General features: G+C 38.1%; 6 protein-coding genes across 11 annotated transcripts; 5 read left to right on the top strand and 1 right to left on the bottom strand.

The window, feature by feature from the left end:
- The first annotated feature begins 1106 nt into the window (after window positions 1-1106).
- Window positions 1107-36841, top strand: LOC124162088 (telomeric repeat-binding factor 2-interacting protein 1-like). 3 transcript variants are annotated; one of them, XM_046538465.1, is made up of 8 exons: window positions 1108-1217; window positions 1333-1506; window positions 8732-8889; window positions 18828-18917; window positions 19825-19902; window positions 22096-22210; window positions 35880-35992; window positions 36478-36841. In XM_046538465.1, the coding sequence occupies exons 2-8, from the start codon at window positions 1393-1395 to the stop codon at window positions 36494-36496; spliced, it is 687 nt and encodes a 228-aa protein (XP_046394421.1). In that variant the 5' UTR covers window positions 1108-1217; window positions 1333-1392; the 3' UTR covers window positions 36497-36841. The 3 variants fall into 3 exon arrangements, with proteins under 3 accessions (XP_046394422.1, XP_046394421.1, XP_046394420.1); XM_046538464.1 differs by having other exon boundaries at window positions 1109-1217; window positions 1330-1506; XM_046538466.1 differs by lacking the exon at window positions 18828-18917 and having other exon boundaries at window positions 1107-1217; window positions 1330-1506.
- Window positions 36842-38121: 1280 nt separating this feature from the next.
- On the top strand, window positions 38122-41813 carry LOC124162089 (mitochondrial inner membrane protease subunit 1). The gene is made up of 3 exons (XM_046538467.1): window positions 38122-38498; window positions 38695-38895; window positions 41187-41813. Exons 1-3 carry the CDS (start codon window positions 38388-38390, stop codon window positions 41358-41360), a joined length of 486 nt encoding a protein of 161 aa, XP_046394423.1. The 5' UTR covers window positions 38122-38387; the 3' UTR covers window positions 41361-41813.
- A 3875-nt stretch (window positions 41814-45688) lies between these two features.
- On the top strand, window positions 45689-202655 carry LOC124161851 (beta-1,4-mannosyltransferase egh). The gene is made up of 3 exons (XM_046538070.1): window positions 45689-45822; window positions 60513-61356; window positions 200578-202655. Exons 2-3 carry the CDS (start codon window positions 60535-60537, stop codon window positions 201148-201150), a joined length of 1395 nt encoding a protein of 464 aa, XP_046394026.1. The 5' UTR covers window positions 45689-45822; window positions 60513-60534; the 3' UTR covers window positions 201151-202655.
- On the top strand, window positions 187951-191052 carry LOC124161852. Its single transcript, XM_046538071.1, has 2 exons — window positions 187951-188214; window positions 190063-191052. Exon 2 carries the CDS (start codon window positions 190106-190108, stop codon window positions 190640-190642), a length of 537 nt encoding a protein of 178 aa, XP_046394027.1. The 5' UTR covers window positions 187951-188214; window positions 190063-190105; the 3' UTR covers window positions 190643-191052.
- Window positions 202643-228464, bottom strand: LOC124161849 (phosphoribosylformylglycinamidine synthase). 4 transcript variants are annotated; one of them, XM_046538068.1, is made up of 24 exons: window positions 228373-228464; window positions 227554-227821; window positions 223946-224096; window positions 222997-223147; window positions 222782-222918; window positions 222563-222675; window positions 218836-218976; window positions 218532-218644; window positions 217667-217927; window positions 215092-215165; window positions 213958-214114; window positions 212653-212876; window positions 211790-211912; window positions 211477-211713; window positions 210645-210770; window positions 208966-209146; window positions 208365-208610; window positions 206044-206312; window positions 205683-205902; window positions 205421-205597; window positions 204559-204723; window positions 204246-204416; window positions 203807-203935; window positions 202643-203146 (listed from the first exon to the last, which is right to left on the bottom strand). In XM_046538068.1, the coding sequence occupies exons 2-24, from the start codon at window positions 227817-227819 to the stop codon at window positions 202938-202940; spliced, it is 4041 nt and encodes a 1346-aa protein (XP_046394024.1). In that variant the 5' UTR covers window positions 227820-227821; window positions 228373-228464; the 3' UTR covers window positions 202643-202937. The 4 variants fall into 4 exon arrangements, with proteins under 4 accessions (XP_046394024.1, XP_046394023.1, XP_046394022.1 ...); XM_046538067.1 differs by lacking the exon at window positions 228373-228464 and adding an exon at window positions 228212-228358; XM_046538066.1 differs by lacking the exon at window positions 228373-228464 and adding an exon at window positions 227905-228015.
- A 396-nt stretch (window positions 228465-228860) lies between these two features.
- LOC124161848 (protein mini spindles) lies at window positions 228861-297453 on the top strand. The gene is made up of 35 exons (XM_046538065.1): window positions 228861-229202; window positions 229426-229507; window positions 229600-229793; window positions 229880-230086; window positions 234246-234417; window positions 238276-238402; window positions 239462-239688; window positions 242601-242795; window positions 244447-244627; window positions 250669-250781; window positions 250872-251067; window positions 256612-256805; window positions 257805-257956; window positions 259542-259760; window positions 261174-261357; window positions 264225-264479; window positions 266186-266422; window positions 267830-267992; window positions 269401-269564; window positions 271301-271471; window positions 272566-272712; window positions 273184-273336; window positions 273477-273680; window positions 276296-276431; window positions 276531-276972; window positions 278250-278432; window positions 282734-282872; window positions 283051-283236; window positions 285729-285916; window positions 286029-286194; window positions 286730-286903; window positions 288145-288285; window positions 288433-288649; window positions 292628-292947; window positions 296764-297453. Exons 2-35 carry the CDS (start codon window positions 229451-229453, stop codon window positions 296884-296886), a joined length of 6327 nt encoding a protein of 2108 aa, XP_046394021.1. The 5' UTR covers window positions 228861-229202; window positions 229426-229450; the 3' UTR covers window positions 296887-297453.
- Window positions 297454-436144: the final 138691 nt, after the last annotated feature.

The raw sequence follows: 436144 nt of genomic DNA on the forward strand, positions 1-436144 counted from the left end.
AAACGAGTGGACGTTTCCTCCATGGAGGACTAATTTTGTGATGGAAATTTAAAAAACATGTTTTATTTCCATTCAATTTTAAGTTATTACTTTTACACCAGCCAATCATCTGTGCTACTGATGAGCGTGCCATATCAATCACCTCCCCTGTCTTATTACCAAAACTCAGAGTAGTAGCATCATCAGCGTATAAAATGACTTTACTCTGATGCAAATGAGATGGTAGGTCGTTAATAAAAATGATTTCCACATCTGCGGGCAACAAATCAGCAGCTGTTTGAACGGCGTTATGTATCTAATGTGCGATGCAGAACCGTTTTGATAACTTGTGATGTACAGGCCTTATATCTGAAGGGATGATTATGAAAAACATGCTGCAGCATAGAAAGACAACCTTCTGCTAATGTCAATTTCTTTTCTTCGTCTCCATAAGTTGTTATTACTAAAAATTTATGCATTTTGGAGGAAGAATCGGGCAGTATTTAAATACCTTTTATGTTCTTGGGTTCTTCATCTCCAAGTGCTTCGAAATATCATTCCTACTGCCGTGCAAAACAGGAAATTATCCGTTACATTTCACACATTTGACAAATTTATCACTTCTGGATTTTTTTTTAAATAAAATGAGGTTCAATTCTTAGATGACCTTTGAATTTGCATCCTCATTTGTATCTAAAAAAATCTCAAAAAATAAATTATGTCGTAAATTATTTACAAAAATTTAATCGAAAACTCTGTCAATACATACATACGTAATTTCATGAAAATATTTAATAAGTTGGTTAATAAATAAAATAAAATTGATTTTTATAAAGCAAATTTATTTTTTAAAGTTATTTTAATCCAATCCTCTATTTATTTCTTAATTATTAATTCATTAATATGTATAATTTATTCCCAGAATTTTCCGTAGCGTAAGTAAGCAGCAGAAGTTCAAAATACAGCAGTGATACAGTGAATCCCCATTTTAGCCATGCACTACAACGATGCGCTTCCCAACCGTGACGTCACGCCGATTTAAAAGGCGCCATGAAGGGAAGGGAGCGGAGGGGAGATGTTGCCTACAAGGCGAACCATGGGTAGGGGTGGAGAATGGCGGGTCTACTTGCTTATATGGTTTCTCGTCCATTTCCGTTCCTGTTTGTGCGCACGGATATGAATGGATGTCAACATCTTAGGAGTCGTGCGTGGTGGATGAGTTTCGCGCCAAAGTATGGGTATGTCTATGAAATGTTTGGTTATGCACTTGGTTAGAAATTTGCAAGAGCGGCCAATTATGTAATGTATAAGATTGCTGGTATTGATTAATGTTATGATTATTTTTCCCAGTAGCTGAAGCTGTTTTCGCTATCTTTGTTGTAGCTGTCCAAGGAATTAAATGTAATTATAGTGATGGACAGCGTACTACCGGTACTTTTTCTTGACGATGAAGGGACACCTTTGGAGTTTGCCCTACGAGGATATTCTTCGGACTCTTCTTATTCTTCTGTGTCTCTGCTAATAAAGGTACATATTGCCTATGCCCGACATATTTCATAAGCGCGTAAGTACATCATACTTGCGCCCTCACGACGATTTGAAAAACGCTAAATATTACGCTAACAATTTGTCGTGTTGAAGACATTTCAATTCTAATTATGAGTTAACTTAAGCGACTGGCATGACCTGTTAAAATGCTTGAAAATAATGTGATAGAGACGTTTGAATACACTTAAAAAGCCGGAACTGCCCTATGAATGTGCGGAAAATCTACTTCAAAATCCAATGAAATGTTATTATTGTGGTAAATCATAATAAATGAAAGAAAAACGCCTGATCACTACTCTGCAGTCATTTACAGTGGTTGGATCGATCTATTTGCTTTTATATTCCGAACTTTTAATTCAAAGAAAACTCCAATTCATACCCTTCAAACGAATGTAGCTACATTTATCGGCTCATTCTAAGGTCTCAATTTTGCTGACTGGCCCGATTCTGGGTCTAATCGAATGAAATATCCATCATGACGAATCCAAATGCCACCAATGCCTTAGCAAAACTGTTCAATAGATTTTATTTTTCATGTTCACTAATGGCTTCTGCATGTCCTTTTGTAGAATAATCCCTCATCATCAATTAGCTTATTCATGTGGTTCATCATATTATACTATGCTATTACATTACATTGCTCTGCCGGTCATCATCATGTATTAGCACATTATTCATATCAAATTCAAGATCTTGGCATTGTAGAAGTTAATTGGTATAATTTTATAATTTAAACGTATAATTTACATTAGACTCTGGCAAATCATGTCATGTTAATTTTTTTGCTACGTATTTTCATTCTCTTTGATGTCATTAACCCATTATTCCCCAGACTGCATATAGGGCTTTTACCTTAGGTTATTTCGTATTTTACGGTTTAGTTTGGCCTAATTAAGATTAATTTTCAGAAAAAAATATTATATTCATCATAATATATGATTTACATAATGTTGCGTTTACGCAACGCTGGGAAAACCCCGGTAAATAAAAACAAAAAATAACTTTTTAAAACTTAGGTCGCGTATTTTATTTTTCATCGTCTTTTCTGATGTAATGTTCAATAATATTCAGCGTCGAATTAAACGTAGCACTTTTCACAACATAACTTATCTTTGATTTGCACACTCGACATCTTTGCCGGGAGTTATAAGTATGCTTGCGGATGAAATGCCTAATTCTCCCTTCACGGGCATCTCTTGGTATGTCATTTTTCCTAATGTGTCCCGCAAGCGGGCACCGATTTTTATGCCAAATCAGCATATTCATCAGCATTGTATTGGAAACGATTACTTGCCTCAGTAAAATTTTACGATCTCAGACCGAAATTCTAACAAAGGAATTTCTTTGCCCGTGACTTTGGCGTAAAATCACCACGGAATCACCTTTGGACTATCAACCCCTTTTCGGAATAGAGGTTGTTTTGCCCTAAATCTGGATATGGTAACATGCAACATAATTATCGAGTAAATCTACCCCTCCCTTTCCCTGATTGTAATCGTTGATGATATTTCGATTTTCCTCGGGAATCTTCGTGAACACCTTTCACGAAATATCACTTTCAAGTTCCGCCTCTCCATATGGCAAATATTGATAAAAATAGCCTGTAGAAGAGACCAGACACCACGATGTATAACCTACTCTGAATTGTTCCCAACGAATAACATGTTAACTGTGTGCAACCTGAAATATGGACCATTTGGTAGGAAAATTCCTAACTGAATGGAATTTTCGTTTAGTCTGTTGAGAATAGATCCGACTTTCAAAAATTTATCACTTTGTGTAGTTGAGAATGAACGGAGAGCTGTCACTATTTATTTAGGTAATTCATCAAACCGAATCTGCGTCATACATTGCCTCACAATTGCGACAGACATCTCCTCTTAGCTTGTCCAGTACAACTTAGTGCGCGGTAATATATGATACCCCGACAACATTGGGATTCCAATTATATTTTTTAAATCTGCCTTACTCTGAGTAAATGCATGGTTATTTATCTCCTCATCGTAGTTATTTGAGTAGCTCAAAATTGTGTTAAAAAATAAGTGTTTCTATTACTTTTTTCACGCAGAAATTCGGGACTACTACGGATGTAGATTCTATTTTGTCACATTTAGATGAACTTGTTTGTTCTCTGCATCTTTTGCCTGGGCGTGCGCGTTAACTGGACGATTTTTCTTTAGATACTACTTGAGTAAACTGTGATTTGCCTTGAATTGCCTACTGCAATCATCCATACTTGAAATACTGAGAAGATGTAATCCCCATTGTAGTTCCAAAGTTAAGAAAATATTACACATCACCTCTCCTGTTAATTTATATTCTTCAGGTACCTTCTTGACGGTTCTTCTAAAGTATACGTCTGAGGCGTAGAAATAACGGGTAAAATTTTCTTCACATTTAAATCTGAATGAAACCCCTGGATGAATCATTTTGCAAAACGCCGAGCAAAAACTACTGCGGTATTATTGATATGATTACTGGATGAGAGATAAAGATACATTTCATAGGACTATCTAACTGATACGAATCCAATTGAAGCTAGATTATTAGCCTTACATCACCTGAGCGATAAAAGAAAAAATAGGTAACTCAGGATTGCACGGAGAAAATTACAATGAGTGAATAGAGGAACACTCCAACTTCCATCACAATCCTGCTTCAACTAATACGTTTCTCATCCTCTCATTCTACCATCTCTGAAACTGAATGCATCTGAAGCTGAATTTAACGTCTACTAAGTAATCCTTCCACTCAACGACATGGGAGTGACATTGCCCTGTATCGGTTCCACGTGTGGGCGCAAGTTTGACCCCACGAAGTACCAGTGTTCAATGTAAACTTCGTACCGATGGCCATTTTGGAATTCAAGATGCCATTCACCTTTTACTTTGTAAACTCACAACCTTTGAGTGCCAAAAATGCAGCTAAACTGCCTCCAAAAGACTAAGTTGTCGATTAAAAGCCATACTGACGAGTTTCGTTATGCTTTGAGAAAAGCTCTCTGGTCTACCAGAGAATTCCCATCGTTGCGTAAACGCAACATTATTTACAACAACCATATTTATGCCAGTAACGACGGAAGTTTGTGACAAAAATAAACATGATGAATAAAGAAACTTCGAACTAAGAGAAAACATTACCTATAGTAAGAATACTCAATAAATATTTGTAAAAAATAATTTACAATATTTAGTACTTCAACTCTTCGAAATAGGCAAATTTCGAAGTAAAATAAAAATTATTAGTTTAATGAAAAAATTTCCGAAAATAACTGAATAAGAACAAAAGGTATTTCAGGAATTCAGAAAACCAGAGAAAAAATTATCCTGACGCAAAGGTTTTTTGTAATAATTACGATTCTATAATGTTGCGATTACGCAACGCTGGGGATTAATGGGTTAATGACTTTCTTGATGTAAATGTTAAAAATTGGTAGTAACAGACCACAGACTTCTGTTATTCCTTTTTTTATTCTTTATTCATAACTGCTGGGTCCTGATTTTATCACCAACACTTGGTTGTTATATAAACACTGTAAAGTACTCCAATTTCTCTCAGGATTCTAAGCAGTGAATTCCTATCCACATTATCAAAAGTCGAAGAAGACTTCCAAGAAGAAGTCCACAAACTCAATGATCATCAGCTTTTATTCTTCCCTATGAGCAGCCTAATGGCCAAAATTGCTTCTCTTGTGTCTTTGCCTTTTCTGAATCTGAAATGGCCCTTTTTCTGAATCTGAATTGGCCGTTTTTCTGAATGGGAATTGGTCCTCTTCTGCTTTTTGTTCCATTTTTCTGTAGATGAACCTTGTTGGTATTTTCAATACTGTCATCAGGCATATGGTCCTAAAATTGTTGCATTACTCTGCTCTTGTTTTCCTGGATGGGGAATGATTATATTCTTCTACAAATCCATTGGTATTGGTATTTTCTGTATTTTTTCCGACATCCGGAATTAATTCTGTAGGAATATACCACTGCAATTCCACATGCCTTACTTATCTCCTGTTCCCTCACTGCTGCATCAAATTCTTATCTTAAATGGGTTCATTCTCCTACTTTTTATTTTTGTTTATTATTATAGTGTTGGAAAATTGTTTAGACCCATATTTTTCCATTTTTCAATTCATGCCCAGCTTCTTGAGCCATTTGAGGGGAAAAATCAACAGGCTTAACCATTTCGCTGGTAAGTTAATGGCATCACTGACTCTTGATGTGCAGTTCACCACTTCTGTGCTACTCCTTAGCCTCTCACATCCATCTCATGTGGGTTGTTTTTATTAGGGATGGGTCGAATAGTAGATTTCTCGAATTCGAATATCGAATTCGAATATTAAATCATTGCTCGAATATTCGAATACCTCGAATTTCGAATACCTCGAATACTAAACGATGAATGTGAAAATGTTCGACTAGGTCGCCTACGCAGCAGGAAACCCAAGATTTTGGCGAGTAATTGTGATTGCCTTTAAAGGATTAAAACAGGAATTTAGCTGATTAATGGAATATTTTAATTTTATGTAAACAATAGGGTAGTTTCCTTCATTAAAGAAAACGAAAGGTATTGATTGTGATTCGTTACCCACCATTAGTGTATTCATAATATACAAATTATTTCGTTCTAGAAATACCGGTTTAGACTAATGGCAATGTTCAATTTTACCTCATTTGAAAAAGGCCAGATTGGCGCCTATGCGATGCCACTCCACGTGACATCACAGGGACCTAGTTTCTACTCGAGAGGATCGGTGTTTTACATCGTCTGAGGTTACCAATGCATGCATGAGGCACAGAGCTCAGGGAAACATGTCTTAATAATCACACAGTCTGTTTGATAAGGTATTAATAATCCTATTTAAGCCAAGCGCTACCACCTAGCATGGCACTCGGCTACCTGCTAGCATCCTGCGTCGTAATAGCGCTCAGAGCCTCGCCCCAAGGTCACCTCACTTGCGGCAGCGGGAACCAGAACGATGTCACGCAGAGTTTTTCCCTGCATTCATACTTACCCGTCGCGTTTTCGCGCGCTTGAGAATTTTCACTTTTCATTTAATCGCGAAAAATAGATATCGTCTTATAAAACTCTAAAAGCGTTAAATACGTACTTCAGGAGTATTAATATTGCGATTTAGGCAATAAAAAATAATAGGAAACCACCCTATTTGAGCATTACGCCTCCGTCGTATTTCTTCTTCTTCTTCCCGGTATTTATTTTCCTGCGCAAAATGCTTAAATAAAGTCAGAAATATGTCGTGTTTGGTCTTATTCTTTTTTAAATTACGCGCACATTACTAATATTTCAATCCAATAAAGGTGTAATAACAATTGCCGAAAGTCTTTGTTAGACACCTTTCCGGCTAGTAGATGACTCATGCAGCAGTTGACCTCGAGAAAGGGGGAAATTCGAAGCAGGTAGGTAGAAAAAGGTCAGTGGGTGAGAAAAGGGGGTGGGTGCGAGACACGTTTTTATTTTCTCGCGTAACTTGATATTTTTTGAAGCTAAGGTTTTTTGTAATACAATCCCTGCGCGAGCTGGGATCTTTTGTTTGATTTCGGAGAAGAGGAAATCGTCAAGAGTGGGTGAGGCGAACGCTGAATGGAGGGGGATAGCAGATCGTGGGAAATGCGCCAATGTCACTATCCCACGGCACTGAGTTCCTCCCTATGGTAGTTTCATCTCCTGGGGAAGATTCAAAATAAGTGCCTGTCATTATTAGCCACAAAGGACACACGTCAAACACCTCCTCTCATTTTATCAAAAGATGGATGCGGGAAAGTGGTCAGTGGGGAGAAAGAGGGAAGGGTGAAACACGATTCTATTATTTTCCGGTAACTTGATATTTTTTTCAAAGCTGAGGTCTTCGTAATACGATCCCTGCACGAGCCGGGACCTTTCTTTTGTTTTCGGGGAAGAGGAAATCGTCTGAGGGGGTGGGGCGAACGCTGAATGGATGGGGATAGCGGATCGTGGGAAAAGCGCCAATGTTGCTATCCCACGGAACTGAGGATAGGGGACACCTGGGATTTTCGGATTTTTTTCATCCGATCAATTTCGGTTCCCCACGTCCAACTCTTTTCACCGCTTGAACCCGTGAATTTGATGTATTTCGTCAGCTTGCCTAAAACGGCGCTGCGTGCAGGAGACGACTAGAGTTCTCATTTTTCCGAGTCAACTACCAACGACGTGCGAGCGACAGTGTATGACGCGAAATTCAAAGTATTCGAGGTATTCGAGACGGTACCTTTGGCATAACTATTCGAGATCTCGAATATCGAATACTTTCTATTATTCGAGGTATTCGAGTATTCGCGGATACTATTCGCACATCTCTAGTTTTTATTAAAACTCAAATGAGCAATTCTTTCTGCCCAGGTTCGGGTCTCTCTTAATTAGTTAATGAGCCAAAACTGCAGCAATTCATGAAAAGTGAGCTCTAACTTTTGCATTTATTCATTTTAAAGTTAATGTAAAACGGCTAAGTGAGGGAAAAAAATGTTGCTCTAATTTATCTTTCTCTTCCATCAACTAAATTCCATTAATACATTATGATATTGGGTCTGAGTAAATGACCCCTATGACCTAGAATGTTGGGGTTCCCATTTCGTTACCAAATTCAATTTTCTCGTGGATTGCTTCTATGTTTAGACTCTGTTAAACTGTTCTTCCAGATATTGCTTCCGTCTCTTCACTTTGTCTTTGATCATCGATCCTCCAATTTTGTCCTTTAGAGTAGCACTGGTATTACATTCTATGCTTTGCCCTCAGGGCGTTTCCTTCTTATCCTACAGGCAGCCTCCTCCTCATTTTCCACGTACAGGATTGTTCCGTACATCTTTGCATATATTTTTCATCAGTATTTTTCTATTGTGTTCATTTCTGCAATTTAGAGAACTTCCTAATAATTTGAAAGCAAATTATTCTATGTTGTCATTTAAGAGAAACTTAAATATCCTCCAGGATAAGAACTATTATTCTGCAAATGAATATCTATCTTGATGTTTTTTTTCTAAGTATTGATATTCTTATTTCTTTCTCATACAGTAATTTTTCAATCTATTGTAATGTATTCATGATGCATCGTATATCTTCTTGTAAGGTCTTTAGATGAAATAATTTTTTATTATGTATTTTACTTTCTGATTTATTGTAAATTTATAGCATTGTTGATCAATTTTGTTGGTTTCTTGAAATCGTGTCATTTTAGAAAGGCGGAGGAATATTGCATGTGAAGAGAGATGGTCCCCACACAATACTACTGGAAAAACCAGAATCACGGATGTTTTGTGAGGGAGAGTGTTTTAGTATCATGTATATTACTGACTGTTGTGAAGCAAATCGTCTTCTTGACCTCAACAAGTATAGGTAATGTTTTATTATTTTTAATATTTCATATTTTTTTATCAACAGGCCAAGGCCCAATTACAATATCTTTATAAAATGGTGATATCATATCATACATAGCCAAGTACATATTGTAAAAATTATGAAACCTCAACACAGTAATAAAATAAAAATGAAAAACAATTACATGCATAGTTGGAGGACAAAAGGTAATTTTTGATTAATATTCACACACTTAAATAAATAATAGCGAATTAAGTATCAGGAAGCATCCTATCCAGTATGCCTCTCTGGAACTTCATAACAGAAGGCAAATAAGCAAAAAATTGGTCCAAGTTATGACATGAGTTTGCATCATGCATTATTTGCTCAAGTGGGGAAAAGTAAGTGTAATAACGTGAACGATAACTAGTAACAAAAGGAGTGTCATCTTGTGGAATAAGATAGAACTTTGATGTGAATTTCACTTAGTAAGGCAGGGGAATCAACCAGGTTATTAAACAGCTTATATGGAAAAATAATATTAGAGCTCTGCCTTCCCTTGTACATATACGGAAGATGAAATATAGACAAGACACCAGAATAGCTATAGTCTTTATGAAATAATTGAAACGTATTAGAAACCATACAAACAAACTTGCATTGGATGGACTCTATGGCATTGATATGAGAGACATAGTAAGATACTACAGAACAGTACTCGCAAATAGCTCTAACTAGAGTGGTGTACTGCACTTTGTAAATAGTTTTCTCCAAATTTTGAAATAAAGACAATGGGCTTAAAATGATTTTGCTTGAATATAAATGAAATGTTGCAGAAAGTTAAGCTTGGAATCAAATATTACTCCTAAGTCTTTTACGTGAGTTTGTGATGATAGAATATTTCCTTTGAATTTGTAATGAAATTGATATGGTATTTTTTTCCTATGAAAAGAGACAGTATTGCACTTTTTAATATTCAAATTCAGATAGTTCAGACAACACCATGTTTCAAGCCTTTGTGGACAGTTTTGTAAAGATACAGTCAGTTTCAGTACGAATGATTTGGAAAATCTTCACACCATCTGCATAGAGTAAAAAAGGAACTGGATCAAGGACATCCTTGGTATCAATTATAAATATGCGAGGGTTGTACCAAAAGTAAGATTCCCAATGAGCTACAATGTTGAGCGAAGATACAAGGCTAAATCCCACAATATTGCCGTGCGCAGTGGTTCCCTTAATCTCGAATTCTCTTGTCCGCGATTCACTGTGTTGCTCATTATTGGCTTAGCAACTGTCAACAACGAAAGTGATGATCCCCATTCCCGCCAAGTGTGAGGATCAAGCAGTAATCCCATTTCTCCTTGCAAGGAAGTTAACGCCATTGGAGATTCATCAGCAACTGACTGAACTTTATGGTGAAGAGTGCATGTCCGTTCAGCACGTCTGCAAATGTTGCAGGGCTTTTGCTGAGGGTCGCACGGAAGTTCACGATGAAGAACAGAGTGGAAGACCACCGGTTTTGGATTGTCCAGAAGATCAACAGTGAGCTGCTCAAAGATTGGAGGGTCACTGTCCATGAATTTGTTGAACGCATTTCTGAAGCTTCTCACGGCACAATTGAAAGAACTTAAACAGAAATGTTGGGTTATTGCAAGATGTGTGCTTGCGGGGTCCCCCGGATGCTTATTGACGGACTCATGGAGCAATGCCTTGACACTGCTCGCAAATTTCTTCAACAATTTTAAGGTGGGGGCAACAAGGAGAAGTTGTTGGTCTCTATCGTCACCGTAGATGAAGCGTGGGTATTTTATTATATCCCCAAACAAAACTCTTAGGTGGCAAACGCTTCAAGAGCGACGATGAAGTCCGAGCAGAGGTCACACACTTCCTCAACGGGTTGGCAGGAGACTTCTTCGACTTAGGGATAAAAAAGCTGGAGCACTGTCTTTAAAAGTGTGTAAAAAAAATAGAGACTACGTTGAAAAATGGGCAAAAGTGTAAGCTTTTTAACGATGTGAAAAATAATATATATAAAAAAAGTTTTGTATTTGTAAAAAATATGGGAACCTTACTTTTGGTACAACCCTCGTATTTAACCTTTTTCCTACGAAAGACAAAAATATGCAACTGGATGTATCTTGACTAGGGAGATGAAAGCTGCAAATTTTCGTCAGAGTTTATCCTATGCAGGTGAAAGAATGCTGAATACAGTGCAACCTCGATATAACGACACCCCACGGTGCACTAATAAACACTCGCTATAGCGAATTGTCGCTTTACCGGGGGTGGAGCAAATAATAGCCAATATACCTGTTGCAGACAGATATACAGGAATAGGAGTGGTGCGGCGACAGATGAACATCTATCCGATAAACGTAAGCATAAATTCAGACGAAAGGCGATGTTTTTTGCATCACTAAATTTCCTTACTCGAACAACGACTAACTATTCAAACCATTTATAAGCGCCGCACTGAAAAAAACCATGGAAAGCATTGTTTCGTCAATCATTATGCGAATGCACAACCGACGAAGTCATTTTTCTATGCACTTAATTAGTTCATTTACGTGATCATTCTATTATTTTGGTATTTTCCACTGAAAATTCAAAAATTAACTGACAAAACAGTATCGCGGTTATTTAATGTCTCAAAGGTTTCCATTGGTGTATGTTTATTGTTTCTGTACGTTAACCGGCAGTGAAGTGAAATAACGCATTACATTTGTTTCTACCGGTGGAAGGTTGTATAACGTTCCCGCCTTGGGAGACTTTTTCTATCAGATAATGTAATATCTTCATCATCTACGGTAAAAAGTTTGCTAAGCTTGAAAAATGATGTGATTAAAATTACCGTTGTTGAAAAAAAGTTTCTTTTTGAGTGTTGCGCTCGCGACGTATTTGAAATGATACACCGAGTTTACCACGGCACTGCAAACGAGAGTTAGTTGTTCTGTGAGTTCTTCCAGCGGCCACCAGGGCATGCTCGGCTACCCACGTAACAAAAGAGAGCGCCAGTACGACTCCGACCAATGACCCGAATAGTTCACCCTTGTAAATCCGCAACGGAGAATAAATACGTCCATCCGGACAATTCACGCTGAGTATCATTGCTTCGTACATCCTACATCATCGCTAAGGCGCACTACCTACCTTTAGAGGCATCATTGCAAGAAATACCTCATACTGCAAGGGTTTTGTCGGTGAGTTGTATGTAAAAAAAGTTCCGTTTCGTCTATGTTATATGACGCGGGGAATACTTCTAAAGATATTTATGATCGGAGTCCTCTCTTCCATGACTTCAGGTTTACACCGCAGGCATCACCAGGGGAGTTGTGAGGGGAGATAACGCTTTGGTGCTTCGCATTAGTATAATCAACCTTCCGCACTCTTAAAATTCTCGATTCGCAATCTATCCCTAAAATACTCCGCTTCAGGCTTGGGCGTAGCCCCTTTCTCAGAAGTTCTCGCAGATTTGAATGGGCAAAACCACCCGAACAAAGCTCCTTATAACTCTTCATCGTCTGCATTCCTTGGGCGCTTTTGTTTTTTTTTTTAATTTTGCAGAGCGAATAGGAAGATAAATTAATTTCGACACTCATATTACTCCTTTATTTTTATTTTCTCGCTTAGACGTGTTTGGTGTTTTTTTGGCCATGGTGACTGCCATCAAATGCTTTCTATTCACGCAACTCACGGACGTGCGGGTATGCTGCCCACTGCTTTCTGCCGCCCGAGGAACAAAAGAAGATTAAGCATTCGCGAATGCTAATGCCACAATATTTTCACCAAAATTAACTACTTATTTATCGAACGACAGTTTACCACATAAATTTGAGACTGAGCACTCCATTAACTTCATTTCTAACAGATCGCTAGCAATTACAGAGGTTAAGGAGTCTTGATGAAAGTCTTCCGGCGGTGAAACCCTCGCTATGGCGAGAGCCAACACCAAAAGGGTCTCCTAAAAACGAATTTTTTAACACGCGTATTGTAGGGTCAATTGACGGTGCATCGGCTATCTCTCGTTATAGCGGGAGTGTCGCTATATCCCGTACTCGCTTTAACGAGGTTCCACTGTATATATGTTTCCTAGCTCTCTCCCATTTATGACGGTCGTGGGTGTGCGATGTCTTTGTTTCGGGTCCCAACTCAGCAGTAGACTTTACCCTCAAAATCTGGGAGCAGGTACCTGGACCCCTTGTCTAATATTTCCTCTCTTAGCGCTAAGGGACCGTGGTCATTCAATTGTGCATGCAGTCATTTTGCGAAATAAATATTTGTTCCTTTCTCAAAAAAATATAAACTAAGAATTGAATTCTTTGTCTTTTGACAAGCATTTACAGTTTTCAAACAAAATTCCATGATAAATATGAACTTATATTTCGATTTCAGTATAAACATCAACATGGAAATTGTTGCTGCATTAATATTGAAGGTAGAGCTTCAATTCTCAAAATCAAACAAGGAATTCAATTCGAAGTCTAAGCAATAAATATCCATATAGCTAATTCATATAAACAAAGTATGATTCACCGCGAACCAATGCCGCTGGTAGGGCTATGAACCCCAAAAGGAGGGAGGCCAACTGCCCTCGTAGTCAGAGATAGTGTGGAGCCCCCACTAGGAAGGGTCGAAAAAGGTTGGTGCTGAGAGTGTCAGATTATCAGTGAGACCCTTCTTAACGAATGTCCTGAAAAATGTTCTGCATGGAGGGGACGGAAGAGTCTCTTTGGGCTCAGTACAGCAGTCATGCTAAGGCGAGAGCACCACCGTCTCGAAAGGGTTAATAGCATGGGGCCCAAATTGGAGCCTTGTGGTACTCCAAAAGCAGCATAAAAAATGTTGGATTTTGAGGAATTGATACATATTCACCAGAAGTGGTCTGTCTGATAAATAGCTTTCAGACCAGGCATTCAGAGTGCCAATAAAACCAAGTGAATTTAGTTTCCTGAGGAGAATTTTGTGATTAACTGAGTCAAAAAGCTTTAGAGAACTTGGTATATGTATGACATCTGTTTGAGTAACTATCTCCTTAGCTTTCAATAACTGGTTTTTAAAAGTAAGAAGATTAGTCTAAGTAGAGTGACCATTAATAAAGCCGTGTTGTTCTGAGATGATTATGCTGTTAATAGCAGGACTAAGTGTATCTACAACCAGTGATTCAAAAACTTTGGCAAATACTGGCAGTTTGCAATATGGCAATAATTTGAGATGATATTTCTTTTCCTCTCTTAATGTACAGGTAATATGTAAGTGGACTTAACGAATCAGGAAAACTGCCACTACTGATGGATTTATTAAAAAGTATGAATAGTGGATACAGTAATAGGGTTAGACGCATCTTCAAAAAATAGGGAAGGGAGTTCATTAGGTCGAGATCCTTTATTTAAACCAAGATTACTCAGTTTATGCTCAATTTCATAAACTGAAACCGTTATCTATGCTATAGTAAAAGAAGAGTTTAATAGGTAGTCTGGAATAGGGACGTTATCATGTTTTGTATACACTGATAAAAATATTTAGCAAATAAATTGGCGATCCATTCATTCAAGTATGCAAATTGATCATGAAGACACGTTACATTTGGTAATCTATCAGTATGTCTTACAGCAATGGCATGATTCCAAGAGCGTTTAATGTTACCAGGAATAGATGCCTCCATTTGAATTATGTAACTGTTGTAATGGGTATTAATCATCTTGGCAAATTCAGACCTAATTTCAGAAAATCTAACATAAACACAATGCGAACCAGGGGCCGTATTCTGTATTTCGTCGGTGCCGCACCGGTCGGTTTCCCTTTCAAGCCCACCGACTGGACATCAAACCGTACCGACAACGGATTCCGCACCGATGACGACACTTTCAGCGATTCTGTAAGGTCGTCGGTTTACAACCAGTCGGTACGGTTCCCCTTCCTTCCCAAACAGGGAAAATCCGAATATATCCGAAGTTTCACGTGTCTCCACCAATGAAAGAAGGGTAAAAACAAGTGAAGACTCATTGGCACAGTTTGTTGTCGTCATTCTCAATCTTTTTATTTGCAGAAATTACGACTTATTGCTAGATTAAGATAAACGATATTGGATAAGTTGTTAACAATGCTTATATAATGTGTGGTAGTAATGCTGTACCTACAGAATCGAAGGAAACAATATTACAACATCACAATAAAGTTTGTATGTGATGGAGATTGTTGTTGCTGGAATGAATTATTGAAACTATCCTTGAGATCGTAGTTTCTTTTTTTAAATATTGGTTCCGTATAATGCTATTTATTCATGATTTGGTAATATAGTTGTCATTAAGTAAGTTCCGTATAAATGTTATCAACGGAAGGTTACCCGTAGCAGACGAAAATAGCATACCATGGAACGTGAACGTAGGGTTCAAATGTAAATGTCATATTAGAGGAACAAGTTAGGAAATTGTTATAAAAATATGGAGCTGGGTGTAATTAAAAGAAGTGTAATGACGAGGAAGTAAATAAATTGTGATTGGGTGAAATACATATGTATAAGTTGCGCATTCCAAGTGAGAGAAAATGATAATATTGCGGTAAACCTCATACTTATTAACAAATATCTTCTTTTATCGTCAAGGGAATCAATGGCTGACGATGAAATGAAATATAGTTGCCCGTTACAGATGAAAGAAACTGATACCGTTGTGGCAAACTTCATACTTAAATAAAAAGATCTTATTTCTATGCCGAGAGAAACGCCAAATTGATGATTGAGTGAAATAACAGTCGTCTATTCAGAGTGATATAAAGTGATAACATTGCGACAAAACTCATATTTAATCAAAAATATCTTTTTTATGTCAAAGGAGCAAATAAATGATGATAGAGAGAAATAAAGCCTATTACAAGTGAGTGAAAGTGCGGTAACATAAATGAGAGAAAGTCATTATATGTTAGCAAACCTCATTTTTATTAACCATTATCTTATATTTCTGTCAAGGTAATTAATATAGATGATGACACAGTGAATTATAGAGGCGTATTCGAAGGGGCAGAAAAAGATAACATTGGAGAAAACCTCATTATTTACTCGGTGATGAGGTAAAAACAAAATAAAACGTACAATGCGCACCGGGGAATTCATGAAACCCATTAGTCGGTGGCCGTACCGACACCTCTTTGCTGTCGGTACGGCTACCGACGATCTCCCATCCTCTCGTCGGTGTCGCACCGACCGGGTTCGTACAGAATCGCACGACTTCTTACCGGGAGTCGGTGTGACGTCGCACCCGACGAATCGGTGCCGCACCGATCGGTTTGGAGTTACAGAATACGGCCCCAGTTTGTTTATAAAGTTTATGAAGTGACTTTTTGAAGCCAATCAATTTTCTTAGTTCGTTGCTAAGCCAATGAGGATAGCTGCTGGAATTAAAAGTAGTAATTGGGATAAGCTGTTATAGTCCTTGATATAGTATTGATTGAAAATGTTCAATAGCCTTGTTAGTAGAGAGCTTTTCAAATTCTCTGCACCAATTAACTTTAAGTAATTGTTCAATGAGACAAAGTCACATTTCTTGAAATTATATTTAGATATAACAATGTCAGTATATCTCATGTGACTCTTGAGAGTCAAGGAAATATTAAGTCCAGGATGATAGGGGTCACAACTTAGAAGAGAACAGCACTCACGGGAAGTTGTCACTGGACATGTTTTGGTAAAAACTTAAGCAATTTACCATAGGTGCTGTGGATATAATTCACCTGCATATGCTGCAAATAGTGCAACGTATTTGCTAGAGTTCTGACAGGTGGGGATATTATTTTTCTTGTCATTAAATCATTACATTCCAAAAAATCCCAGGATTCAATCCTCGGGAAGTTAAAATCACCCTGTAACAATATTTCTGAATATATATCAGAATCAGTGATGTTTTCTAAAGTTTCGCAGTATGTTTGGTAGCTAGATAACGAATTTGGAGGAAAATAAATGGTGGCTATCAGAACTTTAGATTGAGTTGAACAGAACAAAACAGTGCATGTAGCTCCATTTGTTGCAATGCTAAAACTGGTCGTGTGCCACAGGTCGTGGTGGTGGTCGCGCTAGTGCGCGCCAATTGGATTTCACCACAATCAAGACACCACCACCACTCTTCTTCACACTAGAATACATGTTATAATCACATCTGAAGATATTGTAATCACTCAAACCTAATTTATTACTTAGAATGTGTGGACTAAGCCAGGTTTCAGTTAGTGCAATCACATCTTAATCACAATTCAATCGTGGATCATTCATTATTTTGTTGACGTTAAGTAAAAGTTCCCTTCGTGAAATTTTTGATGAGAAAGTGTTTGATTTATTCAGGTGAATCTCATTTCTGGACATAAATATAAAATATGTGCATGAACATTTTTTGGTAGTCATTCATTAAAGAGTGTGAGTATACTGTGAAAATGATGCAATTGTAGGTATAGCATACAGTTTGCATAAGTGGCACTTTTAAAGTAAAAATTGAGGTGATTAGTTTTTTTATCATCTCCTTGTGGTGTCTTTCTATGAAGATGAATTATTAACAATGATTGAAGAATTTTATCAAAATGAAAAGCTTTGACTTTGTGGAAGAACTCTACAATATCATTAATGTAGAACAAGGTGGCTGAAACAAATGATTTTATATTTAACCGGTTTTGGCTGCTGGCCCATCTGTTATAAACTCTTACACATTAAACATTCATGCATGGAGGAGGTGGCATTGGTGAAGTTGGCATATGCTGTAGGGCTACGATGTTAGTCAAATCAGGAGGTTGGCAGTGGGATGGAAAGAAAGCTAATGAGATAGGAGGGGGAACGGTTTGGAACGATTAGGTTATGTCACTAAGAAAATAATTTCATGGAAGGCTTATGTGTCAGATTTCCATGACACCTATGCTTTTTCTGTAAAGAGCAGTATACTGGGGCAGAAAATGTTCCATTGTCACATCTACAGCTGATGTCAGAGAAGACTGATGAGTCAACTTTGTACCTCCAGCAAGCTTCTTGCTCTTTGGCCGTGCTCTGGAAATTGCATCCTATTTTGCCCCTAAATATACTATCAAATATGTAACGTTTTAGCTTGTTCTCATCAGATTATAAATATGGATCTAGTATGTATCTGTGGACTTTTTAGATGCAGATAAATGCTCCTTTAGTGTTTGAAGCCGTAAATTTTTTTTTTAAATGTCATAGTTTGATATGAAGTATGGTAAACAAAATTTCTAACTTGTTAATTAGACTTTTCCCTGCTATTTTTCTTGAATTATCAATACCTTAACTTCTTTTTGCATTAGTATGTAATAGTATTGATCAGTAAAAATTCTTAATAAATTAATTATGAAATGAGAAAATAGTCAGGATTTGGTAAAATTGGTTTCTTTTTCATAATACTTAAGTCATCTTAGAAAAATGTAGAGTATGGTAGTACTGTAAATTTCGTATTATGAGTTTTAAGATATTTTTTAAAGACATGTACAAGAGAGGCAACTCAATCATGGAAATTAAATTCGTCGACGATAGCTTTGTTAGTCCTGAAGCTGTAGGTATCAGACATTTCAAGGCACTCGTACAAATTCTGATAAAATTGAAGAAAGGCAGTTTATTCTTAATAGGATGCTGGACATCAGTGGGGTAGCCAGAGGGGCCTGGGGGGTGCCTCCCCCCACAAAATATAAAAATACAATCATTTTCCTTCATGAAAGGAAACAAAATATTGAAAAATCATGAATTTAATAAATATTTTTTCAACAAATGAAGTTTTTTTATTATGAAAAGTGTTAAAATTAGTTTAAAACCCTCTACTGAGTACCCTGTTTTTCAAAAATTTTCCCCCTGATTTTGGACCCTCCCCCCCAAACAAAATTCCAGGCTACCCCACTGCTGGACATGAATGGATTTGTTAACTTGTATCTTTAATCTATAATTTTGTGTTAGATCTCTTTTACCTATTGGTTTACACAAATCCCTTTATTTTCAGGCTCAACAAAAATTCTAAATATTGTCAAGATTATGATGCAAACTTGATTTTACTGAAGAAAAAATCATGGAGAGATATACCTTTGAAAAGGTAAACTAAGATTCATATTAGTATCTTCATATAGTATCTTGGTGGCGTGACTTATGGAAATAAATGTAATTTGCTTGAAATAGGGAATGCCATACCTTTTATCAGTATGGTGATGAAAATCAATATCAGTATGCTTTTGAAGTTCAACTCCCAAGACAGTGGTATTAGAGCTTTGGTTGCATTATGTCCATTTACCAAAGATATTACAAAAAGTACCTGGGAGTCGGGATCTGAATCCCATGAACTGCATATGCAGGAATGTAAGGCAGACATGCTTCTAAGTTGCTCTCTTCTTTTTTGGAAAAGTCGTGTACCACATCCCCACACACACACACACAAGTTAGTTAGTTATATTTTATTTTACCACCAAAATACCGTATTTGTCTAAATATAGTCCCTCCTTTTTTCCAAAATAGCTATGGTAAAAGTAAAGGGGGGACCATATTCAAACCCCATTTTTTTCCGGAAACTCAAGCATCCAAATAAGGGGAGAGAATATTCGGAGAAAATAATATTCGGAGAAATACGGTATTTACTAGAAATAATTTATATGGCAAAAAAAAATGCCAGGTTAGCTAGTTGTACCTGCATATAAATTATGTGGATGTTACCTATTTCCTTCTTTTGTTAAAATTTTAGTACTTCAAAATTGTTTATTAACTTTTATAAAATACTACATGTACTATATCAGAATAGAACAACGTTTTTCCATGATCTCGACACATGCATATTCTGTATATCATTGCCAGAATTTTATTATAATCATTGCAGTAAATAAACTTTATTGTCAACTGCCCACTTTTATTGATAAAATGTTTTCTATATGGAGGTATTTGCGCTATTATTAGCTCTTCTATGTAGTATGTAGATATATGTAAATTAAAATCTTGAAATATATTTATTCCAGGGACTGTAAATCAGATGTTGAAGATGCTGATGAATCTTTATATTTGGAGCCTCGACCTAGTAAGCAGTTGAAAAATATGTGAGTTTTTAACTATTATAATGATAATATTTATAAACTATCCAAATAACTGCAGTAGGTACCAGTAGTAGTTTATATAGGCATCATCAAGTCATGCAGTATATTCATAGATATGTAGTTTAATATCTCAATAGCAATCTTGTTGACACTTGTATGTTATAAATCTATTAAGAAGCAATCAGAATAAATACATATGCAAAATTGTCTCCTAACAGTAATATTTTGCATTCATCAATACCATGCAATGCCTTATTCATTCAGTACTTTTTTCCAAATTTGCTGTCCCTTTCTTTTTACAAGATGATTTTGCATGGATTGTTTTGCTATAATGCTGGACAAAGTTTTGTCTGAATTAGTTTTAGTTTGACTACATATTTTATTCTATTTTGGTATATGAGCTTCTGAACATTTATATGTATAAGAATGTTTATACTGCAATTTAATGGCATTATTACAGTTGATAATTAGCTTTTTTGATTATCTAGCCTTACCGAAGTGTGGTTTTCTGTTTTGTATTTCATTTTTGGCCGAAAATGATACTTATATTTTAGGATTGCTGCATTATGACATCGTAAAAGCACTAGCTCAATGGTTTTCCTTGTGTTATTGGATATGTTGGATTACGTGTCAGTTAGGCTTTAAGTAATCTTTTTTAGTGATTGAAATAAGAGGAGCAAAAATATTTATGTACTTTATTAGCTTTTAGGGTATTATTATCTGTTCATTTTATATTATCTCTGCGGGTGAGCTTTCGTGAGATCCCGGACACTCTCGGAGGAACTCGCTGAAGGGGAAGGGGTAGTACCGAGAGAGAACAGGAGCGACCTCAACGTTGCCAAATGTACATAGCCGCCCTAGTGTCTCACTGAAAAGGTGTGACTCATACTCGTGGCTACAGATATTTTGGGCCCGGTGGCGAAACAACGGATACAATGTATACCTACTCATTTAGAGGGGATTGAGGATAATCCCATCTCAGAAGCCAGGATAATGTCCGCTAAATGCGAGACCGCTGGTGAAAGGCCTACATAGGTGTAACATTCTGATAAACGGGGAGTGCAAGGGAATTCGTGAGGATGAGGATGCAAAAGAATGGAGAAAAGTAGCACGACGGGTATTTTATTAAATAATTTATTTTGTAACTTATTTTTGGGGTGGTGTGGCTAATAAATCAACCTCCTCGTCTTCCCTCCCGTCAGTATCTTCATTTTCGGAGTCAATTTCCTTTCTCGAGAGAAAGAATTGGTTGTCCCAATTCCTTTTCCCGTTGAAAATAATGAAGAACATTAAACGCAATGTTCTTCGCGCTACTGCAAAGCAGAATGTTGACTTTCTTCTCCATAGCGCCTTCAATAAACACGTTCGGATGCTACTCTTTTAAATCAGAGGTATCCAAAACTATATAGGTTGTAATACCCAAAAGAAAATACGGAGTTGAGGAAAAGGGTTAGCGTTTGGTAAGAAAGGGATCGGAAAAGTACTGAGAGGGAATAGGGGGAGGGAGGGAGTCGGTGCTGATGGGAATGCAAAAGGTGAGTAAATATTTTCTGGAAAGGAGATGGAAAAGGATTGAAGTGGAAGAATGAGGAACAGTAAGTTATAAGTTGGATTTAAATGGAAGAAAAGAAGAGCACCAAGAGAACACGCGAGATTTGGCAACACAGCTAGCAGATTCACGAAGTTGACACGACGGAGGTCTGAGAGCGACTGAAATTCCAAAGTGCTAGGCTACGCCTACTGTCTGCTGATTGGCAGAGGGAAAGTCACGTGTAGATAAACCTTCCCTCCTCTCACCCCAACTCGGTTAAGCCACACCAGCTCACCCGCAAAGATAAAGTGAACAGACCATAGTTTAAGATTTGATGTTTAAGATGGTTTGTAAATTGATTTTTATTTTTTGGCAGTTCATGTATTTTTCATGTACTGCCTCAGAATAAATGAACCTTTATGCTTAACTGCGGCAAATTAAAAATGTTTCTTAAATTGACTTCTGGGAAAAACCACGACAATATGAGCTTAATGTAAGAAAGCAATTTATAGTTGATGGATTTAAATGTAAAATGGGATAAAAAGATTATTTATGACTGATAAAAACTTAATAACATATACCTATATACATTTCTTATACCTCTCAACATTGACAAATGACATTTATAATTTTTTTCCTTTGCTATCATTTTTCTTTACTTTCAGACCCAGACCATACAGTGATAATGAAAAGAAATTGATAATTGATTGGATAATGAGAAATAAGTGTTATTCCGCAGTCGGTGGCAATAGTATTTGGATACAAATGGAATCAGAGGAGGTTTGTATGCATTACTGTTAAGGGAATTCATAGCAATAAGTTGTCTTCTGTCAGGACGACTCGAAGAGAGAAGGTAGTCATCACACGACATAAGATTGAACACTGTACCATGACTCCGTCAGCCGTCCAACAAACATTTTTATTTTCTTCTTATGACAACATTTTGCAAGAATCCTGTCACTCATCTGCACTGCTAATAAATCTCTCTGAATTACACTTGTGAAGTTATCTTCTTCATTCACTTCTTTGATCTCGTCTCGTATTTCATAGTCATCAGTTTATCATCATAAGTCATCTAAGCATTCCTCAACATTATCTTCATCACTACTTTCCTTATGAAACTCTACTGTCTTTTATTTTTTTCCACCCGCTTTTCAGATTTTCTTCTTTCATTTTCTTACAGTTTTAGAAATGCCCCCTCTGATGTGGTAACTTCTACCCCTCCACACATTCTTTTTCTTCCATGCCTAACCCTTGCTGCTTGTTTTACTTGCTCCAGAAGTAACTCCTCAAGTGAGATCCTACTCATGCTTGATGTTGGGACAGCAAGGTTGTTTGAATCAGCAATGTCGTTGATATTGGATGGTGACGGCAGAGCTGGATGAGGTTCTTTATGCGATATGTACTGCTAATGGCTAATGATAGAGATTGGGGTGTTTCTACACTAGTCTCTTCTGATGGTGGAGATGGAAGAGCTCATACAAGTGTCACTGTGATTAGTGATGAATAATTTTATTTTGGCTTAGTTGCAAATTTAACCATCTCTTATACACCTGTGGTTCATAACTTTCCGAAATAATTACCCCACTACAAAAAGGAAATATCCCAACCTTTTAGAAAAAAATCATTTTACTACTTATATTTGATGGGGAAGTGGAAAATGATGGGTTACACTTGCCCCACTGACAATATAATCTGGGGCAAGAGGAACCTATACTGATTTCACTCATAGTAACATAATTTAATTACCAAACTATAACAGCATGCTAAGATATTATTTAACTCATAGTTACTGATATAATCTCAATGTAATCCCTCAATTTCTTGTTGTGGTAATCGTAAAATGATATGCTGCATTTGTTCACTATATGAGCAGATAAGAAGCACTTACGATTGATGGTGTGTTTCAGCTCCTTAACCGAGAGTTTTGGGATAGGCAGTGATTCCCGTGTATTATCAACAGTGGAGTACATAATGAAAATCTCGCTAAGAGCACCACTTTAAATATGTGATCTATACGATGATAGGCATAGGTTACACTCACCCTGGTGTACCTTACACAAAATTTTAACATAAGATACGTGATACACCCTTAAAACAAAAATACTATGTACTACTACCATTACTCATACTGTGATGACCGGAAATTTGAGCGCAAGATATTTGCGGCAAATTCGGTTACGAAAGTGTTTACTCCCTCGCTAACAGGTGACTAGGCGCGCAAGGCGAGGCGGAAGTAGAGGACGACTCAAGGCCAAGAAAGTGAAAGGCTAAATACGACACACAAAAATACTCTTAGAGAGGACGGGAAGATGCAACGCCATGGAGTTGTCGTAACAAACACTCCACTTCCTAGAGCCCCATATAGTCCTATAGGTCAACTGGGGGGGGATATGACCTAGGGGGCCAAGATTTTGAATATAAAAACCCTCAAAATCTGAAGGAAGTCAGTTGGTGTTGGGGAGTGACAACCGGGGTGTGTACCACGAGCGGTCGTCAGGTGGCCCAGCAGAGATCTCCCGTCTTCTCCGTGCCGTGTTAAGCTACACTGTCGGCAAACAGTACTTTCCTGCTCACCCGCGGACATCCTAGGGAAGAGCGAGAATAGCCCCTCGAGAGTCACAGCCTTGCCGAGCGCCCGACTTCTATCCGCCTCGCCGCGACCTTCACCTGTTTAAAGCCGTACGCTTCTCGGGAGACCCAAAGGTAAAGTGCCTTTTCCTATTTATAAAAACTACAGCTTGAATCAATTCATTGCTTACGGCACCCAAAGGCAAGGACCCACACGGCGAAGCCGAGTTCGATCCCCGTCGCACAAAAGAGCACGGGGCGGACGCTACAAATGGTGGCAGCGGTGTCGATAATTGAAATGCCCGCATGGGGCGAATTCATTTTTTTGAGAGATTGAGGAATTAAAAATTTTTCGCTCTTTGAGGCGATCAAAATTTTGCTCGGGAAATATGTTGTTCGGTCATTCCCATTCCGGGATTGATATTTCGCCTCCGACTGGGAAGATTTCTCTCAAATGCCAGGGCACTGTAAGACCTGAATGGTTTCACTTACAGGAGCCAGAAGCGTGATTTGCATACAAGCTGTACTTTCGGGTCTCTCGTTTCGTGTCCCCATGTTTTCCTACTTCGTGTAATTAAAAAAAAAAAAAAAAATTTTTGATTTCCGATTTGTAAATATACATTAACCAGATAGTTTCGTATCTTGGCTCGTTGTCAAAATTTTACTTTGTGGTCACTACGGTGGTATCACGAATAATCGTGACCCCGCGGAAAGTCATTTAAAAATAAGCCGTGCCTCACAATCCATTTAAAAATGCCGGATCCTACCACCGTTCCGCCCACCGGGACCCCTCCCAATGTGTCCGGGTTTTTGTATGCCGTAGAGGTATTTTCGGGGGAAGACGAGGAGATAGCCGTCGAGGAATTTTTGACAACTCTTGAAACCGCGGCCACTTTGGGCCAATGGAGTCCTAACCATAGAGTAATGGTATTAAAATTACGGATCAAGGGCAAGGCAAGGCTTTTTGTGAATACGCTCGCGCCCGAAGTAGGAAGTAATTGGGAGGCCTTGAAAAACGCGCTAAGGGAAAGATTCTCCGCACGAGAAAACGCAGGGGCTAGGTTGAGGAAATTGTTAGATTGCCGACAGGGTCGCGAAACGGTGAGAGAATACGCGGAGCGAATCCGAGCTCTGGGCGAAGCCCCGCAAGATTCAGTGATCGACCCAGAGGAACGCCGATGGCGGGCCAAAGTGCGGGAGGAGACGATGTTACAACAATTTTTACAGGGGCTGAGGGAAGGGATCCGGAGATTCGTGTTAATACGGGAGCCGTCCACTTTTCAAGAGGCAGTGCGCCTCGCGAAAATGGAGGAACAAAATGACGAGCAAGGCAGAAATAGACTATGTTTAGTGGCCGGTCCCACCACGCCATCGGGTGACCGCGATAGCCACCCCCCATCACCGCCGCCCTTCTCACCCGCGCCATCACAGCCAATGTGCCACCAGTGTCGACAATACGGGCACTTCGGAAGAGATTGCGTAATAAACCCCATGCGCTGCTTTAATTGCAACGAGATGGGGCATGTGAGGCGCGAGTGTCGAGCAAATAGATTTTCCACTCGGAACTATGCACTGCCTCGGGCGGGAAGCCCTCCTCCCCCCGTCCGATCGCGAGCCCCTCCCCCCAATGCTAACCTTACGGGAGGGACGAAGACGGCGTTCAACCCACGAAGAAACGCTCCGGCGGAGAGAGGACGACGCCCCACCCACCCAAACGGACTTCCCTCCGGGCACCAGTCCCGCCGCGCGGAGGGAACTCGGCGATGGTGAAAGGAAAGCGGGAGAGATTGGCGCCGTCAACCCGCCGAGCAGACACAACGGGTTATGCCGTGTCCGTCGAGGTGGGAGGCAGCCGCGCCACCCTTCTCATCGACACGGGAGCCACGCTGTCCCTCATCAGAGAAGAAGTCCCCCGCCCCAACCACCCCCTTCACCCCCCCTTGACACAACTATGCGGAGTCACTGGCCATCACCTAGCAATAACGGGGACGGTGACTCTCCCTGTGAGGTTAGGAAAAGGCACGTTTTTCCATGAATTTCAGGTAGTGGGGTCGGACTTGAGATTACCCGCCGACGGCATTTTAGGATTGGATCTCCTTCGGACAATGGAAGCGAGTCTAAATCTAAAAACAGAAGTGTTGAGAGTGGGTAATGAAGACTTCCCTTTGGAAGCGGTTGTCTTTGGCCAGGACACGGGGGTTGTAGCGCGGGAGGAAGAGAGAGGGAGGCGAGAGAAAGGGGAAAATCCTCAGATGGTTAGACTAAAAGAGCGCACGCGGATTTCCCCGCGCAGTGAGGTGGTCACCATGGGAATCCTCGGGAAGAACGGAGGGCAGGGCGAGCAGACATTATTAATGGAACCGGTCGAAGTTCCTATCCATGGGATCATGGTCGGAAGAGGAATTGTGCGCCGATTGGAGGGAAATCAAATCCCGGTGAAATTAATTAATGTCTCGAATGAGGAATTGGAAATTCCCGTAAATATGGTGGTGGGAACCATTACGCGGGAATTTAAAATTCCGGAGGCCGCTCATAAGGGGATTATTCGGAGGGAGAATAGCCTTCCCGAGGAATTAGAGATTAAGTGTTTGCAACTACCAGGGGAGGAAGGAAAGAGGTTGCGGGAAGTATTGTTGGAGTATAGCGACATTTTTCACAGGGAAGGGAAGCCGCTGGGTAAAACGTCGCGAGTACGCCACGAAATCCACACCGGAAACCATGCCCCCATATTTCGACGACCGTATCGGGTTCCACAGGCGCAGCGGGAGACAATGCGCACCCACATCACAGACATGCTCGCACAAGGAATTATTCAGGATTCTACATCCCCCTGGAGTGCGCCGGTGGTGCTAGTCGCGAAAAAATCGGAGAACGGTGAGGAGAAACTCCGTTTTTGCACAGACTTTCGCGCACTCAATCAGATTACCCGGAGAGACGAATACCCCTTGCCAAATATACAAGAGACGCTGGACCAACTAGGAGGAGCGAAATATTTTTCCACGCTAGATATGGCCAGTGGTTATTGGCAAATAGAAGTTGAGCCAAGAGATAGGGAAAAAACTGCTTTCTCGACCCCCGAGGGGCATTATGAATATCTCAGGATGCCCTTCGGGCTGGCCAATAGTCCAAGCACCTTCCAAAGACTGATGGATTCCGTCTTATCAGGGCTTAAAGGAAGCAAGTGTCTCGTATACCTTGATGATATAATTGTTCATGGTCGAGACACAGGGGAGCATTTGGCTAACCTAAGGGAAGTGTTTGAGCGATTGCGGGCCTCGGGTCTGACATTACAGCCCGCCAAATGCAAATTTTTGGAAAATTCGGTGAAATATTTGGGGCATATTATTTCATCGAAGGGAGTGGAGCCAGATCCCAATAAAATTAGGGCAATCAGTAATTTTCCCCCTCCACATAACCTACGGACACTCAGAGGATTTTTGGGCTTAGTTGGATATTACCGCCGATTTATTCCGAAGTTCGCCCAAATAGCTAAACCTCTGACGGAACTCACTAAGAAGGGTGTGAAATTTGAATGGACTCAGAAAGCCGTTGCCTCTTTCGCAACATTGAGAGACTTTTTATGTAATGAGCCGGTACTTCGGTACCCAGATTTCAAGAAACCTTTCATACTATACACGGATGCTTCCGGGGAAGCCTTGGGGGCCGTCTTAGCCCAGAAGGATGCCAGTGGGGAGTACGTAGTCGCTTACGCTAGCCGGCAATTAAATAAAGCGGAGCGTAATTACAGCGCTACAGAGAGGGAATGCCTGGGGGTAGTATGGGCGGTAAGGTATATGAGGTGTTACGTGTACGGGAGGGCCTTTACAGTTGTTACGGATCATAGGCCTTTGAAATGGTTATTTTCGCTAAAAGATTCATCGTCACGGTTGACTCGGTGGTCTCTTCTCCTAAGCGAATATGATTTCGAAATACAACATCGGCCCGGGAAAATACACCAAAATGCCGACGTTTTGTCTCGTAACCCGGTGGCGGTTATTCAAACACCTTTCGAGCCTGTGTGGGATAGACAATTAATACGAGACGAGCAGGCAAGGGATCAATGGTGTGGGAAGGTGATGGAACAAATGGAGAAATCCGGGGGAAAAAGTGATTTCTATACCGATCAAGAGGGGATCTTGTATCGGAAGGGGAAAAAGGGCGAAGAGCAGTTGGTTGCTCCCAAGAGCATGCGGGAGAGGGTGCTTAGAGCGTTTCATGACTCGCCGTGGGCGGGCCATATGGGAATAAAACGCACCCTGGGGACCATTGGGGCCAAATTTTGGTGGCCAAAGATGATAAGTGATGTGATCACCCATTGCACGCATTGCCATTCGTGTCAATTGCGTAAAGACCCGCAGAAACAAAACAGGGCGCCATTACAGTCTTTACCGGAAGTGACTGGCCCCCTGCAGAGGGCAGCAATGGACATCGTGGGACCACTACCAAGGACAGATAGAGGGAACCGATACATCCTTACCTTCCAGGACGCCTTTACCAAGTACCCGGAAGCGATAGCCATTCCCGATCAGAAAGCGGAAACGGTAGCTAAGGTATTTGTGGAGTCGATCATTACTCGTCACGGCGTCCCGCGACAATTGTTGACGGACCGCGGGGCAAACTTCACCTCCCAGCTCATGAGAGAAGTATGTAAGCTCTTAGGGATAAAGAAGTTACAAACAACAGCTTACCATCCCTCCGGAAATGGGCTGATCGAGCGAAGCCATAGGACGTTAATGAACATTTTGTCACACCTTGTGGACAAATATCAAAGAAGTTGGGATGATTGGGTACAGTTCGCCATGCTGGCCTATAGGAGCTCCCCCCACTCCGTTACCCGAGAAACCCCCTACTTCCTCATGCACGGACGGCATATTGAATTACCGTTCGACGATATTACTTCGCCAGCCTCCATTAATTACGCTACGGACAGTAATTACGCAGCCGAACTCCAAGCGCGGTTGAAACTCTCTTTTCAAGCCGTCGCAGAAAGAATACGGGCCGGACAAAAGACACAGGCAAAAGAGTATAATAAACGTGCTACGGAAGTATCGTTCCAACAGGGGGACTGGGTGTTCGTGCGAAAAGGCGCTACACGGCCAGGGACAACTAGAAAGTTAGATAAACATTGGGAAGGGCCATATGAAATCTTAGAACAAACCAGTCCGGTGAACTATAGAATTAAAAGTGTACAAGGGTATAAAGGCGCTCAAATAGTGCATGTGAATCGTTTAAAACAGTGCAAAATAAGTGATGCCCCTCGTGCCCCCGCCTCCCCTCCCCTACCAGCCGAAGAAAAAGTGAAAGGACGACGACGGAGGAGGCTAGAACCCTCCCCTCCCCTCCCGCCATATTGTGTCGTCCCAGGTGTCGAGTGGGACACGGGTCCCCCTTCAAGACCTCCCCCTCCCTCACTACCCACCCTCTCTCCCCCGCCACATCGGTACCCCCTCCGCAGCCGAGGACCGGTCGAGCTGACGAGGGAAGTGTAAACAAAGAGGGGTGACGAAACGCGGGATGGCCGCGCGGAACTAATGGTGAAAGATTTTCGGTTGTTTTCGTGTGGGATTTAAACGATTTTCAAGTGGATGGTGATCCATTTGCAACTCCAATTCGTTTTTTTTTGCTGCTTTTATTTTTTATTTTTTCTCCCCAAGTTATACATACAACAGACATGAGGATTAGGACAATATAATAGTTAAAAAAAAAAATCCAAAATGATGCTGCCTTCGGCCGGTCATCACACAATTTGGAATGAGGACGCCCGTTGCATAGAAATGGTGACGACGTTCCGTTTTCTCATAGTAATAACCTGCCTCCCAGCTCCTATTGTAAAATCTCAGCGACTTTTAGCTCCCCAAGCATACGCTCCTGTGTCCCGCCACATATTGACCCATGCCTTACTAATTTATGTCTTTCTTTTAAAAGAAAATTACAACACACCGAAGGACAAGAAAGATGGCTCTTTGGTGGGTTCTGATGACAATGCTCTGCTACACGACTAACGGGGAAACTAGGAACACGACGGAATTCGTGGGAAGAGGGGTAGCGTTCCTTGAGGAGGGCAGCTTCTTGTTAGCAGGGGAATGCTGGGCCTTTGCATTCGATGTAGACATCGAACATTATTTACAAACGACGAACCACTTGATGACGGAAGTTCAGCACGTCTTAAGCGAAGGACAAAAGGTGGATACACCAAGCGGTGGTAATCGGACCGCGCTGACGGAAGACTTCCAACAGATAATTCAGAAAATCATTGAAACGGAGGGAAAGCAACTAGAAACGGAAGTCTCCAACATTTTAATGAGTCTGTGGAGTTTTGAAAAAACTCTACAGAGGGAAAAGAGGGGATTAATCAATATCGGAGGTGAAGCATTAAAATTTCTGTTTGGAACCCTCACGGAAGAGGACCTGACCTCAATAGAAAAAGAAATAGTGACAGTAAGGACCGCCACCCAAAAGAGTGTACACCTGATAAAGTTGCAGGCGACTATTATCAATTCAACGTATGCTCTGGCTAGAAGGAACGAACTAGTCGTCGCGCGGATTAGTAACGTTACTTCACGGTTGGCGGCCGAACTAGCCCTTATGAATTTAGAATTAGGCGAAGGCCTCCGTGTCTTATCTCATAGGATATCCATCACCCTATCCATTTCCGCAGGACTACGGCGATTAGAGACCGTATTAATGGAATTGAAAACAGAAATAAACTCTTTTGCGCAAGCGTGGGAGGGGACAATACACAATCACCTGAGCCCATACTTCATTCCCCCCTTTCAATTACTAGAAGCTTTAAAACAAGTTCAAACTAGGTTGTCCCCAGGCATTCGCTTTCCTTTCCCCCTCACGCCTGCGGACATTTATTCATACTATGCGACGGCTCGAGTAACGTACGCCGTCCTCAATCAAAAGATAAGAGTAGTTGCTGAGATCCCGCTACAATCAGGGAATCAGCTGTTCAAGTTATATCGAGTGGTGGCTTTACCGGTTAAAATACCTAATGTAAACGCATCTTTAACTATCACTCCCGAAGCCCCTTTCTTGGCAGTTTCTGAAAATCACCTCCGACATATGTTATTAGATGAACATGACATTAACAGTTGCACGTCCGGGCCGATGACGATCTGCCCGCCGAGACGGCAAGTGACCGAGTTCCCGTATACTAACTGCTTATACGCCATTTTTATGGGAGCTGACAAAACGGTACAATGTGACACAAGACTAATCCCCCACCCCAGAGCATTGTTCCACAGAACCAAGTCCACCAACCGTTGGGTATACAGCGTCCCGCGGAGGAGCCGCTTCCTCCAGAGATGCCCCGAGAGCGAGGAGGCCTTAAACGTCACAGAAGACTTCCTCAGCGACACCGGGGTGGTGGAGCTGCGACCCGGATGTTCCGGCTACAGCGAGGGACAGGTGCTGACCCCCTTCTTCCACCGGAGCTTGGCCCTCACCACCCGACGGAGGGATATCTACATGCCGGAGATGAAGGACATCTTGCAAGGCCCACTACATCACTATATCAACAATCCATCGGCAGAGAAACAACGGAGGCTGGAGAACCTCGTCCAACAGTCTCGTCGCATCTTCGGGAGCCAGGGAGGTATTCCGGTGGAGCACGTACACGAGATGCTCCAAGAAGCGGAGGCCCTAGAAGAAACGTCATGGGTACCATCTGTGCCCACCATCTCCTATCTTGGCCTGATCCTTACTATAGGGGCCGCCATATGCGCAACGGGGGTCGCGATCTTTCGCCGGTTCCGGAAGCGGTCGATTCAACCCCCACCTACACCATCGGCACCGGAGGAGATGGAGATGCTACGAGCTCCGCAGTAAAAAAAAAATTGTTTTTTTTCTTTTCTCTCTTGTACAAAAACTTTACAAGCATTGTATTATAAGAATAAAGAGGAAATGGCGGTTAACTGGAGGGTGGCACACTCACGAGAAGCATTTAAAAAAAAACGGATTAAAATGTGAGCAGTCTCGTCATAGAGACTGCTCAATTTAGAGACAGCGGGGAGTGGTGTGATGACCGGAAATTTGAGCGCAAGATATTTGCGGCAAATTCGGTTACGAAAGTGTTTACTCCCTCGCTAACAGGTGACTAGGCGCGCAAGGCGAGGCGGAAGTAGAGGACGACTCGAGGCCAAGAAAGTGAAAGGCTAAATACGACACACAAAAATACTCTTAGAGAGGACGGGAAGATGCAACGCCATGGAGTTGTCGTAACAAACACTCCACTTCCTAGAGCCCCATATAGTCCTATAGGTCAACTGGGGGGGGATATGACCTAGGGGGCCAAGATTTTGAATATAAAAACCCTCAAAATCTGAAGGAAGTCAGTTGGTGTTGGGGAGTGACAACCGGGGTGTGTACCACGAGCGGTCGTCAGGTGGCCCAGCAGAGATCTCCCGTCTTCTCCGTGCCGTGTTAAGCTACACTGTCGGCAAACAGTACTTTCCTGCTCACCCGCGGACATCCTAGGGAAGAGCGAGAATAGCCCCTCGAGAGTCACAGCCTTGCCGAGCGCCCGACTTCTATCCGCCTCGCCGCGACCTTCACCTGTTTAAAGCCGTACGCTTCTCGGGAGACCCAAAGGTAAAGTGCCTTTTCCTATTTATAAAAACTACAGCTTGAATCAATTCATTGCTTACGGCACCCAAAGGCAAGGACCCACACGGCGAAGCCGAGTTCGATCCCCGTCGCACAAAAGAGCACGGGGCGGACGCTACAATACTACTAATAAATTGACTAAATGAGCTGTGAGCCTGAAATGTCCCGGGCGAAGAAAAAAAATATACAGAACATGGGGTGCAATGGTCTGAGATAAATTATCCCAAGTTATCATTTTGTCTTTAACAGATTGTATTATACTGGAAAGAAGGTCTGGTTCTTTAAGCAAGAAATAATTTTGTATTTGGAATTAATAAGTTAATCCATTGAATGCAGATGACAACCTTAGGCTGTCATCCGCTTCCAGAGAAAGGTGCAGATATTTTTCTTTAATGAGTATCTGCCTGTTTACATCAATAAGGAAAGCTATGTTAAAATGTTTCAAAAACCGGGTAGAAACTTAGAAATCCCTCATCAAAGGATTAAGCATTTAAAAAATGTTATCAGTCGTGTGAGCTGAGAGTTAGTTTAAAGAATGATATATTTTGATCAAAGTAATTTCTAATAATTCATGTTTTGATTTCTGTAGCTTTATGGAATCTAATATATGTAGATAATATTATGGAAAATGTTCAAAGATTCGGTTATCTGGTAGCATACTGTTTATATCTTTAAGTCAATTTTGGTGAGCAACTACAGTTTGCATTTAGTAAACATCTCTGGTCAGAGTTTAGTTAGTTACAGCAAGGGAGCGTTGGTGTCTTAATCCTGTGACTGTATCCCAAAATTAGTCACTATATAAATCACCGATGATGATTATATGTATTTGAGTACCTGTTATCAATTAATATTTTCAATGTCTGTTTAACTTATCTGAAAATAGCTGAGTATCAGTGGTGAAAGATATACATATATTGAAATATATTGATGCCATAATAAAATGAGAATCATCTTTGTTTACTTCAACGACACAGCACTCATATATCGTTTCTTCAGCTGTAGGCAAATTCAAATATTTCAAGGATAACTAGAATGAGGGATTCCTCTAGAAATATTACCAGATATCTTATATTTCATGTTTTGTGGCTGTAAACATTGACAGTGTGATAACCTGGCAGACTTTCTTTGTAACCAATGGTCTCTAAATTTAGCATAAGGGGAATAATAGTTGAATTCCAAGGCTAAAAATGTGTTAGAGGGGATGGGGTAGTGGTGATAGTTCATGGTGTAATGTGTGGGTAGAAAGCAATCTTTGGAAAGCAAAAGAAAATCATTAAAAATCAAGGTATTTGGAAGATTAATAATAATTTCTGTTCCATGTTAACAAAACATACAATTTAAGGTCATATAATTTCATAAATTTTAAAGGGGTAATGTTGGTACACGCAGAGGATATCCTGTGTTGGGGTAACCATCATCCAGCATTAACAGGCAGCGGCTATTGCTTGTACATACTGTAACCTGTCTCATCGGGTTTTGGGGTGGGGGAGGGTTTGTTTGGAGGGTTCGCCCAAGACAAGCCGGTCGTGGTTCGGGAGTAAGGGGAGGTGGGGGGAAGAAAAGAGAAAAGTGGGTGTGAGGTGGGTTTCTATTGCTGAATGGGGGCTGGCGTGCATGAAATAACGAAGGCTTACGCTGGAAGTTACGAGTTCAACAAAACATATAATACACAACTCAATTTTGAAATATATAATAAACACATAAATTTATTGTTCTTTTAACTTAAAATAAAACTACTGCTACTGGTCAGTGAAATACTAAATGACAACAATTATCAAACAATAAAAGGAAAGAAACTCTGTTTTTAGCAAATGTTGGCGTAAATGAAAAAAAATGGAAGTTTAATAATGAACAACACCAATATCAATTTAAACACTTTGTCCTAAATACTACAATCATCCACTCACACACAGGGGAAAAGGGGAGGGCAAAAAAAATTTAAAAAATGCAAGGGAATATTTTCACAATCCTTCTGTTCTTGAATGGGGGAAAATGGGGCTCTTCGGGGATCTTCTGAATTCAGGAGGGGGGGGAGGGAATGTAGGGTGACAAGAGTACTTATTGGCTCTCTGTGTCGTGGATGGAGATGGCTTCCTTGGCTTGCTCCAGTCAGGGTCGCTGCGTCTACTTTTGCTGTGGGTTGAGAGAATCTCTTAACTCGGGCGTCGTGGAGTGACGTTCCTCTCTTTTGCGCGCTGGAAATCTGCCGTTCGTCTCCTCTTTCCTCGCTGTCGCCGTCCTTCAACTCGCTGTCAACCTCCACGCCTCGCTTATCTCTCTCTCTTCCACAGGACTCCTGGGATGCACCTCAGATGACCACCATAGCCTCCGGCTGCCTCTCCATGGCGAATAGTCTACCTCTAGCCTTCTGTACTCAGCTTTTATAGCCCCGCTAGGTCAACTTTCTGGGGGTTGGGGTTGGAGGGGAACCCATAATGGTGGGTTTTCTCCGAATCGTCCATAGGGGAGGGGGTTTTGCCAAAGTTTGTGGAGGGTGGGGGTAGCAGATTGCATCACCCTCCGATCGCTGCGTGCAGGTGTTGTTTTCTTGAAGGAGGATGGGGTAAACCTGACACTAGTCACGTTCACACTGGAAAATTCCCCTCTTGAAATAGGCGGAAGAATTGTGGGAGGGGGGGGGGGGGGACGGAAATACAGCACTCGGGCTCGTTCATGCTTCACTGCATCCACACGCACATTCACACACAATTACATAAGCCTTCCCTACCTCGTGAACGCTGATTTGAATGCCCATGAACCGCACCAAGCAGCATCGGTTACAATACATATGATACTTTTCTTTCATCCATTGATTAATGATCATTTTTCATCTTCGCCATAGTGTGATCATAAAACTAAGAGTTAAACATAACCTTTTTGACTCAAAGGAGCATTGGCAAGGCATGTGTGGAAACCAGTTGAGTGAATAAACATTTTGTGGAAAATTACTAATTTGTGATTGCTACCATCATTACTAAGTGACTCAATTCATTATTTTCATCATTGTTTCCATTGTATACCTTCCTGAGTAATGGAAAAAATTGTGTAACCCTTTCTGTCTGTGCACTTTTTATTAATGTCTTGGCTCCAAAAGACAATCCCTCTGAAAGGGATGGAAATTACCAGATATCTACCTGAGTTTTTGTTAAAATTTAAGTAATCTGAATTCATGAAATGAATCATGTCTATATCATCATAAGGATTGTGTCAGCTGATTGTCCACCCCTAATATTTAATTCATGGTATGTTTTATCTTTTTCATTAATAGGTCCTTGAGGGAAGGTCTTGGCAGTCAATGAAAGAACATTTCAGAAAGCAGATTATGCCATCTATTAAAAAATTTGGGCTTTCTGAAAAACATGTGAAATGTTTTAAACAGAGGTATGTTTGGATTTTTCTTTTCCATATGTTATTTTTGATAATATGTATTTGTTTCTTCGAGAGATTATTTGTTTTTCTTCATTACTTTCCCTGTGAATTTTTAACATGTTGCTGATGATGAATTTTTGTAAAATTAATTGTCGTCATATTTTTGTAAAATTTTTGATACACATGGGATGTCGCTCTGGATACTCCAATTATTTTGAATTGAATAATTGACTGTTTGAATATCAAAATATTGATATGTATTTTAAATACTAAAACTAGTCTCACAGTTATTTTCCTCTCATCCTGTCAAGCTGCTTTTTTACCCTATGATTCCAGTCTTCTACCAAATGTCACTTCATCCATTATCTTTGTCCATTTTCGGTTGAGTTTTCCTATCCATTTATTTTCCCTTCTGTGAAAATTTTTTGGTCTATTTTTGTGCTTTTTCACCTTTAAATGATTTTTTATCATATGGTATTTGTTATATATTTTTTTAGGACTTCACTTCCAAAGTAGTTGCGGATCCCTGCAATGATCAGAAGACAGGAGGTATTTTTATGTATTATTTCTATCAAGTGCCTCTAAGATGATATCTTTGGAATCCCTTATCTGAAGACTATTTAAAGGAATTACTTTAGCATTAGACAAAGAATATCCTGTCGGTATATGTAATTTGATGTAATATAAACGTATTTTTGTTTGTTTTTCTATGCAAAATATATGTGATCTTAATATTTTATAATTACAAATTATTAGCCAAAGCCAAGGCAGTTGATTTTTTCAATGCAAATGTCATCCTTGGTGTAAATTACAATGATATTTTTCCAATTGAATAAGCATCATTAAAGGTTTTTAATAATTTTTTTGTTAATATTTATTTAATTAAAACAAACCTATGGAAATATGTGTGTAGTGGTTGCTTTTATGGTAAATAAATAAATATAGAGGGCGACTTAAGAACAAGGAGGTTTTGATGTGAAACAACGCAAGGAAGGAGAGCATGGGGTTGAATTTGGATAAAATCTCATGTAATCATTGGTCGGATAAATCAAAATTACCTATGACCATGTTTATTTATGGCTAAGGAAAAGAAAAAGACATAAATTGATGGTGATTATGGGGAGTAGCACTTGGAAAGGAAGTTGAGTCAGAGGAGCTCGTTTTTGAGTACAGCTCTACATCGGTGATGACCTCTTCCATGTGGTACTTTTTGATCAGGACTCTTTAAGTGGAACTCCCTCTTTGCATACCACTCCTGCTTGAGATTCCATACTCAACACTGTGTGTTATATTCAGTATATGCACAAAGGTACTTTCGGATTGCATATCATGGACTGATGTACTGTCTCAGAAAGTGACCACAATCATTACATAATATTAATTCTGATCATCATTGTACCTCCATGAATGGTAAGTGTATATAGTTTATACTTGCTCTATGGTAATATTCTCTTTATATAGATATATATTGAAATTCCTACGTAAAATCTAAGATTGCTAGTTAGATACGCAGATCTAAAGAAAAATGCTCGGGCACCTTGATTTTTGTGAATATGAAAATATGCTATTTCATCTTGGTTTGCTGATTATACATGGGGTAATAATACATGGCCACTGGATAAGAAGATCAGAATGTTTTTCCATGTTTAAAATAATTTTTGAGAGCGCCTCCAACAGCATCGTTTAAAAATGCAAAAAGTATGAAACTGCATTTGTAAGTTTCAAAGGGAGTCTTTGCTGTTATCAAATAAAAATGTTAATACAATATTTATTGAGAAATAAAGAGCATATACACTGCATTATCCATAAATTTTTCTCGTATAAATTGATTTTCTTGTTCTGATTTACCTCTCCTGGGGTAAATTTTTAGTTTTTGTGGGCCATAAGACTGAAACGCATTATATAAATAAGACATGGGTGATTCGCAACCTGCTCATGTCTTTTTCTCTTTAGTCATTCTCGAGCTGGAGGTATTCCAAATTACCTTAACCCTCAGCTCTTCGTCAAAACTTCCAGCCTGCGTGACCTCCAAAAGAAAATCCTAGGTCCTCTCCAGATCAATTAATTCATCATTAGTGGTGTTTAAATTGGCCCGCTACGCCCATTCGCTCTCCGATGCTCATCCGTAAAAGAACAAATGACGGACGTTTACTCGAGTAAAATTTTTGACTGCTGAGTTTTGGCTGCAATGAAAAGTTTGTGTTGCAGTCGTGTTATGAAAGACATTACTCTAGTCTGCTTTGTTGAGGTCATAAAAGGGTAACTTAATGGGTTTAAATTTTTTATTTGCTCCTATGACTGTTTTGGTAAGGCGTGAGTTTTGTTGATGCAGCATTTGAGCCACACATGATTCAATGTCGGGATAGAAATGATTTCAACGTAATTAGAGGATTAAAGTATTTCAGTTATGGTAAACCTAAAGACAGTTGGTACGAAAATATTTGTGGTGATAGGGTGTGTAGTAAAGTATGGGTGTATAGCTCATTGTACACTAGAATTCGTCGGCGATTTCGTTGTGGTACGTATCATCTTATTTTGAAATTGTTTTAAAACTTTGAACTGCGTAAATATCGAGCCTATTTACCCGGTGTGTGGCAGTATATTCGTCTTAATTTTATTTCATAGCCCTTTTTTTACTGATTTTGTTGCTCATTGGTGTCAGTAATATGGTTGGATACCTTTCTGAAATTCTCTGGTCATTATTATTAATTTAGTGTGTTGGACCATCAATGGAGCCTACGATAGAGAGCCAGAATATCATCCTAACTGAGCACATCACCCCGAGACTTCGTAAAATTAAGAAGGGAGATATTGTGATTGCGAAATCTCCGAATAATCCTCGTCTTCTTATTTGCAAGCGAGTGATGGGTCTTCCTGGGGATCGAGTGAAGTGGGGGCTGCTGAACTCTGACGTGGTGAGTTACTTTTATCATAGCTTCATTTTTATGACTACCTGATGGGTAAAATACACGTTTAGAGAGTTCGTAAAGCGTCATTCTTGTAATAGGCGGATGTTGTTGACATATTATGATACTATTGCCAAATTTATCCAAATGAATGTTTACAATTCGTACAAGCATGCATATTATATAAAAGGGAGGAAGAAGCCGAGGGTAGAAGTAATTTCATATCTAACTAGAGTTAGGTACAGAAATTGGTTAAAGGAATATTCAAAAAGTTGGTGGCCAATGGATGCGAGTTAATCTTTGTTCTGTCCTTACATAGAGTAGAAAATCAGAGGCACTCCTAAATATCTAGTTGATCTCGTTTTTTTTTACCAAATTACTGTAAGTACCTAACTCTTTCTAGAAAAAATATCACTTGCACCCCTTGGCTTCTCTCACCCCCTCATATATAGATTGATGATAAGTGATAACATATTCCATCAATCAATGTGTATTCCTAGACTCTGGACGGCAGTTAATACAAGGTTGATATCATGCCTCACATTGGCAGAGCTCGAGAGTCTGTGGTCTCCTCTTTGGGATTTTCGTTGGTTGTTATAGTTTTTATTCTTAATGTAATGAGTGGAGACTATACACATTTTCAAGCTAAATTTTTCTTTTAATTGATAAAAAAGTGGTTTTTTATATAAATCCATGACCCTTGCAAGTTTCCCGTTTGAATAAAATGTTGGTTTTTGTTCTACTTCCCTACCGTTTAATGTGTATTTATTCGTATCTTGCAAATTAATTTTACTAATTCAATGTATAATTCTATCTCTATTTTTTGTACCTGTATGTAATATGTCTCAGTCACTTCATATATCCTTGCTTATACATATACTGTCTTTGCTCATCGTAATAGGGTGGTTTCCTATTATTTTTTTATTGCCTAAATCGAAAGATTATTACTCCTGGAGTACGTATTTCACGCTTTTAGATTTTTAAATGACGATATCTATTTTTCGCGATCAAATGAAAAGTGAAAAATTTCAAGCGCGAGAAAACGCGACGCGTAAGTAGGAATGAAGGGAAAAAGTCCGTACGACGCATTTCTGGTTCCCCCTACCGCCTGGTAGGTGACCTTGATCGAGGCTCTGAGCGCTGATAGGACGCAGGATGCTAACGGGTAGCTGAGTACCTTCCTGTCTGGTAGCGCATGGCTTAAAAAAGGTTTATTAATACCTTATCAAGCGAAGAAAACTTTCTGACCTTAGCCAGTTTTAATAGGTGATTATTAAGACATGTTTCCCTGAGCTCTGTGACTCATGCATGCATTGGTAGCCTCTGACGATGCATAACTCCTATCCTCTCGTGTAGAAACTAGGTCCCTGTGACGTGGAGTGGAATCGCATGGGCGCCAATCTGGCCTTTTTCAAATGAGGATAAAATTTGACCCTTGCCATTCGTCTAAACCGGTATTTCAAAAACCAAATAATTTGTGTATTATGAATACACTAATGGTGGGTAACGAATCGCCATCAATGCTTTTTGTTTTCTTTGATGAAGGAAACTACCCTATTATGCACTCCATTATTCTTAGCTAGAAAAGTTAAGAATATATTGTCCAAGTATTTTTTTATAGTGAATTGTTTTTGTTGTTGTCATCACCATGATGTATTTATTGTGGTTTAAGTTAACAAACTTACAAATTGTATTTTAAAGACTATCAATATTAGGAATATCAATCAATTAAAGACTATCAATATAACTTTACTCTCCGGCTGTGGCGCCGTGCGCACGATTTGGACTGCTCGTCGCATAATATGCTCAGCAGTCCATACCACCTTGTCCGGTATAGTCCACAAATTTCCACAGGGATGAATGACGCCTCGGTAGCTTAACTGGCTAAAGCACTCGGCCGGAAATCGAGGGATCCGGGTTCGAATCCGGAGTCAAGTCAAGGCGAATGATTTTTTCTCTGTGGATTTTTCGCACTATCAATATTAGTTTACCAACTTTGATTGCGGAAGGAATCTATCATAAGAAAACTTATAGCCTGCTCTTCAATTAGAAATTTAGGGGGAATAGATTTTGCAGTTATGAGTATGCAATATCTGGATAACATACATGTCCATTTTTTATCACATGCTTTACATGTATTTATAATCCCAATAAAAATGAATTTTCCAAAAAATTTTTGCATGTATTTACAGAGTACCCTTAAAGGTATATTTAAATTGTTGTTAATGAGTGGAAAAAGTGGCAATGTGATCGACTTAAGTGAGTGCGGAACGTACTTATTTCAATCTTCCCTGTTTCAGGTGCCCCGTGGTTATGTTTGGCTGCAGGGCGATAACAACAGTAATTCTACAGATTCTAGAGATTATGGACCTGTGCCTCAAGGATTAATTAGAGGGAGAGCAATATGCAAAGTATGGCCTCCACGGGACATGAGATTGTTTACAAGCTCTGTGAATGAACCCTCTGGAAGATGAAATCTCAGCTCTCTGTTCTACGGGATACTATTGTGAAAAAATATTTTTGATTTATTCTGTTGTAGGTATAACTAATTGTGAATGTGTGTAAATAAGTGTTAAGTTATTTTTGCAACTAACCAGTTAAGTCCATCTCCACGTTAAAAATTGGAACCTATGAACTGTACTTAATGTGTGATCCCAGTTATGATTTCTGCTAAGCAGAATTAATACCTCGACTTTTGGTTCCTGAGAAATTCATTCAGGACACAAGAAATGAAGAGAGTTTGAGATTCATTTTATTGAATATGATATGTGTTTTTGTGTTTCATGAAAGTTCCTTCTGCACCAATATCCAATCCAATCCAAGATCAGGAACCTGATGTGTTCTGATATCAAATTCATACTGCTTTATGCTTTGTAATTGTTTTTATTGTCAACAATCAAGTATACAATAAAAATAGTATAAATTTGTTTGAAACTGTTTTTGAAACACATTTCATCAGTAGTAAGCTGTGGTACTAGAAAGGAAACTCCAAAGCTTCAAACTGTTGAGAGTATTTTTATTTTTTGTGCAATGGATTAGTGTGGTAAGCCTATGTAGGGTGGGGATGATTACGGACGTGGTAAATGAATGCCATCACCAATTATGCATTATAGGGTTTATTTTGCTTCGTTTGCGTAGCACAGACAAGCTCTATAGTATTGACATCTAAACCCTTCTCGTCCAGACTGTCATGGCGTCGCTCTTCTCCTCCTCATGGCGTCCTCCTTACCCAATGCTCTCTTGTGGCCGTTGGTGGAAAAACAATTGCAACGCCTTCTGCTCGTTACAACACTGAGTGTCGCTGGAATCGTGGCCCCGTACTCGGGAAACCGTGTAACTGCTTTCAGTGGTTCCTCCGCATACCATCGCCTTTTAGCGGAATTCCCTGAAATAACCTCTCCATCGGGTGCCCCTAAAGCAATCAAACATTCTACTGAACATTTTATCCGTACCACGGAAGGTCCCCCTGTTTTCACTAAACCCCGCAGACTCGCGCCGGACAGGCTAGCGGTTGCCAAGCGCGAAATGGAGCAAATGGTGAAATTAGGAACTGCACGTAGATGCGACAGCTGCTGGTCTTCCGCTCTTCATTTGGTCCCTAAGCCTACTACAAGTCTTACGTATTGCAATGACTTTTTTAGTTCATGTTTTATCAAGGGTGCAACCACCATCTCTAGGTGTCTGGTAACCAGGAAAACCAGAAAACCAGAGGCACCAAAAATTTTCAGATGCTATTCGCTGATCCATGCTCCTCATTATTTCTGAGAAGATACTAATCTCTTTAATAGTCCATCATCTGTCTATAATGCAGTTAAATATACTATCCATCAATTTCAGCAGTTCCTGGAATTCTGGAAATTGATTAATGTTGAGAACTAAGTTTGTCATTGGGTGACTTTTAACCTATTATGGAGTGAGCAAATCACTATTTTTTTTAAGGTATCCTTGTAAGCTGTTTGCTACTTATCAACAGATTGTTTAGTGTTTTCCGTAGGCAAAGGGCAAAATTTCACACCGGGATGCTCTTCTCTTTTGTATTCCATGAAGGAAGAGGAACAAGAAATAGGTTCTTTTATTGAATTAATTGATATGACCTGGCGTAAAAATCCCAAGCAGCAAAAAACTTGCGAAGAGTTTAAATGTTTTAATTTCCTGGTGACTTAGCTGGGTGATTTTACTTATTTTCAGAATTCTCTTCCATGAGATACTGATTGTGTTTCTGGTATCTCAATTACATTTCTCCTCCTCCAATCTAATCATTAAATCCTCTTTGGTTAACGAATTCCACACTTGGCTGGACTTGAGTGAACCCAATTGATCATGTGATTTTAACTCTGGATATGCTCGACTACCGCTGATTTTTATGGCTGATCAAGACAGAAAGGTATTGTTTGCCCAGTCCCTCCCTTGCTGACTTATTCACGTTGAAATGGGACTTTTACAAACACCTGGAGTAATGACGCCAAATTGCTGGCAAGAATTTCTTAGTAATCTATTGATTACATTGTTTGCTATTTCTGGTACCTTTCTTCAATGGGCGTTTCCATTATAATTCATAGAAGCCCCTATGAACAGGGCCATCATTGTGGATGCTTTTCAATAAAATATAGTTTTGAGACCCGTTTGAGTGATTTACTAATTTTCCACCTCTAATTTCCTGACTTAATATTTCAGAATGTTCTGTCCATGTGAACACTGCAAAAATCATTTCTGGAAAGTGAGTGGAAAACAGAACATTTCCAAATGGAGTAAGAATTAGGCAAAAATATCAAATATTCCTTTATCTAGAAAGTCTATCTAACCCTCAACGCTTGAATGGTGAGTGACATAGTCAACATTGAACACAAATTTTCTCATAAATATCATATCAGGAATAGACATTAATTACCTCAGACTAAAATATGAATTCCCTTGCATGACAGCCAATAACACAAGCCAAATAATTTTAATTTTAAATAATGCAAACACACATGTATTCCTATGCTGTAGCAATAGTAGCTAAGAGACGGTAAATAATTGTAACCAACCATGCAGTGGCACAGCAGTTTTTGGGGGATAAAATCCCCCCCCCCCAGATCTTAGAGAATTTTTTAAAGTTTAATCCATTTTATTGATTGGATTAGTATTGCTTATATAGTGTTAGGATTAATCAAATATTCCCCATAAAGCCGTAAAACTCACCATTTTGAACGATTCCCACGTAGCACAAAATATCTTCTAGATATCTAGAAAATATCCTCAATGTCTTGGATATCTTAAATATCTTCTAGATGTCTAGAAAATATCTTTAATGTCTTGGATATTTTAAATAATATCTACTAGAAGGCTAGAAAATGCCTTCAATGTCGTGGATATTATAAAAATCCACTTGATGTCTAGCATATGTCTTTTTTAGCGGAGATTTTTTTTGTATCGGTATGTCCAGTGAAATCAAAATTGATAGATAACTATGAACTGTCTCAGCTTAATTAGTTACCATCAATAAGCAAATCCAATTCAATGGAATAAAAGGTATGCCAAAATTCTAGTCTCTGCTCTTTATAATTAATTTACAACTAATTTTTTACTATCGCAACAATTGTAAATATTGCCATAACCTTTTACATATCACAGTTATGTACTCATTCATATAAATATCCTTTATTTATAGCCCTGATGGTGTTTAAATATGTTGGCAAAATTGCTTGCATTAAAATTTTTTCAAGGCCTATATTGCGAGACACTAAATCAATATTCATTGATAATGTTGCAGACTCCTTTGAGAAATCTAAGAGGAGATTGTAAGCTGCTTTGGTAACTTCAAATTTGGAATTGGAGGAGGGAGGCCCTCATTAGAAAAAAGTGAATGCCAGAGAGGTTCCAGTATTCAGGAAGAATCCCCAACTATCACCTCCTGCTCCACCAGGCTTTCAGTTGAAAATAAACTCTTGTTATACCGAAAAATATTATATTTATGTCATTTATCCTGAAATTTTCTAATGGATCCAATTTGAATATGAATGCCTAGAAAATATCTTCTCAAAGATATCTTGTAGATATCATAAAAGCGAACATTCAGATATCTACAAAATATCTAGAAGATATTACGAGATATTTTCTGGATATTAGCTGAAGACATACTAGATATTTTTTAGGCATCTAGAAGATTATATTTTGTGCTATGTGGGTTAATCTTAAAATGTTTCTGGAGGAGGACCCCTGCAACTCCCGCTTACCCTTGTGGGTATGCATTACCCCACCCTTAAGTATTAGTTGCACATAAAACCCCCCCAGCCTCAATGTTTAGCTGTGCCCCTGTCACCAGCCCGATGTAAAAGTGTTAACCCAATCCGCTGAATACTTGCTGGTGTTCTGTGCCAAGACTTGGCAATGGCCCTCACCCTCATGGAGAAAATGCTAGCTGGTAGTCCGAAAAACAGAAAAATCGAAACAAAGGAACTCCATGCGGTGTGCAAAATGATTGCGGTCCGGTCCTTAATGTAAATTTATGGTATCAAATTGCATTTACGTTAAAACGGTGTGCTTGCATAAAGTAAAGCATGTAAATATATGATCCACGGTTCGCGACATATACCTGATGATGAAATGATTATGTTACCTTAGTCACTCATTTAATGTTCGCGAAAAGCTCTGGATTAACAGCTTACATGATTGTAAGGTCTTACACTCGTTTTAAATCCTGGGCTCAATGGATCACGTGATACAGAAATCAATCCGTTAGTGCTCTGCCTACATCTTCCATCTAGTGGCGGTACTTAGAAGTTCCACGCCAAGCCGCAAGTTACATTCCCGGCAGCAGGGGCTGAGTATTGGCGCGGCGGTGGCGGACCGAAGACGAGGTGAGAAGACAACGGCTTGGTACCGTCGTGAGCACCGGACAAGAGTGACTGAATGAGTTAGGGCTGGGGCTACTGCAGGCCGTTTATGCTGATCTCGGTGAGTTGTATATTTTTCATTTTTACCTCTAGATTCATAAATGGCTTGTGCGACACCGCCAAAGGTGATTAAATGTTGGTTATCTCGGCCGGCGAACCGGCTCGTTGACAATTACTTTTTTCGAGTGGACGTGTGCTCTTTGCCATGTTCTGTTGTTCCCCTCGACTTACCTGACTCATGTGGAATTTGATGAGTAGTATTAGTGAAGTGGGTTAAATCGTACCAATTAATTTTTTCCACTTTAGGGTCTCGTTTAGTGTAAAGTAGCGAATTTTGTGAACAGGTAATGCTACCGAAGCGGTTGTAAACAGGTAAAAAAAACTAGAGAAACGTCGAGCGTAGGAGTCTATACTCGAGCCTGAGAGGTTGTGGCTGTGCACAATTGCATTACAGTGAGAAACGGTAATCATTAATCTCTGGCGTAGACTATTTTTTTTCCTTAGCTAGTGAGTTATAAGTTATATACTAGGTAGTATAGCAAATGATTAACTTCTACCTTTGTTATTTTCTGCTGCAACCTTTTTTGAGGGTTTGTTTCTCGTCAATGTTTCAATTCTGACTGCTGTTTCTTATAACCTTTCTCCGATTATTTATGGTATATTCTGATTTTTACAGCACCTATAACTTTATCCAAAAATTGTAACTGATTGGCGTTGGCCTGTGTGATTATTTTGGTTCGTCCATTAAACCTTGATAGGAATGGTTGTAAATATTTGTCCTAGATAGCTGTGGTGTTGGGGGAATAAATCTCACCCATAACACTTCTTGTTGTTAGTGGACGTAAAAAATCGAAGACCATTTGAACACCTCGAGACATGCGTGTTCCTTCTGTGGGTTATTTTATTGCTACTTCTTGGAAATACTTTACCAGTGAGGACACCAGTCCAGTGATACTTGGATGTACTTAGAGATTTGACTTTCCTGGGCGTAAGCATGCATTCTTGTGTATATTTTCACTGTCGAAAGTCGTGTTCAATTGGTTTTCTATTTCATTTTTAATGATGCCAGTAAATCTGTCATCTTCGGTTTCTTAAGCTGGAGGAATTAAATTTAGGCATTTTTCAGAGCTTTCGTCAGTATTCTTTTTGTATTTACGCGGTGTGATGCCTTAATTTCATTATCATTACTATCAGCAGTTATTAAATCATAGTTTTCTTTGAGATTAGTCGTTGAGTTTACCCTCAAGCAGCCCAATGTATCATCCCGGCTGGATGTGATTTCGGATTTGCATTCTCTCCTAAATATTTCCGTAGCAATATCCTGAAAAAGCCCCTTATTTAGTTAGCATCGGGAAGGTCACGAATACATCAATGAGATCTGTAAGCCCTAAAGCTGACGACGAACAAATTTTATCTTGGAAGGTTTTTCGATGTTTCAGATTTTCGAGTTCCTTGAAATGAGAAGTTAAATGTATAATGGGTGTATGGGTTACTCGTGCATTAATGTATAATTTGCAGAGTAATTTCCATCCATTGGTTAAACTTTTATGTTATGTGCAGGCCACACAGAATCATTTGGGCGGGGCGGCTTGGATTGCGTTCAATGCCCTGCTGGACACTTTCCTCGTATTCGGTATCTCATCATAGAGTTATTTTTGACGATGGGGTAAATAGTGATCTTGCTCTAAAGACTTTTCAGCATTGTTTCTATTGAGAATCGCTACATGCATTGTCTCGGGTACAATTATTTTGTGAGCATCAAGTTTGCCGTGGAAGATGCCGCGGATGATATTCTAGTGTGAAATTATAGACGACATAACCGCATATTATCTCTCCTTTAAACATAAAATAATGAAATTAAGATAGCTATTACAATTTGAAGATCAAAGATTGACTTTTATGCTGCGTTTGATGCTTTTCTTAGCTTTATTGTTAATTTCGAGGAGAATGTATTCCCTATCCGCACCGTGGACTCGCCCCCTTTGTGAAAGCCTGCACGTATTGATGAACCGTTGCAAAGGAATTAAAAAAAGAAGTTTATCGTATAATTTGTTTATAAAAATAATTCCTGATGGTGTAATTTATGAAGAGCTATTTGATCTCCAGTATCAAATTTTGTCGTGGGCAAAAGTGAAAATTTATGCGATCTAAATCAGGGTGGGAAAATTGGTGAAATTATTCTTCGTTGTTTTTTTTTTACATTTCGTTAGTTGATAATTAATTTTATCATTATTAAAATTATTTATATAAGTTTTTATACCAACTGGAATGAAACCAGTTAGTTCTTTGCGGTTGAATCCGGTTCTTTGCCCCAACAATGGCAAATATATCGCGTGGTGGACAATGATGCTGTTACGCCACTTATCGAATGCGTCATGTATCATTATTAAGCATTACTATTGAGTATAAACCTGGTATTAGTTTATTTAATGCATTTGATCTAATTTTATGCTCGTAAAAAACGCCTCTATGTATCAACAGGAATTTTTTATTTACATCGTTTTCATGTTGATGCGATCTATGTTACGATTTTTCTAATGATTGTGTGTAAAATTCTTTGTTTCCTGGCTCTCGCTAGCGGGGTTGACTCGTGTTCTTGCGGTTGAGCTTACCGCCATAAAGTTTCTCCGGGTTCTACATGGATGAAAGGATCATTTTTCATTTCATTATAAAAGATACAAATATATCCATATCAGATAAAAATGGTTTCGTATTCACGCTACAATGCTTCAATGCGTGGTACATATTAAGATTTTTTTAGTTAATTGGCCCAGACTTGCATTTTTTTATTGGTTTTGAGATTTAAAAGTACAGATGCGAAACTTTTAATTCGATAAGTATACTTTATTTGAAGGATTCGAGAGAACATGTTTAAAAGTTCCAAAATTGACTGTAATTCTTCTGTAGCATACAATCTCGCGAACCGCGGCATGTAGGTACCTATGTACCTTTATATTTCCTTTAAAGTAGTCTAAAAACAAGGGCGATTTAAATTGGAAAATTAAATCTTCGTTCTGTTATGGGCGTAGTTGTAGTTAAAATATCTCTGTGGTGCTTTGGATGGAATGGTAATGGTTGTGTGCTCTCTTGAGTTGTATTTAAATATATCTAATTTACTAAATTTAAAGGAAAATTAAGTTTTTTGAGTGACTGTTGTAATGGGTCATATGTTTTGATACTCTGGGGTTGGTAGGTTTGTGGTCAAACCCCGTATTTACTTTTTCCATGCAGTTGGCGATATCCTTTGGTATCCACTGCCTGGTTTTAGCATTAAATAATCTAAGCATTAACGCGTTTCATTTGCGTATCAAGCGTTTTTTTGTTGCTCTTCCACCACCTATGTAGCTTAAAACGTTAGCGTGTGGTGCGCGGCGCAATTGTAGGAAGGATGACCTTAGCGTTTTTTTCGGAAGTCTTCCTTACCACAAGGTACACCAAATGGATTTTGTGGAAGAAGTGGTTCTTTCCCAGCGAATCTGTACTATCAGACTTTCCAGTCCGTTTGGTGGGCCATTCTTTCAAAGGCTTCGATTTCAGTCGTGGCCCTCGTCATCAGGGATGATGACGCGACGTGATGTTGATATTTGCCAACGTCACTGATGGTGAGGGCCGTGGCGGATTCCGAAACGTTATAAACAGCGGGCCGTGCAATCCGGATAAAAATCCTCAATCCGGATAAAATATAGAGCCTTATTAATTTGGTGGGAAAGAAGTTCGGAAGTCAGTGTGGTGTGAACTGCATAGAGATGTGGTTACCAGAGAAGGAGTTCTTTGTAAAAAGATAACCATCAAAATGAAACATTTCACATCAATAGGTCAGTGTCTTTTTTGCTTTCTTTTAATTTTTGCTAAACTCGATTCAATTCATCGTTACGGCGGAGTAAGTGTGGCTATAGCAATTTGAGGAAGGTGCCTTTCGTGAGAGCCCGGTTACAGTCGGTGTTCTTCGCTGATGAAGGAGGGGAACTACCGGCCGGAGCGAACTTAACGTTGCCAAATGTGATTAGCCGGCCTCGTTGGACTATGAAAACGATAGCCATGGGTGACCACAGGTATTTTTGGCCCTGCACTGATACATTATACCTCCTCATTTGGAGGGGAATGAGACTCATCCCCTTGTCGAGGCCTAGGAAATGGTTAGCTACCATGTTCGGCAACACCGCTATCAGATTTACGACGTTAACACAACGGAGGACTAAGAGCGACTGAACTTCCCTAGTGCTAAGCCACGCCTGCTGTTTCCTGACTGCCAAGGAGTCACGTGCCGAGATACTTTCCCACGGCTCAGCCCCTTTTGCTGTAGCCACACCTACTCACCATCATGCGCAAAGATAAATTGAACTGGGTAGAGTGATACATTCTTTCGTGTACCGGAAATGTTATAATATAGGTGTGTTATGCCGTTGAAAACCTTCCCACTAGGCGGGATATCGGAATGAATAATTGTCACGGTAGTTTTTTTTTAGGGTATCAGGGCTGCTGCTCGATTATATTTTCGATGAATGGGTTTTAAATATGGCGAGTATTTATGATGAGTATTAGTAGTGATAGCTCTTTTAGATTTGAGGATGTGCAGATTAATTGATTGGTCACAAAATTTTGTGGAAGGACTTAGGAATTCATGGGTTTATTTCTATTGCGTGTTATTACTTAATTACTTCTCTACACCTTGAATTTCTACTTTTAATCCAGATATATAGGCGTATTCCATTCCTCTTATATAGATATTTTTCTTAGTGTGGCTTGAAGTTCTTGTCCTAGTCCTCTCTTTTCCCGGCTGAAATATCGCCATGTGGCTGGGAAAGGGGGGAAAGGGTACTCTGAAGATTTATGTACACTCGCGTTGAATGTGGATGGAGATTGGTCTTCCTTGTCAGGTGTGCGTATCCTGGGAAATCTCTCCCGGGGTCTTCGGGATTTTGGCTCCAATTTTTCACGCGACGACAACCCCGCGCTGAACCATCCATCAAGACATCCTCTATTTATGCACCCCTGTGTCCCTGGGAGATGCTTCTTCAATTCGCAACTCACCGATAACCTCGACCCCGTCACGAAAAAAAGGGAGCAGTTTCCGAAAAAAAGTGCCAGCTTCCTTCCCACGTGCTATATTGCTTTACTGAGTCACCCTACTGGTCCCGTTTATTGGGAGTCGCGCATTTTGACAAAAATAATAACACAGTGGCGTAACTATGGGAGGGAATGAGGGGATAGATGCACCCCCCCCCCCCAAAGCCTCAGAGAAACAAAAATATTTTTAAAACTATTGTCTAGTTTTGACGTATAATAACTGGATCTGCGTAGAGTTAAAATTTAAGTACCAAAATGATGTAAAATGTATTTTCAGGCACCTCATTTTTCAAAAAATTTCCCGAACCGCCGTTGCCATGGGTGTCGCTCCCCCAGGATACCCCATCCCCCCACATCATATAACTAGTTACGCCCCTGTAATAAGAGTATGCGATAATGTTCATAAGCAGGTTTCCGCGGTGATTACTTGAGTTCAGCATTCTATCGGGCTGCATCCGCGTCCGTTGTCGAAGAACCACAACAGTTTCGCCAGCTCTCCTGCCAGCGTCCTCAGGTGAAGGATGAAGTGAAGCTTTTAGTCGTCTCTTATATAGTCAATTTTTGGCGCCAATTCGGTGGATTTCTTTCGACCAATCAGGGAACGTCCTCGTATTTGCGTCGAATATACCTTTTCCACGCGCCGTGCATGGCTATCCTTTGCAGAGATTAAGTTTTACGCGAATAATACGCAAAGAGAAAGACGGGTCTAGCGGAAGAGAAGCGTCAACATAAGTCGTTATGGTTCACATTAGGTAAATATTTCGTTTACCTTAGAAAATTTTCTTTGGAATAATTAGGGGACAAATAAATGCATCGTGCCAGAGTTCCAAGAATTGTTGCTAGTTTCTATCGTAACGTGAACAATGTGCCAGAATTTTGTTCCATAAAATAATTTAAATTTAATTTATGCTTGAAATATCTTAGTTAGGATGTTAACAACGTGCAAATCTAATGAACCATGTTTGAGTCGTCATAAGTAAAGGTAAGACTTAACAATCCCTCTCGACCAGTCTTAATTTTTCTAGATTTTCTGATGCATTAAGTAGGTACGCTTCCGCTGTCATTTAGAAATTTTCAAGTTATCCAGAGGAGGCAATTCGCAACGTTTAGCTGCGTTTGGAATATGAAAAATTCACCTCTGAGGAAACCCCGAAGTTAAATTGTCATATTCGTAAGCTGTGGTGGATATTGAGCTTATAAATATTTTGCGGTGATCTTCTCTCAACTTTTACGAAGCTTTTATAATGTAGCATACCTATAATTAACAGGTAGCTGAAAAACTACTTACATGGCAATCTGACAGCAATCGGAAAACCTGAGCATTTTAACTGATCCAGTTATGTTAATGACATCATGAATCAGCAAACTAGTGGCACACGAAACTTGGCTTATAGTGGCTTAGGAGTTCACTTTTGCGTAATCACCCTACCACTATGCGTAATTAGATTCAATTTTTGCTATTTAACTTCTAATAATTTACCATTGAATAAGCTGCCTCCTCCACGAAACTTAAAAAAGGAATATAATACCTTTTTTATAGAGAAATCTTACCACAAGATTGAGGATTTTTTTAGTAGAAAGTATTATTCGTATCAAATGATGTACTTTTTCTTTTTTGTATCATTTTATTTTTTTTTCACTTTTTTTGGTGCATCAAAATTCATGGATGAAAAAAATATGAATTTAAATTGGCACTGTATACACTAGAGAAATGTCACGATGCTATCGTGAGTTTCCGATAAGTAATGCCTCATTGAATGAGGACGGACGATCGCGATGGACGCTTCCTTTATGTTTCAGGCTGCCAGATTTTGGCGCGGACTGCGGGTCTGTGTTCCAACCTCAACGCGCGCGCCCCTTCCGTAGACCTCTGCTTAGGGGCACTACCGATTCCACTGCCTATAGGGGTGGCTTGTGCCGTGGTTCCCAAGGACGAGTTTTGGCGGTTACGCAAGTGAGGGTGGCGTGGGGCGGAATGGGGTGGACAGGATGTTCGTTAGCGCGCGGAGGCTACGCGACGGTCGGACGCGCGGGAAAATTTCCGACGCCTGTCGTAACTACGGCTTTACTAGGGATTAGTTTTTTTGCTACAATGATACAACCAATGCTTACTATATAAAAATACTGAGTATATTTTAAATAGGGATGAGTCGATTCCACTTTTTTCGATTCCAATTTCGATTCTTTCAAATCGATTCCATCGATTCTTTCCTACTATGAGGTGGGATATTGATTTGTCAGTAGCATTGCTGTAATTTAAATTTAAGTATTGAATAGAATAAAATATCATAGACAACTAACTGGCCCAAAAAATATATTTATTAGAACTCGCGAATTATTATTATAGCAATATGTCCTCAGCTTTAATAAAATAATAAACACTTTGACTGTTTCAGACATAAATTGCTAACTTAAAATTGTGCAATGAACTATGGCTTAGGTGTGTGGCGGACTGTATACCCGAAACTTATAGTTTATTTTAAAAATATATATCTGCGTGGAATCGATAAATTTTGAATCGACTTTAGGCGATCGATGCCGATTCCGTGCCCGAGAATGGTGGAATCGAGAATCGACGCTTGGAATTGAATTTTAACCTGTCCCCGCGGTTTTAATGTGAAGGATTAGTTTAGAGTGTAGGGATTATGAATTTTTATGCGAGTAACCCATTTCCTTTACACGATTACAGTTTATGAATTTGGTTAGGTAACTTTTAGTGGTAATTGTTACATTTTCATAAATAAAACTCGTGAATGAAAGTGATCGTTATTTTCGCTCGACTAACCTACCTGCAACCACATGTGAAAATATCGCGTTAGCAAAAATTTTTTTGCTCCTGGAATATTTTTCTGCCAGATGCAGAATTTGCCACGAATGAAACTGCCGTGTGAATTTTTTTAAATGCTTATTGTTCGTAATCCTTGAGATTTTAGAAAGAATCCTGTTCATTCCAAGCGACCTTTAATTTAGTACAGGTAAATGAGGTAATTTAAGAAGACTTGAAAAAGAATTAGCGGCGCCGCTAATTATACAAAATCGCCTGTATTTGGCGTGTGATGATGATTAATATATTATTGAGTCTGGCAACGAAATATTTTATCCATAGATACCTGGATTGGAGAAAATATTCTCAAGACGAGGTAGCAAGGTTAAACGAGGTAATTCACAGTACGGAATGGGGTTTAGCTGTTTTATGCCGGGTTGATTAAATATGCCCCCGTACCTAATAGCTTTGACCGAAAGAATAATGATTAGAGGACCATTTTGAAATAGACCTCGAAATATATATAAGTTGACGAGTACAGATTCGTGCGAGGGCTAGGAAATAGCCCAAATAATACGATGACATGGAGTACCTACTCATCCACTTTGTGGTGACCCACGATTCTCTTTCCATGATATGAATATCTCTTAAACAAACACTGTCTCTAATAACGTTGCCGTGTGGGAAAATCTCCCTAATTGGTGGAGATTATCCTTCTTACTATCCTGTTAAGTAAGCGTAGGTATTTGTGGTGGGATTTAGTTGAGGTTGGCACAAGTTGCATGAGATGTGTTTGCCATGCATTAAGTGATTGCTTTCAGAATTTGGATTCCGTCTCTGACACTTGAGGCATCCCACCTTGATTGTAGTATTTGCAGTTGTTATCTGTATGGCAGGCACAACAAAGATATATGGGTTTCCCGCTTCTTTCGTTGGAAATATGGCTCGAAGAAATCCACAAAGAAATATTTGTCTTGTGCTGAAAAATTCCTGGAGAATTAAATATATCTTGCAACGATATGCGCATAATACGGCGGAGTTCTGTATGATACTTTCATAAAAATATGGCTGGTAATTTGTGGTGGATGTAATGCTTGGCGAAGATTACTTTTAACTCAGCTATATCCTGTCATTTCCTCTCTCATTTTGGCATCGCATGTCATGCGTGGGTATTTAAAAATCTGTGAGTATGTCAGTCTAAAATGAGGTTTTTTAATGTGTGCTCTGGTGTTGAAGAAGCTGTGACGGCGTTAATTTTACTCGGCTAATTTGCTGCCATAAAGATTATCTTCCAAATTGTGTGCCATCTAAAGCTGCTCCCATTTTTGGTTGTTTTTATTTTTATCTGTTACGAAAAAAACTTGTGTAGTGTTTTTTGTCAAGTGATGTGTTTCAAATTAAGCGCAACAGAGTGGTCATCCAAGGTTGGAGAATGACTAACCTGGACGTTCTTGCGAAGGCTTCCACGGTGATAGCATTGGCTAACGTAGACGACATCACCCTAGTTTTGCCTTTTCTCGTTTTTGTGTTTTTTTTATCGGTTTTGAGTTTTTCATAGATCTGCTGGATATAATCTTTCTTTGAGTGAAGAAATAATGATGTTTTTTTGTTTTAGTAAGTCGGTAAGATATGCTATCTAATTATTTAATTTGCTGAATAATTGGTATTTATATTTTATAAATAAATTATGAGTGTATGACTATGAATAGAAACAAAAAAAAATCAGCTTTTTTACTATACAATAAACCTCAGAAGATATTTCGATTCAATTTGTTAGTTTTTCAATTGCTGTTGTCATCTTTAGAGGTGAGGTCGATGATAAATGCGTCTTGTACGCATTGTCCCCAAATTGCCAGGTTAGGATATTTTCATATTTTTTACTGTGATACTTTATACTTTTGTATAACTATTGCTATTTTTGTTGCTGAGGCTTAAGTGTCAGACGTTAAGTTGAAGTATCCTGATTAACTGTCGACGTTCCCTTACAATGATTAGCTTTTGTTTACGATTTGAATGTGGTGCAGCATTTTATCCGATAGATTCAACCACGAAACCTGTCAACCATGCTTCTAGAATATAGGATTTCTGGGACAATCTTCGCCAGTTCAGGATAAAAAATTCTCGCTTCGGCATTTTTGAGAACTTGGTTGCCCATTTTGCAGCGTAGGGACTTTCTTTTTGTAACACCTGTGGACCTGGGGAAATAGTACTCAGCGAAGTAGCTATGCTTTTGCTAGCTATGCAGTACTTTTCGTTTACATTTCCGGGGTTAAATGTGCACAATATGCATATGCGTTTCATGTCTCAACGTCTTAATTTTGTCAACGTCCTTTCGAACCCCACTATCGTTGAAATGTACCCCTAGGTACCTCGAAAAGTCGTGAACCGCCCCTCTCTAAGGCCTGGATGTTACATCATTATGATATATTTGTGGTATGCGCTGAGCCAATAATGTGTTTAGCGTTATCCTCGCTTACTGTTACGGGAATTTTTGTGAAAGCTTTTACGTGTAATAATGGTCGGTTGTTCAGATAAGCCCGTCGTACGTTGCTACTAGTGGTTTTTTTACGATAAGACTATCGTTACTTATTGTTAGTTGAATTGCTGCATTTACTTAGCGGAGCCTAATGAGTCCTCGTGGCCGGCTGGTGCTTTGGGTCTGGTGATTTTTGAGTGAGTACTTACGGGATAAAATTCGGTTTGTAGCCTTAATTCGAAATAATTTGGAATTTATTCCAAATTTTCTACTTTCGTCGTCCTGTAAGAGTCCACCCGAGTGCGTTCTATTTGTAGATGAGTAAATCATTACTCTGCATGGGTAAATTGCCTCTTGACCCCTAGGAAAGTTCTAATTCAAGTGAATGCTACTTTTCATGGCTAGAACCATTCGTAAGCCATGAACGTTATTCTCATTATCTCACCTTCTCCTGCGTCGATATTCTCGGTATTGATACAAAAAAATAGCTATATGTGAGCTAATTTGTTGACAATACCATTGCTGTACTTCTCTCAGAAATTATGTAAGCAATGATATGATTGGCTGTGCCGTTGTCGAGTTAAGTATCTAGGAATTTAACGTTACGTTGTTCACGGATTATTCTTTGATACTGTTCTCTGGGTACTTAATTCTTGAAATTTGGTACAACCTGATGGAATGAGAAGCGCTCAAAGCAGGTCTTGAATTAGTGTCTCCTTGTTGAAGTTTTTCTTTTGAAATTTAGAAGAGAGGTTTGATAGAATATTGTGTTAACTCAGTTGTCATGCACTTGTATTGCATTTCCTAAGTCAAACTATTAGTCTTTCTTTACACCCTAGATCAACCAGTTACTCGCGATGTCATTGAGACAGTAATAAGCCTTTTCCCTCTAAATTCTAGCTGCCCATCTATCAGTGCCCCCAGCTGCGCAAGGAAATGACTCGTATGCGTCTGCCTTTTGTTTTGGGAGAAGCCCTTGCCACTGGATTGCGTTCTCTTGGTCCCTAGGCGTGGGATGCCCTGTTCGCCTCTCCCATATATTGTCCGCGGAAATTCGACTCGACATGAGTCGTGACGAGGATGGTAAACAATCCCTGGTCCCGGTAGCATAGGCGTTCATGGTTCTCTAAAATTGACCGCCTTCCTTTGCAACACTAGCTTCCTTGGTAGATCGTGAAGTACGAGCGAACTAATTGTAATCACGCACAGCTTTCAATTAGAATGAGTCACTATTCCTTCCCGTTAATATTTTTGACGAGTTCGTTTTTTCGACTTTCGATATAGTTCAATTTAGTGGGCCATACATTGCCTCTATTATCTTTTTTTGTTGATTGAACATTTGTAATGTATGAACTTAATGTATTTACCACGGCAGGTTAATAAAAAAAAACACAGTAGACATCATTGTATTGGTTATTGTAAGTTGACGGCATTTAAATTATTCTGCCTTTATAGCCTTTATTAGCATATACAGATAGGTCCTCTATACTTCTAAGCCATCGACCTAGTTTCACGATTGGAATTTTCGGCGGTGGTGAAAATTTGGAACTACCTCCACTGCCTGGCATTCCTGTTTCTCTGTCCTCCGTTATCACAAGTCTGACATTTTCTTATCTTTAGTATGTTGTCTGACCACTCCATAGGATCCTATATCACTCTTGTCCCGCGGTGAGGGTCACAGATACCGGTTGGATATTAGATCCATTATTTTTTATTGGCACCAGCCATTTTTTGGCTGTTGCTTGTGTTTCAACGCATTTGATCAATGGGCATTCGCTGCATTTTTACGTGCCATTAGATAGCTCTAGAGAGAAGACACTCTGGATAAGCGACAGGTTATACTAGCTCAAATTTAGATTAAAATGAGGTTCTTTTTGTATCCTGTGCCTCTCTTTAACTTTGGTGGCATTTCGGAAATAGTTGTCTTCCTTGAAAATAAATGGCGTAATTACGCGTGTCACCCGTTTGGATGGGTTGCTCAAATTTTCTCTAGCTTTAGCCTCCATTCTTTTTTGTGCTTATTGCCACAATGATTCAGTTCCTTTTTTATCATAAATCTTGGTATGTGAGAATATAATCAGCCATGTCTGCGCGATTACGTTCTTAAAATGAATTGATCATGAGCGTTATCTATGTTTGTAGTTTTCATTTTGATTGGTGAGGATAGGTCTGGCCAGTTCGGCTCGTTGGCAATCCCTCCGAGCTTAGGGAGTCCCCGCTGCGCTCGCGTCCGTCTCGAAGCGCATTTGAAAGGTGTAATGAAAAACACTTGGATTACTTGAAATAAATTTTTATTTATTTATAGAATTCTACGTATATATATATTTACTTTTATACCACCGAAAACAGAGCTACCAGGCCTTTATGTACATCGAGGTTTTCATAGTATATAATAATTAAACGTTCGCGAACACCCATGCCCTGGATAGGGGCAACTTACCCAGCCGGGATTCGTACCCGCAACCTTCAGTTTGGGAGGCGAGGATTTTACCCCGCCGCCATCGGGGCCAGCAAATCTTTTAAGCATAAATTAAATAAATGTGCGAGTAAATAAGTATGTTCGATAGGTTTTTTCGAAAAGGTTTGCTTTAGATTTTCTTTATATTTCATTGCATTTTCAAGGAGAAAATTCACTGACCATGAATGTATGATAGAACCATAATATATTATTAAAGTTTATAATCCGGAAATTCTCACCTTTCATAGTATTTTTCTTACGAAATTACTATTTTTATTAACTTTTGTCTGGTTTATAAGAGCCAGAATTGTGTCAAAATCCATTTTCGATCATGCGTTCTCCTGAAGTACCATCCGAGGGCCCCCAATCGCCCCATCCCGCCCCTGTCGTTGGTTAGCCAAAGGTTCATGCGAAAAATCGTCACGTCAAACCGTTCATTATTTTCCTTTAATTATAACTCACTACGAATTATAGTTCCGTTTCCGATTTCTGTTGTGGTACTCATTTCAATCCTAAACCAATAAATCGAGGACTTCGAGGAGAGTTTCTCCGGAAAGTGCGTTGCCTTATAGAAATCGTATTTTATGTTTAAGTTCGGAATGCCGCACACACTGAGCAGTTGTGCATCGCTCCCATAGTGCTCAATGGATATGTCGTGGGTGTGGAATTCTCTGTACCGCCTTCCGTTCTTTTTTCCGCTGTCGACGTAGAAATTCTCATGTGGTCGAAACTGGAGATTTTACACTTGCAGCTGATCCTTCCATTTATTCAGCTCTCTTTGATGCCTACTGATTTCAACTTAATCATTTCTTATGGAACTTTATAAATGGCATTGATGGAGTTCTGAACCCATCTCAGTTTTATTGCTGAAAAGTTGAATAATAATTATTTTTACGCTGTTTTTAAGATGTATTTTTGTGTTTATATAATATTAAGAGTTTTAGGGATTCCTTAATTCTGATGAAATGTGACTTGTGAAGCAGGCGATGGTTTAGGGCCTCAATTCGTTAAATTTCAGGAGCAAAATAATTAAAATTCCATTTCCTTCTTTCGAAAGTTTTACTTTCGCGACCGGCTTCATCGCAAAGGAGCATCATCAGGGGGTATAAAATGCTAAGTTTTTTTATGTAACGTGAGCCGAAGTATGGTTTCTCACCGAGTGATGCTTCTATGCGGCGAAATAGATCTTGAAAGAAACATTTCACTATTTGGAATTACAATTAAGTTCTCTTATTTATGAGATATGCAGATATGTATGGTATGGGTTTATATTGTGCACGAACCTTCGTGTGGTGTATGGTATTTATGGTTTTCAAAAAGTTAGTAATTTTACCCATTGCCTTCAATTTTCGTGGCCATTGAGTCGGGGATAAGCCTTTTAAATCACGATTTTATCTAGACTTACGAGGTACAATGCAAGCCACCACTATATTGTGCACCGCGGGGCGATTCAACACAGGCGTGCAACTTTCGTCCTTGCCTTAATCAGAAACGCTCTCGCTTGCCTGAGACAGGCAAAGCACACAGGACAGCGACACGCGGTCTGACCAGGAATTAGGAGAGTGCTAGGACACAAAAATGTTACCTTACAAATTAAACTCTTGTTAGTAATAGAAACGAAAATTTAGCGTAGTAAGCGATTCATACTAAAGTTAAAACATGGCAATAAGTGGATGCAGATAGCTAGTATTGACAATTATAGTAAGTAATTAACAATGCATGCAGAGCCTATTTTACTTTCTCCTAGACAATATATCCTAGAGCTAAACTAATTCGGGTGGTATGGTCGCTTACTGTACGGGGAAAAAACGACATCTTAAATCTATCGGATCCGCAGTGTATATCCCTGGTGTTTTCGTTTATTGTGATCGTTTCCACCACTGTTATTAGGCTATCCCTCAAAATATCATTTATCTGCCCTCTGAGAATAGGGCTTGCATCCTGTGGGCGAAGTGGTGTCTATACAACGTTCCATTTTTCTTCCAGGCGGGCAGTGCAAGCCGCCGCCATGCCGGGCTCCCGGATCAAGCACCTTCTGCACTGCTGCCTGCTAATCACCGTCGTCGTGCTGTTCGAACTGGGCACGGGCGGCTTGAGGCTGTGGGGCGACGGGCCCGCGGCTGATCTGAACCCATGGGAAGCCTACGGCACCCCGGTCACTATCCTACTGTACCTCCTCCGGCTCGTGGCCTTACTACCCCTCCCCCAAGTGATCTTCAACTTCTTCGGCCTCACCCTATACAACGCCTTCCCCGACGGCGTGACGCTCAAGGGATCCCCGCTCTTAGCGCCCTTCATATGCATCCGGGTGGTGACCAGGGGCGACTACCCGCAGCTAGTCCGCAGCAACGTCATCAGGAACTTGGAGACGTGCGACAGGGTAGGCCTGGAGAACTTTCAGATCGAGGTGGTGACGGACAAGGTCCTCAGGCTGGGGCCTTTGGCCCCGCCCCAGCAGAGGCGGCTTCGGGAGACGGTGGTCCCGTCGGCCTATCGTCCCAAGAGCGGGGCCATGTTCAAAGCACGGGCGCTGCAATACTGTCTCGAGCCCGGGGTGAACGAGCTGACCGACACGGATTGGGTTGTCCACTTGGACGAAGAGACTTTGTTGACGGAGAACTCGGTCCGCGGCATCTTGAACTTCGTGCTAGACGGCAAGCACCACTTCGGCCAGGGACTTATCACGTACGCCAACGAGGAGGTGGTTAATTGGCTGACCACGCTCGCGGACAGCTTCCGTGTGGCGGACGACATGGGGAAATTACGGTTGCAGTTCAATGCGTTCCACAAGCCTCTTTTCAGCTGGAAGGGCTCTTTCGTCGTAACTCAGGTGGGTGTTGTATTCTCTGAATCCAGGAGAGCGTCTGTTGTGATTTCCATGTCCTATTATTGAGCATGTTCTCCACGTGATATACTGGTGAATATCTCTAGCTAATTTTGGACCACAATATTATGATGCTCCTCGACGGAGTCGTCCTTGGCATTTCCATATTTGCAGATTCGTTTTGTCGTTTATGGGTTCATTGCGAAAAAGGTATATAGAGGTGGTGACTTTTATCCTTGCATTCCTGACGGTCTGTAAGAACATTTTGAAATTGATATTAATTATTTTGTTTTTATAGTCAGTTTAATAGGGTGTACTGTTCTCTATTTCTGTTCAGCACTTACAAATTCACCAGATAGAGTGGTTAAATTCTTAGCAGAGAGATGAACAATGGGGATATATGGGTGACAAAGCTGTTTTTACTGTTCGTATCACATTTAGGATTTTAGAATGCAATAAGTTTGTGATACGAAATTCACAGTACGTCTCTTTCGTATGTATATTATTTTTGAGTGAATGAGAGGGAACTACTTGCAGGGGAAGCTTCGATTTACGATATTTTTACGTTCAGTCCGTAGAGTTACCATTGTGATGGGACATGTAATTCTTTGAATACTGAATTTTTGATATAGTCAATGAAGTGCATCCACGGAAAATCCGATGATACTTGTCGTTCTGGAATTATGTTGTTCCTATTTTATCGATTTTTGATGAAGTATTTTCTTAATCGCATCCAAGTCGGCATAAATCATTAGTTTACCCTGAGTTTATTTTCCAAATTAATCCTTTTGCACGATTACTATCTGCTGACACGAAATTTTAACTTAGGGAGGTTCCGAAATCCGCGACTCGAATTCGATCAAACTTTTCAATGCTGAAGTCCATTGGGCGCTGTCTTCAAATAATCAATCCTCTACCCTCTTCTCTCCCTTGTACTCACGTGCATGGAAGGACTCAGGTAACATACGCAAACCCTGAACCCTGCGGCAGGGTTGCTGGATCGAACAAGAGACGTTACCATCGCTTCCGCCAATAATTCATTTTTTCGGAATAATTCAAGATTTCCTTTCGACTAAGATGTCTTATAATATATTATGAATGACATATTACTCAGCCCTGAAAATTTGAATCCGGATTATGACAATATCCCCAGTCCCTATTCCCGGAAAATTCCCTATAAGGATATCGATCCCGATAATGTCAGATAAAGACAATTTCAATAACATTTTGAAGATTATACATTCGCTAAGTGTCGGTAGCTGTCAAGGGCTCATTGGCGTCTGAAATGCAGATAACATATTCGTTTTTGTCGTAGGGGCTTGATAAGCATATAGGCTAGCTCTACAAATTCGTCGTGGTCGGCTCCGTCGTCATGCCTTTTTCCCACGCCATAGAACTCAGGTCCGCCGTGAAATCGGTGTACCATCATTGCCTCCGTAAAACTCGGTTCTCTGGATTTTCTGTGTACCTAGGATGAAATTCGTTGTATTTGAACGATATAAATAATAGGTAAATGCATGGTAAATATGTAAAAATGATATTTGGATTCAGATCTCAGTGCAATGCTGCTTCGTGAAACCCTGATGAATGAATTAAGTTTTTATGGAATTCTTTCCTTAAAAGCAATATTTTATTTGGCCGCGCATGATTAAGAATAAAATATTATATGTATTATTTTTGTATTGTTATTATTGATAACCTTTCCCTTGGGCTACAACCTTGTCGCGGTGGAAAGGCTTGCGCGCTCCTATGACCCCTAGAGCTGCACTGGCGGGATTAATTCTAAATTATTCCCGGTAGGGCCACCCATGCCAGATAGGTCGAAGGGTAGGAGCCAGACGAAAGGTAGTCCGCGTGATGGTGTCACGTGAAAAACACTGTTGGAATGGAAGTGGGAAACCCTACCAACTATCTCTTCCCTGAACACATGGAGTACAACCAAATGAGCCTCGGAATCTCATCGCCCGGGACCCGTCCGCAAAGGGCGGGTGTCGGGCACGGCAACGAGGTCGGCAAGGTCCTCGGGGTCGCCAACATGCGAAATCCTTGCAGAGACTTATCATCATCAACATCAGTGGCAGCAGCAATGAAGAAAGAAGAAAAGAAGACCAAGAAGATGGAGAAGAAGAAGTCTGCTATAAATGTGGGGACGTGGAATGTGAGGACTATGATGAGGGCGGGAAAGTTAGAAAATATCAAAAGGGAAATGGATAAAGGGAGGATAGATATCTTAGGATTATGCGAGGTGAGGTGGAGGGATGGGGGGGATTATTGGAGTGATGGGTATAGGGTTATATATAGTGGAGGGGAAGAAAGCCAGCGAGGGGTAGCTTTAGTATTAAACGGGAAGATGGGTAAGCGTGTGGTAGGTATAGACCAGGTAAGCGATAGGATTCTGGTGGTAGAAATTGAGGCGCGGCCCACCAACCTTGTGGTGGTCCAGGTTTACATGCCCACTAGCAATCATAGGGAGGAAGAAGTAGACGAGGTGTATGAACAGCTCGAGGAAATAATTAGAGACACACCGGGTAAGAAAAATCTGGTAGTGATGGGGGACTGGAACGCCTCAGTCGGGGAAGGGAGGAATGGAAACGAAATAGGAGATTTTGGTCTAGGAATACGGAACGACAGGGGAGAGAAAGCAGCAGAATTTTGTAGGAGAAACAAATTATTCATCACAAACACGTGGTTCAACCATCATAAAGGGCGAAGGTACACGTGGAAAAGTCCAGGGGATGCGGGGAGATATCAAATAGACTACATTATGGTAAGACAGAGGTTTAGGAACAGTGTGAAAAACTCGCGCAGCTTCCCTGCAGCGGATGCGGATTCGGACCACAATCTAGTGCTCATGAAATGCAACGTAAGATTCAAAAGACTTATGAAAGTTAGGAAGGCGAAGAAATGGAACGTAGAAGCCCTGAAGGGGAGTATGAGGAGAGAATATCAGGAGCTAGTGGACATTAGTATACGGGAGATTGAAAGTACCAAGACGGTAGAGGAAAGATGGGATAATATAAAAACGGGAATAGTCAAAGCGGCGGAGAAGTCAATTGGTTACGTTGACAGTAGAAGGATAAAGAAGCCGTGGATAACGGAGGCAATGGTTAATGAAATGGAGGAGAGGAGGAAGTGGAAGAACGTAGACACAGAACAGGGCAAAAGAATGTATAGGGAATTGAATAATCGATTACGACGTGAAACTAAGAGGGCAAGGGAGGCTTGGTGGAAAAGACAGTGCGAGGAAATGGAAAAGTTCCAGAAGGATGGAGAAGTAGGCGCGTTGTACGCCAAAGTTAAGTCGCTATCGGGCGGCAAAAGAGGACAAGCCATGTCTAAAATTAAGGCTAAAGATGGGAGGATGCTAACCGAGCGGGAAGAGGTACAGGGTAGGTGGAAGGAATACGTGGAGGACCTGTATGACGGAACGAACAGACCAGAGAGATTGACTCTAGAGGAGGAAAGTGCAGTGGAGGAGGATAATCTTGGGCCGGAGATATTAGATTCAGAAATAGAGAGAGCACTCCGTGATATGAAGGCTAGGAAAGCAGTAGGCGTGGACAACATCCCGTGTGAGCTTCTGAAGAATCTAGGGAAGGAAGGTAAGAAAAGGTTTTTCGAACTAGTGCGCAAGATCTATGAGGAGGGATGTTGGCCGGAGGATTTCGTGAAGACGGTTTTAATTCCGCTTCCGAAAAAGAAGAAAGCTGTGGAATGCGGAGATTATAGGACTATCAGCCTAATATCCCATGCGGCTAAAGTAGTGCTGAGGATATTGAACAGACGAATGGAGGCGAGGGCAAACGAGTATTTGGGCGAAGATCAGTTTGGTTTCAGAAAAGGGAAGTCAACTCGTGATGCAATAGCAATAATGAGGTCCCTCGTGGAGAGGAACCTAGAATATGAGCAGGACGTATATGTGTGTTTCGTGGATTTTGAAAAAGCGTTTGATAGGGTGAACTGGGTAAAGTTAATGGATATTCTCAAGAGAATAGGTGTTGACTGGAGGGATAGACGACTGATTTGTAATCTGTATATGGCCCAGACTGCGCAAGTGAGGATAGCGGACGGAGAATCTGGGTGGGCAACCATTGGCCGAGGTGTGAGGCAAGGCTGTCCTCTATCGCCACTGCTCTTTAACGTGTATGCTGAAGAGATGGTAAGGGAGGCGTGGGATGAGTTAGAAGCTGGGATAAAAGTGGGAGGAATGATGTTCAAATCAGTGAGATTCGCGGATGACCAGGCGTTGATCAGTCAGTCAGCAAGGGGGCTTCAGGCCCTAGTGGATGCGTTATACGAACGTTGCGAGGAGTTTGGGATGAGGATTAATCACAAGAAAACTAAGGTAATGCGGTTTTGTAAAGCATCACGAGCGAGGAATGTGAGACTCAAGATAAAGGTGGGTGGTGAAAAACTTGAGCAGGTTGAGCAATTCAACTATTTAGGCAGTACGTTAGAGGAAAACGGATACAGTAGTAAGGACATAAGGAAGAGAATCGCATTAGCGAAGGAGGCATTCATGAACAGGAAGGAGCTTCTTAGAGGATCGTTGTGTAAGAGTTTAAAGAAAAGGTTGGTGAAGAGTTTGATCTGGAGTGTAGCTCTCTACGGTGCGGAAACGTGGACTCTGAGGAAAGAAGACGAGAGAAGATTGGAGGCGTTCGAGATGTGGGTATGGAGAAGAATGGAGAGGGTGAAATGGACGGAGAGGAAAAGGAACGACGAAGTGCTGGATATGGTTGGCGAGGAGAGAAAGCTTTTAGATGAGATACGCAGGAGACAGAAGGTTTGGATGGAGTTAGTGCTTAGCGGTGAGGGGATGTTGAAAATGGTGTTGGAGGGTAGAATGTTGGGGAAACGAGGGAGGGGAAGGAAAAGAATAGGATTTTTGGATAGATTGAGAGAGAGTAGGCCTTACAGTGAATTAAAGAAGGCAGTGCTGGAAGGAAAGGGAGGCTCCCAGATCACCTCTTTAGTACTCCATGGAAACCTACCTTAATCGGTAGAATACTATAATAATAATAATTATTGATAACATTAGTATTGGAGGTAAATTACCCTGTAATCACTGAAGTTATGTGAGAATGACCGCACATTATTTTTGTCATAAATTTCTGACGAATTTTAGGGAAAATGTCTGTGAAATGTCAGGGAATTCCAAATTTTCAATCTGTGGCTATCCTGTGAAAGTATAGGCCACCTAAAATTCTCCCTAGCGTGACTTCTTGCTTCGGTAGCAGAATTTACACCGGGAATCCTAAGTTTGCAGAACTACTAGCGCTTCCAATGAGCTCCTCTTGTAGCTGTTGAATTAAGCGAGTAATCTCACAATAAAGTCTGTTTACCCTGTAAGGATTCATTTTTATATCGATGCTGGTGGATACAGGATTGAATGGGTAAACTGATGCACTTTTTATTCCTCTTATCTTTTCCTTCCGAAGATCATTTTGGATATTTTGTATGTCGGGAGATCAGAAGGATAATATTTGGATTCCACATCTGTGTGAGTGGTCAAATTCGTAAAACCATAGTCTTTCAAAGACATTTGCCAATTGTTGTTAATGAAATTTTTAGTCCGAATGCTGATGATGTAGCAGTATCATGAAGGAAATGCACCAATCACCCGCTCGGGTGGAGGAGTAGTGGGACCATTTGAGAGGATTTAAAGACCGGTAGACCGACGCAAATGTTTTTTGGATTTTCTGCTGTTTTATCATATACACTTATTAATTAATTCATTGCTTCTGTTTCACTGGCGTGCCGTAGGCTTCCCATGGGTTCAGATCCGCCTAGGGCCCTTCGCTCCACAGCCTCAATTGCTTTTCTTTTTATTTAATTTTAATTCTACAAATTGTTTATTTTCAAACATAACTTTCAAATTATAACTGACCAATTAGAATTCAGAAGGGAGCACACCACTCAAAAGGGAGTGGTGCGCTCGTCTTTTTAACCTGCAGCGTTGATGTGAATTCCGGCGTGTGATCAATTTTTTACCTCCTTTTCACCCTATCGAGTACTTTGTATTACGTTTGATAACACCGGTAATTAATAATAAGCGCTGAAAAAGTCATCATCATTAAAGCTGTCATTTTTTAGTAGATTGGGTATTAATTTTGCTATCAGGGAGCAAAAAAATTATTCCGAGGAATAGTTACATCGTATCATTGATCTTAAATTTCATGAATATTTCTGAATAGCCAATGTTTTTACCTCAGTTTCTTGCGCCCCACTTAGGGTATTGTAAAACGGCAAAGAAATTCTCGCTTCGAGTCTTATCGTGGGATAAGACTACGTAGGTGCACTGCCTGAAAACTATAGTCCCAAAGCGGCACAGTTTTGGAGTGGGGACTTTTAAATATGCGTGCTGACTTTGCCGGTTCAATTCTCTTTATTTCCGTGGGCGACAGAGCTTACGTTTTGTGATGGGCCTGCCGTGTGTCCTTCACACTTTCTTCAATTCATTTTCCTCGCGCGTCGTTATGGTATTCGGTGGTTTGGGAATAAATTAAAAAAAAATAATGTGGACGCCCATTTTCGTTTGTCCCGTTCATTGACACTTGACCTGCTTCGATGCATTCTGCCGTTTATTGACTTACAAATGTTATTTATTAAAGTTTCTTGCCATGGGGAAGTTCGTTATCTGAATCGTGCTTCAGATGTGTTGCGTTTTTTTTTGTAAAATACGAGGTTAAGTGACTACGTGTATCAGAAGATTTATATTTCGTTTGTGACTAATTGGAAGAGCTCATCAGAAAGAAAAGAATCGAGCCGGTTCGCGTATTACAGGATTTTTGAAGTGGATAGTGTGCATGCATCTAGGCGGAAGGCTGTGCGATGTTATCTACCACAAATAAGTGTGGTAATTGGTTTCCCTAATTGGTCTAAATATCGTATTGTGAGTTTCCTCCTGCCGAGCAATTTCTTCATTTCCCTCAAGTACGAAAAATATCAATCACTCCCTCGTTCAATCCTAAGGTTACTTTATTGCTTTTCTAGGTAAGTGAGGGATACAGCAGTGCGCGGAGATTTATTTAGTGTAATTGCATGGTCATTTCTTCAAAATTCATGCGGGGATTTTATTTACCGTGATACATGTGGATACGGGGTCACGGTAGTACCGATTCAAATTGATTCCGCTTTTTTCACTTACCTTTGCACGATTAATGTAACATGGCATTGAAGTTGACGCGATAAAGCTGTCAGGTGACAGGACGCGCTGGGACGTGTGACTTCTCCACCCAGGCGTGTTTGAATCTGCGACCATCAAATTAGAAGAGGCGCTTAGTCCCTGTGGCATATCCGCAGCTGTTTGTGGTTGGTAGCAGGTGCGGGGATCCCGTTTGCAAGAGTGATATATGTACTGGCATATAGATAAGATATTCGCCAACTTCCTTGCTTCTTCAATGCGATCCAGATTTTCTGCTTGCTGGTGGTTTTTAACGATTTCTTCAAAAGTCGCTTGAGTTTTTGAATTTATCGTCCCAGAGTTGGAGTTTTTTGTCGTCTCTTTTTGCGTGACTTATATGTTACTGGGAAATGATTTATCATGGGAACGTTGGCTATGTTAGTCTTTTATGTACTTACTGTTAAATAAAAATGAAATTTTATTCTTTATAACACAACTTTTTACGAATCCGTTCTTGTAATTTCTCTTTCTAGGAAATGTTAATGCAAGAATATGAATCAGCTTAGGGAATTAGGAAACCTTGTTTCTCACGATATGTTTCGAATGCTTCTTCGACAAAATGTAGGGTGTGCAATGGATAAGTTGGCAATCCGATGTTATGGAGAAAAAATAATCATTCTCTTAATATTTTATATGAATATTGTACCTTTCTTCGGTCACGATAAATGACTTCGCTTTTTTCGGGCGTTTTTCTTGTTGTCATCGTTGGTAAAAACATAGATAGGTTTGGGAATATAATTTCATGGACAAAAATTGATAATTGAAAACCCCCGGGAAAAGGTTATTTGACTAGTCCCCTCAATTCCTCTGTCAGCCTTTCTTTTCACATCTACTTATTTCTTCTATTTCACTCGCTGCAGGTACGAAGCGATCTAACATTCTATGTTCCTAGGCATAACATTTTATCACATTTGACCGATGTACGCTATCGAGTAGTCCCCGCCTAGAAATAAGAATGGAGGGTAGTTTAACTCTGTAATATTTTACCGGAAATAATTCCATCATGCCAGGATATAAAAATGAGTGGAGTTCTTACGACTCCACGGGATAATAATGTGGTGGTTTCCCCTTGCTTCAACACCGCACTACAACAGCCGTAAAAGTAGATGTTACCACACCCGTAGTGATTTTTGTGTCACTGTACGTATCGACGAAGATGGTCTCCACCTTCACACGTCAAAGAAGAGCTGCTGCCCTGGTAATAAGGGACGTAATTGTTGGCGGCCTCCATTCGCCGAGTCACGGCATCTTATTAGGTTTCAGTATCACTTAATGGCCTACCTTACCCAATGATAGGCCAATACCCCTCAGAATGCCGTTGCTTTTTCTCCAAGACACGCCTATCTTGCTCTCAGCTTCAATTTTTATGGGTCGACCCACCATCTGCAACTTGGTGGACGCATTCGGTGGCTTTATACACAACCGGGAGAGAAATGTTATTAGTATCGGAAAGTTTTTAAATCGTCAAATGATTTCATAGCAAAGTTATCATTTCTTTCTCGTTTAATATTTAACGGAGACTTGACATTTATATTTTATTATATGACAGACGTAGTTTTAAGGTAAATTATACATTAAATACGAATTAACCGCATAAAACTGTATTTTGAGACTTTATAGAATCTTGTGAAAGTGTTATCCTCTCGTCTCGTAAAATGCGGTCTCGCTTCTAATTTGCCACCGTGGTATCTTTTCGAGTCTCGTGCCAACATTAATGGTATTAGAATAGAAATGTATGAGGAAATCATTGATATTCTTGATGAGATAATTTCGGAGTGTTGAATATATTGAAGACACCGCTAACGCGTGGTAACTTTAATATATTACGTAATAATTGCAATTTATGACGGATTGCGCAGTTCTATCATTGTGATTCGCTTCATGATTTCTGCATATAAATGCGTTTGTATACGTAATGGCTCATTGTGGTTGTGAATTATATATGGTCAGTGTCGTAGTTCTTCCTACTGTCGCGGCCGCGTCTTATGAGTATCAATTCTTTTTTCTGTGGAAGTGTCGACAGCGTGAAATCATTCGAAAATTATGTCGTTGGTGTCGAAAGTTAATCTCTGTTTTCTTTTACTGATGTTCTGTAGATTGTATTTCTTGCATGCATGCTTAAAAGTTGGAGTAAATGGCGAGTATTTTTATATTCATCTTACATGACACGCTTTTAGATAAGGGATCCCGTCCTTTGTACTCCTCCTTTTTCTTGTCCTTTAAGCTTTTAAGGTTTTTTAGGAAATCTTTGAACAATGGCCATTATTTGCGCGTATAAGTGTTTTACTTAACCGCATGTTTGTGACCCAGTTTTTCCGTATAAATTGAAGGCCTCTTCCTTGTCTCTCCTACGTTTTTTCATCACTTACTATTGAAGAGGTCCTCTTGTTTGTGAGTTTTTTCTTCTCCACGCGAGTTTGTGAGCCAAATATCCTGTCGCCAGAAAGATTGCCAGAATAAAATGAAGCACCCCTGGTCTTTGCGTAGGAAAAATGCCAACTATCTCCTCTCTTCCTTCTCTTCGACATCGATTGTTTTTTTCTCTTCTTTCTTTTTTCCCTCGTCATAACAAATTGGCGTTAATTATTTTTCATAATGAGAATAAAATTACCGCGTTATTTGTCAGTGAAGGAATAAGCTCATAGCAAGCCTTTCGATGACGTGATTGCTAGAAAAATTGAAAGATTGGAAAAAAATAATTTAAAAAGCAATGAAGTATGAGTCGAAAATCGCCGAGCTCATAAAAACACGTCAAACTTTGGCAGCTGCTACAAATAAAGTAAAAAATCAAGACAGCTGAAAATTTTATCATACTTCAGGGGCATGTATACCAACATAATAAAAAAATGACAATCGGGCTTAACAAACTCGTGAGAAATTTAAAAATTTAATTCCCGGTATTTGAACTCGTTTTGTTACCTTTTTCTCTCCTATAAATTCACGTCCAGATTATTATACCTTAAAATATCATTTCCTTTGTTATATTTTTCTTCATTTTGTGACTCACTGCATCTGAAATTTATTTTTACTTAGACTGTCTAATTTCAATTATGGAGTAAGAGATTTTTTTATGCGTTACTTTTGTGTCGCTATTATGGTCTTGACGGTTTGCCAATAGAAACAAAAATACTTTTTGATATGTCCCGATCCCCGGTAAAGTTGAATTCATGACGTAATGAGTTCTTACAATAAAAACGTCACCGTTTCCAATGAGTTGGACTTGGTGGGAATATTTACAGAAGCGTAGAGCAAAATATAGGGTTAATTTACTTTTGAATTTTGAGATTTTTTCTACGATGCCATGAAAAATATCCTTCGCTTATCGTCGTACAATGGTAGACAGGATCACGAGAAGAAAGTTAAGGAAATTTACTGCAAAATGGAGAGATTTAAAATGTCACTCTTTCCTCGCCTTATCAGGATTATCAACGGGGTCTCGATTAATACAAATAATGGGGCCAATCAATAGGAAGTCTCATTGCATATGTTTATTTTTCGAATGTAATAACCTTGCATGGATTCACCAAAGGAATTACTAACCGTCGGCAAATTTTGCCTTTTAATTTTGTATGAATTTGCTCGTAGTTCTTGTTTTTATGCGTAATATTTTTGACCGTGTGGCATGCATTTTGGGATCCTGGGCGATTTGTTACTCCCTGCCATTTCCCCTATAGGTCACTCACATGGTATTATGTATTTGTAGATATCCGGGTTAAATGAATGACCATCTCGGTAGGACATCAGTTCGCTCACCTCGTCGTTAATGGAGAAATAGTCGTCTGTTTCTGTTTCCTTTGTACGTTCGTTGCTATGTCTTTTAGCAGCAATTGGATTCTTCAGGGAAGAGTGATTTAAGTCGTTGACCTATCCCTAATGGACTTGCATGTAACCTCCCTCTTAAGTGCTCCTTCAATAACCATCGGTCAGGCGGGTGGGTAATGAGCTCTCGCCGAGATGTGCTTACAGAAGCATGTGGAAAGGGTATTGTGCAGTCACAAAAGTACATTTAGTTGAGTTGGTAATTCCTAATGGTTTAATAAGCTTAAGGCCTGAGAAGGCTGTATTAATTTAATGGTTTATATTATTTTAGATCTTTCTATTCCTCGATTTTTAATCCTACTGTCCTGTTAAATTAATTGGGGGTTTGGTAATTATTCACCGTTGTCAAAGAAGGGGAGAAGAGATAAGCAAACGCTTTGAATAGGATGACGTAGTTAATTAACGGGCTGGTTCTGGCTCTTGGGTCAGGTGTGTCGCTTTCTTGAGGAAATAAAGAAGTCAGAGGCTACTTTGAATATTTTGCAGAAAGTTAGCTTCACGGATCTCTGGCGTTTCTTCAAAATTTCCCCAGAGTTTATAGTTCACTCTACTAAATGCAATTAACATCGAACTACTGCTCACCCTAGGGAAATGGAATGTAGAGAGTAGAACTGTTTATCTGGCACGTTCGAGCACACCCTTCCTTGGTGTGCGCAAAAAATTTATTTTGCATACAGAAAGTATCCATGAAAGTGCCAAAAACTTTCAACAAAGCTTACCTCGTTTACCCAACATTCTTCCCAAGGGCACTTTTCAACGTTCCTTCCTTTCTCAACACTCGTTCCATTCATACTTTCTTTCTCCTCTGTATCTCAATTAGAAGCTGCCTCTCCTCTCCCACCATATCCAGCACTTCGTCGTTCATATCAGTATTACCAAAGAAAAATATACTTTGCGACCATCTGCGATCATCCGTCCGACTTATCTGTAAATATCTTATGTAGAGTTTCTCGTTGTTGGGATCAACTGTAAAGACCCGTTTACACGGTACATTAACACGTAGGAGTTAATGTCTAAATGTATGAACGCCAAAATACAACGTGTAACCACCCAACTTGTGCGAATGCATGTACAGAAAATAAAATCTGTTCTAATTTGGTTCATGTATTCGTGCATATTCCGTTCCGGTCAACAAAAATCCATTCTTGCCCTCAGACATTAACTCGTACCCACGTGTGAAAGTATCGCGTGAACAAGCCTTAAGCAATATAGATATTATTACTATTGTTATAATCGGAAGTAATGTGGCTAGCGTCTTACTTGTGAAATATAATATTTGAGTCGCTATAGGCAAGCAGCAAGTGTGTCCTCTCTCCTCGTAAGGGGTACGTGTGTTCGTAACGGGGAGGGGATGGTTTCCTCCCCGCCTCTTTGAGTGGATTCCCCCGGACGTCGCTGAGGCCGTCACAGTCAAATTTAGGCACCGTATGGCCGAGCCGAGACTTCTTCCCCCCTACTCCTCCCTTGCTTCCTTCCTCCCCTCATTGGCCTGGTGAGCCAAGCCAAACTTAATTTTTTTTAACACTCCCACACCCGGCACTTTGTTACGCACAGAGTGCTCATTTTTTTCTTTCTTTCCACGTGAGTCGGAGGTTCGTCATTCAAGTGGGCAATACATCCAGTCTAGGAAGACCGTGCGAGGAGGCCGTGTCCTGCTGTCACAAATTAGGGCAGATACGCGAAACGGCCGCCCGGTTCGCCGGGACTCGCCTCGTGAATTGGTCCCGTTTTGTTCCTCCGAAGACTTTTTCCAGCCGTAGGACCATCGCCCTAATGCGTGACGTGATTACCCCTTTCCTCTGGTTTCCTAATAGTCAACTGGGTGCGGTGACGTTATAGCAGAATGGGACACATCTAGACGTTGTTAACGACAATTAAGGCTCTTGTTTTTTTTTTACACCTTCAATTGAGGTTGATGAATTGCCTCTCAGCACTTTTTCCTGGCGACCTTATGAGGACTGCTATCTCTACGAGTCTTCTTAGAGGTGGTTGGCAGGAGGCGAAAATTTTTACCTAACGATTAGTAGAATGACTGGTTACTCATTAATTGCCATGGGAAGATTTATTGGGAATTACTCTACCTTCACCACGCAAAGAGTTTGAAGTATGCTCCATTTTTAATAGTTTTAAGGGCCACATCAATGACACGTGCGCATAACCGGTTAGGAAGACAGCTAAGACTGGGCCTTAATAAGCATGCAGCATTAATTCCGACAGCAATCCAGAGGTAACCTAGTGAGGTTGGCGATAAGAAACTGCCTTAGTATTTCTATAAATGTTTGGCGTTTCAAATATTTTTTTTCAGTATGAGTTCATGAGCGCATTTAGATATTTTTAGGGCTGGTTGAATCTATTAGTGTTTGATATACTTTGGTCGTGAAGGTGCTTCTTAAAAAAATGTATTTTCCATGGCCATTGTCATGATCTGCTTAAAAATTTCCCATGTTCAGTGGTGATTAATATATCAAAATTCATGGTGTTTCCTTTTAGTTTCCTAGCTGACGTCGATGCTATATGTGTCTGTCCATTTACCCATAATTATGTACGAATTTTCTTATAATTTGAGCATGGAGGTGGACGTAATACCCGAAATCCCTTTTGCCCGAATGCTATCAAAGGGAACTTGTAGCCCTTTCGTTAGCTAAGTAAAGAAGTGTTGTTTAATGTAAATTAAGTATTCTTGCAGTCACAACCGAACTCATTATATTGTACGCTTAATGAATTCAACGTGGATGTCGTTTTCTCTTTGAGGCTAACATTCGAATTGTCATTATCTGAAGAATGTCGAATGATTCACGAATTACGGTCGGCTAGGGCCAATGAACTGTGACGTTCAAACCATTGATAAGTTTACAGTGTTCCCCTTATTAAGGAAGTGGGAACACGTTGACATTTCCCGAAAAGATATGCTAATTTTGGAAAGAAGCAAGATTGTAACTTACTCGGACACCAAAGAAATACTGTGAAGGAAGTCCGTTTTTTTTTTTTCAAATTTTCCTTGTTTGCGCTTGAAGTCGGCTATGAGTCCCAAGGACGTGGTCTGAAAAATGGTTCACCAAGAGTATAAATAATTATCAGAATATTTATTATTCGCTACAGCAAGTTCAGCTTCAAGAATTCCTCTCTTGATTTCCGAAATGTGATGTGAATTTCTTTATTCTCATCTTTCTCACTAGATTCATCGCCATTAAGCGCATTTCGAAGCCCAGTGATGATGTTCAAGGTGTCCAATGAATAATCAAGGAGGTCAACTTCGCCGTCTCACTTGGTCATAAATATGTGATGCGGTCCTTTTGTAAAAGATTGACTCTGGCGGAAATTCCGTGTTGAGGATTATGGTTGAAAAAAATGTCAGCAATAGTGGTAGGCCGCCTCATCTAGAACGAGGCGGTTGCCCTCTTATCGTGGTTTTATCATGCGCGGTATGATTCATGAGTGTGCGTAAGGATGGTCTGAAATAGAGTGTCGTAGTCAGAACAAGACTTAGCTTGTCGAGACTGGTTTCATTTTTCGCAAGTGTTTGTTGAAGCTATAGCGTAAGGGTAAAAAGTTTAGTTACCTAATGTTATATTTTATAGGCCACATAGTAGCCACTCCGTATTTTTTTCGATTCAGTTTTTATTCAAATTGACGGCATGGATCTACGTATACCTTTGCAAATTAGTCGAATGAGTATCCTCCTTAAACTTTGAATTATATTTGTTCTGCTATAACGTTACGAGAAATAAGTCTGTGGTGTTTTAAGTAACGTTCAATGAGAGCTACATAAGGTGAACCTTACGAAGTATCATTACACTAGAGTAAAGTTATGGAGTTGGTATTGGGTGTTGAAACCGTTTTGGGAAAAGGCATGAAATATAATAAATTGTATTCATTTAACCTCTACGAATTTCACATTATAAAGTCCGAAGTCTTTTGTACGATTAGGTATACATACTCGCAAAAGTGTATTTTCTTATATGCTGATAAGAGCCCATGTGTAGTGAATCTACTCTTACACCTAAAGAGTTCACTCTTCACCAGCCATATTTGGTTCTTACGGGACGAGATATATTGCCGAGCGCCTTCTGCTTATGAATTATTTTTGATGAACGAATAGCCTAGTTGGGAGGTTTTCGATGAAATACTTTTATGTGAAATATTTCGAGCCTGCCACATGAACTGCAGTGAAAATTACATGAATTGCTACGGGAATGTTGGAATATGGAAAGGGTAGTAGTTTGCGAAGTGGCTCGGTAAGTTCCGTGGTTCGATTCCCGGTTCAGGGAATTTTTTTTCTCATGGCAATTTCTATAATTTTCTCCGCCGTTCACGCGGAAGGCTCGAAATATTACACATTATCGCCAAGCGTGACTTCAACGGAGGTTTGAGGCTCTCAACTGGTTTTGGCTTCATTCCCTCGCGTTGCCATCTATGATGGGCCTTGAGGGCCTAACATCTAGTGTGTACCATGAGCCTCGGTACAGTTGCCATTGGAATTCAGGAACGATAGCGTAGAGGTCTACACTTTGTCCCGGAAATTCAAAGATACTCTTATGTTGAAATTTGATTTTTTATATTTAGCAATAAATTTATTTTATTGGCAGTAAATACTTTATTTGATAAATACTCGGCGTCATTACTTCGGCAACACCACGTAGGTCGTATAGGAATTTTTAATCGATAAAATGGCCTTTTATTTAAGACATATTTAATGAATTCTATACAGATTATATTTATTTTGGGGAAATTCTCGAAATTTGAGTGGGTACAGGCACGCTCCTTAAATAGGTATCTTGGGTGCAAGGAAAGATATGTATGTAGTATCCACTGCCCACTGGCGTTCCATTGCGGACATTCCCCCTTGGGCTTTCTTTTCTTTCCTTTCTCTACCGAGCAATTACGTATCTCCTTCGTTTTTTTTTTCATGAATTTTTCCCCACGCTCTCCCCGTCCCCCATACTCCTACCATTCCGTGCATTTGCACTCTCTTCCCGCAGTGGTGCCCCGTCTCCGTCCCCTACCGCCATTTCCACCCCGCCCCTCCCCCTTCTAGTAGTGGCAAGAGAACACGGCGGAGCGTTACCGCAGTGCGACCTGCCGTAACTGCCTCCCTCTCCTCTTTCGGCCATCCTTATTCTTTTTATCCAAATGGGGCCGGGCTGGGTAGCCTTTGAATAAAATTCAAATAGGTGGAGCATTTCTTTCATTTTTATTCCTCACTCGCGGCGCCCAGTCTTCTGGAAAACATGGGAAGTCAGAAGATTTTTATTGTGGTGGGAATGTCGTGGAAAATGGGGTAAATGATTAATTTTTATGTGAGTTTTCTATCGGTTAGGGTAGGTTTACCTGGATCATTTAGCAGATTACCTCCTCATGTCTTGGACTTACCCTCTCAACTTGGACTTACCTCTTCAATACACAGTATGACCTAGTCACTTTTATTGTATCTGTATTTTTTCTCTTCCGTTCCATCCTCGCTTACCTAAAATTCTCCTCCCTTACTCTGTTTATGACATCCTATCTCAGGTCAGTGCTTACTCCATCCAAATCTTTTGCCTCGTCAATGTCTCATCTACTGTCTGTAAAAAAAAACAAGACATCCTAGTTTGAGGAGCTTTATCGTGTAAACGAAGCAATCAATTTCTATGCAGCAAAAAGCATACGAAAGAGAATTTATTTCTACGTTGGATAATTTAATTAAAAAAAAATGGCTCGATATTATTTCCTGTAACTTATTTTTTCTATAAAACGTACCCGTTTTTTGCGCGTAAAATTAACTTGCCCAAATTTGAGCGCTTGGTATATCTGTAGTTATCGTTCCAATTACTTGGAATTTTGATATAAGAAAGCCAGATTTAATATTAACAGTTGATGGATTTGTCGTAAACAACGCAAATATCTGGTAACTTCGAAAACATTGGATAATTTGAACATTGATTGATTAAAATCTCGCTTTTCCATAACTTGCTTCAAATTTTTGTCTTCGGTGGAATTGTTTTTTAAACCACTTCCCATTTTCGAATCGGCTTGAAATTTTCTGTACAGATCAGAAACAGATGACAATACATTGTAGCATCATTCATTTTTTCCTATTACTCGTTGGTATGTCCTCGAAATTTCTAAATTCGACTATCAACACTTCATTCAGATGATCCCCATAAATGATGGTTCCTCTAACGGTTCTCCCAGTCAATGTGACGTAATCTTTCCTATTAAAATAAATTTATATGTAATTCCCTGAATTTTTATCACGCCTAGTAAAAATTAATTTTCCGCGAAGGTATATTCTTCCCTTGAAAAGGAAGATGTATATGTAAATGGTTGATGGTTGATGGCGTTACTCGTGGAAGTATCCAGTAATGACATTGCTGTACACTGGCGGAAATCAAATGTTACGGCCACTGAACTTGGCCATGTGCCATGAATGCGCTTAAAATATTAGCTATAATAATCCGTCAAATAAGAGCGAAGTCACTGGCGGAAAAAATCTATTGGATAGCCAATTCAGATAATACGGCACCCGTGTTGCAGAAAGAGAAATAAAATAAGGAATCAGTAGGAATGAAATACGGGTATAGAATAACAGTGAGAGCTCAATTGACCTACTCCAGCCGTTGCGTGACTCATTTACAAAGCGGTAACCCATTTTTTCCGTTAGCTCGATTTTCTAGTAACACGCAGATTGTCAAAAACTAAGTAAAATTGTGAAAATGGAGTGGAAAGTCTGAAAGAGTAATAGAATTTCAGCTTAATATTTGAAGTGCTGCTGTTCTTTCTCCCAGCACCGACACTGTGACTTTCTTTCACTGTTTCTTTCTTCTCCTGTGACCTAATACGAGGGGTTATCCGTAAGGAAGAATGATATTCGTTGTGCTATTCCATGGAATGATATATTAACAAATTTCTTTCCGGTATCTGTATGTTTGCGCGTGGTATTATCATCTAGCCCAACTCTTTTTCTAGCGTTATGGGAATGGAGGTACTAATTTATGTGAATACGCTTGCACAGGCCTTGATACAAGCACTTTGCCTGCAACTCTGTATAAAGTCTGAAGCTATTTTCGTCTCGTAGTATGTGCATGATTCCAATACAGCCGAAAATTTGTTCGCTCTTGTATAAGGATTATTGGCCAGCGAATTATTTCGTATATTATGAGTGATTTACTTCCCACCTTGGGAAAATAGCTCTGGAAGATACTTAAACTACGTTTGAGGTTAGAAATAATTCAAAGAAGCAATTTTGCCATAGCTTATAGCTGTGTTTTTATCAATCTTACCTTTTCACAAATGTTCGATGGTCCTTTGACTTTTTTTTTCATTTAGAGTTGGTAAATTGGTTAGGGAAGTAATAATAAGTCTACTCTTTTGTTTGACAAATTAAAGTGTTACTGGTATTGAACAAGCTATTTTTTATGATGGCCCAGCTTGTAACCCTCTTTAACCAGCGAGTCAATACGTTGGAAATTAGGGATGGGAAGGCTTCCCGAATAATTAACCTAGTCTTTTATTATCTGCCCTTGCCTACCGCTACCTTGCGGAACATAGTGGACATGAGGTGGAATCTGAGAGTTGCACTGTTACCCGCCATCCGCCATTGTACAGAAACCAACTAGCCCATTATGTTTTGCGGTATTGGTATTATTTCTTAAAGTACGTTCATGTTTTCCCAATTTTTAACGATTTTTTCAGTACATGGGGATTTTGAGAGTATTTGCTCTTACGCTTTCCCTGTTTTTCGAACTTAATGAGTTTACTTTTGCATCAACTGCTATCCTCTTCGTTACTTACTCTACGTATGTATGCTCAAAGTTGCCGGGGGCAAATATTTCTTATACGAGTTTGTTGACTTAAAGTTACGTAAATTATTTCGGACATTTTTGCTTGGAAAATACGAATTTTTCTCCATTTTCGTTTAGTTTTTACTTGCTATCGATCCATGCGAATTAATTATTTAGTCCAGTTATGTTAATCTTTTGTGTCCCTACTGTTCGTTTATGGCGGCTTTTTAGGGATTTGTCTGGTCGCGGTTTACCTCCATTTTACTGAGATATCTGTGCAATTTCTTATGAATGGGATAACCAATGATTTTCTTCGTTTTGCACACTCCAACACGTCGTGAAAATTGATTAGATCAATGGAAATTGGATATGTAATGCGCCTGTCGTGAATTGTGTGGAATTATTCCAAATTATGCTAACTTTTTCCATTTCCGATCGGTTGAGGCTGGAGTTACTGTAAGACTCGCTTATAACGATCACGCATGTAACGAGTTTAGATGACACGTAATCCCCGCTATTACCATTGTTTGGTCCCTTGGGGAATAATTTCATCATTTATAAAGATAGTAAGGCCGTTTTCGCTACTTAACCATTCATTACATTATCATCAGCTGTTCTCTCGTGTGGCAATCACTGCATACTTCTACTGTTGATCTTAAAATCCTTCCCTTTACAGCCGTTTCATGGAAAGGGCGGGACGATGGTTAAATATTACGGATCTGTTGCTTAAATAAAAACGATTTACATAGTATAAAGGCCGTTTTACATGGGGCACATACTTGCACAATCTGACGTGTGTACGAAGGCGCAGTCAAAATTGCGTCGTGTAAAGCGGTGAATTGCTAGAACACATGCGAGAATGCGTGAACGTGAGATGGCAAAATAGCACCTGTTCTAATTTCGTTCATGCATTCGCGCAATTACACGCCATTTTAGCAATTAATGCAGTTCTAACCTGCGTATTTCCGTGCCCCGTGGAAAACGACCTTTGGCCGGAAATCCTGTGATGTACAAGAAAAAATCCTAAATGGTGGATACAGCGTTATCCCGTGAATAACTAAATTGCACGATGGACCCCTAAAATTCCTTATAAGCGAGTTTTACTGTATTAATTTTGGCCTCGTCTTCTGGCTCCTGCTCAGCCTCCTTGAACGATCTTGTTTATAGAGACATACTCTGAGGGGACGAAACGATGCACATTGCGAAGTCTACGTCATGTCGGTGTGCAATCCGTTCTGCCGTCTCATGCTCCGTGCTGCCCCAGAGGGCACGTGAGCGGATGGGTCAAGTGCACGCGACCAATTCGTCTCCGTGCGCTTTCACTTTTTTCTAGCGACTGCTGCTGCGGAGGAAGGTGGAGGGTTTAAATAAGAAAAAAAACGGGTCGTGGCGAACGTCCTTTACGTCGAGGATCAATACTAAAAGGAACGAATGCCTTTGTTTTCCTCCGACGACGACAGCGGTTGAGAAGGAAACTGTAGTGCGGCCGCACTTGAATGAACGACTCGACGTTTGTTCGAAGAGTAGGTGGAGAGAGAGAGAGAGAGAGAGAAGGCGATGTTATGTCAGCATCCTCTCTCTCTCTCTTTTCGTTTCGCTATCGCGTGCCTTTCGGAGGGAGCGGCTCGTATATCTCACTCGCTCGCCGCGGTCGAGAGTGTGCGTATGCGTGTGTTTTTTTCTCCGCGTGCGCATGTTTTATGTGTGTCTTATTGTTAGTCATCCTTTTCTCTCTCCGCTACCTCGCTTCGCATCCCCTTCTTCAATGGGGGAGGCAGGCAACCGTCGACTGTGTTGCCGTCTGTGGGAAAGGCTTGAAGTGTGTGTGTGGGGTCGTTGTAGGGAAGGGGTGTTTGGAGTGCGAACGTGGCCCGGCTCACGCCGCCGCTGCTTTCGCACGTACACGTCCCATCCACTTGTCGTGCATTCACATTACTCCCGAGTGACTATCATAACATTGCGCGTCCCTCCGTTGTGGAAGAGGGTTGAGAGTCGTAGGCTAGCAGGCGATGTAACCCGCGGTAAGGACCCGAGCACTCTTGCATTGTTTTGAACATCAGAGCAGTATGTGTAATATTTCGAATCCTGCCGCGTGAACGGCGGTGAAATATTCAAGAGTTGCCATGAGAAAAAATTTCCTGGATCGGGAATCGAGCGCGGACCTTTGGCTTGCCGGGCCACTGCGCAGACCACTACGCTATCCAGGTTCTTTGATTCCCATGGCAATTACACTGAGGCTCATGGCACTAGGTGTTAGGCCTTCGCGGTCCATCAAGGATGGCAACACGAGGGTCCGCGCAGAGGCCCAGAAAGCCAAAGGTCCGTGGTTCGATTCCCGGTCCAGGAAATTTTCCATTCTCATGGCAATTCTTGTATGTTAGAGCAGTATTTAAGGGAATTAGCTAGTGTTTTGCTCATTGTTATAACCTGACAGTCCTTCCTATCAGCTTTGTTTGCTGTGCAGGGTAGCGAGATGGGTAAAAAGGGTGTTTATTATTATTGAAGTATTCTACCGATAAAGGTATGTTTCCATGGAGTACTTAATATCCACTGAATCACAACTACCCTTCATTCCATCTAAAAATCCCATTCTTATCCTTCCTCTCCCTCGTGTACATTATATTATACCCTCTAACACTGTTTTTAATATTCCCTCCCCGCTAAGTACTCGCTCTATCCATACTTTCTGTCTCCCCCGCATCTCATGCAAAAGCTGCCTTTCCTCACCCAGGTAAGGAGGGTGGATGGCAAAAATTCATAGTTGAAACGAAGGAAGGTAGGGGATACAGAATTGAATGGTGGCATTTTCTATTGAATTGGGTGAAATTTTAAATCTCTCCTCCTTTTTGTGAGCCAAAATAGAAGTTATTTGATTTAGCTACTCTTAATGATTTATGGCCCGTAACTGTGGGGGTGGTGGAGGTTGAGCGACAGAACCCTCTCAGTACTTTCGTATGTCTGTTATGATAGTTCGCCATCATTTTAGTGATAAAACTGAAAGACGCGTAGCTATTGAATGTAACCATGTTTTTCTGAAGTATATTCATGCTGTTCAGGAAAATTATTCCGCAACCGGTTCACCGTTTCTCAGATCCTGCTCCGCCCGTATCGTGTGCGTGAGGTACGTGGTTGTTTATACTCTAGCGAGAATTGAATTCCCTCAACGAACTAAAATTCTAATCTTGTCACCTACTCATGAAAGGCGGGAAAAAAATCTCGTTTTTAAGTGAAAAATTGTAAGAGAATGGTAGAATGAGGACGACTTTTTTCCCATTGTGCCTTATCTTTCCCTTCTGTTTACCAAATTCTTTAAATTAATTTTGAATTTAGGTCCGTGTGAACCACCTCATTCTGAGCCAAAAGCGCAGCGTATTTGTGTACAGATTGTCGCAAATAGTAGTAGCCAAAACATCTATCATTTCAAGTACACATAGCGACAGCTATCATTATAAAACCTTGTGAAAAGAGAGACAAAAGAAAAAATAAAATGTTTATGTTTCTAGAACACTTATGAAGATGATTCAAGTCTTGAATGGGACTCAAATAAACTGATTTTTCGGGCGTCACTTAGTCAAATTAAGTTGTACATTGATATGATTAACATCATCATTCCATTCTCTCATATTTTTTCACTTAAACGTTTTGCCCACTTTTCATGAGTTGGTGTCGAGATTAGACTTATAGTTCGTTGAGGAAATGAAACGCTCGTGAAAATGTAAACAACCACGTACCTCGGGTGGACGATGGACAGTAGGAGCTGAGAAGAGGTGACCAGCTCGGCTGGAGCGCGTGACGTCATTTAATCATTTAAAAGGGTTAAGCCTCTGGGGTTAATCGCTTTTTCGCCGAATAACTCGAAAAGTAGGCGACGCTCCGCGACTGTTCGAAAAAAACGCGATATCATGGTTTCTTAATTTTTAACTTCTTTCGAAATAAAAAATTGGTGAACAGCCCCATTATCTTACTTAGTCACTTATAGTAGGTACTTACTGAGGTGGGGTGGGTACTTCGGGTTATAGTATTACGTAAGTCAATTTATGCGATCTTTTATTCCCATCCTCTCTCTTCGTCTTACGTAAGAAATTATCTGTCTTCTTTTCAGTTAATGATCGCTTCTTCCAGTTTCATCTTTCCATACAAGGCATCATACAGTTTTGCGCTCTCTGTATCGTGTATTAGAGTGACACATTCTATATCATTAAGAGCAAATCAATACCAAAGAAGATTTAGTTGTGCATTCACAGGATATATGGAAATTAAAAATTTATAATCGAAATCGCACTCGTAATTACTCAATTGGTTACAACATGATTGATTACCCTATCGTGTTGAAAAGATTTGAAGAATGCTTACGTTGTTGTGAGGTGTACCCACCGAAGGACTTACCTTACTTAGTCGTCTTGTCAGTCCTACGGGGCGGGTAGACTAAGCGTCCTCGTGAGTTCCATTGTCCCTAACTCATTCAGCAACGATTAAATACTACAAAGCGGACAGAAACCTTATGTGGCCACTCTTTGGACAACCCCGAAAGTCAGGAAAAGCGTTCGAATTTCATAGGGTCTGGAAATTCATGGAGTCTTAGGGAAAATTATGTGTCTGGGAAACCCTTTTTGTTGAAAAAAAAAGCGAATGGTAATTTTTCGTTATCCTATTATGTATGGATATATCATAGATATGTGACACCCCATTTCCAAGTTATCATTCAGGGTGTGCTAATTAACTTTCAGAAATAATTTTTATATCTTTTGTTTACTTAATTCGCTTTCTGTTTGTTATTTAACTAAACTTAATTGCATATTTTTCACCCGTAAGCATTAGTATTCCATGAAATATATCATATGTGGGGGTGAGAGGCCAAGGTGTAAGAGTGATTTTTTTCTACACATTTAGGTATAGAAATCAGGTAACGAAAGCAAACTACATCAGCTTGATATTTAGTTATGTGTTTGAATTTCCAATCGATGTCAGCACAGTACAGATACTCACTCCAAGGTCGGTAAAAGCCTTTTACCGACCTTGACTCACTCGTATCTTTTGCCCACCAAGTTTTTGTATATTTTTAAAATCAATTTCTGTACATAACGCTGCGGAGAGGTTTACGGTGACTTCAGTGACCTGAATAAGCCAGCCGTAATGCCGGCTAAACTGTAATCCACACAGATGAGCACGTTCGGTGTAAATTTCGTAAATCTTTCCGCTGAATCTTCGCCGCACCGCGAAAGCCTACATAAGGTGTGTAGATGACTCTGTTTAGAAAGATAATCACTTGTACCCCTTGGCTTCTCACCCCTTCGTATTCAATTGTCTAGAAAATCGAACAAATAGTGTGGAGTCTCGGAAAAAGTCTGGGAGCATCTGGTTGATATTGTGATGACCACCGTGAAGACCCCTTTACTCCCCAACGTAAGACCATGTAAGATGATCCCAACCTCCCCCATCCCTCGAAACGTCTTACGTAATACTTTAATGGCACCATAGGCGGTGTGAAAGGGACGTGTAACATACGGTATGCCGTGGGAAGAGGTGGGAGGACTTGTGAGTCGACGAGGAATGCGGACCGTTCTGCTCTCGCCTCCTCGTAAACGAGCCTCGTGTTCCCTCTCCCTCTCTTTATCTCTCTCCCTCCTTTGCCGCGTGTCGCTCCATGCCTCTTCCCCCTCGCTTCCTTCCGCGACTCGCTCGAATATTGTTGCGGTTTCCTCTCTACTATCCCCCTTTTGGAATGGAGTACGGATGGGGAAGTGTTGTTGGAACTGAATCGCATTCAATCGCGGCTCTAATGCGAGGACCCTTTTGTTTTTTTTTACGGTCTGATGGGCTTAGATATGGTTCAAGACATCTCCATAGTGCTGTACGAGCTGTAATCGCTAAAAATGAATTCATCGAACATCCCATAGTCTGGTGATACTTGTGTCCTTAACTTAAGTAAGATCTAATGCTTTCCAAATGTATACAGTCAAAAAAGACTCTTCGGAATTCTAGCCAGGTTGGACAGAGATAACCCGGCTTGAAGCCCCCGTTTTTTAGCTTTTTGTGTCCTAAACTATTTCCAAAAAGAGAAGAGTTTAGTTAATCATTTGAATCACTATCAATCCTTGCAGCTCTAATGCGAGAAACCTTCGATGTTTTTTTACGGCCTCATCGGTGAGATCTTAGATACGCGAAGTGAGCTCCAAAGAGTTGTGCTGGTTGACACTAAAGTATCCAATCAAAAGAAAAGTCGCGTGTGGTTCCATACTCTGGTGACATTTGTGTCCTGTATTATTTTTATGAAAGGAGAGGTTTGTAAAATAAGGTTTTTTTCTCTCCCAATGTATGGATCCTTATAAATATTTTACGGCCTGATTGTCTTAGAAACGGTTCGAGAGAGCTCCAGAAAGTTGCGCTGGCTGTCAAAAATGGTCCTCGTGTGGTGCTACATTCCTGGGATATTTGTGTTCTATGTCACTTCCTGAACGGGAAATCTTTTTTTATTTCGTTATTATCGTTTCAAGGGTCACAGAAGCCCTATTCTACACGTTAACGAGGGGTATTTTACCTGGTTCTCACTAACAGAACTTTCAGTTTGACGGTTCCTGCGTTCTTTCGTTTTTGTAAAGTTTTTCATGTGGCTTTAGTTTGCGTTTCATTTCCCAGAATGCATTGTTTTCTTATGCATTATGCGCAAAGAGTTATGTAGGCATTAAGCGATTCGGAATAGAATCTCTTAAATTTCAATTGTTTAGTGCATGTATGCTCCGTAGCCCTGTATTTTTCGTTTATTATGAGAATGACGTGGTCTTCTGGAGGAATGACTGCAGATTTATGCGGTAAAATCGTTAACTAACCTCAATGGTTTTATAATGTTGTGAATTTAAATCTTTAAAATTAAATTATATCTTTTTAATTAGATCACTGGCGAGCAAAGGATGACGTGGATCATTTCAGGTTTATTGTATCTGGCTAAAGTGTTGAAATTCTAGTTATTCAATTTAAAGTACGTGTAAAATACAGCTCTGGTAGTATTCCGAAGAGTCTTCGCTCTCATAAAACTGCGACCTGTCGTCGCATCGGTCCATTGCCCCGGAATGTATGTTTTGTGGTTACCCCGGCGTTGTGGTTCTAAAAAAGAGCATTGTCTTGCTAGTCGGAGCACTGATTTGTGGGACCTTGACTAATGTTTCTTTTTTTGATCGCGCGAACCAAAGGCATGTCTTTTTTTAAATCCCGATGTCCTGACCTACATCTAAATGTCTCCCATCTATTCGTAGCCCCGTTCGCTTCTTTACGATGGAATGCGCGCCGAGAGTCGTGATCGTGTGTATCTCACGGCTGTCAGGTATTCTTTTTCTGCTGGTGACTTTTTGTGTAATGTACCAATATTTGTTGATATTTACCACAATGTACACGCTTTAACTTCCCAATGGTGGTCTTCGGTCAAAAACTCCTGTATACCTCCTTTTACTTGATACTCATCCGAAGTTTTATATTTATCCTAAAAGTAAGTTTATTCGGGAAAGAAAAGTGTTTCAGCATAAGAAGTAGCGAACTGGAACAATGTTTTTTCCCCCTCGTCCTGACCAGCGCCACCTTTACCTCAATCATAAAGCTTTCACTTACCTTCTAAATAAACATCCTTCTTGTTACGATAGACGATAGCCATTGAGCGTTAATAGTTAATTGGAGGGGAAGGAAAAAATGGCCTTTTTTCGTCACGTTGCACGAATAATTACATTGAGTAAGATATGAGTTCAAGTTCAAGTACGTGAGGATTTGTGGTCTTTTGTGTTCGCCGATTCTTATTTTTAGTGGGTCGTCCAGAAGTTACCTTCTTAAATCTTACTTTAACTACTTTTATAAACGATGATATGTTTTTTTAGTGAAATGCAAGTACTTCTAATATATTTTCCAGTTAAGTAATTGATTTAGCACCACTTTTCTCATTTGGGTCAATCCATTGAATTCAATAATGGGCCGAGATAAGAGACCGGAAGGCTTGATTCGTCGCGATTTAATTACGCCTGTGATACGGGGAAAATATTTCTGGAGGCGGCAGATCGACCCGGATTTGAATTTTATAGCCTGTCTCGCGTACCGAAAGGCATCTCCTCGTTCCCGGAAATTTGTGTGGGCTGTGGAATGCGACCAACACATCCGATGTGGTCATGAGGATTCAGCGAACCAATAATGGCCGCATAAGTGATTTCTTCATATCTGTCCCTGGGTCCAATTCGAACCATTCTCATATTTCTCGGGTAAACAATTAGTACGATGGAGAAATCATGACGGCGAAAAATAGGGCAATCATTTTGCTCATGTACTTGAAATTCTCATTAGTTTTTCCTTATTGTTTTGAAGTGCGTGTTGACAGTAACTCCCTTAATTTGGTTTAATTATTGTTATTATTATGTAAATGGCATATCGATCTCTTTCTAACGGCCCACAGTGGGCGGAAATCGAAAAAAGCTTGACAAAACTAATATCTCCGTTATTATTCATCGTAGATCCACGATTTTTTCGATTCTATATTATTTTTACGTCCTTAATCCGATTATAATGTTATTTTTGCTCTAGAACAATCAGGGGCCTCTCTAAAATAAAATGGCGGAAACAGTAAAAATTCCCTAATTTTAATATTAAAAGCGTTGCTTGTTAAATGCTTATTATATTCATACAGGTACTATCACTGACCTAGAAACTTTTATACATAACTCTAAACAACTTTACCGTGATGTATCGATGCATCACAGAATGTATAGATACGTGGTATCTATATAACATTAAGGATATGGATTTTATCAATGCATTCCACGGAAATTAATGCAAGCATTTTTCGATTATTTCCATTAGAAGTTAAAACCATATTTCTGTATCTGAAATGAATGATAAATGAAATAAAAATAATGCATACCTGGGTAAATACAGTTATAGGTCTTCGTCACCTGAATCAATCTCGTCTCCATCTGACTCTGCGTTCTCGTCAATCAGAAGGAGGTTCCTAGCTCCCTTACGTACCTTCACATTTCCGTGATTCGAATCGATTGATGAGGATATTATTGCGTCCGAATATAGAAGAAGTCTTCGAAAAATAAATCTTCGAACGACACCATTCTTGAAATTTTTCTGGAGTGCTGTTCTTTGAACCTCCTAATATCCTTGTGCCTCGATTCAATGGCCTCCTCCGACAATTGTCCAATGGGTAGCACTGCTGCGTTTACAATAGACGCTCCATGTATTAGAATCTTATGCACAGTTGGGGGCATAAAGTACCATTCATAGTGCTCCACATAACGGGCAGCAGTGGAAGAGCAATACTTGCGGAAACGATCTACGTCAGTTGGAAGTCCAAAATTTCCCAAAAAATCCTTTATCTCTGCATCTCCTTCAATGCTAAATTTTTTAATAGAAATTTGAATGCCAATAGTTTTTTCGACTCTATCGTCTACAGCATTTCTTGGCACATAGCATCGTGCAGTTCTTTTCAAGTCACTTCCCTCCTCTCCATTTTCTCCGCTATCGGAGAAAAAAACTTCTAAATCTACAAGCCACAAAAAATAGCTACATTTTCTAACGTTGCCTTATCGGCAGTAAATATTTCTACAACTAGTGGTGTTAATCATACCTGTGACCGATTAATGTATTCCCTATATCGTGTACGACCTCTCTGTATTAGAGGAAGTTCGACAACCGCTAACCAATCGTTGGTTCACCTAGGAGAACTCATCTGTCAGTAGTCACTGTGGCTAAAAGACGTCGATGTTTCAACACTCACCAGCTAAGTTAGACTGACCGTATGAGTAAAACTGAGGAAGCAAGACATTATCTAAGACAATAGTACGTGTGCATTTTTGGGAAAACCGCCTCGTAAATCGCCAGCTAATTTGTTCGCTAGCGTGTTCCAGAGAAGCGATCTTTTGGAGGGCATTAACCGATGCACGTGCGCTACGGTGGTTAAACAAATAGCGGCGACTTTTCAAAGAAACAACCTAGCCCCAAACACCAAATTCACGAGCCCCACATTTTGAAGGAACAATATACTGGAGATGTCAAGAGGTGTTACTTAGTGAGCTACTAGTAGTGGAAGCGGATTACCGCCCCAAGGAAAAATTGCGGTCTGTCGGTCGTGTGCACTGACCGCGCCTGCTTCCATTCTTTCCCTCTCCTCAAGGTCGGAGGGATTTCTGGTTTGAAGGGACCTAAAGTGCGGGAAATTCCCTGTGTATATGCATGTGAGAATAAGTACTAATAAGGGAACAAAGCACTTTGCCGACGTATGGTCACACGTCCTCATAGGGCTCATAGTTGACCGGCGGCAGGGGCGAATTTTCTACTTTCTATGTGCCACAAGAGAGTACGAAAGATTTTTTTTGGACAAAAAATTGCCTTTATTTTTAGATTTCACATCTTTCCTATCAATTGGGGTAAAAATAATAGTGGTGGAACCATTATTTGCTTTCAACTGGAGCAAAAACCAAATCAGGATATTCCGCGGCCGGGCCGGGCGGCTGCGTTGACTTTTTATGCATATCCCATCTTTAAAAGCGAGGTAGCAAGTTGGAGCAAGATTTTTCTTTAGGATCATATAGCCAAGATTCAGGTCTTTCTTTCCATATGAATTTTACGATCGAGTCTCGTCGCCCTCATAAAGTTTTTTTCCACTTTATGTCAAAAATAGTCCAAAAACAACGCACTTTTGAATGTTTAATTATTATATGAAAAATTGATAAAAATAAATAAACTATTCAGTGTAATTCTTAGGAAAGGTTTACTCTTTTACAAAATATGCGTTGCAATTTATGGAAAACCATATTAACGGCTCACTAGTGAAAGTAAATACTCGATTTTTGCAGAAATTCAGAATTGGAATTTTTTATAATTTTGTCTCGTCTTTAACGGACTCTAATGATTTAATGGGTCAAGCAAATATAAAAATAACCATAGTTCCTTGATCCTTGGACATTATTCTATCGGACTGTACCACTTTTTTTTACCAAAAAAATAGTGAAAATTTAGGGTTTTGTCACACTTTTTTCGATTTCCGCCCACTGTGCGGCCGTATTTATCCTTTTTGGGGACAAATAATTCGTTTAACATTTATGTTATCACCTTGGAATTTACTTGCTGTATAGAGTGGACCATTGTAAACATTTTCTGTATTTCAATTCTAAAAAATTAATTATAAAAAATATCTAGGTAAAATTTTCAAACTTAAGTTGCAGAGAGGTGATGAAAAATCTACTTGATAATCGCTGAAAATTTCATGACAATACCATATGTTTTAAACGGGCATTATGTATCCAAATAAGGCCATTTAAGCGGAAATAACGCTTTAAGTAAGGCCAAATGTGCATGAGTGGAAATGATTTAGCTTCTTTTCAACTTTTTTTGAATAGAGGAATTTCTAATGCATTCCTGGGTTTGCGAGACGAATGACATGTCGTTTAAACATTATTTCGGTATTTACTCTAAATATATAATTTTGCCCTTGCGGTAGCTTTTGCGGTAATAATTCAATCTCATGGTACCTCATCAAAAATTTTAAATGTACGAATATGTTATAGGGTTTTCTCCATGTTTTATACAATATTTTTTTAAATTCTGGTTTTCAATCACAATCAAAAACTATATCGAATTTAAAAGTAATAAATTACTTAACAATTTTAAAATAAGTTACTGCTTTTTTGCATTAAGCCGCCGAAGTGATTCAGCCATATCATTTTTTTATACGTTTGCATGTATGAGGTTTGCAAGCAACAGCCTCGACTTTGGCAAATTTTAAACCGATCGGATAGTGCTTTCGAGCGGGGGAAGCTGTTAGCGTTCGAGATGTGGGTGTGGAGAAGAATGGAGATGGTGAAGTGGACGGAGAGGACGAGGAACGACGAAGTGCTGGACGTGGTGGGCGAGGAGAGGCAGCTTATACACGAGATACCTACGCAGGAGACAGAAGGGTTAGGTGGAGCGAGTATTCAGCGGGAAGGGGATGTTGTGAGTAGGGTTAGAGGGTAGAATGTTGGGTGAACGAGGGAGTGGAAGGAAAATATAATAGGTTTCTTAAGATGAGATGAAAGAGAGTAGGCCATATTGTGAATTGAAGAGGGAAGTACATGAAGCAAGGGGAGGCTGCCAGAACTCTTCATAAAATACTCCATGGGAGCCTACCTTAATCGTTAGAATACCTCAATGATAACTATGCTGTTAGCCGCCGTATAGTTACTTCATGTGTTTTGATTACAGATTTGTAATCAGCAGCTTCGAAAACCTCTGTAAGCGAAATTTGGAACGGCCAAAGAATGCTTTGATGCTCTGGCCAGCTTTTCGTCATTTGGCCCCGCAGTGAGTGTCCTCGGGCTTGTCATCCTCTTGGAGCTGGCGGGCGGCCCTCGGGGAAGGACCGCCCGCGAGCGGACCCGACCCTCTCCCCTCCGCGCAATTCGCTTTTCATTTTGGAGCACGTGGCACGGGGCTCCTATCAACCTACCCTTTCTCTCCCCCCCCCCTCCACGCCCCCCGTTCCCTGTTGCGCTCGTATCGTCCGTTCCCTCTCGGTTCGTCGTCCCGATGTGGTAGTGCTCTCGGCGGGGATGAACTGAATGTGGGCCGAAAGGGCGGGGCCCGCCTATTGATAGACGGGGAGGAGAGGACTGCCTAACACAGGGGCGCGTGGCAGGGGGTGCTCGGAACGAATCGAATATTTTTTCAGGTTTATTTCTTTTCTGGAGGACTATGTCATGTAGTGGGTAGAGCGTTGGATTGTCTGCTTTCAACATTCCCGGGAAAAGATTTTTTGACTTAAAGACTCTTCAGAAGGTTTTTTTATTCAAATTTACAAAATAGTACCATTGTTTTCTGAAGGTTATCCCACCAACGGACAAAAGCCTTGGGGGTCACTCAAAACTTCAACCTGGTTTTGTATCTGTGGTATTTAAAACTGTTTAATTTTTATTTATTCTATCATTGTTTATGCATCACAAGTTTATATTTTTTATGCATCCAAAGCTCTATTTATGTATCTAGAAGATTTTTTGCCTTTAAAATATACAAAGTTTCTCGATGTTTTCTGAAGGTGATCCCACCTACGGGCATAAGCCTAATAGTAATCATAATGTATTATTATTATATTTCGAAAACCCCAAGAATATGGCTTCGGAGTGATAGGTGGCTCAGGGAAAGGAACTGTCCCTCCCCTGTACTCTTAAATTATCACTTAAAATTTTTTCGAGTCATTGTCAAATATACTTGTGTTACATATATTTCAATAGAACTTAATTCACTCTAGCATTTACTAAGTGAAGAATAAGAAATGCCAAAGCCAATTGAAAGTTTTGATCCATTAATGTATATTTATTTTTCACAAAACGCCAGCATTACACTGTCGTAGCTTTCTGACCATTAATTTAATGCACGTGAGGTTTAAGAATTGACCGAAGATTGAGCCGTTTGTGTCGGCCAGCTGTTGGATTTTCCGGATTACAATACCACTATTTATTTATGCATTGTCCTCCACCGAAAGCAGCGCTAGTTGGCGTTTACATCGGGGTTTTTATAAACTTTAACAATTAAACGTACAGGAACATCCATGCCCTGGATGATGGCAACCTACCCAGGCGTCATCACTTTGGCAAGCGAGAACTACCGCCACCGAGGCCGGCAATAGTTATAGTGTAATGAGGTATATATTAATAATAATAATAAATTGTTTATTACTCCGAAAAATAAAAGTACAGAATAGAATTAATTACATATAACGGAGTAACTTTAGGTAGCCGTGAAGGACAACCTGTTTTTTGGCTACCATCATTTACATATGGCTACCATCATATCTTCCTACCAAAATTATTTAAAATGCAAAAAAAGATTATTCGCATGATAACTAATTCCAATAATAGAGCTCCCAGCAAACCTATTTTTGAAAAACTGGAAATCTTACCACTCCCTTGTATATATATTCTTGAAACAGTCTCTCTTATTAAAAAAAACCAATACATGTTTATTAAAAATTGTGACATTCATAGTCATAATACAAGAAGCCAAAATGAAATCCATGTAAGTCAGCACCGAGTAAATAAAACAATTAAAGGCATAGACCATCAGGGAATACTTGTGTATAATAAATTGCCAAGCTATGTAAAAAATATCAAAAGTTCCTTTAAATTTAAGTGTGCCGTGAAAAAACTACTTTTAAGGAAATTATTCTATAGTGTGGATTACTTTTTAATGTAAAAAAAATTTAAGTGTGTAATTGAAACGTTTTCACAAAAAAAAATTTGTAAACTGTATGTATTTATATATTTTTATATTGTTTTGTTATTTGAGCATTGTTTTTCCATTCATATTGTGTAATACATGTAACATCCTTGACAAAGCCATGCATAATGCAAATGCTTACGGTGACTTAATAAATCAAATCAAATCAAATCATAGGGTCATGCGGACGTATAAACATTTTAAGCACAACATTTGAATTGAAGCAAGTAGGTACATGTATTACATGGTATTATATCATAGAAGAAAATCCTCCACAATTTGTATTCTAAACAACCAAGACTGAATATTTTTCATAATTACGTTATTATTTTTTGCTTTCAGACATGAATCAGGTAATAAGTTGTACACTTTTGGGCCTATAAACAAGAAACAACGTTTATACGGCGTAAGATTTGTCCTTGGTAAAGTAATATGTGATCTTCGTAGGGTGAAGGAAGGACGGTTGTATAATAATAACCCCGTATTTCCACTTCTCATGAAAAATCGACGTAAAACCTTGTAAATAAAAAGATGTCTCAAGGGAAGAAAGCCTATGCTACAGCATAAAGGAAAGGAACTTTCAAGTCGGCTCTTTTTTAAAATTACTCTAATAAGCCTTTTTTGCAGTTTTTTGAGCGAAATATTCCTCCCTATCACCCCCTAACACGTATCGATTCAACCGGAGGGTTGGATCTGGTGGGATATGGTATACATAACCTTCTACTTAGGTATACATACATGTGATATTCACTCATTCTGGTTTGGGGGTTTAAGTTTCCTGTTCCTCTTCGGAAGAGGATTTTTTACTTGTGGGGGTCCGAAGGCTTCATCCGGAATTTGAATCCGGAACCTTTCAGTCTGGAGTCGAGCGCTATCCCCAACCGGCTACCGCAATCCCCCACCTGCCTATCGGGGAAAACCTAATAATGTAGGTAAATTATAGTTTCAGAACCGCAATAGGTGAACAAAGCCGCTCCTAAACTTCTTGTAGGCGAGAAACCGGATAAGTGAGAAACCCCTTCAAACGATGAAAAAAAAACTTTTCCCGTGGAATCTCGCCTATGCAGGATCTACTGGATTATCTGATGTAATCCACCGCTTGAGTTGTTTCCGAGTAAAGCAGCTAATAAGATATTAATGATCATTGCCACTTATCGCTACTAGTTTTATTTCTTCATTCAGTCGGCATGTGACGTATCTGTAATCAGGCCATCCATGAATTCTATTTTCCTCCTTTTCCTACCGCATGACCCAGCGTCTTTCCTTCGTTCTAGGACTTAATATATCCTCTATTTTCAATTCAATGCTCGTCGGTAGCTCCACGTTCATCAGCGTTAATCGTATGTTTTTGCAAAAATGGCATAAATCCTGGAAACATTTCATGTTAATAATTACTGAGCAACATTTTTTGCGTTATTTTGATAATGGTTTTGTAATAAATTGTTTCTTTACTCTTATTTAGCCAATTAGGTTTCCTAGCCTGAAATTATATATTATAAAAATGACTATCGCACGTAACCCAGTGCTAGGGTTGTAGAATGTATAAGTGACAGTAATGCGGAAGTTGCTCGTGGTCTTAATCTTTTCCCTTTATTAGCAGAGCTTTTTCTTTATTTCGGTATTATCGAAATTTATTTCTGGCTTATCCCAATGTTGAATTTTCTGTCTATTTTTCTCTTTAATTTTCTTTCCGTTCATGTAATGCATATTTATCTATTTCTGTCGACACTTGGTCTCTTACATACATCTACTCATTGAAAATATATTTTGTATAAGACTTGGGATTTGATCCCCTCTCACGTATGGTATACGCCTAAAATCCTCCAGTACCGAAATTCGTATATCACCCGAATTTAGTATAAATGTGCGTGCCGCTGCAACAGTTTTTGCTTTTCCTGGAAGGCCCCTTAGCGTAGCTAATGTTATATTTTATTTACAGCAATCAATTGCTTACTACTCAAAAAGTAGCCTGGTGATGAGCCAAGTTTCATTTATATATTTTGTGGTATCATGAACAATAAATCAAGTGTTTAGTTTCAATAAGCTTTTGTGTCCAAAACAGATATGTTCAAGCATCAATAAAGATTTTTTTGTATTCTTAGACCAGTGAAAATACGGGTTTTAAAATTTAATTCCAGAAAATATTGCCCGGAAGGTCTATTTTTGGTGGCCGCTGTAGATTAAGTTCAATTACGAGAGCATATTTTGAATCGTTCATCTAAATGAAATGTACTTAATCAAGATCCATTAGAAAATTAGTAAAAATTCCGATTTCAAAATGTAATTTTGTAAAATACTGCCCGGAAGGTTTATCTTTGTGGCCGTCGGTCGATATAGTGCTATTAGAAGATATACTACAACTGCTGTTAGAAGTGCTACTTGATCAAGATTTTTTTGGCTGCTTTGATCAGTATCTCCATGCATCAGGAGATTAGTGAAAATACGGATTTTTAAATTGAATTCCCCTAAAAGATTGTTTGGAAAATCTATTTTCGTGGCCGTCAGTCGAGTAAGAACAATTAGTAGAGCATATTTTGAACATTTAATTTTTAATTATCTGTACTTAAAATTGTATTGAAGTAAACACAGTTATATAATTTACTATCCATGCTTTATTTTTTTATTTTGTGATACCATTTTGTACCTTGAAGATGGTGTAGTTACATCGAAACCTTGGTCGGGAATAAATTTTATAATCTTGAAAAATTGCAAGTGTTCATTTCAACATGAAAAAATTCCTCATGAAAAAACTCCACCACGCCTGGATTTTCGGATTTTGTACTTAAAATTAGTTACTTGACAAACCTCCCAAGCGCGAAACTTTCGTGCTCTCGATAGTGCTTGCTCTCTGGATATATGGGGTACGTGTGAGGAGGCACGATAGCGCGCGAGGGGCAGGGAGTGGAGAATGGCATTGCGGGCGGGCGGTGTAAATTTTCGGGTAGTTGGTGCGGGAGGGGATGGGAATGTGTTAGTCCCCCGCGTGGAGGGGAATGGTGTGGGGTGGGGCTAGGGCACACACTGGCACGCATTCTGTGTGCTCCGTGGCGCAGTGTGTTTTTGTCGCCCTCCCACCCACCGAACCCCTCTTACCCCCCGCTCTCCGCCTTATAGCCCCGATGCCAGCAATCGATACATGGCAGGATGGGCGTAGTCCCTCTCTCTCCCTCGCGCCCCCTCCCCCGAGTCTCCCCACCCCCCCTGCTGCACTTCCCCCTTCCTCTACTCTCCCTCTTCCCCTCTGCCTTTGGCATAATTTCCTCTCTTTCCGCGATCCCTCTCTCGGACGACTCAGATATTGGACCCCGAGTCGAGCGCCCCTTCAGGGTGTACGGATGTACAGAAATGGGTGGTGTTGGTAGGGGTAAGAGGCCTATATATTTTTAGTCTCCCCTCCTATCCACCTGAAATCATCCGAGCAGAAAGTGGTCATTGGCGGTCCCCGGAGGGACTTATTCTTTTATTTCAGCGTTGTGACGGCGATGAATCGAAGTGGGGAGGCGATATCTTGATTTTTCTGCTCCCTTCCGTCGTCCTAAAACGTTTATTGCGGGGATTTTCGGGGAAAATCTCAGATGGGCCTTGATTTATGCTTTTCGATTTGGGCATGCTCAATGGAAATCATAAGGCATCTTTACGTCTTCTGATATCGTTGGTGGATGTTTTTATTTTTAGACGTTCAAAATTTAAGATAGTAAAAAATTCGACAAGTTTGCAATTAAACTGACGTATCATTTTAACTTTTTACTGCGATGCCTCTCTGCGTTTTTGGACTGATGTTATTTAGTTTTCTATATTTTCTTGCACTAGATATATAAGGTTTTATGATATTTACTGGTATAAATATCTGTTAAAGGAATGAGAATGAGCGTATTTTTTATGAAAGTATTGGATTTTTTGTTTTAATAAAGAGCATTCGACTTTATGTTGTTGTAATGAATAAAATATGTAACAAATAATACTAAAACGTTTAATATTGGGAAAGTTCGAGAACTCTCTCCTCTAACTGCTACTTAGATATTTGGATCGGTCTCCATCATTAAATCTGAAATATTTGAATTGATTAATATCGTTCCGGATCGACGTACTAAAGTCCTTGATAGGCGCGCTAAGTATAGAACGCCAGACATATTCGCATTTTCCGATTCAGGAGACTTTAAGGTCTCGTTGGGGTAGTTCGCAACACCGTTTTTAGAATCTTGTTTATAAAATAGTATCTTAATATTACGATCCGAAGGAACATTTATGACGTTACGATAATAAAAACTTGTCCTTGTGCTTCAATTTCACCCTATCCTCGCCCTTATAATTTATGAATCTTTCCTCAAATCCAATTCATTCAAGAAAATCGTTCCAAAGAAAAAAATCGCCGTTCTACGGGCGAATAAAAGGACTACGGTGAAATACTATGCCATACGTTAACCGGTAGTACTTATAAATTTTAAATGGAAATACGTAGCCTTAGTTACTCCAGTGTGGTTACTTATCTACCGTAATTAGGCTACAGTAAAGCCTGCTAAAAGTAATTTGTGTGAAATATTTCCTAATTATTTGGTATTGTAAACATATTCTTGAACCTTGTTGAACTTAAACATAAGAGCATTATAGATTTTACTTCGCCATATATTCGATGCCATCATCCACTCTTACAAAGAGTACCCTTTATGCCTATAGTCTGTGTATAAATAAAAGCTCGTTTACCAGTATCATTCACATAGTCTGCCAAGTATGTTCTACTAAATGGAAATACGTAGTGGTGTTGGTGTATGCGTGATATTTTTTATAATTTAGGCATTTTAATTGCAGGCCTATATTCTTCATAATTATATCTATCTGTTGCAAAATTAAGCGACTAATATTTAGTAAGAAAATTTATTGCCATAAAAATCCTTCGAAACGTCCTTGGGAATCTAGTATCATGATTCCATTTCGGACTTCCGTGGTCCGATCAAAATCAATAAATTTCTAGATACATTTAAGATTGCTCCTATAGAGCGCTAGCCCTTGCCAAGCCCTTTCCGAATCCATAGGAAGCGAATTCAAGAAAACCCTTCATAACATGTGGAGCTAGCTCGACAACCCTCACATTTTGAGTGTTTCGTAAACTCTATCTTTCCTGACCAAAATAGTCTCCAATTAGGTCGATAGTAATCTGTTAACTTTTTATCCGGGTGATTTAAAAAAACAAACATGCTATTTCCGTACATCATTTCTAAAACTTAAGGGCTGCCAAACTGAAATTCCATCAAATATGTCCGACGTTTTTCTGTCCGTTTGACAACTGTGTGTGCATGGACTTTTTTTTGGCGTTATTGTCATTTGAAACGATTTAAAAAAATCAGTTTGTTCTGTGGGGTTAAAGTCTCAAAGATTTGAAACTACTAATGAAATGGTTCTCTGAATGCTTCAAGGAGGAAATTTTCCATTGACAGTTTACTGAGAAGGTTTCAATATGTCACATTATAGAGGACCCTCAATAGTTAATCGTAGGCAGGAAGAATTATTGGGAGAACTGAGGGTTTGACTATGGTGGTGTTGGTGTATGCCTGATATTTTTTATAATTTAGGCATTTTAATTGCAGGCCCATATTCTTCATAATTATATCTATCTGTTGCAAAATTAAGCGACTAATATTTAAGAAAAACAGCCTGCATGGGACTTCCTGTGTAGTAACCGGGATCCATGAGGAAAACAGAGGTAGGTTCAAGTCGATCTTATCATGGAGGAAATAAATGGTGGATAATGTACGGGGAAAAGATCTTGTTGAGTGCCGCAGTTACTCAATCTTAAGTTTGATGGCAGCTGATTGAAGTTCGAGATCTCATTGCGTCGTTTTTCCTTGTGCGATACAAAATGAATGGCATCGTTGTTATTCTTGTCACATGGTATCTTGTTTGCATGTGATTATGTGTGATTATTATAATTAAAATATCCTATTCGTTAAGGCAGGTTCGTGGGCGACATTAGGGGAGGGACACGGGGGCACGAGCCCCTCCTTCCCTACTCTGAAATGTAGACAAGATTTTTAATGCGGTTATCATTACGTTCGTTTTGTTTTGTATATTACGGACCCTTAATAATTTAATTTCATATTAATTACTTTCATATTAAAATAAAGAGAATATTTCTTACAGTAATCTTTGTATGTTGTTTTTAATTTCAAATATGAGAAGACCGTTTGCTTGTCAGACCCTTGTGACACTCCTCCCAGAAAAAAATTCAGTAAGCATTTTGCTTACATTTCTCTATTCCCGCCTTGTACTTGCCACTTTGAATTCACAATAAGGCCTATTCCCTTTCACTGCATCAATAAAACATATCCTCATTCCGTTCCACGGTTACCCAACTTCCCTCCTTCGAACACTGCTGTCACCATATCCTCTCTGCTAAGTACCTACTTGATCCAACCAAGCATAATGCTTCAATCGTTATCTCCTTTTTACCTTTCTTCTTCTCTGCTATCATGACTAGCGCTTCCTCGTTTCTGATCCTCTTATTGTTAGTCCGTCTTACCTTCTCCATTTTCTTCCGTAGCCACACCCACAAAGGCCAAGCTCCTTAACAAGATCTTCACCCGAATTTTCTTGGCGTTCTTACACAATGGTCCTCTCATCAGCTCTTTCCTATTCATAATCGCCTCCTTTGCTAGAGCTATTTTCTGCTTCATCTCCTTCATGATGCATCCGTTTTCCTCCAAAATGCTGTTATGGTAGTTTGTGCTCCTCCAGTTTAAACTTTTGTCAGTCTACCCTTATTTTATATTTATTATTACTCTATAATCTCAGTGACGTAGGTTCGCGACTGCGCGATTCCAAGGTAATAATTTTCGCAAATGCTATAAAACATCAATGTGTCATCATTGACGACATTCATCGAGGCAAAATCATGGAATGCAGACTATTCAACGTAGGGTAGGAAATAAAAATACGAAGAAAAATCAATAAAGAGTATGCTTCCATTGCGTGCGGCCGGATGCCTCTATGGAAGTGGTCGAAAGTTGCGCAAAGGGTGTTAGTCGGAAAAATCGCCAGATGTTTGCCTACGGTCGCCAACGTCTCTTCTTTCCGTCGCTTGATATCGTCTGATTCATTCGTTCGGCCCTCCGCGCTCGGCTTCCTCTCAACGCCCTCTCCGCTGCTCCAGAATCTCTCCCGCATCCCTTCCCCGTTGGCCTTTCTATTCCACGGACGTAATCTCTTCTCGTCGTTTTTCCTGTTTAACACCACGCGCGCTATCTCAGCGTTTGTTTCCGACGGCGGCGGTCGATTTCGCAAATCCTCCCACATTAAAAAATAAGTATAATAGATAAGCTCGCGCATAACTGAAAACTTTTTTTTCAAATGTTGCGTTCCATTTAAGGAAACGTCCCTTTCTCAGGGAATGGCTGTGCTATTTTTAGCGTTGGTTATGATTTTTTGGAAACCAATTCTAATGGGAATGTTAATTTTGCTTGGTCACTTTTATCAATCACGAAGTTACTCAGGTTATAAATTGAGTCCTGTAGTCAATGTATGATTCGCATGCATCACACACTGTGCACTCTCTCTGGTCGATTAAGGCAACTCGTATTTTGATTAGTGTCCGAGTGTATAAAGGAAGAATTAGTTATTATAGACCTTTTTTATTTATTATGTAGGATTGAGATATATTGTAACCAGCCATAGTCAAGAATCAAGTCAAAGTATTAGAACTTTTTACAGTAATTTACTTTTTGGTTGGCCTGTTCTTGTTCTCCGTTCTTTATAGGTAAGGATGTTACTATTGATCCACTCCTATAACAATTTCAGTAATATTTGCTGTAATGTCATCTTTAAAATTCAGTATATTGTTCGAAAGCTGGCTATTTCTTGCAGTTTATAGCTTAGGATATTGACTTCTTTGATCCTTTTCAGATTCCAGATGAAGCCTCTATGGTGCCGTATCGTGTACAGGCAGTTCACGTATTTCAACGTCTCGATTTTCGTCATCCCACTTGTACCTTTTGTGAATTGAACACCTCTAATCCTTACGTAATTCGTAGATGGACAGATAATCCTTCCAATTTAATCCCGTCGCTATATTTTCTGCAAGCCATTCAACTTTGTCAGTTAAAAGATTTATGGATGAGTTTTACGTATTGGTTCAGGGTGTTACGTACTTAGGGGCAGGCTGATGCGCTTTCTATCGCTGTTAAGGAGAGCGTAGCCTGACGAAAAACTTGTGGCTCCCATTACCTGTTCCTTCAAAATAACAGTACATACATATCTGGTAACTCAGCCAGTTGTTCCTAGAACACGGTCGAATGAAAATTATCGCCTAGGAGAGTTCGGAAAATAGTATAATGGAATCTTTTTTCTCTAAAAGCATTTCTTTCTCTATCTCTGCTGCCTAAGATATTCAAGTGCCTAAAACTGTCACTCTAACTCTCATAATTTATTTTCTTGAGAGCAATTGATGCCTACTTGTAACGCTTGAAGAAACTGTTCTCCGAACGAAATTCTTATCACCTTTGATCGGCAAATATTTCTGCTTTAAATTACTTTAAATTGCCTACTTAAACTATCACAAAGAAATTCGTAGTTCCTTTTGTTATTCTTGGTGGAATTTCTTGGCCTAGCAGGGAAACGGAGTGGTTACCGGGTAGGGCGCTGGCCTTCTGGTCGAAGTGCTCCGGAATCAAATCTGGTGGAAGCCTTTGAGCATTCCCTAATTAAATTTCAGTTGCTGGACCCCCTACCCAGAATCCGTGAAATTTTCTTGCCTGTGGCTTAGCTTGGGGTGAGTCCTCCCTCAGGTGTCGACACTAGCTTTCGGGTTTAATCACTGAAGGAGTGAGTGCGATAAAAAAATCAACCGCTAGAGGTTCAAATTATGTTTCTCGAGACGAATATTTTTGCTGTTAAAACCTTGTGAAACCAATTCAGCGTACTATATCCGATCTTCTATTTAAAACGCGTGAGTGAGTGAAGGTAGGACGCGTTTATCGAGTCGCATTGCGTGTGTGTTAGATGAAATGAATCGGACACTGAGGAAGACGTGTGGTCCGCCTTTCCTCTTTCTATTTAATGCTGGCTTTGTATCACCACGGTTGGCAACACGAGTAAAAGTGAGCTTCGCGTGAGAGGAATGCCAAATTTCCCATCAACCTTGCTTCGTTTGTCACCGTGGAGGTTCATGCATACGTGACGGTTAGCTCCCTAGATGGAGTCACCTGCGACGCGCGACCCCGCTCGTACCTTATTGAATTCTCAATGTTTGCTCAAGAGGCGTACACCGGGTTCGACACCCCAGCGTTAAATTTTAATGCCATCCCCGTCTTCCCCGCTCCTTGCTATAACTCCCGGCAGGCAATCGCGTTACGATTCCCCCTTTACTCTCCCGTTGCCTCGCGCCGCGTATCCGGTGTTACTCTCCGTGCCGTCGTAACTTCTCCCCTCATCTGCTTCCGTCTCATCTCGGCGGACCCGCCCTTTGCGAGGGCCTATGATATTTCTCTCTTGGGTGTTGGTGGTGGCTGGATTCAATGTGCGAGAGATTCGAGTTGATGGCATTTTATTGGGTTGACCTGCCATTATGTGTTTCCGATTTTTTCTTATGCGTGGACATTTTTTTGCGGTTGAATTCCCGGGTATCCTCATTCGGCATGCAAGTGTGTGTATTTGTTTTGTTAAGATATATATATATTTTCTTATTTTCTTTGTTTTTATTCCTTATCTCTTTGTATTTGCACTTATTGAACTATGTTGTCGTGGTTTTTTGTACCTCTATTAATTGATTTTCCTGAATTGTATTGTTCTTGTAAAATATATCATGGGCCAGAAAGGCCCACGGTAATAAATGAATTGAATTATAATTAAAGGTATTATACTGGTAAGATCAACTATTCGAGTAGCGCATCAGAGGAAAACGGACGCAGCAATAAGGAAGTCATGAAGAAGAATGCGTTGGCGATAGATGCGTTCATGAATAGAAAATAACTATCGATAAAATCGTAGAATAAGAATTGAAAGGAAAGGCAAGTGAAGGAGTTAGATCTGGGATACCGTGCTTTGCTGTAGGGATGCGTGGATGATGAGGAAAGCGGGAAAGAAAAGGCTGGAGGCGTTCGTGATTTTGGTATGGTGGAGAATGGAAACGGCGAAGCGGACGGAGTCGAAGTGTCAGGCATTATGAGCGAAGAAATTTCTTGACGAGATTCGGAGAAGGCCGAGTGTTTGGATGGAGGAGTACTCTGTGAGGAGGCGATGTTAAAATTCGTGTTAGAGGGAATAATATCAGGTAACGAAGAAGGGGAAGTGAGAGAATCATGACTACTTGTGGAATCAAAAATATGAGGGAGTTGAATGGACTTTTTTTTTGGAATGGAGTTTTGTATCATTTTGAGATCAGATTCCAAGGGGAAAATATTTCGTGGGGATAATTGAGGTGCATGCATTCAAAATCCTGTTTCTCTTTGCATTCTACTTTTTCTACTCTCAGCGAGACGAAGACTCCTCAGACATTCATTGTCCTGGACTAGTATTGTGTGCAATGTGTTGATGCGAGAGCGCATTTAGTGAGCCTGAGAAAATCTCTTGACATTCCCCTTTCATTTGTGTCCGATGCACTGGATGTTTTTCTCAGCTCTTCCTCAGCTCTCAATTTTGAAGGCGCTGAATTGTCATTCCAGAAACTCTTCTGTTTTAACTTTTCTTGCCGTGGAACTCGAGGTTTAAATCATAATCCTCAGAATAGAGTGCACTCAACGTTTTGGCGTCTCTTCTCTCCAATTCAGAGGGTGTTTGTAGGTCGTAGTCCGATGCAAAGCATATCGCAGTTTTAGTGTAACGTGGGAGTAATATCTTTTCTTGATAGCTAAGCATCGTATATCTGGCTGGAGACAGCATATGGTTACAAGGAAGAGGATAATCTCACCAAAATATCATAGCAAATCCCATCAGGCTCGGAAAATGAAAGCAGATAAGCCGTTTACGGCTAGGTGGAACACAAGCGGATTTGAACAACGTAGCACTATATCTACCATTCGTAATCCGATTGGATTACCTTACGTTATGAGACCACCAAGTACCTACACGTTTAAACATTGGATTTAAACGTGTTATCGTTGTTCACGCTGTTTAGGTTTAATGAAACCATTATTCGTCGGCTAGATCAGTAGAGTTGGGGTGCCTGCACAGTGTTAGTTCTTTGAACTTAACAGTCGTGGAAACTAAGTAAATTGACCTACGAGCCTCTTCTTTGTATGCGGTAAAACTGCAAATAATATGAATTGGAGCTGGAGAGTAGGATTTTTCGCATCGAAATAGAACTCCACTGAAAATTTTTAATTTACTTTATGTGACTTATTTTTTATGTTAATTTGTTTTTTATATGCGTTCTAGTGTTGTAATGTCAATTTTAAATTGGTTAAAATGTGCACAGGTTATGGAAAGATGTTGTTGCTTTATGCTGCGCAGCGTGATTCATTAAGTAGTCTGCTTCTAGCATTAATGCCAACATCAGTAATCCGAAGATTGATTTTACGTAACTCCAGTAGTCGATTATATTTGAAAACGTACATAATCATGGTGTCCAGTGATCGGGAGAATCGGGAATTATGCGTGAATTTTTAGTCCCTGGAATTATGCATGAATTATTCATTAACTTACGTCCCAAGCTGTAATTTATAAACATTTTCTTTCAAATTCATTTCACATGAAATTTTGCCCGTTTAAAACCCATTTTAAGACTTATTTTATGTAAATGTATGCTTAACAATGTATTCATTACGTTTTAAATTGATTTTATGCCAACATATATTTGTCTATACGTCTCTTTAAATTATGACGAAGGTCTTGAGGTGCCAAGTGCCAAGCCATTTACGAATTAAGTGTAAAATTTCTACTACCGAGCTAAAGCCTTTAAATTAGGAACTTAAAATTAATGTATAAATATTATATTATTTTAAAGTATCAAAGTAATTTCGGTCGTTTTAAAATTTGTATCTATTGCACTAATATCGTAAGATTATCCTGAAATTTCGTAAAATTTCCTTGGAAAGTCTGGAATTATGAATGAATTTTTTTGCTCTGACTGGCTGGACACCCTGATAATTCTTCTGTTTTGCGTACTTCGTCGCCTGCCCCATGTATCTCGTTTAGGGCCTTCCTTTGCCGTTATCCCCTTTCTCTTGTCCTTCAACTGTTATTTTTATTAGATCATCATGCCTCATAATATGGCCGATTAAGTTATTCCGTTTTCCTCTCAGGGATTTCAAAAATCTTCTCGTCCTTCCTACCCTTTTTAAGACTTCCGTATTGTTTCCTGGAATTCCGTTGTTTTCTCTCACCGGCGGAACCATGCCCGGAAAGTGATGTAAATTTGCTAAAAATAAGTGATTTGATCGGATAGCATAACGATTGGACAAAACACATATCTCGATGCTGCCCTGATTCCGTAATTATCTCGAAAATCTGTCTCCAGGGTTCTAGGCGATTCTACACCAAATAATTCCAGTAATGCCTGCATCGTCCACGCGTTGACACTCGTGGTCTGTGTAGTTCAATGCTACTGAAAATTTATTATGGATTAATTTGTGTCATAGGGAACGTTTGAAGTTATTGGTACTTTATTTGGGATCCATAGTGGCACAACAAGACTTTTTTTGGGAATTGAGTTATTTTAGTGGAACTGTGTTGGATAGTGAACGAGGAAAAACGTATTTGCCTACTTTCCGGGTTTCTCTTATCATTCACCCCTTCAGAGTTCATTAGTTACGAAATTTGGGATGTGGCTTTTTAACTTTTAAGGCGCGGTTCGCGATTATTCTCCTGAAATGATCGGCTCCTTAGTTCCGCAGTTTTTGTATCTGCTTTTAATGCCTTTTAATTTTTCTATATACATTTTATATCTGATTTTTTTCTTTTTTGACATCAAAATTCAATTTATTGTATTTTTAAATTTGAACTTAGCATTTATTTTTTATAATTTTGCACGTTTTTTTACGCAGGTCGGTATAAATGTGCGTAAACACCGAATCTGAAGATCCTAAAGACTTAGTCACTTTCGGAGAATCTCCCTCGCTTGGCACCGAAAGTGATAAGAGGTTTCATTTCTCGGGAAAAAAATGCAGCCCATTGGCTCCTCCGCGATTCATGTTACCCCAATTCAAAACGGTGTGCGTTACTCGCGCGGCACCTTGCCATGCACCAATGCCAAGGTGGTGCGGGACCGGTGTCAATTCCTATCCCGGACCGTGCCTAAGCGATTTCTTTGTGCCGTGCGGCGACGCCGCGCCGTGTGCTTGGGACGGATCGCTGAAACGCGCTCCAGGTAGACGGATGGATATGCTCGAAATCTACCGCAGCGGTGATTCGCCATCCCGGCGCCTCTCTTCCCCTATTTTCCCTCTCCCCTCCTCCCCCTCCCCTTTCACTCGCCTGCGGCATACTATCGCCGACAGCCTTGATGCGTCCAACTATTTATAACCCTTTAACCCCTGAAATCAATTCGGGGGGTGGGGTGGAGACGGAGTTAAGGCAGGCGGAGAGCAGTATGTGGTGGAAGACAAAGGGGATTGAGTTGGAGGTTTTGGCGCCCTTAATTGGCTCACGGCCGTAGTCCCAATTGGCATATGAGGGCCTTTATGAGCCGGACGAGCCGGAGTCGAATTTGGTACATCGACCTTTTCCGCGAGCTCTTTTTTCCGTTTTGTTTGGAGGTCTGTTGAGCGCTCAATAAGCGCTCTTTGTGACTGTATTGGCCATTTAGCTCTGGTTCTTATCCTTCTGTGAAGAGCGTAAGGTTTGTACTGTAGATTTAGCGTTGGCCTTCCGAGGTTCTATCAAAGCCGACGACTCAATATTCTCTTTCGCTGATGATGATAGTGAGCTGTATATTCTCATGTATGATTGAAAATTATTGAAAACAGTTTCGTTTCAACGAAAATTTTTTAGTATATACCTTATCAACCTAGCTCATCTATTTGGTGTAGTTGACCTTTGATTTAATCATAGCTGTGTGTTAAATGTGTGTCTTGGACATCAAACTGTTGCTATTTTTTGCGTTTTTAGGTCCGTTCTTCCAAGTAAATCGTAAATTTCTGTCTGCATTTTTTTCTTTTTTTACGAAACGTTTCTGATTCCTCGTATGCTATCACGTTATTCGTCTTATTCATATCGGTCAACGTCGTGACGGCCGTTCGTGTCGTATGAATAATTAGTGTGGCGGAATTGCTGCACGAAACTCGTCGCAATGTGCAATCGGCTATTGTTATCTCGCGATTATTTTTTTTTGGAGTGCTGTCAGCCAGTGCTTGCATCGGCACCAATAGGATCCCGCATCGATATTTCGGCATTCGTTTCACTTTTAAAGCGGGTTCAATAATAGTCTTGCTGGGAAATGACTTCATATTATTTTCGCCGAAGGCCAGCTGCGCTTCGGCGCTGGAGAAAGGGTATATAAATAGCTTCGTAAAACCCACAGGCTCTTGGGCTAAGCCAGTCCATGCAGTAATTTTTTACTATGGCGTCGTGGTTTAATATTGAAGTTATGCACCCCTTAACAATGCAGCTGATAAAACTGGATTTTGATATCTCAATATTAGGCATATTTTTTCGAAAGACAGGGACATAGCTCCTTCAAACTCGTTTTATGTTTGTAGGTAATTTCTTGTTTGCTGTAGGTTTTCCAAAGATGTGTCGCGTTTTCGATTTTTAAACAGTTTTGTGACGTATATGTGTATTTTTTTTCGAATTATCGATTTTTCTAAACTTAATTTTTTCAGTTGTTCATTTCGAGAATTTTGCCGCAGTCATTGCTGCGAATGGGTGACGATAACTGGTAGCAGTGAGGAAAAATTACCCCCCTAATCTCAAAACCGGAAACTTTTATGACGAGTCTTCCTTAATGACTTTTCGGAGATGCACCCATATAATGACTTTTACCCTTACCTTATCGTTTACTTATCTTCTCCCATTATTTTCCTCGTAAGTACTTATCGGTTTCATGAACTGGCGGAGAATGTGTTTGTGCTGCTATGCTTGAAAAACTGGATGGCCACGTTGTGATTTTTGTAATTGGCAGCTGCGGCATCTCGCCGCAATCCTCAGCATTAAATTTCTGGCTGATACTTATACCAGCCATTAACCATTTACACCTAGTTAACTGGATATATTCAGGGTGGCCGCTTAGCTGGAAAGTGAGGAAATTTCATTTTTAATGGCAATTCATGGAAATGCGGGGTAAAGACGAAATTATGGAAAAATCCTATTATGGTATAATAGGAAAAGTTTACTTTTTCTGATTCTTAGCAGCATACGTTTTTGAAAATTCCATTGTTTACCCATCATTTTGGTAGTTATCCATTTTTGTAAAAAATCAATGGTAGGCATGTGCTGATGTTGGTGAATATATTTTTTAGTTCTATTTTCTATTAAATATCTATTTCAATAATTTTTTCTAGGTACACATTATATGAGATCCTACAAAACTGCGGAAGTAGACTAGCAAGTGTGAGAAGTTGAATATTTTGCTTGAGTTGTAAGTGGACTCCCTGATCTTGCATTTGTGTCGTATTAAGAATACTAACGGAAATGCTATTATTTTTGTTTTATTTTTTTAACGCTCGTTTGATGGCTGTAAAATTTCCGGGTGGGACCGTTTACGGGTAGTGCTTACTCCTTTCCTTTCCTCAATGCGCCTTCGGTGGGCCCTCATGCATTTGTGCTGCCCATATCCATGCCTTTGATGCCATTTACTGTCGCGTTTCGCCCGCAGTGCGAAAAAGTTATCGCTTCTGACGATCCACCTACCTGCATGCTTAAAGTTTTTGTCGCCTTTATTTACGTAATTTTCGTGTCGGATTCATTTCTCAAATTTACAAAACTTTTTTAAAAGCGAGAATTACGGCCGTCCTTAGTCACTTTATTTTGGACTCGTTCCAAAACATGTAGGCATACCAAAGCAGAGTGGAGTGATTTTTGACATTTATATTGTCTATTAATAGATAGCCTATCTTTTTGGTGTTAACTGGTAACAAAATGTGAATATTGGATTATATATTGCAATTTGAGATTTAAAACTTGACCGAGGTGTTAAATTACCCTCGAAAGAATGTATTGCATTGCGGTATCAATTGAAACTTTGCTCGCACTCTTTAGCTAGTAGAGGCTAAATTTGCTGTGGTGAAATTTGAAATATCTTTTTCTGATGGGAGGTTGCGAGCAGTAAAAGAAAATGACGACGACAAAACTTCAGTAACGTTTCCTTCGCATGCTTTCGCTGAGCTAATAGTGCCGATGGGACACGAAAAACCTCAACATGGAAACTAATTTGTGTGTACGTCTACGTGTCATATCCATGCTGCATGTTGTGCTCGATTCATATGGAATTGGAATTCATAGCTTTCATTAAAGAAATGGCTTCCTGAATTAATTATAGGCAGTCAAAGATGGCTCTATCTGGCTCTCGTCGGTTACGCTGAATTCTCATCCTATTTCATGATATCCCTGTGCCGAAATGCCAATCACACACATTTTTTCCACCAACCAGCCATTGGATGGTTATCCTTTCAAACGGAAATAAGCTCGTTAATCCAAATTTGCACCTTTCAGTCTCACCTCAAAATTACAGGATTGGTAGCTGGATCATTCTTTTTTAACAGCTATTTTATAGCAGCGTGGCTGTGGTGGACACACTTCGGAGTGCGAGAGTTATGATACGGGTGGCCGAAGGGCGTCTCTGGATATGGAATTCTCCTCCCAGCACATGATTGATTCTGCCAGTCGAAATACCAATTTCAGACATTTCATTTCCCCACTGCTGGGTTTTGAATCAATGGGTTTCTACTGAAATTGGCTGTCCAATTTGCTTTTATCAGTCTTGCTTCAAAATTACAGGAGTGGTTACTTGATCAATTGTTTAACAGCTATTTTATAACGTCGTGCCTGTGATGGCTATGCAATGTGAGGGTTATGATAGGGGTGGAAAATGGCCGTAAGGGAAACAGTGGTTGTGCGAATCCCCCCTCTCCCCTAGGCGAAGCGTCGCACGCTTTGGGGATCAGCGCGGAAGTGGAGTCGTCGCGAGGCTTTTTCCGGTCGCCCCCACGTGATTCGTTTGCGTGTGCGGGTGGGAACCGGAAAGACAAAGCGGACGCGCACGGCAGGTGTCTCTTTTGTCAAGTGCGTTCGTGTGCATGTGTGTGTGTCCCCAATCTCGATTCCACTCTGCAGTTACCGCCTCACCGGCAACCGTTGGCCGTCAGTGCGTGAACTGGTCGCTGCATCCCAAGCATTGTGGCCCTCGGTCCATCCAGTGACGGATTTAGAGGGGAAGGGTCATAGGGATCAGTGGCGCAGCGAGGGGGGGGGGGTTTGGGGGATAAACCCCCCCCCCCAGAGCTCAGAGACATTTTTAAGTTTAATCCATTTTACTTAATTGGATTGATATTACTAATAGAATAGTGTGAGGATTAATAAAATATCCCTCAGAAAGCCGTAAAACTCTCCATTTTGAACCTTTTATCTTTATTTATCTTAAAATTCCGCAATTTACTAATCTCGAACCTACCGCTTATCCTGGTAGGTATTCCATACCCCACACACCCCGGTATTAGATGCACCTTTACCCCCCCCCAGCCTTAATTTCCTAGCTGCGCCCCTGATAGGGATAATGACCCCAGTTTGCCAATTATTATTCATAATTTTTATTAGTTTTATAGGTTTATATTCTAAATTTATATACTTATTTATCTATTTATTTATATTCAGTACCCCCGAAAACAGCACAACGAAGCCTTTACATCGGCAGTTTTAACAATAAACAGTAGACGATCACTCCAGCCATGTCCTGGAAGGGGCAACCTATCCATACGGGCCTCGAACCCGCGACCTTCGGTATGATAGGCGAGGAATCATCCCCGCCGCCACGGAGGCCAACTAAATGTCTAAAATTGTCCGAATTTATCTTTTGTGATGTGTGAAGATGAAATGTTAGGCTCCAAAATGCGTAAAAATGGAAATTTTGAAACGTTTGACTTAGAAGAACGCTCCTCTCTCCCTGGGGTATTCCATTTTCCATTTTCCGGACCCAGATCATGACCTCCCCAAATTTAATACTGAATTCGCCCCTGGGCCCATCACAGTTAAGGCAGATTCAATGCCACACTTTATACTTGAACTACGCAATGAGGTCTCTAGCAATGAAGCGCATTTAGTGGCTTGAACGGGTGATCGGGCTTAGAGATGGAAAACGATCTTTCGAGCAATCGATTTTTAATCGAAATGAAAACAGCGACTTAAAAAAATCGAAATTTGAAACAAAACGTCGATTAATCGAGTAAATCAACTGTTATTAAAAAAAAAGTATGTGCAAAATATTTTATTATTCATTCGGTTAACGCTTAATATACATATTTGAGTGGTAGAAAAAAATGTACTTATTGTTAGAATAGATCCTTTAATTATTAGTAGAATAAATTACAAATGCACGTACTTTTAAGTTTTGGATCACCTATTGGATCCGTTACGCTTCTCTAAATGTTTTAAGAAAGATCAACTGAATGAGATGCTTTCTTGATGATCGTAGGCGTGCCTTTCCAATTTGACCGGCCTTGGAGAAATGTCTTTCACATGGGACGGATAACGTTATTATAGACCACACGAATTGGTCAAGATGGAAGATGAAAAATCGAGTTTGGATCGAAACCCGAAGATCATGACTCCATTTCCTCATCTTAGACTAGTGAAAATCGATTTTCGATTTTAATTTGGTCGGAGTTCAAACCCTTGCGCTGGCGGAGATTTATCGGAGAGCGCCCGATCCTTGTCCTTATGCATTGTAGTTGAAGAACTTAAAACAGCGCCTCATCCGTCGGATGGGACGTTAAGCCGTGGTCCGCTTGGTGCCTTTCGTTAAGAGCTAGCTAATTCCGACGCAAGGTTTCTCCCCACCTTTTCTTCCGTACCCTTCCCTCGTAGCACATATGACGTTAGCAGTCGGTCACCTCCTCCTAACACCATTACCATACCTGCTTTGAAAGAAATAAAATACTATTTTATTAGGGTGCCTTTCTGAAAATTTATTTATCGATCTCCCTTTAATTCCATCCTTACCCTCGCTTGTCAGCGTACGTACATGCGGTTTCTTTGGTCATTTCGATTTTTTTCTCTCCTCCGCTCTTTTTTTCCATTTCCCTTGGTTATCCGTCGACTACGGTTCATTAGCTGGGACAATCCAGAGTCGCTCTCACATCCCCTCCCTCTAATTATCACAATCTGCCACACTGTGACTTTACTGATTAAAATTTACTAGAAACGAAAGAACTTGAAATGCACTGTAGACAGCCTTTAAGGCTGGGAATAGTGTGTTAAAAATTTTGGAAATCTCGGCGTGGCGTGGCGTGGCTTTATAATGGGATCACGCCGGTTGGGGGTATTCATTCTGGGAGCGTGTAAAACTGGAACGGTGGAAGCGTTTCACGCGAATGAAGTCGGCGGGATTCTTTTTTCGCTTAATTTCCTGATTCCGTTTAATTTCATCTCTTTTGGTTAACCTTGGACGCTGGGAAACTCGTGACTGCAGTTCAGACCCAGATAACAATACCGTGACTGGATCACGGTATTGTTATCTGGGTCCTTAAATCCTTTTTATTGCGTTCGGTTTAATGACAATGTATATTTTATCTAGGTATTGTATGGAAGTATAGAATTTATTTTTACGTTTTCCAAAGTTAATTACTCCGAGTCTTTAAAATTTGCTTCTTTTTGGTACATATTTATTTTATAATGCAGTATATTTTGATTGGAGGATATGATGCGAAGTACGCTTATTTCACGTGCAGTAAATGCATATATTTTTTCAGGAAACCGCTTTCTTCAGCTAAGTGAACCTGTTAAAAGTCATTAAAAAGTAACTAGATCCAGTGATCATCTAGGTCAACCTCTTTTGCTTTTTCTCGTTTTGAACTGATTAATTTGAATTTTATGTCGATGATAATTCCCGAAAGTATGTGCAATAATTGAACCATAAGAACATGTTCTCTATTCAGTTATAAGGGGATGAATGACGCACTCTCGAGCCTCAATGTCGGTTTTACTGGAATAAATTAGAATGTTCGCCTAGAAATGACCTTAAATGATAAATAGCCAAGCAGAATGTGAATACACTCGTGCAGGTTTTTTATTCTGCAGCTTTGGATCACTATTAATCCTGTTTGCAGAGCTTCATCCTTTCCTGATGCTAATCCTCTCCTGAATATGAAAGAATCTCCTGCTCATTTCAATCGAGAGAACTTGTTCAGTTTAAATTAGCCTTTGGCACGCTTCAATTCCCTATACTCCATTGCGTATATTGGTGTTCTTTCGTCCAAAGTTTAAATTGATTTCGTCTCTTTAATCGGATTATTTTGTGGCTCAAGAGCTAGCTTTAAACAATGAGAACGCAGCTATTTATTATGGAATAATTCAGCTTCACTGTTTATTCCATGTCCTAATATTATAAAACACCCTATTTCTTAAACTGCTGAGACTGAAGTAGGTTGTGCTCAGTGGTATTTTACAGTGTAAACATTTCAAGAATTGAAAGTGGAAACCCTTATCTTCTCTCTCCATGTTTTTATCTTGATTTAGCAGTATAAAATTTATTCTTTTCAAGGCAGGCACAAAATTTCCATCTCTACTTAAAAGGTAGCTATTCAAAATATGTTTAGCTTTATTTTTACTCATCATTTCCCTGCCCTCACTTTATACGCTTCCACTGCTCTCTAGAAGTATGCATGGTTTTATGACTTGGTGTCGTTCTACGTTTCATTTTCTTTTGTCTTTTCGAAGTGCACAAGTACACCTCTAGACTTTTATGTCCCTACTCTATACCTGGTATTGTCTGCCCGGTCTTTTTTTATTTTACGTGAAATTTGTGATTTGCCGTTTTGAATGCTCTATACTCATCCTCATACCTATCTTTCATTCGAGAACCTAGACTAGAATACAGGTTTTCCCTTTGCAGCTAAATTATTGTCATCCGAGTTATTACTGGTCGAGGCAAAGACAGATAGACACAATAGTCCTTATAAAAAAGAATTATTACCATACGAGCCCTGTTAAATACGCAACACCTATAAGTTACTGGCGCGTTTTACATTAGCTTATTAGTTTTTCGAGTGATCATTTTGTTAATTTCTGACTTATCATTATTATATCATCTTGAATAGCTTGAAACTTAGTTTTTTCTGCTTAAAATTTCTCTTCGACTGTGGCTTATACGACGAGGCGCTATCGTCAAAATAATCTCCTCAATTATAATTGGGGAGATTATTTTGACGCCAAATAATTATTGAAGATTTATTTATAATGCCACAGTAATGATGATGCTTGTTTGTTATTATTTCGTTTATTTCGACTGTTTTAAAATTATAAAAACACTTATTGCGAGAATAATTAGAAGAGTTAACTTCTGTCATGCGCATTTAAAAATCTAATGAGTGAATGAACCCTTTTGGCCAGAGAATTAGTTCGGGGTGAGCTCTACCCTTACGCAGTCCAAACCGTGGGCTGAATCACCGAGTGACTTATTTCATGTTATAATTCAATCGTGTCAGCCGAAACATGATGGAAATCTTTCATGGTGTATCAGAAAGGAAATACAATGGCAGGTTCCACAATGTATCAAGTACTGCGACCGGTTTCAATGCGTAGTATCATCATCAGGCCCTGGTGATAATACTATGCATTTATACCGGTCGCAGTACTTAATAAATTGTGGATCCTGCCATTGCCTTTCCTTTCTGATACATCAGGTAATAATCTATTATGCATTCACGTAGCGGAATTCAAACCTCATATTTTTATTTGTATTTGCCTCTTGGAGGAACTATATCACGTACAGAAATCTTCGCGTTAATAATCCTCGAAGGAGCAATATTATTTTTTATCGGAAAATATTTTGAAGCCTCATTATTACGACACTTGTTGGCTGGGGAAAATGCTTTTAAGGGTTGGTATGATATGTGATGTTAAATCGAGTGTATTCAATTCTACTGAATGATTCTTCCAATATAAAATCTTTTCTTTCAATTCTTCAGAAGAATTATATGAAATAATTTGTATCCATTGAAAAAGTAATGTAGACGAAAGTAATGAGGCAGAGTCATTTCTTTGGGGGTCAGCACGGTTTTAACATGTAAAGAAGGGAAATTACGAGTAGTTTAAATGGATTTAATCACATCGGTCACAATTTTCTCTCGGCGCCGCATAAAATAAAATAATTTCCACGGCGCCTCCGTGCCTCCCTTCCCCAACCCCGTTTTTTCCCTATGACTTCCTGCCCATTAACCTCCCCGTTCGCGTTTTCTTATCTGTCGAAATGGCCTCCCTTCCCCCTCTCCCCCAGTTCCACCTTCTCCCCTTCTTCGCCCCTGGATGTCCCTTTAACTCCACACCAAAGTAGGCCAAAAATCGACTGGTCGAAAAAATGATGGATGGATAACGTGCTGTCCAACTATTATCTCCTTGAGGCCAAGGAAATTCCACTTGTATTTTCTATCTGCAAAAATATTTTCCTGGGAAGAAACGAATCTCGTTACTTGTTCCCGTGAGAGAAATGACATCGAATTGGCTGGTCCAAGAAAATGATGTGTGGATATCATGTATGTTGGCTGTGTATGTGCTCTCACTCTCCATAGAATTACCGCTTAATTTTTATATCAACAACAAACTTTCGTATCGAATGTTGACGGAAATTGAATTGAATATTTGAACCGGGCTTCATTCTAACATATTCATACCTGAAGACGTCTGCTGCAACGCCGGCGAAACTGTTGTCACGAAGATGAATCGACGCGGAGGACAACCCGGAAGCCTAGATGCGGCAAACATTTGTTTCGGTCGTACATGCCTTTTCCCATGCCTACCCTGAAGAATTCCAGGCCTATGGTATGACATTTTTTAACGAATTTGGTGAATCGGAAAACACAGTTAACAAATTAATACACACATTAAAATGAATTTTTATCAATTAACATGATTTCCATGCATTTGCTCAAGTTAGGTGATTATACGCTTCATTTTCGCGTTGTTTCTCTTGTTCATGTATTCACAAATTAACTTGTAGGTACTGGTTGATGTTTCTTGGGACCAAGCCTTTAGAGTCCCCTGAACATAATTCCCATATCCACGTTAATGGACGGTTGACTCCACATTTTCCAAAGGATTTTATTCAATTGATAATTAGCCAAATGTAATAAGGTAATGATACGTAGTGAAGGTTGCCCGAGTGCTCTACCGGGTAATCTCCTCCATGGCTGCCGATGTTTCGGGGTACGAGTCGTACTTCATCCTCAGGGCTGAAGCCCGTATGGCAATTCCAAATTTATTGGATTGTGGTCCAACTGACGCACTCCAATTGCTAGTCCAATATCCTTTTCACAATATTGGACACAATTTCTCGCCCAATTTGAAATTCAGAACAGGTTCTATTTTCTCGCGGCCAATCTCCAATCAGAATTCAGTTTTGTTGACTCGTAGTGGCCAAAAGAAGAAGCTCTCTGCAAATCATCCGGTTTGGCTGTAAATCATTGGTTTTACTCCGAGAATTTGCTCGACATTTCTAAAATGTGGACAAAAGAAGTTTTTTCACTTTATTGAAGCGTACAAATCACGTGAATGCTTATACGGCGTAAAATCATGGAAATACAGTAGCGTTCTCTAGGGGGACATTTGAACTCTATTATGGCCAATATTGGTGTAAATATTGATACGTGTCATACGGTACCTACGTAACGCCCTATATTTTTGAACCATATCGCACGCCGATTCAATGGCCAATAAATTGGAAAGTGTCATACGGACTTGAAGGATTCAGCCTCTGCAGAAGTACCCGAGCAGCCATCACTATCCGCATGCGCCGGGAAAGCGTCAGATCTTCAGAAGGTAATATCTTCATCACTTATGAAAAATTGTTAGTCTTGATAAATGTTGAGTGTCTTGCGAGAAGATAATAACGAGAACTCTTGATCTACTGCGTACATGCCCTCCCTCGAACCCCCTCTTAGCGGGCCTGTCTTCCACTTTCTGAAGTCGAAAAGGGGAGGTGTCTTTGTTTTTAATTCATCAGACACGCCGCGCCGAGTTGTATTGACGTGGGGTCGCCGTTTGTTGGGGAAAGGTATCCCTTTCTGACCTTCCTCGAATCTCCCGATCGAGACCGTGGCATGCGAACTAGCTTTCTTGGGAAACCCTCATTCTGTCTCGCACTACTCACGCTTTCTTTTTAAAGGCGTGAATTAGTCCATCGAGCTTGGAGAAAATTATCTCGGAATGGCTTCTTCCTATCTGCTTGCGCATTAGTTGACTTAACCGCTGTTTAACTGGCCTTTATTTCGAGGAAGCTAACAGGTTCTTCAAAGTTAGGTGGGCGAATCGCCCCCTCTTGAACGGTAATATTTTGTATTTTCGTTCGCGTCGAATTATTCATTGTTGTTGTCAAATGACGTGTTAATTTTGAAAATTTCTGAGCATCTATAGGGTTGACCGCTTTCAAAATTTACCTGTATCTTAAATATGGAAATTTCACAATTTCAATTACCAAGAAAATACGGAGGTGAAGTTTTAAGATATCAAATACATTATGTATTGAATGTGAAGTAGTCTATCAATCCTGAAAGCAGAAGGTTTGCCATACTTTTGATTTTGAGTAAGGCTTCAAGCACAGTATAATGAATATGTGCTAGTTAGCAGATATCATATAAATGTGGAAGTTGTGTGGTGATTTAGCCTTAGATATGTCGACTGACGGCGTTTTATGTCTACTGATCGCATGTCCAAATTGGCATGATTTTTGTATAGGGCATACACCTGCATTTTCATGGTGTATTTTATGAATATATAATTAATAGGCTAAAATTCAAATGAGCATATCCCTTTCTAAAGTGTTATATTAACTTACTAAAATAGTTCAGTGGGTATGGAATTGTTTTGGGCGCGGCAGATTGCCTCGCTCATCAAGGTTTTGGGGGTGTTATTGGGAATGTCACACTTTCGGTCATCAGCTAAGTAAACTGTACGATACGCTACCACGATCCCCAAGTTTTTGGTAATTGTTCAAAATTAGTTGTCGTCACATTACGATTTTTTCAAGTATTTATTTGATTTTAAAATTAGTGTAACGAATGTTTTCGTGGCTCGCTTATTTTTTAACAAGCGGCCTCATGCATGGAGGCAATGCGTCCATCGATTGCAGCGAGATTTTCGGGATTAGAGAAAAACTTGATACGGTGGAAGGGAGAATGATGCGAAGTTACTTGATAAAGAGCTTCTCGGAAGCCGGCGTATCGTATGTATCATGTGAAAATTCATTAAAAAATGCATCATCGTATCTCTTGAGGAATGACTCACAGACCACATATCTAGCAATGCTATTCTCAGCGGGTATTCATCGTCGCGCGACCTGCTGCTCTGAGTCACTTGAGATTGCCTGTGACTGCCGCCTTCTTACTATGAACCCGAAGATAAGATTGAAAACTGGAATCGCCGCTCTTTTTTTGTGAAGAGGATCCATCACTTCCGCCCTACCGGTCATATTTGATGTTCATGGAATGTTACCTAGGCTCCAGTTAAACCTTTACTCTATCTCAAATATCAGAGTTTTACATCGGTATTTTCTCAGAGATATATATGCGATATATTGGTAAAGTTTGGTGAAGATCTGACCTGTGTACCTTGAAAATTTCATGATGATTACTTTAGTTTTAAATGAGTAATCGGTCTCCAAATAAACGGTTAGTACGACCGGTTTTACTTACGCATTGTAGGGAGTGACACGTCTTCTTAAGTGAAATGCTTTTTTTAAATTTATCATCGAAGTTCCCTAAACTGCGTATTGAAGGCCATCATAAGGCGGGGGAATCCAACTAAAACCGCGTAGGACGATCTCAAACACCCTTGCCTTGGATTGGGGCAACCTAACCAGGCGGAACTCAATCCCACGACCTTTGTTTAGGCGATGACTTTACCACGCCGCCACCGAGGCCGGCCAAATATGCTGAATATCTATTAGTTCCTGATGGGAATTTTCGAGGATGAATACTTTTGGTTTTGAACAGTTCCCTTAGAGAGCATTTTTGTTCGAGTTGTGTTTTCGACAACTTGCGATACTTTTTAAAGGACTGCGTTTCGCTAAGCATTATGCAAACACGACATTTTGATCAAGGCTACTCATCGGCGGACCCAATGGTTGACATTTCGTGTTTTCTTCGCGTGCTGGGGATTAAAAATTTACTCCATCATTCGTCGTGAGCTAAGTGATTTTATTTAATCCTGAAACGTTCCCTCAGGCGATGGTGATGAATTTTAAATGTTTATTCAAGTCAAATCAGCCAGTGCAATGTTTCGGAGGAAAGTCCTCGTCGCTGATTTTTGACGTTTTAGCGTAGTTGATTTTCACCTTGGTGCTTGTATTTAGGATTTGAAAGCCAATGAAAGGCGTTTGCTTAAAATATACTCTGATGTGGCGTCTAAATATTCAAATGAAGGGATTAGGATTATTTTTGCGTTGGAGTTGTTAAGCACACTGATGCACTCTACGGCATGCAGATTCGACGTGGGCCGACTTTTGAATAATAGGCTCTTTATGACTATGTTCTTTTCATACAAATTGCAATAGGCATTTAAAATTGGAATAGGTAGGTACTAAGGAATTCGAATGGCGTGGTAGTATCCGCATTAGCCTGATAAGCTGAAGGACTGTGGTTCGATTCCCTGCACAGGAGATTTTTCCCATGGCAATATTTGTGAATGTTATTGCCTTTCACTCGGCCGTATTGAAGTATACCACATCACTGCGATTTTAAATTTTTAATGCGGGAAAATAATTTTTCAACTTATGTCGCCGTAGGAATAATTTGTTGAGAGTCTCGTTAGTGAAAAATTCCCGCTAAAGTACCTTTTTTTGTTTCCTCTTTAGGAAAAAAACATTTTCCATAACGATTTGTGAGAAATAAATCATGCGCTGATGAAGTCTTCACTAGGTGAGTGCGCCGCTGACACCTAAAACGGGTTCACGCTGCGGCACCACCGCCGACTCAGCGGGAAATAAGATGTGTGTGGTTTGGAAACCAAGGGGTTCTAGTGATTTCTTTTTTCTGTACTTAGCTAGGTACAAAAATAAGGTATAGAAAACAAACCAGATGAATTATATTTGATATAGTGCATTTGATTTTCCACTCGATGTCAGCACAGAACTGAGTCTCTACTATCCCTTGGCAAGCAATTTTTGTATATTTGTTCTAACAATTAGCTTTACTTCACTCTGTTTGGAAACAATCACTTGTATCCCTTGGCTTCTTATCCCCTCATATATATATATCCCAGAATATCCTCAGTACTAGAATAAATTCTCTTATTTAATCTCAGTCTTGCACTTCTTAATTCACAGTACTCTTTTTAATCGCTAGTGACTTATGCGTGCTGAAGAGAAGAGACCATTGGCCTGGTCGCCGCCCGCCACCGCATCGAAATATTGTCGTCTTTACGGGTTTTCCTCCCGATAAGTGAGAGAGCGGCGGGAGACTTTTCCACGCCTGATTCTGGTAACGTCCTTGTGGCGTTTGAGAACGATGCCAGGGTTAGTTTGAAACGTCGGCAGCCACCATCTCACTTACCCGGCGGAGAACCCGTGAATACTTTATCAGCAACATTTATTTATTTACTTATTTATTTAATCCAGTCCAAAAACAGCGCGAGGCCAATTATAGAGGACTCACAATAACAGGAGAAACAATTTAGTGATATTAAGCAACGTAACCGATAATAACAAAAAATATTCAACAGTATTTACAAATAAATAACAAAGAATTGTAAATAAACAAATAATAGTAAAAAAATCGCCAGGATACCACGAAATCATTATTATGTATTGCATGCTACTTATTGTTTTATCCTCGAATGTTCGCCGCTGCGGGCAGCCGTCTCATGTAGTTACTCTTCTTCGACCCGCGCCTTCTTGGTCGAGTTTCTCTGCTTTTGCGGGAATGTTCGGGCTTCTCTTGGGCGGCACATTCTATACAACATTCGTGATCATCAATCAACACCCAAGCCTTGGCCATGTCAAGTCTGTCGTCGTTGCAGACCCGTGCGGAGAAAGGAGCGGCAGTTTCGTCGGTCGATGGACGCCGGAAATCGAATAGAATTGGCTCTTTCGAATCGATAGTTTGTCTGGGGTGACCCCCGACCAACTCCACTGCTAATAGCCCAACCCCCAAAGAGTTTCTCCTCGTGCAGACCGAGGGGCTGGGCTATAGTTCATTTCCTCGTCTTTCGTGTCCGTTCTCCCTCACCAGGATCGCAATTCTCAAATTCAGCAAGTTGCCATTGGTACCAACGTAATGGATTTTCGTTTTTTTGTGTATCGTCATAAAATACCTTTTTAGATGCCTCTGGATTAATCCCTAAAAATATTACTAATTGTGTTAAAGCTGACTTGGTGGAACTGTTTTATCTTGCATTGATGAATACATAACAATTTTCCTCTAATAAATCTATTTAATTTGTCTAGACTATGTACTGATACAGTGTATAGAAACTAATCGTCTATAGCGTGTGTTTTAATATTTTTTTCGATTGAAAATTCGATTTAGATTAAATTCATTACAAACGAAACAGAAGGATAGCCAGATAATTTTTACGCTTGTTTCCATCTTCTTTTTTTGGATGGGAAATGGTCTTTACAGTAATTTTAATATAATTACAGTTGTATATTTAGGATATAATTATTTTTATTTTGCATTTAATTTGCAAACTTTTTCATTTTCCGCGGTAACATTCAAGTTGAGTCTGAATCGAAGCTTGAAGCTTGTGCATGGTGGAAGATGTGTATGTTATCAATAACAAACACTTTGTTTTTTCCACAAAATATTAACAAAAATTTCTATTTATGAACGGTTTCTGCTATTACGCCATTATCAAACACAGAAAATACTTTCTGTATTTTATAATGGTGTAACAGCCGAAACCGGTCATAAATAGAAATTTTTTTAAATATTTCCTGGAAGTAACAAAGTGTTTGTTATTGATAATATGAAGTTAAGGGCTCAATGTTGGTTTCGGCTTTTGTTTGCTGTGCTCTCGTATGAATTTACTTTGAGAACTATGGCATGTTATTTGTCCTGTGTGCGGAATACTGATAGTTTGGATTTGTGAAGGAGTTATCGCTGTAAATACTGTCGCTCATGCGGTTGCGCCACATCGCCTTCTATCCTTCACATGGCCGCTTTGGGCTCGGTTGATATCACTGTGCAGGACGCGGCGAGTGCCTTTATCGCACCTCCCGCCTTTCTTACTGCCCGCAATGATAAAGCAGAGGCCGGCATGAATTTACGATCTGTTTGAGGAATTTTATTCTTATCAGCCCACCAATGTTTATCTGTCGTCTTTTTCAGCTTTCGAGGCTAGTTTTTATCTCATAGGGTCAATTCAATCATTAGTTGCTCTGTCTGCTAGCAGGAATTTATTTAGTTTTTTTCCCATCAGTTTTCCTACTTTTCCGGAGAAGTTTGATCTTAGGTTTTCCCAGCGTATCAGGTGCAGAAAATTTTCTCGGGTTTTCCACCGGTCGATGTTTTCCATGTCTCCCGACGTTTTGAGTAGCGACTTGCTGTTCATCCTCCGGGGATCTTCCGAATTGTCAGTAGTTACCGAAAATGAGGAACTCACAAAAAAATATTTTATTTTCATGTTGATATATGTATTTGAAAATTTTATGGAATCATACTACCTGACATTTTCATTCGGAATATCCCCCGAGGATGAACAGCAAGTCGCTGCTCGAAACGTCGGGAGACATGGAAAACATCAACCAATGGAAAACCCGAGAAACTTTTCGGGTAAGGCTTTTTGTCATACAATCCACTCGGTAGTGCTTTCTTGGATTTCATTGCTGATTCGCGGTTCTGAACTAGAGGTGGAAATTTCGGTTAACATCAATGAGTCTGATCGTGTAATTTGGTTCATTTTAGATCGTTTGAATGGTTCGGTTCTTCGAATCTTCCACAATGGAAGGTAGGGTGGAATATCACGAATTAGAGGATTGAAAGGAATCACGAATGCTAATCCATTTCTTGATATAACCAAATCCGCGAATTCGAGCGAATGTCTAGAATGATCCATGTGTAGATCCATGAGCGAATGCATCCTGGAAATTCTTACGGTTTACCTTACTTACTGAGTTAATACAGATATTATTCTTATGATAGGAATTTTACTGTTTTACGAAACATTACCTCAATTGTTTTTAGCGTACAATGCCTCGTGAATGACCCCAAATGCTTTGAAATGCGATTATAGGACATTCATTTTTTAAGTTACTTTTATGTCTTTATGTATTTTCAGACCTGGGATTATCCATTACTTATCGCGTCAAAAAAATGTAATTTAAAATCCATGTCATCCAGTCACGGTTAAATATACACGAAGTGATTGCGTTCCATCGCTAGCTTTACGAGTAGCGAAGATTTGTTCATTTGAATTGAAAGGTATTTTTTTGCAACCAATCAATTAAATGTTTAAGTTTATCTGTCATCAGCCTAGGCATGGGTTAGTCGGTGACCCTCATGAAATCCTCCAGTGATGGAGGTCACAATTAACGCACATAATAAAAACATCGTTCATTTGGAACAATTTGGATCCACATGCGTGTAAAATCATCACGTATTGTGCTAATTTTTAATGATTTTAAACGAAAACTGTCAATTTATTCGATGTATTCCATTGAATTGTTCAATTGGAACGATGCTTCATCGAACTACATCTAGCCTCTGAACCTTTTCATACTACTTTATTTGCATCGGAATGTTGCGAGGGAATTTTGCAGCTTCTTTGAAAGTTTGCGTGTCTCAGTGTCGTTTACGGATGGCTGGAGAAATTCGAGCAATGGAGTTTCGTCCTTCATTTAGAGCAAGGACCTGAGCGATGTACGAAACGCCATCGTTATCGTTTCGGAAATCGATTTTTCGTTGAAAATATCCCGCCGAATGTCGTCCAAGGGTCGCTATCTGCTTTATGAATACCCGCATCAGAGATTCCGTTGCTGTTGTCTAGTTTTTAAAGCCAGTCAGTCAGCACAACCTTGTGTAATGGCAGATATACCAATTTGTTTCCTTTGCCGATCAAACCTCAGATTAAGCGTACGCATGAGCGATTTTTGTCTTTTGATTATGAGGCCAATATTAAAGGGGCTGAGTTCAAGATCACGTGATGGGTCTGATTGGTTGACCGACCGTTCATTTTAACTGACAACTGTTTATTCATCGGCCTGAAGACGCTGGCTTATTGCTCGTCATCGTCACTGCAACCAACGGAGTAGTAACTAAAATGAGAAACTTATCGAAAAATATTTTATTTTCATGCTGATATTTTCATTTGAAAGTTTTATGGAATCCTACTAACATTTTCATGAATGTGAAAGATACTTCTGCATAGGAAAGCGTGGATGAATGTTCCATATCAATTAATTTTATTCAGGAAGGTTTTGTTCTACCTGGTGAGTTAATAACAATGAAAGACAATATATAAAAACGATGGTGCTTAAATCAGTAATGGTTTGATAGTTATTTTTTATTCACCCTTTAGCTTCTATTTCGTGTGTTATGGTACTCATTAAATTTCAACATATCCAAGCGATTAAGAATCTACTGGAGGCACACTTTTAATTCGTGTGTCACTACCTCATTTCAGCATCCTTTCCGGAAAGTCACCAGCCGCTAACATGCACTTCCTTACTCGTTTGACGGGTGGGCATTTTTGCGGTCTCCTTGAAGCCATACTCGAGTATTTTCTGCCTGAGATGAGGATATCACCCAACGTTTGCTTGCCGTCCATCGGCCGACTTGTTCGTAATGAAGTGCCATTTTTCAAGCCTGAGCTTATCGCGCGTGAGAATGGATAGAGTAATCAGTCACATTTATATAATTCTGTGAAGATACCCTTCATGACTGAAAAATAGTATTGAAAAATATTATAGAGAAAAGATTTTTGCAGTCTTAAATATGTAACTAATGCGGCTGGAAAGCTGTGTTAATCGGGCCGAGTGACTTGGAATATAGTATATTGAGCTGTTTATTTTACGTTGAATTTTCATCGGCAGTGACGTTCCTTTATGCGACTAGTGTGAAGGCTTCTGGTGTTCTCGTGGTTTTCGGGTTCCCACCGCATTGTTTCACATTTGATGACGACAGTTTTGCAGGCAACTCCGCCAGCATCTTCTGGTCAGCAATTGGAAACTCCACTTCTGAGCAGAAGATGGTGGCGGGATTGGTGTAGAAACTGTCGTAATCAGATGTGAAGAAACGTGGAGGAAACCCGGAAAGCATGAGAGCACGTCCTAAGCGGCCAATGTTGGATGTGAACGGTGGTTGCTGCGGGATAGTACGAAGCATTGCTGTTCTAGGGAAATCGTATGTAAATTCAACCGATTCAGGCGTGGAATAGTTTGAGTTTAACGTATTGAAGTAAAAGGTACTTGAATTTTTTACAATTACGTGTTGAAAATTTCCAGAGTTATTATTGTGGAAAATTGCAACTACCTTTTATTTCAATAAATTGTATGTGTTAAATTCTTGAGAAAAGTGGTCGCCTACATGGGTACCGCTCTCGATGGGGGTGAGCTGTGGTAGGCTTTACTCAACTCTTGCCTCGCTGCAAATCAAGGTTTACACCTAGAGCCATATGCATGACAGTCTGTGGGATATAATTTTTTTTTTAAACGATGAGACATCGTCATGCATGTGTGTGTTCTGCAATACGAGAAGTTATGATAAACCTCGAACATTATCTTTCTCTGGCTTTTCCTGTTAACATCTGGTGATGAATGACTTGATTAGGTCACATCTGGGAAGTGAATTGCCACATATTTAAGAAAATAATTCCTGGGTGAGAATCGAATAACCCAATGTTTATAACAGTTCTCTTTCGTTCGTTTGATGTTGAAATTTCTCAGGCTCTTTATTTTTGGTGAATATGGGAATTGCCGGAAATTAATTAGGGAATGTACGAGAACAGTTTAGGTTTTGATTATTACTTACTAACTGCGTGTTTAGTTCTTATTTAGCGTATTAAACTTCTAAAATAATTACACATTTTATTGCCGATAATTTTACTTACTGTTATGTTGAAATACTTGCAACACGTGTACTGAAAATCAATTGATCAACATTGTTTCGATTTATTATATTAGGTAGTATTTGAAGATCATGGAATCGAAACACACTCATTGTATTTTCTTCCGATTTTAAATTGTAACTATAAACTGAGATTACGGTTGGTGAGAAGACTCTTGAACTCGGTGTTAATATACGTCATAAACGCTTGGCATCTTCTTGGGGTCTTCTCAGTGATCTTCACAGAATCATTCGTTGCTCATAATTTTGTTGCAATGCATCTAATCTGCACAATTTGCTGTACTTTTTCGTGTATCTCTAGACAGTCCTCATTGACTGATGACGATCATATCATATATAAGGTATCTCAGTCATAGTAATTTTGTGGAAACCTCGTGCAACGAATCTTGTTCATGGCGACGATTTTCGCAACAGGAACCGAATTTCGTAAGAAATTACCGACTGAAAAGACCACGCGACTCCACTTAAGCCATTTCGTGAGTGTATTAAGACAATTAGCGTCGTGGCTTGAGCCCGGGGGCTGCCGAGGAGTACTTATGACTTGTGTGTTAAACGCTCTTGCTTCAAAGAAAGTTCTTTGAATGGATATTGTTCTTGGAATTTTGTGTATTTATTCTTCCAGGTTCGTGATACATATGGTTTAGGGGTGTTTATTAGCTTTGTATTGCGGTTTGTTTTGTCACCAAATTACCGCACGTGTTGTTATTTAGCACTTATTTCATGGTTGTCATCGGCTCGTATTTTTTCTCTCTTCGAAAAATAGTCTTTCGGGAACTGACCGGAAATGCTCGGTGAAGTTAGCGACGCATTTAAAGTTATTATTATGCCAAATTAAAATCAAAATTTCAGGATTGCTTGTCTATTAGCTAAAATTCATCTTTTAGTTCGAAGGTTTGAACCAGTTTGGATCTGTTCAGTATATTTTCATTATTGTCATACGAATGTTTATTCCTGCTTTTGTGTTCATCGAATAAATTTTGAGAACTTTGGCAAAAAAAATATTTTCTTTCCTCTAATCGTTGGTCTCTCCCCCATCTATAATCGATTACCGGCTGTAAATACATACACAGCAGGTTGTAATATGTGATCGTTACCCTATCATCGTTCGTTCTTTCAGTTCATACGTTAGATTTCATTTTTTAGAAATTACCGTGGATGTTTGTGGGCTTGAGCCTGTGTATCACTTTTGATTGGAATAATTCCGTGTCAAGTACTATTTTGGATGAGTATTTTGTCCATGTAAAAAGTATTTAATTGGAATTATTTTATGGCATTACACTGAAGGACGCTTTAAATTTTGGAAATGTTTTCGTGTGCAAGTTTAATCGTAGCCTCAAGTCATCGTGTCGTAATGGCCCTTGATATTTGTTGACCAATTATCCCTTACTCAGTTCTTCTTTATTACCTATCTGATGGATGAATTCGGTGAGTAAAAGTTCCCTCATTTGGTTAGTTTGTCGTAATTGACGTAGAGTATTACGTAACAGGGTGCGTTTTGAGCGGCTGCATCCTTTATTTAGCCTTTAAAAAAGACGCATATTCTCATTAGGCTTCAGGCTGTTTTTCTTGTCCCGTAAGTCATCGACTCTGGTAAATTCTCGGCTATCAAAACTGCCTAATAATTTCGACTGGAGCTGTTCTCGCTCCCTCGGACTCTCCATGGCATCTCTCCCTTTTGACTATTATCGAAATCGGAAATAATCCACTTATATATAGATCCCCAATCCTCTTTATGTCCAATTCGTATGTAGTTTTTGAAGCTGTGAATTATCCGGAGAGGCTTTCTGCGCGATTAAAGAGTATTTTCTTCTTCTCTCTTCTTTACTGATGCCATTGTATTCTATTCTATCACCCCATCCCCATTCGGAGAGAGTTGAAGTTGGTATAGAGTTGAGGACTGAGGAGTGGAAACATGGAGAAGACGATCGTAGCCAAGATCTGAAATTGGTACCCGTAATTTTTATAGAGGAAAGAGGACGAGGCTACATTCATTGTTTCTTTCGCGCCATTAGCAGTTGAGTTATTAGATATGGAATGCATCGTTCCCTTACTAAATTTTTTGTCCTTAGGTTATGTTGTGGTAAAACCACAAAAAATGGTGGCTGTTTATCAGATTAGGTTTCCGATTAAGTAAAATTATTCCACTCGAAGGCCGTTGTTTTAGTTATCTTTTAATTTTTCTTGGTTCAATTATTATTTTTATACTTTTAATTATTTACATTTTATTTGTGTTTGAAGTAATGCCTGAAGTGAATCCAAAACGGAGTTGTTTAAGTCAATATGTGGATTCAGTCAATTTTCTCTGATTACTATGGAGCGAGAAGGTGCCTTTCACGCGCCCAAGCACCCATATAGGGATCTGGTCACCCCTGAAAAATCTCCACCACCGCCTGGATTTCAACCCAGATTCATGAAGTGGGAAGACAACACCAGCTACCTAACCAACCGATCTGCGCGAGATTGTATCTAGATATAGATGGGATGCCTACGTTTTACCCTTCGCTTCTGTCTTCTGCGGTTCTCTTGTGCAATACCTCCTTCACTTTGCCAGCCTCTAAGATCAATATGATTTTTTTCCTACCCCAAGTTTTCAGGGCTTCTGTTCTTTTTTGGTCCGCGTTTCTTTACTAACAAGGTTTCATTCTACAGTATGGTTATACCGTTTTTTTTATTCCATTATTTTGATAGGAATGACTCAATTGATCTAAGGATATGAAAATATACTTACTCACTCTTTTTTATTTTAACACGCTATTTAAAAATATATCTCTCACCTGTGATGTCTTTATTGTACCCTTTAATTGTATTCTGAGACCCTCTTGAATGCCATTTTTGGTGGTATTCTTACTATGGACAGCAAATGAACAATGATGGTGATTCATGGATATGATAGTACTGCTGTTTTGAGGCGTTAGACCGTAAAAAATGTTGTAAAGAAATAATCTGAGAAGCAAAAAAATAATTAAGGAGAAATTTGCGCCGACTACTACTTGTAGTTCTTTTATTCACGAAAACATCGCATAGGGATATCCTTAAAATGATGTAAACTATATTGAATGGCCACTGTGAAATTCGAGTTGGTGTGCATATAATTGAAAATTCATATTTTGTGTATCACCTATAACAGAATTGCATACTTTTATTAGGGTATATAAGTTACTTACTTAGCGAGGCATGCGAAAGAGCCTTCCCTAACGTATGAATAGTTTGCAACTGGTTACATTTCGGAGGGATCCTTTTGAGTTGAATTGAGAGGTGTAGCAATAAGCTGTAAATTATGATTATGCACGATAAAAGAGATGGTGGCGTTCAGAATATGAAAACTGAGCTATTATTAAATAATGTAAACCCGTTTTGAACTAATTCAGAAGTAGATCAAGTTAAAAAAAAATAAATCTAAGCCTATTGTCAACTAATTTAAACCTGACACATGCTCTGACTTTGGACTAGAGAAGATACCAATAGGGAACAACCATCTCTGATAAACTGAATTACACTTTCACGAATTCCAAAAATTACAGATCATAGTTAAAAGCTATGTATGGGGGGAAAACCATATAATAGAGTACTTCGCTTGAGATTCCAGGCCCAATATGTCTACGGTGGCGGCGTAAAACTCAACGCGGAATATAATTTAATTGGCGGAGAAATTAATGTGGGGTATGTTCGATTTTGAATTCAACTGAAATTCAGCGTAATATTTTTGGAACTCACAATACGCAGTCATTTGTTTCATGATTTGTGAGCTAAAACCATGAATCATGGAAAAAGACATCTCTGGATGAAAGAGAAAAGGTTTAAGAGTAGAATGGAAAAGTATGGGCCGGAGAAGATATTGGGGCAACTAAGGAACAACTTATCGAAACTTAAACACAGTTTGTGCTGCAGTCTGCTGTTAATTCTACCGGAGAATGATGCATGGGGTCCAGTACGCGTTAATTTCATTTTAACGACGTACCCGGGCCAGGAAACTAATTTCTCGCTGTGTGCTTAATTTAGTTTTCGCTATTTTTTATCTTGTAACCGGCCTCGAGCGTTGCTCTCTCATGATAGAGCAGAAAAATTCGGAAGCTGATCTTTATTTGTTCCGTGAAACGGTATGTAAACTTTTTCACCATTATTTCGTTGCGAAACAAGGGTAATGTGATCCACGCTCTTTTCGGCTGTTGGGGAGGGCATGAAAATAAGCAATCTCCCAAGGTTAGGAGGTCATGTAAGGAGCGGAGACCTACGGATTGTTTCTGCTCTGTGTTTGTTGTTTGGCATGCTCTCAGCCGCCTCCCGAGTGACGTTTACAAGCTCTCTTCTCATCCAAACATCTTGACGAGGCGCCTGGGAGAATAACCATGTGTAACACCGACACGCGCTGCTCGCGTGGAGTGTCACTGTGGAAAGATAACCCCAAATGGTTTATTAAGCCCTTCTCCTCCTGCGGAAGTTTTACTTCCTTCCCGAATAGTCGTTATCTGGCCTTAAACGATGTCTCTGGGAGGGTTATCAATTTTCTTAACTCTTCGTAATTGATTTTTTTTTCACACATCCTTGAAACCGTCGAGCATTACTGAAGTAAGGGCGTTCATTTTTCTCTATTTTCCTTTATTTGTTTTGCTGCCAACGCATTTCTCATAGTTTATGATGATAGTTGGTCTCTATACGGAGGCATCATTTTTTTAGAACATAAAAGAAATTACCTTCTAAAATAAAAACCCATATTTTTTTGAGCGAGATTCATTGTCCTAGTGAAGAATTAATAATATATTTCTAGAATCTATAATATATAAGTCTTGAAATCCCAGAAAAGAGGACAGTGTAGGTGTGGCATTAAAAATAATAATGTTTTAAATTAATACGGAAATTTGAAGAATATTCGAGCCATAAAGATTTCGGAGTGAATACCAATTTTGATTTTTAGAAGTTATGACGGATAAAATTATTCTGCGGTGCATGCTTAAATTTAGTTTTTAGAATGATTTCAAATGTTTATAGGGGATGTTTACTCCTTTAATGTAAGAAAGTTCTTTGTAAAAACCTTTTATTATTACTATTCTGACTTGCATAGAAGAGCGGAATGGCGTCATCATCGGCTACCCACTATCGGTTCACGAAAGGCGCATAACAGTTTTGTTTTACATCTAGCATGGTGTAGGACTCCAAATTTCGCCCCTATTCTTCTGTAGAGGATCCGAAAACATCTTTATATATTTTGGAATGCGAAATTTACAGCTGACGTTCGTTATTTCCGCCATTGAAACAATCAGATTTTAGAATAAATTTTAATAACCTTGTTGACATGTTACCTTGAAACGTTCCTTCTGTCTTGGCTTCTCGTTAGAATTCCTGCTGGTATCGGCTGTGTGGTAGGGCCGAATAGGCTTTAAAGGATCGAGAGAGTAAAGGAAATAATGATTGAGGTCTGTTTTGGGATTTACTACCTTTCTTTGCTTCTTTTGTGCTGCAGAAAAGTAGGTATTTCTTTTCCAACTGTCTGTTTTCTCTACCTTCACGTTTTTTTCAGCAGAAATGTATGCATCTCGGTAGATAAAATTTTTATAACTTAATTTCACAATTTATCTTTGAACCAGTCATTCCCAATCGTGTCCTTGTGGTCATGTAGTCCGGGTTTCGCCTATTCGCAATCATTTTTCCATTCTTACACAAATAAAATGAAAAGAATGGCATTATAAAATCTGTCCTTATGGTAGTGATTTATTACTTAGTTCTGAGGCTATAAGAATGCTCGAATGCATGCGATATAATGAAGTGGCTTCGACGCTAAGTATGAGAAACCCTTATTCCGTGGTCTTAATATATATTTATGTGGACCCGAAGTTTTCTTGTGACCTTCACATTTCGATCAATCTCGGAGCCGCTTGAGTGTAAATAGGAATTTTAATTGGTCATGATTGAAAAGGTATTTTTTTGCCACGTGAAGCTATATTTTGCCAAGAGATTTTTTCATAAAATTGTAATCGAATCATTTGTGGCACTGGTGACACTACAAATCAAAAACTCATCGAGACCTGGTGCTGGCGGCGGGTGCAAAGATCGAATGTTTGATTTGGGTGAGATGCTTGGGATTCCGAAGACTGGGAGAATAAAGGGAACTATCGAGAGCACCCAACGTCAGGGAGGGATCAGATAAATTATCTATGTCATTAGGCGGTGATTACGTGAGATTGTCTGAGGGAAAAACTTAATGAAAATTCCCCCCGGGGTAGGTCAAGAGACAAGTACTTGGGGTGGGTAAAGAAGAGGGCAGGCAGTAAGAAAATGAGGCAACTGAAGGGTCTAGTTTGGGAAATTGCGAATGGAGGACTGCCCGGTGGATGCAATACAGACCATTTTATTGGGTATTCAATTGAGTCCTCACCGACATGTTTCGACAGATCTCTAAGCTGCCGTATTCGGGGATGTAGTCGTCATTTCCTGCCATTTTATCCCTGAAGACGGTTGCAGATGTACCTTCCGGAATGTAACTCCTTTGGCCCGGACGCAAACCCGTGTAATTCAATTTCGTGAAAAAGTTTGACTTTTTATTTTATAGTAAATTTCCAAATATTGTTGACTTGACGAATGCTATAACATGTTAATATTCGCTTTGTTGATAAATGCCTTGTTGGTGTATTTGGAAACATAATTGACGGGAAATTAGGAGATCCTGACTCCCGTTAATGAAAAATGACAATCATTTTTCCTGTTTGCTTTGGCATTCATGCGCTTTTCTCTTCGAAAAAAAATATTGATTGAATACCTCTTGTAGCTCAAGGGAAGGCAGTTAATCATCTTATCCCCAACAAGGCTATACTGCCGGTTGTAGTTTATTTATTTTCATTATTATCTCCTGCAAAAGTGCGATGACAAATAAGCTTAAAATGTTCCATTTTCCGCTTATTTGGACTGTACACACACCATCGCTTTTTGTCTTTTTTAGGACTTAAAATTGATTGAAAACTAAATTTGTTTTTCTTTTCCTTTTCAGGTAGGTGACAGTTTTGGATCGATCATGAGGAGAGTATTAAATGAATTCATCGTTTCACTTGCATCGCTCAGATAAGAGTGGATTGTGTACCTGCCAAAGACTCGATGCGCGTAGGTTTCATGACGTAAGTTGTTTTGATCTATTATTTTTCCCAAGGACGCCAATCCGCTCTTGCTTATTACGCTCTCCGATGTGTTGCGAAAATAGTTCGTTTTGATGCGGATGATTTTTCCGTGCGAGTTTGGAATTTTTTACCTTGCAACGGGTTCAGATGCACGTATCAGATAACTTCACGATAACTTTCAAATTTCTCGTTTCAAATGATCCTCAGTTAAAACCTTGTCAGAAAAGACTGTTAATTTCGTAAAAAAAAAACTTACGTATTGTTTGTGTCACAGGTTCAGATCATAAATTATTTCTAACCGAAATGAAATGGAATCTATGACCTATACACGAGTCATTCCACCTCAGTTCAACAAACGTTTGTCTCTTAGGGTCTCAGATTTAGATGAAAATTTGTGTATGGGTCTATATCCACCTCAAAATCCATACCCCGAGACCGTTGTGCAAAAAATGTGCATTTTATATGTATTTTAATATTTCCCCATTTTTGCCAATAAGTGTGCCTTTAATCATATAAATCCTTCTATTTATTGACCAAATTATCGATGAGTCATGATTAACGGCTTATTTTAAAGCTAAGTTTGCATAAGATAGCGAATATGTAAAATATTCATTATATGCCGTTTACTATTATTTTGAACGTTTTAAAAATTATTAATTATTTTTTCTCAAATCCTTCACCTCATAATTGGCCCATATATTTTTATTATATATACAGATTTAATTAAATTAAAATTTACTTTTTAATAATAAATATATTTTTAGAAAACACAAACTCATAGATTAAACATGTATATTTTTCTCCCTTGGTCCTGGTTCCCTGCTGGAAATGCATACTTGTAATATAGGCTTCTAATACATATCTATGGAAGTAGTAAGTACTTCAGACCATAGTAATGTGATCTACTGCGTAATATATTTTGTACATCAATTCCACCAATGTTTTTATCTATATTATTAACCACATTCTTTAGACGAACCTAATGCGAGAGTTACACCGAATTTAGATCAGTCTAGCAGCTAGCATGACCTAATTTTCAAGTTTTCTTATGCCAAATATAAAAGAATAATTAAATATTTTTAAAACATATAAGGAGAATAATAATAGGAAAGGATATGAAATTAATACTTTACAAATTCAGTGTATTACGCCAAGTCTTAGCTTTAAAAAATCCTTACATGATGGTTCTTCGGCGATTTCGTGATGGAATAGAAGGAATTATATGATTCATGGCACCTTTGTTTGCAATAATTTTTCTTAACCTGCTTTACGAGGTGATCGGAAGATATGCCGTGTCAATTTTGATTTCTAATATTTCCTTGGAGAATTCTGCGGTGTCTGTCGTAGTTGTAATTGGTGCGATTTCAGGATGAAAGTATGAGATATGAAACTTTTTAAAATACTAAATATGATCGGAACACCTACGCGTACGTTTCTTCAAATAGATGTCAATGGGTCATCTTCAGATGAGATGATGTCGGCTGTTGGAAAACGTGCCGTTTGTGTCGATTTAGTGATTAAATTCGAAGTCGAACGAAGCCCTACTTTGCTACTAATCCTTGTCGACTGCAGTCGAGTAAAGTAATCGGTCCAAGAAGTAATTTTTCTTGTACTTTTAGAAACTTATGTTATTCTTTTCCAATAAAAAAAGGCGTTTTCGTAGTCAAACAGTGTTATTTCGTACACGTCTGGAGTTTAAATTTCGACGAATATAACTAATGAGTGTTTTATTTGTCTACGTGTATAGTTAAGTTTGGGTAATTATTTCCCATCCAGTCATGATTAACAGTTAAGTTCAGGGCCTGAGTTACCGAGAAATAGGTTCTTTGCAACCATGGTCGTTGGTGATTGGCTGATGAATTCTCGATGGTCTAACTACAAATTCTTTATGGTTAGTTTGGTGGTATTTCTGGGAAACATTTGATGTAAATTAATGGCATTGGCTGGTGATATCTATAGGATTTTGTGATGGCATAAATGTCATTCTACGCTAGAGCATGTAAATAGAAGCTCTTGACCTCTTACACAATAGGGTTTCACAACTCCAGCTTAGTCATCAGAATAAGGTTTCTTTCAATCAACACCACGTAAGCTTGGTAACTCATGTTTCCGAGTTCATTGACCGAGAGGAGTTATGTATTCGTCAATATATTGTACATTCTTCCAGATTCAATTGCGTGCGTCGTTAAGGAATTTTTTTAGCACTTCTTAATTGTTCAGCGATTTTAAACTTAATGAACAATTTAATCCATGTGACGGTTCCAGTTAGTAGGGAACTCTAATATTTCTTGCGTGTCTTGTAGTGGCACTCAAAATTACATATGAAGGTATAAGTTATGCCATCAAATGTTAATAAACTATGATTTTGCGCTTGTGCAATGATCTTACGTTTTGGATCGGAAATTACCCTTCAGAAAAACTTTCGTAAAAAAACCTCTTTGGAGGTTTCCAGCGTACATCTCTGCGTAATTCATGTTACGAACTTAAACATAATACCTAGTGTAGACATAATTGTCATTGATGGGAATCGTATCGTTTGCAAGGTTTCATGATTCCTACCAATTAATTTTTTTCCTGGAATAATAAAGTTTCTTTTGTTTTTTTATCTTTACAAGATCTTTTTCTATTGACTTTTACTCGAGGGTCGAGTATCGTTTGCTATACAAAGAATCATCGCGATAAGAACTCGCTAAGTATCTGCATGTAAGATTATAAACAGTTTATCTGCATAGTTTCTTCGTGACAGAATGAGTGATTAGCAATACTTGTGGATATAATGCCAGAGTTTACAATCGCAGTGTTATATCCTATAGACTTTTACTCGAGGGTCGAGTATCGTTTGCTATACAAAGAATTGGATTGTGGAAATTCTACTGCTTTTGATAAGGAAAAAAGAAGCTGGTAAATGTAAGTGCGTTTTTTACAGTTTTATTCGCAATTTCAACGTTCAACCTTGTGGAGTGTCTTATTGATCAATGCGTGAGTAAAAAACGTTGCGTTAGTTCCTGTCAAGCTTGCTAGGCACACAATCGCGCGTGTGGTTGCTGCAATCCTTGGGTCTTCTCCTTACCTAGTGTATGTGCTTCAATTGCAGTCAAGGTTTCTTTTTTCATTTAACAATGTTAAGATTAATTTTTCTCTGAAAAAAGGAAATGTAAGACCAGAAATTGAGGGAAAGATCCGTCCTTACCAAAGGGCCCATTCTTTTATAATAATACAATCCTTAAGGCCTATTTACACAATGCATTAACACGCACGGGTCTGATTGCAGGAACGATTTTTGTGGACCGGAACGGAACATGTGCAAATGCACGAATCAAATTAGAACAGGTTCTATTTTCTGTTTATGCATTCGCACAAAATAGGTGGTTAAACGGTGCATTATGGCGTCCATTCCCGCGTTCGCACATTCAGGCGTTAACTTGCATGAGCTAATGTACCGTGTAAACAGGCCTTTGGATTGATATTCTTCAGCCCTCCATTTCTCTGTTTCCATAGCTACTTTCTTTTGTTCCCTAATGTTCTTCCCAGTGTCTTTATCTGTTGGTAGTACCCATTTCTTCGCATATCCCTATTTTTTTATATTTTTCCTCTGTTATATTCCTGGTTTAAACACTTCGTATTATGACGTCCTATGCACCGGGTTCTTCTGTACCTGATGGTGTTCCACAGTTCGCTTTATTCTCTCATTCTCCGGCAAACCTTTTTACTCATCATATCCGCTCATTCGATCTTCAGCCGTCAGCATTAAGTATTAGTAGCCATCAAGCGTCAAGTAACCGTCTGCATTAAGTACCTTCAGCTACGATGCTTTTCTAAATTGTTTATTTGTTTCTATTTGGATGTGGTCAAAAACATAGAGCACCTAGTATCAGCCAATGAACTCTAAATGGATCCGGTATTTTTGTGTCCTTGCGCAAATCACTCCCTCGAATGATTTTTTTGTCCCCTGCTTCTAGATTTTACCGTCCTTGTTAAAAGTTATCATCCGTTGAAAAGTCAGTCAGTCTGTCATGTTTTTCTGAGCTCTTAATTTAGTATCGAGTGTATGGTAGCATTGGGAAGTCGCTCATGGTTATCGTTCTTTACTTCGGGGATAAGTTTCTCTGAACCACTGATTCAAATACTGGTTCTCATTTCTGCACCGTTGGGTTTTCTTAAATTTTCACCTACATCTCGTTGGTACTTCGCTAAAATGAAGTTAACCTCAGCACAGCTGTTACGAATACTCTAATTCGCATAATGCATAGCAAGAATCTCATGATGAGATGCCATTGTTAGCTTCGGATGTGGGGTAGTTTTTTTTTTAATTTGTTTAGTTTTTTTGCTGTGATAGTTGCAACATTCTCCAGTGTACCCTGTTTATCTGCTGCATTTTCATTTTACGGTTTTATTTTTACCATTTCTCTGAACACTTTCGCGTGTTACAATTACGGTTTTTAATACAAAATAATTGTTTGATATGACACCATTAAGCAATTCATGTTTTTACTGACTGTCTTCTGAATTAATATACTCGTAATTTTTCCTAGTAGTACCATAAAATTTGCATGCAGCTGAGGTTTAATATCTCAATTTACTTTGGTTTAACAATGTAATGAGGACAATTGTGAATTAATGATCCGCTGTAGACGAAAGGAGTTTTTGAATGTAAAAGGAAGTTGGAATAAAAATACGAATATATACAGAGCTCTAATTTGGCCTTGAAAGGAACGTTCCTCGGAGAAAAAAGTGCACGTTTGTGAGCGCATCAGTGCATGACTACACGGGAGTCATCCATTGCCGACACGATTGTCGTTTTTCCCAGGAACTTCTGGTAAAAAATTCCCACCGCGCATAAATGCGGTGTCGCGAAAAATCGTATGGCAATTTCATGTCATTAATATCCGAATAAGTATATCTTACTCCATATATTCTTAGTTGGAAGAGTCCTTGGAGGTTCCTCTGTAAGTAATGGTTGACATCGAATCCTTTACTGCAATAAAAAACTATTATGATTCGTGAATCTTTGAGATTGTCGTCGTGAAAAATATTTTGTATGAATTAGTATTTGAACTTCGACCCCTTCCAAGTGCCAAGTTCTGTAATTCATATCGTTACCTTATTAAAAACTGTGAATAATATGAAATCTTGTTTCGTAGTTTTGTCTCATAAGTGCTAAAGGCATAAGCGGTTTTATTTATTGGAATTGTTGTTATGTGTTATGTCGTTATTGTTTTATTTAGCGGAATAATTTATTGGCGTACTTGTCTCAGAATGGTATGGCGGACACACTGTCTCTTTCGGAATATTTTTTCGTATTGTTGTACTCTCTCTGTCTCTTTCGTTTTTAAAGTTGTGTCTCATTCTTCATCAAATACATTCTCTTCATTTTTTTTTGTAAATTTAATATTTTGGTTGTTGGGGCTAAGTGAGGGTTCGTTGTATCCCAAAAGCTCCTTTTTCCAGCACTGACGTCTAGAAGATGAATAATGGAAAATGCACTTGTGCTTTGAAAGCAGTTCATTTCTCTCGTATCGAGGATCATAGCTACAGTGATTTGATGAAAATTTCGAAATACACGAATAAGCCTCTTATAAGGGAATCTACCTAATGTCTGAAGCGGGTGCTGGAGACGTTATTCAAAGCGTTTTGACCATTTAATTGCATTACAAATTTGAAATGTCAATGAATGAAGCAGTCATGACGTGTATCAATTCTGAAGGTAAGAGCTTCCTTGGAAATGTTCCACCCTGGACTCCCTAGCATGGTCGTGCACAATGGATTTTGAAATCGTAGTACCTGAATGGCTTTGATTCTTTAGGTTAAAGTTTCCATGTGGTCAAAACACATGCGTTTTACAAACAATGGAGTATAAAAAGGCCTTCAGATGGGAAGAATCGAGTTTGAAATGGCATATTTTGCTAGGCGTGTCTTCCCCTTGTTTCATCCTCGGCGATTTTTTTGCCGTAATTTGAGTTCGCTCTTTACCCATGTGCTAGTTTGGAAGTCATAGGCAGCGTCGTTTATTTTTCATGGCCAAGGTAGTCGGTTATATGTGATGAGAGTCGGACCATTTCAGGAAACACTCAGGATCTAGCGCTAGGCAAAATGAGGACGACATATCCTTGGACGATTGCAATTATGTGGGTGGCAAAGAATGTACCACCATGGTAATTTACATATTCTTCTACGCGATTTCCTGTGTAACGATTTGATTCCAAAGTGATATTTTTACTTCGAGACCTTTCTGCATTATTTTTCTTTCTGATATCTAATTGGAAAGTATATCTATTTTCATATATCTACTACGACTGCCGCTAAAATACTTTCACTCCATCATTTGATGTCAGGAAGCGTCTTTGTGTTCGTTTGAGTTGGATTGTTTGCTATTAAGTCCCCCCTTCATTTGAAAAATTGGTTCTGCTACGTAAACTAAGGTTTGATTCAAATGCGGATCCAACAGAAAACCTCGGAGCGAGGAAACTAAGGCTTAATGCTTTCGCGATGAATTGTATGTAGGAATCTTTCTCGGGTTAAGCGTGAAAAAACTATGGGGGGAGGGATTTATTGTGCCACTTTTGTTAACATACCGTTTAAGCGAGAGTTTGTTGATTTTGAAAACTTCTGGTTGATGTCTTTTCTCGATGAAGCGTACCATTGCCACCTTGCCTCCCCGGCGAAAATTCCAAAAAGAAAAAATGACTGAGATTTGAACCTCCGTCTTCCTTATTTGCGCTATGTGTTCTACTACTCAGCGAACTTCTTGAAATAATTTAAGCATCTTTTTTTCTGTTTGGGTTTATTTATTATGACCATTGCGGTGGTTATTTATTTGCACAATTACCTCTCAGGAATCAACCAGTGGTCCTCCAGAGTCGTTTTCGGGCTTAGCTTGTGCATTTGTTTTTCAATTTATTGCGCCAATACATGCCTCTCAGGAATATTTCTTTCGAGGTTCTAATTTCGATTCAGATCTATTTTCACGCTGCGCTTCCTTCTACTGTTTGTTTATTTGCGCTCCCCAATTTTTGCTGTCGCCCTCACACCCTTCCGCTAACGTCGCACTCCCCTCCTCCCTCACCCTCCTCTCTTTCATCGTTCTTTCTCCTCTTTTTTTTCGCGCGCCTCTTTGGCTGCTTACGGCGAGGACCGGAAACGGTTGGGTTTCTTCGGTTGACGGAACCTTCCTGCCGTCTTTCAAAAGTTGTGTTCATTCGCGATGGTTAGTTCTCATTACGAGGTTGCGGGTGGATTGGCGATATGCCCGATATAAGGCAAACCTATTCGGCATTCATGAAATTACGAGTTCGTAGGTGGAGACGTATTTACACCTGCCACATATAACGCTGTTTAAATATACTCTTCCGGCCTTCTCCAGGGTTTTAGGCGGGGAGTGAGTAGGTACCCTACGTACCGTAATCTCTTGAGTGCTTCCACGTAAAACTTCGATATACATATCGACTTGGACATACAGAGCAATCTTTTAGGTCGAATTTAAAATTTTGCTCGTAAAGAATATGCTATCAGACAGATGTGTAATTATTTGTATTCAAATTGTTTTCATTTTCAAATTACATGCATAAATGGTTAGCGTTTTCTCTCGGCGAACATGCGACATTCACTCTGTTTCTATAGCAGTTACTCCAGAGGTGTGTAGATTTCACAACTCCAGGCATGAGAAACATTGGTGCTTATCAATCAGTTAAAAATACTTGACATAGCTATTAGTAAGGGATAATTAATAAAGAAGAATTCAAATTATCATTGGAAAACTATATTGTTATTCTCCGTAATAGAAGACCAGGTTTCAAATTCCTTAGACTTCCGACCTTCGTTTTTTTCACTTTGCAATACACGTGCAATTTCTTTTTATATTAATTTTTAGCTTCGCCCACTGCATTGTTTAACACAAGATGAGATAGATCTATCCTTTAGGATCCTTTTCTTTGTATGTATTTCGCTAAAATCCACCTCAATAATCTATTTGAGCATAACCATAAGTCGTTGTATGATTCTACAACCTAAATAGCTCAACAAAGCTTAGCTTTTCGTGCTAATAAGATAAGGTGGAAAAACCAATCCCGTATTTCTCTTTCCTCAACGATCTGATGTGATGTTTATGTCGTAACTACTCTTCGTTTCTCTACATGTATATACGACTCCAAGATAGTGCTCTAGATAGACTCTGATTGTGCTGTAATGTCTTTTCTTCAAACCCACTCTACCTATTATTAAAAAAATAGTTCTTTAATGGTGTGATAAGCAATGATAACAGCGTCTGAAGTACGGTTTATATCTTTATATCTCTCCATTTTTTTGGACGAATCACAATCAGTAGTATATGAGTGGTCATGCTCTTGTTTCAAAAGTGATAAATGCGTCCTTGTTTCATAGGTTTTCCTTAAAATAGAAACGTAAAACTGGAGAGCAAGGAAATTGGAAGGAAAACATGCTCAACTGGCTTGGAAAAACTGTAATTATGAATGTGACCACTTTGTAGATAAGTGGAGCAAACTAAGTTAATGATGAGTTATTAGCAAAATTAGAAACCTCGTGACACTAGATTTTAATGTGAACTAGATATATTTGTTATGGTCAATTACTCCCTGGTTGTAAGTTGAGATAATGCGAGGGAAATGGCATCATTGTTTTCGGCGTAAGTTACATTCTGGAATTTGATGAATTCTACCTACATATTCTTTGATTGCGTATTTCTGCAGTCTTTGTATTACGGTCGGTATCCTTGGAGGCCCCCAATCTCTTACTTTTTTATCTTTTCCTTTGACCCCGATGGCGCCGGGTTTTTATCATTGCCTGCTGAACTGGAGGACTGGGGTTCGAATCCCGCTTGTGAAGGTTATACCTATTAGGGATTGGATGTGTGTTATTGTTAGAGTTGAATATAAGAATGGACAATTAGCCCATATTCCGTTCTAAGCAAAGGCGAAATTCTTATTAGTATTATCATTCTTTCCATGAAACCAAATCGCACGCACCAAATCCATGAAACCAAGTCGATAGTTCTCTCGCTATCATTCACATGTGCTCAAAACCTGGAAAAATTAGTCACTACATTTGTTATTACCCGTTATAGTTGAGGTTGACCTAACTTCTTCTGGAAGCCAATTCTTTCATGTGAAAAATTGGCCACCTCCTTACGTAGCTCCATCGGTATTGCACGGATGCATTGAAGTTTCATCCGCTCATCATTTCGGCGGCTCGAATTACGGAAGAGATTTTCAAGCGCTGTTGCCAGTAACGGCTTCCAATGCCCCACTTAGCGTGGACGCGTGAAGGCCTGCCGTCGCAAGCCAGTGCCAAGTATGTTGGAATTCGCATTTTCTACCGATTCCCATTTCATTAGCTCTATTGCCTGTTTTAAAACCTTAGATCAGTGATTTGCTTCGTGCATCGCTCACTCTGCAGGTGATTCAACCGAAAGGTTGTTTTGCATAGGTAGAGCTCACCCCGTAAAAAGTCGAGGAGGGTATTTCCTCTCTCTGAGGCACTTCGCTCTTCAAGGATTTTGCTTTTGTGTTGATCAAAGGGTTCATCTTTGACTTGAATGCGATACCTTGTATTCAGTAACCGAATGATCTACCAACTTGTTTATCAGTCTCTTTTACATTTTTAAAAAGCGATATGTAGTTATGTTTGGTAATCCAACCGACTATTTCGTTCATTAGGTCGGAAAAAGACTGAATATCGCCCTTATTAAAGAATATACTATTCATTAAATTTATCTCATGTGCTAGTTAACTTTCTTCGTGACATTTTTCCTTCATTAATGTACGAGATTGTCTTCGCTTTAATTTTGCGTCAACTGACTGGTACCCTGAAGAGAAGCTGAAAATGAACGATCGGTTTGGGTATCAGGTGTCAACAAGGCAGGAACTTGGAGGGCTGGCAAAAACATGAGTTCCTGCCGCCCCCATTACCCTGATCTCCCCTCGCGCCCTCCATCCTCACCCCGTACCCCTACAATACAATACGTCCGTAAGCCATTTTTTATAGATGTAGTAGTAAAAATTATGCATCGTTTGTTTGCTATAGATATGCTTTATTGGTCTAATTGTTTGATAATTAGTAAATCAACGATTAATGTTAAATAATTAAACTATAAAAATTAAATAACTTTTTCTTATAAAATTTTCGAATTTTACTACTCCCTGTACTCTGCCGCTCGTGGCACGTGCCCCCTCGGTCCCACCCTAGTTCTGGGCCTAGCTGTCAATGGTTGAGAAGTACATAATTATACTTTTAGTTTTCTTGCAATATTGATAAAAATCAGCATATATCAGAATTTCATTATTAAACCATATCTTTTTATCTTTCCTTTCTTTGTCACCAAAAGGGTTGTACATTTTTAAAATAGTATTTCCAATGTGGTAGCTCATCTTTTTATCAAATTACTATGGACAATCAATGGAATACCGCAGTCTCGGGTGAATATTCATATTTTCCTCGTATTTTGGGTCGCGGTCATTAACCTCAATCAGGAAAAAAAATTATTCTCTCTCCGCTATATTTTGAATCATAATGCTCCGCTCCATCGTTAAGAGCGTGGGGAACGTGCGAAATTTTCTGATCCATGGCTTCGGAATGCTGGGATACGAATATTTTTTGATTTGATCAAAACTTGCATACGCGCTTCAAGAGGACGATTGAAACAAACTGTTTTTATCGTTTTAATAGTTTTTGTTTTTTTTTCCTATCGGTTTGAACTTTCTGTTCAAAATAGCCTCGTATGGACTAACTCCATTTAAAATAATGAACTTAAAAGATAAGAAAACGTTAAATACCGCTTTGCTAACATAATTTACGGATCGTGTAACGTTTTCCCGTTTACCGTTAGTACGGGTAATGTAACCCGAATATGTCGTGAAATGTATCAAAGGCGGTAAAGGGAAAAGTTTTCGGGGTGTGGGGGGAAAGGGGTCGGACGCACCCAACCCCCTCCGCCGTCTAAATGCCTGGTCCTAGCGAAGACAGCGATTCATCTACCGTAGTCTGCTTCGGGCGCCGTCCCTCCTATCATTTCGGCTCCCTTGCTCAAGCGACTCCTCCTTGATAAATCACGATCAGATTCCATCTGGGGAAGTGCTAAAGAGGTCATTTAAAACTCCCGCCGCTTCGCCTTCCTCACCCCACTCGCCAACACCCATTCGTCCTACGGCCTTGGAGGACGCTTCAAAGGAGGCTGGGCAGTTCCTCGCTGTTTCCTCCTCCTCCTCCTTTGCACTCCCCTCCTCCTTCGCGAGTGTGGCTGTCGTATGCGAAAAAAAACAGCTTTCTCCGAGGCGTCGACTTCCTGCGAACAAGGTCGTGGTCCGTGAATCACTCATTTCTCGTGACGTAACGGGAGAGAAGCTTCCCTAAGACGGGAGAGTGGTGTGGATGTTTGGGGGGTGAGGGGGTGGTTCGGTCGGAGGGGAAGGCCTTGGTGGGCGTTTGCAGGGTTAGCTCATTCGCGGAAGATAGTGGAGGAAGCTGCTGATGAATCCTTGTTCGGCCGGTGCAGCCAGTATCACGTGAGAATTAGCGTCATTCGTGATTCTTCGTTCGCTGGCGTGACTAGGTTTCTTTATCTGCTGCGTGAGCGCCTGCCTGGAATTCGCGTCATGATTCAGAATTGAAATTTTTCCTCGCATTGTCCTCATTTCGCGAATTATAACTAGGTACTGAAATACTTAATGATAGCGGAAATCAAAACGGATAATATATACAATGGTCGGAACCCATGTTGGTAGATTCTTCATAATTACTAGGTTTTTGGCTCGAAGTCCCTCCTTAGGCGTTTGGGAATAATTTTAAGAAATTTATTGCCCTGGAATATATCCCTTTGTATCCGTAGAAGCGCCTATAAAATTAAATATGGTATATTTTTTCCGATTAATAGAGAATAAATAATTTTTAATAGTCCAATATGTTATTAGGTAAATCTAAGGATGAATAATTTGGTGGATGGACATTGCGCAAATATTTCTTACTATGGTTGTTTACAAAACGGGCGTGGGAGAGTTTGAGGAAAATATTTGTGTATTTTTATTATTAGATTTATAATTTGATCTAACATGATGTTTTACATTTTTTTAAAATCAGTTAATATGATTTTTCATCCTCCAAAATTATAGAAATATCTTTTTCTTATGTATCAGTCGCATTTTATGCTTCATTATTAACTTTTATCAATAGGCAGATTTGGTTTTATCTCTCTCTGTGCTGCATTTCGTTGTACTCTGGTTTATGTTTAAGAGGTCTGGTTGATTTATGAATGTTGTTATAAAATGAATGACGTTCAAATTTCGGTGCAGTATCATTGATATCTCATTGTCTCATAGGTGATCCAATATTATTTAAACGTACCCTTTCAAGTCATTTTAACAGTACCGTTGAGTTATTACTCCGCAGCGATAGTTTTTCGCCCAATCGACAATCGAGTTAATTCTGGGTACGAGGAGTTAGTGCCTCGCGGTTTCCTTTCCTTGAGATGGGTAATGCATTTGGCGCTTAATATGTTTCCGGTCGATAAGATTGCAATCTAGCAAGTGGCACAATTCTCACGATATCTGTTGCTCCTCGTTTCATCTTCCTTATCTTTGATCACGGGCATCGGTAACTTCTAGGAATCAACCGAGTCACTTTAATACCTTTCAGCGTAAATGGATGATTTATTGAAGTCTTTCCACTGAATGTGGGGGTACTAAAGTCCCTTCGGACTAACCGTTGCCTTAGTAGAGATGCGTGTCACTTTGGTCCTACATTTCGTCTTGGCTCGCATGTGCCACTTTTTTTCGTCGTGGTGGCTGATTCCGTGCGTCTCCTCCGACATGTCCAAGTCGATCTGGTGGCCGCGATTGGTACTCACGTCTCATGTTTAAATTCGGTCTCTGACCTCAATACTTTTCATTTTTTCCCTCTGTGGCGCAGAGGATTTCACTTGGTATGCACGCTCTGCTTTCGGGTGAGATGGGTGTGGGTGAGAAGTTCTGCATCATCATCGTTGTTCTCGTTGCTTATTCCGTGAGTAAATGTGAAGATGAATGGGAACTTGAAAGTGGCTTTCCCAACTTACTCTCATGAGAAGTCGTGGAAGAATTTTGGCCGACGCAAAATCGTTCGGAAGTTGGTAGTGGTTGCTCTTCACTACCGGCATTAAGTTATTGTCAGCGCTTGGTATAAATAAGAAAAATCCGCAGTTATTGTCGGAAGTCTTTTGCGGAAGGTAAATTCATCATCATCGTCATTACTGGTCAACAATACTAAGATTGATTTAACGCAGCTCTCCACTCAATTCTCCTATCAGCCAATTTTTCACACCTGCGCATTTATTCTCTTTCATGTCTTTCTTTACCTGCTCAATATATTTCATTCGAGGTCTTGCTTTTCTGTTTTTGCCTTCCACTTGTCCCTCGATGATTGTCTTCATCAAGCCGTCATGTCTCAAGATATAGTCGATAAGGTTGTTCCATCTTCATGTTAAGGTTTTCATGAGGCTTTTCTTCTCTCATACTCATCTTAGAACTTTTCAGTACTTCCTCGGTCGATCAATTTGATCCTCATCATTATTCTAGAGGGTAACTGGCATAAAAAAGCCAGAGTAGAACCAGCTAGGATGAGTTCTCGATGTGGCTGTACTGTGTCTGTAAACAAAATCCAACATTGAAACAACGTAATTCGATATGTATTTTGGAAACGGGCAAAAGTCATTCAATAAAACTATTGAAAATTGTTTCAATTCAACGCGTTAATCCTCCCAAGTCAATTTAACTCCAAAATTTTATGGTATATTTTCGCTGGAATGAAGGAATTCAACTGTAAAATTAAATGATACGGTTGCTATGGAGGAGGCACTAATAGGGAGACCCTTCGAAACAAAACCCCAGAAAAATCTCTCAACCAGGTCATAGCTACATTTTAAAAACATTATTATACTCCTTTTGCTGAACTGTACTGTGTGCAAAAACTGCGGTGTTTTAAAAGTTTATATCGAAACTATTAAAATTTCTGGATATCATCGTAAACATTTGGGGGGTGATCGACCGTCCTGATCACTCGCCGTATTTACGCTACTTGTCCTTTCTGCTATGTATGGTTAGTAACATTTTTTGCAGTTTCCGCGTTTTAACGTTCGATTTGTATCTTTCAAATCATATAAGCACAAATTATAAACACGATTGTCCAGGAAAAGTACTCACGAAGAAAATCTGAAGTTACGGCGCGTACTGTTACTTCACAAATCATATTAACACTAATTTTTGTCACAATGGTCCAGGGCTATAACTCACGAAGAAAATCGGGAGCGAAGACACGTACTCTACTTCACTAATCAAAGTAAAGCACACATCGTGAACATTATTAATAAGTACTTAAGGCGAAACATCTGGAGCGACGACGCGTACAACCGAACGCCGCTAATCCAATGACAATACTCCCTTTTTTGTTTCGCATCGTCAAACGTCATTGTTGTCCATTATCACGTTACTCTCATTGTTTCTTCACATCGTCATCAATAATTGTCACAACCAAGTGGACTGCATAGAGGAGGCTCCATCCATCCCACTGATGGCTGATTTCTTTTGCCACTTCGGTCTCATTTCAACCGGCTTCCTAAAGTGTCCGCGACGCGGTGGTGAGAGCAATGCCATTCACTTTTTTCCAATATTTTGCAGTATGATATTTGCAAATGCGAGGAATAGCATTAAAGAATTATTAATTTGATTAACCACATCGTCATGAATGTAAATTCTGGTTGACACCCTAATTAGAACTCATTTCCCCGTGAAACTCGGATCAATTTGTCCGTCGGCGACGCGAGTAGCGGCTTCTGTAAACCCATTCAAATGGGCGGTTGGTGACTACACATTTAGAGGAATGAGGATCCTTTTTTGTAACATTCGTGGTTACAAATTCTTGGTCTCATATGCTTAAGCCAAAACACTCGCCCTTTCTTATCTTTGCTCTTCCAAGTGAGAAGCTAGCACAAGGGAGCAGATGAGATTTCCGCCTGGGCGTAGCCTTACAAGTTGGGAAGTATGAGATCGAGGAGTGCAGGAATGCGAAGAGAGGGGAAAGCGAGGAAGCCCGTCGAGAGAGGAAGGAACTATCGGGAGAAGATGGCGATATGCTTGGGAAGGGGGACTCGTGGTCAAGGTTGCGGACGGGAGGAAGGGGGAAAGTTTTTTCTGAATGGGTATGGGCGTGGGAATGCGGCCATTGTGTTTTTCGTCCGATTTACGTAACCCAGGCAGCCATTGTGAGGTGTCTGTTTTTATCTTTCGTGATCGTCGGCTCACTCATGTGCTCCGACTTTCATTCCCTCGCATTTCTCCTGCAATGGGAAATAATGGAGGAGTCTACCGAAATCGGAAGAAGTGAAGGAATTCTGGGTTCAGTGAAATCGCGTTTCTTTTCGGTTTTCTACATCTACATAATACCCTTCGAGCCACCTCTAGGATGTATGGCAGGGGGTGATCAATCACCAGCATGCAACATGCAATTGGACTCCCACATGCACACCACACAGTCCAAATAACGTCACGCATACTAACAAATTTTACTACCATATGCTGTTAGAAATAATAAAATTAAGAAACATGCATTTAGTTTTACATGGAAAAAAAGATTTGATTAAAACTATCAAACTGTTGCGATAGGGAATATTTTTGTCAAATATACTTAAACTTTGATGTAAATTATTAAGCACTTGATTTATTTTACCAAATGCTCTCAATATATTTCATCAAACATTTCAATATTTCATAATTTGGTCAACTGTACGAAAGAGTTTGGTAAAAATAAATGAATGAATTCAATACGATTCAGAGTTTGGTAACTTTTATCGAAGTTATGATTAATTTTACGAAGGTGGTTGCTTGTTTGGTAAAAATTATCAAACTCTACATTGTTATGCAAATTTGGTTTGATAGAATTTACTAAATGTTTCGTAATCTTTAGAACGATCTGTGGTTCCTCTTTTGTTTCTACCAATACACATTTGCAGTTGAAAGATTCTTAAACAGGCCTTACATAAAAGATAGGTTGGCTTATATGATTTTGTTTTCATTATTTGTGATGGCGATGACGTTTTAATTTTGTTTACGTTCATTTTTCTGTTTATTTCTGCTATAAATTGCAATGTTATCCATAAGCGGTTTACGTGTGATGGTGATGTGAAAATACATGCTCCAAATAAGTACAGAATGTTATCACTTCGTCGCTTTTTAGTGCTAAAGTAGTGAATTCAGGTGCTATGAAAGTCTCCTAAGTGGGCTTAACGAGTTTTTGAACGAATTCTTGATGTTTCCTCGATCGAAAATCAATTGAGGTTCTGATTTCTTCTACAGCTAAGAAGCACCGTGCGAGCCACCACCAGTGTGTGGCGCGGGGTGATCCATCACAGGCAATCAGAAATCATCATAGCCTTAATCGGATATGCACTCACTTTGCCGGACACAGGTCAAGCAAGGAGGACAGCGAGATGCGGTCAGACCAGAAACTAGGAGAGTGCTAAGGACACGAACATGCTATAATGCGAATAAAACTGTTAGTCAGTAATAGAAAAAGAAAAGTTATCGTAGTAACTGTTTAATGCATGAATTATAACATTCCAAGAAATGCTTGGAGATAGCTGGTATTGACGATTGCAATAAGTTAGTAACTTTACATTCAGAGCCCATTTTACCCCTAATGTAATAATAATAATACGTCTTTATTGGGCGAGATTGGGACTAGAAAGTCCCATTTTCCATCTAACCCCTAAATATGTAATAGGAAAGTAATAGGAAAAATACTGATAAGTTTTACTGTTATCGTTGAATTTCGCCATGTTCTTATTATATTAACTGAAACGGTCTCCCTTAAATGACCGATAGTGTTGATAGAAGAACTCTTTCAGTTTGTATGAATGGAAATCCCCTCAGAGACGTTTTCCCGCTGCGCCTGTATTTTAGATGTTATCTTTTAACCGATAGCATAACATAGATAGGGAAAAGCGAAGGCGAGGACGCAGAAAGGCAGTATCAAGAGCAGCTGCGTGTAGTTGCTCAATGGTGGAAAAAGATACAGTTGTAGTGATTTTATCAGAAAATTTTTTATTCAAGACCTGATTTCAGATATTTAAATGTCTTCAGTTATATTATAAACTTCAGATATATTACCTACCAAAAATGCGTTATCTATTTGGCCTAGGGTCATTTATAAAATTTTTGAGTGTGAATTATTTTTCACTTTTGTTTCAAAACAGATCTAATTGCATTTTTATGATAATAGTGTAAAGTTAATGAATTGTTAAGCAGGCAATATCTGTTTATCCTCCGGGATTAAAACTATTCGGAGCCATTGCTTGCTGAACTTCATTGAGTTATGAAAAGTCTATCGAGATACTTCATTTATTATTTTTTGACGAAGAGTCTATTACAATTGTGATGAATAATTAAAACATGTGTTTCGTGTGTTCAATATCATAATTTTAGTTTAAAAAACGTGGTTGTTGCACGTGTAATCATTTTTTAAGTGTTTAAAATTTCATGCAACATGCATAAAATTAAAACACTTAAAATAAATGATAACACGTGCAACTCAGGTCATCCCAGGAAATAATTGTTACTATTTGGAGTATCTTAAAATAGTTATTTCGCTCGGATTTCATTTGAAAATTCCTTTAACACTTTGCGTGCTATGGACGTAATATTACGTCCTGTTAATCTTTCTGAAGATTGCCATGGACGTAATATTACGTCTTTCTATTTTATTGACTTTGTTTGCGTGAAGCTGTAATATTTCGCCCGAGGTACTTTTCCACTATACTGCTTAGGTGTTCTGTTATTTCAGAAATCAAATCCTCGATGGAAAAAGAGTTCTTTTAATGTCTTGAGGACGAAAAGTCCTCTGAAGCTTCCGGCATCCTTATCTTAGGCCACTTGTGTGAAAATTCTTTTGCGGAAAGAACCTTTCGTTGAGGGTGCAGTGACCCTTTTTATCATCCAGGATTTATAATATATTGCTTGGAATAATGCTTTCTTATGATTTTCACGCTTTAAGTAGTTCAAATTGAGTGTAATGAAAAATTGTTATGCATATTATGGCGGTAAATCATATGTTGCAACTTTTTTATTTTTCAAAAACAGTAGGTTTTCATTGTTAAATTATATATTTAAAAATTAGCAATAAATGTTATTCAACTCATTCATAAAGAAGAGAAAAGTCTCATTTTTACTGAAATACACACCGATATAAATATATTTTTGATGCTAATGTTTTAAAAAATGTACAAATTTAGTAAAAATGGCTGGATTTTTCAGTAGGGCTTTACAATTAGCACCCCGGCACTCAAAGTGTTAAAATGGGAAGGTATTTAAAATTATATCGTTCTGAGTGCCTCTCTAGTTTCGCGTGTGATAGGGGATTTATTTTTAGCATTAATGTGGCTAATAATTACATTTTATTAATAATTACATTTTGTTTCTCTCTCTCTTTGGTGTCTGGATTCTCTTCATCTTCTTGCAATTGAAAATAAACAGATCACAGAGGAATGATTAGCGAGCTAATAACCAAGCTTTAATCATCAACTAAGAATATATTGCTGTCATCATTCATGAAGATGAGTGTTACAAAGCTCTCAGATCTAACCTTCATATCTCCGCAGCGTGACTAATGATTGTTATTTGTGAAATCTGTTGGGAATCCAGGGTCGGAATTTATTTAAATGTCGTAAAACAACTCTTGCAACATATTGATCGTGGAATTTCGAGAATATGATCAAATGCATTCTAGTTTTTTTTCCTTTGTTAAATATATTTTCATGGTGGTCGTTAAGCAAGTTTTTACCACAAGGGGGTAGCTTCAGTGATTATGAAATAGTCGTATGCATTTAGTGTCTTTGATGGTGTGAAGTTTGATCAACACTTTTTCCTGCCATTACCTGAATAAGAGCAACTTAGGAAAGACATTCGCTGCAATATAATTTATTTCTAAATTGATAAAAAAGATTATTTTTTTAGTAAATACAATGGAGACATATCTGGAATAATATGTGTAAGGAATGATGAGCTTATTGTCGAATCATTTTTTTTTTGTCGAGAGTGATATCAGTATATTTTTTTAGCTTAAGTCATGCGATTTCTTATCTTCATTTGGATTGTGCGATTCTTTAACTAGAATTGAGCTGCAAAATGAGGCTCGGCCCACGTTTTTGATGAACTCGGATAAAAGCCTATGTTGTTATATTTTAGCAAGGTAGCCGAACAATATTATCCTTGCATGGCGGAGAATATTTAGTGTGTCCGGTGACCAGGAGAAATATGCGTTAATTTTTAACCCCTGGAATTATGCATGAATTTTTGCGACTTCCTGGAATTTCAAAATCATTTATTTCAAATTAATTTCGCATGAAATTTTACCAGATTATATCCCATTTTCTGGCCTAAAATGTGTTTGTTGTAATTTATTAAAGACAATTCCATGTACATGTATGCTTTGCAATGTATTGATTACATTTCAAATTGCACTTTATAAAAAAACATATAGCTCTTCATCTATATTACATCTATATAACTGTTTGAATTATGACGAATGTCTTGAGGTACCAAGTGAGACATTCACAAATTAAGTGCAAAATTTGTATTGAAATATTGAAGAAAAAAGTATTAAAGTAATTTTGGGTGTTTTAAAATTATTATCTATCGCAGTAATCGCGTAATATTATCCTGGAATGTTGTGAAATTTCCCCTGAAAACCTGGAATTATGCATGGATTTTTCTGCTTTGATTGGCTGGACACTGATATTCCTTTTTATATCTCTATTTGACTATCATCCTGGTTAAGGTACGTTAACATGAATCATTCACAAATCACCCAGGCTTTTCTCCCCTCCAAAATTTGACTTCCTTTCATTCACTGTGAGACCTACCCTTTTCATTTGCTCTATGAATCCCATTCCCTTCTTTCTCCTACTTTGCTTACCCCACATTCTTTTTTTTAAGTTCTCCGCAGACATATCTCAAATAATATGTGTGAGCAATGGTGAGCTTAATGTGGTACCTCGGGCTCGGATTTTAACATTTCGCGTGCAAAGAAGAGCTGCCAGGTACGTGAAAGGTCGTTGCGATAGTCTTGTTATTTTAACTGACCTCATAGATAAACCCGTAAGGGAATCTCATGTCAGACCGTAGATTGAAAAATAGACTAAACCTTTTAGATAAATTCAAGAGCAGTGTCTTTCCTGACGAAGTTAGCCATATCTTGCGGACGCCAACATACTACGGAAGATCAGGTCATATAAATAAAATAAGAGAGATAGACTGTAGAACAGACAGATTCAGAACTTCTTTTTTCCACGATCAATAAGAGATTATAGCGGCAGCGTTAGAACTCATAAATAGATTAGATGACTTGTAGTATAGCCTACTAACTAATGTAAAACTTAATGCATGTTTCAATGTTTGCAGCGTGTGGTAGTATAATTTGTTAGTATGCGTGATGTTTTTTGGTCCGTGTGGTGTGCATGTAGGAGTCCAGTTGCATGCTGGTGATTGATCACACACTACCAAACACCCTAGAGGTGGCTCGCAGGGTATTTTGTAGATTTAGATGTAGATCCCCTTCCCGCCTAGCACTCCCTCCATCCAGACCTTCTTGTCTCCTCCGTATCTCCTCTTAAAGCTTCCTCCACTCAATTACCATGTCCAGCACGTCATCCTTTCTTTTCTTCGCCGTCTCTGGCATGCATTATTCTGTTCTTACTCGTCCTTTCTCACAGTTTCAATCCCGTTCTCCTCTTGCACCGATAATAATACCTTGAAGCACGGGTTGGTGATTTTGATGGCCCTGAATGATATGACGTGTCATGGGAGTGCATGTGCGGTGGTGAGTTGAAGCTATTGTGATTCAGTTGACGGATGTTGTGCAAGCATTGATAGACGTGAAAATGACGCGAGAAGTGATAAGGCCACTCTTGAAACACATCCTTCTAGACGAAAAGACCAAATTTGGCGATTGTATGATTGATCTTGGAAAGTCTTGGGGGTAGGTAGTGCGGTAGGAGTAGGACGTACCTGGAAGACCTTGGTTTTATATTCTCCTTCATCAATTTAAGCATGAATAGAAGTTATAGTGGAGAAATTCCTTTGAGGAAAGCTTATTTGCCTTGACCGGGATTCGAACCCGTATCTCGGGAATTAGCGCTCGGTAAAGTACAAAGCTCGGTTATTCAAGTGGTAGTTTTCTAAAGCCAGCAGAACTATGCAGAGATGGAAGATGCTGTGATATTTCAAGTTGCAGAAGAATTGGAGCGTATTAGGGAGGTCCGGGTTCGAATCCCGGTTAAGGCAAATAATGTTTCACGTATGGAAATTCCACACTTCTGCGTGCACTTACGGGTGACTCCATATAGAATACGCTGATGCCTATTCCGCTGTTATTTCCTTCCATTATTGACAGGAAAGACTTAAACTCAATCGTAGCTATTGGAATGAAGTTTTTAAATTATATCTTAAAGAATGTCAAGAACGTAAATTTATTTATCGAAGGCCAGTAATTGCTGAATAATTTTGACGAAGCTCTCCGATTACTCTCTTATCAGCTTTTCTTTTCATTTGCCGCGTGTATGAAAACCAAGTATTGGTGATTAAATGTAAACCCATATTTGAGGAAGCTAGAGTAAGGAAATGGATTAGAGTAGGTTCAACGTTTCCCGTAGTTTTTACTTTCAACGTCTCATTAGCCATCAAATAATTAGAAGAGGAGGCTTCAGGAGTAAATATCAGCGAAGAAAAAATGAAATGATCCAGTTTGTAGACATTGCATTTTTATTTGCCGTTAATCATCGTTGCCACTCTTTGATTTCATGGTCTTCTCCTGCGTAATAATTTATCTTTTCTTGTTTTAAAATTTTAATACGAATTGGGGAAACATAAATTAAGTGAGTGAAGACAGCCAGCTTCATTTTCTCGGTAGCTATGGAAATTCCAAGTGACTCTATTAACTATTTGGGGGTTAGCGCATGTGTAATATGGCGCGTTTTTATTTGCGTGTTCAAAAATAATGTTTCATCGGCTAAAGTTATTGAAATATCTTCTCTAACATCAACTGCTGTAAATATGCACTCTGCCTCATTCCACGCAGTAATGAAAATCGCTTAAACATTATGATCGCACTTATTTCTCCCTCAGTAATTTTATTTTACCCTCCTATTTGTATCTTTTTATTTTTACTTGAGTGAAAGAAAAATTGATAGCTTTTAAATATAAAAGTGTGCGCTAGATTATTACATAAATTTCCTAATTCTTCTCAGCGTAGCTTTTCAAAGCACAAGGGGATCATTTTCTTTTGATTCAACAAGTTAGGGGAATTAGCTCGCTGCAGCGGTCCCTAACAATTCCATAATTTCCGAGTCTTGTCTTTAGGTTGTTTTCTGTAGCCAACAGGTTATTGGGGGAAGCCTCGCAAATCCCATTTTTTTCTCCGCGAGGCGCTAAGCCCCTCCTTGTTCCCCTGCCGTTCAACGTGGTTTTTTTTAGAAGTCCCGTGCGGTGTCATGAGACCTTACGTGAAACGGAGGGGGTGGTTGTTCGTCAGAAAATGGTCTGTTTCGGCTTGCGGTTTCGAAGGGAAAGCATCGGGGGCTAGGGGAGGGAGGGGACTGAAATTTGCGAATGAAAGGGGGAGGGAAGGAAACCAAGCTATCCTCGTATTTATTGGTCAAAGGCCACCCGATCTCTTAGATGCTCCAACCGTTTTTCATTTGAATATTCTAATGGTATGATTTCAAATATGGTATATTCCCGTTACTTACAATTAGTCCACCGCATAGAAGAGGAGGCTGCTTACTACGGGAAAATCACCAAGAATCCAATTGAGACATTGCCTGGAATTTTCTGCGGTTTATTGAGAGAATAAGTCGTTAAGAGAGAATAAGTCGTATCGGTGGTATTCATCCTAAATTAACGAGAAGATATGAAATTTTTTCAACACCGAAAACAGAATGTATATATTCTCCCTCTCCATTTTCACCAAACTTGAGTACGTGTCCTCTTTCATATAGTGTCTTACCGCTGCTTATGTTATAAAACACGCATTCCCATGCGAGGAGGCTAAGAGCAAAATTTAACAATTTTAATCTACACACAGTATTTCAGAAACTTGTTTATGATATTTATATTTCTTCTTGGATATAGTTTTAACAGTGGATAAAAGAACAGAAATGGATGGGATTACCCCTTTACGCTGATAAGTTCATGACGTCACTGACTCTTGCCGAGCGGCTCACCTCTTTTGCGCTAATTGTCGACCTCGCGAATGCGTCTCACGTGGCTCGTCGTCATGAAGACTCTAATGAGCAACTCATTCCGTCTTACAGTTGAATCTCTCGTACCACTTAATAAACTAGATCTTAAATGACGTCACCAACTCATGGAAAGTGGGCGGCAACTTATTCATTGTTTTCAATACCAAGTTTTGAGAAAATGGCTAAAGGAGAAAGCCTTTTTTTCCGTCATAACTTATTTTTCCCATTCACCTTCCGAATTATTTAATTAATTTGCGATTTCGGATCTGAATGAAAGATCTTGGCTTACTCCGTCAATGTTTACTGGTCCCGATGTGCCCCAATTAACCAGAATTTACTCCACGTACTTTCTATTTTGAACGACACAAGGACAGTTTAGCACGCGTTTGTTCGGCTGATAATATCAAGTCACTCCAAATACCTTATTTTTTATGGAACTTGTTCTCTGAGTTATCGATTTTGAAATGTGCGATTAGGTCCTCAAGTCTCGTGCACATCAAGAATTAGTTAATGCGTAGATAATGCAATTTCCTCGAATCTATAAAATGATGTCGTCAAATTGTCAAGACGGCATAGATTATTATCCTCAAATCAAATTATTAAATCAAGCTTCTTATTAAATGTACTATCTGGCCGAGATTAATTGTAATCATCTATGAGCGATATATTAATGTAGTCATCCTGGTGAGGCCATGCGTTTGTTTAGACATATTTATGTCCTCTTTCACTCCTTCATTCACTTCGTTAATCTATTTTTCACATATCTTCCTGGCAGTTATGAGGTGAGAAAACTCTCGTTTTTTACTGTGTGAACATTACTTGGCCCGTTTTGATGTGCCTCTCCATGTTTTGAGACCTCTTTCAAGGTACTTTTGTCGTGGATATTTTCCACGATCATTAAGTAAGTCGCCAAAGGTGAATGCTGCGCGTTTAAGTGTTGGAAAAACTTAGCTCTTACAATGTTTTATTTTTCTGTATAAGAAATACATGTTGAGGACCAAAGCTGCCATACGTCAACATCGGCTGCGTTGGCCACTTCGTTTATCTTTCCTTAAGTGAATTCTGCGGATTGATACTTCAAGAGTCTTGATAAGAAGCGGATGCTTTTGTTTTTTCCCCGGAAAATACACTCTATCATCTCATGAGACGTTTCATTTTTAAATTGATGCCGTATCACGGAACCACAAGTGTGGTCATCGCTGCTGTATTATTATTGTATTTCAAGGACAAAAGAATATCTCGGTTCGCACTGGTCAGCGGAAAGAATCCCCAATATTGTGGCTCCAATATTTTTCATTTAAGTGTTAGCTAAACTCAGAGATTGTGAGATTAAGGTGTTATCCGTGTTATCATTTGGTTTGGCGAACTGGAGAGCGCACTAGAGAGGAACAAAACGTTCAGCTCTCGTATTATCTCGAATTCGTATGTCGTCATGGCGACCATAATCGCAGTCGTTTATGCTTTCGCTTCGAAAAATTTTCCATTTCATTATCTTTGTCATGTGGTATTTCAAACGGAAGTAAGTTTTTTTAAATAAAGTTTGCATTTACAAATTACATAAGAATCACGCACCTGATGACCGTTAATGACATGAAATGGACCAAGGGCTGTCCACGAAATGGTGCCAGATGAAAAAATTGTTGGAATGGACGTGGTGAACCATAGCAACTATTGTTTCCCTGAAAACATTGATCACTAGACCCAAAAAAATAATTAACCTTGACCGGGATTCGAACCCGTATCTCGGGAATTAGCGCTCGGTAAAGTACAAAGCTCGGTTATTCAAGTGGTAGTTTTCTAAAGCCAGCAGCACTATGCAGAGATGGAAGATGCTGTGATATTTCAAGTTGCAGAAGAATTGGAGCGTATTAGGGAGGTCCGGGTTCGAATCCCGGTTAAGGCAAATAATGTTTCACGTATGGAAATTCCACACTTCAGCGTGCACTTACGGGTGACTCCATATAGGATACGCTGATGCCTAGTCAGCTGTTATTTCCTTCCATTATGGACAGGAAAGACTTAAACTCAATCGTAGCTATTGGAATGAAGTTTTTAAATTATATCTTAAAGAATGTCAAGAACGTAAATTTTTTTATCGAAGGCCAGTAATTGCTGAATAATTTTGACGAAGCTCTCCGATTACTCTCTGATCAGCTTTTCTTTTCATTTGTCGCGTGTATGAAAACCAAGTATTAGTATTGTAACACTAGTTTGTAGCCCGTAGGTAATTAATTGAAGTTTCCTGGACCTGTAAAATATAACTTACTTATAACTTTCTCACCTTCTCCTGAAGATGGCATTCGGTTTATTTCTTCTGATTTTCTGTGTTAATTCTTCAGTATTCTCCCGTTTCTTGTGTTTAAAAGCAATGCTGAAGCAATCCAATATACCCTAATATATAATATACCCTGACAGTGGCGTAACTGGGAATATGCCTTGGAGGGGAAGGGATGGCGACTCCTCCCCCGGAAGTAAAATCTAGTGTAATGTCTAGCTCGCTATCGCTCTGTTGGGAGGGGCTCTGCTCCCCCTCCGGAAACGGTCTACGGCCTTCTCTGGTCACTGTATGTTCTTACAATTTTTTCTGTCGTTTGTTCCTTGAGCACCGTATTTTTCGGTGATATCTAACCTCCTTAAATTGATTCTTTGGAATACCAAACTGTTCTTGGCTTCCAGACTTCTGACTGATACAAGGCGTGGAATAATGGCTGCTGCAATAGCAATAATGACTGTATTGCCGTTAATAACCTTCTCCGCGATGATCAAATTCTTCATTACCATCGATTTTTTGACCCCCAAAAGCCTCATAAAAGTAGGGGAATGGATGAAATTGGTAACACTGTAATGTTGGTAACGCTGTTTTAGGTATAAAATTTAGTGTTTCGACAATTTTTTGATAGGGTTTCAGACGATTTTTAGTGGGGGTCGCATCCATGACTTTTTGTCGTATCTCGTTTCGTTCGCTCCAAACATTAGTATGAGTGAGTCAGTCAGTAGTCGGAATTGAGTTTTATAGTTTTAAAAAAGAACCGCCTTTATGCACTGCTGGGGTTCAAAAGATATGTGCGAAGTTTTTTTATGGAAGCGATATGGCGAAACTACTCGCTTTCCGGTGTTGAATTTTCTTTTCGCCATTGTATATTCATATACTGAGAATTATCAATCCCAACTTTATCGAAAGGAAGTCATTATCATGCTTCCAGTTGCACATTTCCTCTACAATCTGTCTTTTGTACGGCATGGGTGTAATACTTTAATTGGATTCAGCTCATCTCTGTTCTATGAATATTTTGGTTCTCTAACGTTATTCTGTTTGTTCATTATATGCGACTTTTGATTAACTATTATTCCTACTTACGTTTAGAATTACTCTAGTAGCTTGGGGTATCAGGTTTAAGTCATATACCTGTAGACAGAGGAATCTATAAGATGTTATTCATTTCTACTCTCTACAATCATGGTCTTATAATATATTCAATCTGGGTGTAGAATATCATACTTTGAAGTATTTTCTTTCGGAATAGTGATTATTTTTTGAGCACCGACATTATGTGTTCTGATATATGCTTGGTTATTCTGCCCTAATTAGATTTCATTACCATTTTTTTCTGCATATTCTGCCGTAATATCGGGCTGTTCTAAAGTGGAATGTTTAGAGGGATACAACTTCTAATATTTGGCTTATATTTGCGCTGAATAGCATGGCTTCGGGACTAGACCCCGAGTTTCTCTAGGAATATTCGAGACCTTGACAATTGACTCTATTTCCTAGCTTTATAGCCGCTTTCGCCCTTAATCATCTTGTTTCAAAATGTCTGGGGAACATAGATGCAAATTGGAGCGGCATTCCTAGACCTGAAAAAACTAATTGTTAATTATTGTTTAGAGTCTCCTTTGATCGTGCTCCATGTTTCAGGGAAATTATGGCGGGTGGGAGTAATTGGGAATTACACGAGTGCATTAGGAGTCATTGGAACTCCCAAAACTCGCCACCACGACAAAGCTGTAGCTTAAATTTTAACTTATGGACGAGATTAACGGTTATAGTCAGAATGAAAAGGTGTAGGCGTTATTGTGAATGGAAAATTTAAGTTCAAAGTGGAAGGGGATAGAGGCAATTACAAAATTCTCCATGTAAACATAACTTAACCGGTTCCTTATTGTATAGTGCCCAAAAACAAGGATAATCGTTATAATTACTATTTTAATTGTAATAAAATTGATTATTAAATTTTGTTTCCACTTAAATGCAAGTTATAATTAACTTTTTCTCGTGCACTATCTTAGTAATATCTCCCGAAATACCCATTAGCAAAAATACTCGCCGGGATGTTGTGCTGCGCGTAGTAGCTCCCCGAATGCTATATCAACTGATAAATGATAGCATGGCTACAGCATGGCGTTATGGCCTATTAACATGGACCATTATTAAGGAACGTGAAGTACTGAAAGCATGCCGCTCGTGGTTGCTGATAACGAGTGGTCTTCATGCCCGCGGATTCGCGTGGCGACAATCGAGCGCCCGTGACCAGAGGTTACTCTCCTGATAAGGCGCTGCACTGTCTCTTCGCCGCTAGTCTTTTTTTTTCTTCCCCAATCTCAACCCTAAGAACACGCGGTTTCCTTTCGGGAAGTCTGGCGCTTTAAATGGCCTCTTCCGGAGTTATTTTTGACCACACTGGCGCGGAAGTGGAGCCATTCCCCCTTCTCGAAGAAGGCTTTAAGTCTATTGTTGTGGCGTAGGCCTCGGTTGTCTCGCACGTGGCGCTTGAAGAATTAATTTGTAGCGATGCGATTCCAACGTGGGTGCCTCTATGCTCTTGTCAGAGGATAATTTTGGCGGAGGGTCACAGATTGTGGAATGGGAGATGTGATTAGTCATACTCGTACGAGTTGAAGTATCTCGGGAAGTGAATAAAGTTTCGAGTTTTTGAGATTTCAAGTCAGGGAGTATATGTAAGGATTGTGTGTATATATGTAAGAATTTTTACCTGGCAAAGATGTTGCGGAATGGAATCGACAGTTTGATACTTATTTTACAACTTAAGAAAATTAATTTTTATTTTTATACGACTCAAAAGTCTTCGCCGATAAAGCTGGGTCTAAGACATTTTTAATGCCAAATATTGTTTAAATACCATGGAACATATTGTAAACTTTCTGTTTGATATTTTGATTTGACGTTGCCTCTTAATCGCAATCATTCAATCGATTCTCAATTAAATAATAAAAGATTTTATAATTAGGTCAATATTATTTATCTGATAATGTGGAATTGTATTTGATGACAGAGAGAATATAAATAGGTTAATGGACACATTTATATTTCATTTTCCGAAAGTCTTAAATTTAACATGTTCGTGTCCAGAAAATGTGGCATGGAGTTTCCTATTAATATGCTCTTGTCATCTTTTGGGTCTGCATGTTGGCATGATAATATGTATATGCAACCGTGGAAGTGTCGTTACCATTTTGACCGAAGTTACGCTAGATAGCCAATAAGTTATATAAGTTGCAACTCTGATTCATCAAGCTCTGGAAACCCTTACGAAAAAATAGGGTCGAGGGACGCTATCGTGGAAGGTAAAATTCAGTGTTGGTCAAAATAAAAAGATTTTTCGTGGATCTGCCGAAAAATCCCGTTGGAGATTTTCAAGTTCGGTGTATAATTTTTTTAGTCTTTTGAATACCACATAAAGATAAATTAACTAAGGATGGGCGTTCGGTAATCGTGAAAGTGGGATAGAGAAAAATTTTGGTGGATAGAATTGAGAATAGCAGGTCCGATACTGAACTTATTAAATTAGTTATTTATGAGTGGAGTTATGAGCATCCCGTGAAAACCTTCCGTGACAGGCAGATTATCGGTAATAATGTTAGTATTTAAACGTAAATTACATAGGATAGGTATGATGTTTTAACATCTGACTTAAGGAAAGCCAAAAGGAGTGTGTAGGTTTCACGCGACAGAACTTTTTCGCATTGCTTCCTCATTTCGTCCAATCCTGGGAAAGTGAAACGATAGTTGCGCTATTGCATTGAGTGAGGCTAGTGTTTTTTGTCTGGGAATGAATGATAATTTAACTTACGTCGTTACTCTTCGGTGTAGTATTGCAACTTTCAAATGGTTGGAAATGACTGGATTGAGAGTGCTAGATTTCTGGAATCAACAAAACAATGAAAAAATAAGAGTCACGATCTTTAATTGCTCACAGGAATATTGAGCTTCAACAGTAGAATTTTTTTCACTTTTTGAAGTATCTAGTCAGCAATGTTCCATTTACCTGCGGGTATATCGAATAATTGAACGTGTTTACACATGTAGTACATTGCGAAAGTGAAAATACGTAATGCATTCCTTACGATACAGGTATGTTACCATTTCATATTTTTTCAACGAATGACAATTTCACTTTGCTGAATGGTGATATCTGTATAATTTTTCGCGATATTTTATTTATACCCATTTGAGATTTGATTTATTTCTCCCTACTCGGAAATTCGATTTCAGTGATGCAATCTTTTTGATTGACTGTTTATAATCAAATTCACCTTGTTGCTGGTATGCAATCATCATCTCCACTTTACGAAATCGTCCGAGTGTTAGATGTTTCCTATTGTACGCACCGCTTTATGGTTATTTTTTATTTTAAGCTAATGCTAGTTGTATTTCAGTCAGACCTCATGGCAGAAAAAAGCATTTTAAGCAAAATTGCCAATTAGTCTTGTAGACGAATTTTCGTGGAATTTCTCGGTAACTAAGGTTCTATTATTAGATATTCCATTACCCTTCTATGCGAAATTCGCCTTCAACCAAATGTGATTGAACTTAATAAGGTTAAGGCTGCGACATATGCTGTACCTGTTGTGCTAAATACCTTAAATTAAAGTCATCGTGTGTAATGATTATGGCTATGTTAATTCATTTGTATAACTACTGCATTATTCTTTTCCATCCGTGCTATTCTGGGAGGCCGACAATTAAACGACACAATTAACTCTGGTGCTAAAAAATGGCGAAAATATATTTGTGACTCTGTTAATGATGAAATAAATACATTCAGGCATTTTTTTATCCACCTGCCACATTAAATATAGGTGTCAAATTTTCGTAATATTGTGTGTATAATGTTCTTAAGCTGTGCCGTGTTTCTAGGGATGGTAAATTTATCGTAATAGGGTGGTTTCCTCTTATTTTCTTATTGCCTAAATCGAAAGATTATTACTCCTGGAGTACGTATTTCACGCTTTTAGATTTTTAAATGACGATATCTATTTTTCGCGATTAAATGAAAAGCGAAAAATTTCAAGCGCGCGAAAACGCGACGCGTAAGTAGGAATGATGGGAAAAAAGTCCGTGTGACGCATTTCTGGTTCCCCCTCCCGCCTTGTGAGGTGACCTTGGAGAGGCTCTGAGCGCTGATACGACGCAGGATGCTAGCGGGTAGCTGAGTACCATGCTATCTGGTAGCGCTTGGCTTAAAAAAGGTTTATTAATACCTTATCAAACGAAGAAAACTTTCCGACCTTAGCCAGTTATAATAGGTTATTATTAAGACATGTTCCCCTGAGCTCTGTGCCTCTTGCATGCATTGGTAACCTCAGACGATGTATAACTCCTATCTTCTTGTATAGAAACTAGGTCCCTGTGACGTCACGTGGAGTGGCATCGCATGGGCGCCAATCTGGCCTTTTTCAAATGAGGATAAAATTTGGCCCTTGCCATTCGTCTAAACCGGTATTTCTATAACCAAATAATTTGTGTATTATGAATACACTAATGGTGGGTAACGAATCGCAATCAATGCCTTTCGTTTTCTTCGATGAAGGAAACTACCCTATTACGAGTGTGACGGGCTTATTTCTTTAGATTCGACTTTCATGTCTAAGGTTAACTATGTGTTGAATCAACTTATAAATTGTGTGAAATTATTTTCGTGTGTAAGACGTCAATATTATTGTTAGTCACAATATTTTTGAGCTTTGTGGTGTTTTTCTTAACATTTTTTTGACGCTAAAATATTTTTTGTTCTCAAAAGTTAGACCTGCAGAAGTTTGCCTTTATACCACATTTTTAAATAAAGTTTTGAGAGCTTTCCTAAAGGGCTTTCATGGTGCACGACAGTTTTCATCCTTAAAGTTTACGTGGCATTGTTACGGCTATGTTTGAAGCTCACTTCCATTAAGTAAATGAAATGGATTTTAAGCTCACTCGAAATGATTATTTTTTCATTAATTTCGTGCACCGCTATCTTTTTTCTTTCACTCTGCGTGCAGTCTCATTAATGTACTTTTAATTTTTAATCCTTCTCTTACATTAAATAAAATTTTATATTTTTGCATGTTGAGAATGGGTATCTAGAGTGCTTTGGAGACGTACTAGCTTTTATTGTTTCCGTCATGTAATCTTCTTAACTCCATAGCAGTGGCAACTGATGGCGCTGTTTTATGGTATTTTCAGTGCTATGGAGTGCACTCATTAAAAATATTCGTAAAATAAGGTGTATCAGTGCCTGCAGGTATATTCTGGTCAAGACGTATTGGCTATCGTTAGAATTTGGAGGAATTTAATTTAAGGTTATCCCTGTCTTGTATTTACCGTGTATAAATATTGTGATTGGTTTTTGTATTTTTTTTTCCTTTCGAGAATCCTCTTTCATAAAATATTAAGTATAGTTATTTTAACATGCAAACAGTTGAATTTTCTGGCAGTCTTACATAACAAGCGCCCTCTGACAGCGTTGATTCTCCCCCTTTTCACAGTTGTGGCAATAGTTACAAGTTGCTGCCGATTTGAACAATTATTACGGTTTATTCGGCGATTGAGCCTAATTCGTCTGAGTTGCATATAAAAAAATACGTACCTATAAATTGTGCTTTTAATTATCAATAATACTTACATTTTATTCATTTAATGAAACTTGAACAATTTTCTTAATTCCATAATTAATCTTATACCCTTTTTCGCAGCTTTATAATTTATTTTCGCTATGGCTTTCATGTTTATTTGTAATTTCTCACTAAATATATGCCATTTTTAAGCTCATTTTAGCTTGTATTTCAATGTGAAATAGTTGCGTGTTCTATCTTGTGCATTTGATACCCTCGACCCTCTCATGCTTTGTTTTTTTTTTCTTAAAATTTATACTTTTTTTGAGTAAATTTCCGGCACTTAATACAGATTTAATTTTTAAATTTTGTACATTAAAAATTATTCTGGATTCCACATACTTGTTGCCTGAGGCAGATCCAAGGTTAGGGAACTGTTTTCCAAATAGAGAAAAGAGGAACATGAAATTATGGTAATATAGAAGTGCTTACTCCTTAAGGTGTAGGCTAGACTGGTCAGACTTGTTACCACGGTTATAGTAGCATAATACGTGCTGAGTATTAAAAAATATAGAATGTTCAAACGTAAAAGAGCAAGTATCTTTAACTAGTATATATCCTAATAATTCCATAAAATGAGAGCCATGCCTAAGTCTTCATAAAAAGATTCTTAACTGTACATACTTAATTACGCAGAGAAGCCAGCTATTGCAGTGAACTGCTGCTGAATGAGCCCAGCGGTGATAGTGAAATGAATCTTGATGGGATAGCTCGCAAAAAAGGTAATTCTATAAAAAAATAAAATTTACAAATTAGGATGGACTCGTACTACAAAATCGTTTATTATTGTCAGTACGTTGAGAATGCATAGACTCCATGTGTATTTTGTACGCATGATTACACTTTCTCCTCGTCCTTTTCAGTACAACTCGCCCTCTATCGATATTTCTTCTCATCGATCGAAATCGACGTAAGTTGTTTGCAAACAAGCCAGTTACTGTCTCAATGATGGACGACACAGTCTCTTTCCAAAACAAAGGCGGAAATGACGGGAAGAGAATTGGAAAAAATACCGCAACCCGCTAATGTCCGTCTTAGTGTTCCCTCGTGGTAAATAGATATTAGATCGGTCATTGCGGCAACTTGGTAATCAAAAGCTGATTAATACCCCAACTTCATAGTAGCTGTGGGAAATAAAAAAGCTAGAAATAAAAATACTGTCAAATCGATTTTCTTCAAATCGGGATAGTACTTCTTCGTTAGTATTGAATTTGATGGAAATAAAAATTCCAGTGCAAATCATTAGTATGCAAACGAGCGATCGTTGTCGGCCAATAAGACTCACGGGCTCTCGAATTTTGCCTGTTAAATTTGGTTGTACGCGCGGAAGCAGACTGTCCCGATTTTTGAGAATGGGATAACTGCCCAAACAAAAATAAAACATTTTTTAAGATGTTAAATTTCGCTTGCGATTCGTCGCTATTACATGTCCTAGCCTTATTTCTTGTCTCGAAGTTAGCCATAATTCATATGTTTTATTCTATTGTTTTCAAGTATTTGCCTTTTTGAAAGATAAAATAGTGTGGAAGTTACTAAGTTTATTATTTTGGGAAATTAAAGAATAAACTTTTTTAAATTTTCCAACATTTTTTTAAAACACGACGAGGGTTTCATAACATTGTTACATCTTCAGTTATTATGCATGGAAAGGTTTCACTCAGTTAAGCCTGAAATTATAAGTTTTTTTAATTTTTTAAATTGACATTTTGACAAAATTTCCCTCCGTTTAAAAGCTTCGCTCTTTGATTTTACCGCTTGAATATGTTAACACTGAGGGTGTTCTTTTCCTCGAACCCAGCGGGTAAATTACTCAACTCGTCCTGCCGCAATCGAATTTGGAGCGAGTCGGAAGAAGAATAATCCTGCGAAGAGCGGGGCGAAAGCGTTAGGGGGGGGGGGGGGTCGTCCGCGTGGTCAGGCGCTCTTTCGGTAGGTTCTTCTTTGCGGCTAATTTAAGCGCTGGCATTCCGCGTGTGCGGTAATTGACTGCAGGTTTCGCCTTACTCGGCCGGGGGAATGGGGAATCGACCCGTTGTCGCAATGCGCACTGCACATCCTGGTGGTTAGCCGGAAGGCTGCCATCTCGTGGAGAATAGCGGAAATACCTCTTTTTTGCCGACTCAATTGATCGAGTTGCGTGAAAGTGTTGAAAAAAATCTTTTAAGAGGGTTTTCAGTTATCCTGCGTGGTATATGCCATTTTATTAAATATTGTCCTTACAGAACTCGCTTCAGTTATTCCGTTGAACATGGAATTTCAATATCCAGGGCTCTGTTTTTATTGTTTATCTGGTATTTGTTACGAAGCCATAGCCAAGATACGACCACCGAGATATTATTTTACTTTTCACTGCAACATTTTTAGTTTTTCACAGGGTTTTCATCCGAAAAAGAAACTGTCAGCAGTGGAACTTAATCCACTGTTAACAACAGATACGAGGAGGTACAAAAGTCAGCGAAGTGTTTTATTACGCATATTTAGTAAATAGGTTGTTAACTCCATCACAATGAGCTACAAAGTATAAAATTTGATTTCGAAAAACAATATTCTTGCACATTACTCTCCTTGAAATATATCTGCAACTGTCACTTTGATGGTAAGTCTTAGTAATTAAATATTTATTCATTCACGGCAATAAACAAATTTTTGAAGCTTATAATGTATGCTTTATACTACCTATTTCATATGGTAGTAATTTTTTACTGTATATTTTTTCATTTTGAAATCTATCCATTATGAACATTTTTTAAGATGTTAAATTTCCGCGAGTCGTCGCTGTTACATGTCCTAGCCTCATTTTTTGTCTCGGAGTTAGCCATAATTCATATGTTTTTATTCTATTGTTTTCAAGTATTTACCTTTATGAAAATTATTACATTTTGTTTTTCCCTTTTGTTATTTTGTTGTCTCATTGATTATCTGGATTGCGTTCGGTCTTATCGTCAGTCGTGTTCTGGTAAGCAGTATTTCATTGCAATAACTCGCATCTTTGCTCTATCAAATACTTATATAACAGGTTAGGGCTCGTTTATTAATATTCTTCTAATTTTTTATCGTTTTATTTCGACTGAGGCCAGCGGATTAAATACGTTTTTTTTATTTTGCCTTCACGCTGAAATATAGTTTCAAATAATTATTCCATAATAATACTATGAAGCTGCACAGTATTAAAAGCATATTTCGTAGCATGATGGTTTGTTTTACCTTGAAATTACCCAATGAAAATAGCGTACTCGGAATATTATTATACAACATAAAACTATTACTGAAAATGGTACCTTTGCAGCACTTAGGAAAAAGTGGACTTTACCGGTGTTTTGCGAATTCCGGTAAGATTTGCGATGCATGGATGCAATGGATTAGGGTAGTTAGTGGATAGCTCTTAAAATATTTAAATTCGTCACGCGAGCCTTTATCCGTGCCCTTGTAACACTCCCGGCATGCTTTTTAACAGAGTTTAAGCGACATGCACGTCCTGATATCACGCAAATATTTCCCCTATTACAAATTCATGTGGCAAACGCTTCATATTGCGCATCCATAATGGAGGGATTGTTCAGCGGAGAGTTGAAATTAAATTACCTTGTGGCCTTCCCACGAATCATGTAGTAAATGTAATTCATTCTTTTGGGCGTTGGCTCTTAGGATTATGTGATGGAGAAGTGTCGCGGCCTTGCCGATCAATTTCCTTCGGAGACTCAAAACGATTGCAGATATATTTTAAGCCGAGTAGTGGAGTGCAAGGACATTGTTTCTCGAAATGAAATATTAGGTTTAGAGCTCGTTGCGTTCGGATTAACAATTTTGACGTATTACACGAGCTATAACACTTCGCTGAGTTTTGCACCTTCTTGTATCAATATCGGTTGTCAAAAGTGGATTAAGTTCATTACTTTTTTTTTTTGGGAAATGTTTTTGCTGGCATAAACGTCATTTAAGGTTCATCATTAAACAGTCACTTCTAACATTCCACGTGACTTAATAGAAAATGACCTAGTCTGTGCCATTGTCTAGCTTTCATCCACGTCGTTAGATTTTTCCTTTTGTTTGGTGATTGTCTCAATGATTAGCTCCATTGGAACCTTTTGTTCTTAATTTATTTTATTTCTATCAGTATTGAGTAGGCCCAGAGCCAATTCAGTCGTTTTCGCCAGTGGAAATTTGATAAGGGAGAACTTTATTCTTAATTAATGCTATTGCTCCGTGATTTTCCCCATCTCAAGTGGAATGCCTCGTGAACATCACGTACTTAAACTGCGTTCGCTCACTCTCTCGTCTAAAAAAATGCGTGTATCTCTCACCACATGACTTCGATGAAGCGGCATCATCCCCGTGCTAATGAAAGCCATCTGCCTAACAGACATTTCCGTGATAGCTGTTTCCAGATGTACATGTGCTGCATGAAAAAAAATCGTGGATCTCCGCTGTCGAAAGACGACGGCACTCATATGCCAGCGGCAATTATATTTTAAACAAATGCGTGTCAATTAAACTCAATGGCGAAAAGTATAATTCAACAAGCAAAGAAAATAATATAGCAAACTTATTATTTTTGCCAATTCCCGAAATGGAAGGGTACTCTAATGAGATGGATATTTAATTTCATATTTTATAATGGTATACCCATATTTCACTTTCTATGTCATCTAAATTTAGCCATGATGGGACAAATGTAATTTCTGTATTGTCAGCAACATTTCGTTTTGGCGTTTGATATCCGACTTGTGTCAGAAGGAGACAAGCAGAAATAGAGCAACGCTGGTAGAAACTGCTGCAGACTTGAGGAGATGAAATTTCCTCCAAAATTCCTCCAGCCGCCTGTCGAGGAAAAAGTGGATCGGAAGCTCAGCAAACGAAGCCCTTCGAGTGCAGAATGTTTTGTTGTTCCTCGATTAGCTGAGTCTATATTGTTGTGATGCATAACCTTTGCCAGTGTATTTCTATGTCAAATTATCAATTATATCCTCAAATAATTGCGTCGTAAATGAGGTCTTTTTTACTTTTTCCGATTATTGAATATTTTTTTATGGAGATACATTACATCGACCTTTTCAACCATAAAGTCATGATACCGCGAAATAGATTATTTTTGCCTTCTGCAGATAAGTGTTGATCAGCGATGTTTCGGGTTCACTGAAAAAGGTTTAAGTAATAATTATATCGGTGAATAAATTACACGTCGCATCTCGAGAAGAACCAAATTCCACTTCTTGTATCCATAAATGTGTAGGGTTAGATATTTACACGCATTGCTATCGGAGGCATAACCTTCCGTTATTCTGCAAAACATTTCCGAGCAAGTTTTTCTGGAACATATCGGCTGTCCTTTGGGATTCTACAGAAATCTACGTAGAAAGTTCGTTTTTTACTTGGTCCTACAAAAAAGTCTTGTGTCATCAATAAATAAAACTATTTTGTATATCAATAAATAAATAATCTATCGAATAAAAAGTATGTTGATAAAAATACTTCATTTCGATAAGACTTCACAATGTCTTGAAAAAGTACTTCAATATTTGATGAGTGCATGCAGAATATCTCGGAAAACTTAAAATTTCTTAGGGATTAATAAAAACATTTTATTGTACTCTATTAGAAAATCATGCCCATTGATACACATCAAGTGTTGGTGCTGGGGCAAAAGATGTACTTGAGCCAAAGTAATTATTTTAATTATGCTTTTCTAAGGGAATGAGGAGATAAAATGATGCGGAAATACGTATTCGAACAAAAGTCGTGGTAACATTCTTTTAGAAAACAGCTGTAGATTTTTTTCGTGTCTCCATTCTGATCCTATTAGAGAATTGAGCCGAGTTTCGTCTTGGCCGCTGTTTGTCACGCCATGCCGCCCTTGGATGTTCTCGCCGCGATGCGGCGAAGTTTTAAACGGGCAAAGGAGCATCGCGAAGTGGGCTGCTGGAAGGAGGAGAGGGCCTTGTGCTTTGGATGAAAAAGCGAGAGTTGACGGGGAAAAAATTGAAGGACCGCTTTGGCCGAAAATAGTCCCGTCTCTCTCTCTATCTCGAGAGAGGCCGATATAGATGAATAGATGTGTGGCGGTGGCTCAAAGCCGGATTCACACGCTGGCGGTTGGCGCGAACGAGGGTTTTAAAAGAGTTCCGCGAGCAACCAATCATGCGCCGGGAAGTGTCGCGCCTCGTCGCCTTGGATATTCGCGAACCAAGTTGGCAAGCTCTCAGTCCTCTTTGCGCACGGAGAGAGAGATACGATCGTGTGCTTTATATCCATCTATTTAATCATCATCTCGTGGAGAACGACAAAAGCCGACAATTTATGAAAAAAAAGATGGCAAGGAACTTAGAAAAAACATGACATTTCTAGCGTAGCAATATTAATTGCTTCTGGTAAAATATCAACTCAAATAAATTTGGTACCTTAATCAAATTTATATTAAACGTTTGTGTACAAAATCTTGGTTGAACAATTCCAAAGTTTAAGGTTTTTAGGTAAGATTTGTTCAACTCAATCCCATTTATATATTAATTTGCATATGATTTTTGTTCTTTTGGAAAGTGTTTGATACTTAAGGTAAATTTCGGTTGAAGTAACTGCACTCGAGGCTATATTCTTGTTTTCTAAAATTTCTCCACCACTGCAAGGTATTATATTTTCTTTGTAACTAACGACGTTATCCTCATTTAAAATGCTTTCATTAGATCTTATTATTTAATTCATCGTTTCTAATAAGTTGATTTCGTTGTGATTTTTATCACATTTTCATCGATATTGTCATTTACAAAATATATGAGATAATAGCGTAGCCAGGAACGAAATACTGTATATTTAAAAAATATATGTTCAATGAATCTTTCTAGTTTTTGTCCCAAGTTTGTAGTATTTGACGCTGACTTGCGTTTGCTGGTGCATAGTTCATTTTGGACCGGGTAATCTTACAAGAAGACGCTGGAAATTGTCTCATTTACCAGTGCTCGGAAAAATCAAGATTCTTCTTTAAGCCGCCCAAATAGAAATTGATTTACACCAAGCCCTCGCTTAACAACAATAATCCTTTCTGGAGGATTGATCGTTAAGTGAATTATTTCGGATGTTGAATCGGCATTAGTTCCGGATGAGGAACCAGTTTTAAGAGCGCAACAACATTGAAATTTTAATATTTCATAAAAGGTGTTTTTTTTAACAAGCAAGGTATAGAACTGCATCATTGATGATATTATGCGAGCAGAAAAGAAACAGTCGACATTTGAAAATTTAAAAAGCGTACGAAAAATGAGCTGAATATGCTGAATTAATCTTCGAACCCATCGTATAGCTGTTGTCTACTGTGTATTTGTTAGATCTGTTAGTACTGTGTTAGATCATATAAATAAAATAAGAGAGATATATTGCAGAACAGACAGATTTCGAATGTCATTTTTTCCTCGATCAATAAGAGATTATAACGGCAGCAATAGACCTCGTAAATAGATTGCATGACTTGTAGTGTAGCCTACTAACCTATGTAAAACTTAAAGCATGTTTCTGAATTTCTATTCTATATTCTATTTCTAACAGCATATAGTAGTATAGTTTGTTATTATACGGGACGTTTTTTGGACGGTGTGGTGTGCATGTGGGAGTCCAAATGCATGCTGCATGCTGGTGATTGATCACCCCCTGCCAAACACCCTAGAGGTGGCTCGCAGGGTATTATGTAGATGTAGATGTATGTAAATGCACTTTTAGATTCGTTGTAACGTTACTCGTAAGCTTCTCTGAGTGTAGCGGTAGAGCTTACAATATTCCACACTAGTCGTTTTTCGGCTTCGGTACTGATATGAAATGCATCTGAGATGAGAGATGTATTTATATTTTAGCGGCAGGCGCTTGAACGCGACCGAGCGGGGCGGGGGTGTCTTCTATGAAGCGTCCGCGGCGATCTCTTCAATTGTTTCCCTCAGCTACGCGCGAAGTCAATGGTCTCGCGAGTGAAAAATTCTCCTGCCCGCCACCACGGAGCAGCGTGTTGGCCGAAGGCGTTCTCTCGCGTCTTCTGTGCTCGGAGGAGAGACAGGCTCCGTTTTATGGGTTAGAGAGGGGAAGAGTCTTCGCGTTACAGGAGGGTAGGTTGGTTATGCCGGGAGACATCGATCTGCTTTGCAAGGGCGTCTCATCTTTCGCTGATAAACTGCGGTGGTGGCGGGGATATGGAAGAGTTGGTTGGTGGGCGCAGTGGTGGGGTTGTTCGCCGCGAGGAACGGAGGGTATCGCCGCGAAAGTGGCCGAGGGAGCCGGATGGATGGGGTGTGTTGGGTTGGGGTGGTGTGGTGAAGGGGGAGGAGGTTTGTCAAGGGGGCGGGGCGACGTCCTCCTGACAATGATGCGTCGTCTACCGAGTCCCGCGAGTAGTCTGGGGCGGTGGTGACGGCTGTTTCCTCTGTGTTTGTGTGTGTGAGCAAGACGACGATCCTCGGCGAAATATTCGAGTGCATTAGGCCGGATGGGGTTGGTTCCCCGAGTACGTGCTTACGCGATGCGACGTTCCCCATTACGACTCGCTCTTACGAGAGTGGAGACATTTCCGGGATTCCGGTTAATTTTTAGGAGATTCGCTCTCTCTATTCTCGAGTAGGTAATTCTTATGAGGGAATGCTTTTAGACCCTTTTTATATTATTATCTTCTATATTATTTCTACTGTATAGATACCTTTTTCTCAACTCTACAAACAACGCAACCAAACTGTACAAATGATGTACCAAAATGCACAGAATTTATCAGAGAACATGCGACGGCATATCTTACTTCCTAAATATTGCTATTGTTTCCTAAAATTGGTTTTTAAATAAGTTAAACAAAAAACAAAAAAAACAAAAACCGGTAAATATTCCTGGCGTTAACGGCGTACAAGCTGATAAATTTGTTCATTTGCAACAAAATCTCGCATCACGTTCGTATTATATTATACAAGTTAAAAGTTGGCCAGCCAGTTGGCAGTAAAAAGCTATTAGCCAGGTAGTAACAGTTAATATGCAATGGAAATGGAATAAACTAAAATAAATCTCCAAAATACAACTAGATCGGCGAAATCGAAAATTTAAAATAAGCAATGAAATAAGTGTTCCGTGATAAATTTTTTGCACCTCTTCTTGAAAATTTTATTTTGCTAGGATGGAGCTGAAACAGTTCTGCGGGGAGTATATTCTAATCATTAATCATCCTGTTGTGATATGAGAGCTTTTTTACATTAGTCCTTTTTGCATTGTTTTAAATTTAAAAAGAAGCTAAAGAGAGTTAAAATGACGTGATGATTAAAGTATTGCGACTCGCTCTTAGGGGACATCCATTAATCTCGTGAAGCGTTTAGGAGTATGGGGGTCAAGCCGATTCTCGCTCATTCTCACGTGGGGGAAAGAAGAGGGTCATGGCAAGTATCACGTAATTTTTTTCCTCAAGAAACGGTGTAGAATTGCGATCTTAGTGATCTTAAATACTTTTCTTTCTTCCTCTTCTTATTCTTCCTTCCAGGATTAGGCTAATAAGCCTGTTCCGGCTCCACATCACCATCTTTTCCTTGGTCTTCCTATACTTCTCTTGCCAAATGGTTGATATTCCATTGCTTGCTTTGAAATTCTTTCATTTGGCATTCGAAGTAAATGTTCCTTCCATCTATGTTTGTAGTCTTTTAGTTTGTCAGTGACTGCTTGGACACCCAGTTCATCTCTTATTTGATTGTTTCTTATGTTATCCAATATTGTGCAGCCTTTTACTGATCTTAAAAATTTCATTTCAGACGATTCTATCTGCCTTAATTCCTTCTTTTTTGGTACCCTACATTCTGATCCGCAGAGTACAGTAGGCACTGCCATCACTTTGTTAAATTTTATTTTTGTTTCTTTTCTTGTTTTGTTCTTTAGAGTTCTTCTTTACTGATCTTAAATAAAAAAAACTATTTTTTTATAAATCCAACGGAATGAAGCATAGATAAACGTATTTTCACTGAAAATACGTATTTTGAACAATATCTTGCGAGATTAGAGGGAGGGGTCGAGCCGAATCTCATGATATCTCATTAAGGGAGGAGTGTTCTATAATTCGCCAAAATCACCTCACGTAATTAATGGACGTGGAAGTACAAGTATGCTGTGGCGGATCCAGAATAGGGACAAGGGGGGGGGGGGGGCTAAGTGGGGGTCCGAAAAAAATTACAATTCTATCTAGTGTAAATTGGATACTCAAGGGGGGGATAGCCTCCTTAGCACCCCCCATAGATCCGCCACTGCAAGTATAAATATATATACGGTATTCCGGTCAATTTTTTTGTAGATACTCCCTCTACCCATTTTTAGTTCTTATGTATTTCTTGAACCATTTTGCATTGTTTGTTATTTAAAAAAGAAGACACAGAGTTGTTAAATGGTATTACGACTCGCTCTTATGAGGGTGTAGGTATTTCCAGTACAACGGTTTATTTCTGTAGACTTATCTCTCTAACCTCGAGTAGTTCTTATGAGGGGGTGTTTGAACCCTTTTGCATTGTTTGTAATTTAAAGAGAAGCCACGGAGAGTTGAAATGGTATCTATGCTAATGATGCTAATATTTTTTTCACATTGAAGGAAGAGAGGTGGTTTTTATGAGAGAATGTTGGAGGATGAAAACCTTCAAGAATTTTTGGTATCTGAACAAAAAGCTACAGCGAATCAAAATTGCAGTTATACTAATGATGCGAAGCTATTTTTTGCATGGAAGAGTGTTTTTTTGTCAGAGAAAGCTTGAGGATGAAAACCTTAAAGCGTTACTAGGAACTGATCAAGAAGTTGCGGGAAGTTTAAATGGTAGTCATTATACTATTTGTGTAAAGTTTTATTTTTGCGTTGATGGAAGAGGGGTACAAATTTCCAGTTTGTCGATAGTGAATAATCGGCGAGGCTACCCAGAATGTATAACCCGAAAAAATGAGTTAGAAGCTTTCCTTTGGGAAGTAGCTTATTGGTACGGAAATGTGTATTTGCACGTGTGAATACTAATTAGAAACTAGTGGGTTTAATACAAATTTATCAGTGAAAATTTATCATTTTATTTCTCTAATTATTCACTGTGGAAAGATTCTTCCAGCTGGAGTGAGTGTATGGTTTGATGTACTTATCCCAAGAGCAGTTTATAGCACGTTTGAATATATTTCCCTTATGTCCATGTTCGGATTAAGTGGGTTTTGCCTTATTTAGCGTTAAAGAGTCGTTGTCCATGGTTAAAGTGATTCATTGTTAATGGAGAGGAATACACTGTTTATGGTGATGACGGTGAATTTCATTTCTGGCGTTTTTCGCTCTCACCATCTCGTGACGAAGACGTGTAACCATCTGGAGTCCCTTATGCTTTGTGTTTAAAGTACCCCTAAAATTATTTATCCTTCTCTATTGCTCAAATATCTTTCCTTTATTTAATTTCTTCATGAATTCTGTCATATTCCGATATCGGGTACCTTATGTTTACCAGGGTGCTGCGTTCACGCATTTATGGTTTTGTACTAATGCTGCGAATTGATATTATTCCTGCGATGTTTGATGATGAGAAGGGAAATCTTCCGTAGCCCTGTTGTGGTCTTTGCGAGTGAAAAAAGTTCATGTTTTTCCAATTCGTTTGATTCTCTTTGATTAATTGAAACTCAAGGCTTTTTGTCTTTCGTCGTTTTAATTCATAAAACGCATTTAGTTTGAAAACCACCGCCTGGATCGACATGCGGTAATGTGTTGAAATGTGTCGGAATTTTTCGTGATAAGAAGAATAAATGCCAATTAATCATGGCTTAAAGCTGTCGAGGCTGTTTCCGATAAATCATGTGCTTGTCGCCAATCGATTTTACGCATAGTGATGCCGAGCGGTGATGATCCATAACTAATGTCTCCATATATCATTGTAATTTATTTTATGAAACTCTCCTTCCCTAAGAGCTTGAGAATGAGGTGATCCGTCATATTGAGAAAAATGTACCTGGTCGTAAGTTTGATGTAAATGTTGGTATATCCAGTGGTCTTTTTCTTTAATAATCAACCAGTGAGATGGTTTGCAGTTGTCGTCCGCCGTTGTATTCTGTCAGTTGCCAGTCTTTTTAGCTGGTGATAATTGTTGCTGCCCTCTCCTTTATTAGTTGTGTTATGTACTTCAGCCTGAGTATTCCTCAGCTGTTCTTCTTCTACTGTGATTTCCAGTTACGTTGTCGGAAATTTATTTCGGGGGAGGGGAAGGAAAAAGTCTGCAAGCGAACTGTCCCCTTTCAATTCCGAAAGTGAACGAATTATGCTGGCGAATAGACCACTTTATTGAGAGATAGACGCTAAATTATATAAACATGCATTTAAAAACCAAACAATTGTTTATATAAATAAGAAAACGTCGTTTGTACGCGACACTTCCGAGTTGTTGTCCGAGTGTCCGAATATTGAAAGAATTTCGGAGGGTGATTAAGCCGCTATAGCACCCTCCCTGGCCTCGTACCTGCTTCCAGTATTGTCGTCACCAATTTCTCATGCCGTAAAAAATGACCAATTTTTTTCTTCCTGCAGTTATATTGTTCCATTGGTCTACTTTCACTGTCGGTCTAGGATCTCTACTTTCCTAACCATGTCCATCCACGATATTTTTACAGTCTACGGCAGCTCTCTCTTTTCAACAGCTTGGGTTCTATTGTTTCTGCTATTCCAATTGTACACGTTTCATCTACTTGAAATATTGTGCTTCATTAAACAAGTTTTAAGTAGAATGAACCGCATGTTAATTCGCATTTTATTATAAAGATACATATTTATCTTCTCGTTTTAATTTATTTTTGCGTGCTGTATTCTACTGCTAATTTCCCTTTTGCTTCTGGTACAAATGGCTTTATCGCTTCCCTAGTAGGTGAATTCTTTCCTGATTTTTATAACCCAATATTATCTGCGCTGGTTTTTCCGTTTTACCTGCAACCAGTATCATAGGTTTGGTATCATTGAAGTTTAGGTTCCATCAAGGTATGAGTATTGATCTCGAACCTCCTTTATCACGTCCTTCCTAAATGGAAAAGTCTACTCAATGCCGATACAATCGAGCGTATCGCATTTCGTCGTGTGTTGACTCATCAGCCTGATGTGTCTGATCATCTCCCGCTTGCACTTCGGTCATGTGCCTGCCCACACCGCTGTCGACGGCGAACTCATCGGTGCGATGACGACTACGCGAGAATAAGGACGGAGACATGGGGAACGGGGAGAACTATTTAAGCGTGGGGGTAGTCGTTGGACATGGCTGCAGATGACGTCGCGTGTGGGTTCTTCGGATGATAAGAGTCTTGGTTGGCAAATCGTATCACACTGGTGTTTCGCGGGTTGAATAGTTTTTAGGGTTTGCATTGGCTATAATGTTATAACGGGTTTTCTCGCGCGGGTGCGAAGTTCACTTATGTTTCGGAGCGCTGTCGCTTTTGTGGAATGTATTTGGAATATATTTTTCGGAGTGACGCAGAGATCATCATTTCGGTACGGACTTCAATATCACACGGTGCGACAAAAACGATAAAATATGAGATAATTTCCGAACCGATAGGTTTATGATTTCATTTTTCCCGATATAAATAAAGGACTTAAGTAAATGCCGAGTCGATTTCAGGCAGGCATCAAATGCATCATTACGTCCACCTTATTCTTATACCCTCGTAATTACTTATCATTGGCGTAGTATGGGCTAATTTTGGCGTTAAAATCCTCTTACTCCCATCGGCGTAATGAGTTTTCGTGGAGGCCTCGTTAAATGTCAGCTGTCTAGGTTTAATTTTAAGCTCTAAAATATATCTATTCATTCATTTTTGGAATACTTTCCTTCGGAATGCTGCAGTCGTAATCGAATAGCACTTCAAATAAAATAGGAATAATTTTCTGGCTTTACTTCTGCTTATTTCTTATTCTCTTCCTGTACACTGCTATTTTTCCTGTAGTGTTTGATGATAAGAAGAAAACTCTCTTTGATTCTTGTCTTGTGAACGTCTGAATGTTCAATACCCTTCGATCACTGATTTCGAGTATTGTATCCGCTGCTATAAATATTGTATGGTTTTCAAATTGTGAAACTAATTTTTTCTCTTCCTTTATTCATGTAGTTAAAGTTAATCTCGTGTAAAGATAAATTCTCAATGACCCAATAGGATTCGTTTCTGCCTAACGGGTGGAAAGATAAGTCAGTTTTGTTAAGATCTACCGCCATTCAAGGTTTTTTTTATAAAAAAATCAGATCACAATTCCAGAAATCGTGGCTCTTCTCACGACTGAGGTAACTCAACCGTGTTGGAGCTTCGGTGACATCATTAGCGACTATTTTCTTGCTACAGATTCCCAGATATAGGAGCGGTGAAGGAGAGAGATAAAGCACGTTCCAATTGTGAATCCGAGTCGCGAGAGAAATGATAAGTCGCATCGGGAATCGATTGAGCAACGCGACAAGTTGGAAAGAACAAACGACATATGGAATAATCAATAGCTTGAGGCGTCACTTGGTGTAATTCCTTCATTTTCCATGAAAAACTTTGTAATTTTGTCAATTATAATTGTGGTCGAACGGTTTCTTCGCGGTGCGACATCATATGGTGATATAATCTACCAGATGATGTCGCTCTGCTACTAAGCCAGTCGTTTACTATGATTTTTATGAGAAAATTTCAAGTTTAATATTTAAAATAAAATGACGCATCGAGATTTAAGCTTCATTCACAATTTGACTTAACTGGGCGTAACTTCCATGTGGTTGATAACTTGAGAAGAGCGTCTACTGGTTCTCGACGACTTTAAGAAGCGTAACTCGACTTGGAATCATCACTAGCAAAGGAAAGCACTAATTTCTCTTCGAAATAGCTAGTGGCAAGAAAGGTAGTAATGCCTACCGATACTTATGACAACTTTCGAAAGTTCTCTTAAATCGATTCACGATTGATACTGGATGCGAGCCATTATTAGTGATAATTTTCACTTTTAGGCCTGGTTGATGAAGCCAGTTACGTCAAGGTGACCAGATTCCCATGCTCCCCAATCTATTTTTGCGAAAACAAATCAGGAGTGATCAGTGAAGGTGTTCAACGATGTTCTTCGCAAAGATTTTCTCAGGGAAAAGCGGAGGCGAAACCAACATTCCTATCGGAGTGTCGGACGTTCTAATTTTATTCTGAGTCGAAAAACAAATTCTTGATAGGATGGATCACTCACGCTTGGCCCGGTCCTATATTGCCCTAATTTTTTTATTGTCATTAAATTGCTATACTGGTTACGGTAAGTTCAAATGGAGCATTTTACTGAGTGCCCCGTCTGGTCAATCCACAGCAAGGCCACCTACCTTTCATCTTACCTCCCTTTCATGTTATCTATGAATCCTATTCTCTTCCTTCCGTTCCTCCAATTGCCTAACACCTCCCTCTTATGAAATTTTTAGCATCCCATTATCGTTTATTACGCTATCCATTCCGACTCGAATCTCCTCCAGCAGTTTTCTCTTCTCGCCCAACATTCCCATGACTTCGTCGTTCCTTTTCTCTCCGTCCACTTCAACTTCTCAATTTTTCTCCTAACCCTCATCTCGATCACCTGATTAAAAATCGCGCCATCTTCCTTAAATTTTCAAGGTACATGGATTAAATTTGTTTTACGCTAGTGATATAAAATTTACTGCCTAGCATTGCCTTAAATTCATCGAATGGCAACCCCGCCGTAAGAGTATTTCTTCTAGGGAGCCTAATTTGGCTGTTTCTCTTTGTAGTTCAGTGTATTTTTTTGGCAGTGAAATAAATATCTTTATATTTTCTTATATAGACATTCAAAATGGAGAAAAATTGTGTCACGGAATTTTAATCCTGGATAGCTGATGCCGGTAGTGACCAAAATTACATATGATAATTAAGTCAAAAAAGCTTCCTTTTTAATCTACGGAAACTTTGAGCCAAGCTCTCCACGAGTTCGCCCTGTTGCAGAATGCCTTGGATACATCGCGATCTCTAGCAGACAGCATTCGAAGTTATTAGTTGTCAGGAAACATATTGAAGACACACTTTTGTATGTTCCACAGTAGTTTTAATTACCGACCCAGGTTTCGACAGTACACCATGTCATTATCAAGGTCCTTGATAATGACACCTTGATAATGACATAGTGTACTGTCGAAACCTGGGTCGGTAATTAAAACTCCTGTGGAACATACAAAAGTGTGTCTTCATTTTGTTTCCTGTCTCCAAGTTCCACTAAGTATCGCCTTCCAACCTTAAGTGGATTATTAGTTGTCCACAGCATCCGGCAACTGGGCAAACTCACGGCCAATCGGAGCACGGGCGTACCCAGAATCAAAACTAGGGGTGGGGGTACAAAACTAGCTGTGGTCTTTCAAGTTGTAACTTTTTTGCGCAGAAAAGGTTTATGAAACCAAAATTTTAAGGAAATTATGACAGCAATTTATTAGTTTTTATACTTATTTTCTTGAAAAAAACAGTGATTTTTATTTCAGTTCGTTGTCTTATACTAATATCATTTTTCTTCAAAAGGAAAATTTGCTAATAACTTTTGTTTTGAACTAAATTTATTTTCGCTTCTATGGAAGGGGGGATGGGTTTGCCCCCCCCCTGCCCGCCGCTGGGTACGCACGTGAATCGGAGCGCTCGCTCGGCTCATAGTTTATGTAGTTTAAAAATGGTGCATTTTAGACGTAAAAATCATTTGTAATTTTGGTCCATACTAGCATCAGCTCTCCAGGGTTAAAATTTCGTGACCCAATTTTTCTCCACCATATATAGCGTCAATAATCTCATCCATTCAAAGTATGTTATCTCGAAAACAATACTGTGGTAAAATTTTCATATTTAAGATACGATTGATGAACAAGGGAGTAAATTTACGTACTCTGAAAATTTCGAGGTGGTGGCGTAGTTTTGCAATGAGTAGTTCGCCAGAAAATCGAGAGCGGGAGTAAGGCGACCTAGTAGTACGCTCCGAGCCAATGAACTGGAGAAAAATTATTTCTCCGCTTCTCTCTCGCAAGGGTAGAGTTCACGCTGTCTCGAGATCTTGGGAACGTCAATCCCTTCTTCCGTCATTAAGAGTGGAGGACTTCGTACATTTTTTTTCGCGAAACCGTGGGCGCGCGAGGCATATCCTCCATTGTGCGCCGATGGTGGCTTAACGGAAAATTGAGTTTAGGGGATGGTGTTCGCCCTCGGGTAGGGCACGCCTGACTCGCCGCAAGGGACCTCTCGCATTGCCGGAGAAAAATCTCTTGGGAGGGGGGGGGGTGTTTCCGCGGGGGTAGGGATGATCGCGGGAAAGGGGTATGGCGCCATGGGGAGGGGTGGGAACCCTGGCTAAAGGGGGTGGGTTTTGAAGTGGTGGGGGGAATGTGGATCGGGTGTGGTCGGAGGCTGTGTTTTCCCCTCGCCAGGGGAGTCGTGTCTATATCCTCCCCTCTCCTTTTCCCTCGCTCCCCTGAGGCATCCCCGAGTTTGATGAAGAAAGCTTTAACGTGCAGGGAGCTTAAAGCGTATGGCAGAACTTTATCCCAGGTGCTATATCTGGGTTCATACCGGTCTTGAAAATCGTGGAAATAAGGGTATGATCAGGGAGAAACTCCAGGGGCATAGCAAAAGAAAGTTGAATCGCGATTCTTCAAGAACTGCTACTTCTAAGAAAGAGTTACATATATTTTAAGCGAATTAGATTAGAAGCCGCTAGTAACTCGAAGGCTGAGGGCTGGGTGGTAAGGAGTAACGCCTACTTGACGATATACATCTCTTTATTTCATTACTGCTTGACTTTATTTCAGAGTATACCTTGCTGCATTTTTCCATAAATCGTTATGTACGAATACTTTGACATTGATATATAATCAGGAAAATCAGGCAAATTGAAATTATATACTTGGCATGAACCCAGTATATTTAGGAGATTACGACTAGACACGGGGTCGATGTCATTTTTATGAAAATGAGAAAATATGCTCTAAATAGATGGCTTATTTTCAGGCTTCATTTTAAGGAACCTGGTCAAGATGTTGGGAATTATTTTCTATCATTGTCAATGGTTAATGCTTTCAGTTCAGAAAGTTTTTAATTTCTGGATTTTGGTTTAAATACCTTGATAATGACTTGCCCAGTGTTGAAACCTAGGTTGGTGGATAAAATATGTACTTTTCTTGTGGAATATTACTAGTTAAATTATTTCCTAATATGATTATAGTATTGTTCTCTTGCAGTTGTCGTTAAAAGCAATTTAAGGAAAAATCGGAAACCTTGGTGGGTAAATTGAAAACATAAAAAATGGAGTTTCTGTGGAACACTACTTATTGCAATTGTTTCCAAGTATGATATTATTATTGTACTCGAACAGTGTCGTTCAAATCAATCTTAGGTAAAATTATTAGCAATTGCATGTTACAAAAACCCGTAAATTTCTATTGACTTGCATGGAAAAGCTATCTCCTCATAAGAAGAATGAGGGCATACCCTTCGTGTTGACAAGAACTTGTTATGAGGCGCTCCAAAATAAATTACGATGAAAAAGTCGTCTCCCAGCCTCATTATTTTTGAGAAATAAATATTTTGAAGGTGTAATTGAGATGATAAGTTAATGGAATGAAAGCGCCGAAAACGTAGGCTCAAACATTCGGTATGAAGTTTAATAATCGTAAGAATTATTTGGTTTTACCACGAGAACTGGTGCTGATCAAAATGTTCTATCAACTATAATAAAATATCTTAGTCAATCCATTAAAATTAAGGTTAGGAAAAATTCAATTTTTACCGTAAATTCGACGAATGAGTTAAATTTATCGATGCCTGTTAAATGTGATTTAAAAATGTGATTTGCTAATTTTCTGTCTGGTCGGGAACAGAAAGCAAATGTTTGTATCCAGGATTTTAATTTGTGCCGGGGATTAATGGGTAGGATAAGAATCGTCTCATTTTCTTCCTTTAGGCTGAGAGAGCAGTTATCCCACTATTCCAAACTAATTTGCGCTCGCGTGAGTTGAGAGGTTAGCACTTTTTTTTTCATAACGACTCATCAGTTTTATGACCCACGAGGTTTATCAACGCAGGTTAAGAGGGTGTGCGCTCGAAAAGTGCTTGCTAGCTTTTGCTTTCCCTCATCGATTTATTGATTGTTTTTTATTTAACCGACTTTGCAGGGAGTTTCTGGCGGCACTGGTTGTCTGCGGATATGATCACGTCCACGTTAGGATTCGATTCGGCGTCCCGAATGAATTTCTGAGTCTAAAGCCTTTTTAAAAATAGCTCAATATGACTGAACTTGGAGAAATTATGGAATGGAAAACTCCAAGCAACGTCTCACCGGTCCAACCTGTGTTCACAACAGCTTAAAATTGCGTAGCTCGACTTAGGACTGTTATTAGTTGATAAAATCTCCTATTTCTCTCGCAATTAATCTGTGGCAGGGAAGCTAGAGAGAGAGACCCCTAAGTTCTCTGAAATCGATTTCACGATTGAAGGAAAGACTCGCTGTTTGTGCTATCCTTGAAGGAATACATCATGAGCAGGTCTGGTTGGTAATTAGTCATGTTAAGTTTTGTGAACGTGGCTATACTCTAGAAAGCATTTTTCCCCCAGGAAAATCTTCAAGAGATACCGTCTCGAATTACAGGAGTAAGACAAGCGTGTTGATATTTTCTCTTCAAACGTGTTAATTTTATCTTTGCTGGTTCTATACAGGGTAAGGTTCACTGGAGTTGTGTGGAGAATTTTTAATGCCTCAATTAGTTCTCTGCGTAAGAGAAAGTAGCTCATAAAATTACCGTTTTTATTTCTGTGTAGATATATTTTTGGCTGGATTTCGAACTATACATTACCTAGGAGAAGATAAAGAGTTCTTCTTCAACATTTGAGTGCCGAGTTTTTTAAATAAATATTTTGCATCTTGTCCGAATCCCGGGTGAAGCCTTGGGTCACCCCTAACAAAAATCTTCAAAGCGCGAGATTTCCCAGGGAAATGAACTGTTTTCCCCACCCTGAATATGTTAGGTTTACTTGCCTGTGAATTAGTCTGGGGTGAGCTCTACCCACACCTATCCTAACCAACCTTCTGGTTTAATCTCTCACCGAGTGAGTGAGCATATTCAAGTTTCTCAGGGGTGAATTTTTTCCCTTGAATATCGGTTCATTCGACGGCCGTTGCTACAATTCGCACATTCTTAAGTAGCGTCCCGGGCATTGCTTGGCTAAGCTTAGCGTTAAGTGTCTTGAGTGAAACCGATTGTTCTGAGACACGCGGTTCCAATTGTGCTTCTAGTATTCCAGGTGGTAAGCTTGAAAAGGGTGCAGGTGAAACCTTATTAGAGTGCTTGAAGTGAATCAGAATCGTTGTCGTCGCTTGGTTAGTGCTTCGTGACTCTTGAGCTCGTACATAGATTTGAGTGTTGCCTCCGTGAAGAAGTGATTTCGTATGGCCTCCGCGTCGGAAAGTAAGTGGCTGCACAATTTCAAAAAGCGATTTTTGTTGTCAACGGCTCACTTAGCATTGTCGTGAAGACGTAATTGACTTTCATGCATGTAGTATATTGGAAGTGCAATTCATATGTCAATTGTTTTGATGTAATAAAGTTGGACTCCGCCATTTTGGCGACAGTCCCTGCTCTGCATCCAAGCGTGTCGGTTGTCATTCAAGTACACTACAAATTGGCGACGAGGATGCCGGCTCTGATGGAGAAGTTCATCCCCGAGGAGGAGAGTTGGGATGCCTATGAAGAGAGGTTGGAGCAATACTTCATTGTTAATGATTTGGGTGGGGCAGAGACTCAGACTCAGGACAAAAAGAGAGCAGTTTTATTGTCCTCGATGGGGAAGTCGGCGTACGGCGTCCTGAGAAATTTGTGTGCGCCGGAGAAGCCCTCTAGTTTTTCTTACAAGGACTTGTGTGAGTGTTTAAGGAAACAGTTTAGCCCCAAACAGTCGGTTATCGCGGAAACGCATAAATTTCATCAACGGGTTCAGGGAAAGACGAGTTCGGTGAGAGAGTTCGCCACGGAGCTGAGGAACGCAGCGCGAGGTTGTAATTTCGGCGCATTCTTGGACCGGGCTATGCGGGACCAGTTCATCCTGGGGCTACGCGATAGAGACATTGTTCGCGCCTTGTATTTAGAGAGCGAGGAGTTAAGTTTTGAGGGGGCAGTGGAGATCGCAGCGGCACGGGAAAAGGCTACCGTAAATGCCGTAGCGTGCAGCCTTTTTCCGCCAACGGCGGACGTCGAGGCGGGGCCCGGTGCGTGCGGGCTTGGCGTCAACTACGTTGACAATGAAACCGCATCGGAGACGAGCGACCAGGCGGAGGTGCATCATGTCGCCGTTCGGAGGAGCGGAAGGCAGCCGAAAGGGAATCCGGCGGCATCAAAAGAAAGGGGCACCACAGTGTGCTATTGCTGTGGACGGAGGGGCCATACAAGGGCCGAATGTCGTTTTAAAAAGGCGAAGTGTGACTTGTGTCACCGTACGGGGCACCTTAAAGCAATGTGCAATCAGGGTCGTTTCGGTGAGTACCGGAAAGTTTTCTTTCATGGGTCTTATGTGGGAAGCCCCAGAGGAATACGGGTGTGTGGGGATACTAGTGTGTTGAAGAATAATGAGAGAGTAAGGGACCTTAGGAAAAATACGTTCCCATCTTTGTTAAATTTAAGGTCCGGGGTTGATTGTACGATGTGGAAAATAGCGGTTAACATTAATGGTACTGAACTGGGCATGGAGATTGATACAGGTTCTGCCATCTCAGCAGTATCAGAGGACTGCTACAAAAGGCATTTCTTAAATTCCCCTTTGGAATACACGGATGTGAAACTAAGAACCTATTCTAATGAATGCATTAGGCCGCTGGGTATCATTCGGGTGCATGTGCAGTTTCAGGGAGCCCCATACAAACTACCCCTTTTCGTCGTGAGGAATGGTGGTCCTCCCATTTTGGGCAGAGATTGGCTGAAAACCTTAAATTTTAGCTTTCAGATGCTTCACTTAGGGGCGGAAAGGTCGTTTGCGACATTAGAGGGCATCTTGAGGAAGTTCCCCTCATTATGGGACGATGGTTTAGGGACTTTTAGTAAGGGAAAAGTTTCTTTGAGTTTAAAGGAGGGTGCAAGACCTGTGTATCGTGCTCCAAGGGCGTTAGCATTCGCTCTCAAAAACCGGGTGGATAAGGAGCTAGATCGGTTGGTCAACCTGGGTATTTTGTATCCCGTTGAGTTCAGTGCATGGGCAACCCCTATTGTCCCAGTAGCAAAGAGCGATGGCAGAGTCAGAATTTGTGGGGATTTTAAGATTACACTCAATCCTAACTTGGAAATTGAGAGATACCCCTTACCACGTGTGGAGGAAATTTTTTGTAAATTGCAGGGCGGAGAGAAATTCTCCACAATTGAGGAATTCCTCAAATGGCAGCTAATAGATTACAGCGTTGGGCTATAATTTTACAGGGGTACGATTTTCAAATACGGTACATTAGAGCTGCAGACAATAAAGTAGCAGATGGCCTTTCAAGGTTACCCTTACAGAGAGAGGAAGCTGATGTAAAAGATTTCTCCTATATTGAGTTAGGTGAAAGAGAGTTCCTCCCGGTAAAGGCAAAAGACATTCGCCAAGAGACTCAAAGGGACCCATTGCTTAGTAGGGTGCTAGATTTTTGTATGTTTGGGTGGCCTACCAAACCGGATGTAGAGTTCAAACCCTTTATGCACAGGAAGAATGAGCTGACTGTGGAGCAGGGGTGCCTACTCTGGGGAAACAGGGTGATCATTCCTGATAAATTGAGACCCGTGGTTTTGAGGGAATTACATGCAGGCCACCAGGGGATTGTCAAAATGAAATCCTTGGCAAGGTCCTATGTTTGGTGGCCAAAGTTAGATGAGTCCCTGGAGTCCTTGGTGGGTTCGTGCGAGCCGTGTGCCGTAAATAAACCATTACCGGTAAAAGCGCCACTCAAGTGCTGGGAAAGGCCGGAGAGGCCATGGACGCGCTTACACATTGATCTGGCCGGCCCATTTTTGAACAAAATTTTCTTAGTAGTGGTCGATAGTTCAACCAAATGGCCTGAGGTGGTCCAGTTAAGGAATGGGGGAACTGGGGAAATCGTTAATTATTTGCGGGGATTGTTTTCCACTTTTGGTCTGCCAGAACAAATTGTTAGTGACAATGGTTCACCTTTTACTTCAGGAGAGTTTCAACAGTTCTGTAAATTAAATGGAATTTTTCATACATTCTCACCTCCGTACCATCCAGCCACCAACGGGGCCGCAGAAAATTTAGTTAAATGTTTTAAAAATAAAATTAAAACTTTGTTACATTCAGGGGTTCCATTGCACATTGCCTTACCACAATACCTGTTTAATTGTAGGATAAGCCCTCATAGTGTCACAGGAGAGTCACCCAGCAAACTTATGTTTGGTCGCACACTGAGGTCTCGACTGACACTCTTGAAACCGAATCTGAGTTCGACAGTGGCCCTAAAACAGAGTTTGCTGAAGGAGAGTGGTGATGGGTTGAGGATCTTCCAGGTGGGCGACGAAGTGTGGGTGACAGCCTACAACAGAGGTGGCACGAGAGACTGGGTGCAGGCCACAGTGGAGGATGTTTTGGGTTCCCGAAACTACCGCGTCCTCACGGAAAAGGGACAGCGGTGGCATCGCCACATCAACCAAATGAGAAGGTCCAAGTGCAGTGAATTAAAAGAGGGGCCTTTCAAAGTTTGTATGAATGGGTTAGCCAGCCCAATGTCAGTGTTCCCCTCAGTGCCTGTGTCCTCCCCTGATGAAGAGTGTGAGCCTGTGGGCTACTGGGAGTCTAAGGGACTGTCCTCCGATGAACATGTGGGAGTTGGTGAAATGTCGAGTGCTCATACTAGAGAAAGGTTGGAATCTTGTGGAAGACGATATCCCTTGAGGCAGAGAGTGCCGAAAAAGAGATTGAATTTGTGAATGAGTGTAATTGCCTTTTTGTATGTGATTTATCATCATCATTATTTTTTTTTTTTCTCTCTCCTTGTATCTCTTGCATTCTTTATGTTGTATTTTTTTTTTTTCTCCCTGGGGAGGGATGTAGTATATTGGAAGTGCAATTCATATGTCAATTGTTTTGATGTAATAAAGTTGGACTCCGCCATTTTGGCGACAGTCCCTGCTCTGCATCCAAGCGTGTCGGTTGTCATTCAAGTACACTACAATGCAGTCATCTCTTTTACAACAACTGAAAGAAGATGGTTGATGAAAACACTTGCATGGGTAGATATGCTATTCATATATTCAGCTATGATTGCAAGTTGTATTTTGTTGCTTTTAAATCCGCTCGTTACCGTTTAAGGTGACGAATATATTCGCTTTTATACTTGCTGTGCATGTCTTTTTTTGTGCTGAACATGTTGTGTTAGGAGAGGCAGCTTCTAGGTGTGATAGGTATGTAGGCGAGTACTTAGCGGGTAGGGGATGTTGAAAACAGTGTTGGAGGTAGAATGTAGGTAAACGAAGGAGAGGAAGGAAGAGAATAGGATTTTTAGATAGAATGAAATGGAGTAGGCCCTATTTGAAGAGGGATGTACTCCAAGGAAACCTACCTTAATGGGTAGAAGACTGTAATACTACCACTGATGTTGTTCGTACTAGAACACTGTGCTCAAATTAATGTTTGTACCCAAGTGTATTTTCTTTTAACACTTTTAGTGCTAGCCCTGGATATGCTATCCCTTACTCCAGTGCTGGGAATTTTTTCCAAATTTCATAAATGTTTAGTAATTTTATTACAGTACTTAGAAAGTTAAAATAAAAACTGCCATATACAAGACTCCACCATATTGTGTATTTTCAATGCATTAACTCGTCTAAAGGGCAATTCTAGGTAGATGCCGGACCGTAATATTACGGCGGAAATAAAAAAAGACGATAAAAATTCAAACAGGCGTACCTAATATTACGTTGCCCGCAGTTCAAGGAAGTTTCGCGAGAACGTAATATCACGTCATTAGCACTCGAAGTGTTAAGGGGATTTCAGTGTATCGTAAGGCCGTCGTGAGCCGTACTCCCGTGTACTGGGCAGCGACAGCGAGGCAACGAAGGGGGCTGGCGGACGTGGTGTCGAGGGACGCGAGGTGATTGATTCCTCCCGAAGAGCGGTGGCAGTCGAGGAGCAGAAGCAGCCGATCGGGGGAAGTCGATAATGCAAAAAAAAGACGATGAAGGGGAAACCCGAACTTAAGGTTCTCAATGCCGATGGACTAGATTAAAATCCTCTATCCCCCCCCCCCCCCCCGCTCCCCCTCCCAGGCGTCGGGACGCGTCGAACCCACGCCGAAGCGGCTAATATGATTGCTTCCTTCGTTTATCGGAAGTAATATTGCGCCTAGTATCAAGTAGGTAAGCAATCCCTGACGGTGCCTCCGTAGCCAGTGTTGCATACATCCCATTTCCGCACCGTCTGCGCTCTTTTCGAGAGCACTCGAGAATTTGAGATCTCGAGCGAATATCGAATAACGAATGCCTCGTCGTGCTCTTGAGGATTCGTAACAAGTGGTTCCCCGTATTTGTTTTAAAAATAACTTTTCGGCTCTTGAGACGATACTGAAGTCACTTCCCTTTTTGCACGTACAGTCGTTATTCTTTCCTTCTGATTAATTTCCGCGTAGTCACGTATGAAACATTTTCTCTCCGTCTGTTTTATCTACGAATGCTGTTTATTGCTTTAGAAATGCTACCGGTATAAAATCGTTTCGCATGGAATAGGTTTTTTTGGGCTTCCTTCCGCGTGTATCGATCGTTTCGGACATTCTTTCGTCTGCGTTCCTACTCTTTTCTTCACGTATTCACTTGAGTTTGGAGCAAAAAGAGCTAGCTGGAACGATGGAAAGATATTGCCCGAAGTAATGGATACACGCGGAAGGAAACCCTGAAAACCTATCTCATGCGATGTGGGAATCTTCAGAAGCCTATACGGAAATCATGTTCTATTTTGAACGGATCTTGAGGTTATTAAGTGGGGTGGTGATTTTCCGCCTAGTGGTGAAATTCACTGCTGCTAGAATTTCAGAATATGAATGGGTCAAATACTGTAACAGTCAGTTGAATTGTAACAAATGCTGGAATTCACTGATAGCCTCCTGTGAATGGTGGTATTATCAATACTTGGGGCCAAAATTATTTAGTATGTTGCCAGTCAATGTGGCAAAGAAGGAGAAAAGATGGGGATTTACATCCGCTGTTAAAAAATGGCTTATGCGCTATGACGAAGTAGAATTTTTGCTAAGAAAGGTAGCATAATATGTTCTCGATACAAGGTTCATTTTAAGGTACGATTCAAGCTTCATGGCTACGAAACTGGATGAGAGGATTAAGGCTAGTTGAGGTACTAAAATTATCGGAGCATGTAGAAGGTATTTTGGACTTTCCAGAAACATGGGTTATGGAGACGTTGAGTATGAAAGAAGCTTTTGAGGAGGGGTTTCTTGACCTAATGGCGGATGGAATTTCTTCTTATATCGTGGGGAAGGCATTAGAATTGCTTTAAAAATGGCAGTATTTATTGAAGTTCGGTTGGTTGAATGAGTTTGCTGTTTAGCCATTCAAAACCATTTCCCAAACGATATGGGTCACAAGTAAGGGCCAATCGCATCGCCATCGGAGATGATAAAAGGCGCGTAAAACCAAGTTGTACCAAGTGTCCAAAATATCCTTTTGAAGGCTTTTATGCTGATGTTTATATATTGTCAGTTTGTTTGATCCGTGAGAGTTTCGCCAATTCGTGACGATTCGTCTGGAACGCGAGGGCCGTATTGGTGAAAGGTGGTGTTATTTTAGGTATCGTCGAAGGACGACACCCTCGGCGACTGATTGTAATCGATAGTTGGTATCACTGTTCAAGGGAATCACATCGATAGGTTTGATAAGGAGACATTGTTTAATGGTATATGGGTGGAGGACGTTATCTCGTTTCGTATTAAAAATGAAAACAAAAATATTGAGCTAGTGATCTACTCCGCGCTCATATCATCAGCCTTACCTTATCGTCTGCTCAGCTGGCGCACCTTCTCGCTAACCTTTATAATTGCGTTGTACGATGTAATCAACTTTTTATATTTTATGTACTTTATCTAGGTACAGTTACTTCTGTACTCTATTGGTAGGTGATCGGATAAATTGCTCTTTTCAAAAATGCTACCTTAAAACTCCTTCATTCGAATTGAGTTTTTGTCTAAATCGATAATTTAGACTCGTAATAAATTGGGACAATTCACTGCAAAATTATAAATGTATGTAATTTCTCATCTCCCGTGAAGTTGATCATCGAACGTCGACTTGAAATCGAATTTGGTACCGAATTTAATGGCGCTGGGAAAAAGGGAGAATAAATTCATAGTAAATAAAGCCATATTGAATTTGTTTTGGAGATTGTGAAACTAAATTTTATTTTGGTAAAAATAATGGGCTAGTCCACCAGTTTCCTTTTATTGTCGATCTTGAGAGTTAGAAAAATAAATATAACAGCATTTTTCAGTTTTCCGATGTGTTGCATACTTCTCGAGCTATTCGTGAGAGAAAATCTTCGGTGTTAACCATTCAGCAGGTAGAGTTGAATACGTCACGAACTCTGCCGAGCGTGGTGCCGCTTTTCCGCTACTCCACCTTGGGTCTTGCGTGGTTCATTGTTTTTTAAACTCACTTGCTTGCGATTTCTTCCCTCAGTAAAAAGTTCTATCTCTGAACGAGTAAATGAGGATCTCTAATGACGTCACCTACTCATGAAGAGTGAACGGCAGCTTGTGCGTTTACCTACGAGCTGTGACGGATCCAGGACAGGGACAGGGTTTTGGGGGAGGGGTTAATGGGGAGCTTGTAGGGTAATCTCCCAGCAGTGGTAGGGGGTTACGAAAATTATGTGAATTGTCAGGTTTTAAACAGCACTTTAAGGTTGTCTAATTTCTAATTTTCAATTAATTAAGTTTTAAAAACAAACATTCATCTCTCCTCTCTCCCGGTGCTCTCCTAAATATATTCGACAACTGAAAAAAATGACTATTTTATCTAGCGTTAATTGGATACCTCAGGGAGGGGCTATAGCCCCACCTAGCCCCTCTTTGGATCCGCCACTGCTTACGAGGGAATGTATGAATTGTAATGGTATTTTTTTCGTCGTAGCTTATCATCCCCTTCCCTTTCCAATCTATCGTATTCTTCTAATGAATAGGGTAGTTCCTTCATCGAAGAAAACGAAAGGCATTGATTGCGATTCGTTACCTACCATTAGTGTATTCATAATACACAAATTATTTGGTTTTAGAAATACCGGTTTTGACGAATGGCAAGGGCCAAATTTTATCCTCATTTGAAAAAGGCCAGATTGGCGCCCATGCGATTCCACTCCACGTGACATCACAGGGACCTAATTTCTACCCGAGAGGATAGGAGTTATACATCGTCTGAGGTTACCAATGCATGCATGAGGCACAGAGCTCAGGGAAACATGTCTTAATAATAACCTATTAAAACTGGCGAAGGTCGGAAAGTTTTCTTCGTTTGATAAGGTATTAATAAACCTTTTTTAAGCCAAGCGCTACCAGCCAGCAGGGTACTCAGCTACCCGCTAGCAGCCTGCATCGTATCAGCGCTCAACTCGCCTCAAGGTCACCTCACAAGGCGGCAGCGGGAACCAGAAATACGTCACACGGAGAGATTTCCCGATATTCATACTTACGCGTCGCGTTTTCGCGCGCTTGAAAATTTTCACTTTTCATTAAATCGCGAAAAATAGATATCGTAATTTAAAAATCTAAAAGCGTGAAATACGTACTCCAGGAGTAATAATCTTTCGATTCAGGCAATAAAAAAATAATAGGAAACCACCCTATTGCGATTTTGGATTTTAGCGACCCAATTTTCCTGAACTTAAACATATCGAACGTACGATTTTCTTTCCGTATCATGATAAATATTTTCATATCCGCTTGTAACCTGGTTTTTACTGCTAAGGGATTGGCTCTGGATGTTGTGTTAACCGCCCGTGATCCTTCCGTCTTACCTCGGTTTCCGCGGTCGAAATCTTGACACCCGAGTCCTTTCAACGCTGCCTCGTAGTTTCAGATTCCTCACCATTTCACCTCCGTTCCCCGAGGACTGCCTCTCCCTGCAAGTACCTACTAATCGCTAATGACGCAGATGACCTCAAATGTCGGCCACCGGCTCATTAGTAACATTGCGACAACTTCATGGATTTCTTAGCGGAGTACTCAGCGCAGGTTTTTTTTACCCTACGACCCTTCGTTGCGCAGTAATTAATGCTAAATTTTTGGAGGCATCAGGAAGTATTACAAGAAAATTTCGTCGTTGGGTTGTGGTTTTTAAATTTATAGTCGGGACTGTATCTGCTCTGCTCTACATATTTGAACTGTATAAAGCAGTTCCGCCCATCAAGTCAGTGCGCAATTCGCGGTAGTAACCAGAAAAAGGTCCTTGGTAGAGGAGTTAGGAAATTTCTGAATTTCAGAGTGAGCGTATTATTGAAAAATACACATTTTAAAAGTAAATAGCGGATAATTAAATATTGTAACATTTTAGTGTTAACTTTTAATAAAATTCGCGATTTTTTCTTAAATCGAATCTGAATTCAATATGAAACTGCAACGTTTGTGATGTCGAGACTTTTTTTAAATAAATGTTTACTTTTCTTAATATTCACACTCGTTCTTTTATTAGATGTCGATACATTCTCAAGTCTGTCTATCTAATCTCTTTTGTGACAATCCCCTGTTCCTTTTCAGGGTAACCACTTGAGAGCGTCTTAAAAAATGAATCGTTCGTATCAAAAAGCATTCAATAATTATTGAAAAAATGTGTTTTACCCATCAAATATTTCTAATAGAAATAGGAAACAAAACAACCAGAAACATTTGATAAACATAAATGCAGAAAATCCTCTGGGACATCGTTACTCGTTTTATTGAATGTCGACCGTGGGACGCGTCGATCGGAAATTCATTTTTTGTGAGGGGTTTTGCAGGTGACCTCTCTGGGAAGGGGAGGGGTGGACGACGCCCATCATTATATAATTATTCTCTCTCCTTAGTCAAGATGATATGGGTATTTGGTAAAGTATTCCGCTTTCCATTTTGGCTCTTCAAAATAGTAGAACATAATTTTTTTAAATAAAATTAATTTACGAGGTCCATTCGGAAAATAACCTCATAATCACTGTAAAAAACAAACCAGCGCAGAGGAAAAAAGTTATTTGCGTGTAAAGGGTACAACTCTCCTCTATTTTTCAACGTAATCTCCCCCATTATTCAAGTACTTGTCGTAAAAACTCTCCTGATATCGAGGCAGTGTGAACCCGGACCTGGCTCCTTCTGATTGTCACCTTGTTAGTAATGACATTATTACGAATAGTCATAACCATCATTTTGTGGGATCAAGAGTTCCACTGTAACAATCGAAATTGACTAGCTATAGTTGGGTGAGAATCGTTGGTTAGCGCTAGTCGTGAGCATTTGTTTCGTTACAGGTGCCTATTGGACCTGATAACCAGCTCACTTTGTGACAAATTACGTCAAGTGGAGGTAATGTCGATAACTGACCTTAAGATTATGTAATTCCTCTGGTGGTGCAATCTGTTTTTTTTGCAGTTTTTCAGCTGTTGAATTGTTTAGCTATTACCGTATGTGGTGTCTTTTTTCGCTTATGATTGGAGATGCACAGTATGAGTAAAACATACGCACCGTAATGAGGCCTAATGTTTATGAGGTCTGACAAATTTCTTGTCACACTTGTTCCGATATCGTGAATAATTTAAATGAATTATTTCTAGTTAGTACATATTTATAGTTCTACCCATGAATATAGAGTTTTTAATGTAATTGAACGCCAAGATACTCAACTGAAGGTGTCTTCGAGTTTTATTGAAACTTAAACATATTCCCTCTCGCTTTGCAACTTATTCTTTTATTCTTGCGTGAAATACATGTGTTGGATTATGCATTCAACTTTTCGAGAGTCCAATTCTGAGAAGAATAGAGCAGTTCGATGTATATTTACTTTAGTATATGTAAGACATAGACACCCCTAAAATAGCCGAGTATTTTTTTCAAGATTTTGAAATCCGTCATTCTAGAGGCCGTTTTATGCGGGGCTCGGGATTGCGCAGGATATAACTGCATTATTTTCCCTTTATGGCGTGAAATTATGGATTGCACGAATGAAATTAGAACGTGGGCTATTTTGCCATCTTACATCCATGCATTATCGCATGTGTTCGAGCAATTCTGACTGCGCCTTCGTACACAACATCAGACTGTGCAAGTACGTGCTTCGATTAAAACGCCCTTAAATTTTTAATTTCAAATTTCTCGTGAAACTAATTTTTTTCGAAGAGAAAAATCGGGGCAAATATATTTCTCGCGTAAAATCGGTTGCCGTTTATGATCTTGAAGTTTTTAGGCCAATATACCACCGGTACAGATTGCGTATACTGAGCAGTAGGTATGCTTACGCAATCTGTACAGGTGGAATAATGTATGATCTTAGGGTTTCCCGGCGTATCAGGTGAAGAAAAGTTTCTCCGGTTTTCCACTGGTTGATGTTGTCCATGTCTCCCGACGTTTCGAGCAGCGGCTTGCTGATCGTCCTGAGGGGGTCTTCCGAACAGAATGGGGAAGATCCCCTGAAGATGATCAGCAAGTCGCTGCTCGAAACGTCGGGAGACATGGTCAACATCAACCGGTGGAAAACCCGAGAAACTTTTCTGTACAGGTGGAAATTTCACAGCACTGTAAAATTCTAGCACTACACTGTCTCGAGCAGACATTTCTGCTGTCAATTCCTCCGTTTGGGTGTGTTCTATTGATTCAAGAATTGCCTCTCTGTGTGCTTTTGCTGGCCTCATATGGTCATAGACAAACAGAGTCACAGCATTCTGTCCGCTGATATACTTGTTTCTTCGTTCGTGAGCGGGCTATCGCATTTTGTTTGTTTAATCGTTCGCCAAGTGTACAGGCTACGATCAAACATCAGTATCTTGATTGCCCAACCATTGAAGGGGACTCGGGATTTTTCTGTCCACGACTGGGGGGCAAGTGCATGAGATAGCTTGTTTGTCAATCAATTCACTATTTTTCCGGTTCCCATTTCTGAGATACACTATAATCCGTCAAAGTCAGGGTTAAGAATCATGGTTATATGACCTTGTCAGCCATGCCTGTCAGCCATACGTGCAGTTTCGCCAGATGGGTGCGGAATCAATATGTATTCGCTGTTCTTTAGTCTCACGGTTAAATTTTAGGACAAAAGAATGCGAATTGTCTTGGAAATAGAATAGAAAATGCTGCTAAAAGTCTTCCGGAAGTTGGGTGGTACTGAATTCGATTACAAACGGCTTAGGAGTAACAATACGTATATACAGTCTTGGAGTAACTAATGATGGCTTAGGAGTAACAAGTCGATGAAGACAGTATTAAAAACGCCATGGAATTTAGAATAAATCGACATTTAGCCCACTGTAAATGTTAAGCCTTATCCTGAAATTTTTGCATCCTTTGGCGTTTACTTTTGGCGACTCAGAAGATTAATAAAACTAATAATAAGAGTGGAAGTAGTATTTAAGGGAAAGCGGATTAATTAGACATTAGGGCGACTTCCGAGTAAGGGTTTCTATTGTGAGCAACGGTTACCTTCAGAGAGCCAGGATCGTAGTGAGTTTGTTTGGGAGTGTGCAGTCGTGAGTGAAATGATGCCCTGACAATTCCCTTGCTGTACTCTTCCACTGATGTCAGTTACAAGGAACATGGTATTTACTGCTGACATCAATTAATTCCACCAAATGACTCTATTCTAACTTTTTCTGGGTATGCCAGGGGTCTCCAAAATGTTAAGCAGCAGTTTGGGGACCAACTACGCACTCATGCTCGAAGTAAAAAATACCAAATTTTAGATATTGCTAATAATTATTTATTTGGAAACATATGGAACTACTTTGGGCCTCCATTTTAATTCGGTTAAAACGTAACATCTAAATGTTGGCAGTATATGTATAGTTTTCCATATTTTTTTTGTAGGTAGAAAGGTTTCCTAGGGTGGGTAAGAGGGGTGTGTGGGCCACATCTGGCCTGCAGGGTGTAGTTCGGAGACCCCTGGGTTACGCTCTGGGACAGAGAAGAATGGAGAGTTGCTATAAATCATATATTGATTTCATTATCAATATGCATTATATAATTTAAATAATGCTAGCATTTTCCTAGTTGTGTACTTACAAAAATTAGCGGATTGATCGGTCATGCCTTCACTGTCCTTCGTGGCATGCACTTCTGTTTTTTCCCGGTCTATCAGTCTTGTGAGCTCCATAAGTTCTCTCAATGAGTCCTGCTTTATTGAGGATACTATTTTAATTTTTTCCATCCATTTGGTGACAATATTTTGCCTTCTACTCTGATAACATCAAAGACCTCTATGATATCTTCTCTTACCCTCTGATCACTAAAATTGTATTTATTGTGTTTTTGAATTGTCTTCATTATGACATTAAGGCTATTTCTGATGGAGAACTACTCATGGTTTTAATGTTTGGTTGATGAGGATACTGCCAATTAAAGAAAGGCAGTAATGGAGATGCTTTCTGAAGGACGAACTAATGATAATATTTCATTGATGCTAATTTTCTGCTATTACTTGCTCCACAATCCTCTCCCATTCATTTTTGAAGAGCAAGTGACACTGGAGCTTTGCAGACCATTTAACTTCAGAGGTATACCGTACTGTACGAAATATATTCTTTGTGAAGTTAGGAGAGCATTTTCATATTGTATGATCCGAACTATGTGTTCTTCATCTTATCACAGTTGCTGACTAAGTTTCTCTTTTAACCTCAGCCTTTTCTTTGTTTTCAGGTTGGTGCCGAGCGGGCTGTATCTTTCGACAATGGACCTGATGGCTCTGTTGCTGAGGACTGCTTCTTTGCCATGCGTGCATTTGAGAAAGGATACTCATTTGGCTTTGTCGAAGGAGAGATGTGGGAGAAGTCCCCTTTCTCCATCCGGGACTTCGTTCAACAGCGTAAGCGGTGGATGCAGGGAATTCTTCTGGCCGTTCACTCCCCGAAGATACCAGTCCGCCACAAGCTCCTGCTCGCCATATCCTGCTACTCGTGGGTGACCATGCCCCTGTCCACGTCCAACGTGGCCCTGGCTGCACTTCGGCCCATTCCGTGTCCCCCAGTCATGGACTTCTTGTGCGCCTTCATTGCGGCCGTTAACCTTTACATGTACGTCTTTGGCGTGCTCAAATCCTTCTCGCCATACAGGTTGGGCGTGTCCCGGTTCCTGCTCTGCATTGTTGGAGCTCTAGCCACTGTGCCATTCAACGTGCTCATAGAGAATTGGGCTGTGTTGTGGGGTCTAGTGGGCAACAAACACCGCTTCTATGTGGTTTCCAAAGAGATCAGGCCACCGATTGTTGTGTAGTCAGGAGTAAGCTCCCCAATTTTAAGTTCCTTATTCCCCACCCCTTTCACCATTGAGGCGTGTCTCTCCCTCTCTCATTGTTGTATTATCTCCTCGTTGTGGAAAAGAGGATAAATGGAAACAACCATTCCCTGGGCACATTTTAGAAAGGGAAGGGGGAGATACTCCTTGCTTGGTTCCACCCTGGATGGGGGTGTTTTTTTACTTTCGCCAAAGATATCATGACATTCTCTTCTCAGGGGGTTTAAGGGTGGGACCCCCATGTTGTTATGTCAGACTATTTACACATTCATTGGGATCAAATTCCTTGACCAATCGTGTTCCATGGAGACTCCGTTTGAGCTTGCCCTATTGATGAGGGCATTGCTGTCTCCTTTGTTGTAAATCACGACTACCCTCTGATGGATGTCCTTCACAAGTGAGTGTTGGGTGAATGGTTTGGATGTATAAACTTTTTGAAATCATTTGTTTTTTATACACATTCTAAATGCATCTGTGGTGTTATACACTTGCAAATGTTTTGCTTTTCCTTTGATTTGTTCTTGAGTTGGACCAACAGGACAGAAGTCTTGTCCAATGGCTAATAATTTTAACGACAAGTATTTGGCCTTTGTTGAAACTGATGTGTCAAGTTCGTACTCATCCGTTCTTGGATTAGCATTTTTTAAATCTTAGTGAGTGGTTATTCAACGAACAAATCAAGCTAAAAAGGAAAGGACTAAAGGAGTACATATTTATATTTTAGTTATGAGCCAATAAGTGGTAATTATTCCTTTTGTGAAATTGTTTCACAAAACATCAGGTATTTTATGTAGTCCGTATGGGACTTGTTTACAATTGAGGCAAAGCAGCTATAGATATCTAGCTTGAGAAGGGAGAATATTGTCCAGCGGCAGTACAAACTATTGAACAGCAGTAAAGCAAAATGTCCAGAATCTTCAGTATTAAAAGTATTGTGGTTTCATGAAATCCTGTAGTGTTTTGCATTGTAAATATACTTCATCAATCATATTCTGGCCATAAAGAAACAAACATAGAGCTTTCCTTTTTCTTGAATGTCTAGTGATTTTTGTTCGCTCTCCAAACTTAGATATGAATAATATAATTTAAATTATAGGGAAGACAATGATAATGAGTGTTACATAAGTTCCCGATCATTTCATGATAAATCCCTGAGACTAGTCATCTCAGCTTTCCTTTAGGAAGTGTTTAAATAATGGTTGTTTACCATTAAAATTTTTTAATGCTTAATGTGTTCTATTCATGGCAACTTTGCACATGCTGTATACTTGCAATTGTGGATGATAATTCATTTAATGTCAAGCACAACTTTATAGGTACCTATTGAAAGGAATTCATTTGAATTGAATGTTTGTTTCAGGTTAAGTATTTTAAGAGACCTTGCCATTTTCCTTGCATTTTTAAGCTACTCTTTGTGTTGTACAATTTTTACAAATACTCATGTTATTTGTAAAAAGAAAACAAAATGAAATTATTTTAAACAATGTCTTTAATTATTATTTTATAAATGTGAAAATATGACAATATCCAAAAACATGATCACATAATGATTCCTTAAACTGATAAGAAATGGTGGGTACAAGAATAGAGAATTATTTTAATGAAAACTAATCAACACTTACATACAATAATCATTAGAGAACATTACTTTGGCATGTTCAACTACATATTGAGCAACAAAATTTGAACAGTCAGATCGTTAGCATATGATAGCAAATGCTAACAGTTAAAGCAGCAAGAAGAACTTCTATGAAATGAATGTCCTCCTAGTGCCTAGGATGTTCCATGCACCAACTGTAAGCATTCTGGAACATACGTAGCCAAGGTGAGGGATCCATAGGATTGCAGGGCATTGCACAGTCACCAGACCATGAAGCGGGCAGCCATGGCCACTGCCATAGCAGAGTGCACCGTTCAGGATGTGGCATCATTGCCAAGTGTCGACCGTCTGCTGAGCATATACCTGCCATCCCACCTAAAATATGATATTGCATTTGAAAACATTTGTTCGTAAAAATACATTTAATTTAGTTGTCACTTGCTGTTTATAAATACATACTAGATGAGTGGTAAAATTGCATACTGATTCAGTCACATTCATACTTTCATGATGATTTATGTTTTTCATAGCTCCATTCATGATAGAGCAGCAATACATAGATTTTTAAAAATGATAATACATATTTTTTTCACTCGTATGCTTCAGTTTTCTTAAAGAAATGTCTAAGTTAAATCTAATGATAGGTTTTCCTGACACACAGCAATATTGAAGGCTTCTCCAGTTTTTTGAAGCCAGGTTGAAGATTAACAGAGTGTGAAAACCAATTTGTTTTCCTTCGTTGGAAACACATCAAACCAATTGCACCAAAAATGAAAAATTTGATTATAAAATTTTGGTACATAATAAAACTAACAGTTCAAATTATTTACAGTAAACTTCATTATGAATACAAATTGGTGAAACATTCATTGGGCAATAAGAGGAGACAAAGCAAGTAAAATTAGAAAGAATTGCCAAGTACTTCAAAATATGTACTTCACTGGATTGAGTTATTTAAATGAAAAATGTCATTAAAATGACTACTAGGTAATGAAAATAAAAATAGAAAATTTTAAATTCCATAACAATACATACCTCTGCTTCCATTTGGATTTTGTGGATACTGCACTGTGGGTTCTCCAGCATCATCAACATATCTAATAGCTATGCATCCACTTTGTTCTAAGGACTTGTAGACATCATCATTTCGGAATGTGAAGCGACCTGCAAGTATTTTAAAATTTCAAATTTTTGTTATAAATTTATTTTACACATACTACTGCATCATATATTTTATTTCCCTAAGACAAAATAACTTCCTAAATAAGAGTTAAGTTCAATTAAGTCAGGTTAAGAATCCACAAAAATTTGTCTCAATAATGCGTTTTTATTAAAATAATGATGCTAATGGAAGTAAGGGACTCGAATATGCAAATGTGGGAACTTCAGGGACATTAGAAAAAAATAAAAGCATTTATGAGCATACAAAAGGATATTTATAAGGTAATTGTCTACAATTAAAGGGGAATAATACCTTCTCCGTGAGCTACCCAAACACCAAGAACAGAACCCTCCATTCCCTTCAGCATCAATGATGGACTTGGGTAGATACCCACAGTGGAAAATCTGCATTCAAAACGCTCGGATGCATTATGATCCAAAGTAACAGGTGGTGTAGGCCATTCATCCACATCTTTCGATGACTCTGAAAAGGAGAAGTGCTATTGAATTACATTTCTTCCTCCTCACCTTATAATTAGTGGCCTTCAATGATAAACGAAGCAGATATCATCAGCAATAACACCAATAAGTATGTAATTTGAGGAGGTTAACAATGGAGAACTCACCAGTTGATGATTGTCCAACCCAGCCCAATAAACATGCAAGCTGACAACCGTTACAGACACCAAGACTAAAGGTATCAGGCTGCTCAGCAAATGCTTTGAATTGCTTACAAAGATTTGGATGGAAGAGTAGACTTGCAGCCCATCCTTTTGCAGAACCGAGGACATCTGAAATGGTGGAGTTGAAAGCAATAATGAAGTGTTTAATTCATCTAAGGTTTCATTGGAGGAATTATGAAAATTTCTCTTTTCCATAATTTGATCTATGTTTCAGTGTCATGAATAACCATATTAGCTTCGTCATGTTTTTTTTTTCAACTGTCCTTTACCCTTACCAGGCAACTCATGGAACCACTCCATTTTTGCTGGATTTTTCTCATTTGAAAAATCTCCTTGACATTTTAATCAATGTGCAATGATGGTTCTTCACTGGGAAACAATACAAAATGGTCTTTCCAAAATTTTAAAATTCTGGCAATTAGAAAAATATGCACAATTACTAATGACAATCAAACACCAAGAGAATCCCTTAAATAAATTTTTTCAGTTATGAAGTTTAGTATGTTTACAATATGCAGAAAACTTAAAAATGTGTTCATCACCATGCAATCTACAAAAAATAGTACAACAACAATAATCTTGTTGTGTAAAATCAATTAATAAAAATTAGGACTTTTAAGCCCTCTCTTACATTTAATCTGTTTGACAATGAGATACATCCAAGCCCTGGGAGATGAAAAACATGATTCGATCCCATAACTTCTGGGTTTGCAAGCAAGCACTTTTCCCCACCACCACCAAGGAGACAAATTAGAGGTAGAAAGTCAGTAAAACTAATCACTAACTACTTGGGCATTAATCTAACCAGCATAGCTAAATCCTCCAGGAAAAATGATGCCTTGGAAATAGTCTGCTGTAATTTTTCCATCCAACAAATCTTGCATTGTAACATCCCAAACAGCAAATCCTGCCATGTGTAAAGAAGCTGACATCTCTCTATCACCATTAATACCTTCTTCTCGAATGACAGCTACTACAGGACCTAAGAAGGATACCATCTTTTGTATTGACAGTTCAGTAAAATAATCTAATATGCAGTCATCTTTTTTGCTAACATGAATACTTACTGTAAGACGGCAAGGGAGAAGATGGTTTTGGCAGTTTTCTTGGGTCAAAAGATAACCTGTACTTAGGAGCCTTTCTAGTTGCCCAAGACTTGTGTTCAGAGATAGCACATTCAGGATTGGCCTGCAATAGCTCAAGCTGATGACTTGTCTCTTCCCATATGAGGAACAAGTCTAACATTGATGATTCGAGGACAACTGAGCTGCCTACTTTCATGCAGATCTGGCGGAAAAAATTGAAAAATGATAGTAATTGGTCAAATTGTTCCATTTAGACACAGTCATAGAAAAATTCTCTTTGGTAAGTGGATTATTTAAGTGTATCATTCATATTAATTAATAGCTATATTATTTAAGTAAATACCTTGGATTGAGGCCCAAAATCACCAGGTCGGCCAATAGGAATGCAAGTTACACCTGCAGCGGAGAATGTCCCTTCTACTTCTTTCATATTCCTTTCTTCCACCTCAAGAACCCATGCAAGTTCCTCGGAAAAGAGCTGCTCAACTGCAGACACTCCTGGGCGTGAGGGTATGTCCACAAGAAGACCACAATTGCCAGCAAAAGCCATTTCAAGAAGGCAGGTCACTAAGCCCCCATCACTGACATCATGACCCGAGAGAACTTTGTTTGCTAAGGTAGAGGAGAAAGAATTATACCCAGATTTGTATAATGAAACTTGCTTAATTATTAAATAATCAACAGTAATACAAAATGATAACACTATCATAATAGCTTACAAAGCAAATACATACCATATAGATACTATGGCATATAACAAGATTAGGTGTATAAGATGACCCCAGAATTTTCCAATTAAAATATAAATTTAATTAATAGTAGCGGGTGTAACTTGGTGGAAATCCATAATCGTAGGAACAGAAGGTTAATAACTTTGCTATTCCCACATTACCATGAGGAAATATGTAGCAAAGTTATTATTCCTTCTATTCCTAAAATATAAATTTTCGGCTATACTGACTGTTGTGCAACCCCTCTCCCTAAGCACACCAAATGATCATTATCCATGCTTCTATACTACTATGTATTGCTTGAACAGCGTAGCCATTACTGATTTCACAGAGGCACTGCATGCAGAGCAGAGATACAGGTGAGGCCATTTTTGAGCTACCTCTAACCTATGAGATGATCCTAAATTCTGTAGTCTGCCGCAAAAGTTTGAAAATCAGTATTCAGAGACCTGATCCAGCATGTAAGACGACCCCAACTTTAAAGATGATTTCCTTGGGTTAATAAGTCTCCTAACATGCTGGAATATATGGTATTCAGGTCAAAACATGAGTGCAACAAAAATTGTTTTAAAATGCAAAAGAAATAAGAAAGAGGTTATTAAGTGTTGCATAGAATAACTATTTCAAATTACATGTTTGTATAACGTGGGATATGCGGTGACAAAGTGAGTAGAGTATTTAGCTACAGATTGAAAGGCCCCAAGTTCAAATATTAAAGAGAAGACTTGGGGCACCACCAACAAAAATCCTCACACTGTGATGTGTTCCCAGTAAAGTAAAGGTCTTCCTTCCTTGAATTCTCTCAAACCTGTGACTAAATCAGTGTTGAGTTCTACCCTCAGCTGCATATGCCGAATTTAGTGTTAAAGCACTGAGGTAGGGTATAACTGAAGAGGTTATACCAAGAAGTCAATTTAGCATTAAGGTATTCTAGTGGGTAAGATAACCCCCAATTTTTTCAGTTGAAATATAGACTTTGGGACTCAATGCACTGCTATTAAATTATTATTACTTGAACAGTGCTGCCTTTTCTGCTTTCATAGTCACAGCACACAGAGGAGATACACATTCAGCACAGATGCAGTTTGAGCTTGCAGGGACATAGATTCTTTCGTGCAGCAGGGAAGATTGACAACCGGCGCTATGTTGTCAAAACCAGCATATAAGACCACACCCAACTTTTGAAAAGATTTTCCAAGGTTAAAAAGGTGTTGAGGTTAAGAATGACTTTCTGAGAAATTGATAGGGCACAACTCCAATGAGGAGGCTGAGGTGAATGTGAGGGGAAAGAGGATGTCCACTGGAGTTATGGGGCTACAGGTAAGGTAAGAAAAGTTGGAAGTTGGAAGGATTGTAAGAAAAGTTGGAAGTTGGAAGGATTGTAAGAAAAGTTGGAAGGGTTGTGTGTGCTAAAATAAATTTCTGCGGAAAATATAAAGGTTTGTCTTCCATCATTCAACAATTACAAAAAGTTAACTCTGAAGTAATCTATTTTAGCCGATTCTCATGCCAGAATTAAGTTTTCTGAATGTAAATGAGCACATTTGCAGAGTTGTTGTATCTTCAAATGAATCATTCCCATGGAAATGAGCTCTTTAAGTGCGCCGTTACTTCCACAGCATTGGTGCTCACATTTTGAACTTTCAAACAATGCATGTCAACAAAACTTGAACCAAAATTCAGAAATTAAAGTACCCCTCTAAAGATATCGAGGCCTTTTGTTTAATACTCTGCAAACTCCAATTCCTGCAGGAGGAAGCAGGGTAAAAAAGTCAAGGACTTGCAGACTCAGCCTCTGGAGAGTTACCCAGTGAAGTATGAAGACTTAAATCCAAATTTGCACTAATCCCTACCTGATTTTATAAAGATATTCATAAATGGCGAAAGTTGCCAATAACAGTAAGAATTTCTTTCAAAAATTGAGGTTTATTACCTGCCAAGAGATTCTGTGTGGTACAGAAGGCACTTCCCAATATATTTGGCTTATCCACATCTGGGACAGAGTCACCAAGTTGACTGAAGCACTGCGCAAGAGCTGAACCACCAAGCCGACATTTCCCACATGATAGATCCACAAGCATCAGCACTGTAGATTTGGAATGAGATGGGCCCTTCAAAGCTGGAGTTGCAATGTGGTGTATATTTGGACAAGGAGCGTAAGTTGACACAACTAGGGTTCCTGAAAATATAGAGCAAAGAAAATGATGAAGTTGATGATAAAAAATACTATGTATAAAGATTAGAAGAAAACCAGCCAAACCTTCAAACTCTTTGCAGGTTAAATTAATCATACTTTTAAACTTGAGCCATTAGAACACAAAAGAAAGCCTATTGTTTTCATAGTAATGCTGGCATAGTAGGTCACACATGTGTTTCAGCACAAAATGTTATTGAGACTTCATTGAAAATAAATGTACAAAAGAAAAACTTGTTCAAATTCCAAATGCTCAAATATGAAATACCTACGTAACAAGTAAAACATTCGTAATAGCGTGCGATAAATATTTAAGTGTACACCCAATTGGATTCCTTACCTGGGGCTTTAACTGTCTCCCCAGAAACACGAGCAGCCATGCTGAGAGAATCTTTACCACCGTCTACGGCAATACCAAGCTGGCCCATCATTGAACACATTGCCTTGCAAGCTTCAAATAATGCAGCACCCTCACCAGGTAACTTGGCAGCCCACATCCAATTTCCACTGCATTTAACATCCTGCAATAATACTTGTTTACTGAGCGGGATGTTGGAATTTTTTAACACTCCTTTGACTTCATTCAATTGAATCCAAATAAATTCAAATTTTCAGGTATATTTTTCCAGGTATATATTTGGAGTGTAGTTTTGAGCCGACCACATTTTTGCCAGCATTGCAGCTGATGTCTATATGATGAAAGTCATTTGTTTTGCAACTATTTTTGCGAAAGAACTTTGATTTAAAAATTTTTGATGCCAATTAGAGGAGTTGGCTCATCACCATCCACGATACTGCATGGCAATTCGAAAAGATGCAAACACAATGCACCAGTATACAAGGTTATGATGCCTCCAAAAAGCCAACACATATACACTTACTAACTAAAGTAACAGTAATGGAACAAGCATTCCAAGCTATAATTTACAGAAATGAATTTATATTATGAAACAAACTAAGAAATTTAATGACTGACACTGTTGGTTATTTATTATTAAATGAGATGGTTCACTTCTTAGGTTCTGTTTATGCAATGCTTGAGTAGTTACTAGATGCTTAGTGACGTTCTTCACTTTTGTGTTTAATATTTTCCAAGCCAACGTACTTGAGCAGGCTAGAACACAGCTTACAAATTTCACACGGTAATTAAAAAGGAAGTTACAACCTGATGGTTCCACATGAAACGTGGGGGAAAAACTTACCCCCATATTTAGCCATATGGCAAATGAATTTATCTGAATCAAAAGAGGGATGCTATATCATCCCTTTTGGCCACCAGTAATTTCCCTTAAGCATAAAATTTTATCAGGAGGGATTATTGACAAGAATCTCTGGAGTTGAACCCCAGACCAAAAGTGCAACATAAATACAAACCACTGAGTCAAAAAATCATTCTGCTGTTCCATGAATTTTTCAAAAATTAGGTCACACTTGCTTGTTTATAATGAGAATACAAGCCACATCCTACTTGAGAATAAAAGAATGGAGCACATCAAATAGCTATGACTAGACAAAGAATTTTCCACAGCTTCACTCATCAAATAGGAAGCAGGACAAATGTATAAGAAAGGCAAAATATTTTCTTTAACTGCTATGCATTGAGCATCATTTCCTACATGATGAAATAAAATTCATCTAAAATGCACGGTGAACTTTGTCATGAAGAGCCAGGGGCGCAGCTAGGAATTAAGGCTAGGGGGGGTTTCAGGCACAACTAATACTGGGGTGCTTGGGGTATTGCATACCCGCCAGGGTTAGCGGGAGGTGCGGAGGCCTTCCGCTGGAAAAAAATTAAGATAAATGGTTCAAAATGGTGATTTTTACGGCCTTCTGAGGAACATTTTATTAATCCTCACACTATTCTATCAACAATATTAATCCAATTAAGTAAAATAGATTTAACTTAAAAATTTCTGTGAGCTCTGGGGGGGGGGTTTATCCCCCAAAACCCCCCCTCGCTGCGCCACTGTGAAGAGCAATAGGCAGACTAAATATGTACCAATCACCACAAAAACTTACCTTAATGTCAGATATTAGAGCAAAAACAAGATTAGAGAGAGATTCGGCAACAGTCATTCGTGCCCCAGCAGCTGGATCAACAAGTCCTTTGATAGGTTGCTCTCCAATAGCTGTGGCAATTCCTTCCTAAAAAAACATTGCAAAAAGTAAAATTAGACAATGGATTTAGTTCATAAATAAGTTAAATGAAAAATTAGCACATAAATATGTACTCAGAAAATTCCAAACAACTAAATTCCAAATTCACTGACTGCTAACAGGGAACAATATTTAATGTACTCCAACCACTGCACATACTCCTGAGAATATACCTACCTTTCAATTTCATATTTCAGGAAATAAAAATCTACACAACTCACACCAATTTACAAAACACGCTGAAGGACATTTTTGGAGTAAATTGATGAAGATAAAGCCTTAGTAGAGTATAACAAATTAACCAAAAATAAACAAAAATCATACAAGACTGGATGTATTAAATAAAAATTCAAACTGGGTTATCAACCCCAATCATTTTTTCCATACTGGAGGATGGGTCTTATTCATGGTAAAGAAGATTCTAAAAACAGAGGCATTGAGACACTGGCAAAGAAGAAAAAACAGTTGAATTTTGATAATGAATAGATCCATAACTATCACTATCAAGCATTTAAGAATGAACTTTGATAGAAATGGAATTATGGAAATATGAGGAAGCTCAATGTACTACTTAAAATATGTACATAGATGGAGTGAATAAATAAGAAATAAATCTGAACAAAGCAGCTGTCCATTCTTCAAAGAATGCATGTCAAAGATTGTGATAAGAAATGAAATCACTGGTGATACTCACTGTCGAAAACTGAGATAATGCAAGGACTGCAGGATCAGCAAGGGGCTGATGCAGTGGGCCAACGCATTGCTGCTGAGCAACCAACCCTGTGACACAACGATCGACCTTTGTTGTGAGAAAGCGTTTGCTGGCAACTGATGGAAGTCTGAGGACACGCTCTAAAGCAAGTCGAACACTCAGGTCAGCAGGAAGACTTAGAGATTTTCGGATTCCAACACCACGGTCAAGACGGAAAACCTGTGAATATGAAGCCTAGATAAAATTTTTCCTTCACAATCAAGAAAACAAAGCATAATAAAAAAATCACACAAACCTTGTTGGGCATTTTCCCTAAAACTAATTCCAAATCTAGATCAACTGGATGTTTAACCGTCTTGTCATTCAAATTATTAAGCCATTTGTCTTCATTTGGATTATCTTCTTCAGAGAGAACAATCTGTAGGGAAAAATCAAAATTTAATGAATATGCATGCATAAGCATAAGAATAAAATCAATATGCATAAATTCAAGCACCCTCCTTTTTTTAAATCTCCATCACTTTGATAGGTTGCTGTCATGTTTTTTCTTTTTCTATCAGGTCACTACACAACTTTGTCAATTTATGTAACTTATCATTTGATATTAATAAATTTTAAATTTAATTTCTATTATTTCATTGAATAAATAATGAACAATGCCATAATGCAAATAAGTATGGGAGAGAGGGAGAGAAAGAAAAAAGTTTAATCCTTTAAACATTTAAAATTAACTCCATAAAACCCCTGAAGGGAAAAATAAAGCAAAAATAATGATAATTCCAACAGCAAATATGGAACAAAAATTATTTTAAACTGATTTCAATTTGATTCAATAGTTCAATAAGCATCCTTGGGTAATCAACATAAAAGGATATCATGCCAAAGAAAGGATTGTAGAAAATTTGATTGTTTTGATTTTTCAAAACTCACAGTACATACTACAATCTACTCGGTCTAATTTCATAATTTCAACTTAAGATCTCTAAAAATACAGCACAAAGCTTATAATTACTAATCAACAATCTAAAGACCCATAACTATAAACTAAGCAATGGACTAAGACTTTTAACCAATTAAAGAGTAAAATATCGATGTGATACATATAATTCGTACTATTACAAGCTACATACAACTACTGTTAATAAGGTGTTGGTATACCTTTCCACTGCCTGTTACCACTCCAACAAAATTAACAGGACAACGTTCTCGGGCAGCAATTTTTGCTAAAAGAGGAGCATCTTGACTGCGGCAAAGAAGAGCATCATTCTCTTGATATTCTGCACCCCAAATTTCCAAAGTATTCAGTGTAGGATCACCCAATTGGAAGCGCTTTGTGAAGACAACAGCACCAGCAGGCTCTACTAATTCCTTCAGGACATTGCCTATTTTAAATTCAGATTAAACAAGAAACAGCTGATGGTAAATACAAAAATCAACACCTATTCTTCACTAAAAGCATATCATCAAATCCAACAACTTCCAGCAAAAATAATACATATTTAGCAGGCTGATATGGATAAAGTGGGGAATGAGTTGGTGCAGGAAATAGTTGGAGAGGAAAGGATATTATTGAGTACTATACACAACAGAGAGGGCAATTGGTTAGGGAATATTTTAAGAGGGAAGGAGAGTTAAGATAGGATAATGTTCATTTGCCTAGCGATCAAAAATACAAAATGAAAGCGGTGTGTACAATGATATAAGGCATGTCAAAAACGGAAAAAAACAATAAAAATACCCATACAAAGATACATTCAATAAAAGAAATAAAAGCCATTAATTTAATTATGAGCGTACAAAAAGAGAAATTTAAGTTAAAAGGAGTCATCCAAGAACTCATTCACTGAGCAATCCATTTTATTTAAAAGAAACATTTTTAGGCTACTTTAGAATTTTATTATCGACTCTGTTTAAGCTCACGAGGAAGTTTGTTAAATAGATGGAGCCCCATTGCTGATTTTTTAGTCCTTACATAGGGAACATGAGTATCATGACACCTTCTAGTGGAGTGGCTGTGGATATCAGAGGTGAGAGTAAAATCTTTTAAGTGACCTTTGACATAGAGAGTGGCATACATAATATATACACAGGGTAAGGGCAGGATTTTAAAGTTGCTAACAGTGGCCGAGAGAAGGAAGGAGAGAGGGAAGGAGAATTTAAATACAGCAGCTGAGGGAACAGTGGAGGGAGAAAAGAGAAGAGGAAGAAGAAGGTCGAAGATGACGGACAAAGCGAGGTTAAAAAGAAGGTACATACATACAGAAGGAAGCCAAAGAGGAGGCCTTGGACAAAAGGAGGTGGAGACAACTTTAGTGTTTGGGACCTGCCAATGGGCAGAAAACCAGTTGACGACGATGCATCTCGATCACTTGCCTTTGATTCAGCATGAAAATAAGGCTGTTAATATACTCTGCGGAGGTAACTTGGAGGTGAAAATGAATTTATGTTGACACTGATACCCACCATTTCCTCCAGCTCCTTGGTCATGGATGCTGCAAATTGGATTTGCATCCCCCAATTCAAGACATGCCCTTATAACCCTGTGTAACTTCTGCTCCATTTCTGCATCACCTCTTTGGACAGCTCCAAAATCCAGCTCACATTTATTGTCGCCTTGCACCTAACATATGAATTGAAATGAAAATTTTTAAAAACATTTTGTTCACATGACAGTGAACTTGAAAGTTAAGCAAAATGCAGACCTTAAAATAAGTTAGGTGAAATAAAGATGCTGAGAAAGGGTGCAGGTTTAGAGAATTGAACTTGAATGATTTCAAACACGATAACAAAAACCATAGATGCTCTGAGTACTATTTCCTATAGTGTTCATGACCGAGATGAATCATATAATCCACTGGGACTCAGTAAAGACATTTGGTATGTAAGCAGAACCACTTTCATAATTCTGTCTTTATTAAAATACAACATGTTTTGCAGTTAATTACTGAAATAATTGGAATATCTATGCAAACCTCCACAGGAGTACCATGCAATTTATAAATGGCATCTCTTTTTTCTCTGTTGGTGTTCTCTTTTTTCCTACTTGCAATTAGAGTAGATCATCAATTATCTATGGAAATACATGAATGAGAAAGTCGAAATGGACACATAAACAATTAGTCTCATGAATTATCTATTTATGATTATTTTCCTATTAATTTTAACCATGGTTTAAAGGAATGTTTTCTCAGCATCTTTGATAATGATTCCATTGCAATACTTATTTTTCTTAAAGGAGGAAAGGTAAGATAGGTAGAATAGGGGAGATATTGGTGGAATTGACTACAGAACTGATACAAAGATAATCCAGTGAATGGTTAATCAAAGGACAGACATTAGGCACTTTAAATTTTTTAGAATAGAATTTTTCAATGAATAAAAAATTAGAATTTTTGTACCAGATGTGTTAGGCAGAAAATAAAATTGATAATTTGCATGGCATAAGTTCAACGATTGCCATGATTTATTTGCTAATTACATAACTAGAATAAAAAGTAGAGTGAGTATTAATTCACTAGCTGAAAAAATCTTCGCCTTTTTAATATGATGGTTAAAAAAGTATCAACAAACTTTAAATAACCACATATCAAAATTTACCTCAACAGAACTTGCTGAACCTCCACCCACACCAATACGGTACACTGGTCCTCCTATTTTGACCAACTGCATACCTGTAAAACAAAAGAAAATCTGTCAATAACATGGAAAATGAATAAGCAACCTTAATTTTGTCATCTTTATTCAAGTCAATTTATGGAATGGTTATTTGCAGTCACTATGATTCAGAATGATCAATCATGAAAGACCATTATGAATGGTTCCCATGAGACCTCTTTTTACATAAACGTTCCAAATTAATTTCTAACATCCACACACAAAAAATTAATTAGCTAATCAGGTATTCATACCATAAAGGCATTCATATTTATCAAGTCTCCCAGAGGAGATAGAAATAAGAGCGAAAATCTGTTGCATAAGCAATACCATAAACTGTCTCTTATGTAAATACTATGTCACTATCTCTAAGGCTATACAGTGGAACCTCGATCTGTCGTTTTTCAGGGGGATGGATGGAAAGAACGATGAATGTGGGAAAACGATAAATGCGGGAATGTTTGTCCGGGTTGCCTATGTCCCAGGAGCCGCTGGATTTTTGCGAATTATGACTTTCATTAATGGATTCAAACGAGATTTCAGCTGATTACAGGAATAATATTACTTTATCGAAACACTTAGGTCATATTGTTGATTCGACTTATCTCTCTTTCTAAAATCCTAAAGGAACATTAGGCCGCCTTGCTAAAAAATGTTTGCACTTCACTCGGAATTTCCACTGCTATTTCACTGTAAAAATTCTTATCCATGAAATGCCATTTCAAGTACACGTATTTACGCGAGAAATGTGCGTGTTATGCCTCAAACAACTGATTTTGCCGTCGCAGTGATTGGTTATGAGATGGATCAAGAAGGCCAAAAATAGTTTATTATTTGAAATGTTCCTTTCTAGCAATGAAATTTTTAATATGATTGAGGCAATGTGACGTTAATCGTCAGCGGCACGCCCACCTGATCCTCGGCTTCATCCCACTTCTTGTTTTCACCAGGGATCTCGCTCTACCCCCACCCCTGCCGTCATTTGCTACCGGATATACCGAGGCGTTCTGCAATATTCACGCATTCTAGCCCGGATTCTTTTCTTCATCATCAATTGTTTTCAGTCCATATTTTAAGTTCTCACTTGTGTCTTCGGAAGGGCCATGGTCCGAAGACGAATAAGAATAAAACTAATAAAAATGAAACCGGACTCCATTAAACCCACACGGAAAACACTCGCAAGTTTTAAGTCAACCCACCCCGGAAAGTACGGAACCACTCGAACGAGGCGAAGTTCGGCACTAATGCTATCGCGTACGGCGTAGACAGAGCTTACTGCAGAAGGTGAAGCATGACCATATGACTGCGCAATGAAATTTTTTATCCTATAGAGAAGGCAACTTACCCACTCATTTCTAACAGTAAGTAGCGTAGCTCTAGATGGGCAGATGAATTCAGATTGCTAGTCGAGAGAAACAAAATATCCTGAGAAGACATCGCTTCGTTAGCAACTCAGACAAGTGAAACTTGTAGCATAACTCGTAAATTGTAACCAGACTCGTAATTGTTTTCGAAAAAAATCGCATCAACTGCCGTGAAGCTCACTATCAGCTGCGAGGATATCGTTATTCGCCATAAATCACCATCGTATTATTCCAACTATTTCCTTGCTTACAATGCTTAAATAACGTTAGAAATACGTCGTGTTTGGTATCAATCTTTACTGAATTACGTGCACATCACTAATATCTCAATATAATAAAAGTATAATACCAATTGCCGAAATTCATTTTTAGATACCTTTTGGGCTAATTGGTGATTCATGCAGCAGTTGACCTCCACCTTTGAAGCGAGTCGGCTAAAAAAAAAGTCAGCGGTCGAGAGAGGGGGAGGCGTGAAAAAGGTTTCTTTTGTTCTCGAGTAACTTGATATTTTCTTTCCAAGCTAAGGTCGTCGTAATACGATCCCTGCTCGAGCTGTGACCTTTTTTTTTATTTCGGAGAAGAAGAAAGCTTCAACCGGGAAAACGATACTTCGGGGAACGATAGATGCGGGAAAAAATTACATTTTCTTTATGGAACTTAATTTGGGACCAGGAGCGGCGAACGATGAATGCGGGAAAACGATGAATGCGGGAACGATAAATCGGGGTTCCACTGTATATAAATTGAAGCAAAGAATGCTGTTCACATTTTCAGGAATCAAAAATAATGTGGCTGTATCTAGGACCTTTGGAATCACGTACATAATTACATTTATGAATTCGATAGATGAATTAAAAAAATAGATTTTATTTTAAAGATCTTCCTTTTATTTTCATTATCTTGACGAGAAAATTCGTGAAATACAAGAAAGTGCCATGGAAGATGTCTAGGTTAGAGTGGATATTTATCATAAATATATATGTAATTGAAAGAAATGAGCAAGAGAAATCATAAACTTCCAGCTCCTATGCATATTAATTAGTTAAGAACTTGAGTATTTTGCATCCGATAACTTGATAAATTAGTGAGTTCTTGAATGAATTATGATACAAGAAAAATGAGCCGAGAGTGGGTAACACAACTTCTTCCCTTACCAATTTCAGGAGGCAATTTATTGACCATCGGAGCATCCAAGGCACCAACTCCTCCACTGAACATTATTGGCTTGATCCACTCTCTTCTTTCTCCAGATGGCAAAACCATCCCAAATGAACGAGAGAATCCCGACACCACCGGCTCCCCAAATTTGTTTCCATAATCTGAAGCTCCATTGCTGGCCTCAATGGCAACTTCAAGAGGGGGGGCAAAGTTCCCAGGATACACAAGTGTTGAGTCTTCCCACGGTAAATTATAGCCTAGTGCAGATGAAAAAAAAGTTAGAGTAAGTTTTATGAGCAGAACGAACAGCAGCTGATGGAGACAGTTTCACATTTCTAATAAAAACAATGTTTTTCATGTCACCAATTATCACTAATGGTATTGAATTGATAATTACTGAGAAATCGACAATAAATTTCAAATTCGGTGGCAGGATGAGGTCCAATGAGGATGAGGTTAAAAAAGTCATGAGGTTCCGATATGACTACTAAAATACAAATTTCATTATTCATACATCCTTTTGGAAGGGAAAGCCCAAGTTAAAAGAGAGATATTCCATTCCGTTTTTTAAGAAATAATTATTTGGTTTCTGAGATTGGTTTTGCTGAGTTTTGCTCCTACCCTAACTTGCACATTCTATAAATTTTTGCCTCTCCAGTCGGAGTGGGGCTGGTGAGAGCAATCAAATCTACACATTCTAACTTATTTGAAATAGAAATATAGATCAAATCAAATGATTACATATTAATGCAAGAGGTTGATTCTTGAAATATAAATAAAATAAATGAAAAAATTATTTGGATAAAATTTGACGAAAAAAAATCCAGGGATAGCTATCAAAACAAAACCAACTAAACATACCAGGTATTTGCAGATTCCCAAAGCTGTAACCAGCGGTGCCAGCAATGTAATGACCACCACGACCAACAGCATGAACATCTCGAATACGACCACCAGTTCCAGTAGTAGCCCCACTACACAATAGTGAAATGTAAGTTCAGGATTACTAATTTTATATCAAAATGGATGATACCAAGGACATTTTTGATAGAATTCAAATTGTCTGTATGAATTACTAACTCCTACTCTTATATTTTTAAGGAAGGTACAAAACATCACTGAGATGAAGGAATGTTTTCAAAGATATATACATTATAAAATTCACCTGAATGGTGCTACTCCAGTAGGAAAATTATGAGTCTCTGCTGTGAATATAAGATGTTCCTTCAGCATTTGCTCTTCAAAGGCACAGGGCACCCCAGCTTTAGAAGGGCGTAACATTTTTACTTTGAATCCTTCAATGGCACTGGAATAAAAAAAATTTGTAATAGTTAAAAAATATGGTTTAAGAAGATCTGTGAGATGTACAGTTTCCAAAACTTAAATTTATGACTGCTCCTAACAATATATTACAACAAAAACTTGAAACATATCTGCTTTCATTATACAACATGCACACTTCACATAAATGGTGTTAGTAATATCTGTATGTTGCCCTGTCTCCAAGATGTTGAAATTTATTTTCACTAATTTTTCTGCTTGCCTGAAATACATTTTTATGTGTCACTTATCCATCATCATCAATGCTTTTTTTCTCCTTTCCTCACTTTCCTCTTTAAGTTGCTTTCCCTCAACTTATCAAACCTCACCTTTTGTGAAGCTGACCAGTTTTTCTCCCACAGCAGCACTCAAAAAAGGCCATACAGGACATGCCATTCCTAATTAATAATATTATACCTGAATTTCACTGAAATTACATCTCAAACAGACAGTATTACATAATATCCTACTGAATGTGTGGATAAAAATTATAATATTGAAGTTAAAATTCACTATTACATAATTCACTGTCTTCCAAGTACAGCAGACTCCCGATTAACCAGCTGCAGTATACCCGTGTATAATTTTCACTCTCGCTCAATATTTTCGTGATCTTTATAAGAAAAAAATAAAATATATATATATTTTTTTTAATCACGAGATGTGGGTCATTGTAAATATTATTTAATTTTTTCCAAACTTTGCCAACGTTTCGGACATTTTATTTGTCCATCCTCAGGGCTTTAAGTCTGATGTTGTTTTTATTTATTTACAATTTGCAAATAAATAAAAACAACATCAGACTTAAAGCCCTGAGGATGGACAAATAAAATGTCCGAAACGTTGGCAAAGTTTGGAAAAAATTAAATAATATTTACAATGACCCACATCTCGTGATTAAAAAAAATATATATATATATATAATAAGGGGTCGTGAAGCATATAGTTTGAAAAAAATAAAACTGAGCACAAAGTTACCGGAATTATGGCATTGAGCATGCTAGGATACACAGGACTTATTATTTCCATTAGAACCCCCTTCGTAAAACGGAAGCAGTCACACACTAGCTGCATTCACGGGAGCTCTGTGTTCCTGTTTTCCATGCCTCGCAGAGTGATCAAGGATACACGTGATACACGCAGTGTGATCATGCCGCGCTTTGTGATCAAGGATACACATCCCGCAGTAGTTGCAACCCGGGCAACTTGTGCGAGACACGACTACGTGGCGGGGTGCCTGAAAGTGTAGTTTCCGATGTTGTGCAGTGGTTTTGAAACATTCGTGCAAACCACTATTCAGTATCCGTGATCACATGGTTTTCAAAACCAGGTCTTACATGGAGCAGTAATCATATGAATGCAACCATATTATCGCCACTAAAAAGATTGTGGACTGGCAAAGAAAGCTCTCAATAAATCAGGCAAGCACTCTAAAATAACAGGATAACTGAATAAATAATAATATATTGTTTGTTTTACATAAATTATGAACATAACAAGACATTAAAGTGAAAGTTTGGTTTATCTGTGTTTTCCAATTATTTGTGCCGTCCCTCCCGATAATTAGCCTGGATAATCGGGAGTGCGCTTTATGTTTTAGGCCTTTCGCTAGTGACGGAGCACGTCATTTGATGAGGTCAATTGTGTGTTGCTTGTAGATGATGATATGCAAATTGCAAGAGAAAAAATTGATTGAAAATCAATGATACTTTTCTCAGTTTACATACTATTTAAAACCACTAAAATCCTCATTTATGGATTTTGCACCACATAAAATCTGCTATCAAAGTGTTAAAAATATTATTTAGGTAATGACAATAAGTGCCAGACCCGATGAAAAAAATATTAAAACAAAATAAATATGATTCTTTCATGAGCTAATCTAATCTAAAGATTTGCTGTTGATGGATACACAAGGGCATGGCACAAATAAATAGGACATATCCTACCCATGCTACTCACTGCCTTTGATTCCAACTTCTTTTTCATAATTTATTCTTCCCTATCTCTCTCCTTAGGGAGACACAGCTACTCTGATGTTATTCAGACACTGGTACAGAAGATGACCATTCAATGAAACTACAACTTTACCAGGTTTACAGGTTTTTCCCAGTATTAGCTGATCTAGCAAAGGCCAAAAATTATAGCATTTGGCATTAACTGACCTGGATGAGTTAAAAAGCGTTAAATGTACACAATTTTGCTTTCAGTTATAGTTGGCCATTATTAATCTCTGCTATTACTATAATGAATTTTTTTTAAATTTCAATTTTTCCTACGCTATTTTTATTCTAAGTGACTAGTTAAGTTGTGCAGGTGATAAGTCAGCTAAAAAAATTGTTGAAAAAGAATAAATTCTTTTACTATTTATTAAAATGGATTTCCATCAAGTTAAGCTCAAATTTTGAAGTTTAATCTGATGTAATTGTAAAGTTATGTTGCAATACTTTGAAAGTATTTCAACATAACTTTACAATGCAAATGGTAAGAAGGCAGGCATAAGCATGAACACATATTCATATTTTCACCGTCCATGTAATACATGGAGCTGCCACAATAGCACTTTCACTTTATGCCTATAATTGTTTGCCTTTCATTTTGGCAAGCAAAAGTTTTCCTAATCAAGCAGCAATGAGTGTCTATTCCTGCCGGCCATAACTGTTTTTATGTATAAAACAGATCTGCACATAGCATTTAATGTGTAGGGCACATCAATATCGCATACAAGAATGATCATTCTGAACATATTACTAGGGGTATGAACAATGCAGCCTTAAATTTGATATGATCTACTAAACCATCATTTAAGGTTTTCCATTAACAAGTTTGAAAGAAAACTTCAGTTTGAAAAAAAAGAAGATAAAGCGAACTTCAGAGAACACCATTCATGCATGTAAAAAAGTGGAATCATGCAAATGAATATAAACTTGGATTTACATGCCAAAATGGAAGACACTAATTCAGCAACAGCATGGTAATCAGAAACAAAATGGGTGCAAAATAAGAATTACAATACAGATAAATGCGTATAGCATAAAATTAAAACAAAATTAATAAAACAGGGAAGGTTAAAATCAATTATAGATAGTAAGTGCAGCTACATCATCACACCTATGAGAAAATCGTGGAATGTTCACAACTGTAAGTGCATCATAAGATAATGTATAACACGATCTATAGCATTCAAATCTATGGGTATTTTCTTAAGGATGTATGTACTAATTAGCTGAAAAAAAATAAGTTTGGAGAATTCGATTAAAGAAATATATATCAATACTAAGAGTGAAAGAGAACTTAGGACAAAAATAATAATCTCAGTCATCACAAACAACTACATATGTGCTGGATCTAGGAAAAACGAATTGGTTTTAAACAAATTCACTACAAAAAATATTAATTCAAGCAAAATGAAAATTTAAACTGATCTCACAAACATAATCAGTGATGCACGCCACCTCTGATGAATCTCCAACTATAAAGAATCAAATGTTTAAAGCGGCTTAACAATAGGTTTCCTAAATAAAGATAAAATATAGCATATACTCAATAAAAAGAATTGTCAGTTTTCTTACCTGCTGTTATCACTAAACTTTATGACATTATTTGGGTTTGTATTCTTCTGCGTGTTGATTATCATGTCAATGAGAGATTCTTTTTGCTCTTTACCATCAATTATCATTTGCCCCTATTAAAAAGTAACAATTAATGCATGAATTATATTGCAATAAAGTTTCCATTAACTTAGATGTTGAAGATGATAAATAAATATGCACCTCAATCTTTAGACTTACTTTAAAAAACCAATGTCGACTATGCTCACTGTTTGACTGAGCCAGATCAAAGCATTCGACGCTAGTAGGATTTCGCTTCAGTTTGTTTTTAAACATATTTGTGTAGAAGTCCAAGTCCCAATCATCAAATGCCAAACCTGTAATGATAACATTTCAACTTATTAAAAATATATCATTCAATTTTATTAAAAATGCACGCAACTTTCAGGTTGTACCTAAATTCGCATTAACTTCCTCCAAAGCTTTCCTGCCTTTCCCCATAATATCCACTTCAAACCATGGTTGTGGGACTATTCCAAGGTTAAATGACTCAATGGGATGGTTATACCGGCATTGTGTCATGCGATCATGAAGGGCAGAAACAAGCTAGAAAGAATCCACAATAGTTGTTAATAACTGTTAAAAATTATAAAATGCATGCTTTGCTATGATATCACTTGAAATACACATTTGTCAGAAATGAAGAAGTGTTGTTTCAGCATTATTAGGATAAAAGTTAGTTGATTCCCTTCGCATATTGTTAACTGATAGCCTACTGAAATGCAGGAATGCAACCAAAAGAAATCCTGTATTGCATGGAAGCCTATGGATTTTAAGATAATGTAAGTAAGGTGAAAAGAAAGTGGGCAAAGTATAGGGCTGGAGTGCTCCTTAAATGTATGTGCTTGTGCTCTTCATCATTTTGTGTCAAGCACCGGCTAGAGTAGAAATTAGGGATTATTCTTAGTTGTAGAACAACATGGGTTTTCTTACCCAAAAGAAAAAAGCATCACCTTTAGTTGTCTTTAGTTGTTTTTGTTAATAAGATTTTTTGATCCTAAAGGATATCATAGACAAAATCATTAGGCCAGTCAGAGCATATTTTGTCAAACCGACAATAAATCAAACTGGCATTGTACAAAGCATTATTACAGGAAATGAGGGATAAATATTTCTTGAGAAAGGAATGCAAAACAATTGGTTGTATGATGGGGCAAAATACCTTCAAACATCATCATTTTTGTGATGCCTGAAAAATTAATATCCCTGAAACGATCTCTGAACACCTTCCTGAAAATGGTCATGAAGCTAACTAACTAACATGAACTAACCCTTTTTCCCTGGTATGAATATCTCCAGTTACAAAAAAATTGATGGCATAAAATACTCATGAAGCTGCTTTACCTTTTCCTGAAGTTCCTCCCCCAGCATAGGCTTTGGGTGTGTCCATTCCAACAAAAATCTAGTAGAAACTTCTAAGCGTGACACTTGCGTCAAGCCAACAGAATGACAAATGGAAACAGCATTGCTTGAAAATGCAGTAGAAAAATTAAGTCTGAAATAAAATCATTAACATATTAATATTAATACTATGCACAGAACTAATGAGGATTTACAATGGTAAATATGATAACCATATTTCTCTGAATATAGTCTCCCCCCCCCTAATTGTGAAGCTTCAACTTAGGGAAAAAATTAAAAAAAAATGCGTTTGAATAAAGTCCCCCCTTTACTCATACCACAGGCATTTTTAGAAAAAACTCATTTTTTGTTCAGATGAATATGGTAATTAAAACACCAAATGTAATTCAAGACTTCAAAACATTTCTTGCATCACTATTGATTATACATATTTCAAATTTTGCAAACCAAGCATCATTTGGTAGAGAATGGGTGAACCAGCCTAAGTTCTCGGATCAGATTGATAAGTGAAATATGAAATGAAATTGTTTTCTTCAAGGATGAAGAGATGATTTAGGAATTATGTACTTCAATTTATGTTAATGATGCATTCTAATAGAGTTGACATAGTTTCTTGTTCCAATGATACCGTATATGTCTGAATATAGTCCCCCCTTTTTTTCCAAAAATGCCTGTGGTTAAAGTAAAGGGGGGGGACTATATTCTAATGCATTTTTTTAACTTTTCCCGGAACTGAAGCCTCAAAATTAGGGAGGGACTATATTCAGAGGGGGACTATATTAGGAGAAATACAGTACATAATTATATTTTTATTGCCAGTGTTTGATATTTTTAAAAACAATATGATGAAAAGAGGCCATTATTGAGTATTGAGCAGGTGGTATTTGAGTAAATTTTACTTTCTCAGAGCTAACACAACATCTTAACTCCACTTCAAGGTGTGAGAGAAAGTGCTGATAGTCCCTGCTTAAGTAACCCTTTTGTGCCGAATGTTGCGTATAGCTGACACACATTTCGTATGCAAAAGACCTAATGTTGGGTATTGCTGCCATGGATTTTTCAACGCAAACAACCGCACGTCAGCTATAGCCGACACAGAGAAGAGAAGTGACTGCAGAGGTAGCAATTGTCGGATGCATTCAGGCCTGAGACCCAGCTTAGCGAGATCTTCGGACCACACCACGGCAAAGCCTGATCTTCCCACTCATTTATGATCATCCACGCTGCAGGGATATGTTGTGAAGTGGTTATATTGTCAATGGTTTTTGCGATGATATATTTTGTTACATACTATGATTTTTTAAATACTTTGAAATGAATTATTTGTTTTGTTCTGTGCATAAGCATTTTTAAAATGAACTTTCAGCATTACAAATAATGAACTTCTGGACTTATAGTCTTATTACCTTGTGTTCACTAACTTTGCTGTTATCAACGCTAGAAATTCGTTTAAAATTACACAATGTTAAAAAAATGTTAATAATTCTTGTATAAGAGTAAATTATGAAAATTAAATGCAATATATGGTTTAAAAACACTGGTAATGTAATAAAGTCGACAGTAGGCTCGTGCTAAGATAGGGTTAGAAGGACTAGTCCAGTGGCTGGGGTAAGGGCCGAGCACCCTGTTGAGTTCGGTCCCAAGCTGGAGGGGTAAGAATACCAGGGGAACTCCACCCAAAAAAAGTCTCCATTCAGAGAGATTAAAAATATTCCTACGCTACTCGTGGAACGGAAAACACTTTCCTCTTGTAGGTACCAGCTGGAAAGGTTAAGACCTCTCATTAAGACTAGTCGAAATTGGGGGTAACAGAATTTTTTTTTGCAAAAATAGCTTCACCAAAAGAACTGAGAGTGATGTAGCAGTTGATGACTGCAGCAGAGATTGGGTACATCACCTTGCAACTACATATTTTTTTGTTCAGTTCCAGTATCAGCAAATTGTGTCATAACCCTGAGGTATAACTGTGGGGGGCAGGAGGGATATGGAACCCCCCCTTCAAAAATTCATGATTCAAAGAAAAGTTGTGTGTATTATTACCCAGTGTGGTGTGCTACTCAATCTGATTCATCCCTCCCAAAACCAAGTCCTAATCACACCACTGTCATAACCTATATCTTATCTATATCATAACCTATAAGCCCTCACCCTGGGCACAGAGTAGATATATATATCCCTACTCTGTGCCCTAGGTACAAATTACCTGGCTGGGAATGTAATTGATAATAATTGACTGCAAGAATGACCGCTCCAATTTCCTTCCAAATAAGGAATTTAAGCTTTAACCTACACTGATAACCTACTTCCTTTCATTTCTTCTGGATGGCTAATCAGTCATCCATACATGCTAGCTGATGATCGAGTCCCAAAAATGAATCCGATAACCCACACTGGCTTTCTGCATTGTTGCTTTTGTAAATTGATAAGTTTAACCTTCTTCGGTTATGTATACATCCTCTAATCAATTCCCAGTTATCAGTCATAAATAATACAAAAAATAACAACTTCTGATAAATTTATGCTTTTATGAAATTGCCAGTGGCAGTAGCCAAGGAGATTATGCCTGCAGGAGTGGAAGGACAAGACCAATGTAAGCTGTAGTTTAGGCATATGTAAATCCAACAATCATAGATAGTCAAAGCCTTTAATCACGCCAATTTAGGCTTTATTTCTGGGGAGAGAAAGGCAAAAGGGGGACCAGGGACCCAAAGTTGCCTTCGTATTCATCCCTGGTAATAGCTATAGTATTTTGCCATAATAATAGCCTATATCAATGGCACTATGAAATATTAATCCTGCACTTAAATGAAGATAGCTATAAGATAAATGCACAATAAATTATATGGAAATATGAGTTAAAATATCAGCCTAAGTCTGGGATAATCATATGGACATGTAGGCCATTTAAGTATTAGAATGAATTCATATGGCTGCAAAGCGCATGCATAATAAATCATTGCATGAACTATGGGGGAAGAAGTATTCCAACAAATATGTAACCTTAGATGGTGCCATTAAAACTAAGTAGGAGAACGGCTTTGATGGAAACCTAACTCAATTAAACACATTGATTACCAAGTTCAGTTCAAATATATCAGACATTATTTTCCAAGCATTAAGGAGGCTTGATGGGGTTTGCAGAAAAGTTAAGGGTCAATATGACGAAGAAAACATTCATGCGGCCCCGAAAGGTGAAGAGGGTAAAGTACTGGGCACAATTGGGCGATTCCTATCGACTGACCAATTTAACCAGGATTGGAATTATTCCTCCACATAGCCTCCACATATGCTATACCAGAAGGACTTTTAAGCAGCGACCATAAGAGAATCGGTCTAAATTTATTTCTAAAGCACAATTTCATGTTTATATAAGCATTATGGAAGTGGATCGACAGCTTCCTCCTTAAGTTCTACATATACCGTTAGACCTACACCAACAAGACTGATTAGATTGTGAAATATTCTAAGTGCTTCGTAAGCTGTGAGATTCGAAATCGTGCACCGACTTCGAAAGACTTACAAATACAACCATGCTACAAAAATGTCTGAAGAATGTACTGGAAAAATAAATGTCGAGTAATTAAACTTACCTCGGTCCAATTTCGACGAGAAAGCAATTTGGAGCAGAGCTTAAATGGGGTTGAGACGACAAGTCCTCAAGATAAAACGGGGATGCTAATATCCACTGTAATTGCTTTATCTGCTCCTTTTGCAATGTTTTAGAAATTTCAACGTTGAAACATAGCTCAGTGCTAACACTTATTAATTCAGGAGATATTTTCTTCAGTTTTTTCAACTTAACTTCAGTAGCACCTTGACTAAGGCCTGGTTTTCGGTACAGACGTATAATCGCCATTCCTGAGAAAATACGATTTAATATTTCACTATTGCAAGATATTTCCTTAAAGAAATATAACAGAAATAGAATCACTACAACCCACCCTCACTTTAAGCACCTAATTACTAATGAATAAAAGGAACAAGAATTGAGAACCAGAGATTCAATGGACACTCGAGTCCGCAATGCCTGGGAATGCAATGGGCAATGCAGCGATAGCATAAGAACTGGGATTTCAAAACTCCTGACGTCGAAAGGTCATACAATATCAGGTCATATCGATGGGTTCATGTCAACAAACCAGCGATAACGCCTCACAATTGCAATTTAGAAATCATGTGACGATATCATACTACACAAGGAGTCGCAGGCTAGGATGGTTGAATTAATCCAATGTGACATTCACGTACCAATTTTTGCATCCAGTCAGGAGATCGGAATATGATAATATATTTCACGAAAATGTAAAAAAATAATCAGATCCTAATATGGCAGATATACCAGGCCAGGCACTAGTAAATTCCCAAGCTCTCCTGTGTTGCACGTAAAGGAAAGTAGTTACGGTAGTTACCCTTATGTAATCCTAAGAAACCCGAATAATTGGTGAGGCAATGTTTTGAATTTTTTTCCGGCTAAACACTTGACAGCTCCGTAGCGTGTGAAGTACAATCATATTAGCACAAAATATGTCTCACGAAAAGCACTGATGCAGGTATGGTTGCAGTAGTCTAGGCAATCAGTTTAGACACACTTCCAAATTTACTAATGATCTATTCGTGATTCAAAATTGGCAAGCTTTTTGCGGCGTATTTTTATGTTTTTTGAAACATCTAATCAGTTAAATAACGTCTTCATCGGATCAAAAATCTAATCATCAACTACAATTTCAGCTCTTAAAATTACGGTAAACAATATACTCGATGGCATTAACGCATGCATAGTTTAACTGATCAAAAATGTCATGTTAATTTTGCCTAATTATATTTTTTATTTCTTAATTTAAAACTTTGAATTTATCATCATAGATCAGTTCAAAATTTCTGACAGTTTTACTTTTCAGTGAACTTTTTAAACAATCTAAACCACTATCGATTTATTATACTAAAATGTTGGCTATATCTCGATGGGATTTCTTCGCACTCCCAAGTCTTGGGAAAAGTTCACGACTTTATCTGGCCAATGGCCGATGCCGTTACAAGAAAGGTAGTGTTTGAAAATCTATTCGTTAGAATGAAAGATGTCTGTCTTCACGGTGACTGAGACCTGTACTTCATGAAGGTTTTCAGCTACATTATTACTTGTGTTCGCTGTATAACAGTCATTATTAGTGTACGCATTTAGTTAGTTTTAAGTGGTTTAAATGCGTAGGTTTTGATTCGAGGGAATCATTTCAAGTTACAGGTGAGGGCAGTGAAAACATGACGTTGTGAATACCGATACACATGTCAAATTCCTATTTAATGGTCTGTTTGATAACATTGTCTACATTTTTTTAACGAATGACGACGTCATTGTTGGTTTAGAATATTGTGGCTTCTATTATTTTTTGTAAATTTATTTCGTGCAGTGATGCTCACCAGTTTTTTTTATTTATATCTCTGTGTACTTACAAATTCATCGTTAGATTTTGATTGCTAATTGTCGTGAGCATGGAGGATGACAAAGAATTCATAAAATTGCCCGTGGAGGAGAGATGTGTGCATAAGGTAATCGTCTTCAACTTATTTTTATTGCTTGTTATTTATGATGACATTTACTTGGGCAACGTCTAGCATTTCATGTTTACCATCACTTTCAGCTATGGAAAGCTCGGATCCACGGATATGAAGAAGCAATCAAAACTTTTCAGCAAATAGACGACGAAAAATCTCCGGAATGGAACAAGTATCTCGGATTGCTGAAAAAATTTGTGGTTGATAGTCATGCAGCTGCTCAAGAAAAAGGTTTGGAAGCTGTACTGGCATATGTGGAGAACAGTGCAGCTGCGGGGAAGTGAGTGTATTAGTGAAAATTTTAACGTGAATTAATTTTGTTTGGAATTAAGTCTTTTGTAATAATTTGTTATTTACTTTGCACAGGACCGTCGGGGAAGTAATGTCAGGGATCGTTGCCAAGTGCATTGGAGCTCCTAAAGCGAAAACAAAGGATTTGGCGGTGCAAATAACTCTAATGTATATTGAAATTGAGAAGATAGAACAAGTTATTGATGAACTGATCAAGGGAATGGACCAGAAGAATCCTAAGGTAGTTGCCGCCTGCGTTGGAGCTGCAACACTTGCATTGAGGCACGTATCATTTGACATTAATCTAATTGTAGCAATATCGAATTCTGTGAAGATATTTGTTAATAATTCCATCTCTACGAGAAGGAACGATGTGTTCTGATAAACGATGCGTTCTGAGGTGCTGGACCTAACTATTCAAGTTATCTCATGGGAAACTGGCCCACCCACATTCACGTTAATGATATTAAATCACAGGTGGAGGTAATAATCGTTATTCTCGAGCATAGATGCATGCTGCAGTGGTGCATGTTGCTAGATACAAATTTTGGCGTTGCCCATGTTGATGAGTGTCGTACAACATCACTTGTTCTTGTAATCGTGTTGCTATTTTTGTTGCAACAGTGTCATTTATAATTTTCATTGCTCCTCCGAGTGTTTATATACTCTAAGGAGCTCAAGTATAATCGTTTCAACCATAAAATTACTGAAAGTTAACCGGGTCGTTATTGTTATTGATCTTGGGAAATGAAAATTTTGGGCTTCCTCACAAAATCGGTTGTAATAAATGATGAATGAAATGTGGTCGGGCGAGTTAATAATATTATGGAACGTAAACTTGAAGAATAGAGATACTTTTTTGCTGTCATTGGAGTGATGTTACCAGAATAGGAAGAATCTTGGGGTCTATTGGAGTTGAATAGCAAATTTGTTTGTTGACAATAATGTGTTCACCATTTTTTTCTTTAAATGTGACTCCATATTTATTATATTATTGGACTCATCTAGTTGAGTCTAGTTAAAGATGTCTGGGTGTAATGGTGGGCCATACGATTTAAAGAAGGGTGGAGGATGATAATCGGTTTATCAGGGAAGACATGAATGTTGAGACTGCTCGTAGGAAGAAACTATTGTTTAAATCATGGACTTATTTTATACTTTGAATATGTGCAGGGGTTGGTAAGTCATCACAAGGGATGTTTCATTGTGTAATTTCAGACTAAATAGTTTAAAATGGTCAATTTAATTGAGATGAGTGGAAATTAAGATAATTTGACAGTTTAAGGTTTGCCGTGTTTTAATGCTCTATTGACTAGATGCAGGATAAGAAAGGCAGTAGGTTTTGAAAGTGTAGTTTGCTATTTATTCCATCCTTCAATGAAAGATATTACCAATTTTATAAGCATGAGCAATTTTATGCCAAGAAATGAATGCCTAAGATATTAATTTATAATTCCATGCAATGTGTCTTTGAAATTTTTTGTACTGATTGCTACTCAGGTTGTTGAATGAATGTAGCTGATAGCTGTTGAATAGATGATTAATGGAGAAGTTGCAGTTTTTTTGTCTATCAAGGAAATGGGATTGGGCTTTAGAAATGGATCTACCACTCCATGTGCACCTTTGAATGTGAGGTTTCAAGACTAGAAGAGAGTCTCCAAGCACATTCCAAAGTTGGTTTTTAAAAGAAATGTGAGGGTCTGGTTTATGGTCCTGTATGGATTGGTCAATGGAAAAACAGGGAGAACGCGGCCTCATTGTGATGGTCCCTTCATGCACCCCTCCCTTCTTGGATTCCACTTGGGATTTTTATGGGATGAATAAACTGGAGTTCTGTTCACAATAAATAATGTTGCTGATTGGCCATCACATCTTGAGGAGACTGCTGTGTCGAAAAGCGAGTTATGCCCCTTCATAATCAGACTTTTTGCTAAAATCAAGAAGGCACAAGTGGGTTTTAACTGGGTTCCGTGATAATCATGTTGATGTCCTAAGCAGTGCAATTAAGGGAAGGAGATTAGCAATTTTTGCCACCAAATTATAACTACTGGCATCTTTTCTAAAATTACATGTAATAATTTCAATTCTTCTTTGTCACAAGGTGTTTCAACACAGCATCACCTCAAATACAAAAGATACTTCTACGAAACATTGTCAACTCTCAAAATAGCACATGAATGTCCTTCATTTGGTGTCACCTTTAAATACCCTTGGAAATACCCTTTTAACACACACAGCATCACCTTTAAATGCAAGTGTGAATTTTCTGACTAGTTTAAACTGTCTTGAGTCACCACATTAAAGCTGATGAGTAGGTCCCTGGTGTGCGTCGATGTGATGAAATTGTATTTTGTTGGAGAATGAGATTAATGGTTGGTCGTATTTATTATATCATTTAATATTCAAGTAAACAATTTGAAATATTTTGAAAAATTGGACGGTTTCATGATAGGAATGAGCAATCGCTTCATTTCCAAAACAAGTGGTTATCACCTGAAACCCAATCCTTTCTTTGCATCAGTTTATCAAGTGCATTATTGTGGAGCGCTTTCATGTCATTTTCCATGCCAAGTTATAAAATATGTGCATTTAAATCCTCTACTCGAATGCTTCAGTTGGATATTTCTCCTGGAGAAATATTGTGGGAGGATTGAAAATTGCTCAAGTATGAGTTAAGCAGTCTCTGGGTTTTCATATTAGTGCATATAGATATACCATCCATTCAGTGAGATGTAATGAAGAAAGTGTACCAATAGGTAAAATCTAGATTCAACCCACATTTTTTTCTTGGTGTTTAGAGATTACTTGTTATTAATGATAAAATACTTGCAATTGGATTCAATTATGTCTTGGAGGTATATGATATGCAAGGATGAATTTCCTTTGCATTCAGAGTGATTGGATGCTTTTTTCCTAGTTGAGGGATACACTAAGTATATGTAGTAGTTAATGAGGAAATCTGTGTGTAGTAGAAATTACTTTCACATCTACATTCCTGACAAATGCCTGAAAAACTTGACAAATTTGTTTGCTTAATTCTGGGGATTTCTCAGTACTGAAACAATATAATAGAAACTGCAGTTTCCATGAATTCTCATTTAGAGAAGTAATGAAGACACTTGAGTTTTTTTAAAATGCAAATAGCATATTATGTATTAAGTTCTGCAAATTTTATTAGATGGCTAGCAGAGGATACGGCAGAGTTACTGATGAAGACAAAACCCTCTTTCTCTTTGTGCTAGTCTCCATAATGAATGAAAGGAGTTTTTGCAAGGATTAATGATTCTATCCATATTGTTTATTTTTAAAACATTTTCAAAATTATTATTTCTAAATTACTCCCAATTTTAATAAATGCATAATATTTAGTTGTGCACCAGTGTTTCCCAAACTTTTTCGAGCCACCGCCCACTTGGATCCATAAACCTATACTCAACGCCCCCCTAATCGGTATCTTTAAAATAATAATCAGAATCATATACTTACTAACCAAATGAGGAACATTCTAATAATTAAATTAAAAACAATGACTAATTAAATGACTAATAAATAATTAAGTTCTCTGTGTCGTGAAGTTGTACCAACGATCGACCAAATGAAACTAAACCCCTTCAAACGTTTCCCTTGTGCAAGAAAGGCTTGGAAATATTTTTCAACGATTCTTACTTCAGAGTATAAGAAAACACATGGTTTAAATTACTTGTATATGCGGGAAACAAAGTAAACTTTAGAAGCAAAGCTTGAAAACGAAGACAAAAAGAAGGTTACGGAACCTTCGCATTTATCACGTTGTCAGGACCCTCCGGCGCCCCTCTGCCGACCCCTTGGCACTTTTCGCCCCCATAGACCACAGCAACGCCCCCCAGGGGGCGGTAGCGCCCACTTTGGGAACCACTGTTGTACACCTTTAGTTTCCAACTTGTAATATTAGTAGTAGCTTGAGGTGAAAAACTGCTGAACAAGGTTTAATGAAATAATGTAAATTATAAATGATGTTCTATTAGATCTAATTCATATCACGATAAATACATATATGGAGAAAGTGTTTTAGGTATTTGCTGAAGAAGTTTTGGGTTCAGAGAGAATAAGTTAGACTTTTGAAGCTAAAAACATTATCGGTCAAAACGTCCCATCCCATCCTTATAGGTAGTGTATAACCCCCCATATCCTTGTGTTAAGTGTTCAAAGATGATAGCAAGAAATACTGAAACTTCCTCAGTTATTCATATGTATGGTCTTTTACTTTTAAGAACAAAATTTAATCAACGATTAAAAAAGAAATGCATGTATTTTGGTTTGATAATGTTAAAATCAGGTTTCATTAAAATCAAATCTTTTGGAACCGTAGAAGAAGAGGATTTACGAGCATACCTTTATCTTATTATTAAATTGGATTGCTCTTGTCATCTTCATGACTTTTTTTACTATCTATTTCATACAGGGAGTTTGGCTCCAAGGTTATCACTGTAAAGCCATTGGTGAAAAAGATAGCTGCTCTCTTAGAAGACCGTGACAAGACTGTCAGAGAAGAGGGTAAAGCTCTTGTCATTGAAATATACAGGTGGATTGGAGATGCCCTGAAACCCCAGCTTTCTTCACTGAAACCAATTCAGGTACAATATTGACTATTGATGGGTGATAGGGAGACAATTTTCGTATTTGAGCATTGTCAAGGATCGTAATTGTGTGATAAATTATTTATGAGTTAACCTTCATATTATGAGATGGTTGACCCCAATAGTAAACTTTTTTGTTGTGCATTGCAAATAATAATTATAATAGTCATTGATGTTTTCATTTTTGTAAAAGAGTATGAAAGGAAGAAAAATGAGACCTGACCTCTCTGGCCCTAAGTGTTGCTGACTTATGTCATCACACTGCTGATGTTTGACATCAACAGCATGACGTTTACAACAAAGACTTAACAGTGAGAGGTTTTGGTTGGTTATAACTATTATAATTTTAAGACTGTGTTACAGTTTGACTATGACAACAGGTACTGCATTTTATAATGATATATTTATTTCTATACCTTGAATTCCACCATAATTAGATCATTGTGAGCATAAGAGACCATATGAGAAAACTTTTTCTGTCACTTTTCGTCGATTGTCCTGCTAACCTTTTCATCTCTCTCTGATTGTTACAAAGAGAATATAAAATTTAATTAGCTTTCACACTCATAAGTTTGGTTTTGGCTGTTTCATGACGTACTCCTCAATTATCATTATGATAATCACTATTAATCAACAATAGGGAAGTACACTAGTGTTTCTAATGCACCAAACACATTTTTAAAAGTAGAGTTCAGAATAAAAAAATGTCGTAAAACCACAGTTTAAATCCTAGTAGTGTATACTTGATTGGAGATAACTGTCCGAAATGTGGAAAAATTCAAAGGCTGCTAAAACGGGTGTTCATGTTGAATATTGGCCGTGACGTCACAAGGCAGTAGCAGAAGGCAGCTTCTACGCCGTGTAGTTCTACCACTATTCTTGCATGGAAAAATTCCTGAATATGAGGATATCCGTTTTTTGCTGTCATAAAATATCTTCAGAATATATATGTGGCTGCTTCTCTGTTGATTACATGACTTCATCATTGCGTAATATATTAATATTCATTTACCTGTCAGCTTCATTAAGTTCGGTGAGAGTAGTGCAAATAGCACATTGAAATTTTAATTAGTAGATGATGGCATTTATTTTTCGCTGGGTATATTTTTGAACAATGCCGTTTATCATGCCAAAACATTTTTTGTAAGAACTGAGTCAAATAGACCTATTTCAGACGTTTGCTGCAAGGCTTTTGTTGCGTACGCATTCACGCCGGCTCGAACGTTCGCTCTTCGCAAATAGAATCATGGGATGTTAGCCGTATTTCTGCTGGCTGGTTGTTGCTGTGGTTTGCTGTCCAGGATGGGTTCAAGAAAAGTTAATATTGGTTGGGAGAAGGCAAAGTCCAACGATTTACCAAATTATGATGTATTTATGGTCACTGAATTTTTGAATAAGGAGGACAGGTTCAATGCTCCTGAAATGCGAGGCATTAAGGCTAAGTGGTGAGCGCTTTTATATGTGATTATGTAGATATTGCCGCAATATCATGTTATTGCGGACTTATTATTAATGCTAACCCACTCTTTTATGTATTTTTACAGCAATACCAAGGGATCTTACGGTGACAATGCGATTGGTTACGCACAAATCCGAAGGGACATTTTCAATAACATTTTCCTCGAGGATCAGGTCCTTAATCACCATTTTTCTGTGGCATTTTCTATGGACAACTTTGGTTGGAGTTTCCTAGCTCTCTTCCTGTCACTTTGGCTGTCAAATATCCTGGGAATTGTTCCAACTTTGGCCCTGAGCTTAATATTACCTCCAATCAATTTGTATTGCATAAAATTTTCAGTCTTCTTCCATCAGCAGATGAAAACAAATTGGTTAGTTTGAAAGGCAATGGATTTTGGAATTAACTTTTTTGAACAAATATGTACGAAAATTCAAGAAGGGCATAATTCTTTAACCAAACTACTTTCAGTTTACACATTACATAGATCTATGCGGAAGATGCTATATTTTGACTCAACACACTTTCTGATATGAATGAGGTACCTATTAAATAAATTATTATAATATAAATATCAATTAGATCTTAGTATACCTTAAAATAATCTTCACAACAGAATATCATCGATAGGTAAGAGTCAGGAGCAGCCTTGAACCATTTATTCTGTATGGCTTGTGATTTAGGCACGGAAATGAATATCTTCTCCAGGCGTTCATTTCAACGTCGAGATACAATTTGGAACAAAAAACCATTTTTAATTCTTTTTTGAATTCATGTTTTCCGTACTAGCCGGCATTTTTTGGAAGCAAACTCTACTGATTCCCGGAAACTCTCTCCACGCTAAAGAAGGCGACGGAATACAGTGATACTTTACTGCGTGCACTGCCTTGTGACGTCACATCTCAATCAAGATGGAGGCTCTGTGTTTCAGCGCAACATAAAATTTTCCGACTTTCAAAACGTTTTAAAGTGCATATGCTAGATGCAGGAAATAAAAGCGACTATGCCAATATTTCTTTTTTAGGCCTTCATTACCTGTTGTATCTAGTTCTTCTCTTCAACTTGTCCTTCTACAATTGTCTTCATCAAGCCATCATGTCTCATAATGTGGCTCATTAAGTTGTGCTGTCTGCTCATTAAGGTTTTTAGAAGACACTTTTCTCCCACTCTTCTTAGTGCTTCTTCATTGCTTACTCGGGCAATCCATTTTATCTTCATCATTCTTCAGTATCACCACATTTCGAATTCTTCGAATCTTGATTTCTCTGCACCTGTCAACATCTAAGCCTTGCTCCTGTAGAGAAATATGCTCCATAAGTAACATATTATAAATTGTTTCCTCCCTTCTGCACTTGTTTTTTAAAGCTGAAAGTCGATTCTTTTTTTTTGTAGTAGGGCCTCCTGGCCTGCACTATTCTACTTACTATTTTTTTCTTGCTTTGTCCATTGTTGGTAATTCATCTTCCTAGCCAACAAGGCTCTTTCACCTCTTCGAGCTTTTGTTTTCATAGTTTCATGTTTGTCCTAGCCTCCTTTATTTTGCTGCATCCTATAATCATAGTTGTCTTCTTGTTGATTTTCAGCTGACAAATGGCTATTGTCCTTATCATATGTGTCAAAGTCTTCTTCAAATCATTCTCTGTCTCAACTATGACTGCTCTGTCGTCAGCAAATCGCAGCATACTAATTCCTTGTCCGTGGATATTGACACCTGAAGGCTTCTCTTTGATTTCATTGATGGCTTTCTCGATATAAAATTAAAAAATACGGGGAACAGTAAACACCCTTGTCTCACTCCTTATTTTATTCTTGCTTCTGTAGGGTCGGTTCCACATTTTATCATACTAATTAGGTTTTTATATAAACTTTGCAAAATTCTACGATCATTGTGGAGTACTCCAATTTCTTTCAGAATTCTAAGCATTGAATTTCATTCCATGTTATTAAAGGCCTTCTCCAAGTCAACTAATGCTATGAATGTCACTTTTTTTTCTCCATTCTCTTCTCTAAGAGGATCCTTGAAGCCAAAATTGTGTCTTTTTGCCCTTGCTTTTCCTAAATCAGAATTTGTCCTCACCCAGGAATTCTTTTGGTCTTCATTCTATTCTCTTGGTAAATCTTGGTAAAGGAATAATGATGTTCTTCTCTTAGTCACTGGGTATATCTCCTGTTGAGTTGATTTTGCAAATGGTTTAATGAAGCTGAGTTAAGTCTTCTCTCCTACATTTTTTATCAGCTCTGATAGAATGTCATCTATTCTTGGTGCCTTATTCTTTTGCAGGTCTCTTATTGGCATGAAATTCAGATTTTAAGATTTTGGTAATGGGAGGGATGGAGTTTTTTCATGTTTTTTATCCTTCAATTAAGGTTGTTGAAATTGGTTCACTTTTTAATTTAAGATCTCTGAGCTGGAAACTGAATTTGAAAAGGTCAAGGGAAGCAAGCCAGTTCCAACGAGGTACATCCGATCTCAACAGAAGAAGCAGGCAATGGCCGCAGCCGAATCAGGAGGTGTTGGTGGTGGAGGTGAGTTGACCTATAGATCTGATTAAGTCATAATTTTTGCTGGTAGTAGCCATCAATTTTTCTACATAATCGGAGTTTATCTAACTACCTATTCTGAGTGCAAAAATTCCACAAAGAAAGAAATCATTCGTTTTGACCGTGATCTTGGAATTCTGGTCAAGGCAAAAGACTTATTCTCGGTGGAATTTTCACTCATTTTGTGCATTGCAGTGGACTACTTATAGTTTTCAACATGACGAGTACTGGCATGCTTAAATTAACTATTCTGAGTTTTTGGATACTTGGATGGGCAATGGCCCAGCTGCATCGATGTACCATTGTCTCTAAGACTAACATAATTCAGAAATGTTTAGCCTAAACCGAAGTTTCAATTGGTTACCATTCATATCTTTGCTTAGGTATTCTTGTCTCCTCTCTGCAATTAATTGCCAGACTGAGCAAGGGGTTTTTACAGTGGACATAAAAGTTTTGAGAGCATCTGTTAAAGGCTCCACCAACTATTTAATAAATTATTATTTAAATATTATTATTTTATTTAAATATTCAGCCCTGAAGATGAGTGCCGAGACGGTACTTGAAACGTTGGCCGGTATAAAAACATTGACCCGGTGGGAATCCCGAGAAAAGTTTACCCACATTATTCGCCGGGAAAGCATTAAATCATATTTAACTATTTAATAGCTTCAAGTTCTTGTTAATTCTGCTTATTTAAAAAATCAGAGTGAAACTAAGATAGTTTTTATCTAAGTATTTTTGTAATAGAATATATTTCATTTCTTTGGAGCCCCTTTCATATAGAGCTTCCAATGTTGTTATTTTATGTTCAATCTCACATTAACATTTGCTTCTTTGGTCATACCTCTCCACTTCAGACTGGATTTTATCCTTCACCTCTCTGATTTCGTAGAAAATGGGTACAAACGTTTGCCTCTCCTAATAAAATACAGCATTTGAAATGTTTTGTGAAAGTAAAAAAAAAAGCTATGTGACAAGTTTTTCCAAAATATTTGTTTTCACGATCATGCGTTATAACTTTGATTTTTATTCTTGCCACTACAGATGCTGGTGATGATGAAGTTGATGGTGATGTACCTGAAGTTGATCCGTATGACATGTTGGATCCTGTTGACATATTGTCCAAATTACCAAAAGACTTCTATGAAAAGCTTGAGGCAAAAAAGTGGCAGGAGCGTAAGGAAGCAGTGGACCAGCTGGAGCAGATATTGGTTTCTAGTCCAAAGCTGGAGAATGGTGACTATGGAGATTTGGTCAGAGCTCTTAAGAAGGTATGTGTAGTTTGAACTCAGTCTCTCATCTTGGTGCAAACAATAAACACGTACAATACAATAGTGAACTTTTACTTACTTACTCTGAATACTTAGTCATCAGGACCAAATATCAACAATTTGTCGTACAGAATAATGTATGTTTGGGAATTTTTAACAAGTCTCACAAAATATTTGTTTTGTTTTTTCGACAGTTATTTGTCTTATGGAAAGTTTTAAAATGTTTTTGGATGTTATGAGTGAGAGAGAGAGTTATTCTTGAGTAAATGCTTTTTCAGTAGACTTTAAGGCAGAGAAAAAATCATCCGCCTTGACCGGGATGATTTTTTCTGTGTGGATCTTTCGCATGATTGTGCATTGCGGGTGACTCCCGTTAAAGTTATCACCGCGGCTTGTCTGGGTGTACTTTAAAATAGACTTTAAGGCATTAAATATCTTGACATACGTATATCACCTTGTATTAAGTACTCCCAACATCTCTGTGTTGTCAAAATTCCTACGTAATTTTGAAATGTCACTCCACAATTTGTGATGGAATGTACCTCTTGGTAAAGATGTTCAAGTTCGGCAGGTAATATTCTGGGACTGAAAATAATTATCTGCAGTTGACTTACCATCCTGAGAACTTGGGCATAGCACTCAAGATTCCTTTTTAACTCATCTCTATCTAATTTTGCTCATCAGCATGGACCATGCGATCGGTGAACATTTACAAAGTTAGGATCGAAGTTTTTCCTGGCGAACAAGTTGAAGGAATTCTTCTTGGGTTTTCCACCGGTTGAGGCTTTCCATTGCCAAATCAAAGCAGTGATTAAATCAAGTACATATACAGTAATTCTTCGACATATGTGCAAGATGCGTTCCAAAAGCTTGTTCATAAATGAGGCCAGGGTAGGAATTGCCCAGCATAATAAGGCTGAGTTTTGCTCAGTGTGTCACAAGGATTGATGTTTGGATGTTCCTGTAGTCTGAGAAGAGGAATTCAGGTGCTAGGGATAGGTTTCTACTCAAGCATTTGTGAACGACAATGAACCACACATTGCAATTTTATCTTTATCATCAAATATAGCCACCATTAAGCCTTGTCAGTGAGCTTTATTTTGGCAGTTTCAAAAAGTTAAGGAGGGTAAAAAGATCGAGGATCGGAGGGATGTGAAACACGGAACTGATGGGAAGTAAATTTTTCAAGTTTTCAATTTCTCCAGGGTTTTTAATCTAATTGATGGTGAAATCTCATACTCTTTTGTGACTTTCACCTTATCGTCTTTGTCCATGTGAATTTATAAATTATTATTTTGAAAATGAACACTTCTTCTTTTATTGCCATCCATAGTGAATATTATCAAAAGATTGCTAAGTAATTGTACACTTAAGTATGCAGTACTAGATGCAGAAGAAAAATTCCAGAGACTGACAAGTATAGTTGGGGAGGGTGGCTGGCAATTGAGGTTAGGAGTTTCTCGGTGAATTATCGGGATAGTTTTTGCCGATCAAATGGCGGGGAATCTTGTGTTCTTATAGTCAGAGAAGACGGGTTCTGATACTAATGGTAGATTTCCCCTCAAGAATTCATGGGCGAGAATAATTGGATTTTATTCAAGCTCCCTGCGTCTTAAAAGAAAATGCCATTGTAATACAGTGAAACCAGTATGTAGTGAACCTCTTTACATCATAAACCTCCATACTTCATACCACCCCTAAGGTCCTGTCAGATTTACATGTAAATTTATAGACAAACCTCTTTGTAGTGAACCTCTTTATATCGTAAAACCTCCACCTATCATACCAAGGAGACACCCCCGAGACAGCCTAACTTCCTCCGCAAATGGTACTGAGACAACTAGGGACCATTTATGCACCCACGATTACGTACATGGAATGACATTTTCAGCGATAAATGTTTCACCCTTTTTTTTCTTATACACCTTTAATATGCGGTAATTTTCATGTCAACCATTAGTTAAGGCCATTTTGTTCCATATCAGAGCATACCTAACAGTAAATAAGAAAAAAGGTATCCAACTATCCTAATCATTTTTAGTGACTATTGAATTAAGAGAGATCACATTGTTTTCTCTAGAATCATGGTAAAAATCATGCGACAGTGCTCGCTTTCTGTTATAATTAAATAATAAATATATTTTCACTCATGCATGCATGTTTGTTTAAACACATATATATAATGATTTAAAGGACAGTAGTACCTTACATTTCCAAAGTATATGAAACAATTGTGCATATCACTAAAACCTCTCTAGAGTGAACCTCCATACATCAAATTTCCCAAATTTTGGTCCCCTCCATTACGATGTAAAGAACTGTATAATGCTTTATAACAGCTATGAAGAGGCTGAAAATATAACACGTATATCTTGCCATGAGACCAACTTCGACTCAAACGGGACTCATTTCAGTATGCCTTCATTAAAAGTAGGATTTTTTAAATGGCACAAAGGCTTTTTTATGGAAGCTGCTTTCATTTTGTTAAGTAGGACTTTGCAATAAGCAGGTTTGTTATGAGTGTTCTCTGTATCTCGCTTTGGATACCAGGGAAATCGATTATATTGTTTGTTATATTCTTAATTTTTTGTTTCCCTCTATCCCTTGTTGACCACCATATGCAATTGGGCATCTCTTTGCCTAGTAGAACAATCAACTCCCTGTGCTTTATAATTGCACTCTGGAATGCCCGAAAATTGAGCCTCATTAGAACATGTTATAAAAGGCACAAACATAATCACATTTGACTTGTAAATTAATGTTTCAAATGGCACCTCAGTCATTTCTTGTAAATTCTAGCTTTTTGATATATGTATCATACTTACAAGATTGGGCTTCTAGTGCATATATAAGCCTAATTGAGCTGGTGCTGTTAATTGCTTCATGAAAATAAATGTTATTATTTGTTTCAGGTTATCGGTAAGGATTCCAATGTAATGGTAGTTGCTGTAGCCTGCAAATGCCTCGGTGGAATCGCTTCTGGTCTGAAAAAGAGATTTCAGACCTATGCTTCTGCATGTATTCCAAGTCTCTTGGAGAAGTTTAGAGAGAAGAAGCAGAATGTTGTGCTTGCACTTCGAGATGCCATTGATGCTGTAGCCCAAAGTGTAAGTATTCTGTATAGTGATTTTTGAGGAAGGGTTAACCCTTTAAGTGCCTGCCAGCCAATCTATCGGTCCAAGGGATATGTGTGAAGAATGCACTGGCCAATCTATTGCGTGGGTGTTTTTCAATAAATATTGAGAGTAATCTTATTTTAAAGTTGTAAAGAAGAGATAACAAAATAGGGAAACATTATGATTGATATAAGCGAGGAAAATAAAAAATATAACTTCAACACCTTTACATCGGAGGTTTTATAAAAATCTGACTCGCTCTTGCTTGCCCAGACCCTCCCAAAAAAGGCCTGTGGCCTGTTATGGTTGCTATGGAAGGTCTTGTACTTTTTGTCTGCCATTTGTTTCTTTAGGATTGTTTACTTTTCAGTTGGCTAGATTAGATATAAGCAATATTTCCACTTTCAAGCAAAATGAGCGCATAGTATGTAGATTACAATATGAAAATAAACTTTTAAAGAGAAATGTTTTTCTGATGGACTAAAAAGATAAATTTAATTTCTACGAGTTTGACAGAGTCTATGTTATTCAATTTAAATCCAAAAATGTTGAGAGTATGTTCCACTGCAATGCTCAATTCATACTTAATATCATAACATAACCACTTTACGAAATACAATGAACTGCAGTTAACTACATTTTAATTGATAAAGCATTACATATAGCGAGTAAACCCTGCAAAAAGTATAGTTAGAAATACCAGTTTCGGATTGAACTCATCTCACTTAATTTGGATTCATATGGAGCGTTGAAGATTTCTGTTTTATCGAAAGATTTTTTATCATGATCGTGAATGATACCATTTCAGAAATACCTCTCTTTAAAGTTTTAATGAGTCGGGATGCACAAACCTCCTAATAGCTTTCATATTCAATATAATGTGCAATAAAATCATCTGGTGATTAGCAGATGATAACTTTTGATGAATAAGACATTACAAATGTCATGATTTCGATAATGCTAACTGATAAATAGCGTAGTCACACAATGAAATGTAATTTCGTCTGACAATTAATTGAATCAGAAATACCTATAGTTGCACTTAGGTATACAGTGGAACCTCGATCTATCGTTTTTCTGGGGGATGGACGAAAAAAAAATGATGAATGCGGGAAAACAATCAATTCGAGAATGTTAGGCTAGGTTGCCTATGCCCCAGGAAACACAGTATTTTTGGCGCGTAATTATGATATTTGTTGAAGGATTCAAACAAGATTTTAGCTTATTAAAAGAATACTAGTACTTTATCGAGACTCTTAGGTCATATTGTTGATTCGACTAATATCTCTTTCAAATATCCTAAAGGAACGTGCCACCAAGTTAAAAATTGTTTGCTCTCTGTATTGGCATTTGCACTGCATTATGGATTTCTGTATGATGCAAAAATTTTTATCCATCGAACACCATTTCCAGTGTTGTCATAAGACTTTTTGTCCTATCTCGTCTCATTCACCCCATACGTATGTATGAGTGAGTGGGCTATATAGTATAAAAGATTGATTAAAATCGTACTAGTTAGTCAAAAAAATCCCTGGCATTCTTTGCGTGTTCCAGTGTAAAGAGGGCATTACTAAAAGGGTTGAGTAAAATGCTTAAGAACCACCAGTTTACCTACTAAATCTTTATTGCTGATTCTTTTCAGACTTCTTTAGAAAACATGCAAGAAGATGTTATCGCTGCTCTTGACAATAAAAACCCTTCAGTGAAAGCGGAGACTGCTGCTTTCTTAGCACGTTTATTCACCAGATGTACTCCTGTGGTCCTCACCAAAAAAACAGTCAAGGTCTTCATTACTCCTCTGCTTAAAACGCTAAATGAGCCTGGTAAGTAGATAGTTACATTAACAAGTTTTGTACCAGTATTATTTCACTGGATCCAAATGCAAACCGGTAGTTCTACCATCATTTGAATCTTACATATGGATAACCTTCTTACATGACCTCACAAAGCACATTGTTGATGACTGATTGTCTCATGGAGTCATAGCTGTCTCAAGAAATTAGTTCTCTCTTGAGAAAGGGTCTAGCAGGTTAAGATGGTGAAAAGTGCCCCCAGATATTTTGAAAAATAAAAAGTTTGCACTTGAAATGCATAAAAAATAATGTGTTTCCCCTAAGTTTCAGCCTTAACATTGGAAATTAAACAAAAAAAAATTGAAACATGATTTTTAGTATTTTTAACCATACAGTAAACTCTTGATTTTACGAAGTCAGTGGGACCGGAAAATTGGCACTTCGTAAAATCGAGTTTCGTAAATTCAAACCTTTTTCATAAGTCACGAAAAAAAGGTTCGTTTTTGTTTCTTCCGCCGTTTTTTGTCTTTAGTGGTCTTATTTAAAAGTTTTCGGTAGTTATTCTCGGTATAATTCATAGAAAAGGCTTTTTGTTATGGATTTATGATGTGAAAAATCGTTAAATAATTATACCACCATAAAATTCCCATTTCTTGTTCATACTTCAACATCAACGATCGCTTAAGAAATTCCCGACCAGTTTAGAAAACGTAATCAAATAATGAATTGCAATGTTAATTATGAGCATTTAATGTTATAAGTTTGTGGTTAGGAGCGAATAGCAACTACTAAGTATGCTAAAGATAGATATTTGTTTCTGACACCCACGGAATTATAGCGGCAGCCGGCCTAACCGCCATTTATGTCGCCCTCTATCGCAAAGTGACGAGAAAAAAAAGAAAAACAAGGGCCTTAGCCCGTTTCCAAAATAACCTTCGTAAGTTAATATTTCGAGTTACTTCGTATTTTCAGCAGAATGTGCTCTATTTTCACTGAGATTCAATTACGATCATAAATAACGTAAGATGTGATTATCTTCTGGCGAATATTTGAAGTAAATTCTGTTTGAGGTATCCGTCCGAATACTGTGTTCCATCATCTTTGCAGACGTTGCCATAAAAGACTTAATTCTTCATCAGGACCATATTCTTCATACCGGGTGTGAGGTGACCTGTTCATATAGTATGTTTCTCTCCTTTTATGCCGACAGGAGCAAGGTTCCAACCGGAAAACGACAGGAGAAACATCTTACAGTTTCGGAGAAATAGAGAGAGAAACGTTATTATCCACAAAATTCACTAACTCTTGGTTAACTTTGTGGTATTCCATTATTTCCTGGATATAGACAGTTACTTATACCACTTATTTTATAAGAGCGCGACCCGGGTTTCAATGAGTAATCATCATCATTATCATCATGATGATTACTCATTGAAACCCGGGTCGCGCTCTTATAAAATAAGTGGTATAAGTAACTGTCTATATCCAGGAAAAAAAGTTATTATCCACATTGATTGTTTTCCTACAAGAGACGTTTTATCATTTCTCAACGTGGTGAAATATTGGTACACTTGCGTGAATTCCCAAAAATGATACGCAAAAACCTGTACCTTCACCTCATTTAGTTTTCGTGTTTCTTTTTCCGCCGTATTGAAAATTATGCAAAGGATCATTGACATAGAGCAAAGATTTTCTTAGTTTTAGCACTAAAAAATAGGCGTGCCATAATCGTAAATAAATATAGAGTGGAAAGCGCAAAGAAAATAATTAAATTTCAATTTTAAAGTCAGCAGAGAAGAAGAGAGACAATTTTATAAGCACGGCACCATTTCGCTGACAATGGAAGATACTTCTCCAGCCTCTCTCCGGTTAACAACTTACCCCCGTTGCCGGTAAAGATGAACCATGCCCTTCTCCACAGTCGGAGAACATTTCCAGTGGGTGGGGTGAATAGGAGTGGGATGGGGATTGCCTGAGGAAAGAAGTGTGGTCAGCATAAGGAGAGGTGAAGGGGGCAGGAGAAAGAAGGGTGGGGAAAGGTCCTTCAGCTCTGCCTCAGACTACGTTTGGGGGCCGTATTTTTTTACGACGCACGCAAGCTCCCAGTGACCTTAGGAAGGGAGTGAATGGGAAATGCTGGGGAAGGAGGGGTTTGGGATGCGTAAGGTGGGAGTCAGCAGGATCAGCCAAAGGCGGCAGGAGGGAGTAAACAAAAGGCTTTGGAAAGAAATAACTCTCAGCATGGGAGAACGGGGAAGCGCGTGAGAAGAAAGTTTATGGTTAGACTTGGAAGTGCGTCTTCATTACGAGAAGCCTGAAATATAAATTGGCGGTAAATAGAGCCCAATACTTAAGATATTTAAGTTGTTTATTCACAAAGGCCAATATATAAACGAAAAGATATTACTCAAAAAAATCTGTTATTTTTTTTTGCTTTTTTCCCTTCTCCATCGCCGCTTCCACCATGGTTTCTAACTTGCATAAGTGGTAATTAAATTGGGGGTCCAAATCATTAGCCAGATCAAAATGTCTTAATGTGTGGAAGGCAGCGTATAATTCTTTTTTATTAGGTGGAATTACTTCCTCACTTTCATCATCGTCGTCACTGCTATTCTGACTAGTCCCGGCCGCTGCTTCTTCCGACACAGGCACCGGCGTCAAATCGTCGCAAGCCTGGAGATAATCATCTAGCGCAATATAGTCACTTGCTGTTGCGCGCTGTGCTCCTCCTGCTTTTTCCAAATATTTTTTCAAATCTTCTTTTAAACCACTAATCTCCTCCGCGATTTCATCTGCCGCAGCTTCCTGAAGGTATAACGTAACGATTCAACCAGAGCCGTGATATTAAAGCAGTAAAATTACTATTAGGCTAGTTGTATCAAATACCAACCTCGGGAACATCCTCATGATGCGCTATCGGAGGGAATCCGGCCGATTTCCAGCAATTTTCGATGGTAGTGGAGGAAATCTCTCTCCAGGACTCATCTATGGCGTGGATTGCATGTAGCAACGTCCATTTCGGGATTTTAATCATTTCTGTTCCCATTTCTAAAAGTAGCAAATAGATTTGAAAGAATGATAATCATGAATAAAAATAACTAAATCGATATCCAAATGCACATGAGCAAAATAGATGAATGTATACATACCGATCCATCGCAAGTAATACCGCACAAGCTTCTTCCGGTAGTGGACTTTAAAATTTTGGATAATGCCTTGGTCCAAGGGCTGGGACTTGCTAGTCGAGTTCGGGGGTAAAAAGAGAACTCGAACATTAGCCAGTTTGAGATCTTCCACGTATTTATGGACGGTGGCATTATCCATTATTAAAACAATTTTGCTGTTCTCTCCAGCAATTTTTCTCTGTAGACGTATAACCGTTTGCTGGAAAATTTCTCGGGTCATCCAGCTGTTTTTATTTGCATGGTAAAAAACTGGGAGGGCTTCCAATTTTACATGTTTTAAGCACCGTGGCCTTTCAAATTTCCCAATGACAACGGGCTTGATTTTGTCCGTGCCCGTTTGGTTGACGCACAGCCCCACAGTAACACGCACTTTACTCTTTTTCCCCCCATGGCACCTTTGCCCTTTGAAACCCAGGGTTGCGTCAGGTAATGCATTAAAAAATAGCCCAGTTTCATCAAAATTGTAGCGATCTCTGGGACTATATTCTTGAAGTATATCATCGTTATCGATGTGCCATTTATCAATAATTTCAGTATTCACAGAGCCTTCTTCCCCACTTATCTTCAGAGACACAATGTTGAATCTTGATTTAAAATTAGTCAACCACCCACCAGAACATTTAAAATCGTCAATTTTCTTTTGCAAGGCTATGTATTCGGCCTTTTCTTGTAATATTGGTCCACTAATTGGAAGATTTTGCTCACGACACTTACAAAAGAAAGTGTATAGCTCCTCTTCAACCTCCGCGAACTTGGCGCAGCTCAGATACTTCCTTTTCAGCGAAACACCCGACCCGACTTTTTCTTGTAGTTTGCCGCTGTTTGCTAGAATTGTCGATAAAGTCGACAGTGGGATTCCAAACTTTTCCGCTATCTCACTTTTAGTTAATCTCTTCGCCTCCACCTCTTCAATAATTTTCAATTTTGTTTCTAAAGGTAATACTCTTCTTTTTCGTTTTAGCTGTGAAGGCTCCATATTCCCAAATTTCAAACACACTTGCAAAGAAAACGTTACTATTGTATATCCAGAGAAGCACTGGTTGTTGCTTACGCGCTCGCAAGGCACAGACTGAAGCCCTTCGCACCCTCGTGAATTTAGCACAAGCCCATCCCGTACGATTCAGCGCTTTCAGGACGAAAGACAGCCAGACGCCCCCTTGTGGATAGATACCAATGTGCTTGGGCGAAAACTTAATGCACAGAATCATTAAATCCCCATTCGAATTAGCAATAGAGGAGCCATTTCTCCCTCAATATAGGCTCGTGTATAAAATATCATATCATCAGCGATATCCTTACTACTTCTCCCCATCTCTCGTCGCTGACAACCGCAGTATTTTCCCCGACCTCTTCCCCCCTCCGAAATATAACGTTAGCGTCTAAAATGAAATATATTTCCTCTATCATCGAGTGCATTAATTCTCTTCCTTCAATATTTCCAACTGTTGATGAGGAAAGTGTTGTCACGAGGTTATTATTATAGATTATTAACCCGCAAGAACGTTGAAATTTGAGTATTTTTATGGACTTGTGACATATTCGTGGTATGATTCAATTACGTAGGGTTTAAGTAGGAGTGTAAGAAATACCCTGAGTGACCTTCCTGACATGTTAAACTACGAATTATTGTCGATGATATGTTTACGAACAGGCACGTAAATAGGGGCATAATGTCAGCCGCGATATTTTTACTGAACTCCTACTTCCCCTAAATTCCCACAGTGAGGTTTTTGGCGACCCATTTCTCTCCAAAGTTGCATTATCATTTTCGATTTCGCACTTTTGATGGACCACAGTCGGAAGCGCTGATTTTTTAGCTACTTACGCCGGCGTAACTAGTTTTGTTGACAAATTTTTCGCCGTAGTTCGTATAAACGAATGCCATTTGCTCCTGGGGACCGGGCCGAGGTTCGTAAATTCAAAACATTTCGTATAATCGAAACTTCGTAAAATCGAATAGCGCCATGTATTTAACATAGGCTTTTCGCCGGGACCGCAATATCACTTCGTATAATCGAAAACTTCGTAAAATCCTGCTTCGTAAAATCAAGAGTTTACTGTATCTCTGGTTTTTATTTTTGCAAAGTCGTTCGTGAATGGTTGCTGGCGAAAAGTTGTTTCGTTTGAAAGTGGCCTCAATGGAGCATTGTGTGTATTTCACGCTGTAGACAGCGTATTGGAGGGCCGAATTGAAATGGACGCTGTGATGTTACAAGCGCTATTTGACTCATTTGAAGATAGAGAGCAACATTAATTTAACAGCATGGCACTGTACCTTGGATGGCAGCTGGCGATAAGTCAGCTCGTGAGAAAGTGGCCGTGGCTACAGAAATGTTGCAATGCTGGCGAGAGCGATAAACTGATGAGCCTGTAAACGTGTGTTAGCAAGCAACTTTCAAAAGAAAAAAAAGGTTGGATGCCATGCAATCAGAAAGTAATATATGCAGAGAGCTGGGAAAGGCAAAATTTGTCGGTGGGGCAGGAGCTCTTGTAGCATCGACACAACACAGAGCTGTGGGTGGCCTTCATTGCCAAGTGAGGGCATCATACTATTACAACAATGATTTGTAAATTGAACGCATAGAAGAGTTAAAGAATTGCCGATATTGCCCTCTTGCAATACGGTATTTTAAGTTATGAATGAAAACTGAAAGAATCTCATGCAAGGCACTAGTCATGGTCTTGAGTATGCTGCAGACCATTTCGGCAATGGGCGTTCAAATCCTTGCCACTGTTCCGAGCCGGTTCCAAAGTACCAACTTTATGCAATCGGTTTTCTATACCAGTTCCACAGACCAAGAACCAGCAGTACAGAGAACCGGTACCGGAACTGACCCATCTTTAAATATTTGTGTACAACTCAATAAATTTTCTTGTTATTTGTAGATCCAACTGTGAGGGATAATTCTGCTGAAGCCATTGGAACTCTACTGAAAGCTGCAGGAGAAAAGGTGGTGATGCCATTTTTAACGGATGTTGATGCATTAAAAATGGCTAAGGTAAGCTAAATAATGTCAACTCTTTAGTCTGGAGTGGATATATTGTGGATATTTGTGGCAATAATATGGCATAACTTTTTTTGTGCGTAGATAAAAGAATGCTGTGAAAAGGCAGTGATTGTGGCCAAGGTCCCTAAAAAAGTTGAGAGACCGACCACAGCACCTGCTAAAGGCCCACCAGCTGGTGCACCAAAGGCTGGGTCGGCTGCACCAGTGCCTGTGAAACGACCCCAGACTGCTGGGGCCCCTGTGAAGAAGGGTGCTGTTCCAAAGAAGGCTACCACAGGTAACGCCTTACTGTTGTGATTAGAAAAATACATGTTGATGTAATTACAAATGTTATGTCACATTAATTTGTGCCAACTGAAGCCCTCAACTGGAAGTACTGTTGTGAGCTAAAATTAGTTTAATCTGTTGCAATATCAATTTATGGAAATCCCTCATAGTGTTTTTGTAGTATAAATGAACTATGTATGTATTGTTATGGGTAGCATCTGTGATGTTGTTCTATGCTTCTTCATTTCATACTCAGTATGCATGGTTATATGTTAGGAATGCCGTAGAGGATTTTATCATAGATGGCTCTTGCTAATTGTAAGGGTTGACGTTGATTTATAGAAGTTTGAATTATGTTACAATGGAACCTTGATCTATCAATTTTCAAGGGTTGGACAAAAAAAAAACGATGAATGCAAGAAAACTATGTCCCAGGAAACACATGATATTTTTTCGCGAGTAATTATGAAATCCATTCAAAGATTCATACAAGATTTTAGCTGTTTACAGGAATATTAGCACTTTATGGAAATACTTAAGGCATATTGTTGATTCGACTAATACCTCTCTCAAATATCCTAATGAAACACGCCACCTCGCTAAAGAATGTTTGCACTCCATCTTGGCATTTGCACTGCTATTATTCATTCCTGTCTGATGAAAAAAATCTTATCAATCTTATAAAGTGACAATTTTGATATCCCTCCCAGCTTTTCCCATTAATTCACAAACCTCAGCTCATGTGACGGATTTTTTTCTTCACTAATTTGTATTTAGATATGAATCTTCTGTGAGACACTCCCCATTAAGTCACTACAAGAGGCTAAGTTGGAGCCAGATTCTTCATAGGGATATATTTCATAGTTAGGGTAATTTGGGTAACATTCCCCAAACATTAAAATACACAAACTCCTCTCACCTCTATACACAATTTGCAGCCATCTGAAACTGCTGTTAGATTTGATGCTGGGACACTAAAAATATATTTTCAGTAAGAGTTTTTTTCTGTTGGCTACTGTGTTGTCGCAACTTCCTCATTTTTGTTTGCTAATTTGTAGGGAGGCCACTAATTTGGCTCCTATGGAGTAGGCCAATGCGATCCAGTATGACATAGAGAAACTTACACCTTGGGCATAGTCTAGACAAAGTGTCAACTCATTGTGAAGTCAGGAACTGTTCAGTGATTCGCCTATTTTTCCTTCCGGCGGATAGTAAATTTTTTGCGGCTCCAGCCTCTACTAGATCAGTTTGTCACAATCGTGAGTTAGCACAAAATGGTGAGGCAGTGTTGCATTCTCCTGGATAAACACATTCCTTGATGCCTTGCATAGGATTATCAACTTACGAGCAAATTCAACGAATGAACGAAGTCTTGGAACATATCTTGTTCGTATATTGAGGACTTACTGTATTTGGGAAGATATCAACCCTCAATGCGAAATGTATCAATCCATGTTGCATCATGCAGCAGCCAAGGAGCTTGTTTTTCACATGGATGTGTTTGGTTTCGAATGGTCATGACTATAGGAAGATGATAAGAAACTGCCAAAGGAATTCAGGGGATAAGAGCTAAGTGGTGGCAAATTATGTTTTCCCCAGCTCAGGGTTATCCTCTGTAGGTGAATAGCCTAAATCCTATTGCTCGGTAAATTTGCAATTTTTGGGATTTTAGACAAAAGTGATGAAAGTGCAGAAAAGAACTTGTTTCTGAGAATCTTTATGTCTTCAATTAATTAATATCGTAACATATTGAATCACTTTAATTATTGCAGTTGAATTTTGAGTTAAAATCTCAGTGAGTGTTTTTCCCAGCGTCATATTACCATATCACATATACCACATTACATATTGTTGCTATCGTTACTCACCATTTTCTGTTCTCAAAAACCATACAGGAGAAGCACTTATAGCTTGGGAATGTTTCACAGATATATGAATTTGAATTTTTAAATATTCAGTCTATCAAATTCAGCAAATCAGTACTCAGTTGTGTGTAGTAATTATTTAAAATCCTTCCTTTTCAACTCTGTGTGTACCTTAGTTTTGGTTAATTTGCTTGCATGATTAAATTCCCTTCTATTCCTTTAAAAATAATTTTAAGCACACAAATTTGACTGCTTGAAGTACATAATGCTTTTAAATGATACTCCTACAGAAATCAGGGCACTAAATTTCTTTACTTATATTGCCTCTAAACACAGAAATTATGAAGATACACGAGGCTGCAAAGCATAATTTTCAAATTGTAAATACATGTATTTTCTTAAATTGTAATATAATTCATCAACCCTCTAGAGTGGAACCTCATTGAAGCGAGTACGGGCTATTGCAAGACCCCCGCCATAACGAGAGATAGCCAATGCACCGCCAATTGACCCTATAATAAGCATGTAAAAAAATTTGTTTTTACGAAGCCCTTTTGGTGTTGGCATTCGCCATAGCGAGAGTTTCCATCGCCGGAAAACCTTCACCAAGAGTCCCTTATCTCTGTATTTTCTTGCGATCTGTTAGAAATGAAGTTAACATGTAGTGCTCAGTCTTAAATTCGTGTATTAAACTGTCGTTCGATAAATAAGTTGTTCATCTTGGTATAAATATTGTGGCATTAACATTCGCGAATGCTTGATCTTCTTTTGTTCCTCGGGCAGCAGAAAGCAGTCGGCAGCATACCCGTGAGTTGCGTGAATAGAGAGCATTTGATGGTAGACACCATTGCCAAAAAACACCAAACATGTCGAAGCAAGAAAATAATAGAGGAATATGAGAATGGCGTAATTAATTTATCTTCCAATTCGCTCTTCACAATTAAAATAAAAACAAAAGCACCTAAGGAATGCAGACCATGAAGAATTAGAAGGAGCTTTGTTCGGGTGGTTTTGCCCACTTCAATCTGCGGGAACTTCTGTTCTTGTCCTTGTTCTGTTCCTGTATAACTGTTCGTAATAGGTATATTGGCCATTATTTGCTCCACCTCTGGTAAAGCGACAATTTGCTTAAGCGAGTGTTTCTTGCATCACCGTGGGGTCTCGTTTTATCGAGGTTGCACGGTAATTTGTATTAAAATTAAAACCCATTATTTTGTGGCTTCTTAATAAATGGAGATAAAGTACTTGTGTCACCTTGTTTCTCCAGTATTTAGGCAGTGCTTCATGTATATCTAGAAATTTACTGGGTAGATACCGTAATCAAACTATTATAAATTAAATTTGAGGTTAGTTGGAATGTAAAAGTTATCCAAGGTAATTTGTATCTTATTTTTTCTAAGGACTGTATTTTTTCAATATTCGAACCATAGCCACCTTTTCACAAGCCATCAAAAAATCTAGAAGTCCTAAAAAGTCATGGAGAAGAGCATGAAAGTTTTCGTTGTCTTTTGCTGTTCATGCTCATTTACCATGGGTGTTACTCAGAATTCCTTTTGTGTACCCCAGAAAAACAAATGTAGTGGTGCATGGAATTTAGATTTATGTAATGAGTGGATTCCAACTTACATGAATTTGGATTGAAATATATAAGCCCTGTAAATTAATAAGAATTTTTTCCCCATCCCTCTTCTGACTTCTTTAAATTTATGTAAAAGAACTCTTCATAAGACATAGCAGGTGTGTTCACAGGCATGTAAAATTGGTTCCTCAGCCGGAATATATTAACTTAATTTTCTTCAATTTGTGACACCTTTAGAATTTTGCGAGAGAAAGCTCACCATTCTAAAAAGTTTTTTTAAGGTGTAATTTTGAATATAAAATAATTGCAAAGTTGTTCAATTTTTTGACAGTCTAATCTGGATATCCAACTGAGAAATACTACAGTACATGTTATCATATGAATTTGGTATATGAGAAATAAAACAGGCATTCTTAGCATTTATAACTCAGTTTTTATGTTAAAACATACATTAACAGAAGTAAGTGATAAAACCTTATGTTTGAATTGTTGGGAACTCATGTCACTTGGGTTTTATTTGGAAACAATCACAATTTTTAAATAGCCGATTCCAAGAAATTTTTTGTAAAGGTAATAAACAAGCATTTTATCATGGAAGGTCTTACCTCTCAATGCAAGGAATCACCTACTGTGCTGCTTTTGTTCAAAACATGGCGTAATTGTTCTTACACATAGAAGTTCTTGGTGTTTATACGTTATGTTTTCACATAACCTGCATGTTATAGGAAAGCTATAGAATAATTATCCTTAAGATTTTTATGGCGCTAACTCATCCACATTCATTTGGTTTCAGTTTTCAACTTGTTATTAACTGGTTTCAGTTACGACTTTGTAGTTATTTTCTTGTTTCATCTTTCTTGAGTTTTTGTCATGTTTTAGTGCTTTATTTAATACAATTTTGTTTGATTTTATGGAGTATCACATTGCTTTAATTCATTACTCATCATTTCTTTTGATGCTGGTCTTGGGTATGTATGAGGAGTACCGAAGTAAGAAATATTAAGGAAGGTATTAAAGCTCATGGTAATTTGCTAATCTATTTTTGACGTTTTTCCAATAAAGTTTCTTGAAGTTAACTTTTAAATGCTTTGCCATAATAATGCATATGTTGGAATCTGGCCCAAATTACGAAAAGCATATGGCCTTAGTTTTTCTATTAATCGAAAAGCCCCTGTGTTTTCGGGTTTGGTTTTATGCTCTTACAATTCAATCTGTGAGGTTTGCTGGTTTGGATAATATGCTACTTACATATTCACTTCATTCAGATCAAAATTTCTAAACTTGTTACAGGTATAGAGGCCATGGATGGGAAGTGTATGTTTTGATTTTGTTGGTGATTGGAACTTGTATTTATCTATCTGGTTTATTTGGGACTAAATTTATCTTTAAAAATTGATTATTTGTTAACGCTAAGGAACATAATACTAAGTTTCATCGGTACCACGAAGGCAATTCTTGAGAAATTTCCTGTGTGTATTGTACTTTGAACATCTGTATGGTTGGTGTATTTTGACGTGCCAAAGACAAAAAACTTTGTTGCAGATCAGTGTTTAAAAATGCTTTCGTAGCTCTTTCTTCTAGTAAATTTGACGTTAGCAAAAAAATTAGCTATTAAGGTGTCTGTAGTTTTAAGTATTGCTTGTAGATATTATGCATTCTAGTATGAAGTGTATGTGTTTGTGTAACCTAATACATAATTATTTCAAGGGTGTATGATTTCTTATCCTATTTTTATTTAATTTTAACCGCTTTGTTATGTTTTCTGGGCAAAAGCACCACGAACTGGTATTCCTGCATTTTATATGTATCAATTATTTTAATTTTTCTATGTCGTTGTTTGCTTTTTTATAAAAAATTCAGCTTTTTGTGAGTTTTAAAGCCAACTGATGATTTTAAACAATGTTTGTCCTTTGTTAAGAAGCTCCTGTTGAAGAGCATGTGGTTTTGTTTTATTTTTCAATTTTTCAATATGTATCAGTGAAGTCATTATTAAGTTTTTTGACTGTCTGGTTTTGATTTATTTTCTTACAGAAATTGACTTATTTTTAAAAATTTTATTTTTTTGTTTATTTTTTAATTTTTTTTTGTTCAAATAATATTGTATGTTCAGTTAAGGGGAAAGGTGCTAAAAGTGGTGCAGGAGGGACAACTGTTGCAGCTGCCATTGTTGAAATTACAGAAAAGGAGATAAGCCAGGAAGAAGCTGATGAGAGAGCTGCTGAGATATTTTCCAGTGAAATATTAGCAGGTCTTGCTGATGCCAATTGGAAGACCCGTCTAGCAATGGTGGAACAATTCACCCAGGCAAGTCTTCATTGGAATGTATGAAGGATTGAGTTTAGCTTTACATTTGGTTGACTTTGTTGGGTCTCCAGAAACTAGAATTTTCATCTTTGGGACATATTGTATAATTGATGTCTGATATAGAGCATCATGCATTGTTTCAATGCATTTGAAATATTCTCCTTTTTTACTTTTACCACTTATATCCTTTGATAAAAAGCATCCATTGTCAGACTTAATTAATTTATTCCCTTTTCTCATGATGTATAGTGAAAGAAATATTGTTAAGAACTGATTAATGGCCATAATGGATCTGGAAGTTCGAACAAATAATTGAAAATCATTGATAATATTTTTAAGAAACCATTTTTTGATGGCTCCTGTGGACGTCATTTCGTCAGTGCAACAAAAAAATCTAGTCATCAAAATTCTGTAAAACCTTCAGAGAATAAATAAGTCCATAGTATAGATATCTGGCTTAAATAAATATCACAGTATGTAATTTCATTATTTTTGCAAGTCCCTTACTATTAACAAGTGAATGGGTATCTACAGTTTTTCCTGCCATTTATTTTAGTACTGGCTCTTTTTGGTATCAATTCCTGGTCCCAGCTCCAAAACTGATGAGATATCACAATTGTTTTTGCAAGCCTTTTACTTTCAACAAACAGGTTTTGCTGTTGTTCTTCTTTTTTTCTTGGTTGTTTTTGACATTAGTGCTGATGCCAGTTCCTACCTCAAGAACTTGTGGAACCTAGAATCGAAGAACTGAATGAACTACTAATTAAATAATTCAAAGGGACAGGTAGCATTTTTGTCTATTTATCGGTTTTTGTTCAGTTAAAACTTTTTTTGGGGCTTGTTTATAAAATGATACCTCATGAAAGCTTCAAGAGTTGTGAATAAGAAAATTCTTTTGGTTGTAATTTCTTCTTCAATTCTAACATAAGGAACAATCTAGTGGTGAAAGATCAGTTAGGGCAATCTTGCCAATAATCCAATTTTTTGTTTATATTTTAGGAGTTAAATAAAATGAGTAAAGAAGAAATTCAGACGCAAGTTTTGCTTCGAACATTAGACAAGAAACCAGGACTGAGGGACTCTAATGTCCAGGTGGCTAAAGCAAGACTGGAGGCTCTGAAGATATTGGTGGACAATTCAAAATTTTCCAGGTATTGAATGTTGAAATTATTTTGGTGCTCTCTTATTCTTCTAGGAGTAAGTGTTGTCAGTAGAAAGTTTATATGAATAACTTACAGGTAATGAAACAAGCATTTATGAATATGACAGCATCAGTTTACATCAAGATCATTCACTCATACCTAATTTTGTTGTTCTTTCAAAGAATTTGGCAGATGAAAGGAAAAAAGTAGATTAGGACTAAAAAATCGTCTACATTCAGCGATTCGCTCAGAAGTTTAAAGTAAAAAAATAATGCAAAAATTGATTATTACTTTTCAGTAGTTTGTGGCAAAATTAGAGTTCAGGTTCATTAGCTTGTTTTGAGAGAAGCACTTCCTTATGTAATGAATTGATCACAAGAATGTAAACAGTGATGAACCTCAGGAAGAGTTACTGAGAAGATTTGGCCCCTTTGGAAGGAGTGCTTGGTGTCATGACAACTCATCTAACAAAGGACCCTGACAATTGTCACTACAAATACCTCAATAAGTTGGCAGGGTATCGATAAACAAAAATGTGTCTCTTTACTTTTTTTAATCATCTCAGTCGACATTTAAGAGAAAGGTAAATGGGTCCAGTTTCCTGATTTTATGGAGGAAATAATGAACTTTTCATCATACTGCAGTGTGTGCATCTTAGATAATTTTCAGGGATAATCTATCCATTGGAGGGATGAGGTCATATTCCTGCATGTGGATTTGTCCATTGAAATTTTCATGAAAGTTTTAATGGGGATAATTAATTCTTAGAAATGCAAAATATGATTCAGTCTTACATTGAAATAATTATATATTATAATTAATCAGTTCCTCTCATAATGTCTGGGTTTCCTATGTCTTGTTTCATGTCTGATGACAATAGTCTAGCTGACATCATTATGTCAAATTGAATTTTTATGCAAAATGTGCCTAAATATGTACACCAAAGTGGTGGATGTAAGTATGTGCAGTGTGCCTATATTTATCTGCATTAACTGGACCAGAAAGAAGTGTGCCTTCTGTTCATCTCTGACAAGGGGAGACCACGTACCTTGCTCTGCCTTTTTCAATGCCGTATTTTTCATGGCCTTCGGAATGGTGAACACATCTCTGAAGTAGTAGTGGTTCCATTGAATGGGCCTTAGTTTGGCTGTAATTAATTAATTTTCATGCAGTACTTTTCACAAGTCTTATATAATTCCAAAATATCATATTCCTTAGCAGATGGGTCAGGTGGGTTAGTGTTAGCGTACATAACTCTCACCCAGGGGGCCAGGGCTTCGTCATGGCAGTATATTTTGTTACCTTCATTGTGATCACACTGCGTCATGTTTTTCATCAATTTTAATTGCAGTAAGCATAGACATGAGACAATTTTTTTATCATCATAATGGCGTTTAGGTATTTAAGCAGTCTTTTCTAATCAAGCAGTCTGGAAATTACTTGTTCAAATTGAAAGTTATGTGAATTTTTTTGAATTGATTTTAAGATTCTAGTTTTCAAATTTTTACTGCATAATGATAATTTTATATCCAAGGTTTTAATTGCATTGACATTGTAAGAATTCTTATGTGTGTTTTTTCTGTAATTCCTACAGGACTTGCGTGGAGCTGTGCATTAGTGCTGTTACTGAGAGATTAGGGGAAGCAAAACTGGGACCTGTTGCATCTGATGTTTTAACTGCAATGGCAGAAAGTACATCTTTTGATTTTGTAGCGCCATTGGTTTTAGATTCAGCATTTGCTCTTCGGAGTCCAAAAATTCACCAGGAATCACTGTCGTGGCTTAATGGTGCTTTGAAAGAATTCGGTCTTACGTAAGTTATATTCTGCTTCCTAGAAGTAGTCGATTAATTATGAAATTTTTTACATTGTTTAACTTGTATTATTTGTTTAACTGTGCTTTGCATGAACTTACCAAATCACAAAAAAGTGATTTACCCATCTGCTCAGAAAAAAATATCTGAGAATTTGCCATTTGCTGTAAATTGATTTTGTTTAGATTAATATTTAATGTATATACTTCCAGGTATGTACCTGGGTATTAGGCTGGCCCTTATTTTTAAGAATCTGGGAAAGTTTTGTTTTCCTAGTTTCAAAATGACCGAAATGAAGATTATATTCACATGCTAAAATGTGGTTTCTTAAAAATAATGCGAATCCGTGGCCCAAGGGCCCCAAGAACTGTGGAGGGTTTCATGGGGAAGTATCTCACAATGTAAGTAGTGGTGAGGGCCATACTTACGCAACCCCGCAGTGCAGCTCTAGGGGGTAGAACGGTCTGCAGGGGATAATTTTTCCTAAAAAAATCTGCCATATATGTAAAAACTAACAAAATTTAATGTTTAAAGGGCTTGACTTTAACATTTTTCATCAGGATAGAGTTTTTAAGCCCTAAAAAATCCACTTGTGGGTCCTTACTATGTACAGTGGAACCTCGTTAAAGCGAGTACGGGCTATAGCGACACCCCCGCTATTACGAGAGATAGCCGATGTACCGTCAATTGACCCTATAATGAGCGTGTTAATAAATTCGTTTTTACGAGACCCTTTCGGTGTTGGCTCTCGCCATAGCGAGGGTTTCACCGCCGGAAGACTTTCATCAAGACTCCTTAACCTCTGTAACCTCTAGCGATCTGTTAGAAATGAAGTTAATGGAGTGCTCAGTCTCAAATTCATGTGGTAAACTGTCGTTCGATAACTATAATGATTGACGAAACAATGCTTTGCATGATTTTTATTCAGTGCGGCGCTTATAAATTGTTTGAATAGTTAGTCGTTATTTGAGTAAGGAAATTTAGTGATGCAAAAAAACATCGCCTTTCGTCTGAATTTATGCTTACGTTTATCGGATAGATGTTTATCTGTCGCCGCACCACTCCTGTTCCTGTATATCTTTTCGCAACAGGTATATTGGCTATTATTTGTTCCACCTCCGGTAAAGCGACAATTCGCTATAGCGAGTGTTTATTAGTGCACCGTGGGATGTCGTTATATCGAGGTTGCACTGTACTTGGGGTATGGATTCTCGTTATTTTGAAGAAATCTTAATGAAAAAGTCGACCTACTGGTAATGCTACTATTTTTTATAGCTTTAATGGTTTTGATTAGTTTCAGATATTTTATAAGTATGACTTTAATGTGTCTGAACTTCTTCCAAAGCTACTGAAATATTCATATTATAAATAAGCTTTTAATTGTAATCCCATTGCATTTTTTTCATCTCATAGTTTTCCTGCCAAGCATATTGTGGATAGCTTAAAGAAAGCATTAAACGCAACTAATCCAGCTGTAAGGAATAATGCATTGATGCTCTTGGGGACTTTGTCACTTTATGTGGGTGGCAACCTTCGTTCATTTTTCTCTGACGAAAAGGCTGCTATTATCCAGCAGATAGATGCTGAAATTGATAAGGTAAGCTTACATTTTGTTCATAAATCTTTCTTTGCTGATTTTTTCAGGTTTTTTTCATGTCATGAACAAATGAAATTTCAGTGGCATAGATTTCGCTTGCCTATTCAACATGTTTATATTCCTGTTGCGAGTTTGTTTTTGTTTTCTGATTTTTACATCTGTGTGTTATTCGTGGGATTACAGTGGACTCTGGTTATTACGAAGTTCACAGGACTGAAAAACTGGAGGTTCATAATAACGAAGTTTGTATGTACGTTTCTTCCAGGAATTTTAGAAAAAACATAGAATTTTCTTGTCTCTTCAATCTCTTGTACTAATAGTCACGTGCAAAATAGCTTCAGAGTCAAGTGTATAATAAATTCAATTAAATTATGTGCAAATATATGCAAACAAGGACATTCGTTTCATTTTCTCAAAAGAAGAATGCGGCATAACGTAATCAAGGGTTGATATCTTCCCGAACACAGGAAGTCCTTGATATACGAACAAGATGCATTCCTTGAGACATTGCTCGTAAGTTGATAAACCTATGCAAGGCATGGAGGAGTGTGGTTATCCTGCAGAATGTAACATTACATCATAATTGTGCATTAACTCACGATTGTGGCAAACTGATCTAGCCGGGTGTGCAATACAGCCGGAGCTGAAAAAAATCTTTCTCCCCGGGAAGGAAGAATGGGCGAAACGCTGAACAGTTCCTGACTTCACACCAGACTCAATGCTACTTTGTTCAGATTATGCTCAAACTGCGACTTCCTCTACATCACACTGCGGCGCATCGGCCTACTCAAAAGGTGCCAAATTTGAAATTTCGGGCATGCTTAAATTTTTTTGAATGTTCGTATCTGAAAGTTTGCAAATTGAGTGAGCGTAGGAAGAGGACTAACTGTATGTCCAATTTATGAGCTGTAATGAGTGGGTCACCATTATTCCACAGGAATGAAGCTTACTATATGATGTTTCATGCTTGCTGAAGAAATAACCATAATTGTCGCCCTTGGGCACAGTACACACGGAGAACTTAAATGTAGCACAATGATCATAACATAGCAGTGTATATCCAACTAAATGCCGTTGCATATTCGTGGAACTTCGTTATTAAGTTCATTTTGTAATTTGCAATTTTGTAATACCATATGAGCGTGTAAGAGGCATACCTTTTTTCCCAGAAATTGCAGCTGAAAATAGGGGTGCGCCTCTTACACATACTTTTTACCTTTCCCCTCTCCCCTTCACTGGTCGCAAGTCCAAGGGGAACTGAGTGGCCTTGGTTTTCAGTGTGAGTCAGTTATCTGAAACCTTAAGTCAAAAACATGCGGCAGGTAGGGGAGTTTCTCCCTTAGTGACGTAATTTATAAATGCTCCGGTACGCTTTTCTTACTCGAAAGCATCGTGCCGTCACGTCGGTACCTCGGAGATGAACACGGAAAAGATCGTGCGGGTTTTTCGCTCCGAAGGGCACACTAAATTTACTGCCACGAGTGGGCATTCCATGGCCTTGATACTGCAAATATTAATCGCATATCAAACGTAGAGAAACGTGTAGTGTTGAAGGACAACACCTGGTGAATAGTCAACATCTGTCTTGCCAAGAAATTTCCATTACGCTAAGGACCTGATTTTTCAAAAATCATCTTCAGACGCTATTATGAGGATTATTGCAACTGAAAATTATATTGGTGTCAAAATTGCGGTTTAAAAAATTCGAGCAAGTGTGTACATTGTTAGACTAAATGGCAGTTATAAGAAATCAGAAATGCTTATTAGTGAAGAGCACTGAAGGAGAGGTCGAGGGGAAGGAGCGAGCTCACTCAGTCTTTCTAGGTACGAGCGAAGGAGCAAGGGAAGATCACGTCCAATCTTGCATGTGACGTAGTTGCCTTCAAAGCGAAGGTGCGAAGGCAAGGCAATGTGATACACGCAGTTTGCACTGCCTGAAGTTTCCAGTCTGTCTCGTCTTGTTTGAATGCGCTCATACTACGCTTAAAAAACTTAAATGCGGTCATACAATAGGGTGGTTTCTTATTATTTTTTTATTGCCTAAATCGAAAGATTATTACTCCTGGAGTATGTATTTCACGCTTTTAGATTTTTAAATGACGATATCTATTTTTTGCGATTAAATGAAAAGTGAAAATTTTCAAGTGCGCGAAAACGCGATGGCTATGTATAAATGCTGGGAAAACGCTGTGTGACATCGTTCTGGTTCCCGCTGCCGCAAGTATGGTGACAATGGGGCAAGGCTTTGAGTGCTGATACGACACAGAATGTTAGCAGGTAGCAGAGTACCCTGCTAGCTGGTAGCGCTTGGCTTAAATTAGGATTATTTACCTATTGGTGAAAGCTATCGAGATATCTTCGAGCTCAGTAGGTGACTCACCTAGCATTTGGCCTCCAGAAACTGGGAGAATTGATGCTGGTAGACCGAAAAAGGTCAGTTGGTGAGACGGGGTAGGGTTAAAACACGTTTCCATTGTTCCCGTGTAACTTGATATTTTCCTTTGAGGCAAGTGATTTATGGTCTGTGGGGTCCCGGAAATGAAAAAAAAGGCAAGAGGCATTAGCTGATGGAGGGCCGAGTGTGGTTCTGTGAAATCTATGACGTGGTTACTACTGCTTGGCTTCATATCACAATATACTTTGTTACGTAATGCCATAAAGCCTTTCTATAAGACTGCTTTTCCATTGAAATACAGTCGGAAATTAAAAAAAAAAACCATTGGGACTGGAAATGAGGGAAAAGCAAGGGAAGTTTAGAATGGAAAGTTAGCACGAACCAGATTGTGTTTAGTATTTTATGCTAATTCCTAATTATTAAAAAAATTAATTGTGTTGTAATTTAAAGGCCATTACTTATCATGTTATAGCATGCTGGAGAAAGGCCTCCTACTCCAACTCGTGGCCAAATCAAGTCATCGCAAGCCACTACTAATGGTGTGTTGGAGGAGGAAGAAGTTGCAGACAATGATGGAGAAGATTATCAAGAAGATGTTGATGAAGATATGGATGACCAAGAAGTTCCATTACAATCTGCGCAACCAGAGCAGCAACTTCCACGTCAAGATGTTTCCCACCACTTTACGGAAGAGTTGGCAAATGAGCTCAGAGACAAAAATTGGAAGGTATGTATCCTGTAATTTAGTACTTTCTTTCACAGCAGGAGGAACTGTTTTCTGATGTTCAACTTTTTTTTGAAAATGTGCAGTCTGACAAAAATATGAGTTTATACTATGTATTGTGACTGAACTCCATGTGTGCTATAATGCATTGAATGTTATTTATTCTGTGAAAACTAATGCAAATTTTTAATTATCCCACCCCACATCCTCAAAAAATTATTTTATGATTGCTCACTACAATGTTTAATGTAAATGAATATTTTACATGAAAATTAAGTCGATGATTGATAATACTGTCAAAAATGATATATAAATCAAGTATACTAAAAGGAGTTGAGTGGTAGACATGCATCTCATGAAAGATATTTTTGCCCTAATATTTTTTCAATCTTCCCTATGTATTCTTTGAGTCCCCATAAGTAGAAAAATTTTGCATTGGACTAAGAATTTTCCATTTCTACCTTCACCCTCTAATAGTCTATCTTCAGTCATCTAAAACCTGGGCTAAAACTGCTTGGCTCATGATTAATTATTCACTCTTGTGAATATATGAGGTACTTCTGTAGTGTGGATGCTTAGAAAGGGGCTTTGAATAATTTTGCAATGGAAAAGAAGGGGATCCTCATGGGCTAATGTAATTCCTAGTAAATGATATTGTCATGGTGACGAAAGGAGATGAAAGTAAATATACGTAGTGGTGATATCATGTACAGTAAACTCCTGATTATCCGGATTAACGATGGGAAGAGGAGGCATGAGTGATGGGAAAACAAACAATCCAAACTTACACTTATATTTCTAATAACTTTCATAATTTATGGCAATCAAACAATATATTAATATTTATACACAGTTGTTATTTGTGATTGCTTCAAGTACTCATGGAGAGCTTTCTTCACCTGACTGTACAGTGTGCAGCCGCTTGGATGTTTTTAGAGGCGATGATGTCATTATACTCGTATTCCTAATTATACCCCCTATGCTTCAGCAAACTGCCAACAGAGGCGAGTGCCTGGCTGTTACTCATGTGATCTCTACTCTCTTTGTCTCTGCTTTCTCTTCCCCACTGCATTCACCTGTGCTACTCCCTCTTCCATTTGTCCTGTTTTGAACATGCCTGAGTGCGATAGAATCTCCGGTTCCCTTGGGTTGTATTCAACTGCATGTGAGGCCATGGCAATAATTGTACATTTGCAGCACGAAAAATACATGTAAAGATTTGAATAACATTTTCTTCATTTAAAATTGGTTATCCTTTGAAGAATTAAGAATTAATTTAGAGTTTTTTCCGCTGCTCAGTGTCTTCTGCAATAATGGAGCAGATGCTCATGTATATTAAAAAATTCCGTGTTATCAAGTAAAGTAAATAATTGTGTTTTATGAAGGAAATAATAAATAATAATAATAAGCCTTGTGTCCTTACGTTTAAGTACGATAATCCTGGTGTTTTTGTATCCAATTTTATTTTTTTGCAAAGATTGCGGAAAACATCGAAGGATGGTGAAAGTCATCCTCCAATAATTTGCAAAAAGATAATTGGAAGTTTACTGTACAATTTCTGATGGACTTAGGCTGATGATATTACCATTGAAATCATGTAAATGAATTCTCAATGCTCTTCTTATTTTTAGGGTTATGTAATTGCAATGAATTTAATGTTGTCTGAGAACTTCATTTTTAATTTGTTTTCTTTTTCAATGAATTTACAGGTGCGAAATGAAGCTTTGCAAAAAATATACAATATTGTCTCAGAGACTAAGTCAATCACTCCAAACCTTGGAGAATTGCCAGCAGCTTTGGCTCAAAGATTGGTTGATAGCAATAAAATAATTGCAGTCACGGCTCTGCAACTGGCTCAAGAACTAGCTGTTGCTATTGGTCCCCGTTGTAAATTGCATGCCCGTACCCTTGTGCCAGGAATGCTTCAAGGTTTAGGTGACAATAAGGTGAGTCCTGCAAAATATTACTCACTTTTGTGTATAATTGCCAGTGTTATGTTGTAATCATTGTTGAACAAGGAATTTTAGGTTGTTTGTTTTATGGTTAGTTTGTAATGTAACTGCCCTATCTTTTTTTAAAGGTGATCACACGATAAAATTTATGTTATCAAACAGTCTTTTAAATTGCAAATATAATGAAGGAAACCTGGAAAAGTCCAAGAGTTTTAGTTTGACCACTCTGATAGTATAGCCCACTTAAAATGAACCCATTTATTATAGAAGTGCCATTTTTAATAAGTGTTGCACATTTCTCATCATAATAGGCCTCTCTGTTGACTTCCTTGAAACCTCATCATCATAGAAATTTAGGGTAAAAAAGTTTTAGCTTTGCTATAACAAATTCACTACTTCAAGGTTCTTTAAATTTGTTATGTTATGGTTGTACTTAAAAATCCTGTTACATGGGGCAATTGATGCATTGAGTGGTTTATACATGTAAATGTGGAATTAATTTTTTTTAAGTCAGGGAGCGGCCCTAAAAGTTCGTTTTTGGAATGCTAAGATGGATTGTGAATGTACTGTGATTGATAATTTTTGGCAAATTCCATGGTGGACTATTTTAATAAATCCTCATGTATTTTTTAAATTAAAAGTTGCAAACAATATGAAGGGATGAAATTAATTCAACCAAATTTTATTTCTCAAGCTATGTCTACAATTTTAAATGAACAAGACAGCTATAAGCAGAGATAGTAATGATAAGACTTCAGGCTTTGTTTTTGGTAAAAAGGGTAAAATTTTTAATGCAGGGGAATTAAAGTTAGGTTATCATTCTAAATTTATTTTACAAAATGATTGTGGAGTGTTTAGTTTTACATATATGATGTGAGCACAAGTTTCAATTATTTTTACATGAATTCAAGAGGCAATTAAGGGAACTTTTTATTGCATAAGATAATTAAATTTTTGATGCTATTCGTATTTTGGAGTTTACTTCAAAGTGTATATTTATGAAAGTTCATTACTTCGGGGTGGAAAAAATGGTAATGCCAGAGGCAATGTTTGATGATTTGAATTCAGGAGGTTGAAGGAATTTTCCCAGTGGGAGATGCTGCTTATGCAAATTGCACCCAGCAGTGTTGCCTACCTGCTATTTAGTCATGTAAATAATTAATAATAATTTTTTCGTTACTATCCTTAAATTTCACACACAGTGAAGGTGACATTTCTTGTAGCACCCTTCCAAGCTTCACCCGCCTTGCTACCCTCTTGGGATATATATTGTACGACGAATTTTCCTCTTTCAATACATCCTTATCATTATTCAAGTAGCATTAAATGTAAAAAAATATTTTAATTGCTGGAAATTTGTAGTTTTTGATGAAATTTGTCTTTGATGTGATATATCCACAGGCATCTGTTCGGCAAGCTGCTCTATCGTGTCTTCGTGCTTGGGGTGAAAACTGCGGGGTGAAGGAATTTTTTGAGGGAGAAATGATCCTTGATGCTCTTAAATCGGGTAACCCTCAGCTTCGATCGGAGTTGTGGCTGTGGATGAGAGAAAAATTAACTGAAGGTAAATGACCAACACAGTCATACCTTAACATGATGTTGAAATAAAAACAAGTTTTTTCATTAAATATTAGTTTTATCACCATGACTGCACTTCCGTTTTGGAATGAAGTTTGGATTACCTCTAAAATTCAATGCACAGCTTCATTTTCATTTATTTGATAGTTTACTATGCTATTATTTTGTGTGGTAAAATGTTAGTGTAAACATACCTGACAATGAAGATGTAAATGAGTGATTTCAACAATGATAAAAAGTCTGCATTAATTCCACATCACTCTATAGTGAACCATACCCCCCATTGATTCTGAAAATAGTGAATTTATCATTTTAACTTAAAGTGAGTGATTCATGCAATACCAAATTGTTGATTAACTGAAATTTGTTTGCTGAATTAGCTGCTACTTCACAGAAACTTGATTTTTTTTTGCCTGTATAGGGGAAGTAATTCCTCTTTGGGTATTTAGGGACTTACTCCAATTTTATTAATTTTTTATCATTAGTATTTATTTTTCATTTACACCAGTTTTATTTCTTATTTTTTAAATTGGCAGTAATTTATAATGATTTTTTGATTTAGTAATAGATGGAGGTTTAACGATGTACTGTTGCAGGTAAGTAATGCACAATTTCATGAGCTTGAGATTTTAATTTATTCAAATTATCTGTGTGCATTAGTTTTTGCACTGCTTTACATGCTTTCTGAATCTTCAAATTGTTAACTTAGAAGATTTTTGTCTTTGACACACTCCTCCAACCATACAGATTTTCAAGGTACAAAAATAGTGCTTAAATGCTTGTTTTATTACTGTTAGATTTATGGTGATTTTATGGCGCCACGCATAAAAGTTGTCATGAAATGTTTCTTGCAAATAATCATAAAAATTTGTGGAAAAAAAACTGGAAACTGCAATAATTTGCTCCAAGTGCTCCTTAGTGATGCATTTTAGGCTTTCAAGTTAATGCAAAAAGCAACAGAGTCTGAACTTATGTGAAAAATATTTAGAGTACATGGCCAGTGGAAAAAAACTGAGCAAAAGGGGCAGTGCAAGTATAAGGAAATATTAAAAAAATTCTAAAAAAATTACCCTCTTATCATCAGGCCTCCCTTAGCATTTAGATGTTTAAATTGGAATTTTCAGGTAACAGGTTGCAAATGGTTTTCATCTTCATTGGCCTTCGGAAGTTGTGGACATTAAATTTAAGCCCTTAGTAAATAATTTAATGGGAAGGATTTTATATTTTCACTTATGATTTGTTAATGTATGTTTGTTTCATATTCATTTGGCACCATTGAATCCCCACATTTTGCCTTTTATGGTGTAACTTTATTATAAAAAATCGTGACCAAATATTATTTCTGACTCCATTCAATGCTGACTTTGCTAATGTCATGTTTTTGTATTCTCCAGTGAAATCACTCCCAAAAGAAGAACTAGCCGGTTGTCTGCCAATTCTGTATGCTTGCGTTGAAGACAGGAATGCTGATGTCCGCAAAAATGCCCAGGAAGCTATTTTACCGTTTATGATGCATGTTGGGTATGATTCAATGGCGAGGAATGCTGGGAAGTTAAAGGTTTGTATTGATTTTATTTTCAGTTTTACTTTTACTTATTGTACTAATAAGGTCCTAAGGGAGAAGTGTGAGGCCTTCATAGCCATGCTGTATCTCATGAGTTAGAATCCTGAGTAGGTCAGAATTTAGAATTGAAATTTTAGTTGAGATGAATTCAATTGGAATTTGAAATTTTTATTTCGGACATTTAATCCAAAATAAGCTCAGTAATAATGGCATTATTTTTATTGCAAAGTTATGAGCCAGGTTGTGAATGGGGAATTTATTTTTTTGGGAAATGTTTTTACATTCTTTTTCACTTGTACTGTCCAGCAGTGATGGTTTTTCATGGAATATATGCTCTTTAGTATTTTCCATACAAGTTCCGTGTCTTTTGGTTTCTGCATTAAGCTGACTCCCTAAAATGTATCACTCGGCAGCATTTTGAGCATATTATTTTTGCATTTTCCAATGTTTTTGGGTACTTTAGTGGGTTCTTTAGTAGCACAATATTTTCTGTAAAAGGGTTGGTTATTGCCCCACTGGAATTCACTGATGTGGTAATGGCTTCAGACTTTTCACTTCCTCTCCCTGACATGATTTTTTGGAGGAGTTTTGCAGTTCACTGCATATGCAAGTGGTTCATGTTTTTTGACTGGGACCGTCAGGCACGTAGTAATTCAACCGAAGGTTGTTTTGGATTGGTGCTTCCCGGACTCAATGACAGCTTTCTTCGCCAGTTTGCGATCTTTTTAGTGGCGATAACATGGTTGCACTCGTATTATTTATGCTCCATGTTACGCCTGGTTTCGAAAACCACTCATAGGTGGCTGTGTGATCACGGATACAGAAAAGTGGTTTGCACAAATGCTTCAAATCCACTGCTCGACGTCGGAAACTATATTGTCAGGCACCACAGCATGCAGTCGCGTCTCACACAAGTTGCCTGGGTTGCAAATGCTGCTGAATGTGTATCCGTGATCACGGAGCGCGGTCGCACACTGCAAGGCTTGGAAAACACGAACACAGTGCTCCTGTGAATGCAGCTAGCGATCGATCGCTTCCGTTTTACGATGGGGATTCTTATAGAAATAATAAGCCCCGGATATCCTAGCATTAATGCAGTAATTCTGATAATTTTGCATCCGATTGTATTTTTCTTATAAAGATTGCGGAAAAAATTGAGCGAGAGTGAAAATCATGCATGAATAATCTGCAACCTGGATAAACCGCAGCTGGGTAATCGGGAGTCTGCTGTAAGAGAAGCTCTTCTTGTCAAGCTCATCAAAAACATCTCAAAACATTGGCAAATGGTATTATCCATGATAAATATTTTTACTGTCAGGAGTTTTGGTCCCATTAATAGAGCCCACCTCGAGCATCTTGAAATGAATATGTCGTAGCCATGATGTTGTATATTAGCTTAGAAGAGGTTGAAATAATTATAATATTTATTAGCTCTGGGTACAATACCCTTTAGAGCACCAATTTTGCAATAGTGATGAGCTTAAGGTAATTAACATTCAATTAAACAAACAACAGATTCAAGCAATTGTGAAATTATAAAATATGTCTTGCCATGGCACCAACTTCGTTTTAAGCTTTCATTTTCTGTATACATTGGTTAAAAGTGGTATTTTTAATATGGTAAAATAGTTGCTCCATTTCGTTCGCTTTGTTGAAACATGGGAGTGTTGTAAGTGGGCTCCATTTTAGTTTTTAGGTTTATAACTTTTCCGGTATTCTATTTATTCTAGCCTGGATCAAATAAATTGGTGATGCCACTTCTTACCAAAGCAAGTGCCAGCCTTCCTCCTCCACCAGCGCCCACCAGCAGAGGAGATGCAGGAAAAAATAAGGGAGGGAGTGGCCAGCCAGCTCCTTTGGCGTCATCACGCGTGGCATCATCAACAATGACAAGAAAGAAGGTTCGTCATTTCCTCTGTTCATTACTGGTGCATCAATTAAATTTGTGACAAATGGTAATGCTGCAAAATTGGTAGCAATATCTGGTAGTAATAAGTTGAATCCCAAACTTCATCAAATCAGATTTTGTTTTCATTAAAAAAGAATTAAATCTGAGTCCAGAATGGATATCTTGTTTTTTATCAAATCCAAATGACAAATCCTAAAATTTCTCATTTCCATTGATTTAAAGTCTTTCTCCCCATAAATGTTACTAATAGTGTCTCTTTGCCAATGCATTATCTATAGAATTGTTATGCTTTTCATTGATTTCTTCGGAATTGGTTAATGATATTTTTAGGGAATCATTGTAATCACAGAGTATTTTGTAGCATTCAAGTTTCCTTTATAAGCTGGTCCTTTTTTATTAGCTGAACTGATCGTAAAAATCACAAAAAAATTTCATGCATAAAAAACGTCGTGCTGCTTTCATGTAATAGGAAAGCTGAATACTAGACCAATCAAGGCAACTTGGGAACAAGTGGAAATAATATCAGGAATGCAAGTTACTTCTTTGATTCAAGCTAGTATATGCATTCATTTATTTAATGTGATGTTTTATATTAAAATTATTAATTAGACTTCATTTGTTTGCTGTAAAACTTGTGGTTGCAAAGTAATAGAAACATAGCACAATAAATTGCACTGTTGAAAAGGTTTTCATGTTCCCTTATTTTGAAACGTCTTTGTTTTAACTTCTTCACAAATGTTCTTGTTAAATATGCTCTCTCTTATAAAAGAATTCTGAAAGTTTTATTTCTGAGGTTTTACTGTGTACAAAATCTTTTTGTAAACTAATATAATTGCTTTCTTTGAAGAAAATAACAATTATAGAAGTTTACAAATGTGGCAGTTTGAATTTTGCATATTTGTTGTGATTGTTTTTTGAAATTTTGGTGTCTATGTTATAATTTAGCTTAAGTTAGTTGAAACAATGGAAAAAGAAATTAAGTATTGCTAGGGTTCATGTTATGCTAAACATTTTATTTGTGATATTGATGCTCATTCACATTCATATGAGTTAAGCTCAATTCTAACATTAATTGATGAATCACAGGTGGCAGTTGTTTCTCCAGCTGTGAGCTCCGTGGGTATTGGTAAAGGTGCTGGAGGTCGTCGAAAGGAAGAGGAAGCGGACTCATCTCCTTTGCTTCAAGCAAATAATCTCAAAAGCCAGCGAGTGTCTGATGAACAAAAGCTTAAGGTGTGTATAAATATTCTTACAATTGTGGGCATATGTGGTCATAAATCAAGATGGAGTGGTAGACCCTATTTTGACCTACAAAGTTTTGTTTACTGTCTTTGCTTATCTGCCTCATAACGGCAATGTCCTAGAGAATCCGTGTTTATGATTTTTACCCTTTCAGGCTTTCTTTTTCTCATCTTTTAAGTCTCTGTTACAACTTGTGGCAGTATTAATCTTCATAGATCCTTCATTTACTTTTTTGGTCTTTCTTCTACGAAATATATACTAATGCAATAAATGGGTGTTGACCACCTCTTGACTTGGAGGAAAGTTTTTAACCGACTTTTCTAAATATCATTTTATTTAAAAATATCACTTATGATTTATTTTTCTCTGAAACATTTTTAACTGCCCTTTTTTTTTCTTGAGACAAGTTTTTCTCACATTCTGATGACATGTAGCTACTTAAATGATTTACTTTTTTCTTAGGTATTGAAGTGGAATTTCACCACTCCACGGGAAGAGTTTGTTGAGCTATTAAGAGACCAAATGACTACAGCAAATGTGAACAGGGGTGTTATGAATAATATGTTCCATGCTGACTTCAAATTTCATTTGAAAGCCATTGACTCTCTTAATGATGTAAGTATATTTTGAATTATAACTATAATATAACTATGTAATCTGTTGGAAAATATTGATCTCATGAATGAGTTGTGGTTTGAGTATGACATTTTTTTTGCTACGTATTAACCTTTTCTGATGATTAACCTGTTTCACAGGACCTACCAATCAATCCAGATGCATTAGTAGCAAATCTTGATCTCATTTTGAAGTGGATGACTCTAAGATTCTTTGATACAAATCCATCAGTATTACTTAAGGGTTTGGAGTATCTTCAGTCTGTGTTTGGCTTGCTGATTGAAGAGGAGTATAATATGCTGGAGTATGAAGCCTCTTCTTTCATTCCATACCTCATATTAAAGGTAAAATTGTGTATTTGAATTACTATGGATATCATTTTTGCAGGTTTTGTGGGAATATCAATGTCATTGTGTGATTTTAATGTGTATTAGAAATATGTACCACATTTCACCGTAAATAGTCCCTCATAAATTTTGAGTTAGACTCTTGGAAAAAAATTTCTATTTCAAAGCAAGCTTTGAGGTGAAAGCAAGCTTATGGTGTGCAACTGAATGCATTTATTATCAGATTGACAAAAATATTACCTACTTAGTATGATAATTAATGTTTTAAAGTGCATTTTCATTCATTAAATATTTTGAAATTCATTCTCTACATTTTATAATGTGATAAATTAGAGCTATATGGTAATTGAATTAATGATATTGAAAATGTGACCCTATGTATTAATGTAACTGTGAAGAATGCAATATTTGAATGCTATGTGATTATTTAAGCTATTGTCTTACTTATCATTTTGGCGTTGTTGATAAGTGTGTCAGTTTGTAATAAATTGTCCTCTAGATTTTAATGTATCAAATATGTCTGTGTACAGTGGAACCTGTTTAGTACGTTTCTGAAGGGACCACAAGAAATGAACGTACTAACCAGGAAAACGTGCTAACGAGGAAAGTAAAAAATAGCTGTCGGGGTTATTGCAATCTGTGGAAAAGTCGTCATAATTACAATTACTATTGGTAGTTCTCGTAGGATCGCCTTCCTGAACTCTTTTCACCTTTGAAATAAAGAAAATGGGCGCTACATTGAAAAACAATACCATGTGAATAAAAAATCACAATGTTTCATAGATATCCCGAAGACAATTACATGAAAACGGCGTCTTTCTCCCGTGATTTATCCTATATGTATTTATAGAAAGAGGACAAGTACAGATAAGTCATTTCTTTTTTGTCACAGCATACTCGGAGAATATAAAAACAACCCTGAGTATGTGAACGGGTTGTTTTTAAACATCATAAAAGTTGGACAAAATTATATTAACCTTAAATTACGGCAACAGCCGTACACATTTGCGCTTTTGGAATAAAGCCATATCGATTGTTATAGCGATCGATATATCGAATAATAACACGCAAGATTATTAGATTACGAGGTAATTACAAGATTTTATATTATACAGTTGAAATTTACTTTTAAAATTTGTTTGATGTCGTCTGCTTTCGTGCCGAGATCAAGTATTTTTAAGCTAAGCTTCGCGTGGAGATCCAGAGCATCGTCTGCTCCCACAGCAGTAGTCAAATACGCACGTACCACGTAGCATTGACGTCGTGCAGTACTGCTTTAGATAAAGAGGGAATTGGATAAGACTCATTTCTTCATCATGATAACTTGTGCAATAGCAACAATTGCCCACTCGTAAAATTTGTGCGCAGTGGGCACTCCAGAGGCAACAGAAGGTGAGGAGCTCGGGGTGGGGAAAATTGCGGCTTCTCATTGGCTGCAGTTTTGCATAGTCAGACATTCCTGATAAATGGCCATATTTTATTATTCATCGCGTCATAACAATTGAAAAATGCATTTGGATAAATCACGGTCGAAGAAAGATATGAGGAATGAATGCAAGAATTTTAATGGCTAGTAATAATAAATTAAATCATGAATTCGGAGCTTTACGACCCTTAAGAATATACTGGAGAACGAATTGCGGGTTGCGTCACGGCTAGCAATTGAGCGTACTAACCAGGAAAGCGCAATTTTTTCAAACGTACTAACCAAATACTTTTACCTGTATTTTGTTCCGATGGTAACGGGACCGAGAGAAATCGTCGTACTAAGGAGGAAAACGTACTAACCAAGTTCCACTGTATTTTGTGATTTGGCTTAACTTAATGAGATAGTTTTCAATTTAATACTTAAATAGAAATTTGTCTTCTCTCTCTTGCAAAGTAGAGTTCTGACACCAAGCACTACGTGCACTGGTCGTATGATCTCTTCTTCTTTTATTTTTGCCTTTTTTCTTTTATTTGGATTTTCAGTTTTATAATTTGCAATGGTCTTATAATTGACTCAAGATAACTTCAGCTATTTCACAAAGAACATTGTTAAAATCTTGCTAGTTAAGACAGGTTTGTGTGATTTTTTTTCTCTAAAATATGCTCTCACATAAAGATAATAGTATGAAATTTTTAGTTATTTAATGTGAGATGGTGTAATACGTAGGAAATTGTGAATCAGCGGTGTAGTATAATGTCTTAGTCTAAAGTTGGAGTTATTTTACTTATTACTTTTGAGTTTCTGAATTAGAAAATGAGAAAATTTGTGGTGTAATCTATTCAATTGAATAATACCTTACAATACTCTGCCAAATTCTGTCCCATTTTTTTGGCCTGACTCTGGTCTGTGATTATGAGTACGACAATTATTGCAAAAGTAATCATGATGTAGTTGATTATGCTTAAAGCAGTGACAGTTGATGTGAATATGGTGTCTTAGTCTTCAGAGCTTGCAATCAGATCCTATAGATAATGGATGATATTCTGGTATTTCAGGTAGAATATGTAATTCAAAGATGTGTGAATGTGGCAGGAATTAGGAAAACTTGCAATATTATTTTATATTCTTCTATAAGCTCCCACCCAATTCTAAAACAGATTTTATAGATCTGTGATTTTTTCAGGTTGGTGATCCGAAGGATGCTGTTAGAAATAGTGTCCGTGCTCTCTTCAAGCAAATAGGTTTAATTTATCCTGTTAGTAAACTATTTGCTTACGTAATGGAGGGTCTTAAATCCAAAAATGCACGTCAGCGTACAGGTATGGTTATCTCATTACTTGAAGGCTCTACTTTTTTCCAAGTTTTTAATTTGTAAAGTTTAATGGTTGAAATAATTGAATTTTTCCTCTCTTCTTCAGAGTGTCTGGATGAACTGGGATCCTTGATAGAAAATTATGGAATATCTGTTTGCCAGCCAACCCCTGCTGCTGCTCTGAAGGAAGTTGCGAAACAAATTTCTGATCGTGACAACTCTGTGCGTAATGCTGCCCTCAATTGTGTTGTGCGTGCTTATTTTCTGGAAGGAGAACGTGTGTACAAGATGGTGGGACAAATTTCTGATAAAGACATGTCTTTGCTCGAGGAACGAATCAAGAGAGCTGCGAAAAACCGTCCGCCTCCCGCAAATCGTCTTGTGGTGGTACCAGATAATGTCCCCAAAAGACAAAAGCCTCTAATCAGTCAGCAGGCTCCACAACAAGTTACAACAAAACAGAGTGGTTTGAAAGCTAAAGCAATAAGTCAAGAAGATATCCTTCAGGACGACCCACCCCCACAGCAGGAGCCTACACCAATTGTGAAGTATGTCAATAGTTCATTTTGCTAATTTTTTTAGGAAAATATTTTGTTTTTAGGTGAATTTAAATATAGGTATTTATGTAAAAGTTCCATAGCATACTGATTAAAATGTGATAATTGATGCCTAGAGTATCGATAGTATGAGGGTGCAATGTGGTACCACACTTGGTGGTTACTGCTTTGCATGCACTTTAAACAATTGGTGGTTATTCCAATGACTTTGACTTATTTCCTACATGAATAATATAATTTGAACCAATCAATATTGGGACTGAGACAAATTGCAGCTGACTGTAAAGAACTCTTAAGGGGTTCAATCCACCATAAAATTTAAAATGTAATGAAAGGAGGAGGAAAAAAATTCCCTCCATGAAGTAATAGTTTTCTCATGATAATTAAATGTATGTCTGTGTAAATTCCTTTAAAGGAGGATAACAGATTTGTGTGATTGCCAGAAACTTAAACTGTGAAACCCCTGTATAATGGACTTCCATGTACCAATATTTTATAAAAACCTGTTCTTAGCTATTTAAAAAAAACTCCTTACATGCTTTTGCTTGAGGAACGAAGCAAGAGAGGAACTAAAAACAGTCTGCCACCCACAAATAATGTTTACCTAAGAACTAATTATTGCAAATCAAGCATCTATGTTTGAGAATGCCATTAGGAGTAACATCAAGCAATTTTATCAATAGGTACGATAAAAAAATGTTAATAATTTAAATATAAATGTACCTGTCATAATGACAGACCTTGATCTTTCTTGGTAGCCAATCAACTCCAGTCTTTCTAATAAGGTTTTTCTAGTGTTTTTGAGGTTACTATCTATTTTTTTTAAACCAATCATATATGGTAAATTGCTATTAGTGATACTATGTGTATGGTTTGTTAAATTGATTTTGAAATGTGTAAAGATAGTTTTACACGGGGCACCGGATTGTGTGGGTTAGAACTGCATTAATTTCTAAAATGGCGTGTAATTGCGCAAATATATGAACGAAATTAGAACAGGCTATTTTGCCATCTCACATGTGTCCACGCATTCTAACATGTGTTCTAGCAATTCACCGCTTTACATGACATAATTTTGACTGCACCTTCGTACACACATCCGATTGTGCAAGTACATGCCCCGTGTAAAATGGCCTTAAGACTTAAAGAGTAAAGAGTCGTTATGCTGTTGTACACAATATGTCTTTTATTTCTTTCTTTAAAATTTTAAAAATATTGGTTTCAGTCAAATGAATGCTGTTTGCTCATGATTTCTCAATGATTTACAGGGTATCTCCTAAAGTCCGACCAATTTCTGGCCCATTTCATCTGGATTATGATCTCCTCGAGCGCATGGGGGATGAACCAATTGAAGTTTCGAAAGTGGCTCCTCAGCTTGTGAAACATGACCTTGAGGGCATTTTAGATGATCCAGCTCCTACATACCTCAAAACCAAGGAACTTTCTCCGAGGTAGATTTTCCATTGTTTTCTTTTTGTTAGCTGATTGCAGGTATGGGTCAGTTGGGTTCTCAGTTCATTCAGTTCTCTATAGCTGAAATTCTAACTGGAGCCAAAAAGAATAGATAGTGAAATACCGTATATCTCCGAATTAAATCCCCCTCTGAATATATTCCTCCCCCCCTAATTTTGAGGCTTCGGTTTTGGGAAAATATTTAAAAAATATGTTTGAATATAGTCCCCCCTTCACTTTTACCACGGGCAGTTTTGGAAAAAAATGGGGGACTATATTCAGAGAAATACGGTAGTTTTTCCAAAACCAAGTGGATAAGTGTTCAGTCCAGAGTTCACACTAGTTGGTGAAAAGGCATGTAATTATCATGAAAGTAAATAAATGGACTGGAAGTCGTGGAATTATCAGGGAAATTATTCTATGGTCAGGTAAGAACTCCAGAGGCATAACAAATAAATGAAATGGTTGAAAAAACTGGGCATTACTGCATGTGAGTGGCGAAATCTGCATTTTGTTGCCCTCTTGGCTGGGCTGATGCCATCTTGATACTGCGTGACTTCATTTCTGCTCATCTTCTACAACTGCTTGAATTTATTTCACAATATACCTAGCTGCATTTTTCCATAAAATCCCACTACAGTAAACTCTCGATTATACGAAGTCAGTGGGACCGGGAAATTAGCACTTCGTAAAATCGAGTTTCGTAATTTCAAACCTTTTTCATAAGTCACGAAAAAATGTTCGCTTTTGTTTCTTCCGCCTTTTTTTGTCTTTAGTGGCCTCATTTAATTGTTTTCGATGATTATTCACGGTAGAATTATCAGAAAAGGCTATTGTCTATATACCTAGCTGCATTTTTCCATAAAATCCCACTACAGTAAACTCTCGATTATACGAAGTCAGTGGGACCGGGAAATTAGCACTTCGTAAAATCGAGTTTCGTAATTTCAAACCTTTTTCATAAGTCACGAAAAAATGTTCGCTTTTGTTTCTTCCGCCTTTTTTTGTCTTTAGTGGCCTCATTTAATTGTTTTCGATGATTATTCACGGTAGAATTATCAGAAAAGGCTTATTGTTATCGATTTATGCTGTGAAAGATCGTTAAATAATTATACCACCATAAATTTCCCATTTCTTGTACATACTTCAATACCAACGATCGCTTAAGAAATTCCCGACCAGTTTAGAAAACGTAATCAAATAATGAATTGCAAAGTATATTATAAGAATTTAATGTTATAAATTTGTGGCTGGGAGCGAGTAGCAACTATAAGTAGGCGTAAGATAGATATTTGTTTCCAACACCCACGGAAATATTTGCGGCAGCCGGCCTAACCATACTCTAAGGGCCTATCCGCCATTTATGTCGCCCTCGATAGCTCAGTGACGAGAAAAAAAAAGAATAACGAGGGCCTTGACCCGTTTCCAAAATAACCTTCGTAAGTTAATATTTCGAGTTACTCCGTATTTTCAGTTGAATGTGCTATCTTTTCCATTAGTTATTTTCATTGAGATTCAGTTACGATCATAAATTACGTAGGATATGATTATCTTCTGGCGAATATTTGAAGTAAATTCTGTTTGAGTTCTCCATCCGGCTACTGTGGTCCATCATCTTAGCAGACGTTGCTATGAAAGACTTTATTCTTCATCAGGACCATATTCTTCATACCGGGTGTGAAGTGCTATGTTCATATAGTATGTCTCTCTTCTTTTATGCCGACAGGAGCAAGGTTCCAACCGGAAAACGACAGGAGAAACATCTTCCATTATCGGAGAAGTAAAGAGAGAAACCTTATTATCCACATTGATTGTGTTCCTACAAGAGATGTTTCATCATTTCTCAACGTGTGAGAAGTATTGGTTCACTTGCGTGAATTCCCAAAAATGACACGCAAAAACCTGTACCTTCACCTCAGTTAGTTTTCGTGTTCCTTTCTCAGCCGTATGGAAAGTTATGCAAAGGATCATTGACATAGAGATAGCGCTTAGTTTTAGCGCTAAAAAATAGTTGCGCCATAATCATAAATAAATATAGTGTGGAAAGAGCAAAGAAAATAATTTAAATTGAAAAGTCAGCAGAGAAGAAGAGAGACAATTATAAGCACAGCACCATTTCCCCGATAGTGGAAGATACTTCTTCAGCCTCTGTCCGGTAAAAAACTTACCCCCGTTGCAGGGTAAAGATGAACCATGCCCTTCTCCACAGTCGGAGAACGTTCCCAGTGGGGGGGGGGGGGTGGAATAAGAGTAGAATGAGGAAAGAAGTGTGGTCAGCATAACAAGGGGTGAAGGGGCAGGAGAAAGAAGGGTGGGGAAAGGGCCTTCAGCTCTGCCTCAGTCTACGTTTGGGGGGCGTATTTTTTTACGACGCACTCAAGCTCAGTCACCTTAGGGAGGGAGTGACTGGGAAATGCTGGGGAAGGAGGGGTTTGGGATGGGTAAGGTGGGTGTCAGCAAGATCAGCAGAAGGCCGCGGGAGGAAGTAAACAAAGACTTTGGAAAGAAAGATCTCTCGGCATAGGAGAACAGGGAGGCACGCGAGAAGAAAGTTCATGGTTAGAGTCAGAAGTGCATCTTCATTACGAGTAGCCTGAAAAATAAGTTGGTGGTAAATAGAGCCCAATACTTAAGATATTTAATTTGTTTATTCAGGAAGGCTAATATATACACGAAATTATATTACCCAAAAAATCTGTTATTTTATTGCTTTTTGCCCTTCTCCATCACCGCTTCCACCATGGTTTCTCACTTGCATAAATGGGAATTAAAGTGGGGATCTAAATCGTTAGCCAGATCAAAATATCTTAATGTTCGGAGGGAAGCGTATATTTCTTTTTTATTTGGTGAAATTACTTCCTCACTTTCATCTTCGTCGTCACTGCTATTATGACTAGTCCCGGCTACTGCTTCATCAGACGTAGGTACCGGCGTCGCATTGTCGCAAGCCTGGATATCATCGTCTAGGGCAATATAATCGTTTGATGTTGCGCGCTGTGCTCATCCTGCTTTGTCCAAGTATTTTTCAAATCATCTTTTAAGCCTCTAATCACCTCCGCGATTTCATCCGCTGCAGCTTCCTGAAGGTATAACGTAACGAATCAATCATAGCTGTGATATTATAGTGGCAGAATTACTAGTAGGCTCGTTGTATCAATTACAAACCTCGAGAACATCCTCATGATGCTCTATCAAAGGGAATCCGGCCGATTTCCAGCAATTTGCGATTGTAGTGGAGGAAATCAAGTTCGTCTTTGAACCGTGTTTCTGCGATGAAAAATGACAATTTTACTAACTTGGCCATTTTAGCAAAGTTAACAAAATCGTTATTTCTCATCGCAGAAACACGGTTCAGAGACGTACTTGATTGCCTGATTGGCAGGAGTGCGATGCAAACAATCATTTTTTGATGATGGCATTGATTGATAGATTTTCAATATGCAGTCATAGTGGTCACTTATGGGAAGGGAGGCCCCCGCTCGGAGGGTCGAGGAGAGGGGCCAGCGAGGGTGAGTTCGTCGAGGAAAGGGTCCCGGATTAGGGACCCTTCGAAGTGCTTCGGCGAAAAGCAGTCAAGTAGTCTTCGAAGTACGTTCACAGCAGCCTGCCTTGCGAACGTACCAGGTACGTTCATAGCAGTGCAAAGGGTTAAGTAGGAGTGTACGAAATACCTCGCGCGACCTTCCTGACATGTTAAACTACGATGTATTGTCGAAGCAATGTTTACGAATAGGCACGTAAATAGGGGCATTATGTCAGCCGGGGTATTTTTACTGAACTCCTACTTCCCTTGAATTCCCTCCATGATGTTTTAGGCGAACCCTTTCTCTCCAAAGTTGCACTATCATTTACGATTTCACACTTTTGATGGACCACAGTCAGAAGCGCTGATTTTTTTTAGCTACTTCCGCCAGCATAACTAGTTTTGTTGAAAAATATTTCGCCGTAGTTCGTATAAACGAATGCCATTTGCTCCTGGGGACCGAGCCGAGGTTCGTAATTTCAAAACATTTCGTATAATCGGATAGCGCCATGTATTTACCATAGGCTTTTCGTCGGGACGGCAATATCACTTCGTATAATCGAAAACTTCGTAAAATCCTGCTTCGTATAATCGAGAGTTTATTGTATATGACTGGTTTTCCATTCATGAAAAGTCAGGGAAATAAAAAAATTCAGACTGGAAGAAGGCCTTTGTGAGCACCCTTTACGTTTACTAAAACTGAGCCATCTATTGTCGCATTTCCTGTAATGGTTTTTTAAGCTATGGTCTTAATACTGTTTCATCTTGATTTTTTAGGTTACAAACACCTGGGCTTCCCCTTTCTCTTGTCAAATTAAGCCCAAGTCCTCGGAGGGAGGAGGTGCAGCACTTAGACCTTATTATTTCCCAAATAGCTAACCCAGAGTCAAATTCATGTCAAAGTGCTTTGTTACAGGTACGTGCAATTTTCTTACTTTCAAGTGGCACATAGTAATTTTGGATCATATGTGATGTTTAGTAATTGAGTTTGGTATTATTGTCACACATTGAACACTTAAACTTTTACATACTTTGTACATGTGTAAGTTTTTGATTTTTGGTATTTTGTGCCTTATACATATTTGTTCTATCAGGTGGACAATCTTCTGCATAGTGAAAAGGCTGAATCTTTGTTAGGACATGTGGACCAATTAGTGGTAGCTGTGACAATGCAGATGAGGTTGCTGCATTCTTCATCTTCCTCAAAACTTGGGAATCACTATCAAGCGGAAGAAGCAACTTCACAAACCTACTCTCAAATTCTTGCCGTACTCATGTCGGTGAGTGTCGGACTCTAGATTGCTGGTTATCTAATTATATTATATTTTATAAAGAATAAATAACAATACCTTATACGGGAAATAACCACTCATCAGAATTCCTGAGTTTCGACAGTAGCTTAAGCCTCAGATGATTGCGATTAGGTATTTGAAGATAATTACTGCATACTTTCCATCTAAACATTATGTATTTTAATTTGCTAACTATGCTACAATGCACATAATTTATTGTGTTGGTTGTACTCCTGTTAGGTATTCAATATCATGCTTCATGCATATTCAAAGTGCGCTAAGTGATTAATGTAGTGATACTTATTACAGTGGAACTTGGTTAGTACGTTTCTGAAGGGACCACGAAAAATGAACGTACTAACCAGGAAAACGTACTAACGAGGAAAGTAAATAATAGCAGTCGGGGTTATTGCAATCAGTGAAAAAGTAGTCATAATTACTATTACTATCGGTAGTTCTCACAGGATCGCCTTCCTGAACTCTTTTCACATTTAAAATCAAGAAAATGAGCGCTACCATGAAAAACAATACCATGTGAATAAAAATCGCAATTTTTCATGGACATCCCGGAGACGATTTCATGATTACGGCGTCTATCTCCCGTGATTTATCCTATATATATTTACAGAACGAGGACGAGTGAAGCTCAGACAAGCGAAGACAAGTCATTTTTCTTTCTCACAGCGTACTCGGAGAATATAACAACAACCCGGAGTAAGTCAACTGGTTTTTTAAACATCATAAAAATTGGGCAAAATTATATTGACTTTCAAATTACGGCAACAGCCGTAGACATTCGCTTCTGGAATTATACCATTTCGATTGTAAAATCGATCGATATATCGACTGATGACACGCAAGATTATTAGATTACGACGTAATTACAAGAAAATTTTATATTAAACAGTTGAAATTTACTTTCAAAATTTGTCTAATGTCGTCTGCTTTCGTTCCGAGATCAAGTATTTTTAAGCTAAGCTTCGCGTGGAGATCCAGAGGATCGTCTGCTCCCGCAACAGTAGTCAAGTAAATACGCACGATGTAGAGTTTATGGAGCAGCACTGCTTTAGATAATGTGGGAATTGTCTAATACCGTTAAGACTCATTTCTTCATCATGATAACTCGTGCAATAGCAACAATTGCCCACTCACGAACTTGGTGCGCAGCAGTGGGCACTCCCAAGCGCTCCAAAGGCAACAGAAGGTGAGGAGCTCGGGGTGGGGAAAATTGGGGCTTCTTATTGGCTGTAGTTTGACATAGTCAGACATTCCCGAAAAATGGCCGCATTTTATTATTCCGCACGTCACAAGAATTCAGAAATGCATTTGGATAAATTACGGTAGAAGAAACAGATGTGGAATGAATGGAAGAATGTTAATGGCTAATAATAATAAATTAAATCATGAATTCAGACGCTTGCGACCCTTAAGAAGACACTAGAGAACGAATTGCGGGTTGCGTCACGGCAAGCAATTGAGCGTACTAACCAGGAAAGCGCAATTTTTTCAAACGTACTCACCAAATTCTTTTACCTGTATTTTGTTCGGATGGTACCGGGACCGAGGGAAATCGCCGTACTAAAGAGGAAAACGTACTAAGGAGGAACGTACTAACCAAGTTCCACTGTATTAACTTCTACTAAACAATATCTGACCACAATTTCAGTTTTCGAATCCGGTATGTGTTGACAGTGAAGAAATATAAAATCAGGTGGTAGAAGAATTTGAGAAATACTTAGTGAGATGCATGCTATTACACTAAAAATATAATTTTTAGTGTAGAATTCAGAAATGTTATAGTATTACAAGGTTGTTTGCATTATTTACTTGTGGGAGATTATAAACATTCCTATCAACTTAAATTATAACCACATATTGAGGGTAATTTGATTTTAATATGGCACAGAACGATTTTCTTTTACACAATTTAAATTAAAATCATTTAAATGGGTTTTTGTTTCATTAAAACACAGGTTTTCATATAAAATGGGAAAAACAATGGATTAACTCAGAAGTGAAAATCTTTTTGGAGCTACCCATCCCACTCAGCCTCATCCAAAAGGGCTCATGAATCAATGATTATCATTGGTTATAGGTTTAAATGCCCAGATGATCTAATGCATTGGCCAGGTTATAATCTTTCTGCTTGAAATGGTGTTCTAATCTTCTCAATGGTATATTCTTCATGAGGCTGCAACCCCAATATTTTTCCCCATTCTTAGCTCCCCTTCAGGACTGCAGAGAGATATGTGGGTAGACAAAATACAAATCTTTAGTGCTTTTGATATTTAATTTAATTTTGTATACTTCGAGCAAAATATTTAATTATCAAGGGGGCAAGGTTTAGTTGAAGTGATTTGAGTGATTTTTTTTGACAGCGTAGAACTATCCCAAAAATTATTATGCCGTCAGATATTTTATGTATAGAATATAGCATAGTACTCACGTAATTGAAACAAAAATTTTGATTTTTTTTCCAGTTGTTCAGCCATCAGTCCTTAGCGTGTAAGGTGTCCAGAGATGTTCTCCGAGATTTGATTTGGAACCTTATATCTGTCCTTCATGATGGCCGAATTGAGATGCTGAATGATGGTGTTAATTTTTGCCGGGCAATCAATGTACTGGTGGTGCGCATCATTGAGCGGTCTGATCATACAAGCCTCACATGGTAAGTTTCTTTAAATTATGATCGTAAGAATCCATGTTTCCGTAAGGTTTTGTTTTATGTTGTAATTGCTAAGTAATGTGATGAATAATGTTCCTTTTTTTTATCTCTACAGTGCATTGATAAGGTCTTTGCATGACAGCGTGGAAAGTCCTGGTATGCCTCCAAAGTTCCTGGAACTTATTCAGAAGTGCCTCTGGAAAGTTGCAAAGCTATTACCTGATTGGGAGGATGATATGTGCCTGGATATAGTGCTCTATGACATCCACAAATTTTTAATGGTATGCACAATCAGATAGTTTTAAATTCTATGATTGCTGTCAGTATTTAAAACTTCATGTGGGATTTCTTTGCGTATTGATTTAGAATGGCCAGTGCTCCCTCTTCTTGCTCCGTCAGTAGGAGAAGAAACATTGACTGTCCTAAACAAGATGCTGGTAATCCCATAAGAAGTTTTACTCATATTAAGCACAATATTTGCCGAGCATCATATATTTATGAAGAACTCCTGAGAAAACGTAATGGAAATCTTTTGGTTATTGATTTTTGCCTGCAAGTATTAGAAAAAAAGATTTCTTCTTGCAGTAATATTGTGTCAAAATTTGCAGTTTGTGTGCAAATTTACAATTTTAATTGGTGCCAAAGTGTTTGTTGTCCTTTCTTATGATTCTAAAATTAGTTAACATATATGTATGACTTCCAGCTTATGGCAAAGAATGAGGCCTTGGATACATTTAGGGTCTCTCACATGTTTGATGTCGAAACCTATTTGCATTCTGGATTATGCCAATTGAATGCTTTTTTTTTGTTTTGCAGGCCTTCCCAAAGAAGATGTGGAAAGATCGGCAGTCTGACCTTCCATTCAGGACTGTGAGAACAGTTGTTCATCATTTGTATAAAGTGAAAGGCAGAGCCATTATGTCTCACCTAGGGCGAATTGAGAACTTGAGGGATTCAGAGTTGCATGAGTACCTTATAAAGTTAATGAAGGTATGACATTGAACCTTATGTAGGCAGTGTTTAAGATGATGAAATGATTTAAGCAAGTTGATTTTGTTAGGGTATAATTTGAAATTCTGGAACTGGGTGTCACATTCTATCATGACATATGATAATCCTATCTTGAAATTTCAGGTTTGTTTTCAAGGGTGATTTTATTAGAAACTCACCCAAAAGCCATTTGGCACTGGTTGGTTTCTAGGGCATTATTCATTGTACAGGGCTTGCGGTAAAGCACATGCTAGGAATTATAATTAGTTTTCAAATTATCACTTTGTATACTTCTTGTTTGCTACTACCTGAAATGGTGACATTCATTCAAACCTGAAATTACAAGTCATTTAAAGAATTCGGAATAAGCCACGAAGAAATAATTATGTTCTTTGTTGATTCATTTGTTGCTGTGTGTAAAATAAGAAAATGGGGATGTGGCAGCCCTCCTTTCATGAATTGGTGATGTCATTAGAGATCTGATTCATTCGTTCAGGGAAAATCTTTGAGTAAGGGAAGGAATCGCTCATAACAATCGTTGACAACAATGAACCAAGCAAGGCCCATGGATGAGGCTAAGGAGTAGTGGGGAAAGTGGGGACACTCTCAGCATGAGTTCTTGGCAATATGAACTTATCTAATAAAGGGTTCAAGCTGTTGATTTAAAAATAATGGAAAATAGCTTGAGAAGTAAGTGACAGATGAAAGAGTGGAAAAATATGGCTCTCTTTATTTTTCAAACTGTCACAATTGATAGTAAAATAAAATATGTGACTGAGCACATTTGATAAAAATATTCAATATTCTTTGCAATGTATGCTTAAATTATTTTTAAAGCTGTCAAACTCTACTCTAATTATTATTTAGACTCTTAACCTGTAGGAAAGTCTTTTAACACTTTGAGACCGAGCATCATCAATAGATGACAGCCGACTACGCTGCTAAAAAGTTTTCGGATCTGGGCAAAGTTTAAATTTTTACCTTTGGGCTGAAAGTGTTTGTGGGTTGGGAAAAGGAAATTAGAGCTAAGTCCAGGGTTCATACATTTTGTTATGCCTTAAAATATCAAGAGGTGTGTAGCATCCTTTCAATTTTCTCTAATATCATCCTATTGTGCTTTGTTTTGCCTTAGTTTTTCTTGGAAAAAGTACCTAACTGATGATAATTGCTAAAGTATGGACAGTAATATCAGTTACAATTTCATAACGGAGACTAATAATAAATATTTTTATTCGTGATAGATGGAAGAGAAGGAAGGCCGACCAGCTGGAGGTGGTGCAGCTGCCAAGGAAGGAAAGACTGGTGGGAGAATATCAAAAAATACTCATGCCATTCTTTCAGAAATATTCAATAAAATAGGTTCCAAGTCACAAACTAAAGAGGTACGATATATATTAGGCCATTAAGTGAATATTTTATGTCTGAAAAATACAATTATCCTTGATGGAAACAAGTTGAAAAATGCTCCTCAGGAGTGAAGATTTTTTTTTACGGAGCCTCTGAATCGAAAATATTGTTTATTCTTCTAGGGTTTGGCCCTCCTGTATGATTTCAAACTTCAGCATCCTGAGGCTGATGTTGAGCCATTCCTCAGCAAGTCATCTCAGTTCTTTCAAGACTATATTGAAAGAGGGCTTCGATTAATAGAAGTTGAACGTCGCAGAGCGGGTGCTACAGAAATGAATGCCAATGCCTTGCTGGAGGGGAGTGCTAATTCTAAAGCTAGCTCAATGTGTTCCTCTATTGGTAAGTCATTCCTTTTGGAAACTGCTGAAGGTTCTCCAATTTGGGTTGGTGGTCGCCTCTCCTGTAAATCTTAGGCATGTCAATGAAATTGTAGCATGTTAGCTATTATGAGTATTTTACTTAATGTTCACATTATTTGCGAATTTTCTGGATTCTATCTTACTTGGAATATTTTCTGTTTTAGCCAAAAGTCAATGCTATTAAATTTTTTAGATCTACATGTTGTAGCCCAAGTATTTTATCATTTATTTTGTAAAATATTAGGGTTAGAGGGATCCAAGATACAGGTGGTCCTCTACTTTCGTACACTCGACTTTCGCACAATTCGTGCTTTCGTACATTCAAAATTGACACCTTTTACTTGACTTCCGTACGCTAAATTCAGACTTTCGGACGTTGGTCTGTAACTTTTTAAATTCCCGCGATGTTTACTGCGCATCCCAACATTCAATTGTTTCAAATGGCAGTATATGCGAACAATACGAACGTATACAATGAAGGGAATTGTTGGTAGTTGACGCTAATCTAGGTGATTTATTTGGGAGAGAGACTGCCTGCTACAGGCTCCTTCATCAAGAGAAGAAGAAGGAGAGATTTTTCAAAAAATTTGACTAGACATCATCAAATAGCTTTCAATAAAACTAGTAAGATCTTCTTTCTAATTGTGTTTTTTCGTTTGAGTGCTCTTTAATTCATGTACACCTTCAGCAACGATATTGCACGAAATATCACCCGAATTCCGTTCGTCTTTTGTCTTTTTTGAATAACATGTGAAATATACACGATCACGAATGTCACCTGCTGAATGTCGAATTTTGGTGTAAATATTAAAAGGTATCCTGAGTGCGGGTTCAAGAATTACATTTTGTTATGCTTCTTGATACGTCTTTTTATTTAAAGTGGACGTAATAAGTAGAATGCCAACTTAAACGCCAAGAGGAAGTTTCACTCGATAGCCAACGGAGTTCTTGTTTTTTTTAAACTTTTATTTACATTTTCTGCGTATTTTCGAAAGAAATTAAATGATTTGAGGAATTTTACTAAATTATTATTAAAATTTAGTAACTTGAAAAAAAATCAGTGAAAAAAAAGGTTTTAGTACGTATATTCCGCTCTTTTGGAACGTAACCCCTAATTTGTATGGAAGTCAATGGTTCGACTTTCGTACATTCGACTTTCGTACAAGTTTTCGGGAACGCATTGTGTGCGAAAGTCGGGGACCGCCTGTATTTCCAGAATTACTTGATTTAAAAAAAAATTACCGCAATCTGTAATTCTATTGCATAGCACCCAGATGAGCTTTGAAAAAAATCAATGCATCGATAAGACAGGCAACATAGCTCATACATATATGCATATAAAGAAGTATTTGGAACTCGGATCTTTTGATTCCATCTAATGGGATGTTTCATCCACCAAAGCACTAATATAAAATTATGGATCCAGATAAGATTTTTTTCAGTGCATTTGAATCCGATTTTATTATCTGGTAAAATATAAAATCTGCATGTATTAATCTATTATGATCTGAGGTAATTAATATGTCAGTCCCTATAATGTGTATGTATCAAAACTAAATGTTCGACGTAGAACATTTTGTATTCTAATGAATATTTTTGTGTTAATTACAGTGGAACCTCGTTAAAGCGAGTACGGGCTATAGCGACACCCCCGCTATTACGAGGGATAGCCGATGCACCGCCAATTGACCCTATAATAAGCATGTTAAAAAATTCGTTTTTACGAGACACTATGGCGTTGGCTCTCGCCATAGCGAGGGTTTCACCGCCGGAAGACTTTCATCAAGACTCCTTAACCTCTGTAATTGCTAGCGATCTGTTAGGAATGAAGTTAATGGAGTGCTCAGTCTCAAATTTATGTGGTAAACTGTCGTTCGATAAATATAATGATTGACGAAACAATGCTTTGCATGATTTTTATTCAGTGCGGCGCTTATAAATTGTTTGAATAGTTAGTCGTTATTTGAGTAAGGAAATTTAGTGATGCAAATAAACATCGCCTTTCGCCTGGATTTATGCTTACGTTTATCAGATAGATGTTTATCTGTCGCCGCACCACTCCTGTTCCTGTATATCTGTTCGCAACAGGTATATTGGCTATTATTTGCTCCACCTCCGGTAAAACGATAATTCGCTATAACGAGTGTTTATTAGTGCACCGTGGGGTGTCGTTATATCGAGGTTGCACTGTATTTTTTTGTTGGTAAATAAGTGTTAATAAATTAATGGTCTTAGGGGAACGGACATTTTTTTGGCACAGTTGTGGTTAATGTTATTAAAATACTGTCTTATTAAATTTTTTAAATCTGCATTTTATAGCACATATTTTTATCATTTACAGTGGAACTTGTTTAGTACGTTTCTGAAGGGACCACAAAAAATGAACGTACTAACCAGGAAAACGTGCTAACCAGGAAAGTTAAAAAATAGCTGTCGGGGTAATTGCAATCTGTGGAAAAGTCGTCATAATAACAATTACTATCGGTAGTTCTCGTAGGATCGCCTTCCTGAACTCTTTTCACCTTTAAAATAAAGAAAATGGGCGCTACATTGAAAAACAATACCATGTGAATAAAAATCACAATGTTTCATTGGTTTCCCGAAGACAATTACATGAAAACGGCGTCTTTCTCCCGTGATTTATCCTATATGTATTTAGAGAAAGAGGACAAGTAAAGCTAAGTCATTTCTTTTTTGTCACAGCATACTCGGAGAATATAACAACAACCCTGAGTATGTCAACGGGTTGTTTTTAAACATCATAAAAATTGGACAAAATTATATTAACCTTAAATTACGGCAACAGCCGTACACATTCGCTTCTGGAATAAAGCCATATCGATTGTTATATCGATCGATATCTCGAATATTAACACGCAAGATTATTAGATTACGACGTAATTACAAGAAGATTTTATATTATACAGTTGAAATTCACTTTAAAAATTTGTTTAATGTCGTCTGCTTTCGTGCCGAGAAGTATTTTTAAGCTAAGCTTCGCGTGGAGATCCAGAGCATCGTCTGCTCCTGCAGCAGTAGTCAAATATGCACGTACTCCGTAGCATTGACGTCGTGCAGTACTGCTTTAGATAAAGTGGGAATTGGATAAGACTCATTTCTTCATCATGATAACTCGTGCAATAGCAACAATTGCCCACTCGTGAAATTTGTGCGTAGTGGGCACTCCAAAGGCAACAGAAGGTGAGGAGCTCGGGGTGGGGAAAATTGGGGCTTCTCATTGGCTGCAGTTTTGCATAGTCAGACATGCCTGATAAATGGCCATATTTTACTATTCATCACGTCATAAGAATTGAGAAATGCATTAGAATAAATCACGGTCGAAGAAAGATATGTGGAATGAATGCAAGAATGTTAATGGCTAGTAATTATAAGTTAAATCATGAATTCGGAGCCTTATGACCAGGGGCGGATCCAGGATTTTTTTCTGGGAGGGGCACAAGCAAGGCCGTATCCAGGATTTTGTTCTGGGTGGGGCACAAGGATACCTCGTAATACAAAACGAACGCAATGATAATGGGACGTTATTAAAAATCATGCATATTTTTGAGGGTCTGGGGGGGGGGGGGCACGTGCCCCCCCACCTGGATCCGCCTATGCTTATGACCCTTAAGAAGATACTGGAGAACGAATTGCGGGTTGCGTCACGGCTAGCAATTGAGCGTACTAACCAGGATAGCGCATTTTTTTCAAACGTACCGAGAGAAATCGTCGTACTAAGGAGGAAAACGTACTAAGGAGGAACGTACTAACCAAGTTCCACTGTATTTTGTAAAATATCTGGGACGGGATGGAGGGATGCAGGATTTTTCAGTTAGTTGCACCTGATTCAGGAAAATTTAAAGGAAAAATAATATGCATCTATTAATCAAAATATGTAGTACTAAATGTGCCTATATTGATTGTGCTGTTATGAACATGCCAAAACTGTTGATTTCAGGTGTGCTGTCATCTCCTGATATGAAAGGATTCATTACACCTGGTGACAGGGGTCAGGCACCAGTTGGGATGCCAGAGGACTCGGTCAGTAGTGGGCAACCGCAGAGGAATCCCCAGTACTTCCTTGAGAGGCTACGTCAGCTTCAGGCCCAAGCGGGCATTGACCCAATGGAAATTGCTGAAGGGGGTAAAAGTGCCTCCATCGGATCTCAGGAAATAATCTCCACCAAAATCACCTCCCATCGACAGCATGTTGTTCACCAAGAGGATAATAGGGGCAGCATCGATGAAAACTTAAATCATAGGCTTCATAATAATGAGGTAAGATTCATTGTTACTGCCACATATATGTACATAAATTATATATGTTAGATAGACTGTATTCTAAATATGGATTTGACCTACCAGCATTTCAGAACAACATGATATTTAAGGAGTAGAACATGAATATTTAGGCATAGCGACTACAAAATGGGGTGGTTTTAAGGGGCAAGATTTCGGCAGCTCCATATTCCTTGGAGTGCATCACTTCCTAAATTAACAATTGGAGACCCTCCACACCAAGGACCCCAGAGAATAGAAATCCCCTTACCCCATCACACAACCGACCCCTCAAGACCCTGCCTCTCCAATCTGTAGTGCAGGCCTTCTATTGGCAAATTGTTGCCTTGGCTGGCCATAGTTTTATAACATTTAAAGTTCCTGTATTCATCATCCAGCGTTTTCTGAGGCAAATGTGTTAATGTACCATTACCAAAATCATTTCATTCTTGCCAACAGTTTTTGTATGGCAAAAGACTTCCTGGTGTAGGAGGTAACTACTTATATTTTTCTAATTTTTTCATAACTCATAAAGTATTGAAATTTTAATATTGCAACTTCATGAGCATATAAAAAATACCATAATTATTTCTTTTTTTTCCCTTTTTAACTTGTAAGATTTAGAAATCTTATTACAGTAAAACCTCTTTACATCGTAATGGTGGGGACCAAAATTTGGGCATTTCGATGTATGGAGTTCCACTATAGAGAGGTTTTAGTGGTAGGCACCATTTTTTTCATATCCTAGGGAAATGAATGGTGCTACTGTCTTTTAAGCCATTATATTAATATATTTAAACATATAGGTATGCATAAGTGAACATATATTTACCATTTAATGATTACACGAAGGTAAAAGTAAATTGTTCAAGGGGCCTTTTTAGAAAATAAATTAGTTAATGGGTTTGCTAAAAAATTTTTTCTCTCTTCTTTCTCTCTCTTTCGAAATAATGTTTTCAATTCCACAAGCATTTTTGAATGCCATTTTCACTACAAACAAATCATTAGCTATTTTTGTTAATGCCTTTTGACCTAAGAAATATTTCCCTGGTCTAAGGGTTGCAATTTACTAATAGTGTTCGGAGGAAAGAATAATAGTTTTATATTTCTAAACATAATTTCTTCATCTTCATATTTAACTGCCTGAGTTTTTTTATTTGTGCAGCCTAGAAATACAGTTTCTTCTGTTTTTCCTCGGTTGTTTACAATAGATGTGAGGGTGAATGATGGTATTCCAAAGGTCACTGCCTTCTGCCTGTCCTCGTTGATGGCTAGGAAAATTGCTAATTATGTGGTAATGTCAAGCAGACGCCTTCTTTTATTTCTTGAATCCATCATCAGCCTATGATTAATTAAGTAATTTTCATATTTTTTCATATTTTATGGCAAATAATTGAAAATACTCCTTATTATATCTTTTAGAATTGATTTATCTTTCTTATAATATGTGACTTGTTAAAGATTGTAAAAAAATAAATAAACACGTGACTACTACAAAAAATAGACAAAAAATTGAGCGTAATTTTGAAAATTTTGTTGAATTCCCTCTCTCCAAAATACAATGCACGTAGCGTTCCGAAGAAAAACTCTGTTGAGAGCACACAGAAACGCTAGGTCTGCGAAAGGACGTTATTTTCCGATGAGAATGCTGGGCGAACTACTTCAGAATGCAGCGGCGACGGTAAAAAATTTCATTACCCTACCGCGTATCAGCTAATTAGCTGTCCTCTTCACCTAACACTGTCGCGCATGGATTGATTTTCGTTTAGTATTGCTAGAAATTGAGGTCCCGGACTCCCGATGGAAGAGTCAGATTTCGCGGCAAAAATACGCAGGTAAGACATATGACTGTCGCTAAGCGCAATAAATTTTTAACTACGATCGCTCAGGAAAGCATCGAAAAATTACCAAGGCGGTAGTAAGAAAGTGCTACACCCGGGAAATTTGGCAATAAAATAATTGCGAAACTGTATTTGATTTATTTCAAGTCGCGGAAAATTCATGAAATATTTTCATTTTAGAAGCGGAAGTAGCAATGCGGTCGAGTAATTCGGTCTCCGTGGATGGGAGTGAAGTTAGTTGAAATATTTCCATCAGCAAGTGATTATTGGCTGTGCTGGTCGCCTCTTTTATTAACTGAACATAGTATGTAGGCACTTCCAAGAAAATAAAGCCATCAGTAAAGAAAGTGAGTGCTATCGTGCGATTTTGACCATGATTCGAGAGAAAACGATGTGTTCTGTCTTCATTTACCGTCACTTAATATGATTAGGATAGTTTGATGCCCTAACTAATGGTTAACGTGAAAATTATTAAAGATGTATAAGAAAAAATAAGCATGAAACATTTATCTCTGAAAATGTCATTCCATGTAGGTAAATGCAGCTGCATTAATGGTCTCTAGTTGTCTCGGTACGATTTGCGGAGGTAGTTAGGCCGTCTCGGGGCTGTCTTGTTGGTACGATATATGGAGGTTTTACGAAATAAAGAGGTTCACTATATAGAGGTTTGCCTATATATTTACATGTAAATCTGACGGGACCAGAGGGTTGGTACGAAGTATGGAGGTTTACGATGTAAAGAGGTTCACTACATAGAGGTTTTACTGTAATTAAAAGGGAAGTTGTTGTACATGGGAAGGTTATGAAGCTACACATCACCAAAGTTATAAGATTTCCCTTGAATATTTTTTTATTTTCTTGCAATTACATATTTGTTTAAAAGATAAAAGCTTTCAAATTTAAGGCTGTTTAATTTGGATAGAAAGTGTGAACCCTAACAACTGTAACTAGTTTCATTTCCACACGGAAGGCTGATGAGTCCTTTTGAGAAAGTTTTGCTTAGAGATTGCCAACGTTTTCTATGGAAAATATGCTCTCTTTGGTCAAGTATCCCAGCAGAAGAGACATTCTCGACTATTTTGCCAGAGTCAGCACGCATGTGACCAGCCACGCCTCTAATCACACATTGCAGGAGATCTCACATACCTATTTTCCACTCATTGCTGAAGAGCTTTGCCTGGCAACTTTATATGTGTTCTTTGTATCATATCTTATTTCCACTTCCCTCGCAATGCTTTTGAATCACTGGTTGGGGAGGGAGAAAGCACTGCTCTTGAGGAGTGGACTTCTAAAACTGCATCATAAATTTCCCCTGGGTCTCTCCATGCTCAGGGAGGGAGTGGGAAACAGTGGACAGTCTGCCTGACTTTCCATCATATGCTGCTACGTCTCTACTTATCTCTCCACCTTAGTGGGGGAACACCCATTCAGTTCTACGATGGCAAGTGCACTTTCTTGAACGTTGAAGACCCAATGAGGTTTCATAACCTCACACCTATGGCAAGGACAGAAAAATTTTGAGTAAGGTTGATGTGAGAAGGTCCATATTGCGAATATTTAAATTATGAAGTGAGAAAATTAATATGTAGGATTAATATGTAGGAAAGTAATATGTAAGATTATCTCATCAAATATTCGTAGGTGGTCAATCCCGAAAAAAGATTTATTCTGTTTTTTTTTCACAATGTGTATTGACTTTTTGTGTCTAATAACGTCTACCTCTAATCTATGGGAGAATTATCAAATTTCATGGTATCATTTAGCATTTAATGACATTCTTTGAATTCCCTAAGACTAAGGTGTATTATCACTAACATTTTGAAAATGATTATTTAATTTAATAAGACATTTTGTATGTTGGAGTAGGATTCAAATTTTTCTAATGAATAGCATTTTTAACTTCATTCACTTGATAGTATAGTTAAATTATTTACATTAACTTTTCATCTTATTTGTTTCCTTCTATTGTTTACAGCAATTGGGCCTAGCCCGTGCCTTGCCAAGAAGTAGAAGCACTGACGAAAATGTTGGCAATGCTGCTGAGGTTGATGCTCTTCGTAAACGACTGGAGAAATTGACTGGTGGCATTCAAAGATAAAAGTTCCATGGGGATCTGCTGCACCTCAGTAGTATGCCTTGTTGACCAACCTTTGACACAAAGTGAAGAGCCTAATGCTAGTAGAAGTGGAGCTCTTCGTAAACCTTCCTTTCATATCATTGGACTTCATCTTCCTTCTAAACCTGGCATCTTTGCATTTTATTTTCCCTCTTGTGGCATTTGCTAGTGGTTGTAGTGGTATGCCATTGTTTCGGGGGAGTGCTTTTTATGTGAACGTTGTATAAATATATTTTTTAATAATATGGCAAGAATATTAATCACTGACTAGGTAAAAAAATGATAAAAGAGGTTATTTTGGTGTATTTATTGTTCTTTTTAAACCCCTGTTAAGACTTAAAAAAAGCTTAAACTTGCATTTCTTCGCTAATGTAGTAATTTATTATCTCATAATGTTGTGTCAATAGTATCTGTTTCACCCATCATTGAGTGTGAAGGAGCAGTATTCTATGCTCATTGTCTTGACCCTTGTAACATAGGCTAAATACTATTTGGTTTATGGTAATGTGCATGAGGAAATCTGTAATAATAAAATTTTATGCCATATAATCAATTTAATTTCCATACCAACCTTTTGAATTATCCAATCCGAATAACAAGCAGACAAATTCTAATGTGTTGTAATGTTACTTTTTCTAACAATTGTTCTCTGTGATAGCATGTATGGCTAACTTTTTCCATCTCATTAAATAGCCTGAAATACAAGTTAAATCTAAGGTTGAGTAGGGGATAGATTGAGAGAATGGAGAAAAAGAAAGAGCGGTGATATGTATTCATAAGGCTTCAAGATTCAAGTACCTACATGTAATTATGTGTTCTTAATTGAACAAATGATGTCATTAATTTTTAAATTACATAAGTGATGCAGAAGTAGATAGCCCAGTGTGCGTATAACATTTGGATATAATAGTGGTTAAAAATAGTTATGCTCATCAAAAATTTAATTGAGTATTTCAGTGAATTTTTCACTTAATTAGCATAATTATTCGTCCAGTTTATAGTAAGTAATTTAAGCTTACTCCATTTAAGTAGAGTTTGCTATTTGCAATGGTTGGACCTATTTGCTGTGGCTAGGAAAGTTCTAGGTCCCTGCTGCAGTATCAATTCCAGCTTGGGGAGGTAAATCAAATAATTTGTTGTCATTGTAATCTTTGAGTTACACCAGGATGATTCCAATCGATGTTGTTAGAAGAGAATGTTGACCCTTTTGACTGGGTATATCATGATTTCCATTGGTAGCTTATTCTGGTATAGATTTGGCTCCTATTTCATAGTTCTTTTTTTATTCATGTATTTATTCAATTCCAAAAACAGCGCTATGGCCTTATCATTAGGTTGGTGACAATAATCAATATATGTATTCATCTATATGTCTGTTTACCTGTCCGCAATGCATATCTGTATGGCTGCATGGATTGCAACCAAAGTTTGTTTGTACATAGATGCATTTCATGTTTCCAAAGCCTGTGGTGCTCTGGGTGTGTCCAATGCGTCATTTGCGTTGCTTTCTTATTACTGTTTGTCACGTCTTGTCATACAAATTCTGTGTTTGGGCTTGCTGCTGGGTACGCACACCTCCTGACACGCTCATAGGGAAAACATTGCTCAAAGGATTCCCTGCTCAACTATTACTACTCTTTTTGCAAACCATTTTGCTGGGGTTAACATTCACACAAAGTTTTTGGTCTGCTGATGTACAAAGACACCATGATCATTGTTGTGGAACATGGTTTAAGCTGAACGTGCAACTAAGTTTACTCTACAATGACAAACCGTTTATTGATTACCTTCCCAATTTTAGTGCAGCTGTATACATTGTCAATGGAAATCTAATTTTCCATTTTTTGCTGTTACATACGTTTACCATCATCATACCTGCTTTGTTACTTAAAAATCCTGCCATTAATTCCAATTTGCACATTTCCAACTTCTCTGGGTACTATCCTTCCTGAGCCATGCCGGATGGCCTGCTAGTAAGTGATAAAAACTATTATAGAAACGTTATGTAACAAAGCCATGGGGAGAAGTCAGATGGAAAGGCACTTGAAGTGACCGTTGAAAATATTTTGAGAGTCGAATATGTCAAGGGGTGGCGAGTGGTGTTGAAAAGGGAAGGTAAAATAATGATCGTTGGAAATTTGACCGATGGAATTTAGGGTGTTAAGTTTCTGCACTTCGCATTTTGCAAGCTGGAGTGTGCGGTGAAAAGAAAGAAGTGAGATAATAGAAGTGGAAAGATCCATTGGTAATTGAGTGATCTTGAGGTCAAATGAGATTCAGCGAGAGGTGAGACATAAGCTAAGAGATAGAGGTATGTCCTGTGGTACTGAGGCATGAACTGTTGTATTATGTGTAAAAAGAATTTGAGAGGATGGTTGAGAGGTAGGGGAAGCGGTTGGCCAGATGGGAGAGCAATCCTGAAGGATGAGTTGATACCATCCAATGAAAACAATTTAAGACAAGTGGCTCAGAAATCTCCTTCAGCCAATATATGGTGTAATGCGTATAAGAGGCGCACCCCTCTTTTTATGGGTTGAATTGAAGAAAAGAATTGGGGTTTTTTTCTCCTATTACGAAGTTGTGCGGGGCTAACTTCAAACTATGGAGTTTTGAATTATCCGCACTTCGAACTTTCGGCAGTTATCAAATCTTTCCGCTTGAGGCATCCTCTTAAATTTACGTGGCACATTTCATAGTAATGCATGGACCTCTTAGACGGCCAAATGATCGAACTCCATGGTCTAGCTAAAGTATCTCATATCGTAACGTATTTTCTCCCATTCAGATCATTGGTACTGCAGCACTGTCCCAAGCTTTTAATTGCCAAGTCTTCAGGAATCAGCTTTCGTGGGCTAATAATCCACTGTCATATCTTGTTCAGGCTTTTTTTCATCCTTCCCTTCGGCTTGGTTTCATGCACCGTTCCCGTTATCCACTCCGTATTTGCCTCTTCATGTTAGCGTCGAAGGCATGATTTATGCAGCATTGATGTCATTTCACATGGAATAATGCCGTATTATGACTTATTATTTTTTATTATTTATTTATTATTATTTTATGGTCCGTTTTATGACTTTTCCTTTTCAAGTATTTTTTCTCTTCTTCTGTTAGATGACCTCGAAAACTCTAGGACAAGCATATTTGGTAGGCTAAGCAGAGCTCCTGGGCGACGCGACGTTTCCACCCACACTTTATCCAGTCCAACAGGGGCGCAGCGAGGGATTAAGGCTAGGGGGGGGGGTTTAGGTACAACTAATACCGGGGTGTGTGGAGGTATGGAATACCCACCAGGATAAGCGGTAGGTGCGAGATTAATAAATTGCGGAACTTTAAGATAAACACTATATTGTTATTCACCCCTTCTCTTACGACCGAAAAATGATACCTGCTGGTATATTTTCTTTAGGTTGCTTTTTTATTTTGAAAAGTGACATACGATAAAAGTTTTTTTTTCCCGTCTACCCAAGCCGCAAGCCCGCAAGCATTACAGTGCACCGCTATTTTTCTTGAGTTGGCTTCACTAATTTTGACTTCTCATCAACTGTGCTGTCGATCGGTATTTAAAAACAAACGCGTTTGGTCTGCGTTCTCGATTTGGCCTATTAAATGCGAATTTTCTTGCCCTAGGCCATTAATATAATTCTGACAGTAAAGCAATTTTCCTCGTAAATTTCGCGAAGGCGTGGAGAAATCTCCCTCTTTCTTTTCATGGGAAAACCATTACTTCGATAAAACCGACCTACTCATCCCGCACTTGCCTTAAACTCGCTGACGATTTGGTTCATTTCCGTTTTAATTTCATCCTCCATCAAAACACACACTACCGTCGACACTGCACAACCAAATTGTCGTGTGTGCTTAATGATTTCCACTGTATTTGTTCGACTACCGTCGACACTGCACAACCAAATTGTCGTGTGTGCTTAATGATTCCCACAGTATTTGTTCGTAGATTTTTCCCTAGAAGACCTGTCTCTATTTATGTAGAATATTGCAACCTTTTCTTTCCTCCATTTTCTAATGTATGTTTGCGGCACATCATGCTTTCGTCCAGCAGCGCGCTTTCCTACTTCCTCAGCGGCTTTGATAACGAAGTTCAGTTACCTTACGAGATCGCAACTTTTTTCCGTTGTTCATGTTGGAACAACTCTGACCTACGGTGGTGTATAAACAAATATTGATAATCACAATATTATCTCGGCTGTGCTTAGAGTAGCTGAAGAGTCACGCAAAGTTGCCTAATGACGGAAAAGGAGTTGGGGCGGGGTTTTGGAGGGGGATGAGGTGGGGGGAATTTCGGTGCTTGAACTTGCTCTCGCTGGAAGGAACTCATCCGTGAAGACCCTAAAAAAAGGGATATTTCTTCTGTAGATTCTGAGGAAAACAATTTTTGGGGTAGTTTTCACCCGATTAATGCTAACCAATAAGAAAAGCATTGAACTCGGTGCCGAACACAGTTCATTTGGTCAGAGGTGCAGCCAGGAATTTCGTCCGAAGGGGGGAAGATGGGGGTCCGGGGAAATTTTTTGAAAAACATGGTAATAAGTAGAGGATTTTAAACTAATTTTTAAAGTTTTCATAACCGAAAAAAATTCATTTTTCAAAGAAATCTTTTATGAATTCATGATTTTTCAATATTTTGTTTTCTTTTATGAAGAAGCAAAGCAATTGCGTTTTTATATTTCGGGGGGAGGAGGGGAGTCCAGACCCCCTGGACCTCCCCCCTCGCAACACCACTGTTATGTTACATTTTCACTCCAGATAATTGGTGGGAATTCATATCATTCCTCGGTTAGAGGGATGTCTTATTTCGTCATTTTATTTGATTATGCTATACGCTTAGTTTTATAGCGTGTATTTTGAGGTAAAGAAAAGCAAGGGAACTGCATATAGGAGGCCCAATTTCATCCCATAGAAGATTGATTTCTGGTGCCACTTCGGTCGCATTTTAATCGGTTTTCAAAAATGTCCGCGGCGCGGTGATGAGTGCAATGCGATCCACTTTTTTTCCAATATTTTGCAGGATAATATATGTCATTGCGAGGAATAGCTCTGACAAGTTATGAATTTGATATATTACATCATCATGTATATAAATTTCGGTTTTAACACCCCTAATCATACCTTATTTCCCCGTGAAACTCGGATCAATATGTCCGTCAGCGACGCGAGTGGCGACTTTTGTAAACCCATTTAAATGCGCGGTGGGTGTCAACAAATTTAGAGGACGACTTGAGAATCCTCCTTTGTAATATTAGTGTAAAAAAGAATCAATTTTTTCCCATTTCAGTCAGTTCTAGGTTACGGTGCTAGGAGTGATTTTTTATCAACCTTAAAGTCATTAAATAACGTAAATTGCAGTATTTTTTAATGCAACTGCCACTGGTACAATGGGGAACATGCATGAACTTTGTTTCTCCCGTTATTGTAGCCTATCTTATAGAGAATTTTCTCACCAATCCGAATATATAAGCCAAAGTAGTCTACGTCAATTACAGATGCTGTAAAATGCAAATGAAATTCTAAAAAAAAATGGACGAAAGTCACGTGACCCGAAACGCTTTCTCATTGGCCTGACGTCACCGAACGATCTTCAGTCTCAGTGGCCTCAGTTCTCCGTAAAATTCGATGTCTAAATACTGCTGTTTTTCAATGAATACAGACCTTTAATGTCGTTAGGGAGTTGTTGATGGAAAAAGAAGGGGATTGTTGGAGGAATTAGGTGAAAAGAAAACTGATTGACAAAATGACTGAAGTGGGATTTAAGAAGGCGCAGTCAGACAATTTACCGATGGTTGACTCCTTCATGGTGGCCGCCTTCCTTAAAAACAGTGATTCTTTCGTCGCCGCCGAGATGCATGGAGTGAAAGCAAACAGGTAAGCAAGCTATTTAATGCATAGGAAAAATTTTAAATATTAACATTGTTTTCTGTTTATAAATACTTATTTTTTAAATCAAATAAACTATCCTTCATCAGCGGTTAATTATTAGTTGGTCATAATTTTAATACCAAACTTATCATGCGGTTCTCTTATATCAGCTCCATAGTTGTTAGAATATAAGTAATGAAATAATAGACTAATGTACACATATGTTTCAGGTATGATTAATGCCTAAATAATTCTGAATTACTACAGCGTCTTCACTCACTAAAAATACGATTCGGCATTTAGCAAAAAAAATGTGTCTCATAACATGACACTAATGATTTTCAAATTTCCTTATAATAGAAAATTTAACCATGTAATCTTAATTTTTCCCCTTCATTGGCGTAAAAATTTAATCCATCGAGATCTATTTTTATTTCTAATGTTAATGTATTTGCACTGTGTAAAGGTGTATAATTTAAATCTGAGGCTGCTGTTATCGCTATTACCTTATGATATTTCTCAGAGCTTCTAGAGAATGCTATGGAGATCAGGCCGTGGGATACGTGCAAGTAAAGCATGCAGATGGAAAATGCACTGTTAAAGGGAAGTTGTGCCCTGAACATAAAGTTAGAGCTAAGCAATATTCCATGGAGTTGGTTGTGGATGAATTAAAGCCTAAAGTAGACAGTGTGGAGTGTCAAGATTGTCCGGCCTCATCTGGTAAGTATATTCTTACTCTATGGTCCTATTAAATATAATAAATAATAAATATATATAATAAATATATCTATTAATACTAGCTATATCACGAAAAATATTGAGCATCACTTATCTCATTCAGTACCATTCATGTATAAATTTTAATTAGCTAAGTGAAAGGGTGGATTTTTAGGAACTTGTTTTTAATTGTACCAGAATTTTAATAGAACTTAAGCTCATATGTTCTCCCATTTGGCTATTATAATGTTACCTTCCATCTACAAGGTGATACCTGTATGTAACGTGCCCTCCATTAACTCTACTCTTTAGCTCTTGACACATGTTTTACCTTGATGAGGTGTATACATCCTCTGAACTCAGTTAATTACATTCTCCTCCTCTTAGACCAACAGGAACAGTTTTCAAGCTTTTGGATTAGTAACTGCACATACAGTATGCTATAGGTCCTGCCGAATTATTGCACAGAAATAGGCCATTTTTACTAAATTACTGAATTAGCATCTGCTAACACATCCCAAGGCAGTGTGTAGACAAAGAAGCTCTTAGAGCTATACTAACGCCGCTAAAACTTCAATTAAAGTGTCCTTCCTATTTTCCCTCCTGATCCCTTTCCACATTTTTCACCTTGACCAGATGTATATATCAGGTTTAGCACTATTTTAACTCAGTTAAGTACAATACCCTTCCTACTTTTAGTCTCCGCATCTTGCACCAAGTTATATAAAGTAGTCAGTAAAATAAAATAAATTAGGCTTTTATTACATGTTCTGTTATATACAATTGATATTAATGACAATAACAAACACGCTAGTGACTAGTTTCTTTTAAGATCCTAAACACTTGCTACTTTTTATCATGTTGTAACCATCTCAGTATATTTTCATATTCACTTGTAAGTATACACAGTCAAACTTCATTCCATAACCTCACTCGAATGACATTAGCATGGTCAAAACTAATTCTAATGTCTATAGTTTAACCATTTTCAGGAGGATGTAAGCATGCTATTGCCTTCCTCATGTGGGTGCACAGAAGGAGTGAAGAAAAGGCCACAACCGAGGTAAAATGTTATTGGAAGCGTTCAGAGCTGGCGAGTGTTGGGAGCAGCAGAAAGTTTATCACCTCGTCAGAACTGGGGAGGACAAGAAAGAAGGAAAGAGATGTGGTGAAAAATGATAATACATTCTTGGATGAAATTGTTGCTCAGGGAAAGAAGTTTAAAGTTGAAAATCAGTTGTCAAGATACTTTCAAAGTGAAAGTAATGATACAAATAGCTTAAGCCTGCATGGTCTAATGCAGAGATTTCGGGAAACAGGGGGGATAAGCAGCGAAAAATTCATGGCCTTTGCAAGAGATAATATGCCCCAAAGGCTGATTAATGAAGCTGCTGCTTCCACCATAAGGCAGAGTGAAACTCCACTTTGGCATGAGCTACGCTACATGCGTATAACTGCCTCAAAGGTGCATGAAGCAGCCCATTGCGCAACTGATAATGGAACATTAGTGGAAAGGGTGGTGGGAGCTATTAAAATAAGGCCAACGAAGGCTATGAGGAGGGGTTCTTCCCTTGAGGCCCAAGTAATAACAACCATGGAGAAGAAGCTTGGGTTGAAGCTGATGAAAACAGGACTAATACTCTGCAGTGAAATTCCCATAATGGGAGCTTCCCCAGATGCAGTTGGCCCTGACTTCATTTTGGAAGTGAAATGTCCCACTAAAGTGGACACAATCAAAAATTACATAAAAGAAAACGAACCAGTCAATAGGTATATGGCACAGATGCAACTCCAAATGCATTTCTCAAAGAAAAAAAGAGCTGCACTTTGTGTTGCTGCTCCTGATTTTGAGAAGACAAAGAATATTTCTTGTCTATGGATTGAGTATGACCATGACTTTGTAATGAATCTATAATATAATAATAATATAATATAATAAAATATGAAATATTTTTCCTATTCTTTTTAATAGTTGTAAACATGATTAGTTTTTTTAGTTACCCCAGAACTGGCCCCATATCCTTCTTGTTATATTTTTGTAATAAATTTAATTTGCACTCCCTTTCATTGTCACAATTTTTTCTAAATGCTACTTTATCAAAGGATCCTGAAGATTAATTAAGCCACAAGATATAATAATCACATCATCCATCAAGGTAATAAGATTGTGATCTATACAGGCATGAGGAACTAACATTTTAAATTCCCTAATGCGTCTGATAACTCGCTCAACATGAATCCTCAAGCTGGCAATTTTTTTCGTCTCCATTACTTCCTTTTTGGTGCTCTTAACTTCAGACTTAACACTGGGGGGTCGAATTAATGTGCAGCCTTTTGTACCAAGAAAGTTATCAATGTGTTTGAAACCCCGATCAGCCATCACAGCACAATGAGAAGGCAAGTATTTAAAGTAGTCACATTGCTCTACAAGCAGTGAATCAGATATCCGACCTCCAAAGCCCTTAGATACGTAATTTATTAATCCATCAGGTGTGCTAGACACCAAGTACTTCAGAGTATTTGCAGACTTGTATTCTGACCACGTTAGAGCTTGTTTAACAGGGTCCGATGGTTTTTCTATCTCTACTTCAAAGCAATCAATAATTGATTGCACATGGCTATACCTTGATCGAAATGGTATGGGCAGTAAATCTAATATCTTTTTCTTGGCTGGCCATATAATGAGCTGTTTCATACATTGGGATATTTTTGGAACAGCATCATGAAACGTCCTACTAGCTGTGCTGGATGATATGCCAAAGTCATCAGAGAGAATAGTAAAGCATTCATTAAGTCTAATCTTTTTTAGAGTTAGCATGATCATGGACATATGTAAATTTGTGTTTCTCTGAAGAGTGCCCAGAATGAAGCTACCCCTAACAACACCGGATATCCTACGGATATCCGTTTCAGGTCCGCAATGTCCTATCTAGGTCCGCCGGCAATCAGGATATCCGTCGGATCTCCCACGGATATCCGAAGCCGGATGATCCGAAAAATGTCCGAATGGGATGATCATAGGATATTCTGTTACAGAGCTATAATAACAATAATATACTATTGTTACCATTATTGCATTCAGATTTGCACGATACCAATGCAGTTGTACCATATTCATTGAAGAAAACTAAATGAATACAAATAACAACTCTGACTGCAAAAAAATATTTGAGTTAACATTTGAAGTTTTTCCTGCAAATTTTGGTTTTCGCTCATTTTTAATACGGGGTTTCTGTCGAATGCAAGCATATAGCAATGCAAGCAGAATATCCGCTTCAGGTCCGCTATGTCCTATCTAGGTCTGCCGGCAATCAGGATATCCGTCGGATCTCCCACGGATATCCGAAGTCGGATGATCCGAAAAATGTCCGAATGGGATGATCATAGGATTTTCTGTTACAGAGCTTTAATAACAATAATATAAAATTGTAACCATTATTGCATTCAGATTTGCACAATACCAATGCAGTTACAGCAAATTCATTGATAAAAACTAACTGAATACAAATAGCAACTCTGAATGCAAAAATTATTCGAATTGGCATTCGAAGTTTTTCCTTCAAGTTTTGGTTTTCGCTCATTATTAATATGGGTTTTCTGTCGAATACAAGCACCTATAGTTTGGAATTGGTGATTATAGCATTTACAAATTTCCTCCACAATGATAATTATTATATTTTTCGTTGGAACCATTATATTACGTACTTATCTAATAATAACAGATTAAAAATCGTATTTCTATTCTAGCGAAACTAAAATCTGCTCTAGAAAAATTTGCCCTTACATTTGATAAAACAAATAATGCACTGTTAAAAAATCTTTGGGACTACGAACCTCCGCTGAAACCAAAACACCGCCTCCCCAGATGTGCCCTCAACCCTTCCCATATCCCTATCCCCTAATTCCCTGTCTTATTATGCCATGACTCTTTTAATCTGTAAAACGTGATAAACTAATCTGCCTGCATTATTACTAAACGAACCCCCCAGGAGACAGCTGCAAAGCTGGGAACTGCGGAAAACAACAACGAGAAATATACTTGGACCTGGAAAATCGTATTTCGAAACTTGCGCCATAACGACCGGCGGCCATCTTATATAACATGTGACTTACAGCGCCCACAGCCATCGCCACTAAAGTTGTGTACGGTTGTGTGTACACATTCGTAGGTACTGTATTTTTGACTTTGTGACTTAAGCTGTGCTATAAAATCTTATTTTACAAGCAAATTTACGTTGACGTACTCCATGGAAGAGGAAAATGATCCCTTTTTTGCAGTGGAGACTGGCAAAAAGGGATTAGAAGAATACAGTTTGTCAGCATCATTGACCCATCTACTGTTTACTGACCATTTAAATGTAAGTAAACGGAAATTTTTTCTCTATTCGATAGTAAACCAACGAACTTGTGTGTATCTAGCCTTTCAGGACTAATTTATTTCTCAGTGTAATTAATATTTTGTATGATCTTTGCGTGATAAAATACAATCCATTCAGACCGATTAAGTTTAAATATCAGTTCTCGCAGTAGAATCCATTTTTTAGCTGTTCTTTATGGCATTTAAGTATTATTCTCTATCTCAATGAACTCGTATATGAAGGGTTTTTCTCACAAATGAATAACTATTGAGAATATGTCGAAGAATTATAGTAATTAATGAGCAGTTCAGGACATAGCCATCAATTAACTCTCTCCGATCATTATCATTTAGGTATTGATTTGTGTCTTTAGTAAAATATTCGCTAATGCCTTACAGTTAGAAGAGGATGCAGAAAAATACATCTTCTGGAAAATGACGTGAGGTCCTTCGAGGATAAAAACAACAGTGTGAATGCCGGGATCAGAACATTCCAGTCTCTCCAGACCGCCCCGTAACTAGGAAGAGAAAAATTCTATAGCTACTGCAGGAGCATGAAGAGCCCAAGGAGGTGCAAATGTGCCATGTAATCCATAGGCGGATCCAGGGGGGGGGGGGCACGGGGGCACGTGCCCCCCCCAGACCCTTAAAAATATGCTAGATTTTTAATACGGTCCCATTATCATTTCGTTCGTTTTGTATAACGAGGTATCATTGTGCCCCCCCCTGAACAAAATCATGGATACGGCCTTGCTTGTGCCCCTCCCAGAAAGAAATCCTGGATCCGCCCCTGATGTAATCCCCGGAAATGGTAACGAGGAGGTTGATGAAGATAATTCGTATCTATTGATCCACATTCTTCCTGAAGGCATGTTTACACTGTACATTAACTCGTAGGAGTCATTGTCTAAATGTATGAATGCATCAATTTACACGAAAATATACCATTGTGTGTTAAAAAAAGTTAACGTTGGAATAGAAATACTTTGTCATTCCTCTTACTCAGGTGTTTATTATTTCGTTGTTTATCTCATTTTAGACTATTGTGCATTCCGTGAAAATAATCTACAGAGCATTGCTCTGCTCACATGTTTTCGCACTGTATTTACTTAGTCATAAGTGTTTTGGAGTTCAGAGATTAAGTGAATTCATTGGTCTTATCTATATGGACAGTTCATTTTGTGCCAAAGCATGACATTTGTTTCCATGTTATAACTTATGTATGTTTAATAATTTTGTCTTTTAAAGCCATGCATGTTGTATTTGTTCACAGAGAAGTGCCATTTTTGTTAATTTTATAAGCTGAAATTTATATGATGCATCAAAAGATTGTTTTAACTGGTTCTTGTCAATATTCAACTGTAACCAAGTGGTAATCATTCTTAACTATTGTTTGCTACAATTTTTCATTAAGGTCACTTTACAAGGTTGAATTTATTCATTGATACGGAAATGCAAACCCAGAAATTTTATCATCTCAGATTTATTAGTAGGCATAGTTGGAAGCTTGGGTATATACATTTTACCTATAAACAATGCCATTGTTGATGTGATTCTTCAAACCATTGGAATCTCAAAGCATGAGTTGTTATGATCTTCCTTGGAAATCATTTTTCTGAACTTTCAGGGTATGACCTGTTCCATTCGAACTCTTGGATTCACTAAATTTAAATTGATCCAATTCCTAAGAGGTAACATTAATTTTGAAAGTCAATTTGCTTGAATGCAATAACTCAAATCATGTAAAAAGGCCTTACAAATGACAAAATAAGAAAGATTAAATAGTTTTTAATGCAATTTTGTTTCTTTTTATTTAATCAGTAGTCATTAGTTAAAGCATTAATCATTCGAATGAAGGAATCTATTTGGTGTATATTCTTGTAACAATATGCAAAAAATGGTATTAATATCCGGAAGGGGACGTCCTATGGATATCGGATTTTGGGACATGCGGATGGGCCACGGATATCCGAAGGAAATCCGGCGATATCCGTCGGACATCCGTCGGATATCCATAAGTCCCAAAATCCGATATCCATAGGACGTCCGCTGCCGGATATTAATACAATTTTTTGCATATTGTTGCAAGAATATCGAATTTGGGACATGAAGACTCCTTCCACCTTGATAGGGTTGTCTATCATGTGCAGGATCCTTTTTGGTGTATATTCTTGCAACAATATGCAAAAAATTGTATTAATATCCGGCAGCGGACGTCCTATGGATATCGGATTTTGGGACATATGGATATCCGACGGATGTCCGACGGATATCGCCGGATTTCCTTCGGATATCCGTGGCCCATCCGCAACGTCCGCCTTGGATATCCGACGGACATCCGTCGGATGTCAATGTGTTGTTAGGGACAGTTTTCAGGTACACCCATGTATAGCTTAGGGTTTCTATTAATTAAATTTATTCGTGCAATTGCTACTTGCTTTCTTTCAACTGAGTCATTTCCATTAAGAAATTCAGCTTCTGAGTCATTAGATGAATTATCAGAAAAACTGTACTCATCTTCTTCACTCACACCCTCCTCAGAGCTCGACTCCTCACAAGTTTCACTGACTTTCCTTCTCTTCAAACTTTGAATGGGGGATGTCTGGGTATTTACATATTTTATTTTTTTTGGTGATGTCGCCCTATCAGAAACACGTGTCTTTATTTGCGTTTGTTTGCTCCTGAATTTAGTGCGTACTTGAACCCCAACACTTGATGTCACGTGAGAGGAAATACCTGAACTACTCTCCCGGTCATCCTCTGACTTAGCTTCAAGTTCACATAGTTTGTCAGCTTCATTGCCACTGGAACCTGTGCTCAATGCTGCTGAAATTAATTCTGCGTGTAGTCTCTTCACTGCCAGTGGTCTTAAAGGAGTACTATGAGCTGTCTTCCTATCTTTTTGGCAGTCAAATATATGTGGGACAACGTTTGGCTTAATTTTAATTGGCCCTCCAATCATGGTATACTGGCGCCAGTTTTCCATATCCTCCTGCAACTGATGATAAAAATGTGAAACAGACAAATCATATACTGATTGAGAGAGAAAATAGGTTTTTCATGAATTATCTACATGTATGAATTGAAAAATGCAAGTATCAAAGCTCTATGTAAACTTACTTTAACCGGTAGAAAATGCGCAGCAAGGTCAACCCGAAAGCCTTGCTGCGCATGATGCACCACCCCGCGAAAGTCTCCATCAACACGGTAGAAAAATCTTATAATAATACTTTTCTTTAAATATAATAACACTTTTTCCGTTCATTAGTAAGTTTTTCCTTTGATGTGATTGTTTGTAACTTTTCAATTTATATTACGTGGCAATAACATCCTTTGGCTCAATTCAATATTTTTTAACTCACAAAAATAAGATTTACAACCTTACTGGTACTTACGTTGAAATGATCCTCACAACAGAAAGCTGTTGATAATTTCGAGATAGAATTTACGTCTCTTCTGCAGGCTCTCAACCATTTTAATCTCTTCTTCGAATCTTTTGGGACATAAATAAAAACCTTCTTTGGCGTGGAATTTGAGGTATTTGAGCAACAGGGTACTATACAAGATTTGTAAACCTTTCTCTCTTTTTTCTCGTTTACATCCATTATGCTTGTTATGCTTGAATGAAATACGCAATTAAGATTAATGAAAATCACTAACTAAGGCACAAAAGCAATAATTTACTCTAAATGCCGTTCCATCATTAGCATCCACTTACTTTATTATCAAAATATAAACAATGGTCTCAAGCGTTACCGTTCTGTGACGTCACGCGACCATTGCCCCATGACGCAGTGTTTTCAGACTGCCGAGAAAGAATTATTTTTAAAGAGTGATATCTCAGTAAAAAACCGCAGGACACCTGTGAAATTTTTACCACATCCATTTTAGATAGTGGTCTTCCGATTCATCAGGTTATAAAAAATTGTGCATGTTCCCCATTCCTTCAAATTTTATGTCTGGTATATGAATTTATAGGAGTCCATTTGTTTTTATGTCGACTCTCATGTCAATTGATGGAGAATTAGCTTTCATAATGGAGCTGCTTTTTTCCCAGCATCAAAAACCTTACCTTTTTTCTTATATAAAGTCATTTAAAAAATGTTAATCTAAGGATTAGCTTGGCGGATGATGAATGGCAATTTTATCGACCAGCTTTTCTGTTACAACTAAGGACTCGAAATTCAATTTTTTAAGTTTATGGTACCCTTCAGCTTTGGATGTATTCATATTTTTATTATTTTTACAATATTTTTATTATTATTAGTTATATTATTCTTCATATTTTATTCATATGATTTAACCAAGTCTATAATTACAAATGCTAATCTGAATAGTATTAACGTGAAAAGTAATTTAATTTTTTCTCCCTTTAATTAATTATAAATTCACTCTCTAATGTTTTTTGTCGATTTGGGAGAAATATTCATGCATTATTTTTCGTCGAGATATAATTCAATCGTCACGAAAACTATGGAACGTCATAATTCTCCTATCAATCGCCACTTTTTAGCCTCGGGAAGTGTCTCGTTAAAGGACGTTATGCTCTCACGCGTTTATTTTGCTAAGTCAAGTTTAAGGAATATATTTAATTTTACGTCGCTGAAGGGCTTTTATTTTGTCTCCATTGGACGCTTTATGCCGTGGAAGATTTCTCTTTGGAAAAAACCCGAGGGAAAAAAACACGGTGATTGGAATCGAAATATTGAGTTCTTTTGATTTTCAATTTCTCTGCCGTCGTTTTCCTGGTAGGCTTCCCCGGAGCACGCTGAAGTATTGGCAATTCGATTCCAATGAAGGGGCCCTTTGAGCGCCGACATTCTTGTTTGCTTCCTTTATTTATTTTGACTCAATTGGGGGAGGATTGTAAATTGGCATCTTTAAGACGTCGGCAATAAATTGCCCAAGCATCCTGCACAAGAGGTAGTATTTCGATTTATTTATTTATTTCCAGTCTCCGCGCGGGAGAGGCGGGAAGGGTTTGAAGACAAAAGGAAAAAAAAGCAGAAAGAGAAGTGCCGTTGGAGAGTACGGCGTTAAGGAAATTATCCTGGTGAAATATCTCTGAAAAGAGCCTTGCCTCTGAAAGCCCCATTTCCTTTGAAGAACGAAGTGATGATCACAGTGGTTTATTGAAACATTCAGGATTACTTTACGACGAGCATGGCCACCGATGTTAGATTGCTTATCGCACCTCACCATTGATGGTGAGTCGTGAAGTCAGCCTGTAGTACATTTTATAGTTTAAAAGGACTTCCCGCTAGACAGGTCTTTTTTGGTGACAGATTACTCGCTTACAACGTACGCCGGTAATGTTCAGGAAACATAAAGTAATTCCTAGAGCCATTGAGAATAGATATCTATAAGAACTACACGGAAAAAAAATCGTGTTTGAGCCCTGCTATATTTCCAGGTCCGATAGAAGCGATTAATTAAGGGAAACATTTTACCAAACGGATAAATATGGGAATTCGGTCTTCCCCCGAACCATAAAGGACTTCAATAAATGCTGTTCGTAATTTTGTTTGGGCATTTACTTTTTATATGTAAACGGCTGGTGTCTTAACACCCCCTCCCACACGCCTTTTTAGGCGGCTTGCAGGGTAGTATGTAGATGGAAGTATACCCTCTTTAGAATTTGCTTGTTTCTCAAATTTGAAATTTTTATCACAGTATCTTTTCAGATGAGATTTTATTTTGTTTAAGAAGCAGTGAAATAGTTGAAAAAGATGTACTGTGCACAATCTGAAAATTTCAAGATGATAGTATCTGTTATAACAGAGTAATATGCATGAAAAAAATACGTATTGTACTTTTAGTGACGACATTTGGCTTCAGTTACCCCACGAAATCATCGTATCGCGAAGGAGCCCAGGCATCTGGGCCAGGAAATGGAAAAATGTAGGGCAAAATCGAGTTTTCGATCAATTGATTCTTGATCGAAATGAAAAGCTCGAATTTTTAACAAAAGTCGAAATTTGAACCAAAAGATCGATTAATCGAAATAAATTCATACTGAACCAGCCTTCCGATATCTACCCTCACCAATTAAAAGCAATATACGGGTCAATTCACACAGTGAATGGTACTACAGCATTCATTTCATAGTGGCTAACGTCTGCAAAGCCATGTGAAGTCAAGGAACCACCTAACTTTTCTCTAAGCAGACCTATGACCAATTTATGGCCAATTATGTCCCATATTCGCAGATCCTCCCCTAGTTGATCGAAGATTTCAGTCTTTTTTCATAATTTTAAATTGCGTCGTACTTGCTTGAGACCAAATGACGTTTTGAATACAGGGATTTGAGAGGATTTTTTTTCCTAGCAAATTCGCCGTAGTTCTATTTTTGTAATTTCATGTCATCATTCTGTAAGTTTAGTCCTGAAATTAGTTTTCTCAATCCTGAAAGGAACATCATCTTATCGATAACTTTACAAAGCGCCATGTTGATAGCGTGTCCATAGAAATATTTTGGCTAAAAAACACTATCTATGGAGAGAGCCTTGAAAAGAGTTCATTGTTTTTGAAGCCTTAGCAACGCATATCTGATGATATCGTTTTAGCCCTGCGTTAATATTGAAGCAGGCTCTTGCGAGCGCGTTATTGCCTTCGGTTTGTTCCCATCAGGTGATGTCGGTTAGCCCCATAAAGCGTTTTATAGAATGGGAAGCGATGTATCCGTCGTGGTGCGTTGTAAGTAGTCATTTACGGTCGTTGGGGGAGGGAAGGGGTGCGCGGAAAGTTACGAGGGTGGAATTTGTGGGATATAGAGGCGTTGTGGGGGGTCGGGGGGGGGGGGTGTATGTCCTTGTGGCGGGGACTTCCCTTGAAGTGGATCCGGTCGTGTTTCCTCCCGAGCAAGTGAGTGGGTGCCGGAGACACCCTTCTCGCGAGTTAAGACACACGCCCGCCCCCCTTGCCTCCGGGGGAGAAATTTGTGTATGTCTCCAGATTCATCTCAAAGGTGCCTCTACGCCGCGGCGCGCCGTCGAGATAGTTTCCTGGTTACCGAAAATCGTTCTAGGCTGGCTTCCTCGTTTTAGTTGCCCACTTAGTACTTAGCTGCGTAGGTAGTTCCGAAAAGAAAAAACCGGCCCCTAGTTCCCGCTTCAACTTGTAACGATGTTCGATCGGAATCAGCGCTTGGTTCTGTCTTTGGGAATGAATGATAAGCGTGGGCTTGGAGGATTGCATGCGTTCTAGTTTCACGTGTAGGTATATTTATTATAATTATCATTTGTGGAAAGCAGACATTTGGCAATAAGTAACTATAACTCGCAGACGGAGAGAGCAGGATAAAACGCATACAGAGAGAGAAATTATTACGTTCGCCACGTAGGCCCAGTAATCGCGTAAATGTATCCTATAGGTCAAAATATAACCGAACGTTTGATTTTATTCGTTTCTGTGTGTTATCCTACTCGCTCTGGATCTGTTTTTAATTTATTATACTAATTATAGTCTTCTCAAACACTTTAATGCTGATAAGTTTGCTAATTATGTTTCCTTCTGGATTCACGGTCAGGAATTAAAGTTATAAATTGACAGCAGCCAACGTTTTGCAAAATTTATTTACCATCTTCAGGACGATATATATAATTTATAATCCATTTACTTCATAACGGTTTACACGAGAAGCCGTTTTGACGTGAGGAAAATGATCTATGTGATCTAATATTAATGATAATTTTGTTCCTGTAAAAACGGTTCCTTATATAAATCATTGTTCAATAAATGCGTTATAAATTATACCTCAAGCTCTTTACACGGTGAATACATTTACTGAGCTTAAGTGTTAAATTCAGCTCCTAATTGAACCCATTGAAAGGTAAATAAGTACATACTTATACTGCTATTTAATCGTATTTATTTTTTCATGAGTGTGTTAGAATTGGGTTACTGCTGTCATTCGGTGGAGGTCCATTGATTCAGTGGCTAAAAGTCGTTGAATTTTCCGGGGTGTAAAGTTTTGCCACTTTTTACAACCGATGCGCTTTGTAAAGTTGGTAATGGTGGATGTGCCACAAAAACTACATTTTCTAGTTTATAACTATTTTTCAAGTAAACTTCATGGTTTTCAAGTCCGTTCTCAGAGAGATTTTTTATCATTAGTCGAGGTAAATCTTAATACAAATGGTAATATGAGGCACAACCGCAGTAGATGATGTAAATAAAACTCATTGATGTGAATATAAACTCGAAATATATCATGTATAATAATGCGCGAGAGAACGGTGTGAAATAATCTTTAATAACTTCTAGACAATTCATAGATATCATAGATTTATTTCCTAAGCCAAATATTTTTAATGTACTGAACAATTTTAAATTAAGGCGGCATTCGGCAAAAAACAAAAATTCATTGCATTTGGGTGTGGAGGTTTTGTGTACGTATTTCGAATGAAGATAACCGCGAGCGTATATCATGGGAGACGATGGGGATGGGGGAGGTAAAGACACCAAGAAGATGTGTTGCCTTTACATTTAGCTTGAGAAAGAATGAAATAGGGAAGCCACTCTGGAAGGGAATGAAACTCCCAAACCATTCATGCAGCCCTAGCACCGTGCACTTATCATTTGCCGCGGTGGCGTCTTCTCCGTGGGCCCTTAAATAAAAAAATCCCAGCGAGGAAGATATATACGCCGGGGACCAACCCCACTCATCCCTCCTGAAGTGGACACACTCCACTCCGTTTTTCTCTCTTTTTTTCTCTCTCTCCATACCTCTTTATATGTGGCCTTTTATTTCTGCCGAATCATGATCGGAGTCGCCACGAAAATGACCCTACCTTCGCCTTCCATAATCGTATCTCCACATCACCTTTCTCATTCTCTTTTTTCCTCCCCACCTCTCTCTCTCTCTCCCACCTCCTCCATTCGTTATCCGACTTCTCCACCCTCTTTTGACCACGCCACGGAGTCTGTGTGTGTTTTAGAGATACCCTAGATATGCCTTTAAGGGTTGTGGTGCCTCAAGGTTCCGGCCTGGTGCCCATCCCCTTTCAAATCTACCTTCGTTACGCCCGCCTCCCCTTCCCTGGCGACCATAACTCCGCCATCGCCACTTTCTCCATCGCTGAGTCTTGGTCAAGAGCCCATTTCCACGCTTGGGGTCTTTTTGCAGTATCTTTTCCTTCAAATCCCTCATCTCGGACCGTTCGCTAAGTCCTCAGAAATCCCTCCGTTATCGTTACGTCCCGTGCCATTGGTTTAATGTGTAACTATTTGAGGAGGGACTTTTTGGATTTTGCGGAGTCCCTTAGCTGGAAAAAAATGATACGGGTCTCTCCAGAAAATCCGTGTTATTTTCCCAGTCTTATTGGTAGTATTATTGAAATTATCTTCCAAGGATTTACCTCAACCATACGTGATTATTTTTTCAAAATTTGTGATACTTTTTGGAGGTTTGGGAAACGTGTTCGAACAATTTTTGCTGAACCTTGAGATGTAATTTTTCCTTTGATGAGCTCACATTTTCATTTTGAGGATCGATTGCATCTTACATATCTTTCGGTAGCCTTCGGGGTTTATGATGATTAAAGGAAAAAAATATGGCGATGGCGGATGCTTTAATTTCGGATGAACCATGGAGGCTTTCCTATTTTATGGACAGATCTTTACTCTTAGTTGATGTGACAGATTTTTCGGACTCCCCTTCACCTTAGAAAGAGGATCAGTATCATCAATGTTATATCCTTTCTACTATTAATGTATGTCGACTTATTTTCTAGATTCAATAGGATTCTCTATTTAAATTATGGGACCACAATCGATATCTGTAGCGGCGGACTCGTAATCAATAAAGTGAGGTGAAATTAAAATGAATATAAATAACTCTCAAGGAATAGCATAACACTCTTATATAATAAAATTGAATAGATGCCATTATTTTGAAGTATATTTTGTGAATTTTTACCTAAGATAGTGATTAAATTTACAAAATTTCTTCTTCACTGAAATGCCTAGCATTCAGATGTGACAGATAATTTGTGCGTAATTTTAGCTGTTTGATGGTCCTTGATAGCCTTTCATTAGAACTTAATTAGTTGTATCTTTTCTGCTTGTTTCATCAAATGCATATGTCATTACTTCATTAATTACCACTGGCCAATAATTTGACGTTCAATGGCAGTTGTGCATTATTTTCGGACCTCATTTGTAGTAGACCTATAGTTTCCATCTAATGTGTTCAGTTCAGAGGTAAAATTAAATTTTTTTCAAAATGGCATTGTGGTTTGCTGTGATTCCATTTCGTCATTAAACATTCTAACCGTAATCATGACAATGAATCGCTCTGTTAAAGCTGACATTTACCGTTTTAATTGTCATTTTTACTACAGGAGTGCTAACTGCTAATCTAGCTGTATTTCCGAGACTTTGTCTAACAAGTTGTAATCTCTGTTATAAAAGTTAAGTCGTTGGGTAGCGCCATAAACGTCAATGATTGTGAGACGAGACAGCATCTATCTTGCCTCTTTCATTTTTTTAAATAGTTAAATTATTTTTCTTGAATTTTTATTTTATTTTTTCGGATGGAAATTTGTGTAACGCCTCGAGATTCTTCTCCAAGGGAGAGTTGCGAAGATCTTGGTCACGTGAAACCGATCTAAGCTGACTTCCTCAGCAATATGTACTTCTAAGAAGGAAAATGGTCGCCTGTCACTGCCAATATTCAATTCTTAAAACTTAAATTCTTCAATTGTTGTTGGAAGAGGAGGCATATATCAAGCCTTTTTCTACATTTTTTTAACTAAAAACTTATTTTTCTTGAATTTTAATTGTATTTCTTTTGAAATGGAATTAGTGTAACGCCTGGAGATTCATCTCAAAGTGAGAGTTGCGAATACATTGGTCACATGAAACCAATCAAGGCCTTCCTCGTGCAGAAATCTGATTAGTACTGCAAATACTTATTATTCAACAATCTGTACTTCTAAGATGGAAAACGGTCGCTAGTCAATTCCACGGTTCACAGTGGCGTTTAAAGGTCTGACATTATCTATCGTTGAAGGGTCGATTTTTCCCGATGTATATAGCAGGGTTACATTGACTTTAATTCAACATATGTGGCTATATTTAATCTTGCGTAAAAAAGAATTTGACCCAGCACTTCTTTTTGAGATTTAACTTCGACTATTTAGTAGTATAGATTAATTTATTAACGTAAATTAACTATGGGTATATAAGTCCTTCTAGTGGAAAACCTTTCCCCAAGCTCTATCGAAGAAAATTATTCCCGTGGCGAGGCGATCCAATCACCCTTCAGAGCATTTAGAAAAACGTATGCTTACTTCACAGATTCAAAATGGACATTCTATTGAAATGTGACGGAAGTTTCAAATGCATAAGCGATTAAAAAAATATTAATCGCTTTCAATTTAAATTGATTGTTTAAATTCAATGCGATCAAATGTTTTAATTTTATGTCCATTTGGAATTTTAACCGAAAATACACGAAAATTGACACCATCTATTGTAACGTAAGTTACATTTATTTCAAAGCAGCAAACTGAAACGCAATTGTACGGGTTGGAGGACAAAGAAAAAAGATGGGAAGAGCGTGATTATATTTTTCCACACATTAAGTACGATTTCATCTAATTCCTTCTGAAATTACATTTGACTTTCTCTGTTTTCAACTTATTTAAGAAATACAAGTTGTTCTCAATGTCGGAATCTAGAGTCGAAATAGTGGACACATTGACATTGCTGAAACAAGAACTTACACCTGTGACGTGAAGATGTCACGAAGAAATTCACTTCATTCGTTACGATCTTTTGACCGCGACTCATTTGTCGTATTCGAAGCTTCCTAGGCCTCTTTATATTCCCAAGTATCCGAACGCTCCATTTCACAGCAATAATCGTTAATATAAGTATTTGAAAATCGTTTTAAATTCAGAAAACAAAGTGAAACATCTCTTTTGTATGAAAGCACAAATAAGTTTCCAAAATTTCATATTTCACCGATTAGAGAGGAGAATTCACTCTCCACTAGAAATTAATGCAATCAAATAAAGTAACTATCAGTTTATAATCTGATTGTATGTCTATGCAGTAATCCGTCTCATTCTACTTAATTTCGACTTCTAATCCTTTCAAGGGCCATTCATATTGAACATAATATTGATTTCAATCACAATGGGATGGAAGGAAATGAGGCCTGACGGATTTGATTTCAAAATAAATTATTTTTCATTTTTGGCATTTTAACTCCTTCGCGCCCTCTACCGGCTGCAGCTGACGAGGATTTTTCTGCGCATCAGATCGGACGTCGACAAAGGCCCATGAGTGGACGGGGATTTGGCCGACTCCTGTGGAATCAACTCAGGCATGCTGCTCCCCCTAGAGACCCATTCAAACCGTGTCCTGAGCACGTGCAACTGTGGTGAATCCTAGCGTTTAAAGCTCCTCGTCCAAAAAATTTCGACATGATTTGAGATTACTTTTTTTTGCCTTAACACTTGAGTAAAAACCACGTGAACACACTGTCATAATTTTTTATCGGAACGCACAATTACCTGGTGATAACCGATGAGGTATTATACTTACCTAAGGAAATCTTATGAGCCAAATAAAGGCCGGACCTCAGATAATTTAAAATCCAGATGCAGCAATGTCTTGAGTAAAATCTCCTGTTTGAAATATACAGTCATTGAAAAAAATGAAGAAAAAACATCCCGACGTAATAAAAATGCATGTTCAAAAAACACCGCGAATGAAGCCAGTTAACTGTGAATTTTGACTAATCGCACTTAATTAGAGAAGATATTAATGGGTTGCAGTCCCGGGCATATATGTCTGGGAAAGGGAATGGCATTCCATTAGAACTTAAGTTCCTCTACGACGGAGAATGTGCGCAGCTACGAAATTCGTCCATAATCAAAATTTGTTTTAAGCGATACTCAGGTACTGAGTAAGTTGCTTATGCTACTTGAGCACAATAGAAGAGTTTCTCTAGTGGCGCTCCAACACGAAAGAACTAAACGCTTCTTTACTATGGTCTAAAAAAATGAACGCAGAGCTCATTGGAGTCTGAATGCGGACAGCTGTGGAACTACTAGAAATCAGTCTTCCAAAAATTTTCCCACATAGTGGTCTCATACAACCGGGAATTTCCAAGCAACATACCGTTTGTATCGGTAGTCACGAGGTAGTGGGAACTACTTCGCAAGATGGTCAATTTTTACTGCTCTGACACCAGACTAAATGGTTATGGAGTGGAATTTCTGCAGATAAACAGCGACTTGGGATTTAAATGGTCTCTTTACTTCTCCTGGACTCCATGCTCCACTTTTACATGATCTGATACCAGAGGAACGGTCTACATTGTGAGTGCAGCATTCAGTCTGCCATCACTTTGATATTTAGATCTTTTGATCTGAAGTCGGATGCTTTACCCATTACGCTTCCGGAATGATTTCGCGTTCAGGCTGCATAAATGCCGAGTATGTCTAAATCTACGAGGCACCGTGCAAGTCACCACCTGGGTGTGTGGAATGCGGTGATTCCACACTAGGCATGCAGCACTCATCCTAATCTTAATCAGAAATGCACTCGTTCGCCGGACCGGCCGTTCACAGCGACACGCGGTTAGATAAACTAGGAAAGTGCTACGAGTAAGAAAATACTACCATGCAGTCAAAACTACTAGTTAGTTATAGGAAAGCTTAAAGTTAGTGAAGTAAACGATTCACGAATGAGTTATAGGAAGTCAAATTGCTATCTCGGCCGTATAACGGACACCCGAGTGATTCAGATGGTTCCGATACGATCAGATTGCCAGTCTATGGTCAACGAAGGAGGCTTCGATGCCCGTGCAGAAGCAATGCAGCCTCTGGTTTATGCCTTCCACTCTGCTCCAAACCAGAGAACCACGATCGATCCTCGGGACAAGAGTACAAATCGCAAGCGACATCTCGACCCCCTCGGCACCACTTACCCGTTCCACTTCGGAGTCCAATTCCCTGAAGAAATTTAGAATCTCTTCGGGTCCACGTTCCATGGCGTCATTGACGCCAACATGTGCCACGACCTGCAATCTAGAACACTTCATACCCCGTGACGCCACACCAACCGCCTGCGTCACCTGCGGAACTCTGCCGCTCTGGGTACACCATGGAATCACACGTTATCCAAAACCCTATGTCAGCGATATTTGTAATTGTACCTCCGGCATTTAATCCAATTCCGGATGAGTCAAAGGTTATAGATTTCCTCGAAAAAAATTGAGAAAAAAGTCTGAGTAGAATCTTTCACATATTCTAATATTGTATTCCAATCACATTAGAATTATATCATAATTATTTTACAATGCATTGATTGAATAGATTTTTGTGGGGGCGTGGTAGACTAGTGGATAGAGCTGCTGATCGAAGGGTCTCGGGGTGAAATCCAGGAGAACCCTCATGAAAATCCACAAATTGTGAGATGGCTCAGGGAAAGGAATTGCCCCCCAACCATGAATGTCTATGATACACCCCTATGGCTTATTTCGGTCCATGATCTCACGTATGCATATCAGCCTTCGGGTTGAATTGACTGAATGAGTTAATTTGAATTTAACCGCCCAAAAATCGAATGCTTGCTACTTGAACACACCTCGCACACGCCTGAGGCAGGCTTTGGAGATTTTGCTTGCTCTCATCATTGAAGCGAACGCGGCAAAAGCTTCTGTCTCCCACAAATAAGTATCTTGGCTTTCATCATATAAACTTCCATTTTGTATTCATGAAGCAATTCCTCAACTACATTCAGTGATTTTGTTGGGTTTTATTGCGATGTAGCTACTCGTATACTGAGATCAATACCTCGTCAAAATGTGTTTAGTCACACGACGTTGGGATGGGGAAGGATGACCGCCTTGCTGGTCGATACTGACCGAAGAAGAAAAAGGCTTTGGAGGGCAAAAAGTCTGCCATGAGAGTGTGATGGTATTATTACTCACATGGTACAAATCGGGCACGACATTATCTGGTAATGTCGTGCCCGATTAATCCTTCGTCGTTAGTGTTACATTTTCTTTCAGTAGAACTCATAGCCAAATAGTTTGGTTTCATAGCTACTGTCGTAAAAATCATGACAAATTTACGATATCCTAGTCAATACTTTTCTTTTGTGACTTTTAGAATCCAGCTGTCATATTTCCAGAAGAAAAATTTACATTTTTCTGAAAATATAGTCAATATCTATCCCAAAATTAAACTCATGTTTTCTTTTTGTATGAATTAGCAAATATTAAGAGTTGCGATTTTCCTCTTCTGCGTGGTGCATTCTTTCCCATATACCACGTGTTTAGCTCGTATCTTACAAGCAGACATTAAATTGCTTTGAAGAATCGCTAATATAAAATTGTGCACCTTCAAGCATAGCCCATGAAGCGTTTGCGCTGAGATTACTTTTAAACTGTCACTGATCGTGTTTGTGATGTGTATGTTGATGATAAAATTGGAAATTTATTTGGTTTCAAGCTGAATTTTGTTCTCCAGAATGATGAACTTTATGGAGAGACATTTTGGGTGAACATTTTTATAGCAAAGATGGATATTGTATTGGATATTGTGTGGATATGGATATTGAATGGATATGTGAAAGTGGATATTGGTGTTTAAAACAACATTTTCGTTGGATATGTTGTGGTGGGCGATTTTGCACATGACAAATTTTGAAAGTAATAAATAAGAGCATTGTGATTTTTTCCCCATAATGCGTTACTTTTTAAAAGATGTGTGAAATTTAAGACTCATGATAGACTTTAAAATTACAGTAAAGTAATCTTGGCACAAATAATTCATTGACTAAGAATAATTCGTAATTTTCCCGGAATATTTAATGCAAAAAACGTTTCTATGATTTCAGTCTGACATGAGTGACGTTTTGTACTATTGCCGAATTTCGAAAAATACCTTTTTTATCTTCAGGGAAGATCGAAAACTAGTTGTCTTTAGAAACATTCATTTAAAAACATAAGCCGATGCGATGCCGAGAAACGTTTTTGACTTCAATGATCATCTTTATAAATATAAAATTTTATTATTAGGGTTGAAAAATACATTGCTTTTTCAAAAATTTCGATTTATTATAAAACGTGTTTTTCTCAAAATATGATATTCGTTTTACTCCTGACCTATGACTACTTCGTTTTACTCCTGACTAGTGAGGAAAAAACCGCACCACCACTTCATTTCACCTTTCAATGTAATTCTGAATATATATGTATTGCGATGCTTTGGATTCTAATTATTAAACTGCTAAAGATAGCACCTAATTATATTATGCTTTGCTAGTCCAAGATGTGTAACGATTCCCACTCAATGCTACTAATTGCCATGCGGTGCTTAGCATATTGTCTTCTGAAGTTTCTTTAGATTTTTCTTACAGATTGTCTCACAGCGTCGAACGGTGTCTTATGCACAAAGGCGGATCTAAGGGGGGGAGGGGGGGGGGCACGGGGGCACGTGCCCCCCAAGAACCCTTAAAAATATGCATATATGCAAGATTTTTAATACTATACATACATTATCATTGCGTTCGTTTTGTATTACGAGGTATCCTTGTGCCCTCACCCAAGAACAAAATCCTGGATACGGCCTTGCTTGTGCCCCCCCCCCTCCAGAAAGAAATCGTGGATCCGTCCCTTCTTGTGCACTTGGACCTCAGGCGTAAAGTGAGAATAAATTAAATTTTAAACCGGCAGTCATAGCTGTAAAGAGCCCCTGCAGACTTTGTATTGAAAACGAGCTATGGATTAATATTGTATGCAACCTACAATGAAATGATTTTTTTTGTATAGATAAGTTGTGCTCGTTTAGGTGCTAAACGAACGCAATCTGAAATCTGCACCCTTACTGCTCCATCGCCACTTCTTGCATCCTTCCGTGGTCATTAACCTTTCACCGCTCTCTCCTCTTTTCTTTTATTCGCTGAAGAGGTTGTGATACTGGTGCCCTTCAAGTCTCACTCTAGTGTTTCGCCTCCTTCACAAGTAAGCTTCGTCGCTGAAAGGTAGCGAAACGAGGACAATCATGAATCGCTGAAAACCCTCCGTCGGGTAATGGAGTCGAGCAAGAAGATTTTCTTCATTATGTTGATTTTTTCCCACCCAAGGTGGAGATAGTTGTTCAATGTCTAGACGCTACATTAAAACAGCGTTTCTCAAAGTGGTGGAACGTGACACGGAAAATCTATATTGTGACGAGCCGAGTTCCTGTGAGATCTCCTATTGATGCACTAGTTTGTTTACATTTCCTGGTATTTTGCGATAATGTATAGTGTTATGTACGAATCCGAAAATGAGATATTTTGTTGCAGATTTTATTCCTCCCATTGATGCGCATATTTTTTTTTAAGCGAGATTATTTATGCATATGATGTCTTTCAAATATCTGAGGTATTTTTTTCCACGAATATCTGTAAACGCTACCTTTTTTCTTCAGAGCTCACTTTTGTGTTTAAATAAATTAATGAGTCTCATTTCGTGCATAAATATGAGAATACATATAAATGTGTGACTTGGCTTAGAATAAACATTTGCGTCTTTCTTATTGCTTGACGAAGGACTCGCTAACATTGGTATTATGAATTCCGACGAAGGTCTTGCGTCTGCAATGAGTGTCTTTTCTATTAATGCAATTAAAACCATAATAGATGTAAGCTGACAGTACAAACCTATACTTCATTAGCGTGAGTCAAAAGATACGCCAGGGATGGGAAAATGCAGAATATTCTTAGAACACTCATGATAAGCAAACGTTTTCTATATAGCTGTATATTCTATCTATAATGTCTGATCACGTATTAGCTTGAATTTAAACCTGTTTGCCCTTGGTAAGAGCCATTGGGATAATTGTGTATCTCTACAACTTTTAATTTGCTGATAAGACATTTGACTTTTACTAAAAGAGAACAGTAAATAAAAATGTATAGTATATTTTATGGGGTTTGACTTTGAGGAAGTATAAAATTACTGCGGCAGATAGTGCGGTTATTAGGGGCGATTAATTTTTTGGTGATAGATGCTACTTTTAATAATTATAGTATTAAATGTGATTGGGTTAAAAATTAATTATAGTAGCTTTAACTTCACCCCGACCGCAATATTTCCAGATATGAGAAAAATTTTCGTACGACTGAGTCACCATTAGTCACTGCTGTTTTTGATGCTCATTGTCAGCATATTTTTATCTTTAGAATAAAGTCTTTGATAAGCTAAATGCCTTTTATGCAATGAAATTGGCCGTATTATGGATTTTCATGATATTAGTAACTTTAAAGGTCGACCCTACCTTTTTTCGTGTGACCTCTTCATAGGATCATGTAAATAAGGTGCATGATAGTGCTGGAAAACTTAGCAGGTTACTACTATATCCTTGTATCTCATGAAAGTAAGAAATTGAATCGTGTTTTAAACCATATATACATAAAATGTATTCAAAATGACACACATCACATTTTTAATGGCACCTTAGCCCTGGGGCTTGGGTTTTCTTATTTCAATGGATGGTGCTCAAAATTCCGTGCATGGCGTTTTAAATACATTTATATGAATTGATGCAATTGCTATGTTCCAAAATTCCTCGGCCAATGAAGCATCTCCAGGGATTCTTGAAATTATTTAAGATCAAATCTGATATGCCTCCATAATCATTCCTGGATCCTTTTTATATTAATTGGAAAGTGACCCATGGTAAAATTATGTTCGCAAAATAGGAATGATTAGACGTAATCAGTTCTAGCACGTGCATTTTCCATTTATTTGCAGAAAATGTTGAATGGGGTCTTAAAATTGTGGGAATTGCATATTTTAGCTGTATATTGAGAAGATTTACCTTCCTGGTCTTTCTGGAGTATTGGTGTGTGCAGTGGCGAAGCCAGGGGGAATCCGGACCCTCCCCCCCGAAATATAAAAAACACAATTATTTTCCTTCATAAAAGAAAACAAAAATTGAAATATCAAGAATTGACAAAATATTTGTTCAACAGATGAAGTTTTTTCGATTATGAAAAGTGTTGAAATTAGTTTAAAACCCATTGCTTGTTACCCTGTTTTTAAAAAATTCCCCCCCGGGTTTTAGACCTCCCCCGAACGACATTCGTGATTATGCCACTGGATGTGTGTGAATTGTACAATATCTGTATTTTGAAGGAACTAATTCATGACTATAATCCTGTTTTTGCACCGCGACTTTATTGTTACTTATATCAGCTCTTCAGTATAGAATTATTTTATTGTTAGACAAATCACCGACTGAGTAGGTTCCTGATTCGGATTTCAAGCCAGATTTCAGATGATTAACTCAAACGGTGAAACTTCAATCATTTTTTAAACGAATGATTTTTTTAAGGTATTAGCTGGAATTATACCCGAGATTTCGGGTCTTAAAGTACCCCAAGGTAAACGCGCCATTATGCGAATTATTCAGCGGGCGTTCGAGTGCATTAAACCCGGAAATAACGATGATATCTCGGCAAATTGCATTTTTCTTCCCCCTCCTCGAATCTATTACGAGTAGAATGAATAACGGTTGGGATCTTAGGATGTAGACCATGGCATGGAAAAGGCGTTAAGAGTAATCTATCGGACATTTATGGATGCAAGAGCTCCTAGTACTTCGTGCCATATCCGTTCATCGACGGAGCTCCGCGGTATCCTTGTAGGAGGCGTCTCCTGGCGGCCGAAGAGCGAACCAGCTTTCGCGTATGACACACTTCTTCTACGTAAGGTTTCCCAATTTTTTCTACGTAATGTCACCGAGATGAGAAGATGTAGCGCTAGGAACTAACTTAACAGATGGCTAGATATATATATGAGGCAAAGCCAACGGATAGGAATTGAGGTATGTTTCTTGGAACCAACTATTCGTCGAAATTTATTGGTGAGGTTTAATCTCTGGGATATATCTAGCTTAAAGATTGAAGGACCCTATAAAATCACATTTTGCAGGTCTGCGGCGTCTTGAGAACCATGAGGTATTATTTGTTATTCCTCTTTTGGACTAATCGCGTCGTGATTTATTCCTGAAATGGAGAGCTGAAATAATGGGGAGCCTTGAAGATCACCCTTGTCTTTAATATTAATAACGATCGTTGCCGTTTTTCTTTAACGGCGGCTTAGCTCCCGAGAGAAATTATATCTAGCCTTCTTAGATAAAAGCTATTTTCTGGCACGAGAAACATTCAACGTTACGCCCAAGAAGAACTATTGCTATAATGATCTTTTTGAAAATTAACATTTTTAAATGTTATCTATCGTAGTGCTCTCATTATAATGTTGGAATGAAACTTCCAGTGTTCATTATAAGATGGAATTCACCTTAAGTAATCAACTACAAAAAAATTCGCTGTTAAAGCGAAATTCATTTCTACCTGTTCTTAAAAATACAAGATTTTTTAAAACGAGATATACTTAAAACTTTGTAGAAACATCTAATTTGGACTGTTCTGCTTGAGGGGTGTTGAAAAAGGCTAATGATGCGACGGTTTCACGCCATTTTTGATTTTTTAAACTATTAAATTGTAGAAAACGCTTTAACTTCCAGAAAAACTTGAGGTAAGGATGTCACGAATAAGACCGAATAATATCATGATTAAAATCTCGTCTCGTTAACCTCCGAATTTAATCTGCCAATAGAATATTTGGAAGTTCTCGATTGTCGATGTGAGAGAAAGTGATCTATAGGGACGCAGACACATATTCAAAACCGGTACCCCTTATTATTTCGTCATTAACATATTTATGACTGAGTCAATGACTAAATGCAATTTACCTTGCAACTCAATAGCCATGCAGGATTTGAGTTCCTAATATTTCGCACTCCGAGCACGATTTTGACTAATGTGTTATGCAGTGGCGGCTCGTGAGTCAAATGCTAGGGGGGGCGCACTCCACCGTGGGGTCATGATTTTTTAATATTTCACCGTGTATTTTATTAAGTTTTAACGGCAATCTAGGAATTAAATTTTGTGATGCCATATGTTCAGTTTTTTTCAACAAAAAAACCTAGTTTTCCTAATAAAGCTTGATTAATAAATACTTAATGCAGAAGACTCTCGGTCATACGGATCGGCTTAGTCCGGACTCTCGATTATACTGATCAATGATCTTGAAGGATAAAAATATATTTGCTGCGATATTTTGCAAATACAAACGAAAATACGTAACTTTCGGTTTTAGCGCCAACATTCTTTGTGCGAATGTGCCCGCAATTCACTACTGTTGTTCGTTTTGCAATCATAATGCGTTATTTGTCAAATCTATACAATATTTGCAATGATTTATGTAGCAATGACACTTGTAACACCTGAGGAGGGAGGGGAGTGTCACTGACTTCCACTAGGCAACAAACACTACTAGAATGCACGCCGTTGCTATGGCAGATGTAAACTTTGATTGAGGTGTTTGCGTTGCTTCTTGAATACAATATGATTTAAAATCAATAATTAAACACACAATTTTAACAAAATCTGAAATACTCACATTCCTTTAGTTATATTGCAGAAGTCCATCCTTCTTTCCTTTTGTCCAGCAAAGTGATCAATTACACGTAAACCAGCGCCGGACAACAATTTCTTTCCGATTGAACACATGGCAAAGGTACTAGTCTATAATAAATAAGGGACTTAATATACAAGGGACGACACAAAATAGGCCGACGAAAAATACGATCAAAAAGAACAAGGTGGCTGGACACAGAATTGGGACAATTTTTCCCTATATTTCCCTAAATAAAAAACGAGCACTGTTGATTAATTAAAATTGTCTTCTTGAATGTACACACAGCAATAAGAAACTTCTTAATCGGCAATTACACACAGTTAACTCCTCGAAAATGATGTCTGAACTCATTTCACTCCGTTCTTTCCGAGAGTCTTGCCGTTACTATCATACTATAAGGACGACTCAAGGGAGGTAGAAGTCGTGGTCCACTAATGCTGATTCAGCTGAGGGACGAATTTAAGGTCAGCAAAGGCATTCAAGCAAACAGAAGACGTCACGGACCATCTCCTTGAGTCTAAGATTCATATGTGGTAAACACACGAAACGCCAACGGGTCGCACTTGGAATAACCATGTCTTCGAAATAATTGCCATGATATCATAGAAAATAAATTCTAGATCGTAAAAGAAGACGACTCTGAGCCACAGATGGGAGCTGTAAGGATCTCCGCACCATGATATGAACTCTTCGAAGCCACTTAAATCAGACCCAAGTGGACATTTTCCGTCAGACAGCTACCGCTCTGCCGCTGAGGAATTAGGTGAACATGAACTAATAGAACAAGGACGGCTAGACAAATGATGAATCTACACACAAAAGGTGCATTGTACGCGGCACTTCTTGGGATTCATTGAATGACTCTATTTAAAGTCACGTTTTGCGGGATAAATCATGTTCAATCCTTCACCCTATCACGCACGCGCACCTATTTCTTAAATTATAAATCAGTGGGGAATGTTAACAGATTTTTCCCAATACTGCAGGCCTTTTGATAAATTCATCTGAAAAATAGGTTCCGCATTTCTAATCGTCGGGAAGATATGAATACATTGTTAAGGCCTAAATATTATAATATTAGTTTCCCCAAGGTTCTTGAAATTCGTAATCATAACAGAACTGTGGCAAATACTCGAGAATAGTTTTCCTACGTCAATACGGCCTTTAACTGGTTGGATTTTATGTGTTCCGGAATTCAAACACCCAAAAACGCAAGCATAATGAGATAATTTATTTTCTGTAGCAATACCTACCAGTAATTAAAAATTAAAATCGTATAGCTACAGCCAGTACAGTGACCATTCTGATTCCGTAGGTCCCTTTTCTGTGGCAGCACCAAGTAGACGCCAGATTATACGCCCGCCGGCCTGCGCAGCGATGTCAACTCACACGTCGCTCTGCGCATTCTCGGACGACGTCCCAAGACTTCCATTAAGACACAACGTTAGACGCGTCATAGCACCAGCGGCCCCCACCACTACCACTCTCCATATAACTGCATGGGGATGAATTGGGACGTTCTGGCCAGCGCCCCACGGCTACAAATACGAACTTCTCGCGCTATTTCTTTTCGTGTTTTTCCTACACTTTCGATGTATGCGACTGAAAAAACACTGACTAATTAGATGTATAATTATAAATTAATGGATATTAATTTTTTTTTACTTTTTAAAATATTTGGGAGGGGCGGCGTCCGAGAGTCCTTATGGGCAAGCCGCCACTGGTGTTATGCATGCGTATTAATTTTGCAAATTTTGACAGTTTTTTTCGATTCATTGTGTGTGTCATAAAATTTCATAGTTACCTCTATCTACGGATTTCAGGCCATTCTCAAAAGTTTTTTCTGGAACAGAAAAACTGCTATATTTTCCGTAAGTGGTGTCTCATCATATATCTAACTTACATCGGTGACCTTGATGAACATCTGTGTCTGCATGGTGGGTGTTGATTGCCTCTGTTATGGTTTTAGCGCTCTTAATGCCACCATAACGTACCATAACGGAGGATCAAAAGAGCGCCAGTCCCAGAGCGCCCTAGGACATGGGTTATCTGTGATGCGGGTCATTTGACTCTCGTGGAACAGAACGTCAAGGGAAATGTGGTGGATCTAAATCCTAGAGGCAACAATGGTTATCACCAGGAGATGACCCTTTACCTACTTTTGCCCGCATATCACGCGGAAGGCCTTAAGGATGTTATGCTTGCGACTGTGCAATTAAAAAATTACCTTCAAGTATGGTATTTAAAAATATTTTTCCATTAAAGACGAAACCCATGGAGATTAAAATAAGGTCTTTGGGAATGTAGATGATTCAATCCGTATTTTTAATCCAACACTTTTTTCAGCAGTTCGAGCAGACCTTAGCCTCATTTTTATGTAACTTCGGAATTTTGACTTGACTTTAAACTCAAAATAATATTCAGTGAAAAACCTGCGTTTTATTCTTATCGTGATTCTTAAAGTAAGAGGGACATATTCTCTGTTTTAAGTTAAAAACAAATAATATATCTGGTCGCCTCTAACTCATTTCTGTAAATTATGGCTGCGGCCGATATCTTGTGGAACATTTTATAAGATAATGATAAATAACTCTCCATTGAATGGCTACTAATTTCGCCGCACTGAAGTATTATTAAGTGCCTCTTGATAATGATGCAATTCCTCCCGCATTCGGCCATTAATTATGCATATAATTAAATAATATTAAAGACAAAACGTGTAAAATGTGCCGAAGTTCAATTAATCACATAATACTCGTAGATATGAAATTCGTTTCTGATTTGAAAATGGATGATGATAATATAAATCTGCAGCCAAAACCTCACATTCAAATGTCATTCTGGACAGTTATATTTTATGGTTTTTATTTTCAAATAACTCAACAAGTGTACGCGCCATACTCATCCTTCAGCGCAATACTATGCCTTCTATATTACTCTGGGTTTATGGTATGTGGGATTTTGAATAACATCCCCTCCCGCTCGGTACCACACTCTATGTCGGTACCTTCTTCTGCGAGGTGTCTCCATGGGAACTGGGTTAGGGGAGGCAAAAGGCCGTCTTGGTCGTTTCTGCTAATCGCTCTGATTGGCCAGTTTCAGACAAAATCTCTTGCCTATGTTTTAGAGTCTGCTCGACAAGTCAATTCGACTGAATGCCACGGTGTCGCGCGTGCCTTCTAAAAATTGTATCTTCGGCGTATCGTGAGGATACATTAAACAAGTAACTATAGTTTTCAGCAGACAAAATTTAATGATTAGTTAAATGAAATATTGTAATGTTTCATTTAAATAATGTTAAAAGCTTCCAAAACTTCGTGACACATATCATACTAACTCTAATGAATTTTAAAGTTTTTTTTTTCAACCTTAAAAGGGAAGCTATTATCGCCTTGCATGTAAGTTTGGATAGATACTTGCACAAATTGTATGCACGAAAATGTTGAACAACTCATTAGAGGAGACGGGATTGAAAAGAATAGATCACGTAATCCAATCCTTTAAGGCGTGAGAGCTTGAGTAATATCGGGTGGAAATTAGAATTTCTAGATTCGTATCCACTCTGCGAGCACGCGTGTTTTCCGTTTCCAAATCCCCATTAGTCCGTGCGGAACGGGCAATTCACCCTGTCTTGCGATAATGCAAAATTACCCCTTTCGCGGAGGAAAACTTGAGGATGGGATTGCCGCGATGAGGATGAAAATTCTCGCGGGAACGGCGCACTAACATCCGGGGCACGTGATCGGGGAAGAGGGTAGGAGGGGCCGTCAGTCCTTCACCGAAGCCGGCAATGCAGGTGCCGGGAGAGAAATGTCCGGGGGGGATGGGGGGAAGACGGGGGTGAATGAGATAAGGGACGGAGCAGAGTCGCACTTTAAGTGTCCACCTACTTGAGTTAGCCCTCATCCCTTGATAAAGGGTTTCATAAATTCCCACGTCTTCTCCGGGTGTGAGAAAGCGCCTCTGCTCCGGGTCCCTGGGATGATATCCTCACTCCACAGGGGTGGATTTTGAGAGGAAAATGCTAGGACGTGGTTTAGGTGAGCGAGAAAGATGCCTCCTCTACGCAGGTAGGTTGGTATCCGAGTTTTATTTTAGGGGCGAAAATTGAGCCTTGCGATAAGTAATGAGTTGCCGAGGACCTCGGTTTTCCTCATTATTTTTCTTTAAGAGGAATTAAATTCGATACTTATATTTTATTAGAGTTGATGAGGGGGCGATGCCGCACTTCCTGTTGGAGAATAGGTTATCTTTCGCCATGATAGGAAGGTATAATGTGTCACAAAGTAATTGCATCAATCTGTTCGTCGATAAAAGTTTTCCGTGATTGAGAAGCTTGTCATTTTTAAAGCATATTATTTTCTAACATGCACGGTCGGCGTAGCAGTAAAATACACTGAATGTGGATGGTCAAAAAATGATTACCAAAACCAATGTCATATCTAGTTTCAAGGAATGTGAATCGATCTTAACTCGTCAGAGGGTCGCCAAGTCATGACTTTAGAGACTTAATGATAAGCTAGTACATGTGTGTAAACGTTTATTAAGTATTCGTTTAGCTTTAAATGGAAGTGAGGTTTAGCACCTGATCTTAAGTTAAGAGAATAAAGAAAACTGAGTTATTCTCGATGATGAAGTACTGAATAAGATATGTGATATATATGAATGATAAGGCATTGAATCACATCGAATTTAAATATAAAATTGCGGACAAAACGGCAGCTTTTTATTTGAGGCACTTTTTTGTCTGCCAAACATTGACTGGACCACTTGAGAAACTTGCTCGTGAGTCCTTGGACTAAAGTAGATACTTTACGGAACAACATAAATGTTCGTTGTTGTTCTAGACTTTATCTGAGTTTTAATCGAAGAAGTAATTATAAATTTGGTTTCCAGTGATTAGTTTTTATTTCATAATATAGTATATACTGCAATTTAGCCCTACTTCATTAGTTATGGCACTGATTTGCTCTTCATCATCGGAAATCAACAATCCTCAGATTGGTTTGATGCAGCTCTCCATTCAGCTCTCCTACCCGCAAGTCTTTTCATAGTATTTCTTCTTTTTTGCATTATTTATAACTTATGTCGTCTGTAACTCATTTGGGGCTGTCACTTGCCCTTCTATCCTTCCACCTGTTCGTCTAAGATTGTTTTCATCTAGCCATCATCCCTCGTAATGTGGCTAACTGTCGTCCCGTCTTCTCCTTAAGGATTTTAGAAGACTTCTCTTCTTAGCACTTCCTCATTACTTACTCGGTTCATCCATTTTATCTTCATCATTCTTTTTACCTTTAATAGTCATTAATGTGATGCATCAATACTTTATAATTACCATACCATATCGAGTGCGTAAAACTGTACGATACCTTCCAAGGGAAGATAAAACTTCAGAAAGTGAGCCTTTAAAGTGGCCCCAAAATATCAAACGTCTTTTGTAAGGCTCGTAGAGCTGTGTTTGAAGTTGAGGAAATCGTACAAAATCTTATTTAGGGACTAGGGTGAGTCATAAATGGGATACGTCGTCTTGCGTAATACTTCAACGGCGCCTAATAGTGGAAATCAACTTTTTGGTCAAGTATATCGCATCTTGATGAAATATATTAGGTCGACTCTCTAGGAATATTTATTCCCGTTTCTACTGTCGAACGAGGAAAAGAAAATAATTTCTCTTCATGAGGAGATAGCGATGCACGGATATGATGACTGGCTAAAGGAGTGTGATGGAGAGAAGTAAGTTCGATTATAATCAGCGGAATATTTGAGTTCAATTCCATCGTTTTTTCTTCAATGCATCTTTATTATATATTATACTTAGGTACCAAAAGTTCATCTGGAAGGAATTTTTGTTATACAGCAATATGTTTTTTCTGTATCTGTTTTCTGTACAGTATCATGATTGTATTTCTGAAGGTGAGTCCTCCAACAGGTATTAGCCTCTAGGGACACCTAAAGTTCCAAAATTGGTTTTGTATAAGCGATATTTAGATATCTAAATGTTTGAGGAGCAAGAGATGTATGTTTTTTATTACGTAATAATTGAGCGGCCACTAACAGCAGCAGTCAAGTTTTTCGTCGCATATTTTTTGATGAAGTATATTATATTGACTCTCTAGGAACATTTATTCTCGTACTTTTGCAATGAGGAAACAAATTCACTTTATGAGGAGATAACGATGAACGGAGGTGATGAATGACGAAAGGAGTATGATGGAGAGAAGTAGGTTCGATTATAATCAGTGGAAAACGATGTCCCAGCGCAGTGAGTACACACGAGGAGACAAAAAAATAGAGCGATGCTGTCGTTAAACGCTGATATCCACTTGAATAACTGTCTGCGGAGCGACAACGGCGCAAATTATTTCGCCAATCCGAGATCGTGACCCATTTTAAATCGTCCTCGAGCCCACCAATTGGACGCGATCGTTTACTCGAATCTCTCTCGGCTCCCGAGATAAAAGAAGAGGCGAAGAAAGACGTCTCGAATGGAAGGGGGAGAAGAAGAGGAAGGGTTTTTATGTGTGAGCTGCTGCCCTGCTGCGGGTGTGTGAGTTAGGGTTCCGTGGAAAGGAAGGGTCCTGGGGGAGGGGAGGGATAGGAGTAGCGGGATCGTGGGTTCATGGTTTTAGGGGAGGGTTGAGGGTGGCCTTGGAATTTAAGAAGGAGGAGGGAAAGGACTTGAGCGATTGATTGGAATGTGTTTGCGTGGTTAGAATGGAGAGTGATGTTAAAAAGGGTGGCGTGAGGGTCGGGTGGTCCTTTATATATATAGATATATAAGGGTGAGAGGGATGGTGTATGTGGTTTTGGGGGTTGGAGGAATGGTTTTCGGGGGAGTCAAGTGACCCCTGAAGAGTGGGTGAACTATTAGAAGGGTGGGACCAGAGGGTTGATGCAGCGGAGGAAGTTACGAGATTCTTGTATGAGGACTGGAGTGGACTGAAATATGTCTGTGTTGGTGCTCCCTGGGTGGCATAAGTTAAAAATGAAAAGTGATGCATGCTCTCCCTCTGACTTAAACCCGCAGAGTATCAAATCATTCGCCATTGAGTCAGCATCATTTCTTTTACGGAGTGGTTTATGGCGTCTTGAGTAGTACTCAGTGGAGTAGTCAGTGGGGATACTGGTGTTCAAATCTCTTCAGTGCCGAAAGAATTATTTTTATGGAAGTCTCATTAACATTTGGTGTAAACAAAATAGAATCTGCTGCTCAAAATTCTATGAAAAGTATGTGAGTATTATCCACTGAATGTTATTTGTTTAAATCTGTATCAGTAGCGCCATCTCGAACAATTATGAATTTGCAGTGAATATGATGAAAGCATTTTCCAAATAATTTCCGTGAGATTATATTAATTGCTATATCACCGCCACCAAACCACTTTCTGTCCTCTATTGATAGATACCTTTTTTTATTGAAACGACGAATCAGTTTTTCTCAGCTTAAATCTTCAAGGACATCAATTCATGCTTCGGAATCAGAACCAGTGGATTAAAGTAGATTGTGTTGTTGGTAATAGGTTTCAAGTACGTTGCTCAGTTTCCTTCTCTTATCATGAAAATATACTGTTACAAATGATTTGAAATAAGGAAAAATTTAACTTTATATTTTTTACTATTTTAAATTAGGTCGGGCGTATGAATTGGTATTGATAGATGATATGCCATGCGCCGAATGTAGTTAAATAGTAATGGGAAATAAAAATTCAATAATTTCCGTACGAAGCGAAATACCAAAATTAGAGGAAATAAATATCAATGGTTTTAAGTTATATTTAATATTCAATTGTAAATTATATTATTTATTTAAAGCGTCTAGTATACGTTAATTCCTCCAAAGCTGCCATGTATTTAGCTGGGCAACCGCTCCTATAATTTCAGTTATTAAAATAAAGGCTGGCATTCGTTCTTATGGGTTTAGAGTATTAATGGGACTACAGGAGCAAATTTTCACTATGCTGTGTCTGACGTATGAAATAAATTATGGTAAGGGCTGACTGTATAGTACTGATTTGAGAACTTGCTCTTGTGTGCCTCTTGTAGTATCCTGGCTGGGAGAGATTGAACAGCATACTTTAATGCTTGCACCTCAATTCAGACATATCATGTCTCTGAATCCATGTTTTCGGCCTCGTAAAAAATGAATGCCCTTATTTTAGTTCGTAAGAGATACACAGTTTTCTACCGAAAAAAATCCCTTTGCATTCCGAATATACCTGTTACCATTAATCAGGGTGTAGTCATGGGGCTTACTGAAAGTTGAACCATGGCATTGCATGCCTAAGGTTCATCATCACTAAGTCAGGAGGGATTTATGCTAAGGCTGGGATATTTTTTCATGAATCAGCTAGCGTGATTACTATTAGAGAGCGGAAAGGACAAGAGAATAAATTATTTTTTAATGTTATTTCATTTATAATAGCAGCTCTACATTGGTTGTTTGATATTTTCCCTTCATTAAGTGATATATGTATTTAATGCGACAGATTTTCCCCATTAAAAACCGGGTTACGGCCATTTCATGTTATTTTTCTCTTTTACTAACTATCCAAAAATATCTTAACTAAAAACGCACTACTTATCCCATGTATATCTCAACTAATTCAAACTGAAAAATTATTTTTGTATATTATACCAATTCAGATTAACTGGTTAATTCTGAAAAGGTGGAGGTCAAAGATCATTGGCAACCATTTCGTTACGCCTGAGGATAAGTTGTCAGAACAACTTTGAACTACTTATTCATTAAGTAAAGTCCCACCCTCGGTTCTGGCGGTGAAACTGGGAGTCAGAAAATTATCACGAGGAAATTACTTGCTTACTCCATATCATAAAAAATGGTAACACAGTAAATAACCGATTCAAGCGATGGTGTCATAGCAACTGATTTTAAGCCTCAACGTCCTAACAGGATTGTTACGATCGCTTAAATATGGAACACTTGAGCGTCCGAATACCATGGGACTCTTTATGTTTTGTATCAATGATATATTTTAATACGAATGACGGTTAATTAGGTATGAATTACCCATTCAAGGGAGAATAAGCGAATGGCAGCATTTTTTGAAAATATTCAAATTTTCTTTTCTCCGGCAACCTTTCATAATAATTTGCCCGTGCGGCCGCTAAAGAAAGCGGGGCACTTGAGCTTCCCGGCGCTTTTTCTCCTGGGATTACTTAGCGATAGCTGCTGTGGTCATTTGACCTCATTTTCTGCCTTGCACACAGTCGGATAAGACTAATGATTTCATTTAAGGAGAGCCTATTTATCGAACAGGATTTTGGTACTCTTGAATTAATGAAATTTTCTTAGAAATATGGCATCGAACTTTCTATGTGAAATATGATTTTTTTCCCAGAATGCTAAGGGTCTCATGGAGTCATTTTTCTTCCCATTACTACCAGAGCAGGTGATGATCATTAGTGATTTGAATATTCATGTCGGTACTCTATAAATTCAGCCGAGGCAATAGATTGATGAGAAGAACAGAAACAGCTGCGCTATTAATTTTGTCTACAAAATTCATTTTTATATATATTTTGCAATCTTCCATGAACTTTTTTACTTTTCCTGCACGTTTCACCGCCTTGAAACATTTTCAGTACATGAGGACAAAATATACGCATAAAAAATGAATATTAGCTACTTATGCGAAGTTAAGCCTCAAGCCGTTAGACATATTCGTATGCAACGTTGTTATTCTTCGGAGAAAAAGCCTAAATTTCTCAACTCCTTCCTCCATTTCATTGTTTTTCTTTATAGGCATCCTCCTCTAAATTTTCACCGGAGAAAGGCGGAATCGGTAAAAATTTCCCGGCAAGAGGTGCATGTACATTTTCCTCCAAATGCATATTTTTTTATTAATCTTACGAGGTGCATTGCCCCTGGCTCCTTTTGAAATAATGTCTGCCCAGCATTAAAGCGCAGTTTTGATTCTTTCGGATGATAAAGAGAATTTTGTTTCCGCAGCAGCGAAGCTGGAGTTCTTCGGGCACCGTTTCCCGCGCCTGTATAGTTTTGAGAAATTGATGAACTTTCGCCATAACGCACTTCGAAAACGCCCCTATACCTAAGCCATGTTCGACTTGCATTTCGGAGCTATTCAGTAGCACGTTCTTGCCGGGAAAGGAGGAAGCGGAGGCGGCTATGTGGAAAGTGGTAGGGGTTGGGGCGTAAGAAGTCTATGGAATTGGGAGGCACTGAAGGACTGAAAGAAGCAATTCTCTTCCCACACACACACACACACACACACACGCAGACCATCTCTATGCCTACTTCTCTCTAGAACTTTCGGGTTGGCGAGGGAAGAAAAGGGGGAGAGGACTCCGTATTAACCCACCTACTAACCCCCCACCACTTGGAAAAACCTCCCACTTCTCCCTCCTCCCCTTTCTCTCTCGCGACGCGGTTTCTGAACTCTCGGCAGAGGTCACCACCGTCGGCGCGGAGGCTGTCATTTTGCAGTTTCCGTATATAAGAATCCTCGGTTATATTCGGAGGACGAAAAAGGTGGGGGTTGTCTGTATGTGTGTGGAGGTGGGAGGTAAAGGGTTAAAAAGGGTGGAGGGGGTTACGGGGGGTTGAGGGGGAGTAACGCTTTGCCATTCGCTGTCGGAAGCAGGAGCGTCTCTGAGAGTCGAGTGCTTTTATAGTCGGTGGGGAGTGGGAGTGGGGAGTTCTCGCGTGAAATGGAGCGTATATTCCGGCGATCTCTTTACGGTGGCGCATCCTAAAGGATAAGAATAATGCTCGCTTTAAAATTTTTGACGTGGAGGCCCCCCCCCTTAAAACTCGCGAAAAAGGAAACCGGCGGTGGAATGGCGTAAGGTTTTTGAAACAGATGGCTTTCATTCGCGCTTTATAACACTTTTCGCCATCGAAGCGGTGGAGAAGACTTTTGGGGAAAGGGAGTGTGACCCTCCCCTCCCCCCCTGAGTTTGCCTCCAAATGAATGGATGGATGTGAATATTTTGTTTCGCCATTACAGAATGGAAAAGAAAACAATAATGAAAAAAAAAGAAACGATCGTGAATGTCGGAGTGAACTTCGGGAGATAAAACCTCCATTACAAAATGAATGAGCAGGGTTCCCCCCTTCTAATTGGTGGAGAGGGCTGGCTTGTGTCTTCGAAAAAAATATATATTCCCGCCTATGATGCTACTGCGAACTAGTATCATTGGAAAACACATTAATTTATAATTAATCAAACAATTAAGGTGCTTTGACACTCTTCTGTAAACACGATGCTGTGAATTAAGAAGACATATAATAGGCCTTATTTGATGAAGTATTTGTAAAGTTGAGTAATTAGGAATTTAGTTATACTTTCCGGAATGAAAAAATGACAAGTGCGTACTATTTGCAGTAAATATTTACTCTCAATTTTTATACCAGCTATAGTGCTGTAAATTGTGGTGCTTTAGTATCATTTGCTACATCTCAATTTTGTCTCCACGATAAAATCTTGGTGGCTACTATTCATCCACATACAGTGACAGAGATATATTTTATAAAAATACCAAACACATTGAACTAATTTCCAATTCATTATTATTTTTATGCTAATTAAATGATTAAAATATGATAAGTGTGAGGCAAAATTTCAAGTAAAATAAAAAAGGCATGCTATCTTCTTTCACTGCGGTTTAAATAATTACATCTCTTTTACTTACGAATAGTTTATTTAGCCGAAGATATTTTATGCTAATTTCCTATTCAGTTTGACAGCTCCTCTGCCCATGCGATTCGTTCATAAAGATATACTAATAAAGCGACATTTCCCTCCATTGTTAGTGAAATATTGTATTAATTCCAGTTGTTGATTTATGGTGAGGCGTCCGTGCGCATGTGTTTATGAATACATATTACTGTTTCCAGTAGAGAGTCGAGTTGCGTGTCCGACTATCTTCCGTTTGCTGAGGTTGAAATATTAATTCCATTTTTCTTAAGAGACTCGGTTTTATTCAATTATTCATAATTACCTACCTAAGAAGTTTTTATTTGTATATTTTTATTTTTATATGTTGAATGCGGGCACATCTTTATTTTTTTAATTTCTTCAGGTTAAATTAATATTTAAGAATTCGTTTTAACTTGAACCCGTTTCTAATGTCTTATAATAGCATAATAATTTAAATTTCCCACATCTGCACAGCCGGGAGATACTTCCTCAACTGAACGATACAAAATAAAATCTTTTCGCTTATGGTATATTTCCCACCATGACGACATTCATCGAGGTTAGTAGGTAAATTCAGGTGTTAGAAATACGGATAATTCAATCCTAATATTTTTTAGCTGACACTCGATCCACCCCCTTGAGCCGACCTTAGTCGTACATCAATGTAAACTACCGTTATTTAATTTATATTACGGTATTCATCCTGTAATAAATATATATGTAGACCGCCAAAGAGCTTAAGTTTCATTTGTAAGACGGTACTTATGGTACTTTGAATTGAATAATAGTTTTTAATCAAACTATATACATTTTCCAGCAGTAATAAAATTTTTCCTTTTCTTTGACTAGTCCTGCAAAAGTATCCTACGAAAACATGCAAATTTTAAAATGGAATATCCGGAAAGTATAGCTAAAATGCCTATGTTTTTAGCCGTCATCCAATGAAGTACAATTAAATGATCGTATTCCAAAATTTTCACGATGATGGCATATGATTTGCTTCTTGCACCAGCCACCCGCTAAAGAGTACTTGCATTAATAACCCGTTCATTCGTCTTATTAGCAGCTTGGCAATGACTGCGAGATAAATTCCCCCATTTCGACCGGTTTACAAAATGTGATGATTTATTACATTCAGGTTCTGTTTTTATTTCTCTGGAACTGCGTTGATATCCAGGTAGAAGGTATTATTAGATCACTTTCAATCGGCATGCACAGCGATCGCTCGGTAGCGTAGCGACGGTTATCTGGTGAGAAAGGTTAGTAGTCGAAACCGTAAACTCATGCGGGCTAAATCACCATGGAGATTTGTGGTTGTTGATAAATATTCATATACCTCCTCCTTGCCGCTTTGGATATGAATAATTATATCCGTCATGGGGCAAAAATTTGGTTAAATAATTCGGACCCTTGATAGCCCAGGGGAGGAAAGTAAAAATGGAGGGAAAATAGATCAACAAGCTGAAAATTTTCTGTGTAAGGCGGAAAAGGAGAGAGGTAGAAAAGTGGGATAATGAGCGAGAGAAATACTTGATTTACGCTCATCTGGAGGGGCCATTGCTTCTTATCTCGACTCGGTCGACATTCGAGAGGAGTGTGGCGACTAAAGTGAATAAGTGGGGCGTTATCAGGCGGCTTCCATAAAGCAAGGAGCCATAATAATTCGTCATAATTGCTGAGAGGGGCGTTTCTCCTTCGCGCAACCCAACCCCCTCCACCGCCTATCTTGTTTGTATAATCGTGTCCCTCCTTAAGCAGCATTGACGTGCGGGAGCCATTTAGTTACACGGAAAGGGGAGCTCACGCACACGACCCCCCCCCCCCCCGCCTACGCTCCGCGCGTGTCAGGAAACGCGGCACGGCCGTGGAATGAGCATTCTGTGTTTCTCTCTCTCGCCCATCCTCGAACGTGCTCTGGCGATGCATTGCTTACACGCAATGCCACTCGCAAGTGACTATGCCATGGAGATGGTTCGCGCATGCGCGATCTATTTTCATTCACTCCAACAATGCGAAGAGTGAATCGTAATAGTTACATCGCGACTAAAAGGTTCGTAGTTATCTCCAGCTATTTGTTTGAGAAATGATATAATGTAATATTTAATTCATATTCAGACTGTATTAATAGGACGTATGCGCTGTCAATTTATACTCACTCTAACAAACCGAAGAGTGCATTGCAGGAGTTACGTCGCGACTAATTGGTTCATAGTTATCTCCGGCTCATTCTTGAGAAATATTTAACATCAACTTTATTCATATTCTGAATATAATTATAATTTTTATTCTAATCCTTTGGTCATGAAAGACAGGAAATTTTAAAAACAATTTGTAAGCCGTAGTTGTATTCTGGGCTCATAATCTTGGTTCTGTAACTGAGCCACAGTGAAGTTTTTTAATGGGCATTTTTTGATTAGCTAGTGGTCTAGCCATGACTGGGTAATAATGTTTCCTGTATTCTCATCATTTTTGCTTACTTTCGTAGAGGCTTAAATCCTTTAGTTCCTGGTTTCCACAATAGTATGATATATGAACGCTTTGCAAGTTTATCCAACAATGATTACATTTCGTTGTGTACACTACCAGTTGGAATAGAGTCTAGTGATATAGTTTAATATTTTATTTATTTATAATAATTTATCTCGTATTCATGTATCATTCATCATATTGTAAGTAATTCGATTGTTTATTGTTTTTTTTCGTGGTTTACGAGGTGTTTGTGAAATGAAAATAATGTGACACTATCTTTTTTTGCGACTTTCTAATAGAACTAGTAATTTACGTAGATATTTCTGTTCGTTTAAGCCATATATCTTTACTTAATTTCCATAATTCCTTTTTTTATTCTTGATCCTATACGAATAGGGAAGGAATTTTTTGTAGAACTGATGGTCTTATTTTTAACATTTATTGGCAGTAAGTATTGGACTAGTATGATAAAGTGAGGTGCCTACAGAAGCCTGCGCAAAAGTGTAGCTGATATTCCAATTTTCATTTTCTCGAGGCTCACCATAAACTTAGAGATCGCCTCTCTTTTAAATTTTCGTGAATATTTTAAATGTTCTCCACATACAATGTTACATTGAGCTCACATATCTGCTGGTTGGAGACTTTAGTTTTCAATAATAGGAGGTGCACTGTGATATGATAATTAATTTTTAAATCACTGCGCATTTCAGAGCTACGCTAGTCTATTATATTTATCTAGGAATGCTTTCTGTTTTGGAAGCACCTTGACTACGGTCACATCTTGACAAAGGGGGATTAAACTGTTCATTTTCATGGTAAAAAAATTCCACAGAGAATAAATCATCCACCTTGACTGGGATTTGAACCTTATATTATTTCTCAGTGGAGTTTTCGCGCAATTTATGAATTGAGAGTAAAGTTTTCACCGAGGTTAGTCCCAGTTTACTTAATTTGTTCATTATCATCATGTTTGGTGATATGATTAATTATAAATATCTCTTCTTTACGAACAGTAAGGGAATATTTAAAATATTACGTATTTGTTAATCAAATATTCTCCCGTTTAGCCCCTGCTTGATTTAACAATGGAGTTGGATACTATTTCTATATTTTACAATTACACACCCCGTGAATTAATCTTCCTCTGAGTAGTTTTTCCGTATTCAGTGCAGTCAAAGTCCAGTTCCTATCGCTCTAAATAGCATATGCGATTAAAATCCTTGGTTCTTACATGCTTTACACTGTTGTTTTTTTGCGATCCCACAAAATATTAATTTAGCAAAGAAAATGACCATTCATTACTTCCTGACGCGTTATAAAATTTCCTTTTAACCGTGTTGTAGACATTAGCCGATACGTTTAAAATTAGTCCTAAGGTGACTTTAAAATATGTTGTTTTTTTGCGATCCCACAAAGTATTAATTTAGCAGAGAAAATTCATTACTTCCTGACGCGTTACAAAATTTCCCTTTAAACCGTGTTGTAAACATTGGCCACTACGTTTTAAATTAGTCCTAAGGTGGCTTTAAAATACCTCGATACGATTAAATAATTTCCTTTTTTTCTTACTTACATAATGTTAGACAAATATTTAATTAAAAATATAATTTTGGCATCATTTTATCACTTCAAGAGGTAAAACAAAAATTTTCTTTAATCGATGTTGAGAACTTCCTTTCTGCCGGCGTTTTCTGTGATTTCTTATTGGTTACATCCCCTTCCAACTTGCTAAATATATAATTAATTTTATACGTCTTAAAAAAAAACATTACAAATATTTTCTCTGTCTCAAATTAAATCCTCATAACTTGTAATATAGTGAAGCATCACCCTTGAAAGAGAGTATACGTTATGAGGTTAATTTATGTGTAATCAGGTTGAGTGGTCTTGATAGAAAATATCTTGAAATGACATGTGAAATCATAAAATCAACGTAGTCACAAAATTATTTCTTCATTATTCCGATAATGATGAGTTTTTAGGGCTTTGACTTTCTCCTGCCTATTCCGAAGCACTTCCCCTCCATTGTCAAATTTAAATTCAGTAATACAGAAACAGATCTGACGAAAAATTTGACAAGAACTAGAGCAATTATTTTATCAAACGAACGCCCAAATGAACTCGAGCGCCCATAAGAACGCAAACAGCAAGATGAACGCGAACGAAAAAATGTACACGAACGCTCAGAATAAAAGAACGCCCGGACGAGAGCATTAGACATTGAAACTGTTCGTTTTCGTCACCCAAATATGTAAAAAAAAGGGGGTGGGGGTCACAGGATTTCAGCTCCCCATGAATATTTTCCCTTGTGGCGACTACTCGCCGTGCATCTGCTTAGAAGACCACAAAACAAGGGAGACTCATTCCTCACCTTACACTGCGTTTTTCATGAAGTCTACCAAAAGCAAACGATGAATTTAACTCTGAGAACTATAGGCTAAGGAAATATCCAGGCGATTTATTGAAATTTATAATTTTAATAAAATTAATAATGCCATGGCATGCAGGTTGCACATACAGATATTTTACGAACCTACGAACTCCCAGAAACATATTTCTGGCTTCGTGCCTGTAGTACAACATAAATAAATTATGAATGTACGAATCTTTCACTAAGGAATATATAATACATAAAAATATGATTACGTTGGTTGAAAAGAGAAATCAATGACCTAACCGATGAAATGTTTTGGGAAACATTTTTCCACCACTATTGATGACGTCGTGGGGAAGTAGGAAACAAAACATAGTTTGAAGAGGACAGAATTATAGGATAAAATTATTTCATAGTTTCCTCTCATACGGTATCAACTAGTTTAAAATTAAAATTATCTATCCTTTTATGTAACATGAACGTTGTATTTAATATGCGCTTAAGGAAACTAACGATTGCCGTTTCATGCGCCAATGGCTTGATTTGTTGCGGCGTATTATCTTGGAGTAAAAATAAGGTTTTTATTAAATTTAAGACTTGTATTAAAGGAGAGTCAAGAGGTTAATTATTTAAATGGCATTTGGGGGGTTTTATTCTATTTTCTTGATGTCTATGAAAAAACTGGCATTACAGAGCAGTCTCAATGAGGGTCCAAACTTTCGTTTAAGAGGCAATCTTAACGGGTAGCTATCTCGTATACTCTCTCCAAACCCTATATGACAAGCCCCAATTGTGTTACCTAATGTTGAATTAAAAAAATTCTGAAGTGGTCAAAGAAATCGGCTTGTAAAATTTGCGTGTATTTAGGTTATGGCTCTTAGGTATGGAAGGGCCTGACTTCTCGTGGCAACGGTGGCGATGAATTATTGATATAAAAACATGTAAAAATAAAAATGAGGAATTTTTGTCACGATTTCCATTATTTTGATCATTAGATTTTCTTTTTCCTCTTACCTTGGCCTCATTTAACGATTGAATAAATATTTCCTAAGGTATAGGTATATATGCATAAAATGCATATATACCTATACTCCTAATGCATAAAAGTTGTTAAGTATTATTAATACTTTTCCTCTTCTATTCGTGACCTTGTTTAATAACTTTTTATGATATTTCTTGGAGTATAATATATATATATGTGTATACTTTAAATTATATTACTGTATAAAAAACGCGATCGTAATATTTTTATGTAAAAATATTTTACCTATATCGTTGTCATCTTCGTATTTTATATTGTTCATGTTTTCTCTTTCATAGCCCTGGGGATGATTTTAAATAAATCGAAACGTTGGCTATAACTTGGTTTACATTGACCTATACTCCAAGAAATATCATAAAAAGTTAAAAGTTGTTAGCCAACGATTCGGTTTATTTTGAAACCTTCATCGGGACTTAGCTTTGCACGTATTTGTTTTTTCTATTAGGAATTATTTAATCATTATTTTGATTGTTAGCAATCAATTTATTCACGTTACACTTCCCAAATGCCGATTCGTCTCAGTTGATGCATGTTTCTCAAATGATGGAATATAATTAGGTAAAGTTCATTTTAATGAAATGAAATGTGGCGAAACATAAGTTACGGGAGCATTTGAATTAGTCATGCTTTCATTAATTATGAATTTGAGACAGAATGGTATGAAGTTGGATTGGAAATGTAACATATGAGTATTTTTGCCAAAAGTTTTCGGAAATGAGGCTATTCATGCATATCAATTGCTCGTGGTATGACTTTTATTTTTTAGCACAAAGCCCTTCGCAACGAGAGAGACTTCTTTTACTTCAATTTTCTGCGGCATTGAGTCGGTGAGATTTTTGGGTTCCCGTTATATCATTACGTACCCTTATCTTCAAAATTGGATATCTTATGTAGTGGAACATTGGGATTTCCGGGAGTAAGTTAGTTTCATAAGATCGTATTCATAATCACGGCGGTCGTCAGAAATATTGAAATTTCTGGTCAAAAGTCTTCAAGTGCCTTTATGCAATAATGATTAGTTTTTTTCAGGTTATATAACTTGAAAATCATTTTATCGTAGAAAGAATTAGCTATGTTACGATGGGAGTATCTGTTTAAATTCACTAATGCTTCTAGATTGCCATTTTGATAAGTCACCATTTCTTTTATAAATTCAGATTGCGTTCGTCACAAACATTGAAATCTCTGGTCAATAGTCTAAAATTTCCTTTTCATGATAAAGATTAGTTTAAAAAAATTATAAAACTTGAAAATCATTTCACCGTAGAAAGAGTTAGTAATGTTGCGGTGGGATGTTTAAATTTAGGAATGCATCTACATTCGGATAATGATATGCCACCATATTTTTGAAAAACTAAGATTGCTGCAAAATTTGAAAATACATTTTGAAAGGTAATATTCTGTGTTTTAATATTTATTATGACCCGTACAATTCAGAGGGAATATAATTACTAATTATTTATCCTTGAATTCAATTATTCGAGCATCTAAAAATAGATTGAGCTAATTAGATTTACACCTTGTTTTATTATACTGCAATTAGTTGATATTTAATATAATTAAAATAAGACTATCGTAATGATAAATAAATAATTATGCATTTTGAAAGAATAACTGAAATCGCGATCGTTCAACCTAGCAGTGTGAGTTTTAGAATAAATTTCCCAAGTTTACGGTCGCAAAATGGGATCATGGAGTCAAATATTAAATCTGACGAATACCATTTCATTTAATTTAAATGAGAATATCGTTTTGATAAAAATATAATCATTCATTTTGGAAGAATAACCGTAAACTCGATCGTTCAAACCTAACAGTGTGAGTATTGGAATAAATTCCCCAAGTTTACGATGGCAAAATGGGACCATAGAGTCAGATATTAAATCTGGTGAGTCTGATCACCCATCGTTATTTCTTCGTCTGTAGTTCTCGTTCCATTGAGCTGAGCCATTATTCCATGACCTGATTTCCATTCTGAGGATTAAGGTGATCCTATCGCCATTTTTTTTCGAGGCGTTATTGCCACGGTAACTTCTCCGCGATGCCGCCGTACGGCTAACCCTATCCTGCGAGATTGCCCGACGCTTAGAACCATCGCAGCCGAGACTGGGATCGAATCCACGGCTCCACTTTTCCTGCCGTCATGCGAGCCCAATTCAATGGCCTATTCTCTCGCGGGAACTATATTTCGGGGGGCTGAAGGTAGTCTTCCCATTCGATGGAATAGGCTGGTGCCTAGAGATGATGATAGAGAGCGCCTCGCCGTAGAGCGTAGCATAAATCACATTTTTCATGCCCATGAGCCTTATTGGGAAAACATTTCGCCTACCTGCCGACATCGACGTATTATTTTTCAAGACTATACTTAAGTCTTAGCTTAGCTGAGTGTAGAGCTGGCGCGAATAGTGAAGAGATTAAATGTAAATTTTATTAAAGCCTTTATTGAATAAATTATAGGATTTATATTTAAATTTACCGAATACATTATGCACAGGTGTAATTGAATGCAATCAGTGGCGTATGCAGAAGAAATTTTCTGTTACCAGCCCTCACCCTCTGGAATCTGGAAAGGTTTAAGTATTCATTAAGTTGAGGTTTGATTGAAGAAAAAATATGGATTCAAAGTGAATTTCTTTTATTTGAAATGATGTAAATAACATTAAGATAATGGTGTATAATTCTTGCATCCGCAGCAATTTCCATAGAGGAGCTCGATTTAACTGTAGTGATCATAGGGTACGATCTCTATCAAAATTCTCTAATAGAGTTGTTTTCCGGCTACGCTAAAGAATAGCTTACGATGTTTCACTCTACCGACTAATTTCAAAGCGGAATTATCAATACTGCATGTAATAAGTTTCTTAGTAATGCCTCAGTTAAATCTGACTTATTTGTTCAATTGAATCAAATTAACTGTTCCTCGCTCGTTCAAATAGTCTTTCTGTTTTCAATTATCATCAACTATTTTATTGCTTTCTTAATTGCGAAATCACGCGACAGGTAAACACTCCGCATATTTGATATAAATAAGCTGGAGAATATCATTTTGCCTCGCGCATGAAATAGGGAAAAATCCTCAAGTGATTAAAAAAAAGATTGCAGATGTTGAAAGAAGAAGAGTGGATCGAATGAGCAAATTGCGTTGGGTTGCGTGCCGATAAAAAAAGCCTTCTCTGCGTGGTGAGGGGCAGAAGAGATAAAAAGTGAAAAAGTGCTGCGGAATTGGGGAGAATTTTTCCTCCTCTCGAAACGTTAATCACATAAGCTTTGTACCATGTCGTTACCGAAAAAATCACATGCTCCCCCCCCCCCCCCCTGGCGGACGTGGTATTATAAGCGCTGTTAATCAGTGGATGAATGCTTCATGCCCGTGAGAAATAGGCAATTTGATTCCGTAGCTTTCATTCATGCAAATGTCATTTTTCATCGCGCTACTGCGAAGATTCCCTTTTTTTATTGCTCCTCCACGCTCTTTCGGCTGCGAAATTGCCGGAACCTTGCTCCCGACTGAATGCTGCGATAAAGCGATATTGAGGATTCCTCGCGAACTACTTTGGGCGGAATAGTTTCTCTGACAGTTGGTGAATAGGTTATCAGGTGAGCGAGACTCTCCAAAGTGCCTAGTAGTGCTTACTTGAATGGTACCTATCTTTGAAGTTACCTAGCAGCATCTATGAAAGGAAGAGTAGTCACTCTACGTGCTACGACCGTTTTACAATCGGCGATTCATGAATATAATTCAAAGTCCTGCATAAAACATTTTATTTTTACGTCATTATTCTCAATTTTGCAAACCAAATAGTTAAGGGGAAAATAAGCTACGACGAAATCATTCGACTTCTCCGGGATTTAAGCCGGAATGAAATAATATCCATAAAAGTATTGAATTATTTAGTTTTATAAAAATTAAAACGCTTTAAATACGAATGAAATAGTTTCAGGCTTTAAGTGGTGGAAATGCGATATATCCATGATTAAATAAAAACAGCAAATGGTAATTTCAACACTTTAGTATATAACACTACATAACATAACATTTTACATAACGTTGACTCTCTTATTAATACAGGAGAGAGTGAGGAGACTATGGTCGGAAGTGGAGTCATATGTTAAAGTATGGAAATTATCACTTGTCATTCGCGATTTAAAGACGTTTGGAAATTAACTTAGTCTAATGATGGCTTGGTAATGTAATTGGACCATGTCTTACCGAAAATCGGGATATCTGGGTTCGAATTGCAATCTAGTCAAATGATTTTTTGCTCGATATTTTCATCTTTCGTTTTTTATTTGCATATAATTCTGACGCGAATAGTTTTATTGAGAAGTAGCATTCGCAGGATTAATAATCCATGCAAAATGCCTGAAATGAGAACTTTTTTGGTTGAAGTTGACCTGATTATTAATTGACATTCAAAAAGAATAGCTTAATCCATAGCGATGCAATTTTTCAAAAATTTCATAGTGGAATCGGATGCCGGAATATCATTTAAAGAAGGCAGGGCCCAATTTGCTAATTCATACGTTGAGTCTACATTTTTTTCTGATCCGTAACTCAGTGGCAAAATCGTTTACATACCTTTTAAATACGCTTTACTGAGTAGCCAGAGCAGGAGCGGCTTCAGTATTAAATTTGGAGGGGGGCTCATGATCTGGGTTCGGAGAGTATAGAATACTCCCCAGAAGAGAGGTGCTTTTTTCAATGATATAGAAACTATTAAAATAAAAAGAAACTATTAAAATAAAAATTTTGATGAAATTTGGGAGGAGGGTTCTGACCCCTGTTACCCCCCCACTCAAACCCGCGCCTGAGCCCGAGAGCCATTTTGGCATGCCAGTTAATCCTACGGAAATAATGTGAATACAAAAACAATAGGTTTAAGTTCGCATTGCCGAAAATGGTAACATTGAAATCTGACTGTTTATATTTTGTACCTCTAAATGATAGGAATCAATGAATTAGTCCCTCTATGATTGTAAACACTGCTCCTATGAATGAAACGTGATATAAATGGGCTACCAGGAAGTAAGTGCCAGGTATTCCAATAACGATAGGTACATGTGCTAAAACAGCCTTTGTTACCTTCGTCAAATATGTGAAAATAGTATTGATAATGCTGAAAGTAATGATGGGTTGTAGTTTTTTCTACGTGTAATAGTTAAAATATTTTCAGTAAAATACTTCAATTCCTGTTGGAACAACATTTATTTTTATTGCTGACACGAAGATGCTCTAATAATTAACCTTAATAAGAAATTCTCATTTGTAAAAAATCCGTTCATAGAAAAATTTCTATTTCCGTGCAAACTTTATATCGATTGTGCTGAATTTCATAAAGTTTTATAAACTCCCTTTTGCTGTTTGTCATTTTTTCCGGGTCAAATCTTCTTAACACATCACTTAACATATTTAACTCACTTCCGATTGGCTGTGAAGCTGAAAATTTGAGGATGAGTGAGAACCAGAAGACTATGCAATATTGTAAAACATTTATTATGACTTTTTAATGTATCTCGATTGTTATTCTGAATTGAAAATTAAATATTTAGATTAGTTCAAAATATGCCACCTAAATCCAATGGCAGCGCTGCGATCATTTAAAGGAACAACAATGACAGGGAGTTATAACAATAAATTTGCTTACATCAAAATTCATTGATAAATTGATTTAGCAAAAATTTACATGGTTTCTTTCGTTCGCGCTAAAAACGTTATTTTTTATAAAGATTTATTTTTATTTCATATTATTTATTGATTGGTTCTGATCCTCTGAAAAAGGAGTAATAAAATCAGTACAGTTTTTGTTTTACCAAAGGAATCGTGCTGTTGTGCTTAAACCTCCATTAGCGGACAAGATATAATTGTTCATTATTTTAATTTGTTGATTGGAATAGTCTTTTTTTATACTTTTTGTTATTTAGTTTTGAGGTGCAGATTTTTTGCAGCTCACTGGTTACTCATATTTAATTGGTGGGTACTTAAAGACAAATATTTGGTGAGCTTTGTTTGAGCGGATGGATTGGTGCGTATGCTGGATTAACAAGGCGACTAGTAAATGAAATAAATCCTTTAATTTAATTAACCTAATATATTTAACTTTGGAATTAGATTGTGAGCAAGAAGTCGACTTTATGATATCCTTTTTTATCACTTTTTTCTTATCTCAGATAGAAGTTTTTCTTATGTCGAATTTTTTGCTAGGCCGTCTCACGGAATAAAGGACTTAAACCGCAGTCTTTTATGAACTAACCTGGAGAGATAGTGAAATATTTATTGCATCTCACGTTTTCTGAGGAATTTTCTGTTCAAACACCTGTGAATCTTTGGTGAAGCCCTAAATGGTAAGGAATTCGGTAGTACTACATACCAACCTTTTGTGCTTGAGCTCAGAGTGGCCTGCGTAACCTCAAACGCTAAAAATAGAACGGAGTGAACGAAATTCATGATGAAAAAAGTCATTCACCAGCCGATGGAAAAAGATTTTTTTACCCATCGAATCTGGGAAGTTTATTTTAATCAATTAAGCTAGCCAGGCGTTCTTTGGCAAGGAGAATTTTAGAGTGGTTTTAAAGGAACTGTATTTCCCCAGTGTACTGCCTACACGAATCCGCTTGAATTCTTGCATAGGGTCCACATTCTGTTATATTAAAAACAGCAATTTTTGATCAATCCTGTTCTGAGTGCCGGATTGGAAAATTAGCTCGTGAACTTATATTTTTTTTTTGTATTTCGCCTTACTTACCTCTGCGAGCCGTTCTTAATTGAACTTTTTGTTGACTTCATCTGATAAATTAAGAAATGTTCCGGTAATCTAACTTTGTTTATGACAATAATTATTACAAAATAATGATTTAGTTTTCACCTGCTGCCATCGTATACCTAACTGAAGGATTTATTTGCCTTATTATATGTGTTTATGAAAATAACACGTGGGAAAGAGGAGATATTATGTACTATATTGTAATAAATCTTGATTTGCTAACGTCGTGGATTTCATAATTGTTGTGAATTAGACCATGCTAAACCTAGTTCAGATCGACCTGACATGGCTCGTATCATACATAGTTATGTCATGCAGGCTTGATTGATACTGATGTGACCTTATGAAGACGATCAGAAACTTAGATGTGAGTGCGGAGCCAGTCGTGAAATTCATGATGAAAAATTATTAGTGACTTCTTACGTTTGGATACTTGATGTAAAAGTTTTATTTGCTTTCTAAGAGTATTCCAAACACCCCTTCTACAGGAAATGAAACGATTATTTTTAATATTTTTGCTGGGCTAAAATATTGGGTTTCTAAAAATAATATTGGCGGTAGTGTTCCATCAGGGCATCATTAACAGGTAACATAATAAAAATACACTGTTGTGTGTTCCACAGAAGTTTTAATAACCGACCCAGGTTTCGACATTACACTTTGTCATTTTGAAGGTATTGTCGTAGTGTCGTTGACATAGTGTATTGTCGAAACCTGGGTCGGTTATTAAAACTTCTGTGGAATATACAACTGTGTATCTTTCTTATGTTTCCTCTCACCAAGTTCCACCAATTATCGCCATCCAGCCTTAAGTTGATCATTAACAGATGTTCCATCGCGGTATTTTGTTTGCGTCCAAGATTTTGCTAGGCTAGTTTACTAATACTTACAATCCTGTTTTAGGTAATGTTTGGAATTAGCGTTTAACTTACAATTTATCTCCGATGAGTTGTTGCCTCTAAGGGAGCTTAAAGCTGCAATAACTGAGTAGATATATATATATACGTAAAAAAAATCGACAATATGGATCTACGAACTACAAAACTGACACGGGCACCCTTTAAAACGCATGGTTCCACACTTTGGTTGTCATAATGGCCCGACGTTTTACTCTATGACCTTTGACCCCCATTGTCACCCTCGGAGGTCAAAAAACCAACAATACGGATCTTTGAACTGCCTAACCGACTTTAGCACCCTTCAAAACCTATGGTTTGACACGTTGGCTGTCATGATGGCCCGACGTTTAACTCTATGACCAATTAGTGAATGGTCAATTAGTGAATAATACGGGTATTTGGACAATACCAATGACTTGGGCACCCTATAAAACCCTTGGATCGACACCTTTGTTGGTATGCCATTCTTTTTGTCACCCTTATGACCTTGACGGTGACCTTACCGGGTCAACGGTTGAATTTTCGTAAATAAAAGTGTCATTTTCGGGTTTCTCGGGTCCGAAACCCTAAGAATTGACATCTTGGTCAATGAAATTCAGAAATTTATCTATCTCGATTTTTTTATCATTGAAACCCCATAAGGCAAATTCAAATTTTTGGTTTGGACCCAAATTGTGAGGCCAAAAGGTCAAAATTGTAAAATTTTGCTTACACTCAACAAAAATTAGAACCTTTCCCCATAAGTGTGCCAATTTTCATGAACATTGCTCTATGGAAAGTTACTAAAATTACAGGTCAAAAATGACACACGACCCTTGGGACAGTCTGTATATATATATGTATATATATATAGAGTGCGACAACACTCCAAGCCAAGCTCGAACGATAGCAGCTCATGCCACGTTTCCTTATTTAGAACATGGTTAAATGCGCAATGAGCTGCGACTTCAGCCGTTTTGTCCTCTCTGTATATCCCTACTCTGTGTTGTAATTGTATGATGGAGGTAAAAGTGAATGGAATTTGAAATTATTCCTTATAAAATGGAAACACTTTATTTGGATTTATCAGCCATCTCTACTCATCAATGAAATGTATATTCGCATTTCATCGCTGTAATCAGGGGCTGTCTGGGGTAATCGGGGGCCCCCGGCTGGGGCTGGGGCTCTTTACCGGAGGTTTGGTGGGTTCTTCCCCCCAAAAAATTAGGGAATTGCATGTCCGGAAATGGATTTTGACGCTATATAGGCTCTTAAAAACTAAACAAAAGTTAAAGAGGTAGCAAATACGTGGGGAAAAATACTGTGAAAAATGAGAATATCACAGTTTATAAAATTTAATAATGTGCTATGGTTCTATTATCTATTTAGTGAATTTGTTTCTTGAACTGCGCTGAAATAAAAAAAAACTCCTAAAAACTGTTCCGAATGACCCTTTTAAAAAGCCCATCAGGATCTCTTTGTTATTCTAACGATTTTATTTCATTTATTGTTTATGATCATATTACTTTGAGTGTGTTGTAAATAAAGATAAGTAATGAAAACGTTAAATTTTATGATTTAAATAAAAATTTCTCCAAGTAATTTAAGTATTTTTTCATCACAACTTTCATATTAGATCCACGATTGTTATTGGGGCCCCCTAAGTTCGGGGCCCTCGGCGACTGCCGACCAGCCGACCTGGCCAGACGGCCTCTGGTTGTAATATAGAAAGCAGAAGTTTGGGAATTTCTTTAATGGGAGAAGCAGATACTTGTGGATGATCCATTATAAGATATGAAGTGATACTACTTTGCACTTTTCCGCATAAAACTGTATTTCACCTGAAACAACATGTTTCCATGCACTGCAGTATTATCAAAATCTGATGAGTCTTCATACCTTATTTGAAATTCTCATCGAAAACGAAAGGGAAAGAAAAAATATTAATTGGAAATGTTAGAAATACTGCGTTTATGAATTACTTAGGTGCCTAAAAAAATGCGTTGAATTTTCTTGTCGAAAATTGAAAAAGTCAATTTTTGATATGTGATTTATTAAACAACCGTTGCGTTGGGTTTTCTGATTTGACAAGTGGCATTTTTAAATCATTCATGCCCAGCTCTCGACTCCCAGTCTTCCTCGTCCATCGTTTCCTCGGGCGAAGGAAAATATTGATTTTTAATTATGCATGCATTCGCCTAAGGGTGGGTCGGAATCTATTGGAACACGGAAAGCGTGATTACCGAAATATATAGAATGAATCATGGTAGATTGTACAGTGTGGATACGATATAGAATTACCTAGATGTGTTTTTGGAGAGGAACTGTCCGCCTGAGATAACTGAGAGTGGAAATATTAATAGTTTGCCTGCTATGGGCGTAATATAATGCTACGTAAAATACTTCTATTTTTGCTATGGGCTATTACGCCATGTGAAATCCTTCGACTTTTGCTTACGGCGTAATATTAAGCCATCCGTCCTTTGAAAAATAATTGTATGCCAGGTTTAACAAAAATATATTAACCTATAAATAAACAAATGAAAAAAACAAAACCAAAAATTTATTCTTTAAAATGGTACACCTATTCCACCACCACCACCATTAAAGGTTAGGTATTAAGGGTTAGGTATTAAGGAATGACACAAAAAATTGAAAATGCCCAGCGCTAGGGTACAGAACTGCAGTACTAGGGTCTGCGCGGTATGTGTTGAGATTAGTTTAGGCTACCTCATGAGCTTAACCAATGTTATTCGCCGATCTCACCTTGGCATTTCTATAATGATATTGTGCCGCAAAAAACCTCTTTAGTAATGTATTATCATATTGCCTTCTTAATATTTGACTCATATACACCAAGAACAGGGTGGTTTCCTATTATTTTTTTATTGCCTAAATCGAAAGATTATTACTCCTGGAGTACGAATTCCACACTTTTAGATTTTTAAATGACGGTATCTATTTTTCGCGATTAAACGAAAAGTGAAAAATTTCAAGCGCGCGAAAACGCGACGGCTAAGTAGGAATGATGGGAAATAGACCGTGTGACGTATTTCTGGTCACCCCTGCCGCCCTGTGAGGCGACCTTGAGGCGAGGCTTGAGCGCTGATAGAACGCAGGCTGCTAGCAGGAAGCTGAGTACCCTGCTGGCTGGTAGCGCTGGGCTTAATTAAGGATTATTATTCCCCTATCAAACGAAGGAAACTTTCCGAACTTAGGTATTTTTAATGTGTGATTATTAAGAGATGTTTCCCTGAGCTCTGTGCCTCATGCATTCATTAGTAATCTCATACGATGTAAAACTCCTATCTACTCGTATAGAAACTAGGTCCCTGTGACGTCACGTGGAGCGGAATCGCATTGGCGCCAATCTGGCCCTTTTCAAATGAGGTTAAAATTGACCGTTGCCATTCGTCTAAACAGGTATTTCTAAAACCAAATAATTTGTATATAATTAATACGCTAATGGTTGGTAACGAATCGCAATCATTGCATTTCTTTTTCTTTGATGAAGGAAACTGCCCTATTATTTAGAAATTTTCGTCGTATATTGGAGATGGTGGGGAACGCGGTGGCTTAGAGACGGATGAAGACATCTTACACTTCTATAACAATTGGTACTTTCGAAGTGCAAGTTGGGCCAAGGAAAGACACTAGTCCTCCTATCCTGAATGTGTGAATATCTTATGCCTGTGGTTAAGTCTGGGGAGAGCTCTACCCTCACCTATCCATACCAATTGGGTAGCATCACTGAGTGAATGGGTTGAGGATAGTAGGGCAGTGAAAAGAAGTATAAATTATTCAATCAGTAGCTCTACAGCTTCTACTGTCAGCGGAAATTGAGGAGGATAATAGCTAACAAACCATATGAACAACATGTTATGTAAACATAGTTAGTAGCATAGTGACATAGGGCGTCTCACTGTTCATAGTAAATAAAGCAAAAGGTAAAAAAAACAAGGTTAAAATACGGATTATTTACCTTTTTTTAAATGTTCTGTTCTGATGAGGTGCGCTGCCAACAATTAAATACCAATTTCAAAAGCCGTTTGAAAATATTGAAAAAGTTCTGGGCGATTAATATTTACATAAGCAAAAACACATGCACTCAACTTATTATTTCTTGAGCGCCGCTTTTCCTGGAGGTCATTACGGGAGACTCAATTATCCTAAAGTGCTCTACAGTACAAGTGTTTTTCACAATAAGAGGAAAATAATGCGATTTTTTGGCATTAGTAGATTCTTAGCCACCTTAGTAAATTTATGAATTCGGAATTTCACCACTCGTAGTAAAATTAGTATTGGGTATCTCCATGTATTCACTCCATAAATTGGGGTATCAATTCAGATAAAGTACATCATTTCTTGTGCTCGGAAAATTTAAGTCTATTATTGAAAAAATGCATGAATTATTACGGAGAATTACGATCATTACATTACTACGATACTAATATATCATTACGATGCTAATATATCAATCCGTATCAAATGCTGTTCTTAATAAACTGGCGGATACATATATTTTACTAAATTTCCAAGAGAAAGGAATTTCCCTGGATCGGAAATCGAAACACGAACCTTTGGCTTTCCGCAGTATTCCGCAGGTATATTTTAGGCTTTGGGAAATTTGCTTAGATAACGTAGTGGCACGTGCGGTGGCAGGGAAATCCAAACGTCCGTAGTTCGATTACCGGTCCAGGGGATTTTCTTCTTATGGCAAATCATGTAAATTTCACCGATATTCATACGGCATATGCGAAATGATACCCATTGCCGTGTACATGTTTCCGCCTGCTACAATTTCTGAGTCCCATGCAAATCATGGTACTCATACGTTGCTTTAGAGAAAACTATTGTTTATTTATAAATTGTGAATTATTGTGGTCGATTTCGGAGCGAGTTAGTGAAAAACAGCTTTTAAAGCGTTTTATGCAAGAATTTGTTCGTAAATAAGCACCATAATAATTACGTATTGAAAATTAATCCCTATATAATAGTTAGTAATTTTCGGGCAACATTCCAACAGGAAAAATGAGAGATTTTGTTAATTTTCGAGAAAATCTACCTCAGGAATCCAATACCACGGGCGAGTTATTAAAAAAATTCGCGACGGCAGCATTAACTGACAAAAGGAAAAACTTTCAAAAAGCTTGGTTCGCGACTGAGTGATTAAAAGAACAGAATGTTTATCAATACCTTATCCACTACTTTTTTCAATTATATACGACATTTGTAGAGATTAAAATAAAATAAAATGGCATAGGGAATGTGATCAATTTAATCCGTCAATTTTTTTAAGTGAAAGTTTTTAAGCTAGTTGAGCCAACCACAGCACCATTTTCATGTAAATATGTAACATGGTTTGAATTTAATCTCGGCATCTATTGCATCAAAATTCAGAAAAATTGTCAGGTGACCATTCTAAGTTTTATTATCGTCTTGTATCGTTAGAATATTTTTAAGTTCGAGGCAAGGAAAGCGATTTTTACCTTGTGAATTATTTTATCTTTAATCTTCGTTTATTGAGAGGAGTGTTTTTTAACCAACTTCGACGCGCGAAAAGACCTTCGAAAATGTCAATAGACATGCATGGTTATGTATGATTTATAAAGGAATATTTGGCTACGAAGGATGATTTGGCGCACTTAATTGTATCTGCAATATTGCTTGAAAGATCAAAAAGGAATGGTAAAAAGAGGTGATTTCCTCTGGAAAGTCTAAATTTTTAATACCACTCTTGTGGTAAGGGACAAGAACTGAGAGCTTTATAATAAAAAAATGATGAATTTGATAAAAATGTAGAGGCGATGTGTCTGTAAAGGAGATTTGACTGCTTAATTCGGCAGGTGGAAATACTTTTTAGTTGAATTCCAGTAACTCAAAGCCTTTACATAGTAGAGTATGCAAGCTATAAAGCTTGCTAAGCTAATTAATATCATTCAGGAATTAAGGCTGTAGATACGGCGTTAGTTTAATTTGTTGTGTTACACCTGCAGGAGTAAATACCAACTATTCTGTGCACTATTCTTCCATTATATTGTTTTCTCTTCTTTCATGTAAATATAGGATTTAAAGGAATTAACAAATCAATAATATGAGAACACTCCGACGGAGTTCTTCAATTTATTTGCTCTATTACCAATCCCATCCACTTATGGTACCCTAATATTACAAAATACCCGTCCTAAAACTTTTCCAATCGGTTTAGAGATTAAAAAAGGACAGTGGAGCAGCATTGAACTTTCAATGCCTGAGATTTTCCATTTTTTAATGCTATGGAAAATTTTATCTTTCATCATTCTGGCTCACAACTTTGGAATGTTCACATCAATGGAATGCTTTTCGTTTTGCCTCTAACTCTATTTTTTCGTATAAATTATCGTTTTACGTTTTCTAAATATTTCCACGTGCCGTTTGACCACTACTTGCTACCCCAAGAGGCATTCCCCGAGGTGAAACGATCCATGCCTGACGTCCACCTAGTGACCGCAATAATGAACTCCTTTACTAGCCGATTAAATACAGGCAGGCGCCCTTTACGTGCCTTGTCCACCAAAAATGAAAATATTGATTGGAATTCCTGTTACAGCGGCGAGTATGACTTTGAGTTACACAAAGGTTGCAGCGGCGTATCCCCAGGCTGCCAAACCCTGTAGTCGAATGTTCTCCACAAAAGGGTAAAAGTTTTTTATGAGTTTATCTGGGAAGCTCCCCATTTTATGCCACACGCGTTCATTCTCACTAAATTTTTGGCGTACGTTGAATATTAAAGGTTGAAGCTTTGGGCTCAAAATCTCGTATAAAAATGTACTGGAAAAAGGTGAATTAGTGAGTATAGCCTCCTTAATTTTTTTCTCTCCTTTCATCTGATACTCCGTTTTATTCATTTCAAGCTTCAATATTTGTCCTTCGTATGTACCCAAGTATGTAATTAATCGCTAAATACTCATTTTATTGATTCAATGCGCATTTTTGTACATGAATTTTCACGTCAAGCTGACTTAGAATTTCTCATATCACGTGTACGTATAGGTATCATCTTAGCCTCATTTGTTGTTAAAATAAGAGGAGCCAGTAATGTTAGAACAAGTGCATAAATTATTATAAAGTGGGTATTATTTTATGACATATGAATTTCATGAAGTGACAGTGCAAAATTGCTTGCACTTATAGAATCTTATGCTTTATCAGTGCTGTATCTTTAGTAGGTACCAGCTGACGGAGATTGAAAATACGGCCTTTTATTACCCCTAAGCTTCCATGGAGCCGTTTCTGTAATCTGGGTTATCACCTTTAAAGTTGACTGTGGCATTATAAAACTTCCTTCATTGAACAAACTAATTGATTTTGGAGAGGTTGTTATTTTCCTACTCGTCCTTGTAAAATTCTCAAAACTGTGATAATTTCTAACCCGGATACCATCCGAGTTTGGCTGAATAAAAATAAAATTTTGAAAACACATTTTTCTCCGTTTTTAATGTTTCTCCCGGCGGAAAGTTACAAATGGTGATTTGCCTCATCCATTCTATGCACGTGAGAAATACTCTGCCTCGATAAGCGAGGCGAAAAAAAAGAAGATATCGGAGCGAATACTAATAAGTCATATCGATTTCTGCATTGTTGCCGACGTGTTGTTTTTTTCTTCTGTAAATGCAGAGGTTCCCAACATATCCCAGTCGGTGAATATTAATGTGTGGGTATATCCGACAGTCTCAGCGAAACGGTGATAACTAATGACGCCAATGGCTCATGCTGACGGCACTACGGAATGGATAGGGAATCATTCACTACTATGCGTACACAACACAATGCATGCGGTCTCGCGGATATGCTAGTATCACCCATTAGCTGAACAGCTGGTCGACGATTCCTACATAAATTATACCTTCCTCATTTTCCATCGGACTGTCGAATTCAAAATTATCCTTGCAAAAGTATTTATTATTTTTAATGCGCGCGTCTTCTCACCGGTGTGAAATCGCTTTTACGAGTGAGAATCACACGAAAAATGTTTATAGCAAATGATTTTGAGTGTTGCTCAGTTCTCATTGCAGCATTGTTTAGGGTGGTTGTCATTTAGATTTTGTTATTAAATGTTTATTAAGTTATTAAAGAAATGTAACTGAATAGCAATGAAAATTTGAAAATTCCTCTCAATAGTACGTCAAAACCTTATTTGATTCTACGATTTTCAGTGTGCCACAACATAATCTCGGCTGAAGTTGGCGTTGTTGGTTTATTTTGGATTACCCGTGGGTGGTCAAGGAGTGGGAAAGTAAAGGAAAAGCGAGGTCATAGGTAATGGTTGAATTGTTTTTAACAGCCAACAACAGTGTATATCAGTTCTGAACATCTATTCGTGATGCTTTTCTTCATAAATTTTTCCTCTTATCTTGGCCTCATTTAATTAATGATAAAATAATTATTGGAGTATTGGTGAAATGTATATGATGCAAAAAAGTTGTCGATCCTTTTCTTCTCGTCTCTGATATGAAGTCTATACTTAGTTCCACAAATTACCGGCCGCTAACACCATGTTGTCAAAGAAATCTTTTAAACATATCCTGTTTAGTTTTTTTTCGGTGATTCAACACGAAGGTAGGTTTTGATTGGTGATAATAGAGCTCATCTCAGCCTTAGCCACAGGCTTAGTTAATATAAGACACGGTCTCAGGCGTTATTCTGTGGAATTGTTTCATCAGGTGATAACACTAGATGTTGAAACCCGGGTCGTACTATTTAAAATAAAGTGTGGAATAAAACAAAGTTATTTTATTTCATACAGGCTTAGTTAATTTCCCTATGTTCCACGTCGCACTTCGAGGGTGTTTTGCTTGGACCCGGGAACCTTCGATTACTATCCTAACGACCTTCCCATCAGTCCTCTTCTCTCCCATTCTGTGTAGTTACTCGAACTAATTTTTGGAGATATCTCCCATGAAAGTTCAGTATTTCTCTAGGGACATGCTTTACAATTTTATATTATGGAAATTGAGTTTTCATAGAGAGGAGTATATTTGAGAGTTGCAGTTTTTCTTTATCTTTACGGCCATAGAACCCGAATTATGTTCTGAAATGGGTTAAGAGTTGATCATCCGGCTGTTTTTTTTTAACGAAAAATGTTTCCCCTGAATAAATTCAGGATGTGGGGAAACCATGGAAATACACAGCCGAAGGTATTGTCTGAGTTTAGTCCATGCAGAGCCATTCTGGACTCAGTGAATTAGAAAAAGGAATCAAGCGAATATTTCATTAGTGCCTTAGCGCCTTTATAGTTTGTTATATACTTATTAATTTATATTGGATAATAGTTATTACTTATCGCTATGATATATTGTTATAGAGATTTATATCTGTAAATTGCCTTTATTTTAATTTTCAACTCTAATTTGTTCATAAATATTCTTCTGTTGAGTTCACCCAGAAGTAGCTGACACTGATAGGTAGGGAGATTGAACTCAGCAACGATAAATCTTGCTTCAATCACGGAGGCTGCGTCATTGAGTATGGTGTTTCCATCATTGAGATGGGTAAACAGTAGAATGCAGTCTCAAATTGAAAAATAACCTGCTCGGTTCATTGACAGCGTATGCGTAAAAGAGCTCGATCAATAAATGAAAATTAATATCGCCCATTCATAACATGGTGATGAAGTAGTAAAAACGCAAACATCTACTGAAACATTCCGTCGTGTCGAAATCTCTCTTTCACAGTTATTTTCCACTATTTTCTGCTCGAATGACTTCGTTCACTCTTCGTGTGAGCGAAATAGGCCTCACAGTTGGTTTCCAATCCCCCACATTGAAGTGCTATCGTGATGTAAGTTTAGATTAGTGCCCAGGCTTTAGCATCCAACTGTGCATTCAATGGAGAGATAGTTCATATGGGGCGTGCATCCATTCTGGATGTGTGTCTATGTTAGTCTCGCATCGTGGATGGCCATATGGAAGCTATCGCATTGCCGCTGTGACTGTTGCTGATAAATTTCATCAATGAACCATTTGATCCTTAATGGCGACGAACGATGTTTCCAGGACTATAGATACGGGAGTTATCTACAATATCATTTCTTCTGCTTTTGGTGATCGTATCATCGTCGGTATACCCATCGGCAAAATCAATGGTGCACGATTAACGCTTCGATATTTATTTTGCCGGCGCGATTTGATAACTCTGAGATAGAAAAAGTTAAAGAATATTTTAACTGTATGTTTAAAACTGTTATGGGGCTCTGCAATATTATGTTATTGCAGAATCGTTGGAACATCATAAAATAGTAATACTTATATGCAAAGCTTTCTCTAGCTGAGTTCTATCGTTGTCACTTAACTTTGAACTGAAATAGGTGTAGGAAACCCTTTTAAGATACATTTGTTCAGGGAGAAACGTTGAGAGGCGGCAGACTAATAACGTTGCCTTTGGTATAAAGTAAACTGACTGTGATTTTTATTATTTGTACATTTTATGTCTCGCGTTTTTTGGTCAAGATTTTAGATGCGGTGCAACTTAAAAACTTGATCAGTATAGAAAAATATGCCCATTAGATGCATTATCGTACTTTTCTTTGTTCATGCATAAACTCTCGTGCAAGTCCTCCATAAACAAAATCCTGCCTACAACTAGAACTCACGAGGTTGTGCTAGTGAAGCTATGATAAAATAACAATAAATTTAACAAATTATTATTTGGTGCGCAACTAAGTTCTCGCAGTTTTTTTTAGTAAAATTAAATCTTAATTGTGAAAAAATGTTTATAACTGAATCATTCAAAGTATTTTCCATCGCAAGCTACAACTTTTGCCTATCGTTGTGGCAAATCTCGAAAATCGGGTACATCTTTTGAGGATTTAACAATCAAACCATTTTTTGATATCTTCATATGAACCCAACTGCTGATCAGCAAGACCATGTGCCGTCGAACGGAACAAGCAATAATCAGATTGCGCAATATTTTGGGAATTTGGCGGGTGGGTAAGGGCGTTGAGCGTCTCGAGGTAGGTTTTGACGGGTTCGGCAGCATGAGGTCAAGCGTTGTAGTCACTTTGTCGAATCATAAGGAACTCAAGTTCCTTGCTATTCCATAAATCGACTTGGTAGGGAATCGACTAATGCATAAGCATGCTTTTCCCTAGTTTGACATGGATCTTCATCGAGCAAAGTCTCCCATTCAGCGTCTTCGAAGGTTTTTGGTCTTCCTTTCCACGGATGGTCGTCAGCATTGAAATGTCCGTCTTTGTAGCGACGGAAGCAATCACGGCACGTTTTTTGTACTTTTAGTAGCATCATCGTAAAATTTCTGGAGCTCTAGAGCCGTTTTATTCGAGTAAAAGAAGAAAATCAGCTTTTCTCGCAAATGACGGTTACTTGGCCAAAACTCAGACATTTTCACGCAACAATTAGGATATAGCGCCACAATAAACTCACCATTGTCGTATAGCGGTTTGTTTTTCATTTGTATAAGCTTAGCTCGTGACGTTTCCGATATGTCAAAATCGTCCAGCAAACACTCCTAGAGCCATATATTGACAAATAGCGGGAACTTGCAATTAGTTTCGCACCAAATATTATTTTGGACCAGTAAAGAAAGCCGGGCAAGAGCAGCTCGTGGATTTGAGTTCTTAAGAATTCCCGAATTTCTTTTTAAAAAATGTCATTTTTTTAGCAAATCTCGACCTGAAGGAATTTGAAGGCGCTTCACTGCTCAAAGAATTAAACTTTGGTTTGATATGTGTCACCAACGAACTTGTTAAGGTTATGGAATAAATTATTTCAACTGCAATCTTGAGTAGCGAAAACTACACATTTGTCTGCGAGGATAAAATAACTAGAGAAAAAATCCTGAATATAGTCAGATAAATTCATCATTAATTTTTAGCTTTAATTAAGGTAGGCTCTAGGGCCAAGCTAACCCTGTTAATTATATTTTATTGGTACAGAAAATCAATGATTTGATAGAGAATGTAAAGTTGAAAAAAGATTCTACTGCTCGACAACATTTATTATAATGCGGCATTTTAACATTAAATGCACACTATTTAATTTAATGTTAGCGTTTCATGACTTATTTTTGGAACATAGAGGCTTAATAAAATGGCAAAAAGTGAGTATTAAAGATCTGCTAGCAAAAAGTGTTTAATTTATTGATTTAAGTATTTGTATCAGTTTTATTATAAATAGTATCAAAATATGTGTATATATTTGCCAGGGTTTCTTATGCTGGTAATTCAGAAGGTGGTGCAAATAAATCATTGTGCAATCTCTATCGGTCCCATTTATTCGTTTGAAGTGTGTGCTCTCGTAGCACACGGGCTCAAGTTTAATGAGGTTTACGTGTTTAAAGTTAAGGCGGCCATGTTTTCTCTAGGTAAGTGCTCACGTTCTCACTAAACTTTGAACTGAATTACGTATCGGAAAGCCTTGAAGCCTTGTACGAGACATTTGTTCTGGAAAGCAACGCTGAGAGGCTCCAGACTGTAAACGTTGGTTGAAGCTGCGTACTGAGCTGGAGACTCGAGTAGTGTATTAATCGACCCTAAGTTAGTATTTAATCGTACCTTTTACGGTAAATGTTTGGCCGATACCGCTTCAGAGGAAAAGATATGGTTTACCTAGAGAGGCTTGCAATAAATAGTTACCCGACTTAAATCAAAGCGTTTAAAACTCTCTTCGAGGTTTTAAACGCCTTGTTTAAATTCATAGTTAGTTAATAAAACAAGTTCGTTGCATATATTACTGTGGTTTTTGTGTCTTAACTATTTTGAACTTGAATATACTATTTGAAAATTTATCCATCTCAACACGTAGCTTAAATGAGTTATTGCTTACTTTAAGGTATATCAGGATTTATATTTTTAATAGGCTATGAAAAATTTAAGTATACCGGGACTAGCCACGGTGATAACTTTTACGGGAGTCACCCGGGAGTATGAAAAATTTATTCACGTCAACAAAAAAATGACGGGAATGAAGCGTTGAAAACTTAATAGCATTAATCCAATCATAAATTATGAAACTCAGGTTCTTTGATTTAATGAAATTGAGAATCTCATTTTATAATTTTTTTATCTCACGATTTCTGCGCCGTAATAACTACTCAAATTTTGTTCAATTGTTAATTTATTCGTGTTACGCTCATTTTGTCAATTGCCTGATTTTAGGAATTCAAATAGTTGTACCAAGAGAATTTCAATCTTAAGGAAATCGAGTGCAATGACAAAAAAGCTTCTACTATAATTTAACCGGGAATGGGTACTATTTGCGGAAACATAAGTACCTGTTCACCACAAAGAATGTTGAGCAAGTTGAATACCGCAATAAATATTTGACTTATCTGGTTCTTAAAAATCTGTCATCGCTTTGCAACTTCTAAATATTTTTGTAGGAATCATGAAATCTCACTTGTTCTTTCCCATGTTAGAAATTTCATAGAAAAGTAGGAGATATGCTATATCTGCTATATCTATTAACCATAAATTTGAAAATTATAGCAATTACGCTGATATGTACTATTTTTTGTGCACCTAAATATAATGTTACAATTAATTTGCCTTTTTCAATGAATTTCATCAATAATACTTCTTAAAAAAAGAAAATAAAGAAAAATAACCTCGTTACCTGTATTAGGAAACTGATACTTGAGTTTCTGCTACTAAATTTCGAAAAAAATGCTATTTATAATGCATTTATCCACCTTTTTTGAATGACAAATATAATTTTTTTCGGTGATGCGGTGTCTTTATTTAGTTTGATTGAATACTTTTGCATTATTTTTTGCTTAAAATATCGTTTGGTTCTGCTGCAATCCATCATTGTATAGCCTTGAAGATGTGTAACATTTAAGTGTGATCATGCGGCAAAAAGGATGACAATTATTTTAACTAAATGTAAAAAAGAGAAAATTAATCACTAGCGTTATGAGACCACCCAAAAAATTTCTCTAACAATATGTTGAGTAGATTTTGAGATAAAGAATGCATTTATTGACCTCTTCGTAAAACATACATCAATTCTAGCAGGTATTGCCATTTATAAATTAAATTTTTGAATATTTATGTTTGACGTTTGTCCTAAAATATACTGTCCTAGAGACAACATATTTTGTCATTTTCAAGGCGATACAATATCGTGATATTTACAGGGTGTAATAATATATATTGAAAGCATGGTCAGTAGTTGAGTTTTGAATTTAAGAGCGGAAATTACCATTTTTAATGTTTATCATGGATCCATAAAATCAGGGCCCAGCTGTGAAGAAGCAAGAATTAAGAAAGGAGTGCGGAAAGGCTGTACATTGTCACCCGTAATTTTCAACGTTTACATTGAGAAAGCCATTAATGAAATCAAAGAAAAGGAATTGGGAGTAAATATCCATGGAGAAAAAATTAGCATGCTAAGATTTGCCGATGACATAGCCGTTATAGCAGAAACAGAGAAGGATTTGAAAAATATTCTGGCTAATATGGGTAGGGTAATGAGTAGATATCAACTGAAAATAAGCACGAAGAAAACCAAGATCTTAGTATGCAGCAGAAGAGAAGAAGTCAAGACCAACATTAAAATAGGGAGGCAAAAACTGATGGAGGTGGATGAATTCTGTTATTTGGGAAGCAAGATAACTAGTACCGGGAGAAGCAAGAAAGAAATTATCAGCAGAATAGCCCAGGCGAAGAGAGCATTCCACCAAAAGAGAGACCTGCTTACAGCGGGAAACTTAAATATGGAAGTAAAGAAACAATTCATAAGAACCTACATCTGGAGTATGCTCCTATACGGAAGTGAGGCATGGACAATGACCGCAGCGGAGAAAGCAAGGATAGAGGCCTTTGAAATGTGGTGCTACAGAAGAATGATGAAAATCAAATGGATCAACCGAGTTAGTAACGAGGAAGTCCTAAGAAGGGTAGGAGAGAAGAGAAGCCTCATGAAAACCTTAATAAGAAGACGGAACAACCTTATAGGCCACATCTTGAGACATGATGGCCTGATGAAGACAATCGTCGAAGGGCAAGTGGAAGGCAAGAATGGAAAAGGAAGACCTCGGACAAAATATATGGAACAAGTAAAGAGAGATGTGAAAGAGAAGAATTACGTAGGTGTGAAAAGATTAGCTGATAGGAGAACTGAGTGGAGAGCTGCGTCAAACCAATCCTAGGATTGTTGACCAGTGATGACATCGAACTTCCACCGAATCAAGCCTGAAACGATTTTATACGCAGTTTTTATTATGTTGAATATTTGTTTTTGGTCGATACCGCTCCAAACTCTCTCCAAGGCTTAAAACGCTATGTTAAAATACATAGTTGGTCATTGAGACAAATTCGTTGATTATCTAATTGTGGTTTTCTTGGGTCTTAATTATTTTAAACTACAGTTAATAAAAAATTTATATTTTATTTCTCACGGCTCGGAGCCTAAGTATTTATCGCTTACTTTTTAGTACATCGGGATATTTATCTTTCAATCATCTTTTAAAAAATTAATTCATGCAAACAAAAAATAAGTGTGGATGAGGTGTCGAAAACTGGAGAGCATTAATCCAATCGTAAATTTTATTACTCAGGTTCTTTGACGTATTGGAATTAAGATTATCATTTTATAATTTTTACCTCGCGTTTTCTACACCGTAAAATCTATTCACATTTTGATTTGAAAAGAGTGACATACGGTTGCATGCCGCGTGTCGTAGTGGAGATTTCCCCGAATTTCGCGACCGACTCCTGGTCATTTTTTCACGGGAACGATGCTGGGATTTGGTTTTTTTGCTGCCTTTTTATTTCAGGTGTGAGGACTGGAGGGGGAAGATGACGAAAGGTTGCGGATGGCTGGGTTCCAAGTACTGCTGATTCTCAATCCGGTATCTCTGTTATAGTTGTTCTTGTTCTTCTTTATTTCTATGGCTTCGTGGACGAGTCTTGCTTTCTTCACTACGGCACGCGGCATAGACCTGTATGTCACTCTTTTTAATCACCATGAGCCGCGAAAGCCCAATCAAGATATTCGTATTTTGTTCTACGGCCAATTTATTCGTGTTACCCGCGTTTTGTGTATGGTCTGACTATAGGTATTGGGAGAGTAACACGTGGACGTTGACAGCAGCAGAGAAGTCAAGAGTGGAAGCATTCGAAATGTGGTGCTACCGAAGAATGATGAAGATAAAATGGATTGACCGTGTGAGTAACCATGAAGTGCTAAGGAGAGTAGGAGAAAAGAGAAGCCTCCTAAAAACATTAAGCAGAGGAAGGGACAACTTAGTTGGCCACATTTTGAGGCACGATGGTCTGATGAAGACAATCGTTGAAGGACAAGTGGAAGGGAAAAAGGGCAAGGGACGGCCCCGAATGAGTTATATCGGACAGGTTATAAAGGATGTAAAAGAGAATAAATATGTAGCTATGAAGAGATTAGCGGATAGGAGAGAGAAATGGAGAGCTGCGTCAAACCAATCTTAGGATTGTTGACTAATGATGATGATGAGAGTAACACGATGATAATTTTGATGTAAAAAAAGGCTTTTACTGTAATTCAACGGTGAATGAGTACTATTTAAAGAAACATTAATATTTTTTTTGGGTTGCAAATCGATGGATGTTCCCCGAAAATTGTTAAAGGGGACCGACGAGAAAAAGGCGCGTCTGGTAAGGGAGAGAATTCGTCTCTCTTGCTCTCAGGTCAAGTTCGATCGCGTCCGTTGAAGGGCTGCAGATGCGCTGGGAGAGAAGAGAGCGGGGAAGACACTTGAGTAAATTTCATTTGTCGGTCTTTCACTTCGTCGGAAAGTCTCTCTCTCTTCGGCGCTTCAACGGAGTAATCGTGTGCTTCATGCACTTCTGGAGATGAAAATTGATTTTCTCGCGGAGCATGCACATGTCCACGCCTATTGACGAGCTCACGAAAGACGGAAGGCGGCCGAGAGACGTCGTCTACCTCCCTCTCTCCGTTACGAGATAACTAGGGCTCCCCGAAGTTAGGAAATCGTGAGTTTTAAGACCGCTACCGCAAGCGCCGGAAGTTGAGGCCATTGCTGCTTCTGTGGGGGGGTTATGTGAGGGATGGCCTGTCTCCCCTCGCTTAATCACGTACTGCATTAGGGAAGTTGCACTCCGGAAAAACTTTGACAAGTGGTGGTGGGTGCTGAACCATAATCTTGTTCGATTGAACTCAAAATGCTGAAGGATGATGGCGCGGCGAAGTTCGAAAATGCTCTCGTGCAAGAGCGTAAATGTCGACAGGACCTGGAATCGAACCCGATCTCTTCCTCGTAGGCCTAAAAGTAACACTCATAAAATGCATTAAAAGTACTTAGGCATAATGAGCCCTATTTTGTGAAATAAAAATTTCGGCTCGATTATCGATATGGTCAAATTTCATTTCCTATAAGAATCGGTCATTATTACAAATTTTTTCATTCTCCATTCATTTTGTCTGTCGACTTTGATAGAATTATAAAAATCAAGAGGTATACCCTTCGTTTTCCGATATACCACCTACTTCTCCAGCTACTCGCCATGAAAAAAACGACGCCCTTCGTACTTTCGCAGATAAGTTGATGGCGTCACGTGGTCCTGCCTTCCTCGCATCGGTCTCGCATGGTTCGTTGTTGTTTACACTTTAGTCAGCGATTATTTCCCTCCTTGGCGTGTTCTTACTAAACATATCCTGATTTGATCGGAACCTGATCGGAACTCTAACCCGATCGGATCGGATCGTGAACCTAAACCTGATCGGAACTCTAATGACTCAAAAGATGAAAAGTAGGTGGTTATCGTGTGGCATTGTTAATTTCGAGTGAAAGACGTAAAGGAAGATTTTATTTACGTGTAACTCTTCCTATCCTTCCATCTACCGAATCTTTTGAATTAATTACAACTTCGGCCTCCTTGCCTCAATATTTTCGATAGCGGTTGCCTCTGGCTGCCCACTCCATGAAGGTGCATGGATGATAGAGGAAAAGTTCAGCGGTGATCAAATGAAGTTTGTTTTTGCAATTTTGCATGGTAAAATTTAAGAGAAGGCAGAGAAAAGTAAGGGAAATGGCACGCGGAAGACGCAATTATGAATATACAAGTAAGCCGAGAACGTACAGTGTGCGCTGCAGTCGCATTCTTTTGTCCCTATCATAAAGTAGTAGTGCGATGACACATATTTCCGTAGTCTACCATTTGAATTGCTTTTTCTATCTAGCGATATGTCACTATTATTCCATGAATTAACAAATCCTAAATCTTAACTCGAAAACTACGGTTTTCCTTTACGCCTTACGTCACCATCAAAAAGAGAGATTGGGTGCTTACTTCCTTACATTACTAAATCCATGAAATTTGCAACTGATCGAGTCAGTAATGAGCTTGTACTTCGAATAGTGGGAGAAAATAGAAGTCTTCTCGCTAACCTAGGAAGACGATAGAATGATTTGATCGCTCAAATCATGGGACAAAATGGCCTGATGTCGACGGTAGTGGAAGGAATGGTGGGTGGGAAGTAAGTTAAAGGAAGGTGCCGAATGATTTACTTGTGAGTGTTTTCTGAAGAGAGAAGTCCAACTGTGAGCAGATAGAACAAGTTACAAATAGGTAGTGATCCCCAGCACAAGTTATAAAGGATTTTTAAAGAGAATAATTACGTGATTAGATCAAGATTTTAGATGATAAGAGAGCTGCTTCAAAAAATCATCGGATAGTTTACTTTTGGCGTAGATAGAAATTTTCACCTTATTCAAATATATCTTTCAATGAATGAAAGCCTTCTCTTGCGCTAAAACCTCCAGTTTCTCTTTTTTTACTAGTTGGGTCCGTCCTACCTTCATTTGCATGTGTAATGTCCTAAATCTATCACTGGCTTTCCAAATCAAGGTCAATTTCTGCTATGAAAGAGATGTCAGTAACATCCTGGACAGAATGACGTGTGGAGGGCACTTCAAGTGCATTGACCTGATTTTTGGACCGTGGAACAAACTTTGAACCCACGAGGTCCATCCAATTTGCGAAGACCTCTAATGCGTGGTACCTACGTACATTGATTGGTGTAGAGTGCTTTAGCAGTGGGCCTTGTCAGACCTTTCTCAAAGAATTTGCCAAATTGTAAAATCCAACAGTGGAAAATCCTTATTTCTGTATTGAAAGGTAGTGAAACAGTATCGGCCTTCTTTCGTCCCGCCATTTCAACCTCTTGTGTGGCATACCAATTACCTTCTGAATCTCGCTTGATATTTTAAAGGTTATTTTATTACTCTTGATACTAACGCCCTTTTTGAAGTGACTGAATCCATGCATGTTTTCGACTTCGATTCTATGTTTTGAGATCCGTAATTAATATAATTAATATAATCAGTAGAATTAATTAAATACGTTCAATTTTTATTTATATATTGTTTGCGGAGACAATGCCTTTTGTCGGCATTTCGTTGTCCATCTGCAGGTTAAAATCCTACCGCTCTATGGAGTTTTTTTCCTGTCTTTCTCCCTGAATTATAAGGCGTCAAGTCTTCTTCGACATACTGTGGCCATCTCTTTGGTGTTTTGCCTGACCAATTCCTTCTTACTATTTCGAATTAAATTTGGCATTATTTCTATATGAACCAACCATGGCAAATAGGAGAATCTATCTTTATTTTACATAATATCCAATGTCTGAGGTCATTATAATCCTCCATCCCTCATTTATTTAATTGGGCCACCGATCATCCCTATTGCATTTTATTTCAAATATCCAAATAATTCCTTTATTGTGTTTTAATGGAATTCATGTCGCAGATCCCTTACTTAATACTGGTCTTATGAGGGTTTTATTCATGTTAAGTTTGTAATGACTTCAGTTTTGTAATTTTTTTCATCTGTCCATTAATATTTTCTCATTCTCCGTTTCGAGTCCCCATGAAGCAGATAAATGAACGTTAAAGGCATCATTAGGGGAAAGTTTCTACGGGATTAACTTATCATTTCCTTAAAGTTTACTAAGAATTACTGATATATTCGATTAATACCTAGCAACTTTAACTTTTAATATTCGAGGAGTATGCTGCAAGCTCTTTGTAAATCTTTGGTTATAAAATGTATAGGCAATTACCATGAAGTAATTTTAAAGATTAATTAATTTCAGTAAAATAAATTTCATGCTTAGAATCGAAATTTGAGGCTAAAAATCCCGAAAAGAGGAAGATGTGCTTTAATTATCATATGATTGGGAATGGGTGAAGAAGTTCTTTTTCAAGAAATATCGGGCGGCATTACATGCTATACGTTTATTTATGGCAAAAATGGTCGTAGCTACGAGCCTCGTGTATTTATCAGAGACATCAACGGCCATCCAGAGTTCGGCTAGCATATCATGCTGTTAATAAGTTTCTTTCAAAACAAAGTTGTCATTATTTTCAATGTATAATTCTTAGAAAAATTTACGGAATTTTTAACCGACTGAAGCATGTACCTATTCAGCGTGATAAACATCCGATTAGATGTAATTAGAATAGCAGATTGATTCTCGCACTATAATAAGTGCTTTTTATGCAAGCAGAAAATTGGCGAGTTGAAGTCACCATAGAAAAAGTTATTCAAATTGTAATTCTTAATAGCACTTCACGATTAACCGCTTTATTTCAAACTGAATTATTTCTACTCAAAGCTTTTCTGGTTGGTTGAACAATAATCGAAAGAAAGATATCATAAAAATGCACTAAAAATTACCTCGCACGTAAAGAAAGGGACATATTGGCATAAGTTGTTTTCGTATCCAGCGTCATTAACTTCGTCGAATCTTTGATCAGGGCTTGGAGTACCTTCTTAAGAAACCCCATTGTATGTAAATAGGTACTATTGATCTTTGAACTACCAGTATCGAATATTTTTTAAAAATTTTTATGCTCTCCCTGTGCCTGGTTCTCCATATACCTTATCTAAGACCCCACCTAAAAATACCCTATCTAAAATAGAGACCCCACCGTACCTAGTTAGATACTATTGGTCTTTGAGCTACCGGTATCGAATATTTAATTTCGTTTTTTATTCTCCCCCTGTGTCTGATCCTCCATATACCCTTTCTTTACCCAAGTTATCAAGTTTTTCTTCACCATTGCCCGGAGGTTGTGTATATAAGAACGGCCACATCTCATGGTTCACCCTTGATCGCCTCCTTCTTTTCCACCCACCCCATTTAACTTCGTCCCGTTCATTGTCTTCCTCGCGCGTCCCTGCATCTGTTCTCAGCATCTCCCGTCCTCTTACCTGGACGGCCGCGTTGATTAATCTTAGGAAATTCATCCGCTCCGAACACGCCGCAGGCCAACCCTCCGCTCGGCATGACCCCGAGACCAGCCAAAACGGTCGTCCAATTTTCGAGAATCCAGCTCTGCGGAATAGAACAATGGTGGCGTAGGCGGCCTAGTCTGGTCTCTCTCTCCCTCTCTCTCTCCCTCTGAGCTAACAGCCCTTCTGTGCCATCGCGGGAGTCTCAACCGCTCCCTAATACCTCACGGGAGGGATGCGAGTCAATGATGGTTTCGCGATTGCGAGCGCCTTCGAACGGTCGGTGCATACATGTGCCAGCCCTTTCGGGACTGCGCGGTGCCCAGAAAGAAACTAATTACTTCGCGAAAAAATGCGAAATTATCGCCGCGGGGGCTGTTAAGGGAATGACTGGGAATGGACCATTTTTGTGTCGGGGAATCTCTCTTTCATTTTTTTATCCTTGAGGCGTTCGGTTTATTGCATGCATGTTTTGTGTATCTGTGTGCAGGTGTTCCGCCCTCGTCGGCTGCACTTCTGAGAAAATTTATTTGGATGCCTTCATAACCCTATCTTTTGAAGGTCTTCCATTTCTCCTCCAGACCAATTTTGTGCTCTTAACGTCTAACCCATTTCCGCCAAGAATATGTCTGATTCCATTTTTAAATATATTCAGGTGCTTCGCTACGGTGGTCGTCTAAACCCTATCAGTCATAATGTCCATAAAAATGGACGCTACCTTCAGGGTAAACCTACTGCCTAATTTGAGTACCGGTCCATAATTATGGAGATGGACCACGAATTGTACCACATGAAAAATTGTCAAACGTTTTGACAGAAGCTTTTACAAAGTTATAAATAAGGTAAAATTGCAAAAAGCATAATTTATACCAACGAGATTAAAAAAATATAACTGAAGTAGTTAATTGATACTTACAAAATATTTTGTTGATGAATTCATCAAATTTTTTCCGCCGAATGACCCGTGGTCACATGAACACACTGGACGGTATAGGGGCCAAAATCTATTTTCTTCAAGCATAATAAAAGATCTTCAAGCGTAATATACAGAGAAAGCATATTTTTGAACGAAGGAAAGTTAAAATTATCATTTTAATGTCCTTCTATTTTTGCTCCTGTTACACTTACATCTTATTTACAGACACTGGTCGTCCATATGGAAATTTCGACTTGCTTCTGCGTCTCTTCCAGTTAGTGGAATTATTTCTACCAATTTCAGAAATAAACTGATGGACGGATTTCGTTAACAAAGCATTAAGAAACACATTTTTAACAATTTCAAAACAAAGTAGTACGCAGTTTGTCATCAACAGCTTCATTTTCCCAGCACGACAGGATGTAGCCATATAGCTAAGGTGGGCGGAAATGGGTAAGATGGGCGGAAGGTACTATTTTCCTTATCTCACATTGCTTGTAACTATGCACGCCATACTTTAATTCGTGGTTATTCATACCGGTTGGATGAGTATTGACAATTTCGCAATCAGAGAGCTTTTGTATGCTCAAAATCTCCTCCAAAATCGAAACGGGGTTTGGTCTAGGTCTCATCAGACTGAGGTTAGATAGAGGGGAAATGAATGATTATGAAAAATCTTATGAAAACAGTGTGATAAAGATTTTTCCATCACATGCAATAGAATGCAGAACTAAATTCATTATTCCAGAAATTAACCAATGACTAGCCATCGGCCTACCTATGTAGAGTCACCAGCAAGAGCTCATCAAGTGCAACAATGCCACAGAGGAAAAATCATTCGCCTTGGCTGGGATTCGAACCCGGATCTCCCGAAAACTGCACTGACAGAGGAGATGCCTCGGTAATTTAAGTGGTACAACTCCTGGTGGAAACTCAGGATATCCACGTTTGAATCCTTAGTTGAGCTCTCCATGGACCACTCATTATTGGTTTGGTTTTATCCTAAAAATGTTGTCATTATTGGGTTTTCAATTCAGGCGTAATGCAGGAATCTTGGTCCCGCGTAGACCTTAAAATCAGTAATAGTTTCCTCAAGAACGTATTGCCCGAATTTAGGCATAGAAGAGAAGTTTTGGGCAAAAAGTAAAAGGTAGGGTAGTGGGAAGACAAAATAATTAATGAAATTTGTAAAATTAATGAAATATGAGTTTTCTAGGAAAAGTTTGTTCTTATGGACAAGAAATATCATCATGATTTGGTTCGGTGTATGAATACCCATTCAAAATATAATTTTATAGGTTCTTCTGAGCTATTCTTCCAAATAATTGACTCTTTCTTAATCAGTTGGTCATAATTAGAAAATACCTCCTTTTTTGCTAATTTTTTTTTAGCTTTTTCAAGATGTATAAAATTGCATTCGCTTTCCGCTCTTGAAATATTCACATCGGAAGTCAAATTAAAAATATTTTCCTCAACGGAAGAGAAAACATCCCTTTGTTATTTACGACCCATTGCACAAAACCTTGGCGGATTCTCACCTACCTTCAGCGTCTCTCACGTGGGTAATGTTATTTACCTCTATATTAAATCACGCGTTTAAATTTATTTAAACGTATGATTTATTAAAGTTATTGAAAATTTATTTAAACACGTCCTCTATGCTATTGAAAAAGTAGAGAAATCCAAAAATTTTCGACCTGAGTGGTGGGAAACCACCATGGTGAGATGCAAACCTAGGTCCTTCAAGGCCAGCGGATAAGGATTTTATCGCTCGTCTTGAAATACGAAGGATGGTTGAAAAATTTGGTTTCGATTTGATCATCACTGGTCAACAATCCTAAGATTGGTTTGACGCAGCTCTCCACTCTATTCTCCTATCAGCTAATCTTTTCACACCTACGTATTTCTTCTCTTTCACATCTCTCTTTACTTGTTCCATATATTTTGTTCGAGGTCTTCCTTTTCCATTCTTGCCTTCCACTTGTCCTTCGACGATTGTCCTCATCAGGCCATCATGTCTCAGGATGTGGCCTACAAGGTTGTTCCGTCTTCTTATTAAGGTTTTCATGAGGCTTCTCTTCTCTCCTACTCTTCTTAGGACATCCTCGTTAGTAACTCAGTCGATCCATTTGATTTTCATCATTCTTCTGTGACATTTTGAAGGCCTCTATCCTTGCTCGGTTTGATACATTGACTTATTTTGATCTCTTGTGTACATTTTGATATATTTATTTCTCCTATGGTTTTTTACTCTGCGAAATAATCTCAGATGGCGAGCCGCGGGACAGAAATAAACCTAATGTAGTGAAAATTTCTCTCATTGCTTTTGCTTGGCAGCTAAGAGACAGAGCCATGTAAAAGATGATATCTATGATGTGGAGAAAATATAGGAAATTTCTGCTTGGGGACGAATTTAATTAAAGAAATAAACTAGGAATTGAATTGGCTATATTGTTGTATGATAGTGTGGTGGCTAGGTGGGTAGAGCGTGTGGTATCTTATCGGAGAGTTCCGAATTCATATCCCAATTTAAGCCTTTGTGTACCGCGAACAATAATCCTCAATGTGCGACTTAGCCCAGGGAAAAGAACTAACCCACTAACCCTGAATGTGCGAAAGTCATTCGCCTGATGCTTTGTCTATGTTTAGCTCTATCCTCATATAACAAAACCAACCTTCGGGTTGAATAACTGATTGAGTGATGGTTATATTACTGTAAATTAATTTTGAAACATCCATTTTGGATTTTGGTGAAATCTTCTCGGGGTTTCCACCGGTTGAGGGCCTACAAGCAGCTCACCCGGTGGAAAACCCGGGAAGATTATACAGGTATCGTACGCCGGAAAAAATAAAAGGATAATCCATTTTGGATGCCTTCTCAGTAATTTTAAAAGAAAACAAGTAAATTAAAAAAATTAAAATCCTCTCCTAACTCTGGTAAACCTCTATCTTAAGCACCCCAGTAGCCCCAAATTGTCGACACAGAAAGCTTTTGAGCTCTTTTGAGGGCCTATAACCAACTCACCCGATGGAAAATCCGAAAAAATTTCACCAGTGTCAAACGCCGGGAAAAATCAAAATCGTAATCCAATTTGGATGCTTTCTCTCAGTAATTAAAGATAAAACGAGTTAATTAAAATCCTCTCAAAACTGGTAAACCAGTATCTTTAGCACCCCGGTATCCCCACATTGTCCACAAAAAGAGAGCATTTTGTAGCGATGGCTGCGTTTAAATTCACTGGGGAATAAAGACACAACTTCTATATGTAAAGAACAAAGATGCTCTTTCTTTAACTTTTAAGATGAAACAGTAATAAGCAGTATAATCTAATGATACAGAGTATCATCATAGTAAACAAGAAGTTAGCAACATAGTAACCGGATATAAAGTGACGAGGGATTATAAAACCAACAAAATTGAGCCCTTTTGTTCTTCAAATCCTTACGTCCCATTTTCTCCTTATGTCGCGTGTCACTCCATTCTTGCCTTCTCCTTTCTTATCGCTTGCACCCTCCTTCACCTCTTCTCTTACGGCTTTTCTTCGGTTTATTCTCCTTAATCCGCTTTCTTCCACCTCCTTCCACCCCACAGCCTCCCTTCCTTCGTCTAAACACACTCACACCGACACATATTTGCGCCGCCAACCCCCTCTGGCGCCAGCCGACTGACCCGCCCTCTGTTCTCCCACTCCCACTACTACCCTCCCGCCGGCCACTGTTTGCCGAAACTTGAGTAATTAAGGCGCCCCACGAGTTATACAGTCGTTCGCGTCGGATAACGCGCCCTCTACCGGCGAAAAACAGAGAGAAAGAGAGAGAGAGAGGGAGAGAAATAAATATTAAGTAAAAAAATGGAAAAAATGTGTCGGAAAAAGTGTTTTCTAGGTGGTTCGGTATAGAGACTCCCCGGCCTTTTTCTGCGGGGATAGGTTGTCTGTGAGACAACGGTGTTGGTGGCGGTGTAACAGCAAAGGGTTTCTCCCGCCCAGGGCTTAAGTGACAGTGAAAAACAAAAATGCCAAGTTTTCTGTGGGGGTCGCGGGGAGTCGGTGGGGGAAATGTACCCTCGTGGCGATAGCGGGGGTGTGGGGTGCGGTTTGCATCAAAGGAAGGGGGAGAGAGAAAAGTGGGGTGAGGCGGTTGGGTTAGGAAGAAGTTTTTGCTTTGGGGCGATAAACGGGCGAGAGTTGGCCCCACGAGGAGTTTATGCTTATGGGAAATATACGAAACAACAGAGACAGCGTGGATTTCGGTTTTAAGCCGAAACGGCGCCCGAGGGATGGCTGATGGAAAGGGATAGACTCTTTACAGGAATGACTATGTAAAGAAGTGCTCAGCGTCGTCTCTCGGATGGAATTCGCATGCGTAATATTGTATCATCACGGGAGCGTGGGGGACGCAGATTATTCCACATATTAACCCTTAACTGCGTGAGTTACGAAATACGTGCCAAAAATTTTTTTCTTATTAAAAATATCCCGAAACGCTTCAATTACTAAATTTTATTAACTTTTACCGCTTTTTTTAAATTTCTAAGGAAAATTTGAACATCTATCACATATGATAAATAATTGTTTAATCAACTTATAAATTAAATTTATATGTATCACATATGAGTCTAGAGCGCGGAAAAAAAGTCTTTCGACTTTTTGTAAAAGTGGGACTTTTGTGGTTTTAAATACAAATCTTCACCAATCTCATCAAATAAAACAGTTTTTAATGACTTTCTTTGAGACTTTTTGGGACTTTTTGGCTGTGGCGGGACTTTTTCGATTAAAAGCGACTTTTCTGGGACTTTTTATTGAAAATACCTGCCTAAGTTAATGTTTGGCTGTTGTGACCACACTTGTTCAACTTTGTGTCGGACAAATCTTGTTTTTTATGCGGTGAATACTACACGCAGCAGATATTTACCGTAAAATGTAAGCTATTAACTATTGCTAATGCGGAATTTTATTAATAGCTCGAAACTGCCATGAATTATTTCGATTACTCCACCGTTCATGAAGTAAACCCATGCAGTGCTTCAACTCGAAGGTGGTTTGGATATGTGAGGGTAGAGCTCACCACGTACTTATCCAATTGCATGTTAAATTCACGTATTGTTTCTTTCCTTGGGCCACGTCACCCTTTTTTTGCTAAGGGTGTCCGAAGACTTCACCAAGGGACATTATGAATCAACTTATTTGAACCCGGGTGGTCTGCTGACAAGGGGGCAGCGCTATACTGTATGCTAGCACTCTGCTTTTTTGCAGGAGATTAGTGGAAAAATGATACAAATATATGAAAGGTTATCTAGAATAGGGTGGTTTCCTATTATTTTTTAATGCCTAAATCGAATGCCATGTGACGTATTTCTGGTTCCCCCTACCGCCTTGTGAGGTGACTTTGGGGCGAGGCTTGAGCGCTGATACGACGCAGGCTGATAGCAGGTAGCTGAGTACCCTGCTAGTAGGTAGCGCTTGGCTTAAATAAGGATTATTATTATTTTCCTATCAAACGAAGGAAAATTTCCGACCTTAGGCAGTTTTAATAGGTGATTATTAAGACATGATTCCCTGAAATCTGTGCCTCATGCATGCATCGGTAATCTCAGACGATGTAAAACTCCTATGTACTCGTATAGAAACTAGGTCCCTGTGACGTCACATGGAGTGGCATCGCATGGGCGCCAATCTGGCCTTTTTCAAATGAGGATAAAAATTGACCATTGCCATTCGTCTAAACTGGGATTTCGAAAACCAAATAATTTGTATATTATGAATACACTAATGGTGGGTAAGGAATCGCAATCAATGCATTTCGTTTTCTTTGATGAAGGAAACTACCCTATTTCCGACGAAGTGAATGTCTCACGTTGAGTGTAGATGGTTAAGAAATGAGCCTACATTGTAGACAGGCAAACAATGCGCTCTTGGCACTCGGTCGAAGAGGAAAAATGAAGGCTCAACAAGGACTGGTGAATGATTACACATTGTATGAACACAGTTCTATATATTCGAGTAAGCCACGTAAAGTTTCAGTCATTTTCTGAAGTCCCCAAGCGTCGCAAGACCATCGTCCGCTCGTTTGTGCAGCCCAGCCCAAGAAAATGGACCAGGTGAAAGGACAGGCGTCTTCAGAAGCCAAGCTGACTGCGTATGCTTCACTATGCAAGTACCTGCAAGTACTGAGCAACAGTATTTACTGTAATGCTTGTGAAAAACCGTGAGTATCAATACAACTTTTGAATCTGACGACTTTAATAATTATAATTATTATCTTAAGAATTTTTTGGCATTCCCGAATGAGTCAAAATTGTGAGATAAATCTTTAACTGTAAATTTTTTGTGTTTTTAATTATAATTATTTATAAAAATACGAGGACCTATTTTAAGGCCTAAGAGCTATGCTGAACAATTAACTTTAAAAGTAATTCTCATAATAAGTTATCTTTCCCATTATTTTTCAATATATCATCGGACAAAAAGTCACATGTGAAACAGCACATTGACAGCTCATCGCATCTATCTCAAGTGAGATTAAAGGAGACCGTGAGCTTGCAGAGTTTACGACAGAGCCAACTATCGTTTGCAGCCACCGGCGATGAGTTTTCTTTGGACTTGTTCGAGATATTTGTGGCATTGAACATTCCCACTCACAAATCAAAACACCCTCTATTCACATCGTTTATGAAAAAATATTTAAGAGGGACAGAAGGACTCTTCACAGAGTATGCGAAGAAATTCGCATAAGATTTCCCACTGCAAATAAGTGGGGCTCTACCATTAAGAAGGTAGGTACTTGCCGTTAATAAAACTAAAAATAAATTTTATAAAAAAATATATTACTGCAGAACTAATATTTAATATTTTTGTAGGTATTTTTGAAAACACCATCGTGCGTGGAAATATACAATATATTTTTCTGTGATCTGCCATTGCCTCCGGATCCTGTCCTCACGAAATTTGGAACATGACTGGAAGCTTGCGTGTTCAATGCACTACACTTTGAGAAAATTAAGAATGTAAGTAATGATTTGTAGTTATGATTGTGACTGATGAATCGATTTCATTATATGAAATAGAATTCCTGCAATTGGGCTCAGTTAAAATAACTACAACTGCACGTTCTAAATTAAAGAGGTAAACTGCATTTTAGTTTTTTACTTCAGGTTATACAGACTATTGACCCTGAAGACGATGCAGAATGTATAGAAATTGCTCGAGAACTCTTAGAAGATAGTACACTCCCACTGGAAATGATATGTATTTCAGCATCCTTTGGGTTTTTGGCAGAAAAAATCAAATATCTTGAATCTTCTATCCTGAGCCTCAGTGATTCGGTGTGACAATAATGGATGTGAAGAACGTACTTGAATGTGTAAAGGGTGAATAAACAGTAATTACGGAGAGGCCAAGGGGCAGGCATTTAATTATTTACAAAAGCTCACCTTAAGTGAAGTGGCTACACTGCGATATGCTCCTATTACAACATGTGAAGTTGAGCGATCGTTTTCGACGTATAAACTTATGACCGAACGTCGCACAACATTTACCATGGAAAACGTAGAAAAATACCTTATCTGTCACTACTTCATTAAATAATTTTTTGGCAATGCAACTCAAAGTGAATGAAAATACGTTTTTTTCTTTATTTAATATCATGAAATTAATAAATAAAATCAGTTATCCATAACCTGTAATTTGACTTTAATTTCCTTATTTCTAAATAAAGATAGATATTGATCAGCTAAAAAAAATACAGGGGTCAACTATATTCTCGCTGATCATCAAAGAAAGAGTTATTCAGAATTAAAAAAAAAATATTTTTAAATTATGGTGATCTACTGTCTTAAAAGTCCATAAAATAACTCGTTAACCCACGAATCCGCGTCTGTATCCTCTTTTCTCAATCAATTCAGTTAAATTCAGCCACTTTCTCATGGAAATAACTCAGACTTTTAAGGAGACTTTTTTCAAAAATATTGACGACTTTTTAGGCGACTTTTTTTGAAAAATTAGAGACTTTTTTTCCGCGCTCTACATATGACACACATACTCTTTGAAAACTTCTCATTGGCACCCGTACCTTTACTAATTAATTTCTTGGTATGGTATGGGATGGTATTTGGAGGAGGCGACCGACAGCTTAGGTCATTTGCGCCATGAGGGAAGGGAAGGTAAGGAAGGGTGGAGAGAAACTCGGCGTCGGCATTAGCCTGCTCTTAACTAAAGGTGCCAAGAGGACCATGGCTTAACGTCCCATCCGACGGACGGAGTGTTGTGCTTGAAATGTCTTCCACACAACACTCAAGCAGGGATCAGGCTGTCTATGAAAATCCTCTGCCACCGCCGGGAGTTGAACCCGAGCCCACGGGGTGGGAAGTCAGCATGTTAAAATTGATTGTTTGAGGCGTGATGATGACGTCTAACGTTGAAACTATGGTCGTAAATTTGTGAATAAATATTAATGTGAAAGCACAAAGATCTTTTTAATTTTAATAGTCAATATTTTAGCCACCACACCAACCCGATCCCTAATTACTTTCTTATAATGATAACATAATTATTCTGATTACTCTAGAGGTGGCCTGAAAAAATCTTCAGGTTGTCATGCGGAGAGTGGACTTCTTTCTACATAATTAGCAGCTGATCACCTTTGGCACCTACGAACTGCTTCAAGAACCACATTGTGTAGCGACGGGGTGTATCATATCTGATACACCATGTGTTAGTAAGGAAGAATTGTGCCCTTCAGAAATAACCGGCAATAAGTGTAGTGCGTCATATTTAATACAAAATGCAGTGAAGGGTTAAAATAAAATATCCCCACGTTACTTTTTAGCGCATTTTCTCATGTGTGGGAAAATAAGGTGCAATTGCATTCGGTTTGCCTATATTTATATTTATTTCTCCTCCCTTTCACGTCATTTTACAGAACACCATGCAATGAACATCTTTTCGATGATGTTTGTAGGTTCGATATGGACTGCCATTTCCAATATCGTATGGTAATGCCCAGGTCTCGAATCCACGACTTTAGTCTGAGGCTTTGTTTGAAGATTTTTTTTTGCAATTTTCACGAATTTTTCGAAATAACTTCAATTATTTTGGTTGCGGTGTTAGGTGTAAGTTTGCCGAAGAGGTCTCGAGTCTTGATTGAAAAATATTATTTCTAGTTTTCTTGACTAGAAGCAAAATAATGCTCTGATTGCTGTAAAAAGAAACGGATTTAGAGTTTCCTTCGCAATTCACTATTTTCCGTTAATTTTAGCATTGTACGTATCGCAGCGTAATAAACTAATTGCAGTTTGATGTACTAATCGCAGTTTAATACTACACTAATCGCAGCAAAAAACTGATGTATACAAGAGGATATGCGCTGTATGTTACCTACTGCAGTGAGTATGCATATGTTATTTTCAATTTGGAGCGCGGACGCATTTTTGGAGGCAAATCGCTCGTATCTCACAGTTCCTGCATGCGATTTTAAAAAAATCGTGTGCAGTCGTGCGAGTTTTTGTGTAATGTTTCTTCATAATAATGAAACGTATAGGGTTCGGGGAAGCCAGTACTTTTTTGAGCCCGTGCAGTGACCGGACGTTTAAGCAAGTATTAAGATAACGTGCCTTTACCTCTGAACAGAAATATTTAGGAGAATTCTCAATTAAAAGATTAGATGGTTTTTAGTTTATTCAATTGTATTCAGTAATTTGTTGCCGCTGTTACGGTAGAACCTTGACCGAATAACTTATTAATTACCCATAGTGGCTGAACTCTGGGCTGGTTGAATTAAATTGTGAGGATGAACTCCAAGTCATTTTATTATTACGAATTTATATGCCTTCGATCAAAACATTTATTATTACTATGATTAAAAACTTAATTATTATTAGGGGCCACCCAAATAATGTTTTGAATGCATGACTTTGCACAAATGCTGTCTTACAGCTGTAATTTACACATGAAAATACTAGGAATGGATTCGCCATGATACACCAAAAAGTATTTCTAGAGCAGAATATTTGGTTATACTATGCTCGACCAAATGGCCAATAAAGAGATATTAGCGAATTCATTCACTGGAATTTTTGACAGGGATATAAGTGTGACAATTATAGCTTCCAAATGTGCTAGATTTAGAACTCATATATATTGAATTTGACTTTGTAGTATCATAATATAAAATGATTCCTAATTTTCTAGATTTAGACCTCATGTATAATGAATTTGGCTTTGTAGTCTCATGCTATAAAATGATTGAGATCTAAAGCAATTTGGGATATCGCAGAAGATACAAGGACACCAATAACTATGAATATATTTAACTTAACCGTTTTAATTATTGTATATATGTATTTTGCAATTTATGAATAAGTAGAATAAATATTATCATTACTTTTAATTCAAATGATACCACCTTTTACAAAAGTAGTTTTTGTTAATTTAATAAAGTGGATGGTTAAAAATCTAAGAAACGCTACGAGTAAGTTTATTCTACTCTTCAAGAGGCATAAAATATTGGTTAACTCTTAGCGATTGTTGCTTCTTAAGCTTTGGATCCAGATTTTAGTTTTACAGAGCACGATGCGGCGAGTTTGTAAAATAGCTCGTTGTCATACATTTTACTCGAACTTAGGCAAAATGAATAAATTTAAATTAGTTTTTTATTTAATAAACCCCGCATGCAATTACCATTCGTTTGTTTTGGTGTGCGTAACTTCATAAACTCAAAAATAAATGAAAAAATATTTAACCTTCAAAATGGAAGCACGTGGAGGTAAAGCTTTGACCTTGTAACATCATTCTGCGAGAATGATTTCGCATTAAAGTAAAAAGGAGGATTTAAACTTACTTAATTTTCTTTTGGCCGAAAATGATATTTTTGCCATCCCAGTTAATAGGTATCAAAAGAAACGTTGCCATAGTAATGTAAGATCATCATAAGACTTATTTTTATGTTGATTTATATTTATTTATTACTATGAAGGAAACGCTTGGAATACGTTCAGTTATTTACCGCATAGGGCTATTAAAACTAAAGAAATGACTCTATGCCAATTTTGGCATACTTGGTTTGTAATTTTTATAGAGATCAAATTATGGCAGTAATTTTACCGTTTATAAAAAATTTAGACATTTAAAATCAAATATATAAAATTAAATTATCTCGCGAGTTTAATTAAATTTTAAAGCATCTGGATCACAAAAAATGTGGCTTATGTGAGATAAAAAATTAGTTTAGTTTCCAAAAAATAGATTACTTTCCGGCATTGTTACGTTCCCACAGAGATTTTCTGTGTCGCCCATAAAAAAACTCAAAATGCATTTTAAAAAAGTGTTGGATTTAAGTTTTTCGTTCATTTTTTATTGCTTTGAAAGCTGAAAAATATAGGCGCTTTGAAATTGCGAATATATTACCCGTGCGAAACTCCCTTCAGTGCGCGACGCCCTGTGACACATTATTAAATGGAATACTTAATAGAGCTCTCTTTGCTGTGTGCACGACTTATAAGTCGAAGTCTATCAAGCTCTAAACTATATTAACAGCCCTTTGTAATGAGTTCTGGGTTTTTTAATGTTTTTTTTTTTGGAAGAATATTTTGCATTTTTCACTGAAACGAATAAATCTCGAAAACAGACGTCCCATTTTGGGAAGATATTAAGACGTAGGACATTCCATTACGTTGATATCATTCTTTAAGGTTCAATATAGATTGCCAGATCGATTTTTCTCTAGCCATTTATGCACCAAATTAGTTTTTCCATCAAACGATTCATAAAACGAGGCACTAGATCACACGTTAAAGTGTGGAGAACCCAACTTCATCCATTTTATGCTGCTAAAGCAGCATTTTCCTCGATGAAACTGCTGAAAACTTTGAAAATAACGTGTACTTCAATCGCCGGTTATAACCTCTTAGTCTCCATTTTATGCTTTGTTATTGCAAGTCTTATGCAACCTGAAAGGAATAGACCGTGTAATTATTACAATAATAAAAAACTGCATCACGTGATTTATGAATTTTTTTTAAAAGACGTATATGTTTGAATTACAGCAACTATTTGCATAATTGTTTGTGGACCTGAATCGTGTCTTAGTTGAAGCTCATCGGTAGAATCTACATTAGAGCTACCTGACGTCAAAGCTCCTACTTTCGCCAATTACAAATCATGTTGATTCGCAAGGTTTTTATATAGACGCGACAGTAATTGTTTCGATATTTGGTTATCAAGAAGCATTAATTATGTGAAATATGTAACGCTATCTGGGTAAATTGAGTTTTGAATAATACTTAAAGACTATTATATCAACAGCATTATTATGAATGTAGCCAATTTTTAATGCCCCGTTAAAAGTTTTTTTTAATGATATAATAGATAATATGAAAAATTACTAAACCTAGAGCACATAAACTCGATGGTTTCAGGATTTACTTTGTGAAAATCCATAATAAAGAATGAAAAAGGTATGGTACTTTTTTCACTGAATTTAATTAAGTCGACCGGTTTTATCGCAAAGGCGACATCTTCAGATACAGAGTTTGTTATTTGGGTTATTATTTTGTTGTTTATTTGGTTTTTATACGCGTTAGTAGGGGAGCAAAAGAAATGAGAATATTTTTGTCAACCATTTGAAATTGAAGAACCCCCCTCTTTGAAATTCCCCTGGAGTTGAGTGACGCTCCAACCTCACCCTTAGCAACCCCACCTGGGGGGGGGGGTTGCTTAAGGTGGTTAGGGGGGTCTCTTCGCTGCTAGAGCCATTTTGGGAAGAATCAAAAGCCGTCAACTATGCCAAAACCTCTATTTTATTTATTTATTATGCATTAGATTTAATCTATATTAATATTTAACCCGTATCTAATGTTATTCCAGTTGTGGCAGTTACTAATAACGCTATCATGTGGATTACTATTTTTATTCCATACTATGATCATCGTGTGGTTTGTACTGAGGAGGAAAAAATGGCAAATATTGGAAGTCCAAAATGAACGTTCCTTTCATGAACACCATGTCTTCATTTAGTAGGCTTTTAGAGTCTTTTGATGACGTTGAGGTGCATGATTGCTATACTATTGAAGATATTGGTCATGCACCATTGGATTGGTTGAGAACTGTGATTAAGTATCCAAGATTGTGCTTAATTATTTTCACCACACCCTGTGCAATGCATACTTTCGTGCGTACTTTCACACAGTGTGCATACTTTCTGCAAGAAGCAATCCAGTCCGGTGCAATCAATAACCCATGTGATGTCTACATAAATCTCTGCTATCTTGATTCTGTCTTCATCTATGGATTAAAGGAAGTATTTAATGATTTTCCATGTAATGTTTACCAAAGAAATCACAGTATGGGATTTGAAGGTTTTTCTAATATTTTTAATCTAATATCATTACAGTATTTTGATATCGCGGATATTACAGCTTGGATATCTATGTAACGATATTTTTAAAACTCGTCTTGGATGTTACAAATAGAATATCTATGTAACGTTGTCAAAATGTCTATCGTGGTAGGTTTGTGGTTAATGGTGTTCGACAACTAAGGTCATTAGCGCCACGCGCAATCAAATTGCGACATAAGCATAAGGAGGAGACAGTTGTACCACGGAACAATTGTTCAAATTTTTTATATAAAACAAAATATATCTACTGAAGATTCAGTCTGATGGTAAAAATTCAATCCATCAGGGTAATTTAACATAAGTTTTAAGTTTTAGACTTGTACCTTTACTATTAATGGATCTAATTAAAACTTCTAGAAGTGTTTAAAATTGTTCCTAGGTATATCAGGTTCTTGTACCTAGGGACACTACCTATTGTACCAAGGAGCACAAGTTAGATTGGTGGTAACAGTAAATAAAAAGTGAAAAATGGAAATAAATATGATTTGTTTATTACGTAAATTTGAAAATACATTAACGTGTCTTATAAAGAAAATTAACGTAGCTTAGGTAAAAACTCAATTTTAAAACATAAAACTCCTTTCAAACTCCTTTCCAATTAAAATAATATTAAACTCCTTTCAAATAAAAATAAACTTAGGTTAAACCCTTCTAAATTAAGAGTATTCTTTTAAGTTCAAATATATAAAGAATTTCAAACAAAAAAGCATGAATCCAATGCAAAAAAGCATTATAGAATACTAGACCATAAATTATGGCTTACTACAAAAATCACATACACAGTAACATGTTCCTAGGTACAAGAGGTAGCCATTTTTAATGCCGGCTGCATTTACATTTTAATATTACCACTAAAATACCAAATAAGTAGCTAATACTAATCACCAATATATGTCGATTTCACCTATGCTACGATAGCCACTGTTGGAGTGATCAGTGTTTGGTAAAAGACTTCGATATGCAACTAAAAATGTTTACTTATCAGCGTCGAAAACTTCAAACTAGCATCTTCTTTGTAAACATAATCCAAATGAACTCAAATTGACCTATGTGACACTCTTGTGCTTCTTTCACGTAATAGCGTACTTTAAAGCCCATAGGTAGCAGCATTTGCCGATAGTTTCAAGTGATCCTAGGTACACGATGCCCTAGATATACCATCATCCACTACTATATCTTCAGTTTAGTGCGGCACTGTTGAGAATATTTATACAATAGTTTATCCAATCATTTTGAATTTATAAGGCCAGTTTTCTAATTGAATTCTATGATACGGCTTCAGTGGTCAGGGTCATCGCCGAGAATACATTCTAGGTTGCCCCTGACGCCTATCCTGTCTCGCGTAAGCTGGTACTCATCACAGTCCGTCAGAAGGTGTCTCACAGTGAAGAGGGTCTTCTCTTCAGTGAAGAGATAAGAGTGGGTCAGGGCGCAATGACCGATTCTCAGACTTGCAATGATGACCTCCTCCCTACGACTCCTCCCAACAAAAAAGGGCCACATTGACGTAACTGGTTTGATCAGTCTCAGTTTGTCCATGTCCATGGTGTAACATCAACGCTTTTAGGATATATCAACCTTATTTAGATATCCGATGGATATTGTTTGCTGCTCGGGAGCTGATGTAACATCCCAGGTGTTTTAATTTCTCTTTTCATTTATCCTTCGAGCGGGCGCGCCCGATACTTTTACGCGACCGAGCGCGTGGCGTACTTTGTACGTGATTTATACATCCATATGATATCACTAGATTTTTGTTACAATTTATCTTATTTGTAGAAATTAGTTCAAACTTGTACATTTATAGGTGATACAGATATAAAGGTGGTGCTGGTGATACACGGCCGGTCGCGCGGCGTAATTTATACGCCACGGGTGTCGGATTCCTCTTGTTAATCTAAAATATATTTGCTACAATACTTTGTGCTTTAAAACTCGCACTATATACATTCAAAGTACATTGTAAGAATACACGAGGCCATTCTAGACCAGAATGTACGTACAATTTTGAAATTCTTGGTTTTCGAAGATTGGCGTACTTTATACGCCAGTGCGCCCTCTCTAGGGTTAAGTTCCTTACTTTGTTAGTACGGGTTATTAATCTTTGATACAAAGCAACATCTATTGACGAATTCCAAATTTGTGCGATATTATGCATTTAAAATACATTTTTAGTGAGATAAAAGAGGGAATAAGAGGTAATACTCCGAAGAAAATTAAAATGCATTGAAATTCCAGCCCAAGAATTTGCTTCTTGGGTATGGAGGAATGGAATGGGTGCATATGGAAGCCATAGAATTGGGATTGGGTGAGCGAGAGTTGACTGGAATACAAATTACTAAAAAGGAAGGATTTTGAGTCTCATTTTTCCGAATCGAATTCTCGTATTCCCTTAATGCAAACAGGGTAACCAACTTGTCACGTGCTTAATATCAGGGGATAGAGCCCATGAAATTTACATCGAATTTTTAAACCAACTTTCCAAATTAGGTGCAAACAAAAAGTTTTATTTAAGAAGATGAATCATTAAAAAGAGAGAGAGGTAGTAACCACTGTCGTTATATTATAAAATTTATTTTTTAATAAAATTTATCAGGCTTCAAAATTTACTTTATCCGAAGTCGTTTGAAAACGGTTTAATTACGTTCCGTTTCAATTAATATGCATACTATGATTGCAGTAATTTATTTGAATATTTTTTATCGATGGATTGATAAATATTACGCAATGTTAAATGCTTATATGAAAAAATATCATTTAAGCAGCGTCAAAAATTCTGAAAAGATTAGATATTCAAGATATTTGATGTAGGCGTTGGATCATACTCTTGTGTCATAGAATCTGCACAATAATAACGGTTTATACGTATAAATTGCTTCATATTTATCTCTACTTATTTATTTCCAACTACTTGATGGTTTTTATAGTTTTATGTTTTGGTCATAAAATTTTTAATCCACACTCAACGTTTTGGAATCTTAAAGTTCAGCATTGGGGCGAAAATTTCTACAATTTCAAAATTCATATATGGCAACAGGTAATTAAAACTGTGAAATAAGTGAAAGAAAGAAATAAAAACAAAAATTAGGCAAATAAGTTTTTTACCAAAAATCACCATTTTACTTTCAAATTTAAAAATGATGCATTACCAAGACTATAAGTTTATTTTTTTTACAAATCCTAGAGATACGGGGAAGACGGCTATAGAAAAGAGCTGCCCCCCAGTCTAACAAGTGAAAATTAAACACCTGTTCAGAGTGAGTTTTAGCCTTATTCTATCCGAAATAACCTTAGAGTTGAGTAACTTAAAGAATACAATTAAGTGGATGCGCAAAAAACAATAAACGTAGGGAACAATTGAAATTATACTTTTCTTAACTTCCAAATTCAGTAAAAATACTAGCGGCATTATTCCCGGTTACTCTTGGGCGATATTTTACTATCCCGAATTCTTACGTGACCTGTGGCCTTGCACACTTTGAAAGTTGAATTCGATGAATATGTAGCTTTTGTTCAAATGTAGGCTATTGTTTAACAATCGTAACACTTTTTTTTACATAAAATGTTCCGATTCTAGGACGAACTCGTTGTATCGGCAGCGAAAAAAATTAATTCTCTTCAGTTGTCACGCCAGAATTGCAATGAATTTCATCATATTATTGAAAACCTTTCAGGCCAATGAATGCGCCATTTCCTCAAGGTTGAGTTTTTTTATATTTTCCTTGATATCTTGTCTATCGAAATGTGAGCGCTATCTCTCTCAAATTCTCAAGAAATATGTACGCAGAGGAAAGCGCAATATATATTTGACAAATTTTGCAGAAGTCGGCTTCGACGTACACATCTCTTTTATCTCTTGCTTTTCTTTTTTCCCCATCTCTTCTCGGGATAGGAATTCGTTTCACCGATAATCCACATGGATGCAAGGAATATTTTCCGATCTTCAACAGCAGGAGAGTCGGGAATGGAGGCCTCACTTCTGCTCTTCTTTTCTGTGCTCTGTTACTCATCGCGTGGGAAAAAATACTCGATAAAAAAGGGAGCAAGAAAAAAAAAGAAAAAAAAGACAGTTTCGCGCGTCACGTGCCCTTGTCCGGGAGAAAACGTACACGTGTGCCTGTAAAGATAGCTTTCTTTCTTTCCTTTGAGCTATCCGCCACTACAACCGCCGTCTCTTTAACACGACGCAAATGAATCCTGCCTCTACCCCGATGACGCACGCTGTGAAGTTGAGAGTATAGGATTGTCAGTGGCGGCACGTAAGCTTGTTTGATATCTGGAGGTGTAATTGCTGGAGGGAAGTAGTTGAAAAATTCTTCCTCTATCCTACTTCCTCAGCTGTGGCTGAGACACAGTCATAGGATCTAGGGTACCATGGTGGATTGGAAAAAAAGATTTTTTTTTCGAAACACCCTTCATCATTGAAAAATAAAGGTTCTTGATTTAAATGAAAAGAAGGCCCCAAATATTTGAGTCCTTTATTATCATTGTATTTATTAGATCATCAGGCGAACGCAAATCATGATGGATTTCGTCAATTTACGAAAGTACGCGTGCATAAAAATGAATTAAAAAAATCAAAGTTTGTGCCAATAAAACAGTCAATTAGCAAACACGCTCATGCATTAAAAACATATACAAAATTCACAATCAGGTTGGTAAATCATCGGGTGGTAGTCAATCCCTTGCAATGTGACCTTTTATGGGAAAGGGGGATGAAAATCTAAAAATGTAGTATTATGGAGTTGCTCTGTTTTAGGAAGAAAATGATGTCCAGAGTATCGTATCAGCGTCAGTTTGGATTATCCTAGGATAAGCTCTGCGCGGCGTCGTGGCATGAGCGGACGGGCAGTAGGCTACTCGAGTCTCTTGCCTACTTGCCGCGAACGAAGCAAAATTACTGTTCCATGCGTCTTTCGTCTGGGATTTAAGTAATACGCGATGCACACGCCATGTCGGGAGAACAGCAATGGAAGAGGAATTTTTAGAAACCAATCTAGCTCAAGAGTGGAAGCATTCGAAATGTGGTGCTACCGAAGAATGATGAAGATAAAATGGATTGACCGTGTGAGTAACCATGAAGTGCTAAGGAGAGTAGGAGAAAAGAGAAGCCTCCTAAAAACATTAAGCAGAAGAAGGGACAACTTAGTTGGCCACATTTTGAGGCACGATGGTCTGATGAAGACAATAGTTGAAGGACAAGTGGAAGGGAAAAAGGGCAAGGGACGGCCCCGAATGAGTTATATCGGACAGGTTATAAAGGATGTAAAAGAGAATAAATATGTAGCTATGAAGAGATTAGCGGATAGGAGAGAGAAATGGAGAGCTGCGTCAAACCAATCTTAGGATTGTTGACTAATGATGATGAATCTAGCTCATTTCCTTTCGTCATCCTCTTCGCCTTCCTTAAATACCGAAACCGTTCATCTACATTGACTTCGCGAAAGTGTTTTTGCTTATTCTGGGGAGAAAATCTGTACTATTCCTCAGAATTAAGTCAAGGTATCGTTTGGGCAATCAGCCATGTGTCCGGCGTGATTGTGGATTTTTCTTCAGACTTTTGAGAAATATGTGCCAACATAATAGAAAAAAGCCCTTGTTTCAAAGCGTAGCAAATTTTTCTGGGGACTCGTCGCTTCTTCAAAATACTTTCTTCCATCAATCAACCAATATTCCATGCCTTTTATTGCCAACTCTCTCTGATTCAGCCTCAGCGTGATCACAAAGCTTTCGCGAATCTAATGAAATATCAAGTATAAACTTTTTGAAATTTGTCACAGTTTTAAAAAAAATCAGCGATTCACTTTCATGTCAAGGTGAACGCGGAATTATGATTTTCAAACCGTTTCGAATGCTGCTAAACAGTATTAACTTCATTTGGCAGGGAGAGATAATTTTTTTATATTTTCAATCATGTAAACTATAGATAAATTGCTAGATAAATGTCCCGAAATATTTTTTAAAAGATGAGTCATGTGGAGGTTGCTTTGGACTGCTATCGTCCCCGCCTCTAAGTCTCGCATGTGTTACCCTGAAAAACTAGCCTAAAATCATTTCACCAATGAGTTCCTCAGGTGAAAATATATGCAATGTCAATATTTTCAAACGTCTAAATCGTTCATGTCAAAAGCGTATCTGCTAACTTATATTATCGAAGTTGGTCACCAATAAAATCTGAAATACGATTTCCGGTAGCTGTAAAGAAAAATAAAACCCCGGACGAATAAGGAACAAGTCCGTTTTGTCTTCCCTCGCCGCCGAAAGGTTAGTTAAATGCGACAGATGTGACTTCTGTCCTTACTACTGTTAGCTTATAGTGATTTCTCGATGTTTACCATTTAAGAATTTATTCCACAAAAATATTGATAGCAATTTTTTTAATACTGAGGTAAAAATTACAGGGTATGCATTACAATGTTCCGTACTGACGGATAAGTGATTTTTACGTTTTATTACTTGTATAATAGTCTTGATCTCAGTTCCTTCTTTACCTTTGGGTCTTATTCTCTTTCCACTCCACTATCTACGTATTATCACACCATTTAGAATTCGGAAGTATCGGGATGAGTTTCCGAGAAAATTTACACTCTCGTCTCCACATCACGTCAGGTCTTCCATCCTCTGGTAATCCACACTCCTGATGACTAAATATCTCTCAAAACTCAGGCAAAGCATCTTAAATTTCTGGGGACTGATACCACTCTCTAATTTGTTGATTTTCTTCTTCGCTTGAAAGCGATCGAATTACTTCAATGGCTTCGGTGAATTTAGTAAAATAAGGGATCACTGAAGCACTTGGTACTCCTTTATTCGATCCTTGAAGGTAATGATTTTTTCCATTCGAGTATTTTATGCTAGTGAGTGGAATATTCTATGTTATAGTAGGAAAAGTAATTTTTAAATCGAGTTACAAGTTTTATTTGGCTTGGAATATTTAGTGGTTGTTTCTAAACATGTCGTTATTCAGAGTAACGTAAAAAATGCATATGATCACTCACAAAAATCTATGTCGAATTCTGGCTCAGATATTTAAGGCTAATATTCGGCGGAATGGATAAATATCTAAAAAAATGTTCCATAGGAAGGCGTTCCATATAGTGACGTCTTTTTATTTCTGGTCAATCCTTAGTCAGCACAGAGGAAATAAGCTTGCAAGAGCTTGCACGATGTCTGCGCCGTAATTAAAAGCTGAGGCCAACGGTGAAACCCCATCTTCAGTTTATTTATAGAAAATGGGAGCAGTTAGAAATTTAAATATCTATCTTTAAATAATAAATGTTATCAATAAATTTTTCTAAAATTCTGACATTTAATATATTAACATTTACCTGACAAAATTTCCAATCGATCGAAATAAAGCCCCACGCGAAGCAATTAAAATCGTGCGCACTCATGCGAACGGGCGAATATTTACACCAAGGATGAAATTCGCCATGAAAAAATCATTTGGGTTTATTCGGACCCAAATTTCCCAATTGCCGGCCGTGTGACTGGTAGCATTCCTGGCTGGCAATCGGGGAATCCGGGCTCGAATCCCGGCAGAACCGTATGATTTTTTCATGCCGAATCTTAACCTTGGTGAAGAAAAATATGATAAGGTACATTATTTTCGTATTCAGCCAATCATACACATCAGATCCATCAGCAGCTCGATTCTGTAAATGTGATATGGCCGTCACAAGCGGATTTCGTCAATGTATTCACGGCTTTGACGCTGGAGCGATTCTGAAACTTTTTAGTGACGTCACTCTCACAGCCGCGTCCGTGAAAGTATTCACGCCCAAGAGGGCCCGTGGTAGCAGTGGTGGAAGCCTTCGTCGCGGCAATGCGCTCTAATTTTTCATTATGAATTTACGCTGTGATTGATAATTAATAGCACATTATTCATTAATTACGATGGTGGCTATTTCATATTGTCACTTCGCATAAGTAATATGTATTAAAAACAAATAAAAGAAATGCATTAAGTTAAATTTACATTCGCGTCCTATTTAAATTGATTGGCGTTCATTGCGTTTGAAGTTGGTGGGAAGTTAAACCTTGCGCTGAGGGTTTGACAATTATCTTATATTTGTGCATCTTCTAGAATGTACAATTAAAATACTGACAACTTAATTTTCATAATAATTTGGAGTAGAACCAACGGTAAAAGTATTGTGCGGTATTGAATGTTAACAGATTTATTTAATATTTATTTCGTAAGTTCAAGCCTTCGATTTGTTTTTATTAACGAGAATGGAGGCTCTTTACATACCTCCGCTACTTTTGCATGAGCATCAATGTCGACGGAGGCAATAGATGCACATACTTCGACGGCAGATACGCGATATCAACATTCCCTTCGAGACGCGAGATTGGCGATGGATCACTGAGTTCACACCACGATTAATTCGTAGACGTTTAGATGGCTTGCCGGGGCATACTTTAGTACGTTAAGATAAACATTGATCACCTATTCCATCTCGTCCATGCATTATTGCTGCCGTTCAGTAACACGACCAACATGATTCGTTTTTCTGTTGACATAATAGAAATACTAAGACATGTAAACATCTCGTCCTCTAGCAGAAACTGTTAATAATCTACTCGTATTCGCGCCAGAAACATTTTCATCAGTATAAATCGTGAATAGTGGCATGTGCTTGCACAATCAGACATATATGTATACGCACCACAGCGCATTTAAAATTATGTACTGAAATGATGAGAACAGCTCAAACACATACGAGAGTGAACCGTTATTAAATAATAAAATAACACTTGTTCTCATTCCGCGTAAGCATTAGCTCCATATCATGAGGAAATTAGAGCTAATTGTGCAATTACGAGCCCGCTACGTGATAACTGACTTTGATACGCAGCACTTGACAACATATAAAAGAGGTAATATACAGTTTATAGCTATTAACTAGTTAAGCAACCGTAACTTATCATTAATAGGCACTTTTACAAGAAAAGACCTCACTCAAAATTGAGTAAAGAAGTATTATTTACTTTGGGAGTGAATATTCCACGGCATTGTATATGTTTCTCTATGGTAACTGAAGTTGCAGTTGGCCGCTGAAGTAAGTTTGTGTCGGAGATTCTGATTCGTTCCTCGCGTCCGCACAGCTACCAACATAAGAAACTGAAGTGATCGTTCGCAATCCGTCAAACATCTCACGACACAGGCTTACAGGATCGCTTGAACGTCTTTCACGGTGAGAGGCGTGAGAACTCCACTGTGGTTCGAACCACGCGAAGCACAGGTATGACATTTACAGAATCGAGCTGCAGGTGATTTAGGTTTTTGAGCACTGAGCGATTGAGCCATTTTAGCGACGCACAGTGGGGCCAAATGCTTAAAAGGTGGTCATAATTATTAAATATCATGTAATTTGTTTGAAATTTGGAATATAACCGATTTCGAGGTCGCTAATTCCGAATATGATGTTGAAATATAAAGAAAATTTATATTTGGTCAAAAAATTGGAATTTTTGCTAAAATAAGACAGTAATTGTTCCTCATGTCCAGTAAAAAGGGGGAATATTTTTAATTATATTATATTACGAATATGAAACTGATTTTGAAAATTATATGAAATACATTTCAAAGCTTTAAGGCAATCGATTAATAATTTTATTAATTATTTTAAATAAATATCATCATTTTATGGCTATTTTTAATTTTCAAACATTCTAAACGAATCAATTTCCGATATTGTTACATGTATCTTAAAGTACACGATATAAGCATGTATGCATACTTATGGCTTAAATATATATCCTGGAAAATAATAAGGTAGCAAAGAAATTATAAAACATTATTGTATAACAGTCAATCTGCGTAGAATATGAACAGGCCCGCGACCACTCAAAAAAATGCAAACACTAAATATAATCTATCTCTAATTCGTCCCATGAATAATTATCTAAGAACAAAACAGCATTATTGAATAAACCCACTTATTATTTTAAATATAAAATGAAAACTAATAACTTAAATGTCTTTTTAAGAATATATAAAAAGTTAACTAACACATTTACATCACACATTATTATATAGTAGGTTTTCTACGTTGAATATGAAAAGAGCTGAGCACACAGGCTTATAAACGTAAACAAAAATTTCAATCAGACTTCGTTCCATCCAAAGAATCGTCTACCGATTCCGATGAAGATCCTGATTCTATCAGGTAGGATTCATACAAAATATTCATGGCTCCGGAACATAAAATTGTCGATGACTTGGACCGCATCACAATCTGACTTACAATAATCGAGTCGGAATGTAACATCAATCTCACGACCAAGTCCACTACAGTTTTTTCCTCGAGCACTTTCGGGTAAAATCTTCCCTGAATTTCCTCAACAATTTGTTGTTCGCTTCCTGCGATCCCTCTGGCATTTTTACGATTGGTAACAATGAATTTTGTATGGCATTCCTTTCGTGCAACAGTATTTAGGGTAAACATTGTTGGCATGCAAAACCAGTGATATAATTCAACAATAGCCGGGCTGTTTAGATAGAATACACTTCGCAGATATCTATATTTATTCTATAGCCAGAAGACAGCTTGTAAAACAGTATTAAATCTCTAAAGAAGCTCCAAATTGAGGCCTGTTATATTGGCGGAAATTTCAGAGTTCTCGAGCTGTGTTGTCGTCATTACTACTATCATAAACCTGCTTTGGCCGGTTTAAACTAAGCTCCTGTTTAAGTCCTTCTCCTTCTTAGGCTCCTCCACCAATTTTTTAGCGTTTGTATTGCAGGTCTGCCAAGTTTTAACTTACATTCTGAAAGCCACTCGCAAGCAGCATCCGAATCCATGCATGCAACGTGGTTAAACTACATTAGGGATAGCATTCTTTACTGGACGAGATATTATAGCATCAACTTTGTATATACTTTGTCTTGAGTCTTTGTTGCGTCAATTTATTGCAAAAGAACTCATTTTGTTACGCCGATTATAAAGTAAGTGCTCCCTCTTGCATGCAACGTGTCAACGAGCTGCGCGCTTCGGCGTCCATACGGTTGGAGGTTACTTACGTATTTCTTCATTAATTCACGAAGGGGCGGGTTGGGGCGGTTAATTTTTTTTGTTTTGATAGCCGAGAGTTGTGGCTACAATAATATAACTATATAAGAGCACTGCAGAGCACTGCAATATAACTTAATGATGTTCGTATTTTTATTTTTGAATAAAAGTTGTGCAATTTATTGGTTAATATTTATGTTAATAATAATTTTAATTTTGTATCAATGTTATGGTAAAGCAACATTTGTTATCTATGCACATTGCTGCGTTGATTCTATTTTTTAAATTTTAAATTTAGCCAATTGGGTAGCTGAGGAGGAGTCTTGAAGATGAGGGTATTTCGAAGCGAGAGGGAGGCTATGTATCCCAGCAGCGCACCTGCCACTTTGAAAGTGATTTTTACGAAGAGGTGAACACTTACCTGCTTCTCAAACTTATTTATCAGCAGCTCAAATAAGTGTCTTCCCAACCATGTAAAAATAAATCATAACCCCGAACTTTTATTTTTCTAATTATGGCCACCTTTTTTGGATTTGGCCCCACTGTGCGACGGCTGAAATGACGTCAGTAACAGTGGAGGACTTACTATGTTAGCGAACATATATCTATTTTTATTTTCTATCATGAGAACAAAAAATAGCTGCTATAAAGGATAAACAACATTATTATTTTAATTGACGAAACGATTACATTTGTTTTATATTTTAACCAATTTCAAGTAATTTTACTACATATGTGACAGACTTTGATGGTCAGGTGAGTGAAATTTACTTCTATATAAAGTTTTACTTCTAAAAAAGGATTAAATGAAACTGTATACATACCATCGGAACTACTCAATATACCAGAGGAAAAAAATTCTATCCTCCTACATCACTAGATAAGGAGGCTTGATTACAATTCTAGTCGCAGATTGAAACTCCTAATTATACAGTCACTAATTAGTTTGATGAATGATTATCTTTTATGTCCGGGGAGTGTTAAAATTGGCCATTGACGCGAACAATTATGTAACGTAAAATTGATTGCAGCTGTTCGATAAACTTTTGTGTTCTCATTTATGATTTACTCCATACTGTGAAATCATTGATTCCCTCGTTATATCCATCGTTTTGATGAAAACAATTTCAAGCAGCTATTTCCAAAATTTGTTGTTTGGGATGATAGTTCTATGAACCAATATCATGATGCAAATTGATTAATTTCCTTCCATGAAAATGAAAGTAAGCCTATTCTTTGAGAATATAATTACACTTGGTGACATACCTAATTTATCGGTCATATGTTGTGACGTATGCCTCGTTTAAAACTTGTGCTTAAGAATTGAAAATTTTAGGGTGAATAATTTAAAATTTGTCAGCATTTATCTGTATATTAAAAAACATTGCAAAAATAACTCAGGTGAAATTTTTCAAATTCATGTAGGGATACATTTTAAATACGTTCTCTATACGAAAATTTCTACATGATAGCAAAAATATTAAGGGAGTAATGCGTCGCGAAAAAGACCAATTCAGGGGGACTGATGTGTCTGCTTAAAGTATTTTCTCTATTCCTTGGTTGAATCATTGTAGTCTACGCTAAGAAGTCATAGGCGCGAAGTACCATGGGGTTTCGGAGAGAAAAAATTGAAAAACTGTTTCGTTGGTTAAGGTTCAGCGAAATCCGATTAGTGAATTCATAGTTTATTTCATAATTTTCTATCGTTTTGATGTACTCTTTGATTGAAAACAATTCAAGCAGCCATTTCAAAAATTTGGGGTTGGTGGTAATATTTCTATGGACCAGTATTTAGATGCAAATTGATTTATTTTCTTCCATACAAGTGAACGTAAGCCTATCCTTTGAGTACGGAATTCCAATTGGTGATATTAATATAACTCATTACACTTATTTACCGGTCAAATTTTGTGACGCATGCCTTGTTTAAAACTAATGCTTAAGAATTGACATTATAAGAGTATATAGTGATTACATTTCAAAATTTGGCTGTGCGTAGAAAGCATTTTACATTTCAGCATCGACTATGGTTAAATTTTAGGTAGTGAAATTTTAAATAAGGTATTCTCTATCTTATCTAAAAGTTTTTAAAGTAAAGTTCAAATTGATAATATTGAGAGGACCAATCACACCTTAACCCCTATAATGGCTCATAACCCCATAGAGAAGGACGTGATTTTTTATAACACGAATCCAGGATACTCTTCAATTCTTTCTAACTCTCCGGGCAAAAAGTTTTGGTTAGCAACCTCCACCCTTAACAAAAAACCCCTGTTTCATGACTACTTGACCTCATAATCCCTTCCGAGGTAGATCTATCCATTGGGGGTGTGGCCAGGAGGTCGGCTGGTCGGCAACCGCCGAGGGCCCCAAACTTTGGGGGCCCCCACAGCGCTCGCGTATATGAAAGGTGTAATAAAAATACTCAGATTACTGAGTGTTTAAAAAAATCATCTTCTTTTCTAGGGGTTTATGAGACATCATTGGGGCTTAGGTGTGATTAGTTCTCTCCATTTTATCAATTTGAATATTATTCTAGAAATATTTAGATATGGACTAAACAGAGGCAAACCACGAAGAAAAGCACAAATTACTTGAACCAAATTTTTTTTTAAAATTCCATGCTATTATAAAATTCTACATTTTCAGTTGCTGATATATTTACAACATACTTAGTGTAAAAAATTACATAAAATATTAAATAATATAAAGGTGTCAGGAAATAAAAGAACCTGACGCTTTTTGAAAGGGTTATTTCTTAATTAAATTAAAAGGAAGAACTTTGTGCTTTCACATTAATATTTATTCACGACCATGGTTTCAACATTAGACGTCATCATCAGGTGAACTCTACAGAGGTCCATCACATCCTTTTATACCAGGCTAGGAGGGGTAGGGAGGAAGGTAACTAGGTTGAACGGATTGGTCAACCGAGAAGAGGGAGGGGGAAAAACTTGGTCATATGGTATGAAAGAAGTTAGGGGGAGGAGGCTCCCTTAGGGAGGGCATGGCAGGTGGAGGGGGGATGGTTAAGGTGAGAGAGAGGCCGAAGAGTTCGTCATGTCATTAGCCCAGGAATTTAGGAGTGGGAGGCTTAAAAGAGGGGAGTGGGAGTCATACAAAAATTCGTTTACAATGTTGTCATTGGAACGTACGTGCTGCAAAATTTCCATCTGTTCCAAAGCGTCTAATCTAGGTCCTTTAGGTTCATTATGAAGTACTTCAAAAACAAAATCACTTTGATGATTGTTATCTAACAAATGTGTGGCGAATTGTGAAGTAGTCTTTTTATTTCTCAGGCAGGCTTAGTGTTCTTTCACCCGTTCTTGAAATTGTCGCCCCGTTTGCCCAACATACACCGCGTTGCATTCACATTTTAGTCTATACACCCCACTCCTTTCTTCTCTTGGGATGGGATCTTTTGTGAGGGAAAGAATGTTCCTGAGGTTGGATTTATTGTAAAACGCAACTTTAATTTTATCCTTAGGCACCTTTTTGTAAATCTTCGGCCCGATGTCCTTTAAAAAAAGGATTCTACGCCACTTGGCCGTGGATTCTTGTCGCGTTCGGGATCCATAAATTTCTCCCACTGCTTGTTTTTTTAATTGTTTCCGATATAAGCTATCAATTAACTGTTCGTTGTATCCATCTTACGATTTGATCGTTGGATTATTCTTCCTCATAGAATACTCCTCCAAGAGTATATTAATTGCGTATGCTTGGTTTCGCTGATGGTAGGACCTGCCCGCCTTGTGACGGTGCAGGATTCCTCGTCTTCTCCCTTCCTTCCTCGTCCTTCCCCTGGAGGCGTCGTCGGGCTCTCATCGCGGCGGCGCCTCCGTTCCTTGATCCTTCCCGTCCTTCCCCTTCAGGTGGTAGAGGAGAAAAGCTAACGCTTACAGTCCCTGCCCCAGGAGTGTACCCCGCGAGCCCGTCCTAAGGGTTTCGTTCCACCTGTTCGTTGTATCCGTTATTTTTAGCAATTAGTTTAATTGTGTTTAATTCCTCATTGAAATTGGCAGGGGACATCGGAATATGCAGCAACCTATGTAACATGCTGTGAAAGGCTGATAACTTCTGAGAAAAACAATGTCTTGAACTGGAGTGGATCACTTGGCCCGTATAGGAGTTTTTCCGAAAGACTGAAAACTCGAGGTGATTGTTGACCTTAGTGACTTTAAGATCTAGGAAGTTGAGAGAGTTATTATCTTCTATTTCGTAAGTGAAATTCAAATTGCGGTCCAAAGAATTCAAAAAAGATAGGAACGTTTGTAGTTGTCTTTTTGAGCCAGTCCAAATACAAAACACATCGTCTACATATCGATGCCAGGATAATACATTTTTGGTCTGTGGATTATTGGGGGAAAACAGGTTCCTTTCGAAAAAGTCCATATACATGTCCGCCAGGAGAGGGGATAAAGGAGAGCCCATGGCCAATCCTTTGGACTGTTAATAAAATACACCGTTAAATTTTAACTAATTTTGAGACACACAAATCTTCAATAGATCACACAAGGCACTTATAATGGTAGCTGCCACACGTTTCTGGACGAGAAAAGATTCTGCTATGTCTACGGCTTCTTTGGGTGGGACACAGGCGAAGAGATTGCACTCATCGAAAGACACTAACAAGCACTTATTGGGGATATCAATTTTAGATACGTGTTGGATGAAGTCAATGGCATTATTAACTCCATACTTAAGGGGAAACTTTGAGTGATGTCTTAGCACACAGTTGAGTTTTTTCGCCAAGAGGTAGCTTGGAGCCATGACGTTGGAAACAACGGGTCTAATTGGACAATCACTCTTGTGAATTTTAGGAAGCCCAAAAAAACGTGGAGCTGAGGGATTCATTTGGTGTAGCCTAATCACTTCATTCCACTTAAATAACGCTGAAACTGATTTTAAGGCTCTTTTGCACTCTATTTGGAACTTGGCAGTCGGATCTATTGGCAATTCTTTAATCCCATTCTCTCGTATGAACTGTTCTCATTTCTCTAAGTAATCTCCTTTATCCATAATCACAACTGCGTTCCCCTTGTCAGCTTTCTGAATAACTAGCTGTTCTGACCTGAGAGTACACTTAATCGAGTTAAGAGTTTCCAATTCTGGGTATCGTCTCTTCACCTCTGATTCTTGAACTTTAAGTCTATTTATGGGTTATTTATTGTTTTCAGTGCAGTATCAAGAAGAAAATTCACTGAATACATAATAGAACCATAATACATTATTAAATTTTATAAATTGCGAAATTATCACTATTCACAGTATTATTCTTGCGATTTTGCTATTTTGTATTAACTTTTATATAGTTTTTAAGAGCCGTAATGGAGTTAAAATCCGTTTTCTGGCATGCAATTTCCTATGATTTTCTGGAAGAGGACCCCCGACTTCCCTCGTAAGATGGGCCTCATCCCGAGCCCAGCCGAGGGTCCCCAATCATCCCACACCGCCCCTGGATCTATCCCTACCCCTTCCCACGCCACCCTCCGCGACCTCCCTTCTCCGCCCACCCCTGTCTTGCCACCCTTATAAGTCTATTTTAGGATTATTTCTTGTTTTCAGTGCAGTATCAAGAAGAAAATTCACTGAATACTTAATAGAACCATAATACATTATTAAATTTTATAAATTGTGATACTATCACTATTCACAGTATTATTCTTGCGATTTTGCTATTTTGTATTAACTTTTATATAGTTTTTAAGAGCCGTAATGGAGTTAAAATCCGTTTTCTGGCATGCAATTTCCTATGATTTTCTGGAAGAGGACCCCCGACTTCCCTCGTAAGATGGGCCTCATCCCGAGCCCAGCCGAGGGTCCCCAATCATCCCACACCGCCCCTGGATCTATCCCTACCCCTTCCCACGCCACCCTCCGCGACCTCCCTTCTCCGCCCACCCCTGTCTTGCCACCCTTATAAGTCTATTTTAGGATTATTTCTTGTTTTCAGTGCAGTATCAAGAAGAAAATTCACTGAATACTTAATAGAACCATAATACATTATTAAATTTTATAAATTGTGATACTATCACTATTCACAGTATTATTCTTGCGATTTTGCTATTTTGTATTAACTTTTATATAGTTTTTAAGAGCCGTAATGGAGTTAAAATCCGTTTTCTGGCTTGAAATTTCCTATGATTTTCTGGGAGAGGACCCCCGACCTCCCTCGTAAGATGGGCCCCATCCCGAGTCCAGCCGAGGGCCCCCAATCATCCCACACCGCCCCTGGATCTATCCCTACCCCTTCCCACGCCACCCTCCGCGACCTCCCATCTCCGCCCACCCCTGTCTTGCCACCCCCATGCAACCTTATCGGATTCATGACTCAATGGGTCTAAGTGTCCCGCTCATTGTCCCCGAAGAGTCTTTCCTCCCTTTATCTCAGTTTACCCGTCCAAAGGTCTCGCGCGTATACCCATTGCAATACACTCCACAGCCATTGCATCCATATTACATCGAGATACCTCTGGGTTTTGTATTTTCTTCTTTTCACACTCGGCCGAAGTTCCTTTTCCAATCAAACTTTATCCCGGCGAGAGCTGAGGGAGGTGGGAAGGAGAGGTTGTACGAAGAAAGGTGGGAGAATTATATCAGCGCAGGGGTGAGTTTATGAGTCAGAGGGTGTAGGAGTTCACAGAGAGAGGTTTAAATGAGTGAAAAAGTGGCTACGGTTAGATTAGAAAGCATTTGAGAAAAAGTGGATGTAGATGTATTTATTTGTTCTGAGAAATTCGTTCCCAATGAAAATACTGAGAATAAGAATGCAACGAATCATATTCTCCTTTTTTTCAGAAATTTGACAATTTAGAGCTGCTGCGAAATCGGTTCAGCAAATAGGAATTTCACAGCAGTTGTTAAAACGGATCTATCAGGTGCATAAGAAGGTATAAATTCTGAACTGATAGAATATCTATATTTTTCGGTAATAGTTTCTACCGGTTTGCGTTCAAAGTAATTTTATCACACAAGTAACTTGACACCTGAGCTTTCGTAGCTTTTTTTATCTATTTATTAAAAATTTTATGGCATGTCATAGATTTTAACTCTCGGAGTAGACCGTAAATAATTTAACATAAATAAAAAAGGGAATATAGAGTATAAATGTTGCGAAGAAATTTTTGTGGAATCATTAGTATTTCATATAGTGCTTAACGCAATATCGAAATAAGCGAGAAAATAGCTTTCAGTGTGAAACCTTCTCAGGGATTAAGCTATTTGATTAGTGTTTATATTCATCGGGTTGTTGAATTGCTTAGTGGAAAATTCATATGCTGAAATAGTGATAGATTTTATTGGCTAGAAGAAGGTTCATAATTAGTGATAATGGAAGGATGTTTTGGCTGATACCCATGGAAAAGTTCATTCATGAAAAAGTTCTAATAAAAGATGGCCGTGTCAATAAAATTGCAATGAATTGGTCATATTTATAGACTCCTGTAAACTTCAGAGGCATCAAATTTTAAATTCAAATGTGTCTTTGCAAATTGGGAATGGTTTTTTTTATGTGGTCTTCGATCGCTGGAGGAAGGCGCAAAATAAATATGCGTATTTTTGCTTTGATAATGGACATAATGAATATCCAGTAAAATAATAAAAGAATTATATAATGAATTTTTAATGCATCTAAAATTGAGGAAAAGCTTTTTAAAATTACTTTGCTAGCATAATTATCAATACATTAGCAATTTTATCATAATTTTATGTGAATTTGTTTCAGAACTGAACATTTAAATATTGGATGAAATGGATATTACCGCAGGAAATGTAAAGTTATTAACTTCAAAGGATGCATTAATAAATTCTTATGTTATTGCCTACAAAATGGATGCGATGAGCTGTGGCTTCCTTGTTTTCTGATGCTATGGAAAACAGTTAAATAATGACGATAATTTAACGGTAGTAACATGATTAAGGAATTAGAAAATACCTGAAAATATTAATAACATGCTTCTCTGAAAAAATTTGACTGATGGGATGCTTATTGAATTCATCCGTTGGCATTCCACACACATAAATATGGTTATAGCCACAACTATTTGTCATTTGGGTTTTAGCTGACGCATAAGTAGGTATATAACAAATTGTATCAAACCGGGACCTCTGATAAAGCAAGCCATCATGAACAATAAAATAATGTGGGAAACGAGCTGGTTAGCTAGAACACCATTCATTTAATCAAGCAATGGTAAAGTTATTTATTAAAATACCTCGGTAAATATTAGCGCTTATTTTATCATCTAATAATGAGCTATTTTAAAATGTTAATTTCATTATTTGGGAAAACTTTATTGTGGTTTCTGCTTATTAACGTGGCTAAAACCCTCACCGCTTAGTTTTTTTTTACTTTTTCAATCTCGATTTTATCCAAATTTTGCTGTTGCTCCCATGAAATATAAAAATTGAAGATAAAGAAAAGTATGAGTTAAAAATAATATTTATATAATTTACCTTTTGGATATTATTATGTTATAACCGACTCTAACGCGACATTATTATTTAGTGATTTTTCCCATGGGAACGTGGACGCTTTCTTGAAAAATTATTCAAATAATGAATAAATTTCGTTTTTCAGTTAATAATCTCGGTTGCCACACCAAAAATTCTTCTATGAAATGCGAGTTTAATCCGTCTATGACAATGTGGTACGTTAACTCTTTTTTCGCATTTACTAAATTAACTGTATTATATAAACTAATGCAATATACTAAATTAACTTCAATTTTTATTTGGAAAAAAGTTTTTTTTTAGCAAAAACATCACTTTCAGAGCCACAGAACTATGCGCGAAATACTTTCATAATTATCTCATACTTTGCTTCATTGCGTGGAAGAGATACTAAAATCCTCGATGGAGAGACGGGAATGAATATTAGGTAAACGAGATAGGGGAAGGAATACAATAGGATTTATAGATCTGAATGATAGGGGGTAGACTTTACTGTGATGTGAAAAGAGAAGTCGGACTTGATAGGCGATGCCAGACGGAGTAGTTCGTGAAATGCCCCATGTAAATCTTTAGTAACCAGTAGAATACTTAAATAATAGTTATCAACATCATCCAAGTTTTCAACTACGATGGACTCTGTTTTTTTATTTTCTTTATATTTAGGACATAAAACATAAAGAGAAGCCTTACCAACGTTTCATTGTACTGGTAAGTCATCATTACGATTGTTTAAAAAATTATTTTTGTTCATATTTTTCGCCCATAAAAATAGCCTATCGGGTTGATATCTACTTTAACCCATATTCTTCATCAAAAAAGCATTGATAATGATTTTAAAAATAATGGAAAAGTTTGGAAGGCATCTTTTGCTAAATGATCTAGCCAGTTGCATAGCCAGTCAGGGAGGCCCGAAATTTTAAATCACATTTATTTTCCTTCATAAAATAAAAAAATATTGAAAAAATCATGAATTTACAAAATATTTCTTTAAAAAAATTAGTTTTTTCGATTATGAAAAGTGTAAAAATCAGTTTAAAACCCGTTACTTAGTACTCTGTTTTTTAAAGAATTTCCCCCCTGGTTTTGGACCCTGCCCCCCCGGACGAAATTCCAGGCTACGCCCCTGGGTCTAGCTCTCAAGGTGTTTAAAAATATAATAACATAACTATGTTCTTCGTAGCGGAGGTGCACGAGAGTGAAATGCATAATAAACTCTCGGTTGTGCTATGAATCGCGGGGGAAGAGGGTGGACGTTGGGAAGAATAGAAGTGGGACGAAGCGGAAGAGATAGCGTCGTACACGGGCGGGAAATCAAAAGAGAGAGAGAAATAGGGTGTGTAGGTGGTAAGGGCGTCGGGCGTTCTGGAAATTGCTGCGAAAAGTAGAGAGAGGGGTGATATTAGAGATAGCGCGGCCGAAAAAGGGTGGTCGATTGTATGTGTGTGTGTGGAGGGTGGCGGGAAAATTGAGGAAAAGAGAATAGGGAGCGAATCGAGGGAAATAAAAGTGGGAAGGGGCGGTGAGGGATGTGATCTGTGGTATCTAGGGTTCCGTAGGTGTGTGGGAGTTTGGGGGAGGGGCTGCAGACGGGTAGAAGGGGTTCGAAAGTAGGAAAGGAAAGACTCGTGACTCCTTTATTAAGGTTTTTTTCTCTTCCTTCCTCACCACCACCACCACCGCCTTTACTTTCTGGTCTTTTTTGCGGTCGTTTTTGAGAACAGGTCCTGAATTCGAAAAAAGTCCTATCGGAATTCGATTTCGATTTGAGATCTGAGACCGCTAATCATTGTTTTTTTTCCTTCCTCTTCTTCTTCTACCCTCTCGCTTTCTTCAAAAACCCCTTCTGAGAGATTATTATGCTCATATTACTTCCTCCAACGGCACGGAAATTATTAAACCGGAGTGATTGATCGCTCTGCTCTGCTTTTGCGCAGAAAAAAAATATTTCTCCCTAGCTGTCAAGTTTGGGTATTACTGAAATGAGGGAAAAATTGGAAATTAGTCTTGGCTTATTCATTAGTCGGGGTTTTTGAATTTTTCTGATCGGAAAATAATTGGTCGTTTTGAAGAAAAATAAGTGCAGAGGAGAGATTTCTCGACAGAGGTAATTCGTTTGGCTGCGTTTAAGGATTCCTGTTTACGCGAGCCAATGAATCCATTATCTATCACTTCCAGTGAGTAAACTCAGCCGAGTATTTGAGAAACTCTAGTTTATCTACAAGATCCTTAATAGATCATGGTAATTGAAGGATAGAGTACTTGGAATCATGATAAAGTGAGTTTGGAATCTTGTATAAGGCATAAATTATTCGGCAAGTTTCGGCGGTATCTCATACTTATCTGTGTTTAATGGAATGTAGAGCTCCATCTATTGATATGTAAAGAGTTAACGTTTGGAGGAGATGAGAATTAGACGAAGATGATGGCTGAACGAGATAATGAGAAAAGTGGGGGGTGCTGAAATCAGTAATAGTAAGAAGAACGTTTGATAATTGTCAGAAGATAAGATGTGAAACAGGATACACTAATAGTGAGAAGGTTATGAGGAAGTGTTCTTGTCAAGATAACGAATTTGAATGAGAAATAGTTGACTTCATTGACAATACCTCATTATAATTGCATCGTGAAATACGGGATACCCATCTGATGGTACTTCGAAGAAACTATATCAAAGCTATGGAAAGAATTGTTGATTATTGTATGAAATATATAAGAGGTGTATTAGGCTTTACTGATCTCTCGTTAAAATAAGACGTTGCAGTACTTTTTTCCACAGAATTTAAAAGCGCAAGACGTGGTTCGTTGCCTTAATCCTTTGCGGTTCAATGTGGAGTTGAGCACGACATAACAAGGCGCTGCGTTTATGCAAAGGCAAGCAATGTTTCAAGAGATATCACACATTGAAAAAAAATTAAGTCTTTGATTGAGCATTCAGACTTTTACAACCAGTGGAGTTTTACTTTAAACAATAAAAGGAGAACATTGAAAAGGCCAGAAATCAATCCTGTCAATTATTTCCTTCCTAAGCATTAATTTGGACCAGACTACTTGAATTAAAAAAATGGACCGAAAAGGGCTAAAAAAACATTATTTTAGAATTCACTTCGCTTTAGAACGTTGAATACTCTGTACACACACATCGTGTGTTCTTGAATTTGTGGAAAATTTTGAAATGTCTCATTTAAACAATATAAATGATTTCCTCCATATCTTACCGCAAATTAAACATGATTTAGCAACGATGCGTAAGATAATTGTGAATACTCATTTCTCTATATCTCATTTAAAATTTGCTAGTGCAAACAAGTCAAATTTCCAAGCAAAATTTGTTCGTTTTTATCCGATTTTATAACGTGAAGTTGGCGCATCACAGTTATCAAATGTCTGACAATCAGTTCAAGTGATAGGATTCAGAATCAGGCCATATCTTTTTTATAATTTTCTTTTTTTGATTCGCACACGGAATCGTATTTCAAAGCAACTCATTCCCATACGCGAGATCCTTTGATTTATAAAATCTTGTCCTTTTCCCAATTCTCCAAAAATTGCTGATTCGCCAAAGAAATTTTTTTTTTTTTTGGCATTAATAAAAAAACCCATTTGTCGTTTGAACAACATTTCTTCAATCGGGAGAGATTTTCCACGCTCAACTCTGTCTTCCATTCTTATTTTTTTTTTAACCCTATCCCACCCCTTTTGACCGGTCTCTTGCCAGCCCGATGTTTTTTCCCTTGAGTTACGGAACTCTATTCTCCCACCGCTACAAGTCCTTTTTTTCCCATCAAGAGACCACTGGGTTTTTACGACTCGCTCTCTCCCTCTCTCTGCCTCATGATTGCTTGCAGATGCGTAGTGCAGAGGTGTGTCATTAGCGGACGGCATACGCGGGTTTCCTTTGAAAGCGGCGGTGCAACAAATCGATGCTAAGGAAGCCTACACAACACTCCATTAACGACGCATCGTGAACGCGGTCCGCGAAGAGTCCGCCAAAGAAGAGCAAGTGAAATGGACGAAAAGGAGAAGATTTTTCTCTCTCTCCTTCTCTCTGTGAGTAGTAAAAAGAGCTGCACGTAAGTTGAATGAGCAGAAGTACACCTTGCTCGCTTCCTCAACACCTTCTCTCTCTGTTGCACCGTTGATTTTGGTCGCAGCATCTTCAAAAAGCATTTCTCACTAAGGCGTCAACATTCATTATTCGCTCCTTTCGTGGTCGGGCTTTAATTATGTGCCTTTCAACAGAGAGGTATCCACTGACGGTATTCCCATACGTAAAGGAGTTCCCATAAGTTTGTTGATATAATCATCAATCGACAAGGAAGTGGTTTATACTTTTTATTAACAATCCAAATTTTGCGGAGTAATACGAGTTTCGAATCCGTTCCTTCGTCAATGGATCCCGTTTGATATTCTTTCTTTATCCATGGAATTTCAGTTACTATAAGCCTTGTTATTGGACTGCGAGTCGGCTCTGACGAGACGATAACGAATATGGCATCTTCTCAGTAATTATTCAAGGAATGACATGCTATGTAAATATGAAGTATCGAAGTAATAGTAGAGATCACAGTTTGATTTTATTAACGTAAAATTTTAACTTAATAGACTTAGCAAGCTTAAGTCCTAAATACAGAGAGATTTTAAGTGCTTGTCATATGTGTCATCCGCAAGATACGACTTAGTGACCATAAGTATTCTATGGAACATAGTCAATAACAAACAGTAATAAATGAAATTCAGTGAAAGTTCAGACAGTCATTCGTGTAAATCTCTTTTTATAGTATTTTTTTTTAAATTCCACATTGACATTTAAAATTTATCAACAATCACCTATTACCTTAGTTACCTTCTCCATGCCACTTCCTGAGTCTTTTACTGGACTATGATACAGCTCCATCACGTAGATAACTAATATGGCATCACCTCAGTAATTATTGAAGGAATAACATGTTGCATTATAAATGTAACTAGTGACTAGGGAAGCAAGATAACTAGTGACGGGAGAAGCAAGAAAGAAATTATCAGCAGAATAGCCCAGGCGAAGAGAGCATTCCACCAAAAGAGAGACCTGCTAACAGCGGGAAACTTAAATATGGATGTAAAGAAACAATTTATAAGAACCTACATCTGGAGTATGCTCCTATACGGAAGTGACGCATGGACAATGACCGCAGCGGAGAAAGCAAGGATAGAGGCCTATGAAATGTGGTGCTACAGAAGAATGATGAAAATCAAATGGATCGACCGAGTTAGTAACGAGGAAGTCCTAAGAAGGGTAGGAGAGAAGAGAATCCTCATGAAAACCTTAATAAGAAGACGGAACAACCTTATAGGCCACATCTTGAGACATGATGGCCTGATGAAGACAATCGTCGAAGGACAGGTGGAAGGCAAGAATGGAAAAGGAAGACCTCGAACAAAATATATGGAACAAGTAAAGAGAGATGTGAAAGAGAAGAAATACGTAGGAGTGAAAAGATTAGCTGATAGGAGAACTGAGTGGAGAGCTGCGTCAAACCAATCCTAGGATTGTTGACCAGTGATGATGATGATTATAAATATGAAATGTTGAAGTTTAATTAGATAACACAGCTTTTTAGGAGAGAAACATTATTAAATGTGTAAATATAATCGCTACTGTGCAATAATTTATTCTTATTACATGATGTATGATCCACTGAGCAAACAAACACGAAATACTAATAATTTATTTCTTCATTTCTTTTATAACTATGGTAATTTTGGAAATAAACGTATTAAGTGCTTCGTATACTCCCCTGGGCAACGAAAGGTTTAAAATAACTTGAGCAAGGAAGGTTTAAATATTACTTGTCACAAGGGCCTATTTTTTAAAAACTAATATTATGAATCAATTTATGAAACAGTTATTACAGATGGTAATTTATTTACGTGTATGGTAACAGCAGAACATTATTTTCTAGGATTTCAGTCAATGACTGCACGTAAAAGGGAACTTATATTTGAAGAGCTTCCCTTTTAATTCTAGTATTTGTGCTTTTTTTTACTTCTCATAGCCTTATTTATGTACTTATATTTATGGTCAACTTATCAGAAATGTTGGGCGAAAAAATATCCCCGCGATTGATTCATTTATACAGTTTAATACATTTAAAAATGCTTATTAAATTTTATTATTTTAAAGCAAGATTGAAAATTTTAAAAACGAGAAATTATCAACCAGTGGCAATGATCGAGCGTCACAAAAATGTACTGTGATAGAAACATTATTTGTAAAGCTAAGAGAATGTAATAATTTATGATTATAATTGATAAATTTTGTATCTTTGCAATTCCTATAAACGTGTTCAATTTTTACAATTCGTGTAGCTATAATAGCGAAACAAAACTGTGTGTAGTTTTCGTTTAGAAAGCGACTAAAAGGAATAATTTGTTTTTAACGAAAAAAAATCACTTCTGATTTCTCTCAGATATCTCGAGAAAAAAAACATGGGCGAATTTGCCACAGTAATGTATGAAATAATTGAATTTTTATTTTTATTTCTTGGCTTGATTTATTTCTATTTTTATGTTTACCATATAATTGATTCCCGGAGATGAAGTTATTCTTCCTGCTTATGGTGCACAAATGATCGTTAGAAACAAGCATAGGTTCAAACTTACCAGGATTTTATGGAAGAAATAACCATAACAAATGAGCTTCAGAAATGCTCAATCGCAGCCGCGTAATACGGAGGCCGAAAGCATAGAAGTTCTCTAAATGTTTGCGCGAGAGGAAACTACATCCGCTCCGCGCAGCTGTCTTCATGAAGAAATAACTCAAGCTGACTTTTCATAATCTCGCGCACCAGGTCTAGCCTCATGGTCTTACATTTCCGATTCCATTAGTTCTCCAGCCTTTACATGCAATCCAAACCCTTCGTATCAAGTAAACTTTATTTTTTACACCTAATTGATAACTACACCGCAATTTTTACGTATTCTAATGAATTTTTAAAATATTTTTGAGGAAAAATCGTTCCATCATAGTCGTTTGGGGTAGATTGAACTTAGTCCAGCCCATTAAAAAACTGAAGATTTTTTTATCATGCCTAATATATCTTTTTTCATCAAAATAAACTGTGCTGATTCATCAGTGAAGTAAGAACTGGCTTCAAGTTTTACAAAATCGATCGATGAAAGTCACGTTTGGGCGGTATCCTATAGCGTTTCCGCAATAAAAATGTAGGTACCTAATTTCAAGTAAAGCCTCATTTGCAATCTGAAGGTTATTTGTAATGTTGGCAAGTAAAACTTAACATAAAAGACACAATAATGGCTTGGAATTCGTACTATATTATGTATACTGATATGGTGCCATATTTTTCCGCGCTCAAATACACGAAAAAGTAAAAATATAAACAGCACTTTTTTATGTGGAATAACACTTTATTTTATGGTCAGAAATCTTTAATTGTTGTACCTACAGCAGTCCTTTGTATCTCCCTATTCCTAGTCAGTTCCTTCAGTTCTTCATTGTTCTTCTTTCTTGTGTTCCTCTTGATCTGCCTCAGGTTTTTATCTCTTGGCTTTCCTCGGCGCAATTTCTTTCATTTGTTCCCTCTTTTATGCTTCCCACGAAATAAGCGTCTCTCAAGACACGCTCTCACGTAATTAGTGTCTCTCATGGTGCATGGTGTTCATCAGTTCTATTTATTCTCCTATTCCTTGGTGTTCATCCTCGTTTATTATATTATTCGTCTACCTATTTAATCTTCAGTATATAGGTAAATATATACATTAATGTTGAATAGTAGGTGCAATGTATATATGTACGTAGATATTTATGTTAAATATCGGTGCATGTAATTTTATTGCATGGTGAAATGTGTTCTATAATAATGTCTTTTTCAAACTTATGTGGAGCCTAATTTTTGCTCCTGATATTTTTTATCTCGATCTAATTTCCTTTTTTTAACTCAACCGAACGAAAGGCTTATGTATTGGAGCCTATTGTTTGCTCGTAATGTATACAGGAAGTGGGCAAAGTATTATCCGCTAGCACTCGGGAGAAAGAAACGTTGTTACGACCAGTCACCGTCATCTGCTACCAGGCGCGTCGAAGTAGTTGTGATCCGTGGAGCCTTCCGGCGCCACCTCCCACGCCTTTGGTCGATGTCTTTTATTCAGGAGTTATGGCCTCCTCTGATGGCATGCTACGATTTTGGGACTGAAACCATTATAAAAAAAAACGATTGGAGAGACGTCATCTGTATTGTGTGATTTGTGTGCATCGGCACAGTTCAACCATCTAGGCCTCAGAAGTATACCTAGCCATCAGCCCTGTATATGAACGCATTTCGCATATGTAGAATACTAGTGAACTAGGAATATACTTAGTTGGGACGAGGGAGCTTAGGGGACGACTCCCCCCCAGGCAACATTTCTGAGAAAATTTTTGAAAAATGACATTCCTGGTAATACATTTTACGTATAAAATACGTATACGTCCGGTCTATTGCTTTGAATTGCTCAGTCAGGTCTGATTTCAGCATTCCGGTATATCTTGAACATATCATTTTTCCTAAAATCACGTGGATGGTGTTTGTAAAATGGTGTATCGGTGACCAGGATTCCGTTTTTTCTTGCCAGTTCCTGATGGATGATTATGGCCTTATTTCCGTGTCTATTTATTGTCTTATTATTATTATCATCTAAAACCGACGAAAGTGGATTTGTGTGGAGCGTTTTTCGTGTCACCGAAAGTTACGTTTTACAATCCGTTTGATTAGGAAATAAATGACTGTATTTATGCAGGTTAATAATAATATTAATGGAGGTTAATAAGAGTTTACAAATGAAAACTCCCCGTGAAAAAATGCAAATATCCGGGTAGATTGTTACATCTCCTCCGATGCCGGTCTTCGAATGATCCGTCAGACCAACACCCGGCGGGAAGCCCGTAAGAATTCACCCGATTCATTCACCGCAAAAAACCTTTAGATACTTCAAAATGTAAATAAAGAAGATAAAAGGAGATGTCTAAAGTTTATTACATGATTTTACCTATTCAGCGTCTAAGCCTGTCTACAGTGTTCACGACGAGCTCTTAAAGCGCTCGACTTCATATTTTGTCAGTGGTCTTTATTCCAGACAGTGCAGCCGACCTCGAAGGAAGTGACTTTGCTCGCATGCAAATTGGAGACGCCCGTTCTTTTACGAGGTCCATTTGTAATATTTATTCACAACTTAACTACGGCAATGAGTAGAGCCGAGGATTAGATATTTAACGAAAGCGACCGAAAGCATAAGTCATTTGTGCCATACATAAGGGAAAGGGAAGAAAACTGGAGAGAAATTCAGCGTATGCATTATACTACCACTTATCCTTTCTAATGAAAATTGCTGGGCTTATGGAAAAGACATGCTGAAAATACTAGTATTCGAGAACAAGGAGTACGCTTAATGTAATAGCTGGAACGGGTCCTCACAGAATAGAAGACTCAATAAAAACTCGGCGTTTACATTTAAATGCATGCATGCCCACTTTTACTATCGTAATTAATCGAATTATTATTCTTTCCCGTTAATTCTTACACCAAATTTCTGATTAAAGTACGTATTCTCTGTATGTTTCTTAACAAATAGCTATTAGCCAGTATTGCTTCAGCTACATTCATAAGCATTGGCTGATACTAATTAACTGTTGGTACACCAATTTTCTGATTTTTGTTTACAAATTACATAGAAGATAACAGATTTTTTAACCGTGGAGAATAACCATTTGTTACTAGTTTTAGATGTAAAGGTAGTATTTAAGACAGCTACGGGCTTGCAGTCGTGATGCAATGAAAGAGTTTCTATCAAATTTACGGTAAAAAAATCAGGGAAAACTTTGACGGGAAAGCAACTCGTATCAATCGGCTTTCATCTTCGAATCCATTCAAACTAAAAGCGCCACGAGTGAGGATATGTCCCTATCACAGACTTCACCGAAATTTTCACAAATGCTTAAGGGATATTCTGAGAAAATATGTTTCAAATAAAATGATTCGAGTGGATGGATATCTCGATGGTGTTTTCAATAACTCAAGTGCGCTCGTCGCGAAAAATTCAATTCTCCTCCGGCCGATTCAATTCCTGGTAGCTTTCATTTAGCCGTGCGTCTGTCGCGACAAAAATACATCCTTATCGACACTCGGGCAAATGTCCAATTGTAATGCTTTTTTATGAGCAGTTTAGCGTGTCTATATAACGTTAACCATATTTTATAGGCTTGAGTGTCTGAAAATAAAACATGTTAATCCACAGTGTGTCTTGTGAGGCACTCCCGTATACCATCGAAAAAATCGCGGCGGATAAATATCTGTTATCTGTGCTTATCCATTCTCATCGGCGGCTCAGGAAAAAATTCAACTTAATCGATGATGGAAAATTCATACCTCTTGTACTCTTTGGCGTACAGGGATGAATGGTATGCATCTCGCCTCATTTTATTGATCTCTGGTTGCGATTGAGGGCGATGTACTTTGATATTTGCGTGTTCATTGACGAGAAGTTTACTCAAAAATAAACGAGGAACGACGGCTCCCTTATCTTTTTATACAAAGTTTATTCCTACTCCTTACAGTGTTCTTAAGAGAGGGGAATGCATTAATTAAATTCGTTAATGGCGGACAATGGTCTTTCTAAGTAACATATCCACAAAATGGATCGGATGTAATGATCAAATGATGAAACAATCAAATTTAAAAAAATGCTGGTTCTGGAACTTTTGTCACGTGATTTTCTGGTAATTGTTTAGAGTCGCAAATAGTTTTGCCATGATTGTAATATTTAGTACCCTGCAATTTGATCGGCAGCGTGAGTTTCTAAGAGACCACATTGTAATGAGGGAGTTCATTCTGCCAAACGCAGCTTCGTACTCTGAAGGAGAATTATGAATACCTAACTACGTCGTTGACTATAATTTATTGAAAAACGATATCGGTCGATATGTATGGAGGATTTAGAAACATGCTGGTGTACTAAGTCAAAGATCAAAGTTTTTAAATTATTGAATAATGATTCGCAAAGAAATTGTAACTGTGGTGAGGGCTCCCAGTATGTTCTGCTACCTGGCGGTTTCAAGTATAACTATGACTTGCACCATTTCATTTCTAGGTAGTTGGACTACTTTGGAGTCGGTTGCCACGGATATCTCAAAATAAGCAGAAGCTACCTCACAACAATTTGTTTCTCAGCCCTCCATATAGTTATACACGAGGGTATACTCGAATCACATCAAAATCTAACGCTGTGCTCTCACACCAAGGCATTCTATATTTTACATATTTTATTCTTCGTCTACCTCAATAATTTTCCCTCTAAATCATTTTACCAGTCCTACTTTCATAATGAAGAACCGTTCCAGAATATCTCTTACTTAATATATACTTTGCGAAAATTCTGGATTTTTTCTAAATAGCTTCTTTAATGCCGGTTTCCTTGACCAACTTAAAATTCTGCGGAAGAGCTATACTCTTGTAATTTCACTGTGTTTTTCATAATGCCATACATAAGTGAATATCAAATTTGATGCCTAACTTCGTGTGATAAAAGATAAAAAAAAGGCTATAAATGAACTTCTCCTCTCTCGGTTAGTAAAAGAAACTGTTGCCGGTTATTTACAGGTTCGTGTAACTCAGAAGATGCTGTATCACAAATACCAAAAATGCGAAGATTATAATTAATTTTCAATCTCTTAACACAAAATTTATTTTTTCGACGACTTCATCTGCAGAAAATCTTCAGCAGATTTTAGATTTGGTAATTTTAATTTATGGCGCAAAATAAATATGCACGTATCCTTGATCTTTGAGGTAACAAAGGTTTGATCAAATGAAGATAAATTCTTTCCAAAAATGTTGTTTTAAGTGCTTCGAGTTCACGATTCAGAATTTTTTTTTTTTTTAAATATCACGGTCTTTTTCAGGTTTGTTGTGATTTGAACTCCATGAATTATCTTTAATTATCTACATGGAATTATATATTGGTCTCCAATAATTTAGTTGTATTTAACTTTTATAAGGTAATCCACTCCATTATTGTGCACCATTGCGTTCATTTACAACTACACTTCCCATATATAGTTGTGAAATATTTAAATTTATTATCATAGACATATGTTAAAATTGATGCTTGTATGAATTTCGTGATTTAAGAAAGTACTGTTTCTTCACCTTGAACGGTAAAAATGGAATAAAGCAAACCATAATTAGTATTCAATACCTTCATATTCAAACAACTCAAAACTTTTTTGATTTGATCGTGCAATTTGTCACGAATGGGATATTAATGTTTTATTCCAATGCCTTTCCTAATTCAGATATTCAGATACCTATTTGCTTTTAATATAATATTTTGCATTTTTTTTCTGCACATGATATCTTCGAGAAATGTTGACCTCAAAAATTGGTTAACATTTTTGATGTTGATATATTATTTTTTTAATGGATCACTTTTTGGCGACTATTTTGACGCTAGTACATATAGATTGTCTAGACTAATTGTCACTAAGATCGTTCAACTTGCACCTATTAGTGAACACATGTAAAGCATATATTGATTGCTGGCAATAATGCTTCGAAATTACTTCAATTTTATATTTTCCTCTAATTTTGTAATCCGGCCCATGATTTTAAAGATCATGTGTCTATCACTACTATGTTTTTTATTTATATTTGTGCTTACCTTGTAAGAGTACTCTTAATTTACCCAGCCATGTTTGAAGTAATCATAAATTGTATATTTAACACAAAATCTACTGTACCAACTTATTTGATACAAAATATACAATCACTCGTTTTTCCGTCATAAATACGTATTTTAGAAATGCGGTTTGTGTGTTTACTTTGCACCGAATTTTCACCAATTCATCCATATCTAAAATGTACTTTTCACGAACTCCTTCCGTACTGCTATCATCACAGCCGCTCAGTGCATTTGCCCTGATGATCACATTTTGGAAAATATTCAGAGTCACCCGCAACTTTTGTGTGGTAGTTTACGCTCTATTATGCGTATCGAGCTAAACCTACCTTATTCGTTGATCCGTGAGCGTAAATAATGCCTTTCACAAACACCATTTCGCAGTATAAGGGCAGAGAAAATAGAGAAGAGTATTGGAATCAATCAACAGTGCCTGATTCCTATGGTTGGTTTTGTGAGAGCGGAGTTTGTTTGCAAACTAGCTGTGAACTGTGGTTATGCTTTGTGCAGTCATTTCTCGCACCAGTGCGACCGGAAAGGCCAGGCGATGCAAATGTGGGAGGCTGAAGTCAGTGTGTCTATTATTCAATTGTCAAGATATTTTTAGACTTGTTTATTGCTTTGAGGAAATATTTAAAACAGCGCTAGTAATAAACAATAAACTGCTTCAGTACAAGATTGATATTGCGAAACCCATACGAGGCATTGGATATGATTGGGTAAATACTACGATTGCGTTCGTTTACATGGTGTTTGTTTCGATTGAATTTTCTATTACTATTTAAGTGCTGACGAAGACGGAGAAATACGAGAATTTCAATATTTCATATTTATGAGAATATGTTAACTGCTTTTATTTCTCATATTAATACTGAATTTTGAGATTACATATTCTGTAAAAACTTTACAACCACCATGCACGATCTTGTTTCGAGGATGATTTTACTGTTTTTCGATCATATATGCAACACATTCGCCCCTTCATACTCTTCAAATCTCTGCAGTTGCTCCCAAAACCAATCCAGATCGTAGACTCACGTCACACCGTTATGGATATTATCGGTATTGATGGTTTTATTTGGGCGTGTTGAAGAATGAGTACGTACGTATTTAAGAAGGAATTTTTTGGCCTTAGGAAACAACCCTAGATGATTTAACCAGTTGACGATGTTTATTTTTATTTGGTAAGACAAAACATTGGCCCCAATTTCATCCTTTGAGGAGCTCCAAGTCATGAGGTATATGTCTCCGACATTTAGCGTTGCATATTTACGTCATCTATGATCATCTCCTAAGAGCTATATGAGGTGTAGCTTAATGTTGTATTTAAGTGCGGTTGTATTTATATGAGGTGGAAGATTCATTTCCAGTGGAAAAAATAGAAAAGTAATAAATTTGAATACAAGGAAAGATACGTAATTAAAATATATTTTCTTCCGTGAAACAATGAATTCTTATTTTAAATATGGCGACTAGCATGCATTAATGGCAACCAAGCATCAATATTTACAGTATAATGTCAGTTTTCTGGATTGATTTTCATACCTAATGCCACAATCGTTAGTATGCGAAGGGTTCAGACTACCAATTTGATTATGTCATCCTTAAAAATATTTTTTTTTATTCTTTACTAAAAAGATATTCAGCGCTAATATATCCGGAATTTTGAAAAATCCGTCACACCTTGCCGGCCCTATAGTTACCGGCTTTACACATACCAACCTTAATTCTATTTTCGTTGTCAATTGGCCCAGGTGGATGGGCGGATGGGATTTATAATGCTGGGACGGTGCTCGGATGGAGGAAAAGAAGCAACAATTTCCTTGAAGAGCGCGCGTTTTACAAGTATACCGACGACGGAGGGAAACAGTGGAGAGATATCGAGGGGATAATGGCGGAAGCTCGTTTTTAGCGATCCTGCGCCTCGGGGAAGTTTCATTCCGCACTCCGCCTGTCATTTCTCCTTTTCGCATCGATTTTGTCCTCGCGCTTTTCTACCTTCTTCTTTTTTTCGTCGAATTTTTACGACCCGCTCCACCCCAGCTGCGGGGGAAGATCGACAAGTTTGAATCCAGGGCCTTTTACTCGTCTCGCGTGTGCGGCAATCCTTAACTTTTATGGGACCAAAACGGGATTTCGTCCAAAATGCCGTCGTTTTTGCGATGACTCGAGACCTAAGAGAGACTCACTTGTATTATTCGCTATTTTTCATTTTTTTATACTTCGACCCGAAACGTTTATTTAAACGAGAGAGAATATCATTGGAGTATGGAATCTTGATGCTATAAAACTATAGAGGTGCCCATGAAGGATCGAAAAAATGTCATATTGCACTTCGAGGACAGAAAAGTTAGCGACATTTCTTTCCAGGAAAAATCGGACGATCAAAGCAGAATGTCTAGCTATGGAAAAGAGTTCAACACCTATTCGTTTTAGTTTCCCGAGCGATTTCCTGGCACTGAATGTTTGTGATTAATGCCGTTTGAATTCTTACATTCGTTAATGCTTCATTGCCTGTTTTTGATATTCATAAGGTCTTTAAAAATAGCTGTAGATGTTAAACCTACTGTTGTGGAACTCTTGCATCATATACTATTTGATAAATTGCAATATTAATTAATTTTAAACAATTTAATGAGACGACTTGTACACTATCATTTACGTGTTTCTATCCACTTCTAATAACCACTTTTTAAAAACAATTTTATGAGATAACTAATATCGGTAACTTGTATCATTCACGTATCTCGATGTAACGGTGTCTCATTGAATTGTTTCAAGAGTGGAAACTTATAATTTTTTCAACTGTGCAACAGGAAAATAATCTATATTTTGTATGAACCATCCTATAAACATGAAATCGGCTGCTAGAATATCTTTATTTATTTTGTAGTAGCCATTTCGTTTGGTATACTCTAAGTACATATAATCACAAAATTAAAGGGGTTAAGTCACATTCAATCGGCAGCAAGAAAATTCACTGTATGGTTGGCTTTATCCGGTGAAATTCAGTTACTCAAAATATAAGCTTGAATTACTACTTGATCTAGATGTTTTCCTCTTGTAACGACATACAGGTGATCATAAATATTTGTGCGAGATATTTTAACGGATTTAGAAAAATGTTTTTTTTCAATTTCGTTTTATTGATAGTTATCATGATAAAAAAACAAATGGTGATTTACTCACTATTTAACCTTGACAATGACACAAAGTGTTGAAACCGGGGTAGGTCGTTGAGTGGTGAATTAAATAGTGCGAAAAATACCATATGTGTTTTTATCATGGGTATAGCAAACTTCCACAAAATCAAGCCTGAAACTATTTTATACTATTGATAGTTATCTGTGTTTCAAAATAAAACCCAAAAGTAGTGTCTTCTTCACTGTGGCTTCCAGTATTCATATTTGCTGTATGGATTAAATATGGCCGTAGATAGTCTGGTGTACTATTTTGGGAAGCATGTAGATCTACGCACGTTATCCTAGAGATCGCACGTTCTTGTAAGAGAAGCCCTGTTTTACAAGTCAAAGCTCATGTCATGAAAGCTTAAACGAGATAAAAATTCTCGAGTCACTCATTGAATATTTCATGGCAAAAGTTGTGAAGGCATGTCAGCGTTTCCGTTTTGATTCATAAAAAATTCCATTGTTTTTTGTGGTTTGTTTGCCATGCATAAAATCTTTCTCTGAAAACAAAAAGGTCAATTATATTATAATAAGAAAGTATGTCATAAAAATTTATCCCAAAATATTTTTTATTGAAGCTCAGAGTTAGCGCCTGTAATATTTAAACCTTCGAAACAAATATCAGGATGATAAATTGGATACAATACCTGGAATCTGCTAAATTTATATCTTTACACGTGTAAGCAATATAGATTACAAATTAATATATGGTACGGAGGTAGTTGCATTGGAGAACTTCAGTCCGAAAAGAAATGTACACTAAAACTTAATATCAGGAACATGATGAAAAACTTAACCAGTATGGCAAATAGACCGATATGAACAAAAATTCTGACGGGATAGATAAAGTCAGGGGAAGCAAATAGTCAGAAAATGTTTCTGCAATAAGGTTGAGATCGTCATAATATCTTCAAATGACTTATTTTTTGATGTTTTTGTCGTTACAAAAGTAATTGCAATAATAAATAATGAAAGTAATATAATAATAATACTATAGCTGACACGATTATTAAAAACAAAATAAGTCTACCTGAAAAATGGCGGCAAAATAGGTTTGCCTACAAAAATGGCAACAAAAACTTCTACTCCTTTGGAAAAAAACATTGAGTCGAAGTGAAAAATGATTTTTTTCTTGCTTACCACTTATTGAAGTTAAAATTATCTTCATTATAGTTATGGGGCAGTATTTTTTTAAGAGATATTTTCAATCCACATTCTATGGTGGGGGGCTCAACATTAGTCTTGCGCAGCTCTGGGATGATGATATTAATTTTGGAGGCTGAATATTTCATTCATTTTATGCCCCAACGTTTTCTTTACACTTTTAATGAGAGCTCCCATGGGGACGTGGGAAAATAAAGAGATAAACAGCGTAGCAAGAGAGAGAAAGTGCGTGAATTAGAGGATAAATGGAAAGAGCAAGAGAAGCTGCTGGGGGAGAGTTCCAAAGAATATAACAAGACGGGAAGAAACACCGGAATTAAGAGAGAAAAGACGGTGGGGAGGTTGGAACGGAACTAGCAAGCGAATGAATTAACATGAATGAATAAATGTATTATTCTGTGGAACAAGTCCCTTTAGGAGCGAAGAATTAAGATAACAGTGCTCAATCAAAACAAAGTATTCGATTCCCGGCCGAACGTTAATGAGCTGCCATTTTACATAATGAGCTCCAATGGAACGGTATAAACTCTAAACTGCGAGGAGAAAGGAAACCGGAGATAAATTACGGAGGGATGGAAAAAAAAATGAGGGGATGAAATTCGCAAGGGTCGAGTGCGTTGAGAAGGAATTAAATTGTAAACCATTAGCGTTGCTGCAATAAAGATTAATAGTATGGATCGTTTCGAAGTGCGACTAACTGAAAGGCGTGACTTATCTTTTGAATTGTATATTTTACACTGCATTTTGTCAGTATTAATCCCCAGTTGTATGACCATAAATTTACATATGCATTAAAAATAAACCTTACATTTATGCCTTATCTTCTATATATATAAAAGAAAGTCGAAAATAGTGTTAGTTAGAACACTTATAACTCGAGAACGGCTGCACCGATTTCAATGAGATTTGGTTCTTTGGATTCGTCTCAGGCGGGGTTAACATATAGGCCATTAAAAAAGGATAATTTCACAAAATAATTCATCTCTTTCCTATGGACATGCTTTTAGGAGTTATAGTAACACAACAATTGATAAGTCGGTCAAAACTACAAATTAAATAATTTTTTTTGTTTTTACCACTTTAATAACTGAATTTAGTAACAATATAACATTTAATTTACTAAATATATTCAAAATATTAATTAAATTGAAATTACATTTTTAAAATTTAATTCGAGCTGATTGTAAGCCTAGCCGTGGCCCAGCTCGAGTTGACACTTCACTACCGTGTTTGTAAACAAATCTCCAAGCAATTGTTGACAAACGGTAATGTCCGTGTTCCTGTCGAGGAATCGAGTAGTTTTAACTCATTTCCTTGGAATGATTGCAAATTAGTTTCAGTGAGCTCATCAACAAAGAGTTCCAGAATATGATTGATCACCAAAAGAATCAAAGATGGTTGATTTAGCGAGCAAGAACGAAGATGTGGATGACTAAAACGAGGTAAATTCAAATAGTTCGTACTCTGCATGGATTCGAATCTTTTAAATGTGTAACAAGCGAAGACGAAATCACCAACTATCTATCTGAATATTTTAAGTCCTTGGACGTACCTGGCTTACCAAGGCACGATTTACAGAAAAATGTAGTTTCTGTGCTCATGATCTTTCGAAGCCTAAACCAACCATAACTATCCAACGGAACGTGTTTGATCATTAAAAAAATTGGTGATGAATGTGATTCACGCAACTTTACTCAAAGGAAAATTCAATGGTTAGGAAGTCCTCATTCCCTAGATTCCATGATCTCAACTCATATGCCCTTTTGAGGTTAAACGTATTCAATTTACAATTCGTGTTGCATTCGTGATAACGATTAAAAAATCGCATGGCCATTCTTTCAGTTTTTGTGTTGTTTGTGCTCATGTGCTAATGAAAACCCATGATTTTCTCATGGTCAATTTAGCGTGCTATGTTCACGAGTCGATAAACCATCCTCAGTATTTCTTCCTTCGCTTCAAGTGCGTAGCTAGGATAGGGGGTTTTGGGCGCAGCTAATACCACAGGTCTGTAGGGTATAGAAAACTCGCTAAGGTAAGCGGGAAGTGTGGGGGCACTTCCCTCAGACATTTTACAAAATAGATAAATAGTTTAAAATAGTGGATTTTGCGGCTGTGTGAATAGTTAAATATGTTTTGTTTGTTAGTCATCCGTCCCCCTAATATTAATAACAAAATCTTTCATAAAAAAATTCTCTAAGCTCTTGGGGGGGGGGGGGTTTATCCCCCAAAACCTCCCCTCGCTGCGTCACTGCTTTGCTTCGCTATATTTATTTAGCTTCATCCGCTTCATCTTGCGCCTGATAACAAAACAAAAACTGTTGTTTATCAGAAGGTGCTTGACGTAAGACATTAAACCCGAATGTGTAGGGCTCACCGTGGTGCGTTTACGCATGCAGTACGTTTACGCAGTGCATTTTTTCCAAACAGAGATACTAAAACTGGCGCGCATTAAGTCATTTAATGCTAATGCTGCCTCATAGGGGCTTTTCTTGCACGATTTTGAGCATCAGTCAAGCGTCGGTCTGGGGTTGTGTCAACCTCCCCCCTGAATGGGCCAAGAGTATGCAACAGACTTGGACCTAAAAACATTTTTTTTACAGCTAATAACGCAAATAGCCAACAACTGAATTCGTATAATTTTTATTTCATGAACTGCTTTATTAATCCGCAATGCCCAAAATTTCTTAAGCTAAAACGTAAGAAAATTTGTTGAAAAAAACTCGCGTAAACGTGCTCCGATCCACCCTATGTAGATTCAATAAAGAAAATGTCTTTCTGACAAGCAATTTTGATACTCATTTACGTAGTTTTATTGAATTTGTATCTTTATTTTATTATAATAAATTAAACATGATTAAAAACGATGCAGCCGCTCTTGATTTATAAATGGTGTTAGTAAACTGTAAGTTCATTGATTGTTAGGCGGTACGAAGTTCGCCGGGTCAGCTAGTTTATTTATAAATATGCGTTAGATATAGACATCATCGCAATAAAAATATTTTAAATTTTTGTAAAAAAAAACTTTTAGTTGAGGTAAAAATATATTTAAATGCTCTTAATGCACAAGCTTACTTTTTGAGATTAATAAATAATACTATAAAAGTAAGAGAAGCAGGCGAAATGTGGTGGAATGACATCCTATAAATATTAAAAGAAGATAGAGATGGCACTTTTCCACAGGTTTATTTTAAGTACGACGCGTTTCAACCATTACGTCATTGTACTTGTACTTGATTGATTGTACTTGATAATGACCTTACGGTCGAAACGCGTCGTACTTTATATAAACCTGTGGAAAAGTGCCATCTCTATATTCTTTTAATACTTATAATAATACTATACTTAAATTGAACGCATTTTCAAGTACTCGAGCGCTTATGAACGAGGGCAATAGTACTCATATTGCACTATTTAGTTTACATATAATATATACCTATTGTATTCAGTTCTAGATGACTCTGAATTATTTAGTTTAAAAGCTAGGAATGAAGTCTAATGCCATTTTTTAATGCAATGTAATTTTAAAGCCGTGTTAATGGCATTTAAAATAGTGCCCTAGGATATTTGTAGGCATGTACCTTATTTGAAGAAAACTTGCTACTCATGTTCTGATAATTGGCTCAGATAACTTCTGAATGGTTTAAATTAAAATTAAAATTATGTTTAAAAATGAATTTATGGTTGAATATGTATTCTAATAATATGCCTTTAATTAATGCCTGAATGTTTAACATTTGTACACTGTATAGTTTACATGTGGCTTTGTTGATATTTTGTGTTTTCTTTTTTGGATGTACATGTTACCACCTGGCCAGTTGCCAAATTGTAACTGATTACGATAATAATATGTCTTTAGTCAGATGACAGTTTAGTTCGGCCATTTTAGACAAAGAATGTACCCAAAAACTTGAAACTAATATATACATTTGTATGGCATATATATAAGATCAAATCTCGTGTGATTCCCGCACTGGGGTATTGAATTGGTGATAAAGGCTGAAAATGAGATTACTCAGTGTCTCTGTTGGTATTGTTCTGTTCAACTGGTATTCATGCGTAAAAATGGGTGTGATTGTAAGAAAATGATACTTCTATGAAGCTGAAGAGTTTATCTAGAAGGTTTGACCACAAAAATACCCAAAATTCAGCTTATTTATTCCAAAACGGCATACTCAAAGCCTTCTAGGGCTGTGGAAACGGAGGAAAACTATTAATTCCGGCGATTTTCCTTGGGTAAGTTTCGTATCTACTTCAACTTTGTCTTCCAAAATTGCATAAATGGCCGCGCGAAGTTAATGTATCTCTTCCTGATAAATTTCACGCTCTGGAGTTTACACACATACATACACTCGCTGCTTATCCACTGGTCCCGGCGGCCATGACTTTTAATTATGAATCGCAAACGGCGAAGTCGCGTATTAGGGAAAACGCACGAGTGAACTTCATGTCTTCGGCACAAAATCCGGTGCCGAAGGCGAATTCGAACTTTTCGGCTTTTAGCTTAGTTTTGGGGGAGTCGATTTCAACGCTGCCGAGGATTTTCCACCTATACCAAGCCTCTGCCGACCCTAAATAAGTTTGAAAAAGCGAGTAATAGATTAGGCATTGTTGTAAAAAGACCGGGAATAACAATGCAAAATAAAAATATTTTTTTTATAATAAATACATTTCTATCGCGAACTAAAAAGAATACATCAAATTTTCTTTGAGCCCCAAAGAATCTCTATGTAAATTGCTTCATTGCTATACAACGAAATACCTTGTGCGAATGTTCCTCTATAGCACTCAATTAATGCTTAACAACAGCATAATGAAACTACAAAATATAGAGAACCACAGTTAATTACATTTTATGTAAACAAATATGTCGTCATCACTCTCGTTCCTTCAAATGATCGCGGAGCTGCAGTAGGATTTTGGTGGCATTTTTTTGAACTAATACCCAGATTTAATTTTAAATTCTGAATAACAATTGAGATACAGTTAAAGTTATAGAAGAAGTGTTAGAATATTGCATTGTCATCTGGTTCTGACTTATCCGGAAAGTTTCAGCTTGATAAATACTCGGAAAGTGGTTTCAAATTGAATGGCAAAATTTGACGCAGACAATATGACAAAAAACAAAGCGAGCTTATAAAAAGTTATAAAATAACGAGGGTTTGGAGCATGCATATTACAATATAGGATTCTCAAGTCGACCGCTAAATGAGCGTCTTAAATGGATTTGCAAAATTCGCTGCTCATTACGTAGCGATTCGGACATAGCGATCCGAATCGCTACGTAATCACTACATCTACATAATACCCTGCGAGCCACCTCTAGGGTGAAATATGATTCGATGTTTCTCCGGCGAATAATGTGGGCAAATCTTTCTCGGGATCCCCACCGGGTTAATTTATCAATAACGGCCGAACAAAATTTATCCATGGAATTTTGGCCGTTTAGAATGGATAAATTTTGTTCGGCCGATATTGATAAATTAACCCGGTGGGAATTCCGAGAAGAGTTTACCCACACCTCTAGGGTGTTTGGCAGGAAAAATAAATGAAAAAAAATTTACGCATTAGTCTAAATTAGTTAAACGAATCTTGCGCGAGGGCATGGCCACTCTCCTAAATATATAATTTTATTCATGAAATTTAAATACGTACTATCATGAGAGACTCAGACAGAGGCCCTGACTCCATAGGGCCTGAGGAGGCCCGAGCCCCCTAACAAATTCGTTATAGGTGCGAGAAAAAAATGTGTCAGGCTTGTCGATTTTCCCCGGAGTGTCCAGATATTGAGATTCGAGTTATCAGGGTTCTAATGTTGATCATATGACTCTTATAAAATGCTTAAAAAACTTTAAATTCACTACTTATAAAATTTCCCGGGGCAAGATCCCCGGTTTTGACCCCCCAATATTTTTTGCAAGTCGGCATCCCTGGACTCATATGGTGGTAAGCTTTAACAACACCTATCAAAACTAAGCCTAAGCCTCCTGGGATGAATCACTGAGTGAACTAACTTTGCTAGTGACTTGATAGCCTGAATGTGAGGTTCCCGCTCCTCATGGCGCAAATGACATGAGTTGTCGGTTGCCTCCTCCATAACAAACATCAAATTTAAGCTATCAAACCTTCATTCTATTTTTCATCCTGCAGTATAAGCATACGAATACAAATTAGAGGAAGGCCTGCAGTTGGTAAGCTATGTTAAAATTCTTAACTGAAAATAATCCTCGAGACAAATTTATGAAATATGAATATGAAATAAATTTGTCATCACGGAATTAGTAATCAAATTTGAGGGAAATTACCAGTGTGAAATAATCTCCTACGTCTTCAGTGCCCCTCATTTCATCTTACTCCTAGACAGTGCTATTTTCAATCAAAAAGGAAACCCTGAAGTTCGACCAAAAACAATATACTCGTGGTATTCCGACTAAATTCGACTGGTGATACACGGAATTCGGAAAGAAATTCGCTGCTCTGCAGCAGTAGGAGAAGGCATTTGAAACAAGAGTTCAAAAGGTTAAATTTTCGGCACAAAAACAAAAATCATAGGTTAAAGGAGTCGCTAAGTATTGCCTACCCTACTACTTAACACATTTCTTTCCTTCGGAGTGAAAAGTACCGAAAAATAATTACCCTAATTATCCGAATGAGCTCCTTTTAAAATGTCGTCCCACACCCCGTTAAGTAATGGGCGCTCTGCATCGTCGTCCCAAAACTTTTTTTTTTCCGACGCCCAAGACGACGAACTCACCATGCCACACTATTCTCACTAATTTTCCTAGCGCGGCGCACGTAGGTAGGTAACCTTTTTGTCAGCATTTTCACCACCTATTCTATCCAACCCCGCACATCTTTATACACACTTCCCTCCTTTTTACGTAATGCCTCATAACGCGGGAGTGCGCGAATACACTCCTTTTCTTTTCATTCGGCTACTTCACTTCCTCTTTTTTCCCCTCCAACTTCTCCATTTTGCATGTCATTATATTTAAACGTACCTGCTATTGTGACAAAGGAGAGAAATGTAAGAGGGGACTTGATTGTCTCAAATTCCCTTTGAGCTGAGTCGTTTATCTATGCACTCATCTTCCCCCAACCCATATACACACGGAGAATTCTCTCTCTCTCTCTCTCTCTCCACGCCTTTTTCTCTCTTATATACTTCTACACCCTCTCACACCACCTCCACATGCTTATCCGCCTCTTCCCCCTCCCCCTGCCCCCTTCCTCCGCATCCTACAGCCAACCTTTCACTTGCCTTTTATCTCCTGCTTTCACCTCCTCCTCCACTCACCACACAAGCACTTCCGAGCGGCAGCGAGGGCGAGCGGGAAAGAAGGGTATAAGGGGGGAGTGGGTGGGAGGGAGAGAGAGAAAAAAAAATTGGAGCGAGAAGGACCATATCCCGCTTCACTTGCCCTCTTTTGCAGCAAGCGCCCCGAAGTTTCGGCTTTTTTTCTCTCTCTCTCTCTCTCGCTTTGGTTCCTTCCTCCATCCTTTTCCGCCTCAGAAGATGTATATATATGATTGTACAAAAGGGCGCATCGGGTTCTGCGCACAGGACCAAGAGTTAAATGGCAAAATCCGAAATCACGCGATTGGCTTACTACGGCGTTGGTGTTTGCTTTCAATTTCATAATTTCCGTTGGCAACCAACCAACGGGATACAATAATAATAATAATATTAGAGATGCGTGAAAATCGCAAATGTGGTAAATGCGATGTGCGTAAATAAATGCGACATAGATGCGATGACTGGACTTTTATGATATTTTTACGCAAATATGCCTTTTCTACGGCAAAATTCGTACATTTTGTGCCGAGCGCAGTTTAAATGCTCCGCCGACACTCACCGCTTAAAGCATGTGAGCGATTGGCCAGCTGCTAGTTGCCTGGGACTGAGTTGTACTTGATAATGACCTAACGGTCGAAACGCGTCGTACACTCAATAAACCTGTGAAAAGTGCCATCTCTCTATTCTTTTAATACTTACAGGATGTCATTCCACTATATTTCCCCTGCTTCTGTTACTGTAATAATAATAATGTCTGTAACGATCACAGGCGCCCCCAATTACGATCATTTTAATATTATCGGGAAACAAATTTTAAAACATCCATGCATCCAGGTGGTACTCGAACTCGCGAACTATGGGAGGGGAGGACTGAACCCGACGCCAACGAGGCTGAACATTTTTGATAACATTTCTATCGTTGTGAATTATCATCATTGGTTTTATTAGTAGCAATTTTGATGGATATCTTAGCAGTGTAGGTCTTAAAGAATTAATTGCAATTTTTTAAACTAACATTTCGGTGTATAGAAAAAAAAAACTCAACGGAACCAACTCTCCAGCGTGTTTGATTGTGCAACAGCACAGTTGGGAATGAATTCTCGCTTTGGTAGTTTCCTCCATCATTTTCCGCCTCATAAAATGCATTTATATGCATTAAAAAAAAGACGGATCGCCTTCTGCACACGAGAGCAAGATGATAAAATTCGGAATCACGCGATACATCTGATTGGCTTACCTCTTTAACCCATTATAACACAATGTTGCTTCTAAGAAACATCAAACATGTGTACATTTTCAGCTCTATTCAGGAAAGATTTAAACTATATGCTCGTTTGTGCTGTTAAGTTTAATGGCGTAATATGTAGCTGACACAATAAAAGATTAGTGAACCTGTAATTATTAATGATCAGAAAATTTTCATGATGAGAAGTCTTGAAATTTAATTTCTCCCAGAAGCAGCTCTGGGTTATAAAGGGTTAAAAGCGTTTTATGTCGTGTTGTTCAGTACCATAGGCAACATTTTCGAACCTCAGAAGATATATGATAGTACAGTGAAACCTGCCTTTAGCGGAACCTGAGTTAGGCGGAAACCTGTCTTATCCGGAAAATTTTGTTGGTCCTGGCGGTCACAATAGGGTTTTACGTGCATTGGTGCCCTCTGTTAAACGGAAACTGTCAAACGCGGAAACGGAATCGATTTCCGGGCACGTGTTTCTTGGTTAAGCGGAATTGCAAAAAAAAAAATCCATGGACAATTTTTACCGTAAGGAAATAAAATACTAAAAATGCTTTGTAAAGCCATCTCCATAGAAAATAATCCAACGGAACCAGCTAAATGCGTCGCACGTTCACCATGGTCTACGTCATTATTGACTGACATCACGTCGCAGGAGGGACTTATGACAATATTGCATCAACCTTGACCACAGCACTTCCGCGTCTCCCTAAACCTAATGTTAATCCTCCTCCAGTGCCTTATGTCCCTCGTCCCTAATGTAAAGTGCAGTGCGTTTCGTTTCACGTACATTGTATCAAATGCTCAACAATACTCCACCCCTCTTCCCTCCTGCTATCTCCTTTCTTAACCAATCCGCCAAACCATTTTTGCAGCAGATACAAGTGAAGTTGAAGTGTGGAAAGACTCAAGTTTACGAATCAATTAAGAAGAAGGACGAAATTAAGAAAGAATTTGAAAGTGGTAGGTTCTAAGAAACATATTTCTTCTTTTC

The sequence above is a fragment of the Ischnura elegans genome, chromosome 7, assembly GCF_921293095.1.
Source record: "Ischnura elegans chromosome 7, ioIscEleg1.1, whole genome shotgun sequence".
Taxonomy (NCBI): domain Eukaryota; kingdom Metazoa; phylum Arthropoda; class Insecta; order Odonata; family Coenagrionidae; genus Ischnura; species Ischnura elegans.

What these genes read in the sequence shown, in the direction of transcription:
- LOC124161849 (XM_046538068.1), bottom strand. Translation starts at nt 227,819, where the DNA reads ATGGCGATTATACGTCTGTACCGAAAACCAGGCCTTAGTCAAGGTGCT. An exon ending in TAAATTGCCTCCTGAAATTG is followed by an intron (nt 215,166 to 217,666) that starts GTAAGGGAAGAA and finishes TTTGTTTTACAG; the next exon opens with GTATGCAGTTGGTCAAAATA. An exon ending in CTCTAATATCTGACATTAAG is followed by an intron (nt 209,147 to 210,644) that starts GTAAGTTTTTGT and finishes GTATTATTGCAG; the next exon opens with GATGTTAAATGCAGTGGAAA.
- LOC124162088 (XM_046538465.1), top strand. Translation starts at nt 1,393, where the DNA reads ATGGACAGCGTACTACCGGTACTTTTTCTTGACGATGAAGGGACACCT. An exon ending in CTGTGTCTCTGCTAATAAAG is followed by an intron (nt 1,507 to 8,731) that starts GTACATATTGCC and finishes GTGTCATTTTAG; the next exon opens with AAAGGCGGAGGAATATTGCA. An exon ending in TACAAATGGAATCAGAGGAG is followed by an intron (nt 22,211 to 35,879) that starts GTTTGTATGCAT and finishes TTTCATTAATAG; the next exon opens with GTCCTTGAGGGAAGGTCTTG.
- LOC124162089 (XM_046538467.1), top strand. Translation starts at nt 38,388, where the DNA reads ATGGTAAACCTAAAGACAGTTGGTACGAAAATATTTGTGGTGATAGGG. An exon ending in TCGTCGGCGATTTCGTTGTG is followed by an intron (nt 38,499 to 38,694) that starts GTACGTATCATC and finishes TTATTAATTTAG; the next exon opens with TGTGTTGGACCATCAATGGA. An exon ending in GGCTGCTGAACTCTGACGTG is followed by an intron (nt 38,896 to 41,186) that starts GTGAGTTACTTT and finishes TCCCTGTTTCAG; the next exon opens with GTGCCCCGTGGTTATGTTTG.
- LOC124161848 (XM_046538065.1), top strand. Translation starts at nt 229,451, where the DNA reads ATGGAGGATGACAAAGAATTCATAAAATTGCCCGTGGAGGAGAGATGT. An exon ending in TTGATGCTGTAGCCCAAAGT is followed by an intron (nt 242,796 to 244,446) that starts GTAAGTATTCTG and finishes GATTCTTTTCAG; the next exon opens with ACTTCTTTAGAAAACATGCA. An exon ending in CAACAATGACAAGAAAGAAG is followed by an intron (nt 271,472 to 272,565) that starts GTTCGTCATTTC and finishes GATGAATCACAG; the next exon opens with GTGGCAGTTGTTTCTCCAGC.
- LOC124161852 (XM_046538071.1), top strand. Translation starts at nt 190,106, where the DNA reads ATGTTTGGTCGCACACTGAGGTCTCGACTGACACTCTTGAAACCGAAT.
- LOC124161851 (XM_046538070.1), top strand. Translation starts at nt 60,535, where the DNA reads ATGCCGGGCTCCCGGATCAAGCACCTTCTGCACTGCTGCCTGCTAATC. An exon ending in GCTCTTTCGTCGTAACTCAG is followed by an intron (nt 61,357 to 200,577) that starts GTGGGTGTTGTA and finishes CTTTGTTTTCAG; the next exon opens with GTTGGTGCCGAGCGGGCTGT.